The sequence below is a fragment of the Halichoerus grypus genome, chromosome 13 (genome assembly GCF_964656455.1).
Source record: "Halichoerus grypus chromosome 13, mHalGry1.hap1.1, whole genome shotgun sequence".
Classification (NCBI taxonomy): Eukaryota; Metazoa; Chordata; class Mammalia; order Carnivora; family Phocidae; genus Halichoerus; species Halichoerus grypus.
In genome coordinates, this window is record NC_135724.1 from 16,958,242 (window position 1) to 17,497,410 (window position 539,169).

Below are 539,169 nucleotides of genomic sequence, written 5' to 3' on the forward strand. Positions count from 1 at the left end.
TTCCACAGAAGATGCCTGGCTTCTGCTCTAAAATACGGTTCTCCTTGGGCACCAGCTTTGGCTTAAAAAAAGAACATACATGGGATTTTTGTTTTGAAAAGGGATTTGGAGAAATCCCTTCAGCCAGTCACATCTCATCTTTTCAGAAAATCTGCCATCTCCAGCCGTCCTCCTGAAGTGATTCCCTGGCCACAGATCATAAAATGCTCATTTTTCTATGAGGCAGCCTACAGTCTTCTTTCCCCATAGAGATCCTACAGATGTATTTAGCCGTGGAGTTCTAGAAAGTTCCACAATAGCAAGGGGATCGTGGATGCTTAGATTTTTTTTTTCAAAGTGCCCTTATTGTTTATTGTCATCTGATTTCATCTGTCTGAAAACACTGGGAAGACCAGGGACAGAAGGGGTGCCCACGGTGGGTGGGGCTGCGTGGCCATCTGTCCACCACCCAAACACGGACCCGTTCTGAGATGATAGATTGTTTTCCTTGCACGAATAAGGTGCGTGTGCACTGGGCTCCCTTACACCAAAGATATCGTTCTGGGGTCTCAGAAATGCCCACGCTGGTTGCCATTGTTTCAGCTCAGTTTGTAACCCGTTCAGTTTCCATTGATTTTCCTGTTTGTCTTCTTAAGTGGGCAGGGTTAGGTCTATAGACCGAGGCACTGAGCTGGGCCGGCCTAGTGGGTCCAGCTGGGGATTCTGTACCCGAGGCACACAGGGTGGTCACATACGTTAAGTGTCTCAGTTTCCTTAAAGGGCTCAACCGTGGAGCTCTGTGATGGGCAGATGACAAAAATAAATGAACGTCTCATTAAAATGGGCTTGTGTTTTCAACAGCAGGTTTATCACTAAGGAGAATGGCAGAGAGCTGATGCCTTCTTGCCAATGGGCATCATATTCTGGAGAGGTCTCGTTTCGGATGTGCAGATGGCTGGCTTGTGTTAATATTTCACGTTGTCTTATGGTCCTGGCACCTCCCCAGCCACGCTTCGGAGAAGCCCCATATTAGCAAAGGGTTTCAATAGATTCATCTTAAAAAGAATGCCAAAAGAAGCAACAATTATTTTCTAATTATAAAGTACTCTCGTGTCTAAATATCCATACTGTTTTGTGCGTGTGTTGGGCACGTGTTCCGCTGGATGCAGATGGGAGGCGCCGGCCGCAGCCCCGATCGGCTGGCTGGCCCCGTGGATGTTCTGCTCGGCTGGACCACGTGTGCCGAAGTGAACAGATCTGCATTTCTCCCCCACTTGGATCTGCAAATGCCATTTGGGCTTAAACAGTTTTTTAAAAAAAAGAAAATAAAAGAAACACCAAACCTCCTCTGCCTCCCAGCACAGGGCATGTTTTCCAACTCTTTGCTGTAGCAGCTTTGAAATCCTTTGACAGCCTGCCTGCACTGAAACCGTTTTGTGAAAGCCTTCAGCATGGTGTACGCCGCGTGCGGCTGCCTGGTCCCGGGAGCCCAGACTTCGGCTCTGTGATGCACTGAACAGATACTGACAAGTACTCACCGTAGCACCAGACCAAGAATTTTTAAAGTTCCGCTTTTCACGAGAGGCCCAAATGGTTCCAATTGAAATCATCTCAGAGGCTTTCTTTCTTTCTTTCTCTTAAAATATTTATTTATTTTAGAGAGAGAGACCATGAACAGGAGGGGCAGAGGGAGAGAGAATCCCGAGCAGACACCACGCTGAGCAGAGCCAGACGCAAGGCCCCATCTCACGACCCTGAGATCATGACCTGAGCCCAAACCAAGAGTCGGATGCTTAACCGACTTTGCCACCAGACACCCTCAGAGGCTCCCCCGCCCCCCGCAAACCACATGTTCTTGATCAGATCTGACCCAGAAAAGCCCTCTGTCTGCTTCTATTTTAAGGAAGAAAGTTTCCGTCTTAGTATCAGAAGCAATTCCAATGCTCTCACCTCCATCTTCCTGTCCATTCCATCACTAGCTCTTTCTCTGTCCAGGAGGAATGAGAAGACGGTGCTCTCTCTGGTGTCTGTGTCAGTCTCCTGGGGCTGCCATAATAGGGGGCCACAGACTGGGTGGCTTAAATAGCAGGAGTTTACTGTCTCCTGGTTCTGGAGTCCTGAGTCCTAGATCGCGGTGTTGGCAGGGCCACGATCTTGACTGGTGCCTGGGAAGGCTCTGCTCCAGGCCTCTCTCCTGGCTTTACCTGCAGCAGCGGGACTCTGGTCTTCACGTGGTGCTCTCCCCACGTGCACGTCTGTGTCTGAATTTCTCCCTTTTATAAGGATACCAGTCATGTCGGAGGAGGGCCCACCCTGATGACCTCATTTTAACTTGGTTCAGACCGTATCTCCAAATAAGGTCGCATTCTGAGATCTCGTGGGTCAGGACTTCAACATATGAGTTTTGGGGGAGACAATTCAATCCATACAGCATCCTTGTCTTTCACACCCACATTGCGGGCAGTTTGTTCAGGCTAGGAGGCCAGGCCAGAGAAAATCAACATGGTGTGTGTGCTGCCTCCTCAGGGCCTCCCCTGACATCAGCCCACTGGGAGCCTATCCGCACCACCAGCCCTCATCATTCCCAGAGAAAGATCTTCATTTGGGTGCCTCAGTTTCCTCTCCTAGAGTCTTAGAGAAATCTCTCCACTTCTCAAAAGCTGGAGATGTAGCCACAGCTGCCACTGAATCCCAGGGCCCAGGGCCTTCTCCTTGCCCCAGCCTTCCCATGGCGTGACCCCCACATCCTAATTGAGCAAACCAGCCTCGGTGCCCCCCGGCTGCTCACTCATTTCACACCATAACCCACCTTGCAGTTTTCATTCCCATCCCTTCTAGATGCCCCTGTGCCCACACACCAGCTTCTGAAACACTGCGGGGTTAACTCATTCATTTTGTTCAATGTTTATCTCCCCCATTACAGTGTAAGCTCTATGAAGACAGAGATCTTCATCTCCTTTGTTTACTGTTGGATCCCTAACAACCCAGAGTGCCTGGAACATAGTAGAGGCTTAATAAATACTTGTTAAATCAATCCTCAAGGCCCTTTAATGCCCAGATGTTCACAGTGGATACTGTCTTCAGACCGTGCTTTCTGGTTTCTCTGTATATCAGATATACTTCCAAATACTTCATTCTTTTTGTTCATTTCGGCAAATCGGAGGATGAGGCTTAGAGAAAACCCTCTTCTCCCCTCTCCCATTTAAGAACGCGCTAACTCCCCTGCCCACCCTCCTCTGCCTCGCAGCACCCTGAAGCCTCCTCCCCTCTCGTCCTTCAAGCCCCGCCCCCAGCAAGCCCCGCCCCCAGCTGCGGCTGATCCTTCCCACCGGAAGCTCACCCGGTACAGCTCTTCCCCCACTTCCGGCGTCCCGCGTCCCCCGACAGCCTAGTCCAGCTTTCCTTCTCCCACTGCCCTTTATTGGTGGGTCTGTACGTAACCGGCAAAACCCCATTCTTTTTTTTTTTTTTAAAGATTTTATTTATTTATTTGACAGAGAGAGACACAGCGAGAGAGGGAACACAAGCAGGGGGAGTGGGAGAGGGAGAAGCAGGCTTCCTGCTGAGCGGGGAGCCTGATGCGGGGCTCGATCCCAGGACCCTGGGATCATGACCTGAGCCGAAGGCAGACGCTTAAGGACTGAGCCACCCAGGCGCCCCCAAAACCCCATTCTTTTTTTTTTTTTTTTTTTAAGATTTTATTTATTTATTTATTTGAGAGAGAGAGAGAAACAGCATGAGAGGGGAGAGGGTCAGAGGGAGAAGCAGGCTTCCTGCTGAGCGGGGAGCCTGATGTGGGACTCGATCCCAGGACTCTGGGATCATGACCTGAGCTGAAGGCAGTCACTTAACCCACTGAGCCACCCAGGCGCCCCCCAAAACCCCATTCTTAACCCCACCCTCCCACGCCCCGTTCACCCGTGGATTCCAGAGCTCCCAGGGCGTCGGGGGCAGGAAGAGGCGGAATTAATGTGGGCGGCGGCTCCGTGCACCCTCCCAGGGGCTGCTGCTCCCCCAGGAGAAGCGGGCACCTGGCCCCTTGCGCTGTGCCGCAGGCCGGCTGGGAACGGTCACACGCAAGCGGACTCTACACCTCCCGGCCCGAAATTAGTCTCTCTCTGAACTCCAGGCCCAGCTCTCCAGTAGCCTATTCAACGTCTCCACCTGAATTTCCAGCTGGAGGACCAAACCCAGTCCGTCCAGCACCGGCCACCTGGCTTGCTCCCACGTCTGCTGCTCCCAGGCTCCTTCGGCTCGGACAGTGGCAGCTCCGCCCCTCCTGCTGGTCGGCCCCGGACCTGGCAGTGATTCTTGTCCCTTCTCTCTCCCTCACGCACCGCACCTCGTCCACCACCGAATGCCCTGCCTTCCCTTTAAGTGTATCCAGCACGGCCTCGATCCCTGTCTCGCTGGCCCAAGGCCCCATCATCGCGCATCTGGCCTTCTGCGGTGGCCTCCTAACCCGTGTCCTTGATTCTGTCCTTGCGCCCACTTCAGGCTACCCCCAGCAGAGCAGCCAGAGTGATCCCATTAAAACCAACATCCTAAGATGCTGTCTTCTTAGGACCCTCCACCACTCCCACAGCTTCCCATCTCCTTCAGAGGAAAGGTCCTGTTCCTTACAGAGGCCAGTGAGACCCCCACGGGATCCCCCAAATACCCGTCTGGCTTCATCTCACCATTTGCTCACTCAAGTCCAGCAAACCCTCAGGCCCTTTGCACTTGCTGTCCCCTCTGTCTGGAATGATCCTCTGCAAACATCCACCACCTTCTTCAGGTCTTTGCTCAAAAGTCACCTTCTCAGGGAGTCCTTCCTTGATCACCTGAGTTTAAATTGCTCTCCCTCCCTGATTGCCTTATCTCCCCTCCAGGGCTTTATTTCTATAGCCTTTATTACCATGTGACATAATATACATTGTACTTGTTTTTTAAACTTGTCTATCTCCCTCGCACCAGAATATAAATTTCCAGGGGGCAGGAATTTTGGTTTTTTTCTGGTTTATTCACTGCTGCATCCCAATACCTAGAAGATGCCTGGCACATAGAAGACCCTTTGATAAACATTTGTTCACGGCATGAATATCTCTGACCCATCCATGCTGGTGTTCTCTGACACCGAGGCAGGGCATCCTTATTTCTCTCAATTTGATATGACTAAAAACTCTAGCCTCCCTTCATTCCTTGGCATGAGATTGTCAGAGCTGAAACACTTCCAAAGCAAGAAGGCCACATGATGAGCAGTAAGCAGCTGGTCTCTGAATCAAACAGACGGGGGTCCAGTCTTAGTTCCAACACTTAGCAGCCGTGTGAGTTTGGAGAATGACTTCATCTTGCTGAACCCTAACTTCCTCATCTGATAAGTGACTCTAAGGATACCTACCCTTTGGGGATGTGAAAATTAATTCATGTATAAAAAATAACCGGCCTAGAGTGGCATTCAATAAATATGAATCATTATTATAGCTATTAAGCTTTTATATATCTATTTTAGCTTAGAACAACTATTAATCTGTAAATATCTGTCTTAGTCATAATAGAAAAATGAATTTTATAAATCATTTTACTATTCGCTAGGGGAAAAGAGTACAACAAAACATCACCTAAAATGACTTACAACTGGAAATGGACTATATTTTCCCCTATTATTGATACTAAGAGGAAAATGAGAAGAAATCTTGTCATAGGATGGATTTATGTCATAGATTTTTTTCAGGGTTCAGTTTTCAAAAGTCATTTCACAGTGTTTCATCAGTCCCGTGCTATGTACCCCCTCTATTAACCTCAGCCACCCAGTCTCTTAAGGGAGCTAGGCAATCGAAGTTCTAATAACTTGGCTGCCCATCTCTTTAGAACTCACTTTCAAGTATCGAGGAGCCCTCGCTCACTGGAAACTGTCCAGGAATTACTGACAAGCCCATCTACCTGATCTCTGTGCTATTTTTAGCTGAGCGCAGCTTTGATCCATAGCTGTGCTAGCTCCTACTTTTTCTTTCATCTTCCATCTTTCTGAAAGAGGTGAATTTTGAGCAGGGCATAAAAGGCGGTGATGGATCAGCAGAGAGAAGAAAGGAAGGTAGCCCCCATGGGGAGAGTCTCAAGAGCCAAGGTTCAGAAGCAAGGAGAATACCATCCGTGGGCGACAGCAAGCCGACTGGCCTGGAAACGCAGGAGGCGCTGCCCTGAGTAAGGAAAAAGCAGGAGCAGGCTGGGGGCATGAACCGAGTTGGTTTGGATTTTGAGGCTCCAGCTGCCCTCACCGTTAACCTACAGGATAATCATTTTTAAAAGGCAAACAAGCTATTTTTCTCTGAATTACTGGAATAATGCCTTTCATTGGCTCTTTTTCCCAAACCTTCTCTTGGCTCTCTCCTTATCTTTTAGATCTCTACTCAAAAGCCATTTTCTCAGGGTATCCTCCCTAACCCGCTCACTGCGGTTCTCATCCTGGCTGGGCACTGCAATATCGCGGAGCTTCATGGGTTCCGTCCCCCCTCCCCAGAGCTGCTGATTGAATTGGTCTGGGGTGTAGACTGTGCAGTGGGATTTGGGGGCTCACTTTTAATTACTTTGGGTGGTAGGATTTGATGCAACCCTACGCAGGAGATGGGCCCACAGGGACCCCTTCCTTACATTCAAGGTTCCAATGTGTTTTTCTGGTACCACCAAGCAATTCTGCAACCCCATGTCAGCTGGATGCCCTACAATTTAACTACATGCTGACACTATCTCCATGGAGATGGCATCAGATCCCACAGGTTCAGGGCTCGGTCCCACAAGACTGCCCCCACCGCCCACTTCAGGTGCCAGTCACAAGTCCAGGTTATCACCTGTGCTTCTCACCAATGAACAGGCTATAGATCGGAGGTTCCAAAGACCCCAGCCCCCTTTGGGTTCCATTAATTTGCTAGAGCAGCTCCCTGAACTCAGAGAAACATTTTACTTGCCGGATCATCAGTTGATTGTAAAAGGATATGGCTCAGGAACAGCCAGATGGAAGAGATGCATACAGCAAGGTAGGGGGATATAGATATGCACCTTCCATGACCTCTCCAGGGTGCCATTCTCCCACCACCTCCACAAGTTCACCAACCTGGAAGTTCTCTGAACCCCATCATTTTGGGGTTTTATGGAGGATTCATCATATAGGCAGGATTGATTAAATCATTGACCACCGGTGATTGATTTAACCTCCAGCCCCTTTCCCCTCCCGTGAGGTTGAGGGGTGGAGCCAAAAGGCCCAACCCTTTGGTCACGTGGCTGGGTTCCCTGGCAACCACCCCTTCCTTAGATGGGGGGGGCTTTCCCAAAGCTACCTCATTAAAATAACAAAAGACACCGTTATTACTCCCATCACTTAGGAAATTCCAAAGGTTTTAGGAGAGCTCTAAGCCAGAAAGGGGGACAAAGACCAAATATATATTTCTTATTATAAATCACAGTATCACACAAAAAATAAAATGAAAAATAAAAACATAAAAAATAAAAATAAATCGCAGTATCACAAGGTTACACATAGCTATGAACAAAGCTTAACAGGAGTACTGTCCCCACCCCTGCAACTTTCCTGTGATATGGTGGCCTTAGTGACCAGTACAGCACACAAGAGGACATCCCTGAGTACTTATCCTCAGCCAAGTCATCAAGGAGGCACTCCGGGCTCAGAATTCCGTAAAAGGAAGGCAGTTACTTAGACGCAGAACTTCCCAGGAAGAAGCCTACACTCAAGCTTATTTTTCTGAAATTTCCATTTCCACCAAATTACAAGTGGTACCAAGAAATTTAAGCACCACTTTCCAAAAGTGAGAAAGCCTGTTCCATGCTTTTGAGCCCTAGTGAGCCCTGCTCAATAAGTTGCTGCCTGTGTGATTGGAGATTAGGTGACCAAGCGCTCCCCTGTCACAAAACACTCTTCATCCTTTTGTCTCACACCCAGAAAGTCAACCTTTTGGGTGAAAATGTTGCATCTCAAGAAACGATGAAGATAGGCTGCGTGAGAGGATCACTCCTGCCATCTCCTTAACATGGGTTACCAGAAAGCTCAGCCCTGAGGGTTGTGGACAGAGAGATGTGGAGGAAAGATGGGAGCCTGATAATGAAGCAGAATAATGCCAAGCTCCATTTGCATACAGCTGTCACTTCTTGAAAATGTGGACTATGCCATAAGCTTGTGACAGTTCAGGAGGATTATTTAGGCATCTGAATGCCCCCTTTCTCAAGATGGTAGCTGAGTATGGAGATGTTCAGTGAGTTCCCATGGGTCATTCATGAGCCAGCAAGGAAATCAGATCTGACACATGCCTTATCCATTGCTCTGCCTTCCAGGCAGGTGTTTTTGGTGACGTACACCCAAGATAAGTCTAAAGCCCTAGCTTATCTTAGCCCTAGGAACCTCCAGGAAGAATATCAAAGCAAGGGGTGGGGGTGGATTTGCAAAAGAGACCCGCCCCTCCCCCCCACCCCCAGACCACCTTAGTTGACCTCTCTGCTTTGCTGTGGTTCCTGTGTCCCTACCTGGCCTCTGATATCACTGGCCTTAGGGCTTTGGACATGTTTATTCTCTTCATACTGAGGGTGAGACAGAGAGACCTCACTGTGTGGCTTACCCGGTTTGTCAGCATTAAATTTTCCAGGCTGCTTATGAGATGTTTCACCAAATACCCTTAGTGTGATCTATTTTTATCCTTTTATCTTTATTGCATAACAACTCAAGAGAATTGCCACGGTTCATATAAATATATGTATATATTTATACCATCTATAGATACACACACAATGCACAGTCAGTCCTAAATGCATAGTATGTGAGTGGGCGATTCAAAGGTCACTCCGCTTTCTCCCAAAATTGTGAGTCACCACTTTCCTCATTTTGTATAAAGCTGGGTGCTGGCCCTGACTACCAGGCAGTCCTCATACTTAGCCTGTGTTGGGGTCTGGGTGGGTGGGGGGCTTTGCCTTTCATATTCCACCTGCAGCTCTGGGGGTCCACCCCCACCTATAGTTCTGACCAAGGAGATCTAATCAGGAGTCTGTAGGTGGGGCTTCCAGGAATGTTCTTTAAAGGGCGTTAAGCTACACTTCCAGGGAAGATGGTGGAGCAGGAGGACCCTAAGCTGTCCTGGATAACACCCATATCAGTATAAATAACCCAGAAAATGACCCAAAGACTGGCAGAACAAACTCTCCACAGATAAATGTAGAAAAGAGGCCACATCAAAGAGGGTAGGAAGGGCGGAGACACGGTTGTGAGTTAAACTATCTGCAGGAGGGAGGGATGTGGTGGGCATAGAGAGGGGAGAGGAGCAAATCCCCACGCTAGGCACCCCAGGAACCCGTATGGGGAAGACCAATTCCCATAACATTTGGCTTTGAAAACCAGAGGGGCCTAATAAGCAGTGGGGCTTAATACCCGGAATTTTAAAAATCAGCAGCTCCAGGAGAGCTGGAGGGTGATAGGAAATAATCCTAGCCCTTAAAGAGATAGCACAACAAACAGCCCCACGGAGATACGGCATAGAAGCAGCAGTTTGAAAAACACCTGGGGTATACAGGAAGGAGATTTACTTGCTAAGGAGATTTATTTGCTAATCTCTGCGCATGTGCCGGAGATGCAGGGATGTTCGGGAGACTTCTCCAAGAACAAAAGAGCTGGTGGTGCCGTTGCCCTCCCTTGCTCCCCAACCTAGACACACAGACCCCTGCAGGAACCAGCTCAGCAGGAACATACTCCACCTAACTTGCTAACAGTGCACGCCCTGCCTCTGAGTTCTCCTGCAGACACGCTGCCTCCATCCCCGCCTGGGTATGAGTTTTTCCAGGTGGCTGCAGGCCCCCTTCCGCTGCAGACCAGTGCAGGTCTTGCTGGCACAACCTGCCCCACCCCCGAGTTCTCCTGTGGACTCATCCCTCCAATATGCCCTTGACCAGAGCCCATCCAAAGCAGTGCCACAAGCCTGGCAGCATGCAAGCAGCCCGGACAGTGGCCAACACCACTCCAAAGTGACTCTTGCCACGGGGAGAGGGGAAGATAAGCACACACACCAGTCCCACTGTGGCCCCAGCAGCGGGTAGGGCGCAGACAGCTGATCTGACTGCTGGCCCTGCCTACCAATGCAGGCTTCTCAGGGGACAGCATGGGGAAAGCACCCTGCAATTTGGTGCTACCGCATCTCTGGCAAATGCCTGATCTGACTCAATTCAAACCCAAGTTGGCCCCGGATTGGCCCTCTAACAAGACAGGGATTAAACCCCGCCCACAACAGGCAATGAGAGCCGTTGCCAATGACTGGAATGCAGGCAAATGGGGCTCAGCCACAACAGGAGGGCACATGCAACATGCGTAGGAAACAGTCCTGAAGCACCAGGTTCTGGTGAACAGGGGATATTGTACTACAGGGCACCACAGGATCTCTTCCTCTCAAAAGCAGGAGATGTAGCTGACTCTCCTAACAGTAGAAAGAGAAAGTTAGACAAAATGAGACAGAGGAATATGTCTCTTTCAAATGAAAGAACAGGACAAAATCACAGAAGAGACCTAAGTGAAATGGAAAAAAGTAATATCCTGATAGAGAATTTAAAGTAGTGGTCATAAAAATACTTACTGGACTTGAGAAAATAGGGGAGGACCTCAGTGAGACTCTCAACAAAGAGATAGAAAACATAAAAAAGAACCAATCAGAGATGTAGAACTCAATAACTGAAATTAAAAATACACTAGAGGGAATAAATAGTAGACCAGAGGAAGCAGAACAGATCAGTGACCCGGAAGACAGAGTAATGGAAAGCAATCAAGCTGAACAGGAGGGAGAGAAAAAATAATAATTAATGAAAATAGACTAAGGGAACTCAGTGACATCATCAAGTGTAATAACATGCACTTTATAGGCGTCTCAGAAGAAGAGAGTGAAAACGGTCAGGAAATTTATTTGAAGACATAATAGCTGAAAACTTCCCAAACCTGGAGAAGGAATAGAAATCCAGATCCAGGAGGCACAGAGAACACCCCCAAAAAATCAACCCAAGGAGTTCCACACCAAGACACATAGTAATTAAAATGGCAAAAAGTAGCACTGAAGAGAGAATTTTAAAAGCAGCAAGAGAAAAGAAAACACATACAAAGAAAAGCCCATAATGTATTCAGCTGACTTTTCAGCAGAAACTTTGCAGGCCAGAAGAGGGTGGCATGATATAATCAAAGTGCTGAAAGAAAAAAACCTGCAACCAAGAATACTCTATCTAGCAAGGCTATTGTTCAGAACAGAAGGACAGATAAAGAGTTTCCCAGACAAACAAAAGTTAAAGGAATTCATGATCACTAAACCAGCCCTACAAGAAATGTTAAAGGGGACTCTTTGAGTGGAAAGGAAAGACCATAAGCAGAGCAAGAAAAGTAGGAAGCACAAAAGCAATAAAATGAAGTATATCTATAAAAATCAGTCTAGGGATTCACAAAATAAAAGGATGTAAAGTATGACACTATATACCTAAAATGTGGGGTGAGAGGAGTAAAGAATGGGTTCAGACTTAAGCAGCCATCAACTTAATATAGACTGTTATATGCAGAAGACATTATATATAAACCTAATGGTAGCCGTAAGTCAAAAACCAGTAGCAGATATGCAAAAAAAGAAAAAGAAAGGAATCTAAGTATATCACTAAAGAAAGCCAGCAAACCATGAGAGGAGAGAGCAAGAGAAAAAAGGAACAGAGAACTACAAAAACAACCACAAAACAAGTAACAAAATGGCAATAAGTATATACCTATCAATAATTACTTTGAATGTAAATGGACAACATGCTCCAATCAAAAGACTAGGGTAGGGCACGTTCTGCATGGAGCACTGGGTGTTATGCACAAACAATGAATCATGGAACACTACATCAAAAACTAATGATGTAATGTATGGTGATTAACATAACAAAAAAAATAATGGAGAAAAAAAAGACTAGGGTAACAGAATGGATAAAAAAGCAAGATCCATCTATATGCTGCCTACAAGAGACTCATTTTGGACCTAAAGACACATGCAGATTGAAAGTGAAGGAATGGAACAGCATTTATCATGCAAATGGAAGTGAAAAGAGAGCTGGGGTAGCAATACTTATATTGGACAAAATAGACTTTAAAACAAAGACTGTAACAAGAGACAAAGAAGGACACAAATGATAAAGGGAACGATCCAACAAGAAGATACAACAACTGTAAATGTTTATGCACCAAACCTGGGAGCACCCAAATACATAAAGCAGCTAACAACAAACATAAAGAGAGCAATCAATAATAATACAATAATTGTAGGGGACTTTAACACCCCCACTTATATCAATGGATAGATCATCCAAAGAAAATCAACAAGGAAACAGTGGCTTTGAATGACACATTGGTCCAGATGGACTGAACAGATATATTCAGGACATTCCATCCTAAAACAGAATACACATTCTTTTCAAGTGCACATGGGACATTCTCCAGAATAGATCACATATGAGGCCACAAAACAAGTCTCAACACATTGAAAAAGACTGAAGGCATACCATCTATTTTTTCTGACCACAACACTACAAAATTAGAAATCAACCACAAGAAAAAATCTGGAAAGAACACAAATACATGGACATTAAATAACCTGCTACTAAACAATGAAAGGGTCAGCCAAGAAATCAGAGGAAATAAAAAAAATACATGGAGACAAATGAAAATGAAAACATAACAATTCAAAATCTTTGGGATGCAGCAAAAGCTGTTCTAAGAGGAAAGATTATAACAATACAGGCCTGCCTCAAGAAGGAAGAAAAATCTCAAACCCAACCTTACACCTAAAGGAGCTAGAGAAAGAAGAACAAGCAAAGCCTGAAACCAGTAGAAGGAAGGACATAATAAAAATTAGAGAAGAAATAAACAAAATAGAAACTAAAAGTAAGTAAGTAAGTAAGTAAATAAATAAATAAATTAGAATAATGAAACCAAGAGCTGGTTCTTTGAAAAGATCAACAAAATTGATAAACCTTTAACCAGACTCATCAGAGAGAGAGAGAGAGAGAAGACTCAAATAAAATCAGAAATGAAAGAGAGAAATAAAAACTGCCTCCATGGAAATACAAAGGATTATAAGAGAATATTATGAAAACTTGTATGTCAACAAACTGAATAACCTAGAAGAAATGGATAAATTCCTAGAAACTTATAACCTCCCAAAACTGAGCCAAGAAGAATTAGAAAATTTGAACAGATTATCAGCAATGAAATTGAACCAGTAATCAAAAAACTCCCAGCAAACAAAAATCTAGGACCAGACAGCTTCACAGGTGAATGCTACCAAACATTTATAGAAGAATTATATACCTATTCTGTTCCAAAAAATAGAAGAGGAAGGAAAGCTTCCAAATTTTATTCTATGAGGCCAGCATTACCCTGATAACAAAACCAGATAAAAACACTACAAAAAAAGAGAACTACAAGCTAATATCTCTGATGAACATAGATACAAAAATCTTCAACAAAATATTAGCAAACCTAATCCAACAATACATTTAAAAAAAATCATTCACCAGGATCAAGTGGGATTTATTCCTGGGATGAAAGGGTGGTTCAGTATTTGCAAATCAGTCAATGTGAGACATCACATCAACAAGAGAAAGGATAAAAACCATATAGTCATTTCAATAGATGCTGAAAAAGCATTTGATGAAGTATACAACAGCCATTCATGATCAAAACCCTCAACAAAGTATGTGTAGAGGGAAAACACCTCAGGCCTCTCAAAATGGCTAAAATCAAAAATGCAAGAAACAACAAATATTGGTGAGGATGTAGAGAAAAAAGAACCCTTGTGCACCATTGGTGGGAATGCAAACTGGTGCAGCCACTGTGGACGACAGGATGGAGGTTAAAAATAGAATTTCCTCAAAAAGTTAAAAATAGAATTACCATATGATCCAGTAATTCCACTACTGATTATTTACCCAAAGAATATGAAACCACTAATTTGAACAGATATATGCACCCCTATGTTTATCACAGCATTATCTACAATAGCCAAATTATGGAAGCGACTCAAATGTCCATTGATAGATGAATGGATAAAGAAGATGTGATATATATACACAATGGAATATTACTCTGCCATAAAAAGAATGAAATCTTGTCATTTGCAACCACACGGATGGAGCTAGAGAGTATAATGCTAAGTGAAATAAGTCAGAGAAAGATGAATACCATATGATTTCACTTATATGTGGAATTTTTTTTACAATTTTATTTATTTATTTGAGAGAGAGAGAGCGTGAGAGAGAGAGAGAGCTCAAACAGAGGGTGGGGTAGAGGGAGCAGGAGAAGCAGACTCCCCGCTGAGCAGGGAGCCCAATGCGGGACTCAATCCCAGGCCCCTGGGATCGTGACCTGAGCTGAAGGCAGACGCCTAACCCACTGAGCCACCTAGGCACCCTATATGTGGAATTTAAGAAACAAAGCAAACAAAGAAAAAAGGAGACAAACCAAGAAACAGACTCTTAACTCTAGAGAACATACTGAGGGTTATCAGAGGGGAGGTGGGTGGGGGGAATGGGTGAAATAGTTGAAGGGGATTAAGAGTATACTTATGATAAGCATTGAGTAACGTGTAGAATTATGGAATCCCTATATTGTACACCTGAAACTAATATAACACTGTATGTTAACTATACTGGAATTAAAATTAAAAATAAAATAAAATAAATAATAAGGGGATTGAGCTAGCAAGCAACTACCCTTTTTGTCCTTCAGCCTTTAAGTTTTCCTTCCTGGAGCATGAAGTTGATAGCTGGAGCTTTGGCAATCATACTGTGACCATGAGGACAGGAGAGAGTGGCCATCTAGGATAGAGGACCCAAATTGCTGAAGACATTGTAGAGCCACTGCCCCAGTCCTAGGCTCTTTGCTTCCTGACTTTTTTTTATTAAAGGAGAGAAAAATGAAGTTCCAGTTTTTCTAAATCACTTGTTATTTGATACATACTTTTATGTAAGTTGTTCCTGTTTAAAAATAAATTCTCAAAGTCATTCAAAGTAGAGGATCTTGTTGATACCTTCTCTTACAATAACAGCGCTCACTTTTGGCAGCACATTCGAGTCACTTAGTATGATTTAAAAACATCTGTGGCTGGGTCCCCCTCAGAGACTCCTGAGTAATTGTTCTGGCATGGCCTGAGCAATGGGGTTTTTAAAACCGTCAGGGTGATTCTGATGTGTAGCTCAGGTTAACATTGTGCTGTTCTCTTTCTCAAGGCAAGAATAATTGGTTGATTGATTTCCTCCGTTGCTCTCCCATTAAACGCTAATAAGCCCCACAGCGGCCCGGCCCCGAGCTCAGGGATTCATCCCAATCACCTGGAGGATTTGTTAAAACAGGCTGCTGGTCCTGCCTCCAGAAATTCTGCTTTAAGGGGTCTGGAGTGGGCCAGCGAATTTGCATTTCTAGCAAGCTCCCAGGTGATCCTGATGCCACAGGTCAGGGTTCACAGCTGAGGTGTGGTTTCTTTTGTCCCTAAGCTTCTTCCTTTTGTGACCTTTTCTGGTTCTGCCACCCCACCAGGCCCCAAGGGCTCTCTGGTTTGCTTTGCTCTATTGAAAGCAGAACAAAAAGCTTGTTCCCTTTTAAAAGGTGAGCCTTTTTTTAGGTGGTAGCAGCACCCTAGAAGCTTCTGCCAATACTCTTTCCCCCACTCCTTTGTCTGAAAAACTTCTACTTGTCCTCCACGGTTCCACTTAGATGTCACCTCCTCCAGGAAGTCTTCCTTTGATCCCCCAAGTCTATGCCTTCAGAGCCCCTGGTACTTCTATCTCCTTGTACTTGGGTGCAATTGCTTCATTGACTCTATTCTCCTGAAGATGGAAATATGTTTTATTTCCATATACCCAGGACCCAGCACAGGATGGACACTCAGTGTTTTTCCTGCAGGAAGGAAGGAGGGTGGCTTCAGGCAGGTCGGGCCTCTGCTCACAGTAAGAAGGAACTGGGACTGGTCCCAGCTGAAGCCAGAGCAGACAGAGGCCCTGGTGGGTCCCTCATGACCTGAAGACTTCCCCACCAAGCTCAAATCTGCCCTTTGTTTACCCCTCCCTCGAGACCCCTCCCTCCATAAGCTTAGGCCATGTCCTTCCTCACATTCTCTGACTCCAAGCCTAACTCTGCCCTTGCTTCTCTCTTCCTCACCCTCCAAACATACTCTGCTTTGTGGGACATTTGGTGTCATTTGTCTTGCCAACCCCTCTAACCCTCCTGTCATTTCTACCTCTTGTTCTGAAGTTCCCAGCCAAGGAGTAGCTGCTTTGAGCAGTGGTTCTCCAGTGGGTGGGCTTTTGTCCCCGTGGGATATTCGTCAACCTCTGGAGCTGTCTTTGGTTGTCACGACAGGGAGGATGCTCGTAGCATCTGGCAGGTGGAGGCCAGGGATGCTGCTGAACATTCTACCGTGCTCAGGACAGCTACTGATAACAACGAATTCTCCAGCCCAGATGTCAGTAGCACTGGGCTTAAGAGACCATGAGGGCACGCTTCCCTGCCAAGGCCTCCCTGAGAACGGAGAGGACCCTGCTGTTTGCCCAGCAGGGCTGCGTTAGTCAGCTAGTGTTCGGTGGCGGTAGGCAGCCTATAACTGGGCCCAGAAAGTCTGAGAACCCTCCACATGCTGGTGGTGGTGAGAATCACAAATGGCCAACCTAAGCGCAGTCCTGAGGGCACAGGGAGAGCTGAGCTGGGGCGGGGGGGGGGGGTGGGAGGTGGCGGGGCGGGGGTTGGCGCTCCCTCCTTGCCTCAGAAAGAGAGAGCTGCTCTTGGAAAGCTCCTCCTCCTGGAAAGGGAAAGCCTCTGGAATCTGGGGAAATGGCAGAGACCAAGTGTCCTCGGCCAGATGATCTCAGAAAGGACTGTCCTCTCTCGTCGTGCCTCCCCATCAGGAGCCCTGCGGCTGGGCTCCTGATTCCCCTGGAAAGGAGCAGGGAGCCTTGGCAGGAAACTGATCCCACGGCACAGATACTTGACAGAAGATGTAAATGAGGCCTCACGCTCCAAGAAGTGCATCTAAAGTCATTCTGCCAGGACCTGTCAGGGGCCCTTCCCGGAGAGTTTTGCTGTTTGAGGCCATGCGGGAGGCTCGGTCCAGCACTTTCTGTGGCCCCTAACGCAAACAGCTGCTGCCGAGCAGCCACTGGGGGGCCCGCGAGCTGCACAGGAGCCTGGTGAGGTGTTCACCATGTTTCAGAAGGTGGCAGAAGGGAGGAACCTTCCAGAGGCAGACAGCATCCCAGCGAAACCAGCTTGAGCGCCAAGAACACAGGACACTGGAGAGTGGAGGGCACCCCCCAGGAGGGCCGGTAACAGACTAGAGAGCTTGGCACACATTTAAGCAAATGGACTACTGTCGCTTAAAATCACAGCTCTTCAGCTTTCTGAGGGTTGAGGACCCTCTTGACGATTGGATAACAGCTCTGGACCCTCATCCTAGAAAAGTGCATCTATGCATAAAATGTCATTGTCGGCTTCAGGGGTTGAAGAATCACCCTGATTCCACCCCTGGGCCCAGGATTATCGCATCCATCCTCAGGACAAGAGAAATGGAAGCATCTCAGGTTTGAATCTGGCACGAGATAGCCACAGAGCAGATGTTCAGATGATTAAATACAAGGTGTTTGGCAGGAAAAGAGGCCACTGGATGCCAGAGACAGGCAGCTACATAATTGTAACAGGACCAATATTGGCTAAAATAAAATACTGATTAATAGTAATATGGCCCAATGAGTGGGGACATGGCCCCGGAGACATGCATAAGATTCTTAACTCCACCAACCACTTATTTATCCAACAAATATTCATCACAAACCCACCATCACTGTTCTGTGAGCAAGGGTACCACAAGGTCCCTGTCCCCATGTGCCTGACCTTCTAGTATAGACACAGAACACAAATAAGTAATGTCAGGAGGTGAAGAGTGCTATGCTGGGGGAAAAGGCTTCACTGAAAAGGCAACTTTGAACTGAAACAAGAATGAGGCGAAGGAGCGAGGTGTGCATAGATCGGGGAGACAGGGTCTGGAGAGAGGCAGCAGTAAGTACAAAGGTCCTGAGGCAGGATTATACTGGGCAAGTTTGAAGAACAGCAAGGGGGTGGGAATGGTGTGGAGCAAGCAAGAGGAAGAGAAGGAAAAAGATGAGGTCTGTCTGAGAGGGATGTATGGGATCCTTGGATTTAATTCCCAGTGGGATGGGAAGCCATTGAAGGACCTTGAGCAGGAGAGTGACATGATCTAATTTAGGTTTTAGAAAGGAATCAGCTTCTGATGGAGAAAATGAATAGGCATAGTTAACACTCTCATTAAAGTAACAATCAGTTTTATTCCCTTGTCTTATCAGATAAGTTATCTACTTTTCATTGGTCTTGATCACAGGTCAGCAAACTTTTTCTATAAATGGCCAGATAGTAAATATTCTAGGCTTTTGGAGCCATATGGCCTCTATCATAACTACTCAACTTTGTCACTGGAGCGTGAAAGCAACCATAGACAATATGCAAATGAGTGAGCCTGGCTACGTTCCAACTGACAAACCATCCCAATTTGCCTGGAACTGAGGGGTTTTCAGGGATCTAAGACATTCAGTGCCAAACTGGGATAGTTTGGGCAAATGGGAATGGTTGTAGGTTCCAATAAAACTTTATTTATGGACACTGAAATTTGAATTGCATATAAATGGCACATATCATGAAATAATATTTTTCTTTTGACTTTTTTTTCCCAATAATTTAAAAATATAAAAACCATGCTTAGTTCATATAAAAACAGGCAGTCAGGGGCACCTGGGTGGCTCAGCCAGTTAAGCATCTGACTTTGGCTGAGGTCATGATCTCAGGGTCCTGGGATGGAGCCCTGCATCGGGCTCCCTGCTCAGCGGGGAGTCTGCTTCTCCCTCTCCCTCTCCTTCTGCCCCTCCTCCCTGCTCGTGCTCTCTCTCTCTGAAATAAATAAAATCTTAAAAACTCTCTGAAATAAATAAAATCTTAAAAAAAAAAAAAAAGGCAGGCTAGTCATCTGAATTTGGCCCACGGGCTATAGGTTGTCAACCCCTGGTCTTGATGACCCACCAGCAAAACTCATGATGATAAAATGATGGTGGCCATCATGCCTGCCCTCCTCATAGGTCCCTCCTCCATCCTGCTGCCAGGGATGCCAGCCCCCACCTGCCTCTCCAGCCTCATCTTTTGCTTGCTCATCACACTCCCGCCACACTGGTCAGCTTAAAGTTTTCGGCTCTTCCAAACTCTGTCTCACTTGGGCTTAAACACACGCCAGCTCTCTTCCCTGAGAAGTCTTCCCCTGCCTTTTCATCTGGAGAATGGACAGCCCCTGCTCCAAGTGAGTCTCCATGCTAATTCCTGCATTCGGCTTTCTCATACATACCCCGGTTGTATGAGACTTTCCTGCCCCAAAGGTTGACCAGCAGCCTGTGTCATGGCTTGGACTGAAAGCTCCACCTCAGCGGGAACACACAGCTTAAATGAGACAATCAGTTCTGTGGCTCCGGGATCCAAACTGGAGAGACAGGGAAGGAGAAGTTACATGGTAGCACGTGAAGAAACTGAGAAGACACCCAAATGTGGCAGGCAGGTGGAGGCCAGTAAGTAGCAGGAGCCACTGAGACCCCAGAATTAGCAGGAGACATGAGAAAACAGTTATAGGTAGTCAGAAGCTGTGAGGATGGACACAGATATGACAGCAGCAAGAGCAGAAAAAGGGAACAAATGAATCACCATCATAGTAGAGGCTTAACTTATGTCTATAGCCTTGGGGGTGACCAGATACCCCAGTCTCAGGAGCACTCATGAATCCTGACTATCTGCCACTTTCCATGGGGCCTTACCTGGTGATCGGGAGCTTCTGTGTGATTCCTGTCCCTTTACTTCCTTGTGTCCCTTTCCAAACACCTTTCCCCAGCTCAGTGCCTTGTACATAGCAGATGAAGAAAACATTGCTATAAGGATGAATTACTTGAGATGATCTAAGAAAAACTGCTTCTTGCCATCAAAATTTCCTAACACACTACCTACATTTTGGGATGGTTATTTGTGGCTACCTCCTTTGGTTCGCATGGAGCAGCCCTGGCCATGTTTTACCCAACCCAGCATATCGATTGCTCTAATTGCTGAGCCAAAGATCCGACTGAGATAGCCCAAGCTCACGCAGAGATATAGGAGAGACCAGGAAAATCTCAGGCATAGGGTGTTAGTGCTCAGTGCGAGAGACTGTAAACACAGCACCTAGCCCGTCCAAATAGTGGGAGATCATCTCTGACTTCTTTGTATCCAGAGGCAGTAGGAAGTCAAGTGGAAAAGCAAGACAAGACGTGCTGCACAGAAGACAGGTAGCCTTAAGAAATGGGAAGGGCTTTGGGGTGCCTGGGTAGCTCAGTCGTTGAGTGTCTGCCTTCGGCTCAGGTCATGATCCCAGAGTCCTGGGATCGAGCCCCGCGTTGGGCTCTCTGCTCAGCGGAAAGCCTGCTTCTCCCTCTCCCACTCCCCCTGCTTGTGTTCCCTCTCTCACTGTGTCTCTCCCTGTCAAATAAATAAATAAAATCTTAAAAAAAAAAAAAAAGAAATGGGAAGGGCTTTAATTAGCTCTTGTCTGGGTTAAATGTGCCAGAAAAGTGAAAAGGATGGGACTTATTCTCTAGGTAGAACAAGATTAGTTCTTGTCTGGTGTATTTACCAGGTCAACAGACGCTGGATAGGACAATGCCTTCTGCTGCTCTCTCCCTCCCCTTCAAGCCTTTGAAAACTTACTTTATCAAAATTAAAGCTGAACTGTGCTGCCAGGGAAGCTCTGAAAGCAATCAGTTTGGAATACTGAGCTAGCAAACTTGAAATCCTTTGGGAACACTGGTGTTACGACGTGCAGAGGCACATCCTACCATGAGGGGGCAGTATTCCCAGTAGTGCTGGGTCCCAGGCTCAAAGGGGCAGCCAACAGGAGGACGTTCATTTCAGCCCAAGTTGGAGATCAGAGCCCTGCCTTTTCCCTGATTCAAAAATTAAAGGAAAATAAAATACAATCCCAGTTGAATGAGACTTTAAAGGCATTTTACCGAGCTCCTTGGAGAAATTGAAACTCTTCACAAACATGTGTCCCACAAACATACATACACGCATATGCACCTGCCCCAGTCACTTGCCAAATAGTACAACGTGCTTCTTTTATTTAAAAGGTGATCTTTTTCTGTGGATGTTTGGCTGCCTTTCTGAGAAGGAAAATCCCCACCAAATGACTTCCAGGTTCATAGTTCAATTGCTCTCTGGAAGAGCTTCTTGGGGAATGATTTGGAAACTTGAAGCTAGCTCAAGGTGGAAACTTGACATGGTGAACACTCCTATCCTGCACTTGCCAAGGTCACGAATTTCTCTTTAACTGGACAGCCATCTGGAGCACCAGAGTGCTTCTGCCCCGGAGAGTGGGTCTCCTCGCGCGTGCTTTTCTCACCTGCCACAGAGGGTACTTCCTTCTTAAAGGTCCCCATGACACCCCATATCTACGTCAAAGACTCTGAGGCTCAGCACTGCTGACTCATTTGCCTGGCTGTGTCCTCACTAGGTCGCCAACACTAGACGTTGGAGGAAGCATCTTACTGTTAAATTCTTGGTGACTAGCTTAATGCCTGACACACAGGAGGAACACTTGGCTGGATGTTGGCTGAATGAATGACTGAGGGCATGAATGTCTTACTCATCTCTGCATCCCATGCAGTGTTTAAGTATTCTAAGTACACAATAAATTTGGGTTACATCAGTCTTTTTTTCAGAACACATAGGGTGACCCGGCTGTCTAAAGCAGGCTATCTTATGACCAAGCCCTTGGGAATCTGCAGAGGCCATCTACTTTTTTTGTAAACCTGGATGTGTTATGGAACCTCTCCTTTTCCTTCAGAAAGCTTGGAAGGAAACTTGAATTTCAGATAGAAGAAATGGTGCATGTTGTGTGCATGGGTTTGTACCCAGAGCTTCCTCGAACCTGTCCCAAGGGAGGGGCAGCTGAGACGCAGTGAGGCATTTCACGGTGGCCTGGGACGAGGCTGTCACAGGGAAGGAGGCAGCAAGGGGAGAATAATGGCCCACTGGTGTGAGCATGAACACAGACTGCGTCATGAAAGACAACCAGCTCGCATCTTCCCCAGCTCCTCTGAGAAATGCAAATTCTTCGCACACATAACGGAAAAGTGTTCTAGTCCATCCCCTAACCCTGCTGAGGCCCCTCGGCACATCCTACACGGCTCATTGTGCTGCCAGGTGGCAAAGGAAAAGCAGCAAGATCTTCAGGCCCAGCACTGCCACCGATTGCAACGAAATGCCCTTGACCTCTAGCCTGTTGGCAATCGAATCTTCAAAATAAAGACGAGCGATTATTTTCCCCGATAGTAACAAAAAAGATGATAATGTCAAAGATTCAGTGTTTCGTCATCTGAAAAGAAATGAAGGCCATAACGGAAGTCTTTGAATACCCTGTTGATGGCACTGTGGTGGCATCTAGGACCCTGAGGCCTAAGTGTCTTTGTTTAGACCTCTGTCCAACTCCTGGATTAAGAGCAGCTCAGAGAAGGGACCTAGCTTCCGTCTTGCATCCCCAGAGCTCAGTACGGTACCAGGCACAAAGCAACCAGACAACGCATGTGTTTCCAGGGAACAGCGCCTGATGCAGGGAAGGGGGACATCCACATGGACCCATCCACCAAATTCTAGAATACCGCATTCAGGAGTGTTCTTTTGAAACCTGAAGGAGACCGTTTTCCTAGGAATAAAAGAAAAGGGGACTTTGACATGGCATCCATGTCCTCATTCAGCAAGTGCTGCTTGACCTCTGTGCCTACCTTGGCAGGCCGGAACCTCAGAACACAGGGATGAAGGGGCAAAACCTGGGTCCAGCTTGGCCACAGGCCAGTTGAACAGCCTTGGGCATGTCCCTTAGCCTTTCTGGGCTTCAGTTTCTGCACTGGAATAAAGCCTACACTGGTGCACAGTTCTAACATTCTAGTAGCTTCTGATTCAGAAAACATACCCAGTGGAAAATACAGATTTAAGAAGAGTTCAGAAAAAATGTGCAGAATAGCCATCTGCATCTGGTCAACTGCTATGCTGTCACAAAACCTCCTCTGGGGATGGCTGGGACATTGGACGGGCCCTAAGTGGCAGTTGTCACGTCCGAGGTACACATCGTACTAGGATGAAAGGATGCCTAGGGCCTCGCAGGCCTGGCTCACAAAGCAAAGTAAGGCCTGTGTCCTGGGGAGGAAAACATGTCGTCGCGGCCACGGGGGGGGGGGGGGGGCTCTGCTGCCTCTCGGCTTGAGTGTGCTCTTCACTGCACTTCCAAGTGGACTGTTCATCTTACAGACTACATCCGGAGTCCGCAGGTGTCCCCAGGAATGCTTTATCAGAGAACACTGGCAGGAATTGTGCCAGGGGCAGTAGGAGAGATGGAAGCAGAGCTGGAGAAGGATGCCATAATCAGAGATGCGGAGCAGCGGGGTTATAGGAGACACGGCTCTAAAATGGAGAGTGAGAGGTTTGCCTTCTGTGTGTTCCTTAGAGATCTCTAGAAAGAACGATCCCCAACCCCAGATGCAGAACTAACCCAGGAAGGAACCCTAATAAGCCCTTTCGTGAGCCAACCTCGTAGGAAAGATGTAGAATGTCCTTCCTTTTGCTTCCTGTCTGATTCCGTCTGAACATAATCTCGGGGCAAGTAGGAATGAGGAAGAGGAATGCCTGAGGCCATCTCGGGCCTGTGCCTGAGCCTGGGCATGGAGTGCAGCCTGAGGCCCTGAGCCAGTGAGCGCCACGTCAGTTGGCTGGGTCACTGTGGACAGTCTGGCCATCCCCTTCCTGACCCCAACAGTACCGCTGAGATGTCCCTTCCCTTCCCCTGCATGATTATGGGGTTTCGCTGTGTTCGACTTTCTCTGCATTATGAACACTCACAAGGAAAGACTCATACGAGTCATCTCTCGGTCTCCAGGCTGTCCCTCAGAGTCCCTTGACAAAGCAGGCAGGGAGCCAGCTCCCCCACGGCCTCAGCTGCGAAGCAGGAGGTTCTGAGGAATAAGCAGGCCAAGGAAGGCCACAGGTGAAGGACAGACCTTCAGCTTGGGGAGACCGTGGTGAGCTGTGCTTGCATTTCTAGACAACTCCAGGACCATTCCCAGTCTCCCTTTGTCATCCGTGGAAGGACCCCCAAACCTGTCATCTTTGCTCTGCATTGCACGGATCGGACGAATAGTGTGCATTGCACACCACGGAGCCCTCTATCCCTGCTGCTTCAGTTAGAGCTCTCTCTCCAGAAAAATACACCGAAGGACGTCAGTGTATTAATCATTTCAGGGGAGCTGGTTCTCCTCTTGACAGCGAACAATGCCAGGAGGAAAGAAGTAGAAGATGGAAGGAGATGCAGAGCGGACAGGAATGGACTTCCTCTTGGGACAGAAGCTTCTCTGGACCTTGGAGCCTTTACAGTGTATAATAGATGTGTGGACTGCATTCACATAGTGCTTTTCAGCCAGGGACTTGGAGTTATTTTGCAAAGTTCGGCTCCTTTAGTTCCCTAATAAATATAATTGGAACAATCAGAATGGTCCCAGACAGAATGTGAGCCAGGGAATACCCTTTTCCAAAAGTGACGTCAGACGCATTTAATTTAAAAGCATCCCCAGTGCCTAGGGCTGAGCCGGACACATGGTAGCCTCTCAATACAGATTTGTTTGATAAATGAACGGCTGAACGATTGAATGAACTTATTTCTGAGGGTTGCTCCAAACCTTTCAATTTGATTAAACAGATACTAGTTCATGCAGCCAAGTCACGGAAAAGAAGCTTCAGCCCAGCACAAACAGAACCTACTCCTTACTTTAAACGCCTCTCAGAGAAAAAATGTATTTCAAACGAGAACACCCAGCTGGTCCAATTGTCCCGGAAGCTGCTTGGGTTTAAAATGTTCAGATTTGCTATGGCAACTTACACGCAGTTCATATAACATTTCCTGATGATAATTCATTGAAACATAAGGAAAAGGACTTAGCATACAAATTCAGAAATCAGCCTCGTAATTGGTTAGCATCAGTAGAAATCAAACATGTTCTAGACTTCCTGAAAGGTCGGTTAAGCCATGTGTAAGTTTACTAGAAGGTTGTTTTCTTATGATGGGAAGTGAGGACCCACGTACGTTAATTCTGTTCCTATAAGCCTGTGGTTTGTACAACCTGGATTCAACCCACTTTTTGTCTTCCGGATCTAACCCTTACCTAACTATTCATTTCAACTCCACAAGCCTGGGTTGAACAATTGCCACGTGCCTGGCCTTGTGCTCTGGGGGACATGGCCATATTTTTTATTGACTCAGGAAAACAAGAAAATTCATCACCAGCTAAAGTATTTAACAACAGTGTGTGAGAGGCCAAGTTCGGATGACATGTTGGTTATGAGCACCAACGGGCCTGCATTTATTCAGTAATTACACAGGACCGGGAACACTGCTGTAAGAGGAACATTCTTGCCCAAACCACACAGATGCCAAGGCATTTATTGAGCGGAAGGATTGCCTAACAGTAGCTATTTAGTGTGATAATGGCGTTTGATAGTTTGGACACAAACACCATTGTCACACTCCACAGCTCTGCTAAGGAAAGTCTGTGACTTCACCTCCACACTCCGCCATTGCCACTGGTCACCATCAGGGAACCTTGGCAGCTCCACATAGTGACCTGAGCAGAGAAAAGAGGGATCACGAGTGCGGGGAGCATCTTGAGGAACGGAAAGAGAGAAAAATGTCAGGCTTCTGTGTCTGGAACAGTTGAGCTAACAAAGCGACCCATTGCCTTGTGTCCACTGTTACCACCCCACGGAAGGCCTCCCACTGACGGGAATGAAACTTCCTATGGAAACGGATGGCAAATCTGTTTGCATCGATTCTCTAAGAGGGTTAAGAGAGAAAGAATCCTTAGAGGGAATTGATTTTAGAAAACAAAGACCCAGTGAAAGGCTGTATTATAAACTGTAGTAATATGACCAGATTCATGGGCCCTCCTCAACTCTTACCTTCCCATCTATCCCAATCCACTGTCGATAAATATAGTAAGTTCTGCCGTCTAAGAAAATTAAAATGATTTTGCATGGGGATATAGCATTTGGATGTGCTGTAATTTACTCTCTGGAACATCTATTGCATACCAAGGCATCCGATGGTGCTCAGATTTTAACTCTTACTCACCTTGGTCATTTTCCACCAAAGTAGAGGGTGGGAGATGAGGGGAGATAAGGAAAGGAGGGCGGGGAGAGAGGGGAACGGTTGAATTTTTTGTTTACAATACTTACATTCTAGAAAAAGGGAGCCTCCTATGAATAAATCCCTTCTGTTTTCCTGGCTTTCCTGTTAAAAATGATTTCTAACTGATACACGAACTCCTGCCCACCATGGAGAATGAGAGGAAATAAATCATTTTACCTAATCCTTTATTTTCCCCCAAATGCTAGGAAAGGCAAAGGTTGGGGGCCAGTTTGTTTTTTCCCAGGATAACTGAGTTGTTAACTTTTGACCAGAGCCTTGCTTTGGCCATAGAATTGGCTCATTCTTAACAACTGAATATGCACCCTTCTGCATTTTTTAGTAAAAATGGCTCTTATTCACATGCAGACCAGGAAATCACCCTCTTCGACCTAGAATGTGCAATTATTAGCATACCATCTCAGTCTCCATGGGATGGGGTGTGGAACCCGGCCTCTTTTTTCCCCTTACCTTCTTGCCTGGGTTGATTTGCTTATCCTCCTATGAAGCGCCTGACTTCCTTTGGTTCCAGTCTGTGACCCTCACTTGTCCTGACAGGGTGTGGTCATTTGCACGGCAGCGGGAATATGCCACTTGGCCCACTGGTAGACCAGCTGTCTTCAGGGGGAGCTCTTCACCTGGGCGGTTTTGGCATGACTCACACCAAATACAAATTCTAGAATTCCAGCTGGCCCCAGTCACACCAACCCTCGGCACTCTGGGCACAGCCATGGTGGACACACTCTTATGCTTCTTCCCCCGAGCCAGGTTCATCTGCTTTGTCTTTGCCTGAGGGACTTAGAACAGAAACCCCCACTTCCTGGTCACTCATGGGATGTTGCTGACCATGACAAGAGGCTCCAGAAATCTCTTGGCCTCAGTCGGGAAGAATCACTGGGAGGTGAACAATTCACTGGTTAGTAGGGTCCCGGTAGGACATGCTTGGAGAGCCGTCCATCGGGCAAGAGCTTGGGCCCATTTCACCTCTCAGGACGTGACAGCAGGGTCTGAGCATGCCTGCACTTCTCCAGGTGGGCTCTGTATGCTTGAGGCATCTTAATAATCTGCAAAAGACAGAAAAGGGAAGGAAGAGTAAAGAGGGAAAGAGAGAGAGAACGTTAATGCGTTTCAGGTAAAGCTTACAAAACTCCTGTTTTTATTTATCACCACCTCTATTTCTTTGGTCCAAGAAATTTATCTCAAGCAAAAAGCTGTTGAATTTTAGAAAAGATTTTTCTTTTCTACCAATTTGTATACAGATTTACCTATAAGGTTGTCCATGGAGCCCCTGTTTATAATAGCAAAAATTGCAAACAACCCAAATGATAGGAAAAGGGTAATATATTTATAATATAACCTAGTCATTTAAGGTGACATTGTAGAAAAATGGTTGTTGACTTGGAAAGAGATTCGAGGTACGTGACTGAATGAAGAAGTAGTTTACAGAACAGCATACACAGTATGAGCTCTTTTCTGTGACAAATGCATATACACCCAGGGCAAAAACATCAAATGTTAACCTTGTTATCTTTGAGTGGTGGAATTATAGTTTGGGGTTTTTTCCTCCTTTTGCTTCACTGCATTTGTTAATTTTTGCAATTAATGTAGTACTTTTGTAATGAGAAAAATAATTAGAATTTAAACAATTTTTTAAACAATTTTTCTTTTTTTTTTTTTTTTGGTGGATCCCATAATAAAAATTCCTTCTTGCAAAACACTCTTCTGAAATTCGGAGGTTAGAGCTTCCGCTGCTTTGTCGACAAGCTTGCAACGTGAGTGCTCTGCAGACAGAGGAGCCTCAGGCTAATTTCCTAGCAAATTATTAGTGAAATACTTTATTATGCAGAACAACAATTTTATGGTCTTATTGCATCCATCAGTAAACACATATTTATTGACTGCCTATTATGCTCTCAGCCTTGTGAACAATTTTTTAACGTAGTTATATCAGCCCTCATCTTTCAATGCTTCTTTGTTTCTGTAGGAGTGGGTAAACTGTCAACTGGCAAAGCAGTTTACACGAGCAAGTGGAATGTTTTCGGTTTCTTCAAATGCCAACCAATAATATGCCACTAATTAAAAAAAAAATTAGAAGTGGTTAATGCCAGGATCTCCTTGGATATATATTTTTTTAAATTTCACAGTCATTTCGCATTCTGCAGCTTAAAAAAAAATCTTTTGTTCTAGTACTTTCCAATTTAACAAGTGCACTTACATAGTACCCGTTAATAAAGAACAGAATGTTTATAAGCTGGTTGGGAAATAATTATACCTGTTACTTCCTGTGAAAAAAGTAATGCATCAGGCAAAGACACTGGGTGTTATTCAGGGTAATGTGAGCAGATGCCCGCACCGTTTCCCACAGCTCAGAAAAGACCTTGCCTTTTCTAAGGATCCTCTGCCTTACTTCCTAAAAGAGGTCAACTGCTACGCATACCTAAACGCCTGGCTATCAAAACTCAATTTCTGTGCAGTGTCCCCATCTCCCTTCCCTCACTGTCCCAACCTGGACCGAATCTCTAGATATTCCTAGTTGCTGTGGTCAATTCAGAATGTTGTTTTCCCACTGAGCCTGTGGGTACGAAAAACAGGCTAGCCTGGGTTTGCTCCTTTTTTTATGTCATGGGTTTCGTTCCATAAATGGGGAGGGAGAGTTCATTAAGGAGGAAATCTTTGCAAGCCTAACCTTCTAGTAAATTCATCAGCCTGTTAAGTATTCTGTGTGCCTCACAGCTCCTTGATCTTAGATTCCAAAGTACCAGGAATATCACAAGACTCCCTATTCTTTCTCACGTCAGATCTGGGCATGAGCGGCTTGTCTTTGCTTTCAGATTTTGTTTCCCAGGCGCTGAGAATGTTCTAGGGCCAACCCTGAGGACTGAGTGCTTCCAGGGTCTGTGAAGTGTCACCTTTCTGCAAACCTAACCCATTAGCCTAAAATAAAAAAAAAGATTTCTTAAAAAGCAAAAGATAAATGGAGATGCTTTTTAATTCCAAATCCACATTTACTGTCATTTCAAACAGATGTGTTAGAGACATCAATTTGATTCTTTAAGGCTGTTCTAGTCTAGAGGAAGGCAAAGGAAGTCGGTATCATATGCCTGAGACTTGTCATTTTGAAAGTACATGGAAATTTTAAAATAGAATGTTCTTGTCAACAAGGAGCAAAGGCACATATCTTTTTTTTCACTGAAATCCATCTACAAGGGAAAATCTGGAAAGCTCCTTATGCCTGCAGTTATTGGCCATGCTTATCCCCAACCAGGGGTGAAAGTGGGGGTGGGAGGATGATTGGGAAAATTCTCAGGCAGGTTGGGGTCTCAACAGACTCTTTTCAAAGAGAATTGTTGAGGTTTGGGGATTCCTGAGAACCGGTTTTATTCCTGCGCAGGTGTCTGTTTTCAGGGTCGTCAAGGGAACAAGGCTTCAGACAAAGGAACAACCCTGAGGTTGGCTTTTCAGAAGTATCAGAGGGGAACACAGGGAGCCTTGCGGGGTGCTTGCCCCAGAGCATGGGGAAGGGGAGGGATTCCTGGCCAAACCAGCCCCCTAATGCCAATTATCCTGCTGATGGGATCTTGTGTGAAGGCCTCGGGTCAGACCTGTTCAGTCAGACCATCCTTGGACAGGAAGGCCACTCCAAGGGCACCGATAAAAGTCGGGGCGTCTCTCGGCCCTCAAATCCTCCCTCGCTCCTCTCCTCCGCTGGGCTGAGGGGAGCCTCCAGGAAGGTCTCCGGTTTTCCCAGGCTTGCTGAAGAAACAGAGCAATCACGGCCGACAAATTCAAACAGGCTGTGTTAACACTTCACGTCGCTCAGGTGCTGGGCGGGCTTTCTGGAAGCACCTGGGCGCAGCGCGCCCCTGTTTCTCGGAGTCGGTGGCTACCCCCAAGAACGGCCTGATTCCCCCAGGGCAGCTGGAAGGGGCTCGGGGAGAGGGGTGCTTACCTTCCAGTCCGCGCTGGGCCCTCGTCTGGCCCGCGGCCCGCGCCGGGCAGGCTCCCCGTGTGTGCGGCCTGAGCCCTGAGCTTCTGGGGGGTGTAGGCCTTTCCGCTCTCCCTTTATGGGATCCAGGGTTTTAAAGTAAACAGTTCTTTCTCTCTCTGATAAGTCACATTAAATTATTGATTCGGAGGCTGGGAGGGCATGACCTTAGCCCACTAAGTCCCTCACCTTTGGTCAAGCACACTAAGCCGGGCCGGGAAGCCCAGCGGCGCCGCCCTCCCCCTGCAGGGCCAGGTGGCGGCCTGCAGCCCAGGCAGGGATGGGGGCCGGCGGGGGGAGGGTAAGCAGGCAGCTGCACGTCCTGAACACGTCCTTATCCCCCCCCCAAAACCTGGGTGTTTTTACTCTTTCCTTACAGAAAGACTGCAGTTTATGACATTGTCACCACCTCAGATTTCAAGACCCGGAGACGTCACTGGGTCATAGGAAGCCATTAAATAAATTAAATATATCCTTGACTCATCCTACTTGGAGCTCTTGACCAATATTTGGAAGCCGGTCTCAATCTCCTCTTGAACTGCTCATTTCTGACGTAGTTCCAATCTATTTGTTCACGCCAACAATTATTAAGCTCCTCCTTATCAGCTGAGCTCTTGTAATGGAAAGGTGAGCAAGACTGACGGAGTTTACAGACTGGTAGGAAGACAGATCCACACAGAGCTCAACAACCATTGGGGACTGCCGTCGGTCCTCAATGGGGTCTGTTAGCTGCTATTATTCTGTTTTTATTTTTAAAATTTGTTTTTTTAATTCCAGTAGAATTAACATACAGTGTCGTATTAGTTTCCGGTGTACGATCTAGTGATTCGACACTTCTTTACATAACTGCTATTATTTTTAATGTCTCTGATCATTTCTTTTCCTCCTCAGGCCACTCCGTCATTTTGCTTTCTTAGAAAGGAAGCTACTTGTCACCCTCCCTAGTAATAAATGCAATGTGAAGTGAGGTCTGGTTACCCCAGTCTGAGCGCATGGTGACCTGAGACATTGGGCGGCCCTAACTAGCAGGTGTTGTCATTTTGCCCTACCCTTACTTATAGTGATTCGGTTTCTTTTCAGGTGCAAGTGGAAAGCAAAGTATGCTGTGGCCTTTTTTTTTTTCTTTTTTCCCCTCTAAGAACTGGTCTCAAGAAATGAGCCTGTGGTGCCTGGGTGGCTCAGTCGGTTAAGTGTCTGCCTTCGGCTCAGGTCATGGTCCCAGGGTCCTGGGATCGAGTCCTGCATCGGGCTCCCTGCTCAGTAGGGAGCCTGCTTCTCCCTCTGCTTGTGCTCTCTGCCTCTGTCAAACAAATAAAATTTTTAGAAAAAAAAATGAGCCCAAAGAGTTGCCTGCTATTTGGTCCTGCTACTGCTCCCTAAGTCCCTGTGGGAGCCCCCTTCCCTGGTTGCCTCAGGCCACCTGGGATCACCCTGCAAATCACCCCTAGAAAAGACCGGAGTCTTACCCAAGAGGACTGAGGGATTGGCTGTGACCTTCCAAAGGCCGACACATTCCTACGGTAAAAGCCCAAATATTCATCCCGAAAAGAGAACATTCTGGAGCCCTGTGGAAATTGCCAGGGCCCTGTGCGCTCCAGCTTTGTTCCACGGATGTGGCGGCAGCGGGATGTTTCTAAGCTCGTGTTCCTGGCACTGCCGTGGTTAACTTGCTTTGTGGTTTTCAAATTGTTCTCCTGGTTACAACAATCGTCGTTCTTTTCAGAATCACTGTTGGTTTTCCTCCTTGAAAGTGAAATGGATTCCCCAGAGCCTCCCATGTAGACATTCTTTCAAAGGGCTGGACGAATCCCTTACTCCCGGGGCTTCACCACATAAACATCCGGATCATTTTCACCAGCTTCTCTGACTTATGAATGCTGCATTTTTGCTGAGACAGTTTTCTCTTTGTTTGGAAAACCATGATGAAGACAAATGTTCAACTTTTAGATGATTTTCTTTAAATTCCCAGACATGGTATTTGCAAGGATTCTGGATTGCCAAGAAAGGATAAATTGTGTCCTATTTATAATCGTTACCAAACTTCTTCCAGCAAATCCCACAACCCCTACTTCAGGTGCCTTTAAAATTGACTTTCTTTTTTACATTCCTTTAAGGTAAGATAGATTTGAATCCTGCAAGGTTGGAGTTCAGCTTGGAATGTCTGCATCCCTAGTGTTTGTACTCAGATACAGGCTACAAAACTGGGCTTCAGGCACAGGGAAAATCAAAATCAGTTGTTTCCACTGGTGGCAGGTGGAAGTTGACCCCGCCCCCTGGGGGGTGACTCTGTTTTCTCCTCTTTCTGCCCAGAGCAGCAGAAATGGAAAAAAGCCTTCCGTTTCAGTGAAGAATGCCGAATTTTGCCAGGAGGGAGGCAGAAGCTTGGGAACTGGGAATCCTGGGTCTCCTTTGAAATCCTTTGCCATTTGGATTTTTGCCTTTGGACAAGACACTATATTTCTGAGACTTTAGTTACCTCTCTGGGTAGCAAAGCTGAGAATACTTGCTTGCCATTTGCTCTGAAACCTTAGGTGAAACAGGAGATGGATGAGTTTTTAGTAATGAGTAGAGAAAAACAAAGATGGACAGAAAGCGATGACAAGGGGCAGGAACCGTATGGACTAATCAGTGATGTACTGGACGAGGACAGGAAGAGACCAAAGGAGTCGAATTTGCCACGTGTGGGAAAGGGCCAAGCCCAGAGGGACTGGAAGGACGCCAAACTGTCACAGCCTCAGATTTGCCACCAAGAGAATCAAAGTCACTTTCAAACCAGTGTCACAATCCAGGGCCTCAGTGAAACGCAGAAGGCTGATTGGTACTGGTTTCATCATGGTAGTCGCATGCAGGCCATCTTCTCCCACTAAAGGTCCTGTTCTCATGGTGGGAACAGGCTCAGAACACCAGTAGGCATGGGGGGGTCAGGAGCCTGACTGCCATGGGAGGTGGGGTGGGGGGGCTGAATTAACAGTAATTCCCTAAGAACATCTCATTTTCAAATTTCCCTATTATCTCCAAAATCTTTTTTTAGCGCTTCTCTTTTCTTCTTTCCTTCTTTTTTAAAAACTACAATCCAGTCAAGATTCATGCCTTGTATTTGGTTTTTCTTCCCTCATTGTTTTTTTTAAATTTTTTTTAAGATTTTTTATTTTTAAGTAATCTCTACACCCAACATGGGGCTCGAACTCACAGCCCTGACAGAGCCAGCCAGGTGCCCCTCCCTCATTGTCTAAATGACAAAAGTAATCTAGATGCTCTCTAGCCCCTGTCAAAATATTATGTTTCCATTATGGGTTTTCCAGAGATTGGCCACTCTTCTGGGACTTCTAATGAGAAAGGCCCAGACGTAGGCCCTTTAAACCTTAAATCTTTAAACTTGGCTTCCCTCCCCCTCCTGCAAATGAGCAAAACTCTCTTAAGTAAATCTTAAACATCAAACAAGAATCTCCAATGAGACCTCATTCATTCACTCGTTCATGGAAGAAATATTTGTTGAGGGCCACAATGTTCTCAGCACTATTCTAGATACTGGGTAGACAGCAACAAAAACCAACCAACCAACCAACCAGTCAACCTACACTGAACTGCCTTCCCTTGTGGAGTTTACATCCAGGAGGCAAGGAATAAGAAAAATAATTAAAGAAAGATAGAGTAGGGGGTAGTGAGTTTGGGGAAGGGCTCAGGTTAAAATAGTGTGATATCTGAGGTGGGGCTTGAGCAGAGAGCAGGAGGTTAAAAGGTGAACCATGAGGCTACCAGGGAGAAGAGCATTTCCAGGCAGAGGCCTGCGTGCTTGGATGTGTCTCAGACAGGAAGGCCCGGACAGCCAATGCGGTAGGGAGAGGGGAGAGTTCCACATCCCTTAATCTACGGGATCTAACCCTGTCTCTGGGTAGACAGTGTTAGAATTGAATTGTAGGACACCCACCTGGTGTCTGAGGATTGCTTGGTGGTGAGGAACTCCCCTGCCCCGCAACATACACTCGCACACATTGCAAACTTATGGCCAGGATCTTAACCACATACTTTGGACAATCTCAAATGCCCTCCAGGTTCTGGGTCTCTGCTATAATTTTCTTGAAGGTCAAGGCCAGTTCACAAAGCAAATATATATATATATATGTGTATATATATGTGTATATATATGTGTATATATGTGTGTATATATATATATACATATATATATATATACACACTTGCATGGTTTCCTTGGAATTGAAACTTGGCAGGAAATTCTGAGCCATTTGGTCACTGTAATAACATTCCCTCTGTCTCCCTCTAGGTCGAGTGTCAGGCTGAGCAGATTTGTTTGTTTGTTCAGAGAGGGAGGGGGGAGGGGCAGAGGGAGAGGGAGAGAGAATCTTTTTTTTTTTTAAAGATTTTATTTATTTATTTGACAGAGACACAGAGAGAGAGGGAACACAAGCAGGGGGAGAGGGACAGGGAGAAGCAGGCTTCCCGCGGAGCAGGGAGCCCAATGCAGGGCTCGATCCCAGGACCCTGGGATCATGACGTGAGCTGAAGGCAGATGCTTAACGAAGGAGCCACCCAGGTGCCCCGAGGGAGAGAGAATCTTAAGCAGGCTCCACGCCCAGTGTGGAGCTAGACCTAGGGCTGGATTTCACAACCCTGAGATCATGACCTGAGCCTAAATCAAGAGTCTGATGTTTAACTGATTGAGACTGAGAAGTTTGGGTGAAAATCCTGGGTACATGTTCATGTTATGCGTTGGGATCTTTGTGCTCATCCCTGAGTGTGTTTCTCATAGACCCCACTTTAATGGAGAGTTCTGTAAAGACCACTACCCCCCCACATGCACACACGTACATACATACCATTTTTGTGCAGGTGACTTTCTCCCTCTTCTCCTCTCCTTGCTCCCCACTCCCAGGGCCTTTCCCCCCTTGATTGGACAGGGCAGCCTTCATGAGCTTTGATCTCCAACCCTAGGTCTCCCCTGAGGTCTGTCCACCAGCACCTCCGAACAAAACCTTCTCTACTCTCCTTGTTTCCTCCTCAGCCCGCCCCCACCCCCCACACCAGCACACTTAGGTTTTGATAGAATCAACCCAAGAATTACTCTGAATGAAAACAGTTTAGGCTGATAATTTTTTTGAAAAATTTAGCTAATTTATTTGCCTTCTATCCTGGCTACAGCAGCTTTCTGTTGCCCCTTCATTTCAGAGTCGAGCAGAGAATTGGCATGTAGTTCGTACCATAGAACAACAGATGCCAGAATTCAGAGCCAGGTGCCAAACTCGTTGTCTGATCAACGGTCTTAATGCCGGACTCCTGAGAGAACGCCATGCTGTCCTCTGCATTCCTCTCCTGCTTTCCCCTGTCCCTTCCTAAGGTGTAACTGTCAGGCCAGGGGACTCTAATGGTTACAACACAGATTCGGTCCAAGAGTGTTTATGCTGAGCACCCGTCCTGGGCCTGGAGTGGACTCTTGAGCAAAGTAGAGAGACCACCACTGACTGCTCATGTCAGAACAGGGGCAAGGCCTCAAGGAGCCCACAAGTGAATTGAAGAGACAGGGTTTTAGAACTGCGAACTAACTCTGTGTTTGAGGTAACATGCACACAAACCCGTCAGTGAATGGTAGAGATGGGACTCGGGTCAGAGCGGTGGTCTCGGACCGAGGCGCAGCCAGCCCTCCAGCGGAGCAAGGCAATCATAAAGCCTGGTTCTGGGCTTTGGCCGGGCCCTGTGATCCACAAGCACAGGTCCAAGCATTGCTCAGAGGTCAGGCTGAAGAGAAGGGCCTAATTCAGCCAGCCACGGGGACCTGCTAGACCTAAGGTAGTACTTAGGAGACATTATCTGCTAATAGTGGACAAGAGGATGATGGGAGGCACAAGGGATTGTGGGAGGCACAGAGGATTGTGGGAAGCACACAGGGCTGGTTCGTGACGGTGAGCACAGCGGACTGTGGGAGGCACAGGGGATTGTGGGAGGCACACAGGGCCCATTCTTGACGGTGAGCACAGAGGATTGTGGGAGGCACAGGGGATTGTGGGAGGCACACAGGGCTGGTTCGTGACGGTGAGCACAGGGGACTGTGGGAGGCACAGGGGATTGTGGGAGGCACACAGGGCTGGTTCGTGACGGTGAGCACAGGGGACTGTGGGAGGCACAGGGGATTGTGGGAGGCACACAGGGCCCATTCTTGATGGTGAGCACAGGGGACTGTGGGAGGCACAGGGGATCGTGGGAGGCACACAGGGCTGGTTCGTGACGGTGAGCACAGGGGACTGTGGGAGGCACAGGGGATTGTGGGAGGCACACAGGGCTGGTTCATGACGGTGGGCACAGGGGACTGTGGGAGGCACAGGGGATTGTGGGAGGCACACAGGGCCCATTCTTGATGGTGAGCACAGGGGACTGTGGGAGGCACAGGGGATTGTGGGAGGCACACAGGGCTGGTTCGTGACGGTGAGCACAGGGGACTGTGGGAGGCACAGGGGATTGTGGGAGGCACACAGGGCCCATTCTTGACGGTGAACACAGAGGATTGTGGGAGGCACAGGGGATTGTTGGTGACACACAGGGCCACTCAAGCGCTCCCGTTGTGAACACAGGGGATCCTGGGAGGCAGAGTGCTTTGCTGGAGTTACACAGGGCTGCGCGATGCTGTGGGCACAGGGCACGATGGGAGGGAAGAACGTAGGGCAGTTTTGAATCCTGTTTCTGCCCTTTCCTTGCTGAGTGAACTTGAGCCTAAATTTCCTAATCTGTAAAATTCAGATAATAATACCTACCTTCCCAGACCATGGTGAGGATTAAATGAGATGATGTACACAAAATACTTAGTACAGTAGCTGACACATGGTAAGCAGCTGATAAATATTATTACCATTATTAAGCAGGTATTACAGAAGACTTGAGAGGAGAGACACCCAGTTGGCTTTTGGGGGAGGGGGCATGAAGTGGTTTATCAGCATGGGAGACCACAGGTCTATTCCTTACGGGCTCCTGCTTTCTCTGCCGCTGGGACCGTAGACTCCAGTTGCTGCAAATTGCCTTCCTCACTTTGCTAAGGAAGAAGGACCCTTGGGTCTGAGGTTTGGAGCTGGCCTAGAGGGCAAATCTGGACACTGGCCTGAGCCTCAAGGATTCCTCGCTGCCTGAGTCTCCCAAGTGACCAGATGAAATGCTAATCCAGTGGGGGCACCTTACCTGTCTATTTATACCTCTCGACTACAGCCATTCCTCCTCCTGTCGCTCACATAGCTCCTTTGGCCCTTGAGAGGGACAGCTTGGGAGTCCCAGGCACCATGTGGAGCCTTCTCAGTCTCTCCCTGCCTTTTGCTTTAGCTGCCTGGATCTCAGCCTGGACTGGATCAGAAGTCAGGACAGTCATAGCAGTCCCCAGAGCCGGGGCTGGGCTCTCCTCCCTCGCTCGGCCCCAGCCTTCCCTGTCCCTGGTTAACTGGCCCAGAAACAAATTAATTATCTTCAGTTGCTTTACTTGGCCTGTGATAGGCAATCTGTTTGCACATTTCTCAGTAACAAAATGCAACAAAATATAACACCCCTTCCTCTACTTGGGAGTGTCTTCATTTCTTGGGTTCAGTAAAGCACTTGGTTGTTTGCTGCTTTGCAAGAAAATATGTAACTGTGATCGTTTCTCCATGACAAAAAGAAATTTTTTTAAAAGATTTTATTTATTTATTCGAGAGAGACAGAGCATGAGCAGTGGAGAGGAGGCAGAGGGAGAGGGAGAAGCAGGCTCCCTGCTGAGCAGGGAGCCCGACGTGGAGCTTGATCCCAGGACCCTGAGATCATGACCTGAGCCGAAGGCAGATGCTTAACCAACTGAGCCACCCAGGTGGCCCCCAAAAGAAATTTTTTATCACTAAAATCATATTGAGTCCTTTCTGCTTTGTTTTCATGCTTCTGCATAAAAATTAACTTTTCATTTCAATGCTGAATCATAGTGTAATCTTGGAAGACGTTTTAAATGACAAACTCAGGGGCGCCTGGGTGGCTCAGTCGTTAAGCGTCTGCCTTCGGCTCAGGTCATGATCCCAGGGTCCTGGGATCGAGCCCCGCATCGGGCTCCCTGCTCAGCGGGAGGCCTGCTTCTCCCTCTCCCACTCCCCCTGCTTGTGTTCCTGTTCTCGCTATCTCTCTGTCAGATAAATAAATAAAATCTTTAAAATAAATAAATAAATAAATAAATAAAAATAAATGACAAACTCAAAATATTCTGTACCAACAATGCAGATCCCTCCACTGAGGTGACACCACGACCAGCAATGACTGAGTGCTCACATCCACATAGATGACAATTACTTCATTTCTGCCACCTGCCCAACGGTGATGATGATGCCATTAATCCTAAGGGTATCCGAATTTTAGAGATGTTAAAACATGAGGGGGAGAAGCATGCCTTGATAGGCAAAACACAATTGTTTTGCAAAAATATGATAGCAACCTGTATTTTTCATTCAATATTCTACCCTCAACATACTTCCATGTCAAGGATCATCTAGAGCAACATTCTTAAAAATAACCTTGGATTCCATTTTATTTCATTGTTTTCCATTGACTGAATTTATTATTCACCAAAACCCTATTTTGGAGTAAGTTAGGTGCTTCCCTTTTTTTTTTTTTTTTTTTTTCAGAATTATTAACAACGATGCAAAGACCATCTTTACAGATAAATAATTGCACACAGCTTTTGTAATTTTTAAAGGACTTTGGTACATATTGCATTATTAATTTTTAGTTTGATACCAAGAAAAATTGGCAGAGGTATTCTTTGCCTATGAGATCTTAAGTGTTAGGAGGTGATCTTGCTCATTTCTATGTTGGGAATCCCAAATGTTGTTATATCTATTGACACACAATTTCTCCTCAATTAGAATTGCCAGATTTAGTTTAAAAAAAAGCACAAGACACCCACATTTTAAAATTTAAAATTAAATTTTAATTTCAGATAAACAAATGTTTAGTATACATATGTCCCATGCAGTATTTGGGGCATATACTAGAAATTATTTATTGTTTATCTGAAATGCAAATTTAACTAGATATGCTATATTTTACATGGCAACCCTATTTGAATGTATTCTGGGAGTCTGCAGGATCCTGTGCTGACCTGGCTCAGCTCCTTTTGGAAGCTGAAGGTCAGCTTCCTTAGAGTTACTTTGTTCCTTGAGCACATGATTATTTTAATAAAAGCGTTGCATTTAACCTTAGCTTTTCCATTCCATGAAAGGTGCTATCAACCAGGCGGACAGGGAGAACTGGGGAAGGACCAGTAGACTCAGAATCCTAAGGCAGAAAATAGTAACCCAGCCTAGCCCTTCCTAACTGTGTTACCTCCATCTCCCGGAGCCTCTATTTTCCTACATAAAAAATAGGGAACAATATTATGACTCTCGTCAGTATTGCTACATAATAAATAGCAGTGGGCTGGTTTACATGAAAGGTTTTTTTTTTTTTTTTTTTATGAACTGCAAACCCTCCAAACATTACAATCTAAAACTCATGGGGAAAAGTCCCATGATGCCAGAGCTGTAGACATACTGAATTTTCCCACGTTTGTGTTGCTGTGATCTCCTCCGATAGTCACCCCCATTCATCCCTTTCCCCCACAAGTAGAAAGCTACTCCGCAGGCCGTCAGAAAAACGCCCACCACTCTTCGGAGCGGTTCAGCTAAAAGTGCTGCACGCAGAAGACCAAAGACAACTAGGGAAGTCATTTCCTCCAAAAGTTTTAGGGACGACATTCAAATAGGATTTTATTAGACCTGTGTTTATGGGATGTCTTCTTCAATCCAGGTTGCATAAAGGGCAGCAGAAAGTAATCAATAACCCAGACAAGAGTTTGGAACCAGGGGAAAAAAATCAATTGAATTAACCTCAAGTGTATTGGCTACTTCGGCTGAATTTGTGAGTAGGGGGAGATCCCGGCTAGGACTGTCAAAGGGAAGATCAGCTCTCAGCATGGTGTTAAAGCTGTGATGTCCCAACAGGGGCCGAGGAGCTCTAGACACTAGGTTGAATCTTTATAACTGTCTGCAGCAAGTGTCTGGCTCTCGAAAATTTCTAAAAATACATATAATTTGGGGCCTTCTCAGCAGCACACAAAGCCTAAACTCAAGAATTTCTAACAGTAGGTGATTAAAATAATAAAGTCAGAAGACAAAAAAAAAAACACCAGTATTAGCGACACAGAACACAATCCCATTTCTCCCGTTTACAGAGCATTCCTCTCGATCAAGATTGAATAATTCAACCTGAAAATCAGGAAAGGATATGAACATGGAGTTTAGAGGAAGAAAACCATTGTGGTTAACTTGACTCATAATTGTAGAACGGAGATGAGATATCAATTCTCAGTGAGTGGACAAGCAAAAATGAAAAGGCTGGTCAATATCCAGTACTGGACAGGCTGCGGGACACCTGCCGCTCTCCAACACTTGTTGCCGGAAGTGTTCATGGTCTACTTTGGAAAGGATAATTTGACAATATCTGTTAAAATTGGAAGTACGTCCCTCTTGGTCCAGTAATGCTGTGAATGCAAATTTACTGTATAGATATATTCACAAAAGGATACTAAGACATGTTCATAAAAATACTCATTGCAGCACAGTAAGAGCAAAAAACTGAGGCAAATGAAGTATCTCTGGTAGGGTGGGTAGGTACATACTGGAGCTGTATCATAGAGCACTGTAATCACAGAGCTGTATCATGCAACAGCGTGCAGACATTTAAACAAAAACAGAAAAAGACTGGGAATTGGGGTAGGGATGGCAACTAATGCCATGCCTCCCAAGTCCAAAATACATCAGAACACATTTGGTATAAATAAAAAGGATCTGAATAAATACTTATGTGTGTTTGTTATATGTATTTATTTGGTGGTAATAGTTTACTTTTTCTTTTCTTTCCTGAAAGATACAAAGAACATAATTGACGGTGGGCCTGGGGGGAGTGGGCTAGGCGTTGGGAGGTGGGGTAGGGAGCTTTTGCATTTTGGGCTTTACCTGGCTGTTCTTTAATTTCTTGGAAGATCAGAAGCAGAGCTCCAAGGCCTCTGAACCTGGCAACGGATGAGGGAAGACGTGGTCTCTTCGTCCAAAAGCTGAGGACAGATGCAGTGAGACATCAAAGGACTAGGATTTCTGCACAGACGAAGGCCGGCGGCTTGCTGGTAGAGGTCACAGCACCGGCAGAAGTGACCTCCAATGGGAAGCAGAGGGCCTTGACACTCAGCAGTCCGGGGGCCAGTCAGAGTGGGAGTTAGGGGAGCTTTAACTCCATCCCAAAGGGAGGCAGACGGCTCCGAGTGTTTGCTTGTGGCAGGGGTGTCGGGGGGGAGATCCTGGGGGGCCTGACCTAGCAGTGGGGTCATGACAAGTTTCCTCCAGGAAGCCATGTTTGGCCTGAGCGCTGAAGGAGGCATAGGAATTGTCTAGATACCAGCGGGGGCTGGAAAGATACCAGGTACAGGGAACAGCACGTGTGAATGTCTGAGGCAGGGGCCCGAAGGGGAGCCCATGTGGTTGGACCGAAACCAGTGGGAAAAGGCGCACACTGAGGACACAAGGTAGGCAGGGTGCTATCCTGTGGGACTTGGGGGCAAAGGTGGGTTTCATCTTTATCCCAGCAGCACTGGGAAGCTTTTGTTCTGTTGTTTTGCTTTTTTGTTTCGTTTTGTTTTAAGCACTGGAAAGCTCTTGAATGGTGTTAATTTTATCTAGACGGGATCACTTAGTGGGCAGGGAGAAGAGGGGTACGGGGAAGGAAAAGAGAGGAAGTTTGGAGGCCCGGGCGAAGCCCACTTGAGGGATGAGATGCCCACGGTGGGACCAGCAGAGCTGGTGCCAGAGTTGGATAGAAGTTTCTGGGTATCTCTTGTGATCTCTGCCTCAAGACGCCTGCACCAGCTAGCGCACCTTCCACTCCGAGCTGCCTTGCAATGTGCTTGTGGGGATGGGCACCAAAAGTGAACAGAGATGACAAAGATCCACAGATCTGAAGACCAGTCGTGGGAGCTGCAGACTCTGTGAGACATCGGTCTGCAGCCCACATTCCCATCGGTGCTCCTGGCCCTCCTCTGCTCCCAGGAGTCGGGATACACAGAGACGCTGATTATTTCCACGTCGGCATTAGACTGTAACGGTGACCAGCCACTAGAGTAAGAACTGCTGTGTTCTGGGGCATGAATTTCTTTTGCAGATATTGACTACATTGTTAACCACCTTTTCAGCCTCTTTCTTACTTTTCACCAAGCCTTAGGGACAGGACCTTCTCCTGGCAAAACTGTGAGACCCGATGCCCCAGCTTTGGAAAGTTCTCTTCTGCCTTCAGTATCTCCTCCCCTCTAGGCTGCAGACATGAGAGGCAGCGAAAGGCTCAAAGTCCAAGCCTCTGAATACACGTGGGTGCTGCTGTGATTGGTGAACTAGGAATTTATTTTAATGTTCTACTGAGTTCAACATAACTTAGGTCATGATGCATTTTCTTAACCAACAGATCTTAAAAGTCTAACCTGTTATTATGTGGGGGGGGTTCTGTGGATTTTTTTTAAAGGGGTCCTTATATTTACTAGTCTAGGGAAAAGGATCAGTAGGTGGATGCGTTATTCACTCAGTAAATAGTTATTGCATGCTTCTCGTGTGCAAGGCACCATTCTGAGCCCTGGAGATACTCATGAATGAAAGAGACATAGTCCCTGTCCTCAAAAAATGTACCCTGTGGTGGGAGACTGAGGCCAGTCAACAGGTGGTTAGTGACTGGAACACTGGAGGAAAGCTGGTGTTAGGTAGAACATAAGAAGTAGGGCGCCTGGGTGGCTCAGTCATTAAGCGTCTGCCTTCTGCTCAGGTCATGATCCCAGGATCCTGGGATCGAGCCCCGTGTCGGGCTCCCTGTTTGGCAGGAAGCCTGCTTCTCTCACCCCCGCTCCCCCGCTTATGTTCCCTCTCTCGCTGTGTCTCTCTGTCAAATAAATGAATAAAATCTTAAAAAAAAAAAAAAAAAAAGAACATAAGAAGTATGGGTGGAGAGTAGGTTGAGTTTTAGGACTCGGGGCCAAGATGCCTGCCACGCCTTCCTCAGGGATGTGCGTGTTGAAAGAGGAGCCCCAAAGCGGGTGAACATTCACACAAAGAACTCGATTTCTGCTGGTGGGATTTCAGGAAGTATTTTGGTGGACTGAAGAAAGCCATTTAAATAGCTCGACTGGAAGACAAATTATAACCTTTGCTAAAATCATAAGATATTATTCAGAGTATATATATTAATAACCAATATCATCAACATATTAACCATTTAGTGTCCAACATTTATTTATAGGCTGTGCCTATGTGATGGACTCTGTTTTCATATATTTAAAGATCTCTGTCTGATAATTGCCTCTGTAATGTTATTAGGATGTCAGAGTAATGCTTCTGGGGTCTGGAATGGCACCACTGTTTGGTGGCTATTAGCCAACTGTTGGAATTTGAGCCTGACCTGCACAGCAGGGAAAGCTCAGTGATAAAATTACCAATAATAGAAACAGAAGCCAAAATATTTTTTTAAATGAAAAAGAATTTGGGACCTAGCTGGCTGGTGAGAGAAGCATGAGGAGGTGAAGCATCACGCAGAGCTCATGGGTAATACATGGTATGGGCTTTCTTACTTGGACTATCAACGCCCTTTAAAAAAAATTGAAATCATCCTGAAGGGTATTCTTCTTAATTAATATGACTTAAGTATATTTTGTTGTTAATGGTTATCATGTTGGAAGGTACTCACAGAACTCCCATTGGGGACCTATCTGCCAAGGGAACACCCAGGGGAGGCTCCACCGAATGCCACCAAGCTTGGCTTGACTGGGAAATGAGAAATGCGTCCAGACCTTCCAGAAACCTTCTGTGCCTGTATTCATCCACTGGGTTGGTGTCATAGCAAACTTCAAGGTGAAGGAGAATGTTTCAGTCATTGTAAGGCAGAAAGGTCAAAGTCTATGAAATTCATAAACCTCCCTATTTAAGCATCCCAAATCAGATGGAGATCAGCTCCAGATGGTGGGGACTTTGCTTTGGGACGAGTTGCCCCATCTGCCTAGCCTCTGTTTTCCTCAGTGGGAGCACTCCCTCAGAGACTGGTTGACATAATCCCCTTGAAGCTCTGATATTGGGGCTTTCTGATTCAGTTACTCCGGGTCAAGTATATTTAGTTTCCCATCCTCTGCTCCTTACTTCCTTTGCTTCCCTTCTCCTCCCATGAATGTCGGTCACATGGATGGCTGCGTATGTCTAGCCAGGTTGGGCAGGGAGGATTTGTCAGAGAAGATCAGGATCCCTTAGCTGTTTACAGACACTGGTCCGTCACTGGGTCATTCCCCGCCGGGAAGACAGGCCATGTCTCTGCCTGTCCCTCAGGAGAGACAAAGAGCATCATGAAGGTAAGGGGTCAGTTTCCCCACCTGACATTTCACACTGGTATCTAAGTCCCAAAAAGTAGAGTGAACATGGCCAGCAAATTGCCTGACACTGAACGAGGGTAGCAGCCAGCCTTGTCTTTAGAAAGCTAAAGAGAAGCCTGTCTTTACTGACCAGAACACCAGAAGACAGGGGTTAGAGGCCATTACTGGGGGCTTCAATTCATTAAACCACCTTTGCAGATTTGTAGTGAGGGGAGGGGTAGGCAAAGACGGAAGCCTCCTCTCAGACCTCGAAATCTTTTTGGAGAAACTAGACCCCCGCTGGTAGAGAGAGAACTAACTATTCCTGGCCCCTCATGTGCTGTATGCTAGACAGTCAAGAAGCTACCTATGCGTGGAGATCAGCAAACCTGGGCAATCACCTTTGAGCATCTGCAATTCCTTCACAGGCCTGGATTTTACTTCCCCTCAACACGATGCAAACATGTATCTTGGCACCAACCTCAACGTGATTGGGGACCACGGAGCCTTTCTGTTGTCTTCGCCCTGACAGGACTGAGAGGTGGGTAGAACTGGTTTCACGGCTTCTAATGTCTCTTGTGGCAGCCAGGTTTCTTCTCCTGGGCAACCCCCAATGCCTTTAAGCTTCTCTTCAAGCACCAGAAGCTGCCACGGGACACCACACGGAGCCTAACCATCCCACGCTGGTGACCCTCTTGCCTCTTGTCCACTGTAGAAGTCTACAAGCTCTCCACAGTGTTGGCAAGGGTATGGGAACGGGCACCCTCATCTACTGCTGATGAGCATATAGATCGGTACGGATTGCAAAGCAAATTATCAGAATTACAAATGACCATATCTTTTGACACACAATTCCACTTTTAGGAATTTCTCCTACAGATATGTGCAAAATTGCAGTACTGCTCATATAGCAAAAGATTAAAAACATACCAAATATCTATTAGAAAAGCACTGGTCAAATAACATAAGGTATATTCATAGAAATATTCTGGAGCCATTAAAATAATGTGAAATGTGTTGGGTTTTCTTTTTTTTTTTTTTAAACAAACCTATGAATCAATCTCAAAGATCTACTGTTTTTGTCTTTTTTAAAAGATTTTATTTATTTGACAGAGAGAGAGACAGGAAGAGGGGGAACACAAGTGGGGGGGGGTGGGAGAGGGAGAAGGCTTCCCGGCCCAGCAGGGAGCCCGATGCGGGGCTCGATTCCAGGACCCTGGGATCATGACCTGAGCCAAAAGCAGACGCTTAAGGACTGAGCCACCCAGGCGTCCCATCAAAGATCTATTGTTCTTTAAAAACTCTTAGCTCACGGGGTGCCTGGTGGCTCAGTCAGTTAAGCATCTGACTCTTGATCTTGACTCAGGTCTTGATCTCAGGGCCATGGGTTTGGGCCCTGGGTTGGGCTCCACACTGGGTGTGGAGCCTATTTAAAAACAAACAAATGGAAAACAAACAAACAAACCCCAAACTCTTAGAATACTCTCAAAGTTTTATTAAGTAAAAAACACAGAATACTCAGCTGTGTGTATAACCTACTTCCATTCCAGTAAAAACAGGGAAAAGAGTAAGCTATGTCTTTACTTGTCTGGCAGGACACCTGGGATGTTGCTCACGGAGGTTGCCATGAGAAGGACGAGGGGTGCCTGGGGTTTGGGGAGTCGTAGAGACAAATCAGCTAAGTCTTCGTCTCCAAAGGCTCCTGGTTAAGTTCCAGTATGTTGGTGGAGAGTATGACCCAGTCATCCATTAGCACTTCAAAATGGACTAATTGATCATAGTTCCAGCAATAAAACAGAATGGAAAAGGATCAGAGAGCAAATCTGGTAAGATTTCGGACACTTCTTGGAGTTGATATATCAACATGGCTCAAAACTGGAATTCTGAAGGCAGCATGCAGCAGTTGGCGGGAGGCTCGGTGGAGAGAGGGCACGTGGTGGGGGCTGCTCTGTATTCACGTGGCATCCAGTGGCTCACAGTTCCCCGCAGGGCACGTGACGTCCACGACTGTGTGTGGAAGATAGAAAAGAAACGGAGTGCAGCCCCCCGCTCTGCCACGCACCGGCTCCGTGACATAAGTCCGGCCCTCCCTGCCCCGGGTGTCCCCCCCCACAAAGAGGCTGCGATGTTGCAATGAGGCAGCATATACGGCCAAGGATTGGTACGTGAGCGCGACAGTGGACTCTGTGCCCGAAGTTCTAGATACCAGCGTTTCTCCACTTCTGCCCTCCTCCATCGGCGCTTCTTCTCCTCTGGTTTGGAGGATGTTAACTCGCTAGCACCTTTCATCGTAACCTGTCCTCTAGAGGCGGGTGCTGCATGGCTCCCGACTTGGTATCTGAACACTGGGTTTCCGAGGCGGGCTCCGGCGCCCCCTTTCTCTGCTATCCCCCGAGTTGGTGATGTCCATCTCCTTGCTTACTTTTGCTAAATGGATGTAAAGGCCCATTTAATTTGGCTTTCTCTCTACTTGCCCAGCTTAGGGGAGCTGCTTACCTCTAACTGGGCGCCTGCTTTGAACCATTCGGAGAGGCCTTCAGTGAAAGTGGGACCCCCAAAGCCCGTCCCCGAGACAACAACTGTTAGCCATTTCTTGTATAGACTATGACCGCAGACACATGTATGTGTATACATAACCACCGGGGCCATAATATCTACTCTTCTGACCCTTGCTTTTTTATTTCACAGTGTATCTTTGAGATCACTTTATATCAGTGCACAGAGAGACTCTTTACTCTCCTTGGCTCAGTAATAGAATGTTGTGAGTTATTAGAGGGGTTGGAGTTTTACAGAGGACTGAACATATTTCCATAACGGAAATTTGCAAAATCTGCTCAAGCTGGCCTTAAGGGAAAGTAAAGGGAGATGATACACAGGCCAGCTGCAAGCAGTGATTTTGGGGGGACATTATGTTTACACCCCATGAGACTGCTCAGTGGACCGCTTCCAGCCCCCATGCGTTCCATTGGAAGGGAGAGCCGTAATCTGTGTAACTAGGTCCCTGGATCCGTTCGCCCACCTGTCGCAAGTTCAGACAACGCGACCACGCAACTCCCTGCCCCGGTCTGGAGCCGCGTGTCTGGCTGGAGCCAATCTGCAAGTCAATTCTCCAGAGTGCATCTCCAGAATTTTCTTAATCCAAACACAGCCCCTGCCTCTTAAAAGGCCATTGTCCTGTCAGAACTCAAACTCTTCTGACAGCTATGTGCCCCGGAGCCAGACTGCTCCCCCTCGCTGGTGACCTCAACTTGGCCGGCTCAGTGGGGGGATGTGGGGGGGAAGTCTGTGCTCTGTCTAGGAGGGCTGGGAACAGTGGAGTCCCAGGTCCTCCCGATGGGCCATTTCTTCCAACTGCCTCGCTCTCGTCCTTTTAAGGACTTCCTCCTCCCTCTGCATCTTTGGGGGCAGAAATCCAACAGTTGGTCCCCTTTGAGGTTGAGCTCTAGTCCCTCTGCCCCGTGCTGCTCAGCGGCTCTTACGACAGAGGGGGATGGTCCGCGATGGCCCAGGCTTTGCTTGGGCATAGACCAGAGTCAGACACATGACAGGCTCGATTTACAGAACGAGGGGCTCTGATCTGCTCTGATCTGTCCTGGGTGACACCATCCGAGAAGCCACATGCCAGACCTGGCTCACCGTAAGCACCTAGGAGAAAACCTGACACCTATTTAAGGAGGAGCAAAGAAAAACCAGCTGCTTTTCCGAGCTTGGCATACAGCTGCCCCGCTCCTGGCTCAGACAGCGGGACACCTGGTCATCTGGCACTCACTCCTCGCCCCCGACGCCCCCCGGGGCAGGCTAACGGCAACACTGTGGTAAAAGTACTTGAGTCTTACAGATGCTGCTAATAAACCAGCAAAGGAGCTGACTTGGTGCTGAGGCCCACTGAGCCCACCGCAGCATCTCCCACGCGGCAGTTCACTTTGAAGTCACAAACACCCAGCCGCAGAGGCAGATAATTCCCGGTAACCTTCAGAAAACCCAATTTCCAACGATGTGCGACAGAAGGACTATTTAATAGATGCAAATGTCATGCTTGAATATTTTTAGTCTTTCTTGTCAGTGCGTGAGTCATTTGGAGTGACAGATTGCATTCAGGGGGAGAGCAGGGATCTATCTTACCAGAACCCCATTCCTTCGCTAATTTATTTCATACTTTTGACTTTCGTGAACCCTCTCAGTGATTTTACAGGAAGCTGCCTGGTGCTTTCTGACACCACATCACACACTTACCAAATCAATTCAACAGATCTGTGGCTCAGTTCCCTTTAAGGAAAAAGCAAGTACCAAGAACTGGCCCTGCCGAATCTACTCTGCACGTTTCAAACTCTGGCTACCTTTCCAGCTCATTTGTCTCTTTTCCTTTAGAGCTGCCTATCGCAGGAAGTCTTTTATTTATTCATTTAAATTTTATTTTATTATTTATTTAGTGGCCTCAGACCCCAGAGGCTTTTGCTGGGAGGCTGCGTTGGCCTCCTTTTGCACAGGTAACAGGTGAGGGCAAGTAACAATGTGACAACGCGCTTCCCCCTCTGCAGCAGGAGAGAGGCTCCGAGGAGACAAATCAAGTAGAATTGGGGTCCGTGACTTCATCAAAGCTATGCCTTCAAGCTCGATTGACCTGGGGAGATTTTTAAGCTACCAATGCCTGGACCTCAAGCCCAGAGATTCTGTTTCCACTCATTAGGGGTGACACCACACCCAGTGCCATTTCTAAAGGGAAGGGGAGGGAAGGAAGGAGAAACCATGAAGAGTTCTTATGTCCCTCGAAGGAAGGGATGAATCTTGTTATGGGTTCGTCCCCAGGTTCTAGCCCATCGCTTAGCACACAGAAAATACTCCAGAAAGAATAAATAAAAGGCTGAATGGATGGTTGAGAATGTGAACTGGAAAGCTTTGAAGACCAATAAGAGGCCAAAGAATGTGGTGGGAAAATTCCAACCAGCTGGGGTTTGGGTGAGTGGGCTCTCATTTATTGCCACCATTTGCTCACTGGGTACTTTGGGCAAGATGCCCCCCACCCCAACCCCGCCTTCAACTCTTAGTTTCTTCATCTGCAAAGCAAGGGGTTTGGAGCAAATAATTTCTAATGTTCCTTCTCTATTTTAAAAATTCTCCGAGTAGATGGTTGCTATGCCTACCGATGGCATTTGGCCACCTTTATTGCTACATGTGTGATTCCAGTCAGCTCTGAATTGGCTTAAGCTAGAGAGCAGTTGTCCTTGAACAAGAACTCTGGGGCCATCAAAAAGAGGTTGCTTGGTGATGGTGTGTGCAGCGATGACAGACACCCAGTGTAAGGGGAGAAGGCAGAGTGTTCCAGAACATTCTCTGATGCCACTGGTAATTCCATGGTGGGCGGATGGGGTGGGGAGGGAACACAGACGCCTGGAGCATTTCTTTTTTGATGTGAGCTGTAGGTGTGCTGGTAGAAACATGGAAACCAAAGCCAGCTTCAGAGACTTAAAAGTCAAAGTTGACTTTTCTCCTGACCCAACTCCCTTCAGCATTGCCCAACTCTCTCCAAACACAGGTGAACGGCTGTTTATGTGCAGATGAAGAAAAGCTCTCTGTTGACTATTTCCAAACCCTGCCTTTTGGAATTGACACAAGAAGAGGGCAAACTGCTCACCAAGCTTGACCATCCAGTCAGCTGGCTCCAACCCCCTCTCCCAGCTTCCTGGCTCCATCTCCTCAAACAAACTCTGGAAATAGATAATCAGTAACACAGATAAAAAGCAGGGCAACATGGGCTTTGAACCCCAAGGCCAAAAGGCTGATTGCAAACTGGTCAGCTTCTCTCCGGGGCTGTCAGCCCCCAGGGGTGAAAGACCAAAGCTCCCCTCCTTCTCTAAGCCCCACCCTGCATGGTCCAGTCCCCACGGGCGGGGGGGACCAGGGCGTGATTTGCACTCCCAGGGATGCTTCCTCAGGACTCTGGGTGGCCAAAGTCTCGGTGTTGTGGTGGCTGCAGGTGGAGGGAGGCTGAAGCTTGGGACAGATGCCTGAGTCAAAGCAAAGGCAGTGTTCCTTTCCGGTTAAAAGCACAAACTCTGGAGCCAGACGTCTTGGTCTGTCTCTCACAAGCTCTGTGACCTTGGATGAGATCTTCTTTACCCTCTCCTCACCTTTTCCCATCTGAAAAATGGGAATAATAATGCACTTACCTAGAAAGGCCGTTTGGAGGATTAACTTCGTTCTTATTTCTAAAGCAGCTTAGAACACTGCCTGGCAAATGGGGTGTTTCAAATAAACTAGTGGTTCCCCCGGGGAAGAGTGTAAATGGAGTGTGCAGGGTTCCACTTTCTGGGTGGCGTTGGGTGAAGCGTTCTCGGCTGTGCCAGCAGGACCCTGCTTCCCCTGCGGCTGGCCCTGGCTGCCCTATGGCCTGCCTGTCTTTGCAGTTGGCTGTCTGGTGCGCGCTGCCAAGCTCTTCCTCTTGAGCAGTTGATCTACATTTCAGCTCAAGCAGCACCTCCTCCAAGAAAAACTCCTTACCTGACTTGTTGACAGATCTCTGGGCAGGGGCACAAGCCCTTCTGTGCCATTCCCAAATTCAGCTTTTATAAATGTGAAAGCAATCTTGGGGCGCCTGGCTGGCTCAATCAGAAGAGTGTGTGACTCTTCAACTCAGGGTCGTGAGTACAAGCCACACGCTAGGTGTAGAGAGGATGTAAATAAATAAATAAATAAATAAATAAATAAATAAATAAATAAGCTTTAAAAAGAAGAAGAAGAAGAAGAAAGCAATCTCACTGGGGGCATTTGATGGCAAAACCCCGACCTAAACTGACATGAGGCTCTTTATAGTCTTTATTTATTCCACTTGGTGTAGGTATTCAAATGGCTGTAGAAATATTAATGGTGTGATGACAGCATGCTGCCCCAGACTCTACCAGCACATTATATGGGGCATAGGATACCAAGCTTTTCTAAAATACAAAAAAAAATCTGCCTTCCAAAATACAGCTGGTCCCAGGAGTTTGGGGTTGCAGATCTGCAGCACGTTTGCTCTGATTATTGGCTTTTCTCTTCTGCCTTGCCTCTAAATGAAAATCTTAAGGGCCAATGTTTGTTATAAATGATGATCAGTTAGTATTACTTGAATGAATGAATGAATGCTTTCTTGTAGGGAAACTGTAGCCATCTTTCTTAGTCTCTGTGACATTCTCCACCACTCTGACATTTGTGGGTCTATAAAACTGATTTCATGTGGCTCTTTGTTTCTTCCTCCTTGGGGCCAGGACTGCAATTGGGTAGGCTGTCCCCACGTTGGGATGAGCAGGGCCTGGGAAGATTGTGTTTTGAACAGCTAGACTCTTCCACGATCCATTTTTTTGAGCAGGGTTTAGAAAAAGAGGGAGCATTTCTGGGGCATTGGCATGTCTTTTAATAAAAGAATTTTCCAAGATTGGGGATGGGGGGATGAGTTGATGTCTTCACTCCTGAGATTCTCTTTTCCTTCTCCTTCCCCAAGATAAAGCTCTCCCTGTACAAGGATGCTCCACCAGACCCAGCCCTCCAGGCTCAATAGAGGCAAGGACAGTGAGAAAGACACGTTGGCAGCTCCCAACCGAGTTATTAGAAGAGGGGAGGATGTGGAGGCCTGGATAGAGTTATGAGCCATCTGGCTCCCAATGTACACGAGTTAAAGACCCCACAGGGGATATATTGTGACAAGGGAGAACAGTCACGTTCTAAGTAAAGAAAAATGGATAATTATTAGATAATTCAAGCCCAAATCTCACACTGGTCCAAATTGCCTATGGTCACGAGCAGAGAGCTTGGTCAGCACCCAGAGGACACCTGTGAGCAGCCACCAGGAGTCACTTGCCAGGCACCTCTGCGTAGACCGCCGAGTGTGGCCGAGACGCCCACCGGCCTCCAAGGAGACTGCCATCTCTCAAGAACTAAAGTGTGGCTTATACTATGGGGCTTGAAGATCACGTCCGAAAGGATGGGAAGCAGAGCGAAAAGGCGACACTTGCATTGCTCATGGGCTATTGTTTGAGGCAACAAGGGGAGTTGGCAGCACCAAAAGCCTCGCTCGTGCCAAGGCCGTGTGACTCTCTTACTTAGCAGGCCATTTTTGGGTTTCGATGTCTTTGGCTGACTCCTTGTTTCCTCTCTTGTTCTCTTTCCAGAGACCCCAAATGCCTTTTTTACAGACAACTGGGTCCCTCTTCAGCATCACAAGGTGGAAGGCGCTCAGCAGCCTGGCCAATGTTTGGTTATTATTCAGGAGTGGACAGAGGCAGGAAACAGTGAGGATTCTCGAAACTGAAATCCACAGACAACCTCCAAGTTCACTGTAACCAGCAGCTTCACCCCATTCCCCAGACCCCTGTCCAGTTCCTTTTAGACCAGCTTTCTCGAGCATCCAGGGTGTGGCGAGCATGGATGAAGCCCTGTGCCATCAGGTGGCTTATGGTGATGCGTAGGAAGGGGCCCAGTACACAAACACCACGACAAGAGGCAGAAAGGGGCCAAATGCCACACGTTCAGAGGAGGGGTGGAACTTTCACGTGCTGGGGGCACCAGGAAGGGCTTCGAGTGGTGAGGTGACATCGGAGATGGACTCTGAATTTTGACTAGAGTCGGATGTGTGGGAAGGTCCCTTCTAGTAGAGAGAACAGGGTGAACAAAGGCAAGATGGGAGGAAAGCATGGGGTGTGTGGGCAGATGGTCTATGGGAAGGTGAATATAGGGGCAGGAAGCGGAAGTGAGTCTGAAGCCTGACCGTGGCTTGGAGTGCTTGGCTAAGGAGTTGAAATCGTCACCAGTGGCCACTGGCAGCCATTGAAGGATTTCTGCAGGGGACAGTGGTGAGTAGAGCTGGGCTGTGTGTGCACTGGATTGGGAATGGGGCGAGGAGGAAAGGTGGTGCACTGTCAGGAGGTTACTGTCATAACTGGGACGGACGTTTCTGAGGCCAGTCAGGTGGAGGTGGGGGTGCAGATCCTGAGCTGGTCAGCGTGTTCCTGCTGTCCTCTGCCCCTCCCCCTTCTCCGTGAGTGCCACCCCCCCCCCGCCCCGGCCAAGATCAACCTGTGTCACCCTCCGGGCCAGTCCCAGTGGTCATGCCTCAGTCCTCAACTTGCAGACCAACCGCAGTACAGATCTGCCTCTACTCACGATGGGTTACGTCCTGATAAACCCAGCAGGAGTTGAGGTTTATCATTAAGTCAAAAACCCACTTACTGCACTGAACTATGGACCATCGGAGCTTGGCCGGGCCTCCCTTACCCGCGCTCCGAACACCGACCTGAGCCTGCACTTGGGCACAACCCTCGCACACACAGCCTGGTTGACAATCAGGGGCTGACGTCTCCTGTACGGAGCTGACTCCCTCACCGCGTGGGGGGCAGATGGTTGGCGGTGGGTCGGTCGTTGACCTCCCTGTCATGCTCGCTGGCTGACGGGGAGCCAGGTCGCTGTCCCCCTGCCCAGCGTCACGGGAGAGGGTCCCACGCATGTCACTGGTCCCCAGCAGGATCCACATGCCAACTGCCAAGTAGGGTCTCTACTGAACGCATATCCCTTTTGCACCATTGTAAGGTTGAAAGATCATGCAGTTGAACAGTCGGGACTGTCGGTAACTGACACCCATGGTCTCCCCGCCTTCAAAAATAAGCTCTCCTCTCCTGTTTCTGGGACCGCCCTGGCTCCCGGTTTCCACCCTCCCCCCCGCCCAGCTTTCTGGGCCACTCCAATCCTGATAGTCTCATCTTATGATCCTGGGACCCTCCTTTTCAGTCTCGGAGCTTTAAATGCCATCGACATGCTGATGGCACTTACATTGCTATCTCCAGCCTGGACCTCTCCCTGAACTTCTGTGTTCAACTTTCTACTTGCCCTCTTCACTTGGATGTCTAACAGGAGTCTCACGTTAGCATATTCAAAAGGGCTTCGACCTTATTCCCCAATCCTGCTTAGAGCCTTTGTGTTTCTGTTACTCCATCCCCCTGTGTGCTTCCCCAAGTAGCCACAGAGCTCATTCTCTCAGCCCCGTGAGGTCTTCACCTTGACCCACCCCGTCTAGATGTGGACCCTTCCACACTGCCTTAATCCTTCCCCTGCTTGCTTTCCATTCGTGGCTTCATCAACATTTAATGTAACATACATTTTATTTATGTATATGTTTCCTATTTGTTTGCCTCCATTAGAATAGATATTTCCTCATGGAAAGGATTTTTGCCTTGCTAATCATTTGTAATTGCTGTATTCTTAGCCCCTACAAGTACGTGGTACATGGTAGCTGCTCAGTGCATGTTTGCTGAACGAATGGAAAACTGGACTTTGTCCCTCTTTGGACTTGGGGAGCAAAGCCATATGGAAGCACAAAGATGAAGTTCCAATGTGGATGCCTGGAAGAAACCAGGGTACAATTCCCAGAAATTTAGAAAGAAGAGAGAAGAAGTTTGAGAGTGGCGTGAGTTTAGATTGGGATGTGTTGAGATTTTGGCTAGGAGAGTCGAGGCCTCTGGGAGGGGGTAAGAGGTAGATTTGTAATTGCCCACACAGAGGTGACGACTTTAAGCCACAAAAAGAGGAGGAGGAAGAGGAGAAGGAGGTGGATGGGGTGGTGGGGGGAGAGAGAGAGAACCAAGAGCAAATTATGGGGGAACATCATTTAGGGGAGGAGAAAAACTAGCAGGAGTAGCTGGGGAGGGAGAGAACAATCCGGAAGGTGAAACGTCATGGAAACCAAAGAGCATTTCAAGAAAGAAGCAAGGGTTGTAGCATTGAACACCTCACAACGAGGGAAGGATGAAGACTGGCGAAGGGCTAGAAGTGGCCACACAGAGACCGCTGTCCTATTGCCCAAACACCCCACATGGCCTGAGCGCCAGGCAGGCGTACAATGGGGACTGGTGGAAATTTCGCATGTAGCAGAGTGAGGTGCTCGGAGCTTTGCTGGAGGCAGCCTAACAGGAATGCAGGTTGGCTGGGAAGGGGAGACAAATAAAGAGGACACACCCTTCAGGAGGATTCTGCAGGCGTCCTGACTAAAGGAAGTTCTGGAAGCTAACTTAAGGGCTGGTGGCTTCAGTGTTCACCTCGTAGAGCAAGAAAATGACTGGCCCAAGGTCCTTGGGGCCCTTGGGTTTCCCAGACCCTCAAGACGGGTATGACCACTGCTCTTTCCATGTCACCAGCAGTGGATATTTCCCAATGCCGTGGCTCTCCAGCCTCCACAGCTAATATTTGTCTCTCATTGATCCAGTTGCCAGCCTGTTACTTTTTAACTGGAGTCCAGGGTTCAAAGGCCTGAATTTTGTTTAAAAACTCATTACATTGGGGAGGGCATGTCCCCATGATAATCCCAACTGATGAACAAGCAAGGATCTTCTAAGTCAATATAGACAGCAAAGAAGGCAAGAGAGGGTGGGGAGGGTGGGGGAGGAGGGGGAGGGTCGGGGAGAGAGTGGGAAGCCCCTACTGGCGGAGGAGTCCTTAGAATTTGTAAGAGAGCTAAGTAACTAGGACTGGAAGGACCAATCCCAAACCCAAACTTTCTGCCACAAGTAATATTAAATATGTTATACGTTAATGTCTAAAATCCTTTATCAAACAGAAACTCTTTAAAAACTATAACAACATCCTGGTGCTCCATCGAATACCTCTTGGGGGCAAAGACACCAGCCCTCAGTCTCTGGTCCCTTCTGGTCCTTCGGCTCTGTCGGCCAAAGGGATGTTTGTGTTGCCCTGGAAGGTATCTGGAAAATATGCCTTTGCTTCTGAGGGTGGAGAGAGCTCTCTCCTTCGACAGGCAGAGAGGCGGTGTGGCTTCCTTTGAGGACCTAGGGTGGGGGCCGTTCCTGAGGACAGGCTGGCTTTTCAGGGGGGTGTCCTGACCTGGCCGTCCTTCCGTTCTCCACAGGTTCCCTTCAGCCTCTGCCTGTGGACTGCAGAGGTCCCTGGCCCAGGGGATGGTGGAGCGGTGAGGGAGGGTGCCTGGGTTCCTGAGGGACTCCTGGAGCACAGTGTCATCTTGAACCTACACAGACCCATGAGGAATAAACCTTTATCATATTAAGTCACCACTTGGGCTTCCTTGTTACAGCATTAACTTGCCCTGATAAACCCTTGCTTTCTTCCCTCCTCAGGACGCATTCGTGAAGAAGGGGGCCTGGGAACTGGGGCATGATCCAGGCCACCCTCTCCATCTCGAGGCCCTGGTGATGGACTATAGCAAAACATGTCTGGATTTCAACCTGTAAGTTCAAGATGATCGCTGTATGTAAACAACAGGCTTAAACATCCTACAAGGTGATTGTGTGTATTTGAAAAGTGGAGATTTTCACGTTATATATGAAATGGGGGATACTATTTGGGTATTAGACGATCATCTTTTTCATTCGTGATGACTCGTGGCTTCTCACCCACTGACTTAATGGGTTTCATGGCTCCAGGGCAGTGTAGACACCAGCTAGAATTTAAAAAGTCACTGTACTAATCTCATGGTTCCATTTCTGTGAAATCCAAAAACAGGCTAAACTAATCTATGGTGCAAAAAAAATTCAGAACAGTAGTTGCTGGGGGGCGGGGGGAGGGCACCAGAGTGGAGATGGGCCCGGAGGAGACAGAAAAGAACTTCCTGGGGCAGTGGGAATTTGGGCTACATGGGTGCAGGCATTTGTCAAAACTCCATGAATGTACACTTAAGATTTACTTCTTGTACATGAATTTTACCTCCATTAAAAAGGAGACAGCGGGTCCAAAATGGAGTCACTTGTGCTAAGCAAACCAAGACTTCCTAACTGCAGTCTCCCCTCCCCCCACTCCCAGGACTGTGATGGGGGGGGTGTTCACCTTTTTCCACAGAGGGAACCTTCCTTCTCACTCAGTCTCCACCCGTGGGCGCCCCCAGGTCGTGACAGCCTCCCGCCACCTACTCATGAAGGGGCCTGACCGGGTCTTAAGGCAACGCACCATCAATTTGTTTTCCTGTCCATAGAGTTCCCAGAATTAGGAAGTTAGCCATTATCAGGCCTGCTTGGCCTGGTCCAGACTGAATAACGACAAGCTAAAGGTAGAAGCTATGAATCATCTAGACTTAGCTCTTGATAAGTAAAGAGAAGCTTTAAGAACGGCCAGCTCGAACTTCTAGTACAGTCCACTCAGTGGACCCAGTCTCCTGGAGCTCTGCAGAGACGCTGGGCAGGAGGGGACAACCTGATGGGGGGGGTGTTCACCTTTTTCCACAGAGGGAACCTTCCTTCTCACTCAGTCCCCACCCGTGGGCACCCCCAGGTCGTGACAGCCTCCCGCCACCTACTCATGAAGGGGCCTGACCGGGTCTTAAGGCAACGCACCATCTATTTGTTTTCCTGTCCAATTCAAGTCCCCTAAAGACCCACGGAGAGTCCTCAGCCTGAGTTCTCTGGGAACCTACCGTCCTTTCCGAGAAGTGTTCTCTCCTAGGTGAGGTGTCTGCCAGCGGCTTTTGTGTTCACGTCCTGGGGCCTTTTGACCAGGGCTCCCCAGAAGCAAACCGTGGGAATGAGAAGCTTGGATCCCCACGCTGGGCGCCGCCATCTGACTGGGGGCTTTAGCCTGCCCGAGGTGCTCGGCTCACTCACGGTCTTCAGAGCAGATGACGAGCTTCCTAACCCAGCCGCTGTGTACCCAATACAGGGTGATTTATTCCTCTGTTCATTCCACCACTTGGCTTTTTCTCTCAGAAAGAACATACACAAGTTTGGAGCCGCTCTTCCCACCGGCACCTCACACGCTGCTCACACCACCTTCCCAGCAGGACGCCGTCTGTCGCTAGCTGCAGAAGGACTCCATCACGCCCGGCAGGGAGGCTACCTCCTGGCAGGCCCTGAGGGGCTGTCCTTGATGGGACAGGGCAAGGCCATTAAGAGGAGGCTTCCTACTAAAGAGGAAACATTTTTGAGGCGGCTACAGTTGTTAAAACTGTACGGAATTGATGCAAGATCTGGATTTTGACAGCATCGTTCTTCTGAGAACCTCTTTGGGCTTCATGACCGACTTTTTTTTTTAATTAACATATGATGTATTGTTTGTTTCAGGGGTACAGGTCTGTGATTCGTCAGTCTTACACAATTCACAGCGCTCACCATAGCACATACCCTCCCCAATGTCCATCACCCAGCCACCCCGTCCCTCCCAACCCCCTCCACTCCAGCAACCCTCAGTTTGTTTCCTGAGATTAACAGTCTCTAATGGTTTGTCTCCCCCTCTGGTTTCGTCTTCATTTTTCCCTCCCTTCCCCTATGATCCTCTGTCTGTTCCTCAAATTCCTATCAGTGAGATCATGATACTTGTCTTTCTCTGATTGACTTACTTCGCTTAGCATAATACCCTCTAGTTCCATCCATGTCATTGCAAATGGCAAGATTTCATTTTTTTGATGGCTGCATAATATTCCAATATGTGTGTGTATATATGTGTGTGTGTATACCACATCTTCTTTATCCATTCATCTGTTGATGGACATCTAGGCTCTTTCCATAGTTTGGCTATTGTGGACATTGCTGCTATAAACATTGGGGTGCACATACCCCTTCGGATCACTGTATGACCGACTCTTTAACTCACATTAAATTGAGGGTTGGTGGGTTAAAAACCAGAAGTGAGGTCAGCCTTTCTAGGGATGGACTCCTTTGAGTTAAGCAAGTATTATATAAAGTCATTAATTCCCAAGCTGAATAACAAGATGACAGATGGCTAAGAACAGATGTGCATCCCAGTGAGTGTGAGCCTTGTGTTTCAGGCAGACTCCAATGGCGCCGTGAAGGTGTGGGGCTCTGAGGGGTATTAAGGAAATGAGTGCTCTACGTCTGCAAGCATTTAAATCCCCCGGAACAATTAAGACAACGCATTAACCGAGAAGCTTGAAATCAGACAACCCATAATACTCGATGTAGAAAACGTTCCAGCTTCCATAATTCTTTATTAAATATTTGACAAGTTGTATCACTTCTTTACAACGACTTCATTTGTCACATTACTTTTTCGCTGTCAGGAAAACAATCTACAATTTCTCTTTAGATCTCTCAAGAAAAATGAAAAGCAAAAAAGGATTTGTTCTTAAACAAAACTTTTCCTGTATCAAATTCAACCATATTTTAATAGCCATTCTGATTGTGAAAAGGAGCGTTATCCAGAAGTTGTGTTTAAAAAATTTCAAAGTAGTTTGGTTTGTAATCACCATATCAAATAGTACTTGGCTTTGTATTATTAGGAGGTGGGGGGTTTATAATAAAAAGTTATGAAACATTGAGAATTCATTTGGAATGCTTGAAACTCTTTTCACCTTAAAAGTCACTGTTTTTTTCATGTTTCATTTGGTAAAAGATCCTGAATTACGGAATGCCAGCACATTAGCATCATTTTCCTGGGGTCCCTCTCAGGCTCTGAGGGTCAGCCATCTCAGGACACAGCTTGGAGGAAACTGTAGAAGGACTAAGCTCTCACTCCCTTTTGAAACCAGATTACTCGAAAGGTGTAAGAATGCTATACAAATATATACATATATATTTGGACAGCATACGTGCGTACGTATGTACGTATATATGTATATACATCTCACATAAGTAGTAGCAAAGGAAAAACAAAGTTACGTGAAGTTAACATGAAGGAAACACCGTGACCATCTAGGTGGAATCAGTCTGAGTGAAAGGGCAAACTGGCTTATCTAGGAACACAGATGTCTGCGGACACAGGGTTATGGTCATCAGAAAGGCTTTCAATGCTCTGACACGAGGCTGAGCTGCAGGACACTGAGGTCTGTAGCCAATGCTGTTAGATTCCTACTGATACTCCTTAGAAACATAAGCCCAACGAACAAGAAAACATGCATTTTCAACATGCGTTGCTCTGTGCACACCTTTCACCAAGGATAAATGTCTAATGAGAAGTTTTCTTGGAACATTTCATAAAGACAGAAAGCTATCCTTTTCTGAAATAAAACATTACACGAGCTCACGTCCTAATGCTACACACAGCATCGTTTCTGACACTGAAAACACTCTGGGGTGGGGGTGTGCGTATGCAAGTGTATATACACTGTTCATTAAGGCTTAGATAAATTAAAAAGTGGTCCAAAGTGTATCACATTGTCTTCCCAGTTTTAAAATCTAAAGTACAAAGTGGAGTTTATAAGGATTTTTTAAAAACGCATCTCAGACCTGAAATTGGCAGTTTTGACGTGACTTCTCAGGATGTACCCCAAAGCCTGAAGGAGACAAGAGGTAGTGCTGGATTTCCTGGGGGCCAGGAAGGGAGCAGACCAGGCAGTCACCCTGCGCGGCAGCGCCCCCTACTGACAAGGCAGGAAATGACACCAGACAGTAAGCGTCCTCTCCCCGTCAAGAAGGGTGGGGGGGTGCAGAGGAAAGAGGAAAAGAGGGTGGCTAGCACAGAGGGGAGGGGGCTCGAGAACTGATTAACCTACGCTCTCTATAGATTTTAAAAGTTCAGAGGTGAGACACAAGACTTAGGAAAATGCTAGAGTCAAGTGTTAAACAATTAGTTAACTGTTACAACGATTAGTAATTTGCTGCATATGAACTTGGCTTTCAAGAGAGCCACTCTGGATCTGGCAAGATCAAACAGCCACGGTACATGTTGTCTATTTAACACTGTGAGATGTAGAAAGTGGTTCAAATATTTTGCCAACCATTCCTCAGAATCTGTCGCTGCATCTTCACGTGGGAGGAATAACCCGTGTCCGTCACTTCAGAGCATTTGCCATCTGACCACAGGGAAAATCCGATGTTCGACCAAAGGGCCTTGTAAACAAAAATCAAAGAAGCATCTTACATTCTTATGATTTGGTTCAGGACTGGCTATAGAGAAGTACATAACGGAAAATGTTTCAAAGCTGAATACAACTTTAAAACAGACAAATGCCTCATGGTTTCCCGTTCCAGAGGCAGCCGGCTGAAACGCAGCATACCATCTGAAGCTAATCCAGACTTTCCAAATTCGCCTGCAGGCCAACAAGGGACAGGGACTGAGACACCCTGGACTACAGGCAGGCATCGTAACTCATGTCCACAATGCAGTTGTTAAACTCTGCAACTAGCTTCCTAACCTCATGGCAAAATGATCCGCAGTAACTGTTACTTTCTTCAGACAACTAAAAAAAGCCAGATCCAGGTAATTTCTAAGGGAACAGAAGGTACAGAGCCCCTGGACTCAGGAGAAGCGCCAGAGGGGAGGGTAACTAGAGGAGGCAGCCAGTCCTGGCCCTCACCCTCCCTGGGGCCTGCTGACGGGAACGACCAGCAGTCCCTGGGACTCTGTCGTGAAGATGCCGGAGAGTGGTTGTCAGCATTTAGAGAAAACAAGATCTAGGATTATTTTAGACAAAGAGTGAAACACTGAGAATTGCTGAGATGAGGGAATCTGATGTCGATCAAAAGCCAAACAAAAAACAAACCCCAAACCCAGCACTGTTCGGCTGTCACTGAACCCAGCATTTAGTGGTAGATGCACCGGACGGTCAGTCACAATTACGGTCTTTCAAGTATTCATAGGGGTATAGTTTGACAATTCCCATCTGCTCCTGGCACAGAAATGATCTTAGGATGGATTTTTCTTTCATATTTTTAACACTGCCTAATTTGCAATTACACAGAATATTCTGATTTTTTGAATATATGGTTTACAAAATGACAGAATCCCAGTTCTTCAACTAGAATCGTGGGCTTTCTCCCCTGTAAGGACATGATCACTCTTGAGAATCCGTCCAGGCATTGGCTTTGGTGTGAGTCCTAGAAAGAAAGCCCTCTGGACCAGGAGGGGCCACATGATGGGGGTTTTTGCCATGAGACATTTGTTATATATTGACTGAAGGGAGAAAAAAAATCCCACAAATAGAGAAAAATACTGAGCATTGTGTTCTTCTCCAATTATTCAACCTCTAAGTTCTCTGATCACTATTGGATATTTGTAAATCAATAGGAAAAGGGAGCCAACCCTCACCTCTGTAGAAATCCACCTTCTCTCAGACCCCTCCGACCTTTGCACCTCTTAAGACGGCTCACTTATAACCACGAACATTCATGGTTTTTCACAAGCCACCCAGAGCTGGGTAACAATGAATTTCTTACACCAAAAGGTCCTTCTTACATAACCAACGGGGAGGCCCCAAAACCATGATTTTCTGTCTTATCACTGGCAAGATATCGAATCTCTACAGCCCCCTGACTGTCACAACAGGGTTTAGGACAACACAGGTTAAAAGGACAGCAGGGCTGCTGAACTCCCAGGCTGCCCTCAGGCTTTCTCTCAAAACACCACGGAATTCTGCGACCAACACTCACAAGCGGCAAAGAATCCAAGCGCACGGAACCCTCCATCCCCGTCACGGCCAGCCGAACGGCCCAACCGACCGTGGGGGTCAAGTCCAAGTTCCCGCTCACTTTTCAGTCCAGCACAGAACGGACACCACTCAGGCAATACACAGTGGCGAAGCATGCAACATGTCCCAGGGGACAAAACCCGGTTAGACGAAGTGTGCATTCAATGAATCTTGGTAGTTGCCCCGCAATCACAGAACAATGGGTGAGGACGGGGTCTGTAGGCTCAGCTTTACAGCCGGGTTTTATACACCAGCAGCCAGAGTCAAAACTGATAGATATTGCACCGGAAAGATGTGTGCAGGGAGAAGAAATAATCATCACATTGAATGTCTACAGTAAAAAAACAAACCATCAACAAAACCAGATAGGACCTCCATGTCGTACATAAAGTGCCTTCAGAATTGGTGCAGTTAGAACAAAAAACTGGTTATTTAGCGACCATTAGCCAACGCGTACAAATAAGACATGAAACAGATCTCTGGTTTCCACAGTTTCAAATCAAGCGGTGCCAAGGTTCATTCAAACGTCTCCACTACGAACAGCAAAGAAGAAAAGGTGAGAAGAGAAGGACTGTACAGCATCGGGGAGGGGCAGGTGATTTCTCTTCCGAGAAAGTAGAGTCCAACCCTGTCCCCAAGGTGTTCTGGCACACGTCATTACTTCTAAGGAATAATGGTGTGAGTCCTTCAAGTCAACACCGAATTTGTCATGCTATGTTACAATTCTCTCAGCCTGCAGCTATATGCTAAATTTGTACAAAAAAAAAAGTAATATCCAGTTTGTTTGCATTTTGAGTACGGAGAAAATTATCATTATGCCTAATGTTATAGTTTAAATGCTCTCAGAGTACTTGTTTGTAGAAGGTTTTTGGACAAAAATCAGTCTTCCAATTCTAATGAAGTAGGGAGTGGGGAGGGTGCTCAAAGTACTTCCAAAATAAAAAAAAAATGTCACTGACATTAAACCTGGTATGAAATTCAAATACAAAAAAAATATGCTCACTTTTCCAAGTACACGAGACATCTTTAATTGTAATGAAAATCTGAAAATCGATCTAAATCATTTTAAAAAGTAAACATGAGTTGTAATACTATACCTGTAGATGATTAATTCCATTCATTGTCATTATAAAGTATGTAAAATATTTATTAAGGGCTTTGCCTACAGAGGCACAACATAAATAGAATTAAGTCCTCCTGAAATGTAATTAGTGTACACATCAACCAGTTGATAATTCGTGGTGGAAAATGCAGGAACTCGACCTGGGACTGGGCTCCCACGTCTGAACCTGGGCAAGTCGTGGGCGAAGGCTCGAGAAGGCTCGGCTCCAAGAGCCACACCTGCGGCTCCTCTTTCCACCTGGTCTCTGCAAAGTCTGTTGTTAGGCAAATGCAAAAGTGCAAGCAGGACTTGCTGGACGACCAACCACCCCGAGGCCGGGGGGGCGATTAATCCACCCCCTCAAATCCTTGAGCGTTTTCCACGGCCATGAGAAGCTTCTCTCGTAAATCTTCAAAGGTCTCATATGGAGGTAAGTCAAGGCGATTAAAGCTGCAGAAGCAACAAAAGTACAGGTCAAAGGCCATCCTTGTTACCTGTGGTCATGACGTTTCCTGGTTGGGGGGGGGGGCGGGCTAAGCAGGCATTTGGTATTTGAGCAAGAGGATGTGCAAGTCTTCAGCAACAATTTCGAGTCATCAAAAATAAATACCAGCAATGAAACTGTCCACGCCGAAGAGGTTATATAACCTACGGATGAGAGATGAGAATTTTCTGATAGGCCACAAAACCTCTCTACCACAGCTAGATGTGGGGCCGGGAAAGGCCCAGCTTGGGGGGAAGGGAGGCCCGAGAGGGTAGGTCCCTGACGTGCGTGCTGAGTTCCAGACCCTCGAACACCAAGCACTTACACGTTTGGGATGAACCAAGGTTGAGTCTATTTGGAATGCTCTCACTTAATCTACACTAGATCCCACGCCAAGCGCTTTTCCGGATTAGTAACTTCCAGAGAGTCACCTGTGATTCCAAATATGAACAGAACAAATATGAACAGAAGTCCCCACATTTCTCGGGAACCCAGAAACCCTGAAGGCGACGTCTAAAAGGGTTTTCAGTTCCTTGATGCTCTCAAACGTGAAACAGAACCTCACTTTTGCAGACTGCACTTAACGGGAGCCTGTCACAGAAGGTGGCTTTCATGTCAACTGCAGCTGGTCCTTCATAGTCCAGGGTCGGGGATCCCTAGGGGGCCTGGTGGTGCCTTCTCCAGGATCTGTGACCATCTTCCCCTTGTCTATGACCCTCTGCTAAGAATCACCGTGATGATCGTAGGAGTTCAAGCATATCAAGTGCTTAGGACCCTGCGTGGACCACAGCAAGTGCTTGCCAAGTGTGAACGAGCTGGGGGGCAGGGGTCTGGCTCAGGCCTGGCACTAGCCAGCTGAGTGGCCTCCGTGGTCTCCATGGGCTTCACTTCCTCATGTGGACGAAGTGCGGGCCTCGGGAGGTCATTTTTAGTCTCGTCCAAAGAGCAGGCAGCTCTGTGATTCTTTGTGAAGTGTAATTTTAAATATCCAAGGACTGATCTTGGCTAAACAGTGAGATGAAGCCCTTTCCACCTCAGACACTCAATAATCACCTCTGCGAGGTTTATGGAAAGTACGCTAGCTCTCGCTCTCCTGCTAAGTCAGGTTTGTATTCTGAAGCCTAACTGCCAATTTTATCTTTTCATAAAACATGGAAGAAATCAGGCCTATCTCCAGCTGAAGTTCGGTGGTGGCCCTGTTGCTGTGAGCAGCCAGCAAAGCTCTGTTCCTCTTGGACAGCACAGGCCGGGGCCGGGCCGGGAGGACAGGTGGCCCCTGCCAGCCCTCGCCCAGCGCCCTTGCTCAGCGGGCGGCAGCCATCAGTGGGGAGCACTGGCAGGAAGACGCTGTGACCCACAGAGAAGCACAGAGGCTCCAGTAAGAGCCCCGGGGGCTGCTTTCCTCCCGTGGGCAGACCTTCGTCCTAGGGAAGGGCAGGGATCTTCAACTCCAGCTGTCTGTGCCAGAGCCACCTGGGGAGTTCTGAAAATCCCACAGCTCAGGCTACACACCACACCCACGAAGTCCACATCTCTGGGGGCAGGACCCTGGCATCCGTATTTAAAAAAAAAAAAAAAAAAACTTTCTAAGAGGTTCCAATGTGCAGCCGACGTTGAGAACCACTGAATTCAGAGGCCGTATCTGGGCTGCACCAGGTTTTAGTTGTGACCCAAGCATGTGGACTTGGGAACAGAAGTTCAACAGTAAGACATCTGTCCATAGGGGCACAGAGGGACATGGGCTGGACACTCGATTGCTTGGTTCTCCTCAAAGAGCCTCCCAAGAAAGTGAACTGTATCAACTGAGGCAGCAGATCTCAGTGCAGGGTTAGCGTGTAGATTCTGGTTCTGGCAGAGCTGAGTCCCAATCCTGCGCTTTGGGAATCTGGGAGCTGCGTGATCACAGGGCAGGCTTCCCCGCTGCTGAGGGGAAAGAACGCCAGCGCGCCCTGAGGCCACCAGAGAGATTTGATCATGCCCGGCCCGCAGAAGACGGCTGGGCCCAACCAGTCAGCTCCCACTCTGCCTTCTCATGACGAGACCTTGAGTTTGGGAGCTGTGCATCAATCCCAGCAGGCCCGGGGCCCGGCTCCGTACCGACTGCCCCCCAAACGAAGACTATCATAACCCAGAAAATGACACTTGACTCAGATACTGTTTGGAATAAAAGCTCCAAACTAGCAACACATTCTCCCTCTAGAAGAAAGGCAGAGAACGACGGCAATCGCCGCTTGGGAGATCCGCCACTTTTAGCTGGGGTCAGCTTGCTTTCAAGGGTCAGATGGGCAAGGACCATATTCCTGCCATTCAGAGTCCTGTGAATGGTATAAACGGGGAATGCTTCCTCTCCGGCAAGGCGAGGGAATCAAAAGAACCTCCCACAGCCAATTTTCCACAAATACAGTTTCATGAGAATTCTCTCCTAGGTACTTTGAGGGCGGGGAGGCGTTTCCCACGACGAGTGTTCGGTTGCATTGTGCAGCCCAGAGTGGGCTCTCTAGCAGTGAGGTGAGGAGGAGGACCGTAGGCTCACCATTTTCCAGACGGCCCACCTCCACCTGCTTCTAAGAGCAAGAAATAAAAGCCTGTGGGGGGAAACCAACCCAAGGCACACAGGCGCTTGGATCATTCAGAGCTCCCCCAAGAGCTGCTGGGTTTAGGGCACTCCTCAGAGACACAGGAGGCCCCTCCTCCTGCCCTGCATCCTGGAGGCCTGAGGGCTGCCTTGCTCCACACCTGTCTCTGCCGCTGACCCCGGGGGACAGGGCCTCTGTCACACCTCTCATGCTCCTCCAGCCAGTCGTACTGTTGCTGAACTCCAGAGATGTTATTGATGGCCATGAGAGGCCTATTTTTTTTTTTAAATATTTTTTGTATTTATTCGTTTGAGAGAGAGAGAGAGAGAGAGAAAGAGAGAAAGAAGAGGAGCAGAGGGAGATGGACAAGCAGACTCCCTGCTGAGTGCGCAGCCTGATGCGGGGCTCGATCCCACGACCCTGCGATCACAACCCAAGCCGAAATCAAGAGTCCGACGCTGAACAAACTAACCAGCCAGGGGCCCCCATAAGAGATCTTTTAAAACAAAGTTTCTCCAGGGAATTTTATCCGAAGTTCTGGGGATAAAAACCAACTTAAGGTTGGAGTAAAAATCCAATCTGCCTACAGAGTTTGAGAACCGTCATTTCCGTGTCGAGTGAATACACAGTGGGATCTCTGCTTCTGGGAACGATGGGGTCTCGAGGAGGAACTCCCCCCACAGCATGGGGGGGGGTTTAAGCCTGTATGAGACAAACGCACCGGGTCCAGGCAGACCCTGGTTTGAGTTTTATCAGCATTACAACTTCCATTTCATCGCCATCACTTGCACCTCGTACTCTGCTCTTCGTGGGCAGGCAACATAGCCTTCTGGGACCTCCAGCCCAGCCTCAGCCCCGGCTAAGTATTTAAAGCCCTTTTTGTGGACAACTGTGTGTTTCTGACACTCACCATGTGTGAGCTCTGGGCAGTTTTTCAGGACTCCCCCATTGCTCTATTGTAAACAGCTGAGGACCATTGGAACCTAGACAAAGACAGAGAAATAAATAAATGCCAAGCACTGTCGAGGCAGGCAGACAACAAAGCTAAGGTGGGGCTTCAGGGAAAGAGACGAAGGTGGGCGGGCGTGCCCAGGGGGAGCCCGAGACCCCCTCCCTGGCTCCCAGACAGTAGTGAAGATCTGCTGGGGGAGAAGCAAGAGGCCCGCACAGCCTCAGGGGGCACGGACCCCGCATCACTTCAGATTGGAGGCACGCCACATCGAAGAGCACGCAGGGGTGCAGACAGGTACAGCGTCACTGCCGAACCCCACGAGCTTACACATAAAGCTCCTTTCGGGGGGAGGAATGAAGCTTGAGTTTTACTATGCAGAGCAGAAAGAGTGATTCTCTAACATCTCTACAGTAAGCACGGAGCAATTCTGTCTCCTGGAGGTACGGAGTCCTTCAAGATACACCACAATACAAAACAAAAAAAACAGAAAAGACCAACTGGTCTCTGTACAAACCCGAAAGCGCCCCCCCATCCCACACGGGACCTGCAGGGGACACGCGCGCCTGGGGGGCCGAGCCTCGCCGGGCCACAGCGGACGCCTGGCTGCCAAGTCGCAAGAGGAGAGCAGAGAGTCGCACAGGGCCCCGCTCACCATAAAGTTCGGCGAAGCCGTTCATAGGTACTCGGGACGTCCCTGTGACAAACTGCAGTAACCGGATCCGCTTCTCGGCGTCCATGAGCAGCACAGCCTAGGGCCGGGGGCAGAAGGTGGTTAGAGCGCCGTGGGACACCCGGCACACGCTAACGCAGACACACGGGACCCCATCGTCAACGCCGCGGTGTCAGACCGAGACAGGTGACTGAAAACGGAGTCTTTTTTTTAATGGGCACCAGAATACCACCTGTGTCATCTCAGAGAATAAGAGGGATCACAATGTCTTTTTCTTCTTCCGCCAATAGGTCAAAAGAAATGAAATACAAAGCAAACTCTTTGGTGGCACTGAGCTCATGTGTGCGTGGGTGAGGCGTGCCAGCAGCCCCCGGGCCAGTTACAGACATCCAGTGTTCGAGAAGCGCCGACACCAGGGAAACCCGGGTTACGGTGTGAGATTTCAGACTGTAGACAAATTCTCTAAAGAGAACGTTTTATTAAAAGAAAAACAGAGGCCAGGATAGGCCCCTACAATACCCTGTGCATGCTACACATCTGAATCAGGACAGGAACTGAGCAGACCGTGGACCGGGCTTTGAAGAGTCTGCTTTTAACATCTTCTCTCTCTCCACTACTGCTGGCACTTGAAACAGTCTTTATAATAGAGATTTAGAAATTAAAACAAGTTATAGAAGTTCTTAGTTGTGTAAGTAAGCAGTCAGCCCTTTTCCCCCCTGGAATTGTTATTTTTTTAAAAAATATCTTATTTATTTATTTGAGAGAGGGAGAGGGAGAAGCAGGTTCCCCACTCAGCAGGGAGCTGGATGCAGGGCTCCATCCCAGGACCCTGAGATCATGACCTGAGCCGAAGGCAGACGCTTAACCAAATGAGCCACCCAGGTGCCCTGAAATTGTTCTTTAGAAGGCAGTTTATGGTCTCTCCCTTGGACTCAACTCATTTCTATTTCACTTCTCTCCTAAGCTCAAGAGAAGGCAAACACTGGCCCTAAGACAGTAAATCACATTTCATTTGCATCTCTGACTGAAGGATGTAAAGATCAAAATGTTTGTTGGAATTAACCAATAAAATGGGGAAAATGATTTTTTAACCAAAAACGGCATCTTGGAAAAGTCAGCCCCAAAGCACATTTTGCCCTGAGAAGCCTCCCATTCTTAGTCACATGTTGGCAGGCCAGTTCAGTCTCTTGTACCTACTTCATCCTACTCGGTGGGTTCCTCAAAGAGAGCTGCTTTAGTCAGGTGGTTAAGGAAGGACAAAGTGCTTTGATAAGGATCTACCTGAGGCAGGGACAGCTCTCCACTAGAGTTATGGAAAAAGAGCAGGGAGGGCTGCTTTCTGCCCCCAGGGGTCCAACCGAGGCTGAGGAGCAGGACCACCCAGGCAGCCATGGCCTTACCTTCCAGAACCACTGAATGACAGGGTGGTTTGGGCAGTAGCCATTCTTGTAAATAGAATGTTGCCTCCAGTCGTTCACATCCACATCGCCAAGGCCGCACATCAGCAACTAGGAGGGAGATTGAGCAGACGTGAGTGGGGCCCTCGTGAACGCTGCACAGATCACCCGTGGAGGAATGGCCTTTTCTCAACACTGGCATTTTGTCATCTGCAAAGCAGGTAAGCTGGCAACTCTTAAAGACGCATGACGGGGACATCACTTTCCTGTCCCTTCAGATCAGAGAGGCAGCGCAGGTAAGGAGGGGGACCCAGTTCTAACGCGTGTTCAGGCCACGTTTCGTGGTGGAAATGCCACTCCACGTCTGTCTCTGGCCCACGCCTCCAACATGTGCCCGGGGCTCAGATTTTCTTGCGCTCCCTTTACAGCTGCCCGTTACTCCAGCTGTTTGCCCTTCTGAGACCCTGTGTGTCTCAGGATGTGAAATGTCTCCCGACCCCCAGGGGAATCAGTGCTGGCAGCCCAGAGCTCCTCTCTGCCAGCTCGCTGACCAGAGGTGCGTGGGTGCAGACCTGCACTAATGCAGTGACCGGGTCTGCAACGGAGTCTGAGGCTCCTCGGGCTGCCTAACCCCCAAGCAGGGAAGGAGTCCTCGGGGAAAAGGGAGCATGATATTCCTGCAGAGGCACCAAAGAAAAATGGAAGGAGAACCAAACCAGAAGGCGGAGAATAGATCCTAGGCCTGACTGTGCCCAAACCTTGTTGGGTAAACCCAGAAGGTTCTTAACTGCTGCCCCCACCTCAGTTTCCCCACTTATAAAACCAAGGGCTCACACTATAGGATTTTGACATCATCTGTCTTCAAGTTTCTATTTCACGAAGAAGAACAGAAGGCTAGTCTGTGAGACATGGTTCATCGGATACGTGGCCTGGACAAATGGGTGACAGGTTCTCCAGACACAGCCTCCTCCTTCTATTTCTCTCAACACAACACAGGGTGAGAGATCCCTGTGCTTTTTAAGTTGCTGGTTTTCCTCTAGGTCAACACAAAGAAGTTGAAACAATCCAATATAAACTGCCTCCTGCTACTACCTTGTTGTCTTCTGAGGTTCTTCCGTATGCGATATAAACCAGGTCAAGTTCACAGAGACGTCTGTTCCACAGCCCCTGCTGCTCACGTCCTGGCCAAGGTCACATGACTACCACCGTGTGGGGAGGAGGTGCAGGATCTCAGCTGCTGCCCCAACTGGATGTCCCAACCATGACTCTATCAGAAGCAATTTTCCTTACCTGGTGCTCCTGGCCATGAACCCAACCCAGCTCGGTGGGCCTCTACTTGTCTGGTGTGCCCCAGAACTACTCTCTCCTGGGTGAGGAATCTACAGCTGACTACTTCCACTATTCCCTACTTGAAGATCGACACACGCACCCCATAAGAGACATAGAGTAGAATCCATCCCAGCTTACTCCCTAGGACATCATGGGTCAGAGAATAATAAAATACCATTTAAAAATATCTAACTTTACAGAAAATGTTTAAAATACAAACCTCCAACTCATTTTCATCAAAAATTTTAATCAAATCAATAGGAAGCAGTTCTGTGAATCCCTGAAAGAAAAAAAAAGTCACCCTAAGATATATTTTTCCTTGAAAGAGACAAATTTTACAGAGAAAACAGCCAGGAAAAAACACATTTTTTGCTGATTTATAGATCAACGACAGTATCCCATAACTGCAGTTCTAATAAAAACAGCATAGTCCCAATGTAAAAATTTAGAAAGGGAGGAGAATCTAGAAGGTTCAGGTATTTGAGCAATTTCAGAAGCCCTTCGAAAATATGGGTTACTGTAGGCAAATTCCAAAAGCCATTTATGACATAGCTATGAGTCAGTATGTCCTAGAACGCATGAGCCACGAATGTGCAAGAGAATATGTTTAAAAATAAGGTACTGAAGGCACAGAGATGAACTACATAAGGAGGCGGTGTGATCCAGGAGAGGAGAGAGGAACGCAGAGACCCCGCTCTAGTTCCCGGGTTCACACTGACCACCGGACTGGTCTGGTGAGATGCTCCATGCTGCTGGGCCTCGCAGGTGTCTGGTTTCTGAAAGTGGGATCACCTGGGGCGAGGCCAGCATGGAGCCTCCCGGGTTTCTTATGTAAATGAAGTCTGAAACCTGCTGTCCTCTTGTAGGTCTAACGCACATTCTATGCCCCAAGTCCCTGAAGTTTTTGAGTGTTCTGCGGGGCTTGGGGCTTTACTGCGGGTGACTGAGCTGGGGCAAGCCGAGGAGAGCGTTGCCCAATGAGAACTCTGCACTGGTTCAGTGGGAATTTATAATGTACACTTGGGGCTTGTTTCTACCTTCTCTTTACATAACTAAACCTGTTATCAAGACTTAAAAAGGAGTTTTACTTTTGGTCAGAGTGAACCATTTTTTAAAGAAGATTTTATTTACTTATTTGAGAGAGAGAAAATGAGCAGGGAGAGGGGCAGAGGGAGAAGCAGACTCCCCGCTAAGCAGGGAGCCCGATGCGGGACTTGATCCCAGGACCCTGAGATCATGACCTGAGCCGAAGGCAGACGCTTAACCGACGGAGTCATCCAGGTGCCCCCAAACTGAACCCTCTGTAAAATGAGGAATCCCGCCACCCTCTGCTAGGGGCCTGGGAGCATCGCTGACATTAAATATTTGGATCTGAGGAGTGGCTGCTTCACCCTCTAATAGGAGGAAGTTGGCACAACACAGGTCGGTGTTAAGACAAAAACCCAGCCGAAGACCATGTGTTTTCCGTGTACCTGTGTGGAAGCGGAGTCTGTGAGGGATTCAAGGAGAAGCAGGGCAAGAGAACACCAGATGAAGAAAGGGTGGCTGAGTGCTCCAGGCCACCAGCATCCCCACCCCAAGGACCAGAGCCCTCCTCTCTCAACCCAGGACTGAGGGCGCACAACTTACCTCCAAGAAGGCGTTCATTTGCTTTTGGACCCTGTTCACAAATCTCCACTGGATGACCAAGCTGCGGGAGCAACGGGAGAGTAGTGAACCACCCTCGTCACCGCAAGCCCCATTTGCTTCCTCACACCTTCTCACCCGGGGAGGGGAGAGCAGAGGAACCCCCACCATGGCGGACAACAGGGAGGGTGCAGAACCGCGGCACGCTGGATTCAGTAATGCTTTCAGGAGTAGCTGGGAACCTAAACTCAGAGATCATTTATTCCCCCCCACCCCCGATCAAGCCTTAGTTTAGCAAAGTTGCCTACAGATAGGACTACGGGGACAGAGAGGTAAAAAAGGTCGTGGAGTGTGAATACATAGGTGCATCATGCATGCACGCACACGCAAACTCACGCAAACACACACCCACCTCTGCATAAACGTGTACATAGATTTTTTTCCCCCTTTTTTTCAGATTTCATTTACTTATTTGAGAGAGAGAACAAGCAGAGGGGAGAGGCAGAGGGAGAGGGAGAAGCGGGCTTGATCCCAGGACTCTGGGATCATGACCTGAGCCGAAGGCAGATGCCCAGCTGACTGAGCCACCCAGGGGCCCCTAAATATGTACATATGTTTTTAAAAGGAGTATCTAGTACAACATTTTGTGATACATTTCGCTCTGGTGTTCAGTATACTGTTTTCAACAATGACACATAACTTATCAGCAAAATGATTTATGCTAATCCTTTAATGCCAAAATTTGGAGGATTAATGATAAGACCTCTTGAACAGAAAGCATTTTCTCTGTGATGATGTTTCGGGCACAGCAGAATCTAATGCTAGGTGAATCCATGCTGGACTCCAGCGAAGGCATTTTGTCGTGAGACAGACCGAAGGCCTCCATAAAGGGCTCTCCCTGCGAGGTGCCACCATGGCCACGGCCCTCCAGGCCCAGCCCCTCTGCACACGCCCTGCTCAGCCGCCTGGGGCTTCACCGCACTGCTCAACCATCAGCCCCAGAGCCTTCTTGCACCCCAGGGGCGCCCATGTGCCGGGGGGCGGGTGGAGATTTTCACCCTCCTTTCTTTTCCAGTGAAGCCACCTGCAACTCTGTCCAAGGCCACCCCCCAGCAAACTTGAAACCTAAAGGAATTAACGGCAAAGGATGATGTACCACATGTATCAAATGTCCAAACACTCAGACTTCAGGCCCTAATCCCCCCTCAGAGGCAGTTTTTGAAAAATCCATTCAAAGCCTATACTTTCAGATGAAGACCATGGCATCTGCCAAGGTGGCGTCCAGCCTGCTGAGACTGTCCAAATTCAGAACAAGTGTGCCAATTAATGTGAACAGGTAGAACTGTACTGTCTTATTCCTAGGTGGGTTTTTTTTTTTTTTTTTTTTAAAGCACAGCAAGCTTTTAACTTGTGAGGACGGGCGGGGAGGGGGCATGTCTGCTAAGCATGCTTTGTCAGGGTCTCTAAGTAGTGAGTGGCTCCAACACTCTCCATTTCTCCCTAATTAGGAAGGATGGGTTTTTCTTTGTAGAGGACACTAAAAGATGCCAAGACTCTAGGCCAATTCTTCAAATTCAAGTCTTCTGACCAATTACATTGAGCAGGGAGGAGGGAACCAGCTTGTCGAATGCAGACACTGGGACCCGGGCACCAAACACCGCTGTGCTGACCTCAGCCCTGCACTGGGGCTAGCGAGGGAGATCCGGACTTGTGTGCGTGAAGCATACATACCTACCAAAGAGGAAATCGTGTAATGTGCCCGACAGACAAAGGCCTTCTGGCCAGCATAAATGCCCTAGGATTGCTTAACAGTTGGATTTCCAAAGGACTAAACATTTTGTTCCACCACTGAGGCTAAGATTGGGTTAAGAAAATCATAAATATCAGAAATAATTCACTGTGTTTGCATATGTGGATTTTCTTATCCATTTTAACAATTTTCTTACATTTTCATTACGGAAAAGAAGTCACTAGAGAGAGGAAATATTTTATTTCTGGTTGTTCCTTATTTTACCCCACTGGTTGTTGACACTATGTTCCAACACAGCAAATCTCAATTTTAGACTACATATCACATCCTCCAAAAGCATGTTTGTCATATTACTCAATACTGTACACTTTTTTCTCCTTTTATGACTCCCTCATAAGGCAGCTCACTGAAGTCATGATACAAGGCCCAACTTTCCATCTTATAATTTGACTTCCTATTAGCCCAGCCAGAAAGGAACTCATATCACTGAAAGTGTGCCCACAACAGGCATGAGCTGTTTTAGAAAGGGACATCAACCAAACAGCTTGTTCAATTTAATAAAAGGTTGTAAATCTGCATATACGTACTCAATATATTCCCTCTTGTTTTCATTTGTCACCATTATTTCCGACCCATTAGGCTTCAGATCCACTTGATAGGTCTGTAATTGCAAAAATAACACAACAATCACCATCATGAAGTTACTGTGCACATTACTGAGTAATAATGTCTTACCAAACAAGATAAGCAACATTCATTCAGAAAGACTTTCCAACAGATGGGCTCTGAATCTAAGAGAATATCTAACGAGGCTTTTAAACTTTTGAGATGTTACACATTTAAAGATGTTATCAAAGGTAAATTATTTTGAGGTTATTTATGAGTTTTAATTATTCTTCATACATTATCAACAATGGAGAAGAGCACCATTTTGTCACCTATTCATTTATCAAGAAATTAATCACGTGTAACAGAAAAGACAGGGAACACTCATCGAGACTACCGAAATCCAAATTCTAATGCACTTTCTGAAAATTAGATTTTATAGTCATAAAAGATGATGCATGGAATTTCTTTCAAAAAGGAGAAACATAGGGACTTTAAAAAAAAAAAAAAAAAAAAGGGCAGCTTAAGAAGCAAGGCTGAGGGATGGATTTACCTGCTGTTCTGAGAACCCTAGCTTTCTATGTGCATCCGGACACCTCCTTGCTCACTGCCTGGACCAGCTCCCTCCCGCAGGGCCACCCAGCACTGTTAAGAGCAAAGCGGCTGAAAGCAAGCATGGCCTTCTTCTGTGCCTCCGGCCGGCCCTAACTCAGTATCATGCCGTAGAAAGCAATAACTAGCAGAAAGCAAGGGAGGAACAGACCTTTTTTTTTTTAAAAAAAAAAAAGTTTACTCATAGAAAAATTTTTTTTTTTTAAAGATTTATTTATTTGACAGAGAGAGACACAGCGAGAGAGGGAACACAAGCAGGGGGAGTGGGAGAGGGAGAACCAGACTTCCTGCTGAGCAGGGAGCCTGATGCCGGGCTCCATCCCAGGACCCTGGGACCATGACCTGAGCCGAAGGCAGACGCTTAACGACTGAGCCACCCAGGCACCCCTCTCATAGAAATTTTAAAAGAAAAAATTACCACCCACAAGTCTCCTATTCAAAGATAGCCACATCGATGTTCTGCTGGGATCCCTTTCTTTTCTACGCAGAACTGGCTATTTCAGAGAGTGAGGGTTTTCCAGAGTAAGTCTGCGGGTCACATCCATCATGAGGGAGAAGAGATTCGGATCGGCGATGAAATCTGCTGCTCGGGCAGGGGTCCACCGTCAGCGATGCCTCCCCTGCTGGCCTCACGTGCCCGGGACAGACGGAGCCTCTGTGACCCAGACACGCAGCCCGTCTGCCTCCCAACGGTCTCCCGATTATGTGCAGGATCGCTGCTCCAGTTCGGGGTTTTCAGTCAAAGCACGCTGGTCATCTAATCCTTTTACGTTTCCTTCTTTCTCCTTTTCGTCTTATTCAGGGAGTGATCTGGTGTTTCCACCCCATGACTGAACTCCACGCTCTACAATGTCACTCCAACTCTTTACCGTCCACAATGTGGATTTCAACTGTTACCATATTCTTAGTTTTCTTTGAGCCCCTCCTTCCTGCCCGCTTTCCCCTTCTCCATGGCTGTCCTCCCGTCTGCCTGGCTCTCCCTGTGATTGCCTGCCTGGCCTCAAGAGGCCCTGGCAATCCTCAACGATGGTGGACACTTATGCGTAGCGTGTGAGGTGGGGACGTTTCTTAGAATAGAACCGACCGTATTCATTTATACCGCTGCATTTTTAAATAAGCTCCTCATGGCTTTTCCTTTTCTCCCCCTAAGACGGTCTCCCTGTTCCCTTTCAGTAATGGAGTTTTCCAGTCAGATCCACACCAAACAAGTTAATAAATCCAAGCCCAGTTCTTGGTACTGAGAGGTCTTCAGCACAGCTCAGCAATACTAAGAATTTTTTCCAGGAGCTGCAATTTCCAGAGAGCTCTGGAATGAGAAGACCGACCTCAGAGAGCGACATGGGGGAAGGGCAAGGAGAAAAACCCCTCTGGTGCCTCCAAAAGCCAACACCCAGTGAAAGGGAGGAGACAGCCCGCATTGCTGACTGCAGAGAAACCGGTCTTCCCTACACCGTTGGTAGGAGTCTAACAGCTTCAGCCTTTTGGGAAGATAATTTGGCAAGAGGCATCAAATTTTAATTTGCACAGCATCCCTTGTCATAATACTTTCTCTTCTAGAATTTATACCAAGGGAAAGAAATTGGCCAGATCAACAAAATGTATATTCCAAGATTATAATCATTCTGCGGCCTATACAGCAAAATCCCGAACTAGCCTGCATGCCCAGCAATGGGGCATGGTTAGAAAAGATACGGTCTAAGACATGGAATTCAGTGTAGCCATTAAAATGGATTACCTCGACATTTCCTGACACGGAAAGGTAGCTGGGGTATATTAAGTTAGAAGTGTATGTATCGTACAAGTTCATTCTGTAAAAATAAAAAATCTTGTTTGCATGTGATTATAAAGAATAATTCTGGAAGACAGAAATCAAAAGTTTAATCGTGAATTTTCTCTAGGTGGTAGGAGCTATGGATGATTTTTATTGTACTGGCTTTGTGTTTATTACTTAAATTATTAGTATTTTGTAATCAGATAAACAAATACCATCGTTTTTGAAGGAAAAAAGAAAGGGACCATGCTGTCTGTGTTACGTCAGGAGGTTAAGCAAGCAGTCAGTCTGTGGGCAGCCGTCTGGCTCTGTGGGTGACTCTGACTGCGGGTCCCTCGGGGAGGCGGTGCTGGGGGCTCACGGGCAGGCAGAGGAGCTGGTTTCCAGCTCTTGCTCCCAGAGCCTGGCCATCCGTGTCTCTCAGTGCAGTCCAGTTCTCTCCTGCTCGGGGTCCTCACTGACAACACCTGAGGGGGAAGTAGTGGGGGCTCTTCCAATTCCACGTCTTCAACTGGCTGCCAAGGGCCAGGCACAGCCCGCTTCCTGTGGTCCGGGTGCAGGGTTAGGCTCGTCACGGGGGCAATCCCGGAGCGGTCCCCACGAGGCAGGCCACTGCCCCCGTTTCCTCGCTGAGACGGAGACTCAGCAGGACGTGGAGAGTGGCTTCCTCCCACACCACCGTCTCCCCACCACACCGAATACATACTTCCTCTGTGTGAACACCTGCTTCTGGGCCAGGGTCATCGTTGTCTTGTGTCTGAACTCAAGGACCCGGGATGAACAACACTAACACGGCGCCTGCACACAGGAGGAGCTCAGTATGTGCTTCTGGAAAAATCCTTATTCTTTTTTAAGTCTACTGGCCTGAGTACGAAGTTACCCCTCTTCATAAAGACTATACGTTAGATCAGAGGAACCTCTGAGGAGATGGGACTCACACATCTAGACCCTCTTCCTTGGCAGGTTAAAGCTCTGGATTCACACACCCCCCCCCCCCCCCCCAGATCGTTGAACGATGCCTTACATCGAATGTCCGAGGAGTCTGCTGAGAAACTGTGTGGATCCTATCGAGTGAGTGGGACTTGGGCAGAGCGAGGTTCGCCTGCCTCTGGCCCCATCCTTGGGTGCGCTGCTCACTGCTGGGTGAACACCCACCTGCTGACAGGACACGTGCCCCACGAACCCTGTGGGATGAGCCTCAGGGTCCAGGCAGACATGAAAGCGAGCCATGGGGCCGAGGCATCTGAGTCAACCGCCCTTCTACCTTCTTCCCGTTTCCTACAGGTGTCATCTGTCTAGCTCCTTGACCTGGTCTTTGAGGAGCCAGAGCCTCTGCCCACCTCCTGCCCCCGGAGCCACCCCCACATTAGGCTCTTGGTCTGGTTCTTCCCAGCTTTGGCCAAGATCTTGCCCCCTGTCTGTTGCCCATCTTTCCTCCTAGATCCAGTTTCTGCCTTTCACTCATTTTCTTCCCCTATGCAGTTTCTCGGCCTTTTTTTTCATTGTTGCCCCTTAAGAGCCCTTTCAGACCCCCTCCCCTCTCCCTGCCCCTTTCTTCCCATTAAATCTTCATAAACAGATCCATCCTAATCCCGAGGCACATACTGTGGCCTTTTGGGAGCGCCACAAGCCACCGTTAATAGCTGAGACTTTTTTGTTCTCCAAGAGCTAGTTTTCACCCCCTTGGGGGTGATATCACCCCAGTTGAGAATGTATGCCTTCACCTAACTTATGCCTGGTCCTAAGAATTTTCCTGCAGGCTGCCCAGGCTCCTAAGAGTCCACACTTCTAGTCTTCAAAACCACCCGATCAGATGCGAAGTTGCTGAACCGGCAACAACGAATTTCTACTTATTACAGCTCTGAAAGAGTGCCTCCTCCTGCGGGTGTGGGTGCGTACGTGCGCCCAAGTGCACGGTTTATTCCTCCTGCTCGGCAAAGGACGACTGTTCGATGCTGAAATCTGTTCATCTGAGACATTCATAGGACGCCCCAGAAACCTGTGGCTCCAAATTCTCACCAACCAGAAAGAAAACACTGCACAATAATGACCACAGCTGGAGTTTCTTTCCGTGAAATGACAGCTACCGCCCAACTTCACGGCCTGATGTTTCCAGTTGCGGAATGAAAAAACAAACAAACAAACTGCTAACAGCCCCGAGGAAGGCCAGCTGCATGTACGGTCCACGTGTGTGGTGACTTCACGTCGTTGAAGAAATGACTATGTTCTGGCCCAAGGGAGGCACGCGCTTCCTCTTGGGTTCAAGTAAAAGGCAACGCAGTGAACAGTTGTGCAGAGGGCTGGAGGAGGGGAGAGGCGGGGACATCAGTGGACACCCACGCTGGTTCCACCGCTCCCCAGTCCCAGGCGCTGTGCTGCTGAGTGCATGGTGGCCAGCAAGACGCATACCCAGTGCTGCCGCCACCAGCCTGCGCTTAATGCCCCACACCTAATCATAGAAATAAATGCACAGTCATCCATGCTATATGCCACAGGGAGACATGGACGCACTCTGAAGTATTATGGCCTGGGGTCAGGGTTGGTTTCCTTGAGGAAGGGATTGTCTGAACAGCAGGTGGGAGGCAGTATGTTCCCAAGAGATGGAATGGCATGAGCAAAGGTCCTGAGGCAAGAAGGAACTTGGTACGTTCAGGAAGTCCAATGAGACCCAGCCAGAGAGCACGAGGGGCAGCTCTGTGATGCAAAAATGCATCTGGAGACAGAGCAGATGGGGCAAGGCCATGTGGGACCTCATGGGGCCAATCAATGATCTGGATCTTTATCTTCCAATGTTTCTGGCAGAGGGTTGACGACTTTTAAGTCCTGAAAAGACCAGTCTGCCATTAAAGGAGAACAAGGTGGATATAAAAGCCCAGCTAGGAGTCTATGAGACAGGATGGTAGCTTAGACTCGGGTGTTGGAGGAGTGGGAAGGGGGAACAGACAGATTTGAGAAGTATTTGGGGGTTAAAATGAACAAGGCTTGGGGAGGGACTGGAAATGGGAGATGTGATCAATATGTGGCTGCTTAATTCTCTCTCAATTTCTTCCCAGAATGCAAAAGAGATAACACTAGTTCCCTGTTAGTCAGGTTAGCTCTAAAAAGGGAAGCGGCAATTTAACAAATAGGGCGCCTAATCATTCTCTTACTCCTCCTGTGAGTCTGTTTTGATTACTGCATTACTCCACCCGATTCAATCCAAAAGTCAGAAGAACCTACAGCATCCAATGAGGAGGGCTGAGAATTGTTTTTGATGAATAACTGATATGAATTATAATGATCATCAGAACTTTTATTAGAAGTCTACTTAAAAATCCCAACATGGTGTGTTTGGGTGTCATTTATTAGGCAGAAACAGTTCCATTTACCTGTCACTAAGGCAGCTTCCCCAGCACATCTGCTTCCAGCCCTGGCATTGCTAACATCTTCTGAACCGTGGTAAGTTAGTCATATGGTTTTCTATATAAGTGGATATAAAGGGTTTTCTTGTTTTGTTTTGTTTTTTGCAGTCAACGCACAGGATCGATTTTAAGTCTTCCTTGGTTCCTTATTTCTACTCCTTCCTCCATGTGTTAGAAATGAAAGGAAGACAGAGTTCCAGGATGATTATCCGTGTGTTACCCTTGGAAAATTGGCAGTTAGCACCCTTAAATAGGTCCAGCTTAAAAAACGAAGTCATTGAGTTATTTTGTTTTCTCACACTCAGAGCTTCTGTTACTTACAACATTATTAACAGTTAAAAAAAAAAATAAAAACAAAACTAGGTTAGCGCCATTCATTCATTTGCTCGATAAGCATTCAGCAGGTCTCAGCGGCCGCTGAGCGCCAGAAAGACCAAGGCGACTGAGGTCAGCTCACAGGGGATAGTGGATCCGTAATGATTGGGGAACAGCCTGAGAAGAGTTCTGGGAGAGGGGACGACACTGTGCAGGAATGCGGAGGGCGCTGCACAGACAGGGAGCTTGCCCAGAAGTGTCTGTGCAGACAAGGTTATTGGTATGCTACGGTTGTCAAGGTGAGCAAGTGGAGGGGTCAAAAGATCAGGCTAAAGGTGGGCAGTGCCGGGTCATAAGCTATGCTAAAAAAAAAAAAAAAAAAAAGGTTTCAATTTACCCTGAAGGTCACAGAAAGGCCAACCAAGAATTTTTAAGTAGACAAACTGCATGTTTGTGTTTGCTTTCTAAGACAGTGAACCCAAGAGGGCAGGCACCTGATTTCCTAGCTTCACCTACATAACTGAGCACCGCAATGTAAAGTGATAGGCATTTTTGACAGCAGAGTACACTTTTAACAACCTCTGAAGCAACAAGGAAGATCAGTTTCATTTTCCACATGGCAACCCTTCAAGTGGGCTCCATGGTCTCATTCATTTCAAGGTCATGTAGATTTGCTCTGGGACATGGGAACCGTGTCTGGGCTTTTGTGAAAGGACAGGTACCAGGGCTGGATAAATACCGTCAACAGACCTCACAAAAAGCACCGTGATCACCAGGAACAAATGAATAGAAGGTTTCGGGTTTAAGACAAACACACCCTATGGAACTTTAGGACGGTGATGAGAATTCCCAGCAGGCATTATGTTTGACATAGACCTTTATGATGAATTCAGCCTAATGACAGTGTGTATGCAAAGCAAGAAGGGAATGCTAGAAAAATCCGAGCCTGCTGAGCCCAAGACAACTTTCATCATGACCATAGAACCCTTAAAGGCCCCGCCAAACATCACCTCTCCTGGTCATGTACTTAAACCACTACTTCAACACACGATTTTTTGAAGTACTTAAATTCTAAAACCAAGGCCTAAACACTCACATTCCGATTTGCTTTAAGTGAGAAGGAGATGGGCTTCACACCCCAGAGGCCTCAGAATCTCTAACTTGGCCGTAAGAGCGGAAGAACTTAGCTTCCTGGCAGGACAAGGAGGTACCCGTGTAATGAGATGCTAATTAACATCTGAAGCTCTCAGAAGTGATTTTAATTGTCCAGCGGAGTCCTGTTATAGCCCTTCTGTGAAGAAGCAAAGACTCTGAAGTCAAAGAGGGAGTCCCGGGGAGGCCCACACGTACCTGTCCAAAGTTTTCTTCATCAATACAGAACATCAGGTCCAGTTCAGTAGGATCATTTTCCAAGATCCACTTCAATGAGTTGTAATATTCACTATCCTATAGAAATGACAGAGAAATTAAGTTTTCCTCCCCAAATACAAACTCATTTGACTTCTTCAAGTCATTAAGTCTTTTTAACGCAATTCCCCTCAGAATGCTCAAAGATTACTAGTCACTAATAGGTTTCTTGCTCTGCTCCAAACCTACTCTTCCCCTGTAATTTAAAATACAAACCAAACCAAAAAAATGTTTTGGTAGTCAGGAGGGGATTGGACGTGAATCCTGTCCTCCGTAAAGGGTAGAGGAAGCAACCTGCTCTGGACTGGCAGAAGGAACATCAAGTTGACCATGGAGAGATCAATATACGTCCGATCTTTTAAGGGTGAAAATATCAGAGGAAAACAGGAAAGACAGAAAATGTTCTACTTAAATACCAACGATTTTATCCCCCCTTCCTGTGCTTTTACTGCTCTCGGCAAGTCCTGTAAGCAAACAGGAAGGCTGCTCTGTCAGAGCCAGACACAGCCCACAGGGGCCTGGGCTCCTCTCTCGGGGGCAGGCCCAGGGGCTCCACCACTGGGGACACGCTGGACAGGCTCCGGGAAGGCAGAAGAGAATGCGTGCACCAACCGTCAACAGGTGGTATAAAATTTAGGTTCAGAAGAAATGTCTATGTTCCCAGCTCCCTCATTCTATGATAATAAAAGGGTAAGTTAAAGGTGGAAGCTTTGAGGCTGCTACTGGGGTTCTGTGTAGCAACTCGCCCACGGGAAAACCAGCGGAGTGGATTCAAGTGCACTGTGGGCGTCACCCTCTTCCTTCACGCAGAGATGATGAGCAGAGCTCCGACGAATGCTGGTAAATGAGGAGAATACGGCTCATACATATGCCCTGAGAGTCAGCATCGACACCACAGCGAGGCCAAGGGGATGCACGTGCTTTCTCATCAAGTGACAGGATATGAAAGCAGAGCTGCAATACCCCAAGTGGACAAAGAGCTTCCTGATGGCCCTGTGAGTGCACTGGCACTCGGGCAAACACCCCCACGCTCGGCTGGAGCGGGCCGGTGGGGGGATGGGTGAATTAACAGAAAACCAGAAGCAGCAAGCACGTTATGAGAAGAGTGTCACTTTTGTTTTTATAGAAAATCCTTTTGACCCTAAAATGGTCAGCCTAGATATAATGGGTAAGTTGACTGCAATGGGAAAGCCCAAATCATGTTTCAGAGAGTGTCTTCTAGCATCCTTTTCTAACTGGGTTCATCCCATCCCCGGCACCGAACCGGTCACTTCCATATCTGGAAGTGCTCTTCCCTTTAGCTACGTTTTGGCCTGCGCTCCTTCCATGTTTTGAGATCAGAAAACAGAGGGATAGCTGATGAATCTCTAAACATTTGGATCAGCGGTTTTCGAAGGAAAGTTAAGAGCTGCAGTGAGACCCCCAGATGACCCTTGGATTCAGTTTGGTCAAACCAGTTCCAGGGAAGTGAGGTGGCTGAGACTGGAGTCTACCCACCTCGAGCAGCACGATTCTAGGAAATGTGAACAACGATTTACTTATTAGAATTTAGGGAGCTCAATTAACTTCGTGAACAAGTCAACGTTCCTTGTTGTTCACAGTGAATGAAAACACCCACAAAAATCACTGCAACTACAACATGGTCTCAGCTACCCCTCTGCGAGGCAGAGGGGCCCATGATGCCCAGGGGAGTGATCTATATTTACTCACCACAGATTCCATGTCATTCAGAGTTATCTGCTTTCCCAACATCATTTTGTAAAACGGTCTAATGAAGAAACCTAAGACAGGGAGGAAAAATATGGGTTAGTTCTCAAAGCTGTGATACTGCTGAAATAAAAAATGAAGCTGCCCTCAGGCTGAATGACAGGCCAGGCCTGGCCTAGGGGAAGGCAAGGCTCAGGCACGTCAGTACAACAGGAAGGGGTCTAAAGGCTTCTAAGGAGGGAGAAAAAAGTCAGGGCCAAGCGGGAGTCTGCAGCTCAAACAAGGCACATGACCAAGAGGACAAAAGAGCAGTGGAAGCAGAGGGGACAAGACTGAGACTTGCCAGGGGTGGGCCGGGGTGAGGACAGGCCAGAGAGGGGACTGGGAAGCACACAGCCGGCAGGGGGCGCTGGAGAGTCAGGCCGCTGCCAGTGGGGCTCGGGTGTCATGGAAAAGCCAGGTGAAAATTTCACCTGCACTTGGGGATCACTGCTTGGGCAGTAATTGGGAGAAAACAAGGAAGGGGGCAAGTGGGAGACGAGGGAGACCACTCAGAAGGCTGTGCAGTGTTCCAAGGGAGGGGGATGAAGGTCTCTGGCGATGGACTCCACCACCACAGAGGTGGCCCGCAGGGACCCTGATTTGCCTTCCCCAAGGGCAAGTCAGCATCCCTTGGGCACCACCTCCTCCCAGGGGGCCCTTCTCCCCCTCCTCCTTCACCCTCACCCCCCTGCCCCATCCAATCTGTCACAGCGCTCTGCTGCATAGTCCCCATCCTGCTGGCTCAATAACCTTCGGGGTCTAGGGAGGTAAAAGGTAGTAAAAGGAGGAAACCAGCAGAAGGCAGCGGTGGGCTGACCTGTAGAGCGCACAGCCTCTGCCTACAGGGGGCACGCACATTCTGACCACACACCCGGGGGCACTCTGGCTCTTAACTCCGCAATTCGAGGTACACTGTTGTCCCCCAGTGTGGCAGTCTCCTCCACTCCCTGACATGTTCCTGCCCCTCCCCGCTACTCCTTCCATGGAGCTTGGCTCTGAAGTGATCCCAGCTTCGAAATGCATAAATCCTACCCCACCCTCGAGGTGATACACAGCAGGTCAACACACTCCCTGGCTCTCCAGCCAAGCCGCCTTCTCCTCGGCCTGCTCCTTGTGCCCCCTTCTGTTGCTGTGATTCTTCTGCTCCCCACCATCCCCCCGCCCCAAGAGAATAGAAGTTCACTGAGGTCAGGATCCTATCTTCTACTTTCTAGATTTCTCCAAAGCAACTAAGAATGCCTTCTCACTTGGCAGAAGGTAAATAAACAGACCTCTAAGAAGGCTGAAATGAATCTGCATAGGCTGAAATAATCTATGGCATGACTCCAAAGTTGCAAATTAAAATATATTTATACACACACTATGTATATGTATATATTTTATATATACATAAACAATGACTGTGGTTTCCTTCAAATCAGAAAAAAAAAAAATGTTTATTTTCCCAACCAAAAATAAAATATGAAATGAGAGGATCAAAAATCAGCTAGCAATTACCAGTGAAAATGTATTGAAGGGAAAAGTACAGAGGGGACATCAATTACTTTTTGGAATAGCTAAGGTTCCATAAACACAATTAACATAATTCCCCATAAAACCTCATTTTCTATGGTAATTACAATTTTGCCCCAAATCTTACTCTCTGCCTTCTATCCTCAACTGTTTCATGCCCAAATTCTTCAAAAAATAGATATTTTTGAAGATTTTATTTATTAGAGAGAGAGAGTGCTCCTGTGGGGAGGGGGAGAGTGAGAAGGACAAGCAGACTCCTTGCTGAGCACAGAGCCCTTTGCGGGGCTCGATCTCATGACCCTGAGATCATGACCTGAGCTGAAATCAAGAATCGCACATTTAATCGACTAAGCCACCCAGGCCCCCCTTCAAAAACATTTCAGATTCAATTTCCTCACCGATTATTTCTGTGATGCCCTCTTATGGGCATTACTTCTGAAGTGACTGAATGCAGAAGAGGTCTCTACTACCAAGAATCCTATAGATCCAGCCAGGAAGGGAGTCTGACTTCTAACTTTAAGTATACCTTGAAATTCTTCCATGACTTATATGCTCTAAATAATAGAGAGATTCTTTTGTGCCATCTGTTTTAGCAGTGATCCTAGGGTCAATCTCTTCACTGAGTGATAACATTGCTTTGAAATTATTTACAATCTCTTCACATTCAAAAATAATAATTTGGGGACAAACGGAACAATAGCAGGATATTGGATGGATTAGATCATTTTAATTAACTTTTCAATTAGCTTTTCCATCTGTCACTAAATCTACCTCTTGTTAAAAAAAAAAAGTTATTCTGGAAAACATAGAAAATGTGCAAATACAGAATGTTCTGTGCTTTACACTGTATTTAAACGGTGTAGACACTATGTCTTCAGTGCTCAAATTAGGATGACACCAGGGAAAAGCACCTCTTTTATGGGCAAACCAAAAAACTAATTCATCCAATTACAGAGAATCAGTGACACTTTTGCTTAGCATCGTGATGTGAAAGATAGGACACCTAGTAAGGAACCACAAACGGCACTGTCCTATTTTGGTTACTTTGTGACATTTCAGTAACTTACCATCCAAAAGTTTCCCATGAAATACTGCCAGACCAGCAACTCTTCCAATGAAAGTGAAATAGGACAAATGGTCTTCATTACAGAGGCCTGAATTGGGGTTGATCTGAAGTGTGTAGTTGTCCCTTTGGGGAGGGAGAGACAGGTAAAGCGCAATCATACTTTTAAATAAGAAATTCAACGACCTGAATTCTCCTTTGCCACCGGTCCTTTGACTTGCACAGCGCACCTGCGAACATTCTGTACCCGATGGGAAAAGGCATAAAAGCCAGAGAACACGACTGACTGTTTAGTTAGCCCCTTTGTGACCGACTGAGGTCTAACAGAGCAGGTGCACATGCCCTATGTAAGTCACACCACCAGAAACTGTTGGTATTTGACTACCTTTGCTCTATAAAAAATGTCAATTGCATATGGTTCAGTCAAATATTTTGGGAGGACGAGAAACACCATGTAACGGAGGGGCCATGTGTCGACTGCCAATGATGTGAGTACTACAGGTTTTCTCTGTGAGGATGAGGGTTAATTCCTTTGAGAGGCTTTTGGTTTGGAGATTAAAAGTTTTTCTGATGGACCCAACCCTTGGTCTGACCACCACTCTGCTCTGAAGGCTCCAAGGGCACTGGGAGTAGCATTTAGCTGTCTCAACAATACAAACCTCGAAATGTTCACATTTATCTAATCATCCTTCTTTGGTCTCAAGATCTTGAGGATCAGTGGTTTTTAAACTGGGCTCCACAGATTCCCTGGGCGGGGAGGGGGGGTCTCTCTGGGAATGTGGGTGAGAGATAAGGGTCTCGCCTCCCTACCCTGCCCTCCACTTCAATGGTTTTATCAATTTCACATAGCAGGCTTTCTCATGGGACTGGGGAGCAACAACAAAAAAACAAAATGGGAATTCTTGGCTAGAGCAACCAAGGAGAGCTCCCAGGAGAGTGGCACCAGGCAGATGATGCGGGAGAACCCATGTCCCTTGGCGGCACAGGTTGCCCTTCAGCAAGGTCAACGACTATTCTACTGGGGCCTCAGGTCCAGCCGAAGCCTTTGGAAACTCCACAGCCTGGAAGGAGCTCCCGGCCTTGTAAGTTGTGGGTGTCTGATTCCTGAGAATGCAACTAAATCTGCCTCAGTTTCTGTTTGGTGAAGATGAAATCCCAATACAAGGGAGAATCTGTTTCTTCCCTTACAGGACCAAGACATGGTCCTTTATATCCTGAAGAATGGGTCCTCAAAGTTCATCATCATTTGCCTCTGAGCAGAACTTCAGAAACTATTCTTGTTCATAACCTGATGATGAGTTCCTGAATTCTGACATTGACAAATCCTCCTGAATTAGCATAACATTACAAATGAAAATTGCCTCTTGTTCCTAACCATAAGTCCCCAGCACATTTTCCATTTCAATTATATGAACCCGAATGACAAGGGAAAAATCATTTTTAGGTGTTCACAGAGCACATTACTTCACCATGTAGAGTCAGAACCTGTTCTAGACTTATGGGGGGAGGGGAGTGCTGAAATCAGCGATGTTAATTCATCTCAAATGACTGAGCCACTCATTCTCCCATTAGGTTTAAATTCATTACTAATTACTTTTTCGGGGCGGGGGGGAGACACATTCTGAGTGCACTCTGCATACTTACGTTGCAGAGTACTCAAAAAGCCCATAGTAGGGGTTGAACATCTCTTTGGACAGTAGGAAGAACCACTCTCTGGCCACACCCCCATAGTCAAGACCTTTCTCTGATTCAAATTCGATCCACAGTCTGGCTTTCAGGACGTCTGGTCTTTTCACAGACATGATTCTCCGATAGGACTCTTCAAAGATGTTATTTCTGTGAAGTTTCATTTCAAACCTATTTGGAATATCAGCCTACACGAAAGAAGAAAACAAGCACGTAATCACACGGCAAATACACATCTTACTTTCGAACAGAGAAAAACAACAAAGAGTAGAGATGATGGCAGTCTTCAAATAAACAAGCAGTGACCAAGGGCTCCAACTGAGATTCCCTCCTTCAGGGATTTTATTCACACAGACAGCGAGCCCCACTACGTCAGGATAAGATACACAGAGCTTATACCAGCAGCTGTCAGACGGAGCCAGCAACACATGTGGCACAAGAAACTATGTGGAGCAGAAGACAATCGTCCTCTCCCCGCCTTTTATAAACAACCGTGAGGCTCCTGTCCACCCACTGGCCACTGAAATATGGTCAACTCTCCATATTGCTTCTGTCGAAGAAAGGGATGTCAGTCCAGGTCATCAAAACCCAGAAAACAATTCCCATCTGGCCCAGTTGAGAGCATTCTCAACTCTGGCAGGGTCTCCAGCTGGTAGATGTGATCCATGATGCCTATAAGCTAATTCTGGTGCCATGAGAAGTGGGACCTCGAGGATCATGCCAGGTTGTGGGAAAGCATGGCAAAGGTCACAGTTAAAGAACATGAACATAAACAAGCACTTGAGCGAAGTTGTGAATCACTGCTGCCTGGAAAAAGGAGGACCAGGGTTAGCCTTGCTCTGACAGTGGAGTTGCAGCGGGAGTTTCCCGGCAGGTGACACCCCAGCGGGAGTGCCAGGGTGTGACAGGCTCCTATCCACAAAGTCATCCCCAACTACTGGGGGACATGTCGGTTACTCACTAAATAACACTGAGGAATTTTATGTGTGTGTATCAGGGTCACTTTCAAGGCAGTTATCCAAGAGCTACTTGAATCAGCACGCTGGGAGGGAGAGGACCCAACGTGGGAGCTCCTGACGCAGGGACTGTCTCATGCACCTGCGTGTCCCCAGTGCCTTGGCCATTGCAGAGGCCCAGAAAAGAGGCATCAGCCAAAGGCATGGAATGGGAGAGACCACGACGGAGCCCGGGCAGACTGGGGTGAGGGGAGTTGTGCCCAATACTCTCCTCTTCCCAAGGGGAGGAAGCCAAGAAACAGTGGCCGGTGCAGAAACCATGAGTGCGCACACTGAGGGGAAAATTGGTAAAACCTGCACCAGAGAGGTGACGTCAGACAGTAAGACAGAAGACACGGTGCAGATCTGGGGAGGATGTGCCGGGAGAAAATGTAATACTGTGATTTAAAACTCGGCCTGTAGGGGCGCCTGGGTGGCTCAGTTGGTTAAGCAACTGCCTTCGGCTCAGGTCATGATCCTGGAGTCCCGGGATCGAGTCCCACATCGGGCTCCCTGCTCAGCGGGGCGTCTGCTTCTCCCTCTGACCCTTCCCCTCTCATGCTCTCTGTCTCCCATTCTCTCTCTCAGATAAATAAATAAAATCTTTAAAAAAAAAAAAAAAAAAAAAAAAAAAAACAAAACTTGGCCTGTAAAAACCTCATAGGGTTTCTCAGTTTTGTAAAAACCTTGCAAGGTTTCCCACTGAGAATTTTAATCTGAAAATTATACTCGCTCTTAACAGGCCAAATATTATAATTTAGTATTGTAAATTATATTTGGGTTATAAATATAATTAAAACTATACTTTTGAATTGGGAGGGAAGGATGGGAACATTTTTCTGAGTAGGGTCTAGGTTTTATGATGATGACCGCAGGCTTCTCCACACTTTTTGACTAGGTCCCGAATTATTTTATATCCCACTAAAATCATTTTTATCTTGTTATGTATTACATAAGAAATTACCATTCAGGTTGATTTGATATGTAATACTAAGTTTGTCTTCACTTACCAGGTCTCTTAAAAAGAAAATTCAGATTGAAGATCCAGGTGGATCAAAGTGCAATGGGAAAAGGAAGGTAACATTTTTAGTATACACATAAAGGTAACACACAAGTTGTTCTCACTGAAGTAACTTTGGCAACTTACAGATGACTAAAACAGCATTTTTGGAAGACATGTTACTCACAGGTTTCTTTAATTTCTTCCTAAAGTAGTCATATTTCTGTTTAAATTCTCTGGAGTAAGGAACAGCCTGGAAGATAAATTTATAAATATAGATAAACAATACACTTGAAATTTTATGTATACTGAGCCAACATTCACAGAATTTCACAAATCATAAACCTTAAAATTCTCACTCTCCATATTATCACTGAAATTTATATAATGTCTACATAGTACATGGGAAAGTTCTAGAAATGATTGAGGCTAATCAGCACTGTATTGGGGGGGGCTTTCACCCCTGAAAACAACTGTACTGATATTCAAGAAATTATTTTTAAGGGATATGCCACATAAACCAAATATACTGTCCATGTGACTTCTGTCTAAATGGGAGTCAGGGTGTAACCTTTTTGCTGTTGTTGTTGTTGTTGTTATAAGTTTAGGTAAAAGTTACTGGCTATGATTCTTTAACGCAAAACCCAAAATGACCTATGTGGTCATTTTGAAAAGACTCTTCATGCTTTTAAAAACCATGGGGAGGAAATAAAATGACAAGAAAGGCCAGTGAACTGATACTCTTATCAAGGAATACAAAATCAGGTAGAAAGCATTCTGGAAACATCTTCGATTTAGGAGTCAGAAGGTTTGCCTCTTACTAGTTAGTAATCTTGGGCAGGGATTTCTTTAAATCTGGAATGGCTTATCTAGGAAGCAGAGTGATGGTACCAAAGGTGTGGGTTCGGTAACTGAGTTAAGCTTTCATTACTCAAAGTTCTGGAATCTATCCTGGCGAAGTAATAACCTTTTAATGTAGTCATTTATATTCTTTACTTCCTATGTTGTAAAGTAGCTTACAATATCTGAGAGCCAGAGCCCTGACTTCAGGCTACTGAAAAGGCTTCTAATTTTTTTTATGAAGCAGAGAAGATTGGCTTTTGCACACACATGGACATAACTGGGACAGCCTCATACTCAGAAAAACTTGTTGCTTTTTCACAAATAGTATGAATTTGGGCAAGAACAGTTCTGCTGATATCGTTTTGGGCTAAGTTAACAAAATATACTGATCCTTAGTAAAGAGTCTCCAGACTCCAAGCCTAACACCACCTTATACTTTCAGAAAGAGGAGAAGTGAGGAACCAAAGCTTCCCTCCTTCATACTATTTTAAGACACAATCACACAAACAATAAGCCAAAACAAAAATAACCACTCTTATAGAAAACAATAATCATGTCAGTGTTTTGCTTTGTAATTCAAGAACAATAAAGACAATGTGTTTATATATCCGAAGAACATTCTACAGACAATTTATGGGTACCTCGGGTCTGCTCTTAGTTTTTAAGCCATTCTTCATTTGATTTTCCACTGGGCACTAGATTTGACCACATATCATATTTATTTGGGGCCGTGTTTAGTCTGACGATACCATGTATGAATCCTTATTCTAAAAAATGTAGAAATTTTGCCAATATCTGGACAACCACCACAGTGAGGGAAAGGATACAATGTTCTGACAAAAGCCATGTCATGTTTTTGGCCCCACTAACACTACAGCCCGTTACAAATTAAGACGTCCTGTATATTCGCTCTTTGGTGGTTCCTCCGCTGATTCATTCTACAGTATTTCTTGAGCACCTACTGTGTGCCAGGCATTTTAGGTGCTAGGGAAGTCATGGTGCATCAACCAAAGATTTCTTCCCCTGTGCCCTCCTGGAGCTTGCAAGCTACTGTGTGCAAGTGGAAGCGGGAAATAAATGAAGAGTGGTGAATGTTTTGAGGAAAAGCTGAGAGAGAGCTCTCGGCAGGCTACGATACGAGCGGTCAGGGAAGGCAAGCTCTGAGGAAGGGACATCTGAGCCGAACCCAGGGTGACAGGAGGGAATAAATCACTAGAAAGCAGTGTGTGTAAAGTCTCGAGAAGGAAAGCGTTCGGCTGATGCTCTTAGCTACGCTGAACTGTGACAGAGGGAACGTAAGCTGAAAAAAGGTTATGTCCTTTCACTACCTCAGGCCAGCTTCAGCGGACCTGGCTTGTAAGGCAGACTCCCGTGCCAGCCAGCCATGTGACGGACCCTCCGGACGACGGAATTTCTTCACGTTAAGAAGAAATGGACCGGAAGCACTTCAAGCCTCTTCCATTTCCAAAAATCTGTGATTCCCAGCCTATTATTTTTTGGTTTTGTGTCCTCCCCCGAAAATGTTGAAGAAAGGCTTAAAATACAAGTTCAAGAGTCTTAAGTGAAGGGGAGGGGGAGGGGATATATTTTAAAATGTTGCCCCCAGCCCGTGCTCTCTACTCCCCTGTCCAACTTATAACTGGGGGGTGCCGATTACATGTGGGTGGAAATAAAATGCTGAGATATTTCTGGTCTTTCTTCTTCTGGGGAACGAGGCATGAAAATGGAAAAATCCTGATCCTCCTCCAATACTTCTCTTTTCTCTCTAGAGAGAGTTCTTATGAGTAAGAAGAAGTGCAATAAGGAGGTTTTTACCATCTCCTCCTCAACAGAAGCCCACAGTGTAGCAGGACAAAGACATCCATACCACGGAGCCTCTGAAGACACTTCCAAGGGTGGTCCATGTCTTGTACTGGACAGGCCAGATTGTTGACTCTCTCTTGAAAATTTGGCATCTTATTTTCTTATGTACAATTGAACTTACAAAATTAAGCCTGCATCAGAACTTAACATGTCTGTTGATTCAAGCCCTTCGCTCTTTCTTAAATAGGTTTTCTATTCTGAGCACAAGTGACGTGCTGACTTATTGGAGAAGTCGGGTCTGAACGTTTTCGTGTCGTCCTAGCCCACCCGGTGCCGGAGCTCCTTACGGAGGACGGCTCGCGTCCGACACGGAGACACGGGTGGGGTCAGTACACCTGCAGCTTCACTTCGACTTTTGGCATTTGCTGGAACCAAGGGCGACACAATTAGTTTTCCGAGCTTCTGACAAATTGGGAATAACAACATCTTCCCTGCCTTCTTGAGGGGACTGCTTGGAGTTTTCAAAGCAGCTGATTATAAAGTTCTCGGCCAAGTACAAAGCGTGACACGAACATGAGACAGTATTCATAAGAGCAGCAAGCACGGACAGCACTGGATCAACACTTGCACTGGTGACGCTGGTAACACAGAGCGCATACTGACTTAAGTAATGCTGTGCTGAGTGGCCACAGGAAGGGGCCCCCCTCCCCGAATCTGGGCTATTTTTTAAAACTTGGGGAAAAAGAGAAATTCGAGGTTCCAGATAAGAAGACTTAAAATTAAAGAAGTGGGCATTGGACCTAGACTGGGCGCTTGGGCTGGGGTCTTAAACCACAGACGGGGGACACAGAAGTTGGCCTACAGTCTGCATGACCTAGGGAGTAAGAGCAGAGTTCCCTGCTTAAAACCTACAACTGACATGGGGACAAGAAAACTACCCGCCAGCCCAGGAAAGTCGTAAGGAAGCTTACCTTCTGTCCAGGACCACAAACGAGAGAAAAACAAAAAGAAACAGACCTGTAATAAATTCATACTCTAAGCCTACACCAAAGCGGGTATGAAGTCCACAGTTATATTAACTGGGCCTGCATGATCCCAAGCTAAGAAGTTAACGGTAAATACAGGTCAGGTCTTATAAATGCCTCATGGCGGGGGGAGGGGGAGGAGGAAAAGAAAAAAAGAAAAAAACAAAGATGAGCGCACACACACAAATTATAAACTGAACTAAACCGAACTACCATTGAGGAGTCTACAAACACAACGTGGGGCAGATTTAGTGCCCCCGTGGCCAGAGGTAACAGAATAATCTGAAAGAGGATATGAAATAAGCATTTTAAGAATGATTAGAGAGCTAAGTATGAATTAAAAAAGAAAATAAAAATAAAAAATGGAAGAACATGATAGAATAACAGTAACTGAAAAGACCAAGCAAATTTAAAAAGACCCAATAGAACGATGAGTAATTATACACAGTTAATGAAGTAACAGACACAATGAACTGGTAAAGGGTAGGTTATAAAAAGCTTAAAAAAGAATTAGCTGGAAGAGCTAAGCCCACAATACAGCAATGAGGAGAGCTAGAGATTGAGGGAGGGAGAGACAGACCGAGAGAGAGTGAGAGAGCGAGAGAGAGATGGAAAACTGGAAAACTAAGAGATTGGGAAGACAGAAGGTAAAGGTGAATCACATACCCAGGAGGAATTACTGGTACAGATAACCAGGAAGAATGGCAAAGATACAGTATGTGAGAAGTAACTGCCAAGAATCTTCCAGAATGGAGGGAAGACAGGGTCTTCATACTGAAGAATTACAATGAGTCCAAAGCAGAATCAATATAAAGAAATCCACGCTTAGGTTCCTGAGAGTAAAATTATACAACACCAAAGTCACAGAGAAAATTCAAAACTGCCAGAGAAAAGAAAGATTTACCCATCAGAAAAATGCCAATCAACAACAAGCTTCTCAACAGTTGTGGAGGCCAGAAGACAAGAAAGAAGATCTCCAAAGTATTAGGAAAATTAACTGTTAGCCAAGGCTTCTAAAGCTGAACTGTCATTTAACAGAGAGGTCAGATAAGCCTTCTCTCTCAGACTAAGAGCTTCCCACTCTCAGACAGTGCTGCTCTAGGGGGTATCACCACCCCTGGGAGGGTGCGTCCAAACACAGATTGCTGGGCCCACCCCCAACATCACTGATTTTCAGTAGGCCTGGCTTGGGACTCCCAAATTTTTTCTAACAAGTTTCCAGACGATTCTGATGCTGCCGATCTGTAGACTCTGAGAATCCGGAACCATACTTCATTCAGAAGATAACCTGGAAACAGCAGGTGTAAGAAGCGATGGTGGGCAAAGAAATCTGCCTACATATAAGGGAAGGAAGTAAGCCGTGCTGTTGAGAACAAAGATAAAATACCAATGGCTGTTTGGAAAGTTTTAAAATGTTGCTGAACAATGGAAAGTAAGAGGGAAGAATGGCATGAGAGGTCCCTCAAGTCCCATCTTGCTCAGGAGGAGAGAGCAATTAATTTTGTCATGAAGTACGTTGGTTAAAAATGTTAACGTAAGCACTGAAAGCACAGAAATAGAAAATACAACTTCCAAGCAAATATAGAAAATGAAAGAAAATAAAGGGCACTTTATCAATCTAATAGAAGGTAGGAAAAGAGAAAAAATACAGCTAACTGAGAGGGAGAAAAGACATTACCAGGCAGGTACTAAGGAAGAGAAAGTGAATGTAACTGACTGATAAAGCCATGCTTGCCATCAGAGAGTCTGACACTACTGTCTTGGGTAGACAGAACAGCCAGGAAAAAAAAGCAGTGATGGAAATGAGTAATTTGAACACCATATGCTTGATTTAATGGACATATAAAGAACTCTATACCCAACAAAGACAGAATACACATTCTTTTCAAACACAAAAGGAACATTTATAAAAAATGGCCAAGCTGCCAAGGAAGTTTCAAATATCTGGTAATCAATATTCCATAGATAATATTCTCTGACCACAAAGCAGTAAAATTAGAAAATTAGTAAGAAATGGATAGGCAAAAACCCTTCCATACTCTTAGAAACGAAAAGCACGTTCTAAATAACTTGTAAGTCAAGGAGAGAAAGAAATCATGGAAATTACCAAATATTCAGAACTGAATGACAACAAAAGCCAGCTGTCTACATTAAGTGGGTAATTACCTAAATACACATACTCTTCCTGAAAGAAGTATCCCTACTACTAAGGAAAGAGTAAATAAGGCTCTTTTGTTAGTATATATATAAAAAAAAAAGATCTTTCTTTGGGTCAAATTTACTTGGATTTATGATGCCGAACAATTTTCAATAGCAGTAAGAACTAACAGTGTTTGAGTGAAGGTAGATGATCGATAAGTGATAGAGATTATTTCAAAAGGCTTCAGAATTATGTCAAAAGTCCTCTGTCACTTGAAAACAGCCTTGATTCCTGAATACGTTTCCCATGATGTAGAAGAGAAAAAACAGGACTCTAACGCCTTATCGTGACTGTGAATATATCAAAAGGAAACCATGGTAGTAAGGCAGGTGTTGAAGTCACATAAAAAGCAGCTGTTTTAACTGAGGTATGATTGGGCACTTTGCATTACACAGTAGCAAAGCAGCTGAACAAAGCCAATAAACAAATCCAACAAATTAACTAAGGGGATGTCAAGTATCAAGGTAGGTTTGCATGGTATTACCTTTTAAGTTTTCAAACAGACTTACCTTTGTAATTCAAAACCTAATTTGAACGGAATCAGATTAAAGCTACAAAAGCAGTATTATAAAAATACCTAATGGCCTCTTAGCTCAGCATTCAATATGCTTTATTTCCTTTTGCTCCTCCGGTTTTTAGCAGAGTTTGCAATGCTTTGCTGATGCCATACATTTCCTGTAATTCCAAATTAGCTCCCCGCACTCATATAAACACTGACCAGAGATGCTGGTACATTCCCTGCCGATGACTGTGACCCATGCAGTATTCGGGACCAAGTCCTTATGAACACAGCGTGTGGCAGTATTTTAAGAGGGTGCTCTACCTAGCTTCCTTTTGCACCTGGTGTATACGTGGGGACTGAGAGGAAGTTAGTGGGTCAACAGAGACAAAAGTTCTTAACTCTGCCAGCTCCAGAGGTTGGCTACAACCTCCCCCAACTTTTCCAGACGTTCCACGCTGGAAGAGAGTCAGAATACAGCTTAAATTTGTTAGCATGCATTTACCACTCTTGGCCAAAAGAAATGACAAAATGCTACAGATATAGGGCTTGGCTTGGTATAAAAAGGAAGAGAGGACATTTTGATTGTTATACCTTTAATCCACCTTTTTACAAAGGAGAAAAGAAAATGTTTAGTTTCTTACCATTAGCAAAGCACTTTCTTTTCCTTTATAGCAAAAGCCCTTCAAAAAGGCAAATGCAGTTGTATCCCACCCGGGAACACCAGTGAGGAGGAGATGGGGGCGATTCTAAACTAGCCAACCACACCAGGCCCCTGGCACCGGGTAAGCAGTAATACTCAAGAAATACATGTTTAGATGCAAGCCAAATATTACACTGAAGAGTTAAAACTTGAGAATACTGACCGGACCAGTAATAGCTGGATTCTGCAGCCTTGGGTCTTCCCACTGAGTAATTTTGCTATCTGAAAATTAATGTTTAAAAAAAAAAAAATCAGCATATTAGTTCAAATCTATTCTGTGTCAAAAATGTTTTAGAAAGAATTATTTCTAGATTTTTTTCAAAAGCTGTCTCCCAAAATAAATAACTTAGTATTGCAGGGTTAGAAGAGCACCCTATTCTATATGCCAGCCCCCTCTGCCCATACTGTTTAGTTAAAAACACTCCATCAAAAATGCACGACTAAAGCCAAACCATCTATTCACACTGTTTTTGGCAAGAAAATCTGCCAAAATTTCAATTATAAACCCCTGTTCTTTCAAGGATTTATAATTTGATCTTGATTTTTCTTTAACTGAAAAAAGGCATAACAAGTCTTAGTCCCTAAAAAGTTTAACACACACACACGATTTTTCTCATTTCAAATACTTTTTTCTTTGCTTATGGCATTGAAAAACTGTTTTCAACTAAGAATCCTACACTGGACAAATGAATAATCCATTACACGTGTCACTCATATGCATGCAAAAATCAGAGCTGCTAAGGAGTCCCAAAAAATGAGCATTAGATAGAGCAAAGAGCACAGATTTAAAGGTTTCCCTTTTGGTCAAGTTGGCAAGAAGTGTGTTCTTTCTTCTAAATGTGTCCGTGCCGGCAAGACTGCTCCATGCCGCCTACACAATTATTCCAGTGGTGTAGGTGGTAAGGTGCCACAGGGACCCTGAATCACATGGGTTTTCTGACTGTGCACAGGGATTACTGTGTGTGTGGGAGGCAGGGATGGACTTGCGTGAAAGGGTATGGGGAGGGCAGACTGGGGGAGAATGGGTTCTCTCTGGAGTTTTAGGGAATCTAAGTTGTTAAAAAAAAAAAGGAAATTAAGAATATTGATTCTGCTTATTTCCTATGTACTTTGTAAATAGATTGATAAGAATAACCATTAAATTTGGGTTTAATGACCGTACCAGGAATTTTTCCAAATCTGGTATATAGAATTATTTTAATGAAAGCAGAGGTCAAGTTTTAAAATGCTGAAGCACATGATTCTGGACTCATGTTGGCAGGAAATGTACGTGAGATGTTTCGATGGTTTTAGAGAACTCTGATGGAAGCAAAAGGCATTTTGGGCCCCTGACCTCATGCATAAGAAATCTGGAAAGTAAAGTTGCCATTGTGATGGAGAATAAAAGAAAACCAAATAAAGAGTACAGCTGAGTGATAGCTCCCTGGAGTACAGTCCTATCACCTGGGTACCATCAAAGCAGAAGTAAATTAATGACTACCTACACATGGCGTCTCCCACATAGTCTGTCTAGTTCCACCCTTGACATGTGCACCCACATTTCCCATGGCGACCTCAAATCCAACTCTACCAAAACCAAACCCATAATCTTCCAGGAACAAAACCCGTTCCTGTGTTCCTGTACTCCCAAATGCCAGCATCATAGGCATTCACTGTTCAATCCCAGCACTGGCTCCATCCCTATCCTCCCAGCCATTCTCCTCTGGCGCTCGCCATTCTGTTCCCCGTCTCGCTGAGAAAGCTGCTTTCGGGAGGGCGCAGAGCTTCCATAGACTGTGCCCTCTCTTTCCCTGGCCTCGGGTTCGCTCATCCCAGTTCAAGCCTTCCTTTGCAGTTCTGCCGCAAGGATCTTTCTAAAGAACAAATCTGACCAGTCAGGACCCTCCAGAAAAACCTTCAGGACCTCCCTCCTGCCTGCAGAAGGGACTCGAGTTCCCACCCCTGGCGGACCCCCTCTGACCTATGTGCAGGACTCCTCTGTGCCCTGGCCACTTGCAGCCCCACCATAGGTCTCGGACTGTGGCCCAGGCCACACACCTTCATACATCTGTATGTTTTCTCCCTCCTGGGGTTGCTCTCCTCGGGCTTTCCTGCATAAATCTGACTCATCACTTGGGATCCATCCGAAAAGTAATCTGTTCCTAAGGTCCTTTTGCAGCCAGCCCCCAGCCCTAGCGCCTGGCCACATAGCGAGCAAGTGTGGTCCTCACCTGTTCTGCTTCTTCAAAGCTGGTTCGTTCCTCTATCCAACACTGCAAATACCTCCTGGGGCTCCCAAGTCTCTATGTGGTTACAATGCAGATCGGTTTTACAGCTAAGTATTGTCAATATAGGATATGAATGTGTAGTGGCCATTTACTCACTTTTTCCAGAACTTCTGAATCTAAACTTGTCTTTTGTCCTCATTGTATTTGAAATAATAAAGGGACAAGAATGAAGGAGAAGAATGAGAACTCAAGTTAATTTAGCTACTATTAACAGGTTTGGTAAGACTGCTGGCAAGAAAGACGAAAGTAGGATTTTACAGCCTCACTGGAATTTTATTTTCTCTTCTAGCTTTGATCTGAGACACCTGTGGCCACTGACTCACAGTTGAGGGGCATACCTGGTCTTTAAGAAGAACCACATGACCCCTAAAGAGAGGTAGCGATTCAGTTCAAGATCTTCCCTTAACGTTTTACTCCAGGCTCGAGACAGGAGCTATTTAATCAATGTCAATACCTCATCTCTTCTGAAATGACGTCTTTAAGCTGTCTGTTCTGGCAAGAGGAGTGGGAAGGGAGTGAGCTGAGCGCTTGGAGGGACTGGTGGCTTGAATAAGGAACAGCCCATTTAGCAAAACTAACCTCTCCTGCCTCCCAACAAACAGAAACAGGGGAAGCCTGGGGCGGGCATCGTTGCTGCTTCTCCAAGACGAGTTCTCTCCACTTTCCAACCAAGGACATGACCTTCCTCACACCTTCACCACTGACCCTCCATGAATTAACTTCAAGTCACCGTTTATCAAGCATCTACTCTATATTATACTAGGTGTACGCACACCACGAGAAAAATAATCTATGATCTTTATTATTTCTAACGTACACTGGGATGGACTTTATTGGCAATAGAGTTTTTCTTGTTTTGGGGCCCTTGCATTAAGAACATTCATGAAATTCTTTTCAGGCTGACCTGAACATCAGATCACCAGCCAGAACATGGCCACAATGCTGTGTGAAATATTCTGTGTGTAGCAGAACAGGGTTGTGTTACTGGTTAAGACCTTGTTTTAAGAAAAAGATCTTTATTATTCATACCTACCTTTGAAAACTGAAATTGTAAAGCATAAAAACTAAAAGAGGAATGGTTTTTTGTTCTTGGTGGGAAAAAGAGGTGTGCCCCCTTCCCTTCTTTTAATAAATTATGCTATAAGTAGAATTACAAATAGCATATCAGAGAAAAAAGTGGGGGTACACACATTTTATAGCATTTATGGTAGCAATTTTAGGCTCACTGTAAAATTCTGGACAGCAGGCAAACCCTCAGTAGTTTTACTGGTCAAAGACAAAACTAAACCTATGTACCGTGAATTACCAAATTTTAACCAAAGCGTAGCCCATTCCCCACAATTGGCTCATCAGCGGACTTTTGATTAAAGAGAATATAAGGCTGGAGAAACCTGGGGCAGACTTGCTAATCTTTAGGAACCAAATGAAAACAAAAGATCAAAACACTACCAATTGCACACACTTCTAAATAGAACTGCAAACTTCTTTTAAATATACATTTTTCAGAAGTTCTAAGGGATATACAAATATGTTCCCATGGAGAACATGTTGCCTTAAAAAAAAAAACACCTAGCTAAAAGCAATACCTTTATCAGTTTAACTTTTAGTTGAAATGAGAAACCACACATTTATTCATAAGGTGCTGGAGCAACTATAATACTGTAATTTCAAGATACGAACTACATACAGATTAGTGTGCTGGGTGCAAAGAAACATGCTATGAATAGAAAATAAGTCAGAACGGGCTTCTTGCCATAAGACCCTTGATGGCCAGTGTTTAACATGCTGCTTCAAGCACTGCTCACACATAGATTTTGGACTCAATTATAACTTCTAACCTTATTTTCTATTACTACAGTGTATTTATTAAAAGTGCAGATATCAAGGGGTTATTGACCCAAAAAATTTTTTTAATGAAGGGAAAAAAAATAGTTAATAAGTCACAAGATCAAATCGGATAAAAGCTTGGTGGGCTCCTTTCAAGCAAACTTGGGATGAATGTACAGTACCGTACGAGGGCACTGATTCTCTGGCCTCATTCTCTCCACATAACACCTGGCTGCCTGGACAAAGAGTAAAATGACAAACCTTTCACTATAATATTCGAATGATTCCCTGTCCCCCCCATCCCTTTACCTGCAATGCCTGTGTGTCTATAAAAGAGCTTACTTACTATGGTCAATATAAAACGTTCGGCCATCCAAGTGAATTCTTTCTTCCCAACCAGGCTGGTATTAGAAGAAAGAGAGAGAGAGAATATAAACATTAGCTAACAGTTCCAAAAAAAATTAAAAATAAAAATAAAAATCAATGGCTAAACACTCTAAGGACACTTTCTGACTCTTTTAGGGTACATTGTTACATTAAGAACAGGCCACAAACATTTCAAGTTGATGACAACATCTAGCAACACACTGTATCACATGTTCGCCAGCCTCAGGAGCCTTCACTCACTGTGTGATGAACAGGAAGCAGGGCTTGCTATTTCAAAAGCTTCAAAGGGCAACTCCAGCATTCCATGGAATAGTTGAGTTTAGGACTGAATAGCTCATTTAATTAAATATTTACCAAGTACTGAAGGGAGGAGGGAGGTTAATTTAAAAATGTCAGAGACAGATGCTTTGGTCCTGCCACCACGTGGCTGAATGACCTAAAGCTGAGATTCTCTGGTGTGGGCTCTCACTCTTTGGACTCAGGGAATAGATGGATATGGGTATTTTTTTCCAACGTAAAGCTGGTATGCCCTCATTATATGAACGGTGCCTACTTGCTATCTGAAACTCAGGAATCCAACCCATGAGGACAGCCCGTGATCTTTCACGTCTAATCTCGGTCTCTGGCACTCTCTGGGCTCTTTCCATCTCAACCCAGGAACCAAACAGTTCTGGAGAGGGAGGGATATTTGTGTAAAACCTGATGAATGAAGACTGAACCCTAACCTTCCTAGATTCAAGTTGTGCCATCACATACCACGCACCAGGCAACAGACAGGTTCTTGCGCTTGGAAAATCCCCTTGGAAGAGCTCCCAGCACCCTTCCATTCTACAGGAGTCTTGAGTCTCCCTACCTTCCTGCCCTTGTAAGGCTTTTTGATTTGGGGGGAGGCGGCTGAGAAGGATGTATGGTGAAAGTTTCATTCAAAATCTAATATGGAGTAAATAGAGCTCAACTCCCCAAAGAGAATAAACCGATGAAAAATTATGTTTTATAAACAGTCCTCAACAAGGGAGAAAAACTTAAAATATCTGCAGGCTAATGACTTACAGAAACCACCTGTGATCACTTCGGCCTTTTTCTCCCACTGTTTTTAATATTTCTGTTCCGGTGACTGAATTAGCCATATGGATGGAACCCAGTGGTTGCAAAGTTACAAAATAAATGCGTGCTGCCTAAACTACCACATGTAGAGAATGCCTCTTACATCCTAGTTACAAGGTCTACTTTCTCCTAGCCGCTAACAACTCAGAAACCTCTTTCACAAGTATGGGGCATCAGCTGTATGTGCTATTAGAATTCAGCCATGCACCTAATTCTGTGAAGAGATTACAGACCAGTGGGACCCAAAACAGCCTGGAGAAAGAGAAGGCCCACAGGGTCTCTCCCTCCACACGGGGCAGATGAATGGATAAACATTTTCAGACTTGTCCCTGCATCTGCAGTGTACTCACAGGGAGAGGGCCGAGGTCATTGGGGTTTAAAGATGCCTTTGACCGCATATGCACTGGAAATTTCAGGCGTGGATCTTCCTGCAAGAAAACGTAGAAGGCAGAGGACATTAAGAGTGACTCTGTGCGTGACGTCATTGGCTCCTCCCCTTCCGGAGCAGCGCCGCCGGGGGAGGAGAGGACCTCTCTTTGTGCAGGAAGGCTGGCCGACCAGCTCTCAAGCAAGATTTTACTCTTCTCCTTGTCCTTGGTGAAGGCAGAACAGCTTTAAATAACAGGTGAAGCATTTTCCGCCAAGACGTCTAGCAGGTGAAGAGGAAGAGAGTCCCAGCAGGGAAGTTACTATGGAAACCAGAATGGAGGGTGCTGGAGAAGATGAGGCTCTGTTTTGCAGAGGGGTAGGGAGGATGGTTCGTAAGTCTCTCTTGGCTACTGAGCTGCGGGTGAGGGCAGCCAGCCATTCCATCGGGCCTGAGCTTCCTGCTGTGCCCTTCCACCCCTTGATCTACGGCAGAGGATGTGAATCTGATCTGAGGGTCAAGTCCTGTCCTGGCCAGAGTTCGGTGGCCTTGTACTAGAGAACTTTACTGAGATTCCTGATCAAGTTCTGCAAATGAGATTCTCATTTATGTCTCAGTACTTAAAAGTTCGCCAAGGACTTCTCTTAAGGGATATGGCTCACAAGATACTACAAAGAACCAACAAAAGGAAATACGTGCTCTGGCATCTTGGGTCATGCTTTACAATTGACAATTGACAAAGAACAGGCAGATGTCTCATCTTGCAACGGCCCCGTTAGGAGGCTGCGCACACGATCTCTGCTTCTTTAGATGAGGACACTGAGCTGCCGAGACCACGAGAACTTGCCTGAGAGCTCTCACCCAGAGTCTGGGAGCACCCGGGAGCGGCCTCTCACGTACACAGACCCAACGAAAATGCAATGGAACTTAGAGAATTCACATTTTAAACTCAAAAGATTAGGAAACAAATGATAAAACTCAGAATAGCACATTGTCAACCAAATAAGCCTAAGATTTAAAAAAAAAAAACTAAAAAAAAAACCAAACCCCTTTATTTCAATTACATGAAAGACTTTGTTGCTGTCAAATCACTAAAAGGTTTTCTGCCTCACCATTTTCCCAAGGCAACAAGAAAATGAAATAATTGGTATAAACCTTGGAAAATAATAAAACTCACTTTGTGACAGCTAATGGGTATGAAAATGCTCTCAAACTGATTACAGTGATGGTTGCAACATGTTTATTTAATGGTCTAAAAACCACTCACTCGTATATTTTAAACAGGTGAACTGTAGGACATGTGAGTTATACTCCAAGAAAGCTGTTAAAAAAATTTCCCAAGTCAACAGCATAAGCTGTTAGCATCACTGGATTATAACAAAATGACAGATCTTTGAACTGGCAATGTCTACAAAAAAAACCCTCCAAAATAAAAAAATAAAACCAACCTTGGCTTTCTATTAACTAGAGCAAACTATTAACTGAAGAAATAAATCGTGTGAGCAGTTTATGATAGATATTGACCCTGAACCTTACTGATAATCCTTTTTGAAGGGTAATCAGAGGAATAAAATAGGTCCAGTATTCTGTCGTATACTGGAACACAGTGCAGTAAACGGACCCACTAAGATTTTGGATTTATAAGGTCCAAGAAGCTGATAATTGGGTAAATATTTGTGACAGGTTGATTGTGGACAGAGGAAAAACTTGCAGCACCCCACTGAGAGCTAGCTCTGAGCTGGACCCGGTGATGCCACAACCACAGGGCACCCCGGGTACCCCCCTCCCAGCCACTGACCATGCTAGCTTCCGGATGCTGCATGCAAGACCAGCCGTGCCTTGGAATCATACACACGGGCTACTGTGAAAGACAATCAGTAAAAAGCTGGTGATTTCAAGAACACACACACAAAAGCAGCAGCTGAAGTTACAGACAAGTGCCAGCATGTCGGGACGAGGAGCATGAAGTAGAAAACTCAATTTTACAGGTCTGCTAAAATGGCCTGGCATGGAACCCCGGAATTCGTAGAATGTGAGAGGGCTGGAGGCCCTTGGGGTCCTATTACTTTATTATCCCATCAGAAGTCAAAATAATGGCAGTCAACCGAGAGGGCACTACTGAGCCCACCCTCACAGTGAGTCCCCTGAACTATCAAGGTGGCAGGGACCCCCCCCCCCCCAAGCTGGTGGAGCAGGTGAAGGCAGCCCCACAAGACTCGTGACAACGTTCGGGATGACAATAAGCAGGAATACTAATGACGTCTCAAACGACAGAAATTAACATTAATATAAATGAACAAAATAGGCAAAACCCACGTGGGAGTTTCTCCCTGTCCTCAAGCACCACGAGCACATTCTTGCACCATTCCACAACTGCTTCCCTCAATACGGTTGGAAGAATTTTTGAACAGAAGGCAAAGATGAACATCTTAAAAAAAAAAAAAAAGTTTCCTAGCAGAGTTTTAGAAATATATAAAATATGGGAATGCTGGCTGGTTCAGAGAAACAGCTGTGGTTTTTCCTTCCTGGAAGAAGTCAACAACCATGCCTCAGCTACAGTGAGTTTTATTAGAAAACTCATTGGGTAGAAAACAAACCTGCCACTTAATGAAAGTATATTCTTTCTTGCTACAAAAAGAAGCCAATGCTTTGTCCTGGAGAAGATAAAAATACACTCTTACATATACACTTCCGGCTGCTTCCTTAGTAGGAAGAATGGGCAACCGAAGGCCTCCTGTCATCTGCCCTCAGGCACGTGGAGGCCTCCAGCACGCATCCTTGGCCCTGCTGACCCAGGTGGGGACAGGCTGATGCTCCCTGGATGTGGTCTGACTTTATCCTGGATAGAGTGCTGGCACACTTCGTGCATTACTCGGGTGTGTGAAAGGCTGTGTTTTATAAATAGACTTCAAAGGGAATCGGCCCCTATCAGTGTATATAAGGGAATTGTCGGCCCGTATCTTTTCATGCTGCTAGCTAAATGTAGGAAGCAGGAGCATACACACTGACAGAGGCAGGATGAGTATTTTCATTATTCTCAACCTGTCCTACCAGTTTCTCTTCCTGTTTCCATTATAAAGCTCACATTCTAAGAATAGCTATGCTGTTCGCGTTAAAACACACACACACACAGAGCGAACCCCCATACCAGCTCCAAACAGATTCTAAGCTGAAAATGGTCTTTACCCTTCCCTCCACCCTTTATCGAAATAAAGAGGCCCTTTAGAGCGTGCCTTCCACGGAGAGCATTCTGTAGAGGTCTCTGTCTAGAAGGGGTGACGTCGCTGTCCCAGCACATCTGAGCTGAGCGAGGAAGCGTAGTCACTGGTGGAATTTCCAGTTGTTACCTTAAGGGTTTTCAACAGCAGCAATAAATATTGGTTTAACACATTAAAATGTTAAATGAGTACACGAGTCAACAGCAAGGATCTGGGTGGAAAGGGGCAACTGGAAATTCAAACTGGGTTTCATTCAGCAATGATGCAGGCAATAAATAAAGCTGGTGCGGTTTAAAATAAAACCTGCCCAGCTGTAATTACACTGCACTTGTGGCCTGAACGACGGCGAAAAGGTTAGGAGACCTGACTGCTAAGCTGGTTCAAATGACTCCAATCACAGCTTATGCGGGCAAGCCGCAGTGGCTCCGTACGCTAATCCATCCCCTCCGACAACAGTTACCCTATTTCTGGAGCTCCCATTTCTGGCTCAGGGCCGGAAAGCACAGCAGGACAGCCCCAGGTTCCACAGCCATGAGGAAAAAAAGACCTAAAGACCAATCTCTAGGACTGTCTTTTCCAAAGAGCTGCCTATCTTTCATTCTCAACTCGTCACAATCCTGTAATACTATCTTCGGGCGAAAAGGCACGTCGAACAAAGCGACACGCTACCTGTGCCTTAGGAGTAGTGATGAGGTTGCTAAATGAAATGTCACCAGATCTCAGAGATGGATTCCCCTGGCAGGCTACCCCCTTACCTCTGAAGAGGAAGAACTTTTAGAGTGGTTCTCAATAAGGAGTGTTTAGGCTCTGTGGGGGCATTTTTGGTTATCCCTGTGGCAGGGGGAGATGGGGGAATGGTGGCTATTAGCCTTTGGTGGCAGGAGCCAAGGATGCTGGATGCCCTGCCAAGAAAGGCATGGTCCTACCCCAAATGCAGAGAATGTTCTCGTGGAGACATGCTGCCTCACGATCAACTGGATTTTAGAGATTTTAGAGAGTGAGCCCTTTAGGGACTCAGTGAACATACACCATGGGCAAAGTGTGAGCGGCAATCTAGGCCACTTTGGTCCAGGCCTCTTTCCTAACACAATACTACTGTTCTATCAACTGTACACACTTGGGGGTCTTCACTAGAAATGGGAATTTAAAGCACGTGTTCACTGGTAGCCTAAGACTGCATGGCTGGGCCAGCGGCCATCACCCAAACTCAACCAGCTTTCACACACCGTCCGTTCTAAGCAAGCAGTACAGGTGACAGAAGGACAGAGTTAAGCTCTGTACCCGGAGAGTAGGCAGGGATACAAGGGACAGGAAGAAGAGCAAAACCCCCTGTAGCATCAGAAATAGAAACAAGAACACCAAGTTCGGTTTAATCATAGGTCTAGAGATCAACAGAAGAGAAATATAGCACTGACTTCTAAAAAAGAACTACAGGCTACATTAAATAAGACACCATGAATTCAGCTGAAGGAATGAAGGATGGACTGAGGCATATAGAGATATTCATATGCACCTCTGACTCATCTCATCGTGTTCGTTAATACAACAGATTCTCTCTCCTGCAGGATTCAGGGGCACATGGGAGAGTGACATGATCAGAAAAATCAATTTTGACAAAACGTTCACCAAAAAGAGCCATCGAATTTACAACCAAAGTCCTCAGTACACCTCTTAACCCCCAACAAAGGAATGAGACAGAGCACGGGAGTATAAAAACACGAATCTGACGTGAACAACGAAGACTAAAAGGACACATCAAATCAAGGTGATCATGTCAATAGAAATGCAGAAAGAAACTGATGAGAAGAAATGATTAAAAAAAGATTAGAGCTCCTATTAAAATTACAGCAACATGGGAAATGAAACCGTGACATCAAATTCCTGGCCCTGGGGAGAATGACACCTTTCTCCCCAATACGGTAAAGTGTCAGGACTAGAGCTTTCCAGGAGTCCTATGAAGGAAAGGTGCCCATCCTGGCACCAATCCCACAGGCAGCCACACGCCTGTGCCCAGAAGCCTCCTCCCCGTGCCCCCCTCCCCCCCACCGGCCCACACGAGCTGAGTCCAGATGTAGACTGAGGAGGCCCCCTTGGGGCCATGCTTCGGGGTCAGGGAAATTTCCCTCCAAGAACCAGGGCTCCTGAGTAAGGAAACGTAGGAATCAATGGCAGACCTCGTGACAAAAATGGAACCAAATAAAAGCGGCAGCCTTACCCACGTCGTAGTCTTTGTGTTATGGTCAATGAAGAAGGGCCGACCGTTGGGTGCTATCCTCATTTCCCAGCCGGGCGGCAGGAAGCTCTGTGTGACTTTGTGTTGTGGTTTGGGGGAGTTGTAAGGTGATGGCTGTGGGGACTGTGGGTTGGAAAGGGTATCTTTCACAGCCCGGCGTATGGGCGAGTCCTTGGCACCCTAAGGAATAACAACGAGCATTAGAACCTTACCAGGTGCTCTTGTGGAGGTATCAAAATGAACCTGGGTACACAAGGAACGCTCCTCTTTGGAGAGGCACAAGGGAGAGAAGCTCCTGAAACCTGTTTCTGTCATCCATTTACTTTGCAACCGATCTAACTTTCAAAGTTTTTCGGCTGGTTAAACACATGAACATATCAAGTACTTATAACCAAGGTCCGTGGACAACTATTCAGTACACACCCAAAACACTGTTCTGTATTGAACATGATAGATGGTATTTTACAGAGGGTGGAGGAACACACGCCCCTGCTCTTAATGAGCTCACAGTCTAATGAAGACGGGGTTGGCAATTTTGAGAGCACAGAAAGAAAACCCTGCACCCACGGACCAGCACGGCTGCTACCCATGGCATTCACATCCCCGTTCGGAAGTGATCACAGCCACTCCCCGTCATCGGCACCGGGAGCCCCGGGATCGGGCCCACGGCTAGCTCTCAAGACATGGTCAAGTTCAGAACTTCGAACATTCGCTCTCTGGCTTCTCTAACTCAGACATTTGTGATGTGAAGGGATGGCACCAACACAAACAGGAGAGAGCACAAGCAGATGCCCCGCAATGGCTTCGAGATGTGAGTGTGCCCATACAATGACAGGCCCTACAGTCGAGGAAAAAAAAAAAATGATCAAAGCAACAGCTGTTTTAAAAGGCAATGTAAGCATTGGTATTTGAGAGTTATTTATGCAGTCAAGAGTGAAACACAACGAGAGTGGAGAAAGTTCAGAAGAGAGGTGTCCCCTTCCAGCACAAGGACCCGTGGCGGCAGCCGAATGAGAATGGGACTCAGGTGGGAGGCCACGGGGGCGAGCCAGGCGGCACAGAGAAGCATGAAGTAAGGATGAGGGAAGACTGCATGAGAGCGCCCTGCCACGGACACCACGACTGATCAGAGAGAGGATGGGGGCTGCAAAACTCAAACCCAAGTGAGATGAGCAAGGAGAATGAGAAGTCCCGGGAGAGAGCGACCCGGTTAGAGGATGAGGCAGCCTTCTCACCTCCAGTGGGGCAGATAAGGTTACAGTCGGCGAGCTGAGGCTACGGGGCCGGCGGATCTGAGGCTCGATTAGGTGGTTGTTACTGTTTGTGGCGGATCCGGACGCACCGTCTTCGGCGAGCTATTTTGGAGGCAAAAACAAGTTAGCTTCACGGGAGGATCCCCCTGTGCATGTGATTAGGAGCGTGGACCCAAACAACAATGCAGCCAGCACTAATAAGAGGTCTGGCCTATTTCAGGCATGGAGGAAATGATTAAACATAATAATGGGGGCAAGGAGGGAGGAACACATTCAAAGGAAATAGAAATGAATCACTAAGCCCAGCATAAAAACCAGCCTCGGGAATAAAGGGGGCTGGGAGAGAAGCTACACATTGTGACAGGCTCTTACTCTGACAGTATCTTTCACGTCCCACTTTAAAACCGCATCTAGGGAGGGACTGACTGGAGGACCGAATTCTTACTCAGGCAAATATTAGACTTAGAGTCACATGTTTTCTTTGTGAGAAAAATTTTCTTAAACATGGGTTCTTTAGAACAATACATTCACACTGGGAACAGCGAGCTCATGTACACTTCGGCTTCTACGGCTTGTGATTTTAAGTTGTAGGATGATCTGCGTACCTGCATGATAGGTCGAGTCCAAGTTGTGGTTCGATTGTTATGATTGACATAGTATGTGCGTCCCTTAGCATCTTTTCTTTCTTCCCAGCCTGAAGGTAGGCCCGGCGTGGTGTGTGCATAGGCCACTGATGGCTGTTTGTGTAAGAAATCATTATTATTTAATAGCCTGCATTTGCTTTCTGATCAGTTTAATACAGTAATGTACACCCAGAGAATTAGTTGTTCTAGACCACGTAATTTAATTTCACTTGTACCAAAAACATTAGTGTCTGGAAAAAAGGCAACTGATTTCCAATAGCTTCCAATCTACCGTGAGATGAACCCCACACGGCCATCAGGCCCACAATCTTACAGAGGTCCGTTGTAAAGCCCTGAAGTCTTAAACATAAAGGGCTGTTGCTAACATGATCCTACGAGAAACATACAATCTGTTTCCATTACTAGATTCTACTGTCAAACCACATAAAGGTATTTCAAATTGTCAAAGGTTACCAAGTGAGGGATGCTCTGAACATTTTTTTCCCCTCAATATAGCTGCCACGGAGATGCTCTCCTAATTCCTAAAGTCTTCATCAGCTTAGAGCCCTTCCATGATAGCTTTCAGGGAAAAAATACAGTCTCCTCTCTAGCAGGCCTATATGCACAGTAGGGCTTGCAGTCATGAGGACCCACCAGGACAGCTGAGCTGCCCCAGTCAGGAAGTCACTGGGCAATCTGAGGACAGAATTCCAGAGCATCCTGAGAACCGAGGCTCTGTGTACCCCCCCGTCCTCCCATGCGGAGTGTCTCTCGCACATGCAGTTTCCGGGTTTAGAGACACGTCCATTATAAAGTGACTGCATCTGGATCGTCCAAATTAGACTGCAAAAGGATTCCCGAGACACTTCTGCTTGTAGGAAGCAGTCTGAGAAATGCGGTCTGGGTGGAGAAACATGGGACTAGCGAGGATGTTTCAGGGATTCATGGAAAAGGGGAAGGACATCTGAGCCCAACGCCTCTGTGTGCACATCCTATCTTTCCTGTTCACTACTGACACTGTGCCTTGGCAAGGAGGGTCCCAGTCGGAGGGCCCCTGGGGCCACTGCAGGATCGTGAACTGGAGAGCGTGCTCAACGACACTGCCATGTAATTTGGGGACTGCAGTTCCCGAGGCTCAATATTCTACTCCATAAGCTTGAGAGCACATTCCAAAGAAAAACTGAGTCACGAAGCAGCTGCCTCAATGGTTATTTCTAAAACATGTTTACCATGCAACGCAAGATTATTTGTAAGAGGACTTTCTGCTAAAACTGTGGTAACTATTTTCTCGACATTTTTCCAGATGAAGTCCTGAAGGCCCTTAAATGGTAATTCCAAGACTGTGAGACCATAAGGGTTCTGGATCTACATGTGGGGCCACAACAAGAGCAGAAATGACAACAACATGCAGACTTGATCCTTCTGTGAGTACCGAAGACAGATGAATTCGTCTATAGCCTCAAGCTCTCACCTCCCTCCTTCCCTCGCTAAGGCACCTATCCAAAAGAGCTATTTCTAGGCTACTTTTTATCCAGGCACTACAAAAACTTGGACTCTGCTGAACTAAGTCAGAAGCCACCATGTAACCTACGTGGTCAGTTCATATTTTTGGCAAAGTATATGCTATCAATCTTTGACCTACTGTTGCTTATATGATGACCCAAATGCTTGGGCTAAATGGAATACTGCATGGAATCTGCAGGTTTTCCTCCTCCCCACTGAGTTAAGTTTTGGGAGAGGAAATCAGATATGCACTCAGAAAGCTCTGTTCTGGAAACCATCAGGATAGTATTAAAGTGACAATCCCTGGAAAGGGTATTTATGGGGAAACATCATAAACTACAAGAACTTGGACGTGCCATGGTTAATCTCAGAATCAAATCTAAAAGCAGTTAGGACTTCCCGTACCAGGTTCCTCTCACAGATCCAGTTAATGGGACTAATCAGTTTCTGGAAACTAAGAGTGCAGTAGAGAACACTGATTTTGATTAATAGCCTCATTTTACCTTCTATTGAGAATTGAATTGGCAACCTATAATCTAGCTCCATTTACACGAGATGGTTTTTATTAAAATCTTTTTTTTTTTTTTTTTATAGATTTCTTTCTAAATGACCATGGAGAACAACGTAGGCCAACAACTGCATTTGTGACCCATTACACTGCTCTTACCACCCGCAGCAGGGGAGGAGGCAAGACTCAGCTTCTCCAGGCAGATCATGCACAAGACCCAGCCCAGGAGCTGAAATCAGGTTTCTACTGCTGAGTGAGTGTGTGTGTGTGTGTGTGTTCACATGTGCGTTCCATAGGACAGAGGCACGTTAATTAATCAAGAGACAAGTTATCAACTGCTAGTCAGCTAATTTAACTAAATTTCCCAGCTTTTCATCGGAATAGACGATCGTGCCCAACAGCCTATCCTAGTGGCCCCGTTTATTTCTTTAAGACGGAGCAATCAATTATGTGTAAACTGTGAAAGTTTCAATCTGCTTTTAAAGACGATAAACAGTTTGGTACTATCACAGATTCTCCAGGATTCGCTCACACCCTGCTAAACCGTTCACTCGGCGTATTTTTAGGTAGATACAGTGAAGTCCAGAAGGACTGTACTCCTTTTTGTCTTAGAGAGGACTCCTGTGTGGCCAGCCGGGAAGTGACCCCAGTGCGTACTGTCTGTTCGTATACGCCAGCGTACAGTATTCCTGAACCACCTGCTGTGGTTCCACCGGTGAGGACCAGGGCTTGTTCATTAAAGCTACAAAAACCAAAGCACTACCATGGAAAGAGATGTTCGCCAGGAGGGTTAAGGCAACGTGGTGCATGGTGTCCCGAGGGGTGGGGGTGCAGCTGGGCGCTCATCCATGGGGGAGAATTATGTAAGCTGAGGCGCATTCACATCACCGAATAGTAGGTAATTATTAACAGGTCCCAGAGGAAGGACCACAAGTGAAAAATACTGAATTGCTAAGTGATGTGTTTATGAGATCCCAGGTGTGTGTGTGCACATGTGCGCGCGTGCCATGCATGTTTGTGGGAGCACAGGGGATGGAACGAGAGGGTACGTCCCAGGGTGGCTCCAGTAGGAGACAGCACATGTGGGGCTGGCAGGCAGGGGCAGGAGAAGGTGCAAAAGAGGGGAAAAAACCATGGTTAAGAGATGGAACTGGAAAACACACTTTCATCAAACCTGCCTCAGTTTCTAATGTAGCCATCAGGTAAGTTGGCTTACTGCAGCCGAAAGATCACCAGGTACATGGGAAGCATTTAAGAATGACTACTACCCAGTCTTTATTTAAACAAAACCAAACTCATATTTTTAATTCACGACTGGGGTGGGGGTGGGGGGGAAGGTAAGAACACGGCAGTGGCAGGGGCCACAGGACCTCATTCAGATGGGTCACTCTGTCCTGCCACGTAGCTCTCACCATGGAGCCCAGGGCTCTCATAATTCACTTTATCCTGTCACTTAATATCCTCAGCTATCAACACTCCAGTGCTAACAGCAGATTCCAAGGCTCCAGTAAAATGCAAAAATGGATGGTGGAGAATGCTCATTAGCCCTGAATTCTATTAAAATTCTTTAATGAAATGATCTTGTCCACCCTGCAGCTCTGCTTCTGGTAGAAGTTACTAGTGCACAGTAGGAAATAGGCTAGTTCAATTAAGAATTTCCTGAATTCTACTGGAGGCTGAGCCTGGCCACCCAACACATGACTTGCACATAAATCACTATAGTTCAGTACCTTATACTGGGCTCATTTTTGCTGATTGTCAATTTGATTTTCCTGTGTGCAATGCTGAGCATTAAAGTCTAACAATATAACTGAATTTTTCCTCTTTAAGTCCACATCCTGCCGAAAATCAGCAATTGCATGTGTAAAGGTATTCTCAAGTAATAAGCAGTTACAATAAACCTAACCATGGTGACACAATAAGGAAAATTCTTCAAAGAGCTACAGCGGCTCAAAGCATCAACTCTTAAGCTAAGCCTGTCTCTAGGGGTCAGGCAAAAACCAGGCAATTAAAGTACACAGTCCTAGTCAAGTTACCCCAAAATAGGAATACTAAAAATTATTTAAAATAATGACTAAGAGTAACAGATACTTGGCTCAGAGAAACTATTTTTTTTCTAGACCTTTTAAACTTCTTAAATGTGTCCTCTCCTCTCTCCCCCCAAATTATATGAACACTTGTTCATTCCCGTGAGCAGAGACTCTTGTGGCAGAGCAGGGTCACTGGTTCATGCTCATGACACAGAGAACCTAACCCAGTGTGGAAAATCTGGTCCGGGAAATGGACAAGAGGGGGGCCGTGCGCACGACCAGGAATCCACATGCGTAACTGCATGCAGTTCTGTGGCTTCTCTATTCTCCTCCAAACCAATTATTTTACCCAAGCATTCTAACAAATAAGAAAAGCTGACCAGGAGTACAAACATTAAAGATAGAAATATGTTCTAGTATATGTGCGGCCGAAGTAAGTGTGGCAGGAATATATATGTATTTTTTTAAGTAGGCTCCACACCCAGGGTGGAGCCCAACACAGGGTTCAAAGTCACGACCCTGATATCAAGACCTGAGCAGAGATCAAGAAGCTGGCTGAGCCACCCAAGTGCCCCAGAAATATATTTTAAACAGTCAAATTAAATGCTCTTTATCGAAGTCTGACAGCATTCCTAATAAAACTATATGGGATGAAAAATCGTTGTTTTACCCACTACCTTTGAACAACGTGAGAGTAGTTTACAGTAAGAAACATGTATAGCTCTGTAGCACAAAGAAGCTGATCTTACCCAAAAAAAAAAAAAAAAAAAGCTGATCTTATCCAAAAAAGAAAAAAGAAAAAAGGGTATAGTTACCATTACGCAAAATGTTAAAACCAACCCACAGTTTTGCCATTAATGTCTGATCAAGGGGATCATTACCGTTGGCTCCTCACCACCTGTGACAGTTGATGACCGCGCTCTCCTAGTTGGGGCACTGGGCTGTTGATGACAATTTACATCAGTGAAATGCACTTAGGGAGACCACCCACTGCTTACTGAATCAGGAATCACTGCAGCCAATAAGGCAGGTGACATGAATCAGAATTCCTGAAATCCACCGTGTCCAAATAAAGCTGAGCAACCACTCACTGATGACCAGAAGAAAAACAGGGACATGATCACCCTCCCACCCAGAGAAGGCTCAGGTTGTAGCTGTGATTCTGGAAAACAATGAACTGCAACCTCAGGAATGTGTGAGGTCTTACTTGAAACAACCACTCTGGTTTTGCCCCTACTGTTAAATAATTAAGCAGATTCTTAAATCTGCCAAACTCATAATTTGAGTAAAGGCCACCAGTGATCAATGAGTTGACAGCTTTATAGAGTGCAGGGAAAGAGGGAGGAATCAACAACAGTTTTCAAAGGGAGTGAGCTCTTTGTAGATAAAATTGACATTGATTTTGAAAAGGAGGGAAAGTGCCATTAATTCATCAAGGAAAATCACAGAATCATCAGGTTGAGGATGATCCCCTCCCCAGGCTATCACAGCTGATTAGTCTGGTTTTTGGAGAGGCCTGTACTAAAACCATCCCAGAAAGGATGCTCTTGTCAAGCTTCTGATCAACCAGTGCATTCTACGTGCGCCACAACTCAATCTACCAGGTTGATTACTCAGCTAACCTGCATACTCATGAATTCATGCTGTCACCATAAAAGACTAAAACACAGGCAACAATATGCTTTGAAGTAAAAATGTACACGATGGGGAAGACACCACGACTGCACAAAAACTGTAAGTACAATCTTTTTTCCTTTAACTTCATACATGATAAAGTATTAGTGCCCCCAAATGATCAAGGATTTGTACTAATAAAAAAATAACTGGTCAAGGTTAAACAAGTTGAACATGTTAAAACCACAAAATATTTTCTCCTCCAAAAGAAGAAACAAATTTACAAAAAACTTTTAGTGCGTACACCAGACCTCTCCCTAAGGCAGTCCTGGTCTGCCTTCCAATTTGAATATTTGTTCTTATTTTTGTCCTATATTGTCAAACACTCGTCATTCTCCCGTATTTGCTGCTAGTTCTGAACATTGTGGGAGGACGGGAACAAATTGCAGCCAATCCTTTAGTTAGTAGAGCTGCCTTTATGGAAAAGGTACAGACGCTTTGTGGGTTGAGAGTTTAGGGCATTAGTGAGGGGAAAAAACCACTCCCTGCAAACCCAGAAGAGTTCTTCCTGTTCAAAGGGATTCAGTATGTTCTTAAGACACAGCTCACCGGAGCACAGCGTTAGTGACTAAATGAAGTTTAAAAAAAGAAAAGAATTATTAAAGCATGCTTTTAGTTAAGTTGTTTAAGTCAGGTAAGCACATCAGAATTTGGTATGAATTTGGGTGGAAAAGCAAAGCAGTGGAAAGTTTTTAGCATTTCAGAGACTTCGTGGCAGTAACTCTTAGTCCTGGAAATCCACTCTCCTTGGGCAATTAATTTGCTAGGAAATGCTAAGGTCTCATTTAGACAGAGAATAGGTTTGCACAGGAAAAACTCTTCGTCTGTAGCCCAGATGATTTCAAATACAAGACGCAAGAGCTGCCCGATGGCTGGCGAGGGGGTGAGGTTACCGGTGGTAGATGAGCCTGCTCCGCGACCGTGTCCGTGACGCTGCAGGACCGCAACCTCGAGGACGGCTCTCTCTGCTGAAGGGAGGAAAGGACATGAAGCATCGTGAACACACAGGCACGGGAGCTGGGTTCGTGGCTTTAAAAAATGTCACTCAAGCCTAATTGAGTGCTCTTTGGTCTTAGAAGGTAATTCACTGAGACACCAGCTTTTCTGAGCCGTGACAGTAGTCCTTCAAGTAGCCGAGTCATCTTGCATTTTCAAGCGTTTCAGGCCCAGTGGGATTCTGATTGGTCCTTAGTGAGGAGGAACAGCAAAAAGAGGAGGAAGAGGCCAAAACAAGAAAGGGGACTCCAGAGGCCAGTGTAACGCTCTAGTGCTGCTCTAAAAATGGAAACAGGAAGCTAGCAGTCTTGTATTCTGCTTTGGGGTGCACCTGTGGGGTAAGTTCCAGTGGGATGTGAGCAGAGGGAAAAATACTGATATATGGTTATTAGGCATTTATTGCACATTACTACTGACAAAGGGTCAGCTGGAGTCTAAGTCCAGAGAACTCAAATACGGTCTTGCGCTACCCCGAAGGGTCAGGTGTTCATCATTTTAGCTTCTGAATGGAGCTGAAGTCGTACAGAACAGGAATAAGGGAAATTAGCAACGTTAACCTAAAACATCGAGTGTGTGATGTATAACGTTCCTCTGACTTGTTTGTATTAATCTATATTGTTAGGAAAAAAGCCTCACAGATCCATCAGAGAACAGCAGTAGGCCCCACACACAAAGGCCAAGTGTCTAATCAGCAACTGGTTCATCCATGGGATAAGTATGTGCATGGCACTCACTCATTTTTAATACTTTGCAATGAGAAGTAAAGTGGGGTAAGGTCAAAGAAAGACTCTGTGACAGTGATGGGGGCCTGTTCGTGTCCTTCCACAACGGTTAGCATGAAGGATTCCTTCTTTATTAAAAGGTCATGCTATTGTCCTTGAATACAGAGTGACCCTGAGAAGCAAAACTGAAGAAGAGTCCCATATTCTTCTTTTTCCAAGACATTCTTAATAGTTAAATCAGACTCAACACAATCTTAAAATAATACTGACTCCTGCACTTGGATCTTAAAGGTATTTTATGATAATTAAATGTAGGCGGGTCCCCATACAAATAACTGGAGATGCTAACTTAATACTAATGCTGAAGAAAATTATGATTTTTTACTTGGTAGACTAGAGGTGGACACCTGCTGTTCTTGCACTACTTACTACCTTTTATAGGTTTTAAATATATGGCTTCATTGCTTATGTCGTTTCCATAGCAACAGTCCCACCAGTTCAAATATTCCACATATAATTTTTCCCCTGCCCTTTGGTATTAAATTTTTTATCTCAGTGGTATTTCTCTTTCTGAAAAACATTTACAGAATTTTAATATAAACCCACATTAACTGAGTAATCACATCTACTCATACAATATAGGCCAATGGTGTCTTTAAATAAAAACACTGTAACTGAAGTAACAATTTTGTGAACACTTACTCACTTTTACACTTGATGTGGTCCTCCCATCCACTTAGATTTGATATGGTTGTAATAATGACTATTTTTCTAGGATGCCATTTTCAGTGGAGTGACTACTATCATTTACTGTAACATATCTTTAAGTTCAATTTCTTGAGTAACATCCAGACTGCCTTTGTTCTCAACTTACACACAAGCAGGTATTTTTCTATGGACTTTTCTGCATGGTTTTGTGTTGTCAAACATGGAGGTCTTCATACTGGTTTTGCTGCTTCTCACTGGGGCTTAGCCCCATCCAAAGTTTCTAGAAAGAGGTTCCCTGATGGTTGAGAACCCAAGTTCAAATGTTACCCTGAGGTCCGTGCCACAACTTCATAACCTTTCTTAAGGATTTGTTCTCTGGGACTTAGGGGAGGTCTTCTGTCTCCCATTCTAACTTTGTCTCGGATGAGTCCCTTCAACATCATGCCTTCATCTGTGACATGAGAATGATACAGGGTGCAGCAGAGTACAAATTAAGAGGACTCATTAAGAGGCCCAATGTCTCTTAGGTCCCAGTGTGAAACACCACCTTTGTGATGGAGGTACTATTTATGAGCCTTTGGCTGGGAAAAGAAATTCAGGGTTAAAGCTGGTAATAATAGAAGTCATGGACCCTTATTTTCTTGAATTCTTTACAAATCAAGATTTCTCACCTGCTTGGACTAATTTTGGTATTGTCCTCTTAGGAAAGGAAGAACTTTGGAAAATGTCAGAGTTCTCTGGGAGCTGGAAGAATCTTGGTCATTATTTGCACCCAAGAGTCTCTTAAAGCAATAAGAAATGGTAAAATATTTGCCCAACTTCTCATTCAAACGGGACTATTACTTACAATCAAAGAACCAAACTGCTCCCCATTGGAGTCTGGAGTGATCTGAAGCCTTCTGCTCAGTTCCTCAGACAGCTCCTGAGGGCTGGTCCGAGACATTGGGGAGGATGGTGGTGGGGGCAGTGATAGATTGAGGGAGTCTCCAGTGACGTTCGCTTCTTCAGAAATGGTCTCCCAAGGCTATCAAGGAACGAGAGACGCTGGGGTAAATGGCAGGAACAAGGGATCCTCTCGTCCCTTGCCAACGATGATAACCATTATAATAACTATAATTACCATTTACCGAGCACTTAGGAGGCACACAATCTTCTCCATAACCATGAGGAAGATGTGACTACTACCCTGATGGACAGATGAGGAAACCGAGGCACAGAGAGTAACTTGCCAAAGAGGACAGAGCTGGGAAGTGGCAGGACCACGAACTGATCCAAGGAAGCCTGGCTCTAGGAGCTGCACTCTTCACCATTTTATAACACCACCTCTCTGAGCAGTGACTCACTTCTAGCACAAGTGACGACATATATGGGTTAAAAATGTTCTCAGGAATGCATTCACGAATTTCATGGATTTTCTTTTTACTCTAACTGCTGAAGAGTCACAATGAAAACAGCAGAGATGCTATAAGCTGTAATTAAATAGAGCTTTTAAGTAAGTTTCAGTGAATTTATTATCACTAATTTTGCTTTTCCAGTTCTGAGCCCTGTAACATTTTGTGAATGATCATCTTCATAACACACGGTCTGAAAAGAATGGATTTCTAGTAAGGAAACAGAGTTGTTAAGGGTGCGTGGAAGTTGCGGTCATTGCTCATTTGTTGCTCAATTCATAATTTTTCCTCCAGCAATTTACCATAAACATTTAAGGGGAAAAATAATAAACCTTCCTAAATTCACCCAGATTTCTATTTTCTTGGGAATAAATCTCATGATTGTCAACACCACTCAGTAAAAGCATGTGTGGCACCCACACAAGTTACAGGGCTCATTCAACTGCTGGAATAGGACAACCACGTTGCCATTCAATAAGATACGGTCAGACTCTGGGGAAAAGTAAATTATAAAGTGAAAATATCTTAAGATATTTTTATTTTAAGAAACAATGTCATTCCCTTTTGTAATGGACAGACACACGTATTCATCAAACATGACTTTTATAAGCACCTCCTAAATGAAAGAACATCCCGATGGTCCTCAATGAGCTGGAAGACCACGATCGGTCATTATGAGACAGCATTTCCCCGGAGAAAAGAGGAGGACACGGAATCCAGCTGGGGGGCACGGAGAGGGAGAGGCCGCGTGGGGCTGGCTTACCTCTGGGCCGTCCCCGCCCTCACTGGGCTCGGGCTCCAGGTCCTCACTGATGTGCCTGCGTGAGCGGAAGCGCCGGTGCGCCGCCTCCTGGTTGATCTGCCTGATGTTGCTGTCCGACTCGGAGGACACATCCCTGGGGGCGCGGGGCGGGCGCAAGGGAGACAGGAGAGCCGACATTGATCCCTGGCACTCTGGCAACAGTCCAGCGCTCACCAAGGGCCTTACCCCCACTGACATGTCAGGGTTGTCCTGTTCAACATGGACAACTAGCTGGCTGTGAAGTGGGAGAATTCTCTCCACAGAGCTTGGCTAAAGTATAGTTGTAGGTTCATATCAATCCAATAGATACAGTGTTTAAATGCATCGTGATGATGTCTTTGAGTATCTTTCAGGCAATATACTGCAAAAGGTACTTTAGTATTTAAGAAATCACAGCCCTGGGGCATCTGGGTGGCTCAGTCGGTTAAGCATCTGCCTTCCTTCAGCCCAGGTCATGATCCCGGGGTCCTGGGATCGAGTCCCACATCGGGCTCCCTGCTCAGCGGGGAGTCTGCTGCTCTCTCTCCCTCTGGCCTTACCCACTGCTCATTCTCTCTCTCTAATAAATAAAATCTTAAAAAAAAAAGAGAAAAATAAATCACAGCTCTCCATCCGTTTACTCTAGTGATAAAGCAGGTTTCTCAAAGGACGGGTGACAGGTCTCAGACTTGGGGCCAGTCAGTCGTGACACTTCGAGGAGACTAGTAACGACAAGACAGCAACTTTTGGTCATTAACAATTGGCCAAAGAGTAGAAATAGTAGAAACTCAAAGCTGGGATCTGGAGAAAAGTGCTCCTGATCCAACATGATTTTTTTGGTTGCTGTGGATCTCATTTTGACAAAATCTCTGAATCATGACACTGTATTTCTCCCTATTAAACCACTTTTTTTTTTTTTTTTTTAAAGATTTTATCTATTTATTTGACAGGGAGAGACACAGCGAGAGAGGGAACACAAGCAGGGGGAGTGGGAGAGGGAGAAGCAGGCTTCCCGCCGAGCAGGGAGCCCGATGCGGGGCTCGATCCCAGGACCCTGGGATCATGACCTGAGCCGAAGGCAGATGCTTAACGACTGAGCCACCCAGGCACCCCTCTATTAAACCACTTTTAAAAATTCACACAAACATCAGGTGGTAAGTTCCCAAATCAAGGGGGATTTGAAGAACACTGTAACTTCATGCTCATTTTTTTTTTGTCATATAACTCTCTTAATTCAGGATCTGAAAGCATCGATTCAATCATGAAAAACTTTTGCAGTAAATTACAAGCAATCATCCTTTAGGAGAAATACTACTTGCTGGCTTTTAGAGTAGAAGTTTAAACGTCAAAATGTTTTTTGGGGAAAACTCAAGACTCTCTCAATAAGACACCCTATTCAGCTAACAAAAATGATATTGCAAGTTAACCTTTCAAAATATTTGAAAACATTATTTCAGACTAATTGGACTGGAGTAGTAATCAAGGCCCTCCTTATAGATTCTTCCTACAACACAGGTTTTAAAATATTCGAATATACTCTTTAACTTACACTACATGCCAATAAAAAGCCTGTTGGGCCCCTGTAACAGTGAATAGTTTGAGACTAATACCACTGCATGCAAATAAATAGGTGAATCTTGGGGCGCCTGGGTAGCTCAGTTGGTTAAGTGTCTGCCTTTGGCTCAGGTCATGATCCCAGGGTCCTGGAATTGAGCCCTGAGTTGGGCTCCCTGCTCTCCGGGGAGCCTGCTTCTCCTTCTCCCCAACTTGTGCTAACTCTCTGTCTCTCAAATAAATAAAATCGTATAAATAAATAAATAAATAGATAAATAAATAAATAAATAAATAGGTGACTCTTCAATGCCTGTTTCTGAGATAGTTTAAGTATTTCCAACAAACATCTTTACATTATTAACTTCTGGTAAACATGGTAATATGAACATGGAGTGACTGTGCGCATGCGATGTGCCAGGTCCTTATACATACTGCACTGTTATAGGGACTTCTGAGAGGCTGGGAAGAAATGAGGTTTTAATATCACTATGCTTGCATTTTTTATCTCTTATAAGTATATAAAATTCCATTGCTTTGGAAGGGCTTACTTTTAAAAAGGGGACATTTAAAATCAATTATGCAAATCTTTCTTATCCCACAGGCTCATATAATTAGTAATCGATGTGAACCAGAAACAACTAAATAGCATAAAGATACCTCTGATTCTGAAATTCTAATCCCAGGCTTTTACCATCTTTAGTGATAAAGTGAAAATGTTCACACAAAGGAGGCCTTTTGCATGTCATTAAGCAATTGAATGAGAGGGTTTTTGAAAGTGGAAATTTAAAGAGTCACTAATGGGACGATGAACGTTTAAAAATATTTCTGAGCTTACAGATTAAAACAGAAAATTATTTTATTGGGGGCAAGCAAATATTTTAGGAAACCGTTATTTCAATTTTCTTCAGTCGTTAATTTCATACATATATTCTTCACTTGACTTTCATGGGAAATATACAAGTGGATAAAGGCACGATAAACTATCAGTTTATCAAGTTCAGTGCCAATTAAGATCAGTGCGAGATCACTCACATTCACATACATTAGCTACTGCAATGATGAGCAGAGTTACTGAGATAGGATTACATTGTTGCTATGACAGAAGATGTACAAAGTATTTTAGAAAGAGAGGTAATGGAATTAAGTAAGTCTCACAAGTTCATCTTCATTTATAACCTTAATTTCATTCCTTCACCATGTTTTTAAAATTGTATTTTTTAAAGATTTTTATTTTGAGAGAGAGAGGAAATACGAGTGGGAGGGGCAGAGGGAGAGAGAGAATCTCAAGCACATTCTGCGCCGAGTGTGGAGCCGACATGAGGCTCGATCCCAAGGACCCCGAGATCACAACCCAAGCTGAAACCAAGAGTCAGGTGCTCAACCAACTGTGCCACCCAGGTGCCCCTAAAATTGTGTTTTTTACAGTAAAAAGCTTACAGCTGACATTTAAAATAGGGTCAAGGAGAATTCTAAAATTCGGGGTGTTTTAAAAGCCACCCTCAGACTTGAGAGATCTGGGAGCACTCTGCGGTCAGCCTTCCATTCTGGAATTCTATCTATATCCAGGCCTGGACGGTTCACTAAACCGTGTGCCTGTGATGGCTTTCAGAAGTGATTCATTTGTACTCATTCGTTCAGCTAGGAGGCATTTTGCTGAGCTCCTACTCTGGGCGAGGCGCTTAAGGGGCAGATCTGTGACTAAGAAAACACAGTCCTGGCTCCAACAGGCAAGCGGAACATTGGGGAGCACCAGCCTTCCAGTGAGACCTGAACAGAAGTACAGCTCCTCCAGAGGAAGGTAGAGGAGGCTGACCTCTAAAGGCAGCCAGAAGGAAGGGGACCTTCAAGTTTTGTTCCGGTTTTTGGGCGGGGATGGGGGGGCGCATTACTGCATCCACAGGGCCGAGGAGAGTAATCAGAAAGCAGCTGTGTATGGTCCAGACACTCAACACACTGGGGGTTTATCACTGTGGGTGGGGAATCTGGCAAGAGACAGGGTGGAGAAGGAGCCTGAAGAACAGCCGGAGGGCAATGAGCTGTCATGGAGATTTTTCAGGGGGTTGAAGTTTGGAGCACAGGCCTGGTGAACTGGGGAAGACAGGGGTCACTACGACAGTCTTAATTCTTTGCTTTAGCACATGGTTATCACGGTCTCATTTCCTCAGATAGAGTGAGCCTTTCAATAAAGATACTTCTTGGGGCGCCTGGGTGGTCAGCTGGTTAAGCATCTGCCTTGGGCTCAGGTCATGACCCCAGGGTTCTGGGATTGAGCCCCACGTCGGGCTCCCTGCACAGTGGGGAGCCTGCTTCTCCCTCTCCCTCTGCTCTTCCCTGCCCTGCTCATGCTCTCTCTCCTAAATAAATAAAACATCTTAAAAAAAAAACAGACACTTTTTAATATCAATTTCCCCTCAAAGAGTGCAGCAGTGTTCTGCAAACACTGAATTATGAAAATAATTATTTTTTAATTAGAACAATACTTTAAAATACTTCTGGAAGGCTTGAGGGCTTCTGGCCAAACCAAGTAAAGTTAAGGAGAAAGCACCTCAAATTCTCAAAACAGTTCAGATGGGATGAAGAGGTTACTGTGGAAACTAACTCTTCCTATCTAACTTTCCTCTCGTTTTCTAGAAGCCAGGCCTGTTGGAGGAGGCACTCCCTGGGCCCCACCTGAGCCATGCCGATGTCCTGGTTCACCCTCTTTGGCACAGCTGCCTCACGGATGGGGACAGTCACGCCACTGACCACTCCCGAAACTACATGTGAACCTGAACTTGGATTAAGAGCTGCATTTCTCCCATGTCGCTCTGGACAACTGATGAGCCAGCACGGTGGAAATGATCTCTTTCGTTTCAGTTTAGTTCTCTGGGGCAGTGCCACCAAGGTGGTATGTTTCCAAAAACATATGAAGTCTTTTCTCAGGAATTTCCTCATTAGAGTTTCACAACTCTGGGAGGTAGAGAAAGCAAGGATTTCCACTTAACAGACTTCAGTCTGCATGATTATAATGAAGGCGAGTATTTTTTCCATGTACATATGGCCATTAGTATTTCTTTGTGAGCTGCTAGTGGTCACTTTTCTACAGAGGTCACAGGACACTCTGGTCCCCGCAGAATGCTGTGTGTCCAGGGATGTTTAGTAAAGGAAGATAATGGTGCCTTACTCAGGGTATGGCTACCAAGATTCTGGATTCAAGATTCCCGATCACTACATGTAACCAAGCTGAAGTTGGGGGGTGGGGTGTCCAGTTTTTTTTAAACTACAAATAGCTAGAGGAGTCAAATGGCTTAAAATAGTTTCACAATAGCTATGGTCATTAATCAAAGGGGAATAGTAAAAAAATAAAATAAAAATAAAAGAATTAACTAAACCATTTCCATTTTATATTTCTATGGGAAAGAAGAGCTCATTATCATCTGGATGTTTGGATATTTACACTGCCCTGTGACTAATGAGCTGGGTCTAAAGCTGACCAAGCACAGCTGATGTTCACAGGAACCCACTTGGGGGCTTAGGAAGGATTGGATTCATTGGTGTAGATTTGGCAAGCTTTCTCTCTAACTCAAACAAAACCTGGACGACCACTTCTTGGCTACCTTCTCCATCCACGGTCATAAGCAGACTCTCTCTGGAACATCTAAAGAGGCTTACTGACAATACCATCCATCACACTGCTAATACCACTTGTTTAAAAACCATCATTAGTGAATTTCTTTCAGAGTCTGGGTTAAAGAGAAAAATGATCTCACTTAATATACTTGCTTTTATTACATATTAAAATTATATAACTCATTGATAATTACCCTCCTTGTCTTGGCTGCTAGGGAGCTCAAATTTTCAAAGATAATTTCTTCCTTTTCCTTCCTTTAGTATTTTGTTTTGCCGTTTATCGTATGCTAATAGTTTTAGGTCTTGCTGCATACCATGATTTAAAAGCAAGCTGCTTCAAATCCTTTTTTAACATAGCTGAGGTTTAACTAGTGTTTATTTTCTACCATCAAATACAAAACTGCTGTGTGAACAAAACAGTAATCAATTCACTGCATCCCTGAGGCTGGTGAGGGATGAGAATAAACAGTAATGACTAATTCTGAGTTTGCAACCCTCCCATGGGTGTCTAGTGAGATCAAGGGGGTGATTAATAAATTTCCCCAAAAGGAAAAAATAAGTTGTGTTCCCAAATCAAATAATTAAAGGGAATAAAAACCCAAAAACTTCAGAGAAAATTGCACAGCCTCTCCACCTGCTGTTTTCCATTCTGGGTTAGTCAGGAGAGGAAGAGGAGTACGAGGGAAGTGATAGCATTACCGTCCTTAAGATAAATCTGGGGAAAATAACCTGTATTTCATGAGCCTGTATACAAAGGCACACAAAATGAATTAGTCCATACTTAAGACAGGCGAGCATGAAACAAAACCAAGAGCTGCTTCTTTAGCACATGTGAATTCTGACGGGCTCCCGAGCTCTTCAACTAAATGAAAAGGAACACAAGACCACCCGCTTTTTCTGATGCAGGATTAATTTCCCTACTTGCCCCAAGGGGCCACCAAACCCCACCACACCCCACCCGCTGCGTGCAGACACACTCCTATCCACGGGATGATACTCACATCAGGCTCGGTCGGTGCCACTGAGTGGTCCGGTTGTTGTGGTTCACATAATAGGTACGACCGAGATTGTCCACCTTCTCTTCCCAGCCGGGGGGCAGTGGAGGCGGAGGGAGCTCCTCCTGGTGCTGAGAGGCCGAGTCATTCGAGTCCACGACCTCCCAGCCATGCTGTGGAAGAAAAGCAAATGAAGATCGTTGAGGTGGGCCCTTTGGACGTGAGGAAAAACAATCATGGTGTACTCTGGGTCCTTCTTCCTTGCTCCTTGGCACTGTGGCTCTTTCAGTGGCTTCATGCGCCATGTGTGAAGAAATTCCCAAAAAGGGCAAAAAAAAAAAAAAAAAAAAAAAATTAATTCTAGAAGAGTCTTAAAAAAAAAAAATTCTGAGCAATGACCAATTAATTGTGCTGCCTTTGAATGTGACCACACCGTACAGAGCAACACAGCTTTGGATACGTACAGTGTGTTGTGTTAAGTCACGTTACGCTCTTTCCGCACACAGATTTGTTATTTTGACCTGAAGGCCTTCAGGGCGGTGCAAAGCCACGCCAGGGACATGGGTCATGTTACCACTGTGGTCTTTTCGACACCTCCACGAGGTGAGAGGGAGCCGGGGCGATGAGCCACACCACATGTGTGTTCTTACAGAGATCCTGCCCTGAGGGGCCGAGAGGCCCAGGCTCCATCACTCCCCAGGGAGGATGACACTTGGGGGGCAGGGGGGGGAGACCTGGAAGCCCGTCAGGCTCCCACTCTGCATCGAGTCCAGTCATGAGAGCAGAAGTCCAGAAGCTGCTTTCTGCTTAGGCCCTCCCCACTTGCTGCCACCCCATTAACAGGCTTCACGGTACCAGAGTTACAAATTTTTGCAACACATATTTTAGGCATTAAGTATTCCCTCCTAACATCCCCTAGTAAAGTCACTGGAAAATCAAAGTAATTCACTGGTTAGTGCAGTTGGAAAGCTACAAGAGTGTAAAAAATTCCTTGGATTTGAGATAAAAATCTGCCGATGTGCTTATGAAATCTTAACATTCGTACATGCCTACCCCCCGCTTCGCTCCTCCCCACAGGGAGAAAGTGCACAAGTGAAACGCTGCCTGGAAATGCGACCACTTGGCATGGGGAGGGCTCCGAAGACGTGCCCCTAACACATAATTCACGTAGCACATATATGCCACAGCTGCAAACAGATGTGCAAATAAGCACCAGAGGGGCCCCGTATAATGCACATTTCCAGAACAACAGGACAATTTGTCTAACACAACAGCACTGTCTGAAGCATGAGCAGGGAAGGTACAGTGGGACCCGCGATGTAGGAATGGGACTAAGGAGTTGTAAGGGGCAGCTATGCCAGGAGGGAAGAAAAAGTTCCTCTGGACAGCTAGTTCCAAAATGGCTTTTCTAGAGGAGAGTTTTCCTAATGCATCACCTGTGGGCCAAACACATAAGAACCTTGGAAAAGCTTTTCTAAATCATTTCCTCCACTTTGAAGCAATTCCAAACGCCACGAGGAAATTTACAATGAGCTGAAAGTCCAAAGAAGTAAGAGGATAAGGGGCACCTGGGAGGCTCAGCTGGTTAGGCGTCTGCCTTCGGCTCAGGTCATGATCCCAGGGTCCTGGGATCGAGCCCCGCATCGGGCTCCCTGCTCGGCAGGAAGCCTGCTTCTCCCTCTCCCACTCCCCCTGCTTGTGTTCCTGCTCTTGCTCTCTCTCTGTCAAATAAATAAATAAAATCTTAAAAAAAAAAAAAAAAAAGAGGAGGATGAAATATGGTGAGCAGAATTTCACATAGGGGTGGTGCTGTTCATGAAATGCGGGTACAGCATTTTATAAATAAAGAGAAGCCTCTTCAATTATCAGTGCTGTAACATAAAACGAAAAGTTTATCTTTTTTTTTTTTTTAACCAAAGCCAAACACATCAGTAGGATTCAAAGACCCAGGTAAGTTTTTTCATAGTTAACTTATTTCTTTCAATTATAAAGTCTTAAATGAAATATTAGTATGATCTTGGGCAAAGAAACCAGATCAAGGCCTGCAGCTCTGCAACTTACCTCCATGTCTTCCCTCTGCTCACTGTTTTCTTCATCTTGACCTCCATTTTTTGGCATATAGGCCATTTTCAATCGCAAAAATCCCTTAACTCGAGATTTATGACTGTGTGATGGAAGAAAATTGGTTATAAAGGATATGACTTGGTTACATCATTCATATTTATGATGACTTTTAAAAAAAAAAAAAAGATGCAAAAGGCAAAGAACCTGAAATTTTCCTCAGAGAAAACCAATGACCGAAGCATGAAGGACACATGTACCCCAAAGCCTCACCTTCTTGGTCTAAGGAGAAAATCCTTAAATGTGTAGGGTCGCTCCATGGTCGGATCTTCTGTCTATAGGAAGAAAAAGTAAGTTTCAAACTCCTGATACTGTTGTATTTCAGATACACCAAACTGGGTTGCAGAGAACACACACTGGTGTTTTAGAACGTGGGAAGGTAAAAACGGGGTTGGTTCCTCAACCAGTATTTGACAATTATTTTATAGGTCAACAAAACTTTACCCAAGATCCACTAGATGTCACTATCAACACCCATTTTTAGGAGCCAACCCCAGCCTTAGACAAATGACAAAATTACAGTCGTCATTGCCAAGTCTAATTTCTAACTACAGGGTGCAGGCCTCAATCTCACTGCTGATTAATTTTGGAGAACCAGTGGTCACTGGTGCCTTCTTGTCCCTGTGATCCAAGAAACCTAAAAATGGAGTTACAAGGAAAATATGCCCGTGAAGGCAGTTTTGCTTTATTTTTAACATTAAAGTATCATATCATCAGCCTAAGATAACTGAAAGACTTTCCCCTCCCACAGAGACCATTCTAGGTAGCGCCATTAATCAGCCTCTTGCTGGTGCTTATTTCATGAAGCTGTGAAATGTAATTGTGATTTTTTTTTTTTTTTAAGAAATCAGTACTCATTGTGCAAAATTCATTGGTCAAAGCAAGAAGGAAGTTGGAAAAATAATTACTATTTCATTAATTTTTAAATACTACGTATGTAGAAAAACCTCAAAGGACTAGGCTCTTTAATTAAAATAATGTAAAGTACTTTTGTAGCAAGAGAGACAAACCACGGTATTATGATTTATTGATTTATTATATCAGAGGTGTGTGTGTGTATGCATTTATATTTGAAATGTTACGTATTTTATGTCATTCCCTACATTAAACCCAATGGCTTCCTACTCGGCTTATAAGAAACTGAAAATTCTTTCCTGTATGTCCTATAAGGTTAAACATACCTATAACGTCACTGTGAAGCAGTCTTTCCCTTCACCCCTTGCTCCAACCGTCCTGGCCTCATCTCTCCTGGTGCACATCCATCCAATCCTGCCCTAGCAGGTCCTTCTGCCGGACAGCTCCGCCTCCAAATGGCCTCAGCTGGCTCCACTTTACAAGCCGGGTGTGAGATCCCAGGTCGTATCCTCAGACACTGCATCCTAACTGCCACCATTTGCTTCCCCTTTCCACCCTCTAATCAGAGCATCCTGGTTGATCTTCTTCCCTTTCACTATCTGAAATTATCTTGTTCTTTTATTTATTTACGAATTTGTCATCTATCACTTTTAGAATTAAGCTAATGAGATTGGAGACTTGGATTTGCTCACCATTAAAATCCGTGGTGCCCAAACCATTGCCTGGCACAATGTGGGCACTCGTTCAAGCAGCTGATTAACTCGTCTGACCTACAGTAAAGTACTGAGGCCATGAAAATTCACTATCGCTGAAGGAAGTCAATTACATTCTCTGGGCAAGTCCTCTTTAAGGCAATCAAGTTAGACATTTTGGAAACATTTTCTGAAAAAAGAGGTTTCCAAACACATAACACTTATTATGGAAAATTTATTAATCAAGAATACTACTGCATTTCTTCCTTTTCTCATTTATTCAACCACAAATAGTTTTAGAACAACAGTCACGTGAAAGACGTGTGGCTACAACATGGTGCCTTCCCTTAGAGTAACAAGGATGTGTAACAGGGACCATGGTAGCAACAAAACTTGAACCTAAGATGGAATAAAGATCACATTCTGTGGGACCTGCGGGGGGAGGGCAAAGGCTGATTCTCAACTTGGGGATCAAAATGGTTTGGGGATGTGCGGTCCACACTGAGATGAATGGGCAAGTTTGGACACAGGTGGACAGCTGGGAGGAAGGACAGTTCAAGCTGAGGAACTTGGCATGAACAAAACTACAGGATCCTTAGCAGGCATGAGGGGTCTAGGATCAGCAGAGAGCGCAAAAGACAGTGAGCAGAGGAAAGCACAGAGCTCGGAGGGACTCCTCCGCAAGTGAACCTGTCCACCCAACTACATAGTTTACATGACCAACACCACGCAGATCAAGAGGCAGGCCTTCTAGGTCTGTGTCCTGGCTTGGCTATTGGCAGAGCATGTGGCCAAGGGCAAGCCCCTCACCTCTCTGTGCCTCAGTGTGCTCATCTAAAAAGTGGGGCTGTAAAAGGATCTCAGAGCTGTTGTGAGGAATAAGCCAATCACCTGAGTGGGTATAGACGAAGTCCTTGCAAGGGTCCCTGGCACACCTCACACACGTTGGCCATTTATCATCTTCAGCTAATTCTCATTCTCATGTCACCTGTGAGTAATGTCACCTCCATGCTCTCCAATAAAGGGCAGAGCATTAAAAAATGAAAATTCACCTCCATGGATGTTCTTGCATGTGAACAAGATGGTGATCTTGTAGAGAGTGACAGGACTCTTCTTGGCATTATCCAGGGTCCTACTTGATCCTGTTTGCTGGGGAAAAGCCCAGGGGAGAGTCCCAGGACAGCACTGGTAGAAAGCCACCTCACGCAGACTGATGCTGACCGCATTACTGGCCGACGTGGACACGCTGCCTCCTGTTCTGGGGCACTGAAGGTTCCCCAGAAAATCTTTCGGATACACAGCACTTCCATCTTAAAAAGGGGAGCTGCTTTCAGCAGAACTACAATCACTGTCACATACAGTGAGATGAACAGCTCTGTGGGCAAATGGAAGCAGACAGACTTACCGGGCCCCTAGACACCAAACCTGGATGCAACCACCAAAAGCACCCAAGCCTTAGACTAGGTCCCCTTCTACCCCCGAACCAGACCCTTGACTACATCACAGACCAATGCTGGAGACGCATGGTCTGGCCCAGCACTGCTGCCAATCTACTGATCACTGGGCAAGTCACCTCCCTGTCTGGGCCCAGGTATCCTCATCCGTAAAATGCAGGGAGTAGACAAATGGTGTCTGAAGTCCCTCTAAGCTCTAGGACACTGAATTCTATACATAGGAGAGGGAACCGTTACGCTGCTATCAGCCATACATAGAAAAGGGGTGCTCATTATCTGAGTTACCTTTAAGTACAGCTAAGGTACCCAAAACAACCCCACCACCCTGAAAATGCTTCACTCTGGGGAAACTGAAATTCAAAAGCTACCCTGACTGCCTTGAGTAGCACTTGACTAAAATAGGAGAAACCAATGTTCTTAAAATAGCTCTCTCCACCGCAGTGTGTTTCCCATGGATACAGAGATTTTGGAGCTGAATGGGGTGGGCGGGCTGGGGGCTCAAAGGGCAGGGCAGACACAACGGAAGGAGGCGTCGAGGACTGCAGATGTGTGACAGGCAAACGCCTGCCAGAAAACGTCCCCTGTTGTTAGGACAAGTCTCGGAGTTGGTTTGCCTCTAAATAATTAGTAAAGACAAGCCATAAAACTTGAAGTCATAAACCTTGAACATAAAAGTCATGAACTTTTTAACCACCACAGCACCGCAATTCACAAACACATGTAAAAATGGTAGTTTACGAGAAATCAGCTATCGCAGCCGAGTTAAGCTGAGTTTACCGCTGGTGCCCCCACGGCAAGGAAACAACAACAACAACAACAACAGAGCAGCTCTGTCTCGGCTGGGGTACAGGTGTCAGGCTGTAGCGGGAAGGACTACCTTCCTAAGAGTCTCGCCTGCTCTGCACGCCTCCTGCGAGCCCTGCTGCCCGAGTCTCCCAGGTGACACGCGTGTCCTCTTGGTCATCCGTGCCTCTGCTCAGCGAGCCGCGGAGCCGTGGTGTGGACAGAGCGGGGTGGACACGGGGGGTCATCTCTGCACACGCCCTCCTTTTACGGGTGACACAGGCCCAGAAAGGATGACTGGCTTATTAACGTTACCAAGGCGACTCGCTCATCTCCCAGGTCTGAGTCAACAATTCTGGAGAGATCTTTTAAAGCCTGACCTCTGGAGACTTCCGTGAATATGAACTGATGTTTTCTTCATTCTCGGATCTGCATAAAAGGTCGGACCACCAACCTTATTTACTCTCCCCCTGTTCCCCCTCTCCTTTTCCTCGCTCCTGCCCTCAAAAATAAATAAACCGGACAAGAAGTATGAAAGATGAGTGGCTCATCTGGAATGGGAGCAAAGGAAAGAGAGGTCCCTCCTGTTCTGAGCTCCCATGTCCTGTTTCCTTTCCATGTTTTCTTCCAGAATAAAACTGGGAGAACGGATTCTGAGGGCTGAGGAAAGATGAAAGTCAATCACAAGTCTAAAATTACTTGCTTTCCTCTGGAAGCATTTGAGGAGTATAAAGCACGGAGGGATCCATCATCAGAACGGGAACAAGAAGATTATTTCCTTTCACACGACCCATCCTTACTCTTTCCTGTTTAGGGGACAATGACGGAGCTGACACTGGCCTCCTCTGGCCACTGAGGTGGTGACTCTGACCTGCGGGGTACACCTTGCTGCCCTACCTCTCCCGAGTGCCTCCTTCACTTCTCACCCTGGCAGAACGTCAACTCAGCCCCTCGCAATGACCCACAGGGTGCAGAAGGGCCCGTAAGTACTCCAGGGACCCAACGCTGGGCAGGGGGCCAAGGAGGACCCTTGTGCACCGGGTCCAAGATGCCAAGACGCTTGTGACTTTGCACTGTGCACCGGTGGAAGGGTCGCTCCGACCCTCCAGTCTTCCTGGGGGTCAGTCGATTTATAGCTGCCAAGTAAGGGCAGCTTAGGCAAGCCACTCCTAAGATCCTAAAAGCAAGGTTTTACATGACAAACACCCCTATCCCCTGGCATCGAGCCAATATGCCTCCAGAATTTCAGCAAGAGAAGAAGGTTCTTCAGCAAGCATCAATTACTAGGTCTAAGATACTTAGTTTTCAAACATACACAAAACACAAAATAGGATTTAAATCATCAAAAATAATTTCTTAACAATCACGAGATTACACTGAGTTTAGTTCTGCTGTCTTGGATCTTCTCCATAAAGCTCCTGATTTAGAAAAGGGCTTCGTGCAAATTAAGGCAACTTCTTAGACCAGAATCAAGACAGAGAGGATTTTTTTTTTAAAGGAATAAAAGTTTGTGGTATCTTGTGGCAATAAGATAAAGCCTCATTCTTGGTTTAAAATGCCTTAAAATAAGTAAGTGGATATATACCTATCTAGATATAGACTGCAACATGGAGGCAAATGCAATTAGGTATTTTGCTAATACAGATTTCAAAAAATAATAAAAAATACTTCTTTTTAATTTCTATGATTTCAAACATCTGGGCTTTTTATTACTACCTAAATTAAATGTTCTTGGTATATCAGACCTGTAGAACTAAAAAGAAATAGCCTCAGGTAAGGGGAAAAAAAAAACCAAATGAAAAATCACTAAGTAAAGCTGGTGGGGGTTTGGGAATCCCTCTAATAGCTAGAATTATTATCTGAGGAAAAGGGAATCCAGAATCACACATTATTTTACCTAAGCCAGGGAACTTGGTCTCACCCTCACAAGTACCATCCAATATGGTGCCATCTGCCACATGAGAATTTTCAAAAAATTTAATTTTCATTAATTAACATGAAATAAAATGATAAATTCAGCTCCTCAGTCATATGGGCCACATTTCAAATGCTCAGCCACCCCATGTGGCTACAGTAATGAGTGACGATGCCGGGCTGCATGAGGGAGGAAGCTGCTTGCCTGGACTCCTCCTCGGAGACCAGAATCATGTCCATCGGCCATGCTCTATCAGATAATGAGGCTGCATAAAAATTAATTAATAATCACCCCCCCCCCCCATCAGATGCCTTCAACCCTGAAAAGGCTCACCTAGGTCGGCAATGGCAAATTTACCACCACATTACTGCTCTCCCTATCTTCTCTCATTGCTAAGGAGACAATTTTCCTAATTTCTTTTATCTAAAATTTGATGATGTTGACAAATATTGACTAAGCCACATAAAACCTGCCTCGACAATAGTCATGTAGCTCTCAAGAAAAGAGTGACTATTATTGAGTCCGCAAAATACATTCAAATGCTGACATCCATTTCTTACACCCACACTTGTGTTCTTCAAAATATAAGGACACTGTGTAATTTTCCCATGAGCACCCTTCACGTACGATCAACCGTACACATGACAGCACCTCAAATCCTGAGCCCAAAAGCTGCATCCATTCAGAGTATGCTAGTTGGGTCTTACCATCACTTGAAAGGTGATGAATGCACCTTCGTTCCTCTCCTTCTGCTTCCTCTGTGGTCCATTTCCCGGACTGCAGTTGGCCCCACAAAGCTAGTCCATTGTAAGTATGGAGATTACTGCACTCCAATGTAAGCTCTTGGCTGGGCAGATGCAAAACAGGGCGGCTCCTTCAAGCACCCAGCTCAGGTCACAGAGAGGTTCTCAGTTCCCTCCAGGCATTCACTGGCTCCTTTCTTTCGTTGGCTGGTTTTGATTCCAGGCTTCTGTCCTGGCACCACTTCTTTGAAAGCTCACTCTTGCCTCCACCCAAAGCCCAAGCTAAACCATTCCCTCTACTGATTTGGTCTCTGACGAGGAACGCTATTCTGTTCTCTGGGAGCCCCACCCAACCTTTCAAAACCAATTTGCCCTCACTCACTCAAACCAGGGACTGTCGGAGCAGGTTGCTTAACAGATTCCACCTACACCTCTGAGAGACTATTAGTACATAATTTGCCTTGACCGAGAGTCAGTTTTTATGTTAGGGAAAAGGGTGGTGAAGGATACCCACGAAAGAACTGGCCAACCCACACTGCCTCAAAATGTGAGATTACAGCTTCGACCTGAAGAGCAGACACAGAAGACCAACTGATGTAGAATGGAGACATGGAGAGTCTTTCCTCGCCAACACTGAGACTTCCATGTCCTCTCAGCACAACTCTGAGAGGATAACTGGGCTTCTGATGGCTTATGGAGTCGGTCTCACGTACGCACAGCCACCCTCTGCCAGTTCCTTGGAGCTTTGGGTTTTTATACAGAAACAAAAATATTTTAACGGTATCAGTTGTGCTTCCAATTTTTTGGAAGGAAATGTGCTTGAAACTCTTCTTCCTTAATAGCGCCCCTGAGTAAATAAGAATAAATTGCTTGCTATCTCCTGCCTTCACAACACATCTTCAGAGCGTCCTGGGTAAGACACAGTCTTTTCTTGGTATTTAACATACGGTAAGAGCCACGACTTCAACACAGCGGCAGACTCCCCCCTAGCTGGTTTAAGTCATTTTAGTTTATAGACTGTTTATGCTATTTGCTCATACAAAGCATTAAAAAAATTAACAAAAGGCCCTTGAAAGGTAGACACATTGGACTTCTCCTCTCTTAGGAGCTACCTGAGTCACTTTGTGATGCCCAGAGGGAGAAGGGCCAGGAGGGGGGATGCGAGAATCTGAAAAACCGAAGCTGAAATACAAGCTGATCCGCCTTTCACCACGGCTTCCAGCTCCCGTGTCCCCCCTTCTACCTGCAGCTCCTCTGGCGTGCGCAGAGCACACCTCCGGCCTCGGTTCCTGGGCGGAAGTCCCAGCGGCTCTGCTGCTCGTGTGAGCAGAGGGGAAGATGCCAGCTCGGTATAATTTCTAAAGCTGGAGTGGGTGTTTCCAGCTGACAAGTTCACTCAGAACAGACAGCATCTTTTGTCTCCAGGCTGCCTGAGAAAAGCCATACACCCAAATCCGGGAAGCACTAGCTTATATGGATGTAGCCCAAAAGAAACACCCGTGTCATTCTAGACGAAGGGAACAAGTATCTGATCGGACCCAAAGGATGAATTTTTGAAAGACATTCCAGTGCCGAGAAGGAGGTTTTGACAGAGAAAGGAGCTGTTTTATATGATGTGACAAAGGGAAGACCAGAAGAGAAAGAGGCTGGTGATGCACACAAGCATACGTGGATGATTTAGATACACCTGATTTTTACAATTAAGCTCTCTCCCGTCCCCCTGAAAGGACCACTTTCTAGAAAGGGACAGGGCCAGAGCACATGCTCTTCGTTTCCGCCTGCTCCATTGCCTTGAGGAAATATGCTCTGAAATACACCCAACCGGAAACAATTAGAAAGCACTGCTCACAGCACGCCCCATAAAGCAGATAACGGTCCTTACCGGGAGATGACTGAGGGGTATGTCCACCTGTCCCAGGAAGTCGTCCCGTGTCTGTTGAGAAGACAGCAAAGAGTTAATGTCCCCATCTCTGCACTGAGTGTCAGCATTCTTAAAAATGTTTAGTATGTTTCTTTAATAAAATGTTCCTGTGATAAGTCAGGGATGAAAGAGCATGAAGTCCAGGGTACTCTAATAGTGTTGTATGGTGACAGATGGCAGCTACACTTGTGAGCACAGCAAGATGTACAGACTTGTGCAATCACTATGTCACACACCTGAAACCAAGGTAACATTGTATGTCAACTGTACTTCAATTAAAAAAAATTGAACAAACAGAGACCATGGTCAGGGCCTGACACTGGAGTGCAGCGGGGCTGGGTAGAAGGCAGAGGCCGCGATGCCTGGCAGACAGCCACTGCCTGGGAGACCCGTGAGCCCGAGGCCTTGTACACCAGATCTTTAGCTGCCTGAACCCCTGCAGGGCATCTGCTACCCGCTCGAAAGGAAACAAATCAACTCTTGGAATTGGGGAGCATGTGATCAGTAAGGGAAGGGACACTCAGGACCACAGAAGGTTTGGGGTCACAGGTGGCCCAATTTACAGAGAAGACAGTAATGAAATGTTGGGAACACTCTAATATTTATTAAGTGCTGTAAAAAGCTTCTTGAGAGCTGAGAGTCCAGGGAAAGTGTAATAATCTAGTGATTAATAAATCTTAGAAATTACTTCTCAAAAAAAAAAAAAGGCCTCAAGCTTTCAATCGTGTAAGTACAATACTTTGGAATCCAAGTTCATGGATTACTTTGCTGGTTAATTTCTGGACACATCATACTTCTTCCCGTCTCTGTCCTACCACACAGCATACATCTTTCTGACTTGAGAGACCTAGATAAGATTCATTTGGAGGAGCTCACAAGCCCCCTTTCGGACTCTGGGAGTCACCTGGGAAGTCATAACTCAGGTTCTGGGGTCGCTGGCCTGGACCACGGGGCGTCCGACAGGTCTGCCTCTATGTCCTGCTGCAGGGGTCCCTGTGTCAGAGCTTCTGACATTTAGGTGACCCCAGGGTCTAAGTCTGTTACCCTTATATAAAACATGTAGCTGCTTCCACCACATTCAAATGCCTAAAGGCTCGGAAGTTCTTTAGGGGTAATCCGACCTGTCCCATAGCTAGCCTGAGGAAAAGCCCAAGGGAGAACCCAGACCTCCTAACCCCAAATCCTGTGCTCTTATTTTCACTCTTCCCTGGTTTAACGAGGAATTCTCTAATTTACAGAGACGACTTTTTAAATGTACTTGAAAAACCTCTCTTCTTGCATTTAAAAAGCAGCACCTGGTAAATACGAATGAGATTCATTGAAATGATTTGCTGCAAGCTCAGGATTGCCTTATGTGTAGTTAAAAGAGACTTGATTAACTAGAAAGCTACCTTAAGCGATGCACGAAGGGTAGTGAAAAATCAGTTACCACTGGTCGGGTGTACTCGAAGCACGAGACTAGCCTCAATCGTCCTGACAGGCATCTCCTTTCTTCTATTTTCTTGGCTACATCTGCTACAACTCACCATGGAGATACCCTCCTCTAGCACAAAGCTACAGGTGCCAGATAATGCTGTAGATCTGAACAACAGCAGCCGTCCGCAGAAGGTCCAGAAAATGCAGACATCCTTGCCAGCCAAAAGAGATGGGGGATTTCCCGCTCTCCATCTGACTGATTTAATGGTAAAGCTAGTGGGAATGGTAGTTAACTCTACTATCAAAAACCAGAAGTGTGTTGACTACTGTTGGACGTCTACTTAATGTAAGTGGTGGTATCGCCACTTGTCCCCGGCCCCTCCTGCTAGCAATGAAGGAAAAGGACACACAAGCAAAAATCAGAAGATGGGTTTACCTAAAGGAGTTCCATGCCCTCCCATCTCTGAAATGCTACTCCTCAATTATCAACCTAAGTGCATCTTAATAAAAATTCACAAAACACCTACATGCCCAAGCTGTTTTGCTGGGGAGAGGTTGTTAGGGTTCTAAACCCGTCAAGGGCCTGTAGCTTGGCCCAGGCACCTGTGACTAAGGGCTGGAGGAGTGACCCCTATCAGGCCACACCTGATCCTCACAGCAACTGTAGGAGGTGGGCACTATTATGAAGCCCATTTCACAGATGGGGAACCTAGAGACCAGAGAGGTGTGTGACCTCTTGAAGGTTCCTATTTGGGCAGGCTGGTTCCAGAGTCCGGGCTCTAAACGAGTACTCTGCCCTACAGCTCAGTAACTGGCAGGAAAGCATGGCTGTGCACCAGCTCTGGGCTTCTCCCTGGGACACCGGCTCAATACAGTGTGGATGAGAAGAGATTCTGATGATAGCAGTGTGACGAGACTTGGTGGGGTCCTATGAAAATGCCCTTGTGGGGTATCTCCTGTTGCTATTTTCCTCAAACGGAGCAGGTAACTGAATCCCTGGGGCGCTTGCTCAGCAGCTTCACTTGGACATTAGTAGGTTTTCTCACTCCAGTTAACTGAACAGTCAAAGATGAAGCAACCTCACCCATAAAGCAAACGAAGGCTCTCTCTGGCTTGCATCAAGGGTGACTGTAATAAGACCAGGTTTTAAAAAAGATAGGGATAGGGATCAAGTACAGAACAGCACATGGTCAAAAGAAATTGGCTTACATGAATATTTCACCAAATGGAACGTGTGGTGAGATCTAGGTTTTCAAACCATCCCACTGTTGCCAGAAATACAGAAACTTCAGGAAATGTAAAGCGTTTCGGTTAATGACAACATACCAATTTAAAAAAAATATATTTTATTTGTCGGAGAGAAAGAGAGAGGGAGAGAGCACAAGCAGGGGGAGCAGCAGAGGGAGAGGGAGAAGCAGGCTCCCAGGGAGCCTGATGCGGGGCTCGATCCCAGGACCCTGAGATCATAACCTGAGCCAAAGGCAGATGCTTAACCGACTGAACCACCCAGGCGTCCTGACAACATACCAATTTTGGAACACATCTTCAGTTCCCCAGAAGATAGCTAGTAGGGGGGCAGAGAGCCTACTAGGGGTCTTTATGCCAAGATGAGAAGCAGGGGCGTCTCAAGGACACCTGGGTAGGCTGCGGTGGTAGGATGCCCACCCCTGGGCCCCGAACAATGTCTGAGGCCACCACAACTTCCTGATGTCGTTGCTGACACAGGATGACATCTTACACCAATGTTATGAAAACACATTAATCAATTTTTGTAATTTCTATTACGCCGTTATTTCCATCAACCACCATGTCACCCATGAGAGCCTACAAAAACCGGACTGGTTTCAGCTCATACGGTGAACACTGGCATTTCTTGTGCTTATTTTTAAGTGGTAAGTAACTGCTGTCAATCCCAACCTTAGTTACCTGTTGTACTATTCTAGAGGCTGAAAATGTGCTGGTTAGTAACACAGTTATAAATGTTCCCTTCTGACAAGCCACCAAATTATTTTCCAACGTAACGGCAAGGCAAAATGGAGCCCTTGACATGTGTCAGATAAGGTGAAGCAGAAATCTATATTCCATTACTGGGAATGTGAAGTAACTATAACAGACGCTGTCCTGGAGCCTGCCCTCTAAGCGATGATTAACCCTCTTGAAGACTGCCCCTCCCCCCTTTAAAAATAACTGTTCCCATTTAAATAAGAAGGAAAGGAACAAGTGTGTGCCATCGTCACGGAGAGGTAAGCTGCCACCAGTGTGAATGCCACTGGAACCTGAAGCCTGGGGACAAGGACAACAGCTCTGGTGAAACCCTAGGACGGCCCTCGGGCACCTCGCAAGCTGCCCTCACAAAATAAATGAGACTCGGTTTCTCAAGGAACACATCTACTTTAAGAAACAACAGAGACTTTTGGTCTTTAGGTTAGAACTGTCCTCGAAGGACTGATGTGTGAGGAGTCCCACAGAGGTTATGGTGAGAACAGGGCTAGGACCCTGCGTGTCACATCCAGCCAGAAGCAAGTGAGGGGTGCACGCAGGTATGGCTGGGCAGTGTTTTTTTTTTTTTTTCAGATGTATTTATTCACCAGAGAGAGGGAGAGAGAATGGGAAGGAGCAGAGGGAGAGAGAGAATCTCAAGCAGACTCTCTGCGGAGCGCAGAGCCCGACGCGGGGCTTGATCTCATGACCCTGAGATCATGACTTGAGCTGAAACCAGGAGTCTGACGCTTAACAGACTGAGCCACCCCGGCGCCCCAGGGCAGGGAGTTTTAAAGAGGAGTTGCAATCCCACTGGCCGCTCACAAGAAGGATTTTTTAAAAGTTCAGTAGAATGAGACAGAAAATATTAGTGCCTCACACGAATGTAGTGATTCAAGAAAATCGTTTGTTACATACATGAGAGAATGTGTACTAAGTTAGGATCTAAATTTCTTGTTTTTGCATCACGATCAAAAGTTTAAAAGCCTCTCAAACTACATTAAGTGGAAACCATCCAGTACTACCAATTGCCTGGGGTTTTATCCTAGAAATTAGTAAGTAGTGACTTCCAAGAAGGTTATATTTAGAACTTCTCAAGACAAATGGAAGAGACGAGAAGAATCAGAACACAAGCTACAGAAAAGGAATTTAGGAGTAAAGATATATAGCACGACTAGATTTTTGCCTATTACAAGCTAAGGTACACATCACAACTCTAACACTGAGCCAGAAAAAAACCCTCTGCTCTCCCACTGAACCATTAAACGTGACGTCCCTGTCTGCCGCTTCCTTCCAAAGCATGTGGCCCGCACTCCCGCACCGGGACTCAGTTGATGGGGGAAACGGGTTCTATTTTTAGAGTGACTTGGAAAGTATGTGCTCTGAATGATCTAAATAATGAATGGCGTGAGAACCTTTTACAGAAGCTTTTAGACAAAATGTTATAAATATCTGAACTCAACAGCTTCGTGTCTGGAGAGTCACCTGAATGTCGATTTGCATTTAGTGGTAGGTGCTGTCTCATTCCTCAACAAAGCATGACGCGGGCTTTGTCGTCACGCACAAAAGGACGGACGACGGGCTTGTTTCTCCTTGCACTTGTCCCACACATCTGCCTCTGCCACGCGCACAGAACAGCTGGGGCTCACGCAGGGAGAGGGAGTCGGGCCTCCACCCGCCCCACGTACTGCAAAACCCAACGTTTCACCACCTGCTGCCTCCGGCTTTCCAGGTGAATGGCTTCAAAACAGGTCACCAAAGTTACCTTCATCAAACAGTCGAGGGACATTCTACTAAAAATCAAAAGGTGCCACCATGAAATGCTCTCTGAATGCACATGCTCTTGCCAAAACTCACTGAGCAGGCCCCAGAACATAGAACCAAGCAAAACTCCGATACTTTTTCATAAAAACACATACGACTTTCACACTGTCTGCCCCTCTGCCATTTAGTTTTCTGGGTTAAGGGACAAGACCTCCCATTCACGGAAACAGAGCAAGGTGTGTCCTGGAGACACTGGGTCTTATTTACAACAAACGAGACTTCCATGTCAACAAGATGTCAGAGCAAACCCACAGGACCTTTATAGGCTCCTGTAACATCACACCGGGACAGCGGGCAGAACTTAATCATGCTGGAGGAATGTGTGATCGTGCAGATTATCTCTTTTAAAGGACACTTTGCTCAAAATTCAGAATGCAAAGCGGGAGGGGTCAACAGAGCAAAGGAGCACGGAGCTGGCGAAGGAAGACTAAGGCAGGAGCCGATGGGCTTTCACCCAGGCGCAGGACCCGCCCACCCCCAACACCTGTCAGAAGGCACTTGTGTGCGGGGCTCAAAGGGACTCCCAGCTGCTGCAGGTAGCCAGTCATCACAGGAGGGGATGAGAGGTGCACAGTGTCCCCTCTTTCCTCAGTGGGTGGAGGTGGCTCAGGAACATTCAGTCCTCTCCCTGCTCCAAATATAAGCAGACTCCAGGGCCCGGGGCAAAGTAGGGCCACAGAAATCGCGGCTTACTGCAGTAGCAGCACTTGATGATCTGAATTTCAGGTCCAATCAACTCTAGGGGTGGAAACTCTGGGAAAGAACTCTGGGGACCAGACACAGAGAATGGGACATCCTAAGGGTTCCAGAGACAAGGTGCCCTTGTTCCCTATGGAGAGAAACTAACCAGCCCTGCTCAACAGAAATATAACGTGAGCCACATCTAGAACTTGAAAAATTCTAATGGTCACAGTTAAAGTAAAACAGGAACAATTAATTCTCCTAATGTAGTGTAGTTGTCCCAATACATCCAAAATAAAATTCCAACGTGTAACCGACATAAAGAGTCTTACTGAAGTATTTTACATTCTTTTCACTAAGTCTACGAAATCGGCAGGTGTCTCTGGCTCGAGGCACACCTCGATCCGGACCATCCGCATCTCGGGGGGCGGGGGCGGGGGGCGATGAGGCCGGCACCACATGACCCAGCTGCCGCCGCATACCACAGCCACAGGCGGACAGACGCTGCAGGAACACCACTGGGGGACGGGCTCAGTCTGCCAAGGGTCAAGGGCAGGCACAGCATCAGAAAGGACTTGATCTCCAGCAGGGTCCTGAAGGAGGAGTTCGCCAGGGGGACAGATGGGGGCAGCAAGGGAAGGGTGTGCAGGCAGAGGTGTGGGCTGAGGCTGCGTAGGAGCGAGCGTGGCAGGGGAAGGAAGAGAAGGTACGGGGGTGGGGGGGATCACTGGCAGGGGCTGCATTTCAGAGAGGTCCGCTGAGCACCGGAAGAAGTGACCGGAGGGGAAGACGCCAGAGGAGAAAGAGCTGGGGCGGGCAGGCTGTCGGGATGAGGCAGCACGAGGGGCTGGACCGCGCAGGTGAGCGGAAGGCTCAGCGCTCTTGGAAGCGTTCTGCCCCTGGACTCTCCGGGTCACCGTGTTAATGAGGGAACAGGCAAGGTCACGGACAGCGAGTCCTTACCACAGTGCCCACCAGGAACACTCGGGAGCCAGTGTTACTGCTAACGAAGCAGCAACATGGACAGCGACGGCACTGACCTCACGGTGACACAGAGCACACGCACGAGACGGGGGAGGCGGTGGCCGCGGAAGGCGGGCGGTGTGGCCAGGCTGCTGTCCCATCTAGGGCAGTGGGCTGCCTGCGGGTGCAGCGTGTCGTCACCCGCACCGCGCACCACTGATGCGCGTCTGCTCTCCATTCCGGTCTGCGAAGAGAAGTCTTCTCCTTCAGTCCAGACAAGCTTAGTGACACAGACCCAGGAGAACAGACGGGCCCCTCCAATCATCTCTGTCTTCGGGGGAAGGAAGAGGCCACAGGCCGTCACCCCCCACAGGGTCTGGGGCACCGCCTGGCACCGCTGTGACCCGTTACACCTGCTGCAAAGCTGCCTGGACGCACCAATGACACAGACGGTTTGTTAAAATGTTGTGCTTCTGATTTTATCCTACAACTGTTTTTAATTTCTCAAGATTTCAGAATAATTTTCTCAAGATAAGTATCTCATTTCTTCTCCGGAGAAGTTTTAAAATCAAAATTTTTTGCAAGCAATTTAAATAGATTATATGCATAAATGAAAAAAAAACAAAAAACAAAAAACAAAGTGAGGATACTTTTGGATTCTCTCCGAACTTAGCTACCAAAGAACAGACCTACATAACCTGAAGAAATTCACAATATACGTCTTTAGTAGCCAGAGCAGGGTCAAGGAATGAATGGAATACTGGGGAAAAGGGAACCTAAGTGGGAGCCTAAGTAACTAGAAGTGCAATGTTTGATTTTATTAGCATGTGTTACTGCTAAAAGCTCTTCCTCATACATCTCGGGGCATCTGAAACTAGCAGTCCATCTCCCTGCCTGGCTAACCAATGGAATACCATGCTCAAGCAAGCAACAAGAGACTACATGTAACTCAATGTGGTCTCATTCTTGGAATTTCAATGAGTGGCAAGTCTGAACTAGAGGTTCTATAGGTTTACACAAGGACACCGACTGACTTTTCATAAAGGTTCCATGAAAATGGCCCTGGCATGAGCTTTGGCATCCCTGGTTAGTCTCCTTTCAGCACTGGCCATCCTCTGGCCGCAATCACATCTCTGGCCAATAGACTCAACGTTTACTAGGGGAAGAGCTCCAGCCATAGTTTGGGAAGAACTTCAAGACTGCAAAGAATAATAAGCTAATGTGTAGCTCACCTATTATGTGCCAGAAACTGTTTGTAGGTTAAGAAACTTGCCCAAGGTCACTGAGTTGGTAAGCAGCAGCCAGAATGTGAACCCAGGTAGTCTGGCTCCAGAGTCCGTGCTCTTTCTCATCACCATATAGAGCCTGTAACTTCATACCGGGTCTTAACGGAAAACCCTGAACAGACTCCCCTCCTTCCGATCAGAAAATCCTAGTTTGCTGTGCTGTGTCCTCAACTCCACCTCTCCTCAGGGTTACACCTGCCAGATTCAGGGCTTGCAACCTGCAAATTTCTAAGGAACATAATCTGGGCTTTATTTGTCATGTGCATATTCTTGCATATGTCTTTCTCTCATTTATAGTCTAATAAATGAAATGAGTAAAGTATAAGTTTGAAAGAGAAATGACATGGAACTGAATGATTTATATTCCTACTAATCATCCCCTCACCCCCACCCCCCGTATCTTTCGAAGTGGGTCTCTTTAAACTGGAGTATGCACACCTCTGCAGATATACAAAGACTTTCCGGGAACCTGGGCATGGGTGGTTTTAAAGAAATAATTTTCTAGGGCGCCTGGGTGGCTCAGTTGGTTAAGCGACTGCCTTCGGCTCAGGTCATGATCCTGGAGTCCCAGGATCGAGTCCCACATCGGGCTCCCTGCTCAGCAGGGAGTCTGCTTCTCCCTCTGACCCTCCTCCCTCTCATGCTCTCTGTCTCTCATTCTCTCTCACGCAAATAAATAAAAAAAAAATCTTTAAAAAAAAAAAAAAAGAAAAAAGAAATAATTTTCTACATCCTTCCATATGTTCTCTTCCCTAAACCTGGTTTGACAGCAGTCTTCACACAGAAGACACAGTTGTCTTCTGCTGCGCTTCCTCTCCTACCTACTCTTACCTAAATCACAATCCCCCTCTCCTGCTTTCCAAAGAAAGGTGTACTCTTCACCTATCCTGGAGCTCAAGAGTGTGCACTTGGCTGGGTATAAAAGCACAGAATGAAGGGAAGGCTTTGAAAAACGCACAGCCCCAGAGGGAGCAAAGAGAGTGGAGAGAACATGAGAGAGACATATTATGTCACCACTGCCTGGGTAATACAGGCTCATGGAATGGAAAGTCTTGCTTATCTACCATTCATCCACCCACTTTTCTTATTTAATTTTTAAAATGAAGTCAGATTTTCAGTGACAGGGAATGAGCTTCATATAGCTGTTTTGAGCAATAAGGAATGATTTTGTTAATTTTACGGCAGATATTTTCCATAAAATGAGCCACGTCTGCAATTACAAAATGAAAAACTCCAAATTTTTCAAATACTCAATACACTAGAAATTACATCTTTTGCAATTACTGGACTAATAACTTATTGAGCTACTGATAAATTACAGGTGTCAAAAAATGTATGAGAAAATTTTTTTTAAAAAAATGTGTGAGACACAGTTCTTCCAAATTCTTCACAAGTTCACTAAGCAAAAATGTTTGGAGACTACAGTTCAAAGCGTATAATCTATCATGATGTCAAGCCATTAACTAGGTTGTTATTACAAAGTTTCCCTCAAAGCTCATTAAGTATTTAAAGCTTCCTCCTCTGGGGTACAGGATTTGTAGATAGCAATAAAAGTGAAAACAAAAAAGCAAACTGAAAACGAAAATCACCTCCTTTCTATAAACAATGTTGGTGAGAAACATAGTCTGGAGGGGAAAACTTCCAAGCTTTGTGAAAAATTACCCAAATGATTATGTAACATGTAGCTGAAGAGTAAACCATTTAAAATAAGAAATTTGAAGGATGAGGAGAAATTTAGGTCAATTTAAGGTTCTGGCAGGTGGGAATTAAGTCCCCTCTTTCACTCCTACAAGCTACTCAGGCCACACTGGGGCACAGAGCCCAGCTTTCCCCCCCTCCCCACCCCGTCCTTCTAGTCTCCTGGAGACAGAATAATGTCAACAGGTATCTGAGTCAGGTCTTTCTGAGCAGGATGGGCAGGACTGAAGTATGGAGTTTACCAGGTGCTCTCCAGGCCTGGCTGGACATTAGACTCTCTTGAGAAGTCCAAAAAAGCCAGGTATCCAGGCCTCTCCTAGGTAACATTTCTGGTAGAGGGGCTCAGACACAGGTGTTCTTCAAAAGGTCTCTGGCTGAAGGGCGCCTGGGTGGCGCAGTTGGTTAAGCGTCTGACCCTTGATTTCAGCTCAGGTCATGATCTCAGGGTTGTGAGATTGAGCCCCACGTCGGGATCCACACTGGAAGGGGGAGGGCTGCTTAAGATTCTCCCTCTGCCCCACCCACACCCTAAAAAAAGCTCTCCAGCTATTCTTATCTGTGGACAGGGTTGACAGCTACTGAGTAAACCTCTCGGTTTTCCTTGTTCACAAGGGAAACTGTAATTACCTGTGAATTTCTACCTGTGAAACTGGTGGAATTTCGCTGGTCAGCAACCTGACATTAAGCTGCAATCTCTACAAGTATGTAATAGTTTCCCCCTTCCCCCCTCATTTGTGCCTCTACTGTGCTCCCAAAGGAGAACGAGCTGGACCCATTTACACATGTTGGTCAAAGAACTGCCTGGGCCTAGAATGTGGCTGAGATGAGGGAGGGGATGCATTCTGGCTGCCCCTGTTTGGAACCCTAGCCCTCCGATCTGATAGCGTTGCGATACGAATAGGAATAAGATTCACAGGTGCACAAAGCAGAAGGATTTCACTGGTCGTGGCCAAGGACTATCTGCCTACCACTCTAATTCTGGGGCTAAAAAGACAAATCCCATTTCAAAACAGAATCAGAGAATGGGATACTCAGGAGGAACCTCCCAAGTGCAAACATCGCAGACTAATATCTCTACCCATCCGTCTCCAGCGGTTGCTCACCCTGCCTGATTCTGACCATCCCTGATGGAGCGGAGCCCCGATTACCGTGGCCAGTAGAAAGGGCACAGGCTTTGGACCCATATATGTCTATTCTAAAATGCCAGGTCTATCTAGAAATAGCTGAATAACCAAAGGCAAGGTTCTTAATCTCCACCAAAGGCAATCTTCTCATCTGTAAAATGGGGATGAAAACAACTTCATCTTGCATAGTCACTGGATGGATAGTAAGTGGGACAATTAGATTTAATAAATATTACTCCTAACTCAAGGTTTCTCAATCTCAGCACCACTGGCATTTGGGGCTAGATAATTCTTTGCTGGGAGGCTATTTCATGTTTTGTAGCGTTTTAGAAATACCCCCTGGCTTTTACCCACAACGTGTAGTAGCAATCAATCCCTGCCCTCAGCTGTGGTTATAACCAGATGATGTCTGCAAACATTGTCAAATGTGTGTGGGGGGGTGGGGGGTGGGTGGGCTCAGTTGAGAACCACTGTCCAATTCTACTTCCCTCCCCTATGCTTTGTAAGGTGTTCATGACACCTTTGGGCAATTCTGTAGAGAATGTTCTGGTGATCTGCTGTTGATTTTTCAACTCCCACTCCCTTAAAGCGCCAGGGAGCTTCTGTAACTAGAACTTTCTATAACAAGAAAGTGGTTAAGCAGAGATTTGAACCAGAGTCTCTGTGACTCCAACTCTTACATCTGTTTCTACAATTGTGTCATTTCTTAGGGGGCTAATCACTCTACATGGGGAATGGAACAGCTCTCAATCACGTATTTGAAGAAAGTTATCAAGTTTTTATCCTTCAGCTGGTTGCCCTTCCACCTCCCAGGGTTTTTTATTTTTTTTAAGAGAGGTCTGCAAGCCAAGCAACACGCACCAGACTATTTCCTAATTAATGGGAAGAGCAGAGAGTGTGACAGTTCACTATGTGGCTGCCAGGAAAATCCTGAGAAGCTGAGACTGAAGGCTGAGCTCCCCGCCTGCCTGAGTTGTGTTTAAAGACAAGAGCAGAAGCTATGCAGTTATCAGTCAGGAAGGAACTGAAGCTCTGGGCCAAACACATTCCCAGAACAAGGAGCCGTGCTGTACTGGGCTGTAACGGGAGTGCACAGGGGCTGGTGCTGAAGCCAGAAGGCCTAGGACCTCAGGAGAGTGTGTGGATGTACTTCAGATAAAAATCAGAGAGAGGAGCGCCTGGGTGGCTCAGTCAATTAAGTGGCTGCCTTCGGCTCAGGTCATGATCTCGGGGTCCTTGGATCGAGCCCTGCATCATGCTCCCTGCTTCGCAGAGTCTGCTTCTCCCTCTCCTCTGCTCTTCCCCCGCCCCCCCAACTCGTGCTGGCTTGCTCTCGCCCACTCAAATAAATAATCTTAAAAAAAAATCCCAGGAGAAAAATCCCCCAATACCCCCTTCAATATCACACCAGATCTTGAACAATCAAACCACTGAAGACAGAACTAGCATAGTAGGTACCAAAGTTTAAGTCCTTACTGATGCCTCAACATACAAGGTAAACAAATGCGCATATGAAGCACGAAAGGCAGAGGCCTAGTCACCTCACCTGTAAAACCCCCGGGACTACGATGTGCCCAGCAAGGCCCTGAGGGCAGGGCTGCCCAATGCTGACATAGTACCAGCTTCAATTCTGAGCCTGCATGCCTCTCCGGGCCGCCATGATCCTGGCCTTGACCCCCACACGTGCCCCGCCATGGGCCTGGCCTTGACCCCCACACGTGCCCCGCCATGATCCTGGCCTTGACCCCCACACGTGCCCCGCCACGGGCCTGGCCTTGACCCCCACACGTGCCCCGCCATGGGCCTGGCCTTGACCCCCACACGTGCCCCGCCACGGGCCTGGCCTTGACCCCCACACGTGCCCCGCCATGATCCTGGCCTTGACCCCCACACGTGCCCCGCCACGGGCCTGGCCTTGACCCCCACACGTGCCCCGCCACGGGCCTGGCCTTGACCCCCACACGTGCCCCGCCATGATCCTGGCCTTGACCCCCACACGTGCCCCGCCACGGGCCTGGCCTTGACCCCCACATGTGCCCCGCCACGGGCCTGGCCTTGACCCTCACACGTGCCCCGCCACGGTCCTGGCCTTGACCCCCCCCACGTGCCCCGCCATGGGCCTGGCCTTGACCCCCACACGTGCCCCGCCATGGGCCTGGCCTTGACCCCCATACGTGTGGCACCGTCTGCCTTGCAGCCACGGCTCAGAGAACAGGGCAGTACGGTTTACATTACAGGTGTAGCCCTGAAGCACCTGGGAAAGAACCCTCAGAGGCCTGGGGGACAGACTGCTGGGTGCTGAACTGGCTCAGGCACTAACCAGCTGGATGACTTCAGCCTCTGAGCCCTCCCTGGACCAGGTTCCTCATCTGGAACATGGGGCTGTGACCATCTGCACCTCCCATTTCATAAACAGTTACACACCTCAAAGCTCAGCTGACGTGGAAATCCTGGGCAAGCTATGACTGGAAGTTATGAAGCTTCTATATTTAGGGAATATTTTAAATGGAGAGTCGAGAAATGGGAGAAGAGGGGTCCCTGCCAATCCCAGCCAACTGGAAAGCAAACAGCTATTTTCAGAAACTCGGTGGTTCCATCAATCGGCTGTCCAGTCAAACCCCTTTTCTTGTATTGCCAAGAGTTTGTACATACGGTTTGAGAAACCCTGTTCTATCCTGTGAGGGCAAAAACAGATGAAAGAGCTTTAAAAACAGAATCGACGATTATAAAATTAATTATCCCTTAAAAAAAGAAACAAACATGAAAATGAAACGTCATGTTAGGGACCAAGATGGAAGACCAAAGAAGACTACGCCGCCGCCTTTTTTGGTTTGTTTTTCAAAAAGCTGATCTGTGGATCTAAAACTAATGATGTAATGTATGGGGATTAACATAACAATAAAAAAATTAAAAAAAAAAAAAAAAGCTGATCTGTGGGGCACCTGGGTGGTTCTGTCGGTCAAGCGTCTGATTCTCAGGTCATGATCTCGCCGTCATGAGATCGAGCCCCGTGTCAGCCTCCGCCACTCAGTCCAGAATCTGTTTCAGATTCTCGCTCTCCACCCCTCCCTCTCCCGCCCCGCTTGCACACACTTGCCCTCGCTCGCTCTCTCTAAAGTAAATGAATAAATAAAATCTCTTAAAAAAAGTTGGTCTGTTGTGAGGCTATTCAACGTATAAAGAAGTTACACCCGAGAGTCCATTTATGTATACGCTGGGTGTGGGGAATGTTAACCCCATAATCCTGAAGAAAACGGTCTCACAGGCAGTGACCCCAGGGCTGGATTGCAAAAGCCAACGAAGTCTGTGAAGTAACTTGGCGCGAAGCAGCACTAACCTGGGGAGGCCAGTCTCACTCGCCCACCGCACCGAGCTCCTTAGCTAATACTCCCCCCACCCTATCTGGGGCCACGAGGAGACGCGATGAGTCCCCCACGGACATCATCACACTGCCACCCCCACCCCAAGTGCACAAGTGGGCTTCGAAGGTCACCTACAGGGAACAGCAGGGCACGGGACAATGACTGAAAGCAGAGGTGAGTCACCTCTAGACATGGGTTTGGGGCCAGGGCAAAATTTGGGGGCCATCCTGAATGTTCGTAAGAATTCTGCATTCAACTCCATGATACTTCCAAGGCTTAAGACAAGAGTGATGATTTTCCCATAAAAACCTCTAAGCAGAACTACGGTTTCATTGTACTAGTCCTGTTTTTAACCTTGTGATTTGCAGTCATCAGCTTGAAAAGCACAGGCCGCCCCCAACAACTGCAGGGACCCTGACAGAACTATTCTGAGGGTGCTCTCTCTCCGACCTGGAACATACCCCCTCCCCACCCACTGCTCTGAGCATCTCAAAGGCTGTGTGTGTGTGTGTGTGTGTGTGTGTGTGTGAATGTATATAATCCAATGCATTATCACTAGAACGGTGAAAACAGTATAAATAAAACTAGCACACGATGTTGAATAAAGGAGATGCCTGACCAGGAAATTGTTATCCTATAGTGTACTTCCCCAAAGGAACACCAGAAAGAGTCACAACCTGGAGACTGTCCTTAGGAGTTGGTTTATGTGTTCACAGCCGTAAACTGAAGAGATGTATACAAAAAAGGCCCATGAAAATATAATTACATTTCCACACAATTCCTAACCTTCCCAGTCATCCGAGCCTCAGTTTCCTGAGAAGTGGTTGTTAGGCTAAGCAGTAACTTCTGTGGGGAAAGGACAGGAGATGTACCCGAAGCATCACATGAGAGGTAGTATTAAACCAAAATACATTTCTCAAGGGTACAAAGTGCAGTAAAATCTTCTACATAAGCTGGGGGTGGTCAACCTCCCTAAATGTTTCCATGACACAATTCATTTTTAGCCATAAATCAACAATGACAATTAGCATATTTGGGACATTCACTCCCTGCCCAGCACATTCTAAGTGCTTCACTCAACTCATCTCCCTTAATCCTTCTATCATCCATGTTACAGATGAGCAAACTAAAGCAAAGAAAGGCTCAGGAAGTTGTCCAACGTCAGAGAGGTGGTAAGGAGCAGAGCCAAAGTCTGAACTCCTACCCAACTGCACTTTGAGAATTACAAATTTGAGCCTCACTTTAGATGCCATCTTGACGAAGACTGAGAAGAGTTAACTATGTGATTCTTAGAATGTTATAAACATCAGATTCTTTTCCAAACTCTCTACTATTCTAATCCTGGTTTATCTCTAAAAGGGGCCAGTGCAGGAGAGGAGACTGCTCATCTACTGATTTATGAAATACGACCCAATTACATCTGCTTCAGGACCCTAGCTGGATAGCTGACAATGTGTGGTAAAGTGGGGGTCTACCCACCCACAGAAAATAATTTAGGGCATTTCAAAGCCAAAATGATGGAGACTAGCTTCAGAGTTAAATTTTCAAAAAGAAACCAAAATACATTCAATTTATACAAAGGTACTGAAAAATGTTTTTGATTCTTTAGTACATATTGCATTTTTTCTTTTTAGGCCTCCACCAGTAAACGTGTGTGTATTTATAATATACGTCTATATCTACACAGATATAGATATGTAACATATAATACACGTGTGTATATAATGTATAATAAATGTATATATGCATATATATATCTTGATGTCTAACTAGCCAAGAAATTTACCACGGTTACTCATTTCGGTCAAACTTGGGTCTCTGCCCCTCTCCCTGCAAAGGGGCCGTTACATACAAGATGGCAGTTGGACAAAGGCACGGGGGTGACACCTTCCGTAATGGCTTCTTCCTGTGTGAGTGGCTTAGTGTGGAAGGAATCTTTTTCCTTGAAATTCAAGTAAGAATTTTAATGAGATAGAATCATGAACTCTAGAACAATTACTGTTCAAACTAGACCAAACTGAGTTCAAAAGCACATGCCTTCCTCAACCGTTTCACATACAGAGATGTGTGTACGCATGTGGGTGCACACCCACACATTATAGTTGAGAAACAAAAGTATATGCAAACATTCGAGTGATCTGATTCAAGGTAAGTATTTAGAAGGCAACTGTCATCGTTAAATGTAACAGCTATGTAATCCTCAGCCGTGGTACAAATCATTATTAGCTACAGTCCGCAACTTAACCATTTATTTATTTAATTTCGAGTTCTACTGGAAGAAACATACTATGGTGCAATTCAACAAGTCCCGGAGATGAAAATTATGGGGACACATCGTCATATAAAGTGTAACTCAGAAGCTTGGTTTATATCCAAGGTGAAATGGTATCCCCAGAAATGCTGAATTTGTCACCATGTGCTTGTTGGGTGGGACCAGACAGGACAGCGTTTGATTACTTGGGGCGGTGTGCTCAACAGAGCCAGTAAACTGACTTTTTTCCCTGCTTTTTAATTTTTTTTATTTTTATTATTTTTTTTAAACTATTTATATTTAAGATTTTATTTATTTAATTAACTGACAGAGAGACAACGAGAGAGGGAACACAAGCAGGGGGAGTGGGAGAGAAGCAGGATTCCTCCGCTGAGCAGGGAGCCCAATGTGGGGCTCGATCCCAGGACCCTGGGATCATGACCTGAGCTGAGGCAGTCACCTAACCAACTGAGCCACCCAGGCGCCCCTCTCCCCCTTTTTTAAAAAAGGGGAGAGAGAAGGAAAAGACAAACTTAAAGGCAGTGGTCTAAACACTGTATACGCATTAGCTCATTTTAATCATCCCAAAATGCCTGAGGCAGGTACCATTATTAGCCCTATTTTGAGGATGAGAAGAATATGGTTTGGAAAAGTTAAGCAGCCTGCTCCAGTCACCCATAAGGAGGGCGAGTCCAGGTAGCAACAGCCCCAGCATTCAGACTCAGGCTTGGCTCATCTTCCAAGCCGTCAGTGCAGATTTAGTTAAGATGACAAGGGTCCCTGAGAACACCAGGCATCCCTGAATTCTTATCAATATCATGCCATTTGCAACACAGAAATTCAGGGGCCCTCAAAATAATTCATAAAAAAAAATAACTATTTTTCTTTTTATTGGGATATTTCCACAGCTTTCACTAAGATAGGGAACATTCATGCAGATGGACTGAGCTAGGATAAAGTCAAATGACCCCAAGCAATATAATGGGACATCATAATAAGATTGATTCTACCGTAAATTTCAGTTTCCTTGATTTTCTTCTTATTCTCTACCATGAATTCACAGAGGTGATTCTACTCGTGCCTATTCACACAGAAGCATTCTCTCTGAATTGTTCGCCTTCAAGAATCTGAAGAACACCGCTGTTTTATCTCGGAGAAAGAGAAACTAAAGAAGAGACAATGCACCATCCAATCCAACAGGAAGGATGAAGAACACACAGGAAGGCACGCTTGCTGGAGGCAGCTCTTGGGAAAGGACCCAGAGGCAGGAAAAACAATGGGGTGGGAAAGAGTCAGGGGTGGGCTGGAGCCGATTATCTAAATTTCCCCGGGGTCAGATGTTCCGGCATGCGGATCCGTGCAGGCCAAGGGCGTGGCTCAGCGACTCCAACACTCAGCGACTCCAACAATCACTGTTGGTACCACGTTCTGCTTCTCAGGATCCGACACGACCTTGTTCTTAGGACTCGTTTTACTTGTCCATGTCTTCGCTTTCGGCAAAATCACAAACGACCCCGGGGCAGGCCCCGTTTTGTGTGTCTCTGTACCTTAGCAACAGCACCAACACATAGCATGTTCTCAATAATCACTCAGTTTAGTTTCAGAGTAAAACGACCCCTGGAGGAGAGAATCTGCAATCTCTGGCTCTCTCCGCAAGCCGTCCCAGTTGTCAAAAATGGGGCATAGTAGCAAGCTGAACGCTACGGCCGGCAAACATATCAGGTCCTCATCCCTGGAACCTGTATAGGCCACCTGATAGGGGGAAAAGGTTTTTACAGATGTAAATGAAGGATCCTGGGGTGGGGAGACGACCCCAGATTATCCAGATAGGCCTGCAATGGAATCACAAGTGTCCTTACAAGAGAAACGGAGAGGAACATCTGACACAGCAGAGATAGGGGCAACATGACCTTGGAGGGCAGAGACCAGAGCGACCTGGCCGCAAGGGAGTGGATGCTGGCAGCCGGGGAGGCTGGAGGTGGCAACGGACGGATTCTCTCGCAGAGCTTCCAGAGGGAGCACAGTCCTGCTGATAGCCTCACGTCAGCCTAGTAACACTGATTTTGAACTTCTGGCGTCTGGAATGGAGACAGAAGAAATTCCTGCATTTTTATGCCAGGTCTGTAGTAACGGACTGCATGGCAGCCACAGGAAATGCATACACGGGCAGAAGACCAGTGCAAAAACACGTCTAGGAGGCAAAGAACTGAGGGTCCGGGAGACGCCTCACCCTCGGATCAACTGAGCAGAATGCTCCTGCTGTGAACCCAGCAAAGACTGAAACGGCCTGGGGAATCCCATTCTTACCCAAAGAGCTTCCCAATGGTGTTGTGAGGGTCTATGCAAACTTTTATTCTGGGCAGCCCCCCAAAATAAAAATGCTATCCATGTGCCAAACTCACACTCTGCAAGAGAGATCAGGAGACGGTCTGGAGGTCTGCCCTGATCTCACTTTACAACTCAACTCATTAACAGGGTTGAGATGCACCAATACATTTCCCACCCTGCCCAAAGCTTTTCGTCTGCGCTCACAGACCAGGAAGAACTTTCTTCCTGGAAACGCAGAGAAGACATAAGCAAAAATGAAATACCTTTTTCCATTGCAAACCCCTTCAAAAAATCTGTTTAAAACAACTATTTCCCCCCGCCTCCCCCATAAAACTTACAGGATTCTGAAGAGAACCCCTATTATGTGCTAGTAATGTCCTTTCTCAACACCCAAAGTTCTCCCCCATTTTTATTTGCCTGCCCTGAGAGCCCAGGAACAGCGATCTGGTTGTCCATCTACTTACACAGAAGTCTGTTCCAAATGTCCTCCTTCACAATGTTACCACGGCAGCATGAAGGCAATGCTGTGACGCCCATCATGCTTCTCTGCTCCTTACACTGTTGCTTCTGAGGCCACACGATTACCCGAAATAGAGTGGTGACGGATTTCAATTTTATTTGAACCATGGTTTCTTTTAAAATCAAGCTCCACGGGCCATTCAAAGACTTGAGGGTTTTGTTGCGGCCTCTGTTCCTGGTACTGTTTTAGTACTATTTAATAATGATGATCATCAGGTTAGAAACAAAAGACGCAATGTACAGTGTGAAATCACTCCGTTGCTTTCACCTGGGTGCTCAAACATTGCGGGGGCAAGGGGGGGGGGGGGGAGAAGAACCACCTGGTCCAGCAGTTTAATCAAATACATGACAATGAGAATGTCTAAGAAAAACAAATACTTATGTCACAGAAATCAACTCACATGCTGGTAGCTGCTGGTTTTTGATAAAACAACTATTTCGTTCATTTCAGAACTGCCATATTTTTACTTAGCCACTTCCTAAGAAATCCGTACGAACAGCTGCTTGATTGAAAAATAAGACACTGAATTTGGAGCCATGCAGTCGAAGTGCTTCCCCTCAACCCCAGAAGTAATTTATTCTAAAAAAAGGGAATCCCAAAATTAATCCAAGTCAAACCAAAATTCAATAGACTTGATCAGACATCCCACCATGGATTATGAAAGCCTTCTCATTATCCTGGTTATCTAAATTAAGAGAGAAAATATTACCAGAAGGTGGCAAGAAGGGGAATCCTTCAGATTATTCTGAGAAAAAGGAGCAAGCCGAAAATGTGACATGGATTTCCATAGCAGTGACTCATTATCAGATTTCCCCTGTGCTAATATGAAAAGTCAGTATAAGGTTATAAAGGTCAGTGTAAAATGGACATTTGGGGGCTCCTGGCTGGCTCAGTCAGCGGAGTGTGCGGATTATGAGCTTGTTCTCGGGGCTGTGAGTTGAAGCCCCACACTGGGTGTGGAGATTAATTAAAAACAATAAAATCTAAAAAAAAATGGGCTTTCATATCACTAAAGACAAATGGTATATGCAAAATTTCCTAGGGGCGCCTGGGTGGCTCAGTTGGTTAAGTGTCCGACTCTTGATTTCAGCTCAGGTCATGATCTCAGGGTCGTGAGATCGAGTCCCCACTTCCAGCTCCATGCTCGGTGGGGATTCTGCTTCTCTCCTTCCTCTCTCCCTCTCCGTCTCCTCCCTCTCCTCCCCCGCTCCCCGTGCGCAAACACTGTCGCTCTGTCTCTAATAAATAAATCTTTAAATTGAAAAAAAAGAGAAAAATTTCCTAATATCCAAATTCCCATACTTAAACAGGAGATCTAAAACAAACAAATCACAAGAACCCATTATTACACACCAGAGAATATATGAGTCAAAAGCAATAAGATGTTTTGCAAAGACTAGGTTATGTTAATTAAAACTTTAAATAAGAGCATAAATAAAAAGTTTATTATTACATGATCATAGCACATGGCTGATGTAGTCTTAAGAGCTTTATTGCACACAACCTGGGTTATTAAAATTACTGTGCTTTTTAATGACATGATAATTATCCCATGTGCAAGAGTTGACATCTTCTTGCTATTCCAAAGGGGGACTTATTACTATTTTAGAGGTAATTTGTTCTTTAAATTAAAACCCAGCTAGACTGGTGCATTAACTACACTGGCACTGATTTTGCCAAGAAGAGAACAAGTCAGTTCTCAGCTTCATAAAATAACTTCATTAACTGTTGGATCATGTTTCTTAATAAAGAATCCAAGGTCGCAATTATCCCACAACTGAAAAACAAATCTGAGTACCAGGTAAACACCAATTCTGCTCTGGTCAAGTACAAATTTTCCTGTCTTGTTTGATCAGTTTCTCTGAACCCCTAACTCACATTCCTGGACATCACTCAGCTGGATAGGATAAAACCCAGCAAAAAGGATTCAGGAGAAAAATATTACTTTAGATATATCCTACCCCAAAGACAGAATCGTGTATTTTTGGCTGTCATAAGCTAAACTCACACAAGAGAATAAAAAATTACATAAGTGTCAATTCATGTGTTTTTAAGATGATTATTCTATGGATAAAATGATTTCAACTTCCAGACTGAATTCTATTTTACAGACATTCATTTTCTAAGTACACTGTACGCAATCTAAACATCCAAAGAATGTTAAATATTGGGGAGCTAACATTCCCTATACTTGAAGAGTAATATGTAATGAATTTATTCATTTAATACTTAAACAAGCATTTAGTCACATTATAAAGTATGACAGTACACAATAGGAAGTATGAGGAAATGTCTACAACTCTTAACCTCACAGGAGCTTAGAGAAAAGGATGTAAAAGGGGACTTATACAGAAATACTGGTAACTACAGGATAGACTGTGATATGAGCCATGAGCAAGGCAAAAAGCCAAGTACGACAGGGCAGCAGAGAGAGGCAGCTTGAGGCTTGGGTGGGCATGCCCACGGAGGGGCCCAGGGAGCCCCTGCAAAGGGAAGTAGGACTAGGAGGGGGGTGACAGGATGAGGAAGCAGCAGAAAGGAGGCCCCCTTCCAGGTAGGGCCAGGGGAGAGTTCCTGGGAAAAGGAACACCAAGGAGAGCTGGAGGGGAAAGACCCACCCACCACCTGGGAAACCTGAGCAAGGAAGGTCCAGAGCACCTTGAGGCATCTGGATTCCTACTGGAAGGCACTGGTAAGTCAGAGGCAGCAGTGAGGACGGAGGTGTAGGAAATCACGAGGTCAGCTCATCCTCGGAGTCCCAGCAGCCACGTGGAAATGGGAGGGAATGTACCGTTTAATTTCCCTGCATGCTTTTGCAGGTGAGGCCACTGGTACCCACGGGTCCCTTCTGTGCACACGGGAAGGCACCTGGCACCTGGGGGTCCAAGTTCTCCCTGAGCCCCCTGTGAGCCCCCAAGCCTGTGTTCTTTCATGCTGCTTCTCTCCCACTTGAGGCTTACAGGTAACTGATGGCCACACAGATTGTGCATCCCAGCTTTGTTGCTGGCTCTGTCCAGTGTGGGAGAGGACAGCTTGGATTTTTGTTTCCTAAATAAGCAGGGAGAGGGGTGTGGGTGTGGGTGCGTGTGCGTGCTTGTGTGCATGCACATGCGTGCTGTGGTCTGTAGGAGGGGCGGGAAAGGGAAAATTAAATACTTTTTATCCTGGCCACCCCTAGCTGCTGTTCACTGTATCCATGGGGGACAATCCTTGGAAATTCCTGTATCAACAATTATCAATGGCAAATTTTTTGTCCTGACCTACTTGCACCCAGCCACGCTTCAGTTTTAAAAACTGATATATCAGATTAGCATCTTGGAAAATACCAGACATAAAAATGAGCGCTGTCTTTCTTAGGCCAACAGTACATCAGAGGCAAAAATCCATTCGTTGTGTGCCAGTCAGCTGGTACAGCGGGCAATCAGCCATTCAGTTATTCTCAGGGCTCAGAAAGTAGCCCATGGACGTGGAATTGGACTTAATTAAATCAGTCCACTTAAAACTGACCCTCTCGTGAAGGATGTATGATACCATACGCTGATTCTAATATAAAAATATTGCTCACAAATTACAAACATCGCTCACCACTTCTTGGTTCTTTCTCCTTCCTAGACAGAGAGAAGACTATGTTTCCCAGGCCAGAGTTTTGGCCAATGCATTCAGAGGACGGGTGACAACTATCACCCCCGAGTGGAGGCTGGGAAAAGCTCCTGCACAAGCTTCTGTGGGTCTGGGTCTGTGACCTGGGCTGGCATGTAACAGGAGTGAGAAATAGACCTTTGGTGTGTTCAGCTAAGATAACGGGGGAAGGGGAGAGGCAGTGTGCTAACATACCTCTATTTCAATGATCATCACCAGCCAGTTTCCCCCTGGACACCCAGCAGAAAAACAGGGTGCTACTTTGTGGCCAGAAGACAAGTCTCTACAAGACAAAATGTTACATGTCTGCAGGAATCAACAGTTTCTTTTCATCAAAGGGAAACTGGCTACAATTTCAGCCCCCATTCCAGCAGCACTAATCTCGTGCTTCAAAGTCATGCTAACATGTTTTCTCACTCCAAACTGTAGAAGACACTGCAGACATTCTTTTCTCACACGTCATTTCTAATAATGTTGCTTCATATAAACACTATTTTCATATGCAACAAGATAAGGGATTACTTATCTATTTTTAGATGCTCTACCAGCTCTGGGCCTGGCCCATGTTGTTTATATACATTTGGAGTGACCTTCAAGTTTTCATGCCCGCTACTGTTCTACATTTGCCAAAAGAACGAGATTCCCTCCTCAAGAGTAGTGCATCGTGCAGGCAACAGGAAGCATGATCTATTTTGTCCTGCCGTTAGGAAGGCCAGTCAAACAATCGGTTTGGATCTATTTCAGATCGTCCAAACAATGAATGGGGACCTATTTCTGTGCTAATAAGATTAGCAGAAGGAATCTGGTCACTGCACGTCCCTGCTGAACTTCCTGATTACTAAACTGTGTAATCAATGGTTGGCCCATTAGTCATTTCTTTGCTCATCCATTCATGCAACAAATATTGTGCCGCCTGCTTTGCACCAGGCATGTAATAGGCTCCAAGCATCCAGAGTCTAATGTCAATCTATGGGTTTGTAATATTAATTTATTAAAATATCTGTCTGACCACTAGAGTTGGCAGTTATGAGTATTATGTTCTAATAACACAAACAGATGCATATTAAATATCTTAGTTTTCATTGTTACAGAGGTACTTGAGAGATAAGGAATGACGCTCCTGAAAGTCAATTCTATTACTTCTACCAAGGAAATTATGAATATCAGTGGTATACGATGCTGGAGTAAGACCTCAGACTGATGATAGCAATCAATGTAGAATTTAATTTAAGGCAGAATTTGAAGGGCCCCTGGCTGGCTCAGTCGGTAGAGCACGTTGACTCTTGACCTCGCGGTCGTGAGCGTGAGTGTGAGCCCCACGCTGGGTGCAGAGATGACATACATATGTACATAAATAATTTAAGCCAGAATTTGAAACCCTGTAGAGAGCTGTAGAGATATTCCTACTTAGCACCTACAAATTTCAAGGGATTTTGTAACTCTGATAGTCCTAAAATATGTAAAATCCACAGACGACCTTCTCCTGCCTTGGACACTAAAGATGCTTTATAAATACTTGGTGGTGATGAGGTGTCAAGTGGACGCTTCCTTCCCTCGTTACTGAAGACTCCTCTCACTTCAGTTGCTAGCACCCTCAGCAGATACTGTGCCTAGAGGAATGGGCCTCTGAGAGTGTGCGGCTGACTCATCTTACACCCTTGAGAGGCATGCTCTTCCCAGGCTGTGTGCAAAACACACTTCTGTTTGGAACCTTCCTTTAAAAGCTCTTTAAAAAAGCAGATTCTGGTAATCAAAACATGAAGGATTCAGTAAGTGGAATGCTTTTGCTCACTGATTCTCAACCTTTCCTCCTACCCAGACATGACATTTGTATTGGCCATGCACCCCAAGGCTGCCACCCAAGAGTCCCCAGGGGTACCAGCGATCTCCTGTGAGAAAACTGCTCACTTCCTGCTGCCCCTCCACCCCTTCACTCAGCACTCTGCAGATGCACCTGCGAGTGAAGTTATCAGAGAACAACCGTGACTGTGAGCTACTTCCTGCAAAAAGTGATCCTTGGTAAACATTAGCAATCTGCTGTCAAATTTACTTGGGGAAGCATTCACCTATGATCTAGCATGCTTGTCAATGCAGTGATGTAGGTCATTTTTACAGCTAATTGAAATAAATGAGTATGCAAATGAACTTAGTGGTACGGCAGAAGAAATGTTTCAATTCTCAGAATAAAAGAGCCAACACTTTGCATTGTAACTATACTTAGACCCAGAGATGGTACCTAATTATGGACCTTTTTCTTTGGTCTGGACACTTATTTTTATACCTCTGGATGTGTGGTGTAAGGAACCAAGCTGAATCTATACTGAGAACACGACATAACTGGAAGAGCTTGTTTATCTGATACTTCTTCTATCTTCTCACGGGAGAAAGTACACACCCTTAGTTATCTGAGCCTTCTGGGGTTTTGGTAGCAAGTTAGTAATATTTATCCAGACTGCAGAAAAAGTTACATAATGAACGTTCAAGGTTTAAAATACTTTCATTAGGACCTCAATAAAATAAAATTTAAAAACCCCACAGTGGTGCTACTGGTATATATTTGGTCAGCCTCTACCAGAGTTTTACAAGTAAAGTCAATACTGAATTACATTTTTTTATTTTGCAAATAGCAAACCAAAGGTCTCAGTAGATGACACACTGAAACTACAGAAAACAGTTAAGTCACTTTCTTTCATGACAGAACAAAATTCTGCCATAAAACTATTACTAAATCATGTTAAAAGCCCACCTCACAGCCTTACACAGGCTGTCTGACATTTATCTCAACTGTTTACTGCTTTTATATAATTTTATTTTACAATATGAAAATTTATGGTCAGTTTTCTTAGAAACATCCTACAGTCAAAAATAAGAAAGAAGACAGAACCCAGCCTTTCAGCAGATGCTTTCTTTCCCTTCATGGTTTGCCAGACAGATTTGTGTTCTATTTGTTTATGATACCTTAAGGTATAACATTATATTTTTCACAATGAACCCTGAAAGAAAAAGGAACATGAGCCTTCCCCAGAGCCTATTATTATATTTTTCTCAAAGTCAGTAGAACAGCAAGATTTCAGTAAGAACTACTTACTGGGTGGGCAAATTAGTCAGGCATGAATTGGCAAAGTTCTACTGTAATTTGATTTTAAAAGCTTATTTCCTTGTAATATTCAAGATCATGCTCAGCTGTAAATGAATCTAGAGGATGAAGAGGGCACATGATTATCATTATTGCCTTTTTCTGTTTTTTTTTAAATTTTTTTTTAAATAGTTCTTTTTTTTAAATTTTTATTTTATTTATTTATTTGAGAGAGAGAGAGAGAGAGAAACAGCATGAGAGGGGATAGGGTCAGAGGGAGAAGCAGGCTCCCCACTGAGCCGGGAGCCTGATGTGGGACTCGATCCCAGGACTCCGGGATCATGACCTGAGCCGAAGGCAGTCGCTTAACCAACTGAGCCACCCAGGCGCCCCTTTTTAAATAGTTCTATGAGAATTCTTCCCACCATCTGTGTTAGAAAGAGCAAAAGAGCTCGGCCCATGGCTTACTCATTGTTCTTCCCAGCAAAACAAAGATGTGCGTGCACACATGACTTATAAAAGGATATTCATCAGAATTAAAACCCCAGCACACTGACTCAATTGTGTATCTGGTTTGAGGTTTTCTAGTTGACAAACTGTATGATGCATAAGGAAGCAAGTGGAAATATGTACTACAAAACTCTTTTAGCCCTCAGTTTCAAAGATATTTACAATTTTTTTTTAAAGATTTTTTTATTCATTTATTTGACAGAGACAGACACAGCGAGAGAGGGAACACAAGCAGGGGGAGTGGGAGAGGGAGAAGCAGGCTTCCTGCCGAGCAGGGAGCCTGATGCGGGGCTCGATCCCAGGACCCCGGGATCATGACCTGAGCCGAAGGCAGACGCTTAACGACTGAGCCACCCAGGCGCCCCGATATTTACCACTTTTTTAAAGTAGGCTCCACGCCCAATGTGGGGTTTGAACTCACAACCCTGAGATCAAGAGTCCCACGCTCCGCCCACCGAGCCAACCAGGCACCCCTCAAATATATGTATCAAAAATTTACAGATAGCCTGGGAACATGAAAAGTGTTGTGAGTTGGAGTTTAGATTCTGCTACATAAACTCAGAACCTAATTACTTTAACTTGTTCAGAAATGTCCTGTCGTACGGACGTGAGCTCATGATCACGGGGACAAATGTCACCTACAGGTGATGACCTCCTCTGGGACATCTAGAGCAATTCCACTCTATGGACCCAACAGGCAGGAAGCACATACTAGAAGAATAATAGTACATTTTACTTTCTTTCCTCTTGTGAATTTATTTTACATAAACTTCTTCCAGCTCCATCTTTTAAACACAATTACTGACCAACGCTTTGCCCTCTATTTGTCTGTAAGTCAAGCATGCAGTTGTCTGAATTCTTTGGCAGTGGGCAAACAGAAATAAATGAGAATGGAATTTCATGCTGGGTTGAGAGCTGCCTTTTTGATCATATAGACCTTTATTAAGCTCCTTAGCATTTGTACAGGATAAAGTTAAATGAGGACAAAGTTAAACTTGAGCAATGTCAAACTATAAGGGTTCAGTAAAAAACTTAAAGTGTTTTAAAATAGCTCTCCGAGCTCTTCAATTAAATATCAGCACAAATTCCTTTTGTGTCAATGTTAGGCTGCAGTTGCTTATTCTGCACCAGTAAAAAGGTTATATAATTATCGTCAAAGAACAATGAAGGGTTCCCATATATCCTTGGCCTTCTGGCAGAGTCTCCACTGGTCCCCATCTCTGAAAATCCCCAAATGCAGGTAATATACATGAGGAAGAGCTCATGTCTTCATCACTGCAGCCCCAACGTCTAGCATAGCGGTATTTAATATTTGAAGGTGTATTCAAAGGGACCCGTCTCAATTAGCCCTACTGTGTGCTGTGATCAGCCATCAACTCACATCCAGAGCCGCTGGGATTACTGTTAACTTCATGAGACCCTGGGTGTGCTGGGTTTCACTCTTGCAGCTTCAGGAACACTTTGTTTTCTGCTGCTAGAGGCCTACATGGTATCAACAGGATAAAGAATATAAACTACGTAAGGATAATTTATTATTTTCGTAGAATGCCTTTATCTTTAAGACACCATCCACGGACACAAGCTTCTGACTAAACTAAATGCAAACAAGTAGAAAAAAATCGAAAGATTTATATAAAATATTTAAGAACTACTTTATAGAAAATTCTTTTTTCAGAGATGGACAGCACAGTTCCATAGATGTCCAACCAATGTCTGGAAAATGCCACCTTTACTGGAACGTTGACAGTTCACCCAAAGTCTGAGGACGAGAGTGGTCTCTCCTACATTCTACAGAATTCAGCACCTCTGTAGGGACATATTCAGAAAATGTTTCTAGAGTTCATTTTATATACTTAAATTAGCAAAAAAAAAAAAAAAAAAAAAAAAATTTAGGGTTGACTATGTAAAGGTTCCCATGACCAAAATGTGTATTCTTTACCACCCAGGACTTAAATACACTGACCCTGCATAGATAAGAAAGTGTACCTATATGCAAAACACTCCAGTATTTCTGAAATGTGCATATATACTTAAGAACTTTAAGGTATGGAAATTGTGTACTGCAACGGAGAAGTTAATTTTTTTTTCAGAAGTGAGGAGACTCTCCTTAAATAAATGTTCTACTTAATGTGTCATCAACGTAACAGCTCATTAAACATGCTGGCTGAATGAGATTTATAAGGTAAAGTGTTGAAAAAAATAAGGGAACCCCCCAGAAATACAGCTCACCTAATATTCACATTAATTTCCACATTCTGCTTTCATAAAATGGCCTAATGAAAAGTGTTTGATTCTTGGAAAGAATCATTTGAAAAAAAGAGGACAGGTTTTATCATCTGTGTTCTACAGTGGGAAAGTCAGTTTTATGAACTGGACTAATCTAGAATTTCTCCTAGATAGGAGTTAGAAACATCCAGTATGACTGAATGAGAGATGACTATTTACTGTATAGATCTTATAGGTAATCTCTATTATTGATTTCTATCTTTTTAAGTTTTTGTTTTGTTTAAGTCGGTTCCACGCCCAGTGTGCAGCCCAGTGTGGCGCTTGAACTCACAACCTTGAGATCAAGACCTGAGCTGAGATCAAGAGTCAGACGCTTAACCGACTGAGCCACCCAGGCTCCCCTTTGACTTCTTTTTTTTATGTTTTAGAGAGAGAGGTGCACATGGGGGCGGGGGGGGAGAAGAGGGGCAGAGAGGAAGAAAAAGAATCCCAAGCAAACTTCACACCCAGTGCACAGCATGATGCGGGTTTGAACTCACAAATGTGAGATCATGACCTGAGCTGAAATCAAGAGTTGGACACTTAACGGACTGAGCCACCCAGGCAACCCCTCCCCCCTTTGATTTCTAACTTAATTGAGCAGGACCAGAACCTGGCCTCAGGAGAAGACTGAAAGCATGGGAAGTAACCAAATGTTAGAAAAATCTAGAAGGTAAAAGATGTCAATTTGCCCGATGGATTTTTGTGTACACAATTTAGAATGGTGAACATCATTTACTTAAGGAGGTACCCCACCCCCGACCCTCCTGACAACTTACAGTAACTCCTATAACATGGCAAAGTTTAGGCATTCGCAGAAAAACTTAATATAAAAGCCCATTTTTCCAGAAACTGACAAATAATAAGAGCTGCATTTTCCTGTTAAGGGCCTCAGGCATATTTAATTAATTCATTCAGGCTACAAGTATTTACTGTTACCTTCAATACACAGTACTCGGTAGCAAGTAAGGTAATGCTGAGCAAATGAGCGAAAATGAGACAAAAGACAAGAACCAGCATATAACCCAGAAAGTTCCTGGGCATCATCACCAACATTCTTTCCATTTACAGATCTACTTCCTTCATGATGTGAGTCAGAATAATGAAAAGAGAAATAGGTCTATGGCTCCAACCAGAAGAAAGTTAATTAGAATTCACCAAAATGACTGCACCAGATCTTAACACAGTAATGTGATTGCACAGATGGATTTTTTAAAAAAGATTTTATTTATTTGAGAGAGGGAGAGAGAGAACAAGCGGGGGTGGGGAAGCAGAGGGACAAGCAGACTCTGAGTGGAGCCCGACACAGGGCTCAATCTCACGACCCCAAGATCATGACCTTAGACAAAGTCAGATGCTTAACTGACTGAGCTACCCAGGCGCCCCTGCATACCTGGATTAAAGAGATTTAGAGGGGCACAGAATCAGATGGAAAGAACAAACTGCACTATTAAGAATCATTATAAAACTAAGATAAATCTAAAGAAATTTTATGTACCTTAAAGTGCAGTTATCTAGGACAGTAAGGGAGTAAGAACTGAAGTTGGTAAAAAATTCAGCTCACTAAAAATTACTTCAAGGAGCCTCCTAAAACCACCCTCTTATGACTTCTCTTGAACATCTTAGGACCAAAAATTAATAAGAATATTACAGGTGGGGATTTAACACATCGAGAAGCTCACCATAAAGGGTATCACATCTTGAAGATGCTTTTGCACATAACCAAAAATTACAAAGAACTGCTATTATGATCAGATTGTAAGGAAAATGTTCATAGGCTTACTGGAAGACAACACTAGATCTATCAGGAATAACTGTGTATAAAGCTTTGGTAATTTATTGTACTATGAACTGGGTTTTTGTATTTTTTCCTCATTTAAGTAAATAAGAGGGTTGAGATTAGATTTAAGGGCAGTATTTACTCTCATCAGCAAGGCAAAACACTTACAGGATAGGTCTTAACATACCGTCTTTCAACACAGATACATACTACACAGACAGCCTTAGTTTTGCTGGAATTCCACAAGTGAATACCTATTATCTTAATGTTTGGGATGCTAGTCTTAGCTTTCCAAATAGCACGTCCACTTCTTGAGCACAGGGTCCATTCCTTCAACTTCGTACTAATGCTAGTGAAAAGCGAAGGAGGAAGAATGCCACGATGATGCGTTCATTACGACTGCGGTCGAACGTCTCACCTGTGAGCGTGCTCGGTGCTACTTGGGGAGAGCTGCTTAGTAACAGGGAGACAGCTCTATGGGTTGGTTATATAATGGGAACAAACAAAGAAAAAATAGAAACCCAAGGCAACGATAAAGCCAAGCAGTATCTAGTTAAAGGAGAGAAGAAGATTCCACAACCCTTGGTACCTAATAATCCTCTAGAGGTATGTGAGGCAGAACCTGGGGAAAAGAACACAAGGAGGCAAGAGCACAAGCTCCCCCCAACAAAGGGGATGACCTTGTGCCTGAGAGCAGACTCTGGAGATAGAATTCCAACAGCGCTATGATATCCCAAGGAAATGCTGCAACAACGTTAAGAACAATCTATTGTTGCTCAAAGAGATTTTAGCATCCCTGAATTAAATTTTTCTCTTCCACTTTCCCTGCCCTAAGTGACTCTGTTACAATTCCCTAACTCAGTACTGAGTTAGGAATGAGAAGGGCCCATCAGAGCCCTCGCCAGGTTTTGTGTTGAAAACCACCTAGCCACAGACCAACATACAGACAGATCAATCTTCATTTTTGCCATCAAGAGAAACTATAAAAGATGATCTCAAGTTACAAAGAAACGGCCACTTGCTTCTTTCAGCCATCATGTAGCCATGTAAAACCTCAAACTGAATCTTTAAGTCCGTTTCTGCAACATGGCAACCCAGAAGTGCTTTGCAATTAAGTGTGAAAAGCAGGATAATTATGTTTGCCTATGATGCTCTCTTCCAATGAGTCCAACTGCTGTTATTACCAGTCCTTTAGCACAAGATGAACCAATCTCTAGCATCCATTTCACCCCGGATAAGAAAATTTTCAAAAAGTACTCTTGCTATATATTCCTCTTTGGTGGCTATAAAGAAAGTCTAACGTATTTAATTAATTAGAACAAATAAAGTATTTCACCAACAGTCTGGGCATATAATTTCAGGATAGCTCGTGTATCCACAAAATTTACTAACTTTAACTTACTTACTCAAAAACAGTGGAAGAATTAGCCAACAGAACAGCATTTACTAACTTTAAAAAGCAATTATGATGGTTATGCCAACATAATCAGATACAACTTGTCTTTAAAAAAAAAAACAAAAAACAAAGCCTGTAAAATAAGAAATACATACAAATCTTTATAAAAAAGCCAGGCACCATCAGAAAATGTGTGGACTTGAGTAAGAATTCTACCACTCTGAAATGTTAAATTCCACAGCACATCCAATCAGTGGATAAAAGGGCATCAAGAACATGGGTGCATGTGAATTCTGTGTGCTTCAGAACACACCTGCGTACAGAATTTCACTGCTGAGTTGGCTTCTCAGAGACCGTCAGAATGGTCCAGTTCCTGGAAACATAAACCATTTTACCACCAGTCAGTAGGCCTCAGCACCAGAAGCATCAGGTAAGGAGACACACAAAATCTGGGTTCGCAAGTAATTGGAAGGGGAGAACTTCATTTGGGGAAAAAGGATAGCTTGGTAACCCCTGAGCACCTCCTTCTCTAGCACTGATCAGTTAACAAATCCTTTGCTTAAAGCATCTACTCAGAATTTTTTATATTATTTAAATCCTGACCCTGAAAGATATTAGCCTGTATCCCAGGGACAGAGTGTGTGCATCTGTGATGGATGTAGAGAGAGGAAAGCAAGCACAAGAATGCCCCATGACAACACACACAGAGGAGAGCACAGGAGGTGACCAGCACCCGAAGTTCACAGCCTGGTACCTGGTCACGCAGCCATGCGGTTACGTATAACCAGCAGGGTCAACCGTGGAATGCCTGACAGTGTCCACAGCATCCTTCTCTATGGCGATAGTTAAAAAAAAAAAAGGAGGTTTACAATTAAAATATCCAGACACACAGTTTAGCAAAGCAGTTTAATTTGTAAGCATCAATTACATAAAAGTTTTCCAAAGCAGTAAAATTAAGTATTTGGCAAAGCATCTTTACCGAGTGTCACGGATGATGCAAAATCCGCCTGCCCCAAAGACCAGATGTTGCCACAGCCACGGCGGCATCAGGGATGGCAGCTGCCAGCACTTACACCTATATACACAATTCTCCCCTCCCCCATCACGGATACAACCAACTCCTGCCCCCAAGGCTTTTTATCCCACAAAAACATTTTCTCTCTTGATAACCACCTGCAAGAGTATAATAAAGATAGACTGTTCATGTTGCTAATACTGTAACCTAAATTCCTCTTCTTGCTAATGCTGAGTTTCCACTAAGAGATTTTTACTCTTCATTCCCAGGGCTGTAACATGAGAAACATTTGCTAAAAGCTACTTTCGGGGCGTGGGGGAAAATCACGGAGATTACTCAAACAGAATTTCTCTGTGAACAGCATGTGGTGAGGACTGAGACTTCCCCAAGTGGCTCTTGTTTTGATTTCGCCTGTAGTTGTGCTTGCTAGGACCAGGAAAAATGATACAAAGTATGCTGATGAGCGGATGAGTTTGCTAAGGTTGAAGTATCACCAACTGGGCAGCTTCAACAACAGAGACTTAGGGTCTCAGTTCTAGAGGCTGGAAGTCTGAGATCAAGGTGTCGACAGGGCTGGTTCTGGCTGAGGGCTGTGAAGGAGGACGGGTTCCATGCCTGTCCCCTGGCTGCTGGAGGTTCACTGGCAGTCTTTGGCAATCCTCGGCTCCTGTTTCATCACCCTGACCTCTGCCCTTCATCGTCACATGGTGTTCTCCCTACGTGTGTGTCCCAATTTCCCTTTTTTTTATAAAGACACCAGGCATATTGAATTAGGGCCCACTCAAAGGGCCCCATCTTCACTTGACTATGTCTGCTAAGGCCCTATTTCCAAATAAGATCACATTTTTATGCTCTTGGGGTTAGGACTTCAACCTATCTTCAATCCACAACAATCAATAATGATGAAGTGGCTAGGTGAGCTACGTTCTCAAGAGGGATGCCCCATGAATCAACTGCATGGTGTGCAGCATGGACGGGGGACTCCCTGCCAGGACCTCTGTAAGAGGAAGGATTTTTTATTGCCCCGGAGCCTCATGATCATTAAGGTGGATGAATGGGGTGTACTGTGGTCATAAAGGCTCTTCTCAAATATTTTATTTCTCTTCCTTCTGGGCAATGACAGGCATTCCTTTCCCCAGTCTGGAGTTAGGCAGAAGCCTTCAAGAGCAACACACCACATGGCCCGTTTCTCCCCCCTACGGCAGTGATGACGGCACACGTTAGTTAGAGGTCATCATCGGCGGCCTCTCAGTGACCCACAAAGAGCACTGTTCCCCAGCTAACAAACGCTGGACGTGTATCATAAACAAGGAAATAAATCTCTGTGGTCTAATCCACTGAGATTTTGTTTGTTTCTGAAGCCCAACACAGCCAACCTAGATGGGAATTCCCTATGTTGAATTCTAGCCTCTGTATTCCCTTGGGTTTCTCTTTCTTATGTAATCAGGAAAGGGAAGGCCATCACATGAGTTCACGTCAAGTAATAGGCCTAACTGCAGAATGTTATACCAGTCTGAGCCACTTTGCCCTGCCCACCGGGGACATTCACGCTCACCCAGGCATCCAAACCTGCAAGAGCGTTAAATTCCTCAAGCCCAGTCAGGTCAGCTCAACCTGACATAAGCCATAACCCAAAATTCATTTGTTCATTCATTCAACCATTCAGTGGGTGTAAATTTTTTATTTAAATCTATTGATCTTATCCAAAAGGTACTGACTTACCTTTTATTTATTTTAGTCACTGTAAGTAATAATTTGAAAATCTTTTTTTTTCTTCGCAATTAATGACCTCCATTTAAATTTCGAGGAGTATAAATTTTAGTGGCCTTTAAAATCAAACGGATGAAAAAAAAATGGTTCACTTAAGATCATGAGAAGTGGTCAATCCTTTTTAGAAAGAGCTGCTGCCCCTGCTCTGAGGTGGCAGAACTGGATTTACCAGCTAAAGGACAGCATTTTAACCAGCCTAGGAAACATTCCTTGTTGTCCCAGATGCAATGAACAAACAAGCAGAAACTAAAATCTCTGGATGATAGCAGCATGAACCATCCATACTGGTTTCCTACTTTTGAATTTTTCTATGATGAACGTACGTTAATTGTGTTTGGATGCAGGGGAAAAAAAGTACTTCATTTAATAAAAGGACAATTTCTCAGATTCAGCCCTCATTTTCCAATTCCCTCTGCTCCCTTGGCCGTCATCATTTCCTACTGAAAACACACCAGTAGCTTTCTGGAAAGGCTCCACGAGTCAGCCTGTCCAAGTGATACGTCTATACAACTTACCAGCCCCCACAGACCTGAATTTATGCCTAAGTCCCCCCACCCAACCAGCCTCTGGAGTGCCCACCAGCTTTTGTTTATTCAAATCAAACGAGAAAGCCTGGCGCCCAGCTCATACCTTCACTTTTCTCTACATGGCACCCTGCTCACGGCCCCACCAAGCGAACACCCGTGACCAGGTCCACTCCCCCAGCTCTCTCCGTGCTACACGTGGGAACACGCAGACAGCCACACGGCCAACAGAGAGGCACACCACAAAAGGCCCTTCGGAGGCCATTCCTAACTTACAGAAAGGATACCCACAGCCTCCTAGTACGCCGCAGATTCTACATCGGAATGGGAATCCTGTTCGCAGAGCACGTTTCGGGATGGAGGGTGCCGGGAACACTTAGCCCAGCTTAGAGCAGAGAGCAGGAAATTCACAGGGGCTTTCCTTCCACTCAAAATCTGGGTATTTCACAATGAACAGTGCATAACCCAGTCTGTTCTCAACAGACTCTAAATAGAGGCCTGACGGTATTTACTCTCTGGCCCTTTACAGAAAAAGTTTGCTGACTCCTGCTTTAGAATAGAAAACAAATTCTTGTCAAATCAAATAGAGTCGACCGTGTCATGTATCCTGGACAACGATGCAAAACCCCAGCCCTCAAATGGCCCAGATGCTCGTCCCTCGCACCAACGAAAGACGCCGACATCCCGCCAACAGCATGTCTACACATCCCTGCCACCACCTCCTTCTGAAGTCCTACCTCCTCTTCACCAGCACCTCACTGCCAACGCTGGCCCACTCGGCTGAGATCTCCTCATCCCCAAGCCTCTTGCTAGAATGCTCTCTCCGTGGGTCTAAACCCCATGCGTTCAAGACCCACTCGCACCCGACTTTCTCTGCAGCCTTTTGGCTTCCCTCAGTCATGAGAATCCACAGCTTTTCGTCCTGTCTTCCTCTGGGTTTGAACGTCCGCTCCAGTTAGGAGTACACACTGTCCTGCGTGTTAGCTTCTCTATACCTGCCTCTCCCCCTTGGCAGGAAGCCCTCTGAGGGCGGGGGCCGTATCACCTTGGCCTCCCTCCCCTGAACTAATAACTAGTAAACATCTAAGTATATCTAAGTAAAAGAAGCCAAATATATGATCACTGTGTGAACAGTGTTTTATTCTGAAAACCTCCAAGTTCGTATATGAAAATTTTCCAACCTAGCTTGAGAGAAGGCAGATCTGCAAACATACATGGGGGGGATGGAGCTGGGAGCGGGGCGCCCCAAGGGAACAAGAGTCTCGTGAGTGAGGGACAGGGTGGAAGGGGAGGGAGGGCACCTGGAGCAGGGCGGCCACGAGGAGCACAGGTGGAGAGAAGGGCACCCTGTCAGAGAGCGTCTGTGGGACCGGCTGGAGGCGCCACCCACAAGGCCGGCAACATAAGCCGATTTATGGTGGTGGTAAGGGACCGGCTTTCAGCAGAATGGGAGCGCAGATGTGTAGTTGAGAAGATCGCACTCCTGAGCTACACGGCGCAAGATGGATGAGAGGAGTCCGTCTGGAGGTGGTGAGGACTCTCACCAGTTAGAGAACTACTGCCCTAGACAGGGAGTTGGCCGCGCAGTGGATTGGGGTAGGGGGGTGGGGGGGGGGCAAGAAGGGAAAGACCACTGCAAGGGGCAGAATGGGCAGGGCCTGGCCACCGGTGGATGTGGAAGAACAGTGAAGGTGCCTCCAAAGTTTCTGATCTTCAAATGGCTTTGGCTACCCGTAGAAGTCAGACCCCAAACTCCAGAACTGGCTGCAATGTAAGCTGTTAGTTGTGAAACATACAGATGTCCAATGAAGAGAAAGCCTCTCGTAACTTTTTAGGCCTACCTGAGGTTCGATGCTATCAAAGAACTAGATGGGATTATAGATGCACTTCAACATTTTTTTTTTTTTTGTCATTTAAAAAAAAAAAAGGCTTCTTTGATATTTTTCCAGTAATGACACTGCAGCTGAAAATAAAATCTAGGGAGAAAATATTTCTGAGACTATCAGTTTTTATGAGGCATCGTTCAACATTTCTTAGACCAAGGTTTCTCAAAGCGGACCATGGACCACCTGGGGTGCTTATAAAAATTGAAGTTTTGGACCATAACCTGCCCAAGCTAATCAAACCAGTTAAAATATTACAGTGATCCAGAAGGATTTGAAAATAAGCTAGCAGAATACACCAATGGATTTCAAGCAGCATATACAGAATCTCAAAATATAGAACATACTCACAGGATATTTTATCATTACACATTTTATATGTTTAAATGTGTAATATCCATCTTCATTGCTGGTAGAGATTAGAAATAATAAAAATGAAATTCAGGTGAATTTTTGCAAAACCTTAGAAGCAGCCATGGGAGCAGAATCTGAAAACCACAGGTCTTCATCACCCCATTTATACCCACTCAAGAGCAGGCCAGAAATGCAAATGTAACCAATGACCCAGGCAGCAATTAACATCTAGCAACTAACTATTGGAAAAGGACTAAGAGTCACAATTACAAGTCACGATCTATCACATTAACAAGTTGCCTGGTCAACAACCTTTCTTTTCACTGCTCCAGGCTTCCTCAAACCAACCTGACATAGTCCCATCTGGGAGGACACCACTCCACCCACGCGCCCCTTCCCACCTCCACCCCCAGCAAGCTAGAGCTTGCCTTTCTCTGCTACCTCGGGGATTATTCTAGAATTACCTCTATTTTATCTGTTGCTTGTATTTTCAAAGCATTTTTTCCTTTCCTTTCCACAGGGAGGGACCCACACGATAGGAGTGTTCAGATCAAAGCCCCCAAGGGCAGAGTGGGCCCAGAGAAGCCAAGCCTAACATACTTCCCCCTTCAAAAGCCAAGTACCCTTTCTTCTCAACAAGTGTTCTTACTGAGACCTGCCATAAATTCCCCCTTCTGACCCAGCTGCATGTCTGGCAAATGAAGCCTCGAGCAGCACAGCCAGCCTGGAGCCTGGCACTGAGAAATAAATACTCTCCAGGGAAAAAACAGAGTCCATCTGCACAGAAATGTTTGATCAACAGCAGGACACGGTCTACTGGATCAAAATGCCTTAGCACGACTGGATCAAAGTTCGTAACCATAGACACCCAACACATTCCGACAAAGGGTATACCCAGGGCCAGCGATGTGTGCACAGCTCAGACGGACTTTGTTCCTTACAGCATGTGGCCTTCCTTAATTGCTTCAGCCTAAAATCCTTCTCAAGTCACCTTAGGGGCAAAAAAAAAAAAAAAAACCCCTCGACATTTTCTAGCTTTTCTAGAAAAACAACAACAACCTCGACATATCTAAGCTTTTTATTATCGATACTATAATCAGCCACATCTGTAAAGTACAAGAACACGTATATGACACTTACTCCTCACAGAGACTCTTGTGCAAGCGTGGTCATTTCACACGTAGGAAAGTGAACGCCGAAAACTATAATGACCGGAGGTCACAGCAGTGGTAGAAAAAGGACCTTAATCTAGTGCTTTATTTATTTAATACACTCCAGCAGGCTATTTTTTTAAACTGCAAACAAAACCTACACATAAAGCCAGTATTAATTTTTCTTCCTCTTGACTTGACAAAGGCTCTTTAACAAAACATTAACAGAAGAAGTGTGAAAAGAGACCAAAGACTTGAAATGACAAGTTGTTTGCTGCTGGCGCTGGTCCATAAAGTGCCAGAAAGAGGCCAGACGAGCTGGGACTCGGTCACTGCTGCCATCAGCTGCCCATCGGTGAGTCTAATGAACAGCCAGGGCTGCGAGCCCCAGAGGCTCAAAGTCTTCCTGCCCTCATCCGCCTCTCCTTCTCCAGATCCGAGACCGGTGACCCACAGGTCTGGGCCAGTTAACAGGTGAGGGGTGTGTCCCCACGGCTGTTGAGACTGCAGGGCCGGGCTGGTCAGCAGCAGCCCTCACCCCGTGCAGGTGACCTAGGCCATGTCGGGGAGGGGGGGGGCACACAGCTGCCAGACCCTGACTCCCTGGGAATGAAGACCGAGCATCAAACTGGCCGAGGTCTTTAAAGACCTATTCATGCTCAGGATGGAGGACGTGAGCTGTGTATCTTTTCAGATTACTCAAGAAATAGGAAATCCTTCGCTTGTCAAAAAAAAATTTTTTGGTCTGAAATTTTGTGTGTGTGTGTGTTGTGTGTGGTGGGGGTGGTTAATCACATAACATGGAGAACATGTGTTCAAGTATAGAGGTATGGTCGGCAACTGATACTGCTTGTTGTGATTTTAAACACAATAGCAGATTTTGCTTTGGAGCAAGTTTAATTAAATCACATGTAACATGGATCCAATTATTATAAAAACCAAACTGACCTCACTGAGCACCTACTATATACACCACAAAGGCCTATGGGACACAGTAAACAAAAGTTGACTCAACACTGAAGTCCACCAGCATTTGAGAAGGAAGAAAATGAAGACAACCATCCCACATGGAGCCATTCTTTATTATGTGGAAGAAGTCCTTCACTACCCAACTATTAAGCCAGATTTTAACAAAGAACTGGATCTTGGTGCAGGCCTAGGCTAAGAACACTTCTCCTTCTGCAACTTCCAAGGAAACGATGCATTTCTTTAAACTGTCTTTTCCCTTCAAGTTGAATAATTCCATTCCTGAGAGCAAAACACCCACCCTTCCCACTCCGCTGGGCCCCTGCAGTTGTTTATCAGCTGTCCACACCAAGTGTATCCCTGAACTCTTTGGTCTGCCCATCTCGGGCGCCGCTACCCTGCTCCAGGTTCCGGGAAAACAGCTGTCCAAGTACTCGGCCATCCCACACTCCCCCGAGCCTACCTATGGGAGGTGGCTCTCTGAACACGCCAAGCTTCCATTCCCCAGGACTGGGTATGAAGGACACTGTCCTTTTTGGTCATCTGTGGCTAACAATCCACTCCAAAACTCAGGGGCTTAAGGATCACAACAGGCATTCATTACTTCTCACGAGTCTGTGGACTGACCGGGGGCAGCCTGTGGTCTCTCCGGGGCTGGAACATCCAGGGCTTCACTCCATCAGTCTGGCATTTTGGTGGGGGTGGCTAGAAAGCTGGAACTTCTGGGTGCCCAACTTGACTGCTTTGCATGATAGCTGGATCCTAAAAGCACACATTCCCCAAAGACAGCGAGTGGAAGCTTCCAGTCCTGCAAAGGCTACGCATAGCACAAGCCCAGCCGCGCTGCCACCGCATTCACCCGGGAGGGGAAACACCCCCCAACACCCCCCTTTGGGGAGGGGTGAAGCAGCCCCTGCCACCACACCATCTTCCGTGTTCACTCTAAGAAGGGCATACGGGGGCGCCTGGGTGGCTCAGTCGTTAAGCGTCTGCCTTCGGCTCAGGTCATGATCCCAGGGTCCTGGGATCGAGCCCCGCATCGGGCTCCCTGCTCCGCGGGAAGCCTGCTTCTCCCGCTCCCACTCCTCCTGCTTGTGTTCCCTCTCTCGCTGTGTCTCTCTCTGACAAATTAATAAATAAAATCTTTAAAAAAAAAAAAAAAAAAAAAAAGAAGGGCATACGGATATGAACGCTCACTGTGGTCTTAGGGCAGGACCTGTGCAATCTGCATGCGAGGTCACACAGCCTACCATTTCTGGTCTGAAGGAAAGCACCTTGCAAGTTGTCCAAGAGCTCACTGAACGTGCCACAAGTACGTCCGCTCAGCTCTTTATGGGTCATGAAGCCCCATCCGTTAACACCCGACTGTCGGCAGCATGGCTGTGTCCAGAAAATGAACGGCAACCCAACAAAGACAGCTTAAACTTCTCTCCCCAATGTTTCCAAAGTGAAGGTGAAGTCTAGAGACATGGGAAGAAATCCTTATGGCCACACACATGTTCCTGACCCCACTGTCTTTGTGGTCTCTCAGTAGAGGCAAAATACATGGCGCAGGCTTTTTTTTTTTTTTTAAAGATTTTATTTATTTATTTGACAGAGAGAAAGACATAGCGAGAGAGGGAACACAAGCAGGGGGAGTGGGAGAGGGAGAAGCAGGCTTCCCGCGGAGCGGGGAGCCCGATGCGGGGCCCGATCCCAGGACCCTGGGATCGTGACCTGAGCCGAAGGCAGACGCTTAACGACTGAGCCACCCAGGCGCCCCATGGCGCAGGCTTTTGACAAGAAAACAAAAAAGTGGCTTCTGATCACATGTGAGAGGAACAATGGGAGGAAGTGACCCTCTGTAAATCTCAAAGGTGACATCAGACACCGATTCTTCTTTCCTTCTAGAAATTTGAAGACTTTCTACTTTTCTGAATAGCTCCTTTATTTTCCCAGGCTCCAGAGTTTTTATCCACCAAGGTGCCTCCGTGTCATTTACAATCAGACAAGAGGACAGAGACTGTGACGTGAACGACCTAGAGCTCCAGACTGTTCCTTTGACTCATCGTGGACCACTATCTCCTTCCCCCGTTGCACACTCTTGCAGCACTGTGATCCCTTCTGTTCCTCAGACACACCCAACTCTCTTCCCAAAGCAGGACCTCCGTGTGCTTGGTGCCTCCAAGCTCAAGAGGGGTTTGTCCTGAGCACCCTTCTTCGAGTAGGCCTCCGTATTATTTTTCTCTGTCTCAGCTTCCTGTTTACTTCCTTTGGCATCCTTAGGAAAATATGTAGTTATTTCACTTATTAGTATCTTTTTCCTATTCGTAATAACGACAATAGCTAGAACAGACGCCTCCTAGGAGCAGTGACCACGTCTCTCGTACTCATTACTTGCATCTCTAGAACAGTACCTGGAATGTGAAAGGAATTCAGAAGGGCCACTTCTCCTGACTTTCAGTGTTTATAAAAGTAGCAATAGCAGACGAACCACACAACCTCCCTGGACTTAAGTTTATTCTTTTTTGTTAAACGGGGGAGGCTGAATTAAAGAATATTAATTTTCTGCCAGTGTTACCACTGAATTGTATAGCCCATTTCACAGCTATTACCTACTGACTCAGGTGGAGTAATAAATTTTCGATTTACTATTTAATCAGGAAAGAGTTAACAAACAGGCTTAATATCATAACATCTTAACGTAAGTCTGGACAGAAAAGCTATCTATAATCTTATAGAACACTTTAAGCATCTTAAAAGTATATAAGGAAGGTCCCAATAGAAGGAAAAAAAAAAACCATATGTAATGAAACCTTTGTATTTTTCATAAGCTTGGAATTTATCTTCCACACCGAGGATGATGTCCAATCCTTAACAAACTGCAGTCCTATGTTTGAAGTTGTAATTTGCTGACAATCTCATTTCAAGCACATCCAAAATTAGCAACTAATTCTTTACACACACTTTATTAATAGACTCCTGAAATTCAGATGAGAGTGGCACATTCAGTGTGAAGAGGGGAAGATGCACAAAAAAGATTAATTTTAATATAATTCTTAACAAACAGTCCAAGATGACCTATCCAGGAAACTGCCGGGTGCCTACATTTTCATCTCACTCAAAAGCAAACTACACAATCAATAGGTACAATTATATGACTGTTGATGAGGTTATTGATCCCCTGATCACCTGCACATCTTGATTTATGATTTGGTTTTTTAAAAATTTATAGAGGTCTAAAGGGTAACTTAAATGGTGACAACTCTGTGTGGGTTTAGTGAAAATCAGAAAGAACTTTTTCGGAAAATATACCCAGGGGAAAGACAGCCATTACCCAAAAGTGATCTTGGTTTGGCCTTTAAAAAAAAAAAAAAAAAGAGGAGAATAAACCACCAAAGCCTTTAAAGTCCTTTTAACTTAAGTCATAAAAATGAAAGTTGCTGACACCTGTTAATCTAATGAATCATAAAATCTTTTTTAAGAACGCTTTTTATTGATTTTTTTTCATGGTTCTTACATTCAGCATAGTAGAAAATGTATTAACCCTAAAGGAGAAGGACAAAACCCAGATAGCCACTAAAAAACTAAGATAAACTAAAAATATGTTTGCCAATGTAAGTTCAGTTGATGGGCAGTGAACCTATCCAATCCCTAAAACACCTGTGAAGAATTTACATCTTCAGAGGGAACAATAAAGACAGCTAAGATTTATTAAGTACTAATACGTGCCAGGAACTATGCTACACGATGGCACAGACTATCCCACTGAATGTTTCAACTGAAATCTTCCAACAACCTGATTCCGGACGAGCTCCAAGAGGACAAAGAGGAGAGTAACAGGCAAAAAGATGTGGGGGAGGAAGACAAAAGACAGATCACAGGCCCTCAATTCAAAAAGAATGACTCAAACCCCTACCCTCAGCCTATTTATTCTTACTTTATAAACAATCCTACCAGGCACACCCAAACACCTTCTCCGTCCTCAGCAGATGAGAAGCAGCCAATCAGAAGACGGAGGTGGGCTAGCTGCAGTGACAGGCCCAAGAAGGGGTAATGGATTAGCAAGGGAAATGAGAAATGAACAAAAATAGCAAGCTTGTCTCACAGATCACAGGTGTCCTGAGAACTTTAATGACGAAGAAAAGGATTATATACCTTATCAGACCCTGATGGCATCATTACAAAATATTTATTTACACAAAGAAGATGAGATTATATAATAATCTATGGCTCTGAGGGTAACAGTGAGTCCAAAAAAAAAAAAGGATTACTGCTGTATGTTCCGAGTGTTCTCCTTAAGAAGGCTTGAAAGAGAGCCCTAGAACAGGGTGAACGGTCTTTGGGCAGTTCATTTGCAAAAGACTCCCGATGGCCAAGATTCAGCTATAATTACTACTCTCTCGTGCTGGGGGAAGCAGGAAGAGCAGCGGTTTGGGCGTCAGGCCACCTGATACCCAAGCTCGGCTACCACCTTCCTGTGTGCTCTTGGACAAGACACCACACACTTCGCTGATTGTCAAATAAAGGTATAAAACTTCAAAAAAAAAAAAAAAAAAAAAAGACACAGGCCCACATGACCTTTACGGTCCTTTGCATTTTTAATACTATAAAGGAGAGACTACCTATGACCCCTTCTCTGAAATTCATGAACACTGGACAACTGGTCAATGCTTTCAAGAAGGGGAGTTTGCAAATGGCACAAAAATGCACGCAGTTTGTATTTACTTTGGTTACCTGGAGAAAAGTGGTATTTGCAAGTAAAATAGAACAGGATAGACCGGTCTTGCCAGTCTCGGATTAGAATCCCACTTTCACTTACTTCTTGCAGTTGGAAACTGAGGAGAAAATTATCCCTTTCATTCTAAGCTATTTTGGGAGATAAGCTTTTTTCCATATACATTTGCAAATATTCAGCTGGAACATTCTGTGGTTCTTAATGCACAGGTGGTAGTGTACAGGCGCATTTGAATGGAAACTTATTCTGTGGCCTGCTGATGGAGGCCCAGGTGAAGATAAATGCACCGGATCAGCACTGACACCAAGGTTTATTAAGAAAATCAAGATTTAGGTTCTTACTAGCATTAACCTCTTAGACTAGTTGTTCTCACCCCTGACTGCACATCGGCATCACCGGGGTACGGTGGCCTTCCCAGCCCCCCATACCTTCCCACATTAGTAAATCCACACACGGCCCCGGGATCCCTTAATGAGCTGGATAATGAGAATCAGTGAAATTCTTTTTATCCAGTCTGCACCATCCTTGGCAGATTGTATTCCATTAAGGGTCAACCTATTAATAGGCAGAAATAGCCATAAATTAAAATAAAATTAAAAACCCGATGGCCAGTGGCTTGCACTAGGCATAAGGTCAGTAATTCTTTCTGCTGTATGGAACCATTTAAATACCATTCTGAACGCCGGGTGGGCCACGAAAAAGAGGCATTCAACAGGCTTGGAAATACTTGCATGAACCCAAAAGGATTTTCTGAGATGCAGAAAGCAATGCCCTCCCTTCTATAGATAAACATGGTTTAATTCCACTCCCGTCCCCAGCACGACCTGCCTCCCACTTCCTCCCTACTTCGCCTTCCCTTCTTCCCCCCACTTCAGGCAAATCTTCCTGCATCTGTTTTGCTTGGCAACACACACCAGCATTCCAACAGATGCCACCTGGCCACTGAGAGCCTATTGCGACATAGTAGGCCAAACAAGAAACCTGCTCAAAAGGAAAAGCAATCTGCAGTGAGGTTTCTGGGAGCAAAGATCACTGGAATCACAGGGCTCCACTCAGTAAGGGAGGTGGCCTGAAACCCCTTCGTGCCCTACACCCTGCCCATGACCCTTTCGTGGCCGTGAGATGGCGAGAATGTCCCCAGGAGTGTTCTCACTAATGGAACTTCCTGCTCTCTGAGGACTCCATTGGCCCCCTCCAAACCCAGAGCCTCCACCCTGGCCTCAGTTGGTCAGTTCAGAGCAAGGAGGATAGACTGGCTGTAGCTACGGAGCTTCAGGACAAAGCATGACGCCTGGTATTTCCCTTTGTCTCAACCCACGTTATACGGGAAATTCTCAGGAGCTGAGACCAACGAGCATCTCTTTCCTTAACAGCAACTTGAAAGTTCTCTCCCCATCTCAGATCCTGTCCATGAACTGAGATCGTGGGGTCTGTTTCAAGTCCTCAGCCCATCAGGGAAACACACGATGAACCAGAGGACGCTAACAAGGGATTTCAGAAATGGGAAGACGGATGGAAAAACCCCTGCTCCCGGACAACACTTTGGAAGGGGCTGCCTCTCTCTGGGGGTGAGCCTTGCGGGATAAATGAGCTATTTTAAAAGCCATGGATCTGCCTTGTAGCCCACACATTATTCATCAATGGACAAGAAACCTTATAATAAATGCAATCTGCAAATCAGAAGCAGACTCCCTGGTGCAAAACTGCAAAAATAAATCCGCCCACATCCTGGCATGACAGAGGCAGCAGAAAGCATCTTGAAATAACACTCGCTTAAGAAGAATAAAAGCTTCCCGTTTTCTCGGCACTGCAACGTGAAAATGACAGTCTAGGTATGAAGGTTTGACAGTCTAAGTACGAAGGTTAGACTAACTCCTGAGAAAACTGATGACTGCCCCCAGTACCTGGAAGAACAAATACACAGAGCAGGGACGACAGCAGAGGCCGGAGCCCGGGCCCCGCCACCTCCAAGGCGACAGGCAACACGGCAATGGCCTCGCCATCTCGGGACAGGAGCCCGGGTGGCCTGTGAAGATAAAAATGGGGTCACATCACTCCACTGCTTCAACCCCTCCTTGTGGCTTTCCATCCTCGTGGCCCCACAGCGGCCGTCCACAATCGGTGTAAAATGTGAAGACAGAGCTTGCACACCCACCTTCCCTGCTCTTCTCCATGGCACTGATCCTCATTTAGTATCTGTATTTTTTCCTTCTTTTGCTCAGCTCTCCCCATCCTATCAGCTGCTCGAGGGCGAAGAGCTTTTGGTTTTGTTCACTGCTTTATACCTAGAACTTCGAATAGTGTCTGGCATGCACCAACTACCCAATGAATTCACTGCATAGACATTTATCGTCTCATCTACTAGTAACGTCACAAATGATTTTCATCAGTCTCCAGGCAGCCCGACTGGGCAGTGCCACCCATCTGTTCTAATAGGAAAAAAAAAAAAAGTTTCACCTAAGAGAAATAGGGAGGCTTAGAAAAGTATAAATAAATATTATGATTCCATGAGTCAGAAACACACAACCATCTCCTTCACCCCAACATCAGTTCTAAACAAAGGCACTGAAGTGGAGATCATCACCATCTAGAACCCTGCAGATTTTCTCTGCTCTATTACCAGGACACTAAGGGCAGAACTGCATTTACTTCATTGCCTGGGCCCTTCCAGTTAGGGCTGTTCTTCAATGTAAAGGTCATACCAATTGGGGGAATGGGTGTGTCAACAGATTTTTCTATCATCTGCTTGAAAGAAAGCACAGAAAACCTTTCCCAAAAAATTCCTTATTAGTACTTGATTAAAAAGAGAGAGAAATAGAGACAGAGAGAGAGAAGATCCTGAACATTTTTTCCTTCTGGATTAAAGCATGGATCCAGTAACTTTGATCTCCAAGATGAGTGTTTTTGCTTCCTTCCAGATCCCTTTTCACAAGCTATCCTGTCCATCAATCACATCCACCTTTGGCTCCAGAAGAGTCACAAAATGGCCTTTTCAGGATTTCTGCTGTGTCATGGTCCCCGGATCAATATACATATTCAATCCATGCACATGGCCCCTTTCCAGGTTTCCCCAGATGAGGCCAACACTGTGTTGCCGCCTAATTTTTCTCAGTGCTCCTGTGTTAAGTCAGAAGCTGAGAGGGGTAAAAGGATAAAGGAAATGGGCCACCCTCATGTGACCCCCATCACGGTCTTTGATTTGTGTGATTCCCCTGTCTCATCAAAAGGATCAGCTCTTTGGGGACAGAGAGAGTTCCTATATCCCCCAAACTCTAGGCATCCTCCACAAGTTTAAAAGGTGTGCAAAGTAAAGCATCTCTCTGCCGAGACACAGTACACAGCCCTTGTCCAACCGAGTACAAGTCTCAGGTCCCTGGGAAGTGTCTCTGATTCTGACTGACTCCGGCACTACAAGGCAACAGGTCTTCACTTGAAGTGCAATGGGATTTTAGGCTCCTTGATTTTCAAACACGAAATATAGACCACTTTCTCTGTCAATGGCCAACAAAGTTCCAAGTGGCAATCTAAGCTTGGGGTAGAATCCAACTAGAATTGGACCATTTTAGAGTGCTTAATTATGTTAATTTCAAGAAGCCTATTCTCGTGACATTGATTTCCACGAGCAAAAAATAATGACATACACAACTCAATTTAGCTATTTCCTATATGTATTGGCTGAAAAGAAAAGAAGAAAATTTCAAATTCTAAAATTCTGGTGACAAATTCAAAAAATTTTTAAATTTTAAAAATTCTAAAATTCTGGTGACAAGGAGGGATTAAAGGGGCCTTCGTTTACCGAAAGGTCTGATGGCTGAGACCTGAATATAAATGCACAATCACCAAATTATTTTCACAGTAGCCAGTAATCTTAAAAGCCCTTTTCATCCATCTGCTCTTTGTAAAGGGTACAGGAAAGCAAACTACTTGAAAAGCAGAAAATAGAAACATCTCTTTATAAAGGCTTCCATTTAGGTTCATAACTTCCTCTGGATTGACTCCAACATTTCAACACACAAGAATTTCAGTACCTATAAGTTGCTTTATCATTTTTAAATGCTTAAATGCACGACATTCACTCTAAAGTCACATGCACGAACACTACCACCAGCAATTTGAATGTACTATTTGCAAACACAAAGTCTCCCAAAATTTTACATAGTACGCTTACCATTTTTGTAATGTGAAAGGTACAAAGTGATGCAATTTGGGAGGATTGGCTTTTAGGTCTTTATTGTTCATCTCTCTGTGTGATACACCTGCACATGCCTACTTCCCAGGGCAGAGGTGGGAGAATCAGGAGATTGGGGAACCTCCATATTTTTCTGGTATTTACTAGAACTTTCACAACACAGACATTAGCAAAATTATGTAAGCAGGATCACAGACACTGAGAAGATATACTGTGAGAGAAGGTTATATTAAACGCTAAGAAAAACATCTGTTGTTTTCCAGAGTTAATATTTCTCATAGTTCAGAAATTTAATACTTTTTTTATAGATGAGTCTGTCCATTTTTTCTTGGTGATTCCCCTTTCTGCTTCCAAGGTTAGGAGTGATCCTTCACAGATCTGTTTTGTTTTGTTTAAAGATTTATTCATGGGGCGCCTGGGTTGCTCAGTTGGTTAAGCATCTGCCTTCTGTTCAGGTCATGATCCCAGGGGTCCTGGGACTGAGTCCCACATTGGGCTCCCTGCTCAGCAGGGAGCCAGCTTCTCCCTCTCCCTCTGTCCCTTCCCCCGCTCATTCTCTCAAATAAACAGAATCTTTAAAAAAAAAAAGATTCATTCATTCATTCATTTGAGAGAGAGAGTGTGGGGGGAGAGAGAATCTCAAGTGGAATCCCCACTGAATACAGAGCCCAACTTGGGGCTCCAGCTCATGACCCTGAGATCACGACCTAAGCTGAAATCAAGAGTTGGATGCTTAACTGACTGAGCCGCCCAGGCACCCTCTGATTTTTTTTTTAACTGCTTCTTATTCTACGGTGTGGAACATTTTATACAAAATTATTTAAATCTAGATTTAGATAAATCTTGAGGTTATTTTATTTCTTGGTTTAAGTTTTAGATCCAATCAATATTACTAATTTTATTTAATGACTGTATCCACCTATAAGTGAATATGGTTAATTTGAATAGTGGAAATGGGATTTGTTTTGTTAAATCAAAATGCATACAATATTTAAGTGTATGTACTTTACATAATTAACAGTTCCCATATCATAACATAGAATAACGACTAGCATTTTCTTAAGTTAAAATGTCATTCTGAAAAGAAAGAAAGGCACAATAAGGCTGAGAATATTCATTCCTTTAGCCCTTCTTCAGGATAAATTCTCCAGCACATATATAAACCATTAACAGAGATAAGCCTTATAAATCAAGCTTGCTCATTTCTGTTTGGGTTACGGCCCTACAATAGATTACATTAAAGGTTACAGGCACCAGTTTAATTCCTGTTATCACTCTTCAATGGCAGGAACTGTCCTGGTATCTCTTTGTCCTTGGCCTGGGCCAGGCAGGTGCTTATGGAAGGGCTCTGTGGAAGGCAGGCAGACTGACCAGGAAGTTCATTCATTCAACTCAACGTTTGATGGGAAAGAGAAGAATTATTCATTCTGATAACTACACCACAAAATTCTTCAACAATGTTTCACATCAAGAAACAATCTGTTGGGCGCCTGGGTGGCTCAGTTGGTTAAGCGACTGCCTTCGGCTCAGGTCATGATCCTGGAGTCCCTGGATCGAGTCCCGCATCGGGCTCCCTGCTCAGCGGGGAGTCTGCTTCTCCCTCTGACCCTCCCCCCTCTCATGCTCTCTGTCTCTCATTCTCTCTCTCTCAAATAAATAAATAAAATCTTTAAAAAAAAAAAAAAAAAAAAAAAGAAACAATCTGTTGAAACTTGCTGATCATGATCAAGGAAATTCCTAGGCAAACCCAGCAAGCACATCACTGGTGGTCACTTCTCCCTTCCGTCTTCCGAACAAACCCCTTCCGCTGATCCACTGAGACCAATCCTGGTCATCTTTCTAGATCTGGTTCTGATCTTCCCCTCCGTGACATCGCCCTTGTGCACCATGACCCACAGCGTCCCACCCCGTGAGTAAGCAGCCTGTCACCCACCTGCACAAGGCTTCTGCCGGTGTGCCTCACCTCCACTGTCCTGTCACCTGGAAAGCTTCTACGACAACAGGCTTCCCAACCTTCCGCGTTTCTAACATCAAGAAGTACACATGTGGTATCATGAAACAATAATCATTTCACACCTGTGAGATAAAAAGTATGTTCTCTGTAACTGCAAAAATAATGCTCAGTTTCCTCATTTTAAAATGAAAGGAACTGGCTGAAAGGATTCCCCAGAGAACTCACAGCTCTGTAAGTTTATGCATATAGAATTAAAAAGGACTCCTGTGGGGCGCCTGGGTGGCTCAGTCATTAAGCGTCTGCCTTTGGCTTAGGTCATGATCCTGTGGTTCTGGGATTTCTGGGATGGAGCCCCGCATGGGGCTCCCTGCTCAGCTGGGAGCCTGCTTCTCTCCTCCCCACCCCCCGCCGCCACTCCCCCTACCTGTGATCTCTAATAAATAAATAAAATCTTTAAAAAAATAAATATAAATAAAAAGGACTGCTGCATACATTAGCTAGAGAACAATGCCATATTACAAAATTCAGGAACATCTCTTGCTAATATAATTTCAACTGAGGATGCAGGCAGGCCCTCAGGTACACTGTGTTTATATAAAACTATTTTTACTGCTTTGTCCTTTAGTATAGTAACTGGGCACCCTAATAATACACACTAATTAGAATAAGCAGAACGTAGAATAATGTACCAGGATTTTTTTTTTTTAAACATGGTTTCTATTACGGTAAGATCAACTTAAATATTAACATTGTATCCAAAGTTTAGAGTTTTATTACAATTTAGTATCTTTTTCAACTGGAAAACACAATCAGTACATACATACTGAACTGATCCTAAAATGGAGGCATTATATTCATGAGCAGAATACAGAAGAACCACAGAGTTATGCTGTTAGTGTGCAGTGATCAACTGGGCCGAACTCCTCAGGAAAGTTAAAGAGAGTTGTTGGTCATGCAATAAACTTCTAGCCGGAAGCTCTCTGCTTTGAAGAAGTGCTAGGCTTCTTGGCTGGAGCTTAATATACACATTTCAGTATTTCTGCTCCAACTCAACTTTTCTATTCAACTCAAAAAATCTGGACCAAAGCAACTCTTTCTCCCTCAAGAGTCAAATATCTAATTGTGTATTTTAAAAGAATATGAAAAAGAAATGGTCAAGAAGTACAATAGACTGTGAAGCTTTAAGAAGTCAAGGAAATAGATGACTTATGATGTGTGGGTCATTAAATATATTTTAAAGGTCTATCAGTTCTGGACTGACCTAGAGAGAGTAAGAAAGAGAAACTGTGAATCTATCAAACTATCTGGATCATCAAATACTATATATGCCTCATACCATCCCTACCCTGTCCTAGCTTCCCCCCCTCCCCTGCAAGAGGTAAGCAACTTGAGGCAACACCACAGGTTGAAAGCAGACTCCTCAGAGTTATTACATGAGGCACGTAAAAGCCCCTTGACTCCCTCCCATCTATAAAAATTAAGTCACAAGAGAAGTCTGTGTAAATTCCAGGGGCTCTGAAAGGCAGATTTGCTAGGGGAAATGCCGGTCTCTTCTCACTGGGGTCATTCCCTCTCTTTCTGCTTACCCAGTTAAGCAAAATATAGCACAATACTTAACACTAAAATAAACACAGAATGGTTTCAAAGAAGGCAGGCACTTAAAGGAACAGATACAAAGTATCTGAACACTAGGCTAGGGACCACAGCCAATCTGAAGAAAAGAGGGCCCCTTCCAACTCAATTTCTGATACTGTCATTTCATTTCAGGACCTCTCCCTTCACATTAAGTACTTTGTTCCAACGTGTCAGAATGGCCCATGGTTCTAAAATGATCAGGGTATAAAAAGCAGGCTTCTTGAAATTCAATCTCTTCCATCCTCCATACTGAAAGCTCAACTTCCTGTTACAATGTGGTGGTGCCTAGAGACCACCAAAGTGTCAACTCAGGACAGCATAAAACTGGCCAGGACATCAACCATTTCCTTCCAGGCCACCTGTTTCACTTGTTCTTTTATAGTCCTCTGTATTCCAGTTCGCCCAAATAAGCTGTGAGCAGAATAAACAAGGTTCAAAAAGGAACATCCATTGAGAACATTATTCACCCATAACGCCTAAGAAGTCAAGCTAAAAATCTTTCGATAACCTCCATTTGCCCAGAAAAAACACAGACTTCCTGAAATACCTATTATAGCTAATATTTTCAATACTCTATCCTTTAGGCCCTTTTAACCTTTAAACTGGAGCTGGGTGTATATAGCAGGTAGATGGTCTTAGTGTTCTCTCTTTTGCAGGACATGGAATTATATTGTGCTGCCTGGTGTGAATCAAGGGAAGTGGACGACCGAAGACAGGATACTAAATTTCTCATAATCACTAGACTGGACTAGGCTTCCCAAGCTTCTTTTGGCAAGTATAGTGGAAACTTAAGATAGTCTGGTATTCGTGCATTTAATCAATAGTTTCGACACTGTGAATTTCCTGCTTTTTCCTCATTATTGCAAATGTCCTGGTAGTATCATTAAGAGCTGGGGGGAAAAAAAGTCAAAATATTTAAGGGCAGTAATCTAGCTCAGCAATAATATGAGCTTATTTTTATTAAAAATATGCCTCATTATCTCCAGTTATACAAATACATTAACATTCAGATTAGCCTCAATTAGTTTTAAACCATCAACTATACAGACACCCAACATTTATTAAATTTTAAGAGAATTCTTACATGGAGTCAATTTCCTGTGGTATTGTGAACTTTTATGTAGCAATAACAACTTTCTTATTAACATGTGTTACAAAATTATAGATTAATTTCAATGCCTAGGAACTCTGGCTCCAGGCTTGGCCAAGAGCAGCAGTTGCGGCATTTATGAAAACCCTCCAAAAGGCAGTATCTGATAAGGCACAAATACTACCCTCATTTGCCAATCACACAATGTGGAGATCTTGTACAGATAACATGAGATTGCTGCTCAAAAGCCTCAACCTGTAAGAGGGAAACGTAAACGTAACCAATGGAAATGTTACAGCAAAATGATTTGGTAAAAATGTAAGTTTCAAAGTTTCAAAATTCCATACAGCAAATACAATTAAAGATCCTTTTCTACAATCCATAGCTCACCAATTAATTTGAGTCTTTTTAAGGACCGATCATCACAGGTGGTGTTTGGGATCTGTGATGCTGATTATCCAACAGCCAGACTTAGGACAGATGAGATATCAAAGCTAGTTATTAAATACTTCCAGGTATGCCTTAAATCCATGCTATGCCTGATGCTGATCCAAAACTGATGTTCAGAGTTAACTTGATTACCTTCCTCAAAGAAAGATTTGTATATTACAACTATTCGGTTAAGAAGGAAAAACCCCCCCCCCAAAAAAAAAAAAAAAAAAAAGAAGGAAAAAACCCCAACACTGATCAGGTACTTCCACATATGTTCCCTCATTTAAACCTCACCAGAAACCTGGGAGAGCTGGAGATTTTTATCCTCATTTTTCACTTAAGAATAAGCTCAGAGAAGGCTTCTAACTCCCCTGAGACATGTCAGTAAATTGCCGAGCTGCCTCTGCGGGTCTCCAAAACTGCCCCCCCCCCAACCCCCGGCCCTGTTAAGCTGCAAAGCACCAACTGGAGGTACCATCTTCAAAAATGTCAGCAAAAATGTCACATCACTGGAAGCATTTAACTGCTTTTTGGCTACACAGACTTTTATTAAAGATATTTTTTAAATTCCCATTATGCACACACAAAGTGATAGAATATGCTAGTTCCCACATCTAATGAAGCTATCATGTACCTTCATCGGAAATAGAAAAATAGCACTATTTCGCAGGATAGCAAGCAAGGCTGAGCGAGGCAATGCCTTCGCAATGGGATGTTAGTTACAGGGACCAAGTGAAATAAAGGAAGGCATCCTTCAAATGGTGAAGTACTAGAGAGAGACTTTGTAAAAAGCAACTCTTATCCGTGTCAACCCTGAGCAATGCCGAATCAAAGCATCCATGAAAATGCTGAAATTTTGTTACATAGTATTGGAATATTCTCATACGATCGCATTAAGAGGTTGTTACTATATTCAAGGGAAAATAATGTTTAGAGAATCCAATCAGAAACCCAGTGAATGAAAGAAATAGTAGTTTTCTTATTCATCACACTGCTGTTGGTGTGTTTTTTAAACAAAGGGGTGGTTTATACATATATTCAGAGAATTATTTTTTTAGGGTAAAAAAGTGACACCAGTTAGTACTAGTGTCAAGGTGTTTCTGTACAGTAAAATCATCGTCTCTAAAAGAGATTCAAATTAAAATCCCCTCCAAATAAAAAGAGTTTGGGTATTCTTTTGTTGTTTAGTAAAATAAATTTTTAAGCCCAAGAGATGAGTACACTACTTCTGCAAAGTGGATGTCCACTGAGAGGACACAGGGAAAATGCAGAGAACCTAGGGTAGCAGTAAAGGAGAAACACTCCCTTCCCTATTGGTATATGCAGTGGGTGGGAGACTACCTGTTTTTGCCCCCACTGGCCCTCCTCCCCCTGTTTACATTACAAACTTTGTCAGCAAGCAACTGAAGACAGCCCCAGAAACCTTCCAAGTATCCAGTGTAATGTTATATACACAGTGGACCTGAAACACCTCATGACATTAATGGGATCCAAAAACTCAGCTTGTAAAATGCAGAACCTAGCAGTGATTATCCCTGAGACTGTTTGGAAAGGGGGCACCGATGCTGGGAAATGGTGATCTAACTTCCTCAGAAAAACTCAAATACAGTGAAGCAGTCCATAACCAAACCAAATACCTCAAAAACTTCAAAAACTAAGAAAATAAGTCATTCACGAAATGACTGTTAATAACGCCACAAATGGAATTGCTCAGTCCTAAAGCCCTTTCTGAAATATCCTAACGGATGACAAGAACCAATTCTGCTTTCCTGAATGGGTGGCCAGACCAGATGGAAAACCATCACCAAAGGGGGTTAATGCGTGGAAACGTATTTTTTTTCCCCAGGAATCTAGCTGGTTGACATTTTTTGAAGTCATGTTGCATTTGAGATTTATTCATGGCAGGATGTTTGGGAGGCAGCCTGAGACACAGAAAAACACTCAACAGGGTAACCTTGTAATAAGGTCTGAGGCAGAGAAGAGACTGTGCAATAGGAGCCCATGTGTAAAAGGAAGCCTGAGTGGTTTGCCCAATCGAGAAACATTTCTGATGTCATTTAAAAACCAGGCTGCAACAAATTTTCATTAATTTTTCACGTGAACGAATAATGAAGTACCCTTCTGACTGAAGCAGCAGATATGTGAACCATCAAAAAAGCCTGGTGGCAGCCAGACTGTAGACGCCCCAGTGAATGTTTTCCCTCAAGATAAATAAGGCCAGGGCAGCTGCCGCCTAGACTTAACACCCCTGCCCATATGAAACACGTACAAAGTGTTGAATGGAGCAGACAGTTCTGTGATGTGACGAGTTTTGCTTTTGCCTCTTAAAGAAAAAAAGTTTTTGCTTTAAAAAAACCCCAGCTGCTTACCAACCATTTACGAATTTATGTCCATGAACAAAAATACCACAGGTGTATCAAAATTCACATAGGAGAACTACACCTATGAAATTCGCACCAGAGAACTTATTCTCAAGAAAGGCTCTTTATTCTAGACCTTAAATTTCCAAATTGAAAGATACTTGTTTCCTGCTCTCACAGTCCTTTCAATTGAGAATGGCCCTTGTATCTAAGTACGTATCAGTTTTAGTATATCCTATTTGTTTCCTAATTACATTAGAAATTTCAAGCCAAATGAGACATTAGTTATATAAACACATCTGTCTTCAACATCTAACTGCAAAATGACTTAAGTTTTTGGTAATATCATTGAGTAGTTACCAAAACTTTAGGAACGCATTTTGTTTATGAAACCTCAGCTGGTAGGCGGTCCAAGTTCAGCAAGAAATTGTCTTGCCCAATGAAGCCTGTAACTGTTGTGATGTACTTTCTTGGGGGTGGAGGTTAGAACGATTATAATATCAAAATTCTACTGAAATTTGTACTATTATATAAAAATGATAAACCGGTTCAGATCAAGACAAAGCACTCAGACATTTCCTAAAAAAAAACGTTAGCGGTAATAAAAGGATGCATGGAAAAGAAAGAAGAAGAAACATTTATAGAACACCAAGAAAGATACAATACTTGCATTGAGCATCGGATTACACCTTCAAAATGGTGCAAACCAATGATGGAGCAGTGTGATAAAGTTCACTTGAACAGCCAAAAACATTTCTCAACACACGGCAATAAAAGATGATACAATTCCACACTAATACTCAGTCATCCACTTTGAAAAGTCTCAACGCACAACCAAAACCCAAACAAAAAGTTCCCTTAATGTTTCACGATCTATCCTCAAACCGGTCTTCAAATAAATCCAGGGGGAAAAAACCCATTTCAAAATGTAAGGCGCTCGGTGTTTAGGTAGAGCACTCAGTGGCTGGTAATTACTAGGTAAAAGAAAGTTAACAGATAAAACTTTTCATCCCACTATAAGCCATGAAAGCTGCAGACTCATCATTTGCTTGGTGAAATTAGCAGCTGTCTTTCTGTACTCCATTTCACCGAGAGGGAGAGAGCAAGAACACAGGAGAAATAAAAGCCAAAATCTGTCCTAGGGTGCCTGTTTCCACAGCTGGAGACAGGGCACTTACTAGTCTATATACAGCCTCCCAGTTAGACGTTCAAGTGGCCAGTGTTAAGTTGCATGACCTCCGCAATCTGACCATTAACAAGCAGTTTTGCCTAGCCCTGGTCCATAAGCCAATCTGCTTCAAAAATACATTTCTTACTGCCCCACAAGGGTGACCACTCTTGTTCAGTATTACTTAATGGACAAAAACCCAAAGACAATAAATTATATAACAACAAGGGTCAATCCTCCACAGCAAAAGGGCCATTAGGAAGAACTGATCAAACTTGCCATGCACTTAATTGTTAAGAGACTAGACTCAAGTTTTGTGACATTCTCTCACCTTTATGAGAATTGGTTATTTTTAAATGAAACATCATCAAAGCAAGCAGCTCTTAAATGCATTTCTGAGATCAACATGTTGGGGCACCGGCAGATTAATTCAAAGTAATAAATTTTTTAAAATTCTTTTATTCAGAAGGGGACAAGGAGGGAGCAGGGATCATCTGGATCTTCAAAACAGTTATTTGACTTTTAGGGTCTAAACACACAGTGTCTTCTTAAACACTAGTTTTATGGGACTCTACCAAATACTGGGCTACAAATCACGGTCCCAGAACTCAGCCAGACATTGTTACAATGGCCTGAAGCAGGGAAACTCCCAGAAAGGAGGAGGATGAAGTTTGTTTTAATTAGCCTGCAGAAGCAGCTTTCTGGCCTTGGCTCAGTCCCTTCAGACCCGGCGCTCACACGCAAACGCACGCCAACTTACCGGGGCGCCAGCTACCGTGGAACCAGGGCTGCTGGCGTTATTCTCCTCGGGATTCTGGGGGGCTTCTTCCGGCCCCCGAGTCACGAGAATTCTGAAGTGCTGTTGCCCCGCATTTTGATCTTGCCTGATCTTAAACGTGCAGCCCTGCCCCTGTGGCGTCCTTTCCACCGAGTTGGTCCTGTGGATTTCGGGAGCCCCCCTGCGGCCCCGAGGCGGCGTCTCCGGGTGGCCCCGCTCTTCCGTGGGGCTCCCGCGCTCTGCGCGGGGCTGCGTGGGGTACGAGGTGCTCCTCTCCAGCCGGATGCGGGGGTACCTCACCAGCCTGTCCCCCTTCGTGCCGGTGAAACCGAAGTTGAAGTCACCGCCTGGCCCCGGAGCGCCCGGTTGCGGCTGTTGCAACTGGAAGACGAAGCAGCGCTTCCCGGAGCTTCCAGAAGCATCCGGAACGTGCTGCAGGGACCAGCGCCTGGGCTCCGTTGCCGAAGGGCTGCTCTGGCCGTCGGCCCCGAAGGGCGTCAGCCTCACCTGGCGCACGTCGGCGCTGGAGGCGCGGTGCTGGATCCGCAGCCCCCCGCCACCCTCGGGGCCCCAGGCGGCCCTCGGCTCGGCCTCCTCGCGGCCGTCGCAGGCGGCAAGGCCGGGCACTCGGCGGCCGCACGTGCCGTTGAGCTGCGGGCCCGGAGCCCGGGCCGCCCTCGGGGGCGAGCTCCCGGGGGTCTCGGGTTCCGGGGGCTCCGGGCCACCGGCCCGGGATGCCGAGCCCGCGTCGCCGTCTGGGCCCTCGGGCGGCGCACCCGCGTCGGGGGCCTCGTCGGCCGCCTTGCGCTGCAGGGAGATCTGCACAGATGAGCTGCGGGTGGGCCGCGCGTCGAGCGGGCCCAGGAGCTGCGGGATGAACATGGACGTGCTGCGCTTGAGCGCGCCCACGGCCTCCTGCAGGCCACCGCGGTCCTCCGCGCCCTGCTGGGCGAAGGGGTGCGGGCCGCTCCTCCGCGGCAGCGTGTGGAATGCCATGAAAAAGTCCTCTTCCCTCTCCTGGTCTAGGATCTCGGACTCGGGGGCTGTGTTGCTGCGCCCAGAGCCAAAATGAAACCGAAGCCGATGGGCCATGGTGCCCAGGGGGGCAGGGAGGGAGAGGGCGAGCGGCGACAACGAGCCCGGCACTGCCAGAAGTCAAAAACTGAAGACACAAACTCCAAGAAAAAGTGTCCCATCTGCCAAAGCGTTAGCACTGCGGCACCAGGAGCGACAGATAGCAGAAATAACCCAAGTGGCAAGCGGCATTCCAGGCATGATTGGGTAAGAGCAAAAAGCTCTCATCCGCACTGTGACAGAGGGTAGGATGGCCAGAACCACATGACCGCGGTCTCCCCCTCCAAGGCCAGCTTGTGCACTTACTGGAGTTTTCCCCCCTCTCGCGCTCTCAGTTTTTTTTTTTTTTTTTTACACACAGCAAGAGCCTGAAACAGCACCTTCCCAGCTGCTGCTTTTCCATCAGACAGGAGTGGCCCCAGCAGGGAGCTCTCACAGCTGACTAAGGCAGCAAACACAGTCCAAGCCATGCTGCTATAAATCTAGCCCGCATCAAATTCACGGGACAGTTCTTTCCGAACGAGGCAGGGCACTCGGACTCTCTAACCAATGCCGGAGAGCCGGCATTGAACACATGCACACACACCGTATTTCCCCCGCCTCCCCTAGCAAACCAAAGAACGACAAGGAAAAATGCTCTGGCTGCAAGAAAACCCTTTCACAAGCATCCGATATTATGTTTCTCTGTTATTTATGATATCACCACACTACCACGACGGAATGCAAACTAATAAAAGGTACTATAAATATGATTCCACACCCCACAGAATGAGTGTCCCTTTAATGCTAAATAATTAGACCATGATCTACAAGTAACAAAATAGCTAAGTGCAGGGAGTTACAACTTACAACAGGGTCAGTTAGCTGTCTGCCTCCTACTACTGTATTTTTTCATTTAATAGGGTGTGTGTGTGGCGATCTCACTCATAATACGACTATCAGACATGGAAGTCCCAGAGAAAAGGAGCCCAGCTGGAGAAAACATTCTCTCCTATATGCCAGACAGGAGAAAAACCCATCACCACACCCACCCCCCCATCCCCACCAGAAAAGGAAGGAAAATTGAGGAAGGGTGTGAATGTGGTTTTTGTAGTGAGTTAACTTAAATACCATACAGAAAGAAGGCTGCCCAGAGCTGTTTTTCAGGGAGAAGTCAGCAATATTATCACAAGCACGGAATCTTACCATTTTTGTGAAGGGCCAAAAAGGACCCGAGTAATAAAGGTCCATGTTCAAAAAACTGTCATCAGATTTGTAGTCAACTTGGATATAGTCTCTGTGTTTCAAGCTTACGGTTTTCCATGATCCAGAAACATCAGTGATTTAACACAGAAGCTTATTTAGGAGGGAGTAAAAAATGGGAGGGGAAAATACCAAAAGCTGCAGAGGGTGACAAAAAGTTTATTTTAAAATCCACAAAGCATGGACTTTGTCAACAGCTCTAGAATTGAGGGTGGAGGATTAACCCCGTGTTTACATACGTGCAAACCGGTGTTCCAAAGGCATGTGTTTTAAATGCCAAAACTGATCTCCATGAGAGAAATGGAAGCTAGTTCGTTGAGATGCTCAAACCACCAAGTACCACTGTAGTCATGTATGGTCTTAGCTGGAGGAAGAGCCAACAAAGCAACAAATACCACCACCAGTTTTCAGTGACTGGTTAAACAACAACAACAACAACAACAACAACAACAACAACACTCCGCAAACAGCCTGGGGCAAAGCTAGGTATTAGTATCATAAAACAATGTTTCAGATAAAGTGTGTATTCACACATGATTTCTGAGAGCTCTGCATTCAAAGCCCTTTTGGGTTTGGAAGACTAGTTTGGGATCCATGGAGAGGTCATCTCAACAGCAGTCATATTTTAGTAATAGAAATGGAAACAAAAAATTTTTTTACAGCAAATTTCTCTTAGTAAAAAAATAATGAATTATAACACATCTGACAAAAGGCATTTTTCCCTTAAATCTGACCCTCTCCACCTTGGAAACGTGTTGTTATACTCAATAAATGAGAGAATAAGGATTAGTTTGTATATGTATGTATATGTAGTCTGTATATGTATATGAGTCTTCAGGGACTGACTTCTACTCTACTCAACACTGCCTGATTCAGTATTTGCTGGATAGGAGATGGAGTGCTAAGAACTGCACCATCATCAGAATCTCTCATTCCATTTAACAAGAAAATAACTTTATACACACAGAAGTGATTTAGTTATTTGGTACTACTCATTATCACCCAAGGTATAAAACGTTGAGTTCAACGTGAAGCCACCAAGACCCCGTATATTTTTACAGAAAAGGCGTCGGTACAGTAGGCCAGAATCTGTTGGCTTTCTAATTTGGAGAATAATACCAAGCCCAGGAGATTAACTACACTCCCGAGGTCTATAATAAGCATAAAAGGCCTGGCTATTCACCACCACTGGCCTGAGGACTTAAGAGAACAGCAGATTCCACCGGGTGCTGTGTTTAAATTATGTAAAGGCTCCAGACCTCCCTTGTCTCATGTGCAAGGACAGAGAGTTAAATGAGATGCCTTATAAGACTCCTCCAAAACTATTATATTAAGTTTAAGCTACTCAAAAGACTTGGGAGTTTCAGCTGAAATCAGCAGCAAGAAGGGTTTATAAGAACACTCCTTTTTGTTTGTTTCCAGATTTTATTTAAATTCTAGTAAGTTAACAGATAGGGTAATATTAGTTTCAGGTGTAGAATTTAGTGATTCATCACTTACGTATAACGCCCAGTGCTCATTACATCAAGTGCCCTCCTTAATGCTCATCCGCCATCTAGACCCTCCCCCGCCCACCTCCCCTACAGCAACCCTCAGTTTGTTCTCTATCATTAAGAGTCTATTTTATGGTTTGCCTATTTCTTTTTTTTTTTCTTTCTTAATAAGGACACTCCTTTTAACCAAGAAATATACACAAGTTTCATGGAAAGTAAATCTGGATACAACTAACAACAGAAAACTTGAGAGTTTTAATACCACTTCTGAGAGTTCCTTAAAGGCTTACACAGAACATGATAATGTTCATATTCATAGCTGGAACACTTGGTTTGTGGGTACCTGATGAATACACTCTAGTTAGTTGATTCTGCCAAAATGCTTTAAAGCCAGATGTGATGCTGAAATTCCATTTTTAAAATGAAATCTTAGTTATATGTATTATATAGACAGATAGATATGTAACATGTCCACATCTTATCTATCAATGTATATATAAAATGTTTCTATGAGTTTTATGCCTCAGGCATATCTTTGGTTCTTTAAAGGTACTTTCCACAAACTTCCCTTGAGAAAGTACCATTTTTAAAATACTGCTTAATTTTGCCTGCTAAATATAGATTCACTTTTTGCTATATACTGTTAATTAGTTTTTTGTTTTCCCAAAGAGAATCACCACAGATTCACGACCGAATGGGTGAAAGGATTGTATTCCGGCTTATATTAAGGTTTGTTTACATGAGTGATGGCCTCTTTGAAGGTTTGCTTACCACTGCATACTCCCAACGTAAGAGCAGAGGCGTCTGGCTTGATACATCACTAGTGTGATGGTCACTACTATTGACTATGATGAAAACATACACATATACAAATAAAATTTCTGTCCTATCCATACAAATATATTTGTTAGAATCATAAACTCATAATAGGCAAAGAAAGTCTTGGAGGGGGGGCATATGTACCAGCAGAAGTACAACACAGATAACAGAGTTCTGAAAGATGCTGCTTTAAAATTCAGTTTTTAAAAAATGAAGCAAAAAATCAAGAACTGGGACCCACTTACCAATCTGTTTTCATCAAATACTTCGAACAGAAGTCTGTGATTAGACGGGTTTACCTATAAAGGGGACAAAAATAGTATTTTAAAAGATGGGCAGAAATAACTCGAAGGATAAAATAAGAGACATAGAATGAAATGCTTTATAATGCACCTAGATCATCTGTGTCATCTAATTAAACTGCTACTCTTCTAGAAATCCTGTGTCTACTAAATCACATTTTCTATTACTGATTTCTGGATTATTCTATGCCTAATATTTAGGCATATTAGAAGAATAAGATGCTCTTGGCTGCAAAGAAAATTTTAAATAGTTTTAGAGAGTTTCTGTATCTCCCCTACAAAACGCATGGAGACCAAGGTGACATCTTCACAAAGGTCTGTGCCCAAGGAAATCTCTTAGGTCTATAATTATAATGAGAATAGCAGTGACAAAAATGAAGAGAATAGTAAAAGGAGCTATTGACTATTGTATACTTATTTTGGGGGCACTATCTCCTTATTAAATATCAAAAACACATGACCTCATCTAATCCTGACAGCAGCCTATGGTGTATAACTGTCCTCCTAATTTTGCAAATGGGGAGCCGAGACTCTGAGGTTAAGTAACCTGCCCAGGAGCCCATAAATAATATGTGGGGCAACCGGGAGGCCCCAACCAGGTCTGACCTGCTTGTCTCAGAGCCCACGCTTTGAAATTAGAGAGAACAAAGAAATCAAAGATGTCCCAACTTCCAGCAACTGTGGGGTCAGAGCTCCTGGGGCTTTCAGTGTCTTTTTGCTTCTTTCTCTTTACCAAAACCTCACCAAAATGGCAGGAATCATCATTCAGGCTCACTTATCGTTTATTAAGTACCAACCACATGGGATACCTGGTAGTTAAGCTTTCTGATTTACATCATTGCATGAAAACAACCCCATCAAGTGAGGACTTCTCTCTCCTTCATGAGAGAGAAGGAACTCACAGCTAGTGTCTGTCTTCAGGTGGAGTTCTAAGGTCACAAAGGTGGTAAGTGGTAGAGCCAGAGATGGGATTCAGGTCTACTGCTTCACCATGGAAAGTGAAACAAAATAAAGTTTGACAGTACAGCACGGAGCGAGTCATGGGCTTCTGGCCCCTTGGCCTGCCCTCCGCTTAGTGACAGAGCAAGCAGACGGACGGGGATCTAGCTAGGATCTGTCTGGAAGCTCTGTGAAGGTTGTGCTGACCAATGCATCCACACAGGCCCTGGAAGGAGCAGCACACAGTAGGCACTCAATTGAGATTTGTGGAATGAATAGAACAAAGCCCCCCCCCCCCCCTTTTCTTAAAGCCAAGAAAAACAGAGTTTACAAACTGCTATAGCCAAGATAAGTTGACAAAATCTTGGATGCACTAAAATTTACATAAATGTGGCCCAGGTGTTAAACTGAAAGCAGTCTGGGTCATTCGGAGTTTTACAAGTGGAAAGCTGTATTTGAGACTTAACTAAGGGCCAACAACATCTATCTGCCCCCATTAGCTTTTCAGTCCTTCACGGAGTAATTTAAAATGCATCTGATAGAGGCTATACATAGGATCCACCAAGTATTAAAATATCAATACCGTATTTCAGCTCTGAACATAACAGAAAACAGATATTGTAGATAGTGACTGAAGTTAGGAGCACGTAAAATACTATTGTGATTGAAAGGAAGAAATCAGGACCTAATGTAATGGGTCTAATGGTAGTATTGTCCTTTGGGAATCTACACTAATCTGAAGATCTCATCTGGAGCCTTTCTGGAGGTAAAGAAGTTTTTAATATCACAGCTATAGAGGCAAAGTATATTCATTTTGAAGAGGGGGAAAAAGAAAACTTTCCAACAGATGAGCAGTTTAGTATTTCCCAAATTTTCGTACAAAAAAATACAGCAACCACCACAAAAACTCCTTGAATAGTAATTAATCTCCATTAATTCACACAACTGTCATTTCTACATATAGCTCTTCTAGGTGTTAAACATACAAGGTTGAGGAAATTTTACCCAATTCAGTGATATTTATAGTCCAGAAATAGTTTTATATTAACACTTGTACACATACACGTTTCAATTACAAAACTTTCCCTTCCTAACTAGAACATGACTGGTAAGTTTTAGGCTTCTTTTTAATCATGTTGCCTCTGTTGCTTTATTTTACCTCTAAAATCATTCATAACCCGTGTCTCATAGAAATAATTAAGCTACTGTTTTAATTATATTTTACCATATTTTTAAAGAAAAATTTGAGTAGAAAAGCTAAAATATGGTACTTGGGTAACTTTTCTTTTTACTTCTCTAAAACACCCCCAAAATGAAACAAGTCCAGATTTTGCTGCTACTAGGCAGTGTTTGAAACCTTAGGCCACATGAGGTGGCTACCCAGCCATTTCTCAAAAGAATTTCACATAAAAATTTAACAGCTTTTACTCAGTATGAATCTATTGTGGTATCAACCTAGTTATCAATAATAGTTATTATCAAAAAAATGAAAAACTTACTCTAAAATAAAATTCTTCATTCCACTTTGGGTTCAGGGTCTGGAAGAGAAATTATCTTGTAATATCTTTTACAGTCTTTGGAACATGAACAGTTACTAGTACAATGCAATCCACGTATTTGCTTCAACATTTTTTTGAGATTAAAAATAATAGCTAAGAGATATTCAAAATGGCAATAAAAAGCATTTAGTCAATTATTTGAAACTATTCTACAAACCAAACTAGAGAGGAAGGGATGTATTTATGAAACAGATAATTCATAGATAAGAAACCATAAACTGCATGCTATCAACCAGAAGGAATAATGTCAGGGACCTACAAAGAGCCATCATCATGAAAAATATGAAGATATTCTTCAAGAAATTCACATTCATATGATTACTTCATCAAGAAGGAAATGAATTCATTTCTCTCGACCTGCCACAAATCTGTTTCGGAGAGTAAGGAAGCAGGTGGGGAAAGGCAAAAGTATTCGCTATTTATATAAATACTGAAATATAAAGAGTATTTTATAAAGAACAATAATGACGATCAGATTATAATGCATGAAAAAAAAAACTGCCAGTTATAAATCCAAAGTGGATTTTTTCCCCCAAAATAACCGGTGTTTAAAATCTTCACCTCCCTATCCTTCAATCCTTCTATCCATTCCTCTGACCATCCATCCACCCATCTCCATGCCAATCTAAATATCTATCTCACAAGGACATGGAACAGATACTTCTGTCCTCAGTACAGACAAAAGATGGGCTGCCAAGCATCCTCTGAAACTAAGATGAAACAGATACTATGCAAGAATACATATATACACGTTAATGCATTTGGACATGCATAATACTCTTAAATAAATACATCCCTCAAAAATCCTACGTACAGACTGAAAAATCACCACCTCACCAAAGGCTACAGGTATTTTTTAGGCTGAACCATATTTGCCTTTCTCAATCAAATTCCTTTAACATACTAGTCCACAAAGAAGCACAGATAGAACACAAATGCACCCCAAGAAACAACACACACAGAATTCACACAACACTGAACCGGCATTTTAAAAAAATCAGCAACTTTGCCCGCCCACAACTCAAGAGGGAATCCAATCTGAAAAGGATGGGGCTTCATACTTTTGCCTGTGAATGGAGCCGGGCATACAATGAGTGAGAAGGAGAGGGAGAGAGAGAGAGGGGAGGAGAAGGGAGAGGTGCCAGGCGGGCAGCAGGAGGGGCAGGGCAGGACCGGGCCTGCCGGGGGCGGATGCAGTCCGGGACGCGGGCTGCCCAAAAAGGCACGGGGCAAGAGGCAAATGACAGGAGAGGGTCGAGCGCACCGACGTGAGTCCGCAGCGCGCACGAAGGACCAGGCGGCCGGCCACGAGGAAGGAGGAGGACAGCAGTTCCGAAAGCAAACCGAGCGAGCGCGCGCAGCACAGAAATACTAACCGGGAGGCTGCGAGCGAGGCAGAGCAGGCGCGCTGGGCGGGAGAGGAGGGAGAGCAGGGAGGCGGCGGCCCGCCCCGGGCAGGAAAAGTCATGTTGGTACCCCCAGTCTCGGCTGGGGGGGTGGGGTGGAGGCTGTGGTTCTCGGCTCCCTCCGCGTCCGGGCGCCCAGGTCTCCCCCCCGGTTCGCCTGCGCTGCAGGGCGCCGGCTCTCCCAGGCGCGGCCCCCAGCTCGCTGCCGGCTGAAGCAGGGACAGCGCCTGCCACCCGGAACAATGGCCTCCGTGCTTCGCCGGAGTCCTCCCCACTAATCAAAACACAGGCTCTTGTTTGCAAAACAGATTTTTAATGCCACTCACAAAGCCAGGTGGAGGACGAGCTACAATGGCTGCTCCTTACAGAGAATGACCCGGTCTGGGAGCTCAGGTGTCTGCACAATGGCAGGAGAGTGAGCATTTTTTAAAGCCATCCTGTTCCCCAGGAAATGCTTATCACACAAAGTATTGGACTATCTGCCCCCCAAAGGTGCCGGGAAAATAGTAGTAATTGATAAATAATACTGAAGCACAGATAACAGTACTTTGGATAAAAAACCTACATCTTCAATAAATGCCCCAAATATGGAGTAAATACTTAGATTTACACACACACAAACGCATACACACATACAGGGAAACATGGTGATAGATGAATTAAAATATAATTATGGAAACATCTTTAATGATATCATGTAATGAAGATTTAGAAAATAGATACACATAAATGTATAATTTCATTAATATTTTCACTTGTTCTCATGTAACTAAGCAAAATATTTCGCTTCCTTTGGTAATATTTGTCTCAAGTTAAACCATTCCTTTTGTGTCTACCAATTGCACAAACCACTCCATTCCATTAAATGTATTTTAAATTATTTTAAATGCCTTCATGAAAAACAACAAGCCAACAAGAACAAATCCTTGTCTTACTGTATTCTTTGCAGGGAAAAAGAAATGCTAATTTTAAGAATACTTATTTTAAGAAAATTGCTTTTACAATCATTTAACTAAAAGCCAGAATGGATATCCTGGGTTAATACTGAAAAGCTTGCTCTATGTTAAATTTATAGATTTAATACTGGGAGATGTTTAAAATTAAAATACTGCCAAACTTAAAATATAAACTTCTACAGCGCCAAAGTACTTAATTTAATTGGATTAAATTATGACTTACATGAAGTTTAATTAAGGATGGACACCTACCTTTTTAATTGTTTTTGTCTGCACCAAAGCGAGTTCTCTATTCTCATCCGCTACGTACAGTGAAAGTTTCACATACGGATCACTGTAAGAAAATATTTCAGATTTAATGAGATTGTACTTTTCATTTAAAAAATACAAAAAGAAAGACAAAAACCTAAATGAAAATGCAAATATCAGTTAATGCCCCAGTTTATGTAAATTCCACAAACTAAGCAGTAACATTTTCAACATGCCTACTAAGGAAATATACAAGAAAAGTTTCCATCAACCAGAGTCAATGATACTTACTTAAAAGCAAAAATCTCTCTCAAATAAATCTTTTTTTTGGGGGGGGGGGACCTGGGTGGCTCAGTCAGTTGAGCATCCAACTCTTCATTTTGGCTGAGGTCATGATTTTGGGGTCTTGGGACCAAGCTCCATCAGGCTCCCTTCTAGGTGGGGAGTCCGCTTGTCTCCCTCTCCCTCTGCCCCTCCCCCTGCTCACCCATACTAATAAATCTCTAAAAAAAATAAAAGCAAAAATATCATGAAACATACACTAACTTTATTTTATTTTTTAGTGGGGAGGGGCAGAGGGAGAGGGAGAGAGAGAGAATCTCAAGCAGGTTCCATGCCCAGCACAGAGCCCAACAGGGGGCTTTCTCATAACCTGAGTTCATGACCTGAGCCGAAACCAAGAGTCGGACACTCAACTGAGCTACCCAGGTGCCCCTACACTAAAACTTTAAAGATAACTAATTCAAAAGAACTAATCTGCCATATTTCTTCCTAAACACAGATTCTGAAAAGATTAGGCATACAAAATTTTTATCAGACTAGCAAAATCTAGCCAAAAAATTTAGTTTGCATCTTATTTATATTCTGATTTCCACTATATAGGTAAAAATGATTGTTCCTTTAATGAAGGTAAAACAGGCATTGTTCATCTAAACCAACACTTATCACTTTACAGATTAAAACAAAAAATCAAAACCCAAAGAACTAAAGTGCAGGAAATCAAGAGAGATTTGCACAATGTTACAGATTTCAGTAAAGGCTAGATTAACTGAACACTTTTAGCAAGAAATATATTAAAAGGACTACTCACTGCAGACTTTCTACTAATCTAATTAAGTCAACTCACACATTCTAGTCTTACTAAGCCTGGGATACCTCAAGTCTAGTCAAACTATCACTCTTCAAGGGTTTAAAATCCAGGTTCTTCTGTTTCACACTGGAAATCCTGAAAATCATAGACAGGGCTCTCATGTATTCAACTTCCAAATTTTCACTCATCTAATTACCTATAACTGATGATTTATTTCTATCCAATTTGAAAATTATCCTTTAGTGGCTATGCCATGACTTATTAACCCTTATTCTGCAACTTTAGGGTATTTCCAAAGATTACAAAGAGCACTGTAAAATGCTTTAGATTGATTTTTATTTAATACCTTAATAAATATGCCATGAATCCTTTGGAGAAAGGTGTGACAAAAGTCTGGTAGTAACAGGACTCAATATCCAAAACAGAAATTAAAAGTCAGTGAAAAATATTGTATATATAGTATTTATTACCCATAAAATGCATCTTAATGGAAGCTACAACACATCTTCAAAAAAAAAAAAAAAAGAAAGAAAAGAAAGAAAAGAAAAACCAGCAACAGAATTGGTTATATTCTATTATCAGTAAATATTTTTAACATTCTGGTTTAAAGAAGGTAGTCAATTCTTTGCCTCTTATCCATAAACTATCGATATTATTTGATTAAAGAACATCAAACCCAATGTACCTACTTCTCCTTATCTGGACACTCTCAGACCCATAATAAAGATGAATCAAGAGCTAGAACCTAATCTAGGCTTAAAGACCCCCAAGAACACCTTCCTAATTAGAACCATGGTCTGGGTGATGAATCAGAAGTCAATTTCTAAGGTTAGAAGCTCTCAGACTTTAGCGTATCAGAACTACTCGGGGAAGGGGGTAGTTGAAACACAGATTGTTGGACCCCAAACCCAAAGGACCCCCCCAAAGATCCAGTAAATCTGGGGTGGGACCCTAGAATTTGTATTTCTAATAAAGTCCTGGTGATGCTGATGCTCTTGATCCAGGGACCACACACTCAGAACCACTGTTCCAGGTAGTATTTGAAAAGAGTATTTTTTTTAGCTATAGAAACTAATTTTCTATTTCCAGCCACCAAGCTATTGCTTAAAAAAAGCTCAAGGTCTGATATCTCTGTTATCTCAAAAACAGGCTCTGAGCATGCCACAGAGATGTGCGTGCGCATGCACGCGCGCGCGCACACACACACACACAATCTTGTATTCTAGAGAACACCATAAACTCTGCCATCTCTTGTTTACATGGCCCTCGGCTATCATGGCTACTGCCTATTACATAACTGCAATAAAGACTAAAGTGTTTGCTTTAATAGAATACACACATCCTTCTACTAACTGTTTATTTGCTTCGCTTTGAATCCCCTGAATAGTTCACAGTAAGTGACACATGCAGCTGGGAACTGAGAGTGGGGTCTCCGAGTGGGACAAGGTCTCCCGGCTGTGACAGGAAGGCATGTCTGAGCACGTCATGAGTGCTCATCCAGGTCGAGGTAGGTACTAGGGTGTCCGCATGAAAGATCAACCAGGAAACTCCCTGGAAGAGAGCGCAGCATGGAGAGAGATCCAAAAGTGTGCGAACTGATAAAAGGATGGGGAAGATGTCAGTACGAGGGGAGGGAGTGTAGGACACAGGACGAGCTGGCTGGTGACAAGACAGTAAGTTCAAGGGTGGTGGGCGGTGGGGAGGGAGGGGCAGGACAGTCACCCCGACTGGTTCCAGGTTCTTCCTCCCTTTCTGATGGAACAGCAGTACCATTCACATCAACGAGTATTTACTGAGCACCAACTACATTCCAAGGACTCTGCTAGGAGCAAATACAAGAGCCAGTGAGCTGGGGAAAGGAGTGAGCAACAACAAAAAATGATTAAAACAACAAAGGCCATTAATGGGCATTTATGAATCGCCCCCACTTGGCTCAGCGGAGTGAGGAGGATGGCACTTTCCCATTTCGGCAAGGTGAATGCTAGAGCGTGACGCGGAGAAACGGGACAGGGCGCTGAGCATCAGAAAGTGAGCAGGAAGATGCCAGAGCAGCCGGAACAATAATCGGTACTAATAACCAATACTACCCCACCTGTGGGCACCACTGGCACCAGCACCACCAAGCACCACAAGCCCAGCACCCAACCATTAAGCACCCGGGGGAGATACACGCAGTTTCTCACTGGATCCCCAGTGCAGGCTTATGAAGTCGGGACGTCTTTTTCAGATGAGAAAGTGAGAGAACTCAAGCCGCTGATGAGAGAGAGAGAGAACTCAAGCCGCCTGCCCAAGGTGCCACAGTGAGCAGGGGGCTGGGAGGGGATGCAGGCCGCTTGCTCCAGAATCCGGCTCTCCGAGAGCGCGCTAGTCTTGCCGCCGCATGCTACCAGCTGGCCACCAACAGAGCTGGCGGGAAGGAACGTCCAGGGGCAGGAGTGCCTAACACTCTGCCAAGCGGGAAAACATTTTGTACCGAGACTGCGGTTACGACCTAATTTCTATCTGTGCTGCTGCAGTGTCTGGAGGACGATCCAGACGCCTGGGCTGAGTGTCCACCTTTGGGGAAGGCCACACTTCGAGATCTTCTCAACACCCCAAATAACTAGCTGTATACCTCGGACAAGTCACTTTAACACACTGAATCTCAATTTGTGTTATATCTCCAAAATAAAGGGATTAGACTCCATCAGTGGTTTTCAAATTGCACACTCTACAGAGTGTTACTTCTGCATTAACTATCTTGGGGAAACTGCAGGCTACCATTTACCCCTTCGGCTGTTTTATATATTGAGCTTCCATGTTAGAATTTGGGGGGAGGGGGCAGGGTTCTGTAATATAAAAAAAAAAGTTTAAGGGGCACCTGGATGGCTCAGCTGGTTAAGCGTCTGACTCTTGGTTTTCTGCTCAGGTCATGATCTCAGGGTTGTGGGATTGAGCCCCGAGTCGGGCTCTGCACTCAGTAGCGAGTCTGCTTGAGATTTTCTCTCCTCCTGCCCCTTACCCCCCTACCAGTTCGCATGCTGTCTAAAATAAATGTAAAAGTCCTTAAAAATAAATACAAGTTTTAAAGCTATTGAACTACATGATCCCTTTTAGTTAGCATATTCTGAATCTCAGAACAATTCAAACTCACTTCTCATCACTCATTTTAACTACAGCCTAGTCCATCCTAAGTAAACACAGCTTGACTACCTAAAGATACAGGAGGAAGAGCGAATAAAGCCCTAATCTCTATTAACAGGTTTTCTCTGTCAGAGGATAAAGGGTAAAAAGCCCACAGTTTTGGGTATGTGAAATCACTCTTGATCACCACTGGGCTGAAATTTTCCTGTACATGTTACCAGCTTCTAACCAACCCACCTGCTGGGAAAAACATACGACCTAAACAACAAGCCCAACAAAAGAGGCATGTGTACACGTATACTTGTGCATGTGAGTCTAGGGCAAGGAAACCAAGGCTCTCCAGGGTTACACCACCACCCAAGCATTTAGAAGCTGGTGGTGAGGTTTCCTGTCCCGGAATGGCCTTCATTTCTGAATACGATGTTCTGCAGCAGTGGAGAAAGGAAGAAAGAATTCAGTTTCCAGAGTCTTTTTCACCCCTGATTCCAGTAAAGAAAACCTTCTGCCCTCTGAAGTTCTACCTCTCAGATCTTCAACACATCCCGTACCTTTCCCGTACTCAGTCCTGAGGTTAATGCTTAGTTAAGACATACCTCCCCACTCCTAGGCCACTAGGAAGCTTAGGAAAGACACAGAAGCAGCTCCTCAGAAGGTTCCAGTATGGGGAGTAAATACAGGGTGTGGGAACAGGTGTAGAGAGTTCTGGTTTTCATGTTACTCCTTATATGTGTTTGGAAAATTTGGTTGTTGTTGGTAACCATGAATACATAATACTTTTATAAATAACAAAACAGAATAGGTGGGGCACGGAGGGAAATAGGCCAGACGACCATCCCTCCCCCTCCTCTCATGGTGCTTCTCCATCTGATGCCATTGACCATTTCCATTAGGGTCTCTAATCTCCATTTCACCAACTCTCTGACCTTCAGACAGTCATTTAACCGCTCTTACCTTCAGATTGTTCATGAACGAAATGGGAACAGTTTTTAACGCAGAGGGTTACTGTGAGGATCAGATAAAATTGTGTGTTAAGGGCACCTGGGTGGCTCAGTCGGTTAAGGGTCTGCCCTCGGCTCAGGTCATGATCCCAGGGTCCTGGGATCGAGCCCTGCGTTGGACTCTCTGCTCGGTGGGGAGCCTGCTTCTCCCTCTCCCTCTGCCTGCCACTCTGCCTACTTGTGCTGTCAAATAAATAAAATCTTTAAAAAAGTAAAAGTAAAATTGTGTATTAACATCAGTACCCACTCAGCACCAGACACACAGTACAAGTGCCTTACAAATGACAGCCACTATAATCGTGATTCTGTTCTTCCCTCTTGTAAGACTTTTGAGGTTCTCTGTTGCTCCTTCTGCCCCCCACTTCTGCTGTGATTGCTGATGTGATGTGCCCGATTACCTCCTAGTGAAACTGGGGACCGGCCCACCACAGCACACCGAACCCATGCTTCCTCCTTATTCGCACCTCGTGGCAGCCCCCTGGGGATCTGGGTGGCAGCAAACTGCTCATCGTATTTACAGCAGAGCTCAGAATTCACTCCTGGCAATTAGTTCCGGTCCTAATGGCTGGTGTGTAGGACTCAGGGTCAGCATGAACATTACTCTCTAAGCAGCTCAATTCTTTGTGGATTAGAAGAGAAATTCTATTTCACAGCCCAACCTTCTGCCTTCTCTGCACAGTAAAGCGCTTTAGGCACCACTTTTCAGCCTTAGAAGGAGACAATAAATTGTTAGTAGGATTTAAGCATCCTATTCACTGTTGCCTACTCTATTCCAGGCAAGGAGGCAATAAGACACTGTCCCTACCCCATCTGAATGGGGCACAGAGAAGCAAAGTGATAATTCAGACAGGGTGTGCCGAGTACCCAGGAATATAGCACTCCACAGCGGTGGTTCCTGACCTCATGCTCAACCAGGGTTACCTGTAATCGGGTGCCTGTCCCCACCCCAGGCCTGCCAGATCAGAATCTCCAGGGCTGGGACCTGGGATTCGGCATTTGTCAAATGTCCCACCTGATTTCCATGCACTGGTCAACCTTGGCACCCCTCCCAGAGAGGAATCTGTGAGGCCAAGAAGGGAGGACCAAGAGCAATGTGAGATTTCTCCAAAGGGGAGAACATAAGCAAAGGTCCTGTGGCAGGCTGGAGCCAGGGTGTTTGGCACAGCTGCAGTCTGGAGGGCTTGGGCAGAAGACAGAGCCCTGGCTCAAACCACAGGGAGCCTTGTATGCAACTGAAGAGCCGGCCATCGCCACTGGGGCGTCAATCCTGGCTCCCCTCATTTGTAGCCGTATGACTGTGGAAAACTCCTATAGGCCTCCTTGTGCCTCAGTTTTACCATTCATGTTCATGGGGAGACTAGCAGTACTTCCTGTTGTAAGGAGGCTGTTAGGAGGACAGAGATAACAATAGTGCCTGGTATACAGGAAGCACTCAATAAATGTTAGCGGCCTCCGCCGTGACATCACTATGATCATGGGGTTCTTGAAAGGGAAGAGTCTTTGACCAGACTCAATACAAGGAGATGAAACAGCAGGTGGAGGGACCAGCTGGAAGGTTTCTGCACCGAGGACTGAGGGTCTAAACACAGAGGCAGTAAGGACCAAAAACAAAGGACTGGAGCAGCCCGAAGGTGTATGGCAAACATCTGGTATCTAACTGAAGGTGGTGAGGTCAGGAGAGGAGTGTGCGCCAACTTCCAACCTTCTGGCCTGGATGACCGTGTGCAGGCTCACGCTACAGAACCGGACTGGGGCTCTGAGCCCTTACTGGGCCAGCAACATCACCCATGGAGGAGTGGGATGCACCCACTGACAAGGGCAGCTCTACCATCTGGGCAGAAGCCAGTGAATTCCAAGCCACCAGCTACGGCCTTGCCTTTATAACCAAAGTCCTTTCACACAGCTCTCGAAGTTTTAGGCCATCACATGAGAGGCTGTGGAATCTTCTGCGTCCTGCCCAGGAATGTATCTAAGTCTGCAAGGGCAATATAAAAGGCTATGGTCTGTCCTCAGAGAATCCTAATGACTGTTATTTACATTAGAAGTCTGAAAGTTACAATTGGCCTCCAAAACTATAGGTCTCAATCGGGCAAACCACAAAATGCATCCTGAAGGCTCTGGGGTTCCTCTGCACTTTTCACGGAGTATGTACAGTTCAGAAGAGAAAACGACCTGGGAGACTCGGGCTGTTCACTCACAAACAAGACCCTTCATCTGTGCACAGATGATGACTTTTGAGGGAAGAAATAGACAGGTGTCATCACTGTATCTTGCACAAAGGAAGCCCCAGAAACTGCAGGAGATCAATGGCTAGAAGACAGATCCCATTAACTGGAAGCTGCTCTGTCATGAGAAGTCACCAAGAAACCTTAGTCACAAGCCCACCCTGATCTTGCAAAACTGCTGAGCAAAGAGCACTGAAATTGTTGTCCTGTTCCTTCTCAGCATGGAGCCCATTGCTGAAAAATTCCGTTTCCCCTCTCTCTGGGCCTCTGTTCCAGTTTTCTCGAAGAGACAAGAATTCAGAGATGGGTCTCGTTCCACCTTCATCACCAGTGAACAGAAACAGGGCAGACAACGGCCATTTCTCAGGGAGAGATGGACATAAGACCTTCTGAGCTTGCCCACTGCTCAACCTCCAGGACTGTCAGTCTGAGGCAACATTAACAGAGTGATGCTTGACCCTCTCCATCTGACTGGCTCAAATGGTCTATGACCAACAAGAATGTGTAAAGGCGAATCCTTTTGCACAGATTATTTACTTACTTTGGTCAGACTAAACAGTCTTTGCTGAGATCCCTATATTTTAGAGGAGGCCAGAGGACAGAGAGTTGACTCCACTGGGCAGAGCATTCAAGATGGGTTACGATCAGGCTGCGGCCAGGCTGCAATGACACTGCCTTGTCCCCCAGCTATAAAAGTGTCCTTCCAAGATATTTGGAGATCAGAGGAACAATGAGAAAGGTCTTCATTTTTCAACCATTTTTTCCTCCTAAGGGAAACACCACAACCATAACCTGAAAGAAGCAGTAATTCTTTCCTTAACACGAAGTTGCTCAATATGCCACTGGGACAGGCTGTAAAAGGGCTGTGTCTTTTTTCCTTATTAGCCAAGAACAGTGGGCTAGTGTGGTATATTATTACTTCATGCTGTAGATCAAATTTGTTTTGACTCCCTGAGGTATCTGATGCACAGAGACTTAGCCGACCCAGAAAAAGTCTCATTGGAAAACCTATTTGTTCAAGGTTTTCCTCTTTCTTTTCTATGGCTATTATAGCCAGTGTTGCATGAATTACTGACATCTGTAACAAATAGCACAAAATAAGGAAAAATATTACCTAGAAAGCATGAGAGACTAAAACACATGAATTTAGCAATATTGTTGAAACTGAAGTTTTTAGTCTAACAAATTGTCAAAGATGCAAAAGAGGTAACACTTTCTGAAGAGGCAGACGTCTGAATACTACTGGAAAGAAATTACTCCAAGTTTTCTGGAAAGCAACATGGCAGCACGTATCCAGTATAGAGTTGATGCCTTTAATTAAGCAAATCTATTTCTAAGGATTAATCCCAAAGAAATAATCAGACATGCAAGCAAATATTTACCTACAAAAGATACTCATTACAGCACTGTATATAAAAAGAAATTAGAAGCAACTTTTTAGTCCAACAGAGAACTGATTGAATAAATTATGGTATCATCACGTGCTAGAATATTAAAACCATGAAAATCATGTTTTCAAATAATATTTGTAAATGGGAGAAAATAATCATGGTATAACATTAAGGAATAAGCAGGATCTAAAAATTCTACGTACATATGGAAGTAATTGAGAAAAACAGAGCTAAAGTTAATAGTTGTTCTCTCTAGATAAGTTTATGAATTATGTTTATTTTCTTCCCTGAATTTTTTTTCTAAATTTTCTACCTGAGCAAGTACTATTTTTTTTTAAAAAAAGATTTCATTTATTTGAGAGAAAAAGAGCGAGCGAGCACGTGTGCATGGGCAGGGGGAGGGTCAGAGGGAGAGGGAGAAGCAGATTCCTGGCTGAGTGGGGAGCCCAACTTGGGGCTCCATCCCAGGACCCTGAACTGAAAGTCAGCTGCTTAACTGACTGAGCCACCCGGTAAGTACTATTTTTATAACTGCAAAAAAGTCATGAAAAAACCAATAATAGTTACACATATGTTTCAACCATAATAAACTCTTCAACAAGGCACTGAAACCTGTAATTTCATGGCTAATTTACATTACGGTAACAAACCCAAAAGGGCTTCAAAATTTTTTTCTTACCCAGAAAACTGCCTTAAATGGATGAGTACAGAAGATTTTTGAAAGAATATGCATATACATTCCAGCCCTTGAGACTTAACGCAAGGCATGAAATATGCTTTGAAATACATCACTCGCCTCCAATAGTGACAATGAGTTACTCGATACAATCTTTCAACAAATACAAGACAGCCCTGGGTCAGTTTACAGACTAATGAATTCTTATGTTGGTTCCAGGTAGGTTAAGTGAGGCATTAAAATTTTACAACTTAGGCGTATTCCGTGAAACTGCTAAAAAAAAAAAAAAATCTACTTTTCGATACTTCAGTTAGGATTTTGTTGTTGGGAGCAACTAGTGGCTTACCCCTATCCTAAAACCTTCCTTGTCACCTCAGCCTTGAGAGTCTTGTCACCAAGACTGACTCTCTCCTGGTCCCCTGCCATCTACAACCAGTCCCCTGGGGAGGTCCCAAACTTGGGTCATGGAGAACCCTGGGAGCCTGGCAGGGGAGGGGGGAGTACCTGCATGCCCATCTGTCTGTCTCTAACACACATATACATAGTTTTCTTTCTATCTAGGTAGACATGCAACAGCCCCTGAAAATATTTAAGCTAGAGCTCAAAAAAAAAAAACTTTGTTTAAAACCAATGTTTTCTTTTGTTGTAATAGTATAACTATCGTTCATTTCATATTGTCTATAGAAAACTGTTTCACCTATAAATAACTCAAATGTTCAGACAGTTGTCAAAGGAAGCGATAGTTAAAACTTGCCCTTATCTCCAGCATATTCTTTTTTTTTTTTTTTTAAGATTTTATTTATTTATTTGACAGAGAGAGACACACACACAGCGAGAGAGGGAACACAAGCAGGGGGAGTGGGAGGGGGAGAAGCAGGCTTCCCGCTGATCAGGGAGCCGGATGTGGGGCTCCATCCCAGGACCCTGGGATCATGACCTGAGCCAAAGGCAGACGCTTCACCAAATGAGCCACCCAGGCGCCCCTCTCCAGCATATTCTCTAGGTCTTTTCCCCATACTACCAACGGTTAAAACTACCAAAGGTTAAGAAAACACTTCTTTCTAGTAATGCTTTAACAGAGCAGAGAGCAGCTCACAAAGCCACAGGAGAAGGGGAAAACAAAAACAGCTCCCTTTTCAGAGACTAATAATTGATTTAATTCCTCAAATAGTCACCGAGTATCCACCCGATGCAAAGGACTGTGGCGGACACCCATGGGGGAGGTCAAAGAAGTGGGTGGCAGGGGACAGATGAGCAGGGGCCCTCAAAGAGGCTGTCTACCCCTCCCCTCCAGAGAAACCAGAGTCAGACAAATGTACGCAATGCAGGTGCGCTGCCTTTATGGAGCTGGCTGTGTATACTAAGAACTCAAAGAAGCTCGTCAATTTTTATGATTATTCTAAGACGATCTGAAGTGCAGGGAATACCTCATATGAACAGAAGTAGTAACTTCCAGTAACACTGATCAAGCACTACCTGGGTGAACAGCACTGTACTTGGGGCCTTATGTATACATCATCTCTAACCCCTCAAACAGTTCTGGCAAGGAGGATGTTAGTATCCCCATTTCATGAATAAGGGAAAGATGTCCTAATATATGTGTACACATGAAATGCTACGTAGCCATTAAAATGGTATTAATGAACTTGATTTAGTTGCCTTTAAAGAGAGAAAGTTTTTTAAAAAAATCACATATTACAACTATAAAAACAAATTAAAAAAAACTACTGCATTATAAATATACCAAACTATAAAACAGTGTTTATTACTGCATTAATGAGACCATGAGTAATTTTTTTCTTCCTCTCATTTCTCCATATATTCCAAGTAAGAGAGATGTGTTACTGTTTAGCTGGGATGCTGAGACTGGAGGGTGACAGAGCTAGTGGGCTCCCCCTGCCCCCGCCTCCCGCTCTGGAAATGGTCCCAAATGGCAGCAACTAGAAAATCCAAGTTAAAAATATCGTATGTGTGCCTATTAAGTAGGTGGGAAAAAGGCATTTATAACTTGAACACGAATCTCTGATTTAACAGCCAGAGGGTAAGTAAGAAGGTAAAGAGGTCTCAAAGAGCCTTGAAAGAAAGGTACACAACACAGTAAGTGGAGTGGAAGGGAGTATCTTAATTTCCATAGTATCTACGTTCAATGTCCTGTTGGTGAGACAGGCTTCATTAACACCATTCTAACAGCATCTCCCTGCGGGGCCATGGCAATGAGGTAATGTTTAATTACCAGGCCACAGCACCTCCTTTCTCATCCCTTTAGGAGGTTCTAAGAATCCATTCTGCCAAAGGCCTCAAGTGCTGTCCCCCACGCACATTCGAGGGAGGGAGCAGTTCAAATCTGCGTGCTTGTGAGAGAAGTACCCGTGTTCCAAGCTGCTGAGGCAAAGACTGCACAAGAGTCTCTCTTCTGAAAAGGCCATTCAGGAACGTGGGGGTCACCAGCACACACTCACAAACCACATACACACATACAGGAAGGATGCCACACGCTCACAGTGTTTGGGAGGTTTAGGGGGTTTACTGCCTTAATATAAGTGAATACCCCAAAATAATCCATCGATCAAAAGACGTACACTTCTCAGATTAGATATGGAACAACAAAGTTAAAATGACTTTGATTGTATGGTGGTATTCTCTCTCAATATGCAGTAACATTATGGAAATCTTCAGCCAAACAAGATTATTACATCAAACACAACTGCATATATCACTAATTTCAAACTGTCATAAAGGTTCAGAGGTACTTTTAATCCTTTTCTTCAACCTTTATTGACAAGTCACATTTGTTACCTCCCCAGGACCAGCTCCACGTAAAGCAGTAGACAATAACCCAAATCCGTAAGGCCCTAATCTTAAGGATCCTACCTAACTATAAGCATAGGAGTATGGCATATACTCATGCCAAAAACATGTAACTCAGGTTCGCTTCATCAAAATACTCCTTAGATGATCTGGCTGAACATAAATCTATGAAATGAATCATCTCCCCATTACCTCCCACCACAATCCCAGACATGGTTCCATGAACAAAAATTCTACCTGGAAAACACATTTTTTTAATGTGCACACATTTGAAAAAAAAAATGCACATGCCCAAACATGCGCATGCGCACACACACGCACGCGCACACACGCACACACAAAGCCTTACTACTGTTAAGAGAGCATGTGGTCTTTGTCAATAAATTATGTATTTAATTCATTAAAAAAAGGTCCCAGAACAATGTCCATGGGCAGTAAATCCCTATGACAACATAGCCTCAGTATAAAAATGCATACTTTCAAATTTACCACAATTAAATTCCATGTCATCAGTCTTCACTGATCTTATTTAAGCAGCTATCCTATTTAACTGAATAATTAGCATAACCCAGAAGCCATACATTTTCAAAGACCAATTTATCTCTAACATGCTTGTACATTCACTGACCACAGAATTCTGCTCTGAAGAATTCATTCCTGCCTGCAAAAGTGTTATCCACTCTAAATGTTTATGTACGTTGGTTTGCACAAAGAGTTATAAGCTTCCAGAACTCCAAAGAAGTAAAACAGACAGGAATTCCAAAAAGTAGTTCAGGCAGAAACTCTCTGGGAGGAGTAAGCATGTTAATAACAGATGCATACAAGGCTATCAAGAAAGCCTGCAAATACGATCAGCTCTCCCACTTAACGTATGAGAGGAGAGCCACATCCTCCTTCCAGAACTTTCCTTCCGCCGCCCGCCCCCCACTGGACAGAATCCTGAGCTGGCTGAACACAGGTTTCAATCTTACAAGTCCTATAGATCCTAAATGACCGTGGGACCTAAACGCTAAGTCATCCCCAAAGAAGTTCTTTTGAAAACCATACAGTCCAACTCTATTAAATATGTAAGCAATATTTTATACTGTAGCAGAAATAGAAATTTGCTCAATCTATTTAACTATCCAGGCCAGAGAAGGCAATATACGTGGGGCACAGGCAAATAGTCATGTAAGAAATCTTGTGTCACAGAGGATACTGCTCCTGTGAAAAATTAGGAAGTTGGTGAGATTTATCAAGGAAACTTCCGAGTATTTCCCATCTGTGGCCGGCATCCTGTCACAAGACGGCTCCCCCTGCAGAGTCTACTCCTCACCTTCCTCCAGGTACCCATTGAGGGCTTCGAGCTCGCTCTCACTCGGTAGTACCTACACTCTGATGGTGTTTGCCCACAGTAAAGATAAACTAGAACACACGCCCTGTCTGTCGTATGAGCACTAAGGAGGGGGCTCAAAGGCAGACAGGTCCATTCTCTAGCCCATGGCATCACCACAATGGCTGTGACCTTGGGATTAGGAATTCCTAGAGGTTCTCAAACTGTGGTGGGCATCAGAATCACTTGGAAGGCTGACAAAAACACAGGTTGCTGGGTCCCAATCCCTGAGTTTCCAATTCTGGTCTGAGGTAGAACAGAGTAGTCTGCATTTCTAACAATTTGCTTGTCTGCCCGCCCCCCCCTCTTTGGGGAGCAATGAGACTCTACTTTTCCCTCTTTGTTTCTCCAGGATCCAGCACAATGGGTTCATTCAACTCAGACATCTGCCTCCACTATCCGATCACCCCCGAGAGGATGGGAGGAGGGTACAACCTCATCTCTACTGGATGCCAAGGTCTTTGACGCTCGACACTGCCCTTGTTTACTGGGGTTGTAGGAAGGGCAACCTACAAGGCCTACCTGTAATTTTAATTAACCAGTCAGTACCGCTTTTTGTTTATTTCAATGGAGGGGAAAGGAGAGAGAGCAGAGCAGAGGCAAGTCAGTTCTTGTCTATTTAAAAACACACCCTTGTCTACAGAGAGAACGGTTACAAGTACCCTGTAATAACATGAGCCTGTCAGGAATTCAGTTCTAAAGGAAATAAGGGGAAAAGATCTGAGATGTGATACTTCAGTCGGCCTATCTTACAGTCAGGTGGGACACTGATACCCGATCATCTACTCTGTGGCTCGAAAGAAAAGTCAATCCAACTCGAGCTTCATCAAACAAAAACTCAAAGATACATTCTTATTTGTTATAAATTAGTTCCCTTCACCCCCAATTTATCAAGTCAGTAGCCTACAAGCAACAGGTGCGCAGATGCAGAATGGCACTGACATCAGCCACCGTGGGACCAGACCTCCAGAGTCATCACCCATCAGTCCCCCCAGAAGTCAACTCCTTGGCTAATCCCACCTGTGTCTTCATGATCGAAAAGGAACAGCGCTGGTCAAACAGAGCAACTTTGAACTTGATGCCCAAGTGGAATCAACACTGAGCTGGGCCCACCTAGAAAGGATGGCCAATGCCAAGGTAGAGAAGGACTTGGGGAGCTCGGCCTCTATTAACTAAACAGAAGAAAAGCTACTTTCACTGAACTCTAAGAGTGCTGGTTCCCACAGTAGCGGTGGGCTGCACGCTCCGGGGCCCCGGGACTGAACGGGGCATGGGGAGGGAGGTGCTCAGCACCCCTCCGGCCAGCACAGAGATGGACACAGCCCAGATGTCTGTGTGCCTGGTGCTCAGAACAAAGGTCGAGCAGAGGGAGATGCCCCGACTGGTGAACAACAGCTCTGCTCAGAGAGCGCCTCGGACGGGCAGGAGAGCGTGGGGAGAGGCAGGGACCCCAAGTCAGCTGTGCATTCTGCTCCCCACATCCTAGGCACATCAACATCAACCTCTCCCCCACCAAGTGCTGACTCTGTGCCGAGCACTGCCCTAAGCACTTTCTGTATAATCTTTCCTTACACCTACTTAGTAAGTGTCTGGACTTCTCAGGGGTGGGACAGGCAGTGGGGCCAGGGGTCTCTCAGGAGCTAATAACCATAGGACCAGTGCGGTTCTGACTACAAGAACCGGTCTTTCTTGTCACAGGCAGGATTCTCTGAGGAAAAGGGATTCCTCCCTCCCTGGAAGTTAGCGTGAGATATGGCAGCTTCTGAAGTCTGCATAGGCAGCCCCATGAGTGATGCCCATCAGTGAAGCAGCTGGTGAGGTGGGGAGAGGGGGGCACCAGGGAAGCCCTGAAGCGGGGCAGAGGTCTCGAGCTTGGCACACACCTGAACACAGAAAGAACAGAGTGGCTCATCTTGAACCATTCCCTAGGTAATGGGCTAAATTGTGCCCCCCTCCCAACGAAAGACAGATAGGTTGAAGTCCTAACCCCAGTGCATCAGAATGCGACCTTATTAAGAAAAAGGGCCTTGGGACGCCTGGGTGGCTCAGTTGGTTAAGCGGCTGCCTTCAGCTCAGGTGATGATCCCAGGGTCCTGGGATCGAGCCCCACATCAGGGTCCCTGCTCAGCGAGGAGCCTGCTTCTCCCTCTGTCTGCTGCTCCCCCTGCTTGCGTTCTCTTTCTGACAAATAAATAAAATCTTTAAAAAAAAAAAAAAAGGGCCTTTATAGAGGTCATTAGGGTTGGCCCTAGTCCAACAAGATGTTGTCCCTACAAGAAAGGAAATCTGCAGAGACAGACATGCACACAGAAAGATGATGGGAAGACAAGATAGCCGTGTGGCTGGAAGGACACATCTACAAGGCGGAGGGAAGCTAAAGATCGCCAGCAAACTGCAGAAGGGAGAAGAGGCAAGGGAGAAGTTTTCCCTCAGAGCTCCGAGAGGAGCACTGCCCTGCCAACACCTGGATTTCAGACTTGCAATCCCCAGAACTGTGAGGCGATACATCTCTAAGGTTTTTTATTTTTTATTTAAAAAAATTTTTTTAAAGATTTTATTTATTTATTCGACAGAGAGAGACACAGCAAGAGAGGGAACACAAGCAGGGGGAGTGGGAGAGGGAGAAGCAGGCTTCCTGCCGAGCAGGGAGCCCGAAGTGGGGCTCGATCAAAGGACCCTGGGACCATGACCTGAGCCGAAGGAAGCCACTTAATGACTGAGCCACCCAGTTGCCCCACATCTCTATGTTTTAAGCCACCCAGTTTGTGGTACTTTATCACAGCAAACCCGGGAAACTCAAGAGTCCGTGTTAAAGCCAGTCTTTCTGAGAAACCCTTGGGCCCAAATGTGTCCTAGAACTCTCACTTTTTTCTTGTTTTAGGAGGACCCTGACTATCTGAATTCTTGCCTAATGTTCCCAGGAGGGGCTTGGGGCAAGACTCATAATCAAATGTTACATCTCTGCAGTCTGTATGAATAGTTATATTTAAGTGTTCTACACAAAAACCAGAAATGAGACTCTTCAAGTCTGTTCAGGTCAGGTTTTGCCATCAAATGAGTTTCCTACAAACCTACAAAAACATCCCCAGTTTCCAGGGCTTTTTGAATTTTCGAACTGATAAAGGAAGGATCTGGAACAGATAAGGGACTACGGGCCTGTTCCACGTTGCAGAACAACCCTTAAAATACATATACTCCTAACGCCACCCTGCCAATCCTGTTCAGACTGCTCACAGAAACACAGCTGCCTGGGAACCCTGCAATTCCCCACGGAAACAAAAGTATGCCCTCAACTCTTAAAAAAATAATTTGCAAAATAATTTTTTACTTTAGTTTTATCTCCAAGGCTATTACACATGCAAACAAACCACGAGGCCCTTGACCTTTCCATTATAAGGAGTTCTGAACATGTCACCACAAGGCTTTTTAAAATGTAATTTTTATTAAAAGAGAGGCAAAACAATTATGCTTCACGCTATCATCATAGGAAGAAAAGCAAGTATAATCAATACAAAGCCGGCCAGAGGATGATAATGCCCGACCTTAACTCTAGGGAGAGAGAACTGTCATCAGGCACACGTTCCCCTCCCCGCCTCCCAGTGATGCAATAAACGTACAGCACGTACTCACATGTGGACTTCCTGGCCCGTATGTTGTCAAGAAGAAAGGAAGTTTATAGAAGAAATAATAAAGCCTTTATCAGCATGAAATATCTCGGTTGACCTGCTTGTTCCTCACTGGTGTGACCACCACCCGAGCCCCTTACCGTATCTCCAAAGCTAGATGCACATGGGAGATTTCCCCCTTTTGTTCAGATATTTAAAAATCCTCCCTTAAGTTACTGTGCTAGATGAGACTGGATATTGAAGGACTCCCAAAGAGAGCCTAGGGTGGGTTCTAGAATTGCTAATAGGGATTGGTCCTACCCACATCACCCTCACGTCGTAGAGGGTGTTTGAGCGTGAAGGTTTAGCCACTAGATGACTCTGTGGTATAGATATGTGTTTCTCCTTGTCCCTGTGACCCTGAAGAAGTGTTAGATAATCATGGGGTGAGAGCACACAGAATAGATTAAGAGAATTTATCCAGAATAAAATGCACCTTTCCCATAAAAACTATGGTGGTCAGACCTCTATTACACTGAAACAGGACATGGATCCTTGTTTTACTTGTACCCGATGCTTAAGAATTGCTATTAGGCAGTAAGTGCAGAATCTAATTAAACCACTTGTCGCCAACATCCACATCTGTCTGATTCCCCAAATATGCCAATCCCCTATCTTCCAAGTCTTCAGCCCACTTGCCCTGGGCGCATGCTTGCGTATAGGTGACTAGGTTTTCTCCCCTCATTCCAAGGGAAATCCAGGTAGCCAGCACCAACCCCCCTCTTCTTCCCAGAACAAAGCACCCTATACTAACCAGCTTCCCCATGCTCTACCCTCCTACAGTTGTGACCTTTCAGACCACTCCTTTGCCACCGAATCACATGGCCTTTCTGTATTATTTGCCCTTTCTCAAGTGTGTAAATCTTAGTTCTCTTAAACTATTCGCAAGACACTTAAGGCCACTGTCTACGTTTTAGGCTAGTCTGCATTTTCCACCAAACCTCTTACAATAAATATTTCTTGGTTGCCTGACTTCCTACCCATCATTATGACAGGGTCACTTCTTCCTAGGGTCACACACTTGGAAACACGGTCTTGCGTGAGGTACCAAAAACCTGAATTTCTCAAGTTTATTAACCTCAAATTCTTATGCGGCTGGTGTGGATGGAGATACCATTGAACAGTGATCATAACAAAATATACTATATGCCACGTGAAGATGTAGCAGGTGTCACCACAAAAGGAGACACAATCTCTCCCTTCACCGGGTCACTAGGGGATAAGGTATGTTGCATTACCCCTAGCAAGGTGAACCTGCATATGCACTTCCCCATTCTGCAGAAATAATATTCAGTAACCATACTTAACAAGCAGTTTGAGACCTCGGCAATTAACGTTCAGGTAACAGCATGACTCCTTGTAAGTGAACACAAAACCCTGCCCAGACACATGCAGTCTAAATTTGAGAAATGGTATGCGTGGGGATAACTATGTATTCTAGCCAAATACGAATTATTACCTAATTAGATTTATACTCTATGTTCTGCAGTCTGTAATTCTGAGGACCTAAGGCTTGAGCGCTAGGCAAACAAATGAAGGAATCTCCTGCCCATCCAATCTCAGTGATTAAACACCTCGAGGATGAAATTCACTACAAGCCCCAGCCTCCTCTACCCCACATCTTGTTGATGCAGCCAAATAGTAACCCAACTGCCCAAGCCCAACATGTAGCCATCGCCCACTGTGAATTGGTTCTTTGTAACGTACGAGACAAAGTCCGGAGAATACACGGTCTGCCTCTGCAATGCCATCCCCCTGTGCCTTACACATGTAGCCAAGGGGGATGATTTTTCATTCTCCAAACAAATCATGTTTTCCCTCTGCTGGAAATGTCCTGCGCCCACCTTGTGTGCATATGACCCTCACTCAACCTTAAAGACCAGCTAGCTCATCAGCTGTCTCTGAGAACACCACCTAACCCCAAACCCCCACTCCTGTTGGTAGAAGCCAACCAGGATAGCAATCATTTACTTATGCGCCCGTTGTTGCTACTGGTCCGGAAAATCCTTTTGAACAAGCATCCATGCCTTGGTCACTTGTGTATATGACATTCCAGTCACACAGTAGGTCTGCAGTAAGTCACTGCTTTACAGGGTATCACGATGGCCAGAGAGCAAGCTAGGCATATGGGGCCCTGGGGATAAGGTGGTTGGGATAAATCTCAAGCTATCTCGTAGCCAGATCCTGGAATATCACGGACTGTATCGTGGAACATGTGAGGTTTATTTTAAAATAAAATACTGCTAAAAAAAGGAGTAAACTGGATGGAAACAAAACAGCCTCATTTGTGATTTCTTGGTTATTTTTCTCAAGTCATGACTGAAAACAAAGAAATGCAATAGTAATGGAGCAGAAGCCGAAAGTGAAGGATAATCTGCTCTTAGGGAGTTTGAACAAGAGGCAATTAATAAAGGATTAAGGCAAAGTAAAACCACAGTGGAGCAGTAACTGCAGCGTGCTGATTGCTGAAAACCAGAGTGGCAATTAGATAGGAAAAACCCACAATGGGTAAAACATTTGCTATGTCAATGAATAGCTGCAAGGAGCTTCGGAGAGCTATTCCCCTGTGCATAGACCTCTCTGTGTAACAGACGCCAGGAGGCTACACTCTGACCCTTAGAAAAAGCATGTAAGAAAGTCTCCGTTAGACTTTCATCTCAAAGTGGTGACAACCATCCAGCCAACGCCATTATCCTAATGCATAAAGCTGGGGTAAGGTGTCCTATCAACAAGTCACCTCAATACATCGACAATTCAGAAGAAACCACAGCCTCCAGGAGACCAAAGTCAGGAGCAGGAAAGCCCAGGGGAGGCTCCCTTCACAGACCCTCCCCTTCCTTCCTTCAAGAAATCTTCACTGAGCACCTACTACATCTCCAGCACTGGTCTAGGCACCTGAGATACGCCCGGGAAAGAAACACTTAAGGCTCCCTCGCTCTGTGGAATTTACACTCCAGCAAGTGGAGATCGTTGGTAAACACAGAATAAATTCATAAAGAACAGCGTGTTAGAAGCTAACACTTGAGACAAAGGGCTGATGCTAGGGGCCTTTGCGAAACAGTGATTTTGAACAGCAACTTGAAGGAAATGAGAACGCATTCACAGGAGGTGAGAGGGAGACCCTCACAGAAATAGAACAGTTGTGCATTTGACAAAGACAGGATGTTGTTCTCTCCTGGTTGCCTCAATTTACTTGACTTAGGGTAACACGGCCACGCAATTAAGGGCGTGAGCTCAGTCAGGAGTAAGACACACCTGGGGCTGCTTTCCAGTTCTGCTACTTGCAACTGGAAATCATCAGTGAATCTCATCCAACGGTGGCCAGGCTCCCAGACCCTTTCCCTTAGCACTTCGTGAGCTGCTGTCGTCCTTAGCAGTGAGGAGACCACAGTAGGTCCCAAGGGACCCTGCTCGCAAGCACGGCACAGGAACTCAGAGCCTGGGGACCTGAAAACCTCAGAATGTCTCGGCGATGCTGGGTTAGGAAGTTCATACCTCCTAAATGTACTGCTCGGCATGTTTTCACTTTCCCCCTCCCTCTCAACAGTTAGCCTCAAGTTTTAAGACAGTAAACAGTTTACGAGGGTTGGTTCCATAGGTTGCTATAATAAATCTTGACTTGAGAAAAAAAGACAATTATTGGAGGTCACAGAACCCTAACAACTCCATTTGGCAAAGGACAAACCTTGTGTCATGTCAATGGTGCAGCTCCAAGTTCAACCCTCTGCCCGTGTACCTAGGCCGCCACACCTATTATAGGAATCACTTTTATGCTACTCCATTGATGTGGATGCCCCTCATTTCCAATCAGACTAAATGACACTTAAAAATGTTTGATGGGTGCAAATTTTTTTTTCCAGGAAATACCTTCTCCTTTTGCTCTAAGATCAATGACCACTTACCCTTTTAGGCACCATAATGTAGAGCTTTCTATGCAAAGGATGTTTTACAGGATATTTAAAAGCAACCATTACCCTAGTGCTGGCCACAATTTCCATACTAACCGAAACCAACCATACTGGAAAGTGTCAGGAGCTCCCATGCAGAAGGAAAAAAAGCTCACCTACCTGTACAATTGTTAGACCCTCCTCCTGATTTCATTTCTTTAGATACCCTCACACTGCCTTCAATTACAGTACCTGTTCACTTGGCTACTGGTCTCCCCCCACCAGGATGCAGCTCCCGGAGGGGGGTGGAAGGGGCAGGTGACCACATGAGGCTGTGCAGCCTGCCCAGCACCCAGAACCTGAATGGCCCCTGAGGCCGTATTTGTTGAATAACTGAGTAAGTTCCACCTCAAGGCTGGGAGGCCATTCGGGCTCTAACTGGCGCATGCTCAGTATGGGAGCTCAAAAATTGCTTTTCATTTTGTTCCCTGCCCACACATCTCCCCTCCCTTAAAAAAAAAAAAAAAAAAAGCAGAGCCAAATATAGGATGTGCCCAAGCACAACAAAAGGGTGGTTAATTATGACGCAGTTAACACCTAGGATTAGGCCAGGACCTGCTGCTGGGGGCAGAGGAGGAGGCTGGAGGCTCCAGCCCAGAGAGGGGTAAGGGGCTGCACTGCTTACAACTGCACGGAGGAACCCCACTGCTAAGTCTGTGGCTCTTACCCCGCAATGGGTTATTGCTAAACCAAGATGCTGGCTTTGTCACCAAACCTCCCGCCTTATATTCAAGCTGAAGTTGAATATAAACAGCAATATCGCTTCAGTAGCAGGGTGATGCATATCTCGAGAGCTGGAGTTTCACAAAGGTGACAGAGCCTCTTCTGGGTCCCCCCCCTCTCTGACACACCTCCCTGCTTTACATAACCTTTCTAGCCATCAAGTTCTTCCCCACTCCACCCCACCCCCCGAAACAGAGTTCCACTGGCACACACGGGAAGAAAACTATTCTACCTTTGGTATGTGGCTTCCCATCTGTGAACAAAGAACTGAAAAGAAAAATGTTTTTAAACCAGCTAACATAATTAGGGGACATGTTTTCCTGGTCTCATTAATCTTACAAATCAATTAAGTCTTAATCATCTTTGATGGCCATCTTCACTCAGCCCAGTTCTTAACAGCTGTGAAAGTTTGTTTTTTTAATCAGGTAAAAACAAGGGGGGGAATCAACCTTGAAAGAATTGTAGCTCAGCAAAAACTGCCAATGTAGGAAAAAAGAGGTACTCCTCAGTGTCTAGCACAAAGATACTTAATATTTGGTAACTGACAGGCTGAAAAATAAGAGGAATCATTGTAAAGTAATGAACAAGACATTACACCTGTCTTAAACAGCCTGGTCAAGGAGTTAAAACAGTCACACAAATAGAACACCAGATGGACGGCGTCCAAAGAGAGCACCCTTCTTTCGGATACACTGCTCGCCGACGAACACAGGTATAAACCTCAACATGAAAGGGCAACAGGGGAGAAGGAGGAATATATTAAAGTACATTGAAGCCACCACACCATTCCCTTTGATGAAGCCAGAGACCTCACTGAGTCTCGTTTATCTACTCAGCCCAGCAGATCTTGGCCAAAATAAATTCCCCGACCTTGGTTAATTGAGCGGAAGGTTCAAATCCCTGCAACTGGCAAATGCTCCTGAAGATCACAGCCCCAGGACTCTGCACAGCCTCTGCTCCAAATTCTATGACCAAACGCCCTCACGCAGTGACCGGGTTTCCAGGCACTGACCTGAGTCAGCGGTGGTTTATAATTCCACGTGATCCCTGCCTGCTGCAAGCCCGGTGAGTAATAGTGAGACGGGCAGGACAACCGAAATCATTGCAAGTGGTGCTCTTCTATGTGCTTCGACAAAGATCCGTCTACCCAACTTGGACCTGTCATCTGTGTTTCCACTTAGTGTGAAGGGACACTGTTAACTGCCTCTGGGGTGTGATGCTATGTCACAGGTCTCATGTGCCGTTCCAAACATTTCCATTGAGTCTTCCATGCTCTAGATGAAAAATCAATCCTTTGTTTTCAGGGATGATGTCAATCAGGTGCTGGAATTTTCTTTCAACTTTTTTTTTTTAAGATTTTTATTTATTTATTTGACAGACACAGTGAGAGAGGGAACACAAGCAGGGGAAGTGGGGGAGAGAGAGAAGCAGGCTCCCCGCGGAGTACGGAGCCCGATGCAGGGCTCGATCCCAGGACCCTGGGATCGTGACCTGAGCCAAAGGCAGACGCTTAATGACTGAGCCACCCAGGCGCCCCTCTTTCAACTTTTTTAATTACAGTATAATTAAGTGTTTTATATTAGTTTCAGGTGTATGATATAATGATTCAACAATTCTATACATTCTTCAGTGCTCATCACAGTTAAGTGTCCTCTTAGGAGATGGAATTTTTACTTTTCTTCCCGTAACTGCCTCTAACATGAATAACAGCTCATCCGTCACAGCTGAAAGTACAGCTCATGGTTACCTGAAAAGATCTCATGATTATTTGGGCTGATCTAGTTTTGGCAACAACAGCAGGGCAGGAGGAATTTTCTAAAAGATCTAGAACCTCGGGCCTTTAAAGGATTCAGAAACAAAGTCCTCTTTGATTTCAAGAGGGGCAGTCTCAACTCAAGACTGACCCACAAGTCCCGGCCAGTGCGCAGGATCACATGGGGAACTGTTCACCTGTGCTCCTATTTACCTGTGCTCCCAAGAAAAACAGGCCAAGCACCCAAGGAGCACAAATATTTACAGTAGGTGAAGGCGTGCCAAGTGACTCCCTTTGGAATTCTGAGCCACTGAGAACATAGTTGAGGGTGATTCTGAAAACACTTGAGAACACGTGTTGCTGTCTTCACCATGAATGTGAATGACCTCAGAAGCCTTTGGGATCCAAGGTGAGAGATGAGCTGGCTTGCTTTGGGCTGACCTATAGAGTGGGACATCCTTTACATTGCTGGCACATTAAATCACTGCTAGCTAACCCAAAATGCACAAGGAGGGAAATCACAAGGAGGAAAAAGATTTCTGCTAAGGTGAAGGCGATGACATGTAAATGCCTTCACCTGAAAATGGGTTTGGAAAAGCCCTAAACGGTACAGACGATAGCAGAAACACTGCCTGGAATGAAATTCAAGAAAAAAAGTTAAAACAACCCTGCTCTCCCAACACAACTATCATGATCACAAAAGCCTCTGTGTTATCAACCACCTCTAAGACGTTGTCAGTCAGTATACAGGGCTCCCCACGATCACCACACCCACCCAAACAAACCACTTTAGGATGAAATGTTTATATTCCTCCAATCGCAAATTCCTATCATTTCACTCCTGCCTTCATTTTATATATTATATTCCATGCCAACAAAAGAATGTCCTAAACATGCTATTTTAAATCAACATTTCAGTTGCAAGATAGGACTCCAAAAAAAACCCACCTTAATTTAAAAAATCGATAACATCTGTAAGACTCATTCCCCTTTCTTTTCTCCTAATAGAAAGGATTTCTTCCCCCTCACCTCTTGATTTCACCAGCTTACTCAGATTCCTATGGGAATTAAAGTTCACCTTGCCCTCCCCACAAACACTTAAAGGAGGGGGTACAAAACCACACAGGTTCTTTAAATTCCCTTTTCTCTTACTGTTTGGCTGCTTGTTTTTGTTTGTCTGATTGGCACAATCTAACTCAAACACCTGTGGACAACCTGCTGCTCCATGTGAAAAGTATTTTATTAAAGAATGACTCAGATTTGACTATAGGCTTTGCCATCTCACATGGTCGATACATTTTTATTTACTATCTTAAAATTCCATCAATCTTAACATTTAACATTAGGAATACTTGTTTGAAAGTAACCTGGCTCATTAATATAAAGGTGTGGCCTGCACTCCAATTTATTTCAGGCTTTGGCAACACTCACCGACACACACTAACTAGTTAACTAACAGTTTATGAATCACCATCAAATGAGACAGTAAAGAAACAGAAAAATCACATGTTAATCATAAAGTCTACTTGTACGTATGAGTAGTAAGGGTGGGAAAATGACAGCAAAACCTCAAGGAAAAACTCAGTTGAATACGGGCTTTAATTTTTGTTCTCTCAAACCAATCGTAGTAACAATGACAATAATAAATGCATCCAGAACAAGTTATGAAAGCCAATACTAAGGGGAAGAAAGATTTCTCACCACCAACTAACAATTCAGATATAAGCCATAAATAACTCTCCAAGCCAACCATTTCCAACCTAAGATGTTATTTTCATTTGAAGCCAAACAGAGCTGGTGTCTCCCTCTCCTCCAGTGAGATTTCTAAGTCAGAAGTACTCAGAGACCCACAACAGAACAGGAAGAAAAACAATTGTTTCTTCCTAAACCACTGACTTCTAACCGAAGTGGTCTACATTTTCCATTATTTTCACAAAGAAAACAAAGGTATCCATCGTGCTTTCGTTTTGAGAATAAAAAGCGTATGTTTTTCTAATCAAGACAGAGGTAAGAAAGCAGAAGGATAGAAATCAGGAGAATTCAGATCACAACTCTTTCCAAGTTTCATTCTTTGCCTACCATCCCATCCATACAAAGCAAGGGTAAAAGTGATCAACCACAGCTAACCCTGAACACTGAAAAGTGATTTATCACGGAAAATCTTGGTATGTGCTAGAAAAAAATGCCGCTGACATCCAAACAGCCCTACACCAAAATCAAACTCCGTGCCAAGAGATGTTATGCATTCATATAACAAACATACAGTGGCGTCTTTGTTCTTACCTATAATTGTCCTCAAGGCTCATGAAAAACAAGCCATCTGTCCTGCCGGGAAACGTCTGGTGGGGCTGTGTGTGCAGCCACACGGCTGGCAATCTAATCTACCTGGACGACCCTGGGGCTCCTGGCCTGGTCTTCTTCCTTCCTGGTGTGGAAATGCTGCCCGCACACACCTCTGCCGGCACTCGGGGACCACCAGGAAGCCTCCGCACAACTGAGGAGGAACGCGGGGAGCGTGCTACTTATATGGATGAGTCACTTCAATGACAGCTAGAGAGAAGTGCTTGTTGGTGGAGAAGGAGTTGACTCAAGCTCCACCCCTACCGTAAGGCTTAGGGAACTCCGCCCAGCTCAGCAATTAGCTTCCACCGCCCGGTGCCCTAACGTTAGGTTACCAAGTGGCGCTTCTCACTGGGGAGGAGGACGACCAAGTCCCGGTTTACCGAACAGGACGGGCGATAACCGGACAGCACACGGTGCTGGTCATAACTAAATGGGGCTGCGCGGTTTTGTTCATTTAAAGCTGCGCCCCAGTTTTCTGGAAAGACAGGCCGTAGAGGTCTGGCCTTCACCTTCACAAGGAACTCGGCTTCTCTCCAGTTCCCTTGCGTGAGGCCCCCACACACCGGACACACCTGCTGGACCTCAAAAAGCTGAAAGTCGTCTTTTTTTTTAAGATTTTTTTATTTTTAACTAATCTCTATACTCAATGTGGGGCTCGAACTCACAACCCTGGGGTCAAGAGTCACATGTTCCATGAACTGAGCCAGCCACGCGCCCCAAAAGCTGAGTCTTGAAGGGGCAAGAGGCCAGAGCAAAGGTAACTATGATGCAAACGACAACACCGTACAGAACTGACAGGGCGGGGGGACGGATTTGGTGTCACCGGAGAGAGAGCACCGCCCTATAAACCAATCTACCATCTCTGGTGGGCAAACCCATTTTCAGATTAACCAGCTGGGTGTGCTTAGGTCTAGACTGAGGGCACTGAGGGCAGGTGGAGCTCCCCTTGGTACTTCTTCAGCACCGTGTGCCACTGGAGGGGTACAGTTTATAGACCTGACCACCCTTCACTGGACTCCCGGGGACCAAAACGTGTGCTCTTTGGCTTGTGACTGGCACTGAGCTCCACCTCCTTTGCTCATGCCCAAAGCCAAGTCGGAACCCATGTCTACAACCCCAGCAGGCGTGGCTGAGACAGGAAGTGTCCCCACTTGCAGCACAAAGCTAACCTTCTACATTAACTCAAATTTGGTGGCACGCTCACTCATGAACTACTCTAGGCCCGTCAGCCGAGAACCTCTAAACTAGACTTTCAAGTTCCCACAGGGGCTCAAAGGCCGGGATTCCCTGAGGTGCTGGGACGAGGCAGATCGCCAGGGGAGTCGGCAACCTCTCGTGGCTGGGAGGATCACTGAGGGCTTGCTGGAGGACATCTGCCCCGGGTTACCTCTAGAAACCCTGCCTCCAAATACACCTGCACAGACAGGCTGACCGCTGCAGCCATTTTTAGTAGAAATCTTGAAACAACAAGGGAAATACCCAAAGCTTTTAGTATTCAGCAGGTGAGGACACACAAGTGCTAAACACCACATTTAAGAGCAACAACTCCATCTCTGACTCTACCTAAAATCACAAAATTAAGCTGGTTCACATTTACACACTGGCTGGAAGGTTAAAAAAATAAGAACCACAATATACTATAAGAAAATACACCTAAACCAGCTAAATAAGTTATTTAGCAATTTGCCTGTTCCATTAAAGATAAAAGGCACTGGGGTGTCTGGCTGGCTCAGTCGGAGGAACGTGTGACTCTTGATCTCGGGGTCGTGGGTTCGAGCCCCACACTGGGTGTAGAGATTACTAAAAACAAATAAATAAATGTAGGGGGAAAAAAGGCATCTATCCTTCCCATCAAATGTTACCCAACTGTTATGGGCTGAGAATCGTGTCCCCATCCCTACTCTACCCCAGATGCTTAGGTTGAAGTTCTAACCCTTAGTTCCTCAGAATGTGATTGTGTTTGGAGAGAGGGTCTTCAAAAAAGTAACTGAGCCACAGTGAAACCTTCAGGGTATCTTCAGGGTGGGCTTTTAGTCCAGTATGACTGGTGTTCTCACAGGAGAAAACATGGACACAGACAGGAGCAGTATGAAGACCATGTGAAGAGACAGGGACAGCATAGGCCATCTGCAAGCCAAGAAGAGGGACTTTGGAAGAAATCAATCCAGCTGACACCTTGCTCTCAGCATTTTAGCTCCCTCAACTGTGAGAAAATAAATTTGTTGTTTAAGCCACCCAACCTGTGGTACTTTGTTATGGTAGCCTTAGCAAGCTAATGCACTAATGATAAAATCACTTAATTCTAACTATGAATATAAAAAACGAAGACAGATTTCACATTTTTGATGAATAGCTATTCTCCCACAGCCGAGCACTTCATTATAGTATTTTTACTCCCTCCCTGTCTACTGAGGCTCTGCCTTGAATAATGCATAGAAAGCCTTATTCTGGCCGAAGGACAAAGAAACGTCTACAAGTGACGCTCTCCAACTCCAATTTGGCCACTTCCATTTACAGTCAAACTTACAGACCAAGTGGTCTCCATCCACGTCGTTCTCCTCAACCCACAGAAATCAGCTTCGGCTCAACCTCCACGAAAATGCAACGAAACCCATTGACAACATTCTTAGCACTGAATTAAGAGATGTTAACAACGGAGGAAATGTTAGAAGTCTCAGTTGGGGTCCCTCTGTCTAAAGAGGCACCTGGAGCGCAACCACAATCTGATGTAGGTTTGACCCAAACGTTCAGTCCCAATCTAGTGTTAGTATCCCTGCCCCACTATGCTATTAACTGAGGATAGCCTGAAATGATCGAATCTCTGCAATATTCCCGAAAGGAAATCCACTGCTCTACAGAGCAGCTATAATGCAGGGAGAGACAAGGGTATGGACACTGGATAACTAACGGAGTGTGGCCAAGTTCGGAGAGGAAGCCCCAAAAACCCCGGCTTCTTCAACTTGGGCTCCATTTGGGGGTCAGGTACTTCTTCATTGGGGGGGACTGTTCTGTGCATTGTAGGATGTTCAGCAGCATCCCTAGTCTCCACCCACTAGACAGAGCTCTCCCCAGGGGTGACAACCAAAAATCTCTCCAGACACTGCTAAGTGTCCCCTGGGAGGCAAAGTTGAGAACCGCCGGGTTAAAAGAACAGGACTTTGTGCAGAGAGGAGGAGTTGGTGGCCCTGGAAAAGGGGTGGGGGCAGCCACTTCTGAGATGGTATAGAAGAAGAAAGGACAAATGCGGTTGTAGACAGGGCAGGAATGAGGGACAGGGAAGGACAGTATATAGTATTTCTCCCTCTGAGGGTTGTTTTTTTGTGATTCATTGCTTTGTTTTTTCCAAAGAAGTAGAAGACCAGGCCATGGGCTGAGAGTGAGAGAATTACAGATTCAAGAGAGTCAAGAATACCAAAGTCTGGAAGAGCTAGAGAGCAAATGGGATCGGAGCAGGGCTGAGTCAAGCACACTGAGCAGCTCTAAAGTCAGATGGAAGACAGTCCCATAAACTCAGCGCGGCCCCAGCATGGGTCACACTGCAGGCCCCCCCTGCACGTCGGAGGATCCAGGAAGGTACGGAAGCCGACTGGATGAGTGCAGCTGGGGTCCCTACAGGGGTGTGGACACAGGGTGCCATAGATATGCTGTGGTTTTCAAGGCCACTGTGGTTTGCAGTGGGCAGGGCAACCTAGGGTTACTGGAAACTGGAAACAAGGAATGAGCTGCAGCAGAGTAAAGATAAGGAAAGCCTCAGACGGGGGCATTGCTGAAAAGGAAATCAAGATCCTACAGACAATCTAGAAGGCTAACGACACTCTCCCTTTGACTTAATAGTTCCAATCCAAGGTATCTTTCCTAAGGAAATAATCAGGGATCTAGTCAAGTGATACAGACCAGTAAATTCCTTATGAAAACTAAGAAACTATATACAACCTTAAATGACCAATGGCAGAGAAAATAAATTACAGATATCTGTATGTTCATATCCTCAAAGAGTATTTTAAAACATGGGAAAAATAGACTGTTAAGAAATAGAAGCTATAAAACTCTATAGAACATAGTCCAGTTTTTAAATTTTACATATATGCAAGTATACATTTTTATAGCTTCTGAGTTTTAATCTCCATTAACGCAACAGCAGACACCAGATTTCCAAGCTTAAAAAAAAAAAAAAATAGGGGCACCTGGGTGACTCGGTTGTTAAGCGTCTGCCTTCAGCTCAGGTCATGGTCCCAGGGTCCTGGGATGGAGTCCCACATCGGGCTCCCTGCTCAGCAGGAAGCCTGCTTCTCCCTCCCCCACTCCCCCTGCTTGTGTTCCCTCTTTCACTGTGTCTCTGTCAAATAAATAAATAAAATCTTTTAAATAAATAAATCATGAGGAAATAATTAGACTCTTGGAGAAGACCTAACAAAAGGAGTGGTCAGAGAGGAAAGAAGGGGAGCCAGGAGCTAAGAGAGTCAAGGGTCAAGGGCTACAAGAAGGTTGAAGAGGAACATGCTGAGAAAATATACATCTCTGGATTTGATGAACAGGAAGTTATTGGTGTCTTGAGATGGATACTTCAGTTTCACAGTGCGGGCAACATGCAGTTAGCAAAGGGAGTGGAAAGGATTCTTTCCTGGAATTCCCCACAGAAAGGAAGCCTGTGAATGGGGGGGGGGGGGCCGCGTCGTCCTCCCAGAAGTGTGCCAATAGGAAAGACTGCTTCTATTCTTATTCTATTCTCACTTACATCCCTTGGGGACCTATTTTCCAAATTTAAATTTCAAAATAATGTTTAAAATTCAGGGCAATTCTGCATTGCTTACAATGAAATGTGTATTTTTATGGCTTCCAGCGATTCTGACATATTACTAAAAAGGTTACTCAGTATCGTTTACTACATTTGGGAGACTGGTATAAGGTGGAATCTTACAAAATACCACAAAGGGTCACAATGGATCAGTATGTTCTGATGGAAAGCAGAGGAAGTATACAAAAGGTGAATTTTAAGTTAATATAATCAAAAGAAAAGTGTGAAGGCTGATTTCATTCATAACAAGATCCTGTTAATAACACAAAATCTGAACTTCAGAGTAGGATTCCAAAGACTTTTCAGTGTTTTTTTTTTTTTTTTTTTGGTTTTAAGCTTAGCAGAATTTGCCAATTACTGAGATCATCGAGTTTTTTTCCTTAAAAGCCATTGTGAATCTACCCATGCTCTGCAGCCTTCAAAAATCATCTTTCTAAAAACAGTATTACAAGTTATCATAAAATGCTCACCATAAAATATTGGTTTAAAAGCATCATTCCTTTTTTTTAAAAAAAAAGCATCATTCCAAACAATATTATAGCATTATTCTAAATAACCAAATTACTTCCATATACGTGTATATATATAAGGCCAAAGAACTAAAAGAAAAGAAAATGGCAACAGGTTTTATAATTTATCTTTCCCAATGTCTAATTCTTTTATAACCAGAAAAACAATTTTAGTTGCTAAAAATTATCACTTATTTTAAAAGAGTAACCAAGTGAAGAATCTAAATACTAGGGGGAGAAAAACCCAAGTTTCCCCTGTTTTGTTCAAAATCAGTTACAGTAGGGGGGGAAAAAAAAAACTAGGACACTTGGAGGGGGTGGAATACATTGAACAAAACAAGGATGACATGACACAGGAAAAAAAAATCTTTACATAATACAGGCAAGGTGTGGGGATTATGACATAAAGTCTTGAATTTCCTCACAAGGTCTTAAATCCTCCTAACTTGGATTCGTTTTTTCTTCCAAAGCTACAAAAGAGGGCAATGTGTAATTTCCATGCTTTACAGGTTAATACCATCAAGTCACGAGTGACTTTATCAAAACATCTGAAAGAAAAGAGTCTCATTGAGAAGGGGAAAGCTGTCTTGAATCTTTATAACATCATACTGTGAATCTCTATTCTGCTCAAGGCACTAGCCAACACCGGATGGTGGGTATCCTCAAGCATTTGTAACCTGACAGCTTGCAGAAAGTTCCCTAATTTATGAAATGGCTGTTTTACTCAGGTTCCTGAACACATTTTCACATAGGAGAAGTGCCTCAACCTTCATGCTCCTGTCCCCTCCCTTTGGCTGCAGAGACCATCTAAATGCCAATGACTCCCGCAGGCCTAACCCAGCTGGGACCTGGCCCTCAGTTCCATTCTCTCTTACCGTCATAGTTCTCTTCTCCTAGAGGTCCAAGAGAACTAACACTAGCTTCTGATTCTGCCTCTGCACCTGATCCCCATCTCAGAGGCCACCAGCCAGCCAGCTGTCAAGCTAAAATTTCCTCAATTCAACTCTCCCCCCGCCAACCCCCCCGCACACATCTAGTCCATGGACACACATTCTCTACCAAAGGCAAGTAAAAGGAAAACACCGAAATATTAAGAGTGATGTTCTTTCTGTTGCTGGTAGCTTTTTTTTCCTTCTAATTTTTCATATTTTTTTCAGATTTAGAAAAATGTGTATGCATAGCTTTCACAATTGCAGGGGGCAACCTCATTTTTAACATAAAGATATAATGCTAAAAAAAAAAAAAAAAAGATATAATGCTATACGTAGCTGTTAGCTTTCCAAGACACCACAGAAAAGACATTTAAAAGCACAATGTTAAAATTACAAGCTTCTATACAAAATATACAAATCAAACGAGACAAACCCTATTTCCAAGAACTCTTACAAATCAATGAAAAATTAACAACCCAAAGGAAAATGGACAAAGGATGCAAATTAGCACTTACTAAAAGAAGAATAACAAACATATGAAGAGATATTCAACCTCACTGATTAAAGACAAGAAATGAGAAACTTCCACCTTTCTAATGGCCAAGACTAAAAGATGGATGAAATTGAGTCATGCTGAGCATAGGAAAACCTGGCGTCTCATCAACTACTGGTGCCCATGGAAACTAGTGAATACTTGGAAGGGCAAGTCCCTGGTATCTATGAACATGGTATACGTGATGTTCTTTCATTCAGGAAGTCAACTGTAGGAATTTATCTACAGAAACACCCACGCATAGACACAAACACCACAGAGCATTTAAAACATGTTGTCAGAAGACATCCTGACTTATCAACTGGGAGAAAAAGCATGTTGCAATCTAGTTTATCTGGCGTGGATCCATTTTTGAAAAAAGCAGCAACTAACTTTCATGGAACTCTTACTCTATGACAGGCCAGGCGCTGTTCTAAGCCCTTAAGAGCATCGTTTACTTTGCTCTTCACTGTACCCCTTGGACAAAAGCACTATTATATTTATTATACCTGCTCCACAGATGAGAAGATAACAGAAGTTTATATTCAGATGCCCCCTGAGTACACATTTCTACCACTGTTCTTCCACTGAGACTAAATATCACATCCCTTAAGAGTCCTAGGGAAGTAGGAAAGACTATCATCACTTGCAGAAATGGGATGGGTCGGATGGGGAGAAGAACAAAATGAGAGCCTCCCAGTACCTCCCAGTATGCAGAGGAGAGCCGCTGCATGGGTGGAAGCGTTCTCTAGGTGCCACAAAGTCAAGAGTCTGGTGATACAAAGGCTGGAGGGATCCCGGGGGCAACAATCAGGATGATTAATCAGAATACCTCCCTTCCTCTAGCTCTTCCCGGTGCTACCTTTCTCAACCAGGGGAAAGCAGCGAAGTTGTGCGGTCCTGCACCTAGAAATCCAGGTAGAAGATGGCCAGGAGGAACATACAATAGCCACACCTACAAGGCCACCAAGCCCCACACGTGGCCTCAACCTGACAAATACCAGGGACAGGCTGCTTTGGTGAGAAAAGGCAAATAGGAGTCACAAATACAAAGGCCAGCAGACAACTAAGAATCACCAAGCATGAAAAAACCAGCACTATGGCAGAGAGGCACATGCAGGTAGAGGGACCATGCAGTGTTGGAAATGGAAGAATAATTTTAAATATGTACAGTAATGTTCTCATAAAGTCCGAGAGGGCACCAGGGCACCAGAATAAGTACAGCCTGGCATGAGAAAGAAAAAGAGAAAGATCTAAAAAAGGCAACCAGGATTTTTCACTTAAAGCATAGTGCTTTGCAGGTTCCTCCACAGGAAAAAATCTGGAATGTGGTAGACACTTAACCATGGATGGGTTTTTACATTTGAGCCAGGAGAGGAGGCGGAGGTGGTGGTTTGGAAATCCCTTCTCTCCCCACCCCTCCCACCATTCGAATCAACCTCCACTTCCCTCTCTTCACTTAAAGAACCAGAGTTTTCACCTGCTTCTCCATGCTCCCCCATTTACGCACTGCAGCAAATATAAGGAGAACCAGTCCTTGCTTCACAACTGGGTATTATACACTTTTCTGAACCCTACTTCTCATGCACCAACTTCCCACAGAACCCCCCTCAACCCCCGCCCAAAGCCAACAGTAATATAGCTCTAATTCTTTCTGTTTAGTGGCTGCATACTGAGCCACGGTACAAATATCCCGTAAGTCAGCCACGTTTCAAGCAATGAGCATTTGTTATTTTCAGCATTTTGCCGCTATGATGGTACAATAAACATCCTTATACATATGACTTTGTGTACAGACACTTTTATTTCTAGAAGACAGATATCCAGGAGAAAGGCTGCTTAGAAAGGTATATTAATTTTTAGTTTAATATGCATTGCCAGTCTGCTTTTCAAAGAAAGAATGGTAATTCACATCCTCTTGCTAGCAAGTGTTACTCTCCTCTATTTTTACCAGTCTGATAGGTTTAAAGTAATGGCTCGTTGTTTTAATCTGCATTTCCTTAACAAATGTGAAATCTTTTTCATAGGTTTGCCGGCTGTCTGCATTTGCTTTGTATGAATTGCATATCCTTTCTCCATTTTCCCTTGAGTTATGTTTTTCTTGCCAATTTGTAAGTTATTAATATTATAGACAGTAACCCCTTTACTGTCATACATATGATAAATACCCCTCCCTCCCCAATGTGTCAAGCTTGCAGGCATCAAACCTTGCTTAAGAAGTTCTCCTTACCCCCAAGAATATACAAATGGTTTCTTACGTTTTCTTATAAATTTGAACTTCTTGTAAGTTTTTGAAGATTCTGGGATTTCTTTTTTTTTTTTTTTTTTAAGATTTTATTTATTTATTTGACAGAGAGGTAACGAGAGAGGGAACACAAGCAGAGGGAGTGGGAGAGGGAGAAGGAGGCTTCCTGTTGAGCAGGGCTCCGTCCCAGGACTCTGGGATCATGACCCAAGCCTCAGACGCCTAGCGAATGAGCTACCCAGGCACCCCTGGGATTTATTTCTGATTATAATGTAAGATATAGATCCATCTACCCTCCCCCTTAAAGAGATGGTTATGACAGTTATCCCCCATTAAATAATGCATTCTTTCTCAACAGTACTGAACTACTCACCTTATTATATATTACATTCTCCTACTTAATGAAACCTAGCCTTGGATTCTCTATTCTGTTCCACTGAACTACTTATGCTATCCTGTGTCAATAACCACATTGATTTGATCACAAAGACTTTCTCAGCACATTGTGATCACTTGTAAGCCAGGTTTGCCCTCACTGGTTTTTTCTACATTTGTCTGAGCTCAAGTATTATGCATTTATTCTGCTACATAAACTTCTGAATTGTTTTATTCAGTTCAAAAAGAAAAAATCCACTGCATTGGAAATTCTAAGCGGCATTGCAATAAATGCATGAATTTTATGTGTCCCATGTTTTTATTTCAAAATCTTCACTAAAAAGGATACAAGTTCCATACTTGTTCAATGTTTTCCTAGGTCATCTGCTACTATTGAGAAGAGGAATACTTGGATCTCCATTTCTGGGTGCTCATTTTCCAAACAGAAATGATCACTTCTAGATTTATTTTTTATCCAGCTACCTTGACAATTTTTCCTATTGATTTTATATATATACATACATACACATTTTTTAAACTAGAGGTTCTTAAATTTTCTAGACAATACAAATATTTCATTGTCTTATTACGTTCATTAGAACCTCTAAGACAATGATAAATAATTGTAAAAGCAGACATCCATTTGAAAATTCTTAATTACAACTGAAATAGTTTTGGTGTTTTGCCCTTTTAGGAAACATTTGTTATTGAGGTGTTTTGGTTAATACTGTAGTATCTAGCCCTTTTGCTTTTTAAGTAATTTGTTTTTATTCCTATTTTGCTTTTTTAGATTGTGTCATATTAGGAATGGCTTCTTGATCAAATATGGCTTTCAGCCTCTCTTGAGTTAGTCTTAAACTTTTCTCCTTTACTGTGTTGAGGTACAATAGTGGATGATGGTGATAAAAGTTCCTAATAATCACCCTAGTTGATAACTGGAATAAACTTTTATTTTTTTATTTAAATTCCATTAATTAACATATAGTGTATTATTAGTTTCAGAGGTGGAGTTCAATGATTCATCAGTCTTATATAATATCCAGTGCTCATTATATCCCATGCCCTCCTTAATGTCCATCACCCAGTTACCCCATCCCTCCACCCTTCTTCCCCTCCAGCAACCCTCAGTTTGTTCCCTATGATTAAGAGTCTCTTATGGTTTGTCTCCCTCTCTGATTTTGTCTTGTTTTATTTTTCCCTCCCTTCCCTTATGCTCCTCTGTTTGGTTTCTTAAATTCCACATATGAATGAAATCATATGATAATTGTCTTTCTCTGATTGACTTGTTTCACTTAGCGTAATACCCTCTAGTTCCATCTATGTCATTGCAAATGGTAAGATTTCATTTTTTGATGGCTGAGTTTTATTCCATTGTACATATATACCACATCTTCTTTATCCATTCATCTGTTGATGGACATCTGGGCTCTTTCCATAGTTTGGCTATTGTGGACATTGCTGGTATAAACATTGAGGTGCAGGTGCCCCTTCGGATCAGTACATATGATCCTCTCAATAGATACAGAAAAAGCATTTAACAAAGTACAGCATCCTTTTTAGATTAAAATTCTTCACAGGTAGGTAAAGAGGGAACATACCTCAGTATCATAAAAGCTATATATGAAAAGTCCACAGCGAGTATCATTCTCAACAGGGAAAAACAGAGAGCTTTTCCCCTAAGGTCAGGAACACGAGAGGTATGCCCACTCTCACCACTGTTTCAACATAGTACTACAAGTCCTAGCATCAACAATCAGACAACAAAAAGAAACAAAAGGCATCAGACTGGGCAAAGAAGAAGTCAAACTCTCACTCTTCACAGATGACATGATACTCTATGTGGAAAACCCAAAACACTCCACCCCAAAATTGCTACAACTCTTACAGGAATTCAGCAAAGCGGCAGGATATAAAATCAATGCACAGAAGTCAGCTGCAGTCTATACACTAACAATGAGGCAGAAGAAAGGGAAATTAAGGAATTGATCCCATTTTCAATCGCACCAAAAACCATAAGATACCTAGGAATAAACCTAACCAAAGAGGGAAAGGATCTGTACTCAGAAAACTATAGAACACTCAAAGAAACAGGAAGACACAAAGAAATGGAAAAACCTTCCATGCTCATGGGTAGAAGAACAAATATTGTGTAAATGTCTATGCTACCTAGAGCAATCTACACATTCAATGCAATCCCTATCAAAATACCATCAACTTGTTTCACAGAGCTGGAACAAACAATCCTAAAATTTGCATGGAACCAGAAAAGACCCTGAATAGCCAAAGGAATGTTGGGGGGAAAGAAAAAAAAACCAAAGCTGGTGGCATCACAATTCCGGACTTCAGGCTCTATTACAAAGCTGCAATCATCAAGACAGTATGGTACGGGCACAAAAACAGACACACATAGATCAATGGAACAGAACAAGAGAACCCAGAAATGGACCCTCAACTCTATGGTCAACTAATCTTCGACAAAGCAGGAAAGAACATCCAGTGGAAAAAAAGACAGTCTCTTTACCAAATGGTGTTGGGAAAATTGGACAGCCACAAGCAGAAGAATGAAAATGGACCATTTCCTTACACCATACACAAAAATAGACTCAAAATAGATGAAAGACCTAAATGTGAGGCAGGAGTCCATCAAAATCCTAGAGGAGAACAAGGGCAGCAACCTCAGTGGCCTCAGCCACAGCAACTTCTTGCTAGATGCTCTCCAAAGACAAGGGAAGCAAGGGCAAAAATGAACTATTGGGACTTCATCAAGATAAAAACCTTTTGCACAGCAAAGGAAATTTCAGTCAACAAAACCAAAAGACAACCGACAGAATGGGAGATTGTATTTACAAATGGCCAGTATCCAAACTCTATAAAGAACTTATCAAACAACACCCAAAGAACAAATAATCCAGTCAAGAAATGGGAAGACATGAACAGACATTTCTCCAAAGAAGACATCCAAATGGCCAACAGACACATGAAAAAGTGCTCAACATCACTCGGCATCAGGGGAATACAAATCAAAACCACAATGAGATACCACCTCACACTGGTCAAAATGGCTAAAATTAACAAGTCAGGAAACAACAGATGTTGGTGAAGATGTGGAGAAAGGGGAACCATCTCATACTGTTGGTGGGAATGCAAGCTGGTACATCCACTCAGGAAAACAGTATGGAAGTCCCTCAAAAAGTTGAAAACAGAGGGGCACCTGGGTGGCTCAGTCGTTAAGTGTCTGCCTTCGGCTCAGGTCATGATCCCGGGGTCCTGGAATCGAGCCCCGCGTCGGGCTCCCTGCTCAGCGGGAAGCCTGCTTCTCCCTCTCCCACTCCCCCTGCTTGTGTTCCCTCTCTTGCTGTGTCTCTCTCTGTCAAATAAATAAATAAAATCTTAAAAAAAAAAAAAAAAGCTGGTAATAGAGCTACCCTGCGATCCAGCAATTGCACTACTGGGTATTTACCCCAAAGGAATAAACTATTTTATTTAAACTGATTATTTACTGCAATCAACTATTGATTATAGTGCATTAGCTTTTTTAAATTTATTCATTTGACAGAGAGACACAGTGAGAAAGGGAACACAAGCAGGGGGAGTGGGAGAGGGAGAAGCAGGCTCCCCGCTGAGCCAGGAGCCCGATGCGGGGCTCGATCCCAGGACCCCAGGATCATGACCTGAGCCAAAGGCAGATGCTTAACCATCTGAGCCACCCAGGCGCCCCAGTGCATTAGCTTTTGATGCCCTCAAGAGTCTGTTAATGAATTAATTTGAATTTTTCCATTTACTTTCATAAATAATATTGGTCTGTACTTTTCTTCTTTAAAAATATATCAGGTATTAAAATTATGCTGGTTTTATAAAATGAACCACAAACCTTTTCATATTTGCTACATCCCAAAATAGTATAAATAACACCTTTTCTGTTTTTTTAAACGTTAGATAAAACTCAGTTGGCAACCCATGGAGGCCTGGTGGCTTTTTCAATCCCATTTCTTATCTCTTCTATACTAATTGGGTTTTTTTAAGTTTTCCATGCTTCTTGGATCAGTTTTGGTAATTTATATCTAAGACATCATCCCTGTGTTTTTCAAGTGTGTTGCCAGGGGGCGACCTGTAGTGTTTTCCTACAAAGCCTATTAATCCCTCTGGTATCTCTCCTCACTCCTATTACCTATGTTTGTTCTCCCTTTTCCTCAGGGTGATGAGAGTTTATTTTATTGGCCCCTTCAAATAACTAGCTACTGAATTTATTTATCCTTTATACTAAGTTTGTTTCCTGCTTTACTAATTTTAACTTTTACCATTGGTATCTCTTCATTCCTCCTTCCCGCCTTTTTAAGTTGTTCTTTTTCTAATTTCTCATGATGCATACTCAAATCCCTTCATTTTCCATCTGCTTTTATGATGAGGATAGCTTTCCTGTTCTAGGGGATATCCCCTTTCTAGGTGATCTACAGTATTTAGACTTTTCTTTTTTATAAAGAACAGGAAAGAAAAACACCTCAAATGACATTTTAAGAGCCACAATACAATTAAGCAATGGAACTAATCCACTAGTTGGCATGCTAAGAGCAGGGGCTTAATAAATCAGCAGGCACAGGAGGAAGACTTGTCCCCATTTCCTTAGTACAGGCCAAGTCTCAACAAAAGTCTATCTTACTGCGCTGTCAGGTTTTCATTCTGCATGTCACACTTGGAAAACTGACTGGATTCATATCTAGGTTAAAAAATCCAAATCTAGGGCACCACAGATCCTGCACCAACAAAAATGGGCTCTTAGGTCATGATGGTGAACTTACCAATGCAAGAATGTGGCCTGATGCCTTCGAGGTACATCTTCAGGACAGGTGGCTGTAAACCTTCCCAGGTGGTCAGAAGCACTCATCATCGGGAACCCACTCCGTTTCCACATTCAAAATGCACCATATAAGAAGCAACCTCGTCTGTGTGATTGCTTCAGACAGCAACTCTTAAAAATCAATGCCGAAGGGATAGAAAGAGGGTCTGTGCATCCCAGGGTGAGTGGCTCTGACCTAATTAGATAAGTGTCTGAGGCCAGAAGCAAAGCTGCTACTATTTTCTTAATCCTCACTACAGGGAACTTTAGAAGACTTAGAAGATCCCAACCTGGCCTGGGGAAACTGAAGATGACACTCAGATAAAATCACATTCATTTATGCTCTACTAATTCAGAATTATTTTTATGATCTGGAAAGGTTTGGACTCAGGTTTCCGTTTTTAGACCCTATGACAACAGGCAGAGAAGGAGGCTCAACCTACTTATGGGAACACATTTTAGAAGCTCTGACTCATGTGTAAACAACCAATGTGCTAGTAACTTATCTGTTGGTTAAAGCACATACTTCTACTTGGGTTGCTACCCTAAGTCCTTTTTGAAACCACAAGAAATTAACATTTTCTACATCTGTTTTTACTTTGTTCCTGAATGTTTCCCCCAGTGAATCCCAGTAAGTAAGAGGTCATTATTGAAGGCCCATTATAGCAGGGACCGTTTGGTGGTAGGGTCTCTAAACCAGTGAGGAAATACATCCCTTCTCTTTGGGCTCCCTGCACCGCTTTCGGGCAAGGACCACAGTCCCACCCTACACAAACATCCTATTAAGGAACATCCTATTTAACCTGCAGATCCTGATCAACACCCAGACGTCAGACACCAGTGCGTATGTCAGAGCAGAAGGTCACGTGTGTGACTGCACCCTGAGAACATTATTGGGAGGTGGGCATGGCTGGCTGCTGCTAAGTCATGGAGATGTTAGAAAGGTGGATTAAGATTCAGAGGCCCGAAGCTCTCAGGACTCTTAGAATCTCCTGGCCGGCTGGGTACTAGACTGGCAACCCAAGTACGTTCCAAAGTTCCTATTTCCCTGGAAAAAACAGTCCTGGAGACAATGTCCCCTACACCTAGTGTACATGTACATCACCCTAACCGCCTTACCTCATTCTTCAGTGGGGAGCTACTCTACTCCAGACGTAGGAGTTATAGTTCACAGTCAAGGCCCAGTACTGGCTATAAACAAATTGTTTCCAATTCCCCAGAAATAGCTTTACCATGGGGTATTTGGTTGGCTGTTTTTTTGTTTTGTTTTGTTTTGTTTTCCCCTGCATGGCACTCTGCTTTTCATCTGTCAAAATTAAATGGGATTGTTTCCAAGGTTCAGTGGCAAGCAGCTACTTATGGTTAAGAAATAATCTGGTTGGGGTGGTAGGGCAGGGGGCGCCTGGGTGGCTCAGTCGGTTAAGCACCTGCCTTTGTTTCAGGTCATCCTCTCAGGGTCCTGGGATGGAATCCGGGGAGGCTGCCCCCCACCAACTCGACTGCTTCCCTGCTCAGCGGGGAGTCTACTCCTCCCTCTGCCCCTCCCACTGCTCATGCTCTCTCTCTCTCAAATAAAAATCTTAGAAAAGAATCTGGTTGGCCCAGAGATTCTCATACTATCATTTGATGTACTTAAATTGCACTTTTTGGTGGAAATATTCCTCCCCCCCCTTTTTAAGATTTTATTTGTTTGACACAGAGAGAGAGCACAAGCAGGGGAGAGAGGCAGAGGGGGAGGGAGAAGCAGGCTCCCCACTGAGCAGGGAGGCCAACGCGGGGATCGATCCCAGGACTCCGGGATCATGACCCGAGCCGATGGCAGACGCTTAACCAACTGAGCCACCCAGGCGCCCCTAAACCCTTCTTATTCTTAGCAGACGGCTACATGCTAACACTCAGAGAGGACGGAGGCGTGTTTCACCGCACAAAGGCCAGGAGGGAAGCAGGCCCGGTGAAGAGGCTTCTTCTTGTGTAAGGAGGGGTGGGAGGCCGGTATCCGCACGTCACCCCCGCTCCCCATCACAACGCCGTGCCCAGCTAGGCATGCGGCCGCGTCCTACTGCACGTACCTCGTGGGGTCACGGCCACGTGGACCACCGGGCCTCCGTGCGCACACAACACCCCGTCTCGCCAGTCACTCGGCTGTCGTTCCAGTGGCGGAGTCTGTTCCCTCGCCTCCCACCTGCTCTCTCTCTCCACTTTGTAGTTTCCCCCCCAGATTTTAGCCAGGACGCCAGATCTCACCCCCGAGTTCCCGTGGCAGGCAGAGATGGGTTCGCCACGCCGTGGGCAGCGCGCGTGCCCCAAGGTCTGCGGACAGGAGGTGGCGTCCCTGTGCCAACACAGTTCAGGTGCCTGGTGGCGTCCGAGGGGAAAAGTTGGCGTGATCATCACGCTGACTTCGCCCAGCTCAGCTAAGGGGCGCCTAGGCTCCGTGCACAGGGAGCAACTTCAGCTCCTCCGCGAACCACCTTATTGCAGTTACAAGGAATGAAGGAAGCCTTTGTAGGGAGGCTGCTATCTGAGCGGGGCCTCCCCGGTAAGCAGGGCGCGCCTGCGCATGTGCGCGCTCTCGCTCACACACACACACACACACACACACACACACACACACACACCCCACCCCACCCCACCCCACCCCAGGGGTATAGCATGAAGAATGGCAGAGAGGGGGGAAAATCAAACATACAGCGACCTGGGCAGTTCAGCTTGGCGGCAGCAAAGCAGGTGGAAAAGGAAGTGAAGGGGCCTCGGGCTGAACCAGAACTATCCTCTACCTGAATACCACGAAAACAGTATGGGGCCCTTTTTTCACAGTATTTTTCTTTCTGATGGTTTCCACCATGTCTCCATAAGTCTTCAACTAATGACTAATGAAAAGCCCTGAAATTTCACGATTCTACTTCCTACATGTTTTCTATTCTTATTCTATACCAATTAATCATCTTGTTTCCCTCTCCCAATTGACAAATCCAGTCCCTATCAGCTGCTTCTCCCTCTCTCCCTCTCTCTCACACACACATCCCTCCCTCCCTTTAGTGGAAACAACCCAAGCTATGTATGATTATAAAACAAACTTTCAAATGTTTTTACCAAAAACATTTCTCCTAAATATAACTTCCATAATTTTGAGAAAGGCCAAATATTTTTGCCAGGTGACTGTATTTATCTTTCTTTCATCTCTGTTAGTCCTTTGGCCATTTGTGAACACAACAGATTATGAGGAGTATTAGCTCAGTGCTCTACTGCTCATATGCCTACTGACCCATGATGTTTAAGCACCAGCTAGAAGCTGGTGACCATAAAACCACCTTAGTTCACTAGCAGTTCATTAAGAGGACTAATGATCTAAATAAAATAGCAGGAAACACAAGTAGGTCACAATAAATGAGGATACCTATAATTGACTCTACATTACTTACTAGGGAGACCATCTTAGAATATCTTGTGATTATCCATCAGGTGATGTTCATTCAATTAGTTTAACTCTCAACCAAAACCTCTTGTGTTGAGGTACTCACAGCCTATTGGATATTTGCACCTGATACACATTCTATTTGATACAATGTTGAGTTCCTGACTTTCCCTTTCATGTTATCTTTTTCTTTTATTTCCTCGTTGTATTCTGTCAGACTCCAGAGTTGGACAGCTTCATTTCATCTCACAAACCATTCAATCCCTTTTTTCCCAGTGTTTTAGCACCTTCTTCCTCTTATATTTTTACACGCAACTCTCAGAAAGATGTACGATACTTAGGAAACCTTTTGTGTCATGGACGTGTCGTGCTACATGTTATGGAAATTCTAAATTTTTAAAAAGACAAAAGCTCAGAAACGGATGCAATACCCATAGATCATGACCCTTCAGCAATCAACATAATGTCAAATATCTGTAAAGGCCCGTGAGTAATTTTCATCTATCCAGATGCCTACCCATTCTCTGGGCTGGAATGACCCCATGGAACCCTGCCCAGTGGAAATGTTAAGGTTTCTATTAGACTGTGAGCATCTTGAAGTAAAGGGACTTAATCCTCTGTATTCCTTATAACCACCTGTCACATAGACACCAAAAGCAAAATAAATGCTTATGTGAAGAACTAAATCATCCTTAACTATTTTGTAAATGTAGGAGGGCCTAAATGAAGTGCAGAGGGGCACCACGACAAATCTGGTAATAAGGTCAATTCAGCCTTCAAATTAAAAAAAAAAAAAGGCTGAATTTTTATTAAGAGTCCTTCTGGTTATTTTCTGTGGCTAGAAACAATGGCTTTTTCATGGCAGCTTATCTGAACTGGATTCACTTAAACCGGGCTAAGATTTCCTAGTACAAATTTTAAAGTACTGGAAAAAATTCTTTAATCAATTACGCCCTTATAAATGGCAGTACATAGTTGTTATTTTTCAAATGCAACAAGTTTTTAGGGTCTGATTCATGACGTGTCTTCTCAGACAGTCTGGCAAGACTTAATTTATCTGAGAGCTCAACTACCAAATGGAGAATTTCATGTAATTATATAAAAAGTAAAAAGAATTTGAAAAATGTTTTTTACCAGTCATATAGTTATTTTAACATATACTAATTTAGGTACAGCCAACATAGTTTAGAAAAAAAGATCATCTGTTTCTTAGTATAAAAAGCTGCCTTTAAAAGAAAACTTCTTTATTCTTGTACATTTACCAACACTCCATATTATACCAAAGTCTTTCCTCCAGTGTACTAAACCTCAGCACTGAATCTAGATAATCACTTCCACTTTCCAAAAATTGACCTTCCAAAACTGAAACTGGAAATGCTGCATCCAACAGTAAAGAATTTTTTATTATGCTAATGATTTCAAAATGTAGTCACTTTAGCTGCCAACTCAGTTTGGGGATAATTTAAGGAGTAATTTCCAATTAGGTTTTTATTTAAGTATGCACTGAGGCCTAATATTATCAGTTACACACACACACACACACACACACACACACAGCAGCAGCAGCAAAGAAACCAATAATAATGGAAATAATAATGACGATGATGATGAGGGAGCTCTTACGTGATGGTACACACCACTAGCAAGCTTTTTAAGGCCCTTAACATTGATAAGAAAATGCACAATAAACTAAAAAAAATTTAACATGAACAGTCATGAAATAAAAGCAAAGGTACTTGCCCAACATGTGACACATGATGTAAGAGATAAATCCAGAAGGATGAAGGCTGTGTATAAAGGGGAAGTGGAGGGCAGCACCAACCAGGAAAGACCTTGCCCCGGAAGAGATTAATTCTCAACCCTGTACAGAGAGAGGTCGGTGTGGGGCAGGAGGAGAGGCGCCTCAGGAGGGGGAGTAGAATCTATTTGTTGAGAAGAAGCCTGCACTGTCCCTGTTGACAAAACACAGCCGTGTCCCCTCCTGAAGGAGGCCACCAGACTGGCACACCCAAACTGGACTGGGCATGAGTTACCTGGGAGTCCGGGGAAAAGCAGACTGGCCGGGTACAGCTGAGCACAGGGTCCAAGATTCTACAGGTCTAACAAGCGCCCAGGTGAGGCTACTGGTCCACGGACCATACTTTGAGCAGCACTGCCCTAGAGGACAGCCTGGCCAATGGTGGGCAGAGGAAAAGAGTCTTGAACATAAAGGCCATCAACTGCTGGGCAGGGCACAGGAGAGCGGGGCTCAGGCTCTGCCCTCACTTCCTGGGTCTCCAGTCCTTCATCTGTTAACACCAGAAGGACGAGCCCATCTCTAACTCGTCTTTCTAGCTTTAAAAACTTGGGGCAAGAAGGGAGGCTTATAACCTGAAGAGCTACACCTTCTAAATCAGGTGTTAAAGAGGAGACCAGAGCTTGAGGGAATGAGAGGTCACCAAGCAGATGGACTTCTACCAGACAAGACTGGAAGAATTAACTTGCCTCTTTAATCTTATCCCTTTATCCCTACTGGAATGCCTAGACAAAAATACAAAATGATGTGTGCACAAGGCTATTTACTGAGAAACAATGGACAAAGCTGGGAATAACCCTAATGTCCATCAGTAGGGGATTAACTGAATAAACTCTAATACATTCATACAAGGGCGTACAGCACAGCTGTAAAAATATGTGAGGAAGTTCTCTATATACGGAGAGTAAGAAAATTGTGGAAAAAATATGAACAAAAGTATATCAAGTTGGTGCTGTAATCATATAGAGAAACATTATCTCACTTGACTTTAAAATGTGTTTTTATTGTACATCCCTAATGGGATAGACCCTAAGGTAAAAAGAATTGTAAAGCAATATTAAACTGTATCCAATAGCAATAAATGGCAAAAATGTCAGTAACTGTTCAAGTCGGGTGATAGGATCTCATTATGCTGTTTGCCATCATGCAATTTTCTCTATTTTTGTATACACTTGCATAATTTTTTAAAAATCAACTCTCCAAGTAACCTTTAATATTAACCCACATGCACACCAAGCGAGAATGCAAGAAAGGGGGCAGATGGGCAACAAAACTCACCTTAGTCCCAGGTGAACATCAAGGTTCCTAATATAAAATATACCGCACAAGTCGGCAAGGGCAGGAATGGGGGAGGTTGGCTGACACCCACTAGAACATAACATATTCCACATCTGTACAGATTTTCCTGTATTCAAATACATTCTGTATGATCTCATTCTGTTTTCACATTTCTGATGACTAGCCCACTTAGTGCTAAGGTAATGGACTCAAACTGGTTCAAACCCAAGCTCTCCTATCTCCAAGCTTTCACACACTGCTCCCCAGTACCCACACCAATAGAGGAATGCGGTGGGGGCCAGGAGCCTAAGGGCCTTGCCAGCAATTTTAAGTCCAACTTTTAAAAAATTCATGCTGGGGCACCTGGGTGGCTCAGTCGGTTAAGCATCTGCCTTTGGCTCAGGTCATGATCCCAGGGCCCTGGGATCCAGCCCCTCTCCTGTACCCTCCCCAACTGAGCAGGGAGCCTGCTTCTCACTCTCCCTCTGCAGCTCCCCCTGCTTGTGCTCTCTCCCTCTCTCTGTCGAATAAAGTTTTCTAAAAATAAAAATTAAAAAAATAAAGAATAAGTAACTCATTCTGATTTAAAGAATAAATAACTCATGCTGATTTTCATTTCTGCCTGAATATACACATGTTTAACACTTACAGTGATTTATCAAATAGACCCACATGTATATTTTGTATCTTTATGAACCCAGGAAACACAATTCCTTATTCCAGTTTCAGAGGCATTGAATTACACCAGGCTGCACTGGGACAGTGACATCTGTCACCCAGATGCCTTTGGAGGCCCAGCAAAAAATGGGACACGTCCCATTGTCCAACTAGCACATTGCTGGTAGCATTCCCAGCTGATAGTATTTCAATTGGCACCTACAAATACACTTTCTGTTGATGTAACTTTTTAACCTGAAAATTCTGTCTAGTCTTTTAAATATACCACCTAGAAATGAGTCAGTGCAATGGCAGGCAATTAACATCACATAACATGGTTTGAAATTGCTCAAACCGATTTGGGTGCATTTTGGAAAGAGGTACTTCATGGCTATCCTGAGCAGAAAGCTGAGAGGTGAACAAGGAATTCAACTTCGCAGCAGCCTATTCAAGGAAAAAAAAAAATCACTAACATTTACTACTATGTCCTTTAATAAAATGGTATTTTTTTTTAAATTAAGACATTTTTTAAAGAACAGTTTAGTAGACTTACAGAATTATTCCAAAGATAGTACACAGAGTCCCCATATACCACATCATCTGGTTTCCCCCTTTATCAAATTTTACATTAGTATGGTACCTTTGTTACAATTAATGAATCAAGGTTGATACATTATCATTAACTGAAATCCATGCTTTATTCAGATTTCCTGTTTTTCCCTAATGTCCTTTTTCCTGTTCCAGAATGCAATTTTGATTTTCTTACAATTTAAAATTCACCACAGGAAGGCTATTTAAGCAAATACGACAAATACAAGGATAAAGGACTAAAATGATACTTCTCAAAGCCAGAAAAATGCAAATATTGGATGAAACAGTGCATCAAGAGTCAGCTCTTCAACAGACCAGCCTTGATCTATATAGCTCCCGTAACCACCATCTTAGAGAACCTGTCAGATGGGTCATGAATTTCCATGTGTGCAAAGCGAATTATGATATGAAGAACACCAGTGTGGAGTCAGGTTCAGATAGTAAGGCTGGTCAGTCATGCTAAGCTTAGGTGTCATTGAAATCAGGGCAACAAAGAGCTCCTGGAGTCAGAAACATACTTCTGTGGGTACCACCGGGCCCCAAAGGCACACTAGCCACTGCCCCATCCCCAAAGTTAGTTCGAGCAAATGAAGGAGTTGAAAAGTGAAAGCATAAAAAGGGAACCTGAAAGATTTCAAAGAGCAGGGCAGGATGACAGCTAGTGTGGAGGAGGTGAGCACAGTAATGATTAACTGGAAGCTAATTCATTAAGTGCTGAGGCAAAAATTGCCCTAAGAACTGAAACAGGGAGGGAGAAACCATGTCAGCATGGTTAGAAAAGGAAGCACACCTTTCTGGGCTCGAGTCCATCTCAAAGGAGAACGTGTTAGACTAAACTGATTCTTGAAATCCCCTTCTGCGTTGAAAATGCCACACTGTCTTCTCATTTCGGTCACCAACAGCCCAGTGAGGTTAGCAGCAGGGACACCTGATCCTGCCATCGGCCACAGAAGGCCTCTGAGACATGACCACAACCAGGTCTCCCCACCAGCTGCCACCGAGCGATCCCACAAGCCGAGAGCTTCTCCTGCCTGACGGGGAACAGAAATCCTCCCAGCAGGCTGATGGTACGAGCAAACGATCCAGTCACTACTAAATACATTACATTAAAGTAAGACCCTCTGCCAGTAATCTGAACTTACAAGAAAGACATTTTACTGTCTTGAAGCTTTGGAGCTATGTACCACATGATCCATTAATTCTTTAATTCAACCAGGCCCAGTTGAGCACTTTGGCAAAACAACAACAAACAACTAGCTTTAACTCCTTCGTGGAGAGGCTACCCAGAGAGTTCAGATTTTCTGTGGCCTTTTAAACTTTGTTCATCCCTTATTGATAGCAAGTACCCTGACACTACTGCCACTTTGGTTAGACCCTTCTTTGTGATGGAGGGCTGTCCCGTGCACTATAAAGACCGAGCAGCATCCCTGGCCTGTCCCCACTAAAGGACAGTCAAAAATGTCTCCAGACATTGCCAAATGTCCCCTGGGAGGTAAGCAGCAAGACTGTCCCCGGCTGAGAACCTCTGCCTTAAAGTAATTCATGATATATATAAATAAATACAATATGATTTCAATCGTAACATAAGATTTCAATGTAATTAAATGACATTTTAAAAACCTTTAACTGGTCCATACGTACCAGTATTTACCTCAGAAAACATAATCACCGTGAATGACTAAAGCAGCAAAATTTGGTAAGAACAGATACTACACATGATCTTAGCCAAAAGGCTAAAGAAGCAAAATTTGGTTTTTCCCTCCACTCTTGAGTTAGTACTTTTTTTAAAACAGTAACTAAACATAATGTATAGACTTGATAATGCCCCAGAATCAAGGAATTGGGGCTAGAAATCATTCTTAATCCTTTCCATCCCAGGATTCCAAAGTAAACATCAGATTCTACACGCAGCAGCCGAACCAACCAAGCACAAGGCAGAACGTGGTCTGGGAAAGAAGCCAAACCCAACGAGTCATGACCACTGGGTGCCACCCACCCTACCCACATTCCACCTCAGAGGACCACGGGCGCACCGCCCAAGGGCCATTTGCCACCAGCGATTAACACAGACCCCATTCCCTAAAAGAAGATTAAGGCCAAGCAAAGAAGAAAGCTAATTTGAGTGTGTGCCTCATAAACACCTCAGGCTAATGTCCGGAGCTTTCCAACATGTCACTCAGCTTAAATTTGGGGGTGGAGAGGAGAGGAATACTACTTTTTTTTTTTTTTAAAGATTTTATTTATTTGAGAGAACGAGTGAGAGAGAGACATAGCGAGAGAGAGAGAGAGAGAGAGAGAGAGAGAGAGAGAGCACAAGCAGAGGGAGGGGCAGAGGGAGGGGCAGAGGGAGAAGCAGGCTTCCCGCGGAGCAGGGAGCCCGATGCGGGGCTCGATCCCAGGACCCTGGAATCACGACCTGAGCCGAAGGCAGACGCTTACCTGACTGAGCCCCCCAGGCGCCCCGAGAGGAATATTTCTATCATCAACAGTGAAACAGGACGAGGAAGTCCTTCAGGGAAACCCGAGAGACTGCAGGATTGGTGCCTAACTGGCTGCAAAAGCGGTTTCTTAAAAATCATTTAAAAAAGACATTCCTCATTTTTGTGGTTATGGAAGCTTTTTCTTCTTCTAGGTGTTCAGTGTGAATGTGTACAACTCACCACCACCATGTATTTAGGTCAGAAGAAAACAGCTAACTCTATCCAACCTGTAGCTCAATGCCATCCCAAGGCCTCTTTCCTTCGAGAAGGGAAGCCAGGGCATGTCCTCTCAGAAGAAGGGGAGTGCAGATGGTTGCCAGGGTGGCTTAGAGGCCCAGGCAGTCTGCACCTGGGCCGGGAGATGTGGCTCTCCCCACATCACCACCCCCTGAACAGAAGTGTGAGCAGCCCTCCCTAAAGCAGGCTCAGCACAAAGGCTCTCTAGATGGGTCTCTGGATTTCTGGAGCCCTCCACGGCACAGCGTGCTCTGCAGCTGCTCCCTTCCCCTGAATATCTTTGGTTCCACCTCATGTGGCTCACACCAACTCGCCCCCCCACAGCCCGGCCACCCCCAGGGAAAGAGAACACACGAAGAGAGAACTGGCTGTGCCCAGTTTCTACAGGTGGGTAGACGGCTGGCAGAGGATAAGTCACAGGGGAGGACTAGGGAGTTCAGCCTGTGCGGTACTAACCCAGCTAAACGTTAATCATGGCATAGGATCATTTACATTAAAGATCATTAACCAGGCGCTTGGGCCTCTTGGCAAAGAATGAGAGTTCACAAGCTGAAAAAATGCATTTAGATAAAGTCCCAGCCTCTTGTTGCCAAACACAGCATTTGGGTCACTTCAGGAGAAGGGCACCTCAATGGCACAGAAGGAGCAGAACCCAACAGGGGCATCTGGTGAGGGGTGGGGGGGCGCACTTCTTTCTTTCCTTCCAGAATGTTCTCCACCCAGAGCTGCAGTTAATTCTCTGAGATTTATTTTCTGTTCTTCCTTATCCCTTATGAGGTATAACTGTCACCTCGCATGCAAAGGAGTTTACAGGTACGGAATTATAAACAGGTAAGGTGTGCAGACTTTGTGTCTCCAATGTTCCGTTTCTTGGTGGAAACCTCTCCTTTTTAAGGTGATGGTTTCGACTCCACAGTTTAGAGCCACACAAAACAAGGATTGCATGTCCCTCTTCATTAGGCAGCTCTGCCTTTTCTTCCACATCCAGGGACCCAATACCACTCATTTTTCATGCAAAACCAGAAGTCGCCATCTAGCAAACAGGGTCAGAAGTTCAATTTCACACATTAGAGACAGCCACGGTTTTGAAGACTTCTGACAAGTGTTCTTTCTGACATGCTTCAAGCAGCTACACAGGCTCAGGCTTCCTCCCTCGCACACCCTCCTCCACAGCTCAGAGATCAGCACCAGTTCCACTGCCATCCTTTGTCAGAGGCAGCCTGAGAGTTTCTTGTTAGGGACTCACCCAAAAAGAGCAAGCACTGCCCTGCTTTTCCATCCCAGTATTACATAATTCAATTTCCCTCCAATTACATATTTGCTGGAAAGCATTATCTGTGACCGAAGTACAAAGAGGGGGAAAGAAAAAAGTAGAACCACACTAATTCTTGCTAGGAAGATTAATCTGAAACGGACAGACAACGGACTCCTGGAGATTAATCTCTATACGTATTTTTAATGACGTTTAGCACGAGTACTCTTTTAACTTAAGAGTCCAGAAAATCTAAGTGCCAGTTTTATTTTATCTATAAGGGTGTATGTCTGGAGACTGGAAAATGTGGGGGAAAGATACCAGGCACCTGATCTATAATTCTGAAAAGTTCCTAACTGAATATCCATCCACAGAAGAGCAAAATCATTTAATCTGTGTGAACACAAGTGAAAACTAAAGTTAGGAGTCATGTGACTCATCCTCAAGCATTTCCTGTAAAGGTTATAAAACAAGTAAGGGAGGTGTTTGCATCTCAGGAGGTAAATCTAAAACAATAAAGAGATACGCCTGTCCCACCATGACCTAGCCGGCTGCATTTGCTATGTTTAAATTGAACTTAACAATGAAGTCTAAAAAGAAAACATTTTAAATAAAAGATCTATCCTCATGTCACCTGGAGTTTTGTACCAAATTTCCGAACTCTGCATGACAGATCCTTCACTGTGTCTATTTTTGACATTTCAGGAACACAGTGATGACAAATGCAGTAATTTATTCATAAAAGGGTGGGGGGGGGTGGAAGAGCAATATCTAGAATAGTTTTTCAGAGCACGGGAAAAAAAAATAGGTCTCAAACCAGACGACATAGGTTAAACACGTAATTAAAATGTTTCACTGTATATACTTTGATTCTTGCAGCATGCAAAACATGTTTAACGGACACAAAAGGGATCAAATAATTCCCCCAATTCTGATCCAATTTAGATTAAAGCTAACAAATCCCCTGTAAGAGAATGTTCTCCTGATGTTAACCAAGGAAAACAGAACCCTTTGTGGCGCTTACCAGATCCTGGGCAGGAAGACCTCCTTTTAAAGGGGAGAGAGACAGAGCGAGGCTGGTGTAGATGCAGATGGTTGTCTGTTTCCCCTAACAACAGCAGCAGTGAGGAGAAATCCTGGTCTCTGCCGGTTCCCCCTGTTGACAGGTGATCAGCAGCCTGGGGCGGGAGGCTCTGCACTCCCTGGGAGGTGTTTCCAGGGGAGGGTTCTGCAGCAGCTACCGCCCAGGTAGGGCCCCACGGAGAGCCACCCACCCCAGACACCCTCGAGCCGTACCGGTTGGTGCTGTGCCGAAGCCTGTCTGGGCTGGAAGCTACTGCGGATGCCTGCGCCTCGATCAAATCAGGAGCAAATTCAAGTGTGGGGAAGAGAGGAAGCCGCTCATCTGAGGCAGCAGAACCAATGGCTATAGGAGGAACTTTGTGGATTCAAGAGACACAAAACACAAGACACGGTCCCGCAACACTGCCCCCACAACAGAACGGGAAAGTTAACAGCTGACTTACAGGAAGAAGAGCACACACCCAGCCTAGCCGAGGGGACCCTGGGACTTTAGGAACCCCAAGGCACACGGAATGTCCCTTTTTGAAAATTAATGGCATTTCCCCCTAAATGTTCATGCCAATGTTGAAAGGAAGGACATTCAAGGAAATGAAGAAATCCTTCTGGATACTTGTGTTTAAATAATTGCTCAGTTGCCCTCCTCTATATGGAATGAGCATATGAGGAATGAGATCCTGGGGGCAGAAACCAGCAGTTCAAGGTCAATAGGCCTGAGCCCCACCCACATTCATGTACCCTCCCAAAAGCGGCTGTTAACAGTACTGTCCTAAATCAACCACTGCCACCCCTGTGACCTCCCCTCAGTTTAAAAACCAATCCAACACATGTCCAATAGCAAAAGATGCTTCTCCTACTCTCTATGTTAACCAATGTCTCCAACAGGTTAGGGAGCCGATGTAAACATCATTTTAGCATCCGAAGGTCAAAGCGAAATCATGTGGCCCCTCGACCCAAACCGTGACAGGTATGCCAGCCTGCAGCCCGAGTCAGAGGAGGTTTCTGACCCAAATTCCTTGTAACGTCCCGCTTCGGGGCCAAGAACATGCACATGCTCACTTCTAGGAATCATTAGTGTTGAGGGAAAAGACAGGCACTTAACTCAGCCAGAAATCTTTTTCTTTAATGCTTCCTTTTAAAAGGCAATGATTTCTTAAAATGGAATTCAGGGGCTGCTTAGGATACTACTCTTTGATAGGAACGACAAAGGCATGAGTAAGCCCCATCAATGCTATGCTTCGAGAGACCTTCGATGGGAGAGGGAGGCCCAGAGGCCCAGAGTCCCGCTGGGGCCAAGAAGCTGCCGTCACCATCTGGTGGTGGCTCGTGCATATTGCAGTCATGAGCCCCACACCACCTTCAACCCATCCTTCTAAAGGAGGCTGGTTGGCATTCCTGCTTCACTGACTTTCTGAAAACAGGTTTGGCCATTGTTCTTTCTTCCCCAGCACATCTTCTTCCCCACCCTCCTCCTTTTCCACAGACTTCTGATCAGGCTACTAATTACAAGGGGAAGGTTAAAAGTTCTGTTCTTCCCTATCGCTTCTGTCTCCGATCCAACACCTGGTGATTTGGTTACAAAGAATAAAGTCCCCAAGACAGAGAAAAGAGAAGCAAAGAGCCAGTATGTTCCCAAAACGTAACAGCCTAGGGCCAACTGGAAAATCTGAGGCAGGCATCTCTACCAAGGAAAGAGGCCAGATGAAGACCCGGGACATGACGAAAAAGAGGCAGCCTCTGAGGCGGGCCCTGGCCAGTGAGCAGGACTCGGGTGGGTTCAGGGGACTTGTTCTGTGCAGCTGGAGGACAGAATGGGCTGGAAAAATCAGGTCACAAAGAATGGCCAATCAGGTAACATTTGAAAAAATGCTCCCAACCACTTCACTCCTCCAAAGACTTCATCGATCCCTGGTGAATATATTTAGGTCCAGGAGGCTCCCAAAAGCAGGTGACCGACCACCTCAGGAAAAATATGCCAGAAGAAGTGAGGTCCACAGAGAAGAAATTGGAAAATTCACATTTAAGAGGTCTCACTGGGATACGCTCTAAAAGAGTATTAGGGATTTCTAAGCAAGTACCCGGGGAAGACAGTGCACGCAGGTTGGATAGGCAGCTGTGAAAGGCCTGGGGGACCAGATGTGTAGCAGCTGCTTGGAGTATAAACGAAGATGCCTCCTTTACTTACTAATGCAGGTAGGAATTTCCAGGACTTTATACTATGTAAAATGTCCTTCCTGTTTTACCCACATCACCTCAATAGGCTCTTTGCAACAATTATAAAATTTAACTACCTGACCGAAATTCAGCTTTCTTTTCTACGGGCGTACCTCTGAGACATTTCAGGTTCCATTCCAGGCCACCACAGTAAAGCAAGCATCACAATAAAGGGAATCAAATGAATTTTTTTTGTTTCTCAGTGCATATAAAAGTTCTGTTTACACTATACTGTAGTCTATTATGTACACACAGTAACATTAAAAAAAAAAATGCACATACCTTAAGTTAAAAATACTTTATTGAAGGACGCCTGGGTGGCTCAATCAGTTAAGCGTCTGCCTTTGGCTCAGGTCAAGATCCCGGGGTCCTGGGATCGAGCCCTGAGCCGGGCTCCCCGCCCAGTGGGGAGTCTGCTTCTCCTCTGCCTCTGCCCCCCACTCGTGCTCTCTCTCTCACGCGCACGCTCTGTCAAATAAATTCTTTTTAAAAATTTAAAACATTTCATTGCTAAAAAGTGCTAACCATCATCTGAGCTTTCAGTGAGTCATAACCATGGATCACAGATCACCTTCATAAATACTGTAAGTCTGAAGTATTGGGAGAATGACCGAAATGTGACAGACACACAACAGTGACCAAATGCTGTTGGAAAAACAGCACCAAACAGCCTTGCCTGATGCGGGGTTGCTACAAACCTTCACTTTGTGTAAGAAGCAGTATCTGTAAAGCCCAGTAAAGCAAGGTATGCCTGTACGAGATTAATTCAAGAGGTGTATTTCAGGATGTTGTCTTCCAATCAAATGTACCCTCTCATATATAAAATAGCTCACCAGCATTACAATTAGCTCTTTCCTAAATTCCATTTATATAAACTGGCAAAAAGATAAAATGAGGTAAAATAGCTTTGATCAAGAAACACAGTCCACATATACACCCCCCCCCCCAGCACCCATGACACTGGCCTTGCTCTCTCGTCAGCCACTGTACTTTAGAAACCTCGGTACCCGGCGCAGGCACGCCCCCAAGGCCCCGGAGGCCGCTGCGCTGTGTTGGAACAGAACAATAGCCAACATACATACTGAGTCTTTAAAACAATCAGAAATGAAGCAAGCAGGCAGAAAGACAACTCCATGCATTAACACATTCCCCCCTTTTTAAATGTCTGGAAATCGATGCCCCATGTTCAAGGGCCACACTGAGCTCAAATCAGCAGTTGATGACAAATTCCTGGAGGCCCCAAACTCTGTGTTCCTTGGCCCCCGGCTCAGCACCTTGGACAAGAAGAGACAGTTACTAAGTCCCACTGAAAGATGCAAGTGCCTGTGAGCTGCATCCCCACAAACTAACCCAGCAAAAAGCCCCGAGCCTTGCGTTCGGCGAGGCAGGAAACAAATGAACCGGAGCACATCAGGGCAGCCCGGTGAAAACCATTACAGTGAGCAGTCCACTGTCAAAGGGCTAGCATGAATCACTAGAACGGATAAGCCAGGAGTCAGGAGACCTGCAAACTAACCCTAACGATGCCATTAACCACCTTCTTTCCTTGATTTCAGGCAACTTAACATCTTCACCTTTCTGAACTCAGCAAGTCTCTCATAGGAAAGTAGTAGAGGAACGTGCCCACCCTCTTCCCTAGTTGTTAAATCAATGGGCACCTGACACGAAGTCCGTACTGCTGACGACTGCGAATCATTTGTGATCCTGAGCACGAATTTAATCTCTCGATCCCAGAATGCTCGTGTGTAAGGTACAGTCCCTTGTCCTACGGTTTCATGATGCAGGCTCACCTATTTAGGAACCCAGGCTTAAAAACCCAACTCAGATGCTGTGTCATTCAGCAAGCTGCTTCCAGGTATCAAGTACCCCATGCTGGCACTGGGGCTTCTGGGATGGAAGGGTCGGCCTCTCCCTGCCCATCCAGGTCTTATTTTCCTGAAGCCTTCAACACTTGTCATCTGTGCACACAATTTAGCACTTAGCTTGTCCACCAAGTTCTAGATTAATGTAACGTTTTTTTAAAGATTGTATTTATTTATTAGAGAGTGAGCAGGAGAGCGAGCCTAATAGGGGGCGGGGAGAGGGAGAAGCAGGCTCCCCACTGAGCAGGGAGCCCACCGCGGGGGTCGATCCCAGCACCCTGGGATCATGACGTGAGCCGAAGGCAGACGCTTAACCAACTGAGCCACCCAGGCGCCCCTCATGTAACTGTTTGCTAATGAGCCCAACTCACCAATAAAACTTTAAGCTAGAGAGTAAGGCCAATGTCTTTCTTAGTCATTTACCAATTATCCTGGAGCCGGTCTTCTAACAGCCTCAGCCCAGGGAACTCAGCTGCAAAACCCAAATAAACAGAGAAACAGCTTCTGAACTCCGAAATAGCAGCCCCCATCAGAGCGCCTCTAGGCTCAGAGCCTCACTTCCTTGAACACCATTCTGAACAAGCTTCATTATTTAGCTTCCCATTACAAAGATCAAGCTTCTCATCTTCAATAAAGTATGGTAAACAGCACTGCCGCTTCTGCTAGAAAAATCCAAACATACAAGAAAAAACAGAAGTATTCATCGATACAAATGGCAATTAAAAATCTCAGCCATTATAATTATCAGTAGTTGAGTCAGCTACTGGGTTTGTCAGGGTAAGCTCTCTTTATCATTGTTTTTTGTTTTTTTTTTTTAAGATTTTATTTATTTATTTGACAGAGAGAGACACAGCGAGAGAGGGAACACAAGCAGGGGGAGTGGGAGAGGGAGAAGCAGGCTTCCCACCGAGCAGGGAGCCCGATGCGGTGCTCGATCCCAGGACCCTGGGACCATGACCTGAGCCGAAGGCAGACGCTTAACGACTGAGCCACCCAGGCGCCCCTCATTGTGTTAATTCTCTTGAAGGTGCAAGAAGATGGATTTAAATCACCCGGCTAAAGGTCTATTCTGAGGTTCAAATCACAGGTTCTCACGCACTAAAGAGGCAATTTTATTTTCTAAAACTGAAACTTTTCCAATCTTTACGAAAGCAATGTAGATTCTTTACAGGAAAATCACACACACACACATACACACGTGAAGGAAGAAAATGAACACCCGGGAATCCCCCTAACACTATTAACACATCAGTATATGTTACTATCCTTTCAGATCGCCTATATTTGTTTTTGTGTAGGTTTCTTACAAAAAGATGGGAACAAATTATACAAATCAATCTGTAACTTACTTTTTCATTGGATAGGTTTCCATGTCATCACATACCTGCATCATTTTTAATTAAGGCTTTGTACTATTCCATTTTAGAGATCTACTACAATTAAACTATTTCAGATTGTTTGAACTGTTATTATGATAAACACTGCTTTGTAGGGGCCAAGGGAAGGCTGTCCCCAAATACACTGCTTTGACATGAAGATCATTTTGAGTTAAAAATGCTTTTGGCTCAGGTCATAATCTCAGGGTCCTGGGATTGAGCCCCACATCGGGCTCCCTGCTCAGTGGGGAGCCTGCTTCTCCCTCTCCCTCTTCCCCGCTTATGCATTCTCTCTCAAATAAATAAAATCTTAAAAAATTTAAAAAAATAAAAAGCAGGGGCACCTGGGTGGCTCAGTTGGTTAAGCGACTGCCTTTGGCTCAGGTCACGATCCCGGGGTCCTGGGATCGAGTCCCGCTCTCCCTTTCCCTCTGCCTCTCTCCCCTGCTTGTGCTCTCCTACTCTGTCAAATAAATATAATCTTTAAAAAAAAATAGTAAAAAAATAAAAAATAAGAAACAATCAAAACCTTGTAGATTCAGGAAAAGCTCTTTACCTCCCCCACAACTACCTAAAAAGAATTAGAGGACTTGCTCCAGGAAGAGAGCAATCACCATAGATAACCACATTATTCTGTGACCTAGGTTTGGTAGACAGGGAGGAACCTAGCAAGTCCTGTTTGATCAAATCCTCTGTGTCCCAATGTTTCTGAGAGGCCCAGCAAACATGTGTTTGCCAAACATTTGCTCTTTTTCATCTCCCTGTGAATGGCAGTCCTTCCCTTGGAAGTTCCAGAACCCCCACCCGCCACACCCCCTTCTCCTTAGCTCAGAAGGACACATACACCTCACTGTGCCTGTCTTTGGAATTTCCATGTCTGTGTGAATTCCCCTTACTTACCCTATAAATTTGATTTTCTCCTGTTAATCTGTCTTATGTCAATTTGATTTTTAGTCCGGCTAGCAGGACCTTGAAGGCGACAGGATGTTCTTGCTCCCTGCCAGCTTCATCATTAAAGCTTAATTCTTTGGATATATATGTAAAATATAAATATTTTATAAAACATGTATTGCACATATATATCCTTAGGATACACATGTAAGGATAGAATACATACCTCACTATTTTCTTAGGAGGAGTTCCTTCTGAAGTGTGTTGGCTACATCATCAGGCATGCACATTTTTCTTTCAGTATACTGACAACATTCAATAATATACCTACTGCAGAAAATTTAGAAAATATAAAAAAAAAAAAACTGGTAACTCTACCAACCTGATAATGGTGTTAACATTTTATTGTGAGCCCATTTCAAGCTCTTCTATGTGTGTATGTTCTTGTTCCCAATTTTAGAAACATTTTGCCTCAAGGAACACTTGGTTGGTTTTACTGGGAGTTTTAATTTTAAGAGAATTCCATATGAAATATTTAATTTATCTACTTTAAATTTAGTAACATGAATCAAAACTTTTATTCAGGAAGTCCTACTGTGGACCAAAAAAAGGCCAACCTCAAAGTAGGTTAGTAAACACTTTATTTGTTGTCTTCCTGAGGACCGTGGCCCAGGAGACAGTATTCCAGGTTGCCCTGAGGAAAGGCTCCGAAGCCTGTCAGCTACAGGGGAGATTCTATATGCAAAAGTGGGAAAGAGGTCTACGTGCTTGCAAGCAGTTCTCCGAATATCTGCATGCCACAAGGTACCATTTGGTTGTAAAATTACAGTTTCCTGATTTCCACACAGACATCCTTAGGTCATCTTAATACATTTCTATCATTATCTGATTGTTCCAAAATATCGCCTGCATGCCTCTGCTTAACTGGTTTTCTGGTTCTTCTTGTTTCTGAGATCCCGAGGTCACGTGAGAGGGTCACAGAAGGCTGACAGTCACCTCCTGAAGCTACCGTGGGGCCTATACGGAGAGAGGGAGGGAGAAAGCGAGAACAGGACACAGGTAGACAAGCACAGGAAAGGGCCAAGAGGAGAGAAGATCCACTACTGCCCCTGGACTTCGGGATTCTCTCTGGAGGATCACTGCCTTCGAAGTCACACATTCGCCGTTAGTTACAACCTACGGGTTCACGGGAAGAAAACAGCCAAAACCCCTGGCCACAGAGCCCAGGCGGACCAGAATGTGGCCAAGGCCCATGTCAGCGTCTCAGTCCCATTTTATACGGTTTGTGCCCGCGCTGGGTAGCTGCTGCCACCCTAAGCTAGTAACGGTCAGGTGTACCTGTGAACTTGGCCAGCCAACTGCAGGGCCCAAAACTCAAGCCAGTCCGGCGGACAGGCTAAAGGTGCCCGGGGCACATCGCGAGTTCCAAGACCTACCAATTCATACTCACTTTCATCTAAGGTTCACTGCTTCGAAGTCGCTTTTTCCCCCTGCCGCCCCCCCCCCCAAACTCTTGGGTTGTGTAATTTCAACAACTCTGGTGTAAAGGTCAAACCTGTGGTTTTGGTTTTGGTCAGAGTGAAGAGGAGATGTACCCCCAGAGCATTCCAGGGCTTCGGGGGGTTCGGGTGGGGAATGAGCCAGAGGGTGCTGAACTTTTAAAGACAAAAGATCCTGGTGCCCTTCAAACAGCAGGCTAGGCAGATAGAAAGGCTTTATAAAGTCTAAAAATAGGTACTTGCAGCAAAGTGGTTTCTTTCGAGAACAATTTTAAAGATTCCCAGGAGGTGTCAGGTGTTGAGTAAATATCAGAGGAGAATAAAGGCTTTCTGAGCTGAGCTGTTGGGGAACTGCAAAGCCTGGCGAGGGATTCCTTTGCTTTTGCCTGGCGCCCCCGGTCAGGTGAAATAGAAGTCTTTTGTTCCCATCCCTGCTGTAGCACAAAGGGGCCTGGGAGAGAAGGTCAAGGCTTGGTTTCAGATGCAGGAGAGCAGTGCAGAGAAATAACTCCGGGATTCTAGTTCTCTGGCCACACAGACGGGCAGGAAGAATATTAGACCATGCAACTACTTTCATTAGAAAGACAATGAATGAATGAAGCCCCCTGCAATACTAACAATAAATAGATATTAATAATAAGTACAGATTAGTTGTGCAATAATGAATACAGATCATTATCCATCGTACAGACATAAGTATGCATTAACTCAACTTCCATTATTCAAAACTAGGTGCTGGAGACCAGTAGGCTTATCCAGCGCCCTGCCCAGAAGGGAATGTTGCTGGGAAGGTCAAGAGAAGACTGCAGGACCTGAGCAACACCGTGCTGGAGAGGGCTCTCGGGCCAAAGTCAGTGAGTCCCCTGGGTCGTGGAACCCACACCAGGACAGAGATGGGAGGCAAAAGCCCTAACCCAGCCTCTCTCTGCAACTCCGGGCCCCCAATGTGATTCTGAGGTACAGCCTGGCTTGAGCACCACTGGTTCAGGGGCTCTGAGCTCTGATGTCCTGTGTGTTTCCCCAGTAGGTCAGTGACGATCCGCCTGAGGAGAGGGAGAGAGATTGTATGCCCCGTGGGTTAGCCTGCACATGGGATGTGGGGCACAGCTCCGGCTGGACCACATGCCCTCAGCGAATGCCTCTTGGCCCCACTCTTCCTGTTTTGAACACCAACTAACTCATCGCCACGGGCCCTTCTTTTATCCCTCAGAAGACCTCTTAAAATCCATACGATGCTGCTCTCTCTGGATTAAATGGGAGCAACAAAGATGCATCCAAGAGATAAAGCGGGCCTCACACACACACCTGAGTCTCTAGAAGGCAGAGCAACGTTGCTGCCCTGAAGGATCAGCCCCTTCATATTCTCTCTGCCAAGAGCTCAGACCATAGACAAAGGAATCCCAGGGTGAGGGGCAGGGAGTGAGGGCTTTCCCGTTTGTTAACGTGGCTTCCATACTGGCTTCCAGAATAGAAGTTCTGTCTGCCTTTTTTTTTTTCCATGAGAAGAGGAAACAGCATTTAATCATCTCTGAATATCACTAACATACATTTCTATCTCAAGTGTCTGGCAATTTGATTTTCATAATCTTAAAATGTACTTAAGAGAACACAAAAATCTCATGACATGTGGGAAGGAAAACAAAAGGGGGTCCTACTTTCTGTGCATTTATCTACCATGAAAAATATTAAAATGTTCATATGTAACAAAGTGTATGAACTCAAATCTTCATCACATCGTTTCTAAATTTTTAATTTCTTCTTTATAACTCTTCTGATTTACAAGAACCCTAAAAAAAGACGAAAAGATGGGTTTTTCCTTCCTAACCCTTCTTCTTCTCTGGCCCCCACTGCTTGTGCATCTCTACCTGCTAATTTCTGCCCAGAAGCTTTGCTCCTGCCCCCACCCCCCACCTCCCCAATCTGGTTGGGCAACTTTTCTGGGGAATGAGTGCAGAAAGCCAATATGCGAAGGTGAGAACAAACCCAAACCGGTCATCCGAAGTTCCTCTCTGTTCCCCAGGTCCCTCTAGAGCCATCTCATGGAATGCCAACAACCGCTGACCAGTGAAGAACCCCAGCCAGAGACAGGGAATGGAGGGCTTTCTAGAACCCTCGAGGCACTGTGCCCATCTTTCCTACGTGGGGGTCCCGGCCACTGTCTGCTGTTTCCATCCTTTCCAAGCTTGTGTCAGAAATCAGTTTCTCACATGAAGACAGGCCTGGCAGTGTGAAAGAGAACTCTCAGCCTGGAAGTAAAGCACCAGGAATCAGAATCTTACCACAACAAAATCCCTAGTGAACTTCATCATTTTCTGGTGGTGCAAACTGCTCACTCCAGTCACCTGGCAGGGGGGCTGTAAACACTGCGGCCCAGGCCTCACCCCAGCCCAGCCGAACCTCAAGGAGCTTCACAGGCGGGGGGGCAGGGTCTCTGCGAACACCTTGGCTCCTGCCACTTACCTGCCCTGACTTCAGACAAAGCACTGAACCTTTCTAAACCAAAGCGTTCCTCATCTGGAAAACGCCAATCATGTCTACCTCCTAAGATGGATGTGAGGACTATGATTTGATTACCACATACAAAATTACAGTAGGTCTCAGACTCTGCTGCTTCATCTGTAAAATGGCCATAACAAGGGACAAAGATCCGCTGGGGAACGTACGGTAAAAAGGAAGGTGGGAGGGGCTGTGAGTCATACAGCCTGAGCCTGTTTTTTTAACATAAATGAGAGAGTTACTCTGCTATCAGTCAACATACGGGACATTCCATTCCCCTGCTCCCAGGTCAGGGGTGACCCAATAAAAGGCAAGCCCCAAACGTTGCCGGAGCCGTCCTCTCTCTGCTGGGAATGAAAACCCAGCTGAAAACACAACCAGCAGAAAAAGCAGCCGAGGGGAGAGTTTGGAAGGTGGGGTAGCAGACCAGTGCTGCAGGCCCAACACAGGATCCTGCGGGTGTGATGGGCATTTCTGTTATTCCTCCTCTTTTCTGACTGCCTCAGGAGGGAAGGCGTGTTCTGTACACCTTTCACTCCACACATGCGCACATGCATCTGCTGGATACACGGACAGAACTGGGAAGGCTGGTCTCAGGGCAACAGCCTTCTGATAAATATTCGGATTAAGTATTCCCGCACTGCTCGAGGCTCCACCACTTACACGTCCTCCAACGGTTCAAAGCTAGCCATTTCCTCACACTCCTGCCAACATATTGTGCTATTAAATTTTTCTTCAATTGCAGTAGAGTTGACACATGGTGTTATGTTAATTTCAGGTGTCTCATACAGTGATTCAACACCTCTATCCATTTCTCGGGGCTTCCATCTATCACCATACATGTTATTACAGGATTACTTACTGACTCCGTGTGTTGTTAAAATTTTAATTTTTGGCAACATGGTATTTGGAAATGGTATTTCACTTGGTTAATTGCGATTTCTTTTCTTACTGGTGAGATGAACTATCACAGTATGTTTAGCTGTCACGGACCTGGGCAACCGATGCGTGTCACCATGCCCCCGGGGTCCTAGCACAGTCAAGGCCTCCCTTCCTTTCCAGGAGCATCTAGTGAAACCTGTGCTCTCTGCTGAACCACACCCCCACATTGACCTCTAATACAAGTGCCTTGAGAACAAGGGCCATCGTCGGGGACCATCGCTGATCGGCATCCCTGGTGCTACTTAAACCGTAAGCAAACACGGCACACAACCCTGTCTCCCTGGCAGGGCTGCCATGCTGCTTCGGGAGAAGGGTGAGCAGGGCTTAGCAAAACAATACCTTCTTGTACCCAAAAAACAAGACTCCACGAAAAACATTTCTGGAATATACTACGCCACTCCTTTAGAGAAACTTTAAAAACTGACCCAGCTCCTCTTGGAAACTTCTTGAGCCACCACCCCATGGACCCCACTAGCCCCTGAGATGATCCTGCGAACACCTCCAGCAAGGCCTCAGCTCCATATTCACAACCATCCTAGAAGGCCTCTGGTGAAAAGCCAAGGGCAGGAAAGCTCATAGCGTCTGTCACAGCAGGCCCGGGGTGGAAGGCCAAGCAAGACAGGCTTTTAATCCCTGCCTCTTACAGGTCTGCTGAGATTTCCACCACAAACATCCATCTTTTTCCAGATCACGTCAACATGCAAATTTATAAGTAAATAAAAACACTCACATGGGCCTTTCTCATTATTCTACTAGGAAACTATGATGTGCTGCCCATGAGCATTGCTGGGTTTCTTTTTGGGGGAGAAGAAGGAACACGATCCATCTCTCTCCAATGGACACTCAAACTGTTTTCTTCAGTATGTATGTTCCTAATATTGCAACCCAATTTGAGGCCCTGACGATATTTATGACCTCATCAGGCCCGGCAACATTTCTTTGCCATTCCTCACTGTTACTAGGGACACTCTCTATGTAGTCTACTCTGCAAATCAAGCCTCGGAGTCCCCACAAAGGCCCAAGGGGATACAATGTAGCAAGAGAAAGGCCTGAGGGAAAGCTGCCCAGAGGGCTGGAGCCCGAGGTGATGAAAATGTCCTCTGTCATGACCATGTGGTGAACACCTTCCCCACTGCCGACCCCCTTTCTCTGCAACCCGTGGGGTCGCCACCATGTTTCTCAGGCTCTCCACCCATAAGGAGGTGAAGAAGTACCTTTCCATTTAAGCAGCATTTTCTTCTCAGCTGCGACAGTCTTAGGATTCTTTGTTTATTCGCCTGCTTGCTTCGGAGGCTTGCTTTTTTTTTTCCCCCTGGGGAAGGTGCCTAGACAAAACAGCAGGGCCTTGTATTTGTATAAGGTTTCAGCATTATCAGGGGCTATCACATGAAAACAGTCCTAACAGCTCTGAGAATGAATCTCAACGTCTTCAACTGAAAAGAACATAAACTATTTTAATATCTGCTCACACCGACACTTTTATCTCTAATATTTCTCCCTGGCGGCTCTCATTTCTTCTGTCCCACTGAAAACATTCATGGCTTTCTTCTGGTTTTTGTTTTTTGGCAGTATTTGCAGACGTTAAGAAATGGCCAAGGGAGAGAAGAACATTATTGCAAAATGAGTAGATAAATGATCTGTGCCATTTTCCTCTGTGGGTGTTTGAATCACCCTGACTCTGTCTAAATAAGTCCTTTGCTGTAACATACCCACTTAGGCAGACTCTCCCAAAGACAACTTAATGACTCCTTCCCCTGCACCCAACAGAATTTTATCAAAACAAAAACAAAAACCCCCAAGCATACCTGAGAGAAAAATTAGCCAATCTTACATGTAAAAAAAATTTTTTAAGGGCTGCTACTGTTCTTCGAGGGGTATCAATATGAAAAGTAATGCCATCTACATGCATCATTACAAATTTAGCTACAGGGAAGAAAAAACAAGAGAAAAAACATTTTCTAAACCTCTGGTCTTTTCTGAATCTAGTTTTTCATGTCATGAGTTGCTACATTAACTTCTCTGTAGTGGTAAAAACTTCTAAACCACCTCAGAATGATATGCAAAAGTGTTTTTTTTTAAATTCCAAAGCCAAATATGAATTTTTTGAGATGATCTATACCTGTTTGCCATAATTAGCATGGACATAGGTACTGTTTATAATTACTCTTCTATATTAACAATGTCAGCCTGGAAATTCCTTTCTTAAAGAAAACAGAGTGCTTAAGTTCTGATCTATCAAAGTGTGAGGCTAAAAACACATTATAATTCATTTTGTCTATGAATGCTGTCTATTCCATACTGAATATGAGGTACCCCTCATTTGAAGAATTTCATTCCTTCCCAGTATCAGTTATTTATTCTTTTGTAGTCTGTGGCATTCTGATGATGCTACAAGTTTAGGAAATTACTGGGCAGAGAAAGGAAAAGAAAAAGGGGGAAATAAAGTTAATGCTACTTATTGTTTACTTTTAAAACCAACTATGTAAAAAGTAGGAATTGCTTAAAGTAAAATCATTCTTTCTTCTGTGTGTGTCACTATTTGAGAATGACTTAAATACCTGCTAAAGCAAAGATCTGAGTTAATTTTAAAAATCAAAAAATTAAATTTAAAAGGACTCCAAAGGATTATTAGATCTGAATACCATTTTTACAGTCTAGAATGAAAAGGCACCTGATGATATGGCCACCAGAGGGAGCTATAACTCCCCAATACATGTCCTCGGCCAGGCATCAAGAGCCATCCATGAAGCCTTCATGGTCAGGGATGCTCACGATTCCTCTCCTCCAGTGAGCTTCCCATGGACAGAGGAGTTAAGGGTGAGGTATTCCTTAAAGTTTTTGCATTTGTAGCAATTCCAAAGCAGGAAGGAGCTGGAAATAATGCATGTTTTATTATTAAAATTGATAATCTGCATTAAGAATGAGGGTCTTAAAAATATATACAGAATAAAATAAATAAGAAATTATGAAATGAGACAGTAAGGAAAATATGAGCATATATAAATCACTGGGAGAGCACAAAAGCAGGAGAAAGAAACTCAGCCTAGTGGCAGGAAGGGCACCAAGGGGCTGAGAGGAATATGCAAGTTTGCAGAGTGCATGGGCGGCGGTGGTGGGGGGGGGTGGTGATGGCGGTTATGGATTTGGTGGCCCTGGGCCAATGTGGGACCACAGCTGGGTGCAGAGGGAAAGTCCCAACGCCATACCTCAGTGTGCCCACAAGCAGCTGCACAGGGGTGAGCAAACAAAACCAAGCGCCACCAGACCTGAGCAAAGTGGGCAGAGACAGGGAAAGCTGCCTGGGGGTGATCTCATGGGGTGGGGGGTTAGGAGGGTGTAGGCATGAAGGACAAGAACAAGGCAGCTGTGCAGAATAGGAAGATGCTGGTCATTCTGGACGTCCAGCAAAGGCACAGGAGGCGGAGTGTGGCCTCTGAAGGCAACCGCAAGGCCAAGAGATGCCCTGGAGGGTGCAGAGAGGGCGCTTTTGTCAAGATTAAGGGGCCGGGACCTTAATCCACAGCAACAACTGATCTGATCATTAAGGGTTCTGCCAAGACCCGAAATCAGTCTATGCTGGACAGAATTCTGTTTCGGGTGCGGGGGGAGTAGATGTGAACAGCATCTGGGAAGTCCTCTACACAAACACGGAAACCAGGCTGGGGGGTGGGAAGGAGGGATGAGCGCCAAGGACAACTCCCAGGTCTCCAGCTCAGATGCCTCAACAGTCGCTTCAGCCACCAGTGAAGACAGATCATTCCAGAAAAATAACAGTTTCAAATATTTTGACATTCCACACCAAGAAACAGTGTAAGAACAAACCAAAGATCCTGAGTTATATGGTCTCACTAGTCATTCAAATCTCAAGATGGTCTGACTATATATTTAATAACAGAGAAAACGAAATCACACTACCCGTAACTCATTCTGGAAGAAAGGAATTTGCAAATTTCCTTTCTCCTCTCTAGACTGTCTAGATAACATTTAAAATCACTTCAACAAAATTAAAGCCACTGTTCACAATGAACTCCCAAGAGTTTACAAGTCAGAGGCAGAGAATATATAACCAACACTATCATTTTCTCACTAGCAAAAACAAAAAGAAAAAAGAAACAAGGATCAAGTTTTTTAAAGATTCACCCATTTTTGATTTCCCAACCAGTTGCCCCCAAACGTGAAACATAGCATTTCTTTCAAATGCTTCTCTGTTTTCCTACCATGAATGCTTAATTTCAAGCATCTAAAAATAACAGAGACTTGAAACAATCATCAGTTCTTCAAAAGGGGAAGCACAATAGTGCACCTTGAACAAGGAAGGAAAGAAATGCGAACACTCCTTCCAACACTTTTACTACCCGTTGCTCTCGGACTGCCAGAGGAATGTGAGCACACACTCATTAAGAGGCAAGGTATATTTTATATCACTTGTGTTGATATTATACAGTAGAAATGCCAGTTGTTTTAATAATTTACTGAGGAGCCACACATTGCAGACTCTTTATTAAACATTACTTGCACTAAGGTCCTAAGTCTAAAAAATATTCAGTGGAGAAAACGGGCTGTATTTTAATTGCAGTACTAAATTATGGATCTGTACATCTGCTTGTACATGTATAAATTCAACTTTATCACTCATGTATTTATAGACAAAGCAGTGAGAATCATTTCCTCTAGGACAGAAACAATTTGACAGTTGTATTCATTTGTAGACTTCAAAATCCACAGTGCCGATCTAAAAAGTTCCATAAATGGGGCGCCTGGGTGGCTCAGGCAGTTAAGCGTCTGCCTTTGGCTCAAGTCATGATCTCAGGGTCCTGGGATCGAGCCCCAGCTTCTCCCTCTCCTCTGCCCCTCCCCCCCCTTCTTGTGCGCTCTCTTTCTCAAATAAAAGCTTTAAAAATTATTTAAAAATAAAAAAATAAATAAGAAGTTCCATAAGTTATGTTGTAAGCATGCTGCCCTTGAAGAGGGGAAAGGAAAAAAAGCTCCTGCAATATCTAGAAACCCCATTCCTCCACGCCCAAAACGTCAATACTGGCTCAATTCTGTCTGTCATTGACTAACCAGCAGCTCTATATAACAGTTTAATCTGAAAATCATGACCAAACAACACAGGCACTCCCAGTTCTAAATATGTATGTTGTAGAGAATCAATAGAGAATACTCTCAGGGACTGGCAACTGAGGACCCGTGGGCCACCAGTACACAGACGTGCCCATCGGATCCTGTCCTGGCTCCTTCTGAGCTTTCTTGGAGACCCTAGGTCCTGCTGAGCCAAAAATCTACTATCTGGCCCTTCGAAGAAAAAAAGTGTGCGGGCCCCCAGTTTGGATAACCACTTACAGCACTCAGAGGAGGCTCTATTTCCCACTTAAGAACTTGCCAGCTCACTTACACTTATAAGCCATCCTAAAACTTTTATCTTCCAGGTCCCTCCTCCAAATATAAACCCTAAGTAGAAGTAATTTTATGAAATCTAATGACAATGTTTCTTAGAAGATGAAATATTATAACATAGGAGATTTGTATCTGAGAAATCTAACATCTTGGGATTCCAGAGATATGTATCCCTTTTTAAAAGCGTAACGTTTAGGTATAATACCAGGATATTTTCACCTTCAATAAGAGCATTTCTGTCAACGCTGATGCATCGTGGGCCCGGACAGGAGTATTCCCAAGGCCTCTCAGAGGCCTGGCCACTGAGAATGGGCTGGCGAGCCACCTTCACCCCCCAAAAAACAGGAGAAGCCCCGACTGACCGAGAAACCTCTCCCTCCCTCCTCCTTTGGTGAGGACATGGAAGCGGAGATCCCCTGCCGTCCCAGCGCTGGACCTCCCTTCACAAGGGGCCTTCTGGCTGTGTTTCTGCAGGGGTGGTTGTTAACTTCAACTTTTGTCAAATAAATATTGTCTTCATTGTCTTACACATTTAGAAATGCTTTCGTTTCTGACTCATCTCCAGTTGGCACACCTCCTTGCTTATACTTGAGCTTCTTACACTCTTTCCCAACCTCCCCCCAAAAAGGAAGATGGTGAGACAAATATAGAATACTCTGGGATAAAGCAGGACTGAAGGTACTGGGATGTGGGCCGGGGGGTGGGGTGGGGCCTACAGCAAAGACACGCAGTTGAGGAATGAGGGAGAGGAAGGAGTCAGGAGGGGTAGGCAGCTAGGAGGGGGAGCCCACCCCCCCCCACGTCCAGAGACATCCACTCTCCACCAATGCCCAGAGGTGCCCTCTGTAATTACATGATTAAAATAGTGCCCATGGCTCTTGAGTAGCTTTAATTTTTCCATTTTCTCGGGCTCCCACTCTGACCCGATGACCAAAATTTATTGCGCATCTACGATGTGCTGGTGCCCCTCTTCTTCCTGAAACCCATCCAATTCTCTGCCTTACAGACTCAGTGACCGGAGAACATATTTCTAGACTCTGAGGGCAATGAGGGCAAGACATCCTCCAATTACCCCCTCTACTCTCTGTCGGACCACGTGGCCGAGCAGAGGCTCCCCTGATGATGCCCACACGTTCATGCATCAAGAGTGAAGGCCAAGGGCGCCCGGGTGGCTCAGTCGTTAAGCGTCTGCCTTCGGCTCAGGTCATGATCCCAGGGTCCTGGGTTTGAGCCCCGCATCGGGCTCCCTGCTCAGCGGGAGGCCTGCTTCTCCCTCTCCCACTCCTCCTGCTTGTGTTCCCTCCCTCGCTTTCTGTCAAATAAATAAAATCTTAAAAAAAAAAAAATTTAAAAATTAAAAAAAAAAAAAAAAAAGAGTGAAGGCCAAGCCGAAGATTCTGAATGAGGGATTCACCTTAACACAACACCAGAGAATGGTATGTAAGTGTGGCCTGTCCATTACCCAAACTGGGATGACCCAAAGGCCAGTTCGTATCGCTAGTTTTACGGACACTAGCTATACCACAGCAAGCCCGGGGCCTGACGCAGAAGAGAAACACGCTGGCCCTATACACTGACCCATCTGCCACTTCTAATTGTTGCCCTCTGGGAAACCGCGTGGCCTGAGCAGTGTGCAAAGCCATGATGGACAGGCTTTCTGGGGACGTGGCACAGACACGTGCATTCAAGACCAGGAAGTAAACACGAACACAGATAGAGTGGTGTGCTTTTTTACAGAGTAAGAAGAGGTTTCCATTTGGGAGGAGGACAGCAAGATCCTTCAAAGTCCTACGGTGGGGGGGGGGGGGGCGGGGGGCGGTGTACAGCTAGAATAAATCGTCTGACAGTGAGGTTCTCTGGGGCGCTCACGTGAGTAACTGTATGAGCTCTTAGGGGCAGGGATTTTAAGACGAATACTCTTCAGCCCCAGAGGCCTTTAGTGAGGTTGTGATTCCGCAGCAATGCCCTAGATAGCCGAGGCGTGCAGAGAGGAGGCCGACTGGCAAGCGCCTGCACATCACAAACAGCGTCTCAGCGGAGTGTAAGGTGCTCTGCACCCACCTAAGGAGGTCCACGTGCTGTGGGGGAGGGCAGGGGGAGACTCCGCTCTCTAGGTTAAAGACCCCTGTACAGGGGTCAAAACCAAACACAGTTCTGTCCCTCCAGGGGCTCAGGGCTATGTCAGCGGAGGAGGTTGGCTGCACAGAATAGGACGGGAGACGTGGGGTTCTCGGCGGCCAAGAGGTCATGGCCCCATCTAATGAGTGCATCCGGGAGACACCTCCAGCCCCATGACCTTGGGTGTCTAGATTGCCAAGACTTTCCAGAAGCCTGGAAATAATGGATTTTTAATAGGAAATCTCCCAAGTGTTGGCTCAGGATTTTTATTTCTTTGTTTTAGTGCTCCATGGGCCAAATAAGCACACCTGTGAGCTCAGTCTAGTCCACAGGGACCGACAGTTTGCAAACTCTGGCCTAACGACATCCTAGAAGGGCTTACATCGAGGGGACTCTCAAGGTATGTATAGCCTCAAGGTTTCCCAATTGGGTAAATTTATGCTAGGCAAGGTTTTCAAAAAATGCCCCCCCCCCCCAAAAAAAGTCCTATTTGGAGAGAAAGTGAGTTAATAGTTAAAATTTACTTGTGTACAGTGTGTAGCCAAAATATTGCCTCACCCATTTCTCACTGGTCACCTGGGGGAAAAGTCATGACCGTGGATGGAACAGACTATCCCCACATTAAACCTGGGATCCATCTTGTTTTAGCGCCATTGGTTGTAGGACAACCAGACTTTGTGTTCCACCTGAGCAAACAGCATCCCCATTCCTGCCCCCAATGTTGAAACTGAATTTGATCAAGTCTTTTTTTTTTTTTTTTTAATAAGATTTATTTATTTTCGAGAGGGAGAGAGCGCGCGCATACACGGGAGGGATAGAGACTCTCACGCAGACTCAGCGCTGAGTGTAGAACCCGACGTGGGGGCTCAATCGCACGACCTTGAGATCATGACCTGAGCAGAAACAAGAGTTGGACGCTTAACTGCACCACCCAGGTGCCCCTGACCAAGCCTTTAGATGCAACTTCTACCATACAGGAAACCCAGGAGGAGAAAGAACACAATAAATGATACAGCAAGTAACAACTGAATGACCATTCCAGGTCATTTAAAGGGGAAGTGGGGGGGATGATTCTAATTAACAGGAGTTTAAGAGACCCACCAAAAGTAAATGCAATACATGATTCTCAACTGAATTCTGCTCTAAACGGCCCAGTTATAAAAGGCATCAGAGGCACGGTTTAGGGGAGTCAGGTAATGGACTAGGTAAGAGAGTCCATTAGGCAATTATTGTTAATTTTGTGAAAATTGTATTGTGGTTATAAAGGAATACGCCGTTTTTTCGAGATGCAGGCTGAAGTACTTAGGGGCTGGGTGTCATGATGTCTGTAATTCACTGTGGAATACTTCAGTTAAAAAAAAAAAAAAAAGATAATGAAGCCAATGCAGAAAAATGTTAACAACTGCAATCTAGATAATGGGATGGAGGTGAGGCGGGGCCGTGGGGCCATCTCGCGGGGGCAGTAACTCCCTGTCACCAGCCCACACGAGATTTCTTGCCACATCCCTCCAATGCCCTCGATGCGTGTGTGTGTTCTGCATTTCAAATCACCGCTTGTCAAAAAAAAAAAAAAAAAAAAGACAGCAACCAAACAGGTGTAACTTGATGCTAAGAGTTCCACATACAAAATCCACAGAAGCAAGTGTGAAATGAGAGTCTTGAAATCTTCCGTATGAAAGCATGAAATTCTAGTTGTCTTGGCCACTGTTGCTCAATTTTAAGGAGCAGCTTTATGGTGTCAGATGATTCTAAGTAACCGCAAATGACCGATCACAATTCAGGAGGAAAAGCGGGGAAGGTACAGCTAAAACTTGTATTAAAAGGACCCTATTCAGTTACTACTTAAGCCTATGACAAAAAGGAGTCCTGAGATACAAGCTTACCTAAAGAATACAGTTTGAAACTTAAAGGTATTCTAAGTTTAAAAAAAAAAAAAAAACAACACAAACTAAGATCTTACTTGGCAAAGTCTATCTATTCAAAATTGATTTCCTTTATGATATTCACTTATAATTCTAAGAACGTGGGTCAGCTCAAATACAATGGGCAGTTCTTTAACTCTGCTTTTAATAAGGATGCAGCCATCACATTGCAGGTTTTAGAGAGACCCTGACCGTCATCTAGTCCAAATGGCCCATCCAGGGGGCTCAATGTTTGTCACTCAGGTAGAGTAGTAACCTACCGTTAGAAAGAGCAGTCCAATGTGATCAGTCTGGACGAAAGGGGTGGCGCTGGAGTGGGGGGCAAACCAGACCAGAGAGGGTGGCAAAGCCTATTACCAGTGGACTCGAATCCTACACCTCAGCAGGAGACTGGGACTGTGACGAGGGGGCAGGAGGACTTCCCGGGGAAAGGCGCCTCCTTGACTCCCCCACATCACACTCTACCTCACAGAGACAACGGACCCATTTCCGAAATGGAGGCAGGTACCCCATGTATGCCCTGGTTCCAAAATGGTTTTACTTCTTTTTGAATGTCAGATTGGCATTTTACAGGTGGTATGCTTTTGTTTTAAGAGTTAGAGTTTCTTTTCCTCAGCTTTAGGGAAAAAAAAAAAAATCACATAGCATTTTTTTTTCCCCATAGCTCATCAAGTTGGGAGGTCTTTTACCTGGGGTGACCAGTCTCCATATACATCCTATGTCCTGACCTCCCACATTTGACGTAGCATCTGTTGCAGACAAAAGTGTCCCTGTTTAGTTGACAGATTATATGGTCGCCCTTCTTTGACCCGAAGGTGTGGCCCAAAAGAAAAGCTTTCTCTGCTAGTGCCATTTCCACACAGACCAAACGCTCAGACATTCAAGGAGAGCAAGAGCTCAATTACCAAATCTTCTTTAAACAAAGGCTCTTTTAATGAAGTTAGGCTTTGCTGGAAGGAAGCTGGAAAACGATCTTGTATTCTCGGTGCAGGATTGGGACAAAGAATGCGGAAAAGAAGGGCATTTCAGGTACAGGCCTCTCAAGGGTGGATCAGCTGCCCTGGTAGAGAGGCAGGCCCGAGACCAGGGTCCCACAAACCCCAGTCCTCTGAAGTGGACCCTTAGACAGCCTCTCACTTGGGAGAGATGGAGTGCTCATGACACCGCCGACCAACACATCCCGCCCCTTTCCCCCCCACCCACTGCACCCCAACCACCAGCCCACCCCATCTCAGGCCAGGCAGCCTCCCTTGGAGACAAAGCAGAGAGAGCCCCAGAGAAGTAAATCCTGTATTGAGGTGCCTGGGTGGCTCAGTCAGTTAAGCACCCGACTCTTGATTTCGGCTCAGGTCACGATCTCAGGGTCGTGAAATCGAGCTCCACATCGGGCTCCGTGCTCAGCACAGAGTCTGCTTGGGATTCTCTCTCTCCCTCTACCTCTGCCCGTCCTCTCCTCTCTCTCTCTCCTTCCCTCCTTCCCTCCCTTAAAAACAAACAAAAAAACTATTCTAAAAAAGGAATAAATTCTGTCTTTTCAAAACACCCAAGTCTATATGGTTTCTACCACTTATGGGTTTCTGATGATGCTGCTTGCCAACACTAGCCTTCTTTCTCCATCCATTATCCTTTCCACAACAGGGGTTCCCGTTCCTGTCCAGCTCCCTCCCTGGGAAGGGAGAATGGGAAACACAGATGGAGGGGGTTCGGTGACAGGCTGTAGGTGACAGGGGGGGCTTACTGGGGTTCATAAGGACACTGATAGTAAGGGTCTCACCCCAGCGGAGAGCAGGGGACACACACCACAAATCCACACTCATGACTTCTGCCTCCAAACACAGGAGAGCTGCCAGGTGAGCAGAGTGACCAGGGGGCTCTCCCCAGACTCCTGCACACCAGTTACGAGGCAACAGTAATCCCTGTTCTATACGAGCTACTGGGACACAGAGAACGAGAGAGGATGTGCTCAAGATAATGTGGAGGAGAATGCAGGTCATGAGGCAAAATAAGAAGGTGATAAACGGGGCCATTCTACAGTGAAATGCCAACATGGCGCGACCTGCACGCTGCCACCTAATCCTTCCGTTTTAGCTCACTCATTGGCAAATGGGTCCTGAAAGAACTATGGCACTCAGAGAAAGTGGACACCCGAGCGAGGCACGGAGAGCAAAGGAGGAAGGCAGGAAGGGAGGACAGTGTGTTTTGTATTTATTAAAACTAAGAAAATGAAGGACAGGGGCGCCTGGGTGGCTCAGACAGTTAAGCGTCTGCCTTCAGCTCAGATCACGATCCCAGAGTCCTGGGATCGAGCCCAGCATCAGGCTCCCTACTCAGCGGGGAGTCTGCTGCTCCTTCTCCCTCTGCAGCTCCCCCTGCTCGTGCTCTCTCTCACACTCACTCTCTTTCTCTCTGTCAAATAAAATCTTTAAAAGAAAATGAAGGACAGAAGTAGGATCCAGACTTTCTGCTCATCTTCCAGCACTTGGTCCATTAAGTCATACACTATCTTTCCAATGAACATCTTGAGGTATCCTCTGTAATTCCTTTTACCCTGCTAAGAAATCATGCTGCCTCTTTTCATGTAAAAGGTAAAATTCAAGGCTCGGGTTTGTCCGCCTCTTCTAAGATTTGAAGTCTAATCCCACTACCAATTTTAACCTCAGATCTTAACAGGCTGAGAAATACAATCTGAATCCATTTCATTGTTTTATGAACGGCTTTGGTAAAACAAAGCAAAAACAATCAAAATAAAAATCGCTGAAATTTTCCAAATCCAACCTCTTCCTTCAAAACTGCAAAATTCATGGAAAAGAGTGAGAGCAATAGGCATTTTGGACATAAGAGCACAATTTACTGGTGAGCATGCAAATGTTTCTATTAAAAAACAATCTGCCCAGTCTGGCTCATGGTGCTCTGTATAAGCAACAGAAGAGAGAGGTCTCAATCCCCTGTAAATTCTAATCTAGGAGACAGACAAGGGAAATACTAGAGCATTCATACGGGCACAAGAAAGGAGAAGGAACCTGCAGGTGAGATGTGCCTCCCTCCCACACCACCAGCAACTCCCGATGGAGGCGAATGCGTGCAGTTCCCATGACGGCTCAGACAGCTAACCCTCGGTCATTTGAGGCACACATAAGAATGGAGAATTTTTTTTTTTAAGATTCATTTATTTGGGGGGGTGCAGAAGGGAGAGGGAGAGAGAGTAGCAAGCAGACTCCGCGCTGAGAGCAGAGCCCAACACAGAGCTCCATCTCAGGACCCTGAGGTCACCATCTGAGTCAAAATCAAGAGTCAGACACTTAACCCACTGGGCCACCCAGGCGCCCCAAGTATGGGGAACTTTTAATAAGATCTCACAGATTTTTCTTGCATCAACTTTATTTATGTATTTTTCACAATTTCTCCAGGTGCTATTGTAGTAACTTATTGGGACAGGAAAAACTAAAAATGTCCATGAAGATATAAGACCAGAAAATCAAGGTTTGCCTACCCAGGGCAGAAAAGGGCTTCTGCTGGGCGAGCATGAAGGTGAGGTGAGCTGGACAGAACGAGGCCCGGTTACAGAGTGTCCAACATCACCCTGAGGGCCTGAAGCCAGAGGGTGACTGCGGGGACCAGGAGGGGGCCGATAGGATGAAATGAATGTTCTAATGAGAGCACTCCAGCAACACCTAACTGTCCCCAGCAGCCACCGCAACCCTCATGGCTCAATCCTACAGAGTACCAAGCGTGAACAGAGCGGGGCGCCGGGGGCCTGTTCCACACCACTGACATGCATGGCCTGGGAAAGCGATAGGACAGGCAAGTTGGACTGGGACACCTCTAATGTCTCCATGTCTAAAGTTCAAAATGGTCTTTGTTCTCCAAAATCTGGTCCAAATCCCAGTTCTCAGTGGCTCTAACCTCGTTGTGCTGATGGTCCAATAACTTATTGTGACACCCAGCAGAGCCAACAGGAATAAAAGGGCTGATTTCAAGATGTAGGAGTATCAGGCACAATACTCAAAATAAAAAAAGCTAATAAGGACGTAGGAAGACCAGGCTGCTGGTGTTTCCAGAAAAGGCACAGAAATCACCAAATTCACTCACATCACCAAATCTCTCAATTCAGATTATACACGCCAGAGAATACCCAGTTCTGCTAGGAACAAAATAATGCTTTCGTGTCTCCCTAAATTAGGGATTTTAAAAAAAAAAAGGAATGTATTAAAATAAACACACATTCCCAAACTGTATTTTTCTACGGAGAAAAAAAAAACAAAAACACATTGGAATCCAGTCTCCTCATCAAATCAAGCCAGATGGAAGGCAAGACCCGCTGCACAAAACGCGGTCCATTGCTCCATCAGAAACTCCAGAGGGGGGCCCGGTAATCTCGTCTTAAGGAGGCCTCCAGGTGGGGCGCCCGGGTGGCTCAGTCGTTAAGCGTCTGCCTTCGGCTCAGGTCCTGGTTCCAGGGTCCTGGGATCGAGCCCCGCATCGGGCTCCCTGCTCCGCGGGAAGCCTGCTTCTCCCTCTCCCACTCCCCCTGCTTGTGTTCCCTCTCTCGCTGTGTCTCTGTCAAATAAATAAATAAAATCTTAAAAAAAAAAAAAAAAGGAGGCCTCCAGGTACACTGACACATGCCTCACTTTGGAAAGTGCTTGCCCAACGCGTCAGAAGCCTACAGAAAAACAAAACAAACATACCTGGCTCCGAAGATGTCCTTTTTGGCGAGATCGATTCCAGAAACCACCTTCACTCTGAGAATACGGGACTCTCCCTGTTGAAAGAGGAAAACAAAAAAGTTTAAGAAAGGGACCTTCAATGGGTCACTGTCTTACCCAATATGCAAAGGTAACGATTTCTGTTTAGACCGGTACTGGGGACACAGAACCAATCAACTTAGCACAGGCGACTCTTCCTCACACTGAAGTTCAAAAGGCAACGTTCCAGCTCAAAATCCTACGGCCCTAGAAATTCAGAACATCTTGGGGGCACCTGGGTGACTCGGCTGAGTGTCCAACTCTTGATTTCAGCTCAGGTCATGATCTCAGGGTCCTGGGATCAAGCCCCGAGTCCGGCTCCACGCTCAGCAGGGAAGTCTGTTTGTCCCTCTGCCCTCCCCTCCCCCGTGCTCTCTCCCTCGATCTCTCAAATAAAATCTTTTAAATAAAAATTTAGAGCATCCAGGTTAATTAAGCACAAGTTTAATTCAAACTACATCATGCAGATCGATTTGGACCAGTGAAAGATTTCCCAGTTATATACCAAGAACACAAGCATACGTTTGAAACCACATAGATCTTTAACTTTAATAAAGAACTTATTTAATAAATAATTCCTTGATTTTTCACTTTAATAAATAATTACTCCATGCAAGTTTGTACATTTGTGCGCATGGCCTGAGAGAGAAAAAAATTTCATGTGGTACAGTATTTTCTCAAAATTACAGTTTCATCATGTTGGTACAAAACAAGCAAAAATAATTCCTCAGGGGCGCCTGGGTGGCTCAGTTCTTAAGTGTCTGCCTTCGGCTCAGGTCATGGTCCCAGGGTCCTGGGATCGAGCCCCACATCGGGCTCCCTGCTCCACGGGAGGCCTGCTTCTCCTCCCCCTCCCACTCCCCCAGCTTGTGGTTCCCTCTCTCGCGGTGTCTCTGTTAAATAAATAAATAAAATCTTCAAAAAAATAATAAAAGTAATAATAATTCCTCAGTTGCAGTGAGGAGGAAAAAAAAATAAAGATCATAATCTTAAGTGGAAATCATCTCAAACCATCTCGGAAATCACTCATTCATTCATCCATCCATCCATCCATCCACCCACCCACCTGCTTATTTCTTCATTCCAACATTCTCTAAGCAGCTCCTATTACAATTGGGCATTGAGCAAGGTCTTAAAATATAGATACGAATATGCTCACGGTGTCCTATGAGGGGTGGGTAGACCCACAATGCAGGAACCAGTGATGGCCTCACGCCCAAAGGCAGAGGTCAGAGCAGTAGCTAAGGACTAAGACATTCAGGTGAGAGGAGCTGGCTTGCTCTCAAGTTTCTGGTTTGGGTCACTAAGTGCTAATAGAACTGAAAGACAGGAATAAGCTGAATTCAAGGCATCTATGTAACAACCAGGTCGGGGGAGAAAAAAAGACTAGATAAATGGGAAAGACATCCGGTATGGGTCAGATGGGGGGGTTATCGGTGTAGAGTGGTAGTTGGTGGTTAGAGCCACAGGTGCAGAAGAACATACCCAGGGAGGGTGAGGAGCGGAAAGGGCTAGGGCTGGAGCCCTTGGCGACAGGAGCACCGAGGGGCAAGAGAGGACGACTGTGGAAGTGTTTGGTCAAGACCTGGCTGAAGGAAAAAAAAATCCAAATGATTATGTCAAAGGAGGCAGGGTGAAATTCAACATGGAGCCAGGCGGCCCCTGAGCCCTGGTCAAGGAGCGGCACACACACTGGGTGCCTGTGTGCAGCCAGAAGCGTGCTGGGGATCGTCGCTTTCCAGGATTCTCCCATCCATCCTCCCTCCCTCCCTCCCACCACCTACGCCCGATGCAAGGCGCCCACCTGACACACAGCAGACACACAAACAGGTTTCTCAGCTTGCGTGTGCTGAGGATCCCTTTCCAAAGGAGGCTGCATTCAAGTTTGGATTTCATGTGCTCGCTGGGCTTCACGAAAGGATGAAGACAAGTGAGGGGTAACTAAAACATGGCTTTGCTACAGCCCGGCAGTATCTCCAGGGCTTCCCAAAGCTTCCAGGCTAGGCACCGACTGCCCTGACCTTTCTCCCTTCCACTCACCTCCACGGCCCGGCACCAAGGATTCCTTGTTAGCACAGCCATTACCCAGGCTACGACTCTTTTGTCTCTCCTAGCACACTGCACCCCACCACCCATCATTAGACCTCTCTGATGACCTGCTCAACTCAAGGACATGCCACGGTGGATGCAGGTTTTTACACATGGATAAAAATCTGGCCGCACCTTTGTAGGGTTTATGGTACAATGTGACGAATTTAAGGCCCGCTGGTGCGCACACTGCATACAAGCTGAGGATCACGGGTGAAAACGAGATCCTTGTCAGCCAGGTGAAGGGGATGTCACACCTGAGAGGGAATAAGGAACCCTGCAGAAGAAATGAGGACAGGAAACAGCGGGAGAGGAGCGTACTTTCCTGTCTCACTGCTCCCCCGATCCCAGCTCTCTGGCCCTCCCCCCACCCCATGACAAAGACTTCCAGCCAGCAATTCTCCCCAAACACACTTGTTGCGGGGGGGGGGGGGGGGCTAATCAGTTGGCACCCACGGATGGTGGATAGTGTTAAAGGAAGTGCTAAGTCTACAGGCCAGTCCTGAGTGCTGGCAAAAGGAGATGGTGGATCATCTGGTCTGCCAGGCATAACCAGTTGGGGAAGGGTAGCAGTCTTTCCACCCCAGGCTGGCACTGGTCATCAAGTTGGGGAAGATTAACGAGGGACAGTCTAGGATGGAAACCCATGTACAGTCTGTCACAGAGCAAAACATAAGGATTCTGGTAAGAAACGGTCTCTTTATCTCATAGCACTTGGGATTCTCAAAAATCCTGGGCAGTGTCCTGGACTTTCCACCAACTTGATAGGGGGTTCAACTGCATCGTGTCTGGATTCTAAGGAATAAGATAAGCCCAGCTCACACCCGTTCCCTGAGGTTTATATTAACATTGGGTGAATGCTCTTTGTTCTTACACTGGACAGACCTACTTTTCAAAAGCACACATTTTAAAGTCAGGGAACATTTATATGAATAAATGAATAAAAATACACTTCACTGAAGGAACAAGTAGAATTTTTTTATGGAAACTGATTTATTCATTTGGTAAGCATGAGCGCCTGTTCTAAGATCTAGGGAAACAGCAATACAGACAGACAAAACTCCCCACGCTCCCCCTGCCCCAGCCAGCTTCTGGTGTTCATGAAAGTGCACTGTATACCAAGGCTCTCAACTACATGGGGACACAAATTGGGGGTCTGGAGGGCAAAGGGTAATATATAACATATACTTTAAAATTTTGTACACATATCTTTCCACTAAATAAATTCTCATGTAGGAATCAAACCTAAGAAAATAAGCACAGATACGTGCACAAAGCAAACCAAAGAACAGCTAAAAGGACAGTCACCAAAGCATTTTTTAATCGGAAAAAAAAAAAAAAAAAGAAGTCCCTCAAAAGTAGACAGTTAAATGTTCACGGCAATTCTGTGCAATGAGCTACAACACTGTCATTAAAAATGTGTGAGATTCAGGGCACCTGGGTGGCTCAGATGGTTGAGTGTCTGCCTTCGGCTCAGGTCATGATCTCGGGGTCTTGGAATTGAGCCCTGCGTCAGGCTCCCTGCTCAGCGGGAGGCCTGCTTCTCTCTCTCCCTCTACTACTCCTCCCTGCTTGTACTCACTCACTCTCTCTGTCGAATAAATAAATAAAATCTTAAAAAAAAAAAAGTGTGTGAGATTCTGGGGTGCCTAGGTGGCTCAGTAGGTGAAGCATCTGCCTTCAGCTCAGGTCATAATCCCAGGTTCTGGGATCGAGCCCTGTGCCAGGCTCCCCGCTTAGTGGGGAGTCTGCTTCTCCCTCTGCCCCTCCCCCTGCTCATGCTCATGCACACTTTCTCAAAGAAATAAAGTAAAAAGTGTGAGACTCTGTAATGACCTTCATTCATTCCACAAGTGTTTACTAAGTACCGACCATGTGCCAGACACATTATCTGGGGGTACAGAGATGAACAAGACAGAGTTCCTACCTCAAGGAACCTACAATCTAGAAGGCAGAAAGAATATAAATATATATTGCAAACAGGAATTTCTGATGGTGTAAGTGCTTTGATGACACCTCAATAAAAGCAACTAAGTGGAGGGAGAGAGGGAGGATATTTATGACTGGTCGTCAGGGAAAGGCCTCTTTGGAGAGGAGACACCTGAGCTAAACCCAAAGGAGACAGAGGGTGATGATGGGGGTAGGGATGTTCATGCAGGGGTGACAGCAAGTCCCAAGGCCTCAGGGAGCAGGTCTGGCATTGCAGGGAGAGGCGAGAACAGAGTGGTACGGTGGGGCCAGAGACCCAAGAGGCCAGTCTCTATAGAAAGTGGGCATTAGGGCGCCTGGGTGGCTCAGTTGGTTAAGCGACTGCCTTCGGCTCAGGTCATGATCCTGGAGTCCAGGGATCGAGTCCCGCATCAGGCTCCCTGCTCAGCGGGGAGCCTGCTTCTCCCTCTGACCCTCCCCCCTCTCATGCTCTCTCTCTCTCATTCTCTCTCTCAAATAAATAAATAAAATCTTTAAAAAAAAAAAAAAAGAAAGAAAGTGGGCATTATTCCAACCATCTCTGGGAAGTTTTAAGCAGGGGACTGATCACATATGACGTGAGTTTTTAGAAGACCACCTTGGTTGCTGTGCAAGATCAGACTACAGCAGAGAAAATCCTTAAGGCCAAGAAGGGAAAAACTCTGTGAAGGGAGCGTAGCGGGACAGAACATCTCCACCTCATCTTGCCCCCTCCACCATCACCTACCCACCTTGCCAGGACAGTGAGCTGGAAATAGACTTGTACTGTTTCTTCCCACTGTAAATCACAGGTTGCTTTAGCAGTTGGCCTTTGCTCATATACAACACAGTCTCAATTTTCACTACATATCAATTACGTACAGGCACAGAAAAAGACAACAAAAGGATTATAGTAGCAGTGATTACCTCTGGATAACGGATAACTTTCTGGTCTACACTTTTTTCTTTTTGAAACATTACATATTTTTCTTTGGAAATTAAATTTTTGTAGAAACGCCGGAAAAATACATAAGGAACAAAAGAAAAATTTAAAATCACAGGCTTAGGGATCTAGGTTTCCGTATTTCTAAGGTGAATAAACCTTTTGTCATAACAAAAACCTACAGGTTACATTTTAGCTAACTCACAAAGGTACAGAGCTGTCTACCTGGGAGACGTGAGAAGGACACCCTTCTGTAACACCCAGGCAACAGCTGGGAGGTGAAAGGAGGAAAGAGCCTTTATTGAGCACTTACTATTTATAAGCAGCTGTGACAGGAAATTTCACCCCCCTCCGAAGTTATGGGGCAAGGGAGCAGGAAAGAGAATGTTACTCTATAAAAATCGTTTTTACACACGGGTTTCAGACATACAGCAAAAACTTATCTGTGTTTCCTCTCAACAATAAGTGTGCATACAGATAAGCAGCCACTGTGACCCTGTAAAGAAACACGTGATCAGGTGTGTGACTACTTTTATCAGATGCAATGCGGGACAAGCTGAGCAACTGGACTTTCTGAGGCATGTTACTACTTTCATAAAATCTGTGCATGACATTGCGGGCCTGGTTATGACTCCAGTAGAATCCAATGTTTAACTAAGGCGGCTTACGACAACAAAGGTATTATTTGCAGGTGGGTTATGTGAAGCAGAGAAAGTGCAGAGAAGAGGTGAGGCCGAAAACCGCGCGTCTGCTCATGACTCTCAGGGTCTCTCCCAGGTACTACTCGTCTCCTGTTTTCGCACGGTCATTGCACAACAGGGACGATTCTACACACTTGACACATGTTTTTCTTTTCCACTTCATTTTCTAATTCTTCCTGAAGGCTTAAAACAAGACAAGGTGCCTAAGCCATAGCTGAGTGCTGCTGCGCGAGTCCCAACTTATCAATGGGGGGGGGGGGGGGCATTCTGAAGGCTCATTTATAAGGTAGTTGTTTCCAGCTCAGAAGCCTGCTCGTATAAACTGTGGGTAAGGGGTCACCAAATTCCCATGCCCACCCACAAAGCCTATGAAATACATCATCTATCAAAATCACTCCTATGATAAAATAAACCTCAAGTTCCAACTCAAAGTAAGATACTAGAATTTATATTTTCTCTTAGGAATCCACCTTGAGAAAGTGACTTTTTTTTTTTTTTAAGATTTTTATTTATTTGAGAGAGAGAGAGAGCGGGAGCCCACATGGGGGGGGGTGGAGCAGAGGGAGAAAGAGTCTCAAGCAGACTCTACACTGAGCATGGAGCCTGATGCAGGGATCGATCCCAGGATCCCGAGATCACGACCTGAGCCAAAACCAAGAGTTGGATACTTAACCAGCTGTGCCACCCAGGCGCCCCAAGAAGGTAATTTTTCGTATTTGATCCCTTATCCTTCAAAACGGCAGCTGATTCCACCCACCACCACCACCCCACCGCAAAAGGTGATATCTGGGTTAGGAAATAGTGTTCTTTCTCCACAGGATTCCCCGGTGGTATCACATACAGCCATCCTTGTAGACAAGGAAGACCTACGTCAGGGACTTGCATGTCTTAGTCCTTCATCCCTAAATTAATTTATGTATTTATCTTCCATATTCTACAGTGTATTTATAGTTCTCACTATTACCCATAACACTTGCAGGCTCACAGTAAACACCTCCTGGTTTAAAGGGATGATCAATATCTCTATACACTGAAATATCTTGAGTTATATGTATGTCCATTAACTTCAGCTGCTTTAAAAATTAAACGAGCTACCATAAAATGCCCTCACTGTGCCTACTACACAGTAGATACCATTCATCTTCCCATTCCCACCCGCTCTTTCTCCAGCTATGAGCCAAGATCCTGTTCCATACATCTCTTTAAATTTTCTACAACCCGTCATCCCCGACCTCATCCCTTATTCCTGCCCTCTTCAGCTCTGCAACCTCCTGTCCTCTTCATGCTCTGCCTTTCCCTACTCTGTATTCCCTGCCCCAATTCCTACTCTCTAAACCTTTTCCCCTCTTCACTCCCTTGATGGGTCCCCGGCCTCACACTGCTGCCAGCTCTCCAAGCTTCTTGCTCTCCCTCGGTTCTCCACTCTGACCTTCTCACCATTCATTCAAAAAAATGTGCTGAGTGACATTTATGTTCAATGCTCTGTGCTAGCAGACAGGAAGAACACCAAAGTAAAGAACACACCTTCTTCTGTGCCCAGGAGGGGCTTACAATCAATTGCGGGCATTAGACACACACATACCTGTAATACACAAACCTAAGATACGTGGGTTGAGGACAAACACACACAAGGAGTTACAGGAAAGGAGCCCAATACTGAACCTCATGTCCAGCTCGAGCTCAGATAACCCTGATGACAACAAACAGCCCCAACTCATAGGCCCAGCCTCTGTGCCTGTTCACTGTCAGCCCAACACAGAACGTTCTAAGTGCCAAGTCCCAGGGATAATAGTTGCGGAGAAAACTGTAGAAGCACAGGACTTCTGTGCACAACCTACATTTCTCAACCTCTGCCAGATTATGGCCATTATTATGCCAAATGGAGCAAATGGGGAGAGGTAAAAGGATGGCCCTCCAGAGCAGAATCGTAATTTTAATGCTCAAGGTGACTAATTTTCAGAAATTACGTTGTGTGGGTTTTTTTTTTTTTAATTTATTTATTTGAGAGAGACAGACTGGGAGAAGGAGCAGAAGAGAACCTTCAAGCAGACTCCCCGCTGAGCACAGAGCCTGACAAGGGGCTCGATCTCATGACCCACGAGATCATGATCTGAGCTGAAACCGAGTCGGATGCTTAACCGACTGAGCCACCCAGGCATCCCTATGTTCTGCAGTTTTAAAATATGTCCACAACTTCCTTCTTCAAGAGGCAGGGCTTAATTTTCCTCTCACTGAAGGTTGGACACAATGACTTCTTTCTAATAAAGAGAATATGGAAAAAGTTGAAGATTAGGTCATTAAAGACACTGTAAGCTTCCTCCTCTCTCAGATCGCTCTCTCTGGGGAAAGCCGGCTGCTGCCATGTTGTGAGGACATCAAGAACCTACGAGGGGTCCAGGTAGTGAGGACTGAGGCCTCCCGCTAACAGCCATGTGAACGAACCATCCTGAAGTGGGTCCTCCAGGCCCAGGCAAGCCTCCCGATGACGGCACTCCTCACTGACATCCTGACTCCCACCTCGTGGTAGATCTTTGCCTGCTGTATGCCCGTAACTCTGGGGGCACGGGTGGTGAGCCAACACCAACCAACGTCACCTCACTGCTCCTTCTTCCAAAAGCTACTGAGCATCTATTATGTGCCCACCTCGAGTAGGTGCTACTGATATGTGGCAGCTTCTCTTCATCCTAATTCACTGCCACCCCATTAGTCTAACCTTTCTAGAAATGTCCTTTCTCCCTGACAACAGTGGGTCTTCCCCATGGATAAATGGGTCTAATTAAAACCCCTCAGCATAGCAATGAAGGCTCACCACAACCACCTTTATCCCTACTCCCTGTGTTCTTTGCAGGGACCCAATTCCCTTCCTCACTGCACCTGTCCACACAGCACCCATCAATCCTCTATGGTCTGCTCAACGTCCATGTTGTCAGGAAACCCAAGGAGCTTACTCTGCTCTGCAAGCAATACCGGAAGAAGGAGTCAATAAGACAGAGTTCAAGCCTATAGGACTTTACTTTCTGTGTCCCAGGAGAAGAACATACACACAATTAGGAGACGACACAATAAACTTAATAGCAGCAGTGAATGGTAATCTACAGGAATTCAGAGGAAGAAATAATGTACATATAAGGGGAGGGGAGAAGGAAATTGGCCAGAAATCTGGGGCAAGCCTCAGAGGAGCAGACATGTGAGGCAGGCCCTAAAGATTGAGAAAAAAGGGAGGAACAATCTTCCAGACAAAAGCAGCAGCATGAGGGTACCTCGAAATGGAGACCAATCAGTGTGCAGAGAGACGGGGGAGGGAAGAACTGCCCAGCCTTCATCCTCCGTGTGCTACAGGGCAGACACATCCAGCAGAGGAGGGACAGGCTCACTGGGTGACAGGAGCAGAGAGAGTCGAGTCCAGAGAGAGAAGGACGGGACACGAATTACAATGGCCCGCTACACTGTTCTGGCGGAGAGCGCAGTGGCTCTGGGGATGGAGGACACGGGACTGGTTCCAGAGCTCCTCGGTGGGGGGGGGGGGGGGGGGGCACAGCATGGCTGGGTGACAGGCTGGTTTTGCAAGGTGAAGAAGGCACCCCCTCAAGTTCCCAGTTTGGGTGTAATGGGGGCTGGCGCTATCTGATGGTAGAAAATCAAGGAAGGAGAGTGAGTCTGAGGCGAAGGGCAATAGGAGAACGTGGATTTCCTGATCTGAGGTTACCCTGCCAGTGTGCAGGCAGAAATGTCCAAGAGGCAGTCAACATTCAGAAACCAGAGCTTGGCACAGAGATCAGAAACGGACACTGAGCGTGGGGGGCCCAGCCCCTTCTTCCAAGCCTGACTTCAGACTGATCATTCTGTCTGGCACTTGAGTAATAAGTCACTGTAGTCTTTTTTCCCTGTAGGTTAAGTCTTATTTTCTCAACTCTATGGGTGCACCGTCCAATATGGTGACCACCAGCTACACAGGACTATTTAAATTGAAGTAAAATCCATTACAATTAAAAGTCAGTTCCTTAAGGGGTGCCTGGGTGGCTCAGTCATTAAGTGTCTGCCTTCGGCTCAGGTCATGATCCCAGGGTCCTGGGATCGAGCCCCGCATCGGGCTGCCTGCTCAGCGGGGAGCCTGCTTCTCCCTCTCCCACTCCCCCTGCTTGTGTTCCCTCTGTCGCTGTGTCTCTCTCTCTGTCAAATAAATAAATAAAATCTTTAAAAAAAAAACAAAAAACAGTCAGTTCCTTAGTAACATGAGCCGCGTTTCAGGTACCCATCAGGTGCATATGCCTAGGGGCTGGCTACCGTGTTGGACATGCAGAGACAGAACGGGGGACATTTCCACGGATGGTACTGCTCTAAAGGGCACTCAACTCAAGGCAAGAATGAAGCAGGGTTTGAACACCATCTTGTGAAAGGTGGGAAGACTGGAAAGAAGGAAGGGAGAGAGGGAGGAAGGGACCCCTATTCTTAGCCCAACTGTAACTCAATCCAGCTGTGGAATCCAGCTCCCTGGACACGAAAGGGGGAGCTACTGTAATCCCATGTGTTAAGGGCAAGACTTCTCTGGAATACTGGAGACCAGCATGCAAATTCCTAGCTGTAAAGCTGAATGAAGCCAATACTCTACAGTGCAGTAGAGTCCCTGCGTCTAGACATTTTTTATATCGTTATACAAATAGAGGGACAGTGGGGACAGCAGCCTAACCGAGTGCACAACGGAGACCTGGGAGCGTAGCTGATGAGGCCAGAATCGTGACCGGGTTGCTCCATCTTGCACAGTAGTCACAGGAAAATGGCGAATACTCGGGAGGGAAAGGGCACGTAGGCACAAGGCAGTGATACCAGATGAGGGTGAAGAGCTACGGCCCATCACCAAAGCACTGCCCAGAGGGAGGCCGGCCGAGTGCGGACATACCGGGGCCCGGAGGACCGACGGCCTGCAGGGACGAGACGGCGAGACAAGGGAGGAAGCCACAACCACCTGCTCCACAAGGCCGCTGCTGGAGGAGCACCTGGAAGCTTCTGTCAAGCCCCATGCCAACTCCCATGCATCGCACTGAATCCCGCACCACCCCCCCACACACACACACAAAGTGCAGTTTTCACCCATGCCTGAAAAGTGCTAGCTCTGCATCTATTTCGTTCAGTGCCAACATGAGAAGTCTTTGTTTCTGACTTCTCAATAGAGCGTCAAGCCATGGCGTTCCGGGTTCTTTGTAGAGCTCACCATTCTGCCATCACTTCACCTGGAAAATCGGTCCCTCAATTAGAGATGGGGGACCAGGCGGGGTGAGTGGTGGGCTGAGGAGTCAGCCGTGGGTGGTGGTCACGTGCTGAGTGGCATTCACAGTCCCACGGGCCTCACCCCTAACGGGACTCAAATGTACACCTCCGCAAGAACGTAAAGCCTTCCATGTGTGGACAGAGCTGTAGAGTGGCTCTCAACGAGAAATGTTCAGTTCTCAAATGCCAAGAATCCACAGTAATTCAGTGATCATGCAGACGGGAAAGGAGGGTGCCAATGAACAGCTTCTGTGAAATGAATGAGTTGGAAAGAGCTCCAGTACAAAGCACAGAGTTGCTCTCTTCCACTAATTAAAAATTCTCTTTTTACCAGAAGAGTTGGTAAAACTCCATGTAACAGGTCTTCAAAGAATCCATTTATCAATGGTGCTTTTGTTCCCAACCTCTAATCACAAGCCAGGAAACATGTTTAAATTCCCCCCAAGATCACTAATGCAAGAATTATCTTCTGTTTATAGTTCTAAGAATGATGATAATAAACAACTGCACTTTGTTGAAAGCCAAAAATCATAGCTCAAAATCTAAATTCTGTATTTTTCATGGCAGTCATAACTCTGTCCTCTCCTCTTCAACAAAGTGAAGTCTGGGTTTCTGGAATGTGTAATTTGACTAGAAGAATCTGGAAAAGGTCTGGGTTTCAGGCAGCAGGGGCTACTAAGGGCCCCTAATAACACAATCCACGGAATGAGTTCCCTGGTCCCAGATCTGAATCTCCCCAAGTAGGCTCAGAAGCGTGACTCATGTCAGTATGCCAAGGGCACCTAGCATCTTGAAAAGGACACACCCGAACAAAGTTTAGTGTTGAGTTTTAGATTTAGGACTGGCGTGTTTCCTCTACAGGCAAGTTGAACAGGTGCAAATTATAATCAGTCAAAAGGCTGTGTGTGGAGAACAAGGCTTAGAGTATCCAAATACACGCTATACTCGTCTCCACGACAGGGTGACCCTGCCACTCACAAGTGCTTGAGCCCCAAGGCTCTGGACAGGCCTTCCAACAGCAGCATCAAACAGAAATCTCTCCGGGCTTCCCTTTCCTGAGCTCCAGGCCACGCGTCCCCTCCCACTCCCAGGCTCTGTTCCCACCATGCAATGCGAGTGATGAGGCTCCCCCTCCACAGACCTAAATGCCACCCCGCCCCCCCTGGAAATCACACCCAAGTCACCTCCACTGTTCCGGAACGGTGGGTAGTCCCAAAATCTCCAGCCACGTATTTACAGATCGTTTCTCGCTTTGCTCCCACAAATACCTTATTTGCTCCTAGCTTAATCCTCAAGAGGTTACTGTTCTTGATTCCTGGGGGGAGAGGAAGATGTGCTGAAGTAACTACCCATGCTTATGCTCCAGCCTGAAGCCTTCCTGCCCTCATGCTGCTGACGTCACTTGAGGCCAGGGGAGGAGGGGACTGGGGGAACCAGGGCCCCAAAGCAGCAACACTGGGGCGTCACAACCTAGCTCTACTACTCATCCCAACGAGTCACTTCCCACAGTGGCTAAGAGAATCTGCCATCAACCCAAAGGAATCAGACACAAATGATGGGCAAATGTCCCAACTTTGCGAGAAAAGCAGCTATGAATCATACTATAAATGACAACTTGGGCTAGGACAGCTTTCCCCGCTGCCAGACCCACCAACTCGCTCTTCGGCTCCTATCTCCTACTTGTCCTTCAGCCCTCTGCTAACGTAGCACGTTCTCTGAAAATGTCTTCCCGGGGCTCCTAGGCTAGGTAGGGCCTCCCACAAAAGGCTCCCACAGTGCCCCGGATTTCTTCTCTCACCCTTTATGTCGCTGCTTTTAAAATTAGCTACCATGGAGCGCCTGGCTGGTTCGGTCAGTAGAACATGCAACTCTTGATCTTGGGGGTGGTGGGTTCGAGTCCCACGGTAGATGTAGAAATTAGTTTAAAAAAAAAAAAAAAAAACCTTAAAATGAGCTATTGTGCTGAAGACGAAGCTCTCAGAAGGCAGGGGCTAGACAGCAGATCACTGCGGGTGGCAAGAATCATGGTCCTCGTGCAGCCCAGTCAAGGCCGGGGAGCCACAGAGCAATCCCTTAGCTTGCTTAGCATGGCTTTCCAAGACTCTAGTAAAGAGCTCGGCACCCAAATGTTCCAAGGGGAGTGAATGGCTGGGTGAATAAATGACATCAATCCAAAGTAAAGTTCTTGAGTGAATTACTAAATAGTCTGTGAGCATTTAGAAAAGGAAAACAATCTACAGCTAAGGTCTGCCAAGAATAAGACCTGCAAACTTATTTCCTTTTCTGATAAGATTAACATCTCCAAAGCTGCATACCTAAGTGTACAGAGACTTTGGCCAAACCACGATCATATTCTTCTAGACGAGGTGACAACAGGAGGGTGAACTTAGTTGTACCTTGTTGTTAACTCCCAACCCAAGTATAATCATTAGACAACTCCAGGGAGGTGGGGTCGAAGGGGTGTGTTAGGTCCCAGGGCTCTATTATTAACTCCATCCTGGGCAACATTGTAAGCCTGGAAAATCCAGATGAGGATATCGATGGCAGGCTAAATCAATTGATAGCTGACATACACACCTGGGTAAAATGTCAGAAAACTGGATCAGAATCCAAAAAGATTTCATGAGAATGGGTGATAGGTCAAACGTTGAGGATGGTTTTACGGTGGAGTGTGTGCTCCACTGCCTGATTCAGTGCAGGGGGCAGGAGGGAAGAGCACCAAAAGTGGGAGGAAAAAAATCTTTAGGGTTTTGGGGTGCCTGGCTGGCTCAGTCAGCACAGCATGCGACTCTTAGTCTCAGGGTTGTGAGTTCAAGCCCCATGTTGGGCATAGCGCTAACTTTAAAAAAAATCTTGGGTTTTTTTTTTTTTTTTAATCTCAAGCTCAGTATGACTCAACACTGTGACAGTAAACCACCCGCATTACTCAAAGCCCAGAGCCGGGAATGTTGTTATACTGTACCCTGGGCCAGGGTTATGTTCAATTCCAAGGGGCATGACTTAGGAGGAAGATGGTTGTTTTGCTTTGTTTTGAGGACAAAATCTATACAACAGAACATGATGCAACCGTAAGAATGAGGATGTGTTCTAAAGCCAGCCTTGCAAACCCAAGCCATACGTGACAAGGCTGGTGGGAAAGGCTTTGTAGGGTGCGCCATCCTCCATCTGAGAAGGAAGGAGATGTGTGTGTTGACACACATGCATATTTGTTGGCATGTACATAAAAAAGTCTGGAGGGACACAAGAAAATGGTACCACTGACAGACTGAGGACAGAAACGAGTTGGCTAGGGACCGAGGCTTATGAGAGAGACAGACACACAGAGATGCCTCACTGTATAAAAGCCTTCTTTAAGCTTGAATTTAAAACCACTTAAAGGGGGGTGCCTGGGTGGCTCAGTCGTTAAGCATCTGCCTTCGGCTCAGGTCATGATCGCAGGGTCCTGGGGTTGAGCCCCGCATGGGGCTCCCTGCTCCGCAGGAAGCCTGCCTCTCCCTCTCCCACTCCCCCTCTTTGTATTCCTGCTCTCGCTATCTCTGTCTCTGTCAAATAAATAAAATCTTTAAAAAAAATAAAACCACTTAAAGGTATGAACAACTCAAGAAAATGTTTTTTGAGTCTCCAGGATAGTTAATAAACAAACATCACACGAAGACTTAAGAATGTTTAACCTGGTTTAACAACAACAACCAGATTCTTTCGGGGGGGGGGGGGGTGGAGTCGCAGAAGCCAAGATATTTTCTGTTCTGAGGCTGCAGAGGGCAAACCTCAAACCAAGGAGTGAAGGCTGAAGAAAGGCAGATGTGCTTTACAGAGGGAAGGAAATTCTGGTTGTTAAGCCTGGTCAAACACAGAGCAGGTGCCCAGAGGTGACCGGTTAGCACCAGAGCAAGAGCAAAGGCATGTCACCTGCCAGAAGTATCACCAGGTAGGGGGACCATGAACCAGATGATGCCTGATGTCCCCTCCCAACTGTGGGGTGTGATTTTTAGAAGGCCTGCCCATGAGGAGCCAGAAACTCAGACCAAGAAGATTCATGCAAGATCACACAACACTTTCTACAGATATACACACATGTGATTTCTCTAAGACAAATAGTAATTACAGTCCCGTCTCTCTCACACTGAAACACATTCATAAACCAGAATGCTTCTTCACTTGCAACCAGTTTCAGAACATCACGAATGAAATAACCAATGGAAGTAAGAGCACGTGTAATCAGTATGTTTTTGGTTCTGTTGTTGTTCTTATTCCACACCTTATTTCAAGAAGGATTTACGAAGGCTAGCGGGCTCTATATGAGATGTTTAAAATTCCTTTTATAAAGAACAGCAAAACTTCTACCATGGGCTGGTCGCTGGAATCGTTCTCACAGATCAAGCTATGGAAGAGGGCGAGAGGTCACTAGTGCAAGGAGCAGCTGAAGTTAGCTTGGGCTGCTACAGAAAGCTCAACCGGAACAACACAGAAAAGCAATACCACCAGCTCCAAGGAGAGCATCCAGATGAACCTCGGCTAGGGAAAGGCTGCAAATGGAATAGAGCTGTCCTATTAGAAACTTCAAGAAGCCGCAGCAAACAGTGCCACAAACCTTGGAATGCTGTAGGCATCAACCCCAGAGAGCAGGTGCTGGGGTGACAAGGGTAACAGGATTTGTGTAACCATTCATGGCCTGAGGCCCAGGAAGCAGCCCCTTTGAGTCCATCCTAATTCCTCACTCTCCTTCTGTGGCTGAAAGCCAACCACACACCATGAGGGATGTCCATTTCATATCAATATACCCAAGACAAAACCTTCATGGTCACTGACTTCACATTTAAAAGGAGACAAGTGGGGTGCCTGGGTGGCTCAGTCGATTAAACCTCTGACTCTTGTTTCGGCTCAGGCCATGATCTCAGGTTTATGGGACCAGCCCCAAGGCCGTGGTGGCTCTGAGTCCAGCAGGGAGTCTGCTTTCTCTCTCCCTCTCCCTTTGCCTCCCCACCCCTGACCCCGGCTTGTTCCTCTCTCTCTCTCTCTCTCAAATAAATATTTAAAAAAAAATAAAAGGAAACAAATATGTTAGGTCATCGATCTTATGTTGGGCAGAATCTCTGCTTCTTATAAGGCAGAATTTACTGCCTTAAAGTGTGCACATGTGCATTATCAGATTTAACATTTCAGCTGAACCTCATTATCCAACAATGCCATTTTATCACAAAGACCTAACATTAATAAGTCATTAAGATAGTGACTGAAACATTCTATTTCCTAGCTTACTGGAATTTTACCTTGTGTTTTGAATCATGAATTTAAAAAAAAAATAATGTTCCTAAAAATAGAAAGCTATTATTTTTCAGGTTCCTCATAGGAAGAAAAATAAGATTAAACGATTTCATCTCAGTACTCACTTTGCTTTTTTTTTAATTTAAAACTATCAAAGTCAAGGGGCGCCTGGGTGGCTTGTCAGTTATGTGTCTGCCTTCAGCTCAGGTCATGATCCCAGAGTCCTGGGACCAAGCCCTGTGTTGCCTGATGTCAGGCTCCCTGCTCGGCGGGGAGTCTGCTTCTCACCCTGCCCTGCTTATGCATGCTCCCTCTCTCTCTCAAATAAATAAATAAAACCATAAAAAAAAAAAACAACTATCAAAGTTTTCTAATTTTTTTCCAAACTACAAAATAAATCTCAATTACTCTGTGGCTACATACAGCTTCGAAAGAGAGGTCGAAGAACGTAATACCAAAACGAACATGACAAATGTTATTTCCAACAGAATGCTTTTGGAGGAAAAAGGAAACAGGAATGTTAAGGTCGTCTTCTTTAAATAACAGGTACAGGATGCTAGACCAAGTCAGTGTGCTAGTTCTCTAGAAGACCATCTGAAACACATTTTTAAATATTTATTCCCTTCACGGTAATATTTCACGAAGCTTGATTATTTTTGAATTGTCCTAATACGGGTTTCTCCCAGGAGGGGAGAAATTCCAAAGTAGTCCCTTCAGAAGTGCTCGCACCGCTCTCCCTACACGTACACACACCCACTTCTCCCGTATCGGAACGGCGTCTGAAACGCGGCAGGCCTTCCTATTTGATGAGCAACTGCCTACTGCGGGTGATACTTGGGCTTAGCCCATCCCACCCTGGCAGCAGCTTCCCTGTTCCACAGGGTGGCTGGGACTTTATCAGGTGTTAAAGGTAACTGTGACTGTCACATCATTCTGTCCCTTGTGGTTACCGCACCCAACCCTGCATCTCCCTTCTCACGCCACGGTGCGCCCGCTCTTAGAAGAGTTCTGCTCACGACAACAGCAGAGGGTTCCATGGGGCTCGGGAAACACAGAGGCAGTCTTGCTCTGCACGTACCCAAGTTCATGTATCACAGGGTCATTCAAAGCAAGGGTGCACGGTTTTCACTGTAGGGAACTTCCCTTGGACTTACAGCCTTTTTGTAAGACCCATGTCGCGTGTTCATTTTTATTTTATTTTATTTTTTAAAGATTATTTGAGAGAGAGAGCGCGAATGAGCAGGGGGGAGGAGCAAAGGGAGAGGGAAAAGCAGATTCCCCGCCAAACAGGGAACTCGATGCGGAACTTGATCCCAGGACCCTGGGATCATGACCTGAACCAAAGGCAGACGCTTAACCGACTGAGCCACCCAGGCACCCCATTTTTATTTTATTAAGGATTTTCTATGGAACATTTTTATTCCATTCTTGTGTCAATCAACCTCTGCTGAATGCTGGGTTTTTTTCCTGTTACTCGAAATTAATCTTTAATTTTAATGCCAAGCACTTTGTACTTGGACTTTTGATGCTTGATGATGTTTACTTGCTTTTCCTTCGAATCTTCCAACAGGTACCTTAGGAGACACAAACGTCAACCTCCTCCCACTTCCAATTTAAATCTTTACAACTACAAGCCCTGGGACACATTTTGTACCTTCTGCAAAGCCTCTGCTGTTCTTCAGGTCCATCTACAGAGAGCCTGTTACATTGATGAGGGTGATTTTTTAATTATCAAATGAGAGACTGTAGGAAGACAGATACCGATTCATCCCCAGGATGATAAAGCTTCTGATATACGCCATTCCACCCTCAGGGGCAGTGGATCCAGATCCCTTCCACAGCCTGAGCATGCTCATTTCACCTCCCGTTCCCTGAAGCCCTGAGGATGCAGGAAGAACATCAGCCACCCTCGAAGTGCTGTTCACAAATTAATACCTGTCATACAATTTGTGCATTTCTCACACTGGACAGGTGCTAGTTCCCTGCATGATTCTATGCAGCTTGAGGTACTGAGAAGCCACAGGACCGGCAGGGAGCATCTTCTTGGAGTACCGATTTTTCTGGAAGTCTCAACGAGTCGGACAGTGGTTCTCAAAGTGTGGACCCCTGACTACCAGCACCGCCATCACTGGGCAACTTGGTGGAAATGCTCAGACCTCCAGAATCAGAATCTCTGGGCTGAAGTCCAGTGATCTATGTTTACAGGCTCCCAGGTGATTCTGAAGCACAATAAACTTTGAGGAACAATGTCCTATTAAAACAAACAAGGAAATACCATGGAGTAAAACGGGCAATTTGCACCCGTTTTGAACATTTCCCATTTGCAACTGGCGGATTTGGACTCAGCTGCAGGGACGAGCTCAGTCCTCTCTTCCCAGGGAAAACTCAGAGCCAACAAAGCTTCTAAATGCTGAGGACTCCCAGATCTGCATCTCCAACACTAACCCCCTTCCTCTGGCAGCCCAGCCCTGAATCTCAATCTTTCTCTCTCTCTCTGAGCCAGCAATGCTTGCAAGGGTGACTGGGGTCGTACATCAAAAGCTGAACAGATCCTGTGTTCCTTGCTCCTTTGCTCCAAGGCCTGGCAGCACCCTTTTTTTTTAAGAGATGGGGGAGGGGCAGAGAGGGAAGGAGAAAGAGAATCTCAAGCAGACTCCCCACTGAGCGTGGAGCCTGAAACGGGGCTCAATCCCACAACCTTGAGATCATGACCTGAGCCGAAAGCAAGAATCAGATGCTCAACCAACTGCGCCCCCCAGGCATCCCCCAACCCTTCCACCAGTAACTCTTATCAAGAATCCCTCTGGGAAAACATATCTACCAAACATTACCAAAAGTTCCTCTGTGGGGCTTCCACTTTGGGTATAAATTTTTATCATGTCTGAGTGGTTGTTTCACTTACCTTTATTCTTCTACAAAGAGCATCTATTATACTCTCAAAATAAGAAATCAAACTGTTTTTATGAGGAAGTAGAACCACTTTATGACTCAATAGCTTCCTTTTGTGTGACTCAATATTTACTGAATCTCACTGATTCCATCCTTCTATCCCACGGAATAGATGCCTCAATTTCATCAAATTCAAGTGAACGATATATTCATTCGCACCATCCCCCAGCAGTGATCCAGCAGTGATCTCATTCTCTCCCTGGGCCCAGCCACGAACACTCGGGCATCCTGGACGCCCAGTCCAGGGCTCTCCCTTGCGCACGGTCCGCCCTCCACTTGGCCCACACAGCCTCCTCTTGGTGCTCTCATACCACTCCACTAAATCACTAGTAACACCTGACCTGACATGTCCAGTACTACTTAAAATACCAGCGAGCCCTGTCCAGGCTGCCCCTCTCCATATGTGCACACACATGCAGTCCAGCGAGGCCAGTCCCAGGCTCCAGGCTCCCCCTTTTCAGCTGTCCTGTCAATTACCCGGGCTGTGGTGAGCTCTGTATTTTCACACCGGCTCTGGGCCTTCCTGTTTAGCAACCATTACTGAGAACCTTCTACGCACCAGAAATCTATATCCTGAATTACTACAACTCATCCCTGACCTGAGGCAAACCATGACACAGGGAACATCCAAACAGGAGGAATAAGAGTAACGGAGCCAGACAGACCCCAGAGGAGAAAGAAACAGGAGGAGAAAAGGTGAACTGGCTGAGCAGACACAGGGAGAGTGGTCCGCAAACAGGGTCTTCCCTGGCAGGTTTCGCCCAAGCGGGAGCAGCAGCCCCCTCTCCCGGCCGGTGGTCTGTATGCAGAGATGGCATCAGTTATAGAATCATTTTAGGTAAGCATGTAAGCAAAGGAAGGACTCTGAAAGTCGAGTTTAAGCAGCAGAAGATGACACCCGAGGAAGTTATGAAACCCCTGTAGGGGTTTTTAAAAAGTGGGTTTAGATTCTAATCACTCCGCCTGGTTGAGGTGTGGCCTGAATTCCCTAAGAGTTCAAAGTCCTCTTGCAGCTGGAGGAGTCTGGGATTTACACTAACTTACCTAAGGCAGGGGAGGGAAGTGAGGAGAGATCGCAGTAGGCAAGGGGTCACTCTGCCCCCCCCTCTAGCATGGAAAGCAGTGCCCCGGCCTTGGTGCCCACCAGCCCCCACCACCGTGCACCAGCCAGCAGGCAGGGCCAGCCCGCTCACAGAGGGACCAGTCACCTGGAGAAACACCTGTATCCCTCTCAGAAAAAAAGTGGTCCTCTAGTCTCCCTCTCCTCCAATGCAAATACTCAAAGCAATCTAGCTATATCAGATCTAAAATGCGTTTTGTCAGATTGGTGCTTTTAATTTTCTCCCTTTAAGCACTAGAAACAAACGTTTCAAACCAGTAGTTAGAATTTATGAACACAAAGGTGGATGGCCCAGGCCAGCAGGGTAAAGAGCAGGTAAATGGATATGTCAATTGAAGAACGAAAATGCACTACCCCCTTCACACAGAATGCTGTGTTATTCAGCCATTTACATTTAATTTTTCATGGAAATCTTTTAACAAACAAGGAAACATACAAAACCTAAAAGAAAACCCACCCTTCTTCCCCCCCGCCCCCCAAAAATCTAACAATTCTATTCAATATTCAATACTGGGAAGAGCCTTACTCAGACAAAATGCACAGAAATCAATTCCCATCCCCAGCAAAGCTTCAATTCTCACTCAACAATTTAAGAGAAACATTCACAGATGCCCATTTCTTCTTCCTTCAAGAAAAATTCTCAACTTCTGTTTAAATGTTTAAACCCGCTCATTTTCTTCCATTTTTTCCCCCCAAAGCAACACCTCCATTTAAGAAAACCAATCAGGCCCATTTGGACTCGTTCCTTAAAAAGTTCCCAACCCTGAGGTCTGAACAAAAATCATTCCAGAAAGAAGTAAACTAGGTCAAGTATGTTGGAGATGAATTACCAGCTCGGGAATCTCGATGTAACCCAACACTGCTAGGAGCTGTGGAAGAATTCCCAGTTTTCAAGTGTCCCGGGAAGGCAAAGCCTCCTCCCCCGACCCAGAAAAGTCTTACCAGGTGGCATTAATTCCTTCAACGCAAGACATCTCACTTAGGAGACTACAAATACGCTAATCATTATAGGTGAGGGGACGCTGAAAAACCCAAGGGCATCAGCAGTTCTGAAGGGTATGCGGAAGTCTTGGCTGCCATCGAGGTAACTTTTCACTGCCAGGTGACAGGTGTAGGGATAGCACCTTTAACCCGCCTTCCAGGAAGGTGTTCCTCTGCTTTGCTCCTCTCCAGAAACCCGTGCTCTTGTCCCATCTCCTGTCACGTTGCGGGTGCCCCAGGAGCTTGCCACCTGGCCACACCAGATCCTCAGAGCCCTGCAGGGCTCCGTCTCTGGGAAACGGAAGGACGGAGATAGTGCAGGTAAAATCAGTTGTCAGCGCGCCTCCGCCTTCAGTAAATGTGGACAGGTACACCCTGTCTTAAAGGAACGCTTTCAGTGATCAGCTTTTCCCTCTGCGAAGAATTCCCCTTCTGCCACTTCCAAGTTATGCAATCACACAACTGGGTGGAGGCTTCTCAGAAAGAAACTGCACCGTCCCACCCGAGGCAAATACATTAGGTTCCTTGTATATGTGAGGCTGTTAGCATCACTTAGCGAAGGGACCCTGACGTTCTTACCAACTTCTTAGAAGCAATCAAATAACGAAATCTTAAAATACCCCCCCCCCAAAAAAAACAAAACAAAAAACCAAGGATTCACCTTTCTTCTAAGAAAAATTTAATAATCCACGCAGCCCGGTCTCTTCTCACAAAAAGCATACAGTTAAGTTATGTCATGGGCTGAACTGTATGGCAACCTCTACCTCCCCCCAAATTCGTATGTCGAAGCCCCAACTCTCTACCTCAGAATGTGACTGTATTTTGAGAGGTGGGCCCTTAAAGAAGTGATTAAATTAAAAGGTCATGCGTGTGGCCCGAATCCCACCTGCCCGGTATCCTGATGGAATGTGACACACAGAGGAACCAGGGTGCGCATGCGCGCGCGCACACACACACACACACACACACACACACACACACACACACGAAAGACCGAGTGCGGACAAAGGGAGCACAGGCCAAGGAGAGAGGCCTCGAAGAAACAATCCCACTGGCACCTTGATCATGAACTTCTAGAAATAAATTTCTGCTATTTGAGCCCCCCAGCCAGCAGTACTTTGTTCTGGCAGCCTGAGCAGACGAAGAGAGCTGGGAAGAGAAAACAGGACTCAAGTTAAGCAAGACAACAAGTGTAAGGCGTGACATCAGTCAAAACAGTCTTCAGACAGGTGATTCCAGGGGACAAGGGGAGAGCTCCTTGGGTCCCGTGTCCTTTCCTGGGGGCACACACCTTGACAGATGAACCCCCGTCAGCCTGACCCCTTCTGCAGGGCGCAACAGAGCTCACCAGGGCCAGGAGCAGAGACGGCACGTGAGGTGGGCCCAGCAGGATGGAGATGATGTGCTGGCGGAGAAGACAAGGGGTAACAGAGAAAGGCCACATGCATGAAGAGGACATGCACAACCCCAACTGAGAAATGAACAACAAAAAACTGGATGATGGGCAGGAAGAATCAAGCCCACACTATGTAATTAGCAAATGCACATTTGAAATACTGGCCAATCTCCCCCATTGCTGTATTCAAATTACATCATGACTTAATGCCTCTTAATCTAGGAAAAATTAACAATTTTATCATATGGTTTCACTTATTTGTGGAACATAAGGAATAGCATGGAGGACATTAGGAGAAGGAAGGGAAAAATGAAGGGAGGGAAATCGGAGGGAGAGATGAACCATGAGAGACTATGGACTCTGAGAAACAAACAGGGTTTTAGAGGAGAGGGGGGAGGGGGGATGGGTTAGCCTGGTGATGGGTATTAAGGAGGGCACGTACTGCATGGAACACTGGGTGTTATATGAAAACAATGGATCATGGATCACGACATCAAAAACTAACGATGTATTGTATGGTGACTAACATAACATAATAAAATTAAAAAAAACAAAACAAAACAATGCAGTTTAAGTAAAAAACGAGCATTCGGAGCGGTGGTATTAATAACCACCAGGATAATTCAGAGGCTCGGTAGAAACTCAGGTCTTGCTTCAACAGTGCTTCTCAACTGGGGGCGACTCTGCCTAAGAGGCGGACTGGGCAATGTGTAGAGACATTCCTGATTCCTGTGGGGAGGGGCTATACGGTTTATCTCCTGGATATTGACCCAGAAGTGGGGGGCCCGAGCTGCTGCAGCAACACACACCCCCTCCCCTCTTACCAAGCCCACCGGGAACCCCTTCTCCTTCATCCTTCCCCAAAGTGCTCCCACCCTTCTGCCACACCTGAAGCTTGGCTCTGCAGAGAATACAGGCCTGGGGAGGCCAAGGGTTCTCCCACACTTCCCAGGACCAGGGCCGACTGCCAGGCCTCCAAACCCCTCCACTGGTCAGTAAGAGTCCCTCGTGCCATATTATCCACAGACCACCTGGCTCATCACTCAACACCCTTGTATCTTAGCCCTTCTTCAAAGGTCACCTGGAGCTGGGGTCACCACCTTCCTCTCTGGCCCACATCCTGCATTATCCTAAATGACGCCAGGGCCCACGCCCATGGGACACCCTCAGTTTCCTAAACGGCGTCTGAACCCCAAGCATCTGTGCCCACATTCCACCTCAACCACCCACAGCCGCGCTGGCCTTCGCTACTGCTCAGAATTGCTCTGCTTCTGCAACCGTGACCCCAGCACCCCCCCAGCTTCAGGTGTCCCCAGTTCCCTTCTCTGAGGGTCAACAGACCCACCCACATAACAGGAGCTGAAGTTAACTCAAAAGTTCATTAAAGGATAACAACTCCGGAAGTCCGGCATCGAGTCCACATTTTTCCACATAGTCTCTTGTAGTCTGCACAACTGCGAGATGGGCGCTACTCCTACCATCCCCACCTCCCAGGGAGAAAAACGAAGGGGAGAGATTTTGAGAAATCTCAAAATCTTGGTGACTGAGCCGGTGAGGAGTCCAGGCCCCAGGAGCTTGGACACAAAGCACAACTGCTCCCACCTGAGTCTATGAAACATGCTTTCAAACTCACTAATAATCAAAGGGATGCCAATAAAAAAAAACAAGAGTATAGGCTTTCAGCCCAGCAAACTGACAAAGAGCAAGAAAGAGTGACAATACCCAGGCTGGTGAAAATGTCGGGAGAGGCAGGTACTCTGTCAGAAGGAAGACTGAAAACGGATACGATATTTCTACAAGGCAATTTGGCAAAACATAAGAAAGCCTTAAGTAGCAAAGAGCTTGAGGCAAACAGTCCACTTGTAAAAATCCACCCGCCAGAACTACCCAGACAAGTGGGCAAAGATGTATTTACAAGAATATTCATCAAGGGCAAAAACCAAACAATTCACCAGACATCATCTAACGGGGCTGGTTAAACCCATCAGACTAATAATTATCATTACTGTTGTTAGCACTGTTATGTCAGCCGGGTAAGCTGCTAATGCTCTGACGTAATTTTATTTAATCCTCACAACTTGGTGGACTTTACAAGTAAGGAAAATGTTGCCTAAGTCGTAACATAAACTGGTCGGTCGTGCCCTTAATGAGGAGTTCAGCCAGAACCTGACTCCAGGCTCGGCACCACAGAGGAAGATGAAGCAGAATTCTATCTGTTGATACAGGAAAATGCCCTTAATACACAATTCACAGCAAAAACAGAAGCAACATTAGAACGGAGCAGAGGTTGATTCCAGATTTAATTCTTTAAAATGGCACACAGTGCTGGCTACTTAAAGCCCCCCTCTCCTCCTCTGCTCTGTGACACCTAGCTGAGGACCCCACAAACCGTGCTCCCCAACTGTCTTTCCAGCTGGCTCCCTGGCAGGGCCCAGAAGAGGCTGTCAGCGTCGCAGGCCATGAGCGCCCCCCACCCAGGCTCCACCACAGCTGGAGGGCGCCCCCCCCCCCAGGGGCTCAGCACCCTCCCTGCTGGGCCTCCTCACTTCACTGTGGTTCAGGTCGCCCCAGCTCTTCCCTCGTTCCCGCAGCCCTTGCGGGGGTGGCACCTGTTTCCTGCAGGGACCATCTCTGGGTTGTCTCAGCTAACCAGGGTGACCCCCTTTTCTTTCAGCCTCCACACCTGTGCAAGCAGGTCTCGGGGCCAGGGCCCTTCTGCTGGAGCCTGACTGACACCAGTGTGCACACAACCACTCAGCGGCTTGGTGGGGGCGACTCCCCAGCTCCCACGTCGCACCAGGGGCCTGGGACACAGGCCGGGACAGACAGGCCCCACTCTGCTCTCAGGGTGATGGGGTTCACATATGCTGAAAGAGCACCTGCTCATACTTCAGCTGACTGCGATGGTGGGTCATTTTTCTCTTTTTCTATGGGTTCCCCCCTCCCCACCAGTAGTTACCTTCATAATCAGAAAATTCAATAAATAATTTAAAAATAAAGTAGAAAAACTACCTTCCTCTGTGAACTCCATAATGTTCCGACGAGATCGGTAAGAGGGCCTTAAGACTAGCCTGGAAAATAAGAGAGACCCTGCCCTCTGTACATAACCACGGTCCTGAAACCATATTTGGGACAGAATATTTTCTGAACCAAGAGAGATCCCTGATGCCATCACAACAACCAATACTAACTGACACGCCCGCGATCTCTAAGCGGAAAGCTAGGACTTCACACCTCAAGTAGTATTTTAGATGCTCAAGGTCAGACCACAGAGGAAAGGCCCACCCATTTTATATATTAATTAGCTCTCTTCTTTCCTAGGTCTGAGACAACAGCATCTCACGGTGCTAGGCCAGCACCTGCAGAATCCTGGAGCTGGCCCTCCATCCCTCCCTCCTGCCTTCCTCGGACAGCTGTGGAAGTCCAGGCTTGCACACAGCCAACCACGTGACTGCTTTCTAAGGCCCCCCCCCCACCCAGCGGGGAGGCTCAATCACTTCCCATGCCTTCGTTCGCCATGCAGCGCGTCCCTGCAGCCCTGGGTGCAGGACATAGGCCAGACACGGCTCCCCGGAGTTCCTGGACCGTGGGTCTCCCGGTAGCTTACGCCCCATCCCGGAACAGCGCCGCGGCATGACCGGCACGGGGTCCGTAAGATCTCTCAAGTCTTCCAGAGCCTGCCTGTTGTCACGGCAGATAAGGAGGAAGTATGGAAGCGAACGAAACTGCCTTTTTGAGAATAACTTACAAGAATCACTGAATTGTCCAGTTCAGGAGTTACGGTCGACGATGGATCCCAAACCCTTCTGGCAAGATCAGGCAGCTGCAATCCATCTAACAAGCTTGGGTCCAGCGTTACATGTCGAGTCAGCAGTGGAGAGGTATTTTTCAGCTCTGTGACCCCAGGCACAGTATTAAGCCTCAGTTTCCCTATCAGCAAACGGGGATATAATCCTCTACGTCCACCTAAAGCTAGCTAGGTCAGTCGGGAGCTGCCACACGAGAGGGTATCAGCACAAGTCCTTTCCAAGTCAGAACTGGGAGCCGGGCCTCCTGACACGCGCCCACGGCAGCATCCTGCCTCTTCTCCAGCAACAGGGTGGTCTTCAATTCTGACCCAACCATATCGTCTGGTCTCCCCTCTCCCAATCTCCGTTCCTACGGACTCTGCCTGCATCCAAGTATCAGTGGCTTGACAATCAAACACCCGAGATAAAGAGTCCTCTTAAATAGAGTTAAAACTGTTAGAAAAAATAACAAAAGGCGAGGTTTGTCATTTTTCAAGCTGCTCCTGTTGTTGCACAAAATATGTAAAATTAAATTCTCATTTCAAGACTCTTCATTATCTGGGCCTCAGCGTTCCTTAAATATATGACATGAAAATGCTAAGTGGAAAGATCTTTCCTGAACACAGAGACTTGGTTAAGCCAGTAATGAGAAATACATCAAATGCAAGTGTTTCTACAAAACAGAGTAAAGTTCAAGGTAAGAGTCCCAAAGCTCCTTTCATATAGCTGGAGTTTCAAATTCTGCCACTCGGAAACCACTAGAGGTTTACAGCACGTGTGAACCCAGGTGCCAGGCTACAGCAGGTCCGAGGAATCTGTCAGCATCCGCTCTGATATGCCCCAGTCGGAAGACACAGGATATTCCTTCTAGAACTGAAGGAAATTGCAGGTATGAAGTTAGAATCAGAAGTTTAAAGTGGGTGATTCAAATTCAATTAGAAATTTTGCAGCGGTGGGAAGCCTGGGTGGCTCAGTTGGTTAAGTGTCTGCCTTCAGCTCAGGTCATGACCCCGGAGTCCTGGGATCGAGTCCCACATCAGGCTCCTTCCTCAGTGGGGAACCTGCTTCTCCTTCGCCTGCCGCTCCCCCTGCTTGTGCCCTCCCTCCCTCTCTGACAAATAAATATTTAAAAAAATTTTTTTGCAGGGCGCAAGAGAGACAAAGCTGGGCCTGCGCGCGCGGATCTGGAATTTGCCATGACCGGAACCCCATGCTTGCCTTCACAGAATGGTGCAGCACTGTTTCCACAGCCCCGTGAGTTGCATCAAACAGCAGCTGGGAACATGAGCGCCGAGCCAGGTTCCCGAACCAACAGGCGCAGGCTCCAGGATTCATTTTAGAAATCTGGATAAATTTTCAAATACCCCTACTAGGTACATTCAATCTAAATGATATATATACACACAAACGCACATATATGTGTTCACAATGCTAGTCACAGCACACATTATACTAGCCTAGAGGGAAAAGTAGAACTTCATATATGGAATTATGATTATTTGTACAGGAAATCGGGACCTGCTTTCACACTCGGAGTAGGAATGACAAGACCAGAGTAAACCATCACCAGATGAAGTGATCTAGCACTTCAATGTTCAAAATAAGAACAATCTGTAGCTGGATGTTCAAAGAAAGGAGCAATACTCTGTCTCATTTCCAACCCCACCCCTGATGGACGAGAGGAATTTTATTTTATGCTGTAACTCAAGATTATTTCATCACAGCCCCCAACAAACCCTCCTTGCCTCTCTGTGATAATACTGGGTAAGAGCTCATCTTTTCTCTAACCTGAATAATTTATACTGTTTCCTCCCATTGCCTCATGGTTGGGAGACAATCAAAGCTGCTTTTAAAATTCAACACCATGCGTCCGGTAAAGTGAGGACCCGGATCACTAGCAGGACAGCAAGAAACCCCTGATCTGCTGATGAGCATTAACCTAGGCATCAGCCACATGTGCCAAGACATCCTCCCAACCAGCCTATCAGCAAAGTGTTAGTGTCCTCCTCCCATGCAGGAGGAAACAGAGGCCCAGGGGAGAGAAACAAGATTGAGGAACTCATGGTAGGGGACGTGGGCCTCAAACTCAGGTCTGTCTGCCTGCAAAACCCACGCTCCTCCCCACGGCGCTGTCATCAGAATCGGTTATCACCAATGTGATAGTTGGTCTATAGCAAGGCGGAGTCCTGAATGCTTTCCCCAAGGCCTTTGATAGTCTCAGAAAAATAAGCAGTGACTCAGAGTAAAGACAATTTCACCTGTTTTATCACTGGCGGAGACCTGCAGGTGGCAGAGGGTAGCACAATGGATCCATTCAAGAGCAGAACTTTGCAGCAAAGCATTACAGGAGGAAGGCATTCCTCCTCCTCCTCCAGAAAAACACTGAAAATACCCCACTAAAAATGGAAAGGAATCCTTTGCTCGGAAGTGAACAAAAGAATCCACTGATGACTATACAAAGGAACCAATCTGATTGGAATTTTTACAGCATGCAGCACCAATCTGCATTTTTGTAATATGACGAGGAGACAGGCTGTGTTATTTCCCAGTGCTGGCGGCCTTTTGCAGGGCAAACAGGGAGCTTTTTATGAGCCTTGTAATTAGGATTTTCATCAAGTGTGTAAAAAAAAAAAAAAAAAAAAATCCACTGCCTGAAACTTGAGCAGTCCTTGATCTTTGCTACTGAATCTCCCTGTTACACACTTGCCAGGAAGCCCTCTGGGGCCAGGTGCAGAGACCTTTTAGCTGAGTCCACCTTCTAGATGCTCCCATCTGTCCCTCACCTGGATGACCCACCTAGCTCCTAGCTTGTGTCTCTGCCTCTGCTCTTGCCCTCCTCTAGCACGAGGAGCCAGGGCAGGGGAACCAAAATATGAATCTGAAATCAACACCTTATGGAAAACTCCATGTCCAGGGGCCCTAACAAGTCTACAAAGCCTGAGCTCACCTGTATAACTCACCGGCCTCACTCCATTCCTTCCAACCCATGCTCTGCGCTTCGGCCATAAGCCTCCCCTCTTCTGGAGTTTGCAAGGAAGATGTGTGAATATAGCTGTTCTGAAACAGCTCCTTAGACACAGCTGTCTATACTCAGCCAGATCTATACAGCTCTACCAGGATGCAGAATGACTCTGTTATCAAGTAACTCAGACAACAGCCATCTTTAACCTGTCCCTAACTACCACCAGATTTAGGGGTTTTTCACTTTTTTTTTTTTTTTGTATTTGATGTTTTTATAACAAACATGCAATATATTTTATTATAAAATAGGATGTATTAAAATGATAAAATGGATTATCCTCTATCAGTCCCATTCTCTCCATGTCGTCAAAACAAGGTTTCAGTTCATTAAGGATTATGTCCCTTAAAATGAATAACCGAGGGTGCTGACAAATGTAACTGAGGGTCTCCTGTTCAGTGTGGGAGAGGCAATAAGGAATCCTATTATCTGCTCCAAATTACCCTCTCCTCCCAGCTCGCCCCTAGGAAATGTGCAGTTCTTGCCTTTCAAGCAGAGTAAGAGGAGTTTAATTTGCGTTGTTAAATGACCGGTGTATTAAGTGAAAGTCAGTTAAGTTTGAGCATTCCAGCTTTAAGGGCTACAATGGCAATTTGAAGGCAGAGAATGAGGACACGGGAGCATGTCCAGGGAACAAGGAGACCCCAGGCTGCGGTGATCTGTGGCTCCTGTGAAACTGGACTGAGGCCGGGAGGTCCTCTTGAGACTCTGGCATCCTGCTGCGTCAGCCCTCGTGCCCAATCCTGTCCCTTAGCCAAGGAGCGAGAGGCAGGGGATGGAGATGATTTCCCACATTTAGTAATTTATCAAAACAAGTAAAGGGGCTTACTTCTCAGGCCAGGTAAGTATCAAAACTTCAGATGTGCACCTGTGCAGGTGCTGAGCCCTCAGCCTGGAGCACCTTTCCCCACACCACCCCCAGCACACGCCCTAGCACCCTGCACCACCCTCAGTCAACACAGGGATGATGATGCTGCCGGTGGTGACACCATCATTCATTTCCTCTGTGGTTCCTAACTCTGCCACTTGTTCTTTCTGAAGAGCTTCAGGGAGATGCGAGTGGAGGGGGAAAGGAAACGTAGAGCAGGGGGAGGAAGCGGGGGAGGAGAGGTGAGGTGAGGAAAGGGGGATGGGGAGGGGCAGGGGGATGGGGAGGGGCAGGGGAGGGGGAGGGGCAGGTTGATGGGGAGGGGCAGGTTGATGGGGAGGGGGCAAGGGGGATGGGGAGGGGCAAGGGGATGGGGAGGGGGCAAGGGGGATGGGGAGGGGCAGGGGGATGGGGAGGGGCAGGGGGATGGGGAGGGGCAGGGGGATGGGGAGGGGCAGGGGGATGGGGAGGAGCAGGGGGATGGGGAGGGGCAGGGGGGCTCACAGCAACTGCCATAGCATCTCTGTAAGTGGTCGTCTAGCTCGGTGTTTTTCAAACACAAGTCATACAACCCATGGTTATGAAATCAATTTAGTGCATCCTATTTAATGAAATAAACAAAAGAGAGTAAATGAGCAGCACTAAAAGAGAAACCAAGGAAGAGAAAGGAGCCATCCCATACAGGCCCCAAGGTCAGAGAGAAGCCCAGGAGATGCCGGCAGTGGGCTGCCATCCAGATCAGACCAGGGCAGCGGGTCTGGGAGAGACGTCACCAGCACAGAAAACACCTACTGGGTCTGAGATTTGGAGGAAGAGTTGGGTGATACCGAAGCCAACAAATACCGGACAAAACAGCAAAAAGCACCATGGTGCAGAGATGGCGTCACGATCCACTCCTCGGGTCACAGTCCAGACAAAGTCACCACAAGGTAAACATGGAAAACCCACCTGAGGGACATGGCAACAGACCAGTGTGGAAGGAGGGAGGGCCAGGGCTGTGTGGGTGAGAGAGGGCAAAGCCCTCACTTCCAAACCAGGAATCCAGTTTGAAAATTCAAGTAGCAGCAACCAAATCATGTTGAGATTTGGAGACACAAGCTAAAAGAAGAGATGAAAGTGGTTGCCTCTCAGGAATGGGAAATAGATACACATTTTGGGGCTCTCCCTCATTTCCATGTTTCTACACCTGTCAATGGTGAGCCTCTCTTCCTGGCTCTCAAGGCCTTTCCCAGGGAAAGAACCACATCCCCACTGGTGCCCACCCTCCCCTTCCTCCTCCACTCAGGCTTCCCACAGAGTCCTAGGAACCTCCTGTTCTCACAAGGGCTTCCCTGCTTAACGACAAACAGAACTCCTTTCTCTGGTCTTTGAGGTGGGTTGAGCTTTATGAAGATAGAGTCTGGTTATCCAGTTTCCTGTGTTAATGAGTGAAGCCACGTGAGTAACATGGCCCATAAATGACACGGGGTGCATCTCTATCCCCAGGATAGCCCCAGGGCACAGCCTACACCCTTGTGGGAACCTTGCACCCATCAAGGTATAACTTTCAAAAGAGTCCAGGTGCTCTTTGCTTTTTGAAAGCCACTAAATACTGCTTAGTCACACTTAAAATAACTCTTTTTGCCAGATCAGACACCTTATTACCCTTGAAGTCAATGTAAATATACAGAAAGTCCCTAACTTACAATGGTTCGACTGAGGGTTTTTCAACTCTTCGATGGAGCGAAAGCCACTCGCATTCAGTAGAAACCCTACTTGGCAGTTGGCATGTGGATCCTGTCCGGGACCAGTGACATGCGGTGGGACCCTCTCCCGTGACGCTGGGCGGGGGGACAGCAACCCAGCTCCCCGTCAGCCAGGGAGCATGACATGAGGGTCAACGACCGACCCACCGCCAACCATCTGCCCCCCACGCGGTGAGGGAGTCAGCTCCGTACAGGAGACGTCAGCCCCTGATTGTCAACCAGGCTGTGTGTGTGAGGGTTGTGCCCAAGTGCAGGCTCAGGTCGGTGTTCGGAGCGCGGGTAAGGGAGGCCCGGCCAAGCTCCGATGGTCTGTAGCTTAGTGCAGTAATTCCATTTTCGACATGATATTTTCAACCCGAGACGGGTATGTCAGGATGTAACCCCATTATAAATGGAGGAAGACTGTAGTTACAATAGCAGGTTACCAAATATTTAAGGACACAGGAGAAACTCTTTAAAATTTTTTTCTTTTTTAATTTTATTTATTTAACAGAGAGAGAGACACAGTGAGAGAGGGAACACAAGCAGGGGAAGTGGGAGAGAGATAAGCAGGCTTCCCACCGAGCAGGGAGTCTGATGCGGGGCTCGATCCCAGGGCCCTGGGATCATGACCTGAGCCGAAGGCAGACGCTTAACGACTGAGCCACCCAGGAGCCCCAAACTCTTTAAAATTTTTAAATCTAATCCATTTCTTAATTTTAATTTTCTCTCTGTGAATTAAGAAAATCAGTGGGGCACCTGAGTGGCGCAGTGGGCTGGGCCTCTGACTCTTGGTTTTGGCTCAGGGTCATGAGATCAAGCCCCATGTGGTGCTCTGCACGCAGCAGGGAGTCTGCTGAAGATCACTCTCTCCCTCTGCCCCTCCTGCTCATGCTCTCACTCTCTCAAATAAATAAATCTTAAAAAAAAAGAAAGAAAGAAAATCAGGCTATGATTCCATTTTAGTAGCAAAACCTGTCCGCCAGTGCACACAGCATTGGGGGATAACAGGTTCAGTTCTGAAGGAGTCAAGGAAACAAAAATGTGCCCAGAAGAAACTACTAGAATAGAGCTGAGTCTGGAACAGCCTCTCCTCACACCCCCAACATCTCAATGGCTGATTTCCTCAGCTTCTCTGGTTCCTTCTGGAATGCCCTTGCTCCCTCACTTTAGAGCTACCTTAAACCTGAAAAGTTTCCTTAAGTCCCTCTTATTCCATAAACCTTTCCCTTGCTACTTCAGACCTTCCTCAAGTCCCCCTTTGTGAATGCCATTCATTCCCCTCCTGTTTCCCACCAGCAAACAAAAATCGCTTCAAGACAGAGAACCTGACTTGAACCAGAGTTCTCCCAGCCTCAATTCTGGGGAGAGAGGCCACTCAGCAAACAGACAAGCGTTTGCACCAGTCCCAAAACAAGCAGACCATTTGTCATTAAAATCACTCTGCCAGCTGCTTACTCAGGCAGATTCATCTCAACTCAGGGCCAGGACTCAGGAAAGTTCCTCCTTGAAATCCCACTTTCTCTGTTCACTTAGAACAATCACCCCTTTCCTTGCCAAGAGATTAAATATAAGAAACTGCTTCCCACAGAGAGCCAAAATTGGTATGAACCTCCACAATAAAAAGACAGGAGACATCCTCAGCATGTGAGCAGTCCTCTACTTTATTTACTTGCTTTACCTCTAAGACACAAAAAGCTTCAAACTGAGTCTGCATTTGTAATCTCCCTTTGATTCCCTGGTGGATGAGGTGAGTACTGGGTTTGCCGGTCCAACTCCCTTGTGTTCAGCCTCGGTGGGGGAGCTGGGGAAGCAGGGCAAGCGGTTAGCTCCTGGCAAACCTCACTAGGGCTACCGACATCAGTGACAAAATGAAAACCCAGTGTCTTCTTCAGGAAACTGGCAAGGACTGCCTGAATAAGCTGGGCTCTCCCTCCACAAGACCTGGTTCCGTTATTCCCCTACTCTGTCTGGCTTCTCTCTCATTGTGCGACCCAAAGACAAACAAAACCACCCCACAAATCAAGGGGGGGGTGGAACACTCAAGTCCACACACCAGGAATACCAATGAAGAAAACTTTCTAAATGCGTTAACTCCAGAAGAAAAGCCAACAACCAGTGGGGAATTTACTAGAAAGAGGCTGGCTGCAGCCAAGTATGCCAAAGGGTAGTTTTTGCAGAATGCCTCAGATCACGACTTAGAATTTCACACTCTGCACTAACAGAATTGGAAGGAAGGAAGGAAGGAAGGAAGGAAAGGAAAGGAAAGGAAAGGAAAGGAAAGGAAAGGAAAGGAAAGGAAGGAAAGAAAGGAAAGGAAGGAAAGAAAGAAAGATTGATTTTTATCTGTCAGTTCAAGGTCAGATGGCCTCCACCTCAAGGTTAATAGATAATCAGAAGGGCAAAACAAGAAAAGGCGGCACCGCAAACACAACCCATCCCTGCCTCTTAGAAGAGACACAAACACTCATGTTTACAACAAACTGCGGTTTAGAAAGCACATTGCCTGAGTGTGAGAGAGTCATGAAGCTACAGTAAGAGGCCAAAATCACCACAGATCTCAAGATGCTACGACAATCTGCCACATCACCAGCCCTTCCCTCCTCATCTGAAGGCTCAACGTTCACTTCTCCTTCATTCACTCACATCTACCACACGGTGCTGGAGGGAGTGAGGGCTTACCCCCGGGCAGGCACCACAGCAAGGGGTCACTGCCTTCGGGGAGCCGGAAATACATAAGTAGGCGGTTCCAATAAAATGGGACACCCTTGATTCAAGGATACAAAGGGCACAGTCCTGCCACAGCAACCCTAGTTTGGAATGGAAAGAAAACATAATTCTGAAATTTCACGAAGGACATGGAATTGCTTTGATAGATTTGGGTGACACATGACAGCAAAAATTAAGAATCTGAAGTTCCATTCTCTACGCCTCACAATCTCATCCCCCAAAAGGGGATAAAATTAATACCGAGACTTGTTAGGAGGACCACAGGAGCTCATACTCTACTTGTAAAGCACTCAGAACACAGCATAGCAGAGTGGGCGCTTACGAAACTAGCATTTTCATCTTCGTGAAACGTACGTAAGGTAGCCTATGTGCATGGAAGGGAAAAGATGTTTGCTTTACTGTATTAGAGGATTAAGAAAAAAATCAACTTGCAGTTCTGTTTAACTCATTTAAATACATGGACTTTTTTTCATGTACGTACACACACACACACACACACACACACACACAGGTTAATGCTAAGAGCCTATGATTTAAAGTAAAAAAGATTTGAATTCAAATTCTGACCCAGTTACTTCATCTGGCACATCAGTGTAAACAAGCTTCTTTATATTCCTCTGGGCTCCAACCTCATCTATAAAAGGGAAGTGACATCTACCTCCCAGGGGCAAGATTCAATATGGGGCTCAAGAAAACCCTTTGTAAGCCCTGGAGCTGTGCAAACATTAGAGAAGTGAAAATAACCAGCACAGAAACTTCAGGAGCTCATTCTCCTAATTATCCCTTTCCTCAAAGCTTTAACATGTTAAATAAACAGCAGCATTTAAGCATATATAAACCCGTAAGAATTCCATTAGGGTCAAAACCATGGATCTCCCAAATAAATCAGAGAAGACATCCAACTCTCAGCTGTTACTCATGTTCCATTCATTCATTCATTCATTCATCCATCCATTCATTCAACAAATGTTTACTGAGTACCACATACCAGACATTTAAAAAGAGGAAGCCACGTAGCACCATGAGTAACTAAAATCCACAAAGAGGCCCCTCCATCTGGTTTTGGAATGTACACTATGGTTTTTAAAGCCAGTGTTAACCTCCTAAATAGGAGTTAACTAACATTTGTTATTTGAGTTTAATGATTTCCTAATATATCTCTTAATATATTAGGGTTCACAATCCTCTAGCTACCACATCTGTAAAAATCACTTTTCACAGATTGCCTTTTGACTTTTTTCACAAGAGTTTAGTTTTTATGAGTTCAAATCACAGATACTCTCATCACCTTCAAGAAACAAATCAAATCAAAAAACCAAAATAATACCAACTGCTCAGTTCAAAGTCTTCAACAGCTCAGAAAGGCACCTCCCATTTGCCGAGCACCATGTACTTACAAAGTCTTATAAATTCCATAACGCCAAGTCATAGCATCATGCCATTTTACGGATGAGGAACTAGAGACTATGATAGATTATTTACTAAGAGCACTCTGGAACAAAGTAACCTTGCCACTGCCCTACCTGATAGTAGAGAGTTCAAAAGTAATGACCCAAAATTACTGAAATACCCTTTGTTATGCTGCAACCCAAAAGGAAAATGTTCAACTCAATCATAGTATTACATACTAAATTCGTATCTGCAAATAATCATTTAAATAAGCCGTCCCTTCTATCTACCCTATATGGCCATCCCACATTTAATTCATCCTATCGAAGTCCCATAGGTTTTCCTTTCCTAACCCCCTTTCCAGTGAGTGGCAAAACAAAACAAAAACAAAAGACCCACAGAAACAAAACCCTTTTAAAGTGGTAAGAGCCTACAGGGTGGGATAAGGCTGAAAGGCTTTTAGAATGCCTAGTAGGGGAGAACAGAACTTAGGGACATGGTCAAGCAACCAAGGATCTTCTGTTTCTCACCTTAAGCTGGTGCTTTTAGAATTACTTAGTCTTAATCCTCTGCTCCAGCAATGAGGGGAGGGGTGGGGGGAGAGGGAGAGGAGAGAAAGGACGCAGGGCCAATGGAGGGTTCTGCTGGCAGAGAGAAGGAAGACCAGTCTTAGAACAGAAAGTGCATGTTATCTCCCAACTTTTCAGAATAAATTTACAAAAGAACACGTCTCAAATGATATAATCAAATTTGTTAAGAAACATGGTTAAAATTCTACATCGTTCTTCCCACAACTTTCCAAGTACACATCAACAGAGGAGTCCAGGAAGCCTCTGTTCATAAAAAAAACACAAAACAAAAATTCAAAGAGCACAAAAGCGTCGGGCCATGTGCTCTACCATCAGCACTTGGGCTGGCAAGCAAGCAAACCACAATGAAGCTGCAGATGCACAAAACGAATCCGGGACTGCGGGGGTTACAAGATCCATTTGGGGGTTTGTCTGTGACAAATCTCCAAGAGTTACATTAAGCAGTGCATACATACGCGTGCGCACACACAATTTAATGTAATCATTTGTCAATCCCCTCTCTTAACAGGAACGTTACTTTAAAACTGTAACACTTAATGGGCCAAAATGAAAAGTGGAAACTAAGATGGGTGATTTGTTGAAGTGGAGAAGCTTCCAGAATGGAGAAGATGACCAAGCAAAATGATGAGCCAGATGAACTATGAGTTTCCATTCTTTCTCTGATCCCAGGACATGATGCACATAGCTATGCTCAAATTTCAGGCCAGTACACATACTGAAGCCAAAAGTAGATGACTTACATTGTTCATCCTGAATCAAGGGTTCTGTTTCCCTCCTAATGTTGATAACTGAGAACAAGGCAAGTAAGGCTGGTCATGGCCTCCTCTGTTAGACTTTTGTGGCATGAAACAAAAGCAACTCGCCAGACAACTTTCTGAGGATCTTCTCTATCAGCAATCTGGGCTGAACCAACCACACGTATACATGTTCAATAAAGCATTAAGCACATGACTTTTTTTAACTCTCCCATGTGTAATCTGGATTTTGTACTACTGTGAAAACAAATGCTAGAAAATCTAACTCCCCTGCGAAACCTCCCCCCTCTTGATAAGAGAAATCTTATACATGCATGACAGGCACTTCATAGCTCGGAACTAACCACCCCATAGTGAATATGTATGCACAGCAGACGGGGTTACTGTAGATAGGAAATCATTAACCGAGTACAGTGAGATCACTCTCCGTAATCCAAAGGCTAAAAATCAACCAGGAAAAACAAAAGCATCACTGCCCTCAACATCAAGAGAGAATGCATTTTATGCTCCAGGCATTTCAATGCGCTGTTCAGCCACAGTGCATTAAGCAGGGAAGGTTTTTAATCCGCGGAATCCCAGCATTATATAATGGTAACAGCAAGTCCTATCTAGCCGTACCTGCCTCCGAACCGAGAAAGGCAGGAACCTCAGAGAACAAAATAAGGGTGCCCAATGGAAGAAGGAAACAGAACACGCTTTAGGTTGCATTTTGTTGTTTATATTATGGAATTTACATTTTTTGGACTTGAAACTTCCAGTTGCCTAGATGCTTGTATCATGTACTCAGAGGCAGCTGGACATAAATATTCCCACCCGCCCCCATTAAAACCGTTTCAGAGATTGGGTTCTTTCACCTTTTGAGTTTCCTAGAATAACCACAACCAGGGATGTTGAGATGACTAAATGAATCATAATGGAAAATGTATATCTTAAAACTTCACGCAGCCAAATTAATGTATTTAAAACTGAAACAGCACTGCCCAGAGCTTTCTACGACGTGTGCAATGCCCCACATGACAGCTACTAGCCACATGTCATTACTGAGCATTTGAAAAGTGGCTAATGCCACGGAGGACCTGAATTTTAACTTTTATTTAGTTTTAACTCATCTCAACTAGCCTCACGTGGCTAGTGCTTCCTGACTGGCAGGCACAGCTCTAATCCCCAGGAAGTGGCAGAGAATGCCATACTATACGGTGTTGTCAGAGAGAAGCACAGAAGCATCAGCAGGTGTATAGAGAAAAAGGTCACCCCAGCAAAGACCCAGCTGTCTGGGCCTTACCCAGCTGGAGGGTAGACATGAATGCAGAGAGAAATGCAGATGTGCTCTTGTCAGTCAACAAGGAGGCAGGACGGGGCCGGACAGGCAGCACCCGAAGGTGCCAGGGCGGAGGTGAGCAAGATGGCAGAATGAGTGCTCTGCGGGCTGACGGTCCTGAGAGGGGTGATAGAGCCCCACAAGGAAATAAGCCTATTGCAGGGGTTGGGGAAGGGCTACGCGGAAGCCTCCAGGCATCAGACCGAGGTCTGGTGTCGCACCCAGGTGACATCCTCAGGCACTCTCAAAAGTGACAGGGGGTCACGTGGGTCATCAGAGGAGGAAGAGACAGAGTTTCAAGCTTGCAAGGGGAAGGCTAAGAAGGTGGACCATGGGAAGCACAGAATCTGTTCTCTGAAGGGCACTTTCTGTGAAGTGAAGCACAAAAGCGGGAATGGCAGGAGAGGGACACAGAATTTTTAAGGAAATTTTGAGAGAAATGTTATAAGGCCTATTTTCATGCCATTTGGAATGATCCAGTAAAAAGCGAGAACTGACTGCAGGAGAGACATCCTCGAGGAGGTGAGAGGTGATTCCTCGGGGGAAAAGGGTGGCCGTGGACAAGAACAGGCTGGTGCTTCTGCGGTTTTGGGTGACGAGGCAGAGGCAAGAAGTAGTCTGATGAATGGCCTCTTATTCTCAATGAAACCAAAAGCAAAGTCATCGGCTAAGAGAAGGGGGAGGCAGGCGTGAGAGAACTGAGGAGAGATCAGAGGGGGTGAAATTATTCAAATAGTGTACGAAGACGCCGGACAGACGCCCATCCTGAGGCAGGCGGTCCCAAGTGTGACAGGAGTCCTGCCAGCACCATTTTGGAACAGTTGGGAAAACGAGCCTAACCACTGTGGAGACTCTACCCGGGGCTGGTGGGGGTCTCCTCGGGAAGTGCAATGGGGTAAGAGGACCAAGGTGGCTTGGGTGACTACAGGAGGGAACCATGAAGTCCAGGCCGTGGACAGAAATCACCTAAAGGTGGGTGGCAGGTGGTGGGGTCCACAGTTCTGCAGAACGCTCAGTGGTAAAGTGACAGACTGACGTAGAAGCTTGGGAGCATAAGACTGAGGTGCTTTGTATCATGATTCTGATCCTGATCAGGACAAGATGTAAAGAGGGTTGCTAAAATGAGATGGGGACAGGCCACTGGAGCCAAGGAGGTCAAGAACAGAGGCCAGGATGCTGGGGGGGGGGGGGCGGCGGGGGGTGAGAAGGGGTGTCATCAATGTGCGCACTGATGTTTCCCACACGGTGAGGGGGGCTGAGGCAGGGAGGAGGTCATCCGTGAATGAGGGCCGGGGCCCAGGAGGTGCCACAGTTGGTGCCACAGTTGGTGACAAAAGTTCCAATGGGGCTCAGGTTTAAGAGGGGGGAAAGATAGGTTGTTGGAAAGAGCAATACGGAAAAATTATTCCTTGAGGAGACTTTAAGGGAAGCAGTGTCCTCTGGGGACCACCAGCCAGGTTTCTGTCACAGCGAAGAGGTTAGCCAGTGGGAACGGTCACTGTAACAGGTGGCGCTACTTTACAACTGGTCTAGTGGCAGACGGTACACCTAACCCCAGGTACCTAAGCAGGCCTCGTCTGAGAAGCTCCCACAAGCTTCAAGGCGCTCACAAAGGGCAAGCTCGAAGTACAAAGGTGACGGCATTTCCAGAGCTCACGAAAGCGCATTAGCCATCGCAAAGAGCCAACCCTGTCATCAGCTGGCTGACCCGGAACCATCCCTCCCACCCCAGCCCTACAGCGGGATGGCCGCTTTAAACCAAAGTCACCCACCACCAGAGGGCGACACAGCCCAAAGACCTGAGCGACTCCCAGGCACAAATTTTAATTAAACAAAGCTCTAAGCGGGAGCCGACTCTGGCTGAAATTTCTCCCAAGTTCAAACTTCACTTAGTTCAGTTTTGAGCGTGGAATACTATAAAAACACAGAAAGGACCACGTGTATGGATAGGTCCAGAAAAAGGTCTCAAAGGCTTTATTACCAAACTAGTTAACAGTGGCTCGCCTCTGATTGGGGGAGGGGGGCTGTACGGGGGAGAGATGCACAAAAACGCTTTCACTTTCTCATCTATATGCTGTTGATGGGAGTATTTTTCAAGAATGCATTCACATGTTATTTGTATCACTTAAAAATACATTAAAAATCAGGTGCACCTGGGTGGCTCAGTCAGTTGAGCCTCTGACTCTTGGTTTTTTGGCTCAGGTCATGATCTCTCGGGGTCGTGAGATCAAGCCCCGCATCGGGCTCCGTGCTCAGCTGGGAGTCTGCTGGAGATTCTCCCCCCTCCCTCTCAAACAAATAAAATCTTCTTTAAAAATTTAAAGTAAAAAACATTAAAAATTAGAAAATAACAATTATAGACAGAAAACTTACTATGGGAAGCAAACTTTTAAGAAGAACCAAAATAAGAGCAGCCACAACTCAGTAGCCCTCAGACACCATCAAAAATCTATCTCATCTAATTCTACGTTTTGTCCCAGAAGAAAACCGTGCCCCCCAAGGGATTAAGAAATTCGTTCAAATAACAGGGGCAAAATTAAAATAACATCCAAGTTTCATCCAGGATCCTAATATGTGGGAATCCTGTTTCATCCTCTGTGAAAACACTGAAACACTGTTCAATGTTCAGTCACCAACTCTCTGCTTCTTCAATGTCATTCCCGTCTCTTCTCTCCCCCGCAAGAAGGGGAGGGCGGAGTACTTAGAGATCATGTACCTGAAACGGTGTAAGTCTTCCTTCCATTAAATTTAATTTTAACAAATACTGGTTGATATTTTCATCTCTTGGTGGAAAACATGGTGATCACTCGATTAGAGAACATAAACACTAGAGACCTATCTAGTCCTCGGGCCCCTGGATGGCACCATCAGCTGAGTGTCCAACTCTTGGTTTCGGCTCACGGTCATGAGATCGAGCCCCACCTTAGGCTCCACCCTCAGCAGAGTCCCCTTGAGATTCGCACTGCCTCTCCCTCTGCTCCTCCCTCCCCAGCCCCCCACTCCCTGCATGCTCTCTCTCAAATAAATAAATCTTTAAAAAAAAATTTTTATAGTCCTCATCTTCAAACCACACACCGTTTATTAAAACAGCACAAGCAGGATATGGTAATGACCACTCAAGTATAAAGGGATTGCCCAGGGGGTGCTGCACTAAGGACTATTTCCCTGAATTTGAAGGTAGGAAAGGCCATGTTTAAGGAGCATCTGCTGAGCACTCACTCTGGGCTAGGCACGTGCTAAGAGCTAGTTAATGCTGTTACGAGGTCTGTCCTCAAAAATCCAATGCGGTAACTATAATGAACTTCCTTAAAGAGGGAGGGAGACCACAGCCAGCCAATGAGTAGCAGAGTCGGGGATTCAAACCCAGGTCTGCCTAATCCACCCCTTCTCTGGTCTTCGCCTCTGGCAAGTAGATTGGAGGGCACCCTCTTTACTTCCCCTGATATGCACTCCATTTCCTCCCCAGCCCCTGTGCCCTTGCTTTCACAAGACTGACATTTTTATGTGGATCGTCCAATGTGGCCAATGTCAGTGCAGGCAGAAAAAGGGCTCATGGGCTCAGATCCTGAAGACTGCAGATGAGGGAGGGATTCAGATGCAGGCAAGGGTCAGACGTGGGCAAGAAGAATATTTCTTCCTCAAAGGATCAGCAGAGATCTTAAAAGATCAGCAATCCTCTTAAAGGAGGATGAAGAGTAGACAGGAATAGACCTTGGCTCTCAACTGTGGCTTCTTGGAATCACCTGTGCACTTCTAAACACAACCCACCAAAGCCCAGCCTGCCTGCCCCTGGCCAGTGACATCAGGACCTCTGGGCATGAGCCTCAGGGCCTCAATAAAGTTTTAAACCTCCGTCAGGTGACTCTAATGTGCAGGAGGAATTAAGAACCACTGTGCCAACCCAACAGCTAAGAGGACTGAAATCAGGCAGTAACAAAAGGCAGGTGGGCAGGATTGTAAAGTCTCAGAACTAGTCTGGCCAAAGTTAGCAGCACAGACTTGTGATAAAGCCACACAACTTAGCTTGGTGACATTCACCAGCAATCTCCCACAGCTAGAAGCAGAAAGAACACAACAAGGTAACCCAGGACAGCAGGTCAGTGGGTCAAAATTAAATGGAGGGAGTGCAAAGGCACCGTGGCAGCCCCTCATGAAGGAGTCCAGGCTGAATATGGAAGTGAGGCCCAAATACAACTGACAGAATCCAGGGGGCATCCAGGCTGGGGGCAGGCAGGGATGTCAGCATGGCCTAGGCACCTTTCCAACATATGGACATCCATATGAGGGTCACACCTTCCCTCTACACCCCCAATTATTCTGGTAGGTGGGAACATCTCCCAGGTGTTTCTGATACCCCTGTCCCACCGAGACCATGGAGACAGAAGGACAAGAGAAAGGTGGAGCACAGAGGTAAGGCCAGGGAGAGAAAACTGCGGAACTGAAGAATCTCCAAAGGCATCAAGGGCTTGGATTAAGGAGAAGCACCTTTGGACTTAGTTCAGTGAGAACAAGGCCAGGGGATCAGAAGCCCATCCACAGGCATATCAAAGGCCCTGACAAAGATGCAGGGGAAGCCGCGGGGCGGGGGGTGGGGGTTGGGGGGGTGGGTGCACATGTAAAGTGAGGAAGGGACACAGAGTTGTGGCCCTGGGCAGGCATAGCACTGGTGTGAGCTGAGGTCAGGATCTCCAGGAGAGACCCTGGCTGGGGGTGGGGCCAAAGGTGATCTGGAATCGGCACCGGAAGACGAGAAACATGTCGGCGGGAAGAGAAGCCCTCATGGGAAGGAGGGAGCGGGGGAGCAATGTCCTAACAGTTATTTTAGGCAGAAGCAGCAGTAGCTTCCCCAGCTGGAAAATTAGGAAATCGGGCTTCTCCTCGGCCCTAGTGGGCTACGGCTCCATAAGTATTTCAAGGAAATTCTGAAAGATTTGGTGAAGAGATTATTTGACCAAAATGACAACAAAACACAACTGAAAAAGGAATTCAAGTTCAAGAGCAGTGAACATGCCTAAAACAGGGCAGAGCAGTTCTGAGAAGTCTTTTTTTCATCAAAGGGAGGGAAGATTTAAAATTACTCTGTCCTACGTTCTGCCTATACACAAACTATTGCTTTAGCACATTGATGAAACAGCCCTTCCAGTGAAACCGTAAAGGAGATGAAAAAAAAATATAAAAGCCAAGTTTGCTTCAGCATTTCATCGACCCACAGATGTCTGAGACAGCCCACCTTCAGCCAACAGACGCATCCCACACACGTCGGGCACGAGGGAAGCACTGATAGACACATGCAGGTAATGTAAGTGCATCGTGCAGAACACACACCGTGTGTTCTGCTTGGTAACAACAAGTTCCATGAACACATCTGTGTGTTCACTAACAGAACAGACGTGAACTTAGAAGGCATATTAAGTTTTAGGTTTCCTGGCTCGTTTTTGAAAATCGGGGAACATTTCATGAATGAGGAGTGAACTAGTTAACGATATGGCAGGACACCAAGGGCTGAGGGGTTGTGCGGCCTCAAGCATTGGGGTGTGTCCTTTCTACCAGAATGTCATTCACAGTAACTAAGTTTGGAGCCACTGTGAAAGAAAGAGAGAAAGAAAGACAATGAGAAAAACACCTGATTGTAGGAGAGGCAGCCATTACCCAGAGGTGGAGAGAGAAAAGGCTTCTACGGAGAGCACTCACGAAGAAGGGAGGCAACATTCTGGGTGTGTCATAGGCAGGGGGGTTGGGGTAACCAGAACCAGAGCCATGTCTTTATCCACCATCGGAGGGAAACATTCAACGGTAACTGTCCACAGTGATTTTTCACACTTACAGACCTGGTCTCATGAGCATTTAATTTTACCCTTTCCACTACGATAGGATTCCCCCATCAAGAGTGAAAAATGGCTGATAGCGTCCCTGTAAATACAGATTAGAGGAGCAAACAAGGCTGACATGCAAACTCCAAAACATACTTAAATCAAATTTGGAAACAAAAAATAAATTGATTGCATATTATCTTCAACATAAATCATTCTAGTTGGTAATAAGGATAGGCTGTTTTTCCTGCTCAAAGGCCTACATAAATTCCTATAACCTCTATAATACATGTGCTCATTTCAATTAGCCTCTGAAACCATGACCTTAATGTAACTGGAGAAAGTTCTCAGATGGAAGAGGTAGTTCTACAAATGCTTTGGACTAGGAAAATCTAAGTTTTTTCATTCTTAGTTCATCCCTCAAATATTTACTAAGCCCCTGAAACTCCCTTCTAGATGGAGGGAACACCAACCAGCATACTCCTACTTTACCTTCGCTCACTCCACCCAAAGGCAAGAAACGCCCCGAGTGTGGATAAGGAACCAGGCTAAACCCCTGCCTCTGGTTCTGTCTTACCCACTAGATAGAGATCTTCCCTCTGCTTGGTACGGCAACCTAATGATGGTGCCTGACCAGAGTGGGAATGAGGGGGCGTCAAGTCTGCCCAATTCCGCATTACCAAGTCCACCGGCCTGGCCACAAAAGCCACATTCTACTGTGTCAAGCTTTAGCCCTAGTAAAGATGAACTATAAACTCTCCTGCTAGTGTCAGAGGATGGGGTGTATTTGGTGGACCCTCTTGAACTGACGTACAGGGCCAAGGAGTTCAGAGGCCAGGGGGTGGCTCCAAATTTGGGATGCAAAGGCCTATCTGGAGAGGCTGTTTTTTTACATTTTTATTTTTTTAAAGATTTTGAGAGTGAGAGAGAGCAGGAGCACAAGTGGGGGCAAGGGGCAGAGGGAGAAGCAGGGAGCCCGACACAGGGATCTGGATCCCATGACCCTGGGATCGTGACCTGAGCGGCAGGCAGCCACTTAACCGACTGAGCCACCCAGGCGCCCGTGGAGAGGCTACTTTAAAATGCAAATTCCCAAGACCTGGGCCCATGAATTCAGATGAAGCCGGCCTGGGAGGGCTGAGGCATCCACACCTCGGACAACCACAGCTAACCCAAAACCACACCTGGAGAAAGCCTTGGGGGAAGTTCATGGCTCCTCACCTCTGGGCTTAAAAGCACAATATGTCAATGATAAATCTGAGTTTCCATTTCTGTAAGATGAAATGATTTTTACGGTCGATTCAGTGACCCACAGAAAATGCTCCCAGGACAGGAAGACGGCAGGTGAGAAATGAAAGCCTGAGCGTGCTTAAGTAACCGGACACCCCAGTTTGTCACCAGTTCAGTCTGAGTCACCCACAGCCCAAAGAGGCGCGCTGGGGAGGGGGCCAGGTCCTCACACAAGCACGGAGGCCACTGAGTGGGGACACAGCGGCTCTGGAGAAAATCTGGCAGCGCCGGGTATGATCACGTTCCCTAAAAATCACTGGATCTAAACATCTTTCTCCTCCAACCACCCCCGATCTCCAACCACATGCGCAGTTAACAAATGCACTGTTGTCTAGGGCCCGCCAAGTAAACACGCTGCCTTGATTTTTCTAACTCTTAGCAGAGGAAAAAGAATCCCATTCCAAGGTCCATGATGTCAAGACTGCACAAAAGGTCAAGTTAAAACTCACAAACTTTGTATTAATATCATTCACAGATGTGCTCCCGTTTATCAATGTTTGGCTTAGGTCCCAACCTCCCAACTGCATTCTGAGACACCACGTCCAGGACGTACCTCCTTTCCACTTAAGGAGTGATTAAAACAGAGTAATGAAAGTGTAAGTCGTTTTGAACTTTCAGAGGTCCTAAAATCCTAATTCCTTTCTCAATTAAGGCTGTATCACAGCCCCCTCCCCCAACACAAGCACCGGAAATTAGAATTTGATTACTTCTCAGATTACAATAAACCTTTAAACTAATCTTGGGAGGACCCCCTGGACATCCCCTGTAGTATTTTAACATGCTGCATAAATGAGAAAAACCCAAGGTAACCCAGTTTCCTAAACACACTAGTCTTCATGAAAAACTTCAATCTAATCAGTTCATGAATGCTATTTCCCCTAAAAGTGCTTTTAAAAACCTCTATCATTTTAACTACAAAGGAATTCTGGTAGAGGATTATATGTATTCCCAGAAGGTAATTCCACTCCATGATTTTAAAGCACCTACTGTGTGCTCAGGAGGGAAAACAAATCTAAGGTCAATACCACTAGGAATCAATGAGCCAATTTCCTAGTACCAGAATGTGTACGATTAAATCTACCACTGTGGGAGACAGAACAATGGCCCCCAACGTTGGCTATGTCCTAATCCCTAGAACCCATGACTATCTTAAAGGGAAAAGTGGGATTAAGGCTGGTAACCAACTGACCTTAAAACAGGGTCATTATTGTGGATTATTCAGATGGGCACAATGTAATCATGAGGGTTCTTACGAGTGGGAGAGGGACACAGAAGGAGAAACAGAGGTGCCCACAAAGGAATGGCTAGAGAGGCTACATTGGGGGCTTTGAAAAGTAGAGGAAAGAAAGAGGGATGTCAGTTACCCAAGAAAGAAGCTGGAGAGGGCAAGGGGTCTTGCCCCTGGAGCCTCCAGACTTAACACAGCCCTGCCGACACCTTGATTTTGGCCCAGTGAGACTCGTGTTGGACTTCTAACCGACAGAACTGTAAGACAGTAGGTTTGGCTTGTATTAGGCCACTAAGCTTGTGATGATCTACATCAGCCATAGGAAACCTACCTCTGATGCGACAGAGGGTCCACTGCTCCTTTCTCTGAGTACCAGAATGACTTCTAATCTACGTTAAGTGCTTACAAAAATACCGGATTTTCAAAACCAAAAGAGAAAAAGATAAAGGCCTTAAAAAATAAATCTCCCAATCAATTCTAACAGGAAAAAAAAAACAAAAACAAAAAACCTTTAACCACCAACTACTGCCCAGCAGCAAAACTGTCACTAGAAACCACAAAAATAACAAATTTGCCCAAGTGTCAGAAGCTTGTGAAAACACATTTTCTAATTTGGTTGAAGAATTTTAATCACGGAAGGGTCACTCAAATATTTATTTAAGAGAAAAGCATGGCCCTGGAAGCTCAGAGAGGACTTCTGCTGAGCCTTCACTAGCAGCCTTGCAACAAGGACAAACATTACGGGGACAGCTCCCTGTGACAGAGACGAGCAGATGGGAACCTGCCACGAGTAGGAGTGTGGGCGCCCTCACGGAGAGTGAAGAAGAAAACAAGGGTGCTGGAGCCCCGACTTACAGTCCCAACTCCGATGCCTCCAGTGGGGTTCCTGGGCAGGTGGATCCCCGACACTCTATCTCCCTGCACCCATTCTTGCCACCATCTCACCCCCAAATTGCAATGCATTTGAAACACAGCAACCAAAGTGAATTTTTTATTTTTAAGATTTTATTTATTTATTTATTTGTCAGAGGGGGAGAGAGAGAGAGCACAAGCAGGGGGGAGCGGCAGGCAGAGGGAGAAGCAGGCTCTCCGCTGAGCAACGAGCCTGACACGGGACTCGATCCCAGGACCCTGGGATCATGACCTGAGCTGAAGGCAGATGCTTAACCAACTGAGCCACCCCGGCATCCTGCAAAGTGAATTTTTTAAATTGGATGATGCTGTTCCCCTGCTTTTTTAAAACCCTTCAATGATATCTCATTGCATCTTGAATAATATTAGCACATCCACAAAGAGCCCTGCCTGATGTGGCCTTGGTCTCAGGCCTCCTCTCTTCCCCTTCCCACCCTCTAACCACCCTGATGTCACCGTACTTCCTCTAAACTGCCAGAGCTTCCCTGCCTCCCACAGTCACAGCGCCCCTCCCCTTTCCCTGGGTCTCAGATGAAATGTCACTTCCTCACAGAGGTCTTTCCTGGCACATCCCCCACCAAAAAGAAAGTAAAACTCAACTTGGGAGTCCCTGTCATTCTCCTACAGAGGACGGACCCCTTGCTTTCACGGCCCTTTTACGATTTGTCACGCTTTATCCCTGAAAGGTCTGTCCCCAGCTAGACCTGACCCTCCATGAAGGCACGGACCCTGCTCAACGTCAATGGCAGACTAGTCATTCAAATGGTCTGTTCACTTAGCACATGAACTCCAGGGGATCCCCATTTTTAGAATCATGCCCATTTTTAAGAAACCATGTGATTTTACAACATGAATAGTCCCAACAGGTACTGAAAATGCATCGGACTTTGCCCACCATACACTGAAGTAGGCTCAAGAATGAAGACAAATAGGAAACACCACCAAAGCTCCTCACTTAAGTGACGGGAGGTGATCTTCATGCTCACACAGGACTAATTCTCATTTCAGTTTAAGCTTGAAAGTTTCTCAACCAGAAGCCACTGGGCTGGCCAGTGGGTTAAGCCGAAGAACCCAACAATGAACAAAGTATCACATTTTAAACTGAGACTGTAGGTCTGTAGATGGAAGGTAAGCATGTCCCTACAAAACATACACAATGACACCACTAATAAGGAAACACAAAGTCACAAAAGCATGAACTACCAATGAAAGACAGTGTGTGTGACGCCAGGAAGGCAGAACCATGGCATCTAAGTTTCATGTTAAATGATGTAAAAGAACACGTGACACCCACCAGGATGGCTCTAATCAAAGACAGACAATACCAAGGGCTGGTGAGAACGTGCAGAATCAGAACACTCAACCCCCACCAGTGGGAATGTAAAATGGTGTAAAACGGCCGAGCAGCTCTTCACACAGTTAAATGTAGAGTTAGCATAAGACCCAGCAATTCCGCTCCTAGGTAAAAGCCCAAGAGAAATGAAAACATGTTCACAGAATAACGTGTACGAGACTATCCAAGAACACACATGGATGTTCATAGCAGCATCGTTCATGACAGTCAAAGTGGAAACAACCCAGATGTCCACCAACTGATGAATGGATACCCAAGGCTCTAGAAGGGTCAGCACTGTTTCCATCTTTAGAAACCATATGGTTTTACAGTACACTGTATTCCATACCATGGAATATTCTTTGACAGAGAAAGGAAGGAAATATTGATCCAAGCTACAACACAGATGAACCCTGAAAACATTCTGCCAAGTGAAAGATGCCGGTCACAAAGGACCATACACTGTATGACTCAATGTGTATGAAAGGTCCAGAGGAGGAAATCTGTACAAAGTAGATTAGAGGTTGCCTGTGGCTGGGGAGGGACTGTATGGAAGGATTGGGGAGTAGGGTTTCTTTTGGAGGTAATGGAAATGTTGTAGAATTATGGTGACATGAATTCACCTAATTTCACCAATCTGTGAATCTACTTAAAGCCACAGAACTGAAAATTTTCAATGGGTGAATTGTACGGTATGTGAATTATGGCTCCATAAAGCTGTTTTTGAAAAAGAGCATGTGAGGAGTTCCTGACAATTCATTTAAAAATACAGGTGAAAGTACAATGGTGACAAAGAAATGCTTTTGGTTGCAGCTGTACTGATCCATCTGTGCGTGCGTTCACACACACACACACACACACACACACACACACACACACACAGGCACTCATTTATAGTCTAGAAAAGGAGAATCAGCAAATTTCAGCCTCTCGTAAAACAACCTGAGTCAGGAGGGGCTAGGTGGTGGTAGAAAACCACCACTGACGTCTCACATCTTAGAAACCTAAAGCAAAGGTTTCTTCCCCAGCGCAGGGCCACCCCGTGTCGACCTGAGTCTGCTCTGTGCAGGTACTGACCTTGCTCGGGGACCCAGCCCCCCCACACAGCTGAGCTGCCCTGTGGAACATACCCAAGAGCGCCCCAGTGAGTCTTGTCTTGGCTCAAAATCAATAGGAATCTCATCTGTTCACTTTCTAACTCATCTCTAGGTGGTCACATCATCATGTGTGAGCCCACTGGGACAGGGAGACGAAACTGCACCATCTATCCTGAAGAAGAAAGGTCCAACGTTTGTGAGTGATCGTAACAACCACCACAGACACCAATATCAAGCTCTACTCCTCAGAGCCAAGTCTCTAAAGAGAGAGGCAGTCGCATTCACTGTCCCTTCTTATGCAGATGGTTCCAGACCCAGAGGAGGGCCAGCTACTTAAGGAAAAGGAAAACATGTGCTGCCCCGACAGCTCCAATTCAACCAATCTAAGATCCCAGGACCTGCTCATGTCCCACACACACCAGGCGTGTGTATGAATTGCACTGTTACCCACCAGACACCCAAGCTAGAAACCCACGGTCATCCCCACCCCACCCACATTCATTCTGACTGCAACAACGCCAACAATTCTGGCATCTGTCCTCTCTTCCAGGCTCCAACACCTGACACCCAAGTTCAAGATCTCAGTTTCATCTGGATCATCGAGAAATCTCTCCAAAACTCTTCCTGGGTCTCCACCCTCCCTCCTCTCCAAATCCTCCTCCACACCACCATCGGGTGAGTCTTCCTCAATTGTAAATATCGTCATGTCACTTCCCACCTGAAAATTCCTCGGCGGCTCCCCGCTGCCTGGGAGGTCTGTCCCCCTTTCAGGTCTTGTCTTCCTCCACTCATCCCCCGTGTCATACTCATCCCTGCACGACTATTTCCTAACCATGCCGTGTACCCTCCAGACTCCTGCACTTGCCATTATTCCAGTCTGAAATACATTTTCCACTCCTCTGGGTGATGAATCTCTCCCAGAAATTCAAATTTCAATGCTAGTGCTTGCTCCCCTGTGAAACCTCCTGCAAAACCCTCTCTCCTAGAAAGCCACCCTCTTCAACACCGACATGGCAGCGCGAGCACGCCTCTCGGCAACACTCGGCATACCCTCCTGGTCTTGCCCACCTGGCCCAGAAGCTCAAGGAGGGCAGGAGCTTTGCCTTTTTCTAATCCCTAGCACTCAACCAGTGGCTGGTGCTCAGACTTTTTTGTTGTTGTTGAATGAATGAATTAACCCAAAATGCATTGCTATTTATTTTCCTCTATTAAAAAGTCTTTTTAAAAGACCCCGAATTTACCTAGTCATATCCTCTTCCAGTGTCATTATATTGAGTGCTCACCATGGGAAAGACACAGTGACAGAACCTTCACATACATTACTGTATGCACGCTCTCCATCAACTCAATGAGATATGTATAATTATCCACTTTCCACAGCTGAGAAAATTGAACCTCTGCCAATTTATGTCATATGATAAATCTGACAAAGCTAGTACAAGTGACAAAGCCAGGATGAAAACCCAGTCAGTCTCAGCTCTAAATCTAATCTCGACTACTCCACAATTTGCTGATTAAAATAACATTTGTTAATAAAATTAAGGCATATTTAAGAAATTTAATTTTAGAAGATTTACATAATCTGTTTCTCTACAACCACAGACCGAAACAGTTTTAGAGTCAGAAGCTATAAGCCACCTGAGGCAATCTACCACGAGACCCAGATTCTCTCTCCCCCAACAAGAACCACACTATGGCCCTAGATGTTACGTGCTCCATTAAGTACTTTGCTCAATAAAGGACTCCAATGCCTAGCAAAACAAAATACAGATTTCTCAGGCTCACATTCCCACCCCGTCAGCCACCCAGTGCCTCCTCCCATTCACCCAGCTCTATCCAAATCAGGGTGCCCGCAGATCCCACAACAGCTCTGCTCATTCCAGATTGCTGTGTTCTGGGGATGCTCTTCCCACCACACAAAGTCCGCTCCTCTTTGTCCTTGGAAAACCATGTCTGAAATCAAAAACTCAAAAATCACCTAGACCAACCATCTGCTCCCTCTATTCCAATGCTCCTGACTCTGCCTTCTCTCCAATTCCTGATAACAGGTATTCAATCCATCTGGTCTTACTACTAATCATTTCCTGCTATGGGCTGAATTGTGTTTCTCAAAAATTCGCATGTTGAAGTCCTTAACCCCCCGCATCTCAGAACATGAATGCACTGGGACATAGGCTCTTTAATAAAAAGGTGATTATGTTAAAATGAAGTCATTAGGGTGGGTCCTAATCCAACATGACTGGTGTCCTTAGAAGAGGAGGACATTTGGACACAGGTACACAGGAAAAAGATCATGTAAGCACACAGGGAGAAGACAGCATCTACAAGCCAAGGAAACAGGCCTAAGAAGAAATCAACCCTGCTGACACCTTTAACTTTTAACCTCAGAACTGTGACAATTAAATGTCACTTGTTTAAGTCCCCAGGCTGTGATCCTTTACCATGGCAGCCGGAGTGGACTAACACATTTCCTAATCTTCTCCTGCCACGTCAGTGAAGAAGCCCGGAGTGAAGGGTTTGGGGACAAGCTCAGACCCTGCCTCAGCCCCCTTCTAGCAGTGCACATGGTCGAGACACACAATGCACAATAAGTGGGACACCACCTACTCCGCATGATCGTTTTGCCACATGGTCGAGACACACAATGCAGAATAAGTGGGACACCACCTACTCCGCATGATCGTTTTGAGGATTAAATGCGATCAGGAATTGTAATGCCCTTTAGTTCTAGGACAATTTTGTTTAAAAAAAACTTACCACGTGGGGCGTCTGGGTGGCTCAGTCAGTTGCGCATCCAACTCTCGGTTTTGGCTCAGGTCATGATCTCAGGGTCAGGCTCTGTGCTCAGCAGGGAGTCTGCTTGAGATTCTCTCCCTCCCTCTCCCTCTCTAAAAATAAATAATCTTAAAAAAAAAATTGCCACCTGCCAGGAATTGCTCTCAGCACTTTACATACATTAAATTATTTAATCCTCATAACAACACTCTAAGAAGTGTCCTTCATTCGCCCATTTTACAGATGATTTGTCCAAAGTCACAGCTGATTTGAGAAGCAGAAGAACAGGACCTCCAGCCAGGCAGCCCAGCTCAGCCCTGGTGACTGATGTGCCAGACTCTGCCACCCCAGAGTGCAGGGTCTGCATCTTGCTCTCCCTTACCCTCGCAAGTACCTGACACTCAAGAGACTATAAACAGTGGGAGGTTGTAACCTCCCCAAAAGCAGCAGTCTTTAGGGTTGTTTTGTTTTGTTTTTAATCTTTCCACACAGTGACAGATGCCAAGTTATCTTAAATACCTACAGATAAATTACGCTCATAGTAGGATTTTAAAAACCTGACCTGGAGTTAGAGGCAAGACTGAGCAGTGGGTACACAAAGGAACGTCCACGACCCCAGAATAAATTCCATCCACCGTTCTGGATGCAGGCTCCCAGTCTGAAAGCTGATCTGGACAGTGTCCCGGGGGCCTCAGGCCAACTCTGCAGTAAGAATGCCTCCATACAGGAGCTCTGCCTAGCTGAGGGCCACCCGCTACCTGGGTTCAGGCCTCCAGGGAAAGGTAGGCCCGTCCTTTTTTGCTGGACACACACCGAACAGCCAACCCAAGAACAGTTTTCCTTCTACAGGGCAAAACGGACCTCTCTCCACTGCTAGCTGCTGTAGTCACTACTTGCTGGGTGTTCCTGAGTTGCCTTTTTCAAGACAGTTCCTGAACTCTAAACCTCCTGGAACACTGGTCCTAGAAAAGGCAGTGTGCGCTTTATAAGCACAGCCTAGGACCCCTACCGGATGACTTCTTGTGGGCTGGCTTTCCTATTCTTTCCTTCCACAAAGCACCATGTGAAAACATGCATGCTGTAGGAGACACATCCCAGGATGCTCACTGGAAGAGTGAAGGGTTTACAGGGCAACAATGCGCTGTAACGAAGATGGACAAACATTACACGGACCTACATATATGGTAAAACACGTGTACAGGCAGTCCCCAATTCCTCACGGCAGCATGAGACTAGAGAAATGACCACAGAAGCTGAAACTGTGTTAAGTGCTACTAACCAACAGGGAAAGTTGCAACTGTCCCGTGACCTTAGATGTTTGTCAAAACATTGAAAACTGTCACTTATAAATGTACAGGGAGGGGCACCTGGGTGGCTCAGTCGGTTAAGCGGCTGCCTCCGGCTCAGGTCATGATCCCAGGCTCCTGGGATCGAGCCCCCATCGGGCTCCCTGCTCAGACGGGGAGCCTGCTTCTCCCTCTCCCTCTATTGCTCCTCCTGCTTGTTCTCTGTCAAATAAATAAATAAAATCTTTGAAAAAATAAAAATAAAAAATAAATGTACAGGGAAAAGAAAAAAGTCAAGCTAATATTTAAGCACAATGTCATTTAGAACATTAGAAATTGAAGTGTTTGATTTCTTTGTTAAAAAAAAATCAATCATTTAAAAGTGCTTGCCTTCTTCTTGGCATAACTTACAATACAAAGAAAGCATCTTTTCTCTACCTTGGCAAATTGTTCTACTCTTTCTAATTGAGGTGAAATTCAGATAATAAAAAAAAGTGAACTGTTTACATTTTTTTTTAATTCCAGTATAGTTAACACACAGTGTAATATTGGCTTCAGCTGTACAATATAGTGTGATTCAATAGGGGTTTTTTGTTGTTTTTTTTGGGGGGGGTGATTCAACAATTCTATGCATTACACGGTGCTCATCACAAGTTCCCTCCTAATCCCCTTCACCTAGTTCACCCCCCTTCCTCCCCTCTGGTAACCATCAGTTTGTTCTCTACAGTTAAGAGTCCGTTTCTTGGTTTGTCTTTTTCCTTTGTTTTGTTTCTTAAATTCCACAGAGTAAAAATCATATGGTATGTGTCTTTCTCTGACTTACTTCGCTTAGCATTATACTCTCTAGCTCCATCCATGTTGTTACAAATGGCAAGACTTCACTCTTTTTCACGGCTGAATAATATTCCATTGTATGTATAGTATCACTCTTCATCTACTGATGAACACTTGGGCTGCTTCCATAATCTGGCTATTAATGCTGCTATAAACACGGTGCTGCATGTATCCCTTTGAATTAGTGTTTCTGCATTTTTGGGGGGTATATACCCAGTAGTATGATTGCTGGACTGTAAGGCAGTTCTGCTTTTAACTGAGGAAGCTCCATAGTCCACTGTGGCTGCACCGGTTTGCATTCCCACCAATAGGGCAAGACGGTCCCTTTTTCTCCACATCCTCGCCAACACTTGTTTCTTGTGTTTCTGATTTTAGCCATTCTGACAGGTGTGAGGGGATACCTCATTGTGGTTTTGATTTGCATTTCCCTGATAATGAGTGCCACTAAGCACCACTTCATATGGCTGTTGGCCATTTGTATGTCTTCTTTGGAGAAATGTCTGTCCCTGCCTTCTGCAAGTTTTTTAATTGGATTATTCGCTTTTTGGGTGTTGAGTTGTAGAAGTTCTTTATATACTTTGGATACTAACCCTTTATGAGACATGTCAAATGCAAAGATCTTCTCCCATTTAGATTACTTTTTAGTTTTGTTGGTAAGTTCCTTTGCTGTGCAGAAGCCTTTTATTTTGATTTAGTCCCAATGGTTTATTTTTTTTTTTTTTACTTCCCTTGCCTCAGGACACTAGGAAAATGCTGCTACGGCCAGTGTCAGAGAAATTACTACCTGTGCTCTCTTCTAGGATTTTTATGGTTTTAGGTAAAAGTGAACAATTTAAATTTAAAGTGAAGAATTCAGAGGCATTTAGCACATTCACCATGTTGTGTAACCACCACTTCTGTCTAATTCTGAAATATTTGCAGCACCCCAAAAGGAAACCCTGAACCCATTAAGCAGTTAGTCCACCTTCCCCAGCCCCGGACAACCACCAATCTGTGTTCTAGCTCTATGGATTTACCTCCTCTAGATATTTCATATAAATGGAATCATACAATACATCATCTTTTATACCTAGCTTCTTTAACTCAGCATCACATTTCCCAGGTTCACTAACATTGTACCACATATCAGTACTTCATTCCTTTTTATGAGCAAGTAATATTCCAGTTGTGTGTAGAGACCACAACTTGTTTATGCCATCATCCACTGATGGACACTCGGGTTCTCACCAGCTTTCAGCTATCGCTGAATACTGCTGCACCACAGGCCACAGTCCTTCCTAAGACAGAATACACATATTTTCTCTTCTGCACTTTCTATGTTGGGAAATAATTGGAGAGTTCCTTTAATGTGAAGTTTGTTGTTTTGCCAGCTTCGCGTTCTCTCGGATATCTTTATTCTCTCCTTCACAACCATGTTCCTCGTTTACGTGGATAGTTCACCTTCCTCACTTCCCCAGGCTGCACTCTAGTCCCTCCAAAGGCTGGAACAGCAACATTCCCAGATAAGAAATTGTATACAAAGCTATTCCTGCTACAAACTCCATGTAGGTTGTGAATGTCACTTCCAGCATTTTGAACTTCTTTAATGCACTTTCACCTTTATTGACCAATTCCTTCTCAATTTTTGCTCCTTTTGTAAAACGTCATATTGGTTTACCACTGGAAGACAAGAAGGCAACCTAACCACACACTTTTTGCGGCCTGTGCTTGAAGGGAGTGACAGGCGCAGGAGCCAATCACCAACAGACTCTGAAAGAAGGGGTGTGACTGGTTACAGATCACAATGCACATCAGTGATACATGCAGCGATTCATGGGCTGACACACGAGCAGCAAAGTGTGTGTACTTTCTGCAATTACAGTGCAGTTAACACACTGGGATAATGGAAATGTGAACTGTATTGCTGGGGGATTGGTATTTTTTAAAAGGTGATAACTGAAATTCATGCATATCAGAACTTCAAGTGAGGACTGCCTGTATATGTGGGCATGTAAAAACATACATGTGCACACACACATGCACAACACATATATTACTAACTACAGGACACAGCTTGAAGGTAAGTAGCACTGGAACAAATCAGCGACACCACTGCTCCATGGAGAAATAAATATGCAAGGCACAGTGCCTCCCTCCATTCTATTCAGCTTGTTCTGGATACACAGTCACTGAGCACCCACTGCGTGACAAGTCAGGACAGCCCTCCCCTCAAGAAGCAGCCTCTTCAACCTTTCTCACTCACTGTGTTCTTAAGACACCAAATCAGGAGCCGGTTTTGAGCATACGAACAAAGGCTGAGCAGCCTGGAGACAGAACTGCCACAGGATCAAACCTTCAGTATTTTTCATGACTTTTTATTTTACATTTCATATTCCAAGAAGGAAAACAAAACGACGTCAAAACTGGTCCTAAGGGAGGGCCCTGAGAGAGACTTCTCGAAAATAAAAGTGCAGGATGTTTACCGTACAGAATTTTGTCCTATTTTCAGGAGCCAATTTTGTTCACTTTCCAGTTCTGATCAGGTTACAAAAATTACTTTCAGGTGGATGAGCTGTTACACTAGTTGGATTTTTTTTTAAGTCCGATTTCCTAGGACCTAGGCATCTGTAAATCCCCGGGCCACAGTTCTCCAAGGGCTCGGCCCTCCCCTGGTGTGAAGACGGCCTCGAGCACAACAGGAATGCCATTAGGATGGCCACAGTGGCAAAGGCAAAGAAGAGGAAGAGGAGAAAGGAAACTATATTCCTGACCCTATTTCAAAATGAATTACCAGAAGCTTGAAAAAAAAATGTTTAGGAAAAGAAAGACAAAGAAAAGGATCAAAATAGGCTTGGAGGTAGCTAAGTAGATACATTTAAAAAAAAAAAACCAACCGACCAACCAAGGAGCACGTCACATGGGCTCTGCAGCCAGATCGACAGTAGCGGCTTCCTGAACGGCTTAACCGTTTGCTTCTACACTAATTTAAAAGAATACCCTCATTCATTTCATCATGAATAATTCACCCACTTTCCAAGAAGCACCCAACATGATTCCATTCAACAGAAAGAAAGTCTCCCACCCTGGCTCCTCCCTTTCTCTCAGTTTACCACCAACGCTTGTGATGAAGTAACTGACAAGGGCAGAAACAAGCATCTGAAGGGGTTTAAAAAGGCATCTGTCCCAGAATGAAAATGCATGTCACAGGGAGAGAATTTCCACTTGTGAATATAGTTTCCTCTCCCATGATATCCTTCTGCCATCTACTGATGTGCGGGTACGTGAAAATCTAATTTGTAAACGGAAACTCACAGGACCTCAGAGCGATGAGCAGCGCAGTCGCTTGTTACTCAAATAACACTTGACACCGGGTAAACCGAGAATCACTGATTCGAAACCTCAGCCCTCATTACCCTAAACAAAGCACTGGCTCTTTCCATGACCAGGCACTCCAGACACCAAATGCAAATTAAACCAACAGAACAAAAACCGCATTCACAAAGCACAGATTGCAGAAGCCTTGTTCTAAGTTCAGCCATTCACAGACCCTAAGGAGTACAACGCTGGGAGAGAAACGCAGCTGGGTGGCACAGAACATGCCCAGAAGCTATGCTCCTTCTTCAACCCGAAATGTTTGAGAGCCCACTTATCCAAGTCTCCTTAATATTCATCCTCCTCTTGGTGGGCTCTATCCCACTGAAAATCAACATTTCAGCTAGAAGAATAAGATGTGCATTCCGGCTGGCATTTTTTGAAGCTCTAAACTTCCTAGATCTAAAGTCTAGGAAGTTGTTTCTTTTTTGCAACCTGATAAGAGCTTCCTCCTCCAATATCCACTTCCATCAACTCCCCTATCAGCAAGGTGGGGGGGAAATATCCCCTTCAGGGTTTGAAGGCAAGCCAAAAAACAAGGTTTTGTTCTAGGCCTCTCCCCCCACCCCCCCACCTCACCCCCCAGCCATCAGGGAGAGTCTGGTTTAGAAAAGAGTCAACCCCCAGAAGAGAGATTTGGAATATTTCAGCCAAACTGCAGGGGGCCTGGACAGAGTGGTATTCAGGACTGGAGTACCAGGCAACATTCTTAGTGTGGGAAGGGTTCCCAAGTGTGTTTTAGTCCTCCCCATAAAACCTGAGTTTAGGATAATGGGCCAACGTGGAAAGATCCTTTGGAGCCTGTTCAACAGTATCACCTTGGCCAAGTCCCTTGACCAATCAACTATCACTCGCAAGCAAGCGCCAGATAATTCACATTACACTCACTCATTACTCTGGCCTGCAGGAGAACTAGCTTTGGAAAGCTGCAGTCCAACAAAAGAATCCTCAGCTTTCCAAGAGGAATTTCAGAATCAACCAGAATGCTAAGAGGCCTTCATGACTCTGCTGGACCAACAATGTGCCCCACCCCCAGCCCCCAGGTGCAGGCTGGGGAAAGACTCCAGCATCTATTCCCATGAACACTCAGCAGCCTGCAAGAGGGGGACCCTTCCACCCTTCCTCCCACTAGCTTGAGAACGCGTCACCCCAGCAAGCTGCTCTCTTTGTCCTAGCTGCGAGAAGACCCCTAGCCACCTCAAATCCGTTTTATATCCCTTCCTTCCTAATTCCATCAACCATTCTCATTTTATTGGGCCTATACTTTCATTCTAAGCTATCTCAGATTATTTTCTATGGCAGGCAGAATATCAAGCAAGAGAAATGGACTATTACCTCTCTTACACAGCAACTATAAATCCAAGCTGGAAAGTAAAAGTGGTCAGGACAACTCATCTAATGAGAGTGACCTGGTGCTTTTTGAAAACATCTGCTTGCACTGTGGTTTGGCATTTACTAACAAACATGGTGAGGTGGGCAGGGTACCACCAGCTCTCTTCCACGTGTGGGGACACAGAGGCTCAGGAATGAGAGTAAGCTGACAAGTTTTTGAGTCTAATAAGTACAGCATGATGGCTGTGAACCATATCTCCTGACCCTACAACCCTCTATGCCCCCACAGGGAATGCCATACACCGAACATTTGCTCCTCCCCAAACTTCATGTGAAATTCTCATTCCCAATGCCTCTGGGAGGTGATCAGACCATGAGGGTGGAGCCCTCATGAATGGGATTATGCCTTTACAGAAGTGATCCCAGAGAGCTCGCATGACCCAGGTGAGGACCCAACGAGAAGGCGGTGGCCTGTGAACCACAACAGAAGTCCTCACCAGACACCGAATCTGCCAGCCCTTGATCTTGGGTCCCCAGCTCAAACTGTGAGAAAGAAATTTCTGTTGTTTATAAGCCACCCAGTCTATGGTATTTTTGGTATAGCAGCTTGAATGGACTGGAGAAGGAATCTAGAATAAAGGGTACTCATTTCCTTTGGTGGGGCTCCAGAAATGATGCAGGGAAGGGTGGGGATTTGTGTGAAAAGACAGGAGACGAATATAGCAACAGCCAACACCTGAACAGCTCTAGCTCCCCGAAAGACAGGTACTGTTACTATTCCTAGTTCACACAGCTGGGAAGCGGCCGAGGCAGGACAGTCGGGGAATCCTGCTCCTAGCCACTCAGGACAAGGCTTCTGTACCTATATTCCAGGTACCCCATGATGAAAGGGCCAGAGGCAGAGCAGATTTGGGAAATGAAGGAAAAACAACATGAAGAGGAGAACAGAGGTGGGGGCATGGCTCCAGAAGCATCTCAAGCTCTTACAGGCCCCGGAGTCTGAGCCTCATCAGGCAACATGGGGCCTGAAGGGAGACACCGGAGGGACATCGGGTATCCTGGAAGCAACACGTGTGTGGCCACTACGTCCATCCTTCCCACACCTGCAGGATGCAGCCACGCTGTCTGACCCCGACAACTGTCCCTGGCTGCTGGCGCTCCCCACGTACCACTGGGCCCATGAGCACGTCCCTCTTCACTGCACACCCAGCCCTCCTCCATCGGACTGTGACCTGACCACTCCCCTCCCTTCTCGTGGCTCTGCACCCTGCCTTTGCCAGACTCCTCCCCATGATTCTAGGACCATTTTCTGGGTAAAACTAAGGCATGGGGGGGGGGCCACTCACTAGGACAGCTGTGGTTTCCTGCTTCTAAATGCTTCCTGTACCCCGCCCCCCAGCTTGCAACTAGCTCCCCCAGGCGAGGATCGGAAAGGGCTCATCTCTTGCTCTTACCATCTGCACATCTCACTTCAGCGTGTGTCCATTCGGAAGCTAAGGTCCTCCGGCTCAACCACAACTTTGGATAACATGTCACAGAGTCCAGATAAAGAACGGAGAATTCCTGCCCCAGGGCTGCAAACAGCGGAGGATAAAGCATGAGGCTCTGACCTTTTGCTTCTGATGACCTTCACCAATTAAAAGCTGAGCCCCTGGTCTGGTACAGTATTAATTCGACTACCCCCGTGCCTGCTCTGGGTTCGCTGTTCACCCATCATGGGACTGGAACGCTTCTCCCACTTGGAATGGTCCCTGCGTAAACCACCTGCTTGCCAACTGCAAACCCGCCCGGAGAGGATTCGGCAGCTTCTCCAAGTTCTAAATAGCACTTAACACAGAGCTGGCACTAAAATATTATCCCTGACAGCAAGTTACAATGGCCGTATTTCTTTCCCATTAGAATGAAAGCCACAGAGCCTGTCATAAGTCTTGGAAACAGAACAGTCCTCATGCATTCACTTTTTGGTAACTTAAGAATTCTAAATGGTTTGCCTCTTGAGATGCCATGCTTGATTTGAAATTTTATGAAGCACTGACCTGAGTGGTCTGAAGATTAGAACCTTAAATGGCTACTGTAAACTCTAGAGCAGAGAAAAATCTCAAACTTCGAACTGCCACCTGCCGTGCCTCCACATGTCACTTTACAACATTGATAATGACTTTGCAAAGCTAAGAAGAATCCTCATCCCAACATATCGCACTCCGTGATTTATGGGCCTTCAGGACCGATCGACTGTGTTTTTCCACTGTGAAGGAAAAACCCATTACAGCAAGCGGGAGCATGGACCTGGCTTCTGAATTTACCGGCGCTCCTGGTTTTAAACAAAAACCACAATGTGAAATCTAGATTCACACTGAGGCAGGGGTGCATCTGAGATACACGCACAACCGCAGAATGACTTCTCATCAAACCACCCCGATGCAGGACTCGCAAGGAACTCTCCCGTGTTTACAGAGACAGAGCTGTCGGCTCTGAAGTACCCCTTGCAGATGAACACAACACCGAACGTTAGACTCTGCCAAGGAGTCCCCACTGGGAAGAAGCAAGCTCATCCCAATCAACGCAGCTCCAAAATGCAAACCCCAAAATGCAAATTCCCAAAACCTAAAGCCTAAAACTCTAGACCATGTAAGTCAAAGCTTTCTGGCAGAATTTTTCTTTTTGAGAGAGAGAGAGCGCATGCATGGGGGGTGGGGATGCAGAGGCAAAGACAGAATCTTAAGCAGGCTCCACACTGTTGAAGCCTGGAGCCTGACACAATGCTCTATCCCAGGACCCTGAAATCATCACCTGAACCAAAATCAAGAGTCAGTTGCTTAACGGACTGAACCACCCAGGCGCCCCTTGCTGGTGGAATTTAAAGTATAAGGTACACTTTGTTTTAGGTTCAATGTGAAAAAATGCTCCTAAGAAACAGAAGAAACTATGGACACAATTACAGGGAACGTGCAGATGTCAAACCCTAACTGAGGATTTCAAGCCCCACAGTCTCAAAGCCCAGGAAGGTGAGGGTTGTGTGTGATTCTGGGAGGTAGGCACTGGCTGACCTTGTACCACAGAGTCTCTCCCTTGGCCTGTTCCTTATGCGTTCAGGCCAGAGCGAGCCCTGGGAGGCCTCTGCCAGCCAGTCCCACCCATCTGCCCAGGCCTGCTCTCAGCCCCACTGCCCTGCCACCCGTGCCCTGCAGGGACCCTGTCACTCCCTGGCCTTCAGAGCCGTGCCTGTGCGTAGCTACTCACAAAGGATGAAGAGCCCAAAGGATGGGCCCATCCTTTCACTTTTCAAAGTCCAGCCCACCCCACAAGGCCAGCTGAGACCTCACTGGCCCACAACACAGCCCGGCCTTAAGGCAGATCCTCCCTCACTCCCTCCCACCCACCCAGGCAGCAGGTGGCCTCTGTGAGAGCACAGGGGTGCAAGATGGTGAGTGAAGCCCTGTGTGACAGAGAGTGAGCAGGATGTGAGCAGGAGGGCCTATCCACCACCCACAGCCTGTAGACCTTCCCCAGCAAGCCCAGGGTAGCCCTCAGTCAGGACCTGCTGAATAAAGTGGCCCTCGAGCCCCACTCCACGGCCCTGGGAGACCAGCACGGCTTGTAGTTCAATAAACACCCATGGAGGGGAGCCTGAGTGGCTCAGTTGTCAAGCATCTGCCTTCGGCTCAGGTCATGATCCCAGGGTCCTGGGATTGAGCCCCGCATCGGGCTCCCCGCTCAGTGGGAAGCCTGCTTCTCCCTCTCCCATTCCCCCTGCTTGTGTTCCCTCTCTGTCTGTCGAATAAATAAAATCTTTTAAAAAAATAAAATAAAATAAAACAAACACCCATGGACAACCGGCCTCTCAGGAGCGGAGAACGGAGATCAGCAACATCCCGCTGGGAAGGAGGAAGGAAGATGAGGAATAATGATCACCTAGTAACAACATCCCAACTAGTAAAACATGCAGAAAAATGTGAGAATCCATGTAAACACACAATCCTCGGGCATCTGAAATCCTAATGAACACGTAAGACCGACACAGCAGCCAGGGAAGCCCAAAGACACCCGGGTAAAAAACCAGCACAAGCCCTTGAACAAGGAAATCCCTTCTCTGTGTTTTTCCCGTAGGCGCTCTTTCTAGGTATTCCCCGGAGGGAGAAGCAGTAAGGCTGTACAAGCTTATACGTTCTTCCACATACTCCGCCATCTTCAAAGGTGAAGGGTCTGCAGGCAAAGCTGCACCCCTGCCACGTGGCTTCCGGGGTGTCCAAGATCCCACTGTGTCCAGTCTGGCCTTCCACCACGTGATCCCTTCCCCGGGCACTCCACTCACCATGAGAAAAGTCCACTCTGCAGAGGGCGAGTCCACAGGGAAGGGGATAGCAAGATGGACCCTGAAGGGCGACCAAGGATGAGTAGAAGCCCATCACGCAAGCAAGGGAGGAACGGGAGCATCCCAGGCAGAGGGCAGGGCTGGAGAGCATCGGGTGCAGGACTACCGGGCCATATGGGAGTGGTTCAGTGAGGCCAGGGCAGCCAGAGGGAAACGGGCAGGACTCAGAGTGGGGCATGCAGGTGAGAAGGACCTTGGAAGCTGGACCAGGGAAGGAAGCCCTTATTCTACAGCAAGTGGAAAGAGGCGGCTCAGGCCACATCTGGGCCATAGACGTCCCTAGCTGGGGCAGTGTGGGGTGAGGATGAGAGGAGGGAGTCTGGCCACGGTCCTGCCTCAACAGCTCTGGAAACACCCTGGGTTGGGGCTGTGGGTCCTTCTCGGTCATCATGTGGGGCATGCATCAACTTTGAAAGAATGGCTCTCGTTTATAACAATTTATTATCCACAACTGGATTTCTCCAACTGTAACCTAGTTTAGGTTATGTACCTTATATACCCCTCATCTATAAAATTTAATTTCCGGAGTGTGTCAAAATGTTTATGATGTTCTGAGAGTGGACAGAATTCCCCTCCAGCGTGAGTTACACAGGGCTTGGCCTCTGGGTCATCAGACAACATGAAGGCATGCTCCAAAGGCAGGGAGGACCATCGCTTTGCAGGACAATGTTTCTGCAGGTGAACTACCTGACCGGACAAATGAATACGCACGCACCATAGTGGCTTGAGTACAGCCACCTTCATTGGGTGGGGCAGTAAGGTCTGTGTGTGCCCCCCCCAACACCTGGAGATAACTCTGCTATTCCTGCTTTTCAAGAAAAACTTGCTAAGCTACGATACTAGTTAGTCTAAGGGACAAAGAAAATTAGGATATGTTATTACTAACCAACTCCAACAGACCAGAAAGCACAGTAAGAATAAGTGTTCAACATCTTAGACATTTCTCCCCAAACATCTTGCTATTATTCAAGACCATGTAATAAATACTTGTTGAAAAACTCCTACGTGAAAGCACCACGCTAGACACCATGAAATCAAAAAATTAAATCACTATATTCGACAAAATCCATGTTCCCAAAAGCTTACAACCTATAAAGGATCCTACTCCCATCTCCATTGCCCGGAAAGGTCCTTTTGCCTAAGTGACACTTGTAATATAACCCCCCCACACACACACCATGGACCTTAAAACCGAATCTGAACAGGGGCACCTGGGAGGCTCAGTCAGTTAAGCGTCGGACTCTTGTTTTCGGCTCAGGTCATGTTCTCAGGGTCCTGGGATCAAGCCCCGCGTAGGGCTCCACACTCAGCGTGGAGTCTGCTTGAGATTCTCTCCCTCTCCCTCTGTCCCTCCTGCTCGTATTCTCTCTCCCTTTTTCTCAAATAAATCTTTAAAAAACAAAACAAAAAACCAAATCTGAGCATATTTCTGAAACACCATTCAAAAGAGGAAACAGATCTTTTTCTTTTGGTACCATGGAGAGGACATCTTTATTTAATCTGAACTCTTAAATTCCACATAAATGGAAATTCTGGCAATCTGTACTGCACGTATCTGAAGTACTATTGCTTTCAGGGGTGCCTAAGTGGCTCAGTCGGTTAGGCGTCTGACTCTTGGTTTCAGCTCAGGTCATGATCTCAGGGTTGTGGGATCCAGCCCTGCGTCAAGCTCTGTGGTCAGTGCAGAGTCGGCTTCAGATGGTCTCTCCCTCTGCCCCTCCTGCTCATGCTCTCTCTCTCTCAAAGAAATAAATCTTTTAAAAAAGTAAAAATAAAGTGCTATTGCTTTTATGCTTTTTAATTGCAAGCTCTTGTAGATCAAAAACCTTCTCCCTTAGTCCCCTCCACCCCCAGCCATGACATCTGGTGCAGCGCTGGGCCAAACAGCTGCTGGAATCCCCTCTACCCATAAAATGTCTGTACTTCCCCATCTCATGTCAGAGCCTCAGTCGTCCTCCTGCTGGTCTTGACCTGTCTGTCCAGCATCATGATTACTGCTATGCCCTCTGGGGCCTAGGCTTGTGGTGGCCCACCAGACCCACCTCTGCCTCCCACCCCCAAATATGAGATGCTCAGCAGTCTTTCCTGTGTTCCACACACTATCCCCCCACCCTGAGCCAGCCAACTCGCCACACAGAGACCTGACCCATCTGCTAGAAGCAGTCCTGTCGTCCGTCAGACTTGCAAAACCTCCCGCTGGTGTGCCCACATTTTTATCTCCTATGTTGGCAACACTCTCCAGCTGGTCTCCGGATTAAGATCTCACCTGAAAGGAAGATGCTGGTGGCAAATCACAGGACCTGCCTGGACCCCTGTCCCACGCCATCTCCCCCCTTTTACCCACATCTTTAACTTGGAGCAGACACAGAGCAACAGAAAACACCTAATACATGTAATGACAGAATCACGAGTTCCAGGGAGGACATTCAACCAATGAAGGCAACAACCCGTACTTGGAGTCAGAACACAGGGGTGCGGTGGCAGCCACACGGGTCCTGGGGCATGCGGGGGCCTGAATCTCCCAAGAGTGCAATAAGCCCACAGTCATATGTGGTTGCCAAAGGAGCTTCTGTGGTCTTAGACAACACGCATGACAATATTCTGTGCTTATTTGTGTGAAGACAAAGTCTCATGCCACAGTCTGTTCGTAAAACACAGCACGGCAGTTAGGGAAGCAGATCCTGGGGGCCTCCAGTCAGACAGAAACCTGGCTCCTCCTTTTATTAGCTGCACAAGCGTGGGCAAGTGACATAATCTCTTTGAGACTCAAATGCCTCATTTGTAAAATGGGGATAAGTCTACTAGCTATACTCCTGCTGGAGTGAAGATTAAAGAGTAAATCCCTGTCAAGCCCTGAGCAACAGTACCTGGTACAGAGTGAGTCAGTCAATGAGAACAGCTGTTAGCTGTTTGTCATTCTCCACTGGGCACCAACCGCACACCGGTCCCCATCAGGTAACACACACACACACAACTTTATCTCATTTCACTTCATTTTATGAACGAGCAAACAAAGGTCCACGAAGGTTCAAGGACTTGTCCAAGGGCAAAGAAGTGCAAATGAACTCAAAAATCTAAGGAACTCCAAGGCCTGAGCTCCATCTACCCGCTGCGCTGAGAGGCTCTGGAACCTTCCCTCGTTGTGCCAAGTACTGACCATCACACTTGAAGAAAGATACACACAAACTGGTACCCAGTCGGTGGAGAGCAGTGAGGACGGTAAAGGGCCCAAATTCCAATGGGGAGAATCATATGGGGAGCAGGAAGGCCCTGGAAAGGCTCAACCTGGTTCTCTTCTGGCCCATACGATGACTAAAGGTCAGTATGTAAAGTTTTCAGAGGACAGATCTGCCCCTGTATCGGTCTCCTAGGGCTACCATAACAAGATACCACAGACTGGGTGACCCAAACAACAGGAATTTATTTCTCATTGTTCTAGAGGCTAGAAGTCCAAGAGGTGTGTGCAGGCGTGATTTCCTGCGAGACCGTTCTCTTGGGCCTGCAGTCACCTTCTTGCTGTATCCTCTCGGGACCTTTCCTCTGCAAATCTTCTTACCGTCTCTTCCTCTAAGGACACCAGTCAGATTGAATTAGGACCCACCCTAATGGCCTCCTTTTAACTTAATCACCCCTGTCTCCAAATACAGTCACATTCTGAGGAACTGAGAACTAGGGCTTCAATGGGGGGAGGGGACTAATTCAACCCATAATAACCCTCAAAATAAGGAAGACCTTTTTCATCGCCTACTGCCCTCCAAGGATGGAATAAGGTGCTTCAAGAGGCAGCAAGCTTCCAGTCAGCAGGGAAAGGCAAGCATCAGCAGCATCAGCAAGATAATCACTTAATGGTGAGGTCACCTGCCCGGATGTTGGGCTGCAAGGTCTTTAGGCTCTCACCTAAGCTGTGAAAGTCTAGGGATCAGTGCACTTTAGGTGGTTGGTTTTTTTAAACAACATACCTCTATACAAAAGATTCTGCAGAAAGAACAAGAGAGTTGGAAATCGCAAATGCAAGGAGTCATGGGTGTTATCTGGATAACATTGCCATGATGGGAAAGGCTTATTCCCCCCAAGAAAATGGAAGGAACCAACCGAAGTTCACAGGAGTTCATGTGCCCAAGGAAAGGAAGAGGTGGCGCCAGCTGGGCTGCACAGGCTTCGGGACCCAGTGACAAGGACTGCTGGGTTCCCCACTCCCACAGTCATTTATACTTAAAGCAGTACTTCTGCTGGGCCCCTCAACTAGCCACATACAGTGTCAACCAATCTGCCCTGAGAGCCGTGGCCGATGACCACCAAGGATAACACAGCCTCCGAGGAGGAAGGGGAATGGCAGGTGGTCCTAAGAGCACGACCAGAGTCCCCGGCCAGGAAGAAAGCACAAATGCCACCAGTCTTCCAGTCTTCTTCAAAGGCTAGTAACTCCCAGTGGGAGCTCTTATTCTCAACAGATAGTCTCCCATTACCCGCTTGAAATGCATTTCAAACCATTCAAATTTGGGACTTCCAAAGATTCAATGTTAATATTTTAAACATCACACCATCTTATCCAGCACCCAGTCGGCCACTTCCAAAAGCCTTCTCCAAAATCAGCAACTCCTATTAGTTACATTTTCTCCCATCACTGTTTTCTAGGAGCAAACTATATAATTAGGAAATAAAACCTGAATGGGTAAAAGCAAGACACGAATTGGGCTCTCTCTGAGGCCGAATCCTCCTAGAGCAAAGGAGGCTGTATTTTTTCTTACTGGACTGTGAGCCAGAGGACAGTGGGGCCTCATCTGCTTGCACACCTCGTATCCACAAGCCCCTGAACATAGCCCAGCAAATGAGTAGAGTTCAAGAAATATGTGTTGCATTTAAGAATATCTGGTTTTTATCCCCACAAATTGAAATAGCTCACAGTAAAAGATCAAGTAATGATAGAAATATGCAAGTTAGGAGGATCAAGATCATTGCCACGCTTGAATAAGTACCACTTTTACTGTCCTCAGAGCCAGAGCAAAAGTGGAAACCCAGCTTGTGTTTACACCGATCTCTGGAGAAAAACCATTTCTCTAAGAAAGTCTACAATGCACACCAAGTAATATATTAAACAATGTGCCCATCTGCACCTACTAAAAATGCAATATTGAAGTTCATAGGATTCTTTCACATGGTATCCACTCATAAAAGCTGCAGGCTTATAAGTAACATGACAGACACTAGATGACCTGTGTTTAAAGCACGACATTCTCACAATCAGTTGACATAAATCACTGGATTTCACAGAAATGGTGTTAGTCTCGGGGCTAACATCATCATCTCAAGGCCTCCCCGAGGGGGAGGTAAATTCACACCCATGTGTGGTCACCTTCCACAGGAAGCACCACTGATCTATAACCAACAGAATATCGTCACAAAGTGTGACTTCTGAGATTAGGTCATAAAATACATTGCAGCTTTCGCCTCTCTTGGATCTCATCTTGTGAGGGAAGGTAGCTGCCACACCTCTTAGACATTCAAGCAGTCCACAGAGAGGTCCACGTGACAAGAAAACTGAGGCTTCCTGCCAACGAGCACTAACTTGCCAGGCGCAAAAGGAAGCAGGAACGCCTGCCCCACTCAAGCCTTCAGATGACTCTAGCTGTGGTCACCGTACGACCACTGCCTCCGGAGAGACCCCAAGCCATCATCCCCCAGCTGAGCACTCTCATATCCCCTGAGCTGCACGGCCTGTGAAATGATGATGTCCACGGGGTAAAGCCACTGAGTTTTGGACTAACTTCTACTGCAACAATAAATAAATAATACAGATTCTGCCAACGGCAACTGATGTGCTCCTGTCATAAACTAACATGTGAGAGTGGCTTATGGAACCCGGCAGCAGAAGGAAGCTGGAAGGACTCAGACAGTGTTAGAAAAGCCAGAAGCACAGCCCTCAGGGTCTTTCAGGAACCTGTGAGGGATGAGGGAATGTCAGAAGCTGGAATAAAAAGAATCCTGGTTACTTAGTGACAAAAAATTTAGCAACACGGTTGCCTATGGTCATGTGAAAAACAAAAATGTATCTAATGAAACAAAGGATCTGCCTAAGGAGATATCCATGCAGAGTGTTGAATGTGCCATCCATAGTCTTTTTAACTACTCAAAACCAAAACAAAACAAAAAACCAAAAACCCCACACAACCCTGGGAGAGCCACTGAGGCAAAAGGAAGGCTTCTAAGAAATAAGGGTGTTGTCCCCTAACAAGAGTAACCCAATGTAGAGCACAGCTTCTCTCTCTCCAGCAGATCTGTGGATGTGGCTTTTGTCTAATCAAATGAACCCCAATAAGATTCATAGGGCATCCACAACATTTTTAAAGGAATTACACTTGCAGAAACATCAGCTTGAACTGAAAGACACAGACAGTACAGAATAAAATTCCTTTGGCAGGAAGCTGAGAAATCTACTCAGCTGGAAACAGGCTTTTATAGAAAAGGAAGGATGATATGGGACGTAATGGTTTTCAGATGCTAAATTTTTAAGTTCTTAGTATTATATATTAATAATATACTTTTTCCCAAAAACACAGAATAAAGGTTATTCCTGTAATTCCCTTGGATTCAAAAATGACTTTTTGATCAGAAACCAGTAAAGTCAGGGCACGTGGGTGGCTCATATGGTTAAGCATCTGCCTTCAGTTCAGGTCATGATCCCAGGGTCCTGGGATCAAGTCCCGCATCGGGCTCCTGGCTCAGTGGGGAGCCTGCTTCTCCCTCTCCCTCTACTGATTCCCCTGCTTGTGCTCTCTTGCTCTGTCAAATACATAAAATCTTAAAAAAAAAAAAAAAAAAAATGAGTAAAGTCAGTAAATGAATTTGTAGATAGTGTGCTTATGCTTAAACATATCAGGTGGGTGACCCTGTCCTGTATGATATGGCCAAAACAAACAAACAACACCCTAAAAACTAAAAACCAAGGACTCGAGTTTTTCCATAACATTTTTAGACAGTGAAATTGTTTTCTTAAATTAGTATACTCATATAGTTCAAAATATATATATATATTAGGTGATACACTGTAAACACCTCCCTCTCACCCTGACCTCCATCCTGCCAGCCCCCACCCCCATCCCACCCACACACAAAACACCACAGGAAACCACTATTGCCAGGTTTCTTGGGAATGCTTCCAAAGTTTCTTTTTACAGACAGAAATATGAAAATCTCATCTCATATTCTCCCTTCTGACAAAACAAGCAGTATCTATTACACACTGTTCTACATCTCAGGGAACTCTAAATTAGCTGGAGAGCGGTCCATTCAAGGCTCTGTAAGCATCTGGATGATGAATGTTCTACAGTGCTCAATGCACTTTGAGTCAAGTGTTTTAAATGATTAAAAGTCAAAATGAAATATGTATGAAATTCAACAGCTCGAACTCCAATGACCTATAAGCAAAATTGACCCAAGCCAAGGCGTATACCCCCATGCTCTGATGATTATAAACAAGGTAAGATAAAAAACAGTGCGAATCCTAACCATCCCTTGCTAAGGAACGAGCTGTAAAACCTGCTAAACTGCACCACATTAACTAATGCAAGTGATTAACAAATACACTGGTCTCCATCCCACCCCTAGGGCTGGGCTCCTGAAAACTCTTAGGAGAATCTGAGGTTGGTGTAAAATAAGACTCTCTTTTCAACAGAGAAAGGAAATAACTGGTTGCGAAGATTCAGCTTGGAAGAAAGCTATGCACATTATTATACATTTACTTTAAAATACAAACACACTGAGTAAATAACATTTGACATACCTTATCAACAACGGGACCTATATTTTCATTTGCCTACACTTCCCTAATTCACATTACTCTGTTTGCAAACGCCAAGTTTCAAAACTCTGAAGTCAACTCAGACTCCTCGGTTCTGAATCTTGGCCTTTTACAAGGCCCTCAGTCCTCGTACCTTTCCTACGTTTGCCTCGTCATCTCGTATTTATCTCCCTCCTTCCAGGGGCTTCTCTCTGCAGTACACCTGCTGAGCAGCATGGGTTTTTCTAAGTATGCTTTTCCTGTGTCACTCTCAGTTCATGCTGCCCCTGCTGGCCCCCCACTGCCTGGAGGGCCAGGTCCACACTGCTGACTCTGGCACCCAGCCCCTCACAACTGGCCCAACTCCACAGGCCTACGCACCCCTGCCGCTGCTGTCAATCCTTTGGCCCTAGAAAGATCTGCCGGCTCACTGGCCCGTACCCCTTTTTCCCTGCATCTCCACTCACAGGTTCCTCGCCTCAACCTGGTAACCACTGTAATGGGCTGAACTGTGCCCCCCCAAAATTCAAAATTCTATGCTGGAATTCTGATGCCCAGCACCTCAGAATGTGACTGTATTTGGAGAGAGAGGTGATTAAATGAAAACGAGGCCATCAGGGTGGCCCCAACCAATATCACAGGCATTCTTAGAGGGGGAAAAAAAAAAAGGAAATTTGGCCACACAATGAGACAGTAGGGATGCACACACACAAAGCAAAGGCTATGTATAAGGTCACAGGGAAAACCAGGCCTTTTGCAAGCCAAGGAGGAACCAAGCCTGCCAGCACCTTGACCTTGGACTTCTAGCCTACAGAAATGTGAGACAATAAATTTCTGTTGTTTAAGCCAACCAGTCCATGGTATTTTGTTATGGTAACTCCAGCAAATTAATACAAGCCACCCCCACCTTCCTTCTATAATGCTAAAGCTCACTCATTTTTTTATTTAAAAATATGCCATAATTTAAATATACCAATTGTATGGTAATACCACACATACACTTCACCCATTTAAAGTGTACAATTCATTGGTCTTCAGTGTATTCAGAGTCATGCAACCATAACTAATTTTAGACCATCTCGCCCCCTGAAATAAAAACTGTACCCATTTCCCTCTTCCCCTACCCGTAAACAACCACTAATCTATTTTCTATCGCTATGGATTCACCTATTCCAGACACTGCATAGAGTAAAATTATACAATATGTGGCCTTTTGTGACTGGCTTTCACTTTGCACAATGGCTTCAAGGTCTATCCATGCTGTAACAACTGTCAGAACTTCATTCCTTTTCATTGCTAAATGATATTTTATTGAATGGGTATACCACATTTTGTTCATCTAGTCAACAGTTGACGGACATTTGGGTTGCTTCCATTATTTAAGCCCACCTAATTTTTAAGTCTTGCTTCCTCCCCAGAATGTGAACGTTAGAAGTAGACTCCCTTCACTCCCAAAATCCCAGAAGACAACATATAAATTACTTAGGTCAATATCCAGTGTCAAACTGTTACACAATAAGCATTAGCTAGTATCCTACTATGAACCAATGCAGCACTTCTTGTATATACAACCATTCAATCGTCTTCTTTATGATCTTTGTCTTAGGTTCATTCAGTCAATAAACATTTGTTGAGTATCTACATTAAGGCACCATGCTAGATCTACATATTCAGTTACTAAAACAGATGCCTTATCTACCCTTAGAAATCTTAATCTATTGTGTGTGTGTGTGTGTGTGTGTGTGTGTGTGTTTTGTGGGGTTTTTTTAGATTTATTTCAGAGAAAGAGTGAGCATGTGGTGGGGAGGAGCAGACGGAGACACTCAAGCAGACTCTGTGCTGAGTGCAGAGCCCAATATGGGGCCTGATCTCACGACCCATGACATCATGCCCTGAGCCCAAACCGAGTCAGATGCTTAACAAACTGAGCCACTCAGATGCCCCATGTGCTACCTACTTTCTACAGTGAACCCACAGGTTTGAACTACGTGGATCCACTTATACGAGGATTTTTTTTTCAATACAGTGCTGTAAATTTATTTTCTCTTAGGATTTTCTTAGTAATTTCTTTTCTCTATAGCCTACTTTATTGTACCAACACAGTATCTAATACATGTTTTGTACAAAATATGCATTAATCAACTGTTATCAGTAAGGCTTCTGGTCAACTGTGGGCTATTAGTACTTAAGTTTTGGGGAAGTCAAAAGTTATATGCAGCTTTTCAACTGGGGACAAGGGGGTCAGTGCCCATAACCCCTGTACTGTTAAAGGGTCAATTATACTTCAACTTTAAGTTCCTCCTAAAAATAAATATGCTTTTTGTCTCATTAAGAGAAACTGATAAAGGATATCTGAAAGGGAAGAACATGATGAATAAAAATGCTTCCCGCAGCCTGTTTTGTAATATGGGAAATACCAGAAACAACCCGAGTCCAAGAATATGTAACAGACAAGTAAATAAAAGAATATCTATATGATGCAATAATCACTTATAATAATGCTTACAAAGTTTTTAAAGGAAATGCTGATTTTATAAAAAGATAATGTAAAAAAATACACCAACAGAGGCATTTCAATGTGTAAACTACTAGAACCACTGAAAAATTGTAACATCCATTGGATCTGGGTCCCCCCCCCCATTTTTCCAGCTATCAGAACATACCCTTTAAAAACATCAGACTGCTTAGAACTGGAGTTTCTATCTAAATCTGAACACTCAGGAGCAAAGGAGTCAAGGGGATGGGACCTCGACAGAAGGGCAGGCTGTGAACACATGGGGTCACTGTGGTACATCCAAGCTGGGAATTTTTGTTTTGTACACTTCTCTGTGTATTATGTTTCATAGTACAAAGGCCCAAAGATGCTTAAGGTATGCTCCTTAAAGGCAAAAATCATCACAACTAAAGCCATTACATTTCCCACATCCTTTGCACATCCTACTACTACTAGTTATATACACCGAATAGACACTATATGCATTTAATAAATGCATCATCGACCAATTCTTAAACTTGAACAACTAGCCCACTTGCTCTTCTGGGACACATAACTTACCATCTCTGCTAGGATGGTAAAGGCTCTTTCAGGTTACTAACTGGCCCCTCCACCAAACTACCACTTAGGGTTTTATAACGTGTCTCTGTCTCTTCAATTAAAAGATCAATCTGCACTATCAACTCCTGGAAAAGTCATGTCTCCCAAATGATAGGTCACCAAGTAACACAGCAAATAGGACAAAACATAAGAAAAGCAGAATGCAGAGGAACAAGAACGAACAATGGAATGTATGATACCAAGATGAGGAAGGAAACCAATAAATTATGGATAGAGTCCATTTCCCCATGCAAAACCTAAAACCATTTTTCAAAGTCCAGATAAACAAACGGCTGAGATTTCGAGCTGCATTTTTTAGTCCTGGGTCCCAATCATTTTCTGTGCCATTCCTTTCTAACATGAAAGACATGCATTACTTCACTCTTAAAATATAAACAGCCTGTCAAGTACAAGGGGAGATTATTAGATTAGGTAGTTACCACCAACTCTAAGGGAGGGGTCACTGGGGAAATAGGCATTGTGAATTCTATGCAAAACACATCTGTTACGGAGAATGGCCTGGAAAAGCAGCAAGTAAAGCAGACTCAGCCAACTCTTAATTGTTTCTCTAATAATTAAGGTAAATACTCTGAGGCAGGCACAAGCGTTCAACCTGTACCACACAGGTTCAGAAGCAGGAAGTGGGAAAAGGAAAATAAACAAAAGCCTGAAGTTCACAGCAGGCCAGGGGAAGACAGGATGGTTTAGTTCTGTGTTTTATTTTGGTTTAACGGTTCATTCCAGCATTCAGACCTTCCACATGTGTTCAAAAGTCCTTTTGCACAAATAACAATAAATCCCCTGCTTAAAAACACCCACTGCGTTCCAAAATTTCATTTGTGAGCTTTTCGTTATCTGAAACTTGGAATCCATTTCCCCAAACACAAATGAGTTTCCAAAACTAGTCCACAACTGTCTTTTTAACTCCCCACGTAACTGAAACCACCACAAGCTTTTATTCTCTGAAAGCAGCAGAGAACAATGTCATGGTAATATTAACACACAGCAGTGCTAGAAGCCCAGACAACTTGTTATTCCCAGAGTTATGGTGCTTGGGAGTCTGGGTGCTCATATTTCTCTGACATCTGACAGGGGCTTCCCCGACTCACCCGCCCCCACCCCACTACCTCTCCCCACCTCCAGCAGAGTTTTTTGGTTTTTTCTTAAAAGCTTGAGAGACTGCTCTATAAGACTGTTGCTCTCTCCTCCTGGAAGAGGTTGGCCAGCCACCAGAACTTTCTGTCTCACCTCACACAAGTCAGCTGGCCAGGGGCCGCCCCCAAGCTCCAATGCTCACTCTAACAGATACTAAAGGACTGTTTTCTTTTTTCTTGCTTGCTTGCTTTTATTTGATGGCTAAGAACAAAACCAAAAAATCCTCTCTATTTAGAGCAGCCAAACATGCCTCCTCCCATCAACATGTGGGTATGCTTTTCCAAATGAGCAGCAGGTAGAGCAGGACTGAAGAACATCTTGCTGCCCCCCCCCCCCATCTGGCTCTGCTCTCTGGAGTGACACAAGTCTTTCCCACAATGGTTTTTCTTCCACAAACTATCCATGAGGTGGCTCAAGCTAATGAATATATAGCTTCTCACACCTTTCTAGACCAAAAACGTCTCTAGAGGAACTGGGTATCTCACAGAAAGAATCCCACTTTACTCTCCAGATCAAACCCACAAGTCTCAGTTAACCCAACACTGCAAGAACCAAAAACCTCAAAGGTTATATGTCAAACCTAAAGCTTTTTACCAGAACTCAGAAACCTGAGTGAACTACTGCTCATCTGAACAACTGTGTGTATGCTGGAGCCAGGTGTCCAAGTGGACCCCCCCATCTAAAGGGAGCACTGGACCCCAGGCTCTCGCACTCCCCAGGGACCACCTCACCACTCCATTCCCTTCCCCCCCCCACTGACACATTCTCTCAGTACTTACATACTCACACCTCAACCAGCTTAAAACAAAATAACTTCTATAACCCCACCCACAGCAAAAGGCTTCTCAAATTCTACACACACACACACACACACACACACACACACACACACACCATCAACCCTCATCCATGAAGCTCACAAGGCCCCCAACTCCGCAGCCTCCTCCAGGACCCCAGGCAGGGGAGGTGGCCAAGTGTTTAAGATCCCAGAAGCCGACTGTGTACCTCACCAATGTCTGCCCCTTTCTAGCTCCGACCAGGGACAAGTCACAAACTTCTGAGCCTCGGTTTCCTCATCTTAAAAAGGATTACTTTTAAAGCCCCGAGGAAAGGGCCTGCAACACAGGAAGTGCTGTGTTAAATAGAAGAGAAAGTGTATGCTCACTGCCATTTATTATCACTCTGATCATTACTGTCATTCCATTCCCAGCTTTCCTTCCAGAAAGCTCAACACCGCAGCATGCTAGAGACAAATGATCTTTAAGATTATCCAAGCACCTCCATTTCAGATATGAAAAAATGAAGGAAGTTAAGAACGGAGAGATTAACTTGCCCAAGGACCCACTATAATTAAACCCCAGAGGGGCACCTGAGTGGCTCAGTCAGTTAAGTGTCTGACTTCAGCTCAGGTCATGATCCCGGGGTCCTGGGATCCAGCCCTCTCCCTCAGCCCCTGCTCTCTTGCTCTTTCTCTCAAATAAATAAAATCTTTTAAAAAATGATAATAAAAAAATAATTAAACTCCAAAGCCGAGCCAAGAATCCCAGGGAGTTAAGTTCATGAGCACTCCCTACAGCACACCCAGGAAGCTATTATTCACCCGCAGTGACCCGGGTACACCTTATACACACCTTATAGGTACGGGAGTGTTCATGCACTGCCCCACACAGCCCTGGTTGCTCCCTCCACCCAGACACAAGAGCGCCTTCTAGCAATGGGGACATTTTATCAACTCTCTCACATTTAACCTTACAAAAACGATGGGGCATTGTTCTTTTTCCTCAAAGTAGGTATGAAGTGGTAAAATGAACTGATCCTAGATGAACATCTCTAGAATAGAGATGTAATCGGGTTTCACCCAATCCAATCCAGCCAGCTTTTTGTTCCTGCCATATTGTCTCTAGTCCGGAAACTAACTGAGCAAGAAGGAACGTTTGACCCCATCTTGCTTGTTCACTCTCATCCTCCTGCTCTTTCTCGGGGCCAGCACAAGCCCCATCTCCCACCTGACCACCTCAAGAAAACATCTCCCCCACGCTTTGTTAAGCCCTCTTTTTTATTTTACATTTTGTTTTCCTGAAGACTGGTAAAATATAGATCAGAAGCCAGAGCAATTCTAGAAATGCACCTTTATTGAGAGACACTGTGGAGTCAAATTAGACTTTGTGAAGAACAGCCCCATCAACTTCTCAGGCCCCCAACTACTGATATGCCCCCCTACCCCGTCTTCCTTCACCCACCTTCATCACTTCCAGCCCACCTGCATGACAGGCCCTGTTGGGTTTGATGCTAATTACTGAAATCCCAAAACACTGTTTTCTCTGCTTATAATAGTTTTTAAAGGAAACTTAAAGGCCACAGAAAACAATACTTTTTCAGGCAAATTCACTCAAAGTTTGAGATAACTGGCCTTTTAACCAGGCTCTGGATATCAGATTTTAAATGAGGAGCTTTTTGGAGCAGAAACCTGTATTTTGTGGACAACAGGTAGATCCTGATTACAATACCATCTCTAATGGTCCCATCCAACTCTTAAATCCATCTCATGGTTTAGTTTCCTTTTAGGCCAAAAAAAAAACTTTCTCAATCTCAGCACTACTCACATTTTAGTCCACGTAAGTCCTCATTGTGGGGCTGTCGTGTGCAGCACAGAACACTCCGCAGCATCCCTGGCCTCTGCCCACTAGATGCCACCAGACCCTCCACCACCACCCCCAGGTAGGACAACCAAAACATTCCCAGTTGAGAACCAGTGGGTTTTAACATTGTATTTATTTATTAAAGAGAGAGGGAATGAGTGGGGGGAGGGATAGAGGGAAAGGGAGAAGCAGACTCCCTGCTGAGCAGCAAGCCCCACACCGTGGGGCTCAATCCCAGGACCCCAAGATCATGCCCTGAGCCGAAGGCAGACACTTAACCAACTGAGCCACCCAGGCGCCCCAAGAACCAGTGTGTTAAGCAAAAGATCCCAAGGAAGCCAAAAATGGAGATCCATGGTCAAGAAAAGGGCAATAATCACTTTCAGTGGAGGCTGAAGTAACCAGGAGGCGCTTCCTGGAGCAGAAGACCCCAAGCCTGGCTCACCATCAGAAGCACGTGGGAGCTCTTCAAAGTACAGATTCCTGGGCCTGCCCCCACCCTTCTAATCAGAAGCTTTGATGACACCTGGGAATTTAATCTTGAAAAAAAATTCTTGGAAGAGATCCATAAACTAATACTGAACTATACTTACACTGACATGCACATTAGGTACGTAGGACTAAAGTGTACTGATGTGGATCGTGTACTTGTAAAATAGATCCACAGGGGCGCCTGGGTGGCTCAGTTGTTAAGCATCTGCCTTCGGCTCAGGTCATGATCCCAGGGTCCTGGGATGGAGCCCCGCATCGGGCTCCCTGCTCGCCGGGAAACCTGCTTCTCCCTCTCCCACTCCCCCTGCTTGTGTTCCCTTTCTCGCTGTGTCTCTGTCAAATAAATAAGTAAAATCTTTAAAAATAAATAAATAAATAAAATAGATCCATAAATAAGATGGACAGAGGGCATAAACAGGCAATACAGCTGGTAGAAGAGAATGTTAATTGTAGAATCCAGAAAGTGGGTATATGGGTGTACATTCTTCCACCTTTTCTGTGGACTTGTCATTTTTCAGAATAAAATGTTGGGGGGAAGTGTGCAGAAGCACTTCTGACGATGAGCAGGATTTGAAAAACCACGGATAGAAAGCGTGTCCAACTTCTCTCCGATTGAAGGAGACAGGCCTCATCTAACCTCTCACTTTACTCATTCCATAGTTAGCCAAGGTAACTAAAGAAATTCATAAAAATGGATCCAAACCTCAAACAGGATTTTTAAAAGTGTGCTGCCCTCTTTCCCTCTGTGCCCTGCAACCTTTTATTTTAATGGAATATTATAATATGAAACAAAACAAAACTGACCACCTTTCCTAATTCTGTTTAGTTTTTCTGGTTAATAGCCCCAAGCCTGAGGCAGAGCTCCTCGCAGAGGCTGTGTTTTAATCCTTCACTCTGCTCAATTTCAGAAAGGAAGGGTTTGCTTTTCATAGGTCCAAGCCACTAACTCCGCCTCCCACACTGCAGTTTATAGAACTCAAATTACTAACACCGTGCCAGTCTGGCCTCATCCCAAAATACACCATCTTCAGCTCACATACTTGCGGGCTTCTCAACTTACCAAAAAATCCTGACCACAAAAAACGTACAGGTAACATTCCCACTGAACCACAATGTGAGAAATCAAGGGAAACACTCTGGTAATCTACTGCACGGCATTTATCAAATGGCATAAGCATTTCTCTTGGTAACAGCAATGTATTTTGCACAGCGCTTTGTGCCCACCTGATGATTACTTTGTGCAGTAACGAAGTCCATGATCAGCTACCTGAAGAAAACAGTTCCTAAAACCACCTCCTGGAGTCTCAATCCTTTTATCTCCCTTTCGTTGTCTACTACAGGAAATCCCTGCTACTAGGAGGTTCTGGGGTCCTGAGACTGTTGGATAAATGGGACCTATGCAAAGCATTCGCCCTCCCAAGAGAGCGATGGGGAAGAGGAGTCCACAAGTATTTGAGACAATGAAGGTCATTACATAATGATCAAGAGGTCAATCCAACAAGAAGATATAACATCTATAAATATTTATGCGCCCAACATAACGGCATCTAAATATATAAAGCAAATATAAAGAGAGAAACAGCAATAAAGTAATACTGGGAGACTCTGACACCCCACTTATATCAATAAACAGATCATCCAGACAGAAAATCATTAAGGAAACATCAGCTTTAAATGCTGTGTTAGATCAGATGAACTTAAGTTCATCTTAAGTTGAACAAGCGCGTGCTGAACACTCCATCCAAAGCAGAATACCTTCTTCTCAAGAGCACACAGAAAGTATGGGGAATATATGCAGGTTTTTTATGTCCTAACAACTGTCTGTCCATCCAACTCTTCACCAATAGAGAAGTCTCCCCTCCCTGCCCCTCCCACTTTCGTATTTCCCAGCATCCTCTGACTCTGAGCCAACCACGTGCCACATACTGAAACGTTTACAGCCAGTACTGGCTGAAGATCTCTGGATCCTCTCTTCTAGGTCCCTGTCATTTGGGCTTCATCTCCTTACTTTAATATGCAGCACCATTTCTTCCCTGAGGGTAACTAGCCAAGGACAAGAATCTGTTTTACTCTTTAAAACAAATTATCTGGGGCACCTGGGTGGCTCAGTCGGTTAAGCGTCTGCCTTCGGCTCAGGTCAGGATCCCGGGATGCTGGGATCGAGCCCCATGTCAGGCTCCCTGCTTCTCCCTCTCTCTCTCTGCCCCTCCCCCGCTCATGGCTCTGTCCTCAAACTGAGGAACAAAAGTAAATCCCTATGCTGCTCCCTTAATCCCAGTGACACGGAAGTAGACCCTGCCAGTGGCTGTAGGGAGGATGGGGAAAACAAAATGCAAATTTAAGAATTCTGCACAAGGAACAAAATGCCCAAAGTGGGCACGAGCCAGATGGTGAAGCCTAACCCACTGTTTTCCTAACACCTCCGTTGCATGGGGAGGTGCCCTTATTTATTATTATTATTCTTAAATAACCTTGAGATTTAACTCAACGTTCACCCTTTTGAAGGATACAATTCATTGATTTTTAATATATTCACAAAGCCGGGCACCTGGCACCTTTAGATAATCCCAAAACATTAGCATCATCCCAAAAGAAACTCTATACCCTTTACAGAAACACTCAATTCCCTCCTGCCAGCAGACTCCCATAAACACTAAGCTACGTGCTTGTCCCTATGGATTTGCCCATCCTGATCACTTCAAATAAATGTGTGGGGGCGCCTGGATGGCTCAGTCGGTTAAGCATCTGACTCGATTTCAACTCAGGTCATGATCTCAGGGTCCTGAGATCCAGTCCTGCATCAGGCTCTGCACTGAGCACGGAGCCTGCTTAGGATTCTCTCCCTCTCAAAAAAAGCCAAAAACAAACAAACAAAAAACTCAAATAAATATGTGGCCTTTTGTGCCTGGCTTCTTCCATCTCCTGTAATATTTTCAGTGTTCGCCCATGTTGTACCATTTATCTGACCTTTACTTCTTTAATGATAGAATAATATTCTGTTGCATAGATAGAACACATTTTGTTTATTCATGCATGTCCTAGCACTCTGTTGAAAAACAACAGACCATAAACCTAAGGATTTATTTCTAGACTTTCAATTATTCCACTGATCAATATGGCTTACTATACGGTAGCTTTTGTAGTAAGTTCTTTAAACTGAGAATTGTGATTCCAACTATGTTCTTTTTCAAGATTGCTTTGGCTATTCTGAGACCCTTGCATTTCCATGTGAATCTTAGGGTCAAGCTTTTCAGTTTCTACAAAAACGCCAGATGGGGTTTTATAGGGATTTCACTGAATCTGTAGATCAATTTGGGGAGTATTGCCATGTTAACAATGTAAGTCTTCCAGTCCACGAACATGGGTATACTTGACAATGTCCCACAGGTCTCTATGGCTCTGTCCATTTTTTTATTCTTTTCTTCTTGTTCCTCATACTGGAAAATATTAATTAACCTGCTTTAAAATTCACAGATTCATTCCTGGGCCAGCTCAAATCTGCGGCTGAGTCCCTCTAGTGAATTTTTCTTTTCAGTTACTGTACTTTTCAACTCCAGAATTTTTTTTTTTTTTTTAAATAATCCGTACCTTTCCTTACATTCACTACTTGGTGACAAATCACTCCATTTTTTCCTTTAATTCTTTAGACATGGTTTCCTGTAGTCCTTTAAACATATCCATCAGAGCTGATTTAAGTTTTGTGTAGACCATCCAACACCCAGGCTTTCCTCCAGGACTGTTTCTATTAACTGTTTTCCCTTTGAATGGGGCTGGCCATATTTTCCTGTCCTTTCTGGGTATCTCATAATTTTCTGTTGAAAACTAAACACTTTCAAGAATGTAATGTTTCAATTCTGGAAATTAGCTTCCAGAATTATGGATCCCTGGGTTTGTTGTTGTTCTTGTTTACAGAATCAGTCCAGGAAAATCAATGAAGTCTCTATTTTTGTCAGACGTAACCCCTGAAGTCTCTGCTTAGTTCACTTAGTGGTTTGCCAATGACCGCACGACGACTCTGAACCAAAAACCTTCCCGCCTTTCCCAAGGGCTTCTGTGTAATATGCTGGGGTATAACTCCGCCTTAGTCTTCACTTTTGCTTGCACAGAGCATCATCAAGGTCAACCCAAGGTGAGAACTTAGACCTTCTCAGGTCTTTCCTGTGCATGTGCAAAGCCTTGTAAATTCCCAGAAATAGGTTGGTGTTTTTCAAAGCCCTTAATGGACATTTCATGCTCAGGTTTTTCTTTTAGGGTATTTTGGTCAGTTACTGGTTGGCCCTAACTAGCAAGACCATCTTCAGGGAGCTGTGATTAAACAATTGCATCAGATTGTTTCCAACAAATGCTCAGTGAGCACAGCCCCTTAAACAAAGGGGATGGAGTCAGGTCAAATAAAGAGAAGCCAGAAGAATGGAGCTTTTAAGCAAGCTGCCAGGCAAGTCAGATAATGACATTTCCTGCAGGAGTGGGCCTTTTAGGGAGCTCCAACATTCTGTTCTGCCCCATCCAGAGGCTCCTAGACTGCTGGTTTTCACAATTACCATACTTGCAAGGCTGTCAGCTTTCAAGGCCACAAAGCAGCTGGGGCAATGGTGGGGGGGGGGGGGGGAGATGGGATTAACACAAGTTAAAACACCACTGTTCCCACTGAGGCTCACTATTCCTACTGAGAGACCTCATTGTTTTTCTTGAACAAGTAGTCCCCAAATTGTTGCACGTCTTTAGCGAAGTTCTGAAAAAGTTGGTATTGTTAGCTTTTGCCATTGTTCTCAATGCATTTATGGCACACATGTTCAGAGGCCCTTACTCTTCCCATTCTGGAATTCTAGAGCCCTTCTCTTATTTTTGCATGAAATCTTAGTGGGGTATTTACCATCATTTAAAACTCGGTATTACTGTGTCACCCAGCATTACAACATTAACACTTCCTATTCGTGTCCTGAGAGACTGCTACTTTAAAAGTAGGCACAAGAAAGATGTGAAAAATTTATAATCACTGCCTTCTATCCAGCCAAACTTTCTTTCCGGGGAATCCCTAGCATCAACCACTTCCTAACACTCAGCTTAGGAGGAAAGAGAAAAATGATTAGAATCTAGAGTGCTTTTAATAATAATTTTCCCACACTTAAATTTATATCAACTTCAACTTCTGAGAGTTGGTTCCAGGCAAGATGTCCCCAAGTGCAAGTCTAACACTGCTGAGCCTTAAGACTTGTGCTCCTCATGCTGTTAACACTTGCTGAGGAAGGGCATAAGGAGATCATCGTAATTCCTGATATACCATTCGAGAGAAGAGGATGTAACAAGGAGCTAGAGAGGAACACATCCTTTTCAAAAGGAGAATTAAAAATCCAGTGCCCTCAGAGGCCCTACTCGGTCTCCTACCGAGGGCATTCCCATCACTGCAGGGCCAAACCTGGTCCAAAGCCATTCACCTCACTGACCTCTCTGAAGTGTCTACCTTTCTTGGATGAGTAATGGAAAAAAGAGGAAAAGTGGGGAGTGGACAATTTTCCCTGGTAGGTTTCCTTTCAGTCTCCAATACAGCAATGCTAAGGGAATGTATAACACCTAACACCAAGACAGTAAGAGAACGTGTTCATGTTTATCTCCTTATCGCTCACCCAAATCGTATTTACTTGTTTCCTCACCTAGCTCCTCCACTTTGCAAGTTAACAATCCTTTCTCTCTCTGCCGAGCCTACAAACAAATCGGCATTGAGGACAGCAACAGGGATGCTTCTGTTCTTTGTGTTTAAGAATTGTGCAGCCCTGTTGCCAAACGGTGCAATCCCACTTTGCCCTTCAGGAAGTTCCACCCCCTGGGTCCAATCCCCCACCTTGACGCAGACCACCTGCACCTCCCCTGCTGCCACCACCAGCTGTCTTCTAGAATCCTCGCACTCCCAGCCGGGCTGAGAAGTGCCAACTCAGGTCACCTCACTTCACCTCTGATCTGCATCACACTCAAGGGCTCCACTGGGATGCAAATTAGTTATCAGAAAGGACAATATATGTGGGCAGTCACAAAAGCACTGCAAGTATTGCAAAGTCCTCACAGAGCTACTCTTCTTACTTCCTAGCTTAGGCTCAATTTCTTAGCTAAAAGGCCTGATCAGAGCTGTGCAGTGACACCGGGATTTTCTCTCATTTTCCCTTTATGGTCGCTCTTCACGGCCCGAGGTCACCGTGATATCAGATGCACACATACACCCTCAAAATCAAGGTCGAACACATGCACGCGTGATAGGTGAATTTGGACTTTCATCCAGACCTGTTTTAAGCTAGGACTAGACACTGCTTGATCCAAGCCAGCACCGTGAGTCTCCACACCAATTTGCTTCCACGGAGCTCAGCTTGGTGGTGCCGAATCCTCCCTCGTTCCGCTGCTGTTCTTTCTTGGCAGAAACTGAAAACGCATTTAACTTCACTTTCAAAGAAAGGGCCTTTAAAAAGCTTACATTGGTGAGCCTATCAAGGATCACTGAAAGATGACAAATTCTGAATCCACTGTGGGTGTGTAGGAGGGATCTAAGTTTAGAAACCTCACAAAAATCAACCCAATCCCCAAACGAGCGTGCAGCATTCGAGGACAAAGTGCTCGCTCAGCCAGTTACTGAATTTCCTAGTGCCTAGAAATCAATGTCCCAAATAAAGCCCCAAACCACCTAACTTCTATGAAAACAGAGGCTTCAAAACAGGATTTACAAAAGGCATCCAAAAATACCTTATAACTGGAAACAACTGAAGTGATTATGGGGGGGGGGATGAGGGGAGAGCAGAGGGGGGGATGGGTCTGTATTTCTACTGCATGAGAATTCAGTAGTTTCTGCTTTTACTTTTGTTAAAGATTTACATGAAGTTTCTTTCCTGATACTAACTCTACAAGATATGCATCTTAAAGAATATGGCCGGTTCCTTCTGAATCCAGCACGAGTAACTGTGGCATGCCATTCTACCCACCCTGGGACTCTAAACACTTATTTCAACAGAAAGTCCTCATTCGACACCTTCTCAGACCTTCTCTACTGGAGGAGCTGCCAAGAGAGCCCAGATCCCGTTACATCCAACACCCGGAGTGGTGGGCAAGTATGCTCTCCCAGGGGATAAATTTAATTTCCAGAAACAGCTTCAAAGCCAGTCACAGTGACTAAGACGAGTGTTCAATCCAGTTAAGAGCATTTTAATGAGGTGTTACTGTAAGGCAATGAGGCTAATGGGGACAGTAACCTGGCTGAAAAAGCAGTTTTGACAGAATAAGGATTACTGAGAAATTCACTGACCTTCAGTTACCCTCCCAAGAACCCACCTTGAATGGCAATGCTCATTCGGATGGGTGGCATCCAGTCGATCTGTTAAGAAAATGTTCCTTATGTTACGGTCATCCCTGGTTAAAAGCAAAGGGGGAGGAATTATTTTAAGGCAAGAATACCGAAGCTATCCAGGAACCGTGTGCAAGTCTGTGCAGCCGAGGCCCCAGCTACACGCTGTGCAGGGCACAGAGACCCGAGCTCTGCCTGCTAGGGACTCCAGAGCCAATCACTGATTTTTGGTTGCCCTGAAAAAGAAAAATCCAACAAAAGCATTTACTACTTGGAAAATCGGCAAGGTCATCTGATGGTGACAGGGGAAAAAGGGAAAGGGCTGCTAAGCAAAGGAAAGAGGAGACTGAATGAAGCATTATTTTCTTATTATTGATTCATTAGAGACAGAGAGAGAGAGAGAGGGAGAGGCAGAGGGAGAAGCAGACTCCCCGTGGAGCAGGGAGTCTGACGCAGGACTCGATCCCAGGATCCCGGGATCACGACGCAAGCCAAAGGCAGACGTTCAACCGAGCCACCCAGGCACCCCTGAATTGTGTTATATTACCAGGGGAATTTTCAGTACCAAACTGTCTCTTAACAGTAAAGGCAAGATCTGGGAAAGATCAAACAGCAACAATGCTTAAGATGTGTGAAATCTAATTGACACTATATTGCTGGGGCCGGGTGAGAGTCCCCCACATTCTGACCCCTCACAGCTGTGTAACAGCAGAGTCAACAGACAGAATACATCAGCTTCCCAAAGAGGCTCCGCCACCCACCGTCATTCTGGAATCCCCTCCCTGCTGGATCGACTGGAGAGCAGGGACCACACCTTGCACAGGAAGCCTCAGGCAATGACCTTCATACATTAATACAAGCACATTCTAGGTCATCTACATGGCCACCTCATGTCACTGGGTACTCCCACTGATTTCTGGAGATTCCATTGGCACTTGTATTCATGGTCAAGATGGAAGCAGTACTTCCCTTGGGTCTCCAGCTAACAAGACTTCAAGTCAAAGAGGCCTTCATTGAGCTCTAGCACATAGTACAGTAGAAAACAGAAGAACAGAATTAAATGACGGACCGCCCCCCCAACTCCCCGCACGTGGTAGGTCAGGAAAGGGAAACTTGTCCTAGCAGCTAGTACTTCCTGAGCACAGATATGATAGCTGTGGTTTTAGCAAAACAGCATCACCTGTCACATTAAAATCATAGTTCGGGGCGCCTGGGTGGCTCAGTCGTTAAGCGTCTGATTTCGGCTCAGGTCATGGTCCCAGGGCCCTGGGATCGAGCCCCACATCGGGCTCCCTGCTCCGCAGGAAGCCTGCTTCCTCCTCTGCCACTCCCCCTGCTTGTGTTCCCGCTCTTGCTGTGTCTCTCTGTGTCAAATAAATAAAATCTTTAAAAAAATAAAATAAAATAAAATCATAGTTCAACTGAATTAGGTTGGGCATTAGATTTGTAATGAATCTGTACATTGGTTTTAGTGATCATTATGGTGATACATGCACTATAAACATGTTAATTCCTTTTGTTTAGACATATTTTAAGACATTATAATAAAAAATAATTTAAGGCCACACGTGGCTTCCCCACTAATGTTTTCTCTCTAAAGGAGGTCTACTCTATAAAAGCTTTAAAAAATACTGTATCATGTTGCCTGTGGTCTTCCCATCCCAAAAAGGAAACGCAATTAATCGTTCTTCCCAAGGCAAGCAATATAGAATAAGGTCTTCCTCACTGGGAAATCTTGGGGCAGAAAAAAGCTCAGCCCACTTAGTTAAGCACTGAATAATATTAACATTAATATAGTGAATAAACGTTTGTTACATTTGTTATGTTGATGGTTATGCCTCAATATAGAGACAAGTTTACAAGAGTTCGTTTCACTGATCATGCCTTCAGTTTATGAAAACTACCTACTACTATTGAGTTATGCTTATGAACCTAAACAAGGGATCTGAAAAGCACTACACGAGTTCAATGCTGAATGTGGTCTAATCCAGGCTAGCGACCACTAACACCAAAATGGGAGAAGTTTTAAGTCCTCCTTGTCTCATTTTCATCCTGATTTTGTATCCATCTGCGCCATAATGAAAACATGAACTCTCCCAACAGAAACCTTTGTGGCTCTGCTGTTGGTTTGCCAAACTGCATAATGGGATCACCCTTCGGGACTCCCTGAGCATCAACTTCCTAGCAGAACTGACAACAGATGAGCAGGTGCAGCAAACAGGACTCCCCCAAAGCGCTGGCCGGACTAAAGAGCCCCATCTGTTTCAGGACAACAGATCCAATGGGTGAAAGACAGAAACTTCATGCTCACCAAATGGTCCCAGCAGCCCAAGCGCCAGGACACCGTGTGGCCAACAAAAAACAAGACTACAGAACACAAAGACTGTTTTAAACAGACAAATAATGCCCATAAAAGTTTCTATCCCAATTTCAGTGGGGCAGCCTCCTCCACATCACCGTCCAAGACTAGATCCTAAAATATGTAACTCTGAAAATATCAGTAATAGGATATCATGGAGAGTTCAACTATGAGAACTTGGTCTCAAAGCTCTAATCTCACGAGCTATCAAGGAAGGCTGCTAATACATCCAAAATCTGCCCAGGAGCTGGATTATAATTAGAAACCCCATTAGAAAATTAGCAACTGTATCCTGAGCTACCAAAAGTTGTCTGGTTATTCTAGACGACACTAAAACAAACCGATTCTCAAAAGGGCTCCTTACCTCTGGCAAATCAATGTATTTTTACATTTATCTCTAAATCCAGAGCAGTCCTATAGGATCTTCCAAATTCCCCTCTTCATGTTATCTCTTCCTAAAGGGATACTTAGTAATTAAATTACTAAGGGGGCCCTGCAGTAGTTCATATGCACAAGGAATAAACAGGGTTTGGAATGAAAATTTCTGCATTTTAGCTTATCATAAATTAACAGTAGTATTTTTAAAGGAAAAGATAGTATGTGTTCCCATATTTAGACCTGCAGGGGGACGCCAACGTCTAAATGATCATATTTCTGTGAAATCCTCACTGTAAGACCTTCAGGATCGGAAAATGCAGAGCTATTCGATCCTATGCAGAGCTGAGTATAAATAACCACCTTCCTTCCTGCCTCCTCCAGTCTGGAGCCAACGCTACAGAAAAAGAACCCCATGGTCTGACGAGCCTCTTCCTTTGCAGCAGTGTGAGGAAGAAGAGCAGCGGGGAGAACGGAGAAGGCATGTCTGGATGCCGACTCTGGCACTTACTAGCTGCTCCCTGGCTTTGACCCTGTTCCCCACTAAGCCTTGGTTTTCTCACTGGAAAAATGTGAAAGATGGAATTTATAATGTCTCATGATTGGTTCACGGGTTAAGTTAGCAGCTATGGAAAACTGATACACATACCGGAGTGGGACTGCTCAACCTTGGCACTACTGACATTCGGGGCCAGGTACTTCTTTGTTGTCGGGGATGCCCTGTGCCTTGCAGGATGCTTAACAGCATCCCCTGCCTCTAACCACTAGACTCCAGTAGCACGTCCCAAGTTGTGACAACCAACAATGTTGGAGGGGGCATGTCCCCCAGTTTAGAACCTTTATACTAGGTATTTAATAAATGCAGGTTTCGGGGCACCTGGGTGGCTCAGTCGGTTAAGCATCTGCCTTTGGCTCAGGTCATGATCTCAGGATCCTGGGATCGAGCCCCATGCTGGGCTCTACGCTCAGCGGGGAGTCTGCTCAAGGATTCTCCCTCCGTCCCTCCCTCCACTCACGCACAGGCTCTAAAATAAATACATCTTTAAAAAGTAATAGTAATAAGAAAAAATAGATGTAGGTTTCTCCCTTCCTCCCATCCATGTAGCCCCCGGAAACAAGAAACGTGGGTGATTATTCTACAGTCCTTCTTTTTTCTCACCTAATCAACCAGTCATCAATCCAATGCCACCTGCATCCTAAATACCTCCTGCATTTATCCCCCTTGCTGGTTCCCCCAGTCATCACCACCCTCTGTACCTGGCCAGCTGCATGACCACCCACCATTACTCACCTCACATCCACTCTCCCCTTGCTGCATGGTGAGCGCCAGAAAAGCACAAGCAACACTGGTTTCCCAAAGTGCCTCAGAGGATGGGGACCCAGTTACTCGACGAGGTCCACACAGCCACTTCTTCTCTGCCTTTCCGTCTGGCCACCAGGGCCTCCGCAGTGCCCTCCTCCCCATCCCTGAAGAACTGCCCTGAGACCCCGTGGCGTGGTGGTTCCACCCACGGTCCTGGGAGCCAGACTGCCTGGACTCAAGTCCTGGCTCTGCCAGTTACGGGCTCTGTGATGCTCTGAGCAAGTCAATTAACATCTCTGTGCCTCAGTTTCTCACCCTGACCTGGTATGACGGAGCCAGGAGGACCCACCTCAAAGAGCTGATGTGATGATTAGGTGAGTCCGTTTTTGTAAGACCTTAATATCAGCACCTCGCATATGGAAAGTGCTCATATTTTAGCTGTTCGCTTATTTTCATCTAAAACTCAGCTCAGAAGCTCACTGTGTGAAGCTGGACACCCTGGCTGGCTTCTCCACCTATCTTCACGCCCCAGACCCAAAAGCAATGTCCTGTACAGGTGTTTCTGCTGCTTCACGGCCACCACGTGTGATCGCGGTCTTGGGTGGGGCTCAAACACATCACAACACTTCCTGGAAGCCAGAGCTGCATGCCCCCACCCCCCACCTCCATCCCCAGCACAACATCAGGCTCAGGAGGTGTGCACTCCAGCCAAGACCCTTGCAGATCAGACAATCTCATCAGATCAGCTAGCCAAAAAAAAAAGAGAGAGAGAAAAAACCCTTTTTAAGATCTTTTTGAATCCTAAGTTATTCATGCCATAGAGATTATCCCTTTTTTCTTGTCTATGCCATGACCTAGAATTAAGGGGGGAAGGAGAAGAGGTAAGAGTAAAATTCTAACTGGACAGACACACCTCTTGCCTCTCCAAGCCCCAAAGAGGCAAATACATTCAACAGAAGGGCACACACTCGCCTTTGATCCTCTGACACACCCTGGGTTTTATTTTCCACAGATTCTTAAAAGGGCAAAGAAACGGTTGAAGCTGTCATCATCCATACCAGAGCACCTGCTTGAAATGCCATTTTGCAGACTCCAGAATTCAGCCTGCCTGGCAAAGAAAGGCATGGTCCTTGTTGCCTGGGCGTTAAAATCACCACAATAGTAAGAAAACTGAGCAGTTGCTCCTTCAACAGAGACATTACGGAATCTGGACTTGCCAACCCACCTCATCCTATCCATAAATGGGCATTCCTGTCCCTTCCTGCAATTATTAACCTTTTTGTGTATTAAGACCAGTCTCACTGTAAAAAGACTAAAATTACTTTAAAATATAACCCTATAAAAGCATTTCAAAGAGTCAGGACAATGGGAGAGAGAAGGTCGGGGACACCAGGAAGCGTATTGTGGCTATCAACCAAGAATTAGAAGGGTAATTCTCAAGCTTGACATTCCATTTGAAAGGTGAAAAAACTCTCTCAATTCTCCTCTGTGCAGACTTAAAATTCTGGGTTGTGATTCCATTCAGGAGGCATGAACTAGGTGTGCATCGTGTGGCACCGGCTGCCACCAGGCTGGTTCCCAGAGCCCAACAAGGCCATGCCAGCTCCGCATGTTTGGTGCCAACTCAGTGCTCCGTGCCCTTCCGGCTGTAGGGAAACTCACACCCATGACCCCCGTCCACCATCATCTGGCCTTCACTGGGCAGGAGGAGGTCAGCGCTGACGTACTGGCGTTTCACCTCCTCGGCCTGAGGCAGCTGAAGGGTCACCTATGTCAACAAAATTAGAGATGGTTTCGAATGCACGCCCAGAAACCCCACAGCGGTGATCACACCAAGCTCACGGCGTAGGCAGACCCCCTCACCGCACCAATTTCTCCCTCTCCGCACACAAATACACTCTGGGGTCTCCCAACTTCAGAAAACATCCCCCAGGACCCATTCCTTGCTCTCCAGCAGCCACAGGTCTCCACTCGTGTTCACAGCGAAACTCCTCCCCAGGGCCGCCTCCAGTCCCCACCTGTGTCTGCTCTCCTCCCAGGGCGTCCATTCCCACCCCTCCTAGCACAGCTTTCAGCCGGGCCACCAACGCGTGCGCCCCCAGGCCCCCTGGCACTCGGTCCCCACAGCACCAGGCGTGCTGGCCGGTCCCACCCCAGCGGCCACCCTCCTTGCCCAGGGCCTCCACTTGCGTCCTCACCTTCCCGAGTCCCAGGCCTCAAGTGTCAACTAGACACCAGGCGCTCCAACGTCCCATCCCCGGCCCGAGGGCTCCACTGGGTTCTAGACGCTCACATCCCCCTGCCTGTGGGCATCACCCCGACGCTTCGTAGCTCTATCACTTTCAGCCTCATCAACACAGACCTGCTGATCTCCCGATTTCCCCCCAATCTTGTTCTTTCCAATCTTCCTCCCAGGAACGGACATTCCACCTACCTGCTCACACCAAACTGTAACTGTCAAGTGCCAGGCAATTCCTCCCCAACCTACACCAAGTCCATCCATTCCACAACCACCCCCCTTGCTGGGGCCCCCTGCCCTCCCCCCCACCATCCATTACACACACACACACAAACACACACACACCGCTGCCCTGCCCGGCCTGGATCCCAGCTTGCCACACCTCCTCATCGACCAGTACCACAGTTCCCTCACTGGCCTCCCTGCTTTCACTTCTGCCCCGCCCCCAACAACCCGTTCTCCAGAGTCCCTTCAAGTCACAAGTCAGATCCCGCTACTCCCCTGCCAGAAACCCTCCAACCCGGCTTCCCACCGCACTGAGGAAACCCCAGCCCTCCACACTGGCTGTCAAGGCCATTCCTGATCTGTCCCCCGTCCCCCTCTCTGACCCCACTGCCTGCGAGGCCCCCCATGCTCCAGCCACTCTGGTTTTCCTTCTGTTCCTCCCACTCATTTTCATCTTGGGGCCTTCATGTTTGCTCTTACCCCGTCTGGAACATTCTGTCTCCAAACCTCAAGTAGCTGGCAACACCTCATTCAGGCTCAGCTCAATCCCTATCATATCCCCTATTATACTGCAGGCCCCTGGAGAGTGCCTGCACCCCTACAGCACTGGGGGGAGGGGGGCACTCAGCCCCCATCGAGGACACAAAAACATGTCATAGCCTCTCCCTGATGCAGGGATGGCAACAGCTCAACACACACCGCATCGCCTCACTACTGCAAACGCTCGTTTAACATTTATAATGGGCCTGATTCATGCTTAGCGGGGTCTTCTCTGTGGGAGGGAGATGCTGTGCTGCCCAGCATCTGAAAACAATTCCTATGTCTGGGGATCCCCCACAGTGTGACTTCTGGAGGGAGGCCAGGCCCACCTCCCCCAACAGAAACCAAAAATTTCAGAAAGGAGGAACAAAGCCCGCCTACCCCTTCCCTGGCAGCAAGGGTTGCTGGCACATGACCGAGATTGGCCAAGGCCTCCGAGAGGCAGGATGCAGGACAGAAGTGGTGCAGCAGGCCCAAGACTGCTCTCCTTACAAAAGCCTGCTTTCAAGACTGGCCCTTGGCTGGTGTCTGGGAACTCGAATGGTCAACAGTTCCCTCCACAGATAGAAAACGCTCCCTAAATGAGAAGTGTGGCTCACTGGCCCGGACTGTGCCAACCACGTGGTTCATGCTGAACACCGACTCCCCTTCCCGGAGCCTGGAACAGTCCTACGTGCTGGACAGAGGGTGCCTACAGGGGCAGGCCCCGATAAAATCCCTGGGCGTGGCGTCTCCAGGAGCTTCCCCGATGGACAACATTGCACACACGTGGGCACAACGTCCACTGGAGGAATTAAGCGCATCCCGTGTGCCGCCCCTCGGAGAGACTCCCGCAAGCTCAGAACCTGGCTTCCTCTGGACCTCACTACATGCAGCTTTTTCTTTAGATTTTGCTCTGTATCCTATCACTGTAATAAACCATAACTGTGAGTACAACCATTTCTGGGTCTGGTGAGTCCTCCTGTTGAATCACTGAGCCCGAGTAGTTGTAGGACCGCCAACACGGTAAGAAAGAAGAGCGCTGGCGCGGCTCCCTCCGCGCCCTCTGGAGCCAGATGAGCAACAGGGGTGTGGGCGGCACCCAGTGGCAGGGAGCCAGGGTTCTCTGGCCGTGATTTGGGGCGCCCATCCTCCCCTGGCCCCGACTGCTATCTAGGCCCGGGTCTCCAGCTTGACAGGTACTTCTGTGCTATCCAAAATGCCTTCAATAAATCCCTTTCTGCTTAAATTCATCAGAATTGGTCACTGTTGCTTGCAATCAAGAGCCCTAACTATAACAGATTTTGTATAAAATAAGGGCTATAAATAAAATTGAAATGGCTGAGTCAGGGGCCAGGTAGAGGGTCCTGTGGGTCCCACAGCCCCAGTCTGGGGAAGTTGGCCCTTCTGAATAGGCAGAGCAAAGGCAGAGTGGGTTCAAGGGCCCAGATGGCTATTGGACCCAAACTGTGTGCCTCTTCATCCAAGGCTCCTTTCAAACTGCCTGGAGGTAGAAGCCCTAGGAATGAACAGGGCATGGAGACCAGTCACTAAGACACAGAAAGTCCCAGAACCACAGGCCTCATCTAGATAAGGTCACTGGCTGTTCTTACCAGCCCAAGGAATTGACTAGAAGCAGAAAAACTCAGATGCTTAGTTTTCACAGGAGCAATACTGCCAAACATTCAGGTCAGAAGACACTAGCCCGTGGCTGTTCAACCCCAGACACACAACCCTAAAGCCCCAAACTCACACCCAGCAGGACCCAAGAAGGGGCAGTCTGCTGCTGGCCCCAGCCAGGTGCAGCTGCAGAGGACAGGGACTATGGGAGGGTCTCACACTGGGCCTAATCCAGCAAAGCCAGAAGCTGCCAGACTAGCTGACCAGCCAAGGACTCCTTGCTAGTCCTGATCCACCAGCTACCACACTGAGTTTTCTTATTTTCCCCCTCTCCAAGTGGGAGGTTTATTGTAGTATCCTACTCTTTCTTCACGGTTGTAGGTTGATGTTTGGTGGACCACACCTATTCAGCCATAAGTCACTAGACCATTAAAAAAGAAAAAAAAAAAAACTCCTTTCAAGTGTTAGAGAAGGGACAGTGTATCACCCAGAGATCCTTGCAATACTTAAATGAATATTTGGGTTGCCTCCGTAGAGAAAGGAAACATGTGATCTCACAAAGCCATGGGTATATTTCTGAAGATGTACATAACTGAAGGTGGATGAATTATCCAGCAGGTGGAATGTAGGGTCATCATGGACTTCACCCCAGCTCAAGGGGTAGACCCTTAGAACACTAAAGGTAATTCCATCCCCTCCTTGCCATTAGCTGGCTGAGAGATAAGCAAATCGAAACTTCCCTGGCCAATGGGACACAAGAGATTGCCTGGGTGTTTCCGGGAATGAAAATTCTTTAATCTTAAAGACAGAGACACAGGAAGCCATCCCCTTTGCTCTGCAAGTAGGAAAAAAGAACATGGCTCTGGTTACCACTGGCAGCCACCCGAGGACCCATAGGTCTCTGAAAAGGGCTAGACTTTATGAACAATGGCGTAAAGAATGGAACTTGATTCCTTAATGACATCACTGAGCTGGCACATGTCCTTACTGTCCAGGTGGGCACTTAACAGACACAAAACTGACCGAGAGATAACGTTCATCTCCATGACAACTGTCAATAATCTGCCATAATACACAAACTGAGATTGGCCAACTCAAGCACCACAGTTCTGTAAGATGTAACTTACTGTTAAGCTGTAAGCAGGAAGGAGGGAGTGTGGTATGAGTGCAAGGAACCCACCACCACATTAAACACACTGTAAGATGCATCCTTATGGGCGCCTGGGTGGCTCAGTCAGTTAAGCGACTGCCTTCGGCTCAGGTCATGATCCTGGAGTCCCGGGATTGAGTCCCGCATCGGGCTCCCTGCTCAGTGGGGAGTCTGCTTCTCCCTCTGACCGCCCCCCCATGTGCTCTCTAATAAATGAATAAATAAAATCTTTGAAAAAAAAAAAGATGCATCCTTATGTCAGAAATAGTAAAAGCAGTGGGGGTTGGGGGAGACACAAAGAGACAAGTGTCAGATGACACATAATGTGACATCTGTCAACTGCACCCTTTTGTTCGGGAAGGGACCACCATGGAACATACTCGGACATACTGATACTGGATGGACATTACAAGTCTGCTCCAAGGCCAAACGAAGAGCAGCTTCCAGATACTTAAATATTTGCACAGATGACGAAAGCTGTGCACAAGGACCATTCTGACATCTAAAACGATTCAGGGCTGCACCAACAAGATGCGAAGGCAAAACCCAAGGACACAAAAAGAGAAACAGATTTCAGTTTGTTTTTTATAGTGCACACAAAAAATTTCAGAGAACACAAAACGCTACTAAAGATTTAAATTATTTCTATGCAACTGTAACACACAGAAGGATGAAAATACAAATTTGAAGTGTCCATGGTGGAGAAAACAAAACCTCTGTTCTACAAGCTCCAAGTGAAAAGAAGTCTAATTTCCCGGTCACTTTGTTTGCAAAGTGTCCCATCCTTCACCTATCCCTCCACTTCCCACGTTGGCGGGGAGCTCCTCAAAAGCACAAGTGGCAACGCGACGACCTTGACATCCTTAAATACAGAGCACACAGCGGGCCCTCGATGAACATATGTTCAACTGAACACACACCATCAGTATTCTGAGCAAGTGCTCTCATTTTTACCCAAAGCCTGAAGTACTACAAGCATTTGGGAGGTTTCTTTCTATCTCACTTTGAAACTTACTTTTATATTAAGAAAAACTTCACTGTAGAAAAATATAAGAAAAAAGATAAAAAGGCATGAAAATCACACCTGAAATCCCTTTGCTCAAAGATAACCACCTTCGACATCCTGGGATACATCTCCAGTCATTTTTCCCTATGCATAAATACTTTTAGCACAATGAGATTGTACTGCACCCACTATTTTGTAACCGACTTTTTCCAGTTAGATGAGTGGCCTCTCCACGTTATTAAATACTCCCCAACACCTCCCCTGCCCTGCCAGCCACCCCCATTGCTGCAGGATGCTCTTCTCTACCTCACTTCTCAAAGAAGGAAAGGAAAAGCTCTTAGCCCAAGCTCAACGTGTTCTCAGGGAAATGAAGACATCCCCTCCACAGGCAGGTGGGCATGGCACATACCAATTTCTCAATTATCAGCATCAACATACTCTAGGACTCAAATATCAACACAGTGGGTTCAGCCCCTCCAGACAGAGCTTAAGTCAAGTGCCACATTCATGTATCCTCTGGAGTTATTAACAAACGGGGAGGATGTGCAGTCGGTTCAAAGTTGAGAAACGACCTGCCTGCCGTTCTGCTCACATCCAATTATCACACCCCAGACACGGAGCACCAAAGGGACTGGAGGAGAGTAAAAGGAAGCAAACGGATTCTCAGTTTTGCTTCTTCTTTAAACCTCACACTCCTTCCCCTTTCCAACCCAAACTGCCAAAGATGAAGTTGGCACTAGGCTAACACTCAAAGATGAATCACTTATTAACTGAGAGAGGGAAAAAAATGGAGCCTTAGAGGGAAAAAAAAAAAAAAAAAAAAAGCAAGCAAGCACAGGTTTTCAACAGACTTTGGTTCTAAAGGTAGTTGGCAGATTTGAGAGTAAGTATGTGGAGCTTTTAATTCCATGAGATACACTGAGCGCTTACTAAGCAAATTCTCTAAATAGCTTAGGCTTGCTTTTGTTTTGTGGGGATGCGGATGGGGGGTGGGTGGGGAGACGACACCAGACCAAAATAACTTCCAGTATTTAAAAAAACAAGACATACACGTGTAAGTAAAACTAACCCATTCAACAAACATCTTCGTTTAAAAAAGAAAAATAAAAAATAAAAAGAAATCAAAAAAGAAAAAGAAAAAAACCAAAAGATCTTTATCTTCTCCATTACCTCTGACCCAAGCCTGTCTCCACTAGAGTCCTCATGCCTGTGACTTCTAACACAGTTGCCAAAACATCCATGGAACATTCAAAATCCTATAGATCCCTGAACAAAACTAAGTTTGCATTTCGAGACAGTAATCTGTAACAGATGTGCCACAGAGGCGGTTTGGTGGGACTTCCCGCCAGATATAAACGTGCTGGCGATCTTCCCCAACGGCGATGCTCTCCCACTGTGAAGTCCGGCCCCACAACGCGCTCTGAAAGGCACACTACAAAACACGATCCACAGCTGCATCCACGGAGAGCGAGGAGAGCCAGGCCTTGAATGCAGCTGTAAAGTGCAAACCGTGCTAATTGAGGCCAGACCAAGACTCACAGGCACAACGCAGCCCCTGTCGCTGCACCACAGGGTCCCCCGCCGGGGTCTGCTGGAGGTGGCCAGTCACACGCAGAGGCAGAAGGAGCACACAGCCTCCGCCCGGCGGACAACACATGGACAGTGCCTGAGCCACTCACGCAATCCCTCCAAACTTCACTCCGGTGTGCCCAGGATGCGTCGGTGCACCGGAGCGCGGACACACTGCAGGTGATGGGACACGACCCTGACCAGCCATGGCCAGTCCATCCCCTCGGTGGGACCACGATCCCTACGAGCCCTTCCAAGTTCCATCTTGGATTTCACATCGCAGCATCTTACACTAAAACAGTCACTTTTCGGGCACCTGGGTGGCTCAGTCAGTTAAGCATCTGACTCTTGGTTTCGGCTCAGGTCATGATCTCAGGGTCCTGGGATCGAGTCCCACATTGGGCTCCCTGCTCAGCGGGGAGCCTGCTTCTCCCTCTCCCTCTGCCCCTCCCCCTGCTTGTGCTGTCTCGCTCTTTCAAATAAATAAAATCTTTCTTTAAAAAATTCTTAAAAGGGGCGCCTGGGTGGCTCAGTCATTGGGCGTCTGCCTTCGGCTCAGGTCATGGTCCCAGGGTCCTGGGATCAAGCCCCGCATGGGGCTCCCTGCTCAGCGGGAAGCCTACTTCTCCCTCTCCCACTCGCCCTGCTTGGGTTCCCTCTCTCGCTGTGTCTCTGTGTCAAATAAATAAATAAAATCTTTAAAAAAAAAAAAAAATCCTTAAAAAACAAAGTCACTTTTCAATGGCCCCTTTTTCTTGGTGAATAGGAGGTATAAAAATACCAAATCTCTCAGTGGATGCCTGCCTGCCAGGAAGTCACCCAACACTGAATTTGATGACAGCAAGGGAATCAGATAGTCTCAACCATTAAACTTGGCAAGTTCTGAATCAATACAGGACTTTGGAGTCAGGGACAAAAAGTCGACTAGAGGGTCAGATTTAAGCTAGTTACCCCAGATACGCTAACGGAATATAGCTTTTCCACACCTAAAGGTATTATTACAGTGACAGCTGCTTTCAGGCCGCTCGGGTTCAGAACAAATCATTACAACTCGAACAAGGTCCTATGTGTTCATGAAACGTGTGTCCCAGATCTTTACACCGCTGGTTTTCTCTCTGCACAACCTGAGCCAGTCTTACCTCGGAATCAAGAAAGTTCTCTGGCAATCAAATACTCGGGAGTGGTGATAATTATTAGTTCCTCCTCAAAGCCAATGACAATTCCAGAGCAGTCCATACAGAACTAGCATTTTCTTTTTTTTTAGAAGTCCCTATGCACCCAAGAACAAAGGACATCACCGTGGTTCTCAAAGGAACTTTTCTGTGTGTATATTTGTGGGGGGATTTCCCCCCAGATCCAAATGCCTGTTCCTCTTCCAAATTTAATATGCCCTGGATAAAAGGGTATTTCTTGATAGTGCTCGCACTGACAATCACCTTAGGTGTTTTTACTAAACAATTTTTTTTTTTTAGTTTGTAGGAAAACATTGGTTTCTAAATCTAGTTTCTTTATCTTCATCGCTGAATTCGGCTCTCACTTCCATATCCCACCAACAGGCAACTCCCGACCAAGAGCAGCAACATGAAACAGTACAAACATTGCCACCTATAGTCAGAAAGCGAGATATGTTTGTTTATAGGGTGACCTGGAAGAGAAACAATACAAGAACAGAAAGTAACATCTGGCCACCCTTCTCATAGCCTTCACCAATCCTACTATCCTAATACTTATTTTCATAATTATTCATATATTATTTTGATCCTCTTTAATATCGATTATCAAAAGTATAGTCTGCTTTATTGCCAATTAAATAGATCACTAAGCCAAAAACACTTCAAAGACCTACAAAATCAGAACACCTGAAAACTCTTAAGTTAAAATCTCATTTTACTGCTATTCATCTAGGACCCAAATTCAAGGGCACCAATAAAATCTGTTCAAATAGACCTTTTAACTCAAAATAAAAATGTTAAGATGATCTCAATCTGTCAAAGAGAAACTGATTTCTTTCTTTCACCAGTCACATACTACCGCGCTTCTATGTTGTTTGAGTAACTGCTCGATGAAGGAAGGCAAGTAAACCAGCAATGAGCATGAAGTTTCTTCCCTCACAGTGAGTGCAGAAGCAATTTAACAGGAACTCAAAAGCACTGCTGCGATGTGTGACGCCATTCCCTAATGTCAGGGACTTCCTCCTGGAGACGTCTCCTAAATATATGGCAAGCATACTAATGCTCCCAATATCACAAAACAACTTTGCAAGAAGTTTCCTGGAGTGTGGGTCCTCGCTGCACTGAGGAGATGGCCAAGTACCATTCAACCACTTTTTAAACTGTGTTCTGCTACAGTAAAGAAACCAGGATGGTCTAGGGATTCCCGTTTTGCCACAGTCCTCACTCCTTTGAACAAAATGTTAAGGAAACTGCTTTTCAGGAATGAGATAATTTAAAGCCTTCTGACTTAAATTGAAAATAAATTAAAATGTCAGTTTCTACAACTGCCATAGAACCCTTAAAGAAAATAAAAATCTAATGAGAGTAGAACTTTAAGACAATACATTATATTCGCCAGTTTATAAAATTGCTTTTAAATGTCACAATAAAATCTAGGCCCTTTTAGGGTTTTTCTTCAACGTTAGCAATCACAATGCAGACTGTAACTCGAATATTGCTCGTGTCCTAGGCATAAAGCACACCAACCAGCACAGCTAGGCTTGATTTCAAGCATCTGGAGTTGGAACAAATGGGCAAAGTTTTATCTCCCTCTACAAAACTGCTGTTCAGCATCCACCTTTAGTCCAGACAATATCTTAACTAATTTCCAAAAGCCATCTTGTGATCATTTTGCACAGCTACAAAGACGGCATGCAGGGTTTCAAGTAATCTCTTGAAAACACAGACCACTTCTGAAAAATTAACGACCACTCTGAATTACTTACAGATGGCTATTCAAGGTGGCCTAGCTTGTAGGCTCCCTGTTTCTTCTCTGCCAATGCCCAGTTAAGAGCATTCCCCTGATGCTACCCCTTTTCTCAGAAACAGGCAAAAATCTGACCAGCAACTGACTTGAAATCGTTGAATGACCTACTGAAACTGACAGCCCAGGGTTATCCCAGGTTTCTAATGAGAGTCAGGAATTCTAAAACATCCTGAAATAAGGATGCTTCAAAAAATTAATGGTGTATCATAGCGTGACCAATTTTTTTCTTTGTCTTAGCAGTACAGAAAATAATGGTGCAACTTAAAGTTGACCGCATCTTTTTTTTAATATCTTTTTTTTGAAAGATTTTATTTATTTATTTGACAGAGAGAGAGACAGCGAGAGAGGGAACACAAGCAGGGGGAGTGGGAGAGGGAGAAGCAGGCTTCCCGCCGAGCAGGGAGCCCGATGCGGGGCTCGATCCCAGGACCCTGGGATCATGACCTGAGCTGAAGGCAGACGCTTAACGACTGAGCCACCCAGGCGCCCCGAGTTGACCACATCTTAAAGAAAATATACCTATGCCAACAGTTAAACCTTACAGGTTTGTTATGGAGTAAATGGAACCCTAAAACAATAAGGAGTAGTGGGGATGCTAGCAAATACAGCACAGCTATCACATCTCCAGGGCCACCGCATGGACCCACTCATTGTTGCCAGGTGAGAATGGAGCCCCAATGAGGTCAGATTTTTGCCATTTTCTGTAAAAATTCCCAAGCTTTAAAACACAGTGGAGACCATACTACTAAGCAAGCCTCCTGGTGCATTCAGAACTAGAAGTCTTTGGTTTACAACTTCTGATGTTCATCTCCATTGCAAATCAACCTCAACAATCTAACTATGAAAACCTTTCAAGATACTTGGAAGAGAGGAAGAATGCTAAAAACTAGGGCTGTGCAATCAACAGAATAGAGTTCCAATCCTGACTCCATAACTTCCTGTGTGTCTTTATGCAGGTTACTTAACATCTCTGAGCCTCCAGTCCTCATCTGTAAATCTCAGCACCCCTTATGGGAGGGGGAGGGAGGTTCATGAGGATTAAATGAGACCACAAGTACATAAAGCCTTAACACAGTGCTAGGTGCAGCATAGACAATATGAAACATTAGCCAACTATTCTTGTTTGTATAAAACACAGAGGGAGGGTGTCAAAGTACTATCCCACGTCAGCCTGGCCTTCATTTCTATGCCATCTGCCTCACTGTAACCACCCAAAAGCTGCCACATCTAATAAGAAAGCTGTCGTTCAGACTTTAGTGTTTCACCCAGAAATCTTTTCAATGAAGTATAACTTCCAAGACGTTGTAATAAAAGACTTCAAGAGGTTAACAGTTTATATTCCCAAGTAAACTGCCAAAAAGTGCTACACATTGCCAAAAAAAAATAAAATAAAAACGAAAAGCAAAACAAAAAAATGCCAAGGAACCAAGCCAGATGCAGCAACCAGTCCAACTGTTCTGATTCCAAACCAAATCTGATGCTGGGCCCTGCATCACAAGTTTTGCTAATTTGCTATCTCTCAACACCAAAGTCCTTCATCTGATGGCAATTTTCAAATTTGGTTTCCCTAAGGTGACCTGATTTGAATCAGTAAATATGAACTCTACCTCTCGAGGAACCTCAGCCAGTAAGACACAAAAGATAAACAGTCCACGCACTCACACAAGTAAAGCCCGTATTTAACCCCTTTCATTCTACAAGCTGGAGACACCTAGGAGCATGGTCCTCTGTCTTGGCATCCCACCGCAATGCTTCATCACCGGCAATACTTACAGCGAAAGAAATGTTTCTGAGATGGGACAGGACACTAAGTGCACTCCAAACACACAATGCTGTCCATCAACTTCCAAAGAAAATACAAACTAACTTTTAAGAACTGTGCTAGGTATGGACACCTATTTTGCTAAGAGATGTGTAAGATAACTCTTATGTAGCCATCAAACTATCTTCAGGTGTGATGTTCCCCAGCACACCAAGTGTGTAAACTGAAGTGCACTCATATTTAACACGCCTTGGAAAATCAACCCTGCCATCGGTTTCATCAGCCTGCCTGCCGTAAGAGCCTGTTAAGATCTTTCATTTGTTTTCTTACACTGCCTGATTCAGGGGGACAAAACAAGCTGTGCAAATTCAACAATTTGTTAATATTCTACGAAGGCATTCTCTGATTTTCCAAAGGCTAACCTGACGGCATGAAACCTCCCATAAAAAGCAAATACCAAAGAAATGTGAAGTCATCAAAACAGCCCTGCCTTATTTTTTTTCACTGGGAGAAGCAGCTGAAAAAAGACAACAGATGCCACTTGTCTTTTGTAATATAATGTGCTGGGGAACTAAAGAGTACCAGCAACATAGCCATCACTCAATCAAGAAAATGTCTTCATCACCTCATGCTGTTCCCCACACAGCCCCAACACCCCTCTAGCAACATACAGGAGTGAACCCATTCACACACACAAACACATACACACGCACCCCAATTCTGTGTATATTCCATCCTTCACTTTCACACTGGACACCAGTTAAGAAGATCTGAGTTAACTCATCTAAAGAGGCAAGATGTATGCTAGGTAGATGGTGACACTGGATATAAATGTAAACAAAGAATAAACAACAGGGACATGCATTGGACTCATTTATCCAGTTGAATTTCCCAAAACACTGTCAATATCTTTTTCTTCAGCACGCCATTAAAAATCATACAATTTAGAACAAGAGAGACCAGAGCTGAAGTGCAGCTGTCTTCCCCCCAATACCTCAAAAGCCCTTTGTTTCGGAATGTCTGTATCTCAGCACCTTTCTAAGAGCTCACTGCCTGCCATTTACTGCTGCTAATTAAATGGAGAAGTACAGAATGAAAAGGAAAGCTCCTCAAAGGGTAGAGGAGCCTGGGAGAGGAGAACCCCCTGGGTAAAAGAAACAATGATCCTTTTCACCCATCCCCAGGTAACTGCACCAAAAAGGGAAATTATTTTACACGAGCACAGCATGGCAAAATAATCAAAAACGTTAAATCACGCATTATTTGCATTGTGATCATTCTTTGATAAACTACATACCACAGCAAGCCTTACCTAGCCCTGTGAAGAAAAAGTCATACCCCCACTCTCCCCACCCCAAGATAACTATTCCATTACACACTTACAAAGCACGCGCGCGCACACACACGCACGCACACACACACACCCCATACCAGAGCAGCAAAGCTGGTGAGAGAGAAGCCATAACGTAGGCAGGTCTAGATAATAGCCTCTCCACTAACCCCACCCCCAACACCAGAGAAAGAGGGGACCTCAGAAAAGAAAGGAGAGGAAGAAAGAGAAAGCCAGAAATCCTTGAATTTCCAGGCATCAACTTTTCATGAAATGCACAACCAGGATAGGAAATACCTCCCTGCTGAGTAATGCTTCATGGGTTGTAAATTCACCTCTCGAAAGGGGAGCCAGACCTGAGCTCGCACCCCGCCAGATGGCAAACCCCTCCTACCTGCTCCATCCAGCCTGCCGGTCACGCCGCGCCAGCGACAGGCCTCCCACCCCCCTTTTTGGCAGAGCAACACACCAATAAGAGCCGAGCGTAGCTGAGGATCGTTTCCAAAGGGGGGAGTAGAAAACCGCGAGGAGAGAGTGAGGGTAAAAACAAAGCTCTTTCCACTCAAACCGACAGCCTTGGGGGCGTGGCTTATTTGATGTGCTTTATTAATAAAGGCGATCAATTGAGCTTTTGTCTCTCCACCTACCCCGGAGGTGCCGGGCTTTGAATCCTTGGGAGGGGGGAAAAAAAAAAATGGCAGGGCTGCAAGCTTCCTCCAAGTTTCCAGTAGCACCTGCCACCAAGCTGGCCGTCCTCCCCCACCAAAAAGACCCTGAGATCCACACTCCTGGTTTCGACTCTGCAAGCCAGAGCGACAGACACACCCAGCTCAAGCGTCTTGCCCACTCCCACCGGGATAAGCACACACTCATCGGAGCACTTGCTGACACTACCACCGGAAAGTTCCGGGGGGAGGGGGGTGGAGAACAATTCAGGCTCCTCCGCTGCCCCGGGCTCCCCCGCGCGGCGCGGGCCCCCAGCCGAGACCCAGACGTGACACACATCATGGACTCCCGAGAGGCAGGGGCGAGAGGCGGAAAGTTGCCCAACAGCCCGGGAGACGCGGCTGGGAGACGAGGGGGAACAGGGGGCCAGAGAGGAGCACGCGCCCTCCTCCCACCCCCAAGGCGGGGAAGCGGCCGAGCGAACCCCGGCTCGAAGGCGTCGCGCCGCTTTATTTACAAACAATGCACTCCGCTGGGGGCCGGGGGCTGGGGAGCGGGGGCGCGAGCGCCGGGCAGATGGGCCCGAGCACGCCCGCCGCCGGCGCCCGGGCGTTTGGGATTCCGCCGCAGGCGCGGGGGACGCGCACCCCGGGGGTCGGCCCAGTCCCCACCCCCTGCCGGCACGGGACAGGAACTCCCCGGGGAGTCCCAGGCGGGAAGGGGGCGCCGCTCACCTCGTCTTCCGAAAGACCGTAGACCGGCTCCCCGAGCCCGGTCGCCATGGAGCCGGCGCCCCGCGCGGGCTCCGAGGCTCTCCCCGGCGGCTGGGCTGCGGCGCGGGCGGCCGGTCTTCTGCGCGCCCGGCCTGCGCGCGTCCCGCCGGGGGAGCCGCCGGACGCCGGCAGGTGAGGGAGCCCGAGCGCGCGCCCCGGCCGCTGCCTGCGCCGCTTCCTCCCGGAAGGCTGCGGGGCCGTGCGGGCTGGCGGTGCTGAGAGCGCGCCGTGCAGCGGGCGGCGGCGCGGAGCCCGCCGGGCTTTCCCTCCCCGCTCGCCCGGCCGCCGCTCTCCGCCCCTCTCGGAGCCTGCTCTCCGATCTCCGGAACCCGGCTCGCCCGCCCCCTCACTCGCTCCCTGCGGCCCCCGCTCTCTCCGCCCAGTCCTCCGCCTCCTCCTACCCGGCGCCCAGAGGGGACCCTCCCCCCCTCGCCGGGGCGGGCACACGCGCCCCCCAAGCCAATCACAGGCCGGCCTGGGGGGCGGGCCGCGGGCTGCGGGGTGGCGGGGTTCTGCCCCCACGCCCACCCCACCCCCAGGCCTTCCCAGCGGCGCTCGGGGGCTCACCCGGCCTCGGGGCTGCTCGGCCCAGGGTTGGGAGGGAAAGGAGGGTTGCGGGTGCGGGCTTGGCCTTCCGAGCTGACCCACCCTCCCTTTCCAGCTTTCCCTCTGTTTTGGGGAAGGGGCGGCCTGGGCATTTGGGGGGGGAGGGTGGGCTGAAGGCATTTTCCCCGAAGGGGAAAAAAAAAACCAAAACCCGCTCAGTTCATTCCTGTTCCCCATGGTCTTTTTACCCAGAGCCCTAAGCTCGCCGTAACTGTTTTTTTAAAGGGGGAAACGTGGATGTTTCGAGACCCCTTTAAATTCTTGGCAATCCCAACCAGCCGGACTCAGCTACGCTGTCAGCTCCCCGGGCCGATCCGGCCGGCCGGCCGGCCGCCTGCCGGGGAGAGGCTGCCCCGGTGTGGCCGCGAGTCGTCACTGCCCGTGTCAACCTTACGGGGCACGAAACCAACACGGCGCCCGCGCTGGGTACACACCCACCCACTCGGAAACAGCCAGCCTTGTTCTTGGAATAAAAGGCAGCTCATTTGTGAGCCGCAAGGTGAAATATCAAACTCAAGTTTAAGGTTATCCTCTGCATATGCAAACCCGTAAGACGTCTTATTAGCCACCGCAGGAGTCTTCCCACATTCCAGCTACCGTTTCTTCTTTAGCAAGCAGTTCATTTTCATCCTTCAGATCTATAGGAACGCCAGAGACTACTTGAAATAAGTGAAAGAAATTCATCACTCGACTTCTTCCAGGAAGCCTTTCCTTAAATTTAGATGGTAAATGCAGTTGCGAGTTTTTGGGGGTTTTTTGGTAGTTGTTGTTTTTGCTTTTTTTTTTTTTTTTTTTGCTTTTTTTAAAGCAGAACATGCCATTTTCCTTTGAAAAGAAACCTCAGAATGCCTACTTGGGATTAATAGGGTGCTTTTAGAATTTTTCAAGTTAGAAAGGAGAACTCACGTGATCCATAAGTATCATTATGCCTGTTGCCAGCTACTTTACTAAAATATCTGCTGTAGGCCCTGCTAGATCGTTTTCAAAAGAAAATGGGCACAACCATCCTAACTTAAATTCTCCTTTGCCTTCCCATGACATCACAGTGGCTTAAAACAATCTGCTCTGCGTATGATGGGTTTCCCTTCAAGGCTTAACCCCATGGAGTCAGCACTGTACTCAGAAGCCTTCTTGTCTACCAACCGCGGGCCATTAAATCAATAGTACTTAGATGCCAGAAAAGCCCGACTGAGAAAAAAAAATTAACCTTTAACCGGTCTCCCTGTTCGTTCTTTCCAGGCCAAAGTTTTTCCACCCTTTCAGACCTAGATTCTTTTTGATAAATAAAAGGTTCTCTAACATACACACCTGTGCATACACACACACACACCCCAATTGTGACTCCTATAGGTTTCACTACTTCTTTACCCTAACTAGCCAGGCCTTTGTCAAGCTTCGTACCCTTTATGGGCGAGGGGGAACAATAATTGATTTTAAAATTTTCTAATAGAGAATTGTAATTTCTAATTACATAGGACACCCTTCCTACATCCTGGAGGTACATAGTCCCAGCCTTTATCTCTGGGGGAAGCCGTAATTTTTCAGGAAATGTAGAGGTGTGTCATACTTCCTCTCATCCTCTCTTCATCGGTCCTGCTCCCACGTCCCCACCCCAACAGCCCGCATCTCTGGCACTCTTGGGTCATATCCTTGGCTTTTGCTCAGGGATGGCAATTAGAAACAACAATATGAAACTTGCCATATGTCATTTATTGTAGGGGTGTTTATAAAACTGTGATCCATAACATCATTCAATGGCCCCCGTAAGAAGACTCAAACAAGATGTTTCAGACCTATGAAGAAAAGCTTTCTTTCTTCCAAGGAACTGGTAAGCTTTTACAAATGGGTGACAAGAACAATTTCAAATGATTGTTTTTCTATTTACTTTGGCCACCAGGAAACTCAGGACCAACTTTATGGCCTTAAGCTATAAAAGAACGTATAAAAAATGAAATCAGTCCCCTTTGTAATTACGTACGGGTTTCCCCCAGTGCAGTGGTTCTCTATGCTGAAGGCACATTGTCACCATCTGGGGAGCTTTAAAATTACCCAGTGCCCAGTACCAAGCGCTCAGTTGCCAGCGTAGGAGACTGTGATTACACTGGTTCAGGGTAGGAGCTCAGGCATCAGTAGTTTCAATGGTTTCCCAGGTGATGCTAATGTGTATTTTCTCTGCCAGTGGTTCCCAAACTTTACTGCACATAGGAACTGCACATAGGAACACTCAGGGAAGCTGTAAAACTATTATTCTCCACCCCCCTCCCCCATACACTGATCTATTTGATGTGGGGTACCACGTGGGCATCAGGATTTTTAGAGGCTCTCCAGGTGATTCTATCTAAGGTACAGCAAAATTTAGGGATCTCTAGCCTAGATAAATATTCCTACTCTTTACATATTTTCTATGATCCTGATTTTTTTAATTTAGACAAAATTGCTTATTATAAACATACTCAAATCCTTTGTGGAAGGAGATAGGTTGTAAACAAATACATTTAATGTGACTAGTATTGCTGATCAGTTCTTCTTGCGCCCCACCACTTGGAAGTCTCAGAATAGCAATCCAGTTTTTTTGGGGGGGGGGGGAAGGGGATAGTGCAGGCAGGACAACCCTTAAGACGAACTATTTGGCATTCTCATCCAAACTGTTGTTGCATCCTCCCGTCAGGTTCCCATCTACCCAACAATTTCATGGAACCTGACTTGTAGGTTGTTCTCTAGAATTTGTTCCATTCCGTTCACTTTGGAGGCTGCTTGAAACATCTAAGATTTGATACTGTGGGTATTTGGTAAATGCTCTTCACTGGGTCATCAGAAATGAAAAATTAGCAAGAACGATTTTAAAGTACAACAGGTAATCACAAATAGGAAATATTTTAATGTTAAGCCTCTTTACAAATTGAGTTGGTTTAGCTAACTATGTGTATCTTAATCAAGCCTGGGAAGTACCCAAAGCTGAATATATAGTGTCACATATTTGCATAAATTTCATATAAATAACACTATATTTTTCTCATCAATTTTTTGGTGACTTGGATTCTTTAAAAAGAAAGCCCATGAAACAGTCCTTTGAAGATGGCCACGTACCTGTAAAAACTGGTGTTATCTTGGAACTTAGCTGCATTCATTGACACATAGAGAAAGCTCACAAATTTAAGGTGTTTATGATTACACGTGGAAATAAACCATGCTTCAAATTGTTGAGGAGTATAGAGATGGGTAACAAAGAGAGGCTTGTAAATAACTAATCTTTGTGTATAAAAATAGCTAAGCTTTTTAAGAACCACATCTTGAACACCTATGTGCTCTTCATTCTAGAGCTCCAAAAATATCTGAGACGTAGATATTGGATTCCTATTTTGTTCCCCAGTGTGACTAAACACTTGCCTCTTAACTGGCTATATTAGCTATTTTCCTTTTTTTTTTTTTTTTTTTTAGATTTTATTTATTTATTTGAGAGAAAGAGAGATCACAAGCAGGGCAAGTGGCAGGGGGAGAGGGAGAAGCAGACTCCTCCCCTGAGCAAGGAGCCCGCTATGGGGCTCCATCCCAGGACCCTGGGATCATGACCTGAGCCAAAGGCAGACGCTTAACTGACTGAGCCACCCAGGCGCCCCTAGCTATTTTCCTTTTTAAATAATATTTCTAAAATATCTAGATTTGTTTCCACATTTTTATTGTACTTTCCCTTATTTTTAAATGAATCTTTTTATTGAATTATGCTGTTGTTTTATGATATTTGTTTCCCTCTCCCAGTTGGGATGTTAATTGTTGCATTTCTATTCTTTTACTGTTTACTTTTACCATTTTATATGCATGCCTAACTTAACAAATCGAAAGTTAGTATCTTAATCCCCCATCTGAACAAAAGAAGAAGCTTAAAACACTATTTTTTATTAGCTCTTTCCATGGTATTACTATCCAGTTTCATTCCGTCCTTTTTTAAACCCCCAAATTAGTTATTTTCATACTTTTTTCCTTTTTTTTTTTTTTTTTGGTTTTAGCAATGTGTTTTGTGGTTTCGTTTCTAAGGATTACTTGTTGCTTCTTAGACATTCATCTGAGATCATTTTCCTTCTTCCTGAGGAACAGAGTTTAAATTTTTTTTAGTAAAGGCTCATTGGCGATAAACTCTGTTTCTGTTTATCTGAAAATGTCTCCATACATGGAAGATGATGAAAATTATATATTAGAAGCAGACTCAGAGTGGTTATGGAATGTAGAAAGATGTAAATAAATCTTCTTAATGTGACTAGTGTCATCAACCTACCCAACCCCACCCCTCTAAAGTCTTGAGTTTGTGAATAATTTTGGGGGCAACTGGGGGTCAGGACAACCCTTAAGAAAAACTCCATAGTCTTATCCAAGGTAAAAAGACGGTCTCATTCTCTATACTTTGAAGATGCTATTCCTCTGATTTCTGGCTTCCATTGCTAATGATGAATGGGCACCTCTTAGTCTAATTATTCCTGTGTAGGTCATTTGTTTTATCTTTAACTGCTTTTCATTGTTGTTCTGAACTTTCTATAATTTGTTTATACCTGGCTTTCCTCTTACTTATCCTACCTAACCTACTTTGCGCCTTATCTGTGGATTTAAGTTTTTTTTATTATTTCTGGCAAGTGCTCAGCTTTCATCTCTTCAGATATTGCTCTTTTTCCATTCTCGATATTTGTCCCTCTGGGATTCCAATTGACCACATGTAGACTTTCTCATTCTATTGTCAGTATCTCTTACGCTCTTTAACATATCCCACCTCCTTGTCTGTGCTGCATTCTAAGGGATTTATGCAGATCTCTCTTCTGCTTTGCTAAGTAACTATTAGTTGAGTCTGGTTTTTTTGTTTAGCCCATCAAGTGAGTTTTTTATTCAATAATTATGTTTTTCATATCTAAAAGTTCTATTTTTGTAATCAGCCTCATCATTCTTGATAGTTTCTTATTTTGTTTCCAAATTTTACTTCATTAAACAAGTCATAACTAATTTTTATTCTTTGCTAATTCCAATATGTAAAAGTTTGGAATGTGTCTCTTCTGGTTTCTGCTGATGCTCACCCATTGTGACTTCATGCCACGTGTGTTTATCGTAAATTAATGTGGTTGTCAATTTATTTGGTTAATCTTGGTCTATGGGAATCCAAAGTGGATTTGTGTTTGCTTCTAAGACCAGGGGCACTACCACCCTGAGACCACTTTATCCTCATTTCAGAGTCTTGATTTCAGACAGAAGTCTCAGGTTCAGCCACTTGCCTAAAAACTACCCTCCCCTTAATTGCAGTGCTGATACTGCATTTACTGCAGCATTCTTTGGTTTCAGCTAACTTTTTCAGGATGGAGGAGTATGGCACATTCATTATTATTCAGCAGATATTCACTTCCTCCCCTTCAGGAGGAATAAATGTTCCTGCCCAGTGATATTACACTTCACCACTTAAGTTACTCCGTTCGATGCCATACGAGCAGAAGGCACTAGTGGCCAATTCAAAAGAAAGATAAGACGCTTTGCAAGTTTTGCCACTTCTTTTGTGTCCTTCTTTTGAGTCCTCCACCCACTCTAGGTTTGGTTTGCCAGCATCTCTAGAACATAACCTCCGTGAATGTTCCACAGTCTTATCAAGTGGATGTGATAGATGTTGGTGAGAAGCTGCAGTGCCTTCCAAGGAGGGCAAGACTTGAGAGAACAGGATTAAAATGCTGGAGAGAAAAAAGCCAAAAGTTTGATGACATATTCTGTTGGCCAGATTGTGGAGACACAAAATTTTCCCCCATTGCTAGTGAACGTGCAAAATAATCCCTGTGGAGAAGAATTGGTCCGTGTCCATATCAAATTACATTGATATGATAATCCAGTAATCCCACTTCTAAGACTAACAGCTACAGGAAAATATGAAGCTTTGTGCATTTGAAAATATTGAAAGATTGGAAATAACCCCAGATGGCCATCAATAGAGAAGTGTTTGAATCAGTGATTGAGACAACCACACAATGAAGGACTGTGTAATTGTAAGAATAAATGGGGGTGCTCTCCATACACTGATATGGAGTAATCTCAAGGATATGTTGGGTTGTTTTTTTTTTTTTAAAGATTTTTATTTATTTGACAGAAAGAGACACAGCGAGAGAGGGAACACAAGCAGGGGGAGTGGGAGAGGGAGAAGCAAGCTTCCCCGCGGAGCAGGGAGCCCGATGCAGGGCTTGCTCGATCCCAGGACCCCGGGATCATGACCTGAGCCGAAGGCAGACGCTTAACGACTGAGCCACCCAGGCGCCCCTCAAGTATATGTTGTTTAATGAAAAGAAAAAATAAGCGAAGTGCAGAACCGTGTTTATCGTGGGCTACCATTCATATGCAAATAGGAAAACATGCCTGAGTCCAGAAGTACAGATAATGTCATCAAGGCTCTGATGCTTGGCTCTGCTTGGCTCTGCTTGGCTTCACTCCTCAGTCTGGTTCCTTCCAAATGAGAAGATTGCTTGCAGCCCCGGCTCCTCCATCAATGAGGGAGGGCCCCGCCTGGGTCACAGGCCCGCCCCCTTGCAAGGGAGAGAAGAGGACAGAGTGGTGACAGCCCCACCAGGACCAGATGGCAGGACAGCAGGGAAGGTCCCCAAATGAAATGGGGCCACTGAACACACAAAGACAAGAGAAGCCCACGACAGGCTCAGACCTCTAAGAACAAGACATGGGAAGAGACCATCTCCAAGTTTGTCCACATTTCAAAATTCTGTGGAATAGCTGAGCCTCCTTCCCTTGGGGGTATCAAAGAGAAGCAGCTGTAAACATTTCTTTAAACTTCATAGTCAAGAACTCATAGCAAGCCATTGAGTTAATCTGGGGCTGGCATCATAGTTTGCTTCTGGTTTCTCCACCGCACCTACCAGATTTTTCTGGGAATCTGAAGCCTATTGCCTGGAAACAGAGCAGGAGTTGAGAAAGTGAATGCTGAACTGTGAAAGTAGAATCAAAGCAGCAGGACTCGCGCCTGTACGAGGACAAAACAGCTTTTGGTGTTATGTTTCACACCCGGAGAGCTCTCCCTTTGCTTCCCTGGTGTGGATGCCTCTGGGATTCTCTGCGGCCAGCTGTAATGGAGAGTTGTAAGAAAGGGGCAGGTGTTGCTTATTGGAAGAAGGCTAATGACCTCAGCAGCACTTAGGGATAAGCTGAGAGCCTCCGGCAAGCCTTGTAACGGGCTGCCAGCCCAATCTTAGCATTTACGGAGACTAGCAAAGCATCCCAGTGGAAACAGAATTTCTGGGCATCGAAAGGTTGTGATGGCTAAGAAGCTCAGGTTATTTGGAGTCATCACACCTGTTTCAGTAGGAAGAACATTATTGCAAACTACTTTTATGGAATTGTGCAAAAGCAGTTTCTCTTCCTTTCTTTCCCTTTCTCCTAGAACCAAACATCTTTGGGCTGTGGGTCGAGAAATCTTCTGCTTCCCATGGTTGAAACTGTGCCTGGGGAAATGGCCTTGTTACCTTTTGATAGATAATTCCAGGAAGCCCTGCTAGCTAATGGCCACTGACTCTGCGTGTTCCCCAGGATCTGCTCAGTGGAGCTTCAACTTCAATTACTATAAAACAAACAAACTCCTATGCTTTTACAACAGAAATTTCTCATAGTCATGTAAACTCAAGTTCTTTTTTAAAAAATCAGAAATCTGTGATTTTTAAATCTGTGATTTAAATCTGTGATTACCCTATGTTAAAACTATAGCACATTAAAAATACATTCCATTACATTTTGTGGTTTACCATTAAAGTTTAATATTAAATCACTTCTTTGGGGCCTGTATCATTGTGCCCTCTTCCCTCTTGATGCTCTGGTCCTCAGATCCCTCCATCCATGCACCTGTCCTGAACGAAGACTTTGGTGCCTGGTTCCCCATTATCCTGTCCACCTCAATGCCTGGGCTATAATCTGCCTGGGATTTAATGAATGGATGCCGAGCTGCCTCATCCAACCTCCTGGCTTCTCAGGTCCTTGACCTCTCCATTTCGAATGGTCTTCTCCTCTACATCCTAGATGTTGTCAATACTCCAAACTGCTCCACCTCAAACATCAGTGACTTAAACACCAACTCTCTCATCTCGGACTCCTCCCACCCCAGCTTAGGGTCTCCCATGTCCTTTGGCATCATCAAGACCATTATCCCCTCCACGGCAGTGGTCAGCTCTGAGACCCTCAGGCTTCATTCACCACCTGCCTGGTCTAGCTGAAATTCTAATCCCTTCTGTCTGTCCCTTGCTCTCGAAGTTGTGCCCAACTGCACCTGCCTCCATCCCCTGCTCTTTCTGCTTTATCCCACCCTAAATTTGGGTAGCTGAGAATTGTTGAAGAATGTAAAGCTCAGGAGTTGCCCCCCACCATGAATTCCCAGTCGCCATCCTCAACTGTGCTCCCCTATTCCTGACCTCTCTCCTACCTGGTCCCTCTCAGCGGATGGCTTTGCTTCTTGTTTTAGAAAGGGCTCTAGGGGTGCCTGGGTGGCTCAGTCGGTTAAGCGGTTAAGCATCTGCCTTCAGCTCAGGTCATGATCCCGGTGTCCTGGGATCGAGTCCCATGTCGGACTCCTTGCTCAGCGGGGAACCTGCTTCTCCCTCTCCCTCTGCCTGCCATTCCCCCTGCTTATGCGCACTCTCTTTCTCCCCCCCCTCTCTGTCAAATAAATAATAAATAAAATCTAAAAAAAAAAAAAAGAAAGGGCTCTAGGAGAAAACAGAAACCATCAAATAGGTCCCTCACCATCACACCTGCAAACATCTCATCCACAGCCCAGTCCCACTGCCACCTCCTTGTCCATTCTCCTGTCATGGATCAGTCATCCCAAGGAGGCTGGAGCCCACTGCTCCCAGTTATCCCCTCTTTTGCCCACTGGATCCTTTTAATCAGCATTTAAATTTTCTTCCAACCTCAAAAAAAAACCCCAAAAATAAACCATAAACACAAAGCTTTCTCTGAGCTTCACATCCCCTTCCTTTTACCAGCTTATCTCGATTCTTCCCTTCACAATCAAATGTCTACACCTGCTGTCTACCCTTCCTCACAACCATTTATTTCCTGACCCCTCCAGTCCGGTTCTCATTAATTTCAATAACATGCCAGTGGAGACTCTTTCATCTTTTTTATTTGTTCTCTTAATGGCATCCACCACAGAGTGCTCTTCTGTCCTCTGGAAACTTTCTGTTGTGCTTCCTGGACTCATTGACAAGCACACTCACCTGGTTTCCCATCCACCTTTCTAGCTTCTCCTATTCCCTTTCCATCATGAGCTCTTTCTCCTCCAGCCTGTGAGCTCCCAAGGGACTCATTGCTGGCCCCTCTTCTCTTCATACCCTTTATGATGTCCCCTGAGATCTTGTTTTCTCCTCTGCTTTCAATTACTATATTTTCACCAAAGATTCTGAAATACACACCTCTGTCCCAGGCCTTCTTTCTGATTTCCAAACCTGGGTGTATGCTTAAAAAAATTTTTTTAAGCCCCTACAAATTAGGGGTGCCTGGCTGGCTCAGTCAGGAGAGTGTGCAACCTTTGATCTCGGGGTTGTGAGTTCAAGCCCCATGTTGAGTGTAGAGATTACTTCAAAAAATAAAATCTTCTTTTTTTAAAGATTTTATTTATTTGATAGAGCACAAGCAGGGGGAGCAGCAGGCAGAGGGAGAAGCAGGCTCCCTGCTGAGCAGGGAGCCGATGCGGGACTTGATCCCAGGACCCTGGGATCATGACCTGAGCTGAAGGCAGACGCTTAACTGACTGAGCCACCCAGGTGCCCCTAAAAAAGTAAAATCTTAAAAAAAAAACCCACTCCTAAATGTATATATATAATCCAATTGACCACATAACCACTGGAGGGTGTCTCAAATTTCAGTATGTCCCCAGTTGAACCTATCACCTCCCCCCACCCACCCATCCCCCAAATAATCTCCAGACAGAACAGGTAGTATGCTCAGAGGCACGGAAGTCGGAGTGTGAAAGCCCGATGTGGGAGCTGTAAGGGAATCTGTGAGGGTATGCGTGCAGGGAAATGATAAAGTGAAGGAAAAGATTTTATAATTTATTTATTTATTTTTAAAGATTTTATTTATTTATTTGGCAGAGAGAGAGAACGAGAGAAAGTGGGAGAGGGAGAAGCAGCCTTCCCGCTGAGCAAAGAGCCTGCTGTGGCACTCGATCCCAAGACCCTGGGATCATGACCTGAGTCCAAGGCAGACTCTTAACGACTGAGCCACCCAGGCACCCCAAAGAGAAGATTTTAAACAACTGCTTAAACATAAGCCTACCCTTTTCCTGCCTCACAAAGAAGCTACACGAATAAATGAGATAGTATTTCTGTAGGCTGAACTGTATTTATAGATTCTGAATACTCCCAGTAGACTTCAGGTTGTGCTTATTATAATACACATCCAACCCCGTTCTCCTAAATAACCTCATTGTGTAAACGCCTGATACAGATGTATTTTTACATAAGACTAACCCTTGAAAATGGTGAGTCTCTAACCTGGAAAAACGAAGGGTCAGGTTAAAATGAAGGAAACGTATAAAATCATGAACACGTGAGAGAGAGAGAAGATGAGTCTGTTCATTAAATTCCAGAACACCCAAGAGAACACTCCCAGAGAACACCTGTTGAAGCTTAAAAGAAGTCGTTTAATATCAGACACTGTGGACAGTAAGCTTCTGAAACTTAGCCCCAGAAGTGATAGAGCCTCAGAATGAAAATGAATTCAAGAAATGTTTAGTTGAGTGAGTGGAGGACAGATTTAGAGAGCCTTGTATCATCACAGCAGACACTTACTGAGTACCACAACCTGTGTGGGACCTCACCGGGGCCCTTAACATTTCGAAGTTCACACCACGAGGGCAACTACAAGGACTTGTGCCGCTCTCAGAGAACTGGCTCAGGTGTCCCCAGTCTAACCTAGTCTCATGAGCTCTTTGTTCTTGCCCATCAGCTCCAGCATTACAAAGGACATTATGTGAGTGATTTATCATGTTATGAATGCTGCAGGTTTAGACAAACCTTTCTTGTCTTTCTCTTAAAGCATAAACACGATCCTTTTCGTATTTTGCTCCAGACCCAACTCTGTGTACACACACGTACGTGTCTGCCTACAGGTGTGTGCCCCTTTTCTTCCCACATCTTGTTTTCCCCCACAAATACGTACGAAGATACAGGTAGCATTCACGGTCTCCAAAGCCAATTTTGCAGTTCCTGTGTTGACCCCTCCCAGACGTCACCCAGTTCTGGAGTGGTTGTGAAAATCTCAACACAAAATTCATTTCTTGTTTAATCTAGTTTTGCAAAAAGATGTACACCAAATAGAGCTCAGGAGCTGGGAGGGACCCTGTATCAGAATGAAATAAAACGATGTATAGAAATCGTGGCTCCAGGCTTGAATTACGATGGCGCTTCAATCTCCCTCTTCTTATTCATTCAGGATATAAAACATTTCTGCTCAGAGTTGAATTTCATGATTCCTCTTGCACCCACTGGGTTTCAACAAATTCATGGAACGTAATGCATAGCTCCTACCCCAGGGCAAGGAAGGAGAATGTTTTTGCCGTGGCTGTAAAATCATGCCGTGGTCGGGTCCCCCAGGAATGAAAGGAATGACTTACCAGTTAACAAAATCAATTGATGAAAAAGTAAGCAATGGTCTGAACTGCCTGGAAAAATATCACCAATTCCCAATATTTGGTGAAAATAGTCTCTAAGAGATACCATGGCATTTCTAGTAAACACAACTCCATATTTATTAGCCGATCAAAAGAAAATAAGACTTCTGCATGGGAAACAGTCATGGATTTAGTGTATTTGTCTTGGATGGAGGCAGAGATCTATGCCAGTTAGCAGAAGAAACCATGGTTAGAGAACACAGCCTCATGAAGAGTTCCATTATTCTCTCCTTATCCTGAAGAAATGCACTTGGGAAAGCTCTGTGATGCAGCCGCTTGCAAACCTTACTTCCATTATAAAAGACTTCGCCTTGGACCTCAGTTAATATGCTTGTTCATGACCTGTTCAGATGCAGGCAATTGAAGGACATGGGGAACTGAAATATTTCCATGGCAACAATTTTTATGAAGAGAAGAAAATGCCAGAATTTTTTGTGATGACCAGACTGTTCTGAAATAAATACTTGGGCAAAAAAGTTATTCAAGAGTTGTGTGTGTGTGTGTGTGTTTACCCAAATAATGTTTCAGTGATTAGTTAAAATTGAAAACTAATATCCAAGACTTCTGACCCCTAATTAGATATATCACTTAATTCCTCTATCTCCCATCCTCCCAGCAGTAAATAGAGATGCCGATAGTAATGTCATGTACGGGTAGTTTTAAGGCTTATTAGCTCATGATTGTAAAGTGTGTTTTGAGGTAGTAAAGTGAAAAAATACTACAAAATTTTATAATGTCATTATCACAGTTTTGTAAAATATAAAAATAAAAATCTAATGTACTTTGCCCCCATTGGGTCTGTAATTTATGGACTTTAGCTCTTATTTCCAAAATTTTTTATTTCAGTAGCTACAAGCTCATTTTGAAGTGATTTCATTAGTATCTCCTGAATCCTAGTTTAAGAAACACATACACATACACACAACCCATCAGCTACAAAGACAAAGGCTCTTTCTGAGCCTTCCAGAAAGACTGCCAGAATCCCTCCTCTGATTCCACTTCTTGCTTCTACTCCCATTTTTCACTGCTTTAGAAAATGGAACCATATTTGCAACTCTGAATTCTTCAGCACAGTTCCTAAATTTGACTCTCAGATTACTTAAATATTTAAATAAGCAGGAAGACATCATATAACATACTTACATTATTATTTTCTAACAATAGGAATTCAGTATAAATAAAACAATTCATAAGCTATACTAAATACGACATTGCCATTTATACTGACAATTCAGAAGGTGCTCTCAGGGACTATAATTAATATTAATTATGTTTACATTCTATTATGGGTTGCCAGATAATAAGATGCATAGTCAAAGAAAGTTCACTTTAAGTTTTGTTTTTTTGGTGTTTTGTTTTGCATATCTCTTTTTGTCCTCGTACAAATACAAAAATCTATACATGGGGAATTTAATGAGTGCTTTTTGTGTAAAATATAGTAACAATGAGTGAAGGTAGTCAAAAGGTACAATATTCCAGTTATAAGTCAGGGGACTTATAAACTACAGCATGGTGACTATAGTTAATAATACTGTATTGTCTATTTAAAAGTCAGTAAGAGAGTAGATCTTAACATTTCTCATCACAAGAAAAAAAATTGTAACTGTGTGGCAATGGATGTAAACTAGATTTACTGGAGTGATCATTTCACGAAATATACAAGTAGCAAATCATTTGTCACATATGAAATGCATATAATGTTATATCTCAATTATATTTCAAAATAAGAGTAGCGACAATCATCCTATACAGTAGATAGTATTTTACAGAAAAGGAAACTGAGGCCCAGGGAAATTAAGGAGCGAGCTCGAGGGCACACAGCCAGGATTAGAACCTAGACAAGTGCGACTCAACAGCAACTTGATAGGCCTTGAAATGTCTGTCTGCGTCTGCAATACAGTGACCGCATCTAGTGACGCGCACCTTCCACAGCGATTTTCTGAGCGTCCAGCCCAACAGCAAGGCAGTGCCTGGCCTTAAGAAGTCTGTGTTGGAGGATGCATAGCATACTGTCTACAGTCCCATGAATAGCCTCTCAATGTCAAGAGATCTCCAGCTCTCCAAGACGGGGTTTGTCTACTCAGGATGTGACTCATTTTCCCTTTAGGTTCCTAGGCAGGCTGGTTCTCCTCTAACTGACAGTGATATTGTCGTCCAGACCTATATATAACCCCCTACCTCTCCCACCTGAGGTCCTGCACTGAGTGCCTACAACAGTGGAGTGTTCCAGCCCCTCTTTCCATTCCCAAGCCTCATGCAGCACCTCACAGGATCGACCTCGACACAGCCCCACTCTTGCCCAGAGGTACCAGAGACCCCCAGTTTGTCACAGGCACAGACTCATACACACCAGCCCCAAGCTCGGCCCTCCTCAGAGACATGCCAAGCAGACGAGGAGGTGGAGCAGTGGCCAAAACCGAAGCAGAGCTCCAGAGAGAACACTGTCCACAAACAGGGCAGGGAGAAATGAATGAAGTGTGGGACGCTGGGGAGAAGCACCGTGGGAAACAGGAAGCTGACAGTGGCTGAGCAAAAACCCCTATGGGTTTTTCATCTAAACACCGTGTCACACACATTACAAGCCTCCAAATGAGGGTGCAGGTGTAGGGCAAGCACTGACCAGAGGCCAGGTGTGGGCTGTGCGGTCTTGGTCACGTTGTTCCACTTATCAAATGTTTGTTTAGGGCATGGTCCGAGGGAGCTCAGGAAACATAAAGATGGCAGAGATCAGCTCCTACTCTTCTCTGATTCCTTGTTTACTCACTTCAAATGAGGTCCTTCTCTAGTCTAAAAGTCTGTGATTCAAGTGTCCTTTACTGAGGACCAAGGAAAAGTTAAGGAGGGGTGTTCTCCTCAAAGGTATTGATCACATTCTGACACTGAGCAGTGATTAACCTAAACCTTGAATAAACCTGTAAATAATTTGGACACTTGATTTTCTCATCTGTAAATTGGGGATCATCTCTCTCTTACCATCAGCTGGGAAAATGCTTGTCAAGCCTAAGGGCTATTAGGATTTTCTCCACAATAACAAGAGGCTAGGTCAGCACTTCTCAGCCTTGGCAGCGCATCACAATAACCTGGGAAGACTTACAAATATCAGTATTGGGGGCCCTACCTCCACGATGCGAATTTAAGCCAACTGGGAATGGGGCCGTGCATCAGGACATTTGAAAATCCTCTAGGAGACTGTAATACGCAGTTAAGGTGAGAAGTGCTGCTCTCAGTTAAGTTTAAGGACAGTTAGTCCTCATTTGGTTCGAATGTGACGATTCCTCAGTTGAAATCAGCATTTTTTAAAAAATGCTGCAAATCACCCCAAGCGTGCTAGTTCTTCCCTTCGGCTGCGTGGGCGGTGTGATCGCAGCCCCAAGCTGGCTGACAGGGGCAGTCCTCCAGCAGGAACATGTCTTCATTCGTTTGGGGTTTTTTTGTTGTTGCTGTTTGTTTGTTTTACTTTGTTGCAGCTTATTTCAAATCAAATAACCACCACATTCCTGCCGTTTTCCTTTCGACCTTGAGGTAAGAAAAGCTGACCTGGGACGCACCTGAGGACCGAACTCACTCCCAGAACATCCCCGAGCCAGGTAAGGACGATACAGAAACCGGACTGGGAGGTTGGAATATACACTAATGGTGACATTTGAAATGCTGATGAGTAAGGTCTACACAAAAGAAAATCAACTGACACGTAGAGCTGTAAGTTACTAAGACCTGTCTGAAGGCTGATACACAGAAAAAACCCAGTATTTTCAGCTTGCACTTAAGGTGACTAGGATTTTATTCCCCACAGGCCCAGGAAGCACGTATTCTCAGCCTCAGAAATTGATTCCCTTCGTCCTGTTCCTCGGGACACTCCAGGTTTTGGCTCTGGTGACTTTTCTAAAAGTCTGTCATTCATTTCACTAAATATAAATCAATGGTGAAAACCCGATGGCGTATGAGGAGCCCCAGGCTCTTTCTATACACGCGTGTACATTTTTTTCTAGTTAAGCGCCAGAGTTAACGTCCTGGAGAATGAAAAGAATAACAGCACGGGCACACAAACACTTTTCTGCTTTTCATGTAAACACCATGTCACACACATTTTCAGAAACAAGAAAAGCTAAAGCATCGACACATTCCACCTTTCAGGATGATCCCCGGTCCTTATTTCTTTTAGCCTACACTTTCTTAAACTGGACTGTCTTCTTGAGTAACCAAAAAAGAAAGGATAGGGGCACCTGGGTGGCTCAGTCGGTTAAGCGACTGCCTTTGGCTCAGGTCATGATTCCAGGGTCCTGGGATGGAGTTCTGCATCGGGCTCCCTGCTCAGCGGGGAGTCTGCTTCTCCCCCTTCCCCTGCTCATGCTCTCACTCACTCTCTTTCAAATAAAATCTTAAAAAAAAAGATAGGGGACATAATTGCAGCTAGCATTTGTCATGTTCTTACAGGCTGGGCTCTGTACTGAGTGCTTACTTAACCTACAACGTAGGTGCTATTGTCCCCATTTTGCAGATTGGGAAACTGAGATACAAAAAGGTTAATATCTTCACACCTGGCCCAATTCCAGAGTTCTGTGCTTAACCAGAGTTAGGAAGTCTCCGTTAAAGCCTTCTCTACTTAGAGACGGTCCACATTCTGCATGTGCTCCCTCAGAAAATGTGGAAGTACGTATCCGTTCATTCAACAGATGTTTGGTGAGTGCCTAAAACAGGTCATGTCCTATACTAGAAACTGTAGATGGACAACACTCAGACAGATACAGCCCCTCCTTCCTCCAGACGAGTCCAACTGGGGGGACAGATGGTACCTAAGAGCCATAGAAGCCATTCGGTTCACCTGTGACAAAAAGCCCTGAAGGGGTGTTGAATGACAAGTGACAACAGCTGACAGCCATGGAGGAGGTTAGGGGAGGTTGGGAAAGCAGGAGACAACACACGGAGTGTTAGCTGTGTGTCAGGTAGTGTTGTAAGCACTATACGTTTGTCGTTTTATGTATGTGTCACAACGGTTCTTTGAACTAGGCTCTATTATAGTCTCCGTTTTACAGAGGAGCAGACTGAGCACAGAGAGGTTAAGTAACCTGCCCAAGGTCACACACTGAGATCACTTTCATTGCTGGTACCAAGGCTGACAGGAAGTTCTGACTGGCCCTCCTGCAGAAAACGAAAAATAGCCTGGATAAAATATATATTTAAAAAATATTCTTGGGATGCCTGGCTGGCTCAGTCAGTTAAGCGTCTGCCTTTAGCACAGGTCATGATCCCAGGGTCCTGGGATTGAGTCCTGCATCGGGCTCCCTGCAGCGGGGAGTCTGCTTCTCCCTCTCCCTCTGCTCATGCTCTCTCTCTGACAAATAAAATCTTTAAAACAAAAACAAAAAAATATTCTTGAAAGCATTTAACAACTGATATCACCAAAAAGAACTATTAAGCTAAAATCTGAGAAAAGGCAGAAACCCAGAAAAATAAGCAGAACACAGGATGCTTTTTTATTGGGGGGGGGTGTTGTTTGAACTTGAACTTCAGGTGTTGGGCCCTCTTGGATAAAGAGCCACAAAAGACAAAGCTCAGGAGTCTAGCAGGACATCTTCTGCACATTAAATTGGGATCCTAAGGACCTAGCCCCTAAATGTCTAATGATGAGCCAGAAATAACCCAACCCTCCCACCCTCACCCCCAAGGAAATTCTTCTTGGACCCAAGCATATCAGGAGGAATTAAACCCCTGGCCCAGAAAAGCTGTGATAGAAAGCAGCTCCTCCCATGGATTCGTGGGCCAAATTCGCATCACCTGGGTATTCCAGAAAACCTTAAGCTATGACTTCATTTTAAAGTTGTCCCAGACTCTTAGTTATCTTCATAAATCTGGCAAAAGCAATGTACATCTCAGAGAATCACGCTTTCATCCCTGGCCTCAAGTAATTCCCTCAAATAATTTCTCAAGGAAAATGCATCGCTCACAGCAATAAATGAATGCATGCACACACATTCGAGTAAACTAAGTGCCATGAGTGAAAACTGATAGAAAAAAAAACAGGGCAGAACAGCCCTGTAAAATTTCAAATGCTGAAATTATCTAAAAGAAATTGTTTTAAAAAGAAATTATTTTTAAACATACTCTGCCTCTTAGATGAGAAACAGATAAGCTTGAAAGAGGAAACACTAGCAAAACAATGACAACTTTTTTTTTATTGAGCTAGAACTGATGTATAACATTGTGTACATTTCAGGTGTAGAGCATATTCATTTGACACACTTATTTTACAATATGATTGCCATTGTTGTGTTAGCTCACCCTATTGTGTCACATTAATATAATTTCTAGTGGTGGGAATGACTAACACAGCAGATTTTAAAATTAGAACGTATAGAAATAAAATCAATGATTGAAATTAACTCAGTGGACATATTAAGCATTGCATTAGGCATGGCTGAAGGAAGATTTAATGCGCTGGAAGATCGATCTGAAGTCATTATGCAGAGGGTAGCACAGAGAGAAATGGAAAACATAAATGGGAAATTAAAAGATATGGAAGACAGGGTAAAAGTTCTCACATTTGTCCAATCAGAGTTTGAGAAGGAGAGGAGAGTAAGATTGGGACTATAATATGGAACCTGAATTTTATCTTGAGAGCAATAACCGTTGAAAGATTTTAAGTAGAGCGGCACCTGAGTGGCTCAATCGGTTAAGCGTCTGCCTTCGGCTCAGGTCATGATCTCAGGGTCCTGGGATCGAGCCCTGCATCAGCTCCCTACTCCAAGGGGAGTCTGCTTCTTCCTCTCCCTCTGCCCACTGCTCCCCTTGCTTGTGCTCTCTCTCTCTCCAATACATAAATAAAATCTTTTTTTAAAAAAAGAAAGATTTTAAGTAGAGCATTGAGTAGGATTGTTATAAAAGATGATGTTTACTCACTGCTCAAAGGTGAGGGGGCAAAGGGGCTGAAATGTGGACTGTGTTCTGTTTACCAGGACGCTGATGAGCGGTTGCCTCTGCCTGGAGATAGGCGAGCATTTTTTAATTCCTGCAGAGACACTGTATGGCTATTCACAGTGCTGGACCTGACATAATGGGTTTCAAATTTTTCTCTTTGGATGTAGTGTAGAAAATGGGTTTTCCCAAAGAAAAGTGATATCAGATCTGCTTTTCCATCATTTCTGCAAAGGTCAGATTTCCAGACTTTTCTTCCCTATATGCAGCCAAAAGGTCACACTGTTAAGAAATGATACACATCCATGTCTATTTGCTTCATGGGAGATCGTTTAAAGCTATTTTAGTTCTTGATCTGGACTCTGCCTTATAGCTGAGTTCTGCTATTGTCTTCCTCCATAGCTGCTTTCTTTCTCTTCTTATGCCTCCTGAATACATTTTGGGTGGAAAAGAAACATTGGGCATCACTTTGCGTTCTAGAGCATGTAAAATATTTTCTTTTGTGATCACATCCAAGAGATAGCCCATGTTCATGTCCCTGTGCATTATCTGAAGTCTCTGTCAAAAGAGCAATGTGACATTTCATCAGCTGGTTACATCACATGTGTTTTAGGGAATGATGGATGGTGGTTAATGGCTCAACTTCAAAAATTATAAAAGAGGGACCATTAGGTTTGAGATAGTTCACGACCCTCAGAATGGGAATTAGTGGTAGAAAATAAAGACATGAATGTGGTGCTAATTATATGGAAGGAAAGTAAAGCAGGTAGTTGGAGTTCACTGTGGTGTCTGTTAGGACAGAGAAGCTGGGATCTGGGTAAGGAGTGGGTCCCTCTGTAGTTAGCAGGAATGGGGTTATATCTGCTCAGTCTTAGGTCTTAGGGGAAGGGAATTGAGAAATGTCTCCTGGACTAGGCTTACTAGAGGAAAACAGTTACCCCAAACATCCAAATCTTCTGGGTCACTCTCCTGTACGAGATCCAGGGGCCAGCCCCTGGGTAAGATCAGAAAGGCAGCAAATACTTGTCAGGAAACAAAGCATCTTATTTGCAGCAAATTAGGACAAATGTACAGCATTTCATGGAAGCTTCGGGGAGGGGAAATGTTTCCACTGAAGAAGGGATGATAACTTGAATTAATTACATATAACACCCATTACCACTAATTAAAGATGTGTAATGCATTGTTAGTATTTCCTTATTGAGGATGCTCTCAGCTGCCTATTTTCTCTCTGTGAATACAGAAAATATTAATAAAGGCTTTCATAGAATCACTTCAAACTTTGGGATCCAATTCTCCTTTTACCATAAAGCTGAAAGTGTTTAACCTCCTAATTTTCCTTTTTAGGGGGAAATCCTGAATCTTGCTCTTTTAGTTGAGGTCTTACTGTATTTATATTTATAAAGAACAGCTTGTTAAATCCATCATGAAGACATTTGTAGGCAGGGTTATCCTGCTCTCATCTGCCATCCCACTTCCCCAGAAACAACAAAAGGATGAGCTGAACCTATAACCATTGTGTTCTGTGCCAAGAGAAATAATGGTGAATAAGACATAGACTCTTTATTTAAAACAAGTGCTGAAAGAGAAATAGGCATATAAATAGGTAATACAATTCAATATGTGAAGTGTTTATTTTTTTTTTTTAATTTCACTTATTTGAGAGAAAGTGAGTGAGTGAGAGAGAGAGCATGAGTGGTGGGGGAGGAGCAGAGGAAGGAGCAGAGGGAGAAGCTGAGGGAGAAGCAGACTCCCCACTGAGCAGGGAGCCCGATGCAGGGCTCGATCCAGGGACTCCGGGATCATGACCTGAGCTGAAGGCAGATGCTTAACTGACTGAGCCACCCAGGCGCCCCTGGGAAGTGTTTATTTTTTATTTTTTTATTTTTATTTTTTTAAAGATTCTATCTATTTGAGAGGGAGAGACACAGTGAGAGAGGGAACACAAGCAGGGGGAGTGGGAGAGGGAGAAGCAGGCTTCCTGCTGAGCAGGGAGCCCGATGCGGGGCTCTATCCCAGGACCCTGGGATCATGACCTGAGCCGAAGGCAGATGCTTAACAACTGAGCCACCCAGACACCCCTAGGAAGTGTCTAAATAGATAATTGTATATAGTTGAAGCACAGTAGAAAGCATAATTTATTCATTTTTAAAATATTTATTTGCACACAGATGTTTATAGCAACTTTATTCATAGTTACTAAACTTGCAAGCAACCAAGATGTCCTTCAGCAGGTGAATGGATGCCATGAAAAGACATAAAGGAAACTGAAATGCATATTATTTAGTGAAAGAAGCCAATCTGAAAAATGTATATACTGTATGATTCCAACTATATGACATTCTGGAAAAGACAAGACTACAGAGATGGTACAATCAGGGGTTGTTGGGGGCAGAGGAGGAAAGCATAAGCAGAGCACAGAGGATTCTTAGGGCAGTGAAACTATCCTGTATGATACTATGATGATGGATACATGTCGTTATACATCTGTCTAAACCGGTAAAATGTACATCAAGAGTGAACCTAATGGAAACTATGGTCTTTGGGTGATAATGACATGTCACTGTAGGTTCATAGACTAACAAATGTACCACTCTGGTGGGGGACATTGGTAATGGCAGAGGCTGTTCATTTATGTGTGTGTTTAGGGCAGGGGGGGTGGCAGGTGGGTAGGAGGAGGACATATGGAAAATCTCTGCACCTGCCTCTCAATTTTGCTATGAACCTAAAATTGCTTTTAAAAAAATAATTAATTGTTTAAAGTATTAAGTATCTACTGTGTACAAAACATTATGTTAGACATTGAGGGAGATGAAGGACTAAAACAAATTCTTGGACCCTTTTTTTATGTGAAGGTAGGAGCAAGCTCGAGAAGAAAAAAAATTTTTTTTCAGATTTTATTTATTTTAGAGAGTGAGTGTGAGTGGGGGCAGGGGCAGAGGGAGAGAGAGAGAGAATCTCAAGCAGGCTTCACACAGCACAGAGCCCAGTGTGGGGCTCGATCCCAGGACCCTGAGATCATGACTTGAGCCAAAATTGGGAGTCAGACGCATAACCGACTGAGCCACTAACCAACTGAGCCACCCACATGCCTCAAGTAAAAAAATTGCTTTAATCTCCTAAAGATCCTACTACCTTGGGCCCCCTGGTAGAGAAGAGAAACTGAGGAAAATTCTCTCTGCCAGCACTTATGGCCCAGAGGAATCTCTTACTCCAGGAGCTAGGATGTGTTGGGTGAGGCAGTTAATTTCTCCTAATGTTACAGAGCACTGCAAGGACCCATGGCCAAATTAAGTTCATTTTTATCAGAGATCACTAGCAGGGCTTTTGGCAAATGTTTAACCACAAGGTTTGCATTTTGCCAGGAAAATAGTTGCCATAACCTCTCCTCACTGTCGGGTTTGCTGATCAGAGGTCAATAGTAGCTTTGAGAATAGTTATTTATGGAGTCAAATATTCTTTGGTCCTTGCCAAACATAGGTTCCATTCCTCACCCAGATGAACTGGTATGGTGTAGTTATTACCTGGAGAAAGGAATTCTTCTAAACCCCATTGTATAATAGAACTGTAACAACAATGAGCATGTTGCTGACATCTGGTTTCATTCAACAACATGAAAGATTAATTGCCTTTCAAAGAACATGTTGACTTTGCCGCCACCTTCGTCAGTGTTTACTTTGGGATCAATAACTCAAGTCAAAACTTTAAAGGTGGAGCTGAAAGCCTACAGATTAAAGAAGCTCTGACAGGGAGGAACTGAAGCAATGTAATGAGGAAACTGACACATCAACATGTTGACTTTTAACGGCAACAATCGAGCTTTGGAAACCCAAGTCAGGATTCCTGGTGAAGCCAATACTGGCCTGGCTCTCGGGATTTTTTTTTCAGAAGGAAAAGTAGACACCGGCTGCCCAATTCAACAAATCATGCAATGTGTACAGTTTCTTTCCTGAGATGGGAAGTAAATGGGAATAAAATTGGTGACTCACGTTTTTATTACCAGCATTCATGGAGCATACCAAATGTGTGATGTGCATGTCAGTCAACCCTCAGTCCTACACAATTTGGACTGAAAGAAAGCTTTCTGTCAACTCATTACAACAGCTTCTTAGCCAAAGCCTCAATTTATACTTGAGGAAGCTGATCCTCAGAAAGGTTATGTTAGGGGCGCCCAGGTAGCTCAGTCGGTTGGGCGTCTGACTCTTGACTAGGGCTCAGGTCATGATCTCAGGGTCCTGGGATGAGTGCATGTCAGTCTCCCTGCTCAGTGGGGAGTCTGCTTATCGCCTTCTCCCTCTGCCCCTCCCCTTGCTCTCTTATAAACAAATAAATCTTAAAAAAAAAAAAAAAAAGAGGGGTGCCTGGGTGGCTCAGTCAGTTAAGTGTCTTCCTTCGGCTCAGGTCATGATCCCAGGGTCCTGGGATCGAGCCCTGCATCAGGCTCCCTGCTCAGCAGAGACTGCTTTTCCCTCTTCCTCTGCTGCACCCCGCCCCCCGCCCGCTTGTGCGCGTGGTCTCTCTCTGTCAAATAAATACAATCTTTAAAAAAAACAACAAAAAAGAAAGGTTAGATTAAATTTGTAGGACTCTGAGCTGCCCTGCCTTCCACCTATCTGTAACCCTTCATGCCGCCCACTGCTCAGTCGTTAATGGGAAAATACTGTAGACCAGTGTTTCTCAAACTTTATGTGCACGTGAGTTCCCTCAGGAGCTTGGGTAAATGAATGTTTGATTCAGCAGGTCTGTGATGGGCCAGAGGTTTGGCATTGCTGACAAGGCCCCCGTGGTGCTGGTGTTGTTGATCTGCGACCGTACTGAGCAACAGGCTGTAGATGTCCCGTGCTCCACAGCGTTGCGCCCGGCTCCTTCTTGGCATCATCTGTGCTGCCCCCTTCCATCTTACTGTGTGTGGATTTTGAACTTGCTGTGACAAGATACCAAGTATTGAATCTGCTGCAGGCTCTTATGTTCCGAAATAATGCTTAAGAGATTCATGTCTCGGGGCGCCTGGGTGGCTCAGTCGTTAAGCGTCTGCCTTCGGCTCAGGTCATGATCCCGGAGGCCTGGGATCGAGCCCCACATCAGGCTCCCTGCTCAGCGGGGAGTCTGCTTCTCCCTCTCCCTCTGTCTACCACTCTGCCTACTTGTGCTCTCTCTCTGTCAAATAAATAAATTAAAAAATTTAAAAAAAAAAAAAAAAAAAAGAGATTCATGTCTAATCTGTTAGGGAGATCTTTAAAGTATCTTCAGGCCATTTTTCCTTTAATGTCATTCCTGCTTACTGTTGAGACCTGTCGCCATGTATCGGGACTAAGGTAGAAAATCTGACAGCTCAAGGCACAGCACATTTGTCCTGGTACAAATACACAAAGTTTCGGGGGAAAAATTGACAGTCTTTTGAATATATTTTGAGTGAATGCTGAGATGTATTTTTCAGAGATACAGCAGAGAGGACGTGTCATGAACTTGGACTCATGGTTTCCTGGATTCCAGTGTCCCTCTTCCCTTCCCACCTAGCCATGTGAGCCTGGGCTCCAGCCCTCTGGTCTTCGTGTTCTGGATCTGGAAAGGGAGTGGTTGGAAGAGGTAATCTGGAAGGGTTCTTAAATTCTAAAGTTTCATGGTTGGTAATGATTACTACTTTTCCCCCTGCATTGCCTACCAAAAAAAAAAAAATGTGATGGAAATGTTTACCAAAGAAACATTTTGTCTGATCAAAGTTGTTTCAGGTGAAATGAGTGGGACAAAATAGTAGGATCAAAATAGAAGAGTACAAATGAGAAGACTAAATTGTCCTCTGCTCATTTCTTTGTATTTTCTCTTTTTCGGTTAAATATTTTTATTGAGGTGCAATAAATATAATGTAAAGTTAAAAAAAAAGAAAAGAAAAGAAATGTTTACCAAAGAAAGAGACAGCCATTTTTCCATTTGGATAACCAGGAAGATTTTTTTTGTTTTTAGAGAGAGAGAGAGTGCATGGGCACAGGTGGGGGATGAGGGGCAGAGGGAGAGGGAGAATCTTGAGCAGGCTCCACACCCAGCCCTGAGTCCGATGTGGGGCTTGATATCAAAACCCTGAGATAATGACCTGAGTCGGAACCAAGAGTCTGATGCTTAACTGACTGAACCACACAGGCGCCCCATGGATAACCAGGAAGATTTTGATGAAAAAGACTAATAAGTATAAGCCAACTACTGGCTTTCTCAGCTTGATTGTTGCTATAGCAGAAAGAGTTATGGGTTAGGAGAAAAGAGACGGGCTGTGTGATGTTGGGCAAGTCACTTCATCTCTCTGAGTCTGATTCCTCACCAGCAGAATGATGGGATTGCCACTTGCATCCATTTTGGTCTACTGATCCATCCAATCCATAAATTCTTGAACCTAGTTTTCCTTTCTCCTTAGTCATCCATTTTGAGCTATGATGAAGGGAGTGGGTCCCTGACCACACCCTCTAGCCTTATGGATGGAGCAAGTATAAACTCCTGAAGACAAAGACATATTTTATTTTCCACCGTTCCTTTCAGCATCCGTTGAAGAGTTGGCACAATGAATAAATGAGTGAGCATTTGCTACCATAGGACAACAGGGAATAATCAGACACACCGACGTCAGTGGTGCCCACGAGATTCACGTCCCCAGGGGATGGCACACAAGCTTACCCAGAGGGCAGTGAAAGGCATTTTCAGCACCTGAGGTTTGGTGTTCAGATTCCCCTCTTGTGAGATGAGTTGGTGAAGGGTGCTATTAGCAAAGCTACAATGGAAAAATTAGCAAATCTGGGATCCTCTTTAGTTTTTATTTCAATCCCTAATGCTACATTTTAATTTCAATTGGGAATTGCGTTTAATCAGAAGTGTTTCCGCGGGGAACAGAACCTGGAAAATTAGAACGCATATGTGGCTGCTGAGCTTGGTTTCAAGAGAAAAATCCAATCTTGCAGGGAGGCTCTGAACGTTTGGGAACTGTCGGCAGATATAATTCATAGAATCATAGATGCTAGAGCAGGAAAAATCCTCATAAATTAGTCCTACCCTTTGTTTGCTGTTCTTCTCAAAGGCAAACTTGGAATGTGGAGAAAGGAAAAGAAAATTCCCTACAGGAGCATGAGAAGCTGCTGCTGGGCCCCTTCGTGCACAGACTCTCATTGAAGGTCCTCGGGTAGGGCCAGGGATCTGCATTTTTGCCAAGCTGCCTAGGAGATTCTCAGATACTGTCAAGTTTGAGAATGTAGCTTTGAGCGACTACCAGTCATTCATACATTCACGTGAATAGATTTCAGTTTCTTTCCTTACTGCCAATTGTATTTATTTAAGAGGATGAAGGAGAAGAACCTATGGTTAAATACAAGAGGGAATTTTGGAATGGTGCTAGGGGGAGGTAAATTTGGAAAAAACACAGCACAAATGGGAAGACAGAATGCATTGAGAAAAACCTTTGTATCAAAGCTTTGCTCAGACTTAGCTTTGACTTACAAATATTTGAAAACACAGCTCAGAGACATCCCTTTATAGATGTTTCCAAACAATGAGGACATGGAATTGCTCTTTGATCCACCTCACCGGTTCAACTCCTTAAACTTCTGCTGAGGGTGAGGCAGGTAGAGGGAGGCCCTTGAAGACATTTTCTAAGACCAAACCTTCCACAGAGCTATCCGCGCATCTGTGAGCACAGCCGAGTACCTCAGCCTGTGTCTCCTGACTTCTTCCTCCCACTCCTCGTGAAGACAGGTTCCTGAAAGGAAGAAATTTCATTAGACATCCAGCCGCCTTCTCAAAATCATACTGTGTGTCTTGACATAAAGGGATGTTGTCATAGATTGATAGACACCTTTTCAGGTTAGACTTTTCCAAGAACTATTGATCATTTACACACAGGGGCCTTAGGAATTCAGGTATTTGGAAGGAATGAGCGGAATCCTCCGTGGGGACTAGCAATACTCAAGGAATATAGAAGACATGAAATACAACATCTCTCTTCTCTAAAAGTTAAGGTTTTGTCAGGGAGATGAACCAGACATACACAAAGCAGAAAACTGTACCAGACCCTACAGGCTCAGGGCCAAAAGGAATATCATTTAACGAGCTCCTATATAGCACCAACCAATTCCCACTTCAAAATTCAGCTCAGATGAAAAGCTCCCTGTTTGCAAGGTTTTCTCCCAGATTATGTTCCTAATGCGTTTCCCACTTGGCTGTTAACACGAAGCAGTACTCCCTCATGCCATCTCTTGGTAAAACAAATCAAAGCCTGGAACAGAAGAAATAAATGTATTTTGCATGGGGATGGCACATGAATTATCGTGGCCAGCAGGCAAGCAGTGGCAAAGTGTATTTCCTCAAAACAGCCACGCCACAGATACCCATTCCCACGTACTTTTCTCAAAAGGCCACAGATATTGCTTCCATTGAGTTACAGGGTCTATTCTCCTTCCCTCTGAATCTGGGCAGGAGCTGAAGACGGCCTCCAGCTGACAACCAGCCACAAGCCAGGACTTTCAGTCAGATAGCGCAAGGAAATAAATTCTGCCAAATTACCTGGATGAGCTTATGCACATACTTTTCCCAGTTGAGTCTCCAGATGTGAGCGCAGCCCGGCCAACATCTTAATTGCAGCCCTGTGAGACCCTAAGCAGAGGACCCAGTTAAGCCATGCAGACCCATCAGGAACTGTGAGGTAAAGGTGCGTGTTGAAGTTACTAAGTTGGACATAATTTGCTGTGCAGCCACAGGAAGCCAGTACTGCTGGCCATGCTGAAGTTGGAGACACCCAATGGAAAGGCCACATGGAAACAGACGGAGACACCGAGGAGCCCCCACTGCTTCAGACCCCAGCCATTTGCATCTTCCCAGAATCAACCACCAGACTTGTAAATGAGCCTTCAGATGATTCCAGTTCCCAGAGTTTGAGCCCCCTCAAATGATGCTGAGTAGAGCAGAAATAAGCTATCCCCATTGAGCCATGTCCAAATTGTAGATTCATGGGATGCCTGGGTGACTCAGTTGGTTGAACGTCCAACTCTTGGTTTCAGCTTGGGTCATGATCTCGGGGATATGGGATCCAGCTCCACCGTGGGCTCCATGCTCAGTGCAGAGTCTGCTTGGGATTCTCTTTCTCCTTCTCCCTTTGCCCCTACACCCGTTTGTGTTCTCTCTCTCTGAAATGAATAAATAAAATCTTTTAAAAAATTGTAGATTCATGAGCAAAATTAAAGTTGTTATTGTCTAAAGCCACTAAATTTAGGGGTCATTTGTTATGCAGCCATAATAACCGGAATAGGTATAGGTGATTTTCCAGAACAGCTCCCCACTTAACTTTACCTGCTGGTGCATTTCCTCCACTTTCTATGTCTTTTGACAATGGCTTCTTGCCTCTTGGTATTGAATTTCCATCAGATCTTGCTTTCTGGCTTCTGGACCTGGTTACCAGTCTGGCAGGCTTCCCTGTTTGTCCCATACCTTTTATGCTAATCCCTCTTTGATTCAACAGAACCATTCTTATAGCACAAATAAGATTCAGACAGCCCACAGCACACAGTCCTATCTCTTCTAGATAGTTATCATAATGTATTTACCTGTTTCCATAGCTATTAGCCCCATCAAACATCAAACCATGAGCTCCTCCAGGTCAGAGTTTTTGTAATTCTGGATCTAACTCAGGTTAGAGATGCTCAATCTGCTGAGTGAATGAATGAATGAAAAGATCTACGTTATTTTGCTGTGTGGAAATTCAAGGTCTGTACAACAAGATCTTTGCCCATGAAGGACTTATGGTCCAGTATTAAAATGCATTGCCAAACTATAAATGCTATGAAAGGAAAGAAAGTAGTATTGGCTTGGAATACTTCAGAGAAGAGGAGAAACTTGAACTTGACATTAGGAAGAGGTTTATTGGATTTGGGTGAGAGGAAAGGAGACAGGAGGGCATTTCAAACTAGGAGAATAGCAGGAGAAGATTACGTAAGGGTGGAGAGGAGGAGCAGACTGGCATTTTAAAGATCATAAAGAGATGCTCGTGACAGAAAGTCTTTATTGGAGAGAAGTAGTCATCATGACCTGTTCTACTGTCTTTTCATGGCTACTGGATTTTGTAAGCACTTGTTTATTTGCTTGGCTCCAACTCTATAATCTAGACCTACTTCACACTGAGTATCTAGATTTTTTGTTAGTGAAAACAATACATTTTGGAGTGGATTATTCATTAATCTACATTGTTAGTGCCATAAATTCATTCTGTATCAATCCACACTGGGAGAAACTCCAATTCATCACAAAGCAGATTAATTTGACCTACGAAATAAGGTCTACAAATTGTAAAACCAGAACACTTAGATTTCTTAAGCATTGAGATTTATGAATAAAGTAGAATACTATGACTAAAGCCTGCCCATACCTCTTGGGATTTAAAGTTCATGTAATCGAGGTATTAGTATGTTAATAATTCTGACCTCACCAGAGCTGGTTGAGGTGTAGTAAGAACAGCAAGTATGTGTGTGTTAACTTGGAAAATCTGAGTTGCATGGTTGTTATGGCAACAAATACTATACAACTTATGTCAGAGGTTTGTCATGACATAAAATGGGAAACAAGTCCGTCGTCACGGAAATCTAGATGTTTAGCTCAGTGACAAAGCAAAACTCCTAACATAAGAAGAGTGATCAGGCCTCGTGGGAGGAGCACAGGAAACCATCCACCTGAGGAGGAACCTGGGAACTCGGTAGAAGGGCCAAAGTCAGGTTACATGACACATGGGGGAGATATGTGCTACCATTAAGATGGCAGCTAATCAGTCGGGGTAATCTGAGTCATGCTGTGGAATCAACTCCAAATCCTAGGAGCTTAAAACTACAAAGAATATTGGTTGCTCAGCCTGCTTACCTGTCATTGGTCATCTGAAGAGCTCTTTCTGCTTTATCCTCATAGAAAGAGACAGGCTGAGAGAGACTCCATCTTTGTGTTTCCAAGATTTCCAAGATGGCTGAAGTAGAAAAAAGGAAACATGATATTGTGCACTGGCTTTAAAAGTTTTCACCTAGAAGTGCCGCACATCACTTCCGGTGACATTACATTAACTGAGCAAGTCAATGAGTAGCACACCAACGTACCCCATATCCTGGCTTCTCATTCCCAGCACTCGTGACCTCTACCTGGATACTTCTTTACTGTGGGGCTGTCCTGTGCATGGTAGGATGGAGCCCAGAATCCAGACACCCTGCTGTCCAAGAAGTGCCGAGCATGGTCACAGAGGGGAATGGGGAAGAGGCAGGGTTGACTCAAAGGCTAGGAGACCCCCCTGGCAGCCAGGCCAGGTCTTTTTCTTTAGAACTCCCATGTTGCTGCAGTGCCATTCAGCAAACCTCTACTCAGAGTCTATTCATTCGGATGACCTTGGTCTAATTAGAGGCAAACACAGGCTGACACAGTAGCCGCTCAGTAAATGTTTGTGTAAATAAAGGCACTGTGCTTTGGAACCAGCTAGTTTGGGGCGGGGGGGGGGGGGGGGAGAGGATGAAGATGAAAGGAAACTCATTTTCCATTTGGCATATAAAAGGATGTGGAATCTATACATTTACTCTTGCTGTCTCTTGAAACCTCATTGAAATGACAGTGGAGGGAGTTTTGAAAAGACATTAACCCCCAAGAACAAGGAGCATGGGATGGGAGAGAGCAGCAAGCACATTTTGGAATTTGGAGAAATGGCTGGTAAAGGGGCTTCAGAAAGCCAAAAAAAGCTGAATTCTAAGTTGGCAGTGCAGAAAATAAAGACCCAATCTGATTTATAATATAGAATGAATGCTTAAAAGATTCCAAAACTGGCAGCAACAGGCACCTTTGAAACTGAAGGCTAAAAAGAGGTTGCTAGAGGAAAGAGGCTTGCCTGAAAGTCTGTTGAAAAAGCAGTCAGCTGCATTGATCTGCCCCACTATTTGCTCATTCTGGTGGAAGACTCAGGGTTTTTCTCTGAAGATGGTCTCTGGATTAAGGACAGGAGTATTGAACTGAAAAAGGTGGGAGGATGAAGTTAACCCAAGCATGCTGAACCCTCGTGCTCTCCTCCCCTGGGTACCGGAAACATAGCAACCAGGCCAACGTCTTCTTGGCAGGAGGCTGGCAGAATCTGCAGCAAAGACAAGAGTCTGTTGTGAATGAAGAATCTCACCGATGAGGAAGAAACACCTAAAGACACAGATGATATCAGGCTTTCCAATTAAATGGTCCAACCAGATCATCCTATAGTGAGGTTAATGGGTGATAAACCCCAAGCATGTCCCAGAGCTTTCTAAGAACATTTTAGTCCCCGCTCTTACATTTGAGTCAACAATCAAGGATTATTGACTGCCAGGAAAAAGCCTCAAACAAGACAGACACCTAAACAAACAAACAAAAAAGCAATTTGGAGGAAACATAAACTATATAGGTAGAAGAAAACTTATTTTTAAAAGTCTATAGGGAGGCGCCTGGGTGGCTCAGTTGGTTAAGCGACTGCCTTCGGCTCAGGTCGTGATCCTGGAGTCCCTGGATCGAGTCCCACATCGGGCTCCCTGCTCGGCAGGGAATCTGCTTCTCCCTCTGACCCTCCCCCTTCTCATGTGCTCTCTCTCTCTCTCATTCTCTCTCAAATAAATAAATAAAATCTTTATAAATAAATAAATAAGTAAAATAAAAGTCTATCGGGGTGCCGAGGTGGCTCAGTCAGTTCAGCATCTGACTTTTGATTTCGGCTCAGGTTATGATCTCAGGGTCATGAGTTTGAGCCCCATGTCAGGCTCTGTGCTCAGTGCTGAGTCTGCTTGAGATTCTCTCTCTCCCTCTCCCTCTGCTCCTCCCCCTGCTCATACAGGCACTCTCTTTCTCTGAACATAAATGAATAAAATCTTTAAAAAAATAAAATAATAAAAATCTATCAATATTCTTACAGAGTTAAGGAAGATATTGTAACCATGAAACAAGAACAGAATGTTATTAAAGGAGAACATTCAGAGAAAAAAATATTTGCTAGAAATTTTTTTTTTTTTTTTTTTTTTTTAAAGATTTTATTTATTTATTTGAGACAGAGAGAATGAGAGCACATGAGAGGGGGGAGGGTCAGAGGGAGAAGCAGGCTCCCCGCTGAGCAGGGAGCCCGATGCGGGACTCGATCCAGGGACTCCAGGATCATGACCTGAGCCGAAGGCAGTCGCTTAACCAACTGAGCCACCCAGGCGCCCTATTTGCTAGAAATTTAAAATATGAGGGCATAAATCTAAAACTCAATAGAAAGGTTAGAAAATCGAGCTGGAAACATTTCTCAGGTAGCGCAAGAAAAAAGAAAGAGCTGGGAAGGGGAGGAAAAAATATAATAAAATTAGAGAATTATTGCAAGATGTCCATCATTTGAATAATAGAACTTCTAGAAAAAAAGAACAACAACAAAAAAAGGAACAATATCATCAGTGAAATAATTCAAGACAATTTCTCAGAGCCGAAGGACATGAATTTCCAGATTGAAAGGGCCCATCAAGTGCCTATAACAATGTTGCAAATAGAACCACAACCAAGGTGCACCTGGGTGGCTCATTTGGTTAAGCGTCTGCCTTTGGCTCAGGTCATGATCCCAGGGTCCTGGGATGGAGCTCCGCATCGGGCTCCCTGATCAGCGGGGGGCCTGCTTTTCCCTCTCCTTCTGCCCCTCCCCCCGCCTCTGTGCGTGCACGCACGCACTCTCAAATAAATAAATAAAATCCTTAAAAAAAAAAAAGAGCCATAACCAAGGCCCTGCATCAGGAAGTGCAAAAACACTTGGGACAAAGATGAAACCTTGAAACTTTCAGAGGGCAAAAGCAGATCACAATACAAGCAATGCTGGAAGCTAGAAAGATATGGAGCAGTGTCTTCACAGTTTTAAGATTAAATTATTTTTTAAAACTAGAATTATGTTCTCAGACAAACCATAAATTGTGAGGATACAATAAAGAAATTGATGGAGTATAAGGTCTCAAAAAATTACCTCCCAAGGACACTTTGACTGGAAATTACTAGTGGTACGCTGTGGAATATGGTAGCTACTTGCCATGTGTGGCTATTGAAATTTACATTCATTGCAATTAAGTATAATTTAAAAATTCATTTCTTAGTCGCGCCATTCACATTTTACATCCTCCATTGCCGTTTCTGGCTGCTGACTACTGCATTGGACTGTGTAGGTAGAGAACATACACATCACTGCAGGATTTCTGTTGGATACGGCTCCGCTGGAGGATGCGCTCCCCCCAGATGAGTGGATTAACCAAGAGAGAGAAAGACGTGAACATGGAGGAAAGAAAGCATTGATCCAGCTCAGCAGGAAGTCTGCCTGTCCTTCTCCCTCCGCCGCCCCCACCCCCCCTCAGCCGCTCAGGCACTCTCCCCCCAAATAAATAAATAAAATCTTTCCAAAAACTACATCTTGTTAATTTTGTTAATTGAATGCCTTGAGAGGAGATCCATGCAATTGGAAAAATGGTTGAAGTTGATTAGTGATAAGTACATAGAAAACAAAACAAGAAAACTAACAGGGCACTATACCCAGCAGGGTTTAATGAAACATCAGAGTCATTCACACCTAAGCCTTCCTGCTTTATTTTTTTTTTAAGATTTTATTTATTTGCGAGAAAGAGAGAGAGAGAGAGCAGGAGCGTACAAGCTGGGGGAGGGGCAGAGGGAAAGGAACAAGCAGGGATCCAGATTCGGGGCTCAATCCCAGGACCCCGGATTCATGATCTGAGTTGAAGGCAGATGTTTAACGGACTGAGCCACCCAGGTGCCCCTAAGGCTTCCTGCTTTAAACAAGATTTTTTTGGCTGCCTCATTCCCAGGCTCCTCTTCAAGATGAGTCCTCAAGCTCATAGCCAGGGGCAGCTTAGGAAGACCATGTAGGCAGGGCTTAGGGGAAGCCATCTGATTGGCTGTGAGGGTGTCACGAGCAGAAGCAGATTTATGATGCCCAGTAGGCTAACTAATGACCCCCCTGAGGATGCACCTATCCTCATCTCCAGAATTTGTGAATATATTACCTTATATGACAAGAGGACTTTGCAGGTGTGATTAAATTAGAGATCTTGAGATGGGGGGTTATCCTGGATTATTCGGGTGGGCTCCAAATGCAATCCCAAGTGTCCTTCCGTGAGAGAAACAGAGGGAGATCTGACTACAGAACGGAGTGTTGGAGGAACGCAGGTGAGAAGGACTTGAGTGATGTTAAATGAATTAACATTAGACTGAGGTGGCTTCGGTGCCTTAGTTGCCTACTTACGCAAACCAAAGCCTAAACCTGAAATCCCTCGGGGTTAAGAAATGAAAACCGCAGCGCCTGGGTGGCTCAGTTGGTTCAGCGTCTGCCTTTGGCTCAGGTCATGATCCCAGGGTCCTGGGATGGAGCCTTGCATTTGCTCCATGCTTAGCAGGGAGTCTGCTTCTCCTTCTGTCCCTCCCCCTGCTTGTGCTCTCTCTTAAATAAATAAATAAACTCTTAAAAAAAGAGAGAGAGAAAGACATAAAAACCGAAGGACTGCCCATCACAAACAGCCAGCTAGGCTTTCCCAAATAAGGCAACCATTTAAGCTATAGTCAACCAAATAATTTCTTTGCTTTGCTTCCACATCTTCTTTGTAAAAATCTTGCCCCAGCTGCTGTTGGTGGAGCTCTCCTAACCACTCCCCTCTCGGTACTGCCCAATTTGAATTAATTTTTTTTCAAATAAACTCTTAATTTTTTAAATACGCTTCAGTTTATCTTTTAACACCAACCGTTTCTGGCTTTAAAGATGGAGGGAGTGTCCATGAACCCTGAAATGCAGAAAGCCTCTAGAAGTAGAAAAGGCAAGGTAAGAGTATCTCCCCAAGTCCTCCAAAAGGAATGTAGCCTGGCCAACACCTTGAGTTTAACCCCGTGGAACTGATTTCAGAACATCTGACCAGAACTGTGAGAATGAATGTGTGTTTCTTGAAGACACTAAATTTGTGACAATTTGTTATAGAGGTACTATGGACTTAATTGTGTATCCCCCTGCCCCCTGCTGCCAACTCATATGAAGTCCTAACCCCGTAGTACCTTTGAATGTGACTGTGTTTCGAGACGGACCTTTAGAGGGGTAATTAAGGTAAAATGAGGTGACATTGGTGGCCCTTATCCAGTATGTCCCTATAAGAAGCTTAGGACAGGAGATGCGCAGGTGTGGAGGAGAGTTCGTGTGAGCACACCGGGGGGAGTGGCCATCTACAAGCCAAGGGGAGAGGCCTGAGCAGACACCAGCCCTGCCAACACCCTGATCTTGAACTTCCTCCAGAACTGTGAGAAAGGAAATCTCTGTTGTTTAGCCACACAGCGTGTGGTATTCTGTTATGGCAGCCCTAGCAAATGAACACAGTTTGCCCTAAGAAAACTAGCTATGCCACTAGGGAGGAGGCTGAATAGAGAAAGAATTTTACATGAATTTGAACACCAGTCAACTGTCCATGGGCTGACGGAGGTTACAGAGGTGCTAAGCCCCTGTCCCTAAACCACCCCTGCCAATGACAGTCCTTGCCATTTTGTTCTTTCCAATTTCCTCTGTTTAGCCCAGAGTCATTGGCCACATTGTTCTCAGCTCAGCTTGCATTTGAACCTATACGATGCTACAGTGTTATTTACCCATGCTTTCTAAACCCAGGTGGGAGAGGTGCTATGGCCAAGAGTCAGGGAGCTTTCGCGTGGCCGTCTACCTGGCGGGTGCTCTGCCTGCTTACTAACACCACTCCTTCCTGGGATTATTTTTTGCTTGCCTGGTTTCTCACTGGGTATTTGCTTTTCCAGGTTCTTCTGCCTCCGCCCCAAACAACCTAGAGCTTTCTTCTTCAAAGTCCTTGAATCCTAAAGAAACAAGATTTTGTGAACTAGTTTTTGAGACACTCTCTCTTTTATCTTCAGCCTCCTGCAGGACAAATTCCACGGCAAGGGACTCTCCTGTCCCTTCAAGTGGGCTTTCAATCCCCACAACTGCCCCACAGGCCAAATTTTGCTCTAGAGCCTCTGATTTTAATCCTGGTATTTCCTGTTGCCCCGTAACTCTCTATGGCCCTGCTTTTCCCTGTAGGTGAGGCAAAACTTTACCTTTCCCCTCTGAGGGTCTCCAACGGGGCCTGGGAAGGACATTGATATGAGACAGAGTAATAAGTTCTTACATGGACATGGGGGCCCCCATAGGAAAACAAAGACCCCAAACAGGTAGTCCCAAGAGCTTACATACTGTTAAAGAATAGCAATTATAGAAAAGTGACTAACATATATGGGGAGAGTATAGGAAGATAAGAGGTTTTTTTTAAAGAGTTGTTTTAACAAGGTCTGTTTGTACAGATTTATTTTCGCCTTGACTCCCATCTCTGGTGATAAGAATGTTTCTGTCCTCCTGAGGAAACCTTTCCCCTAGGAGTTTTTGCTCCTGCTTAGAGGGCAGCAAGGGGAGGCCAGAGTGTCCTTCCTGAACCTCCTGTTTTTCAAGTGTCTTCAGCTCAGAATAATCTTTATGCCAAGGTGGCATATTTTGGGATGGCATATTTTGCTACCCTTCACCATCATATTTTCAACTTTGTATCGCACCCATCATCCTTCCTTCCTGCCTGTCTCCATCCTTTCTCCCTCTCTACTTTCTTCTTCCCTCCCTTCTATAAACATTGGTCTTCTGCTTTGTGTGAGGTAGATATTTCTGGTCGGTCACTATTAAACTCACTCATTTACCAGAGTGGTACAACAAAACACTGGTCCTTCTGTTTTCCTCATGAAGTAACTGTGACAAGGGCCATTGTCACAGTGGGTCCTTAGCTGTTTACTCTCCTTTGTCAATGCTATTTGTGGACTCTTTATCATCTAATCATCTATCATGAGGGTGTTTTCCTGGAAGTTTGGCTATTTTTTTCCCCAGTTGATTTTCCAGGCAGGGACTAGAAGGGTTCTGTACATTTTAGTGTAAGTAAAGGCAAGAAAGTTTGGAAAGGGAAAGAACTAGGGTCATACTTTCTATGATATATTTCTACAGGCAACAAAAAACATTATTAACCATGAATTAAACAATGAAGGCATCTTATTATCTCACTGAATGAGACGTCTGAAGGAATGCAGACCAGAGCTGGGTGAGTGGCTCAGTGATGGCATCAAGAAGCTAGGCTCTTTTTATAACATAATAAATTAAAAAAAAAAAAAAAGAAGAAGCTAGGCTCTTTCTATCTTTCCTTGTCCACCATCTTCCATGTGTTGGTTTTGCATCTTTGTGCTTGAGGCCTCATGACTACAAAATGATTGCTCCAACTTCCAACATTGCAACAGAATTCCAAAACGGGAAGCAGTTGAGGAGGGGCAGCAACTAACAATAGAAGAACTTGTCCTCAAATGCGTCCCCATAAAGAAAACAGTTTTGCAAAAGATTCTGTCTCAAATCTCCTTATAGCTCCTTGACCAGAACTGGGTCACATGACTGCCTCTAACTGCAAGGATGGTCAGGTAAGTAGGGATCTCACTTTTCAGTTTCCCTGGAGGAAGTAACTCAAGGAAGAAAGAGACTGGGATGACTATGTGTTAGCTATATGTATTATAACTGACCAATCAACCGTACATATTACAACTCTTGACACTCAAAGGCTCTTCCATCACAAACATTCTGAACTTTACCTCTATTCAAAGTCCTTAAGGGATCAGAAGAAAGAAGACATGATAAAATTGGGGGGAAGATGTCTCAGGCATTGCCCAATTCCTCTCCTTACACATTTGCGCAAGTCCTACCTCAATATTTTGTACCCAGAGCTACCTGGATGGGGTGCTTTGTTTAGCAGTGCTGAGGCTGTGCGTATGCTCCGGGGACCCTGGATGGCTGCCATGGGGATCAGTGATCTCCCGTGCTTGGGCCCTTATTTATCAGGCAGAACCCCACTGGAGCCCGTGAATCTATGAAGACACTGGCCGCGTTCTGTGAGCCTGCCATCCCTGAAATATAGACTCAGTCTCTAGTCCAAGCGGAAATGGTCTCAAGGGTTCACGTAATACACATAATCAATTCAGTATTAGACTAGAGCTAGTGAACATTTACTAGAAAAGAGAGATCACATGTCTTGTGACCATTTTGGCCCCAGATGGTCGTTAGAAGGAAGGCTCTAGAGGCAAAGTTTTGTCCTAAAAAATATCCAGCAGACTTTTTTTTTAAGATTATTTATTTATTTGTCAGAGAGAATGAGAAAGAGAGAGAGAGCACAAGCAGGGGGACCTGCAGGCAGAGGGAGAAGCAGGCTCCTCGCTGAGCAAGGAGCTCGATGTGGGGCTTGATCCCAGGACCCCAGGATCATGACCTGAGCCGAAGGCAGCTGCTTAACCAACTGAGCCACCCAGGAGCCCCTCCAGCAGACTTTGAAAAGGAGGAAGAAAAGAGCATAAACCTTGAGGAGGTGTTAATAGGTATCACCAGGATGGCACAAACATCATCCTGTGGTCAGGCAGGATAATGGCCTGAGTGACCTCAGACCTTTTAGGTTTCAATTGTACAGGGTAAAAGAACAATAATAAAAAATGTTTCTCATTTATTTCTGAAGATAATATTGGTGACTCACATCGATACGGTGGCTTCTACTTATTTTTCCTGTGAAAGCAGTAGATTTGTGTGAGCTGTTCACTATCTCCCTGTCCCCTCCCTACTAGATAGAAGAGACTGTTCTTTGAGAGGATTGAACAGGGTTACGGGCAGACTGTCTTTGCCCAGAGCAGGTAAGCAGTCTGCCTCCTTTCTAATCCCCTTAAGCCCCTGCTTCCCTCCATCATGCCAAACATTGCCTGAGGTTCCTGAGCCTAAAGAGCAGGCTCTGCTTGTCTAGCCCTGGGCTCTGTCCCTAGCACCTTCTCCAAAATGACCCCTCTCTGGTCTGCCCTCAAGCAGTGCTGTGTCTTCCCATGTGCTTCCCAGCCCTGGATGAGCTTCTTGAGCCCATCTTGGTAAACTCAACCATTTGTCAAGGCCTCTCTCAATTGTCACCTCCTATGTAAATTCTGGGACCGCCTCCAGCGGGGCAAGCTGTCCTATGCTCTTTGTGCCATGCTGTCTTATATGCATGATGTGTATGCACTTGAACTTCAGGACTTCAACAGGTGCTATATTTTTTGTGAATATGCATGTCTCTCTCTGAGACCATGAACCCTTCCAGATCAGAGACTGAATCTCAATCATGATGATTATAGTGCTTTCTCCAGAGAAGGCTTGCCCACTAGAGATTTGGTGGGTGAAGAAGTAAATGTCTCTGTGCTAGAGAAATTAACCCATGTCAAAGCTCGATTACAGTGTGATTTGATCCCAAGTTTTTCTTTTAAGTTAAAATAGGAGTATCCTGCTATTAATGATCACTTTATCACAAAACAATGGTTTTGAAAAGGAAAAACAATGTTAGAGGACTTACACTACCCAATTTCAAAAGTTACAATTAATTAAGACTGTATAATATTTATGGAAAGATAGAAAAATAAATCAATGGAACAGAAAGGTGCCAAAACATTTCAACGATATTTCTCTTCACCAAATGACATGAGGACAAATGCATATCTGTATGCAAAAAAAAGAAAAGAAAAGGAAATTTAGGCACTTACCTCCACCATACACAAAGGATTACAGACCAAATGTAAAAGTGAAAAGGACAAGACTTCTAGAAGAAAACATAGGAGAAAGTTTTTGTGACCTGGGTTTAGGAAAGGGTTCTTAGATACAGCACTAAAATCATGAGCCATTGAAGAAAAAAATTTGATATATTGAAGTTTATTAAATTAAAAACATTTATGCTTCAAAAGAGACCATGAAGAAAATGAAGACAAGCCTAGGAGAAAATATTTGCAAATCATATATCTGATAATAGACTTGTATCCACGATATATAAAGAACTCTAACAATTCAATAAGAAGACAAACAACCCAATTAAAAAGTGGGCAAAATACTTGAATAGATCTTTCACCAAAGAAGACATACAAATGGCTGATAAGCACATGAAAAGATGCTCAACACAATTAATCATTATGAACATGGGAATTAGAGCCCCCTTAAGATGCCACCTCATATCCACTAGGTTGGCTATAATAAAAAGAGACAATGCCAAGTGCATAGAGAAACTGGAACCCTCATACATTGTTGGTGAGAATAGAAAATGGGACTGCCATTTTGGGAAATAATTTTGACAGCTTGTAAAAAAGTTAAACATAAACCTACCTAGCAAATTTACTGAAGAAATCTACCCAAGAAAAATGAAAACATATGTCCACACAAAGACTTGTGCATAAATGTGCAGAACAATTTTTTTTTTTTTAAGATTTTATTTATTTATTTGACAGAGAGAGAGCACAAGTAGGCAGAGTGACAGGCAGATGGAGAGGGAGAAACAGGCTCTCCGCTGAGCAGGGAGCCAGATGTGGGGCTCGATCCCAAGACCCCAGGATCATGACCTGAGCCGAAAGCAGCCGCTCAACGGACTGAGCCACCCAGGCGCCCCTGTGCAGAACAATATTATTCATGATAGCCGCAAACTGGATATCAATCCAAATGTCCATCAACTAGTGAATGGATAAAAACAAGTGGTATATCTATACAATGGAATACTATTCACCGATCAAAAGAAATACAATAATGGTACATGCTACAACTTGGATGAATCTCAAAAACATGATGCTAAGTAAAAGAAGCCAGACACAAAAGACCAAATAATGGGTGATTGATGATGACATTGGATAGGAGTTGATCATTTTTGAAGCTGGGTGGTGAATATGTGGGGTGAACTATTTTCTATAATTTTGTATATGCTTGAAATTTTCCTTTATAAAAATTTTTAAAAGCTCCCAGTCACTGTTTTTCAATTATGTTTCAGACTATGAAATCCATTTCAGACTTTATCTATCATCACTCACTACTTTCATTGTTATTTCCTTTCTCTCCTTCCTTGACCTGGCCTATGACACATTCAGAAACATGCACATGTACAAGCATGCTATGCTCCTTATCTTAGTTATTCTCAGCTTAGAAGTGCTCATTACTCTTCTAGGTCATTTCTCTCTCAATGCCACCTTCCCTCACCTTCTTCTCTTGCTTGTTTTTCCCAGAGGGGGTCCATGCACCTTTCCAGACACCATCTGCTCACACTTGGCCCAGATGATAGTTTCTGCTGCTTAGCCTCTATCTGGCTCAGTTGTCCATTTCTACCTGGTTGGGAGCTCTACAACCTTCAGTTGTGTTTTTGAAAATCATTCCAGTGAGCTTCTTCTACACTTTAGAACTGTCGTACTTAAGCTTTCTTCCATTTATATAAGGACATCTACTGGGCCAGGTTTTCTTATTGTATGTGTATCCTTTGGGGGAATGGGTATTGTATGGCATTTTATGAGCGTTTTGTTCCCGCCATTTTATACATATGCTCCCAAGGATAAGTGTCAGAATCTAACTCTATTGAGCAGATACAACGTCTACCCTGATGACAAAATCAGTAACTCTTGCTTGCGATAGGTGCTTTGGATGCAAATTCTCATTTAATTTATGCTTCACAACAACCCTAAGAAATAGAGTTTTTATCTCCATCTAATGGATAATAAAATGGAGGTTTGGGGGGGTCGAGTAACTTTTTCTTGAGATATGCAGGCAGAAAGCAGCTGAGACAGGAGGGAACTCAAACTCGTTGGATACCTGAGTCTATGCTGACAACAGAGACTACTCTGCTTTCTTATCAGCCTTGAGTGGGACCCACCCCAACACTGGGGACTGGGAATGAAGAGGAACCGGAAACACTAATGTTAGCACCTTATCTGTCTATTCTACTCTTCAACTCATAGAAGCACTGAAGAAATGGCTGGGCAGCATTCTACAGGGATGGGCAGCCCAAAACACCCAACTGGGGGTAGGAAGACACAGCTGTGGTTTGCACTCAGGTTTCCATGACTCCTTCTGCTGTAACATGCCGTCTCTCGAGGAGTTATTTGAAATGTGAATGGGATAGTCAAAGCATGGACTTAAAAGACAACCTTGGCCATTAAGATCTAAAGATTCCTTGTCTGAAGGGGAGGAGATTCTGGCAGATTCTGATAATCCTGTTAAGAGGGCCCTAGTCCCAGGCAGAATAACTGTTAGGATGATTTCAGAATTTCATCCAAAATAATTTCCTAGATACATCCTCATGTGATTCCAGAATAATAAGAATAGAGAGACAATCCTGAAAGCTCCTAGCAAGAAAAAAAAACAAAATTACTTAGAATGAAAGTCATATTGACATTGAGATGATTTTATCCACAACACTGGATAGTAGATGTCAATGGAACAATGCCTTCCAAGTCCTAAATCGTGGTGCCTGGGTGGCTCAGTCATTGAGTGTCTGCCTTCGGCTCAGGTCATGATCCCAGGGTCCTGGGATCGAGCCCCGCATCGAGCGGGGAGCCTGCTTCTCCCTCTCCCACTCCCCCTGCTTGTGTTCCCTCTCTCGCTGTCAAATAAATAAATAAAATATTAAAAAAAAAAAAAAAAGTCCTAAACCTAGAACCTAAAATTCAGTACTCAGTCAGACTATCAATTATGTGACATGTATCCCTTTGGAAGAAAAAAATATTTGTAAATATAATAAAAGAAAATGAATTTCTATTGGTACTTAAAATATTACCTTTCCTGTGGCACATTTTTATTTTATTATTATTTTTTTAATTTAAATTTTACTTAGTTAACATGCAGAGCAATATTGGTTTCCGGAGCAGAATTCAGTGATTCATCACTTCCATAAAACTTCCAGTGCTCTTCATGGTACAGGTTAGAGACATAAAACCACTGTTCCTTCTCTATGGATGGAATCTCACTATTTTTTTCAAGTGAAGAATATTTATATTATCTAATTATGTATTATTTATACTTTTTTATATATAATTTTTTATTTATACCATTTATATATATACTTTATATAATTATAATATCATAAATGCTGCTTGTTGGCTCTTGATTTTCAAAATTGGCCTACAGACACATACTGAAAGGGATCATAATATTATAACTCTTCATATCATAAAAATAATGCCATAGCTGGCAAAAGGTGGAAGGAGGGAGATTAGAGAATGGTGGGGGGATATTATTGAATGGAGAGAAAGAGATACTGTTTACAGTTGAAAGATTAAGACATAGAGATTTAATTCTACTATTTTAAGGTATAAGTTTTGAGAGACTGATTATAGAAATAGACAATGGCCAGATCAATGTAAACGTAGAAATTGGATCCACAACCTGCTGCCCAGGTAACCAAGCCCTTATTTATGATAAGGAAGCCAGCCCCCTGTAAGTCAAGCTTGCAGGAAGTCAGATTCCTATCTCTAGTGATAAATCAGGATGCTACACAATAACTTCTGTACCAGTCAGCCCAAAATGGCCAGGACATTTAATAACGGATAGCTTCCCTAATTTTCGCCCCCTCTTCAATTTAAGACCAACCAGAGGAAGCCAAACACATCCCTGACTAATTACATAGGATGCTCTGCTTCTAGTTGGCTCACCTACAGCTTCCCAGGCCAACAGCCCCCAAACAGAGCACTTCTGAAGCCTTCTCTTTTTTCCACTATGAAGCTTTCCTATTCCTCTGCCTACCTTTGAATCTCTGCCAAAATGCAAGTGACGGTGGCTGACTCCCTTGCTATATCAAAGCTCAGAATGAATAGCCTCTGCTTTTCTCATTGGGTTAGTCTTCACTTATTTCCACAGTTGACTCATAGAAGGATCAAAAGATAAAAATATAATAAAACTTCGGTGAAGGAGGAAAAGGAGTAATGGCAAAGTAAATTCCTCATTTTCATGATGAGAAGTCAAGAGATGCTATTTAGAGAGATAAATCAGGAAACAGGGGCATATCACATCATTTAGAGTTCCGGGGGTACTTCCTCATGATTTATAAGAGCCAATGGTCAAAAGCAGCTCTCCTGAGGAGGGGAACAGAGAATGGGGAAAAGGGAGGAGGATGTTTTCTTTTCACTCAAGAGCCTTCAACAACATTTTAACTTTTGTTTTCACATTGATTCATTACTTTTATAACAGATACATTTCTGGATTGTTGCCTTTTATTTCTCTAGATAAACAACTTTTATTTATTTATTTATTTATTTATTTGAGAGAGAGAGAGAGAGAGAGAGCATGAGCAGGGGGAGGGACAAAGGGAGAGGGAGAAGGAGAATCCTCAAGCAGACTCCCTGCAGGGCTTGATCCTAGGACCCAGAGATCATGACCTGAGCCAAAATCAAGAGTCAGCTGCTTAACCAACTGAGATAACCAGGCACCCCACATCTTATCTTTAAAATGTAGATGCACCTAAGGAAGTCAAAGTCCTCGGCACTGACCTTGTTAGGGAAGACCCAGGCAATGGGAAAGACATGAAGTCAGAAAGTGGGTAGTCCCAGGTGCTGACTAGGAGGGAAGGGGTGAGGTGTTGCCGGATGGACATGGTGTTGGGCAACAATGGTAGGCATGCAGTCGTGGTCATGTGGAGGGGTATCAAGACATTCAAACAGGGGTGCCGGGGGGCACATTTGGTTGAGCATCTGACTCTTGGTTTTGGCTCAGGTCATGATCTTGGGGTCATGGGATTGAGCCCTACATCGGGCTCTGAGCTCAGTGTCTGCTTGAGATCCTCTCTCCCTCTCCCTCTACCTCTCCCACCTGTGCTCGCTTGCTCTCTGAAATAAATCAATCTTAAAAAAAAAAAAAAAAGACATTCAAACATTTCCACTCCACACTTTTCCTGGCGATATTTGTTACCTAGTCCAGTGACAGGCATGCAGGGTTAGACCCACGACAGTGACTGCAATTGAAGAAGAAGGAGTGAATCTGCAGAGACAGGGTTAAAACAAGCAAGATTCCGTACCATGCAGTGACACAGGAACTGATCTGAAATTTTCAAATAAATGAGTTTTAAGAAAAAAACGTTAATCTACTTTCACTTAACGGTCTAAAATAAAACCGTCTATTCTACTTTATATTTTCTAAAATTGTGATTATTTGAGTGTCTCTGATTATTTCCCTTTATATCATTTGTGGGGGTGGGGTGGGGTGGATGATGAATACTTGAGTAGCCTCTGAAATGTTCCTTGCAGTTCTAACCTAATAATTGAGTTGGTGTTAAGAGCTGACTAAGGAAAAGGAAGTCACAAAAGGCTCCTGGATTGTTGAAGATGCCATTGGGCTTGCTCCTGGCTGGTTAACACTGAAGAAAGGACCCCATGTGGGTAGATTGTTATCTTTTCAATACCCCCAAGTGGTTGCTTGTTACAGTGCTTTGAGAGTGGTGTTGAAAATACAATGTAAGTGGGGCGCCTGGGTGGCTTAGTTGTTTAGCGTCTGCCTTTGGCTCAGGTCATGATCCCAGGGTCCTGGGATCGAGCCCCGCATCGGGCTCCCTGCTTTGGCTCAGGTCATGATCCCAGGGTCCTGGGATCGAGCCCCGCATCGGGCTCCCTGCTCCTCGGGAAGCCTGCTTCTCCCTCTCCCACTCCCCCTGCTTGTGTTCCCTCTCTCGCTGTGTCTCTCTCTGTCAAATAAATAAATAAAATCTTTAAAAAAAAAAAAATACAATGTAAGTGGTCACACCCAGGAAAGGCTCTGCATACCAATGCAGCAAACTGCACTGCCTCAAAACTAAGACTGTATTTTTAGCATTGGGTATAGAGCTGCGAAGGACCGATCACTTCTGGTCTGTATGATTCTTAAACTAGGATTCACACAAATATACATTCATCCCTGGCGCCATTGCCCTTCGGGATGCACCAAAGCCCATGCCATGAACAACTTGCAGCCCTTTCTAGTTCCCATGGCTGTTGATGCTCTGGTGTCCATTGCCCCATGCTACTGCCCAGGAGCCTGGCAGGATCTCACCAGGCTTGGTCTCTTGGATCTGGGATGCCTGCTACGGCCATTCTCGACGCCTCCCAAGAAGTATATTGAAAACATAGCCGCTTTAGAAGGTGCATGGTAGAAAGAGAACTGGTTTGGTTACCAACTCACTGGGATCTTCACCAAATCACTGAGCTTCCCTTTGCCTCACTGGTAAAATTCTACCAGGACTTTCTACTCAGTCCTCACTCCCATGCCCACAGCTTTCCTGGTATACTTCATAATTGGCTCGTAAATCTTGGATGTCAAAGAAGCATAGAATCCCAAAGGTGGAAAGAAATATAAATGAAGTTATACAAATAGAACTTAAGGCTGAGCGCTACATGGAAGTTTCTATTCCTAGCTCTCTGGAGTGATTTTTGGGAATTCAGTGGACATTTGTTGACTTTGCTGCCAGTAATAATCTTTTACTGTCATTTACTGTTTTGATTATACTGTTGTTCTGTTTTACTATTTCTCACTCTCTTTTCAACAACTAGAATCTGTGGCAAATTTAACAGAATTTCTAAAAGATCTAGATCAAATACAACACAAAGCCTGCTTTCTTGGAAAAGGCAAGTGAGAAAGTTATGGTTAACCAGGTCATTTGGTTGGGGACCGATACCGATTCTTAGATGTTGTTGGCAATTTAAGGGAGCAATTTTGTTAAGTTTATTCTTTTTTTCCCCCATGACAAATTTCTGTGGATTATATTACATTTGTCTATAGATCTGTCTGACTCAGGGAATTGGTGGCACGATTTAAAAACCAAGATCCAACCCAGCAAAATGAATACCCTGCCCCTTGCCTTTTGCAAAACACACCTCAGTCTTAATTCAGAGTCTCACATGAATGCATGACTGGCAGGACCCAAATTAATCATGGGAACCTAGTTTGAATGTCATTTTCTGCTTTCTGGCCTCTGCTGTATTGGAAGACACAGACACACTGGTTGAGAGTATGAAGAGTCTTTTTTTTTTTTTTTAAGATTTTATTTATTTATTTGAGACAGAGAGAGAGAACACAGAGGGAAAGTGAGAGGGAGAAGCAGACTCCCCGCTGAGCAGAGAGCCCCATGCAGGGCTCCATCCCAGGACCCTGAGATCACGACCTGAGCCAAAGGCAGACACTTAACCAACTGAGCCACCCAGGTGCCCCAAGAGTATGAAGAGTCTTAAGCAAGCAAGGCAGCCCACAGCCCACCACTCCCTCTCTGAGCTAGAAACTCAGAGATGGATATGGCATTCACCTGTCACTGAAGATGCCCAGTCCAGTTCAGGTGATTGTCCTGTAAGTATGTAACTATGTTTCTATGTGAGATGCCATGAGAACACATAGAAGGGAACAAGTCACTGCCACGGGGAGCCATAGAAAGTTCTAGAAGCCAGGAGGTGACATCTGCAACCTGAGTCATGAACGTGAGGAGCAGGTGTGGAAGGAGTATGATAAAGGATGTGAGACATGCAGGGACTTCGGCAACCACTGCTGTGGGAGGAAGGGAGCAGCAGGGACATGCCTGGCTGGACGCTGACCACGCCCAGGGGCCGAGGAGAGGAAGACATTGTGACCAACACGGGAAGCTCTGCTCTTGCGCTAACGAGCTGCAGGGGGGCCGAGTGGAAGCTGTGTGGTGGTGAAGAGCTAAAGGCTCAAAGTCCAGCTCTGCCACTTACTATTTGGGGTCAAGTTACTTAAACTCTCTCAGCTTCAATTTTCCCCCTTCAGCCTCGCATACAGGTGGGACCTTCTAGGTTCCCTTAGTACCACATGGTGCTACATCCTCCCTCCCTCTGCTTAACCCTCATGTCCTCCCTGCGTTCACTTTGATGGAGCTGTCCCCAGATTGGAAAAAGCAGACAGCCTACAGCCATAAACGGGAAGCAGGCCAGATGCCCTGCTGCCTTGCAGCTTTTTAACACATTTCTAGATATTTCTAAAGCTGCCTCCAGCCCATTCCTTGAGGGGGAGGAAGAGAAAATGAGGATCTTAGCATCTGCCTTCCCCTCTACCTTCCCTATCCTCTTACTTCTCCCCACATTCTTCCGGGGTGGAAGGGACAGACTTTCTCCTCTCCCCTATATACCAATGGGAAACCTTTAACCTAAAACCCTGTGGTGCCAGGGGCCAGGCTCTTGGTATTCTCTTGGAGGAGACAAAAGAAAATGTGAATCCTATTTCTCAACAAAGCGTGGTTTGTAACACTACGTATTTGGGCAAAAATCCTATTTCAGATGCCGGAACCTGAATACCACCTCCTTCTACACTCCTGTTGTAACACCCCCTCCACCGGTTAGAATCCCACCTCCCTCTCCCCCAGGAATGCATGTATAGATAGCACAAAGATGCAAATGAGGAAAGCACCATCATGTTTCTTAAAAATATTAATGTTACAAGCTCAGAACTTTCTTGCTGTGATGGGATTTGATAAGGAGTCGCCCCTGAAGTGTGCGTGGAGCACACAGCATTGCGGGGAAGGAGGAAGAAGCAAAGACTGAGTGTTTCAGGGAACATGGAAGGCATCTGGAGCTTCCATGACAGTCTGACTCGGGGCAGGCACTGGCAGACACTTTCTGATCTCTCCTGCCTGCCACGGAGGGGAAAAAAAGCAAGTTCAAACACCAACCAAGTCGCTGCCCACACTTGCCCAGCTGACCTGCTTCCTCCCTCAGTATGAGCTTTCCCTTCAGCCACATTGCTGTCTGCATCTTTGCTGTCCCCCTCAGTTTCCTGACCATATGCATTCTGAGAGATTTTTTAAAAAGACTTTTATTTTTTTTTAAAGATTTTATTTATTTATTTGACAGAGAGTTAGCGAGAGAGAGAGAGAGCACAAGCAGGGGGAGTGGGAGAGGGAGAAGCAGGCTCCCCGCTGAGCAGGGAGCCCAACTTGGGACTTGATCCCAGGACCCTGGGATCATGACCTGAGCTGAAGGCAGACGCCTAACGACTGAGCCACCCAGGTGCCCCTGAAAGGCTTTTAAACATTCCATTGTGGACAATTTCAATAGGTGTTGAATATAGTATACTGAGCCCCCATGTACTCATCATCAGCTTCAACAATGATCAACTCTGCCCATCTTGTTTCATCTGTATCCCCGTATTCCCACTCTCCCTGCCTCCAGGTCACCCCAGATTCCAGGAGATCACAGCATCTCTGAAGCCTTTTTAATATCCCCTGTGGCAATCTGCCACCTCACCTAAAATGCATGAGCCCCTCACTCCATACCTGGACAAGATTCATAAACAGTTCTGGGTAGCTCAGAGTTTTGAACTCTGATTCCATTCCTGTGTCACATGTCTCTAGGAATTGTGCATGAATCTTTAGTAATGGAAACAGCAATCCCATAATTTATCCACTTTAACAAATAAAATAAGTCAGTGTCCCAATGACTTTAAAAGAAGTTAAGTGCTTCTAAAGCACATTAAAGTAATCAAAGGCTTGCTTCTCTGCAGTAGTTAAAATTCCTGCCCTCCTCCTCCCTCTACTTCCCCTGTGCTATTTACCTAATTAGTTTGCTTGATGAAATATACATATTTTTGGTAAGGTTTTCTTGAAGTGGAGAGGAAGTATGTATAACTCAAACCAGTTTTTCAGCTCTGATTAATTGGGAAGACTAAGATGGCAAGAAAAATCAAAGGATGACTGTTTCCTTTTGCAGATGGACTTGAAGTTGCCCCTGCACAGGGACACATTTTATTAGATGAAATTACAGTCTCTGCTCTTTCTAAATGCCTTCTCCAACAGAAATTGTAACATGAGATTCGGTAACAAAAGCCTGTACTCTCATTTCTCATAACGGAAGAAGTGGCTAAATCTTTACCCCTCCCTCAGGCATTTGTTTGGCATAAGAACTCCAGAGGCTTGCTTTTTGTTGAAACACTCCAATGTTCCTAGCGTACTCACTTGGTAATGACTGAGTTCAGACCACAGGCTACCGCAAAATATGGCACCTTGGCATATTAAATATATTAAGCTTAAGGAATATGAGAAATGGCAGGTGCAGGAAGGACTGTCTGACCTTCCCCTGATGAAGGTCATAGACCCTCAGGTGAGAGGCGCCCTCCCTATATGTACTTGGAGGAAAGGAGCATCCTTACCTCCCAGAACAGGAGATGCCAAGAGGAATCCAAATGAACAGGCTTTGCTAAGTTTCCTCAGTTTACTCCATTTAGCTCATGCCTATTATCCTATCACATTTTCCCACCACTTCCCACTCTTCATCTAACCTAGTATAAAACACTCAGGATGAACCATTTCTTCGGGTCTTCATTTCTGTAGGAAGGCTCCAATATCACGAAACTGACATTAAATAAGCTTTTCTCTTAGTACCCTGTCTTTTGTTACAGAGCCCCAGCTGAGAACCTAGATGCAAGGAAAAGAGATTCCCATCTAGATTCTGTATATAACACTTGCTAGCCTAATTGTAAGCTGCCCCTGTATCTTTGCTATTGGCTAATGGCTAGGCAGGTGAGCTGGCCTAAGTGTTTAGTGTTGAAATATGACATATTCCCAAACAAGCTTGTAGGTTTGACTGTTGAGTGTTTCCAGTATTTTGACAGATAGTCAACAGTTTTCCAATATATATTTGCAGGCAAGTATTTTTATTACTAATATTGCTTGGAATAAAATGTAAGGTTGCATTAGTGCAACAATAGTGATGATTTTACGTATTAATATGTACCATGTGGAAGAGTTACATTTTCTCTCCTTTTATTTATTTTTATTTATTTATTTATTTTGCATCTTGGTGATCACATTTATTGAAAGGGTTGGAAAAGAAATTAAAATGCCATTTAGCTTAAGAATTTGTGAGTTATCTGCAAATCAACTCATTTCAGGCCTGGAAGAATCCTTGGTCATGTCTTAATATCAAAATTTATGCAGGTTTCTCTTTTGAATGTCTTCTACATTTAAAGAGGCAATCATACAAAAGCTCCTATATTCCATACATGATAAATCCTTTGTTTCAGCCAACTCTTAATGGAGGGGCAACTAGTACAACACCATCTCCCTGGACAAAAAACATCGGAATATTCCATTTTGTTGATTTATATATCTCTTCATATGTTTCTTCATCAATTTCTATAGTAGTCTTGGTTTCTTCCACATCCCCCAATATCATATTTAAATGCTGATCATAAGCATGTAATCTGCCTTGAAGCTCTTTGTCATTTCTCATTTTCACATGAATTTGCTCATCCAGGCTGAGTCTGATGAGATCCAGGGGCTCTTCTACGGTGTTGGTAGTTTGTTGCTGGTCCACGTCATCCACCATGTTTCAATCCCTGCGCCCTTTTATTTATTTTTTAAAGATTTATTTATTTATTTGAGAGAGAGAGGGAGAGCACGAGCAGGAGGGGCAGAGGGAGAGGAAGAAAGAATCTCAAGCAGACTCCCTGCTGAGTGTGGAGCCCATGTAGGGCTTCCTCTCATGACCCTGAGATTACAACCTGAGCTGAAACAAGAGCCAGATGCTTAACTGACTGTGCCACCCAGACGCCCCGATTTTCTCTCATTTTATAAGGAATTCTCACTTATTTTTTCACCTAAGATTTTTTTTCAACTGTTATATAAGGGACAATTTCTAAATCTTAACTCCTATTTGCATTTCCTACCATTTAGTGGTTTTAGGGCCAACTACAAATTTGATTCCTGATTATTTTTCTCAGAACTAGGAATTCTTGTAAACGTTTAAGGTAATTGCTAGGAGAGAAAATGAAGGTGATCTAGTGAAGCCCACAATCCTCATGTAATGGATGGGGAAGCTGGGGCTTCCAGAAACTCACGCTGCCAAGAAAGGGGTTATTCTGATTTCTGGGTGATTTCAGCATGATTTTATAGCTCAGTTGCCCTTTAGCTAACTTAAACTGGGATTACATGCTAAAATATATTTAGCTTGTCTATGATTTCCTTCCCTTTATGGAAATAAAATGTGAGAGAGTCGGAGTAATTGGAACAATGGAAACTCTGGGGGGTAGAGCCAAGCTCAAAACTCTCTGTATTCCCTGAATATTTGCCCTTCAGGGGAGAAAGGATCTGTCCTGTATTTAACTCTGGTCCTTTGTCGGGTCGGGGGGGTGGGCGGTGATATTGGCCACCATCCTCCTTCGTGGCGAAGATGACTGAGCCAATGCTGAACGTTTGGTAAATAGTGATCAGTCACTGGGTGGTGATGGCAAACAGGAGTGTGTGTGTGTGTGTGTGTGTGTCCTGGGTTCCATGACTGCTTATGATCTAGTGGTCATGGACTCTGGTGAAGTCAGGACTGGAAGCGTCCAGAACGAGCCTCTGGCAGAATTCTCTTATTTTATAGATAAGAAACCTAAGGCTCAGTCAATGATGAGAAATGTATCATGTGGTCCCACCATGCAAGCAAGAGTGGAGAAGAATTGTAGAGTGAGTCGTGGAGATAAGCAAGAACATGGAGTATGAGACACTTCTTACTACTCTTCAGCTGCTCTCTTTATTTTAGTGTTTCTCAACTTAGTGGGTATCTGCCTCCCATGCTACACAGGGTGGTCTTAGTTGATGTGGATAACTTCAATAACATTGAGTCCCATGGTGACAAGGAAAGGTACTCCCTTTCCAATGTTCCAAATCCCTCTGATGAGTTAAGGAGAAATGGCTCTAACACTCGCTGATCTTCCTTTTTCCCTTGGCCTCAAAGCCCAAAGGCAGCAGTAGCTGGCTAGAGTTCAAGAAATAAGTGTTGCTTTTAAAAATGTATTTATTTTTATGTTACCTTCAATTTATGGCAAACAATACTGGTTTCCTATTCATGGAAAGCTTCCTTTTATTTATTTATTTATCTATCTATCTATTTATTTATTTATTTAAGGGTTTTGTTGTTGTTGTTGTTGTTGTTTAAGTAGGCTCTAAGCCCAGCATGGAGCCCAACGTGGGGCTCAAGCTCATGACTCTGAGTTCAAGACCTGAACTGAGAGGCACCTGTGTGGCTCAGTCAGTTATGGCTCAGGTCATGATCTTGGGGTCCTGGGATTGAGCCCCAAGTTGGGCTTACTGCTCAGCAGGAAGTCTGCTTGTCCCTCTGCCTTTCCTGCCCCACTCATGCACACACACACACACTCTCTCAAATGAATAAATAAATCTTAAAGAAAAAAAAGAAAAAAAAGGCCTGAGGTCAAGAGTAGGACGCTTAACCAAGTGAACCACCCAGGCGCTCATTTTTAAGTAATCTCTATACCCATTGTGGGGCTTGAACTCACAACCCCAAGATCAAGATTCACATGCTCTGACTGAGCCAGCCAGCTTTCCTTATTTTAAAGGGAAGCTTCCTTTTAAAATAAGTTAAGGGGGCGCCTGGGTGGCTCAGTTGGTTAAGCGACTGCCTTCGGCTCAGGTCATGATCCTGGAGTCCCGGGATCGAGTCCCACATCGGGCTCCCTGCTCGGCGGGGAGTCTGCTTCTCCCTCTGACCCTCCTCCCTCTCATGCTCTCTGTCTCTCATTCTCTCTCTTGCAAATAAATAAAATCTTTAAATAAATAAATAAATAAATAAATAAATAAATAAATAAATAAAATAAAATAAGGTAAGGGGAGATGCCTGGGTGGCTCAGTTGGTTAAGCGTCTGCCTTCGGCTCAGGTCAAGCATGATCTCCAGGTCCTGGGATCAAGCCTGGGGTCTGGCTTCCTGCTTGTCTGGGAGTCTGCTTCTCTCTCTCTTCCCTCTTCCCCTCCCCCTGCTTATTCTCTCTCTCCAATAAATAGATAAATAAAATCTTTTAAAAAATAAAATAAGTTAATTTAGATTTAAAAAGTGAGTAATCTGGAGAAAAAATGTCTAATAAAAATAGCACCTGTGGCACAAAGATGAGTCAACACTGGAAAGGTGGCAGGTGACATGACTGGGAAACACTCCACCAAGTAGATGAAAATGAGTCTGGGGGCAAGAGTGGAATTTAATACTGATCAAGTGACAAATACCCATGTAAGAAATGGCTCATGACTCTAAGTAGTTTAAAATATATTTGAGAAAACAAGACATATATATATATAATTAAATAAATACATCCCAAGCCCAAATGGTGAGCAGTCAGGGAAGGCCATGTCTTGCCTCTGCCTTTCTATAGGAGGGAAATAATTGCTTTAAGCACATGAAAGAGAGATGTTTCTTTTTTTTCTTTTTTTTTTAAGATTTATTTCTTTATTTTAGAGAGAGAGAGAGAAAGAGTATGCAGGGGCAGAGGAGAGAGAGAGAGAAGCTTTAGCAGACTCTGCACCGAGGGTGGAGCCCGATGCGGGGCTCGATCTCACAACCCTGGGATCATGACCTGAGCCGAAACCAAGAGTCGGATGCTTAACTGACTGTGCCACCCAGGCACCCCAGGAAGAGAGATATTTCTTTTGAGCTGGGCATAGGGAAGATATCAGGAAGGAGGGAGGACCTTATCCAAGCCTAGAAATGTACAATTTAAAAAAATTAAACAGGATAGGGAGAGTATTCCCAGCAAACCTGTTGTTTCCATCAGGTTTTTTAGGATTCTACATAGAAGCCTACATCCAAATTTCATTTTTCACAATGAAGTTTTTCTACTATTTTTTTGGAAGTGTATCAGCACACATTTGCATATACTCCAATGTGACAGACACAGATTTAAACATAAGGGAGGCTGCCAATGTGTTAACTATGCCAAATGGCTGAACTATTTTGTGCTGACCTTGATCTCTTTATTATATGCTTACAAATGTAAATAATGCACCAAGGATGAAAGTGAAATAAAGTTTATCTCTAATACACAAAGACAAAATAAACTTTGTTGTTTTAAAACTTTCAAGTGTCAGGAGTGAGCCCTGAGATTTTTGAGTTTCTTTTCATTTATATCATTGAACATTTCATGTTATAAGATATATTTGGAAAGTATTTTTTATGAACAGTGAAAATTTTAAGTGGTTGAGAAAGCTGTTCATTAACACTTTCAAAATTAAACAATCACCAACTAAGGATTATGAGCTGTTCTTAGATACGCTACATGCTTCCATGTTGAAATGGAAATTTCCTATAACTCTACGCTCAAGCTTTTGGAAGACTTTACTTCTGTGTATCCTGAGATTGCAAGACAAGCTGTTAAATTACTACCATTTGCAAAACTTAACTGAATCGAAATCCTCTTGATACCAAACAACAATAAAAAAACACCAGAAATAAATAGAATGCTGATTCAGTCAGGAGTCATTGTTTTAAGAAACAAAACCAATACTGACTATCTTATGCAAAAAGGAAAAAAAAAGTATTTATTGCAAGAAGGCTCAGAAGAGTCTCAGAAAATCAACAGGTGGATGATGAAATTTATGTTGGGAAATGGTAAAATCATGGGGGTTCAGGAGGGTAGGAGAAGCAGAAGCCCAGGAGAAGTTGCACTGCACACTCTTGCCTCTGGGATCACCTCCAGCCATCCATGTTCCCGTGATACTTGCTCAAGATTTAAACTTGCAGGAGAAAGAAAGCATCCGAGTAAGTGAGGCTTAGTCATGTCGTACTGGGAATAAGGAGGAGCTAATGGCCCTTTTCGTTAGTGATAAAGTGATAATGTCACTGCCTCCCACCAACTGTGCACAACAGACACCCCACGGAATACGGGGTACTAGCAGGAGGAAGAGAGGGCTGGATGCTGGACTGCCCAAAATGACATTATTCACTACAGGTGGTGAGTCTGATAAAAGACCAGAAACTGTTAAGTCTAACTCCCAAGTTCAAAATTTTGTGTTTATCGAGCTCATGGAGCTAACACAGAGATCTTGATCTCTGACACCCAGACTCCATGGACAAAAGACTGATTCCAAGGCTAGAGCAGAGCAGGTGCAAGATGACCAGGACCATGGCTGCCCCCAAGTATGTGGAACATCAGGCCAGTCATTTCTGCAAGCTGTCTATCTAAAATTTTGGTTAAAAAATGTATTACAAAATTCATGAGGCCACATAAGTTATGGTTATTTATCAATGAAGATTTGGACTAACTGATAGAAGAGAGGTTGTTACTTTTGTGTGATTGGTCAAAGAACACATGACGATCATTCGCAGGATCTGGGCACCATCTCTTCTTGTTTGCCCAAAGCACTCTCCTTGGCTAAACTCCCACCTCTCACCACAAGATAAAAGGTAACGCTGTTAACTGCAAGAGCCACAGCTCTTTAGAACCTGTTCTTACTGAAACAATATAGATTTTTTTGCCTCTGTATCTCTTCGGTACCATTTGCTCATGATGCTGCATCATCCATGCAGCAAGCCCGCGAATGCTGACTTCCAGTGATTCAGTCCAAGGTGGTTCCTGTGCTCTGTCGATGATGTTCACAATGCCTAAAGTGTGCAGGGAACTAAGATCTATTTTATGTTTTCTGGGCATGTTAAATTTCCCATTCTGAATTTTATAGAATGTGGAATAACATGTCTTCTTGTTACGTCATCTCGTGAACTCCTCAGACATTCCTGGAATTTGCTCTCTTTAAATGTTGACTGTGCCCCCGCCTTGCACACACCCCAACAGGATGGTGGGGGGTGGGGATCCACAAAGAGCTCATGGGTGGATTGAGAAGAGCGGTACCATTTATGCAAGAAATGCTTATCCCAGCTCTAGCACAGCTTGAGACTCCCTTGAGGGCAAGAAACGACAGAAGGTGGAAAGGCTCACTGCCCCTGCAGTGTGTAGTGGAGAATTAACCTCACCCAAAGAGAGGTCAGCCTTTACCTTCAGCTACTAGGAGGTGATCTCCTGGCTCTGGAATGTCCTGCCTGTGGGAGTATCTGTTTACCTGGGAGCCTGGACTGCCGGACAATCTGACAACGGGATCTATGAATGAGGCTTTGGGCTGTGCCTATCAGTTCTGACCTCTAAAGGAACTAGACACTCAAGTTTTAACCCAACCTCTGGGAAGGGCTAGAGACTAAAGGTCAGCATGTGGGCAGCGTGTGATTGAACTTGAACACAAACTCGGGACACAAAGGCTCAGGTGAGCTTCCCTGGTTGGCAATCTCTAGATGTACCTTCAGACATCATGGCCGGGAGGAAGTCATGCTGCCCATGACTCCACAGGAGAAAGGGACCGGGGTTCCGTGTTTGGACCCCTCCTGGGCTCTCTCCTAACATGCTTCTCCCCTTCACTGACTTCAGTTTGTATCCTTTCCTTGTAATAAACTGTGACCATGAGGGGTGCCTGGGTGGCTCCGTCAGTTAAGGGTCTGCTTCTGCTTGGGTTGTGATCTCAGGGTCCTGGGATGGGGCCCCATGTCTGGCTCTCTGCTCAGTGGGGAGTCTGCTTCTACCTTTCTCTATCCCTCTGTGCTCACTCTCTCTCTCTCTTTCTCTCAAATAAATAAAATCTTTAAAAATAAATAAACTGGAACCACAAAAATAATGGTTTTCAGTGAATTCTGAGCCCTTCTATCAAATTACCAAATCTGAGAGTGGTTGTGGGATCCTCCTAAACTTGCAGTATGTGTCAGAAGTGAAGGAAGACTTGTGGGGACTGTTCCCTTAGACCTTGCAGTTTGGTTAACTCTGGTTACAGGGCAAGGGCCTCAAAAACCCTCAGCAGAGACAGGCAAGGCCCACATGTTGTTGATCAGAACATGGTGGGGGCGGAGCTGACGCCCAGGCCCAGACACCAGGCTCCAGCCCAAGAGCCTGCAGCGGGCAGTAGGTGGCCCACACCTCTGAACTCATCCTGTGCCCAAATGTGTGCGAGTCACCCCAAATCAACACATCAGCACCATGTTGGTGGCCCAATCTTGAGTGATTCTGTGAAGGAAATGAGAAGATTGGGACAGTGTATCACAGGGAAGAAATGAGACCCTGTATTCTACCCAAGCCTCCAGTGCTGGCCCTGGGAAGTTCTAGTGATGGAGTTTTTGGAATGTGTTGGGGTCCAGAGCCAATGACCAAGAAAGAATTCTTGAGATGTCTTTGGTGCAAAAAGGGTGGTTTTATTAAAGCACAGGGATGGACCCATGGGCAGAAGAGCTGCTGCCCTGGGGTGGTGAGGAATGGCTGATTCTATACTTGGGAGTTGGGGGAAGGTAAGGACAAGGGAAGGTGGTCAGGAGGACCTTGATATGCTAAAGAAGACCCTCAGGACCCTGGAGACCTGGCTATTATCAAGCTAAGATGGTTCTTCCTTCTAGCAAAACATTAAGACAGTTGGGGGGAGCCTGGGTGGCTCAGTCATTAAGGTCCTGGGATCGAGCCCCGCATAGGGCTCCCTGCTCAGCAGGAAGCCTGCTTCTCCCTCTCCCACTCCCCCTGCTTGTGTTCCCTCTCTCGCTGTGTCTCTCTCTGTCAAATAAATAAATAAAATCTTAAAAAAAAAAAAGAAAAGACAGTTGCGGGCTTCCTTGCCTATCTCAAGTATTTGTCAATGGGCTGGTTACTGGGACATCTAATTTTATTTACAGTCACTTCTGCCTGTGTTTCCCACATCACTAGGACCCAGAGGAGGACTTAGAAGAACTTGAAGATGGTAGGTAGTCTGAAGGCACATGACCTTCTGAGGCCCTGGCCTGGAGCTTCCCTGGGTCTAAGCATGGGACTGATGGAGGAAAGATGTTAGGGTTCGAAGCCCACGGCCAAGAAAAAATTCTTGAGACATCTTTGGTGCAAAAAGGTGGTTTTATTAAAGCAGGGGGACAGGACCCTTGGGCAGAAAGAGCCGCACGGGGATCATGAGGAGTGGCCCATTACATACTTTCAAGTTGGGAGGGGGTTAGGGATAGCGTAGATCTCTAAGGAATTTTAGAAGCAAGGTTTCCAGGACCTTGAGGGGGCTAGCTATTGTTGGGAAAAGGTCATTTATTACTGTCTAATAAAACCTTAGTCATGAGACCCTTCAGATGTGTATCGGTGGGTCATATGCTTGGGAGTATCTTGGGGGTGGGGTAGAGATAAAGAAACTTAACAAAGGAACTTTTAGATGTTAAAGTAGACTTACAGGATCCTGGGGGGGGGGGGGGTGCGGCTAAGATTGCCTTTTGCCCTTAGCCAAGTATCAACATGGAGGGAGCTGAGCTCCTAGAGGGAGGTCACTCTGCCTGTTTAAGGACTCGTCAGTGGGCTGTACGTACTAAGGAAATTTAGTAATTTCTCATCTGCCTTTGTTTCCCACATCAGTACTGGTGTGAAACAGTCCTTTGTGCCAGCAAGTAAGAAGGTGGCTCCAACAATAGTGGGCATATCATGGGGATACAGGAACCAGCTTCAAGAGTCTCCCGATCTGAGCACAAAAATTATTAAGCACAGTAACAATTTATAAACCATTGAAAAAATACGAATTCATGAATCTAGGGAAGGAAGAAAGGAAGGAAGGAAGGAGGGAGGGAAGAAAGAAAGGAAGGAAGGAAGAAGAGCAGGGCTATAGAACAACTCTAAGTGTGGAGGGAGTGCTGGAGTTGACCACGGTCTTCCAAAAATCAGTATCAGCAAGCACCAAGGTAAAGATTGGGAAAGGCCAGAATCCTGAATGAATGCTGAATCAAGGGGGGTGTTTTGATGAGGAGCAGAGTATATGTATTGTCATAAAGTATCTTCCCAGGGAAGCTGTCACAGTTACAAGGGAGGAAGTTATAAGTTATGATACAGTGGAAACATCAGGCAACACTTAGACTGAGAGATCAAAATTAACATCACTAAGGAGAAACAGAGTGGCACCCTGTACCTCCAAGTGATGAGGAAGCAGAAGGCAAGCTGAGGACAAAGCACAAGCTGACACCCTGCAAACCACCCCCCCACTCCTCGGTGGGATGTATGTGACATTCCTCCAGGAAACTCCCAACCGTCTGAATGTTAATGATTTGCTAGAAGGAAAAACAACCTTAGCCTGACAGTGGCAAGACCTCCCAGGTCCTGAGGATCTTCTTTAGCATATCAAAGTCCTCCTGGCCACCTTCCTTTGTCCTTACCTCCCCCAACTCCCAACTATAGAATCAGCCATTCCTCACCACCCCAGGGCAGCAGCTCTTTCTGCCCATGGGTCCCATCCTGTGCTTTAATAAAACCACCCTTTTTGCACCAAAGACGTCTCAAGGATTCTTTCTTGGCTGTCAGCTCCGGACCTCACCAACATTCCAAAAACTACATCACAAGTCTGATGCTCTGAGGACACAGCATCATCTGTGTGGTGTTCTGGCCAGGGATATATAACAATCTAATTCCAAAGAGACATCGGGCAAACCCCAAATATGGACTGTCCTATCAAAAAAAGGGGGGCAGGGGGTAACTGTACCCATTACAATGGTAATCGTATAAAAGAGAAAGAAAGAGGAACTGCTCCAGACTAGAGGCAGCTGAGAGACAGAAACACTAAATGAAATAACTGACCCTAGACTGGATCCTGCAGTAAGGGGTATATTAGGGGCATTATTAGGTTAACTGACAAACTGGAGGACGGATGGTAGAGTATTGAATCAATGCAAATTTATTTATCAAGCTGAAAACTGTACTATGATTACATAATGGAATATCCCTATCCTCAGGAGATATGCACTGATGTGTTTAGGGGTGAAGGGTCATGACATGGAACTTGTCCTCAAAACCTTCAGAAAAAATTGTGTGTGTGTGTGTTTACAGAGAGATAGAACAGAGCAAATGATAAAGCACACAGGGTAGAATGTTTATAATAGTAAATCCAAGCAAAGGATATACCAGGATATTCTGTGACATTTTTATTTTTGTAACTTTTTAAAGTTATTTACAAACAAAAAGTTAAAGTGTTTTGTGTTCGTCAAACCACGCTGAATCTTCTTGTTGATGGCTTTTGTTATACATAAACATTTCTAACTCATAATTAAATATATCTGTCTTACACAGTGTGTGCAAGGTTTTGTTAATCTGCTTTAAAACAGTTTTGGGGCACTTGGGTGGCTCAGTCAGTTGAGCATCTGACTCTTGGTTTTGGCTCAGGTCATGATCTCAGGGTTGTGAGATCGAGCCCCGAGCCCCAGGGCTTTGCGCTGGGCGTGTAGCCTGCTTAAGAGTCTCTCTCCCTCTGACTCTCCCCCACCTCTCTCTCTCTCAAATAAATAAATCTTTAAAAAAAAAGAATAACATTAAAAAAGAGAGAGAGAGATTTGACATCCAGTGATGTAAAGGCATAATCCTGGGGTAAAAGTATGAGATCCTGTGGTAGATGGTTGAAAATGCTGCATTAAAAGAGCATTCACGCAAGTCCAGACCCACGCATATACAAACAGATATGTGTAGACTCCCACATACCAAATGTGTTATGGAGAGAAACACAGCCATAGAAACTGTATGTGTAGCATTCGTAGAGTCAAAGATTTGGAAAATCCATGAGACTATTTGGTCAGTTCTCTCACCCTAATATGAGTATCTTGAACTAAAATACAAGTCCCTATAAAATAAGACTCGGGCTTCTCTTACGACAACCCATTTCCACACTTAATAATCCCAACTGTCAAGGCCATTCACATATTCACCCTATCCTTTTGTGTCGGACTCAAATCCGTATCTTCCCGCCCTCAAGGAATAGGCAGAAAAAAACATTTTCACTTTAACAATCTAAAAGATCTCCTAGAAGGAAAAGCATTTTGTAAATCCCTAACTGAGATACGTGTGTTCTCAGAGTTTGGTTTCTTCCTATCGAAAATGAGCAAACAGTGGGTTGGCTCAGTCAGTAAAGCATGTGACTCTCGATCTCAGGGTTGAGTTCAAGCCCCACATTGGATGTGGAGGCTACTTAAAAAAAAAAAAAGGCAAACAGCCCTGACCTGCCCTACAGGCGTGTTATGTAGATTAACTATTGGGCTACAGGGGAGAGAAAACACTTCTGGTACAAGATGGGGTTTGGGGCATGGGTACCGGTTTGGGGGTAGTAGTGGGGGTTGCCAGCTAAAATAGATTTGGGGTGGTGGTTCACAACCTGGCTGCTCACCCACTCCCTTGGGGACATTTTCATATCCCAGATGCCCCGGCTACACCCCAGACCAGTTACTTCAGACATAGGCACCCCTGTTTTTGTGGCTTCCCCGATGATTCCAGCACGCAGCCGGGGCTGAGACCATGGCTATAGACGGCTGTTTCCTGGTGTTGGTTTCTACTCTGCATGACTTCCGTTGCTCTCCTCCTGCCTCACCACAAAAGGACTGCCAGCAAGAGGCTGCCCTGGAAGTTTCCGGAGGGTTCTCCCACTCACCAAGAGAGATCATCTCTAGGCCATCACGTTGATTTTAATTGTTTGTTGAGTCCAAACTAGTAGCACATCCTCACACAACTCCAGGGGGCACTGTTCACACCAGTTTCTGTGACAGGCTCCCTTGTGAATAGAACTCTCTGTGAATCAGGTGCCACCCAGAGTTCGGACAACTGGTTAACCTTGGTTCAAGTGCTGGCCCCAATTAGATGAATAATTAATTCCACATTTCTCTTCCCCCTGAGAAGAAACAGGCTAGTGTTCTACCACCTGGGATACAGCTCCAGGTCGGCCTGTCTCATTCCTTACGAGGCTTCTAGTGGTGATGCCTGTGTTACTCCCTTGGTCGTGAGCCTCAGCTGGCCTGTATGGGTGGGCTCAGCAGGAAAGCTGGTGAGCAAGAGGCACAGCTGTGTGTGTGGAGGGTGCTAAGAGGTGCTGGAAAAACACCCTGACACCCCCAATATCTTACTAACTTTGCCCTTGGACTCCATCTTCCCACCACTGGCTTTTCAATATAATCATTTATAAGAAATGCCTATTTGGTCATTCAGATGTATTTGGTCTTCAGCCACAGCTCCTGAGTATGCTTCTAGTGCAGAAGTGAAGTGGCGTCTCCTCATTATAAAGGCGACTTTTGGACCCCACCCAAGGGTGGGGGCTGGTTGCCAGGAGGACCAACCATGAGTGGAGGGTGCAGGTCTACCCCCAGACCCCCAGGGAGGGGAGACGGGCTAGAGGTTGAATCAGGCAATGGCCACGACTTAATCAATCATGACTATGTAATAAAGCCTCCATAAAAACTGCAGAGGAGAGCTTTTTCATTTTCTGAGCACTTCCTCTCTTAGAGCCCGAAGACTCCCATGTGCCACCAAGCTGGCGCCAAGCTCTACAAGGACAGAAGCTCTTCCATTCCGGACCTTGCTCTATCTCCCTCCAGCTGGCCGTTGATTTGTATCCTTTATCCTATCCTTTAATAAACTGGTAAACGTGTTTCCCTGAGTTCTGTGAGCTGCCCTAGCAAACTAATGCCACCTAAGAAGAGGTCATTGGAACAGCCAATCTGAAGCCAGTTGGTCAGAAGCACAGGTAACAGCCCGGCGCTTGCAACTGGCATCTGGAGTGGGGTGGGGCCCGTCTTGTGGGACTGAATCCTTAACCTGTGGGATCTGATGCTATTTCTGGGTAGACAGTATCAGAATTGACTTGAATTCTTGGATACTGGCAGGATGTCCGAGAAAATTGCTTGGTGTCTTGCGGGGTGGAACCCTCTCCCCTGCCATGTTGGAATTGGGTCTGGGAACCCTAAAAGAGACTTCTTTGGTTAAGCGTTTGTAGATAGCTGTAAAAATGGGTATATGATCTGGGCAGGAAAAGTAAGGAACTAATTATTCTGGAGCAATTAGTTAATAATATTAATGTTTGCAGTGTGGGACTCTGGAGGGAATGGCAATATAAGAGGTGCTTTTAATAAGGGGCCTGGAGAAGGGGAGAAAAATTTCATCCCCTGTCATTTCGTATCAAAAGAATTAAGGGGGGCCTTGTGGGCAAGGTGGGAATATGTGCGTGGGGAGTGATGGGAAGGGGGACCAAGAAAGAGGAATTTTAAAAAAGTTAATTTCCTTTACCATTCTGTCTAGAGCCATCCTGACTAGTTTTTCATTTATTTACTAAGTAATTTTTGAGCCTCTGTTTAGCAGTGTTTTTAGTACAGAGGATAAAAGTGAAAAAGACATGTCCCTTCTTTTGAGTAATTTGCAGTTTAGTGTCAGAGACACTTAGGATGATTTAAGCGGCAACTGTTAGAAAACCAAACTTAAAATGTCTTCAACAATAAGGGAATTTGTTATTCTATGCCCCCCCTCCCCTCCACAGACATACAAAATCTGGTTTGGCATTACTAGGGTTGGTTAATTCAAAAATTCCTTAAGGACCAGGTTTCTTCCATTTTTCTCCCTTGTGCAACTCAGTGTCTTCATTTCAACCTCACTCTACTCACACTCACAAGGTGGCTGCCATAGCTCCAGACATCACTGGGAGACCCCAAAATATCCAAGATTCTTACTGCCCTACATGTCTTTTTAGAGTGAATAAACCTTTCCTACAACTGCACAGCTGATACTGCCTTATGGCTTTGTTAGCTGTGATTGCCTTAAACCACAATTTACCTGAGACATGGGGGAGGAAATGGATATCAGAAGAAAATCAAGGCTCTCATAAGTATGAAATGGTAGGGGTGCCTGGGTGGCTCAGTCGGTCAAGCATCTGCCTTCGGCTGAGGTCATGATCCCAGGGTCCTGGGATGGAGCCCTGTGTCGGGCTCCCTGCTCAGCAGGGGAGTCTGCTTCTCCCTCTCCCTCTGCCCCTGCTCCCATTCTCTCTCAATCACACTCTCTCAAATAAATAAAATCTTTTTTAAAAAAGTATGAAATGGTAGATTATTGTGATTAATTTGCATTTCCCTGGTGACTAATATGAGGGTAAGCACCATTTCATATGCTATTGACTATTCCCACCCATTTCCCCCTCTGGCCTGACCTGCTTATTCTTTTGTCTTCTTTTCAATTACACTTATCTTACTGATTCGTAAAAGTTATTTAAATACACTGGGTAGTAACCCTGTGTCATTTAATGATTTACAAGTGGCTTCTTCCAGTGGCCCCTGTCTTTTCTATGTATGTATGATGTCCCTGATTATAAGAAATTTTAAATTGTAATTTGGCCAAACGTCTGTAACTTCTGTTAAGATTTATGTGTTCTTATATAGGTAAAATACTTTCCTACTCATTTATGATTTCACTTTTCAGATTTAGGCTTTTAATATACCTAGAATTGGTTTCTATCTGTGATAGGGATCCAATTGGACTTTTTCATACAGATAACTAATTCTCCCAGGGCTGTTTATTGAATAAGGTTATACACTCTCCAAAGGTTAATAATTCCACTTCTGCCACAAACCGAGTTTCAAATATGAGTGGGTTCGTCTCTCTATTCTCTTCCATTGGTTCTACATTTTTTTTACCCTTTTCTCTTCCTTGTATGAATTTTAAGATCAGCTTGTTAGAGCCAGAGAAAACCCTGTGGAGATTCTTATCGGACCTCAATTTAATTTATGAATTACTTTTGGAAGGATTTCCATCTTTGTGAAGTTTTATCTTCCCATATACAAGCATGATGTATGTTCACTTATTCAGGTGGTCCTGTGTCCATTAATAACAGATATGATTTTTTCCATTTTGCTTTGTTCATCTTTGAGATTTGTTCTTAGGTACCTAACAGTTTTTGTTGCTATTACCAATATACTTTTCTAATTGATTATCATTGGTATCTGTGAATACTAGTGACTTTTTTTTTCTTTTTTACTATTGACTTTTTAAATTTAGTTTTTGTTTTTATCATAGTAGTACCTGGACATGACTTTGAAATCAATTTCACAAGACTTACAGCAAAAACACTCTTCTGTTCCCTCTTCCAGTTTTCAAGCTGGAATGACTTTGCATCCCCTCATCCCCACCCCCCAGGGACCTCTGTACTGTCTGGAGAGATTTTCGATCTTCACAATTAGAAGGGGGGATACTCCTGCCACATACTAGGTCAAGGATGGGATAGCCAACCCCCTACAACAAAGAGTTCTCCAAGTGCACAGTACTGACAATGCCAAGGTGCAGAAGCTCTATTCTCTTCCGTACAATCACTCTTGTAGTTGTTCCTTTGGGTATTTAATCTCCTTGTTTCTAAATAATTTTTTTAAAGATTTATTTATTTATTTATTTATTTGAGAGAGAGAGAAAGAGCACAAGCAAGGGGAGTGGCCGGCAGAGGGAGAAGCAGGCTCCCCGCTGAGCAGGGAGCCGGATGCGGGGCTCAGTCCCAGGACCCTGAGATCATGACCTGAGCTGAAGGCAGATGTTTAACAGACTGAGCCATGCAGGCGCCCTGAGCATGTGACTCTTGATCTTAGGGTTATAAGGTTGAGCCCCATGTTGGGTGGAGAGATTACTTAAAAATAAAATCTTATGGGGTGCCTGGATGGCTCAGTCAGTTAAGTGTCTGCCTTCGGCTCAGGTCATGATCTCAGGGTCCTGGGATCGAGCCCTGTGTCAGGCTCACTGGTCAGTGGGGAGTCTGCTTCTCCTTCTCCCTCCGCTCCTCCCCCCAGTTCGTGCTCTCTCTCACTCTCTCAAATAAATAAAATCTTTTTAAAAATAAATAAATAAATAAAATCTTAAAAAAATAAAATAGTAATGTGTGCAAACACATTTTAAGAGATCTGTAACAACTGAAAATATCTAGGATTTCTATTGGCGACAAAGTCATAGGACTACTGTGTTTTGTTGCTTATATTAGTAACAGAAGGAGATGCTCCATTTCTGTTAGAGGTTAGGGAAAATAAAGATGTGGTTTTTTCACATCCAAGTTCCTGGATCTCTTGAATTTTCTCCACAGACCTTTTGAGAGTCTGTCTGGTGAAGAATCAGATGTTTGGTCTCTAAAACAGATCCTCCAGTTTTGTTCCCTTCTCTCCCTATTTTCTGTCTCTTGTCCTTTTGTTCTGATTTCCAGACGATGACTCTCATTTTGTTCTCCACTTCTTTGGTGGAATTTTTTCAAATTACATTTTTAATTTCCGAATATTTTCTTTGGTTCTCAAAATGTTCCTTGTTTTAGCATCGCTGATCTTGCTGGATATATGCAATATATCCTTTCTTCTTTTCTGAAGATTTAAAGGTTGTTTTGTTTGTTTTAATGTTTAATTTTCTTATACTCCTTACATCCTCTCTCTTGTGACTATTCTTAACTATTTATTAGGGATCATGAGTTCAAAATAATGAATTGAGTGAATTTATCTTTTGATTGTTCATTTTGTTGGCTTTCTTAGTTTTTTTTCATATACTTCGGAATTTTGGCTTACACTTAGTGGGAGGGTTCTTTTTCTCTCTCTCTCTCTCACACACACACACACACACACATGCACGTGCACACAAACATGCACGCTCATTCACTCATATTTCCCCTCTTCCTGGTCCATTTTCACAACAGCCTTCAGCATTCCACATGGGGCCCAGTGCACACTCAGGTCTCATCCTGGCAATGAAGAGGATCAGAGCACGCTACCCCTAAATATGCCACTTTTTCATGAGGATTATTTTGAGCTGAAGGCAACTGAGAAACAGCAGACCCAGGAAAATCTCACTGACCTCCTTCTTTCTATCTAAAGGCAGGAGGGCATAAATTTCCCTTTGTCAAGGTAACAGATCTCTGTTTGTAAAGGTATCTCCCTGTCCTGAACCAGTAAAAGGAAGATGACCTTAATCACCAAGACAACTCTCATCGATGGAAAAGACCCCCACTCGAATCTGTTTAACAAACCTTACTACATGACTTTGATCTTCCTTTAGTTTTTCCCATGTCTTTGTCTTCCCACAATTAATTTACTGCTCTTAGGAGCCCGACCCTTCCTTCTCTGTCTAGTTACTTCTCCACAATCAGTTTATTACCCTTGGTTAAAATGGTTTATAATCCCTAAATTCTGACTTCCTTCTTTTTTTTTTTAATTTTAATTTTTTGGCTTAAAAAAAACACACTCATTATCTCACAATACTAGAGGTCAGAAGTCTGATGTGGATTTCACTGAGCTACCATCAAGGTTTTAGCAGAGCCATGTTCCTCCTGGAGGCTCCAGGGGAGAATCCATTTCCTGTGGTTTCCACTTTCCAGAGGCGGCCTGCATTCCTCGGCCTCTTCCAAGCCAGCAAGGCCCACTGAGTCTTTCCCACCTCACCCTGACATGGATTCTCCCACCCCCTCCCTCCACATTTAAAGGATATCTCGGATTACATTGGATAATCTACACTAATCCTCTCTTCTTTTAAGTTTTTATTTAAATTCCAATTAATATACAGGTCATATTAATTTCAGGTGCATAGTACAGCTCATCACGACAAGTGCCCTCCGTCGTCCGCATCACCTGGGTCCCCCACCTGCACCCCCTCCCCTCTGGAGACCATCAGCTTGTTCTCTAGAGTTGAAAGTCTGTTTCCTAGCTTGTCTCTCTCTCTCTCTTTTTTTCCCTTTGCTCATCTAACTTCCTTCTTGAATCACATTTCTTTGTGAACTCCCCTTATATGTAAATAATTAAATTTATTTTTTTTTCTCCTGTTAATCTGTCTTTTTTCAGTTTGATTCATGGGCCCCACCGACTGAACCAAAGAGAGTAGAGGAAGAATTATTCTGTCTTCCCTACAGGAACATAGAAATACTGCTCTATATGATGTTGAGAATATTTAAGATCAGTCACCAAGCCTTTGTAGCTTGGCTTAATTCCAACAAAAAAAGTGTTTGTGTTATTTTTTTGGACTGTGACAAAGAGTTCTTGCTTGACCAAACTTTAGCCAGGTGCCCTGAACCCTCTCCCTAACAAGGCCTGTCTGTACTTCCTTGTAGGATCCAGTTTGAGCAAGAATCCTCAGTTTAGGGGCACCAGGCTGGCTCAGTTGGTGGAGCATGCGACTCTTGATCTTGGGGTTATGGGTTTGAGCCTCACATTGGGTGTAGAGATTACTTAAAAAAAAAACTTGAAAAAAAAAAAGCATCTCAGTTTAGCAAGATTTCCCTACCCTTGATATCTGATCAAACTTCCCACTACTACTATCCCCTCTCCCAGGTGATATCAGATCACCCTGGCTGGACTCGAGCAAGACTCTATTAGGAGGGTTCAACCATAATTTCCCCAGGCTTGGTGTCTCTTCATAGTCATTGTCCATCACCAATGGCGCCTCCCCAAAGCTTGTTCCTTGGTTGTAATTCTCCACTACTTCTAGCTGTTTCCAGAATTAAGCCCAGTTCTATACTAGAGTCTCTTCCCCTACTGCAATAGCTTTTTGAATAAAGTCTGTTCTCACCGCCTTAAATTCTGTCCAGTTCTGATTTTTCTTTGACATCTGTTTTTATATTTTATATGTATTTATATCTTATTTATTGTGTGTTACAGGAAAGAGGGGCACCTTACATCTTGAAACTACAATGCAACCTTGCCCGGAAGCCCTCCATTCTTTTTCAAGTGGGCTCCATGCCCAATATAGGGCTTGAACCCTGAGAGCAAGAGTTGCATGCTCTACTGACTGAGCCAGCCAGGTGCCCCCCTCCATTCTTTAACCCACAGAAATCTGCCATCTATCCCCACAACACTGTAAAGCTACTTTTTAAGTGAACATCAGTAGTCATTATGTTGCTCAACTGAACATCTTTCCATCCTAATCATGCTTGGCCTCTTGACATGCATGCCTGTGGACTACAACCTTTCTCTCCGAGTGCTCTGTTCTCCTGGCTTCTCTGGCACACTTTAAAAATTGTGGCAAAATACCTATAGCCTAACATATGCTATCTCAACCACTTTCATACATATGGTTAGTGGCATTGAGCACATTCACATTGTTGAGCCACCAGCACCACTGTCTATGTCCAAAATTATTTCCATCTTATGCAACTGGAATTTTATACCCATTAAACACTAGCTCCCCATTCCTCCTTCCCCCTAGTCCTTGACAACCACCATTCTACGTTCTGTCCCTGTAAATTTGACTGCTCCAGGTACCTCAAACAAGTGGAATCATGCAATGTTTTTCCTGTCATGACTGGTTCGCTTCACTCGGCATAATTGTCCTCAGGATTCATCCAGGTGACAACACAAACTTTATTTTCTTTCTCAATCCCTGGTAACTTCTTGTTAGTCTCCCCCTTGTTAATCTGTGTCTTAAATATTAGGGTTCTGGAGTGTCTGGCTGACTCAGCCAGTAGAGCATGTGACTCTTGATCTCAGGGTAGTGAATTTGAGCCCCGTGTGTGGTGTGGAGTTTACTTAAAGGAAAAAATTAAAAACATATATTAGGTGGGGCTCAGTCAGTTAAGAGTCTGACTCTTGATTTTGGCTCAGGTCCTCTCAGGATCGTGAGATTGAGCCCTGTGTTGGGCTCCACACAGGGCATGGAGCCTGCTTAAGATTCTCTTTCCCTCTGTCCCTACCCCCCCTCACTCTCTCTCTAAAAAAAAATTTTTTAAATATATTAGGGTTTGGCCTGGACCTAATTTTTTCATCATCCCCCATCCCAGGGTAATCTTCAATTATCTACATATTGGTGGGGATAGACCTCTGTTTCTACCTCTCCCCTGAGCTCCTGGCTTTGTATTTTAAATTGTCTGCAGGACATTTTTTCTTGAATGATTTGCAGGCACTTCAAAATCAACATGTCCCAAGTTGAATTCCTCACCTCTCTTTTTTTCCCCACACCTAACCTGCTCATTTCCTACCAGTAATTGGCACCACCATCTACCCCAATCCAATCTAGAAATAAAGAAGTAATCTTTGACTCTTTTCTTAACCTCTCTTCCGACTGCCACAGTAACTCACTCACTTCCTATGTCCTAAGTCTCCTTATATCTGGCCCATTCTCTCCATCTCCACAGCATTCAATCTAAAATGGACCAACACTTTTCTAGCCTGACATGTAGACTCCAAATCTTATGCCTCCCTTATTTATTGTCGAAAATGTTACTTTTCGAATGCAACTCTGATCATTACTTCTTTTTTTTTTTTTTTTTTAACTTAAATCCTTTAGTGGTTTTGTGTTGCAGTTGGCATAATGTCCAAACTTCCTGGCATGGCTTTTCTTGACCACCCAAGAACCCACCTCCAGATCACACTCTAACAATCAAACACCCCCAACAACATCCAAACTGGCTTTCCTAGGTCAGGAGAAGAGCTTAGAAGACAAATGCTGGGAGATTATGGTTCCATCTCTTTAAGGTAGCAGGTAAGACCATAACTGATTAGCATACATGCGCTGGTAAAGTTGGCACCACTCTGCCATGCAGCTGACCATGTGGCACGTGGTGACTGTGAGTGTGAAAACTAGCAGGAGGAGGAAAAGTCTCAGGTGTGATATGAGAAGGATTGCTTCCTTTAGCCTCGGATTTGGAATGTCCTTTCATTTTCCTGTCCCCTAGCATGGTAAACTCAGTGGGACATCTTTATTTGAGCAGAGTCTAAGTTTCCAGTTTATAAATAAATGAGGAAATGACAAAATCTTAATGCCCATTCCAGGGGGAAAAAATTAACCACTTTAAGAATCAGAGAGTGAGAAATAATTTCCTACCTCACTGTTTAGGTTTGGAGTATTAATGTGAGCAATCTGGCATGAATGTAAATAGATAGATAGGTAGATAGATAGATAGATAGATAGATAGATAGATAGATAGATAGATAGAAGGTAGTTTGGGATTCAATGAAGGGGGAGAAGCCTGATGGATGCGCTGAATGAAGAGCCGGTTCAAAGGGAAAACACAAAACAAAGGAAAATTATTTGTTTGAAACCTTTTTTTAAAAAAATATTTTATTTATTTATTTGACAGAGAGCACAAGCTGGAGGAACAGCAGAGGGAGAGGGAGAAGCAGGCCCCCTGCTGAGCAAGGAGCCCAATTTGGGGCTGGATCCCAGGACCCTGGGATCATGACCTGAGCCGAAGGCAGGTGCTTAATTGACTGAGCCACCCAGGTGCCCCATGTTTGAAACCTTTTTAAAAAGAATGAGGAAAAAGAGTGGTTTTCAGTCTTGTTCCAGGTCACCTATTTCTTTGAGAAGCTGTAGAAAAATCTTTACCTTGGAAAAGCCTAAAATGCAGAGCCACATCAAATTTGGACTAATTTGAAATGGTCCATGGTATCCTTGAAACAAATCTATGAATTGTTAGGGCTCTGTGAGCTTCAGGTTAGGAACCTCTGACTGGGAGTTAATGAGAACTGAAAGGATGGGGTTTATCTGGGCAAGATCATAAACAGTTTTTAAGAGCACAGGTAAGCCAAACCAACATGAAGGACCCAAGCAAAGATTGCTAAGAGCAAAAACTGGAGCTGAGGGGAAGTCAGGTTCCCCCCTGTGCCTAGGAGAAGCTTCAGGAGCATCTCCAAATTGAAGGCTGTTGAGATTTAAATTGCAAAGCATTTGCCTCCCCAGCCCCCCACCCCCGCCCTTTGGTTAAGAAAGACCCCTGCCTTGAAAATCAGTTACCAGTTCCAGAACAAGAGGACCAGGGGCTGGGAAAGGAAACAATGAGGTTACATTCAGCCATTCTTGAGGAAAATTCCAACACTTCCATTGACTGTGACTTTAGAGAAGAGAAGACAGCCTGTTTAAGATAAATAGATGATTACATTTGACAATAGGTCCTAATTGATTGGGACTTTGATTAAGTAATGGAGTCATTACTACTACTTGAGAACGCATGCTGGACTGTGACAGAAAGATGACATAGAATTAAAGCACTATAGGAGAAGAAAAGGATTCTGAATAACGCGACCTTCAGGCTTGAGATGTTCTGACACGCTTATTAGCTTTAAAAAATAATTTTTCATGAATATCGATAAAATCGTCAAGCCTCCTTCGTGGAAACAGTTACTGAGATGAGCTTTTATGTGTTCAGTGTGCTCCAGCTGGGGATGCCGGCAAACTGCAGAGTCGAAGAAAAACCCTTCTCTTTCTTGCACCTCAGCTTCTGCATTTGTAGAAGAGGAACATTTATAGAACCTCAGGTCTACAAACAATCTTGAGAAAGTTACCTCATGAGTCTTGAGGCAAGTTCCCCAGAGAAGCAACTCTGACATCCCTTAATGATCCATTCAATCCCACTTGGGTTCTGGGACTGGGGAGATCCTCTACTATTGACTTGAGATCTTCAAAAGATGTGCCAAGTGCCAAGAAGCTCTGCCCATGGGCATCACTCGGATCAGACCACCGCCTCATCCATGGGCATCACTCGGATCAGACCACCGCCTCATCTGGCTGCATGTTTTTTTCTTTGTGACTTGAGAGTCAACTATGAAATTAGCCCTTGGACTTGGCTCCCTTAGATCCTAGCACCTCCTTGTGTTATCTGGTGTCTTAACTAGGTCCTGACTCTGGATCTATTCTTTCCCACCAGGATACCATTTCAGTGCCCACTAGCCTGACTTCTGGTGGCCAGGAGTGGCCTCTTGGCCTGAGGACTTCTTCTGGCTGGCAGAGCCCATTCTGCTCGAACGTATGGCTGGCTGAAAATGCCAAGGAATTACTAACTCAGGAGCGCACATAAGAGTGGTTGACAAAAAAAATTTTTTTAAAAAGTGTTTGACAAATATGCCAGCATCCTTAACCTTTTGGGTGGGACCGCTCTGCAGTGCATGCTCTATAATACTTTCTAGAGTTCCAGGGCAATCGTAAGCTCTGGTTGTCTCTACATTAGTAACTTGCTTGATAAAGTACACCCTATGGCTGCCTTCTCTTCCCTCTCTCCCTTCCCCACCTCCCTATTTGTGTTTCCTTGAATCCTCTCCCGATTCAACTATTGCACTCAAACTCTTGTCTCAGAATTTGTTTCTGGGGAACCAAGACTAAGACGGGAATCTCAAACTTACCATGTCCAGAACAAATCCTAATTCATTTGCCTCTCTAACCTCCACTCATACCTAATCACACCCAAACCATTTCTATCTCCCCTACCCCCCACGTGCGCAGGCAGGCTACGTACCTAGGAGTCCTCTTCAATTATCTTTTTCCCTCAAACCCTATATCCAACCAATCAGCAAGACCCACTGGCTCTACTCCCAAAATAAATCCCGAATTTGACCACAGCTCATCAACTTCCCTGCCATAACCCTAATCCAAGTTACTATCCTCTGATATCCGACTTGCTATAACCTCTTACTGCTTCCCCATTTCCACTCTTCACCCTACAGCTCACTTATACCTGACAGCCAGTGTGATTTGCAAAAGTATAAATCAATCTTGTTACTCTTCCTGCTTCAACCCTGAAATGGCTCCCATTGCCACCAGAATAAATACAGAACTCCTGGCCCATAAACTCCGGCCTGTCTTTCCACTCCCTGTCTTCTACCTCATTCTCTCTAGTCTACTTACATTCCCCCTTTCTGTTGCTTATACACACCGAGCAAACTCTTGCCTTAGGCTTTTGCATTTGCTCTTTTCTCTACCCAGAATGTTCTTCCTCTGTATATTTGTTATGGATGCTCTCCCCTCCCCGCCCCCAGCTGCTGAGATCCCTCTTCAGAACTGAAGGACTTGCTCCCCAGCTGCTGAAAATGTTGCCAGCAGACAGCCCTCAGCTGTCAGTGCCCTTGGGGAGCTGCCCCAGCCAGGAGAGCTGCGTCTCCCAAGGTCATGTTTCCTTTCTGGAGCAGTCCACATCTAATGGCTGATTACTGCAGAGGCATAAATGTCTGTCCCCCTTGCCCCAACTTGGGGCAACTCCGAAAGGCCGTCTCCACTCCCGAGGCCTCAGTGGGACTGCATCTACCAATGCTGCTTCCTCTCTCTCTCCATTCCATGGGGGTTGACCCCCCAGCACACACTGAAATCAATGTCTTGTGTGCAAATTTCCACCCAGAGTCTGTTTCTCGAGGAAACTGACCAGCCGCACTCACCATGGAGGTATTAACCCAGTATCACCTCTTCACGGGCCTGACCATCAATCTGATGTATCCCACTGCTGAATGAGTGAAGACAAGCACTCATGAAGCATAATGGGGTGACATGTGACTGCAGTAAACATTGTGGGGAGGTGCAAAGCAATGGGTGCAGTTAGAGATCACGGAAGGGGGACATTAGGGAGGCCAGACAGGTTAGGGAAGCTTCGCAGAGGGCTTGGATTTCCCATGGTCCTGTGAATCCAGCGTTGACATATCAAGATTCTGGACTCTTTCTTTCTCTCCTCCAGCTAGAAGTTGGAGGAGCATGATTTCAATCCTGTCCTTCAATAGGGGTGATGGATGGCCACTTGGATGGCACTGGTCCCTGACTGATCCGTTAATCGGTGACTGCATAAAGGGCATCTCGATGGTGACATCACATCTTTGCCTTGCTGTTAGGGGAACTGATAAAGAATGGATGAAAGCCTTTTTTCATATTGGAATCAAAGTGCTATGATAATGTAAGCAAAGCAGGTTTCTGCATGGGCGAAAACCCAGCTGCCTCTGCCTTCCCCCAGCAAATGCTGTTCAAATGCTAATCCTAAACTCAATTCCTCTCTCATGAAGCATACTTCCTGGCCACTTCTGTGTAGCATTAATTAGTGCATACTGAGAAATGCAAGCTCATTTCAGCACCAGCCCAGCAAAACAATTAAAAGAAGGGCACACCAACTGTGAGGAACATTTCATGCAATCCCACTCTACCGATAAACTAGTGGGTTATTTTCTTTCTTTTTCTTTCTTTCTTCTTTCTTTCTTTTCTCTTTTTCGTTTTCTTTCTCTCTTTCAGTTTACTAAGCATGATTGTAGAGGGCTCATTTCCATAATCTGGTACAGAACGTGCAGACAATGCACAGGGATCCACTCTAGATCTAATGTGCAGCTTTTGTGCCCCACCCAACCCTCCAGCCCTGACACCCTGGGACTTTCGAGGATGCGGGAGCTGGGCTCAATCAGGCCTCACGTAGACAACAAAAACCGCACTGGGGCACCAGAAATGGCTCACTGGGCATCCGCGAGCATTCCCGTTTCCATTCAGTGGGTCTGGACCGCAGTATACACGGCTGTCTGCTAAACCTGGCCCCTTGCTTCAACCAGACAAAAGGAGAAGCCTCCATCCCAGCTGCTGGAGCAGCTGCAGCAGGAGGGAGGCCCCCTCACCCCCTGCAGCGGCCCACGTGGTGGTGCTCGGCTCAGAAGTGCTTCCAAATCATTGCTGGCAGCGCTGACCACCTGGACCACGGGGCCAAGGAACGCATTATCTCCCATATGTGCTAAAGCCAATGAATTACTAATAACGTGGCTGGACTTCTGCTCTCGAAGTGTTTTCTCCAGCACTCTGAGCCCTAACCACAGAGTAAAAGCCCCAAGAACTCTATTTTTCCAAATAACATTTCCTTTCCACAAATTAAAACTACTTATTATGTGTTCCGGCAGAATCTGTCCAGTCTGCCGCTAAGGTATGTAAGCGAGGTCCTGCCCTGAGGTCTCGCTTCTCAAACTCGTCAGCCACCAGGCCCAGAACTGAAACCTGGAAGAGACCGAGGTCCAGGGGACGCTGATTTGCACGTCTCTGATTGCTAGTGAGCCTGAGGAAACATCTTTTCACATATGAATTGCCATTCGTCTCCTTCTTTTGTGGAGTAAGCCCTAAGGTTGTTTTTTTTTTTTTTTAATTTTTTATTGTTATGTTAATCCCCATACATTACATCATTAGTTTTAGATATAGTGTTCCATGATTCATTGTTTGTGCATAACACCCAGTGCTCCATGCAGAACGTGCCCTCCTCAATACCCATCACCAGGCTAACCCATCCTCCCACCCCCCTCCCCTCTAGAACCCTCAGTTTGTTTCTCAGAGTCCATCGTCTCTCATGGTTCTTCTCCCCCTCCGATTTCCCCCCTTCATTCTTCCCCTCCTGCTACATTCTTCTTCTTTTTTTCTTTCTTAACATATATTGCATTATTTGTTTCAGAGGTCCAGATCTGAGATTCAACAGTCTTGCACAATTCACAGCGCTTACCAGAACACATACCCTCCCCAGTGTCCATCACCCAGTCACCCCATCCCTCCCACCCCACCCCCCACTCCAGCAACCCTCAGTTTGTTTCCTGAGATTAAGAATTCCTCATATCAGTGAGGTCATATGATACATGTCTTAAAGCCCTAAGGTTTTACAAAAAAACCAGAACGTACTCTGCTCCATAGGGTATCTATGTTTTCTGAAGTATGGATAAAAGGCAAAAACTGAGCTAAAGTTGTTGACGCCATTGGATCCTTACCGGGCGTTGTACAAATTTGGTGGCTCATTACAGAAGTCTTGCTCCAAAGATTGTGTGGATACTGATGAATTCTAATTTGAACAGAAGATAAATTTGTAGAGAGCTCTTCCTTCAGGCAAATCTGATCTAGAATGTGAAAATCCAGATTTAGAGACAGATCATCAGAGATGATTATTTGCTTTACAAATGGTTTGCCACGGGGTTCCCTTACAGAGTCACCAGCCCCCCCCACACGTGTATTTAAACCAGAATCCCCTTTTACAACGCACAGTGTTAATGTACCTGATCTACCTGACACATAAAGAAAGGTAAGTTTCCCAAAATACGTGTTGTTCTTACAAAGGAAGCTCTTGCATTTTTAAAGATGCCTGTTGAGATGGGAAATGGTACAGGGTGTATTTTCTCCACTTTTCTCTCCCCTTCCAAGCAAAAAAGGCAATTGACAAAGGGTTAATGTTCTGCCCTCTGGTAAGCACAAGATTATTGCTGGGACCAGCGGGGCACGACACAGCCTGCTTCCCAGCACAGCTGGTATCCTGCCCTCGGATCCTTCTGGAAGACAACCAGTGACGGTCCTGGGTAACGATGATCTGATCGGCTTCTCTTCTCGCCATCGTTCTTCCACCGCAGCGAGCTGCCCCCCAGGTCCAGGCTCACGCCCAGCGCGTTGTAAGAGGTAGAATGGAGAAACCACCTGAACCTGAGTCCCAGTGGTAGACGTGTCCTCCACGGCCCTCCCTGTTATCCACAGACAGGTTTCTCGGTTGTTCTCTGCCTCCTGGCGCCACCGTTTCCAGAATGCTGCCTCACAGACCTCTTTGCTGGGCTCTCCCTTTCCCTGGAGAGTAGCCACTTTATCTTGGAAACGGAAAGCCTCAGCCACGAAGCTGGTCACCGAGACTACTTCAGATGCTGGTACCTAAAGTTGGACAGGCTCCCTGTCACCAGTGGGAAGGTCTCTGGGCAGCTTTGACCCCTCTGTATCTACTCCATTCCCCTGAAACTAAGCAGCTTTGGTTCTCCAGGACCCAGAGGTAGGGTAATTTCCAGAACTTTTCAGATCGTGAAATAAGGAATTCTCTCATTTGAAAGTTACATATAGAATAGGCTTCTCCCCTGATCTTCTAAGAGTTGGTTTAAAAATGTCCTTTTCGGGGACGAGTTTTTCTATTGCTTGAAAAATGTTTATTAATTCCTTTAATCATTTTCTGTATTTTTGTTCATCTTCACAATTAAAAACGGATTCTTTAATATCCCCGGTGAGAAGTATGGGTTCAAATTAATTTTTCTATTACTGATATTTAACCACACAGATACCACTATCATAAGAACAATAATTCTATTATTTGTTTTGATTTCTTACATATTAAATTTTGTACATAAATTAGAACTATTCCATTTCTGTTTGGTTCTGTTAGCTTATGTTTTAGAGCAAATCTCTAAAATATCATTTTGACTATTTGAGTATTATAAAAAGATCAATTTTCAGATAAAGCTAGTTGTCTCTCACTATTCTTTTTATCAGTATTCCTTTTATTTTCCCAAATGAGTTTTAGGCTTATTAGATTAAGGTCTGTAAAGTATGCAATTAGAATTTTAATTAGGATAGTGCTAAAACTCTGGTTTAGAATTAGAGAGAATTGCTATATTACCATATTTCCTTTCTTTTTTAAGGAACATGGTATTTTGCTCCAGTGGCATTAGATTCTCAACTATTTTATATTTTAGCTTGCCTTTATGAAAATTATGCTATTTTATTTTCTTTTTACATATGGTACTGAAACTTGAAGATGACTCTCATAACCAGACATTTTATTGAACTTTTAAATAGTCTTTACTAAAAATGTTTGTGTTTACTTCTTTGGGTTTATTAGGAATACATTTTTGTCAGTTGAAAATAATCTTTTTCTTTGTTTTTCTGGGATTTTAAACTCAGGCCCTTCTTCCCAGGTCCTGGTGACATGGGGAACAAAGGAAAAAGAAAAAAATTAAATTTTCTTACTGCCTACAGCCCTTGAAGCGGGCAGAGTGACAGTCCTCTAGGAACTGAGCTGCCTCGAAGTTGACACTGTGCTAAGGGCAAAAGGCAATCTTAGCCCCACCCCCTGTAGGTCTTCTTTAACATATAAAAATTCCTTTGGAAAGTTTATCTCTACCGCCAAGATACATATTAGCAATCATCCTCCAAGCATATGACCCACCGATACACATCTGAAGGGTCTCATGACTAAGGTTTTATTAGACAGTAATAAATGACCTTTTCCTAACAATAGCTAGCCCCCTCAAGGTCCTGGAAATCTTGCTTCCAAAATGCCTTAGAGATTTAGGCTATCCCTAACCCCCTCCGAACTTGCAAGTATGTAAAGGGCCACTCCTCACAACCCAAGTGCGGCTCTTTTCTGCCCAAGGGTCCTGTCCCTGTGCTTTAATAAAACCACCTTTTTGCACCAGAGACATCTCAAGAATTCTTTCTTGGCTGGGGGTGCCGAACCCCAACAATTTCTACATCACCAGGGCTTTAACCACCTACCATAAGCAGTGGAAAAGATGAAGCATTATGCTAAGGACTGATTATCTAGAGATAATAGGATCCTGAAGGAAAAAGTGACCCAGAAGTCAAAGGAAGAAAGAATTTCAAGGTGAGGGGATTCGACCCAGGAATTCCACTTCTCATGATCTCCCTTAAAGAAATAATAAAACATATGGACAAAGCTTGATATGTGAGAATGTTTGGAGTATTACTTACCAAAGTCAAAATTTGGGAGAAACCTAAATGATCTGCAATTAGGAAATTGCTAAATAAAATATGGATTCCCTGTAATGGAATAGTTTGTGAGCATTAAAACATAATGCAAGGAGTATTTGACCACTTACAAAAATGGTCATGGGTTATTTACTGAAAAAGCAAGAGATGAGCTATATATAATGCAAACTACAAATGCAAATATGTATGCACAGAATAAAGAATGGAAGGATGTGTTACTTGTGCTTATCTCCAGATTGTGGCATTATGAGTCATTTTCATCCTTCTATTTTCTACAATGAGCATGTGCTACTTTGTGATTAAAAAGAACATTGCTATGGGCTGAAGGCATGGGCCCCCACCCCCACCCCAATTCATATGTTAAAGTCTAACTTCCAAGGTACTGAAAGCCTTTACCAGAAAATTAGGTCCAGAAGGTGGAGTCCTTCTGAATAGGCTGAGCACCCTTGTATGAAAGAACAGGAGAGAGATGATCTTTTTCTCTCTGCCATGTAACGATACAGGGCGAGGGCAGCTGTCTGCAAGCCAGGGAGCAGACCCTCGCCAGCCACCGGATCTTGATCTTCCCAGCCTCCAGAACTTGAGAAATAAATGTTGTGGAAGCCACTCCGTTTAGCTGTATTTGTTACAGCAGCCTGAAGGAATTAAGACAAACACCATATTACTTATTATTAATACGAAAAGTAGAAGAAGAATGAAATGAGGAGAAGCAGGAACAGTCTGGGCCAAGTAGCCAAGAAAAAATAGACCCCAGGATTTGGCCATTAGAGTTAAGTCACCAGCTTTTGGGTTAAGTGTTAGGCGCATGGAGGTGAAAACCCTATGCCTTTGATTAGGCACCTGGATTCTGAAGCAAGCAGTCCTACACGGTAGCTGAAAACCCACTGGACCTGCCATAGGGAATTTTCTTTTGGGGGGGGTTGGGGTGGGTGTGGCAGCTTAAAGATGGCTGCAAATTCTTTGCTACTCCCACTGAGAGATGGGATTTACTTCATCCCTCCTTGAATCTGGGTTGGCCACAGTGACTTCCTTCATCAGTAAAATGCAGTGGAAGTGATGTTCTGGAAACCTCAAGGCTAAGATCATAAGCTTTACTTTCTACCTGGCCTCTTCAAATACTCTTTGTGGGAGCCCTGAATGCTGAGTAAGGAATTCAAGTAACCTGAGACCGCTACACCAGAGAGATCTCCTGTAGGTGCTCCAGTCGACAGTCCCAGCTGAGCCAAGCCGTCCTTAACCAATGCAACATACCAGCAGGAGAAGCCATCTTGGCCACCTCCCGCCCCCGCCCCAGACCAGCCCATCCAGCAACTATGAAATGACTTCTACAGATGGTTGGTGAAATGGAAGAATCACCAGCCACACCCTGCCCGAATTGCTGACCCACATAATTGGGAAATACAATAAAGTGGTGGCTGTTTTAAGCCAGTACATTTTGGGTTAGTTTTCTATGCAACAATAGATAACTGGAACAGTGGAGTATCTATTTTTACATGAGCTGCTCTTTATGGGAGTACAAAAGTAGATGGCCTTCCCTTCTCGGTGAGTTTCCCTTTGGCATCCCTAGGATTCACAGAGGCCTCTGGGAGGTACCTGGGCTCCCAGACCGGGAAATTCCAGTAAGAACAATTCTAATTTTCACTGGCCTCAGCCTCTTAAATCACCCTGAAAAAGCTCTCCCAGGAAAACTTCTATGCCTTTCTTCCTCAGTGACCATCTGCTAACTGCTTTAATTGAGCTATAATATTAATCACAGGCATTTGAGCCGGGGGCAGGAAGATGCTCTGAAGAGGAAGGGCCAGATGCAAATGCAGGAGAGATTTGGGGACTGCAAGCCAGGAGGGCGCTGGGTCACCAGTGGGATGGAATAAGTGCTTTCATCGTCCCCACTGTAGAGGCCATCTGTCTCCTTTCGGGGGTATGCGGTGCCGCGGTCCTGGTCCAGGAGCTGTGTGAGCTGGGCTGGTCCCCGGTGATCATCTAACCCCACCCCCTCACTTTACAAAAGAGGAAACGGGTCTCAGATGTGTGGGGTGTTCTCAATCATGCTGTTTGCGGCAGAGAAGTAGCAAAAGACCCAGGCTCCTGACTCCAGGCCCACCTTCGTGCATGTGCGTGTGTGCGTGCGTGCGTGTGCGTGCGTGTGCACACCTTCAGGTACTCTTGCATAGTGTCAGTATATGACGAGGAAGCAGAGGGGAGGACAGAAAATCTTGATTTTTAGCATGTGATCAGCAGGTTCGTCCACCTGCTGGCTCATTAACCCTCCAGCAACAATGCTGGAAGTTTCTCCCTCATGAGCACTATCAGTAGGCAGTGACTTAGGAGACAAGTGTCAGTAGGGCCTGAGTGGAACTGAGTCCTACAGGAAAGGGTGGGAAAGAATCCCCCCCCCAAAAAAACCCCACAGGCAGGGGGAGCAGCAGCCCCTGAGCTGGCTGGCCCTGAGCCTGATCTCGCGGATCGTTCTAAGGCGTTTGGAACTGCTGTCTCGATACCGTGTTTGCTGGGAACGTGCTCTCTGAACACTCTTGCTCTGGGTACGTGCCTTTTGTCAACCATATGTTGTTTGCTCTTTTCAGCAACTGAGTGTGAATGTGCAGTTCTTTGTGTGAATAACGAAAGAGTTACACGAGGAAGGATTCGATAGGTGATAGTTACAACCAGGCTAATTTTCTTAATGAAACCATTGCAAGAATTCCCTTTTGGAAACTACATTCTCCTGGCTGTTTATCTTTACGAAGCTTGTCAGGCATTTTCAGTTTTTGTTCACCTTAATTCCATTGCTCAGGCCAGACAGAAATGAGCAAACGCTTGATTCTTCCAGTCTTTCAAATTCTCTGGCCTTTCAGATGGAGGGGGGAGGGGCTGGGGTTTTATCTACAGCTGTCTATCTCCGAGGGCTGTGTGTTTATTCAGGATGCTCAGCGCGCCCCCAGGTTGAGCTCCGAGATGGTTCAGGCACACCGCTCTTAAAAATTAAATGATTCTGAGCTAATATAATCATTTCAAACAAAAATAAAACACAAATGGTCTGGGAACTAGATGAACTCTGCTCCACCCGATCCCTCCCCTCCTCCGCATGCGGTTTACATGGTTAAACGATGGGTTTGTCCTCTTTGTTCAGACCTTGAGTTTGTTTTGTGGCACTGGCATTTTGCTTCGTTTTCCAGACGACATCTGTCTCGTACAAAATCTCAGCCAGTTCCTGCGTTACCTGGGCCAAGGAGACCACGCCGAGTGCCCTCAGAGGCCCATAAATTAATTCTGAAAACACCAGCACAGCTGTCTGGGGCTTCCCGTGGGGGATGCATGATCTTGGAAATAAGTCCATGTGAAAAGAATAAAATAAAGAGTTTGGAGTCGTGTAAGGCAATGGTCTTAGCTAAATTTAATGCAAAGGAAGAGGCGGTTGAAATAAAGGCTCTGAGATTATTCCTGCCTTCCTCGCTTCTTAAGAGTCTCTCCATCATGCAGAGAAGTTATTTCTTACCAAGCCCTGTGAGACGTCACTGTTGGAGTAAGTTGATAAAACCAACCTGGCTCAGTGAAAGCGATGTTCTTGCTAATTATTTCATACCAGCACCTAGATGCACCTGTGGGCCACGGCGACTCGGCTTGATCCCACAAACACTCAAAGCAAATTGATCACGATCCAGGTAGAAATCAGTATTGTCAAAACAACAAGTTAAAACATCAAGTGTAAGAATTCTCTAGGCTACAAGATACACAGTTGGCAGCTCCTTCTGGGGAAAAAAATGTGATATGACATTTGTGCGACTATTTTAAAATATAGTCAAGGATTTCAGAACCCAACGTTTGGGAGCCATGACTGAGTCTTAGAAATGCTCTCTGTAGTGATAGGAACCTAGCTAGAGACCCGAGGGATGCTGAGGCCCAGGCCAACCCAGAGAAGGGTACTGTGCAGAGCCAAGACATGCTCATGGCTCTCTGCCAAGTATCTTAGCATTGGCATTGGACTACTGGTCTAAAGGCAGGTGCCTATAAATATTAGGCATGATTGACACTGAGGGGGACTCTGGACAGAACTTGAACCTCCGGGGGGGGCGTGGTCAGTATAGGGCTAGAGGTGGGTGACAAGCAGAGGTAGACTGGTAAATATTGCACAACCAGTCCTGTGGAAAAGTATATGTGTGTTTGATAAATTTTACTCACATAAGGGGATGTGTAGCACACAGTTTATAAATAATACTAATATACACAATACTCTTTATTACAAATTCCATATAGCCATTTGATGCTTACAGAAAGTATTCTTATTTTTGTCAAATTCTCATATCCATAGTCCACCTCTGGTTGTAAATCAACCACCATTGGGTAGGTGCAGTTGCATCCCAAACCACTATTCTTCCAATAAACTTGTTGTCATTACTTCTGATGGGTGATCAACTGTTAAACTAGCCCTCAGCCTTGTAACATTGTGTTAATTACACCCAAACCTCTTTCAGGTTCACTGCCACATCACTGTCATTTTGGCCTTTTAGGTATCAGAATCTGAAAAACAATTACATGTCACACCAATAAAAGTTACAATACCACTTGAGGGGTAATATAAAACCTTCTGTCAGTGGTGTCTTCATATAATTTTAGAAATAAAATTAGTTTTCAGCTAAAACGCTCACCTTATTTTTCAGTTTATACTTCCACATCAGTGTGATTTGGGACTTCATTCCTTCATCATGGTGTGAGCGACTTCTTTGCTACATCAGGTAAGGGTTTCCAATACGGGAAGAATATTTCCTTAATATTGTTATGCTATTCATGATGTAACAGCTACGGACAGGATGCACTTTTCAACGTAATCCTCAGTTATTAACATTTTCTCTATCTAGACTTTCTCAAGTCTAGACAATGGGCAAGACAATAAATCAAGTCCCAATTTATAGCATTGGCCACAATCTTGAGCGGAAGCAGGTCTTGAGCTACCAGTGTGACATCCCTGGGCTTTGAGTTGAAAAGAGATGGGCAGGGGCACCTGGGTGGCTCAGTCGTTGAGGGTCTGCCTTCGGCTCGGGTCATGGTCCCAGGGTCCGGGGACCGAGCCCCGCATCGGGCTCCCTGCTCAGCGGGGAGCCTGCTTCTCCCTCTCCCACTCCCCCTGCTTGTGTTCCCTCTCTCACTGTGTCTCTCTCTGTTAAATAAATAAATAAAATTAAGAAAGAAAAGAAAAGAGATGGGCAGTAGCACGCCATTATATATTATTTCCACCACACAGACTCAACAGATGTAAATAAAAGTAAAATGGTGTAAGATAACCAAGTGGAAAGTTTCAGGTATTTATCACCTTTGCATTTAGCAGTATTTAGTGGTAAGTTTATATCATTTAATTTTTTTTACTAATAACTCTATTTAACAATTGGCTCTCAGAATTCCTGAGCATGCAGCCACCAGCTCTCCCAAGCTTGTATAATCCAGCTCTGATGTAGCACTGGTGGGGGACTAGATGGTGCAGACGAGAGGGGAAGGGAAGCAGCGGGAGACCACTATATGCCCACCCTTATCCCTGAGCATCAGATCCTGAATCGGGTTGGAAATGGAAGTGACCCAAGATGCAACATGGAAACACCATTCCTGGGCATGTGAGTGAGTCTTAATTCCAATGGAACGGAGGCAATTTGGGTTCATCTTGCCCTTCTTGACTGGCTTGAAACAGAAGTGGTTGCTCTAGGGCTATCAGTGGGTCATACTGAGAGGAACCATAGAGAAGGCCGAGGCAAGAGAAATTAGGCAGAGCCTAAGAAGAAGAGATGTCAAGAAGAAATGCCTATGAGACCTGCCCCTGCTCTGCACCTTTAAGCCCACCCAGCAGATTGATGCAGAAGCTGCTCACCTGCTGGCTCATGAAAAGTCTCTGAAGATACCCAGTGGCATTAGATTATCTGCAGGAATTCTTCTAAACCTTCCTTGTGTGCCCTCCAGGTCCCCTTCTGAACCTCACTCAGGCCCGCTGAACTTGGCATTCAGCCTCTGAAGCCCCAACTCTTAGAGCCACCTCAAGGTTCTGGATTGAAAAACACTTTTTTTTTTTAACTTCTTTTTTTTTTTTAAGATTTTATTTACTTATTTTACAGAGAGAGAGAGTTAGCAAGAGCAGAAACACAAGCAGGGAGAGTGGGAGAGGGAGAAGCAGGCTCCCTGCTGAGCAGGGAGCCCGATGTGGGGCTCGATCCCAGGACCCTGGGACCATGACCTGAGCCGAAGGCAGACGCTTAACGACTGAGCCACCCAGGCGCCCCTGAAAAACACTTTTAAAATTATATTTGTTGGTGGCAAGCCCGCAGTAACATTGGCATCTTACAAACTGTTGGCAGCAAGGTACAACTTTTCTAGAATCCAACTTGGCAATAGCTGTTGAGTCTTAAAAATGTCCATAGTCTTTGACCCTACATTCCCACTACACTATGGAAATATTCAGAACGGTAACTAAGGGAAGTGATGGCTATATTAATTAGTTTCATTGTGGTAATAACTTCACAGTGTATAGATAGTTCTAACATCACATGGTATACCTTAAATATAAATCATTTTTGTTTCTTAAAAATAAAAAAAATATTCAGAGATGCCACAGAGGTATTTATGTTAAGGATATGTATTATTTGTTGTAGCAAATAATTAGGAACAACCTAAATGCCCGATAATAGAGTTCTATTTAAGTTAATTATTTGTCCATACTAGAAGATGTTATCCTGTCACTGAATATCATGGTTTTAAATAATATTTAAAAACATAGGAAATGATTATGAAATAATAAACAGTGAAAAGAGCAGGAAACGAAACTATGCATGCAATATGATCCCAACTGCATTAAAAATTTATGTATATAGGGGCGCCTGGGTGGCTCAGTCGGTAGAGCATGTGACTCTTGTTCTAGGGGTCATGAGTTAAGCTCCCTCTTGAGTGTAGAGCTTACTTAATAAAAAGAAAAAAAATGGGCACCTGAGTAGCGTAGTTGGTTAAGCGTCTGCCTTGGTCTCAGATCATGATCCCAGGGTCCTGGGATCAAGCCCTGCATTGAGCCCTGCATCAGGCTCCCTGCATTGGAGGAAGGTCCTTGGCGAGAAATGAATGGTGTCTCCCAATTAAATTTCTCCTGCAGGAAATCTACCCCTCAAAAGACGAGTAAGACATGGCCCTGAAGATTAGTAGCAATGCACTTCTTCATCCCCTGCCCTGTTTCCTCTGTTATTTCTGACCTCAACTCCTCCCTGTGGAAATGTTCATGTCCCTGACTTGGAGGCTTTGTTCTGCCCCAGCTTCTGAACCAGCTGTGGCCAGAGAAATCCTATCAGATGCTGCAGTCACACCTGAAATGGCTAAGTATGAATTGTGTCCCTAAAGCCTGATATCCTGTTCATACCACCCAGTGCTCTTAAGCAAGGAACCAGGCTAAGCCCAGGGGTATTTACCCTGGTTGCCCTTGCAGCTTTCCCCGGCCTCATTCAGGACTGACTCACCATAAATCTAGGATCGAGCCTGCCTTCCTTTCTCCTTAGTGCTTCCAGAAACCCTGCTGAGTGCCCCTCTGCACCCTACTTCCTGTCTCCCTCACTGTAGCTTGGAGCTGGATCTCCTCTTGCCAAATCCTATTATGCCTGATTTACACATTGGCCAGCTGCCTGGTTTTCCTGCTCCGCCCACTGCATGGGAACTTCTGACAATGGGAACTGTAACCAAGTGCACCAAGGCCCTGTACTCTCTGCTTGGTTCATCTTGTTGCCTTTGCCCGCACCAACTTCTATACCTTGCGAGGCTCCAGCGCAAATCTCAGTGATAGGGCGTGGGACCCTCTTCCTTTGCCATCAGCCCTGTGTCGCTATGATTCCAAGAGGCCCCATGTCCCAGAGCACTGCGGTTATGGGATCCTGAGGACACATCACCACCTCCCGGGACAGGCTGGAGGGGGTCCAACATTGAGCAAGTCACGGTTCCCAAGGAACTGCTGATGGCACCTTCACCCCTGGTGGGCTCAGCTCCCGCCCTCTGTATGTGACTCTTCCTTTGATCTCCCTGCAGGATATTATGGTCTCATCCTACTTCACCTCTTTCAGGGTTGTCCCAACCTCACCTGAGAACAGTCTCGCTCCCAGACCCTCAGTCTTGACGCAGAGCCTGAAAGACCCCAAACTAACTCTGCCTAAGTTCACTCTAGGCAGGAGCAACTATTCCTGAAATTTTATTTATTTATTTTTTTTGCTTACTATATCTGGAATTTCATTCCATGTCCGTCCATGTACTGTGTGCCAGGCCGTGTGCAAGGCCTGGAGATACAGCCCCTCGGAGTTTACAGATCAGGTTATAACAGTTGCTCAGCCTTTGATTCTTTGTCTACTGCCCCCTTGATGGGTACGTTGGCCATTTTCAATGTTTTCATGGTTACAAACTGCCCTGTAAATCACATTCTTATACATACATCTTTGCACACTTGTGCAAATATTTCCGTACAATAAATTCCTAAAATCGTATTGCTGGATCAAAGGGAATGCATTCTTAAAGTTTTAAAATCAACTTTGTTGAGATATAATTTATGTACAATAAGTTGACCTATTTAAAATGTTCAATTTAATGAGTTTTAACAAATTATATATATGTGTACATATATACACACCTGTGAAAATCGGTATCTGTGAAACCACTAGCATAATTAATATACAGAATATTTCCTTCACCCCAAATTCTCCTTTTTCCTATTTGCAATCTGTGCCTCCATCCGCTCTCTGCTCCAGGCAAGCACTGATCTGCTTTCTGTCACTATAGATTGGCCTACATTTTCTGGATTTCTTTTTAAAGCAGAATTAGGGGCGCCTGGGTGGCTCAGTTGGTTAAGCGTCTGCCTTCCACTGGGGTCATGATTCCGCTGGGATTGAGCCCTGCGTTGGGCTCCCTGCTCAGCAGGGAGTCTGCTTCTCCCTCTCCCTCTCCCTCTGCCCTTGCCCCCTGCTCATGCTCTCTCTCTCTCTCTTATTCTCTCTCAAATAAATAAATAAATAAAAATCTTTTAAAAATGGAATTATACAGTAGGTACTCTGGTGTTTGACTTTCTTTGAGATGTATCCATGTTGTTGTACATAATAGTAATTCCTTTTTATTGATGAGTAGTATTCCCTTGGATGGAAAGGATGGTAGGGGCATGCCATGATCTGTTTATATATTTATCTGTTGATAGATGTTTGGGTTGTTTCCAGTTTTGACCTGTAATGAGTAAAGCTGCTATGAATATTTTTGTAGATGGTATTTGTGTGGACACACGTTTTCATGTTTCTTGGGTGCTTAGGAGTGTAAGGTTGGGTCATATGGTAGGGATGTATGTTTAACTGTGTAAGAAAGCAGCTAATTTCCTAAGCGGTTGTACCATGTTCTCATTCCTACAAGAGGTATATTGTTAAACTTCTGATAGTTATTACCAAGTTCTTCTTCAAGGTAACTATCCTAACACCCTCCAACAGTGAATAAGAGGGTCTATTTCCTACATTCTCCCAACATTGTTATATATCAGTCTTTTTCATCTTTGCCAATCTGATCATTATACATTATGATTCGTTGTTTGGAAATGCATGAATTAATTCTTTGAGAATTCCAGCGTCTCTCCGTATATGTATTTGCCATTGCATTTTGCCTTCTTTGAATTATTTTCATATCTTTTGTCCATTTTTTAAATGCGTCATTCATGCTTTTCTCAGAGCTTTTTTTTTTTCTTTTAGATTAGGACTATTACTAATATTATTTATATTTAGATCTTTGGTCTGGCTGGAAGATGTTCTGAAATAAGGAGTGAGGTAGGGATCTATAGGAAGAGTTGTGAGACAGGCCTGAGGTCTGGTCCTGCCAGGGAATAGTCACATCTCTAAAGCTTGGAAAATTGATCTTTCATTTACCTTGTCTTGTAGTGAACAGTCAGGAAAGCCCAGGAGACATTTTGAACAAGTTAGTTAGACTTGGTGAACACTAGGCACAGATTCAGAATTTCCAGACAGTCAGCAAAATCCAGCAGGACATAAAGACTCCCCAAGAACAAGAGGGTGTGTGCTTCTTTCAGCAGGACAGAGGTATCCTAGGCATCTGTATGTCCTCACGGAGAGCATGTGGGCCCGGAAGGCGTCCACCTGGGACCATGCTGCACTGAATGCCGCATGGTGTGGTCCTATTGTTTTCAGACACATCTCAGTATCACTGCCATGAAAGAAAGTTTATATACCCTTGGCTACGTTTGTTAACATCTTTCCATCAAGCACATCACACTCCCATGTTGGGATCTGCTGAATTTTTTCCCCAAATGCCTGGCCAATTGTCCATGTATACCACCTGTTGAATCATGCATCCTTCCCTCCTGATGCCAGTTCTCATTTTGCAAGCTCTGTTCCATTGCCCAGTTTATTACTGTGATACCCCTATATTTTTTACATTAGTTTGCTTTCTCAGATATTGTAATTGCTGGTAGGACAAGTCCCTTCCATTACCTTTCTTCCAGAAAATTCCTGAACATCCTACTCTTGCTCATTTGTTCTTCCAGATATGCCCTATCATAGAACTGATTCTTGGAGAACCTTTTCTGATAGAACACTCATAAAACATCTATACTTAGTTGGTAATAAACTCATAAGCACTTGGCCACAGAGGATTCTTTGGTCATTGCTACTGTGCCAAGCTTGGGCAAAAGCAGGTCAGTGCTATCAGGAAGGTCAGGCCTGGCACCTGGCTTGAAGGTGGGGGACACTAGGTAGAAGGGGATTAAATTCAGAGAAATCCTTGATGGCTAGAAAGAACAGAATCACTATGGTCAAAGTCCTGGGAGCCAGCAGCAGAATCAGGAAGGTAAGTTTACAGGAGTACACAGGCCAGGGTTCTGGACACAGGATGTGGGCACAGAGGTGTCCCAGAGCTTAAGACATAGGTTTGATTTTTCTTTTTTAAAGGCTGAATCTCAAAATGTGGTCTGTATAAAAGACATTTTGGCAGCAGTCACAGAATGAAATTTTATACTTATATTGAAGCCAAAACGTCCAGGTCACAAATAGGCTGTGTTTATGCTGGGTTATATGATCCTTTACAAGATGCTGTGGGGTCCATCTTACTTCCCCATAAAACAGGGTTTTTTTAAAAAAAGATTTATTTATTTTGAGGGGTGCCTGGATGGCTTAGTCAGTTAAGTGTCTGCCTACGGCTCAGGTCGTAATCCCGGGGTCCTGTGATCGAGTCCCGCATTGGGTTCCTTGCTCAGGGGGAGCCTGCTTCTCCCTCTGCCTCTGTGGCTCCCCCTGCTTGTGCTCTCTCTCAAATAAATAAATAAAAATCTTTTTTTTAAAGGTTTTATTTATTTGAGAGAGAGCATAAGCGGAGGGAGGGGCAGAGGGAGAGGGACAAGCAGACTCCCCGCTGAAAGCAGAGGCTCAATCCCACCCCCCATGAGATCACGACCTGAGCCAAAACCAGGAGTCAGATGCTTAACCAACTGAGCCACCCAGGCGCCTCTCCCCATAAAACAGTTTTAATGGGAAATGGAGGGAGTCCTCATCAATGCCTGATGCCTGATTTTAAAAAGAAATTATTGTAAACACCATAATTGATAAGTGTGACAATCTGAGTGTCTTGGTGACAGCAGAGGTCAACTCTGGCAAACATTAAGTAGGAAAAACAATGTATTGGAAGGATAACAGGTAGCCCATAGGACTAATGGGAGCAGAGGGGAACAAGGCTCGGGAAATGGGTTGGAACAGAAAGCACCAGCCGCTGGGAACACTGCCAAAATCTGCCGAGAGGGACAGTCTGCTTAGGATGCTGCCGCTGCCATATGGGCCCCACACGTCTGGACAGTCACCACCGGGTGCTGGGTGCCTCCCTGCCCTGGCCAGTGATAATCTTTCACTGTATTTTTGCTTCACTCCTTGAGGGTCGGGGTCGCAGCTGCCAGAACATGACTGGCAGAGCGTGGATTACACACCCACGCTCTTGTCACTGGGGGCAACAAGAGGGAATATCAGTCGTTCTCTATCTCCCAAAACGGGGAGCGGGAGCTTCTGGCCTCAGGAAGCGTATTTACATACAACATTGACAAGAAAACAAGTGAAGGAACAATGAGAATTGTACTACAACTGGGAAAAAAAAAAAATCTGTCTACTACTGTTTAGGACTCATCTTTCTAAAGTTTTCCGAAGCCGATTAAAGAAGGCAGAACAGAACCCAAACGCTGACATTGTACTTGGCATCTGCATCTTCAAACTGCACTGAACAAATTGTTTTATGCAGCAAATCAACCCAGTCATGTTTCCTGCAGGTTTCCTTAAAAGTGAAGGTAACCGCTAACACTCTGCTTTCTCCTTGCATCAGGCATCTTAGAGCATTAACTCCAGATGTGGTGGTAAAGTAATAAGATGGGTTCTTGAAAATACACATATCGCACTCATTACATTCAAATGTCTGTGGTTTCCTTCTCAGACAGCCACCTTGTGGAGCTCTTATGCCAACAGTTTGGGCCATGACTCGACACTTCTCTCTTACACAGGTCTAGAAACAACCACCTATGAAATTGACCAAAATTAAAAAAAAATGTTTAATCCCAGTGTTGAAAAAGCTACGGTGAATCGCTGGCCTGTATCAGACAGCCATGAACAAGAATGCCCCACAGCAGCATGGACTGGCACGAAGGGGCCACAGAATGTCATGCGGACAAAGTAAGGAAGTTATAAAAGAACACAAAAAATATAATTCCGATCACAAAGAGGACAAAATCATGTACATCCAGATGATATAGAGTTCAGTCAGATATGCATAGGTGATAAAATTATGAAGAAAACTAAAGGGGGGGGTTGTCTGGGTGGCTCAGTCAGTTAAGCGTCTGCCTTTGGCTCAGGTCATGATCCCAGGGTCCTGGGATCTGAGCTGGGCTGGGCAGGGAGCCTACTTCTCCCTCTCCCTCTGCCTGCCACTTCTTCGGCTTGTGCTCTCTCTGTCTATCAAATAAATAAAGAAAATCTTTAAAATAAAAAAAAAAAACTAAAGGAATATTCACAATAATGGTTTCCCTGGATGGGGGTGGGGGGAATGTGATCAGATAGAGGCCCGAAGAGGGTTTCTAAATGCTATAAATATTATCATTCTAGGCGTGTCTGGGTGGCTCAGTCGTTAAGCGTCTGCCTTCAGCTCAGGTCATGATCCCAGGGTCCTGGGATCAAGACCCACATCGGGCTCCTGACTCAGCAGGGAACCTGCTTCTCCCTCTCCCTCTGCCTTTCCCTCTGCTTGTGATCTCTCTGTATCTCTGTGTCTCAAATAAATAAATAAAATCTTTTAAAAAATATTATCATTCTATCATTGATGTAAGATTTAATCTGAGAGGTGAGAGTATGGGCATTCACTTTAGTATCATCCTTTAAGCCCACATATATGCTTATATACTCTTTGGCATGTAGGGTAGATTGACACAAAAGATAAATAGATATATCCAAAGATACCCCTCCCCACTCCAAAAAAAGAAAGGGAAAGATAAGGTATGAAACTGTCTTATGTTGAGTGGGAGTGCAAGAACCCTCATCACAATATTATTGATAAGTTGAAAAAAAATGGAAACAAATCTGTTAAATTACTATCCACATGTCCAATAATGATAGCTATTCAAAAAAAGTCTTCCAAAAATCTTTCCTAATATGGGAAAATAGTAATTTAACATTATTGTTCAGTGAAACAAGCTGTATATCATCTTTGTTTTGGTAAAAGGAGATGTGGAAGATGATACGGTAAATGAAAGACTAGAAAGAAACAACATAATATTTACAGAGTGTTGCTATGTAGTGGTGAATTTTATTCTCTTTACTATGCTCTACCAATATTTTGGAAAATGCAAATGAATGAGTTAGTTTTATGATGAGGGCACACATCATCTACAGGGAAAATCAGTAATCAGTTTAACGTTCTTAAAGATATGTTTTTCTTTTCTTTTCTTTTTTTAAAGATTTTATTTATTTAGAGAGCACAAGCATGGGGAGGGGCAGAGGGAGAGGGAGAGAGAAAATCTCGAGCAGACTCCACGCTGAGCCCCACTTGGGGCTCAATCTCATGACCCCAAGACCATGACCTGAGCGGAAACAAAGAGCCTGACGTTCAACCAACTGAACCACCCAGGGGCCCTTATAGGTATGTTTTATTGGAGCACCTGGGTGGCTCAGTTGGTTAAGCAACTGCCTTCAGCTCAAATCATGATCCCACGGTCCTGGATCATGACCTGAGCCGAAGGCAGACGCTTAACGACTGAGCCACCCAGGCGCCCAATAAATAAAATCTTTTAAAAAATACGTTTTATTGCTTTATGGTCCCAGGACAGTTTCTCTTTCCTCCTTCCTTCCTTCCTTCCTTCCTTCCTTCCTTCCTTCCTTCCTTCCTTCCTTCCTTCCTTCCTCCCTCCCTCCCTCCCTCCCTCCCTCCCTCCCTCCCTCCTTCATTTTATTGGGTATAGCTCTACCCCTCTCATCCTGGTGTGGCTCTCAGAGCAGACCCAGCTGGCAGCCAAGGAAGCAGGACTGTGACCAGCCAGGCATGGTGTGGCCACGGGGCTCAGGCTGAAGCAGCATGGAGCATCGTGGGAGCTCAGTTTGGGCAGGGTGGTGCCCCTGGAAGCTTCTCCCTCACTCTTTTGGAGAAGGGAAAGCATCCTTTTGGGAGAGGAAAGACAAGCCCCTCGCCTCTGTGGGAACCCTGCATGCCCCATGATTTCCCTGTCATGGGGTCAGGGCCTCTCTTCCCCCAGCCCCATGCATCGAGGGCAGCTGGGTCCTGGGGCAGGGGAGGTGATGGGGCCCACTCCACAACATCCTCCTAAGCTCGGTCGGCAGGTATCTGGAGGAATGCTGGCTTTCTTCTTTAGAAAGTGAGTATATAATTTTCCTGTGGTTCCTATAACAAATAACCATAAACTTGGTGGCTTAAAATAACAGAAATTTATTTTCTTACAGAACAGGGCTGAGTTCGTTTTTGGAGACTCTGAAAGAATCTATTTCCTTGTCTTTTCCACTTATAAGGCCACCCACATTCCTTGGCTCACGAATCCCCATCCCCCCTTGAATGCCAGCAGGGTTGCATCTCTTTGATGGTCTTCCATAGTCACATGACCTCAATGAGGAAAGGTTCTCTTAAGGATCCTTGTGAGCAAATTGGGCCCAGCTGAGTAATCAAGTAAATTCTCTCCATCTCAAGGTCTTTATCCTTAATTATACCTGCAAAGTCCTTTTTCCATGCTAGGTAAATAGTCACAGGTTCTGGGGATCAGGATATGAACACCTTTGGGGGACCATTCTTCTGCCTACCATACTGGGTGTACTTGGTACCTTTGTGTGTAGGTTTCAACCTTAGTCATGACTCTAGAACCACAGGAAAATTCCACTCAGCATCTCATCATACATACATACATACATACATACATTCCTCCTGCAGTATAAGAGATTTTCTAATAAATGGTATCTATTCCATGGGGTTGTCATAAGGACTACATGGCATGGTGCATATTGCCTGGCACATAGTAAGGGCTCAGCAAATGGTGCCCATCATTGCCAGTTGTCATTCTTACATAGAAAGATCATCAGGGCCAGCTTGGTGGGTGTGCAACCTGTCACACAAGCCTACTCTCAGAACAGCTCTGTCCTTGGTTTAATGCTCTGCTGTCGCCATCTTGAAATTCTTAGTACTTTTTCAACACAACACCTCACATTTTCATGTTGTGCTGAGCTCCATAAATTATAAAGCTGGTCCTGAAGATTACTCATCATTGGAAATCCACTTACAAGCTCTTTCCCGAATTCACAGCTCTTGCTGAGCTTCTTGTAAGGCTCTTTTCTTGTAAAGCATGGTCTTAGTTTAATTTCCCCCAAAAGAAAAATCCTGAAATAAGGAATTGGGTGCAGTGAGTTTATTTAGGAGATAATCTCAGAAAGCACAATGAGGGAGTAGTGAAAGAGCATAAGAGGAAAGCAGATAAAGGGCACGTTAATGAGAAGGTCACTGGTGGGGCCCCTAGGACGCAGTCCTGCTGAGGAACCTCTGACACAGGCAACAGATTATCTCAGAATTGTTCTTTCAAGGAAGTGATGAGGAACCAGGGCTATTTATCCACGCATTCAATCCCTCAGTGGTTAAATGTTATTTCTGAGGAGTTAATCCCCCAGCTCTTCTGGTCTGCACCAGGTATGGGTCTGAATCCCTCAGGCAAAGAAATAGGACTTGAGATAGGAAGCCATTGATGTGTGTGGAAAGTGAGTCCCAAAACATGTTTGGGCTTTCACTTCAGAATACACCGATTGTTGAAATTTCATGGTCTGTTGGAAGGAACTCTGAACGAAGAGGTAGAATAGCTGGGTCTTAGTTCTGATTCTGCTGCGTGGGCAAGCCATGTCCTCCATTTCCCTAGGCCTCTTGCACCATCTGTGAGAAGTAAGAGTTGGACGATATCTAAACTCATTCTATTCTCAATGTCCTATTCTCAGTTGTCTCTGTAACCAAGAATGTCGGGCTTGGGGGAGGAAAAATGCCAATCCACCAAACAAGTAACTCATTAAAATAGAAGAGTCTCATTAATTTTTTTTTTCTTCTGGAGAACTGAATTCTTAAAAATAGGGAGGCATATTGAATAAGAGAGCAGGAGCAGCTGTTCTGTTTTTCTCTGAGGGTAGAATGAAAGGGACTGGACTTACATTATGCCAAAAGGGATTTATTTAAATTAGACATTTAAAAAGTTGTGAGACAATGCCACGTGTTACCCAAGGAGATTTTGGAAGCTGCTATCTAGAGAAATGTTTAAAAGAATGTGTTTTATTTTTATTCTTTAAAGTGTACATATATGTTTCCATCTAGTCTTTTGTATGTATACTATACCTCATCATAAAATGAGAAAGAATAGCTAGGTCTTTCTAGGAGAAAATGGCAAACAGGAGGCACATATTTCCATACCTCTCCCCACCCTCCCTGACTGTGGCCATGGCAGACATTACTAATCAAGTGTTGCTCTCTTCCTCTCCAAGCCCAGGCAAGGCCTCCTAATTTATCTCAACACTGTGACCCAGGCAGCCACTACCAATCAATCACGGTTGGTGAATAGAAACCTATCTGCCCTCTCAGGTAGGTCTTCCATGATTCTGGGATCTCTTGGTTAATGGCTATGACTATTTCACTTGCCTTCAGGGGTGACTCAAAACAATTTGTACAATATCCTATGAAAATATAGTGTCCCTGAGCCTCCTCAAATATGCCAGCCAGAATGCTCCTGCCTGTCTGGGAACTTCAGCACTTAAGAATTATTATCTCTTCTTGGGCGCCTGGGTGGCTCAGTTGGTTAAGTGACTGCCTTCGGCTCAGGTCATGGTCCTGGAGTCCTGGGATCGAGTCCCACGTCGGGCTCCCGGCTCAGCGGGGAGCCTGCTTCTCCCTCTGACCCTCTCCCCTCTCATGCTGTTTCTCTCTCTCTCTCTCTCTCTCAAATAAATAAATAAATAAAATCTTTAAAAAAAAAAAAGAATTATTATCTCTTCTTATTAAAATATAAATTCCAGGACCCCGTTCCCAGAAATTTTTATTATTATGGGAAGAGGTCCAGATCCTGCATTTTACCAAGTGATTCCGATGCAGCGAATCATTGATTACTCTCTGGGAGGCCTTGCCACGGAAGGAGGGAGGCGAGTCATGGGCTCACGGCACTGGTTCTGGAACCTGTGTGGGAAATAAATGCGCTGTATTGGCATGCTCAGTTCTGGGTTGTTCCTGCTGGGTCCCATCTAGAGTTCTACTTCCAGGCCTGGGCTGGACTCTGCCTTATCTTTCTTGCACAGAAATAAGCTCTTCCTGGTTGCTTCCCCAGGCTGTGTCTCTAGTTGGGACCCAGATCAAACTGAAACTCCAGAATGCCCCCTATCAAGTTACTTGATATCTGCTCAGTGGGTCAAGAACCTTGCTCTTTACTGTCCTGTGGCTTTTCTCTTAATTGTCTCTGATATTTCAGACTTGTATCACTGATCTATCCCTGGACTTTTCTTGTATATGGTTTGTCTTGACTCACACTTGATTTTCTTACAGTTGAGCACCAGTTTCACAAATTTTTGAGCTCACTAGCTATCAGTTTGAGCCTACTACAAAGTCACATTTATTGATCACCTTAAAGAAGGGTGAAAACATGGATGATATTCAGAATATTTGACAACTTGTCAGAGTCAAAATATAGACCAAATATAGACAACCAGCAGAGACCCCACCAGTCAGAGGAGACTTCAGCTCTAATCAGCCAGTGCAGCCGCCTCGTGTGGTAGGCTGAATAACGGTGACCAGAGATGTCCCTGTGCTAATCCCCAGAACCTGTGAATGTTACCTTACAGTAAAATGGGATTTTTACAGATGTGATTAAGGATCTTGAAACAGATTGTCTTGGACTGTTGGGGTAGGCCCTAAATGTAATCACAAGTGGTATTAAGAGGGACCCGAGGGAGATTTGACCATAGAAGAGAGAAAGCAATGCTACCAAGGGGGCAAAATGATGTGCTGCTGACTTTGAAATGGAGGAAGGGAACATGACAGGGGATGTGGGCCACACTAGAAACAGAAAAGGCAAGGAGACAGATTCTCCCCAGAAGGAACCAGCCCTACCAACATTTTTATTTTAGCCCAGTAAAACTAAACTTCTGACTTCTAGAACTATAAGAAAATCAATGTGTGTTGTTTTAAACCACTAAGTTTGTGGTCATTTGTTACAGCAGCAGTAGGAAATGAATATACCTGGAAATATCAGTTTGAAAATGGCCCAAGGTGTGAGAAGAATTAGCCATTACATATTCTGGCAGGCCTGGATTGTGGACTTCAGTGTAACATGGAGTCCGGTAGAGGCTGGAACTGAGAGCCTGAGACCTGTTGGAAAAAGAGGAGGGAGGGCATCGAGATGTATTTGGTGGCCAAAGTCAAAGCAACACTGCTTTTGACTGGTCCGATACTCATCCTATATGTAACTAGAATACCCCTCTACATGGTGTAGGGTGCAACTAATGTACCCACATTGGGTGCAAATGCTTGCTTGCCTCCTTTTTTTGGTAAGGTGAGCATAAAAGAAGTCAATCTATTCCCTTCCAAGTCTCCCATACCCTTCCCATCATGCATCCAGAAATCCTCCTCTGGTGCTTGTTAGAGTCTAGAAATGGTATCATGAAAAGCTGGCTTCATGCTCTCTGAGACTCTCCCTATTGGATGCTTGGGTGGATTCCCGTTGCCAAGCACCCTTCTGTTGCTGTTCTCTGCCTCTTGACTCTGCTTGTTGTGCTCGTCACAGGAGGTACCGGCGTAAGGACGGACATTTAGATCAATGGAGTAGAATTAGGAGTCTGGAAATAAACCCTTCCATTATGGTTAACTTATTTTTGACAAGGTTACAAAGATGATTCAATGGAGGAAAAAAATAGTCTTCTCAACAAATGGTCCTCGTATACCTAGACAACCACAAGCAAAAGAATGAATTCTGACTTTTATCTCACACCATATACAAAAATTAACTAAAAATGGACCATTGAATTAAATGTAAAAGAAAAAAACCATTAAACTCTTAGAGGAAAGCATAGTAGCTTTGTGACCTTAGATGAGGCAATGGTTTCTTAGATAAGACACCTAAAGCACAAGCAGTCAAAGAAAAAAAAATAAACTGGAACGCATCCGAATTAAAAATGTGTGCTTCAAAGGATACTGTCAAGAATGTAAAAGGATAACCTGCAAAATGGGAGTAAATATTTGCAAATCATGTATTTGATAGGAGACTTGTATCAAGAATATATATATATAGAAACCTTTCAACTCAACAAAAAAATAATAACCCAATTTAAAAATGGGCAAAGAATTTAAACAGACTTTCTCCAAAAAAGATATACAAATGGCCAATAAGTACATGAAAAGATGCCCAATAGTCATTAGGGAAATGCAAATAAGACCCACAATTTCACACTCATTAGGACGTATAAAAGAAAAATGAAAATAAGACGTGTTGGTGAGGAAGTGGAGAAATCAGAATTCTTACATGTTGCTAGTGGGAAAGTAAAATGGAGTCGCCACTGGGGAAACAGTTCGGCAGTACCTCTGTTAAATATACACTTACTATATGATTCTGCACTTTCACTCCTAAGTATATACCCAAGAGAATTGAAAATGTATATCCACACGAGAACTTGCACATAAACATTCATAGTAGCATTATTTGTAATAGCCAAAAAGTGAAAATAACCTAAATGCCCATCAACACATGAATACATAAACAAATTGTAATATTTCCATACAAAAGAAAATCATTTGGTCATCAGGTACTAATCCATGTTACCACAGAATGAATCTTGGAAACATCATGCTAACTGAAAGAAGCCAGACACAAAAGGCCATGTACCGTATGATTCCATTTATATGAAATGTCCAGAATCGGTAAATTCATAGAGATGGAAAGCAGATTAGTGGTTGTCAAAGGCTGTGGGAACAGGCAATGGGGAATAACTGTTAATGGGTATGAAATTTGCAGGGGAGATGATTAAAATCGTCTGTAATTGGATAGTTTTTTTTTTAAGATTTTATTTATTTATTTATTTATTTATTTATTTATTTATAGCATGTGTGTGAGTGGGGGAGGGGCAGAGGGAGAGGGAGAAAGAATCTCAAGCAGACTCCCAGCTGAGCCTGGAGCTTGACGTAGGGCTCGATCTCATGACCCCGAGATCATGACCTGAGCCAAAATCAAGAGTCCCATGCTTAATCAACTGAGCTACCCAGGTGTCCCTATAATTGGATAGTTTTGATGAGTGCACAACCCTGAAAATATTCTGAAGACCACCAAATTGTATTCCTTAAAAGAATGAATTTTATGGTCTATAAAGTTCATCTTAGTGTAGCTATTTTAGAAAGAGAGCGAGAAATTGGATGGTTCACAGAATTAGGGAAGGCCTGAAGAAGCATGCTGAGGGTAAAATAGCTAGGAACATGGCCCTAGAACCTGTTGCAGAATTGGTCCACCAAGCCCAGCCCATCTTGGTCACTGCATCTTAGAGGCTGCACGTGGCATTGCCTTGAGTGCCCTGTTGGCCCAGGAAGTCAAACGTGCCGCCATTCAAAGCCTTGGGTGGAGTGTCTGATTGGAAGATGCTAGGCCATGTGCTTATGCTCAGCTGCAAAGCCAGCTAGAATAGTGAACATCAGTATCTTCCACATTGGACGTTAGACCATCAAATTTGTAAGTGAATAACCACCAAACGCCAGAGGATGGGTCAGCTGCTAAGCTGCTAGAAAAGAGTAACAGATGACTCTTGCAGCATCACATTTATTTTTTGGCTTTTCCTGAACTTCTGCAGGCTAGAACATAACAACCTTAATCATAGTTTCTCTCCTTTCTCTTCATTATGGCTTCCTTGCCCCTTAGCTGTCCTCTGATGATTGTCTATACCGAATCTCCATTGGCTGCCAGCCTGTATTCCAGTTGGCATAACCAAGACGTTAGCTCTTAGGGTTTCATACTGTTCCAGGGCATTTAATTTTAATTGGGCACTATTAAGAACTAAAAAGCTTTTATGATGGAGAAATCTGAAGAGCATAGTGGAAAAAGAACAGACTTTGAAATAGGCCTTGAATATGGATTTCAACTCTGTTCTCTAATGAGTTTCTTGCTTCCTAAGTCTGTTTCTCCATCTGAAGATGGGGATAATGTTTACCTTCTAGGGTACTAAAGGGAGTCATATTTGTAAAGTCTACAGCACTCTGGCCAGCACCTAGTAGATGCTCAGTAGTAAATGGTAGCTGTCGTAGGAGCCCATCGGTGACACTAAGGTACTTTGAGAACAGCTGCATGCTTGAATCTGCTTGGTCACTGCCTGAATCAGGCACCTGAAGAATGGTTAGACCCAGGCACCCCTAGCAGAGCTTGGAGACCAGGAGAGAGGAGAAGACATCCAATGTGATGCCGAGGCCATTTCTGAAGATGCTTATGCCGAGTGTGAAAGCATGTGCATTTCACAATGGCGCAGAGCTAGGAGTCAACAGATTCTATCCCAAGAAATGGAGGATTTTGTATATTATAAAAATAGAGCTATAAAGATGGTCTTTCAGGGGCGCCTGTGTGGCTCAGTTGGTTAAGCGTCTGCCTTCGGCTCAGGTCATGATCCCAGGGTCCTGGGATCGAGCCCCGCATCGGGCTCCCTGCTCTGCAGGAAGCCTGCTTGTTCCTCTCCCACTCCCACTGCTTGTGTTCCCTCTCTCACTGTGTCTCTCTCTGTCAAATATATAAATATGATCTTAAAAAAAAAAAAAAGATGGTCTTTCAGAGAATGAACACCTACTACTAAATGCTCTTAAATTATGTGTTTATCCATTCAAATATGTATATTGAGACCCTGCTGTTGGATGGGGTTGAAGCTACCTTCCCCCTTGCCTCATGTTCCCATGTGAGAGATGCTGGGGTTCAGGATACATGACACCAGTATGGCACTTTGGCATATTGAATATCCCAAGATGAAGGAATTTGAGACATGGCCAGGGCAGGAAGAACTCTCTGACCTTCCTCTGAAGCAGGTCATAGACCTCATGTGAGAGGCGCCCTCCCTGTCTATACCCGGAGAAAAGGAGCATCCTTATCTCCCAAACAGAGGAACACCCAGAAGGAGCTGAGCAGGCCTTGCTGAGTTCCCCTCCCCATTCACTACACTGACCTCATACTCTGTCTTTTCATATTCCACCACAACTGTCCAGTCTTCATCAAATCTAGCCTAAAAACAGCCAGGCTTAGCCATTTCTTTGGGTCTTCATTTCCTTATGAAGGCTCCCATGTCACATAAAATTCATACTAAATAAATTTGTACACTGTTCTCCTGTTAATCTTTCTTTGTCGTTTAAATTTTCAAACCCAGCCAGGGCTCTGAGAGGGTGAGGGAAACCGTTTCTCCCCCACAGACAACCACTGGTATAACACTGTGACTTCTGGTATCTTTCTGTGCACTTTTCCCCAGGAGAGACACACACACACACACACGTTTGCACATACATGCATAACTGAGAGAGAGAGACTTGGGCTGGGGAGGGAAGCTTTCTCCCTGTATACCAGGGGGCTTACCTCTCCAGCTGTGGGAGTGAACTTGGTCTGAGGAAGAGAGGAATTATTATTTAAAAAAAATTTTTTTTAACAATTTTTTTAAGTAAGCTCTATGCCTAACGTGGCACTTGAACTCAGGATCTTGAGCTCAAGAGTTGCAAGCTCTACTGACTGAGCCAGCCAGGCGCCCCTGAGGCAAAGAGGAATTATAATGGAAGACCGACAGGGGAAAATACAGAAGACTTCCTAATGGCTGCCTCCCGAGGCCTACATTCTGGCCAGGCCCCCATGTTCCACCCACAGGCCTCTCTGTGTTGGGACTGAATTCTGTTCTTTCCGGAATGACCTAGGACTTCCGCTCAGTAGCAGAGACACTTCCTGTCTCCCCGACCACATTTCTGGTGCTTCCTGTGCCTTCTCACCACGGCCATGTCGGCTTTCAGAGTCCATCACGCCTGTGGCCCCTTCTTCTGGCCCATCCTTTGGCTCCAGCATCTCAGAGCCCACCTTCCCACTGGATCACACCCCCTGCTTCCCACTAATGCCCTGGACTCTGCCCGCTGCGGTCCCTTCCCGCTGACAGCTTCCCACAAGGTTCTGCCTTGGCAACCCTGGTCCTGGGATCTCACTGTGTCCCACCCCCCTCCTCTCTAAAGTCCTGGCAGGCGAAACTAGAACAAAGGGACCAAAGGGAAGGGTTAAGAACTCTGGAAGAGGAAAGGGGCCTTTGTTGTCATCTGCCTTCTCCTCTGGGCTCTGGCCCCTTTGAAGAGCTGTCCCCATACACTGTAATCTTAACATTCACCCACTGATCCAAAGCACATGGCCTTCCCCTCCCCACCATCTGTGGGGCAACGTAACTGCCTGGCTGTGCATACTGCAGACTGTAAATAAATCAGTAGTCGCAACTTCTGAGGGAAAACCAAAGCACAGAAATTATGTTAATTCCATTCCTAACCCATTTACATGCATACATTAATATGAATCATGTTACTGCTCCAGCTGTTTTATTGTTACAAATCATCTTCGGTGATAAAACCATCAAGTATAAATAACCAAACATCTCCCCTTCCAGCCACACCCTTCCACAACTGCCAACACCATCTTGTTCAACTACAGTAGTAAAAAATCTGGTATAGCGATTGGGAATTTAACCACCACCCCCCCCCCCCCGCCATGATGCAATTGCCCCAAAATGGATATTAACCGTGATGTTCCAAAGAAAACGTCAGAAATGACAGGCTGTGGTGTGTGGACGGAGCTGGGGATTATTTTAGAAGAACTTGCATCCCAAGCATTCAAGTCCCTATGCTCATTATGATCAATGCACGTCACATTCTATTGAGTGTTGGATTTTACATAATTGTTGAGCAGATGGGCTGTAGCCATGATTTCGTGCAAATGTAAATTATCTTCTAAATGAAATGTGCTTGGGAAAGATACACCAGGCTCAAATTTCCAAACACAGAGGGAAAAAAACAGCTCACCAAAGTCCCATTATTTACTCAGCTGGTTTTGAATGCAGTTCTCCTAGCCAATGTTTTGAAAAATCTATCCCACAGTCTCAGGAACAGGGAGAGGTAACGTAGGCTGCCTGGGTTCCTCTCTCTTTCCCAGGCCTCAACAGCAAGCCATCTGCAGAGACAGGAACTTTGCTTTTCCTTGGGCATAGTCCAGGGACGTTAATATTCTAATTCTTTCTTTTTCTTTAACATGTTTTAAGTGAAGTATAATTAACATACAATGAAATGCATGGCCCTCAACTGTTCAGATAGATGAATTTTGACAATCGTATATGCACATGTAACAACCACCCAAAACAAGACCTAGAACATTTCCATCACACCAGAAAGTTTCCATCCCTATCCTCAACCAGGCAACCATCGATTTGCTTTTTGTAACTGTAGAATTAGTTTTGTCTCTACTAGAAAGAATGTCATACAAGTAACATCATATAGCAATAACCTTTTCTCTTGTATTTAGCTTCTTTCACTCAGTGTTTTTGAATAATTCATTCAGGTTGTTGCATGTATTCATACTTTGTTATTTTTTTATTGCCAAGTAGTATTCCATTGTATGAATATGCTATAGTTTGCTTATCCATTTTTATCTGTCAATGGACATTTGAATTGTTTCCAATGTTGACATTAATTCAATAGAAAAAGGAAAATAATTTTAATAATATTGCTAGAACAACTAGATATATATGTAGAAAAAAAAAGAACCTTGATCCCTATGTCACTCCATATACAAATGCTAATTCAAAATTGATCATGGACCTAAATGTAACACCCACAGGCACAAAGCTGCTAGAATGAAGCATAATAAGTTAATGACCTTGGGATGGGCAAAGAGTCCTTGAACAGAACACAAAAAGCACTAACCATTAAAAAAAATAAGTTGGACTTCATCAAAATTTAAATTTCAGCTCAGGAAAAGATACCATTAAAAAAATGAATAGACAAACCAGACTGGGAAAAAATACTCCCAACATATATACCTGACAAAGGAATCGTATCCAGAATATATAAACAATGCTTAAAAATCAACAACAAAAAGACACGCAACCCAATTAAAAATGGCTAAAGACTTTGACGGATACCTCACAAAAGATGCATGAATGGCCAAAAAAACCACAAGAGAAGTGCTCAAAATCCCTAATCATTAAATTTTTAAAATTCTTGCATGAAATTCATCTGGTCAGTCATTCAAGGCTTTTTTTTCATTCCCTCTATTACACGGGAAGGACCAGATATAAAACGCTAAATGGAAGCAGATTTTGCAGTTGAAGACTTAGTCCCCCCAGTCCACATGCTTTCTGCTTGCTCATTACAAAGCATTTTCTAGAATTGCTGAGGTGAACAGGCCTGCAGCTGCCAGTACACATTGTGTGGTTCAGTGCTGCAAAAGGGAAAAACTTCAAGAGCTCCAGCCTCGGGCCCTGCATGGGAAAAGAAGTGGGAGGCATGTGGGCTGCAGGGAGAGCAGGTCAGCCCAGGGGGGAGGGAAAGTGGTGACAAGTGCAGAGGCACTTTGTCATCACCTGGCTAAGTTCTGCCCTGTGTGAAGTTCAAGTTTGGTGCAGCTTGTAAAAGCAGAATGAAATCGAAATCTCCAAAGGGCTAACTTTTCATTACTAACCATTTAGAAGTGAAAACACTGTAGCCTCAATGCTTCTTTCATGTGAGTGGACTTTAGCTTTCTGGAAGAATAACAACTTTTATAATTCATCAATGCAACTACCTACTGAGCACTACTATGTGTGGGGCATTGTTATAAGCCTGGTAAAGATACAACTGCATGACACATATCATCAGGAAACTCAAAAGATTCGAAATAGGCTGTTTTCATCTAATGAGGCAACCATCCATACCAGAGGGCTAAGGAAAAGGAGTTCCCACTGTATGAGGAAACTGAATAGTGACCAGAGTCTCCCTGGCCCCGGGCTGTTGTTAGGTATGTGTTTTGTGTCATTCCCTGAGCCTGGAAAAAATGCTGGGATAAAGAACAAGCATTTTATATGGATCTTGATTGGAATCAGAATTAGATTAAATTCAGGTGGAAATAGTCTCTGCCTTTTAGCTCTGCTTTAAGGAATGCAGCAAAGGGGGAGAGGAAGAGAGACGCTAAGCAGGAGGGAGGCTCCTAAGAATGGCGTTCACTGAACAGCATGGAACTGAACACGGGCACAGTGACCTCTAATGAAACATCATTCGGGTGCGAGGGCTCCCAGATAAATAAAACGATCAGATAACTGATGCCTGTCTATTTAAAAGCAAGTTAAAATTTTTAAATATATTTTGTTTGGGGCGCCTGGGTAGCTCAGTCAGTTAAGTGTCTGCCTTCGGTTCAGGTCATGATCCCCGGGTCCTGGGATCGAGCCCCATGTCAGGCTCTCTGTCATTTTGTGACTCAAAAAGTATATTTTTCTCTGCTTGGTTATCTGGGGTATCTGCTGAGCTGCTTTTTCTGTATTTTATTTATTTGCTTTAGAGGCAGCTTCTATTTTTCCTGTAAGTCAGGGATGAGTGTGCCTGACCACTCTGCCCTGCTGTCCCTCTGTGTGCTGCCAGAGGCGGGGAAGGTGGAACTAATAACCAGGGACAGTTGCCACCTGTGTTTCCAACACCTGCTGGATAGAGTCCCCCAAGTACCTGTTAGAGACACAGATTACCAGTATAACATTTCACCATTTTGGTTGAAAAAGATGAAATAATGCTTTGCATAGTATTTTACTATTTACAAAATATATTTGAGCTGACCTCTTTTGATCCTTAAAACAACCTTAAAAGGTCTGGAGGATAGGGACGTCTGGGTGACTCAGTCAGTTAAGCACCTGCCTTCAGCTCAGGTCATGATCCCAGGGTCCGGGGATTGAGCCCTGCATAATCGCATCGGGCTCCCTGCTCAGCAGGAAGCCTGCTTCTCCCTCTCCCTCTGCTGCTCCCCCCTGCTTATGCTCTCTCTCTATGTCAAATAAATAAATAAAATCTTAAAAAAAAAAAAGTCTGGAGGATTAATGTTAGATACCCCTCTTGCCATGTAAGGAAATCGACCCTGGGTGGTTCTGGGTGGATTGCCTGACATCACATAGCTGGTAAGTGGTGGATATGTTGTTGAACACAGGTCTTCTGATTCTAAGTGTCTCCCAAATGTTTAAGCCCAATGGTCTATAGTTAGAGATTGTTTCTACCACATACTCAAATTACATTGGCCTCAATCCTATCTTGCTGTCAGGAATTAGTACCCTTCAATGTGTCTTCCAGAGAGTTCTGTGAGCAACCTGGTGCTGCACCCCACTTCGCCTATCCTAGATGTCATCTCACTCCGCCCTTTGCTGCCAACACCATGGAGAGCTCACTGCTGTTATGCACCTCTGCCCTCTGCTGGTGGCCCCTGATTTTAGCACCTCTCTGGCCACTTCTGGGGGGGGGCTTCATTTCCTTGGGGGGCCCTCCTTCCCTAGTCTCCCCAAAGCATTTCAGGAGCCCAGTGGTCACTTTCAACCAAACTTCACTGAAGTGTTGCTGAGCAGACAGAAAAAAGAAAAGTACAACCCAAAGAACAGCTGATAACTTCAAATAGATGTGGGTACATGCTGGGCTTCCAGCCTGGACCCACTCTCAGAGTTGCTAACCATGCTTGGTTCTCAACCTACTTCTAAATGGAAGCGCCTGCCCCCACATTGCTGTACATGAGGGCCAGAAAAACTGATGTGAAATTGCAGAGAAAAAAAGGACTTTTCTTCCTCCCTCTGTCTATAGTTCACCTTTCAGGGTCTCATTTCTTGACCCAGTAACCCTTTTGGGAGGATTGACAGCAGGAATGGCCACGTACCTCAGGGAAGTCTCTCTTCCTCCACAAGGGCTTGTATTATGGCCTCGAGTGGGACAAATGAAATTATACCAGAAAGTGGTAACCCAACATCCCTATGTTCTGGGGTATTCAGATTTAAATGACCCTGCATCCACCATATGCCCACTTCCTTTCATGTGGGGTCAAGTTCAAGTCTTACAGAGCCCTCCTGTTCCCATGGAAACTCCAATCTAGATCTCCTGCTTGTTCAAGAACACACAAGTCTCAAGAATAGGCAATATCTGGGGCGCCTGGGTGGCTCAGTCGTTAAGCTGCCTTCAGCTCCAGTCGCGATCCCAAGGTCTTGGGATCGAGCCCCGCATCAGGCTCCCCGCTCGTCCAGGAAGGCTGCTTCTCCCTCTCCCACTCCCCCTGCTTGTGTTCCTGCTCTCTCTCTCTGTCAAATAAATAAATAAAATCTTGAAAAAAAAAAAAAAGAATAGGCAATATCTTACAGACATAGAGCAATGTAACTCCTTACTGAGAAAAATAAAATCTCCTCTAAGAAAATAACAAATCTCTGCTAAAAAAAAAAAGAGAGAGAGAGACAGTTTGCAAAACCAAGAAAAAAGCTTAACTTCACAGTCTGAGAGATCTGTTTTTGGACCACTTTGCCCAGTACAGCTTTTCTCCCCAAAGAGGTCTGTGGACCACTAGCTCCACGTCTGCTTTGTGTTCAGCAAGGGGTTTCTCTGAAGAAGGGACAGCCTGCCCCAGTGAGAAATTTAATATCACCTCTTAGGAAGTAGAAACCACTTCCAACTTTAAAGTGATGCTTTACCCAGCTACCAAACCCATCAGGGTTTCCAAAAACAGAACGTGGCTCTAGTCAGGGCAGCCTGTTTTCCTGGGGTGTGACTCAAGCCCAGTGGTGTGGTGTGCCCTGTACTCTTCTGCCCCCGAAACAGAGCTGCACCTTTGCAGGATGACTCAGCCATCATTATGAGCATGAATTACCGAACCACTCTAATATGTCGCCTTCAGGGAAGCTGCTCGGGGCAGGTCAGTTTGCCCTGCTATTAAACGGGCCCCACACAACTCTCCTTGGAGTCCTGTCTCCTGCTTTGTAGGGTTTTACATTTCTTCCTTGGCTTTTCAGCCACATTTTTCCTGCTCGCTGCTGTTGGTGAATCTGCTTCTGAGAGCACGATCTTCCCCTTCTCATCCTTCTTGTGGGCTGAGAATCCCGACATCTAACCTTAGTAAAACTACTTCTAAATGAAGAGTGTATGTATTCTGATTTCAAGGTCTTCCATCTGAGTAAAAACCATGTTTCGCTTCTTGTTTCTCTCTTTTTTTTTTTTTCCCCAGTTCTCTTGCTGTTATTCACCCCTCTATTTATTCCACACAGTATTTATCAAGTGGCTCTGGGTTAGATACTAGCACAATGGTCCCCATTCCTGGCTGCACATTGGAATCGCCTGGAGAGCTTCAAACACTCCCAAAGCCAGGCTTCCACTTCCAGAAGATTCTGATATAACTGGTCCTGGGTCTGGCTTGGATATGAACGTTTTTAGAAGCTTCTCAGGTCGGGGCGCCTGGGTGGCTCAGTCAGTTGAGTGTCTGCCTTCGGCTGAGGTCATGATCCTGGGGTCCTGGGATGGAGCCCCCACATCGGGTCTCCCTGCTCAGCGGGGAGTCTGCTTCCGCCCCTCCCTCTGCCCCTCTCCCCACCTCCCTGCTTGTGCTCTCTGTTCTCTCTCATGCTCTCTCTCTTCATAAATAATTGCCTCATTAAAAAAAAAAAAGCAGCAGCTTCCCAGGTGATTCTAGCATGCAGCCTGGCTAAAGAACCCACTTAAAGGCTAAGTGACCTCTTCAGAGGTCTTGAGTATCAACACCCTGTGAGCCCATCATCTTCCTCTCTCCACAGCACCTGACAACCGTTACCACCTCCGAGTTTAAGTAACGTATAGAACACATGATTAGAAAGATTAATACCAGAAGAATCTGATATTATTGTGGACAAAAAACTTTAATTGGTCATTAACTTGTAAGCAAATCTTGAAATTTAGGAAATCTGAGCTTCTTCGTAGAGCAGAATTTCATCTTGAGCTATTGAGGGCACAGTTGTTCTCAACACTGCTTTCTTCTTCCTCTTCAGCACAGAGGTCTGATCGAAAAGCCCAAAGACAAGAGTTGTAATTCTAGTGTGCCGTTGCTCACGGTGTGACCTTGAGTAAGCTGCCGGTGTAGGCAGCCCTCCCTGCGACACCTGCTACATACAAGGGAAAAGTTACCCAGCAGTGAGCACACTTCCCAAGGTCACATTGCCAGAACACCGCGTTGTGATGCAACTCAGGTTGGGGATGATAGTCTACTAGAAAGGTGCTGTGCCGAAGTCCCACGGGTAGGAGGACATAGCTCTTAGAGCTCTGGGGAGGGCTAGTGGCAGGGATTAACACTCACAGTGCCAGAGGACCGCTCCATTTTTAGATGTCCAGGGCTGGGGAAAAAAAAAAAATCAGGAAGAGCCACGTTGCATCAAGACCATCCCCTTTTCCTCTCTCCACTCCTCCATCCTCAGACACAAGGCCCCCCCCCCCCCACACACACACACAGCAGCTGTGGCTTCTGCAGCAGGGCGAAGCCTGATTTCCAGGACACAAATGGGGGCTGGGTGGGGGGGAGCCAGATGGCTCAGGAGAGGGTTCCTGAGAGGTGAGGCAGAGGAGATACTGACGGATCCACACAGGGTGGGGAGGGGGCACTGGGGAAGCAATGGGAGGAATGAAGTGTTCCCAGGAGGGGACACTGGCAGCCCCACGTGCACACTGCCCCCTTCCTCCTGCATCTCCTGACCTGCCCCAGCCCTCACACTGGGCTTCCGCCCTCCCACCCGCCACGCTCCCCAGGCTGCGGCCAGCCCATGACCACACCTGGTGGGAGTGCCCCGCCAGTCACGCCTGACACAGGGCTCCCCATCTGCCTGGCTGCACCCCTCCTCCCTTCCCCCGCCCCCTTCCTCCTCTCCTTTCACAAGCGTCAGGAGTCCCACACTAAAGGCTCTCCCCACCTCCTCCTGCTCCTTGTCCCCTTTATCATTCACAGACATGTCCCCAAGAAATCTCTTCCACGTCTCCTTCCATCTTGGTATTTGCTCCTGGAAGGACCCAAACTGACACAGACCCAATGGGATGTCCAAGCAATGTCTATGGAAGGCTATCCCAGTGTACATCCGAGGGGTCCTCTCCCAACTCATAATCATCCTTTTCCCACCGCACAAAACAAACAGATACCTCTCACCCACACAGAATCTTACTATGAACACTGCCCCAGGGTATTAAAAAGGTCCCAGCTGGCAAACCAAAAGGCAATTTGGAAAATCAGCATTGGCCTCCTTCAATTAAGACATTCCTGTAGCTGAGGCCAAGGTTTTCCTTAACTTCCTTAGGGTGCCTAACAGGGTCTGAAAATTAAACTGATAGAGACAGATTAACAGGAGAAAAGTATACAAATGTATTTAATGTAAGTTTTATGTGACTTGGGAGCTTTCATAAGGAAATGAAGACCCAAAGAAATGGTTAAACCTGAGAGTTTTTATGTTGGGTTTGAAGAAGAGTGGACAGTCGTGGCAAGACAGGACAGGACAGAGTATGATCCAGTGTAAGAAACTGGGGACAGTTAGTGGGGCCTGTTTGTCCTGATTCCTCTGGCATCTCTCTCTCTGAAGAGAAGGATGCTCCTCTCCTCCAGGCATATACGGGGGGGCACCTCTCACGTGAGGGTCTATCACCTGCTTTGGGGAAAGGTTGGAGAGTCTTTCTTGCTCCTGCCATTTCTCAAATTCCTTCAGCTTAAAATATTCAATATGTCAAGGTGCCTTATTTTGGAGAAGTGTGTCCTGAACCCCATCACGACGAACTTGCGATTGGTCCAGTCTTAAGTATATTGCTGTTAAGGGTCAAACCACAGCATAAGAACTGGGGTGTTTTGGCCTGTGCCATCATGTTCTTGTTTCAAATCTATTAAGGACTGGGGCAGCAGAAGTGATGACAATTTTCATATACATATTTCCTGAAGTGGCCATGAGAAGGCCCCTCACAGACCTGCCACCCTGGGTGACTCTGTCAATTAAGGGTTCAGTGAAGTTACTGCTCCGAAAGCCATTAGCCACCCTGCACTCTGCCAACTACTGGGGGTGGCCGGGATCCTGAGACAGACCCGGTCCTGGGAGACCCAGCTCTGCCTCCAGAACTCTCTGATGGCCTTGCTGATCCTTTAGCGCCCACCTAGTACGCTTCTACCCACTCTCCTTCATGTGGCCTCAGAACTGCACTGTGGTCCGAAAGGTCTCTCTGCTTTCTCCAGAGCCAGCTCTGCCTTGACTGTCTCTCATCCTGGTTTCCTCTAATAAAGTCTTTGCACGTTTAAGCCCATCTTGCATCTGCATCTTGGAGAACCCAAGTGACATACCTCACTTCTTCCACCATAACCCACACTGACCCTGTTTGTCAAAGACTGCACTCCTCTTTACACAGAGGCCCATGAGGGCAGCCAAGCCTTATCGTCACCCAGGCTCCATGTTCTTGGTAGGCTCCATGCCTCAGCTCTCCATCTCTCTCACCTGTAGGAGTTGGAAATGCAAGGTTGCCATTGTGGAGGACACAGGGTAGCAGGATGATATGAATTAAAAAATAAAGTTGGGCTTTTTCTGGCAGAAAGCAAGTCTGATTTGGCTGACTGACATGATGGTGAGGACTGGACTTGTCATTTGGATTACATGGCAGACATTTTCTGTATATGGAATGAGCTAAACCTGCAACTCCCAGATTTTGAAAAAGAACAAAAACAAAAACAACTCCCCGTGTTTAAGCATGCAGTGTAAAAATTATATATTTTAAGTATTGTTAAGCAAGAATTGAAAGTAATGATATTTCCATTTTTCCAACCCTTTCTGAGTATGATAGGAATAAAAATAGGCTCCCAAAGTAAAAGTAACTGGTATAATTAAGAGTAACTTGGTAAATCTTGGAGAAACTTTTTGGTGTACTTCCCAGAGCGTGAGAAAAATGCATGACTTTAATGACTGGGTACCAAATCCTTTTGCAAGTCAAATGGTTTCCAATTCTCTGCCTTGAGCAAAACTGAAGGAATATTTAACTGAACTGTCAACTGATAGATGAGAAATATGATTTTTGGCATATGCCTTAGAAGGCGCTCAAGGAATTGAGTGTGACCACAATGAGATAAATCCTCTGCTCCTACCTACTTATTTATGTAAGCTAGCCTTTACCAGCACTTGAATCTATGCAGTGAAGGATAAGAATACAATTGTGGCTAAACCCAGTGTGCATGAGTTCACTGGAAGAAAACACACATACCCCTTCCCCTAGCTCATTGCAATATGCGTTTCAAATGCAATTTTACTTTTCTGGCATCATTCCAATCTCTGCCTCCCTCTTCATATTGTCTTCTCCTTTGTGTGTGTCCAGTCTACCTCTGCCTCCCTTTATCAGGATAACTGTGATTGCCCGTAGAGCACAGATAATCCAGGATAATCTTCCCAGCTCAAGATTCTCTTTTTTTTAAGACTTTATTTATTTGAGAGAGAGAGAGAGAGAGAGCACGAGTGGGAGGTTGGGTGGGGCAGAGGGCGAGGGAGAAGCAGACTCCCCACTGAGCAGGGAGCCCGACTCAGGGCTCGATTCCAGGACCCTGGGATCATGACCTGAGCCAAAGGCAGATGCTTAACCAACTGAGCCACCCAGGCGCCCCTCAAGATTCTTAACATAATCACATCTGCAAAGACCCCTTTTCCAAATAACGTAACAATTACAGGTTTGGGGGATTAGGACCTCATATCTTGGGAAGCCATTTTGCAGTCTACCATGCCTGGTGAAATGATGTTAACCTGGTTGTAATAAGCTGTCCACTAGTAACTGAAGCTTATCCACTGTGTGGCCCTGGTCAAGGCATTCCCTTGTGGGCTTGGCCTCTGGGTTCCTAAATGTGTCATGCTACCGCTAACTACCAATAACACTCCACTTGGTGGCCCCTCAGACTCCGGCTGTCTGCCTGAGATAGGAATCTGGAGAAAATGTTCCAGCCACTTGTTTTCAGAAGGAGGTGTGGATGGAAATAGGACAGTGGGTTCCAGAACTTGGTCTGGGAAGGGATGATGTGGGTCCACAAGGGGAGAAAGGGGGACTCATTAATCAAACACTGCTCTATGCCAGGTGTAGCATTTTATAATGGCAAGGGATTCTTGGAAGCCGTGGTGTCCTCATAGGGCTTCTGTGTGGAAGTGCCACAATTTTCTAGGCCATAGGACAACTCTTAAAGGGGCCCACTTGGGCAGAACAATCTGGGGAGAAAAGAGGGAAGAATGAAACAGGGAGAAGCAGGGAGGAGCATGAGCTCCTGCTTGTTTTTTGGATGAGCATGAGCTCCTGCTTGTTTTTTTGGATGGTGTTAGAGAAGAAAACCAAATAATGAGATAGACAGGTTGCAAAATCTTGATGGAGAACCTATGCTTCTTTTTTTTTTTTTTTTTTTTTAAAGATTTTATTTATTTATTTGATAGAGAATGAGAGACAGAGAGCATGAGAGGGAGGAGGGTCAGAGGGAGAAGCAGACTCCCTGCCGAGCAGGGAGCCCGATGCGGGACTCGATCCCGGGACTCCAGGATCATGACCTGAGCTGAAGGCAGTTGCTTAACCAACTGAGCCACCCAGGCGCCCCGAGAACCTATGCTTCTTTTTTTTTTTTTTTTTTTTTTTTTTTTTTAAAGATTTTATTTATTTGACAGAGAGAGACACAGTGAGAGATGGAATATAAGCAGGAGGTGTGGGAGAGGGAGAAGCAGGCCTCCCGCCGAGCAGGGAGCCCGATGTGGGACTCGATCCCAGGACTCTGAGATCATGACCTGAGCCGAAGGCAGACGCTTAACGACTGAGCCACCCAGGCGCCCAGAGAACCTATGCTTCTTAACAGAGCATCTATGTGGTGCTTCTAATTGATCGATCTGAGGTGTAGTTATTCGATGCAATGGTGCAATTATTTATTCAGTGTCTTTGAGAACAGCCACTCAAATGGGCTGCTATTTTTGGAAATGTCTCTGTGAGTACCCTGCATGTGGCAAGCCCCCATTAAATATTTGTTAATGTGTTGGTGTTTCAATTCGGGAAAGTACGTAAAGCATTTTTAACTTCGGGTAGCTGGTCGATTCTAGATTTCATTCCATCCTGGGCTCCGCTGCACTAAGAACTCTGTGACTCTAATTTGGGCGGCTTTGCATTGTATGTGGATTAGCACTTGACCTCTTCTGAACCCACACTGATGGTGGATAAAGGGTTCTCTTTGGGTTGAGGAGCATATTTGTGGCATCTAGTCCATTCTGGGGCAATCAAATAATTCAAATAAATGACTGTGTGCTTTTCTTCCTTACTCGTTCTTTTTACTTATTTATTTTCTTAACCCTTCTAAGCCATTTTGGCTTTTCTTATTATCCAACCCCCCCTCCCCCATGCACAGAGTGTGCTGTCCCTCATAAGTTGGTGCAAGCTGCAATACGACTAATAACAGTTTCCTCTTGAGAGTCCGTGGGGTATTAAATATTAAGGGTCCTCTGGCTGCAAGTGTCCGGGTACTATTTTAATCATGGTGGAGCTGGGAAAACAGTGACCTACTGCAATCCTTCTAGAACAGAACAGAATCCGGGGCTCTCCAATCACAGGGAGTGCAGAGTCACATTCGGGGCTGGCTCTGGCCCTCACTTACCACGTGATGTCTCTGCCCGTGGGACTGACCCCCCGCAGTTTTCTTTGCCTGGAGCTGGGTGCCTCACCGTTCTACCAGACTACTGTCACCTGCACCTCCGGGTCGACCCTTCATGCCATTCCTCCTCTGAGTCTAGTGTAGATTCCCCGGCTGCATCCCCTACGCTCTTATTACCCCCCAGCCCACTCAGGGATGCATTTATCTGGGTACCTAATAAGGCAGGCGGTGTGCCACCTGCTGGGCATGCGGGGTGAAAAGAAGAATGCCTGTTCTCATTTGGGGGAGGGGGTAATGAGGGAACAGACGCGGTAGAGTTCAGCCATGATAGGTGCACTGGAGAAAGAGTGGGGCATGACGAGGAATGCCCTAAGGACATAATGGGCTGACCCCAGACCTCAGGTCCCACCTGAGGAGGTGGGAGCCCTGTGACCATTCTTGCCCAGGGGCCACGGCTCTTGCTCTGACACTTTTATTAAATACTATGTATGAGGTCCACCAGGTGCCAGCATGTGATGTGGCTCTTCTCCCAACCCTGAGCCTTGCCGATCCTAGATGCGTCTAGCCTGTGGTGGGCAGGGGCTTTGTATTAGGATCAGGCACTTCTGGGAATTTAGATTTCCTGACAAGGTTCAGTTACTGCGAGCAGGCTGTGGTGGGTGATTAAGGAATCCACTTGGAAGCAGGAACAGGAAGCCTATGTGTGAACATAAATTGTGGTGGGTTCTCAGTTTCTCTTTCAATGAACACTGAAAACATGGCGGCCAGTGGCCCTGCCTATGCTCTACAACTCTAGCCCTGACCACAGCTAACAGCACTACCGAGAAGAGACAAAGTAAACACCCCACGGGGTTGGGCTAGAGGAGCCAGTTTTCTGGACACAGTGCATTGGGCCAGAAGGGGTGCCCATCCCAAGGTGGGCCAATCAGAATGTTTCTCCAGGGTTTCCCAGGTTAGAGCTAAGGAGAGGATCTAGCAGTCAGGTCCCAGCTGTCCGGAGAAACCCAGTCTGCAGTCGGAGAAAGTAAGAGAGAAGGAAATTGTGAAGAAGCACAGATAGAATTGGGAGAGAGAGAGTAAACAATTATTCCTGGTGTTATTGAAATCCCTGGTTCTAGGTGTTTCTGAGGCCCAGAAGGACCCCCTACTCTTACTATGACTTGTTCAATTCTTAAAAAAAAAAAAAAAAAATCCTTCTTTTTCTCTAAACTGAATTGGGTTGGGTTTTTGTCACTTAATATCCCAAAGAGCCCAGACAGGCATGGATTATCTGCTGCAGGGCAAGAGACAAGGCCAGAACCCCACACAGCTCCCGGCAATGACATCAAAGACTCAGTGACACAAGGCAGCAGGGTCTCCCCATGTCAGCAATTATTATTTCATAGGGTTTTTTTTAAAGATTTATTTATTTATTTGAGAGAGAGAGAGTTGAGGGGGAGGGGACAGAGGGAGAGGGAAAGAATCTCAAGCAGACTCCCTGCTGAGCGTAGAGCCCGATGTGGGGCTTGATCACAGGATCCTGAGATCATGACCTGAGCCGAAATCAGGAATCAGCCGCCACCCAGGCACCCCGGTAATTATTATTTCAGAGAAATTATTTGAAGATATTATTTTGAGCAAACTAGTATCTCATAAATATCCAATGTTGACCTTCATATTTTTATTATAATGCTAATTCAACACAATTTAGCAAATATTTCTTAAGCATCTATTAAGCATCTAGAACATAATCCTGTTCCAGGATCCTGAGAGAAGGCAATGGCCAAAAAAGACAAAAATCTCTATCCCGCATTCTAGTCGGGGATAAATAACCTTGAACATGCACAAACACATACCTAATCTCCTTTATTTCCTTTTGCTTTTAACTCTTAATGTAAACCGCATGTAAACTATAAAACCAAAATGCACTTATAGATCTTTAAAAAGCTACAAAGTTGATTCAATTAACAGCACAACTTCATGTGGCAAATTAAATTATTGTGCTAAACCTAAATTGATTTCATTGGGTTTAAAGATATAGCCTGAAATATGGATCTATATTTAATCTTTTCCTGTGTTTTAACCTCAATAATGCTAATGATTAAGGGTGTCATAAAGAATTACATAAATATGTTCAAGACTTTGCTTTTTAGGATTTAAGACTTCATACTTTTACCAAATTGTCTTGCAAGCAGACTTCAAATGCCAGTTTTGGTCACAGGTCACCTGATTAGTCTGTAAAACTATCTTAGCCATTCAAAGATAAGGCTAGCCAGCTTGGATTATTAAACTCAGCATCAAACGGATAGCTTCTCCATATATTACTGGTACTAAGAACACAAAATATTTCTCTCTTTCTAGTTACTACCACAGTTATTCCTAATGAACTGTTTTGACAATTGATATGCATAAAGAGGTACCAGAAGCATCTTAGCCTGTGATTATGATCATTGTTAATACTTAGCAAGTACTGGGAGCTGTTCTAAATGAGTAAATCAACCCAGCCAAGCCTCCAAGAACCCTTCAAAACAGATCCTTCTGCCAGGCTCACTTTACAGATGAAGGGAAACTGAGACCCAGGAAGGTCAGCTAATTTGCCCAAGATCAGACCTAGCGTAAGTGACAGAGCTGGGATTTGAACCCAGGCAAGTCTGGCTCCAGAGGCTCCAGTCCAAATACCCCATGATCCTGCCATTGAGTGTGGTACCAACTACCACAGGGTAGGTGCTTCATAATCTGGGATGGTGATTACACTTGTGCCCTGTCATGACTCCATTCCCTCACCAATTTTCTCTCTTGGAACAACTGAGAAACGTCCATTGACCCATCAAAGCTTTCTGCCATTTGGCTTCTTGGGCTAGAATAGATAAAAGATGCCATTGCACATTCTGCACTAAACTCACGTAGATCAAGGATCAACGAACTATGACCCATGGGCCAATAAGCCTTTGTAGTAGTTTGTTGGGGGCTGTCATTTAAAAAAAAAAAGATTACAGATTGAATGGCTTAAATAACAGAAATGTATTTTTTCACGGTTCTGGAGGCTACAGGTCTGAGAGCAAAGCATCAGCAGCGTTGGTTCTCCTGAGAGCCACGAGGGAAGAATCTGTTCCCAGCCAATCTCCATCTTCTCTCTTTATCTTCATACTATTTTCCTTCTGTGTGTGTCTCTGTCCAAATTTTCTCTTCTTGTAAGAGCTGTAGTCGGGGCGCCTGGGTGGCTCAGTTGTTAAGCGTCTGCCTTTGGCTCAGGTCATGATCCCAGGAACCTGGGATCGAGCCCCGCGTCTGGCTCCCTGCTCAGCAGGAAGCCTGCTTCTCCCTCTCCCACTCCCCCTGCTTGTGTTCCCTCTCTGGCTGTCTCTCTCTATCAAATAAATAAATAAAATCTTTAAAAAAAAAAAAAAAAGAGCTGTAGTCATACTGGATTAGAGCCCATCCTAATGATCTCATTTTAATTTACTTACCTCTTAAAGACCCTATCTTCAAATATGGTCACATTCTGAGGTACCGGTGGTTAGGATTTTGACGTGTGAAATTTTGAAAGGACACAATTTGAAACCTTCATTGTTTTAAGCTACTGAGATTTGGGGGTGTCTGTTACCACAGCATAACCCAGACTATCCTGATGAATACAAAAAAAAAAAAAATCACATGTAGACTAGAAATGACAGCATTGTCTGTCCATATTTATGGCCCTATTAAAAACCACACTAGGGACTTTACTGGGAAAAAAAGAAGTTACATGCATTACAGGCATGAATAGATTAGCCCACAGAAGTATTCTTAGAGCTGAAATATTATTTTTTCTCCATTCCAGGAAGCTAAAGACTAGGGAAGATAAATGTCTCTTTCTGGCCAATAGGAAAGTCCTAGATCCAGGATGGCTCCCAGTCACATGCTCATTCCGCCGGCTTGGCCGCCTTCCTGCCTCACTGGGATCCAAGATGGCAGCCAGTGCCAGTCACGGGCGCAGCATTTCTTCCCCTCAGGCCAGACCTGTCAGTGACTCGGCAGAGCCTGTCCAGCCTTGACAGTTATGAACTTGGAATGCCTCTTGCTCACCTAGATGTTATCATCTGACTTGTGACAGATTAATTCCTTAATCATCTGTTTGAGTTTTTCCACTTGATATTAAACCTCTCATCCTATTTCCTCATGGTTGTGAGACTGTCAGAGAGCAAAGAGGTGGTTTACGTCTTCTCCAGGGGAGGTCCTTCAGACCGAGAGGAGTTCTCTGGGGAGGGAAAATACCCTCTGTCATAGTTTCCTGTGACTGCTGTAACAAATTATCACAAACTTGGTGACTTAACATGAAAGAAATGTATTCTCTCACAGTTCTGGAAGACACACGCCTGAAATCGAGGTCTCAGCAGGACCACATGTCCTCGGAGAGTTCTGGGGGGAATCCTTCCTTGCCTCTTCCTGCTCTGGGGGCTCTCAGCCGTTCCCTGGCTTCCTTGGCTGTGTCACTCTAGTCTCTGCCTGTCTTCACATGGCCTTCTCTGGAGTCTCAAAGCTCCCTCTGTCTCTCTCTTAGAAGGATTCTTGTCATTGGATTTAGGGTCCCTCTGGATAACGCAGGATCATCTCATCTCAGGATCCTTAACGTATTTACATATGCAAAGCCCCTTCTTCCAAATAAGGTCATACCAGGAATTAGGAGGGAATCAGCATTCAGTTCACTCCACTTTCTCTGTGTCGTGTCATGAAAACTTCCTCCCAGGACAAGTGTGGAACGTAAATGAAGGCTGTTCTCTGCCTGTTTGCCCCTTTCTTCCCGGTTTGTCTCCTCTTTGCCTCCTTTTGCTTCTGCCTTCTCTCCACAGCCAAGGATACTAATGCTCACTGACTAATTGAGTCTAAGGTTTTAGGGGATTCATATGCGCTTCCTCCCAGATATTGGCAGCTTAAATTTGAATAATAGAGGGGACCATGCTGCACCAGTGCAAAATGTTCTTGTAAAATGTTGGATGTTGGTGAGGGATATATTTCTGGATGGGAAGAGGGAAACGGAGTGGGAGGATTCCTTCCAATGGGTGCTTTGGAAGTCTGTCAGATTCTATCATCACATTAATTTCTAGGACACACTCAGCACACTGGTCAAATGTGGGCTTAGGTCTAAGCTGGGAGGGTATGTGTGAGTGTGTGTGTGTGTGTTTGTTTGTGTAGATACGATAGAATTACTACCCAACCTCAACAAGCTAGATTTCTGAAATCAGGAAAATTAAACCAAACAAGGATAATACTAATACTGTCATTTATTTAACATTTACAACTGGCTAGGCACTGTAAAGTTTCTTATCCATTTTCCCAGTTTGATTTCCAAAATCAGCTATACATGTTCAGGATGGGGACAACCTGTTTAAAAGTGGTTCTTGGGGTGCCTGGGTGGCTCAGTCAGTTAAGCGTCTGCCTTCGGCTCAGGTTGTGATCCCAGAGTCCTGGGATCGAGCCCTCTGTTGGGTTCCCTCCTGGGCAGGAGCCTGCTTCTCCCTCTGCCTCTGCCCATCCCCCCCCCACTTGTGCGCACGCACTCTCTCTCTCTCTCTCTCTCTCTCAAATAAATAAATAAAATCTTAAAAAAAAAAAAGTGGTTCTCATGGGGCACCTGGCTGGCTCAGTCGGTAGAACATGCAATTCTTGATCTTGGGGTTGTGAGTTCAAGCCCTGTGTTGGGTGTAGAGATTACCTAAAAATAAAATCTTAAACAAATTTAAAAAAATAAATAAAAGTGGTTCTTATGAAAAAAATGTAAAGGTTTCAGTCAACCACAAGCTTAGTCAATGAGTAACATCATCACTATGTGTGGCTGCAAAAGGGGGACACAAATTAAGACTGTTTTCATGACACTTTAGTGCCCAGATTGAGGGTGGCAAAAAGACCCAATTTAGCAAGAAACCCCCTCTTATACCTCATTAACTGAGCTCAAGGTCCTGAGGGACACAAGATAAAGGAAGTATCTTCCAAGGTCACAGCCACTTATTTGTGGACAGAATCTCTTCACTCAATCCTGGAGGAGGCTTGAACATTCTAGGAGCAAAGCTTGAATCTCTCCCTTTGGCTCTCTCTCCCTCCATACACCATGACCCAGGAAGAGCCACCTCTACCTTGACCCTTAACCTTGACTTCCTCCTGGGCACCCCAAAGGCCTCCTCCCACCAGCATGGCCCAGCCCCCAGAGTTATCATCCTCCTACTCCAGAACAGCTGCGCCCCTTCTTGCTTGAGTCTGTCTTCACCATGAGCCTCTCCAGGACGAGGACCAATGGAGATGGAACAAATGAAGGAAGAAATAAAGCTTGTAGGCCAGCATTTGAAGAGATGCAAACGAGAATAGGGCCAGGAACTGGCCCCCAAGCAAGTGCAAACAGCTGGAGGAAATGGAGATGTTTAACTTAGAGAAGACGTTGGGGGTCCCATAAGCATACCATCTATTGGGTAACTGTTGGGTTCCAGACTCTATTCTCCATGCTTTGTCTACATTGTGCTTACTTACTTTGACCTTCACAGGAACCTTCTGAAAACTCAATGCCCCTCTTTAAAGAAAAATAAATCAAGGCAATGAGAGTTTCGGTAACTTATGTGAGGGCCAATAGATAAGTATGTCAAGGCCAGCGCTCCACCTGGGGACGTCTAACTCCACTGTAGCACCATCAAGAGGGAGAAAGCAAAGAGATGTATTATGTTGCACACCAGAAGATAAATGTAGGAGCGAAGGGCCAACATTCCAGGGAGGCAGATTGTTGGCTCGGTGTAGGGAAGGATTAGGTAACAATTAGAGCTTCCTGGTAAGGAGTGGGCAGCCCTGCGGCTCCCTGAGGCTCCCACCAAGGAGTCTCCAAGCAGAAGTTGGGCGACCATCTGCCGTGGATTTAATAAGGAATTCTGCCCTGGAGTGAAGGTTGGGCCAGGGGAACTTGATGAGAGGATATATGTGCACTAACTGATTCTAGGCAGTTCTGAAAAAGCCTGACATTCTAAGATTCCCAAAACCTGACAAACTTGCTTGCAATATAAAATCCGTAACAGTCAATGTCTTCCGCAGCTTACCATCCAAACCAGAGAAAAGCAGTTGACCACTTTCATTTCCTGGGCTGCTTCTCCTATTCTCTCTCTCATTTAGGATTACTTTTTCACTCACTGTATTTTCTTTTCCTTTACTATACACTGAAGAACAATAGCATACTTAAACTCTCATTGGAGCATTCCTGAGACATGAATAAGCCCGAATTCTCCATTCCCATAATGAATGATTCCATGTGTGCCAAGTATCAATTCATACGCTTTATTCCGCAGTAATAAGCTTTTGGTTTCTCAGGCTGTATGTTCTGGAAACCTGGTATAAGAACTTCCTGGCATCCTCTGCTTCATGATGATTCTCCATTTTTCATTATTTTAACAACCTCATTCTGGAAGCCTAAGAACACTGACATGGGGAAAAGGCCATCTGAACTCAGTAGTAAAGATATGACAAGCGCTAACCCTTCCCTAGGACCTACTGTGTGCTGAGCCCCATGTGGAGCACTTTCAATATACTAGCTTATTTCATATTTGTAACTGCCCTATGAGGTTGGTACTATTCTAATTACCCCCATTTTAAAGATGAGGAAGTAGAGGCATGGGGAAGTTAAGTAATCTGCAAGGAGTGGGACTAGGATTCACATCAGGGCAGTTGGGTCCCATGATCCCCACCCTTCATCCACACTATCCGGCTTCTAGCTGTGGACCCACGGACGGCCGAGAGAGACCCTGGGTGAGTTGCCTGCATCCCCAAGCTGTGGCTTGTCTGTGCCTTGTCGGTGACACACAGGACTGTTCAGGAACTTGGCAACCTCCAGCCCCGAGGTTCTAGGAAGCAGCATTTCCAGGCTGCTACACAGGGTCCGCATGAGGCTCTCCGTCTACCCAGGAGCCAGCAAAGAACCCTCAATTCACATGATGCGAGAGACTCGTTAGTCTGTTTTCAGAACTCTCCAGGCATAAAAATGACCTTCTTGGACTAAGAAATCTATTTTGGGGTGTGGCTTTTTCTCTGTACCAGCTACAATCCATTTCCCTCATTCTTACATGCCGCTGGAGGACCAGCGCTCAGCGGGTATTAAAACACCCTCCACATCCTAAAAATTATTTATTTTTTTAAAAAGATTTTATTTATTTGACTGAGAGAGACACAGCGAGAGAGGGAACACAAGCAGGGGGAGCGGGAGAGGGAGAAGCAGGCTTCCCACAGAGCAGGGAGCCCCATGCGGGGCTCGATCCCAGGACCCTGAGATCATGACCTGAGCCAAAGGCAGATGCTTAACGACTGAGCCACCCAGGCGCCCCTAAAAATTGTTTATTAGAATTTCCTAACTTCCATTCAACGAAGTATACCATTAATCATACACTTTAGATTCATGTATTCATTTACCCAATGCACATTTATTGAGTGCCTAGAGGGGGCCAGGCAAGGTGACGGGCTCTGTGTTTATATATTTAGATTTTGGTGAAATCTGATTTTGACCGCTGTCTTAGGGTTATGCTAGCTGCCCTATCAGATGCGTCTCCATGTTTTAACACCTTAACAGACAAAAGTTGATTCCTTATTCAGATAGAATGTAGAACCGGATGTTCGAATGGCCCAAGGGTTGGACTGCGGGTCTCCTTGGAGCGGTGGGCAGCTCCAGAGCAGAGTCTGAACTGCGGCGGCCAGAGTCATGGCAGGGCAGGCATTCAGAAAGTTTCTTCCCTCTTTGACCGAGTTTTAGTTGAAAGGAATGCAGCTGAAACTGTAACCAAAGGAGGTATTATGCTTCCAAAAAAATCTCAAGAAAAAGTGTTGCAAGCAACAGTAGTAGCTGTTGGATAGGCTCTAAAGGAAAGGGTGGAGAGATTTAACGACTTAGTGTGAAAGTTGGAGATAAAGTTCTTCTCCCAGAATATGGGGGCACTAAAGTAGTTCTAGAATGACAAGAATTATTTCTTATTTAGAGATGGTGATATTCTCGGGGAGTATGTGGACTGAAATCATTATTAAAATGGCATGAAGTGAAGCTGCCCATTCCAGTGAAGTTGTGAAATCTTTCATCATGTAAATAATTTTCATGTCTCTCTTTTATAATACACTAATGGTATCCAAACTAATGATATCCAGTGTCTCTAAAATTTAGTTTTAGTGTACTGATATAAACATTAGCAAATAAAAATGCATAAATGAAAAAAAAAAAGAATGTAGAACCGGTTCTGACCCAGGTTCTTTCCCTCTTGGGGCTCCACCCTCCCTGGGGCATGAGAGTCATTTCCACTCAGCTCCCTGATAGGAAATGAGCCAGAGTAGAGAAGGCACTCCTTTCTCCTACTCACCTCTGCCCAGAAGTGACACTCATCTCCTCTATTTATACTGGTGAACATCTAGATGTGAGGTCTGGGGTGGGTGGATAGGGGTGGGTGCTGAGAAATGTCACCCTCGCTTGGCAGCCTCTTCCCAGAGGGCAGCCGCTCTGGTGGGTGGCAGCCGGGATGACCCATGTGGGGCACGTACACCGGGATGACCCATGTGGGGCGCATACACCCATGTGGGGTGCATAGCATCAGGGACCGCTAGGCTCTGCAGTGGGATTTCCCCAGGCAGGTATGCCCTATGTCAGTAATGCTGACATTGCTCAGTAGACCTTTGGCAACCCTTCTTTGGAAATTACTTTGAAAGCAATTTGGGAACAAAAGATCTTTCTTTGTAAATCCTTCAATGGTGGCCATGTGCATTCTTTGTGGGCTGATTTAATTCTTGCAAATTAGTCATGAGTCATTCAGAGTCAAGTCTGGAGCATAAAGCAGAGGCTCGGTAATGCTGTTTTGAATCCAAGTCAAAATATATCAATAAAGGGAAGAGGTGGGGTCCTCCTGTGTGCTGGTTGATTTGGCCCTGAAAGCAATTCCCTGAGAGGAGCTGAGCTCCCAGAGTGTTTTGAGCAAAGGTAGGACCGTTCGATTAGGGCAGGAACAAGAAAGCTCTTCTCAGTGTCAGACGATCTGAGTGTTAGCTGTGTAACTTGCAAGGAGACTGGGGACTCTCCAAGCCTGTTTCCTCATTTGTAAACTGATGATGGGGGAGCAGATTAGGTCGCCTCTCACCTTCTTTGAAGTGCTGACATTTGAGATTCTGAAGAGAAAGCTTTCAAATACCACCTTTCATCTGCATAGGTCAGAGCCCGAGAGGCCGTTTGAAATACTGCCTCATTATTGCTAAAACTCAGGCCTGTATTGGGGTATTTACATATCCGCATGTTCTAGAATCAGAGAAGACCATCCATCAGGGCACCTGTGGGTTACATGTGACACCGGATGGGCTTGGAGCCTCCACATCCTCCAGTATGAACTGGAAAAATAATAGTCCCCTGCCTGTGGGAATAGTGTGACCTTGAACATAAGGGAATGCGGTCTCTTAGCACAATGCCTGACACCGGAAAGTGCCGGTCAATGCTCCTGCTTGGACTGGGTCACTTTGACTGTAACTGTCACCCATGCCACTTCCAGAACCTGTTGGAACATCCCTGCCAGTGATCGGGCAGGAGGCTCCTTCGGCATGCCCCTCAAAAGAGGACTCATTGCTTCCCTGGGCAGCATCCCTCTTTGGATAGTGCTGTTTTTAAACATTTATTTTAGGGGCGCCTGGGTGGCTCGGTCAGTTAAGCATCTGCCTTCGGCTCAGGTCATGATCTCAGGGTCCTGGGATGGAGCCCCCGGGTCTAGCTCCCTGCTCAGCGGGGAGTCGGCTTCTCCCTCTGCCCCTGCCCGCCTCATGCGTGTGCGGGCACACTCTCTCTGAAATAAACAAAATCTTTAAAAAAAATAAACATTTATTTTATAAAGATTTTTTTTTTTAATTTTATTTATTTGACATAGAGACAGAGAGAGAGGGAACACAAGCAGGGGGAGTAGGAGAGGGAGAAGCAGACTTCCAGCCGAGCAGGGAGCCCGATGCGGGGCTCGATTCCAGGACCCTGGGATCATGACCTGAGCTGAAGGCAGACGCTCAACCGTCTAAGCCACCCAGGTGCCCCATAAACATTTATTTTATAAAAAGTAATAATAATAGCTACTACCATACAAAGCCTACCAGACAAAGAAGTCTCTTCATGAGAAGGCTCTCCAATGCTGAATGCCAGCTCTGAACTCCCTCCCGACTGTCTCTCCAGTGTCCTCATGTTTGTACTTTCTCCATTGTTCCTCTTATAAAAATGAATTGTTGCTCTTTCACAATTCTGACTCCTCCTTGAATAGGAACTGGCTTGTCTTTATTTCACTTAAGTGGATGGAACAGTAGGTAAGATTGGGCCTGAGCCCAGCAGAACAGGAATGTCTCAGGGGCTCAGCCTGGGCTGTGCACTGGAATCACCTGGGAGCTTTTAAAAAAATCGTATCTCAGACCATTTACATCAGCCTCCTCGAGAATTTGACATCAATATTTTCTTAAGCTTCTAGGTGATTCTAATGTGCAGCCAAGACTTAGAAGCAACGTTCTAGATGCTTGTTCCTATTAATGTGGTCTAACATTGCAATCAATTTTTGCCAGGCTCATTCATCACCATGTTGAGTCATATTTAGGCTACTGTTAAGAATGACCACATCTTTTTCTACTAAGTCAAGGATCCCCAATTCTTTACTGTGTACTTGATTTATATATATATATAAATATGTATACATATTTATGATATATATATTTATACATATTTATTATATAATATATATTTTAAAATTTTATTTATTTATTTATTTGAGAGAGAGAGAGTGTGTGTGCAAGCAGGGGGAGGGGCAGAGGGAGAGAGAGAGAATCTCAAGCAGACTCCCTGCCAAGGGCAGAGCCCAAAGCGAGGCTCCATCTCATGACCTTGAGATCACGACCTGAGCTGAAACCGAGAGTCGGTCACTTAACCGACTGCGCCATCCAGGCGCCCCTATACTTGTTTTTTTTTTTTTTATTACTCGAGTGCAAATACTTTATACAGATGAAGTCTTTTCTGGCTAAATTTGTCTCTTTTCTATAACCCAGAAGTTAGCCAATTTTATGTTATATTTTACCACAGTTAAATAAAACAAAAACAAAAATCCAAAGGCTGGCTCTAAAGATCTCCCTCCAATTATCCTCAATACCTGAGTCAGGACACTTCAAATACAACCATCAGTCTGCAGCCTAGAGCAGGTGGTAGAAAATTGTGAATAAAAATAAGTAAATGAAGCTGATGTCCATTTCCCATGTACATCATCGTGTCCCTCTGGTAGACCAGATCCTAATAGATCTCATCAATGCTTGAGAATGCTCACTGATCTGTTAGCGTATCTGTGAATCTACCAGCTTCGTCGCCTTCCAAGGAAGGAACTGAGGTTGGCTTTTCACTCTGAGAAAACACAGTGGGAGGAAGGTGTCAGGACCGGGCCGCCTGCCCCACGTGCTCAGGAGCCCCGCCTGGGGCCGGCTACGGCCTGCAGACCTGACACCTGCAAGGTCCTGCCGGGCCCCTCACGCCAGGTGTACGAATGGAACAAGGCGCTCCTCTTCCCCATGTTTGCTTATTTCCGCGCAGTTAATGTAAAATGTCCAAGGAGAGCCCACGATTGCGGGAGGGGCTTCGGCGGGTGAAGGGAGCTGGCTCTGCGGTGTGTAACTCCCCCTAGTGGTCACGGGGCGTCCCTTCTCGGGTCAGAAAAACAGGCGGTGGAAACTAGTTCGCATTTTTAGAACACAATTAAGTTTGTCGTGCAGTTTCCGTCGGCCGGTGTACCTGTCACACTCTGATGAAACCCTTCACGTGGTAATATGAAAACATCTAGGATTACTCGGACTAACCCTCTACAAAGAAAGAAAACAGAAACTATAATGCTTCTTTTGTTTTTAGTTCCCAGCTTCCCAAGACAGTGTTCTATGGAGGTAAAAATCCTCTTATGACAGAGGATTTATTAGGGAGAAAGATCAGTTCCCTTTTCTCCATAAGGCGTCCCTCTGTCATTGCCATCCCACAGAGTGCATCCTATTTCTTACTTTACCGCAAAGCCAGAGGGGCCTTCCTCACCAAAGGTGGGGAGCCATAGCAACAGATCTGCTCGGATGGCATAGTTTCCACAGGCCAGACTCTTACCCTCTAAGATCGGGATGGAATACTTTTCCCTTCAAAAGAAGTGGCTTACCCTTGATATATATATTTTTTGAAGTCACAAACTCTTGAGAAAATAATGCAAACGATGGACCCGCCTCCCTTCTCTGCCCCTCAAATACACACGCACACAAACACACACACATACACACAAAGTGTGCACACAACTGTGGGGGATCTGGTCTCCCTAAAGGCATTCGTGGACCCTGGATTGCAGGTTAAGAATCTAAGGGGGACCCTAGGTGCCCCGTGGCATGGGCGTGCAGCGCCCAGTTAGAACGCAGCTGGCCACACTCCTGAGCTGGGTGTAGCCAAAGTGAGGTAAGCATGCGTGTGTTAGAGCCACCTACCGTTTTCAGAGTAGCTCACAAGTATTTTCTCCGGACCCCTCCCAGCCACCTGGTGAGATCGGTAAGGGCAGAACCGCTCACGGGAGGGCGACCGCCGCTAAGGGAAATATGGGAGAAATGCAGACAGATTATCATAACTAAATCCTTATAAAACATTTCTCCCTCTTCTCCATGCCTATGAAGCCATTTGCTGGTGGCAACAGTGAAGGGACACATGGGGAGGAATTGTCTTATAATGCCTTGGGGAGGCGACATCCATGGAGGCTGTGCTCATTCAGGGGAGATGCTGAGTTATACTTACCCAGGCATTTGTGGGAACCCGAAGAGGCTGGCAACTGAACACCAGACTTGTCACTAAATGAATGGGGGTGTTTTCAGCTCATGGGTTATCCACCATACCAAAGTGTCATTTTCCCCTCCACCTTGAAGGATGCCCAAGTCAACTCTAGGGTGGCTGGGACGGGGGCGGGGGGGGGGTAGTTCTGATGACAGACCTTCCTGTACTGTCCTGCAATGATCAGTTATGAATCTTCATCTCTCACTGGTTGCACATAATCTCAGTCTCAAACTCAACTCAAGAATCTGTGTTTGTCTAGGTCCTTCAAAAAGCAAATGCCAAGATGGGATTAAATGTGCAAGGATTTTAACAGGGGAAGTGCCTGTGTGAGGAAAAATTGGGAGTCGGATAAGGCTGGAAGAGTTGTAGGATGTGATACAAGTCTAAGGTGAGTGAAGAACAGGAGAGAAGGTTGGGTGGAAGATACTTGGACTGTCATGCCATCTAAGGAAGGTTCATCAAAGCTGAGATAGGGAGGTCCTCCAGCCAAAGTCAACCTTCTAAGGAGGGTGTGCCCCCCGAATGGTCCAGCCTTAGTATCCTTGCCACACTCATCTGGTGGTGGGAACAGCCCATGGTGAGTGTGGTCCTGGGGCAAACACGGCACCACTGGTCACTTATACTCCCTGTAGCTGGAGGTCTGGGAGTATGGTCTCATGGCCATCATACCTTCTATCCTACCAGCTCATTTAAATTCTCCAGCCTCACTGGCTCTTAAGTTTGTAAACTTCACTTCTCCACTATCCATCATTCCTCTGTGTCCTCATTTCCCTTCTCCAGCAACTTAGATTTCAGGGCCCATCCCTAGAATCGCTCTCTTATAAACACCCCAAAGTCTGCTGAGCTCGGCTTGCTCTGAGATGCTCATCTGGTCTAGTAGACACTAGTAGATGTCTATTCCCCACACCCTTCTTCTTAGCAGAACCCTCATTTGGTTCATGGAGTTCACCACACTATCCTAAGCCAATGGTTCTCAAACTTTGCTGTGCCTCAGAATCACCTGAAAGGCTTGTTAAAGCACAGATTGCTGGGACTGACACCTATTCTGATTCAACAGGTCTCCATAGAGGCTCAAGAATTTACTTAGTGAGTTCTCAGGTGATGCTCATGCTGTGGGTCCAAAAATCTCACTTTGAGAACCACAGGTCTAAATCCATCCTCATAAACCCATAGCCCTCTTGCCATGGTAATTGTCAGGATCTGAAGAAAATGCCCCATGCTCCCTGGCTGGTGAAAGCTTTTCTCACCATCCTGCTCCACATTAACAAGGAAGCACGTGGACCTAATTGCCAATTGCAATCATGTCACAACCACAAGACACAAGTTATCACAAGGGACCAATATGTGAACAGCCAAGTAGAGAAGAAAGAACCCGGATCCTTGAAAAAACCACTGGGCCACAGAATCACCCATCCCTGGAGCTTGACCTACCTCTGAACCTCCCTTTAAGTTAAATAATTCATTTTCTTATTGTTTAAGCTGGTTTGAGAGAGGTTTTCTGTTACTGGCAAAGAAAAACATCCTAGCTGGTACACCTAGGAAAAACCAAACCGTGATCTAACCCAACTGATGTTTGAGCGTGTACCTACACCTAAACTGCTGAATACTTTTTTAAAAAAGATTTTATTTATTTATGTGACAGAGAGAGAGCATGAGCAGGGGGATGGGCAGAGTGAGAGGGAGAAGCAGACTGCCCGCTGAACGGGGATTCCAACACCAGGCTCAATCCCAGGACCCTGAGATCGTGACCTGAGCCGAAGTCAGATGCTTAACCAACTGAGCCACCCAGGCGCCCCTAAAAATATACAGTTATCATGCTGTTAGACCAGCTCTACATACTGTGTGTTTGTTGAGCAGAACTTGACTTACCTTAGTGCATTTGCTTATACACCCACCCATTAGGCATAATTCTTTCATATTGCAGGAAGCAAAAAAAATCTTCCTTTGGCCTTGGTTTGATGACAGGCTGTATGTTTCACTTCTCAACAGTAGCAGGGGGGTACCTGCTTTTCACACTGTTGAGTGTCCAGCTCAGCTCTGTGGGTCAGCTGACAGCTATTAGCTATTATCATATTGATAAAATATACACAACATAACATTTACCATTTTAGCCATTTTTAAGCATATAGTTCAGTGGCATCGAGTACATGCACATTTTGTATTAGTCTGCTCAAGTTGCCATGGGAAGTCCAAGATCAAGATCCGGCGGAGTTCCATTTCTGATGAGGGCTCTCTTCCTGGCTTACAGAGGGCTGCCCCCTCCCTGTGTCCCCACATGGCCTTTTTTTTCTGTGTCTGCACAGACAGGGGGGTTGGTGAGGGAGTGGGGGAGAGAGAGACATCAAATGAAAAGGCATAGGATTTGGACCACGGCTCTTTCCTATTCCTCCCCCAGGGGTAGATTTGTTCTTTCCTTTCTCCAGAAGTGATAGTCCTTATCTAGGTCTTGGAGGTAGAGGTTTGTTGCCCCTTCCCCAGCAGCTTAAAACTTTTGCTCTGTATGCAAGAAGAGTCCGGCAGGAAAGTTTTATGCCATGTGACAGTCGTGGTCGAACCCTTTCCACAGACCCACACCGGCGCCTCTCTCTGGTCTCCCTCCTGACTCCCAGGGTTCTTGTGAGCACCCAGTGGAAGCCGCTGGAAAAGAGCTATAAATGAGTGCCAAATTCCCTTGTGTTTGGGTTTCTCAGGGGTCCTACACTGTCATGCCAGTGCATACCCAACCTTTAGCAACTTGTTAAAATTTTAGCTGATTTCTTCTTACCTCCTTATATGGCGGTCAGTGCCTCTTCCTCCCATGCTCTGCCAGATAGAACAGTCCATGCATCCAAATTTACTTGGAGGATCCTTTCCCTCCTTGGAATTCCCGCTACTTATTTGCCTTGCAACACTTGCTTTGTGAAGCCCTCAAGAAAAGTCACGATGTAGATTACCCGGCTTTCTCCTATCGTTAGGGCAAGAACAACGCTCTTTCCAGCTTTCAACGTCTTCAGTGGGAGAAGAGCCTTCATGCAGAGGTATGTTGAGGTCCAAATGAAGGCATGTGTGTGCAGCCACTTGATGGATTCTATCATCTCCATAAAAATTACGGTTATGAAACTTACACCAGGGCAGCAGGCAAGATCTGTAGGGATGCACCTGATCTCTAACAGCAAACAAGCAAACCGTGGAAACAATCATAATCTCAGTCAACAGCAGAGAAGAGAGAGAGTGAGGCAGCCCATAATGGGACACCATGCAGCAGTGAACACACTACTGTATTCAACCACACTAAAAAAATCTAAGCAGTACGTCAAATTAAGGAAGCCAGACACAAAAGAGCACGTACACTATGATTCCATTTAGAGCAAGTTCAAAAACCTGCAAAAAACTAAAAAAAACATATGTTAGGGTGTGTCATCTCAGAGGAAGCTATAATGAAGAGCAAAAGAATGATTAGCATAAGATTTGGAATAGCGGCGACCATTTTTTGAAGTAAGAGGTTGGTAAAAAGTCAGTACAATTTAGGGTTTCCGTTTCCCCACGACCACTGTTCTCATTGCTTTCAAGGACTTTAGGGAAGGTCAGATGTAATGACTGCTGATGTATTGGTCTGATTAAACATTAATTTTCCAGGGCCAGAGGTGGAGCCTGAATTAGGTTCTTTGCTCCGTGGATGTGAGGACCGTACCCAGCGACACTGACTTGCAGAATATGTGAGCTTCATTGTCACCTCTTGTCATTTTGACACCGAGAGCATTAGATATGGAGCTTCTCCAGGAAAGGAGGGCATTGAGGACTCAAGTTTCTCCTGAATCTAGCACGGTTTGGTACAAGCTGAGTCCAGAAAAGGGTGGGTGTGAGCTAATACAACAGCTGAGGTGTCCTCAAAGAAAGCTCACGAGAGGGAGACCAGCCCCTGGGTCAGGGGGGTCTCAGTGGGTGGAAGAGCAACAGACCATCTAGGGAGCGAATAAAGAAAGTCATGTTTCAAAGCAGCATGCGTTTTGGTAGGGTCTGATCCACATTCCTCTAAGAGACATCAGGGACCCCTTATCAAGGCAGGTGGAAAGTGCTTTGAAAAGTGTCTAATAAAGCACTTGCCCAGCATTTACCGAGTACTTACTAAATGCCAGGCACTGCTCTAGGCTCATTATAAATATTAGCCCATTTAATCCTCCTAACAACCATAAGAGGTGGGCAATGTTATTATCCCCATTTACAGAGGAGAACACTTGCCCAAGGAGGTACAGAGAGTAAAGAAGGGGATGGAACATGGGCTCAGTGGTCCAGCTCCAGAGCCCAGGCTCTTAACCACCACCCTGGGCTGCCTGACGGTCTCCAGCAGCACTCACAAAGCCTTGTGACTGATCTATGGCCCAGGAGTTCTAAGGTCCCCTGTTGGAATAGGGCAGAGGAAGAGTCTTGCCCAGCTGTAGATGTTGGCTTGTTTTCATAGCATTTAACTACTGGCCTGGAGTCATCAGGTGAACTTGCATAGCCCAGAGACCAGCCCCCGGTGAACGCCACCCGTGACCCTCGGAGCTAGGAGGATTGTCTCTCCTCCCTGGTACGGACTCTGTACAGCAGCCCTGGGAACAAAATTACAAGACAGTACAAGAGACGGGGTTAAAATTTGCACTAAAATGATAAATTGTATGAACAATCTAGTGAGTCTGGCGGAAGACCAAAGGTCAGCAAGAAACGGCTCTCAGCTCTTTCCAGGGCCCCACCTGCGAAGTGAAAAGCTGGACCAGGAATTTCCAAACACAGCTCGGCTTCTGGATCCCCCAGAGAGCTATGGAAAAAACACAGACTTCTCCTCCCAACCCCCCAGATTCCGGTTCAATACAGAAGGCTAGGGACAAATCATTCACAAATGATTCAGGATTATTGGGGTTTAGCATACACCAGGCTTCTATGAAAGACAGAGTTCTGCGTAACTGTGAGATTTGCATCACTTACAGAGTTACAAAGAATTCCTACCAAAATGTCCGCAACTCCAACATTTATAGAAGTTGATATGACAGTTGGTTAGGAACAAAGAGAAGGTTAGATCCCTTTCTCTTATAAAAATATGTGGTTTTAAATTGTGATTGGGCAGGAAAAGGAGTTCTTTTTTAGTCTCAGTCATGGGTCACATGTGAGACAACATGCCAGGCCCGCATCCTCTTAACTGGAACTGTATAAGTGATGAATGTCCTATCATCCCCATTTTGCAGGTGAAAAGTGAGATTAGGGGGAAAAAATGAGTATTTCGCCAATAATCACAAAGCTCAGAAAGTCTGCCAGACACTAGATAAATACGTCTCCATAGCAGCTTTCCATATATTTCCATATATTCATTCGTGCATCTTCATGTGCATACTGCATATCTTCCTCCATTCATTCAACAAATATTTACTGAGCCATTTGTTTTTCTTACTACTGAGAACATAAAAATGTGCCAAGTACTCCCAGGGACAAGGTTTCTTCCTGCTCGGTTAGTAGCCCATCTCAAAATATCCCCAATTTCTTTCAAAAGTAAGGACCCTGAGGAGAATGGAGAGGATCCAAGCCCTCTCCAAATGCACTTGGATAAACCCTTGACTCTCTACTAATAAAAAAAATCAATTCTGTGTTTTAAGAGCATCTATCTTCATTCTATAGTCAATACACATTTTTTGGACAATTTTTAAAGAATATTAATAGGAATATTAATATTAAAAGAAATCTTGAGAAAGGGACACTGGAATAAGCCAAATTCAGCTTAAAAAGAGAGAGAGAGGGGCGCCTGGGTGGCTCAGTCATTAAGCGTCTGCCTTCAGCTCAGGTCATGATCCCAGGGTCCTGGGATCGAGCCCCGCATCGGGCTCCTTGCTCAGCGGGGAGCCTGCTTCTCCCTCTCCTACTCCTCTGCTTGTGTTCCCTCTCTCATTGTGTCTCTCTCTGTCAAATAAATAAAGACAAAATCTTAAAAAATAAATAAATAAAATAAAAAGAGAGAGAGAGAGAATTAGAATAGATATCCATGTTTCAAAAAACTTTTTTCTCAAACAACATTGATGATACTGGGCTCCAGTCAGAGTTAATGAGTAACTGAAATGTACACGACTCAGTCTCTCCCCCCCCTCCACTGCATATCCAGAAAAAACTCCTGGTGTAGCCTTGTCCATCGAAACCACTGTCATTTCAATTTGTTTAAATATTTATTATTAAAACAACTTTCAGAACAAGTTACTTAATTTAAATTATTTTTGCCCACACTTTTATTGCCCAATGCAAAAACTTTCCATAGCTTCATGTACCTTTATCATTTTGAATGGCAATACATAATTTTACATAATTGTCCTCAGTCATGTACAATTTTGTGATACTTTAAATTTCACATATTTTTGCAAGTACTTTTCAAAGATGTGACAGAATATACAAGTGTTTTGTTTTGGATAGCTGCACAATATTACCAAACACCATCATTTAAAAACAAGAACGAAAACAAGAAACCACTACCCGTGGAGTTTAGCTTCTAGAAGTTTGCTTAGAGAACATTTGGGCCAAACGTCCTATTGTACGCTTGATAAAACCAAAGTCCAGAACTTGCTCACTCCTTTGCCGAGGTTCCTTCTCTGCATGCTGCTTTTGGAGCTCTCCATGAGAACCATGTTCCTCTGACTTCCCTGGCTGGGGACTGAAGCCAGGAGAGGGAGGAGGGGTGTGGCAATGAATAAAAGACCACGGTGAGCCATCTGGGCTCATGCATGCTGGGCCTCTGCAGCATGGTGGTGTAGACTGGGGTGGGAGCTGGGAAAAGAGGACACGCATGCATGCATGCACACACGCTTGCTGCAAGGTCCCAGTTAACTTAGACAAGAAAACAAGGGTTTAGACAAAGTGAGGCATGTGCATAGGGGCAGGATCCGTGCAGAGGGGGCATACCTTTGTGCAGCTTTTCCTGGGTTCCCTTCAGGGCGTGTGGCAGTTGTTAGATGAAAAGAAAAGTCAGGAACTCTATTCTCTCAGACCCTCAACTGTAAGTGATAGACCCGTAGATAGATTTATAGTTGGGAGCCTGTTGGAATCATGGCCAGAGGGGCATGTAGCTCTGTGGTTCCCAAGAACCAGGGTGCAGGTAAGTAGGCAGGTCAGGGGTGGAGCCTCAGAATCTAGAGTCTAACTTTTAAAAGCTCTTTAAATTGTTCTGATGGGTGGCTGGTTTGGGAGACACTGATATGGCCCCCCTCCCACTCAGGGTGGGACTCACTTCTCAAGCAGTCAGGAGCTTGACTTGGGGAACTTGATGGCAGGGATGGAGGGAATTACTTTCTAATCTTCAATTCTGTTCAAGTTTATGTAATAACCATTGCTTGAATAACAAGAATTATATAATTATAAATTTAAGTGTTGCTTAAATTTTCCATTGGCTCAGTATGGCCTTCTAGATGTACCTTGATATGATGTGCCTGTTGGGTATGATCCAAGCCCTGCCAACAACCAGCTTCCTCCTGAAACTCACAGCTTACTCTCCAAACTAGCTGATACACTCACCGTTCCTGCTTCCCTCTGGATTTCTGATGCGAGTGCCCTCAACCACCCCATTTCCTTTCCATAATTCCCGCTCCTCTTTCAAGACTAAGCTCTGGTGCCATTATTTCTGGAAAACCTTCTCTTACCACTCTGGCCTGGGTTAGAGGCCTCTCCTTGGCTCCACAACAACTTCTGCTTTCGTCTAAAGCTAGAGGAGGAATAGATTTGGGGAGATAGGATCAAGACCCAAGTTTTGTACATGTTCAAGTTGAGCCTTGGGGCACTCCAACATGTGGAGGTCTGGAAGAAGGGAAAGACCAGTAAAGGATGTTGGGGAGCAGTGACCAGGGAGAAGGAAAAGTTTCACATATAACTGTCTCCATCTCAAGCTTTTGTGTCTCATTCATGTCAAGTCCAAAGCTGTGCTCTTGACTGGCATCAGGGGGACTCTGTTGCACACAGTGATTCAGGGACCCAGCTGACAGAGGCTTTGTCACCTGCAACGGTGGCTTCCAAGGTTACCCTGGGTATCCACCCACAGCCAGAAGGGAAAGAGCAGAATAAAGAAGGTGCTTCTTAGCCTGAGACCAAGACTCACCACTTCTGCTCATATTCCACCGCAAGAACTAGTTTGTGCCCTGATCTGGGTGACAAAAGGGTCTGGAAAAGGTAGTACCTAGCTGAGCAGCTGCATCCCAGAAACAGCTCTTAGTGGAAAAGGAAGCACAAGTTATTGGTGGACATCCATCTGACTGCGCAATAGGCATCTTGAAATCTAAGAGAAGACGGCAGCTCAGGAAGCAGGCAGTGATCAGCTGGTTGAAATGCTCCTGTTCTGTCACATATATGAGGGCTGAGGGTTGCCTGGTGGTTGATGGAGGGGTTTTGGGGGGGTGATGGAGTCGAACATGTGAACGAAGTAAATGCGTGTACCCCTTCACAAATCAAAGTGCAAAAAAAGTGATTTTTATGTATTCCCCCCTGGAAGGTGGGTGGATTTTATTAAATATATCCGGGAATTTTGGTTACAGTGGTGCATCTGATTCTGGTCTCAATATAACATTAAGACCAGCAATAAGAGCAATCAGAGCCTTCCCAAGCAGATGCAGAGAGGGCTAGACAATTTTCTGACCCTAACTCTTCTCACAGCTCAGATCTTGCCACAGACCCAAGGATTTAATTGTCCTAGCTTCCAGCTCTCTCTTTGTGAAAGCTCTTTTGTCACCTTCTCTGATCCCTTAGTAGGAAAATCCCCACTTGTCCAGTATTCTGGCCATTAGAAATTTGAAATTTTACCCCTGAGAGTGTTGCTTATAGAGAAAGGAGCAATTTGCAGCCCATTTATTGTACCCTATGTTATTTAAAAAATTTTAGGTCATTTGCCCTGATCTTTATTGCTGAAAGTGAATTGACCATTAGCAGGAGAATATTAGCTGCTAAGTGGAATCTGCTATAGACCATTCTCGAAGACCATTAGTTTTTCATTTGGGGGCAGTTGGTGTTTGCTATTTACTGTGTAGCTCAGTTGCATGCATCTCCCCCCCCCCCCCCCAGAGGCTATGGAACCTTTGAAAGCAATGAGGATAAGTTTTTAGAGTCACATGAAAATGTACAAGCAAGATGGAGATAGAGTTAGCTAGTAGGAGAAAGGCTGCTAGCAAGGGCTTTATTTTACTCATGATCAAGCTGATTTAACTGCCTCCTGACTCCATATGTTATTCCCCTTCTCCTGAGCTTCAGAGTTAATCATAAATAATGTGCATCTATTCATTTTGCCCTAAATGCAAATATCAGTCCTGGAACAAATATTTAAATAGTACCAATCAGAGCCTTTTATGTTCTTTTATCAAACCCCAAAGTAAACACAGCTTCAGAAAATACTTTCTTTTCTGCAAATGTTATTCTGAAATCTAGCTTACAGTCTACGGGACTTTAACTCAGCCTCAGGCTTAACCACAGAGAAAACTGAGGGCTAGGGAAGTTGTTGGGATGGGCTCAAGGAGACTTGGTGGTAGCATTGGAAATAAAACCCAGGTCCCTCAACTGGCCCGGGGCTTCCCTCCCCTCCCTCTCTAAGTGCACCCATTCATTTCAAGGGTGGAGGAGGGACAGTAAGAGCTTTATCCACAAGACCGGCCCCTGCCCTTCCTCCGGTCTGATGCTCTTGCAGGGGGAGGGGGTGTTAAAGGAAACAGGGGTCTCCTCTCATTGCCAGAGAGGGGAAGATAGCAACCTGTCCATCCGTGGCGTCCCTGGCGTAGAAGGAAGGGACAAGCCTCTTTTCTCTGAATGCTATGAGGAGGGGTGGGGCAGGGAAGAAGAGGAAAAGAGGGAAGAGGGAAGAATCCCTTCTTACAGGAGAATGGATAGGGGGTGCTCATTCTCTACTAGAGCCTGAATATATCTCCGCCCTCCCCATCTGTCCCGTTCTCTGCAGCACTGCCCCGCTCTCCCCCAGACCACCATCACTTTGTACCTGGCCCCGGCAAGTCTTCCGACTGGACTCCCCTCTGGGCTCACCTCCTCCAATCCAGCACCCACACAGCAGCCAGGGTGAACTTTTTTTAAACCTGCGTTTAAATCTGATGTCTCCCAGCAAGAACTCTCCACTGGAGCAGGGAGAAGCTCACCCTTTACAGCATGACTTCCAAGGTGGTTGGTGATCTCACCCTGGTGCTTCTTCAGCCCATCTTCTCCTCACCCCTCAACAGAATGTTCCAACAGACACTCTCTGGCCCCTAGACCTCTCCCTCGGCAGGTCCTGCAGACTGGAGCGTTCTCTCTTCCACCTACTCTGGGTATAATTGCGTTTAATGCTTGTCTCCCCACCCCCATACCTTGTAAGTGCCACGAGGGCAAGGTCACATCTTTCTCTGTCATTGTTGTATTCCTAGCTTTAGCATAATGCCTTGGATTTCAAAGGTCCTTTGTAAACGTAAAACAAATGAACAAGTAAGTGACATTCTACATGTCTTGCAAAGCTCATGATGGAAGTTTCTTCCACCAGGGGAGCTTTCCCATGATTCCCAAAGCATAGAAGGTGCCAACCTTCATGCTCCCACCACAGCTTATGCCCCCCTGGCACTTCTCACGCTGGGTGTCATTGCCCATCTTCTCTGTCTTCCCCCACCCAGGCCACATGCCGATGCTTGGGAGGCACAGAGAACAAGTCAGTCTTCTCGCCGCTCTACTGCCCCACCGAAGTCAGGGCCCCGCACCGGCGCTCATATTCAGTATTTGTCAAATGAATGACTCTATGCCAAACTTTTCTGATTCCCAAGTTGAAGCCCCTATGTTTGCTTCCAGGAAGAGTGGAAAACAAGAGTATCAGGATCACTGTCATCCACTTATTGTTCCTTTTATGTCGGGCCCTGTGATAAGCACTTCACAGCATCATCAGGTACCTCCAGGCTCCACCAGCATGTGGGAACAACTGAGGACACTTGTCTCATTATTTCCCAAGTTATCCTGAGTTTGAACACCCACTTCCCCCCAGTACCGATGTCCGTCTGGCTGTCTTTTTCTTCGTCTGGTTGCATGAGTTCCTGCCTTTTCTGGTTTGTGAATCTTCATCTCTCTCTCTCTCTCTCTCTTTCTCATATTTTTTCTGCTTCTTCATGTAAAGCTAACATTCTGGCTTTGGGTAAATTATTCCACTTCTCTCTCTTTTCCTTCCATAACTATAAATTGGAAATAATAGTAAAACCTCATGGGATTATTGCAAGAATGAAAGAACCTTATACGTACAAAACACGGAGGACTGCCTATTATGATGCTGAAGCCCCTGGTGCTCTTGCTATGTAGACCTGCCAATCATCCTCGCCCCAACTCAGTCTCACTCCCCAGGAAGCAATCAGCAGAGGTAGCCAGCCTCTCTGCCTGATTCCAACAGGTCCCAGGAGACCCAGCGCAGGTCAGGGGTTTAATCGGCTACAGCAGGGGTCTGGGTCGGGGGTGGGGGGAGGCGTGGTGGGTAGAGATCAAATGCAGGATTATATTACCTGTTACAAGCTAAACTGTATCCTCACCCACCCCCAGTGTGATTGAATTTGGAGAGAGGGCCTTTAAGGAGGTAACTAAGGCTAAATGAGGTCATCTGGGTGGGGCTCTAATCCAATAGGATTGGTGTCCTTCTAAGAAGAGAAGACGCTAGAGATGAACACTCACAAGGAAGACGGTGTGAGGACACGGGCAGAGGGAGGCCATCTGCAAGCCAAAGAGCGGTGTCAGGAGACACCAAACCTGTAGACACCTTGATGGCAGACTTCTAGCCTCAAACAGTGAGAAATAAATTTCTGTTATTTAAGTCCCCCGGTGGGCGGTATTTTGCAGGGCAGCTCTAGCAAAGTAATACATTACCCAAAGACAGTTGTTGGCTCTCATTTTTGTGTTTGGGAGAGCGATTCTCATGATCTAGACAGACAGAAAGAAGTTTCCTTTTATTTTTTTTTAAGATTTTATTTGAGAGAGAGAGAGAGCATGAGCCGGGGGAGAAGGGGCAGAGGGAGAGGGAGAAGCAGGCTCCCCGCTGAGCAGGGAGCCCCACACCGTGGGGCTCGATCCCAGGACCCTGGAATCATGACCTGAGTGGAAGGCAGATGCTTAACCGACTGAGCCACCCAGGTGCCCCAGAAGTTTCCTTTTAAAAATAGTGCCTGGGGGGCTCAGTCAGGTAAGCGGTCGACTCTTGATTTCAGCTCAGGTTGTGATCTCAGGGTGGTGAGATTGAGCTCTGCATGGGCTCAGGCTCAGCAGGGACTCTGCTTGGGATTGTCTCTCCCCCCTTCCCTCTGCCCCATCCCACCCCCTCTAAAACAAAATGGTTCCTGGAACAGGGTACGTGAACTGCAAATGATAGGAGTCATTTTGTCACTGCTGTTGGTGGTGGTCATGTTGTCATGGTTAGGCTCATTGCTGAGAGGAACGGGTTGCTCAGAGCACTCCACAGCCTAGAAGGTTCAGACACCCTCAAGAGAAAGCCAGAGTAACTACTGTGTTCTCCACACACAAGATTTGTTTTTGAGGTATAATTGGTATGTAACATTGTATTAGTTTCAGATGTGCAACATGATGATTCGACACTTGTGTGTACTACAAAATGGTCACTGTTAGTAAGTTTCTTACCCATCACCACACACAGATACAGAAGATTTTTTTGCTGTTATGAGAACTTTTAAGATCTACTCTCTTAGCAACTTCAAATATGTAATATAGTTCTGTTAACTATACTCACCATGCTGTACACTACCTCCCCAGGACTTGGAAGTTTGTAGCTTTCCACCCTCTTCACCCATTCCCCTGCCCCTACCACCTCCGGCAACCACCTCTGGCAAAATATTCCCTGTTTCTATGAGCTCTTTTCTTGTTGCTGTTTTTTCCTTTTTTTAGATTCTACATATAGCTGAGATCATATGGTATTTGTCTTTCTCTGATTCATTTCTTTTAGCATAATGCCCTCAAGGTTCATCCATGTTGTTACGAGTGGCAGGATTTCCATCTTTTTATGACTAAATAGTATTCTATCACCTCTCTCTCTCTCTCTCTCTCAGTGGACTCTTAGATTGTTTCCATATTTTTTTTTTAAAGATTTTATTTATTTATTTGACAGAGAGACACAGCGAGAGAGGGAACACAAGCAGGGGGAGTGGGAGAGGGAGAAGCAGGCTTCCCGCGGAGCAGGGAGCCCGATGCGGGGCTCGATCCCGGGACCCCGGGATCATGACCTGAGCTGAAGGCAGACGCTTAACGACCGAGCCACCCAGGTGCCCCAGATTGTTTTCATATTTTGGCTATTGTAAATAATGCTGCACTGAACATGGAGGTGCATATATTTTTTTGAATTAGTGTTTTAATTTTATTCAGATAAATATCCAGAAGTAGAGTTGCCAAATCATATGGTAATTCTATTTTTAATTTCCTGAGAAGCCTCCATACTGTTTTCCATGATCACACCCAGTTACATTCCCACCAACAGTATACAAAGTTTCCCTTTTTCTTCATATCCTCATCAACACTTATTTCTTGTCTTCTGGACAATGGCCATTCTAAGAGGTGTGAGGTGATATCTCATTGTGGTTTTTTTAATTGAAGTATAATTAACATAAAATGTTAGTTTTGGGTGTACAACATCGATTGAACAATTCTTTTTTGAAGATTTTTTTTAAAGATTTACTTATTTGAGAGAGAAAGCGGGGGGAGGGGTGAAGGAGAGAGAATCCCAAGCAGACTCCCCGCTGAGCATGGAGCCCAGTGCGGGGCTCGATCTCACAACCCTGAGATCATGACCTGAGACCAAGAGTTGGTCGCTTAACCAACTGAGCCACCCAGATGCCCCTCGATTCAACAATTCTATGCATTACTCAATGCTTACCATGATAAGTGTAGTCACCATACAGCAATTTCACAATATTATCGATTGTATTCCCTATCTGTACTTGCCATGTCTGTGACTTATTTATTGTATAACTGCAAGTTTGTACTTAATCCCCTTCACCTATTTCACCCTTTCCCCACCACCCTCCCCTCTGGCAACCATCAGTTTGTTTTGTGTATTTTTTTTTTTTAATTTTTTTATTGTTATGTTAATCCCCATACATTACATCATTAGTTTTAGATATAGTGTTCCATGATTCATTGTTTGTGCATAACACCCAGTGCTCCATGCAGAACGTGCCCTCCTCAATACCCATCACCAGGCTAACCCATCCTCCCAACCCCCTCCCCTCTAGAACCCTCAGTTTGTTTTTCAGCGTCCATCGTCTCTCATGGTTCTTCTCCCCCTCCGATTTCCCCCCCTTCATTCTTCCCCTCCTGCTACATTCTTCTTCTTCTTTTTTTCTTTCTTAACATATATTGCATTATTTGTTTCAGAGGTACATTGTTTTGTGTATTTAAGAGTCTGTTCATTGTGGTTTTGATTTGCATTTTCCTGATGATCAGTGATGTTGAGCAATTTTACATGTGACTGCTGGCCATCTGGATGTCTTCTTTGGAAAAATGTCTGTTCAGATCCTCTGCCCAGCTTTTAATCGATTGTTGTTTTGCTATTGAGTTATATGAATTCTTCATGTATTTTGGATATTAGCCTCTTACATATATATGATTTGCAAATATTTTCTCCCATTCAGTAGGTTGTCTTTCCATTTTGTTGGTGGTTTCCTTTGCCGTGCAAAAGCTTTTTAGCTTGATGTAGTCCCACACCAGATTTTTCTCATCTTGAAATTCCATGGGTGAAATTGAAGATGATTTGTTTGAGTTCAAAGTTAGGATGGACAGTAATGAAGATAGTAAAAACGGGAAAAGCATTTAAAAATGAAGGCAAGATGGATATTGTGATCAAGGGTGAGAGGGAAAGCCTTAAAGCCGATAGTAATGGAGCAAATAGGAAGGAATAAAATCACTTTATTTTTTTTTAAAGATTTTATTTATTTATTTGACACAGAGAGAGAGAGAGAGAGATCACAAGTAGGCAGACAGGCAGGCAGAGGGAGAGGGAGAAGCAGACTTCCTGCTGAGCAGGGAGCCCGATGTGGGGCTCGATCCCAGGACCCTGGGATCATGACCAGAGCCGAAGGCAGATGCTTAACCATCTGAGCCACCCAGGCGTCCCAGGAATAAAATCACTTTAGATAAATAACTGATAAAAGGGTATCCTGCTATATATTTATCATATCAGTGTAACAAAATACTTTCTGTATAAACTTTTTTTTTGAGGCAAAGAAAACTTCTATTCTCTTTCCTTTCAGTGTAACAAAAAACTGTTGGCCTTCTGAGTCACTATGAATTATGTGGACTTCTGTTGTTTGCCTCAGACTCTTGCCATCATTTTTATGTTGTTCTATGAGAAAATGGTGTTTTGCATTCCAAGTGGATTTTGGATCACAACATGTCTATAAATTGGGACAGCTGATTTCCAATTTTAATAAGACGCTGTGGTTCCTGCCAACACTCAGATTGATGTCATACCCCATATTAGGAAAAAGTAAACTGTCAGATCACAGCTGAGTTGAAATTCGTTTTCTGCCTCATAAATGTGTTCTAAAGAAGGAAGCTAACTTTATCCCCCTGTTAAACTCTGACTTCCATGTTAGTGAATTTCCTCTTTAATTTTTGTGTATTCCAAAGTTCCTACAACAATCTCTATTTCATTTTTGCAATCAGAAAAACAATATAACGAAGCCTTTTTTTTTTTAATTTAAGATTTTTATTTATTTATTTGACCGAGAGAGACGCAGCAAGAGAGGGAACACAAGCAGGGGGAGTGGGAGAGGGAGAAGCAGGCTTCCCGCTGAGCAGAGCCCAATGCGGGGCCGATCCCAGGACCCTGGGATCATGACCTGAGCCGAAGGCAGCTGCCCAATGACTGAGCCACCCAGGCGCCCCAACAAAGCCTTTTTAAAAAGAGAGACTCTGGAGTTTTCTTTCATGTGGTTAAAAAAAATCCTTAAAGTTAAAAAAAAAAATTCCGTTTGGCACTGAGAAGACTTCATTTATTCCTATCTCTCTGGAGCAATGCCACAAACTTCATTTGTGATGTACCAAGCTTATCTTTGGATGGAAGATTACAGAAGAACAGTAAGGAGGGCAGGTGTCCTTTATTTGCACATAACCTCATAAACCGGCTTATTCTGTGCCCTGCTGTCACCAACACCTGCATGACGGGCTGGGGCTAACAAAAGAGGCATTCAGGGGCGGAAAACTATCGTTAACAAAACTCCAAAGTCAAAGTTGCATCTTTGTTGAGTCCACTCAGTTAGCTGTGGATTTCTTTTCTCAATGATAAATAATTCACATAGTTCATGAACTTAAAAATATGAAACGCTTTACAGTGAAAACTTTTGGGTCCTTCTTCCGTGCAGTTTTGATCTCTGAGACTTCACAGGTCACTAATTACTTTTCTCAGTTTCAGGTGTATTCTTTCAGAACTTCTTTTTTTTTTTTTTTTTTAATTTATTTGCCAGAGAGAGACACAGCGAGAGACGGAACACAAGCAGGGGGAGTGGGAGAGGGAGAAGCAGGCTTCCCGCTGAGCAGGGAGCCCGATGTGGGGCTCGATCCCAGGACCCCGGGACCATGACCTGAGCCAAAGGCAGACGCTTAACAACTGAGCCACCCAGGGGCCCCTCTTTCAGATCTTCTTTAGGCAAATACAAGCATGTATGACCTCATGTATATTTTAAGCTGGGGATCATTTAAAGAACACCATACCTAGTGGAAATGATCTTCCAGGATTTTTTTCCTTTTGGGTGTAAGAAAAATTATTATTATAGTGAACCTTATTATATGGTTTTAGTTTTCTAGCAATAGTAGAGATAGCCCAGCCTACTAACCAGTCCTTGGTTAGGCATCAATAGATGTGCCTTTGGTTTAAAATATGACTCTGAACTATAGTTCTTTGACTGCAGTTAAGAGAATATACATCTGTTACTGTGAAATGGGGATAGATGTGTCAGTGCTCTGAAGAGTGTAAGCGCCCAGGCAAAAAGAAGGAATTAATGATTACCCTCATGTGGACTACAATGTCTTCTCATCTTCCTTTGATGATGAATGAACAGCCTTAAATTGTGGCTCAAAACTATTAAACTAAATTTGCAAAGCAAGACACAGCTATCAGATATAATCTCCATAATGAACTCCGCAACCAACCTTCCTTTATTGCTTGCAAATGCCGCTACCATTAGCCAAAGTTTATTGAACCTCTGTAATGTACTTTTTACCATCCAAAGTGAGATGACTGAGTTGGGAGAGATCTCTGGACACCTGGAATGTTAAAAAGGCCATTGGTAACTAGCCATAGAAGAGATCTACGGGAATTTGCTAAGGATGCAATCGTGGTGTGCCCTCTGTCTCTCAATATATCTGAAGGCATTCATTTAACTGAATAGGATTTCACAGCATTGTTTTGCATAAATCGATATTAACTTACAGGTTATATTTTATTTTTTAAAATATTTTTATTTACTTATTTATCTGAGAGAGAGAGCACAAGCAGGGGTGGGGGCAGGCTCCCTGCTAAGCAGGGAATCTGATGCAGGGATCGATCCCAGAACCCTGGGATTATGACCTGAGCCGAAG

General features: G+C 45.1%; 1 protein-coding gene, 3 long non-coding RNA genes and 3 pseudogenes across 12 annotated transcripts; 3 read left to right on the forward strand and 4 right to left on the reverse strand.

The window, feature by feature from the left end:
* Positions 1-17,757: 17,757 nt before the first annotated feature.
* Positions 17,758-30,339, reverse strand: LOC118548156 (uncharacterized). The gene is made up of 3 exons (XR_013443287.1): positions 30,253-30,339; positions 26,775-27,367; positions 17,758-22,778 (listed from the first exon to the last, which is right to left on the reverse strand). It is a non-coding gene; the product is annotated as an uncharacterized LOC118548156 (long non-coding RNA).
* Positions 30,340-41,610: 11,271 nt separating this feature from the next.
* On the forward strand, positions 41,611-46,513 carry LOC144379768 (uncharacterized). The gene is made up of 3 exons (XR_013443143.1): positions 41,611-41,851; positions 45,127-45,239; positions 46,294-46,513. It is a non-coding gene; the product is annotated as an uncharacterized LOC144379768 (long non-coding RNA).
* A 6,874-nt stretch (positions 46,514-53,387) lies between these two features.
* LOC144379837 (uncharacterized) lies at positions 53,388-59,460 on the forward strand. Its single transcript, XR_013443288.1, has 3 exons — positions 53,388-53,523; positions 56,809-56,918; positions 58,387-59,460. It is a non-coding gene; the product is annotated as an uncharacterized LOC144379837 (long non-coding RNA).
* Positions 59,461-59,593: 133 nt separating this feature from the next.
* On the reverse strand, positions 59,594-392,175 carry NEDD4L (NEDD4 like E3 ubiquitin protein ligase). Of its 9 annotated transcripts, none has more exons than XM_078060261.1 (31): positions 391,829-392,175; positions 285,002-285,075; positions 206,479-206,560; positions 203,805-203,843; positions 201,310-201,363; positions 138,313-138,363; positions 130,202-130,263; positions 129,929-130,031; positions 127,874-128,040; positions 121,692-121,824; positions 120,385-120,561; positions 118,005-118,079; positions 116,319-116,378; positions 111,379-111,510; positions 110,756-110,875; positions 109,503-109,700; positions 104,053-104,130; positions 102,558-102,612; positions 98,281-98,339; positions 91,232-91,297; positions 89,008-89,237; positions 87,368-87,489; positions 84,750-84,820; positions 82,983-83,078; positions 75,515-75,588; positions 73,181-73,241; positions 71,772-71,831; positions 70,226-70,333; positions 68,808-68,904; positions 68,114-68,186; positions 59,594-64,593 (listed from the first exon to the last, which is right to left on the reverse strand). In XM_078060261.1, the coding sequence occupies exons 1-31, from the start codon at positions 391,874-391,876 to the stop codon at positions 64,491-64,493; spliced, it is 2,928 nt and encodes a 975-aa protein (XP_077916387.1). In that variant the 5' UTR covers positions 391,877-392,175; the 3' UTR covers positions 59,594-64,490. The 9 variants fall into 9 exon arrangements, with proteins under 9 accessions (XP_077916387.1, XP_077916385.1, XP_077916386.1 ...); XM_078060259.1 differs by lacking the exon at positions 391,829-392,175 and adding an exon at positions 376,018-376,550; XM_078060260.1 differs by lacking the exons at positions 116,319-116,378; positions 391,829-392,175 and adding an exon at positions 376,018-376,549.
* Positions 256,126-256,293, reverse strand: LOC118539183 (U2 spliceosomal RNA; annotated as a pseudogene).
* Positions 392,176-442,910: 50,735 nt separating the features above from the next.
* LOC118539104 (U6 snRNA-associated Sm-like protein LSm3 pseudogene) lies at positions 442,911-443,219 on the reverse strand (annotated as a pseudogene).
* Positions 443,220-516,495: 73,276 nt separating this feature from the next.
* On the forward strand, positions 516,496-517,008 carry LOC118539096 (10 kDa heat shock protein, mitochondrial pseudogene; annotated as a pseudogene).
* The last annotated feature ends 22,161 nt before the right edge of the window (positions 517,009-539,169 follow it).

Coding starts and splice junctions, on each gene's coding strand:
- NEDD4L (XM_078060255.1), bottom strand. CDS start 197,528: ATGGCCCATCGGCTTCGGTTTCATTTTGGCTCTGGGCGCAGCAACACA. Junction 118,080..120,384: donor AGCAGTTTGGTTCTTTGATT/GTAAGTAATAGT, acceptor TCCTCCCTTCAG/CAGAGAGAGCCGTCCTCGAG. Junction 68,905..70,225: donor TCATTCAGTGGTTCTGGAAG/GTAAGGCCATGG, acceptor CCCCGGCCCTAG/GCTGTGCTGCTCATGGACGC.